The 558,513-nt window shown below is 41.8% G+C and overlaps 6 protein-coding genes, 8 long non-coding RNA genes and 1 pseudogene across 24 annotated transcripts in view; 10 read left to right on the top strand and 5 right to left on the bottom strand.

Moving 5' to 3' along the window:
- LOC117521323 (zinc finger protein OZF-like) overlaps positions 1–4,701 on the top strand; it is a 17,522-nt gene extending 12,821 nt beyond the window's left edge. Inside the window, exons 3-4 of the mRNA XM_034182636.1 lie at positions 1–473; positions 4,535–4,701. The exon at positions 1–473 is cut by the window's left edge and continues 485 nt beyond it. Coding sequence (XP_034038527.1) covers positions 1–473; positions 4,535–4,701 — 640 coding nt within the window. The remainder of the gene's footprint in view (positions 474–4,534) is intronic.
- Positions 4,702–21,203: 16,502 nt separating this feature from the next.
- On the top strand, positions 21,204–87,551 carry LOC117522181 (zinc finger protein 260-like). 5 transcript variants are annotated; one of them, XM_034183576.1, is made up of 5 exons: positions 21,204–21,345; positions 40,635–40,865; positions 58,580–58,810; positions 72,873–74,695; positions 86,774–87,550. In XM_034183576.1, the coding sequence occupies exons 2-5, from the start codon at positions 40,637–40,639 to the stop codon at positions 87,245–87,247; spliced, it is 2,757 nt and encodes a 918-aa protein (XP_034039467.1). In that variant the 5' UTR covers positions 21,204–21,345; positions 40,635–40,636; the 3' UTR covers positions 87,248–87,550. The 5 variants fall into 5 exon arrangements, with proteins under 5 accessions (XP_034039467.1, XP_034039470.1, XP_034039469.1 ...); XM_034183579.1 differs by lacking the exons at positions 21,204–21,345; positions 72,873–74,695; positions 86,774–87,550 and adding exons at positions 64,749–64,862; positions 64,979–65,249 and having other exon boundaries at positions 40,323–40,865; XM_034183575.1 differs by lacking the exon at positions 21,204–21,345 and having other exon boundaries at positions 40,340–40,865.
- LOC117522198 lies at positions 69,583–87,100 on the bottom strand. Its single transcript, XR_004564167.1, has 3 exons — positions 87,087–87,100; positions 86,097–86,101; positions 69,583–69,757 (listed from the first exon to the last, which is right to left on the bottom strand). It is a non-coding gene; the product is annotated as an uncharacterized LOC117522198 (long non-coding RNA).
- An 11,655-nt stretch (positions 87,552–99,206) lies between the features above and the next one.
- Positions 99,207–109,797, top strand: LOC117521324 (annotated as a pseudogene).
- Positions 109,798–141,181: 31,384 nt separating this feature from the next.
- LOC117522196 lies at positions 141,182–151,355 on the top strand. The gene is made up of 3 exons (XR_004564165.1): positions 141,182–141,306; positions 145,575–145,576; positions 151,260–151,355. It is a non-coding gene; the product is annotated as an uncharacterized LOC117522196 (long non-coding RNA).
- Positions 151,356–171,557: 20,202 nt separating this feature from the next.
- LOC117522195 lies at positions 171,558–176,030 on the top strand. Its single transcript, XR_004564163.1, has 5 exons — positions 171,558–171,613; positions 171,702–171,831; positions 172,262–172,403; positions 175,787–175,859; positions 175,973–176,030. It is a non-coding gene; the product is annotated as an uncharacterized LOC117522195 (long non-coding RNA).
- A 777-nt stretch (positions 176,031–176,807) lies between these two features.
- LOC117522194 lies at positions 176,808–197,846 on the top strand. Its single transcript, XR_004564162.1, has 5 exons — positions 176,808–177,008; positions 188,916–188,991; positions 195,016–195,327; positions 196,762–196,870; positions 196,981–197,846. It is a non-coding gene; the product is annotated as an uncharacterized LOC117522194 (long non-coding RNA).
- A 14,030-nt stretch (positions 197,847–211,876) lies between these two features.
- Positions 211,877–270,148, top strand: LOC117522185 (zinc finger protein OZF-like). Of its 3 annotated transcripts, none has more exons than XM_034183589.1 (3): positions 211,877–212,042; positions 223,717–223,947; positions 269,468–270,148. In XM_034183589.1, the coding sequence occupies exons 2-3, from the start codon at positions 223,719–223,721 to the stop codon at positions 269,893–269,895; spliced, it is 657 nt and encodes a 218-aa protein (XP_034039480.1). In that variant the 5' UTR covers positions 211,877–212,042; positions 223,717–223,718; the 3' UTR covers positions 269,896–270,148. The 3 variants fall into 3 exon arrangements, with proteins under 3 accessions (XP_034039480.1, XP_034039478.1, XP_034039479.1); XM_034183587.1 differs by lacking the exon at positions 269,468–270,148 and adding an exon at positions 238,870–241,211; XM_034183588.1 differs by lacking the exon at positions 269,468–270,148 and adding an exon at positions 238,887–241,211 and having other exon boundaries at positions 223,717–223,733.
- Positions 216,072–216,924, bottom strand: LOC117522197. Its single transcript, XR_004564166.1, has 2 exons — positions 216,726–216,924; positions 216,072–216,124 (listed from the first exon to the last, which is right to left on the bottom strand). It is a non-coding gene; the product is annotated as an uncharacterized LOC117522197 (long non-coding RNA).
- Positions 230,503–232,611, top strand: LOC117522186. The gene is made up of 2 exons (XM_034183590.1): positions 230,503–230,742; positions 231,110–232,611. The coding sequence occupies exons 1-2, from the start codon at positions 230,529–230,531 to the stop codon at positions 232,270–232,272; spliced, it is 1,377 nt and encodes a 458-aa protein (XP_034039481.1). The 5' UTR covers positions 230,503–230,528; the 3' UTR covers positions 232,273–232,611.
- A 1,571-nt stretch (positions 270,149–271,719) lies between the features above and the next one.
- Positions 271,720–487,387, top strand: LOC117522193 (gastrula zinc finger protein XlCGF57.1-like). Its single transcript, XM_034183597.1, has 3 exons — positions 271,720–271,863; positions 454,229–454,894; positions 486,648–487,387. The coding sequence occupies exons 1-3, from the start codon at positions 271,764–271,766 to the stop codon at positions 487,358–487,360; spliced, it is 1,479 nt and encodes a 492-aa protein (XP_034039488.1). The 5' UTR covers positions 271,720–271,763; the 3' UTR covers positions 487,361–487,387.
- On the top strand, positions 308,187–397,730 carry LOC117522183 (gastrula zinc finger protein XlCGF57.1-like). 5 transcript variants are annotated; one of them, XM_034183582.1, is made up of 3 exons: positions 308,187–308,240; positions 381,809–382,045; positions 396,423–397,726. In XM_034183582.1, the coding sequence occupies exons 2-3, from the start codon at positions 381,811–381,813 to the stop codon at positions 397,682–397,684; spliced, it is 1,497 nt and encodes a 498-aa protein (XP_034039473.1). In that variant the 5' UTR covers positions 308,187–308,240; positions 381,809–381,810; the 3' UTR covers positions 397,685–397,726. The 5 variants fall into 5 exon arrangements, with proteins under 5 accessions (XP_034039473.1, XP_034039472.1, XP_034039471.1 ...); XM_034183581.1 differs by lacking the exon at positions 308,187–308,240 and adding an exon at positions 313,288–313,483 and having other exon boundaries at positions 396,423–397,730; XM_034183580.1 differs by lacking the exons at positions 308,187–308,240; positions 381,809–382,045; positions 396,423–397,726 and adding exons at positions 313,288–313,483; positions 334,498–335,910; positions 336,079–337,060.
- LOC117522201 lies at positions 459,582–461,318 on the bottom strand. The gene is made up of 3 exons (XR_004564170.1): positions 461,181–461,318; positions 460,519–460,659; positions 459,582–459,662 (listed from the first exon to the last, which is right to left on the bottom strand). It is a non-coding gene; the product is annotated as an uncharacterized LOC117522201 (long non-coding RNA).
- Positions 487,388–490,274: 2,887 nt separating the features above from the next.
- LOC117522203 lies at positions 490,275–490,972 on the bottom strand. The gene is made up of 2 exons (XR_004564171.1): positions 490,835–490,972; positions 490,275–490,491 (listed from the first exon to the last, which is right to left on the bottom strand). It is a non-coding gene; the product is annotated as an uncharacterized LOC117522203 (long non-coding RNA).
- An 872-nt stretch (positions 490,973–491,844) lies between these two features.
- LOC117522199 lies at positions 491,845–493,751 on the bottom strand. Its single transcript, XR_004564168.1, has 4 exons — positions 493,614–493,751; positions 492,950–493,090; positions 492,012–492,092; positions 491,845–491,883 (listed from the first exon to the last, which is right to left on the bottom strand). It is a non-coding gene; the product is annotated as an uncharacterized LOC117522199 (long non-coding RNA).
- Positions 493,752–558,513: the final 64,762 nt, after the last annotated feature.

A 558,513-nucleotide genomic window follows, 5' to 3' on the forward strand; every position in this document is an offset into this window, starting at 1 on the left:
CAGACACAAGAAAATTCATACAGGACAGAAACCATTTAACTGTACTGAGTGTGGCAAAAGATTTGTAGATAAGAGCCACATGATGACCCACATGAGAATTCACACAGGACGGAAACCATTTAGCTGTTCAGAGTGTGGCAGAAGATTTGGACACAAGAGCAGGCTGATTACACACATGAGAAATCATACAGGACAGAAACCATTTAGTTGTTCTGAGTGTGGTAAACAATTTGGAGAGAAGAGCTGTCTGGTCAGACACATTAGAAATCACACAGGGCAGAAACCATTTAGCTGCTCTGAGTGTGGGAAAAAATTTGGAGACAAAAGCAGTCTGGTCAGACACCTTCGAATTCATACAGGGCAGAAACCATTTGGCTGTTCGGAATGTGGTAAAAAATTTGGACGTAAGAGTACTATGATCGCACACATGAGAAATCATGCAGGACAGAAGCCATTTGGTTGTTCGGAATGTGGTAAAACCTTTGGACATAAGAACAGTCTGATCACTCACATGAGAATTCATACAGGGCAGAAACCATTTGGCTGTTCTGAGTGTGGTAAAGCATTTGGACATAAGAGCCATCTGATCACTCACAGGAGAATTCACACCGGACAGAAACCATTTGGCTGTACTGAATGTAGTAAAAGATTTGGACAGAAAAGTAGGCTGATCACACACTTGAGAGGTCATACAGGACAGAAACCATTTAGGTGTTCCAAGTGTGGTAAAAGATTTGGAGACAAGAGCTGTCTGGTCAGACATATTAGAATTCATACAGGGCAGAAACCATTTGGCTGTTCTGAGTGCAGCAAAAGATTTGGTGATAAGAGCAGTCTGGTCAAACACATGAGAACTCATAAAGGACAATAAATAATAATAAAGGACTTTATTTCTCTTTTTTGAAGAGAAATTAAAAAAAAAGACAGAAATGAGGGAAGGTAACTGCATGTGGTGCAATTAAGGGAACAGGGGTCTCTGATATTGTGCACAAAATAGAATTCTCTCGCCATCAAAATCAAGTTCTCTATTTGTAAGCCACTGTATAGATCCTTCATCTATGTACTCCTTTCCCAGTTCTTGGAATCATCCAGCCCTTCTGTGCTGTTTCTGTCCAGTTGAAATCTTTGCGCTCTTTTGCAGTATTTTCCCCTGGTCTGTCTTGTTAGTTTTGTTGCAGATGTCAGTTTGTTACTTTCTCTCTTTTAAGAGTTCTCTGCCAATTTTATAATGAAGGTCTCTTGGGGGAAAGGCCTCATTGTGATGTTGTTACCTTTTTTGTGAATTCTTCAGAACTCTTTAGTACTGCCCAATACTTATTATAGATGCTCTGTAGGCCTGGTTGGTTGCAGTGAGACCTAGACTCCCTTCTCTACAAGGGAGAGATATTCTGTCCATGCATTGATTTCTATATGTAACTTTGTGGAGGGTGAGCATCTTCCTGCTTTAAGTATATCATTTAAACTCTACCTGTGGTCACTCTACTATGCCAAACCCATTGGTCAATGGTGGTTTTGCAAATTGGTTTATGGCTGTGATCTTGTTCTTTTGTGTTAATTCTGATTTGCAGACCTTTTAAGTAGTTTAGGTATTCTTGTTTTTACCCAAGGTTATCAAATATGGCCATCGACTATTGTGAAGATTTTGCAGCTGTCCATACTCGGCATAAATCCAGTCTTCCTACTGCCAGTCTTCAAATTCACAGGGAACATTATTGGGACACAGACCTTTGACAAGTTCAAACATGGCTAACCTTGAGGTATTTTAAGAGATTTAAAAAGTCATATTCTCTTTCAACCTGTTCCGTTTTTTTGTTTTGACTATTTACTAAAAGCAGAAAGTGTGTAATTATTGGTTTTATAAGACACACTTAGAATTTGATTAAATATAGAATGAAAGCATAATTAGTCAGTTAATGCAGACAGTCAGTCCATTTGTTTCAGACAATACATACAAGATAGAAAATAAATTTTGATGAAATTAAGACTTGAGACATATGTTGTTCCAGTATAAGAGTCAAATACCACCGTTTTAAACCAAGAAAAAAATTATCAAAGCTCTCTGAATGCACCAAACTGTACTCCCCCCCCCCCCCCCCCCCCCTCTCAAAGTTTCCATGGAGGGCATGCCCCCAGGGGACCTCGTGGCTTCGTCGCTGGCCCATCTACTCACAGAAAAAGCTCAAACGTAAAAATTATTTGATTGACTGGTAGAAGGGCTTTATTGAGCAAGTACAAGTTGTAAAACAATAGCATCTTAATAATTGTAAATAACAAGCAATGTATAATTTTATATATAAATGCAACACTTTTGTTTTTGCTCACATTTTTCATGAGCTGAACCCAAAGATCTAAAAAAAAAAAAAAAATTTGTATACAAAAGGCCTAATTTCTTTCAAATATTGTTCACAAATCTGTCTTGGTGAGCATTTCTCTTTTGCCAAGATAATCCATCCCACCTTACAGGTGTGGCAGATCAAGATGCTGATTAGACACATGATTGTTGCACAGGTGTGCCTTAGGCTGGCTACTATAAAAGGCCACTCTAAAATGTTCCAATTAAACAACTACAAATTATTAATACAATGTCCATATAGCTGAGGGTATTTTAGAACTGTATATACGAGGTCTGTTAAAGTATCCGACCTTTTTATTTTTTTCAAAAACCATATGGATTTTGCATCAATTTTTTCCAGAAACTGAGAGACCTCCAGGTGAACACCATTCGGAAAATTCAAATGGCTTTCAGGGACAATTTTATGGGGATTAAACAGATTAAGGAGTGCTCCAGCCGGTTTAAAGACTGCCCACAGCTGCTGAGAGCGCTCCGAGCGCTGATCGACAGGCTCAAACAACCAGATCATTTCCAACGTGAAGGCTTTGTTGATCCAGGACGTCATCTGACTTATGCAAAAATGGCAGGAGACGTGGACATCAGTACTTTTTCGGCACATTCCACTGTTACAGGAGTTTTATTCATGGAAAGAAAAGAGGACGGATGCGCCACGGAGCCGTTCATGGCGCGGCACAAAACCACCTCCGTGTTGGCCTCGCAGGACGGCTTTGAAATGGCTTTCAGATGGCTGTTGGTGGGTTTTCAGTCATGTGACTAACCAAGAAATTGTGGATGAGCCTGGACATGCCAGCACATGTCCTGTGAGGCTTCATCACGGCGTTGCTTTGCGCCATGCGGCTCCGTCCTGACACGCAGAATTCCTCCACTCTTTCCTGTAACAGTGGAATGTGCCGTTAATTTCCAAACTGGACGTTGTGTTTTATCCGGGACGTCCTCTGACTAGTACAGGAATTGCGGAAGATGTGGACATCAGCACTTTTTCGGCACATTGAGACAGACGTGCAGAGGAATTCCACGCGTCGCGGTGGAGCCGCATGGCGCAAAGCAACGCCGTGTTGAAGCCTCACAGGACATGTTCTGGCATGTCCAGGCTCATCCACAATTTCTCGGTTAGTCACACGACTGAAAACCCACCGACAGCCGTCTCAAAGCCGTCCTGTGAGACCAACACGGAGGTGTTTTTTTGCCGCGCCATGAACGGCTCCGTGGTGCATCCGTCCGCTTTTCTTTCCATGAAAAAAACTCCTGTAACAGTGGAATGTGCCGAAAAAGTACTGATGTCCACGTCTCCTGCCATTTTTGCGTAAGTCAGACGACGTCCTGGATCAACAAAGCCTTCACGTTGATCTGGTTGTTTCAGCGGGGTTTGAGCCTGTCGATCGGCGCTCGGAGCGCGGCGCGCTTTCAGCAGTTGTGGGCGGTCTTTAAACCGGCTGGAGCACTCCTTAATCTGTGTAATCCCCATAAAATCGTCCCTGAAAGCCATTTGAATTTTATGAATGGTGTCCACCTGGAGGTCTCTCACAGTTTCTGGAAAAAATTGATGCAGCAAAGCTCCAAATCGTTCAGACATTTTATTCGCAATAAAAATCCGACGAGAGGGGTGGATCACTGCTCACTCAAAGCCTGCTCACAGGCGAATGACGCAACCGACAGGCGTGAAAAAACTCACGCATGCGCACGAAGGTTCAAGCTTGGCTGATGCAATCACACGTGATTCAATTACATATGGTTTTTGAAAAAAATAAAAAGGTCGAATACTTTTCTAACAGACCTCGTATTATGCTGTAGCATTTTCCCTCCATTCCCAGTTATTTGTATGTGGAGTCCTGAGCCAGATCTTCAGTGTAGCTCCCCTCATCCAACAAGATGCCTTCTGCTGATACTTCCTACCACTTCTGATTGTGCAATTATCCAGTCTGAATTCCATCCCAATGTCTTTGGGGATTTCCCTGATTTTTGCTGTAATTGCTGCCTTCAGTTCAACAATCGCTTGACTGTTCTGGTACACATTCTCCATTGATACCCCCACAGCTAAAAATCTGGGGGGTTCAAGTCCGGTGAATGCGGGTCTGGAGAAACCCATGCAAACTCCACACAGAAAGGCCACAGGTGGGAATCGATCCCGTGACGGCGAGAGTACCTCACAGCAATGACATTACTACCCTGTCTAATTTGTAGTAGTGATGGGCGGTGTGTACAAAGGGCAGGGACTGTATCAACATGAGCTTATGACCTGCTGTACTGGAAATTCCTCATTCATGAGAAATAAGGGCAATTCCCATCACGAGTGGGGTTCATCGGGTTACCTGCGCCTCTCAGTGACGGGTAGGCACACGCTGATCTGATTAATATGGCGTGTGTGCACCCCTGGACATCTAAGGGCATCAGAGACCTGTTATTGTTCAAGCTTGTGGCTGAACGCCACTTGTCCCTCTAAGAAGTTTACGCCAACCACACGGGGCTATGTAACTAGTTAGCATGTTGGAGTCTAAATGTCCAACCACTAAGATCAGTGGGCAGCCACAGTCCAACACCCAGGGACCAACTCCAGATGTAGAGAAGCTGCCTTGCTCAGGGACAGAGAAAGCGGCAGACCAGAAATAAGCAGGTTTTTAATTGTGGGGGGAAACCCACACAGACACGGGGAGAACATACAAACTCCATACAGAAAAGGTGGGAAGTGATCCCACGACTTGCTGATCAAGATGTTGGGGATGATGGTATTGAAGGCTGAGCTGTAGTCGATGAAGAGCATCCTGACGTAGCTCCCCCAGTGTTCAGGTGGCTCAGTGCAGTGTGTAGGGTGAAGGCTGTGGTGTCCTCTGTTGATCTGTGGGGGGTTGAGGGAGGGACGATGTGTTTCAGGACCAACTGCTCTAAAGTATTTGTGATGATGGGTGTGAGTGATGGGGCGGTAATCACTGAGGTGGTGTGTGACCGATTTGACGATGGTGGCAGACTTTAAGACAGGCTGGGATGGCGGACTGAGTGAGTGAGAGGTTTAATATTGTGGTGAAGACCTGTGAGCTGGTCAGCACAGGCTCTGAGTACTTTACCAGGAACACTGTTGGGTCCAGACACTTTCTTAAGCTTCACTCTGCTGAGCTTCCGTTTCACTTCCTGAACCTACAGACAGTGATATGGGGTTGGAAGCTGCGTGAAACAGGGACAGTGTAGCTGTGGACTGCTGGGTTGGGATCTTAGTGTGCGAAGGTGTTCACCTCCTCCACCAGTGAGATGCTTGGGTCCTTGGTTGCCTTGTTCTGACCCCTGTAAATATCCAGTCCAAATTACATACCAACATCCTTGGAGAACTTATGAACTGCCTCCACAAGCTGCCTGAGTCCCTGCTCTGAGTCGGCAACGATCTTCAAATCATCCATAAATAATAGATGGTTCACCACTTCTCGATGTTTCCTTCCTCTGCCTCCACCCAAATCAGACTTGATGTCAAACTCCAAGATCTTGCTAAGTGGGTCCATGGTTAAACAGAATAAAAGATGAGAGCTTGTCTCCCTGGAATATCCCTCTCTGATCTTCTACATCTGGGATTTGTCCCTCTGTGTGTGTTAGGGTGATGGTGGTGTTCCACTCATTCATTTGTGTCCTCAGGAAGGATCTTATTTCCTCATTGATTGTTGTAGCGTTCTAAGCATCTCATTATCCAGGAGTGTGGCACACTGTCAAATGCCTTTTTATAATCAATCCAAGCCATGCTGAGGTTTCTCCTCCCTTTTTTGCAGTCCTCCATGATGGTTTTATTTATCAATAACTGGTCTTTAGTTCCTAATCTTTTCCTTATGCAACCTTTCTTTTCACTTTCCAGGGAGCCACCAGTGTTGAGATGTTCATAAATTGTCTGTTGTGATTGTTGTTTAGGCAGCAGTGGGTCTCTACCTGTTGGGTAGCTGTGTTTCTTTGGTCGGAGGCTTGAGTTCTCAGTAGTTAGCCAGTCTGGTGTGTCCTCTTCTCTGTTCAGTATTTTCGGTGGTGGTGTAATGCTGGTAACCTTTTCAACCAAAAGTTCGGTATTTTATCAATGCCAGGGGTCTTGAAGTTACTGTATTCGTTTTCTTTCTCAGCCCTTCTTAAGTTATTCCAGCTGCTGGCATTTGCTGTTTGTCTTTTTCTCTTTATTACTTCTATCCACTCGGCCTCCTGATGTTTCGTGTCTTCGCTGTTCTCAAGAATCTTTCAACTTCTCACCAGGGTGGCTGTTGCACATCTATTTTGTCCTTTGCCAACTTCCTGTACACTAGCCCGGGGTTTTCTGCAAGCTGCTTGTTTATCTGTTTTGCATTTAGTTCCTTGTCGGGTAATTCCATGGTTACGGATGTACAGGTCAGACACTTCCAGGCTGTCTAACACATAGCCACATTGTCACAATAAATGATCATAGTGAGGATATTATGTAAAGGTGGTAGATGTGTGAAAATGCACTGTAAAAGTTGCGCTGAGATTAACTGGATTAAAAATGTGGTTCCGGATGTACGCAAACAAACTGCAATTTCCGGCTTTGACTTGGATGTGGTGCAAACTCTGTGATTTGAGATTATTTAGCTGAATCAAACATAGCTAATTATGTAGCCAAGTATGCAAACTACATCTTACAGCAAAATCATGACCTTAGAGGTTGTAGCTGTTGAGCAGCAGCCTTCTGTTTGTGGTGCCGGACGTACACGTGCGAAATGCTTGAAAGTCATGCTAGAATAATCTGTCCTTATCACAACTGTTAATTTATTTTGTAAAATAACATAAAACAAATATTCTGAATACTTCAAAATGTGTATTTCACCAACAAAACTTTACAGTATGTCAACCAGAATAGAATACAGCTCCTCCAATTAGAAGGCATACAGTGCAGGAGAATCAAAGTAGATTTACTACTGTATTATAAAGGTCTTAATAATTGAACATGTATAAATGTACCAGACAGTTTATAATCATTCAGTGGCTACGTCGAGGTCACAACAAACACTTGTGTAATTTTTATAGTAGAACCTGTTGAACATTTTTGGTGTAACTGTTAACAGAATTAATTATTGGAACAAACTGGACTCTATAATAGTATCTTAATATTTCTAGCACCAACAAACTTTACTTCAGTCCAATAATGGCCTTTGTGGCAACATAATATCTTGAACTACTTAAGATTATTTCACTGGAATAATTAAAAATAAGATCAAATTTTGTAACGTGAAACCATTTTCAAGTAGCATTTGCAGCTATGTTACCTACATGTCTGAAGGCCAACTGCCCTCAGCACCCAACCACTACAGGCATGCCAATCTTGCGGACACCATTGCATCAGTCATAAAAGATAATGTCTGCAGCTTTCAGCCATTGCCAGTTTTTGCCAGATTTGTGTATAACATTCACCTGAACGTTATTGATGTTCACCTTCAGCACCTCACCGGGGTATTCTTGGCCCTCATATCTGACTGCAAACCAATCTTCTATATTAGCAGCCACTTCATCATTTACATTTTGCTCATTATTACTCACGTTGTCAGGACTATCAATGATTTTGATCTAAAGTGAAGCCTGTGGGTGTTGGGCACAGCAACAACCTGGTCCCAATATTCAAGTTCCTCCCCCCCCGAATCACTTCAGAAGACAGATAGAATATGCACAAGATGCACTTCTGGGTTTCTTTCACAGGCAACTCTGAAGAACTCCTCTAGGGAGGGAGCTTGTCCTCTGCCACTGCACACAAACCGCCACAATGACCTCTAAACAGGCCCTCCTAGGCTGTCAGCCACGCCTTTGCCATGTGATGTGCACTATACACACACTCTATACACACACTACAGCAGGGTTCCGGACGTACACATTTTTTTTGAGCTGCACCAGGCATTACTGTTGCCGCAGGATATAAATTATTTTGCATGCTTATCCGTGTACATGAGTGTGCTTTAGTCAAGCGATGTCATGATTTTGCTGTTGATTCTTCCTCATGAAAATTAATCATTTTACTATTTTTGGTGCCAGACGTGCATTTTGATATTTGGATTTTTGTCCATAGCTTGGGAAGGTATTTTTAAAGGCTGAAGCCCACAATATGCCATGCCATGATAAAGTACCCTCATATGGTGATACTGAGTCAAATCCTCAAAAACTGTATTGTCACTGATGGCACAAAATTGCATGAAATTGCAAGTTGCATGTTAATTGTAGTAATCATTGATTTAATGGTAAAAATTTAGCACAGCAATTTCATTTTGAGTAAAAAAAAAATCGTTAGTTTCAGAAAACTCGTGTATTTTTCTCATAATATGGTGTTTTATTGTAAAATTGACAATTTTTTGATTTTCACTGTTGGGTTGGTGTATATGTGGAATTACCCTCTTTCTTCCTAATTTGTGCAGCCAAAGCTTTCCCTAAGGCTTGACATTCTGCCAGCCTTCCATGTAGTTTCTCTCCAACATTGTACTTCCTTTTAATGCGATTGACTTTTTTCTTCTTTTTTTTTGAGGATGTTCCTTTTATGGTTTTGGCCTCTCAAACGTTGTCATTTGGGAGATCTCTGCTCTTAGACGGCTGATTTCCTGTTGTAATGTTGTTTTACATCGTGGTACAGAATTCTTTCTCTTAATTCTGGTTCCTCTTCTCTCCAAATCATGTGGGGCTAATTTACTTTGTACCATGCCACTCCATAATTTACACAGTTTAAATCTATCAGTGTGGCTCCTTCTGGGACCAGTCTAACCAATCCCAGATTAACGTACTGTAGTACACTTTTGAACTTCTTATCCTCCTTAAATTTGATCAGTTTAGGGCACTCTTTCATGTCCATTCTCCTTGTTTTCTCAATCTTGTTGCCCAATTCCTTTTCTAATTCCTACTGCTCTGGGTTTGGGTGAGGTGGTGAATGACTCCTAATTTGTTGCTGTGTCTGTGTGTCTGCTAACTTGTTGGGATGGTGTTTTGACTAATATATCTCCTTTAGCGCGAGAGTCTGGGTTGTTTTCTGCTGGATATGTTTGCTGCGGAGAGTTGTTTGTAGGTGGTGCAATAGGTTGTGTGAAAGGGCAGATGCTGTCCCTGACCATTTACCCAGCTTCATCTTGCATCACTTGTACTTTGGCATCTGTAAAGTCTTTTTGTGTGACAAAGTTGTCTTTAGGTGGTGAGTCACCCTCTTGGTATGTCTTTCTTACTGGGTGTCTCCAAAAAAGCAGAACCCATAAAAACTTGATTAATTTCTGCAAGGTCCAGCAAATTTGACGTAAACTTCAGTCTGTGTAAGATCATTCCCCAAAATTTCAGTTATCTTGGTTGCTTTGCATAAATGTCATATTCTTTACAAAATATGCTCCAAATGGCCTCTACGGCGTTGGAAACATACTTGCTTGTCATACAAAATTGTCAATTTCTCGAACACAATTCTCTTTGGGGATTTCCCTGATTTTTGCTATGATTGCTGCCTTCAGTTCACCAGTCGTTTGAGGGTTTTCCTGGTACACATTCTCCTTGAGGGGGGTTCAGGTCCAGTGAATGCGGGTCTGGTAAAACCCATGCAAACACGGGGAGAACATGCAAACTCCACACAGAAAAAACATGGGTGGGAATCGATCCCATGACTGCAAGAGTGCCTCACAGCAAGGACATCATTATACCATCTAATTGGTAGTAGTGATGGGTGGTGTGTACAAAGGGCGGGGACTTAATCAGCACGAGCTTATGACCCGCTCTTACTGGAAAGTCCTCGTTCTTATGCAACCTTTCTTTTCACTTGGTGTTTATCACATTTTAATTTGTTTATGCCATTTCAAATACAAAAACTATAATTTTCTAAAATGATATTCCTTAAACTCAAATTGAAAGCAAATCTCTACAACTTGATAGAAATTAATTAAAAATAAAAAATCCAAGATGATGGGTTTTCTATTTAAAACATTTCTGTTGTGGTCCATTACAAGACGGAAGTAAAAATAACAATCATAACAGTGGCCTAAACAATTTATAAACACATTAAGATACTCAATTAACATTAAAAAGTTACATAATTAACACGAAATAAAGGGTTGAGTTCTTCTAAATATTGTTGAGATCTAAGGTTCTAAAAACATTCTGGACTTACACACCACTCCAACTCATCATACAAGCTTTGCTTAATTTACTGCCACCCTTGAAAATGTCCCCTACCTATTTTAGGCAACATGCTAGTGTGTGTGTGTGTGTGTACATATATTTCCCTCATAGAGCAGGTGGTCTAGGTCTCACTGAAATCAACCAAGCTTATTTATAGAGCATCTATAATGGGTATCGGGCAGTACTTAGAGTTCTGAAGACATCATGAAAACGTAGCACAGTATCACAATGAGGCCTGACCCAAACAGACCTCAGTTATCAAAATGGTGGAAAATTTTGGTTTGAGACCACTTAGAAGAGAGAAAACAACAATCTGACACTTGCAACAAAAATGGTGAAAAAGACCAGGAGTAGCTGTGTATGAAAACCTGTTGTAATTACAAAAAAGATTGTTCTTTAAAAAAAAAAAAGAAATTTCAAATTGCAGTGCAGAGTTAAAACTCTCCAAAACATCAGTGTCTGAATACATATGGACCTGACTGTTTGAAGGTTGTTTTTTTTGTTTTGTTTTCTGTCAGTGTTTGACTGACTGTTGTCTCTAATATTTCTAATGAAAAACCTGTATAAACCTGTATGAAGAAATGAGTTGTAATTTTTGGTCATGATGTCCTTCCACCTGAGTTCAACAAAGGATTTATTCATTTTGTTTTCTTGATCTGAACAGTGTCACTGTATATGTCAAAGTTCATTATGTGGACATTTATGTAGTGTAAAGGTAAACATGACTATGTAAATGGACTGCATTTATATAGCTCTTTTTCCATTTGAATCACATTCACCTGTTCTCACACACACTGAGGTCAGGATCCCGCCATGCAAGGCACTCAGTACACACCGGGACCAACTCAGGCATTAAGGACCTTGCCCAAGGGCCCTTATTGATTGTCTGGTCTATTTGGGGTTTGAACTGAGGATCCTCTGGTCTCAAGCCCCCGTGCTTAACCACTGGACCATCACCTCCCCCATGTGCTCTATTTCACACTGTCCACATTTACAAACCTCCGTCTAAGAGTCACAGCAGTGCTTAACAGTGCTAAGCCTCCTCCGTCCAACATCACAGGAGAAGAACAGAAAGCTTTGGCAGCACTGCAGAAGGACCAAAGCATCCTTATTCTGCCAGCAGATAAAGGTAGATGCACAGTGGTCCTGAACACATCGGACTACGAGGCCAAGATCAACAACTTGCTCAGTGACTCCAGTACATACGAACGTCTGAAGAGAGATCCCACGAGTGGCTATAAGAAGAAAATCATTAGCTACCTCCAAAACCTGGAGAAAGAGGGACTCATCGATAGGCAGACATACTACAGACTGTACCCGGGGGACACCACTCCATGCATCTATGGACTGCCCAAAATCCACAAACAGGACGTGCCACTCAGGCCTATTGTATGTAGCACAGATTCCATCACATACAATTTGGCCAAGCACCTCAAGTGGATTTTGGCTCCCCTAGTGGGTAACTCAGACCAACATGTGGAGAACACACAAGATTTTGTGAACAAGATCAAGGACCTGCAGCTGGAGGCAGATGAAACTATGGTGTCATTTGATGTGACTTCGTTGTTCACCTGCATCCCCATCGCTGAGGCCGTCTCAGCTGTGAGGCAGAGACTGCTGGAGGATGTGTCTCTACCTGAAAGGACCAAACTCAAACCAGACCACATCTGCCAACTCTTGGAGATCTGTCTTAACACCACGTATTTCCTGTTTAGGGGGAATTACTACAGGCAGATCCATGGTTGTGCGATGGGGTCCCCGCTATCCCCCATTGTGGCTAATCTGTACATGGAGCGAGTGGAGAAGACAGCCTTGACGTCATTCACGGGCATCTCTCCCAGTCACTGGTTCAGATATGTTGATGACACATGGGTTAAAATCAAGCAACAGGAGGTTGAGGACTTTACAGAACACATCAATTCGGTGGATTCCAATATCAAGTTCACACATGAGGATGCCAGAAACAACCATTTAGCCTTCTTGGACTGTGATGTTACGATTGGAGAGAACAGGCAGCTCCAGACAGAGGTTTACAGAAAACCCACTCACACTGACCAATATCTGCTCTTTGGCTCAAACCACCCCCTTGAACACAAGCTCGGGGTGATCAGGACTCTTCAACACAGAGCCCTACAGGTGCCCACAACTGCAGAGGGAAGGGCTAAAGAACAAGGACTTGTACGGAAAGCCCTCACAGTACGTTGGTCCCTGGACAAAGTGCAGAAGTCCCAGAAAACAGACCAGATAGACAGGAGATGGAGACAAGAAGAGTGTCTCTCCCTTATTTAGCAGGAGTAGGGGAAAAACTACAGAGGATCTTCAGACAGCACAAAATCCCAGTTTACTTTAAACCGGTTAACACCTTGAGACAGAAATTAGTTCACCCTAAGGACAGGATCCCTAGTTACAAACGGAGCAATGTAGTGTATTATATCAGATGTCAGGAAAACTGTAATGAACACTACAGAGGTGAGACTAAGCAACCTTTAAACAAGAGGCTATACCAGCACCTCAGAGAGGGCGCCAGTGGACCTCAGTCTGCAGTTCATCTCCACCTGAAAGATACTAACCACACGTTTGAGGACAAGGAAGTTAAAATCTTAGCCAGAGAGAAGAAATGGTTTGAGAGAGGTGTCAAGGAAGCATTCTTTGTAAAACAGTTGAAACCAAGCCTTAACCGGAGGGGCAGGTCTCAGACACGCTTTGTCCCTCGTTTACAATGGGGTACTCAGGTCAAAGCAGTTTCAGTCTTTTGTTCATGGTAATGAGTCATTCACGTCATCAGGAGAGTCATCAAGGGAGCCATCAGGGGAGGCTTCCATCCCATCATTAGGAGAGTGCACAATAGGTGCTAATTAGAGCTATTGTTTAGTCACTAGCCTATAGCAGTCGGCCTCTCGGTAGGAGGGGTCTGGTTAGGTTAAAAAAAACTCCAGCTTTTGTTGGCTTCTGGTTTATTCTTCTCTACAAGAGTCAAGACAGACGTCAGACTACCAGAGCAAGAATTTTAGCTGAGGAAGCTTCTGTGATTTGAAGCGAAACGTCCTCACGTCAAGCAACCCAGTCCAGTCGAAGATTCAAGCTTCTCTATTATGTATTTTCTAAACTGCGGCAGCTACAGGTTTTCCAAGGTATTCAAAATGTTCTGAATGACCAGTACATGTTTGGGAGTGTCATCAAAAAGTGTAAAACGGCTAAAATAATTATCGTACGTCAAAAGAACCAACATCTGCCAAATATAAAGAAATTTTATTTTCAGTCATACTGCTATCAAAGGAATATTGACTTTAAAGTGAAAAATACAAAACAAGGCTTGTTTCTTTAGCAGACAGCAGGTTCTAGAAAGCTTAAATGTTTTAAACATTAGGGAAATTGTCCAACAGCCAAAAGGCCAAAAAGGTAGTTATTAAATATGTGGAGATTCTGGACAGTTTATGACACGCTTCAAGCATTGAGTTACATTTTACTGACATGGGGTGTGGAAAAAAATTTCAGGAAACCAATTGTTTTTTAGATATGTTTCATTTTTGTGGCGTTATTAGAAGAAAATGGTTGACTTTCGATATATAACCTTTCTGCAGTCATGAAAATGTTATTTAAAAAAAGTACTGATATATAGTGAAAATTGCATGAAATTGCTTCATTTTTTTTTCTTTTTGAGGTGAAAATTTCAGACAGTGCCACCTATTTTGCCCTGTTATACATTTTCTGTTTAAATAGGCACCCAAAAAGTTTGCATGGAACTCACAAACCATATTTGAAATTTCAAAACTCCAGTTTTTATGTATTCCATTACAAGTTCAAGTTCAAAAGGTTTATTGTCATATGTACAGTAAGAAACGTTATTTCCTTGTGCAATGAAATTCTCTTCTTTGCTGCTCTCACCGGGTGTCTATAATAGTCAAATAGGCATTAAAAAAAAAAGCATTAAAAAAAAAAATATATATATCCTATGTGCAGTAGTGCGCTACATTGACTGTAGGGTATTGATGAGTTAATGTGCAAATAGCTAGATTCAAATATTAACAATTAACAGTAAAGTAACAAAGGTGCAGTTACAGTATGAAGTGAAATGAAATGTGCAAATAGCAAGATTCAAGTATTAACAGTAAAGTAACAGTAAGGTGCAGTAACAGTGTGAAGTGACCCCAGCGGGTCTGCTCAGTCCTTAGCAGCATTCAGCAGTCTGATGGCAGTGGGGTAGAAAGAGTTTTTGAAGCGGGTGGTTTTGCATTTCACACTCCTGAACCTCCATCCTGAAGGCAGCAGTGTGAACAGTCCGTGTTGGGGATGTGTAGGGTCTTTTATGACGGTAGCAGCTCTATTGTGGACTCTCCGATGGTAGATGCTCTGCAGAGATGGTAGTGGCGTCCTCGTGATCTTTGATGCGGTCTTCACTACTCTCTGCAGGCGTTTGCGGTCATTCACCGTTGAGCTGCCATACCACGCAGTAATTGAGGTGGTGAGAATGGACTCAATGATGCAGTTGTAGAAGTTGCTGAGAATCTTGGGTGACATGCCAAATTTCCTCAGCCTCCTCAGGAAGTACAGCCGCTGCTGAGCCTTCTTTACCACCTGTGTGGTGTTGAGTGTCCAAGTGAGGTCACTACTGATGTGGACCCCCAGATATTTAAAGCTGCTCACTCTCTCCACCTCGTGGCCTTGGATAGACAGTGGCTGATGAGGTTCCCTCTCCCTCCTCATGTCCACTATCATTTCCTTGGTTTTATCTGTGTTCAGGGTGAGGTTGTTGACTCCACACCACGTCACCAGGCCTTCCACCTCCCTCCTGTAAGCTGCTTCGTCTCCGCCGGTGATGCGTCCAATCACAGCAGTGTTGTCAGCAAACTTTATGATGGTGTTGTCGGGGTGAGAGGCGGCACAGTCGTAGGTGAAGAGGGTGTAGAGAATAGGGCTGAGGACGCAGCCCTGCGGGGTACCGATGTTGGTAGTGATGCTGGCTGAGGTCCTATTCCCAATCTTGACAGACTGTGGTCTGCCAGTCAAAGTCCAGAAGCCAGTCACAGAGGGTGGGGTGGAGTCCAAGGGCAGACAATTTGTAGGTGAGTTTGTGAGGGATGACCGTGTTGAAAGCAGAGCTGTAGTCAATGAAAAGTACTCTGATGTAAGAGTCTTTATTTTCCAGGTGGGAGAGGGAGGCGTGCAGAGCGGCGGCAATGGCATCCGAGGTTGACCTGTTGTGCCTGTAAGCGTACTGCAGGGGGTCTGTGATGTCCGGTATGCAGCCCTGAATGTATGACAGTACCACTCTCTCGAAACACTTCATAATGATTGGAGTGAGTGCTACTGGCCTATAGTCATTCAGGCAAGATGGGGGGTTCTTCTTGGGGAGGGGGATGATGGTGGTGGTCTTGTAGCAGGTGGGAACAGTGCATTGACTTAGGGAAAGGTTGAAGATGGAGGCAAGAACGTCAGTCAGCTCGTTGGCACATGCTCTGAGGGCACGACCAGGTATGTTATCGGGGCCAACAGCTTTCCGGAGCCGAATACTCCTCAGTGCTCTGTGTACCTGGGCTGGTGTGATAACGAGAGGGGAGGAGGGAGGTTGGGCAGCCGAAGTGTGTGTAAGAAAATCATTGCCAAATGACAAACAAGCAAAGCTGAAAAGCACAACAAAATTTAGACATTGGAGCCAAAAGCAGAACTTCTAATACTTGTCTACTCCAAATTATTCATGGTAAATTTTTTGATATTTCACATAAACATTGTGAACATATGTTAATACACAAAATAATAAATTTCTATCTATTGGTAAATACATCGTGTTTATGTCACAAAGTAGACAGCTAGTCGTATCAGAAGTTGAATGCGTGAAAAAAAAATACTGCCCTGTGGTTAAAAAAAATTATATATATAATCTTAAAAGATTTAGATTTCTGCATCTCCTGTATTTTTTTTTTTACAAAGACCTTCACCGTGGTGCTGTAGAGGTATTTTTGAAAACATGGTGTTATGTCATGAGAGTTTAGATCCATTTCTGAAACAGATATCTGTCACCAGGAATGATGTTCCTGCTCACTACAGGAAAAGCACACTGCCCAGCTCAACCAATGATACTGTCATCGTGCAGTGGTATGGAAATGGAACCTTCAGCAGGATTAGGTCTTCAAATGTTGATCTCCTAGCTGAGAATAGAGTTGATGCAAGCAGGGCTTCTTGCAATGAAAATACATTGCACCTCTACCGTATGGCACTGTCTGAGTTGAGACGGGACTCAAATGTTAAGAATATTGTAGAATTTCAAGAAAATAAGTTCATATGTTTTGATGAATTTAGTTTAATAAACCTACGGGTGAGACCGCTGTCTTATACATCTGTAAAACTTAGTTACTGCCAAGGTTAGATATAGCTTCAGTTAAGTTCACATAACTTTTTTTTTTTTGATAAAACTTTTGTATTAATTCTTTTGATTATATATTGATAAGTATTTTGTTCAGCTAGAAACAGTATTTTTATTGTTATAAGAGTTTATTTTTTGCCTTCTGTCAGTAAAATGTAACTCAGTACTTGAACCATGTTGTATGTATAGTAGTGTTCAGAATAATAGTAGTGCTATGTGACTAAAAAGATTAATCCAGGTTTTGAGTATATTTCTTATTGTTACATGGGAAACAAGGTACCAGTAGATTCAGTAGATTCTCACAAATCCAACACGACCAAGCATTCATGATATGCACACTCTTAAGGCTATGAAATTGGGCTATTAGTAAAAAAAAAAGAAAAGGGGGTGTTCACAATAATAGTAGTGTGGCATTCAGTCAGTGAGTTCGTCAGTTTTGTGGAACAAACAGGTGTGAATCAGGTGTCCCCTATTTAAGGATGAAGCCAGCACCTGTTGAACATGCTTTTCTCTTTGAAAGCCTGAGGAAAATGGGACGTTCAAGACATTGTTCAGAAGAACAGCGTAGTTTGATTAAAAAGTTGATTGGAGAGAGGAAAACTTATACGCAGGTGCAAAAAATTATAGGCTGTTCATCTACAATGATGTCCAATGCTTTAAAATGGACAAAAAAAAAAAGGCGCGTGGAAGAAAATGGGAAACCATCAAAATGGATAGAAGAATAACCAGAATGTCAAAGGCTCACCCATTGATCAGCTCCAGGATGATCAAAGACAGTCTGGAGTTACCTGTAAGTGCTGTGACAGTTAGAAGACGCCTGTGTGAAGCTAATTTATTTGCAAGAATCCCCCACAAAGTCCCTCTGTTAAATAAAAGACGTGCAGAAGAGGTTACAATTTGCCAAAGAACACATCAACTGGCCTAAAGAGAAATGGAGGAATATTTTGTGGACTGATGAATAAAATTGTTCTTTTTGGGTCCAAGGGCCGCAGACAGTTTGTGAGATGACCCCCAAACTCTGAATTCAAGCCACAGTTCACAGTGAAGACAGTGAAGCATGGTGGTGCAAGCATCATGATATGGGCATGTTTCTCCTACTATGGTGTCGGGCCTATATATCACATACCAGGTATCATGGATCAGTTTGGATATGTCAAAATACTTGAAGAGGTCATGTTGCCTTATGCTGAAGAGGACATGCCCTTGAAATGGGTGTTTCAACAAGACAATGACCCCAAGCACACTAGTAAATGGGCATAATCTTGGTTCCAAACCAACAAAATGAATGCCTCGCAGATATGAAGAACTCATGAAAAACTCTGATTATACAACCAAATACTAGTTTAGTGATTCACAGGATTAATAAAAAAGCAGCTTGAACATAATAGTTTTGAGTTTGTAACGTCAACAGCAGATGCTACTATTATTGTGAACACCCCCTTTTCTACTTTTTTTTACTAATAGCCCAATTTCATAGTCTTAAGAGTGTGCATATCATGAATGCTTGGTCTTGTTGGATTTGTGAGAATCTACTGAATCTACTGGTACCTTGTTTCCCATGTAACAATAAGAAATATACTCAAAACCTGGATTAATCTTTTTAGTCACAGAGCACTACTATTATTCTGAACACTACTGTATATAGGCAGAAACACATTTCTACAGCTATTGTTGCACTGCTGACACGTAGAGGTGATGCTGGAAACTGTTAATGAAGTCAGAGTGATGTGAACATCAGAGACACACTGAACAATGAGGGCCCCATCTGGTAGAGAAACAAACACAAGACGCTGGTAAAGCAAACAGTAAAAACCAGAGTCCAGGGGAAATCCTGATAGTTGGTCTTCCTTTAATTATTACCTCCTGCTTCGACTGAAAGTGCAAATTGTTACAGTTTGGATATGTAATCCTCCATTCTGAAAGTAAAGTCCAGGCAAGAGAAAAAAATGAACAGCTGCTCTTGTAGCTTGCTGTCACTTATTCTGCAGCTGAGGAGTTGCTGCAGGAAGAATCCCTGGGATCACTCGTGCCTCCTACCTTTTTTTGATCCTACATTGTCTTTTGACCTCCACATTAGAGCTATTACGAGGCCTGCTTTTTCCACCTGCAAAATATAGAGAAGGTTCGTCCCATTCTGTCTATGGCTGATGCTGATACTCAAATCCATGCATTTGTTTCTTCTAGATTGGACTACTGCAGATTGGACTACTGCAATCTTCTATTTACTGGTTTACAGAGTCATGACAGGAAGCAGAAAGTTTGACCACATTACACCAATTTTGGCATCTCTTGCTTCCTGTCTTTGTGAGATCAGATTTTAAAATTCTGCTATTAATCTATATATCTATATCTATATTAATCTATATCATTCATGGACTGGCATCTTCCTACCTAGCTAACCTAATTAAACCCTACGTACCACCCCGGGCTCTGCATTCTCAGGGTGCAGGACTACTTTGTGTCCCAAGGGAGAATAAAATCTGTAGGTCACAGAGCTTTCTCTTATTGTGCACCTGTTTTGTGGAATAATCTCCCTGTGTCAAAACAGTCAGATTCTGTAGAGGCTTTCAAGTCCAGACTTAAGACGTATTTATTCTCCCTTTCGTATGGCTAGCATACTGGCATAGTATGTTATTATGCTTCCTATCCTTTTAAATTCATTTTATTCGTAATGGAATAGGTCTTGGTGTCAACTCTAAATTCTGGGTCTGTTAGTGAAGCTTAGTGCTAGCGGGCGGCGATCACCTTAGCATTTTGTGTGCTTTCTAGTTGATTTACTGCTGATGAATTATTCCTTAGGTGTAGTTTTATCAGGAGACAAATTCTGCTCTTCTTCTCTGTCCAACATACGGATGGTGAGACGGCTACTGAACACGGGATGCAGGACTGACAGACTGCACACTGCAGTCTGCATTTGAACTGGACGTTGCCACGGGAACAGGCCCACTGACTGGATGAGGACTGCTGGATGACCCCTGCCTGTGGCATATCAGCCTGCATGGACTTTCATCAAATACATATTCTTTTATTATGTTTTGATTTCCTGTTTTATGTTTCTACAGCTCTGTAAAACTTTTTAAAAACATTGTAACTGTTAGCATGGCCCAAGCAGAGGGTTCTTCCTCAAATCATCCGAGGGAGTTTTTTCTTACCACTGTCACCTGTGTGCTTGCTATAGGGTTGGTAAGGTTAGACCTTAGTTGTGTGAAGCATCTTGAGCCAATTTTGTTGTGATTTGATGCTATATAAAATGCAATAAATTGAAATTGAGGCCCCAGGCCCTGAATCTGTACTCTATTATTTAATTTGGAAAAATAGGACCATTTGAAGGAAATGGTTCTTGCAAATTCTTACAAAAATGGTGATTTAAACTTTTGGATTTTGTACTTTAAATAACACTTTTCAGATCAACCAGTGAAACTAAAACCCCCACTTCCATTTAGAACAGAATACTGAATATTTCATTCAAACAGTGTCTGAAATTATTTTCTTGTGTGTAATGATGATGATGCTTAAACTCCTTTAAAAATGTCTGTTTTACATGGCTGGGCTTTCATGTCATGTCTGGATGCTCATCTACAAACAACTTTTCTCCTCAGAATTATCTGATCTGGAATAACAAGAACATCTGATATTGGTGTAAATCTTTTTTTAAACAGTGATTTAACAGTAATATTTTGCTGGTTGATCAACTATTTAACAGGGATGATCTCTTTCTTCACGATGAATTCTTGTCAGAGTTTAATCTCCCTGTAACACCGGGGGACTGTGCAAAGGTCCATGGTGCCACATCCTCAGGGGTCGGTTTAAATCCCAGCCAAGGATTATTGACCAACGATGACCTTTGTTATCTCCAACTAACACTCCCACTGGTAACATCTGTTTCCAGTCCTCCTGCTCACAACAACAAATCTGTTCCACAGGGATCAAGTTCCAGGACCGCATGTGCTCTCAGACTGAAATCAGTTTGTGGATGACATGCTGTGGAAGAAAACCTAATCAATACTTAATCACCAATAAAGTCATAGAAGTTCATGTTCAGATGATCCACAGATTCTCTGCAGCTCAAATGTTGGTTTTTCTTTAGATCGCCTCCCCTTAGTGTGAAATATTTGAACTGTAGTCTTGTGGTGTGTTCTCATTGTTCTCTTCATGTGTCTGTTCACTTAGATTATTATTATTATTATTAAAAATGTTTCATTGACGGCCAGTCAGTCAATAACCTCATCTATGGTTTTAAAAATAACATTAGGGTTAAACATAGTCTAAAGGCCAACATTTAATCAACGTCTACAAATGGTGAAAAATAAAACACTTGACTGTTTTAATCTTTTCAACAGAAAAAAATGTTAAGCGAGTTCAACTCTTCCAAGAAGCAGCATTTTGATTGGCTGATGTGTCTGAGCCAATCACTGTGCTGCTTGGACGGAGGTGACAGTCTGCTCGCTGACGTTCACTGTTCTTCTCCCACATTTAAAATTAATCTTTTATTCTTCTCATTTGTCCGAGTCCGTGGAGTGGTGCATTTCATCAGGTAACACACTTTATTTATACATGAGCCAAAAGACTGTAATAGATGCCGAGGATTCATTAACAGACTAGTTTAGCAGGACGTTAGCAGCGCTGCTAGTTTGGAGCTGGTTAGCATAGCAGCTAAACAGATCAAAGTTAACTTTATTTCTGTTTTCTAAATGTATGAACTGTTTCTAATATATTCACTGCAGTGGCTCATGGCCGTAAAGGTAACAGCAAAATGCGCTTGAAAGAAAACTCGTTTAATCGGAAGAAATATTTTTCAAAGGGACAAAAGCGCGCGTTCACAAAGAACATAGACGAGAGCTAGGCTACTTTAGCTTTTCGCCATTCAGTACTTTAACGTTTCCCATAATCCCCCTGTGCTTCCCACAATGCACCGCGGTATCAGCAGAGTTCCGGCGTTTCAAAGCCATGTAAACACTGACTAGCGAAGATGTGTATGGCTACTACACTGGGTGACTGATCATAACATAAAGAATGCATTAATAGCATCAGACTCAAGTGCGGCGTTACTCAGCTTTAATAACATAGTCTGAAACTGACAGGATCTCAGGCGCGCGGGGGCTGATCGAAAGGCATCAGGACAAACAAATGCACGTGCTTGACGGCGGACTGCATGTGGTAAATGGCATTTCTCATCAAAAGTAAGCATAATAAATGTTTCCCAGTACATAAAAAAATTTAATTTAATCGCTGATCTCATAATTATGAGAAAAAAAAAAATTGTTTTATGTATATACTTCTGTACTTCCAGTCCCTCAGTAAAGAAGCGGACTGAGCTCAGCTGATGATAACACACTGCAATGAAACACAAAGTGTGGAGTTTCCCCTGAAGTGCTCCCGGATGAATGTCCATGGAGGAGCACGGGGCGTCTTCCAGTTTTCACTCACACAGACCCACCGACCACTGAGGGACACAGTGGTGCTCACTACCACCCAGGCGCATGCCAGTCTGTGTGCCCTGTGCCCCGCTGGAGGAGTTTCATTTAATTTCAGGAGTTTCATGTAATTTCTGGACGCCATCTTCTTTTGAGGGAAATGTGAGCACGTCTGCAAAGTTCATTGTCTCTCTATTTCCAACTTTGTTTTTTGATAATGTATGAGTATGAAGAGAATTTGCCACCTGAGGCACAGAATCAATACAGAAAGAAGCTGGAGTTGGCAGGAATCTGAAAATGCCTGTATAAAATTATTGCAGACGATAGGTTAGACCAGGGGTGGCCAAGTTCGGTCCTCGAGAGCCACCTTCCTGACACACTTAGTTGTCTCCCTGCTCCAACACACCTGAATCCAATGAAAGGCTCGTTAGCAGACTTTTAATGAGCCTTTCATTGGATTCAGGCCAATATGGGTGAAAATAGATGGATTTTCAAGACTGAGGTTTGGTCACACAGGACTGAATAGTTCACTGTTTAAGATTAACAAACATGTTGACGGAACCTATGAATGCAGTGACAGTCAAGAGATGGCAGGGTATGTTATTATCCAGTGTCCAAAATACCAACAACATAGACACCTACTGTCCATTCAGCTACAGGGGAGAAAGGTAGACCTCAGCTTACAGAGAATACCTAAGCTAGAGTCTAGTGGGATCTGCTTTAATTACTTATACAACTTTCTGAAGAATACAGGATTACTGCACAGGTACTGTCTTTTATTTTATTTTGGGGACCTGACTACCACTCCAGTCCAGTTGGTGGCAGTAATGCTCCATAGAAGCTGGTTGCCAACTGCCATTAAACACGAAGAAGATGTGGATGGCATTGATCCAGCGAGTTCATGAGCAATTATGATGATGACACATTCTCCCAAGTTGAGAAGGTTATCTTGAGGAGGTGTAGCCCCTGTGATAAACTTCTACCCTGCCCTGATGTTGTCTTGTGTCCAAACTTCACGAGGTGTGTTTACATTGTGCCCTAAACTAGAAATCTGCTGAAACCGATCTCGCGCGTGAATCATGGACCACCAGATGGTACAAGATTCACAAATGTGAAAAAGTGTTTGCTTTAGGGCTGCAGTTGTCGATTATTTTAGTAATCGAGTATTCTATCGATTATTCTGGTGATTAATTGAGTTCTCTGATTAAAACGTACTTTTTTTTAACATCAACAGTCCATGGCTCTCCCGAAGCAATGGCACAATGTCACTGCGCCATCACGCAGATTGTCAAATTTAGTGTATCCCTTTCTGTTTTCCTGGGTAATTATTTCTTATTTCCCACCTTTACAACATCTTTACGAGAGCAGCCAGCGGACGAAACTGTTTTTTTTGTTGTTGTTGTTTTTTTATTATTATTATTATTTAGTTAGGTTTTTTTTTTTTTTTTTTTTTACAGAAACACGTTTTGCTTTAAATGCGCAGTAAGCTATTTCACATGGTCAGCATGGACCATCTTTCGCCTAAAAGGCTTTGATTTACTCTGTCACGTTGGAAAGCGGTAGCTTTTGTGCTAAATGGCTTAGCGCATGCTCTAGTCTTCTTCTGTTTTTTTTTTTTTTTTTTCTGGGGATGTTGCAGCGCCACACACAGGCCTGGCATATGTACCACAATGTCAAAAGAAGCTTCAAGGCACAGAATTTGCCTCAAACATTTTTTGTAATCAAATTATTCGAGTTACTCGACTAATCGTTTCAGCCCTACTTGCTTGGTTCCAACAGACCAAATGTCAAGTTCCTTGTGCAATGCTATGAAGCAAAGATTGTTCTGATCCTAAGACCTTAATAAGCTGCAAAACTGGGCATACACCTGGCAACTAGTTTTCCACCCTGATAAGTGGACAGTAATAAGGACTGGTACAAAACATCTGGGTTATAAATATGGTATGGTGGATCAGTCTGCAAAAAAAAAAAGTCCTGTTTGAATTTATACAAGGAAAAGACCTAGGGGTCATTGTTGGCCAAGACTTGACATTCGAAAGCCACATTGCATCCATTGTCTCCAAAGCAAACCAAATGGTGGGTCTTATGTTCAGATCCTTTGAATGTGTCGACAAAGAAGTTTTCAACATCCTGTATAAGTCGCTGATACGACTACACATTGAGTACGTGGTGCTGATTTGGTCACCGTGCACATGGAAGCTAGCAGATCTTGTGGAAAGTGTCCAAAGAGCAGCTAAGAGAGTGCCGGGACTACGTGACCTGCCATATGAAGATAGACTGAAAACCCTACAACTACGCTCTCTACTACACAGGAGACTGCAGGGGAGCTCATCAACACATTTAAATATGTACACAGGCTATAAGACAATACACAGTGAGTACCAGAAGTGATGAGGGATATGAAGACCAGAGGGCATACTCTACCCTTAAAGGACATGTCGCATGCTTTTTATTGTCCCAGCTAGCAACACAACATAAAAGTACTCATGATTGTAAGTCTCCCTGTGCACATGCCCTCATAATTAGTGGTTTCTGATGTTTTTTATTCTTCTCCCGAAACGAGGTAACAGGTTCATTTCCAGATAATGTCTCACTCTGCAATTCTTGGCATTTCTCTGCGTGTGACGTAGTTAATAGCAAAGCATAAACATCCCAGACTGTTGTGATGTTGTTTGTGTATGAGGTTTTTATTAGTTTCTGTCATCTGTGTATCTGCCTCCCTGCTGATTGACTGAGTCCTTTTGTGTACAGTGTTTGTACTGGTCTCTCTCTGTGTGTGTGTGTGTGTTCAGACACGCCCTCTGGGCTGTCGGTTGTGTCTATGGGTTCTGTCTCAGTCCTCCCTCTTCCTGTGTGCGTGTGTTGTCCATTAGACTTTCCGTGTCGCGTCTCAGCAGTCTCCTTTGTTGTTGCTGTGTCTGTGTCCTTTGTGTCTGATCGTGTCTCGTTTCTATGTAAGTGTGAATATGGGCGCGTGCTCCCACGGTCTGTCGTTCTTCTGTTTTCTGCTCCCGGCCCATTATGTGTGTATTTATGGTTACTGGTCAAGTCTTTGTCTCCCCCGGTTGTGAGTCTTTATATCTTGTGTGTCTGAAACTGCAAGGTTTATTCCCAGTGGTTCTGTTGTCCATCACGTCTGTCACTTTGCTGCATGAGTCTGCTAATGTCCCTCCTTGCTTGCCGTACGTGTGTCTCTGCTTTATGTTGTTATTTTGTTATTCACCAGTCTTTCAGTTTTATGGTCCCGGTGGATTATGTATTTTGATTTACTTTGTTCATCCATGGTTGTGTTTTATTTTTCTGTGTGAAATTATTTCTTGTCAGCATGTTGGGTTGTTAATTTCCAGTATGGGTACTCACTGTTTGTTTTCATGCCTTGGTTCTTCTGCCCTCCTCTGTTCAGTTTAAGTCATTACATGTCAGCTTTGATTTTTGCAGCTGTTGTTTTATCCCAGGTGTTACTCATTAGTTTAAAATTAAACCTTCTCAGTTTTTTCTGTCCTCGGGAGTCCATTGTGTTTGTCCTTATGCTTGTGGTGTTGTATGTAAAGCACTGATTCTTTGTAGTATGTCTTCTAAATATTTTTCTGGTTAGTTTTTTGGTGTGTGCCTTTCCATTCATTCATTCATCTTCTACCACTTAGTCCATTTAAGGGTCGCGGGGGGCTGGAGCCTATCCCAGCAGCCATAGAGCGCGAGGCGGGGTACACCCAGGACAGGACACCAGTCTGTCGCAGGGCCACAAACAGACAAACAAACACAGACACACCCACACACCTACGGACAATTTAAAGATCCCAATCCACCTAACCCACATGTCTTTGGATGTGGGAGGAAACCAGAGCACCCGGAGGAAACCCACGCAAACACGGGGAGAACATGTTTTTGGGAATATTGTTTTTTATTCGTTCCACTCCTTTTGTTGTTGATTGTTGCTCCTCACCCTGCCTTCAGGGTTGCTAGTATTTTTGTTAATACCTGCCGCACACCTGCTGCTATTTTGGTATCCCTCACCCAGAGTTGGCTTAAGTGTGTACTTTTGTTGAATCCTTCACCGGTCCTGGTTTTGCTATTATCTGCTATCCGTAAATAAATTAAATCCCTGTTTTTTGGAAAGTCTCTGCTGTCCTGCATTTCAAGGTTCTCCTCAGCTCAGTTCCTGGTTCCTATTTGTAACACAAAAAGAGAAAAACAAATGCGGTTCTGTCCATTAACGAAGCTTCGGAGCTTTTCTTTGAAAGCAGTGGCTCAGATTTACAGAGGAGATGACACACATTCACTTCGAAACTCTTAACTTTTTCAGAGTCTGTCGGATTTTGGAACCCAAAGTGTCGTGATGCTTCTGTTTGTATGGTAGGATGCTGGTTTACTGCTGCTGTGATTTTGGACGTGCCTGGACACGCAGATGTATGTCTCGTCTTGGAAAAACTCAGAAGACGCTATTGTCAGGAGATAATGGGCTATCTAATGTGCCACGATCCTGACAGAATTTGAGTTGAAAGAAGAGCTGCTATCAGACATAATGCGTGCGTGCAGGCGCATGCCATCAGACCATGCAGAGCGAGTGGACCTGGACATTATTCTCTGGCCGAGTGGAACTTGAAAATTATCTCTGGCTGTGGATCCAAGTGAGAACGAGTAGACATTTTATGGCTGGTGATAACGTGCACGTGTGCATGAGGGCTTCTTTTTGCTGTGGACTAATTTGGAAATCTTTACACTGGGTGAGTGGAATGTTGTTTTTTTTTTTTTATCTTTTGCTTTGTGTTCTTTCCAGTGGAGCTTTCAATGAAAGTTTTTTTTTTTTTTACTTTGAGTCTGTGGTGTGTGCATGCACAGCAGCGGCAGCTGTTTTAAACCCCAATTTAGACGGACTTCTGGCTGAATTTGAGCAATGTCTGATCAGTATTAAGCTTGTAGACTCTCTCAGATATCATAAAACTGTCACTCTCTATAAGGAACTTTTTAAAAGAGAATTAATGTTGAATAATCCCTTTAAAAAAAAAAAACTGACATGCAGGTTAAAATGGCTGTTACACTGTTTTAACCCACATGTCAGCTGTTTATTGCCGCTTAATGGATGTGGGATGTCTCCGTGATGACACATATATATTTATTCATTAGATTTTTCACATTTACATACAACACTTATTTAGTGTTTTAACAGGATGCATTTATGACTAATTGCAGCAGGTGCTGCAACTGCATTCATTTTACTGCTGGTAATCTCGTTCATATAAAATCCTTAGAAGATTGTCTTGCATCAGTGAGAAGTTGGATGTCTAGAAACTTCCTACTTTTAAACTCTGATTAGACTGAAATGATGGTTCTTGGTCCAGTGATACATTGGCATCAATTTGACCAGTTTACACTTAGCATAGGCTCGTGTGTCATACATCACACTGACAAAGTGAGGAACCTTAGGCTGATTTTTTTATCCTTCGTTGTCCTTTGACCTCCACACTAGAAATATTATGAGGACTGCTTTCTTCCACCTGTGAAATATAGCGAAGATTTGTCCCATCCTGTCTATGGCTGATGCTGAGACCCTGGTCCATGTGTTTATCTCTTCTGGATTGGACTACTGCAATGTTCTATTTTCTGGTTTACCTCAGTCCAGCATTAGGGCTCTCCAGTTGGTTCAAAATGAAAAAAACTGGAGAGCAGTTGGTTCAAAATGCTGCTGCCAGCTCCCCCTCTAGCTGCCACCTTATCACGGTGGGGGAGTTTGCGTACCCGGATGATCCTAGGAGCTATGTTGTCGGGGGCTTTGTGCCCCTTGTAGGGTCTCCCAAGGCAAACAGGGCCTAGGGAGGTCAGACTAAGGGCAGTTCAGAAGCTCCCATGACCATAAAAAATCAAGGACCGAGACATCAGCCGGTATGGCGGAGCCGGGGCCCCACCCTGGAGCCAGGCCTGGGGTTGAGGCTCGCGTGCAATGCCTGGTGGTCGGGCCTTAGCCCATTGTGCCCGGCCAGGCTCAGCCTGAAAGAGCTATGTGGGCCCGTCCTCCTGTAGGTTCAGCACCTGCAGAGGGGGCCATGGGGGTTGGGTGCAGAGAGGATTGCGTGGCGGTCGAGGGTGGGTGGCCCGGCGGCCCGGTGGCCCGGTTCGCACTCACAGCCCCTGGCTGTTGGGACGTGGAATGTCACCTCGCTGGGGGGGGGGGACTGAGCTTGTGTGGGAGGTTGAGAGATACCGACTAGAGATAGTCGGGCTCACCTCCACGCACAGCTTGGGCTCTGGTACCCAACTCTTGGAGAGGGGCTGGACGCTCCACTTTTCTGGCATTGCTCACGGGGAGAGGTGGAGAGCTGGGGTCACGTTGCTTATTGCTCCCCAGCTCAGTTGCCATGTGTTGGAGTTTACTCTGGTGAATGAGAGGGTCGCATTCCTACGCCTTTGGGTTGGAGACAGGTCTCTCACTGTTGTCTCGGCCTACGGGTCGAGCGGCAGTGCAGAGTACCCGACCTTCTTGGAGTCCCTGGGAGGGGTACTAGATAGCGCTCCGACTGGGGACTCCATTGTTCTCCTGGGGGATTTCAGTGCCCACGTGGGCGGCGACAGTGAGACCTGGAGGGGGGTGATCGGGAAGCACGGCCTCACCGATCTGAACCTGAGTGGTGTTCAGTTGTTGGACTTCTGTGCTAGTCACAGTTTGTCCATCACGAACACCATGTTCGAGCACAAGGGTGTCCATAAGTGCACGTGGCACCGGGACACCCTGAGCCGGAGGTCGATGATCGACTTTGTAGTTGTATCATCTGACCTTTTGGCCACGTGTCTCGGTCACTCGAGTGAAGAGAGGGGCTGAGCTGTCGACCGATCACCACCTGGTGGTGAGTTGGATCCGCTGGGAGGGACGGAAGCCGGTCAGACCTGGCAGGCCCAAACGTATCGTGAGGGTCTGCTGCGAACGACTCGTGGAACCCTCTGTCAGTGAGGTCTTCAACTCCCACCTCCGGGAGAGCTTCTTCCAGATCCTGGGGGAGGTTGGAGACATGGAGTCCGAGTGAACCATGTTCTCCACCTCCATTGTCGATGCGGCCGCTCGTAGCTGTGGTCACAAGCTCTCTGGTGCCTGTCGCGGCGGCAATCCCCGAACCCGATGCTGGACGCCGGAAGTAAGGGATGCCGTCAAGCTGAAGGAGTCCTACTTGTCTTTGTTTGTAGGTGGGACCCCAGAGGCAGCTGACGGGTACCGGCAGGCCAAGCGTGCTGCAGCCCGTGCAGTTGCAGAGGCAAAAACTCAGGTCTGGGAGGAGTTCGGGGAGGCCATGGAGGACGACTATCGGTCGGCCTCTAAAAAATTCTGGCAATCCGTCTGACGCCTCAGGAGGTGGAAGCAGCTCTCCACCAGCACTGTCTACGGTGCAGGTGGGGAGCTGTTGAGCCTGACTGGGGATGTTGTCGGGCGGTGGAAGGAATACTTCGAGGATCTCCTCAATCCCATTGTCCCGTCTTCCGAAGAGGAAACAGAGACTGGGGACTCAGAGGCAGACTCATCCATTACCCAGGCCGAAGTCACCGAGGTGGTTAGAAAGGTCCTTGGTGGCAAGGCTCCTGGGGTGGATGAAATCCGTCCTGAGTACCTTAAGTCTCTGGATGTTGTGGGACTGTCTTGGCTGACACGCCTCTGCAACATCGCGTGGCGGTCGAGGACAGTGCCTCTGGATTGGCAGACCGGGGTGGTGGTCCCTCTGTTTAAGAAGGGGGACCGGAGGGTGTGTTCCAACTACAGGGGGATCACACTCCTCAGCCTCCTCAGTAAGGTCTATTCCAGAGTACTGGAGAGAAGAATTCGACCGAGGAGCAGTGTGGTTTTCGTCCTGGTCGCGGCACACTGGACCAGCTCTACACACTACATCGGGTGCTCGAGGGTTCATGGGAGTTTGCCCAACCAGTGCACATGTGCTTTGTTGATCTGGAGAAGGCGTTCGACTGTGTCCCTCGGGGCACCCTGTGGGGGGTGCTCCGGGAGTATGGGGTCCAGGGTCCTTTGCTAAGGGCTATCCGGTCCCTGTATGACCGTAGCAGGAGCTTGGTTCGCATTGCCGGTAGTAAGTCAAACCTGTTTCCAGTGCAAGTTGGCTTCTGCCGGGGCTGCCCTTTGTCACCGGTTCTGTTCATTATTTTTATGGACAGAATTTCTAGCCAGGGTGTAGACGGGGTCTGGTTTGGGAACCACAGAATCTCGTCTCTGCTGTTTGCGGATGATGTGGTTCTGTTGGCTTCGTCAAATCAGGACCTTCAGCGTGCACTGGGGCGGTTTGCAGCCGAGTGTGAAGTGTCCGGGATGAGAATCAGCACCTCCAAATCCGAGGCCATGGTTCTCGACCGGAAAAAGGTGCTTTGCCCTCTTCAGGTCGGTGGAGTGTCCTTGCCTCAAGTGGAGGAGTTTAAGTATCTTGGGGTCTTGTTCATGAGTGAGGGACGGATGGAGCATGAGATCGATAGAGGGATCGGTACAGCATCTGCAGTGATGCGGTCGCTGTATCGGACTGTTTTGGTGAAGAGAGACCTGAGTAGGGGGGCAAAGCTCTCGATTTACCGATCGATCTATGTTCCGATCCTCACCTATGGTCATGAGATTTGGCTCATGACCGAAAGAACGAGATCGCGAGTACAAGCGGCCGAGAAGAATTTCCTCCACTGGGTGGCTGGGCGCTCCCTTAGAGATAGGGTGAGGAGCTCGGTCACTTGGGAGGAGCTTGGAGTCAAGCTGCTGCTCCTCCACGTCGAAAGGAGCCAGTTGAGGTGTTCTGGGCATGTCCCATCGGGAGGAGGCCCGGAGAACACCCAGGACACGCTGGAGGGACTACGTCTCTCGACTGTCTTGGGAACGCCTTGGGGTTCCCCTGGAGGAGCTGGGGGAGGTGTGTGTGTGGATTGGGAGGTCTGGGCGGCTTTGCTTGAGCTGCTGCCCCCGTGACCAGACTCCGGATAAAGCGGAAGAAAATGGATGGATGCTGCTGCCAGACTTTTGACATGAAGCAGAAAGTTTGATGACATGACACCCATTTTGGTGTCTTTTCACTGGCTTCCTCTCCCAGTGAGATCAGATTTTAAGGTTCTGCTACTACTCTATAAAGTTGTTCACGGACTGGCACCTCCCTACTTAGCTGACCTAATTGAACCTTATGTACCAGCCCGGGCTTTGCGATGCCAGGGTGCAGGACTACTTTGTGTCCCAAGGGTGAATAAGAAGTCTGCGGGTCGCAGAGCTTTCTCTTATCGTGCCCCTGTTCTGTGGAATGATCTCCCTGCGTCAATAAAACAGTCCAGACTTAAGATGCACTTATTTTCCTTTTCATATGGCTAGCATACTGGCATAGTATAGTTTTACGCTTTTTACTCTTAATTCATTTTATTAGTAAACGGAGCGTGCCGCGGCCTCAACTTTACCTAAATTCTGGGTCTTTTAGTGACGCTTAGGGCTAGTGGCCGGCGATCACCGTAGTATTTCTTCTTTTTTCTTGTTGTTTAATGCTGGCAAATTATACAGTATTTCTTGTCTTTCTGATGCCTGCTTCTGTTTTTTCTCTCTGTTTAAGGTGCAGCTCCATCCAGAGTTGGGTGTGGTATTTGTGCTGGAGACCCTGTCCTGTGCACCAACAGCATTTCCTGTATATTCGTTCTGTGAATTGTTCTGTAATTTATGTCTGTATCATGGCCCAAGCAGAGGGTTACCCCTTTGAGTCTGGTCTGCTTGAGGTTTCTTCCTCAGAGGTAGTTTTTCCTTACCACTGTTGCTCTGGGGGTTAGTAAGGTTAGACCTTACTTGTGTGAAGCGCCTTGAAGCAACTCTGTTGTGATTTGGCGCTGTATAAATTAAATGAAATTGAAATTGTGCCCAAAACCTTGTCACAGCTGCTTCTTTTACCATGAATGCATCAAAATGAACAAACAAGTTGTCATGACACATCACACTTGTGTAAAGTTATTAAATTAATCTATGCCTTACTTCTTAACGTTAGCAGCTACATTCCATTGAAGCACATACTGGGATGCTTCTAGTAACTATGTCTAAACTCATGAGTACTTTGTTTTCGGAAGTCTCTGTAACTCTTTGCTGCGAATGCCGTATACTTTGAAACCGGTCACAGAAGTGCACAAAGTAATCCCGGTGGATCATCGGATGCTCACTAACAGCCTAAATCTCAATTGTTGTGATTTCTGTGCTACGTGTCCTTTAAAAAGGAGCACTACAAATACTAGCAAAAGTAAGTAATCGTGTCATACCATGGTTGAATGCGGCTACCTGATGAAGTTGTCACTGCACCACCAGTCAGCACCTTCAAAACAAGGCTAGACAAGTATGTGGAATACCCAGTGAAATATAATCACAGAGCACTTATTACCCCCATAAACATGATATGACAGTTAGCTGAAAAAGGAACAATATAAGGACCGGTTTCAAGTGGAGAAAGCTCCTGCCTAATCGAATACGCTACTCTTGTTTATTTTATTATTACTCCTATCTGATAATGTGCAACCAGACCCTGGCCCTGAGCTGCCGTGTATTCAGATACCATCTGATTTTAAATCCTTGTTTGGTCTTAAAATTGTTCATCTGAATGTGCGCAGGTTGTTATTCAACATGGATATGGTCAGGATTTGGGCTAAATAAACAGGTACAGATGTTGTAATTTCTGAACCCTGGCTGACCCCATTGCTGATTAATGTGGTTGGATACAAGAGGTTGGATACTTGTGTTTCCTTACCTGTGTGAAGCGCTTTGAGGCAACTCTTGTGATTTGGCATTATATAAATGAAAATAAATTGAATTGAAATTGGATATAAGTGACCACTGTGTTGCTGCTATCAGAAATACAAGGTGCCCAAATCAAATCCTTGTATCATTAATACAGGGCTGTGAAAACTCAGCGGATCCGCGGGATTCCACGGATTTCATCATGGGGAGGGGGGTGGGGTGTTAGTGTTGTACTCTTTAATCGTGATCATCACTGAATTGTTAAAATGCTTATCGCAAAGTGTTCTCTTTTTTTACGACATCGTGTAAGATTTATAAGGCCGCGGACACTGATCTGTGTGTTACAGATACAAATCAGTTTCCTCGGATCCGCGGGGTTTCGCGGAGGAAAAATGCCCTCAAAGCGTAGCTGTTACGACAGTTGTCGTAAAGCAGGACTGGTTGGTTGCTGCGGCGACGCTGTGTGGCTCAAAGTATCATTAGATAAAAATTTAATTCTGGGGCCCCACAGGGCCCTAGACCCCAGCTCCTGGAGAGCTGTACCCCCCCACCCCCACCCGAGACCCCCTGCAAATTTTCCTCGGATTTAACAATTTTCATTTCACAGTCCTGTTAATAAGAGGACACTCAAACATTTAAATCAGCAAACATCACCACAATTTGTCCAATGTTGATTGTGGAAAAAGAAACTTGGCTTTGTCCCTGATGTAGTATCGGATAGCTTGGATATTCTTCAGGGATAGTTTTATCCAGATGGAAATTATTTTGCCACAGTACCGAACACTAAACACTGAACAATGTTTACTTTATTTTTTAACAATAAATGCAATAAATGTATATGAAATAACAGGAAGACATTTGCACAAAATGTTTGTTTGATAATACTGCACATAACTCAGTAACTGAATAACTTGTTCATTATGTGTTCATTCTACAGAAGGGGGGAGGAATTATACAGGCTGATTGGCACAGGACCTTCTGTGGTGCACCTCGGTGGTCTCATTCTGTGGCTGAAAGTGCTCTGACAAGACGTCAGTGTGGCATGCAGGGGGGTGGGAGGTGTTGTCCAGGACGTTAAGCAGTTTCCTCAACATGAAATTTGATACTGAAATTTCCCCATTGAGGGATGAATAAAGGCTTTTCTTATCTTATCTAACATCCTCCTCTCTGACATCTTCACCACAGACTCCCGCTCAACCCCTGGGCAGAGCCAGCTCTCCTGATGAGCTTGTTGGGTCTGTTCGTGTCAGCTGCCCTCAGCCTGCTGCTCCAGCACACTACATGCTGTAGACCACTGAGAGATAAAACATCTGCAACATATTTCTGCAGACATTGAAAGATCTAAGCTTACTGAGGGAATACAGTCAACTCTGACCTTTCTTATACACAGCGTCTGTGTTTACAGTCCAGTCCAGTTTGTCTGTGTGGACACCCAGGTTCTTCTAGTAGTTCACAATGTCCACTGTTGGTAACTGGGTTCAGACAGGCCTTTTGCCTTCTGAAGTCCACCACCAGCTCCTTTGTCTTAGATACATTGAGTTGCAGGTGGTTGAATCCACACCATTCCACAAACCTGTCCACCACACTCCTGTACTCAGCCCCCTGGTCACTGCTGATGCAGCCCACATTCACAGAGTTGTCCAAAAACTTCTGCAGGTGTCAGGACTGTGACCAGAAATGAAAAAAAGCGTTCAGATTTTTTTGAACTTCAATAATGTCTTTCCAGTCTAAACAGCGGGTAAAAAGTGCGCTGATCCTGTCTCCATATTTAGTAGAGCCCGACCGATATATCGGCCGATATAAGCCCTTTTTAGAGTACTCACCATCGGCCGAAATTTTGCTGATAAAACGCCAATAATTTCTCATAAACAGAACAGTTACTGAAATAATGTTGGTGTTGGCAATGTAAAATGTACTTGCACTGTTTGTCCAGTAGATGGAGATCTGACTCCATTCAACTGAGAGCTGCTTACACCCCTGCTTAAATGTGTTCATCACCGCCCCCGTAGTTCGCTGTCACACTGCACTGATCGGCTGACAGAGCATACAGGTTTATAAGGATGTTGTTTGTAATAACTTTGCGATTACATTCACCCCACATTTCTCCTGTTTCAGTTCAACTCAGTTTGATTAACCCAGTTTATGTAGTAATGTGTCAAATGTGCTTCATTGCGTCTGTCACGCTTTTTATTAAGCCCATGTTGTGTAGACCTTATTTCTAGCATGAAAAACTTTTGTTTATTGCTCAGAGGTTGAAACATTCAGATTCACTCGTCATCCGGAAGGGTTCTGGGAATTACTGCCGTTCGCCTTACGTTACAGCCCGTTACGATATAATTTTGGACCGTGTAATCAACCGTTTCTGCAGCGCAACTCCAGTTTGAAGCGTGAATCACTGAAGCAATGCTTCTATTCAATGGCTCGTGGGTCTTTGATTCGCTGCTCTTCAGAATCGGTAAGTCCGCTTCTTAACCCCTCTTAAAGCCATTAAAATATCATGAGTCATTTTTGTGTGTATTTAAGTCATTAACTGGGGCTCTTGTCTTGTTGCAGTCAACAAACGAGAATCGTCCTCCGTTCCTTTGTCACAGATTTAAATGCTACGTGTAATATAACCTATATCTAAGTTGCAGCAACAAGAGGTACAAGATCAGATGTATTTCACAACTCTTTAAGGATATGCAAGGTTTAATTCTTGATTGCATTTTTTGAACTTGAAAATTCTTCTCTGTTATAAAGTTAATCAATATGAGGACAAAGCTTCATCTTTTAGCTCATACCTTTTTTGTTAAGGGTCCAAAAAAGAACATTTTATTCATTTAAAAAAAAAATATCGGCTGATTTATCGGCTTTCGGCAAATCAGCCGATTTATCGATTATCGGCAATTTTTTTTTTTTTTCATCCAAATATCGGTATCGGTATCGGCCTAAAAAAATCCATATCGGTCGGGCTCTAATATTTAGTCAGATCTGTCCCATACAGTGAACTACTAAACACAGATGCATGGTACAAAACAATACTTGCATAGGCATTTACACACAACCTTGACAAGAATTGTAAAGGAGGCATGGCTTGCAGTCTGCTTTCGTTTCATCTATCTTGCGCACTAAAAACCTGAGTGCAGTGCGTATGTCAGAGTGAGGGAGGGAGAGAGAGATGACAGTCATGAGATTAAACTGCCCCTGAAAGTGATTGAGGCCAATGAGCAGGGAAATTTGCACATCAACTACCTGCATGTCCTTCTTCACACTTGGGCATGTTCATTGTTAACAGCTGTATCTCTGATAGGGATGGGTATCGAAAACCGGTTCCTGTTAACAATCGATAAGAAATTATTCCATCCACCGACATCAGTTGCCTTTTTGCTTAATGATTCCCTTATCAGTTCTTCAATTCACATTATGCTGGAGCAGCCATGACGAAAACACGTTTGTTTTTGTTTCGCGCACGCTCCGCTGAGGAAGTGAGATTATCTGCACAATCAGTGGGTCAGAGTCCGATGATTTACCAAGACTTTTGTGGTTTCTTGCGGCATCTCATAAATGCTGAAATGTGCTTTGATCTCAGAACATGCTCTTGTGATATAAACCAAATGCACCCTCTCTTCTTCTGTGGTGTTTAATGGCAGCCGGCGTCCTTATTGTTGCATTGCTGCTACCTTCTGCATTATGGCAGCACTAAATCCTCTTGAGTCCAGTGTCTTTAAAGTATTTAAAAAGCCAACAGTTCCCCCTCTTACTTTAATTCAATCTTTATTTAACCAGAATTGTCCCATTGAGATCAAGATCTCTGTTACAAGGGAGACCTGGACAATAATAGTTTCCAATTCACCTAACCTGCTGATCCTAGTCATTTCAAATGGCAACTTTCTGGCTTTAAGAAACACTATAAGAAATCAGGAAAAAAAAAATTGTGGCAGTAAGTAACAGTTACTTTTTTGGAAGGGGAAGGGGGGAAGCTTTTGAAAATTCAAGGTAAAAATTGGCCATTCTAGGGGTACCTAAAGGGGAAAAGCCAGTTATGACAGCCCAAGTCCCTTCATCATGTCCAGAAGGCTGGGGAAATTTGTTGAGTGGGCGATCTCATTCTGGGTTACCAGTACATGACCCTCAGTGAGGCAGTCGGAGTCCGTGGACATTTTTAAGTCAAGACTTAAAACCTATTTTTATTCTCTTTCTTATGAGTAGTTTTTATTTTGTTGTGTTTTATTCTTTTACTTCTGTTTTTAATTAGGTATTTGAATTTTTATTTATTTATTTAATTTTTTATGTTGAACTGTTCTGTGTGAGGCACCTTGACATGGGTTTTGTACTTTGGCGCTTTATGCTGATTGAAATTGAACATTTTATTGACTCTTAAAGTAAATAAATATGAAATTGGTTACTGGATCCTTAAATTCTGGACATAATAAACTCTACATGATGGATCCTTGATCTCTGGACATAAACGGAAATAAAAAAAATGGGAGTTTTTGTCAAAAGCATTTCCTTTCAGACATTATTATTGGCATGAATGTATTTCCATACCTCTGAGCTGAGCTCTTGCACAGGTCAGGTTTATAAAGAATGCTGGACGTCTCATTTTGGGAGGAAAAAACATTTTAGTCGATTGTAGTTTCTTGTCTGTATTACGTTTGTAAGAGGTGTCATTTTATTTAAAGCGGCAATTCGTTTTGAAGTTATTAATTCCGAGTGGACTCTATCTCAGCAGAGAGCCACGCAGCGTTTGAAGCTGTGACAAAACGGAGGACGATTCTCGTTTCTCGACTGCAACAAGAGTCCCAGTTAGTGACTTTAATCCACACAAAAATGACTCATGATATTTTAATGGCTTTCAGAGGAGTTAAGAAGTGGACTTATCGCTTCTGAAGAGCAGCGAATCAAAGAGCCACGAGCCATTGAATCGAAGTATTGCTTCAATTCACGCTTCAAACTGGAGTCGCGCTGCAGAAACGGTTGGTTACAGACGCTGTATTGAAAATAAGCGTAATGGTCCAAAATTATAGCGTAACGGGCCGTAACGCAAGTTTGCGCTAGCTAGAACCCTGACAAACACAAAGAACACACGAAAAATGAATAAATAAAAAAAATAAAACCCCAAACACTGTCATCATCTTTCAAAAGCAGTAAAACACAGTATTAGAAGTCACAGTTTATCTCGGTATTAGATACACCGTCATTTACGGGCTAAAAGCTGCTGCTTTTTTCCACACGCTTAAACAACCCTGGCACTTAAACAACTGAAATTCATCCATTAATGCATTGATTGACAGTAAAATACACGTAGTAAATATAAATTCTTACCTGTTCGTTTCAGTGGGATTCATCTAAATAAATAATCCACGTTTAAAATCCAAAACAGTGTCTAAACGCGAAGAAAAGTCCCTCCCTCTGTACACACAGCTGCGCCATGAGAGCTCCTCTCCCCCACCGAGTCTTGGCCATTAAATTACAGCCACAAAGAAATAAAATAATGTTAAAATTAGTCTGTTTTGTTTTTGTGTCGAGTGAACAAGTCACTGTAATGTGCAAAGTGAACCTGAACTACACTACCCACAATGTTCCCTGCGTCGACTGGCCAATCAATTTTTGCACTTGATGATGTCATCAGCAAGCGACAGGCAGCCAGTCTGCTCCGTGGCTAGAAACACACCATAAACAGACTGAAATGTTTGATTTTAGGTTTTATAAACGTTTTTGACCGTTAAACTTTACCAGCAAAGAAAATGTTATCGGACGGAAATTTATCGGAAGGTAATTGGTCCGATGATGGTTTTAAAACTTACCTGAAACGCTAATCCAATAGCAAAAACATTAGCTTCGATAATTATCTGCTATCAGATTAGCTGAACTGTGTCCACCACTGGGGACAAGTTACTATTAACTATTTTCATCTCATCACATAATGGGTGTTAACAATATTACTTCACACAACATAATCAGTTCATCATTGGCATTTGTGTTTCGTACTAAAATGTTTGTTTTAGCACATCACCTAATAAGTAATAATTTTGACCTGGTAGTTTTTGGTTTTTGTGAAATAATTTTGTTTCTGTGTACAAAGTAAAATAATGCAAGTATCCAAAATAAAACTAGGATGTTTACAAACGCTGCTTTGAAATGCTTTAGCATGGTGATGTCACAGGCTGATAGCTAGCTGCAAAACTCTCATTTGTGTGGAAATATATCCTCTTTGTCATATATTATGTAAAAGCTACTGAGAAATAAACACTTCTGAAACTGAAAATGCTGGTTTTGTAACCTGATAACACTTATGAAGTAATTTACAGGACTTTTTGTGGATGTTAGTGTGCACACTAACCTCCGCTAACTTTCTATGGAGTTAAATTTGTCTCATTAATGCACAGAGGATGAGTTGCAAATATTCCTTAATTTGCACAACTTCTGCTCTTGTCAAAAGCTCATGTACATGCCGGGTTTCTCACCAGCATTATAACGGCGTAACAGCACTGCACTTCGGCCGTTACTTTGTTTTTGAGGGTGTGTAACAGGGAAAAAAGTAATTTCTCTGTTGATTGTGGAGCTGCTGGTTCTGATATTGAAGCAGCGTGTCCACAATTTATTCATCAACCTGTATCAAAGCTTTTTCTGCTGATTAAAGTCTCTAAATGGGACTCTTTTTCTGTGAGAATTATCCACTGCTTCACACAGTTTTTATTCGTTTGTCATTAACGTGCCTTTTTTTGTGGTACAGCCAATGACGCGGATCTCTGCCGTGACTGGAACCTTAACCTTCTCTGGTTCGTAAACTAAAGTTATTTTCCCTCATCATGAAAATATTAGTACTAATGATAATATCCTCCGCTCCATGTGTGTTGCGGGATTTGCTGCGGCTCTCTGCCGATTTGGAAAGACGGATCATTCTGCGATCAGTAGCTTCAAAGCGAATTGTTTTAAATCAAATGACATCTCTTTCTAGAACTAATTTATACACAGCAGTTTACTATAGAAAATTCTTATAAATATTTTTGTTTTGTTTTGTTTTTAACTTCAAGATTAATTTCTGATTACTCTACATTTTGAAGTAAAAAAAACAAACAAAAAACACCAAAGAAGGCCCTTTATAAGTTCATGAAGTAAAAGCTTCAGCTGGGTTGAAGCCTAAGCAGTCCCAGAACCCCCGGCTTCTTAAGGTGATTTTTCCATCCCATTATGCTGAGAAAAAAATCTGAAAAAAAAGAACCCTGCATGCACACACACGCAAGGCCTCCTGCAGACACTGTGAAAACGTAAATATTGTCATCATCATCATCAGGTACAGTTGATAAACTGTTACTTTGATGAGGGGTTTGGACCAGCTGTCTGTCTATCTGGTTCTCATTCAGGACCTGAGTGTGTTCTGTGGTGCTCTTGACCAGACAAAGTGCAGCACACAGCAGACTGCACTCGGCTGTAATTGTTCGTGGCACATTTGTCCAGTTTTGTACAACCAAGGTGACAGTTATCAAACTTTAGCAAGTATCAAGCATTTCTTCAACTGGACTGAACCTCTGAGTTGTGTGAAAACATCATCTGGGTCCAGATCCAGAATGTGAAAAAAATCTAAACCAAGGAGGCTTGATGTATAATTCCACAGTATCAGTTCCATCAGTGCAGTAACTTCATGGTGACAGTGCTGCTGATTTGTCTTCACTGTGACACATGTTGTTCTTCATATTATTTGCTTCCTTGCAGACATGTTGCAGCAGTTGGTGATTAAAGAAGAAATGCTCCCTGAACAGCAGGAGTTGAATCTGAGTGTTGACCGGAAGGACATTAAACTGAAACAAGAGGAAGTCTGGACAAGTAACAAGGGACAGCAGCTTCACCGGCTGGAGACTGAGAAGACCAAGTTACATTTTGTCCCTGTGAAGACTGAAAATGATGATGAAATACCACAGTCATCACAGGTTCTTCAAAACTCAGGTAGGAATTGATCAAAACTCTGAAACGTCTGTTAGTGGGAGCAGGTGTTCCACTGCTAAGAAACAATTTAATGACTCTGAACATGGAAAAGGAATTCTCCAGACCACATATAAGAAGAATCGTCCCAGGATGCATTTAGGGATGGGACCAATCCGATCCCGGATCGGTATCTCTTCACGATACAACATAATTCACGTATCGTAAAATACCTATCCAACCCGCGACTTTTTCCGATACTGGAGAAGAGCCACTGTGAATCCTCTCAACTGCTGTTGTTTGCTCTCTGCTTGTTTATTGCCGGGGGGGAGCTGGGCTGTTTCAGAGAGTTCTCTTCCGCAGTGTTCTAGCTGTGGTTAGCGTCAAATTTCTGCTCGGCTCTTGGGTTCATATTGTCTGTTTTCGAGCACAGAATTTCAGAAAAATTCACTGATTTGTTGCTGAAAATGTGTGGTAAAAAGTTAGCCGCTTCACTGTCCAGAGGCTGTAAAACGCCAGCTCAGCATGCAGCCGAGGAGACAGCTGAACAGAGATTCTGTCCGCTGAACGGAAAAAAGTCTCCATTAAAATCCTGCGCGTGAGCGTCAGTGATGATACATTTATTTTACAGTTGGCGGCTTTGCTTGAGCTGCTGCCCCCGCGACCCGACTCCGGATTAAGTGGAAGAAAATGGATGGATGGATGAAAGGCTTCATGTTTCCCAAAAAGTTCAAAGTTTGCACAGCACAAAAACCGCTGTTTTTGAGAGTAACTAAAAGAGAGATGAAGGGGGAGAAAGTGAGTGAGAGAAAGACAGGCAGAGAGAGAGAGTGCTGTCTTTTCTCTTTAAGTCTATAGAACTAAGGTTATAAAAATCTAAAAAAATAAAAGTACTTAATTGTTTCACCAAAACATCAAATCATAGGCTTTCATCTTAGATACATCTTCTGGCAAATTGTAGCTCAACTTTCAGGTCTCCTTTTCAAGAAAATCCTCATATACGAGGTCTATTAGAAAAGTATCCGACCTTATTATTTTTTTCAAAAACCATATGGATTTGATTCATATGTTTTTACGTCAGCCAAGCTTGAACCTTCGTGCGCATGTGTGAGTTTTTCCATGCCTGTCGGTTGCGTCATTCACCTGTGAGCATGCCTTGTGGGAGGAGTGGTCCACCCCTCTTGTCATTGTTTCATTGTCAGGAAATGGCGGAATGATTTGGGCTTTTTTCCATCAGAATTTTTTCAGAAACTGTTAGAGACAAGCAGCTGGAAACCATTCGAAAAATTTATCTGGCTTTCGGTGAAAATTTTACGGGCTTCACAGAGAATAAGGACTGTTACTACAGCTTTAAGGACGCCCCACAATAGCGCACGGTGTGCCGCGCTCCGAGCCGCCATCGAGAGGCAGAAAACACCACATCATTTCTAAACGGATGGCTGTGTGGAGCTGGGACCGTCGTGTTCAATTTCTCTGGTTATCACAAGAGCTGGGCATCAGCCATTTTCCGGCAGATTTCACTTTTAACAAGAGATTTTGTCATTGAAAGCCGCGCGGAGGCTTCGCGCGTCACGACCGAGTCGCTGATCGAGCGAAACAAAGGAACACCTCCGTTTTCTATTTTTGAGTTTTTTTGCTTGTATGTTGAGACCAGCTATGCTGTATGGTTTAGAGACAGTGGCACTAACAAAAAGACAGGAGGCAGAGCTGGAGGTGGCGGAGCTGAAGATGTTGAGATTCTCTTTGGGAGTGACAAGAATGGACAAGATTACGAATGAACATATCAGAGGAACAGCTCAGGTGGGACAGTTGGGAGACAAAGTCAGAGAGGCGAGATTGAGACGGTTTGGACATGTGCAGAGGAGGGACCCAGGGTATATAGGGAGAAGGATGCTGAGGATGGATCCACCAGGCAGGAGGAGAAGAGGGAGACCAAAGAGGAGGTTTATGGATGTGCTGAGGGAGGACATGCAGGTGGTTGGTGTGACAGAGGAAGATACAGAGGACAGGGTGAGATGGAAACGATTGATCTTGTTGTGTGGGCCGCCAGAAGAGGAGGTACTGCTGGCCCACCACCAGAGGGCGCCCTGTCTGGAGTGCGGGCTCCAGGCACCAGAGGGCGCAGCCGCCTCACAGGAGCAGCCAGGGTGACAGCTGTCACGCATCACCTGCAACAGCTGTTACCAATCATCTGATCGGCAGGAGTATATCAGCAGGACGACGTCTCCACCTCTTTGCCGAGATATCGTTCTACCTGGAAGGTAACGTGCTCAGCTGACTGGTTAACAGTGATCTTTTGTGACTTTTGTGAGTTGTTTAGCTGACTCCTTTTCCAACGAGTGGTGGAGGTAGTTTTCCTGCCGTGCGGATTCCTGGGTGCAGACGCACCCACATTTAATTGTTTCTTTGTTCCTCGCCAGCAGTACCAGGTCCGACACGCGAAGGCAGTGGCCACCTGGGAGTTCGGGACTTGGCGGCTCCAGTATTCCCGGGGTCTGGTGGCGGAGGAAATCGTGTGTGGTTCCGGTTCTGCTTTGGACAGGCGTCTCCTATCTTCGAGCCTGCCCACACGACACCTTTGTGAATTGATACCTGTCTATTGTTGTAATCTGTTGTATTTGTTGTGCACATTCACAACAGTAAAGTGTTGTTATTTGACCTACTCCATTGTCCGTTCATTTGCGCCCCCTGTTGTGGGTCTGTGTACCTACACTTTCCCAACAGGATATCTCGGCCAGCGTCATGGATCCCGAGGGGCGTCAACCGGCTGTTGAACGGCCAATGGAAGAACAGGGCGCACAGGCGTCCGCAGGAGGAATGATCGGTGAGTTGCAGCGGATCCTCACCGCTTTCACGGCTCGGTTGGATTTAATGACCGAGCAGAATGTCCTCCTTAACCGCAGGGTGGAGGCTCTCGCCGCGCAGGTGGAAGCGCGCCCTCAGGGCGCTGCTGCGGCTCTCCCTCCTGTCGACCCTGTGCGTAACAGTGACGTTCCACAGGTCGTTCAACGACCCCTCCCACCTTCCCCGGAAGCATACATAAGCCCTCCAGAGCCGTACGGAGGTTGTGTGGAGACGTGCGCGGACTTCCTTATGCAGTGTTCGCTCGTCTTCGCACAACGTCCTGTCATGTACGCAACTGATGCCAGCAAAATAGCTTATGTAATAAACCTGCTTCGCGGTGAGGCACGCGCTTGGGCTACAGCGCTCTGGGAGCAGAATTCACGGCTCCTTCAGACATATGATGGGTTTGTGAGGGAGTTCAGAACTGTGTTCGATCACCCAAATAGAGGAGAGACCGCTTCAGCCGTGCTGCTGTCAATGAGACAGGGGCGCCGGAGCGCAGCTGCCTATGCAGTCGACTTCCGCATCGCGGCTGCGAGGTCCGGCTGGAATAGCACTGCCCTCCGCGCCGCCTTTGTAAACGGACTGTCATTGGTTCTAAAGGAGCACCTGGTGGCTAAGGACGAACCGCGTGATTTAGATGGGCTTATTGATCTCGTCATACGATTAGACAATCGGTTAGAAGAACGCCGTCGGGAACGAGACGAAGGGCGTGGCCGGGCACGCGCCGTCCCTCTTCCCTTCCGGTTCCGACCGCGTTCCGCCCTCCCCACGCTCCATGGCCCCTGCGCTCCGTGTGGTTACAGCTCCCCCTGCTGACGAAGCTATGGACACGAGCAGGGCCACATTTAGGGCACCAGATAGACAGAGGAGGCTGGCCCGCGGAGCGTGTTTTGTTTGTGGCTCGATAGAGCATCAGGTAAGAGACTGCCCCGAGCGGTTAAACACCAACGCCCGCCCCTAGAAACTGGGCTAGGGGTGGGCCGAGACATTCACGTGGGACACACCCACATTGCCACACGACTCCCAGTTACCATCCTTTATGAGGATTTAACCCTGAAGGCCCCATCACTGGTGGACACGGGCTCTGAAGGGAATCTGTTAGACAGCAGATGGGCCAGGGAGATAGGGTTCCCTCTGGTGGCGCTTACCTCGCCTGTGCAGGTGCGGGCACTAGATGGCTCCCTACTCCCTCCAATCACACATAAGACACCACCTGTAACTCTGGTGGTGTCAGGAAATCACCGGGAGGAGATCGAGTTTTTTGTGACTCCTGCTACCTCCCGTGTGATTTTAGGGTTCCCCTGGATGTTAAAACACAATCCCCGGATCGATTGGCCGTCTGGGGTAGTGGTTCAGTGGAGCGAGACCTGCCATCGGGTATGTTTAGGTTCCTCCCGGTTCCCAGGCTAAGGAGGAGGTCAGAGTCCCGCCCAATCTAGGGACGGTGCCGGTGGAGTACCACGACCTTGTAGATGTGTTCAGTAAGGATCTGGTGCTCACCCTTCCCCCCCACCGTCCGTACGATTGTGCCATTGATTTGGTTCCAGGCGGTGAGTTCCCGTCCAGCAGGCTGTACAACCTCTCACGACCTGAGCGCGAATCAATGGAGACCTACATCCGGGACTCTTTAGCCGCCGGGTTGATCCGGAATTCCACCTCCCCGATGGGTGCAGGTTTCTTTTTTGTGGTAAAAAAGACGGCGGACTTCGTCCATGCATTGATTATAGGGGACTGAACGAAATCACGGTTCGTAATCGATACCCGTTGCCCCTGTTGGATTCAGTGTTCACGCCCCTGCATGGAGCCCGAATATTCATTAAGCTAGATCTTAGAAATGCGTATCACCTGGTTCGGATCCGGAAGGGAGACGAGTGGAAGACGGCATTTAACACCCCCTTAGGTCACTTTGAGTACCTGGTCATGCCGTTCTGCCTCACAAACGCCCCCGCGACGTTCCAAGCTTTGGTTAATGATGTCTTGCGGGATTTCCTGCACTGATTCGTCTTCGTATATCTAGACGATATACTCATCTTTTCTCCGGATCCTGAGACTCATGTCCGGCATGTACGTCAGGTCCTGCAGCGGTTGTTGGAGAACCGGCTGTTTGTGAAGGGCGAGAAGTGTGAGTTCCACCGCACATCTTTGTCCTTCCTGGGGTTTATCATCTCCCCCAACTCCGTCGCTCCTGATCCGGCCAAGGTTGCGGCGGTGAGAGACTGGCCCCAACCCACTAGCCGTAGGAAGCTGCAACAGTTCCTCGGCTTTGCTAATTTCTACAGGAGGTTCATTAAGGGCGACAGTCAGGTAGTTAGCCCCCTGACAGCCCTGACCTCACCAAAAGTCCCCTTCACCTGGTCGGATCGTTGCGATGCCGCGTTCGAGTTGAAACGGCGCTTCTCGTCTGCACCCGTTCTGGTGCAGCCCGATCCTAGTCGCCAGTTAGTGGTTGAAGTGGACGCCTCGGACTCAGGGATAGGAGCTGTGCTTTCCCAGAGCGGGAAGACCGATAAGGTCCTTCACCCGTGTGCCTATTTTTCCCGCAGGTTGACCCCGGCCGAACGGAACTATGACGTCGGCAATCGAGAACTCCTTGCGGTGAAAGAGGCTCTTGAAGAGTGGAGACATCTGTTGGAGGGAACGTCCGTGCCATTCACAGTTTTCACTGACCACCGGAACCTGGAGTATATCAGGACTGCCAAGCGGCTGAACCCCAGGCAAGCCCGCTGGTCACTGTTCTTCGGCCGTTTTGACTTCCGGATCACCTACCGTCCCGGGGCCAAAAACCAGAGATCGGATGCCTTGTCCCGGGTACATGAAGATGAAGTCAAAACGGAGTTGTCGGATCCACCGGAACCCATCATCCCGGAGTCCACTATCGTGGCCACCCTCACCTGGGACGTAGAGAGAACCGTCCGGGAGGCCCTGGCACGAAGCCCGGACCCCGGAACTGGGCCGAAGAACAGACTCTACGTCCCACCAGAAGCTAGGGCTGCAGTCCTGGACTTCTGTCACGGCTCTAAGCTCTCCTGTCATCCAGGGGTGCGAAGAACCGTGGCAGTTGTCCGGCAGCGCTTCTGGTGGGCGTCCCTAGAGGCCGACGTCCGGGATTATATCCAGGCCTGCACCACCTGCGCCAGGGGCAAGGCTGACCATCCCAGGGCTTCGGGACTGCTCCAGCCGCTGCCCGTGCCCCATCGCCCCTGGTCCCACATCGGCCTGGATTTTGTCACGGGCCTCCCGCCGTCCCAGGGCAACACCACCATCCTCACGATAGTGGACCGATTCTCCAAGGCGGCCCACTTCATGGCCCTCCAGAAGCTCCCGACGGCCCAGGAGACAGTGGACCTCCTGGTCCACCACGTCGTCCGGTTGCATGGGATCCCAACAGACATCGTCTCCGATCGCGGCCCCCAGTTCTCCTCGCAAGTCTGGAGGAGCTTCTGCCGGGAACTGGGGGCCACGGTGAGTCTCTCATCCGGGTATCATCCCCAGACCAACGGGCAAGCAGAACGGGCCAATCAGGAGGTGGAGCAGGCCCTGCGTTGGTGACAGCCGCGCACCCGGCGGCCTGGAGTACCCATCTGGCCTGGATCGAGTATGCCCATAACAGCCAGGTGTCGTCAGCCACCGGCCTCTCCCCTTTTGAGGTGTGTCTGGGGTACCAACCTCCTTTGTTTCCGGTGGTTGAGGGAGAGGTCGGTGTGCCCTCGGTCCAGGCCCACCTACGGAAGTGCCGTCGGGTGTGGCGTGCCGCCCGTTCTGCCTTGCTGAGGGCCCGGATGAGGACGAAGACCCATGCAGACCGTCGACGGACCCCGGCCCCTACGTACCGGCCAGGGCAGGCAGTGTGGTTGTCTACCAAGGACATACCCGTTCAAGTGGACTCCCCTAAACTGCAGGACCGGTATATCGGTCCGTTCAAGATCATCAAGGTCATCAGTCCAGCCGCAGTGAGGCTTCAGCTTCCGGCCTCACTGCGGATCCATCCCATTTTCCACGTGTCCCGGATCAAGCCCCATCACACCTCACCCCTCTGTACTCCCGGTCCGGCACCACCTCCTGCCCGGATCATCGATGGCGAGCCGGCTTGGACTGTGCGCCGGCTCTTAGATGTCCGTAGGATGGGCCGGGGCTTCCAGTATTTGGTGGACTGGGAGGGGTACGGACCTGAAGAACGCTCCTGGGTGAAGAGGAGCTTCATCCTGGATCCGGCCCTCCTGGCCGATTTCTACCGCCGCCACCCGGACAAGCCTGGTCGGGCCAGGAGGCGCCCGTTGAGGGGGGCGTCCTGTTGTGTGGGCCGCCAGAAGAGGAGGTACTGCTGGCCCACCACCAGAGGGCGCCCTGTCTGGAGTGCGGGCTCCAGGCACCAGAGGGCGCAGCCGCCTCACAGGAGCAGCCAGGGTGACAGCTGTCACGCATCACCTGCAACAGCTGTTACCAATCATCTGATCGGCAGGAGTATATCAGCAGGACGACGTCTCCACCTCTTTGCCGAGATATCGTTCTACCTGGAAGGTAACGTGCTCAGCTGACTGGTTAACAGTGATCTTTTGTGAGTTGTTTAGCTGACTCCTTTTCCAACGAGTGGTGGAGGTAGTTTTCCTGCCGTGCGGATTCCTGGGTGCAGACGCACCCACATTTAATTGTTCCTTTGTTCCTCGCCAGCAGTACCAGGTCCGACACGCGAAGGCAGTGGCCACCTGGGAGTTCGGGACTTGGCGGCTCCAGTATTCCCGGGGTCTGGTGGCGGAGGAAATCGTGTGTGGTTCCGGTTCTGCTTTGGACAGGCGTCTCCTATCTTCGAGCCTGCCCACACGACACCTTTGTGAATTGATACCTGTCTATTGTTGTAATCTGTTGTATTTGTTGTGCACATTTACAACAGTAAAGTGTTGTTATTTGACCTACTCCATTGTCCGTTCATTTGCGCCCCCTGTTGTGGGTCCGTGTACCTACACTTTCCCAACAGATCTGCTGTGGTGCCCCCTAACGGGAACAGCCGAAAGACAAAGAAGAAGAAGGGGCTGCTGGGTAAATTCAAGGATCACAAACAGAAAAAGAATGCACAAAAAAATAAATGAATAAAAAATAAAACCCCAAACACTGTCATCATCTTTCAAAAGCAGTAAAACACAGTATTAGAATTCACAGTTTATCTCTGTATTAGATACACCGTCATTTATGAACTAAAAGCTGCTGTTTTGTTTTTTTGTTTTGTTTTGTTTTTTTTCCACACACTTTGAACCCTGCGGCTTAAACAACCGAAATACGTCCATTAATGCATTGATTGGCAGAGTAAAATACATGTAGTAAATATGAATTCTTACCTGTTAGTTTCAGTGGGATTCATTAAATTCTGAAGAAAAATAATCCACATAAAGCGATCGGATTATCCAAAACGGTGTCTTAACGGTGAAGAAAAGTCCCTCTGTAACACAGCTGCGCCTTGAGATCTCCTCTCTCCCACCGAGTCTTGGCGATTTAAATTATCCCATCAGCCACAAAGAAATAAAATAATGTTAAAATTATTCCATTTTGTTTCTGTGTTGAGTGGACGGTAACACTGTAACGTCCATCCAATCACGTTTTGCGCTTAATGATGACGTCATCAGCAAGTGACAGCTAGTCTGCCACAAACACGTGACAGGGACTAAAATGTTTGATTTTAGGGTTTACAAATGTTTTTGATTGTTAAACTTTTCTCACTTTACCGCCAAAAAATTGTTAGCGGACTGAAAATTATCAGAACTAAATTTAAAGGAAGTTAATTGGTCCACTGATGGTTTTAAAAGTTATCTGAAAAGCTAATCTGCTAACAAAAACATTAGCTTCAATAATTATCAGTTAGCGGATTAGCTGAACTGTGCCCACCACTCAGATTGTCATATAGCTGTTGAGAGTGTAAACCATCTAATATTAGCCTACCTAAAATGTCAACTACTGATTTTAGAAACACTACCCAATCTAGAGCCCGTGGATCTTTAACGAGCTGCACGCTCATAACAACAATCATTATAACTGATATTAAAGTGTAGGTGACACAAAAAATGTGCACAGATAATCACTAAAAATGATGAAATGTTGATATTTAAAATAAAAAATCCTGACAAAAGTCAATAAGTGCACAGGTGAAGGATAAATAGCTGTCTGAAGCCTGCACTCTATTTGACATTTTTTTTTCTAGTGTGGAGCTTTTTATTTATTTATTTATTTATTTATAGGTCCAGTCTGAGGCTCTTTCAGAAGCAGCTGTGGAGGACACAACCTTATGGTTTTGAACCTTATTTAGATGACAGTGTGGGAGGAAAACCTTCAGTCTGACAACAGTGACGATATATATTGGCAGAGTTCAGAACACACAGAATGGCGATTATAAAATAAATAAATAATGCAGGTGATTTCGGCATCCGGCAGATGATAAACTTTTTTTTTCTCAGCTCTGAGGTGATAATCGACTGATTAAAAAAAAATTTAAAAGTGTGTTTTACTGTCCTTGACATCAGGAAAACATGAGGAGGAAGTGTGGATTTTTTTATTTAGGCTTTTTCTTCGAAAAAGGTACCTACATTTTGAATCTGAAAAATGACATTCAGTACTGAAAATATTATTTTTAAAATAAATATTGTTTTGTTTTTGAATACAGTTAATGTAGTGTACGTTAGTAGCATAACACGTTATTATTAAATATTAAAACCACACAAGGAGTAAATGATGTCTTACTGGACCGTTTCAGTGAGATCATCTGGAAACCTATCCATCTGTACAAAACGACGTCTGAAATTAATTTAATTCCTTCTGTCCTGGTTGGCGAAAAGTCTTTGTCACATGGGAGTTTGGTGCCAGCAGCGCCGGCTGTAATCCGTTATTGTGGCTGATGGATCGAGTCTCTGCTCTTAAGGAGCCGCTTTGTGCTGCAAGTTGAAAGACTCCCAGTTCCTCATCCGCTCATAACGCCTCAGTCTGCACGTGATGAAATTATCCCATGAAACTAGAAAATCTGAAAATACTCAGTTGCCTCTGTGTCGAGTGGAGAAGCCGCGGACACGGTGCAAGTGCGCGCTCGTCAGTATAAGTGTTTCCATCTGCCAATCAAAAGGATTCTGTCGGTGAGAATAACCGTTCTCACACCGAAAGCACGGTGCAGTTCTAACCTGAACCACTTGGTGGCAACGGGGCTGCCAGTAGCCTGTAAAAATCCATAAATTAATAGGGCTGTTAAGACAATGGTTTTTGTTCTGATGTCACTTCCTTCTCCTTCAACAATGTTGTGACTGAGCTGGAAGTTCCAAGTTTTTAGTGGCGCACGGTTCAAAATCCAAATATTTCTCATCGGAAAATACGCACCAGGAAAGGATAAATTTCAAACTGTTTAATTTTATTCTCAAAAATTCACTAAAAAATGGCCATAATGTGTCACCTACACTTTAAAGTGTAATATCACCAGTTTGTTTTATAGCTGAAGATACTTGTCAAAATAAAACAACTAAACAATTTTAAAATACAGTTTGTAGTGCATTTGCTTAATAAAGTTTTGGTAATTCAGGAGCTCCAGTTGGGTCCATAAGTATTTGGACAATACCGAGTGTGCTCTTGCCTGTGGATGTACACAAACATATGTTTGTGTTTTTTCTTGCTTATACCAAAATGAAAATATCAGGTTTTATTGCACCTCCTTCGATGTGTCTTGCTGCTGGGCTCTTTGTCACAGTAGATGATTGCATTTCCGTTGGATGAGACTGGTGCTGGCTCATGCTCCCAGATGTTTTCCTTTTGCTTCCACCTCCAATTCCTCACATACTTTCCAGTGTAGATATGTCACCCTGTGCTCCTCCCTTTTCTTAAAGTAGGTGTTCACTGCAGCCATTTCCATCCTTTCTTTGAAAAATCAACTGCCATCTGCTCTTCCACATTCCTGTCCTTGATACCATATCTACCCATTACTTCCTCATCACCTCTGTTCCCTTCGCCAACATGCCCATTGAAGTCCGCTCCTATCACCACTCTTTCATCAATCAATCAATCAACATTTATTTATAAAGCGCTTTACAGCACCGACTGGTGTCCAAAGTGCTTAACATTAAAAACACAAATTTACAAAAATAAAACACATAACATTTTAAAACAACACATAAAAAAAGAACATAAAAATAACAGAACATGTCACCTCCCTACTAAGTGTTAAAAGCCAGTTTAAATAAATAAGTCTTTAACTTAGATTTAAAAAGTGCTAGGTCAGGAATAGTACGTAACTCAAGAGGTAGCTCATTCCACAGTCTGGGGCCAGCTACCGCGAAAGCATGATCACCCCAGCGTTTATATCTTGACCTTGGAACATCTAAGTAAAGCTGGCCAGACGCCCTTAATGTCCTACTGTAGGTGAGCAAAGTTAAAATTTCAGACAAGTAGGGACGTGCAAGGCCATAAATAGCTTTAAAAACAAACATTAAAATTTTAAAATCAATTCTAAAACGAACTGGAAGCCAGTGGAGTGAGTACAGGATGGGCGTAATATGCTCACGTCTAAAAGTGTTTGTCAAAAGATGAGCAGCAGCATTCTGCACCAACTGGAGACGTGCAAGAGACGACTGATTAATGCCCAAATAAAGTGCATTACAATAATCAAGTCTGGAGCTGATGAAAGCATGAATGGCCGTCTCAAGATCACGTCTACTGAGAAAGTGCTTTATTTTAGCCAAAAGGCGAAGTTGGAAAAAACTAGCTTTGACAACAATTTATCTGTTGATCGAACCTCAAACAGCTGTCAAATATCACTCCCAAATTCATGACAGCTGGTTTTACATAGTTAGCCAAAGCACCAAAATTTGGTGTTACCACATTTGGTATGCCAGTGCGCTCAAACACCATGATCTCAGTTTTACCATCATTCAGGTAAAGGAAGTTTTGGGACAGCCACTGCTTTACATCACGAATACAATTAAATAATGATGACAAAGCATCACTCCCATTAGTCCTCACAGGCAGATAGATTTGCAGATCATCTGCATAACAATGAAAGGACAGGTTGTGCTGGGTTATAATTGACCCCAATGGCAGAATGTACAAAGAAAATAGAATCGGCCCAAGGACAGATCCCTGCGGCACTCCACAGCACAGAGGAGAAGTTGATGAGGAGAGGTCCCCAATCATGACAGAAAGCTCCTTTCAGCCAAATATGATCTAAACCACTTAAGTGCAGTACCATGAACGCCAATAAAATGTTCCAACCGGGAAACAAGTACTGTGTGATCCACAGTATCAAAGGCTGCTGTGAGGTCCAACAGAACCAGCACAGCAGGATTCCCTGCATCCACCGACAGAGTAATATCATTATGAACTTTTAAAAGTGCTGCCTCAGTGCTGTGTCGCGATCTAAACCCAGACTGGAATTTTTCAAGGATGAGATTGTCTTCTAAAAATGATTGTAACTGTAAAAAGACAACCTTTTCTAAAACCTTAGATAGAAATGGCAGATGAGACACAGGTCTAAAATTGGATAAAACTGATGAGTCAAGGTGAGGTTTTTTAAGTAGAGGTCGAACCACAGCATGTTTAAAAGCAGCTGGAACAGACCCTGATCTAAGACAAGCATTGATAAAAGTTAGGAGACCCGCCCCAACAGTATTAAAAACCTCCTTCAGCACCTTAGCTGGAACAACATCAAAAGGACAACTTGTAGATTTTATGTGTTTTACAACATCAGCGAGAGATGCAAAAGAAATGGGCTCAAACTGTTTTAGCACAGCAGAATGTGCACGAGGAGCAGACAACTCAACATTACAGCTCTGATCAGCGTTCTGTCTGACTGATGAAACCTTATCAATAAAAAACTGAAGAAACTCCTCACAGGTTGTGGTTGTAGCGTCCAACAAAAACAGAGGTGTGTGAATTTACAACTGAGTTTATAGTCTGAAATAACACACTGGGACGATGACAACTGCTCGATCAATCAATCAATCAATCAACTTTTTTCTTGTATAGCGCCAAATCACAACAAACAGTTGCCCCAAGGCGCTCCACATTGCAAGGCAAGGCCATACAATAATTATGAAACACAGTCTACGTCTAAAGCAACATAACCAAGGGATGGTCCAGGGTCACCCGATCCAGCCCTAACTATAAGCCTTAGCGAAAAGGAAAGTTTTAAGCCTAATCTTAAAAGTAGAGAGGGTATCTGTCTCCCTGATCTGAATTGGGAGCTGGTTCCACAGGAGAGGAGCCTGAAAGCTGAAGGCTCTGCCTCCCATTCTACTCTTACAAACCCTAGGAACTACAAGTAAGCCCGCAGTCTGAGAGCGAAGCGCTCTAATGGGGTAATATGGTACTACGAGGTCCCTAAGATAAGATGGGACCTGATTATTCAAAACCTTATAAGTAAGAAGAAGAATTTTAAATTCTATTCTAGCATTAACAGGAAGCCAATGAAGGGAGGCCAACACGGGTGAGATATGCTCTCTCCTGCTAGTCCCCGTCAGTACTCTAGCTGCAGCATTCTGAACCAACTGAAGGCTTTTTAGGGAACTTTTAGGACAACCTGATAATAATGAATTACAATAGTCCAGCCTAGAGGAAACAAATGCATGAATTAGTTTTTCAGCATCACTCTGAGACAAGACCTTTCTGATTTTAGAGATATTGCGTAAATGCAAAAAGGCAGTCCTACATATTTGTTTAATATGCGCTTTGAATGACATATCCTGATCAAAAATAACTCCAAGATTTCTCACAGTATTACTAGAGATCAGGGAAATGCCATCCAGAGTAACGATCTGGTTAGACACCATGCTTCTAAGATTTGTGGGGCCAAGTACAATAACTTCAGTTTTATCTGAGTTTAAAAGCAGGAAATTAGAGGTCATCCATGTCTTTATGTCTGTAAGACAATCCTGCAGTTTAGCTAATTGGTGCGTATCCTCTGGCTTCATGGATAGATAAAGCTGGGTATCATCTGCGTAACAATGAAAATTTAAGCAATACCGTCTAATAATACTGCCCAAGGGAAGCATGTATAAAGTGAATAAAATTAGTCCTAGCACAGAACCTTGTGGAACTCCATAATTAACTTTAGTCTGTGAAGAAGATTCCCCATTTACATGAACAAACTGTAATCTATTAGACAAATATGATTCAAACCACCGCAGCGCAATGCCTTTAATACCTATGACATGCTCTAATCTCTGTAATAAAATTTTATGGTCAACAGTATCAAAAGCAGCACTGAGGTCCAACAGAACAAGCACAGAGATAAGTCCACTGTCCGAAGCCATAAGAAGATCATTTGTAACCTTCACTAATGCTGTTTCTGTACTATGATGAATTCTAAAACCTGACTGAAACTCTTCAAATAGACCATTCCTCTGCAGGTGATCAGTTAGCTGTTTTACAACTACCCTCTCAAGAATCTTTGAGAGAAAAGGAAGGTTGGAGATTGGCCTATAATTAGCTAAGATAGCTGGGTCAAGTGATGGCTTTTTAAGTAATGGTTTAATTACTGCCACCTTAAAGGCCTGTGGTACATAACCAACTAACAAAGATAGATTGATCATATTTAAGATTGAAGCATTAAATAATGGTAGGACTTCCTTGAGCAGCCTGGCAGGAATGGGGTCTAATAAGCATGTTGATGGTTTGGATGAAGTAACTAATGAAAATAACTCAGACAGAACAATCGGAGAGAAAGAGTCTAACCAAATACCGGCATCACTGAAAGCAGCCAAAGATAACGATACATCTTTGGGATGGTTATGAGTAATTTTTTCTCTAATAGTCAAAATTTTGTTAGCAAAGAAAGTCATGAAGTCATTACTAGTTAAAGTTAATGGAATACTCAGCTCAATAGAGCTCTGACTCTTTGTCAGCCTGGCTACAGTGCTGAAAAGAAACCTGGGGTTGTTCTTATTTTCTTCAATTAGTGATGAGTAGAAAGATGTCCTAGCTTCACGAAGGGCTTTCTTATAGAGCAACAAACTCTTTTTCCGGGCTAAGTGAAGATCTTCTAAATTAGTGAGACGCCATTTCCTCTCCAACTTACGGATTATCTGCTTTAAGCTACGAGTTTGTGAGTTATACCACGGAGTCAGACACTTCTGATTTAAAGCTCTCTTTTTCAGAGGAGCTACAGCATCCAAAGTTGTCTTCAATGAGGATGTAAAACTATTGACAAGATACTCTAACTCCCTTACAGAGTTTAGGTAGCTACTCTGCTCTGTGTTGGTATATGACATTAGAGAACATAAAGAAGGAATCATATCCTTAAACCTAGTTACAGCGCTTTCTGAAAGACTTCTAGTGTAATGAAACTTATTCCCCACTGCAGGGTAGTCCATCAGGGTAAATGTAAATGTTATTAAAAAATGATCAGACAAAAGGGAGTTTTCAGGGAATACTGTTAAGTCTTCTATTTCCATACCATAAGTCAGAACAAGATCTAAAATATGATTAAAGTGGTGGGTGGACTCATTTACTTTTTGAGCAAAGCCGATAGAGTCTAATAATAGATTAAATGCAGTGTTGAGGCTGTCATTCTCAGCATCTGTGTGGATGTTAAAATCGCCCACTATAATTATCTTATCTGAGCTAAGCACTAAGTCAGACAAAAGGTCTGAAAATTCACAGAGAAACTCACAGTAACGACCAGGTGGACGATAGATAATAACAAATAAAACTGTTTTTTGGGACTTCCAATTTGGATGGACAAGACTAAGAGACAAGCTTTCAAATGAATTAAAGCTCTGTCTAGGTTTTTGATTAATTAATAAGCTGGAATGGAAGATTGCTGCTAATCCTCCGCCCCGGCCCGTGCTACGAGCATTCTGACAGTTAGTGTGACTCGGGGGTGTTGACTCATTTAAACTAACATATTCATCCTGCTGTAACCAAGTTTCTGTTAGGCAGAATAAATCAATACGTTGATCAATTATTATATCATTTACCAACAGGGACTTAGAAGAAAGAGACCTAATGTTTAATAGACCACATTTAACTGTTTTAGTCTGTGGTGCAATTGAAGGTGCTATATTATTTTTTCTTTTTGAATTTTTATGCTTAAATAGATTTTTGCTAGTTATTGGTGGTCTGGGAGCAGGCACCGTCTCTACGGGGATGGGGTAATAGGGGGATGGCAGGGGGAGAGAAGCTGCAGAGAGGTGTATAAGACCACAGCTCTGCCTCCTGGTCCCAACGCTAGACAGTCACAGTTTGGAGGATCCCAAAAAATTGGCCAGATTTCTAGAAATGAGAGCTGCTCCCTCTAAAGTGGGATGGATGCCGTCTCTCCTAACAAGACCAGGTTTTCCCCAGAAGCTTTGCCAATTATCAATGAAGCCCACCTCATTTTTTGGACACCACTCAGACAGCCAGCAATTCAAGGAGAACATGCGGCTAAACATGTCACTCCCGGTCTGATTGGGGAGGGGCCCAGAGAAAACAACAGAGTCCGACATTGTTTTTGCAAAGTTACACACCGATTCAATGTTAATTTTAGTGACCTCCGATTGGCGTAACCGAGTGTCATTACTGCCGACGTGAATTACAATCTTACCAAATTTACGCTTAGCCTTAGCCAGCAATTTCAAATGTCCTTCGATGTCGCCTGCTCTGGCCCCCGGAAGACAATTGACAATGGTTGCTGGTGTCGCTAACTTCACATTTCTCAAAACAGAGTCGCCAATAACCAGAGTTTGATCCTCGGCGGGTGTATCGTCGAGTGGGGAAAAACGGTTAGAGATGTGAACGGGTTGACGGTGTACACGGGGCTTCTGTTTAGGGCTACGCTTCCTCCTCACAGTCACCCAGTCAGCCTGCCTTCCCGACTGCACGGGGTCTGCCAGGGGGGAACTAACGGCGGCTAAGCTACCTTGGTCCGCACCGACTACAGGGGCCTGGCTAGCTGTAGAATTTTCCACGGTGCGGAGCCGAGCCTCCAATTCGCCCAGCCTGGCCTCCAAAGCTACGAATAAGCTGCACTTATTACATGTACCGTTACTGCTAAAAGAGGCCGAGGAATAACTAAACATTTCACACCCAGAGCAGAAAAGTACGGGAGAGACAGGAGAAGCCGCCATGCTAAAACCATGCTCGAAATAATATGAGACAGATATTGTGCTTTTGCCTCCTTCACAGCCTTCTGATAGTCAGTCAGACTGTCCCTCAGAAAACCCAGAGACACCTGTAGTTTGTCCTTTTTCCATTTTCTCTCCGCCCGTCTGCAGCGTTGCATGAGGGCACTCTCCACCACCTCATCTATCTCACTCCAGACATCCTTCTCATTCATCTCACAACCTACCTGTCAAGCATATGCACTGATGATCTTCATGATCACCCCTTCAATTTCCATCATCACATTCATCACCCTGTCAGACACTCGCTTAACCTCCAACACACTCTTAACATACTCTTCCTTTAAAAATGGCCCCATCACTATTTCTCTTCCTATGGACACCATGATACAACATGAACCCACCACCTCCCCTCCTACTCTTACTTCTCTTCCACTTGGTCTCTTGCACACACAATATGTCTACCTTTCTCCTCTTCATCATATCATTGAAAAAACATGCAAGTTGTTGACCAGACAAAGTGCAGCAGACTGCACTCGGCTGTGATTGTTCGTGGCACATTTGTCCAGTTTTGTACAACCAAGGTGACAATTACCAAACTTTAACATGTATCATCAAGCATTTCTTCAACTGGACTGAACCTCTGAGTTGTGTGAAAACATCATCTGGGTCCAGATCAAGAATGTGAATGTGAAAAAAAATCTAAACCAAGGCGGCTTGATGTATAATTCCACAGTATCAGTTCCATCAGTGCAGTAACTTCATGGTGACAGTGCTGCTGATTTGTCTTCACTGTGACACATGTTGTTCTTCATATTATTTGCTTCTTTGCAGACATGTTGCAGCAGTTGGTGATTAAAGAAGAAATGCTCCCTGAACAGCAGGAGTTGAATCTGAGTGTTGACCAGAAAGACATTAAACAGGAACAAGAGGAAGTCTGGACAAGTAACGAGGGACAGCAGCTTCACCGGCTGGAGACTGAGAAGACCAAGTTCCTTTTTGTCCCTGTGAAGACTGAAAATGATGATGAAATACCACAGTCATCACAGGTTCTTCAAAACTCAGGTAGGAATTGATCAAAACTCTGTGAAACATCCGTTAGTGGGAGCAGGTGTTCCACTGCTAGGAAACAATTTAATGACTCTGAATATTGAAAAGGAATTCTCCCGACTGCATGTAGGAAAAATCAACCCAGGATGCATTGCTTCATCAACCTCTGGGTTTTTATTTATTTATGCATTTATTTATTTGCGGCACATAACAATTTTAGCATTATCCCCCTCCCCCCCAGTAAGAAATACTAGGGGGGATTTTGCTTGTTAGCATGATATCTCGAAAACCAGTTGTCCAATTTCTTTCATATTTGGCATAAGGGTGTACTTGGGTAGATCCTGCGGCACTTTGTATTTCTGATCTGTGAGGACCGGAGCGATGTATCATCTCCTGATGACTCTTGTTTTAGTGTTTTACTGTTTCTTTCACACGTGTCTGCTGTCATAGAGGAGTGTGGCAGTTTCAGGAATATGACGGCCCCACAGCTGAAATATTTCTTGTAATAAGTAGTTAGTTTTGTTATTTTTATGTTCACATAAAAATGAAATTCTGTGTCACATCCATCACTATTATATCAGCACAATAAAAAAATAACCACACCAACTTTATCTGTAACGCACCTTAAAACAGCCAGCGCTGACACAAGGTGCTGTACACTACAAACATAATACAGATTAAAACGCAATATCATAAAAAAGAGCCACAAAATAAAACTAAAATGAAATTGAAAAAGTTATCAAACTAAGCCTCGTTCGTGTCAAAAACCAAGGAAAAAAGATGAGTTTTTCAATGAACTTGAAAAATAACCAATGGAGGTGCCTCCTTAACACCCATAGGCAAGGTGTTCCACAGTTTGGGAGCAATAGCAGAAAAAGCCCTGTCCCCCCTGAGCTTTCTCTTTGACCTTGGCACTTTCAGGACCAGACCAGAGAGGTACAACAGAGCATTCACATAGACACACTCACACACCGATGTCAGGGTACTGCCATGGAAGGCACTCACTACACACCAGGAGCAACGCTGGGACTAAGGACCTTGCCCAAGAAACCTTAATGATTTTCCAGTTATGCTTGAACTGAGGATCCTCTAGTCTGAAGCCCAACGCTTAACCACTAGACCATCACTTCACCGAGGTAAACCCTAAAATGTGCTGGCAACCACTGAAGTGTGGCCAGGATGGGAGTTATATGTTCCCTCCCCCAAACCCCTGTCACAAGCCGCTCCTAGGCATTCTGGACCAATTGCAGACGGGACAGAAGTGACTGATTTACTCCCACATAAAGTGAATTGCAGTAGTCTATATGAGATGACACAAAAGCATGAATAACCATCTCAAAATGTTGCCTGGAAACAAAAGGTTTCACTGTTGCCAAACGTCTCAAATGATAAAAACTAGATTTCACCACTGCTGCCATTTGACTGTCTATTTTAAGATCTTCAACCATCTTAAAACCAAGATTAACAATAACAGGTATAAAATATCCTTCCAAGGATCCCAAATCAACAGAGGAGAGCTTGCAAAGACTTCTTGGTCCAAAACCTGCCACCTTTGTTTTCTTTTTATTAAAATTTAAGAAATTCAAGGCAAGCCAGGCTTTAATATCCTCTAAGCATGCTGAGAGCCGTTTCAATGACTGACCATCCCACTGTGTCACAGGCAAATAAACCATCTACATAGCAATGGAATAAAATCCTATGGCTTCAAAAAATAGTACCCAGAGGCAATAAATATACTGAAAAATGCAAAGGCCCCAAAATAGAGCCCTATGGAACACCACATGACAAAGGGACTACAGAAGATTCAAAGTCACCAATATTCTCAGAAAACGTCATTTCTGTCAAATAAGACCGGAACCACTCAAGCACAGTACCACCAATGCCCACCAAGTGATGTAGTCGAGATAATAAAATACTGTGATCAACAGCATCGCAAGCAGCAGTTAAATGGACTAAAACCAAGATCACACAGTTCCCAGTATCACATGAGTGAAAAATGTCATTAAAGACTAGGGATGCACCGATACCACTTTTTTCCAGACTGAGTATGAGTACCCACATTTGGGCACTCGTCGATACCAAGTACTGATACGAATACTTATTGATACCATTACAGTTTTATGATGCATTCGAAATCATGTTTCATTCACCAGTTGTTCCTTACTTTTTGACTGTAACTGCTACCAATATCATTAGCTTTGTTTTTATTGACAAACATTTCACTTAAATCATGTAACTTCACTTTTTGAGAACAACAAATTGTCCTGTAACATTAACCGTGTGTTTCTTAACAAACATAACACTGACAGAGATCTCACTGAAATGTAACTTGTGGACATAACTGAAACTGTCCATCAATAATAACTTTGTCTGTGAGGACTAAACGTCTTTTTTTTTTTTTCTTTTTTTTTAATGTGAGGGGCATATTTATGGGTGGGTGATAGAAACGATATATTGGCTTCACGGTATAAATTTGGCCAACGGTAGAGATTTAGACTCCAATGACCAGTCGTGGTAACGCTTGTTGATGATGTCGTCGTATCTTGCTCAGTGACTCTGAACAACTGGAAAAGGTTGCGGTTAGTGCTTTGGTCACAGGCTCTATCTCATCCTCGACAGATTAAAACTTCTCCTTGTAAGAGTGTAAAATTATAAGTTTTTTTTAACCCTCTAGAGTCGCCTGACTGAATTCGGTCATGTAAACATTACATGACCAAATTAAGTAATTGTCCCATTAAATTCACTAGACTCAGTGTTTCAGTTCATTTTAAAAGTGCACGCTTCAGGCTTTATACGAGGTCTTAAATGATGTTAATAAGCCTGCTATAACCTGAATTATGATTAATAATTTCCGCAATTGCCCTGCGACAGACTGGCGTCCTGTCCTGGGTGTACCCCGCCTCGCGCTCTATGACTGCTGGGATAGGCTCCAGCCCCCCGCAACCCTTAATTGGACTAAGCGGTAGAAGATGAATGAATGAATGAATTTCCACAATTTTTTTTTTTTGTTTTTGTGAATTTTATGGTCATATTTTGTGCGCGTATTTGCAGAAAGCCGCAGTAAACAGTCTCACATTTCCTCATTCAACTGCGCTGACAGCTCCGCCTCTATCACCAAGACATGAGCCAATCACGATCATCAACCCACGTGGTGGCTCTAATGCCGCATTCACACCGGGCGCGATCAAACGCTACAAATTCACGGCGTCATGTGGCGACGGACACGCCTCCTTTGCCCGGTGTGTCGCTCTGCTTGGGTTGACTTTCGCTGCGAAAATTTTCCCCAGTGTGTCATCAAATAGGAGGAGCTTCCATTCCGCTTGCCGGCTCCGGTTGTCAGTCAAGTTAACATGACGAGCGAGTTGTTGTGGAAAGCTCCCAATACAGAGTATTATTATTTGCTGCAGGAACTGCATCTGCATGACGGCTGCTTTCAGCGGTCCTTCCGCCTCTGCGGGACCCAGTTTGAGGACCAACTGTCCCGTTCACGCGCGCAAATGTAAACAGTTTAAAAAAAAAAAAAAGAAACTCAGCTGCTTGCTACAGCTCGCTCTTCCCCCCAAAAAAACTGTCATAATTGTGTTTAGAAACCAGTCACCATTTGTTTTATTATACATCTGTGTAGTTAATTAATAAAATATTCTCCACAGACGATTTGCTCGCGCGCACGTAAAAAAACAAAAAAAAGAAACTCCGCTGTTTGCTGCTGGGCTGCTCCTCGCTCTTTCCCCAAAAAACTCTGTCTTAATTGTGTTTAGAAACCAGTCACCATTTCCTTTATTATACATCTGTGTAGTTAATAAGTAAAATAATCTCCAGGACGATTTGCGCGCGCACGTAAAAGAAAAAGAAACTCCGCTCCCCGCTGCTGTGGTGCTGCTGCTCGCTCCAAAAACTCTGTCATGATTGTGAAATAAAGGACAAAAGAGACATAAGTCCTGCTGCTCACAGGCTGCTACCAGATACAGGACATGTTCACATCTTCAGTCAAACTCCAGACATCTCCACGTCACTACGTATTCAGTCCCTGATTGGTCATCGCAACGAGACGAAAAAGTTCAGATTTTTGAACTTGAGGAGGAGGGCGACGTGACAAGACGCGATATCGCCCCACAAACGCGCAAAACGCTCAAAATCGCTTCACTCACGTCGCTTCAATCGCATCCATCGCGTCAAGCTGCACGGTTTGGCGCCAAAACGCATCCTTGCATAGGGATTACATGGCAACCTGTGGCTGCAGTCGCTCGCGTTGCGCCCGGTGTGAACGCAGCATAAGGTCTTTCTGGACAAAACGCCAACAAAAACAGACAAACTAACACTGCCTCCTGCTGGACAGAGGCAGGAATGGCAAAATGAGATTATTCCAGTGCACAAAAATACATGTCAGAGAAGTCAGAGAATCAGGTGCTCAAAATGATCTTTTTGTTGTTGTTGTTTTTTTGTTTGTTTATTTTAATCAGTTTAGCTTTGCAAAGGGACTATATAACCCATTCAGAAACACTTCCATTATAACTTTTACACTTAAGTTTATATCATGATATAGACTTTTACTGTGAAGGGATTCAGTTTATATCGTGAGATGAATTTTTCTGTTTTTAATCTACAATGTGTGACACTGAGGTAAACAGCCTTTCATTCGCCACACGTTTTTTTTAAACTTTTAATTAAATACATACAGGTAACATACACAAATGCACACCGTAATCCCCCCCCCAAAAGGTGGAACATGTAAATATTGACGAGCACGGCGCGCGTGCACACACACACCCACATACACAATGTTGCACAGTGTCTCCACACCACATGGAGGCAAAACGGAGTCATTTTAACATTATTTATTTATTTATTTATTTTCTTTGTGGATCATGGGATAATTTCATCGCGTGCACACAGCATCGCTTGATGCCTGTGGTAACTGAGCCGTTAATGAATGAGGCACACAGTGACTCTCTCAACTTGAGGCGCAAAGTGCAGCCTGTGGACAGGAGAGGAATTACGCTCCGAATGCAACACCACAGATATCCAACAAACGGATTACACCTGTAGCGGACCGAGTCGGTCTCTCGGCCTGGACAGTCACACCAGGGCCTGAAACTCACCAACCTGATGGACAGTCTCCGCTGCTGAAACTGTGATCTGACGTGGCACAAAGTTCTGAAGTCACAGAGGAACTTCTTTTCAACCACGACAAGGAATTAAAGTATTTTCAGATGCTGTTTTCCAAACTCAGGAGGCTTTTTGTGGATTATTTTTCTTCAGGATCATGTAATGATGAATTCCATGAACAGGTAAGACTTTTTATTTACTCCATGTAGGAGTTTACTCAGCATGAATACTGCGGCTTTCAGCTGATCAGTGGACAGCATTGATGGACGTATTTCGACTTATGCTGCGTTCACACGACACCACGCAAGGGACGGCGGCGAGAGGTTGCCATGTAATACCTATGGAAGGACATGTTGTGGCGGCACAAAAATCCAAGCCACGCGATGGATGCAAATAAAGAGATTTTGAGCAATTGGCGCGTTTGTGGCGCGATATCGCGTTGCGTCGCGTTGCCCTCATCCCCAAGTTGAAAAATCTGAACTTTTTCCTCTTGTCGCGCCGCGATGACCAATCAGGGACTGGATATGTAGTGACGTAGGGGAGCGCAGCGTAGACAAACTTCATTCAGGATGGAGGAGAGACTGATTGGAGTCCAGGAAGAGTGGGGCAGCAGCACACCAGCGGAGGAGATGGGGTTCTCTGGTGTCCTCTCATTCCTGGACTCATTCGTGGCTCCCCGGCCCACTACCAGCAACATGAGCCAGGTCCAGGAGCCACAAGAGGCCCAGAACCAGGACCTCCCTCCATCATCGACCTTGTACTAGGAGTTAGAAGGTTCAGTGCAACCAAAACATGTATTTTAACATGTCTTTGAAAGACGACATAACGTTATCTCCTGTCATTATAGTGGATGATGAAGAGCCCAGGACCTCTTTACTGCCTGAGGTCTCGTCAGGCTCAAATGACCCTGGTCCTTCTGGTGCTGCTGCTGCGCCCACTCCCCCGGTGTCCACTCCCACAGGTGTGTGTTGGTTATAGTACAGTCCACCAATCAGTGTAGTTTTCTTTGTTTAGGGATGTTAAAGTCATAATACACACTGCAGAAAATGTGGACAATCTAATTTAAATTTTTCACAGGACAAAGAAAGAGGAGAGCCAGACCACAGGAGGAGCCTTCTGCGGTGGAGGCTGCCATTTTGGCAGCACTCCAAAACCGGCCGCCAGCACCTCCTCCTCGGGAATTTAGTGCTGTGAAGCATTATCTCCTCAGTTTAGCTCCAGCCCTTGAAAGACTGTCATTTCATGACCTAGAGAAAGTAAAAATGCTAATTCATAAGGTCATATTTGATCATTGCACAGTTGTGCTCAATTTGGAACATTCAGCCCCCCAATAGATTTTTTTTTTTTTTTTTTTTTGTAGCGTAAATTGACAGTTTTTTCAAGGGATGGACCTAAACATTATCCCCATCCTTCTGCCCCTACCAGCCTGTGTCTTTGCTTTTCTCCAGTTCTTTTTGTACTTATCTTTGTAAATTTTGTTCCAGTCATAGAACTCAGGCCTAGTAAACAATATATTTTTCAATAAATTTTTTTTTTACCTGACAACTTTGGTATAATTTCATGCAGTCAATTTATACATAAGTATGACATATTCATTTATCTACCAATGAATAATAATAATAATAATAATGTACTTTTGTGATGGTATTAGAAATACAAGGTTTTTCATTTGGGCTTATCTCAGTTTATTAATTCTATTATAGCACACAAACAAACAATACTTTACGACTTTTCAAGAAGAAAGAAAGCCACAACAGTGTTTTCATGGAAGTTTCAGCAATAGTGAATAATGTGCACCTGTTCTGGAGTGAGCATTAATAGCCGTCGAACAGCCCACCACGGGCACAGAAAGACAACCGCAGATCCTAAATTCTGAATGTGCGCAGGGTTCCAATTCAACTGCAGTCAATCAAAATGTTTTTTTTTCCTCCCAAAACCAGACGTCATGCGCTGATGTGCAGCAGCTGACTGAGCTCAGCTCAGAGGCACGGAGAGACATTCATGCCAAAATGTCTGAAAGGAAATATATATATATATATATTTTTTTTTTAATTATATTTTTATTAGTTTTTAAGGACAATTGTACATACAATTTACAATGTATTCCCTTCATCCACACATAACATCCATTTTCCATCCATAACCAAGTAAAAATAAAACATGTAGCTGAACAACATGGGGGAATATAGATTTATATAAAATCAGATCTTATTGACTTTACAACCGCTAACCATCCCTTCCATATTTTCTCAAATTTTTCTTCCTCAAATCTCCAATAATATATCAATTTCTCCATACAATATACACTGTGCATCACCTCTATCCAATTTTCAAATTTCAGTGCCTCTTCCTTCATCCACATTTTGGTGATCCCTTTTTTCCCTGCTAAAAGCATGATCCTGAACGTCTTATTGTTTAAATAATTCTTATTATTTACCTCAAGTTTTCCCAAATAAAATACCTCAAAAGTAAAAGGAAGGTCAGCCCTCAGTACTTTATCTATGCATTTTTTAACTCGACCCAATAGCTTTGTATTACCGGACAAGACCAAAAGACATGTACATGATGTGCCATTTCTTCCCCACATTTTCTCCAACAACTTGTCTCGATATTTTGTCTGTGCCGGAGTTCTAAAGAATCGTACAATATTTTTCCATCCATGCTGTCTCCACATTAATGATGATGATGTTTTCCATACATGTTGATTGATCTCATCCCAATCTTCCCCTGTTAAATTTATATTGGCTTCTGCTTCCCATTTCAGCTTTATATATTGTGTATCTTGGTTTTTTAAATGTTCTAACCCTGTGTATAACTTAGATATCAATTTTCTATTTAGATTGGTATGCTGAAATAAATAAGATAATTTCTGTGTCTAATGAGCAATTTTCCTTTTTGATATAATCTAAATAATGCCTCATTTGTAAAAATCTATAAAAATCTCTAATTACTAACCCAAATTGCTCGTTAATTTCCTCAAAGCTCTTGCATTTTGTATTCTTCAAAAGTTCCCACCACATATGTGGGCCCAATTCCCATTGTTTAAACTGCTTGTCTCTTTTATTTGGTATAAAATCTGTGTCAAAAGCAATCCATCTTAACAGCTTACAGGGACCAGTCATGTTATACCTTGTGACTACTTCATACCATACATTCAAAGCTACCTCGAGCCATGGATTTATTTCCAAACTTAAGAGTCTATATAATTTATTATCCCCTATTATTTCTTCTGTTGGTGTCCCTCGTATCCTGCTGGTTTCTATTTCTTTCCACCTAGCATTATATGAGGGATTACACAAATTTAACAACATTGTGATTTGTGCTGCTTGGAAATAACTCTTTAGACATGGTAGTGCCAAGCCCCCCTTTTCTTTGGGTAACTGTATTGTTTTGAATTTTACCCTTGGCTTTCTGCCCTGCCAAATGTACCTTGAAATACATTTGTCCCATTCAGTAAATTCTCCACTTGAGATCTCTACTGGTACGTTTTGAAAAAGGTATAGCAAACGAGGGAGGATGTTGATTTTAATTACCTCCACTCTTGATACTATTGTCATGAATGGAATTAAATTCCACCTTTCTATATCAGTCTTTATTTTTGACATTGAGTCATAATTTGCCTTTTTTAATTGACTCAGGTTTTTTGTCAGCTTTACCCCTAAATATTTTATTGAATCCTGATTCCAGTTAATTCCATACAAATTTCTAATAGATTCCGCGGGGTTATAATTGTAGGTAAGGACTTGTGTTTTTTGTACGTTTATTTTATATCCAGATAATTGTCCAAAGTCCTTAAATTCGGACATGAGTGCTGGTAAGGAATTGTTTGGATGAGATAAATATATCAACACATCATCTGCGAATAAAGCAATTTTTTGAGTCCCTCCCACCATGTCTATCCCTTGAATATTCTTATTTTGTGCTATTGCCAAACTAAGGGGCTCCAGAAATATTGCAAATAATAAAGGGCTCGCCAAACAGCCCTGCCTACAACCTCTTTGTAGTTTAATATCATTAGATACCCCCCCATTCACTTTGATTTTAGCTGTTGGTGTAGAATACAAAGCTTTTATTGTCCTAATTAATGTTTCATGGAAGTTGAATTTTTGCAACACCCTGTATAAAAATTCCCACCTAACCGAATCAAATGCCTTCTCTGCATCCATCCCCATGATAATTGCCTCAAAGTCCCCATCATTTATATGCTGCATCACATGTAATGTCTGTCTAATATTATCTAGAGTTTGCCTTTCTTTAATAAACCCTGTTTGGTCCAACTGTATGATATCGGGCAGAATCTTCTCCAGGCGACGAGCCAAAATTGCTGTAAATATTCTGTAATCTTGATTGAGAACACTAATCGGTCTATAATTTGAACATTCCAGCTCATCCTTGCCTTCTTTTTGGATCACTGATATAATTGCCTCTCGCCATAAGCATGGTATTTCTCCCTTTTGTAGCACCCAGTTAAATGTTTTTTGTAAAACTGGAATCAATAATTCTCTAAAAGCCTTGTACCATTCTGAGGTGTACCTGTCTGCCCCCGGGGATTTGTTTAATTTTAATTTTGAAATTGCTGCATCAATCTCTCGTTCCGTGATTTCTGATACAAGACCCCGATTTTGCTCCTCTGTAACTTTAGGTAGATGTAGTTTATCTAAAGTTGTCTATTTCTGTTATATTATCAGTTGTTGAGTTTGAGTATAAATTTGTGTAATATGCTTCAAAACACACAGCCAGTTACAAAGGAGACGGAAATGTGTTTGTTTACCTGAGACCGCTTGAAATGAAGTGTCTGTGGAAGTGGAGTATCTTGACTGCCCACTTGAGGCTGGTTCCAAAACAGCAGATACTCACATAGGACTCCATGTTAAAATGTCCATCTTTCGAGCAGAAATAAACATGTTTACAGCCTGGTACAAAAAAAAGCATTTTTGGTCTCTATAGGAAGTTTCCTCCTCGATGACAACTGTACAGTGATTTTTTTTTTTTCCTAACTTCTTAGCTTAAGATGTTTTAAGCCATAAAACTTAATTTTGGGGGCGTGGTTGCTGCAGCTGGTTGTGGAGACTGTCTGCTTGTCTGGAATATTGTGTTACGAACACCTGAAATAATCTGGCTTGTTGTTTGGTGGCACGTCCTAAAGGATCAGACGCCTCTGTTACTGTATTCACACATAATAAAACTGTCGTCGGATTTAATGTTGTATACTAACGGTGTTGGCACTATTAGCAGCTGTTGGTAGCTTCACCTGTTTGTCCACTTCATGCACACTTACTGAGAAAATGCGTACCTCTAAATCGTCATGTCCACAACAAAGTAAACCATTTGGAAAACTACCACACAGTCCAGAAAAATATGATTTAATGAACACCCGAATGGAGTTTTGGCAACTTGAACTGTGAGAGAGGCATGTTCAAGCATTTTTGGGTTTTTTTGGGGGGTTTTTTTTCCTCCAGACATAGAGCCACCCATTAGACCAAAGGGGCTGATTACTTATGCAACCCATCATCTTGGCTTTTATATTTTTTATTAATTTGTATCACATTGTAGAGATTTGCTTTCATTTTGAGTTTAAGGAAGATAATTGTAGAAATGTTAATTTTTTTTTAATTGAAATGACAAACAAATTAAAATGTGTGAAATACCAAGTGTTCCAGTACTTTGGAGGGCATTGTACAATGCAGTTGGCTAAATTTGATCATATGAACGATTCACATCAACACAACATAATTGTAGGAAGTGAGCATTTTTTTGTCCACTGTCCTGAGTGTGATGAAAAATGAGAATCTGAACACACAAGAATTCATACAGAAGAAAATTGCTGCTCTGAATGTGGTAAAAGATAAAAACAATCTGAACCAATGCATGAGGATTCTTTCAGAAGAGAAACAGTTTGGCTGTAGTAAAAAAAAAAGGGGGAGGGAGGGGCGAGGAGCAATGAGACTGTATGCAGAAGAGAAACTATTGGGCAGTTATGCTCAGTGAAATATTTTGGCAAAAAAAAAAAAAATCTAAACATGTATGAAAGTGTTTTAATAACTATAATTTTAAAGTGCAAATGCAACTTGACACCAACTCACATTATTTGATGATTTGATATGATTGAATTGTGATCCTAACACATTATTTTGCTAAAGTCTTACCTCTGTAACAGCAGTCAGGTTTCATGATGCCAAAAGCAGCTGAAACGTGGCGGTTTGAGTGTAACATCAAAGAGATATAGCATCAGGCTGTCTGGGTTCAAATAAGTGCTCTGAAGAAAAACATTATTTTATCAGCTTCTGAAAGCTGGGAAACTATGTGGAAAGGTTTGGACCATGTGTAAAGTGCAATAAAAAAAACCAATTGGTTTAATGATTACAGATTTAAAAGACAATGTGGTGATGATTCAGTGAGGACAGCTCAGTGGTAAGATTGTGTTAGAAGTTATTTTGCGTGTTAACCACAGAAATTCACATGCAAACATCAGTGGTTATGTGCTTTTGTGTAACGTAAATTACATGTCTGTTTACAGTTCAAGATTGTAAAAGATGGAGGGCAGCAGCTATTAAATATTTTTGGAATAGTCTGTTAATTAATCAGATAAAGAGTACTTTTGTTTTTAAGTTGTCAGTAGTGGCAGGGCTCTCCCTAAGCAATGGCACAATGTCGCTGTACATTCATGCAGATTTTTAAGTTTCGTGTGTTCCCTCATTCTCTGTTTTCCCGGGTAATTATTTTTTCACGTCATGTGTTTTGGAGCTTTCATGGACCGTAATTACAGGCTTCAGTCTGTGAACAGGCTGGAAGCTACTAACCACCAGACCTATAGCAGGGCTGTGAAAACTCTGCAGATCCGTGGGATTCCACGGATTTCATCATGGGGAGGGGGGTGGGGTGTTAGTGTTGTACTCTTTAATCATGATCATCACTGAGTTAAAATGCTTATCGCAAAGCGTTCTCTTTTTTTACGACATTGTGTAACTTTTATAAGTCCGCGGACACAGATCTGTGTGTTACAGATACAAAATCAGTTTCCTCGGATCCGCGGAGTTTCGCGGAGGAAAAATGCCACTCAAAGCGTAGCTGTTACGACAGTTGTCGTAAGCAGGACTGGTTGGTTGCTGCAGCAACGCTGTTTGGCTCCTGTGCGACGCTTAAGCTAAACTTAGCATGTGGACATCCCAAACTTTTAGAGCTTTCAAGGTTTTAAAAGATTTGTGCAGCATGTCTGTGTCACGGACCGACGTCGCACAGAGAGAAGATGGTGAGAAAGACTTTGAAAAAGTCTTATAAGGACAAGAATCCGTGGAATCATCGCTGGCTTCATCAACACACCTGAAAGATAAAAGAAACGGGAAAAGTGAACTGTGCCCTCTCAGGAAAACGCGGTAAAAATTTTCTCTCCCTGAAAAATAAACATTCTGCTGTTCAAACAGGATTTTAGACAAGATTATGTGACTTTTTTCATTAATCTAGACTTTCTTTCATTGTAAAAAAGACATTGTGGCTTTGAGTGGATTTAGGCTGCATGAATTTACACACGAATATGTGACTTTTTACTATAAGGTATGTTATTGATATTTTACCATGATTTTCCAAATATTCTCCAAGCTTTAGCTGTGGTTTTTGAAATGATGTAACAGTCTTTTCAGTCTTCATAAATTTCATGGAGTTTAATTGTTCTGAGTTGATGCATAATTTGGTTTACAATTAAAAGGAAAATCATTCCAGATCCTACTTCCACGTCATATTCTGTTATTTCAACATCATCATCAACAGGTCAAATAAAAGGTTGAATATAGGATCATTTAAATATCCACTAATTTTGAGATTTGTTCTTCCAGAAGATGTTGAAAAAGTATCAATAGATAAAAATTTAATTTCCCCTGAAGCAAATTTTCCTCTGATTTCACAATTTTCATTTCACAGCCCTGCTATAGGCAGAATGGAACCGGATAATTACAACTGGTAATTAGCGGAGAGTGGAGGACAATTGGCAGAATGGGTGATTTTTGTTTATATTACACCTGAAACAAATATTGATGAGATGATCAAGTCTCACCATTAAAATAGTTATTTGGCCTCTATATAAAGCTATAGGTCGGCATTTGAAGCCCCAAACTCTTGACAGAACAGCGATGGAATGGCAGAACAGAGTAGACATAACAGAATCGCTTACCCATTCAGCCTATAGAAGGTAGCAGTGTACAACACTAACATGCTCCAGCATGATGGGGGGAACTTTCTGCTTTGTATGATAACATTTTATTGCATTAACTTGAGATTTTTTTATCAGTGCATGAAGCTTGGGAGGTAGGTTGCATAGTAAGGTGCTGTTCTGTCAATCATTCCATCAATTGTATTATCTTTCTGGTTCTGCCGATTAGTACCCGCTGGACAGGCTGCATGTGAAGGTGAACATAGCCTGTGTGGAGTGCAGCATTTCCACAAAAGCTGGACTGATAAATCAACTGTGCAGCCTGTTGATAAAAACTCATCAAATCAGAATAAAGGCATTTTTGAATAGTTAAACATGATTCACTTAGTGTGTGTTCTTTCGTGTCATCTGTGGAGGTGGAGAGCAGCAACCAAACCATGTTTTAAAAAAAAAAATGCAATACGGCTTAACTTCAAATGTGCAATAAGTCCATTTCAGATGATCAGCGTGGCCCCTTTTTCTCTTAAAGGCTTTATTTTACTTTGTGTCGTCTGCTACATTGATTAGTGCTTTCATTGGTTAAGGCGTATATACTACAGTGTTAAATGAAGTCTTGAGGCAAAGAATTTGCCTCGGACATTTTTTGTAATTATTCAAGTTACTCAATTAATTGTTTCAGCCCTACAAATATACAGCAAACACTTGTGATGTACATCTCCAAACTATCACTTCCATCAGTGCAACAACTTAATGGATTCATGTCACACTCACCACTCTGCTTTATTTTAATAAATTCTAAATGCTATCAATTTAATTGCTCCTTTGCAGACATGCAGACGTTGTTGGTTATAAAAGAAGAAATTCTCCCTGAACAGCAGGAAAGAAACCTGAGTGTTGACCAGGAGGACAATAAAGAGGAACAAGAGAAACTCTGGATATGTCCACAGGTACAACAGCTTCACCAGCCGGAGGAGGCCGATATCACAGAGTTCGTTTTTACTGCTGTCCCCGTGAACAGTGAAAATGATGAAAACCCACAGTCATCACAAGTTCTTCAAAGCCAAAGTGATGAGAGCACAGAGGCTGAGCCTGTAGCCAGCGGCTCACCTGTACTCAGAACACTGACAGCACAAGCAGGTGCAGAGGACGATGGAGGACCACAGTCAGCTTCATGCAGTTGTTTACCACCAGATACCAATGGAAGGAGTTCAGGTTACTCTGAAACTGACAGTTTCAAAAGGAAGCGGACAAAAAAAATTAGGTCAGGCTTTAACAGTCTGATAAAGAGCAATGTCTCTGTTAGTCATAGCCAGTGCAACATGAAGAAGAAAAAATATAATGGTTCTGAAAATGGAAAAACATGTGGTCACATGAACTATTTAAAGCAAGAAAAAAAAAGGCAAGGAAGTGAAAAACCATTTAGCTGTTCTGAGTGTGGTAAGAAATTTGGATATAAGAACAGTCTTATCATACATATGAGAATTCACACAGGGCAGAAACCATTTAGCTGTTCTGAGTGTGGAAAAAGATTTGGACAAAAAGGCAGTATGATCACACACACGAGAATTCATACAGGACAAAAACCGTTTAGCTGTTCTGAGTGTGGTATAAGCTTTAGAAATAAAGGCAATGTGATCACACACATGAGAATTCATACAGGACAGAAACCATTTAGCTGTTCTGAGTGTGGTAAGAAATTTGGATATAAGAATAATCTGATCATGCATATGAGAATTCACACAGGGCAGAAACCGTTTAGCTGTTCTGAGTGTGGAAAAAGATTTGGACAAAAGAGCAGTATGGTCACACACATGAGAATTCACACAGGACAGAAACCATTTAGCTGTTCTGAGTGTGGTATAAGTTTTGGAATTAAAGGTAATCTGATCACGCACATGAGAATTCATACAAGACAGAAACCATTTAGCTGTTCTGAGTGTGGAATACGATTTGGATATAAGAACAGCCTGATCATGCACATGCGAATTCACACAGGGCAGAAACCATTTAGCTGTTCTGAGTGTGGAAAACAATTTGGACAAAAAAGCAGTCTCAACACACACATGCGAATTCACTCAGGGCAGAAACCATTTAGCTGTTCTGAGTGTGGAAAAAGATTTGGACAAAAGGGCAGTCTCACCACACACATGAGAATTCATACAGGACAGAAACCATTTAGCTGTTCTGAGTGTGGTAAAAGATTTGGAGATAGGAGCAGTCTGACCACACACTCCCGAATTCACACAGGACAGAAACCATTTAGCTGTTCTCAGTGTAGAAAAAGATTTGGACAAAAGGGCAGCCTGGTCACACACATGAGAATTCATACAGGGCAGAAACCATTTAGCTGTTCTGAGTGTGGAAAAAGTTTTGGACGAAAGGGCAGCCTGGTAACACACATGAGAATTCACACAGGGCAGAAACCATTTAGTTGTTCTGAGTGTGGTCAAAGATTTCGAGATAAGAACAGTCTGATAAGACACACAAGAATTCATACAGGACAGAAACCATTTACTTGTTCTGAGTGTGGTAAAAGATTTGGACAAAAGGGAAGTTTAAATTCACACATGAGAATTCACACAGGACAAAAACAGTTTAGCTGTTCTGAGTGTGGTAAAAGATTTGGGCATAAGAGCAGTCTGATCAGACACATGAGAGTTCACATAGGACACTCGAGACTAGTGTCCAGTAAGAACTCCAACCCACCTAAAACACAGGAGACCTCTTAGAAGAGAGAAAAACAGTGTTCTGACAGACCAGACCATACAGTAAAAGAGAACAAAAACTCAGAATGGACAGTTGGAAACAGCACACAAGGGCTGGATGATTCCAAGAAGGACTGGGAAATGAATACATAGATTAAGAAGGATCTGTACGGTGACTTACAAATGGATAACTTGGTTTTGATGGAGAAAGGATTTATAGTTTGAGCACAAGGTCAGGGACTTTTAACAAATGACAGCTTGGGACTCCGACGAGGGCGGTCGCATCTCCTCCACTCCCTTATCTCTGCTCTCTGCTTAAACCTTCAAGTCCCTACTTCACCAGACCGTGAATTCCTCAAATTATATTGGATTCTGGATCTATTGGACTACTATTGGATTAACCATGGAATTGATCAGCTCGCCTCTGAATACTGTTGACACCATTTTTCTACAAGAAGGTCAGGAGCGGGGGATCCTACCTGCCCAGATGGAACGTATCCTGTGGGCTATGTTCTTGACTCCTGGGGGTCTTGGTGTATTGCATGCTTGGCGCCTTCCTCCATTGAGGACGTCGAGGATTTATTCATTTTTGCTCTTATGGTAGCAGGGCTGGAACTTTCTGGCTTATGTGCTGCCCTGATCTACCGGAAAATTGCCAAGACGGCAGCATCAAGAACCACGGCCCCTCGCTTGTCCGTCATGATTAACAAGGTTGGCAAGGCAGTGCATTCTCAGACTGCGATGACTCTTGAATTCAGACACAAATTGGATGACATCTTGGAGCAGATGCAGACCCAGCGCCTGAAAAAAATATTAAGGGGCCAATGAGTTTATCACAGGGGGCGGGGTCGCCAAAAAAAAAAGTGCACACCGGAGGGGACGTGCCTCTGAGCGTGCCTAATGAATTGGGTGCGCTCCTGGAAAGCTCGTGTATTTAGGCTACACCGTTGTAAGAGACTCAAGCCGGGTTCACACGGCAGGATAATTAGGCCGATATTGGACCCGATCTTCCCCTTCCGACAATCTTAAGGACGCCTCGACAATCGTGATGACGTCAAAGATAATCTTATCAGATATTCCTGCCGTGTGTGGTGTGTTCAGAGCGCTCTGATCTGCTCGGAAGGGCTCTGATCGCAAATCGGGGATATTCAACATGTTGATTTTTTTTTTTGGCCCGATATCGCAGCGTGTGTTGTGTCCTCCGACCACAAACGAGCATGCAGCCTGCTGAATGTGACATGCAGCCAATCAGAAAGCGAGGTGACGGACATACGGAGTGGAAAATAAAATCAAAACAGCTGTTCTGACTTACCATAAGGTCCGGTGGTCGCGCTGTCTCCACTTCTTTAAAGAACACCTTGTCTTTTTCTTTTTGTATCGTTTATTCCCTCTGTTTTAAATAGTCCACAAAGTACCTCCGTTTGTTTAGTCTGAAGTCACGTTTAATCTCAAGAGATTTTTGCAAGATTTCCTGTCTGAACTGTAAATGCTCGTGTGTGAAATCTGTTCGTGTGTGGTGGTGTTGTTATTACTGTGTGGTTGGACACCACACACTGTACCACCAAACCTGTTAGATCCATGATTTTTTATCTTCACGTGTGTGGTCTCTCAGGTTTTGGAAACCTAAAGATAATTTTAAAATCCTGTCGTGTGAACCAGGCTTAAGAGTAAAGAGTGATGACAGTTTTTTTTTTATTATTATTTGAACGTATAGACCCTCGGTGAAGTGATCTCCTGCATACCACACAGAGCCGGTGTTCCGTCGAGATGAGGTTCATCAAAACATTAACGTGTGACAGGACTGCTCATTTATAGAGCAGTTTTCTGAAGAAAAATCATTGGAAATGTTTTTTGTTGTTTCTTACCTCAAAATTTCTGATTATTGTTAAAAAAAAAAAAAAAGTTTAGAACACTTAAATCAATAAATGGTTCTTTAGAAACCTTTCATCTGTAAATTAAAACCACCACATTTACTCGTATTTTTAGACAAAACATGGAAGCTTGTACATTTTTTTAAAGTCTGGTAGATTATTTATATCTCATTTCAACCAGAAAAACAAACACTAAATAAATACAAATGTTTTTTTATAAATGCAACAGGAAATAATTTAATAATGACTGCAGCGTGATTGTAAAGTAGGATTTCTGTGACATAAACCTCATGATGTTTTTTTTTTATATATAGTCATTTAAATTTGTAATTTCGTCAAAATATGTAATTGCCTTTAATGTTATCAGGACAGAGTCATTTCTAAAATATGAATTTGAGCACAATAAGTGGAGAGCTTCTACCTGTGCAAATGTCTTTTGACTTTGATTCGTGGACATTTTTAATGATCTGTTCATTTATTGTTAAAATATAAAATGAAACAGCTTTTTTAAAAATAATAAAATAGTTGCTGTTCAAAGAGCCTTTTATTTAGAAGCAGGTGATGTTCTGCTGGATTCTCGGGACCAGATGAAGGTCTCTTCTGCAGCTTTGAACTCTGGTGGTGTTGCTGAAGACACTTTTGTCCTATTTTGAAGAGCAGAGATGTTTTCTTTCAACTGGACTTCATGGTGTTCAGCTCATCAATGGAAGTTTGGTTGTCTGCACAGCAAATGTTCCTGATTGGGACAAACAAAAATATTTCTTTAAATATAAAGAAACAAACAGTTTATATATAAAAAAAAAATGGCAAAAAAAACCAATGGAAAAAAAATGCCAGAAAAAATAAGTTATTTAAAGTTGAGCTTTTGTGGTGTCTGAAAAAAGCTGTAGCTTTATTTGGTAAAAATAAGAAAGACTGAACCATTTACAAATTAAAGCATTCACTCAGATCAACTATGCTAAAAAGCTAAGCTAACGTTAGCCGATCAATAAACCTTCACAGCAGTGCAGAAACGTCACATTTTACTTTTATTTTATCCTCACCTCGATAAAGTTGCAGAACTAAACTCCGTTGGGCAAACTGGGACTTCGCATATATCCAAAAAGTGGGAGATTTCGGACTGAGTGGGTTTGCTCCATCCCCCCGGCTGCCTGCCTCGGTCTGCCCAGGAATGATGCCTGAAGGCCGGCTTCTCTATGCGGGTCGGCCCGCTGTCGCGGTTCGATCGATATCCCACCAAGTCGTCAGTCCTCCCTCAGTCGGCATCACTCCGAAAAGTAGCTGAAAAAAAGCTTCTCCCAGCAGGGTAATGGGAGAATCGTTTTGCTGTTTTTTTTAAAAGTTTTTTTGTGGTTCAGGCGACGTACATTCAAGATGGCGATCGCTGAACTTTTTTCAGGTTGGGGAAACAGCCAGTGTGACGTGGCCGCAATCTCTGCCCCCTTGCCGCTTCAGAAACGCACCGGCCTGGCGTTACGACGCATTGGGAAGCGTTAAAGCGTTGCGCTGAAGCTTGCAGTGTGAAAGGCCCTTGACACTGCCTGAATAATTCGAGCTTGCCCTCTGCCGCACTGACAAGCACAACCCTCAACCTATCAAATCGCTTGAACACAGACACATGCCATATCCGTTTGTTTTAAAATTAATTACTTTAGTTAATTAATTTGGTTTATTTGTTAAATATGTGATATTATTGAATAACTAATATTTTGCTATATTTTCCAGTATTTCTTTTTTCTTTTTATTTTTTGATAACTCTAACATCCGAGGTGGCGAAGTTGATGACGTGAGGGGGCGTCGCCCCCAAACGCCCCCTCGTGGTGCCGGGTCCGAGCAGATGCGTGCCTTGAAGTTGCAGATTTCAGAAGCTGGTAAATATTCTTAATTCATAATTGGGATTTGGTTGTTCAAGTGGAACTGTTAAGTGTTTTTCACTGCTTTCTTTGGCCTTGGTGAAATTATTCGGCTCCTTTCTTTTCTCAACCCACAACGACAATCAACTGACAGACTTACACATGGACAAAGATTGAAGCATGCTCCATTTTTTCCCCTATACCTCCCTTCCTGCCCCCCCATTACACACCCCGTCCCGGCCACCACTCATGCCACTCCTTTCCCCTCCGGGGGCTGCGCGGTTTTTAGCTGCAGCAGGACCCCGTCAAGTTTAGTACACATAAACAGTGTCAAATGTATATGTGTTGTCTTTAATTTTGATGTGTGCCATTGTTACGGTAAACAAGTAATAATTGTGGATTAATTGCTGTATTCTGAGGTAATTAGAGTGTAAACGTAATTGCCCTTTTTTGGGATCATTAAAGTTGTCTGAAGTTAAAATGTTTAAAAAATGGCAGGAATTTCACAAAATGATCAATGCTGATTCTGTCATAGAGCTGTTGAGAGTGTAAATCATCTAATATCAGCATACCAGACCCTTATACAAACCAACACAAGATGTGTAAATATCTACACTGGAAAGTATGCAAGGAACTGGAGGTGGAAGTAATGGGAAACATCTGGGAATATGATCCAGCATCCAATGGAAATGTAACCATCTTCTACAACAAGGATCCCAGCAGGAAGACGTATCAAAGGAGGTGCAGGAAAACCTGATATTGTCATCTGGAACAAGCATACTTTTTAAAAACAGTATAACTCCTAATTTTCTTGTTTGAACAAGAGCTAAACCTGGACTGATTTTATTGTCAAATCAGAATAAAATATATTTCAAAGTAAGTTCTCACATACAAGTAATTTGATCTGGTGTCATTGGTGCATAAACAATAATAAAAAGAAAATGAAAAAAAAAATTCTGCAAGAAGTAAATCTGTTCTTTTAAAGATGATACCTTGGATGAAAATCTTTCTGAATCTCTCACACTTTACTGTTTCACTGAGGCTGTGTGGTGAAGATGATCGTTGATTAAAATTACTTCACTGCTTTTTACATGTCGCGTCTGCTGTTCACACTTTTCCGCTTCCCTCTCTCTCTCCTCTCTCGTTGGCTCCTCCTCTCTCTGTGAGGGAACCAGAGACTCGTCACTCTCACACCGTGGTTTATTTGAGCAAACTTTGGAAACATGAAGGTTTTCATCTGTAAAATAAAGCCTAAATGTGTCACGAGCTACGCAGGCAGAAGGAGCTCTTTTTATTGGAAGACTGACGAGTTTTTGCTCTTTCACTGAGAGAGGCTGTGGCTCAGCTGGCTGCCGGCGGGGGAAGGGCGAGCAAGCAGCAGTCCGTTCAGCTCAAACAGCCTGGCTGGATTAAAAAACAATAACGGCGCTGTGGTAATAATATAATGGTGCTATGCCGTTGTTCCATTGTCTGGGTAGAATCCTGCATTTGTTTAACAAGAAAGTCAAGAGAAATGAATTTTAAAAAAAGATAAACCATTTACTTCTTCTGAGTGTATTAGAAGATTTGGAGAAGAGCCTTTATTGTCATTGTACATATATACAATGACATTTGTCTTCTGCATTTAACCCATCCTTTAGACACAATGAAAAAAAATAAGAGCAGTTGGCTCCCACAATCTGGCACCCGTGAACAACTCCAGGTGTAGAGACGCTGCCTGGGTAGGGCAGAGGAAGGAGCAGATACCTAAATAAGCATGTTTTGATTGTGGGAGGAAACCAGAGTGCCCGGAGGAATCCCACGCAGACATGGGGAGAAGATGCAAACTCCTCACAGAAAGGGTGGGAAGTCATCCCATAACCTTCTTGCGTTTTATTAAATAGAAATCAGAGAAATGTAAAATACAAAAAACAAAAAGACCCAAAAATGTTATTGATGTAACAGTCCCCAATGACTATGGCCTCAGTAGGGCTGAAGAGAAAAAAAAAATCACACAATACCAAGAACTTAAAAATGACTTGCAAACAACATGGTCATTGAAAGAAGTGTATATAATACCAGTTGTGGTGGGGGCAACAGGGCTGATGAAGAAGAACCTGCAGAAATGCCTTGAGGCAATTCCTGGTCATCCAAGTGCCCACGAGGTGCAGTTATCAGCAATTCAGGGAACAGCCACCATCTTGAAGAGAGCCACAGGCTCCACAGAATGAGGACAGAAAAGCAATGGAGAGGGTCATAAACACTGCCCTAAAGATCATTGGCTGCCCTCTGCCCAGTCTAGAAAACATTGACACATCCTGCTGCCTTAGGAAAACCAAGGCCATCACAGGAGACCCCGCACGCCCTGCCTACCCCCTGTTTGATCTGTTTCCCCTCCGGGAGATGCTGCAAATCAACAAAGTCCCACATCAGCAGGTTGACAAACAGCTTCTTTTCCTGGGCCATAGGCACTCCAAACACCCATGGATACACGCACACACACACAGACCTACTCCCATAAACCCCTTCTCCCCCAGTATACTGTACATAATTCAGTTTGTGCATATTGCACTTCACAGTGTATATTATACCTTCACTTTGCATGTCTCTTTTCAGAGAATACCTTCAGTCCGTCATACCCTTGTGTTGTTTTTGTCCCTTGTGATGTTTTTCTTCTTGCTCTTTTGAACATTTTTTGTGGTGTGTAGTAGCTCTGCAGGACCATCCTCAGTCCCCCCCCCCCCCCCCCCCCCCCCCCGTACAATGACGGTGAAGACTATTCTGTTCTAGCCCTCGGATGAAATACTGGCAATGTTTGGGGTGAAACTATAGACCGCAGGTTTGGGGTCCATTGCATTCTCTTAAAAAGAAATTCAAGAGAAATGAAATAAAAGACAAAAACCATTTGGCTGTTCTGAACACGAACACAGACACACATTAGAATTCATACCAAAACCTTTAAAAATGATCTACAAATAACCTACTGCTACGCGTTTCCCATCAGACCTCTTTCTCAGACAGACTCCTCAGAAACCACACTGAACAGCACTCTTCTATTTAATACAAGGTTGTAATTATCTATTTTATTTTAGTTATCTGTGTGTTACTTTAGTTACTCTTTAAGTGCAACAGCTATGGATTTTACTTCATTAATTTACTGCTGTGTGAATCGTATTCTCATGGTCCCTGTCTTCCCTTTTCCTCTGGCTCTCGTATGTGACAGTTCCTGTGTTTGGTTGTTCAGTGATTAAAGTTTTTTCGGAAATTCACGGAAATCCTGAGTTTTTACTTATGTGGTGGACATTTTCAGGTTATTTTTGATAACATACAGCAGAATCCATGCCCAAACAGTTAGTGCTGATAATACACCATGTTGGTTTACAAGCTGCCAATAAACTAAAAAGAAGGGTTATTTTAGTTTTGCTGGCAAGATTTTTTCATAGGATACTTCTACTAAACTAAACTTCTAGGATACTACTTTATGTACATTTCACAGCCAATCAAAAAAATCAGAACTCATTAATGCATAAAGAGGTGGAGTGTGCACGGTTCTGCGTGCAATGAAAGACACCCAAACACAATCTCTCAATGAAGTACGAGGTCTGTTAGAAAACTATCCGACCTTTTTATTTTTTTCAAAAACCATATGGATTTGAATCACGTGTGATTGCATCAGCCAAGCTTGAACCAGAGAAGCAGCTATCGTGACTCCACCTGATATGCCTCCCCTGAGAGTCGCCAGTACAATTAGTTTGCCCTGTGGACAACCTGGAGGAACCGGCATGTTACCCAAGGCAGACCTGACTTCAGATTGTTTCCCATGTTAAAGCTGACACAAAACAGATAGCGGGTAAGATTGTCCCAGGATCATAGGGCGCGTCCACCGGGTCACTCTGCCATGAAAGCGCATCTGCTTTACCATTTTTAGAGCCCGGTCGGTAGGTTAGCACAAAATTGGATTGGCTAAAGAAAATAGTCCATCTAGCATGTCAGGCATTGAAGTGTTTCACGGATCAAAGATATGCAGTTTTTTTGTGATCTGTGCAAACTAAAAACTGCATTTGTGCCTCCTCCAACCAGTGACACCACTTTAACCACCAAAAGCTCCAAGTCCCAGATGCTACAGTTATGCTCGGGCGGCGGTCAGTTTTTTTGGACAGAAAGGTACACTGGTGCAGCCTGTTATCTGTGGGATTAATTTGTGACAAAACCGCTCTGACACCCACATCAGATGCATTGACTTCAACCACAAACTGTCTGCCCGGGTCAGGGAGGAGCAGCAAGGGGGCCGCAGTGAATTGATGCCACCCATCATCCAGACGAATGGCCGGAGGGACAATGTCACATCATGCGACGGGGCTGCGATTGTGCTGAAATAACATATGAACTTGCTATAGAAATTTGCAAGATCCAGGAATCATTGAACTTCCTTTCAGGAGCCTGGAATGGCCCAGTCCCACGCGGCCGCAACCTTTTCAGGGTCCATCCTGGTCTAACCCTCAGCAATAACAAACCCCCGGAATGATACCGTTGGTTTGTGGAACTCGCATTTTTCAGCTTTCACAAATAAGTTATTTTGTAACAGGGTCTGCAGGATGGTGTGAACATGACAGGTGTGGGATTCAAAAAGCGACCAAAAAGCGTTAACAAATAACTGTAGTGCCCTGTGGGTGTGTTAAATGCTATCTTCCATTCATCACCCTGTTTAATTCTGACTAGATGGTATATGCAAAGATCAAGCTTGGTGAATATTTTTGCTCCTTCCATTAACTCTGAAGCGGTTAAAGAGGCAGCAGATACTGGTTCTTAACAGTTATATCTTTGAGTCCGAAGAGACTTATCTTTATTCTCTATGAAAAAGAACCCCGCCCCTGTGGGTGATGACGAAGGTCTAATCAAACCGGTTACAAGCGATTCCTGGATATACTCGTTCATTGCGGTGCGTTCAGGTGCCGAAAGAGAAAAAAGTTTTCCCCGGGGAGGAGCTCAATAGCGCAATCTCATTCTCAGTGAGGCTGCAGCAGTAAAAAACGTGCTCCCTTCGAGGTGGCAGGGAGGAAGCCAGGGTGAGGGGAGTGGAGAGACATTGGGGGGGGTAATAGGGATGGAGGGAGGCAGACATGCAGAAAGGAGGAGAGGGGAGGAATGTGACCGTCCTTGCCGGAGTCCCAAGCTGAAACTTTTGGGCTGTTCTGCACATAGTGAAATAATTTGGCAAAAAAATATCTGAGCACATGTATTAAAGTACGACAGCTGAGACCAAGCTTTACTAAATTCTAAATAACTTTTTAATGATATGAGATAGAAACGTACTCTTTTTTTTTTTTTTTTTTGCTGAAAAGTTAACTGCTGACTTTCGAGCCACCTTCCACCATCTTTGTACTCATCATAGAAGCTGTGTGATGACGTGCGCAATGTGAGTGTCCAATCAGAATTTGTTCACCATCACATGGTTTTCCAAAATCCAGTTGTAGGGCAGATTTACCTCGTGTGATAAACCAAAGATCGTTTTAAGCAGTGAGGTGTTACTAGTTGGCCCGTTTGAATAGCCATCTGGCCGTTGGCTCCAATGCGCCCTGTGCCATTACGCACAGCGATCAGTGAACGTGAGCAGACGGAGGGCCTCTCACATAATCTCGCGTGCTCAAACACAGAGTGTGTGAGTTTCAAAGATGCTCCTCTCCTCATTACCTGTGAATGTTATTGAATACGCCTGTGGCAAGCTCTCTCGCTCCTGCGTAAAGCACTGTTTACCATATCAATGGAGCGAGTGGGAGGGGCCACTCCTCAGAGTGTAAATGGGACAAAGTGTGAAAGCTGCTTTCAGAGCAGGACAGAACACTCCAAAACACAGTAGAAGTAGAAGTTTGTGATGTAACCTGTGTAATAGCAGACAGAGATTGCTTTGAGATGAAGACATACAAAACGCATAGACCATTTTGTATATATTGTTCAAAATGTGCATTTGTGTTTATTGTTTGAACCTTTTTGTTGTACAGTCTTTCACACAAGAGCCCAAATTATCTTTATAAAGTGTCAAAACAGTTGTTTATTATAGTTTTCTGTGTATTTTGAATAAATGTGTGTGGAAAATTATTTTTTTTACTTATTAATTAATTTATTTTTACTTTCTTATTTCTGATTGTAAACCTTTATTACACTTATAAAACACAACTATAGCATATATATTCTGAAAGTACAGGTTGTCCTGAAAAAAGAGACATAAAACGTGATTGTTGGATGCAGGGAGAGCTGTTAACAGCAATAATAAAACATTTATGCCAGGCGAGTGAGCTGTCCAAAAAATGCCCTCAGATCCCAGAGGGTTAATAACTGTATAATTTTTAAGTGCAAATACAACTTGTCACAAATTCACATTATTTGATGATTTCATGGTAATGATTGAATTGTTATCCTAACATGTCATGCTGGCATTGTTTTGGCATAAGAAACGCAGTCTGGTGTTGCAACACCAAAATCAACTGAAACGTGGCAATCTCAGCGTGACATCAGATAGATACAGAAGCAGGCTCTGGGCTGAAATTAGTGCGAGATCTGAAGAAAAACATAATTTTATCGGCATCTGAAAGCTGGGACAGTATGTGGAAAAGTTGGGACAATATGTAAAATGCAAATTTAATGGCCCCTTCACACATAGTGTGAAGTTTGGACGGCATTTGGACAAAAACGGTGAAACAGTTCAAAATTAGCACACCACAAAACATCACGCTGACAGGATGACATATTTACAAATACAAGTTTATTTGTAAAAAACCAACACATACACACATTACAGTAACTTGTGTGTTGGTTTTTTAACAAATAAAGCAACTAACCATTGATGAGAAGGCTCATTTTCCCATAATGCCTTTTGGCATCTGTGAGTTTTAAAGGCCAAACTTTAACAATTAGTGCATTAATTTAAAACTAATAGATATTTGTGATATCAGAGTTGATGTTAAAATCAATAAAACGCCCAGAATTAGTTTGATTTTTAAATCAAACCATAGGTCAAACCTGCTTTGCTTTTTATGCCTTTTGCCACACATCTGGGGCACTCTATGTTGAATGTAAATAACTTTTTTTTTCTTTGTAGCAGCCGGGCAGCCAGGTCCCTTCTGCTGGGGTAGGGTTGAGCTCAGCAACTCACAGCTGCCCGACTGCTGCAAAACATATAACAGACAGGAACTAATGTGTGATTTTAGGGTTTACAAATGTTTTTGACCGTTCAGCTTAATTCACTATGCCAGCAAAAAAAGAATGTTAGCAGACTAAAAGTTAGTGAAACTAAATTTAGCGGAAGCTAATTGGTCCACTGATGTTTAATCCACTAACACCAAAGCGCCTTGGGGCAACTGTTTGTTGTGATTTGGCGCTATATAAATAAAATTGATTGATTGAAATTGATTGATAACAAAAAAGTTAGCTTTGCTAATTAGTGGTAAGCAGATTAGCAGAACTGTGCCCACCACTGATTTTAATAAATGTTACTCTAAATGCAATTTAATTTCTCCTTTGCAGACATGCAGACTTTGTTGGTGATGAAAGAAGAAATTATCCCTGAACAGCAGGAAAGAAACCTGACTGTTGACCAGGAGGACATTAAAGAGGAACAAGAGAAACTCTGGATACATCCACAGGTACTACAGCTTTACCAGCCGGAGGAGGCCGATATCACAAAGTGCCCTTTTAGTGCTGTGAAGAGTGACAATGATGAAAAACCACAGTCATCACAGGTTCATCAAAGCCAAAGTGATGAGAGCACAGAGGCTGATCCTGTAGCCAGCAGCTCACCTGTACTCAGAACACTGACGGCACAAGCAGGTGGAGAGGACGATGGAGGACCACAGTCAGCTTCATGCAGTCGTTTACCACCAGATACCAATGGAAGGAGTTCTGAAACTGACAGTTACAAATGGAAGCAGACAAAACAATTTAGTTCAGGCTTTAATAGTCTGATAAACAGCAGTGTCTCTGTTACTCATAGCAGATGTAACATGAAGAAGAAAAAATATAATGGCTCTGAAAATGTAAAAGCATGTGGTCATATGAACTATTTAAAGCAAGAAAAGAGAAGGCAAAGAAGTGAAAAACCATTTAGCTGTTTTGAGTGTGGTGAGAATTTTGAAAAAAAGGGTCATGTGATTGCACCCATTAGAATTAATACAGAACAGAAACCATTTAGTTGTTCTGAGTGTGGAAAAACCTTTGAAAAAAAGCGCAGTCTGGTCACACACATGAGACGTCATACAGGGCAGAAACCATTTAGTTGTTCTGAGTGTGGTAAAAGATTTGGAGATAAGAGCAGTCTGGTCATACATATGAGAATTCACACAGGACAGAAACCATTTAGCTGTTCTGAATGTGGTAAAAGATTTGGAGATAAAAGCAATCTGTTCAAACACATGAGAATTCATACACGACAGAAACCATTTAGTTGTTCTGAGTGTGGTAAGAGATTTCGACAAAAGAGCACTTTGATCACACACATGATAATTCACACAGGACAGAAACAGTTTAGCTGTTCTGAGTGCGGTAAAAGATTTGGACTTAAGGGCAATCTCCTCACACACATGAGAATTCATACAAGACAGAAACCATTTCCTTGTTCTGAGTGTGGTAAAACATTTGGACATAAAAACAGTCTAATTGCACATATGACAGTTCACACAGGACAGAAGCCATTTCCTTGTTCTGAGTGTGGTAAAAGATTTGTACAAAAGAGCAATGTGATCAGACACATGAGAATTCATACAGGACAGTTTAGGAACGAAAGATCAGTTATTGATCAATAAAGCCATCATGGAGGACTGCAAAAAATGAAGAGAAACTTTTGCATGGCTTGGATTAACTATAAAAAGACATTTGACAGCGTACCGCACTCCTGGATCATGAGGTGCTTAGAACTCTACAACATGAATGAGGAAATAAGATCTTTCCTGAGAACACAAATGAACAAGTGGAAGACCACCATCACCCTAAACCACACAGAGGGGCAAATAATAATCCCAGATGTACAAGTGCAGAGAGGGATATTCCAGGGAGACATGCTCTCGCCACTTTTATTCTGTTTTACTGTAGAATCACTTGGTAAAACGCTGAAGGAGTATTGACATTGGATTGTACTTAAAGGAAAAGAAAATAGACTGTGCTGTGAATTAACAATCGATGCGTATGAATGAAAATGAGCTCATATAACTGAAATATCTGCCTCTCAAAGTCAGAATTCATCCATCATTGACGATTTCATAAATGCTGCCATTGACATAATTTTAACCAATCAGAAAAAAATCCCCCAGATCGCTTGTGCAATGCTGTCACATAGCATGGGCACAAAAAGCGACACATGGCAAACACATGCTGATGTAAATACTGTAATTTCTGGACTATAAACCACTACTTTTTTCACACGCTTTGAACACTGTGGCTTAAACAATGATGTGGCTTACATATGGATTTTTTACAGGCTTTCTCATAAGTTGAAATACGTCAATTGATGCTGTCCATTAATTGGCTGAAAGCTGCAGACCTCATGCGGCGTAAATTCACACGCACAATAAATATAAAGTCTTAGCTCTTAGTTGTAGTGGATTCATCAACATGTCCTGCAGAAAACGACGTCTGAAAACAATTAAATCCTTGTCGTGGATGAAGAAAAGTCCCTCTCCGCTACAGTCGTGCCTCCCCTTAGATCAATCAGTCAAGCTGTTTTTGTGCCTTGAGGTTTTAGTCCTGATGGACCTCAGCTGTCTGCCAGAGGGGAGGGTGACATAAAATCACTGTTATAGCAGACAGCGTGGCCGCCTGCTGATGGCTTTAGACCAGCCATACAAAAATGCTCTTAACTTTAAAGTGTAGGTGAAACCAAAATGTTCACAAATAATGATGAAATATTTCTTTTTAATTGCCTTTTTAATTTTATACACACTGTCATACAAGGAGACAATAAACAGAAATAATAAAATAAGTAACGTGATAAACCAACAAACAAACAAACAGTGGCCCGTACAGATAGTGACATTTTTCAATTCAAAATACAAATGTTTGTTTAACAATTAATTAAATTTCCAGTCCCATGTATGTTGTGAAAAGTTCCCAAGTCTTATGGAAGACATCAATCGTTATGGTGTAGTCGGCAGGTGAGATAGTCCAGGGAAACATAACTGAAAAGTCTTATGCCATTGTGTCCTAGTGGGAATCTGGTCTGAAATCCAATTAATAAGCAAACACTTTCTGGCACAAAAAGTGAACATTCGGTACAGTTTCTTATGAAATTTGTCAGTGATAATAGGGTTATTTAACCCAAGCAACAAAAACAAGGGGTTGCAGTTCAGATTGGTTGAAAATATTTTGTTCAGTTCCTGTCCGATCATCTACCAGAAATGTACTTTTGAGCACGACCAAAACAATGTGTAAGAGGGCCAGTCTCAACTTTACACTTTAAGCATAATGGGGAAGAATCAGGCTTGAATTTGTGGCGAAGATACGGAGAGATATGGGCTCTATGGAGAATCATGAGTTGAGTCGCTCTAACTCTATTACAGACACATAAAGTTTTTGCATTGCTCCAAGTATCCTTCCACTCCTCAGAAATTACAGAATTGAGTTCCTTCTTCCACAGTTCCCTCAAATGTGAGGTGTGAACTGTAGAGTACCTATTAAAAATATTATAAAATATTCTAATGGAGCAAGGCGACTCGTTTGAAAAGATTTGCCTCTCTGTGTCTGATATGTCTAGTTGCACAGGATCCGCAACATTCCTTCGAATAAACTCCCTCACCTGCTGATACTGATAAAAATCCTTCCAAGGAATACCAAATTTTCCTTTTAACTGTTTGAAACACATAAAAACATGTCCCTCAAAAAAGTCCTTCAGTTTAGATAAACCTTTATGGGCCTAATTTTGAAATCTATTATCTGTCATGCCAGGCACAAACTCAGGATTCTTCCATAATGGTGTGAACATAGACATTATATTTGTGCGGCCTTCTAGGCTTCTTACCGTCCGCCATGCTGTAGCTGTAGTAAGAGTAATCAGATTAGAGCAAGCGAGCCTTGTGTATCGGATCTTTCTGAAAAACAGTAGGTTTGCTAACGAACATTCAGACACGGAACTTTCTATATCCATCCATAATGAGTTAGATTTATTATGCACCCAGTCGGCTATAATTTGTAAATGTGTGCTCAGTAGGTAATTTTTAATGTCTGGAAGATCTAATCCTACGAAATGTTATTTTAAAAAAATCCTGAACAATAAAAGTTGATAAGTGCGCGCAGGTTAAGGATAAACTACAGCTGTCTGAAGCCTGCGCTCTATTTCAGCCGTCAGCCGTGGCCGTATTGTTGCTACGTTATCACCAGAACAGCACCTGCTGATTCAACCCCAAATCAATTGTAAACATGATGGACGTTGAGCTGTTTTCGGACAAGTGCTTTTGTAGTGTGGAGCTTTTTTTTTTTTAAAGGCCAGTCTGAAGGTGTCTGTGAAGCAACTGTGGGGACACAGCATTTATGGTTTAGAGCCTTATTTAGATGACAAACATTGGAGGAAAACCTTCAGTCTGACAACAGTGATGATATTGGTAGAGTTCAGAACATACATTGGTGATTATAAAACCCAAAAAAAATAATACAGGCGATTTCGACATGGGTGAAGGTGATAAACTGTTTTTTCTTTGGACATAATCAACTGATAAAAAAATTAGTTTTACTTTCTGTGAAATTAGAAAAAAGTGATGAGGAAGTGTGGATTTTTTTTATTTGTTCAAATCTGAAAAATGACACAAGGGGCTGAAAATATCAGCTATTTTTAAAATAAATATTGTTTTCCTTCTTGCGTATGTTATTATTAAATATTAAAACCATTCACACAAGAAGTAAATATATGGTCTTCTTACCTGTCTGTTTCAGTGAGATCATCTTTAAACATAGGTGCAAGGGCTTCAGATCCACAAAGTCCCTTCCACCAGGTGGCTGCAGATATATGCCGGCATGACTGCCAGATTCCATCCCCTTCCCAAAGGCCTTATTTTGTTCTGTACTTTGCCAAACTGCCAAGTATGAGGGTAGGCTGAAAAGTTCTAAGGCTCACTATAATGCAGTTAATGCATTACTCCTTCATGGGGAGCCTTAGAACTTTTCAGCCTACCCTCGTACTTTGGCTTTATCAAGGCCCAGGTGGTGTGACATGGCTGTAATAACTGTGTAAGCATGGTTTATCTCTTCCCCAGAGAGTAAATCCCTGTCATATTTTGGGTCCAACATGTACGCTGCTGCATGCGACGGCTTCATGCAGAACTCCCGGCGCTTTTCAAGCAACTTCACAACAGCAGTTTCCTCTGCTTTAAGAAGTAGAGGAGTGGGCAACCCCGACACAGGACATCTGATAAGATGGAACCATCACCCTCTATCTTGGCTGTTGCTGCTCCAATTGGTTTGAGGATTCCCAGACTGCTAGACAATCTCTCCCAGAACACATCATCTAAGATGACTTTCTTTATGTCACTTTCGATGCCTGCAGTCTGGGATATGGCCATCTCTTGCAGGGACTCCTTTCCATCGAGAAGACTGTCATACACGATGACAACACCACCCCATTGTGTGATGCTGGGAAGCTTCAGTGTGGTACTTTTGTTTGTTTTTTTTTTGTTTGTTTGTTTGTTTCCTTTTGCTTTGACAGATAAGTTGCTGAAGTTACTTGTTTGCCCTTCATACCTCACAACTTGCTTCACTTGCTTGTGCAGAGTGTCCATTGTCTTTAGTGCCATTATGTCTTTAAGGAGAAGATTAACAGCATGGGCAGCACAGCCAGTGGTCATTATATGAGGGAAGGTCTCCTCCACGTGTTTCCAGGCAATCTTCATATTTGCTGCACTGTCAGTCACAAGTGCAAAAACCTTCTCTGGTCCAAGGCCAATAATGACCACTTTCAGCTGACCAGCAATGTAGAGGCCTGTGTGTCTGTTGTCCTTTGTGTCTTCACTCTTGAAGGATACAGGGTCAGGAGTGGTGACCATGTAGATAATAATACCTTGTCCCTGGACATCTGACCATCCATCAGAGATGACTGGAATACAGTCTGCATTGTCAATAGTTTGCTTGATCTTTGTGTGCACTCTGCTGATCTCATCATCCAGCAATGAGTTGATAGCGTATGTCTGGTTGGGGGGGCGTGTGTATGCTGGCCGAAGAACATTTAAAACCTCTTCCAGGTTACATTGGATGGCCACATCAGGGGTGAGTCAGCTGCATAGACTGCATGAGCGAAACAATCATCTGCATGTCTCTAGCTGGTTTCATCCATACGGTCAAAGAGGGACCAGGAGTTGATGAAAGGGTATCTGAATCTGATGCAGCTGATGCAGATTCATTTTCCCTTGGAGTGAAACTTCCGCCTGCTGCATGCTCTGAGCCTTGACAAAATTTGTTGCACCTTGCAATACGCTGCTGCATTTTTGTGGCATTCTTTACGTATGGCTTTCCACAGTATTTCCAGAGATACACAGACTTTCCTTGAAAATTAGTTTGCGTGAAATGTCTCCACCCATCGGATAGTGCATGTGGCATTTTTCTGTAAGAATGCAACAATAGTGGGAATGCTAATGCAGTGGCAAGAACAAATAAATAGTTAGCCTAACTACACAACTGGAATGATTTTCTAGATCAGTGTCTCCCAAAGTGGGGTCCGGGGCCCCCTGGGGGGGCCGCGAGAGATCAACCAGATACACTGATTATTTGCAGGGAATGAATATATATATATAGATATATATATATAAAATACTTATTAACCCTTGTGCTGCCTTCAGGCCAAATTAACCTATTTTAAATTTGATTAGTTTATTTATATATTTATTTATCATCATGAAATGTACTGGTCTAACTTATTTTATGAAACAACTTTTGAGTCACATTCAGCCTCTTTACAAAAGCACACACAAAGACACAAAAGATTTTAAAAATGTAAAAAAAATATATAAATATTTATTTATTTATTTACATTTTTAAATAGATTTTTTGAAATATTTAACATTTTGAAAGTTCAGAGCTTGTTTGTAATTCACCCAAAGCCCAGAATAGGTCACATTTTACTTTGCAAATTTGGGAAAAATGTAACACAAAGGTTAGGTGTACATGAGAATATCCTGTGTCACGTATTACTGGTGCAATTACTGAGTGGGCCGCACAGGCGAGTCAGATTTTTAAGGGGCTGTGGCGCTCCTGACTTTGGGAAACCCTGTTCTAGATATTTAATATTCTAAACAATTTAATAAACATCTTAGAGGAAGCAGAAAAAAACAGCATCAGATTTGAAGTATAGGTAGAATAGATCAGACATGGTGTAATCAAAATTTGTAATCGTACTCAATTATAATCATTACGTTTTTTTTCATGCAGTCTAATGTATCCTGAAATTTTAACCAAAATAGATTGTAATCGTAATTTAATTGTAACATTTGGATTAAAAAAATTGGAGAATTATATCAAGATTACTCTAAAATAAAATTATCTTAAATAGTTCAACAACAGATTTGTTCAGAAGATTTCCTTTCCATTAGTACCAACAATATGCAAGGAGTTTGTGACAGTTCACTGGTCACACAACACTGTGTGGCAGACCAATTGTAAACTCTGATTATCATCCTAATAGGAATGCATGTAGGCTCCAACTTTGAACCACAACTTACATTCATGAACATTAGCACCTGTTCCAGAACAATGCAACAAATGCTCCTCCAAGCATCCTCCACAACTACTTTGACTATGAATTGATGGAACATTTTCTTATCAATAGCCAAGACAAAGGGGCACACATGAACAAACAATTTGTTAGAAAGTCCTGCTTTCTCAGTGAACCTCTGGAGCCCCGATCTTCAGACATTCTTGTCTATTGGAACGCTCACCAGTACAAACTTCCCATCTTGGCAAATTCCAGTTGAGCACCTGTTTAGTATTGCTGGATGCATCTTCCAACCAGACCCATGCTCGCAGAAGGATACAACCTTTGAGTGACTTGGATTTTTTTTTTAAATGAAACAAGAACTTGTAATTTTCAAATCTATTCTGGCATGTGGACATTTACAAGTAATAATTGAAATGTAATCATTTAATTGTAATTTAAGTTTCCAACTATAATTGTAATCATAGAATTGCAAAAAAAAAAAAAAGTAATTACAATTTTAATGTAATTGCCCGATGTCTGGAATAGATAGCATCTTGACAAATTCATTTACAGTAGTGTTCAGAATAATAGTAGTGCTATGTGACTAAAAGATTAATCCGGGTTTTGAGTATATTTCTTATTGTTACATGGGAAACAAGGTACCAGTAGATTCAGTAGATTCTCACAAATCCAACAAGACCAAGCATTCATGATATGCACACTCTTAAGACTATGAAATTGGGCTATTAGTAAAAAAAAAAAAGTAGAAAAGGGGGTGTTCACAATAATAGTAGTGTGACATTCAGTCAGTGAGTTCATCAATTTTGTGGAACAAACAGGTGTGAATCAGGTGTCCCCTATTTAAGGATGAAGCAGCACCTGTTGAACATGCTTTTCTCTTTGAAAGCCTGAGGAAAATGGGACGTTCCAGACATTGTTCAGAAGAACAGCGTAATTTGATTAAAAGTTGATTGAAGAGGGGAAAACTTATACGCAGGTGCAAAAAATTATAGGCTGTTCATCTACAATGATCTCCAATGGTTTAAAATGGATTAAAAAAAAAAAGACGCATTGAAGAAAATGGAAAACAACCATCAAAATGGATAGAAGAATAACCAGAATGGCAAAGGCTCACTCATTGATCAGCTCCAGGATGATCAAAGACAGTCTGGATGTTGGGTATTTTCTCCTCCAAACATTTTTAAAACCTTTAACAAGACAAACAGAGTCAAGAAACACCAGTGAGACAGAAAGTCAAATTTTACGCGCGGAGTGCAGTCAGGCTGTACACCAAGGCTACACTAAAGTCTGGCCTCCGCTCTTTTTATTAGTGAATCCCTCATCACATAAACAAAAACTTGTCCTAAGGGTGGGGGAATGACGCAAGACAAGTTTCTTCCCGTAACATAAACACACACGTCAATAAGTGCAGCTGTAAGCAAAAACAGTTTCTTTCTTTTACTCTTATCGTCGAAGGTCAGCACATCTCGTTCGTCTGTTGCAGTTATCAGCTGTTCTGCATCTGCCTGGAACACTAAGCATCACATCACAATCAGTCAAAATTCAACCTTCAGTTCTTTTACTCCCAGTCGTTAGCGGCTACGAAAACAAGTTGTGTAATAATAATAATAAGTACATCCAGCTCCTCATTCCCAGTTCAGATTGACCCCAGCATGCTAAAACAAGGTTGAATAACACGTACATTCTCGGGTTTAAGTGCAAACAGCACAACACCATTCTCATCAGAAAGAAGACAAAAGGTACAAATGTTTAACAGTGATAACATATATATATAAAATCTTTAACATTCCCCTCCTGTTTATCACCTGTTAAACATATAGTAGTAGTTATCACCTAGCTTAGCACTTCTTTTTGAGATTTTCACTAAGAGGTTCATCATGGTACGTAAAGCATCTATTTCAGTGTTTTGAGCTGCTACTATTTTTTCAGTTACATTCATGAACAGACCCAATCGATAATTCAGTGTTTCAATCATTAATGAAATTTTTTTTTTTTTTTTTCCCCACTCCTATCCAGGGGAACAATGAATGTGCTATTTTATCTCCTACAGACCACAATTTTTGGTCCTTTGGTACATCCGAGCCCCACATGTGATCATGTGGTAACACATCTGGGTATATCAATCTCCTCCGTCTGGTGCTGCCATTCTTCTCTGTGGAGGTCCTTGGCACTACCACATATGTATGGTCAGTCACCTGGGTAGGTGCACACACACCACCCCAATTTGGTGGGAGACTCATGTACAGTCTGGAACCACAAAGCCAATAGATGTCATCATACACCGGAGTACCATTTACAGGTGGTAGCAAAAACTTACTAACATAAGCACATGATTCATCCGTTCCCCATGGACAGGAGCCTGTATAATTACATCCCCGTCCAATGTGATGAAGATAAGTACCATCCACATATTATGTTTGGTTAGGCTTAAATTATTTGATAAAACATACGTTTGGGTACACAGACGTTTCTTAATTTTACCTACAGTTTTATTCCCTGTCCCGTAAAAGCAAATTGGGAATGGCCGTTGTGATGACAATTTAACGTGATGATATTTTTGCGTTTCCCTTCAGTCTAGTCAATGGAGCAGCACTTGGGCACGCTTGTACGTCCTCTGTTGAAATCCCTATCATATAAGTGGTTGCACTGAGGCAAGTGGTGTTACATCTTATCAGATTTGCTGAGAACTGCTGCCCCCGAAATACAGTTTGATTATGCATCCGTATGATAAGACATTCTGTCACCCTAGCAGGGTACGGTTTAGCCGTCAGAGCTGGGTGTGTTGAGGATATAGGTATTTGCGAATAAACATAACAATTAGTAACGTAATTCCATAGCCAATAAATGAACATATCTGTACCACATATTAGTATGGTATATATGAGGGTGTCCATCTGTCTCATTCACATTATGAATAAACCTCTTCTGACGTTGCTTGCGTTGTTCTCTGGCTCGGTCCACAGTGAGCTGCAATTCTTGGGTCAACCACCAGGCCAGGAAGTCCGAGGAGCACGAAACACACTAAGATCACAACGCAACCGGCTGCCCTACCAACAGTCCGGCAGCGGCGGCGCTGAGCACGCCGCTCCGGGGTCTGCTGTAGTTCAGTCATGATTGCTAGGATACAGTGTTGTTAACCACCTCACCTAATAGTGCAAGGATCTCCCTGCTTCACTGGCATTGAGACAATCTATTGCTAATTAAATAGACTCCCTTTGTAGCCAGACTTCCCCTTACACTGTGGAGGCAGCCAACACACGCTGTATCTTACAGTGATGTATCCACGTTGATCTCTCCGCTATCTTTACTGCAGTTGGTGTTGTTAACAGCACTTGGTATGGACCTTCCCAATGAGGACTGGACCAGTTCTTCCTCTTAATCACTCTGATGAACACCCAGTCTCCTGGCTAGACTACTGGAAGGCCGTCCTGTGGAAGATCAAAATTATTCGGCAGTAAATGTGTTTAAGTTATCTCTTTCTGTGTTAATATCTTTTTCATAAAATTTGCTAATGTTTGTTCCTCATCTGCTGTTTTAGTATCCATGTCAAATTGGTAGACGATATGGCGTCCATAAAGTATCTCAAATGGTGTTAACCCTGATGGTGTTGGTGTTATTCTCATATACAATTTTACTAGGTCCAAACATTCAATCCAGGTTCGTTTTGTCTCTTCTATACATTTCCTTAATCTTATTTTTATTGTGCCCTTTGTCCTTTCCACTAATCCTGCACTGTGTGGATGATAAGCACAATGATTTTGAGATTGACCTGTAGCGCTTCTCCTACTGTATTGCATTATTGTATTAACAAAATGCGCTCCATTATCTGAATAAACTGTTTCTGGTATTCCAAATCGTGGAATGATGTCTTTGCACAATGCCTTAGCCACTGTAAGTGCATCTGCATGTTTTGTAGGGAACAATTCTACCCATTTTGAGAAGGCATCAATTATGACTAAACAAAATTCCTTCCCTTCATGTTTACTCAGCTGTATATAATCCATATGAATCACTTGAAAGGGATATTGTGGTGTTGGAATTTGCCTCTTTGGGGTCTCAAATTGCCTTGTGAGTTGTGTTTTGCACATGTCATGCATGCTCTACAATGCTGTTTTGCATATGCATCGAACCCATAAAGACAAAAAATAGATTGCAATTGCGATATCATACCCCCTGATGAGACATGCGTCACGCCATGGCTCATAATAGCTGCCCATTTAAACATATTTTTTGGCAATATGGGTTTCTTTTGTGGTCATACGTACAAATCATTTGCATACGTAGCCCCTTTAGCTATCCACATTTGTTTTTCTCTGTCAGTTGCCTGCTGTTGCATGTCAGCAAGCAGTGTATGACCTAAATGCAAATCTGGAGTAGTTTCCTGTACAACAAAATAGAAGAAGCTGCTGCTGCCTCTTTTGCTGCTCTGTCAGCAAAATCATTTCCTTTTGAAATACTGTCAGAGCCTTTGGTGTGAGCCGCACATTTGCATATAGCAATTTGTTTAGGCAATTTCACAGCCTTCAGTAGTGCAGTTAGGAGAGTGGCATGAGTCACTGGCTTTCCAGATGATGTCACCATTCCACGCTCTTCCCACAGTTTTGCAAACACATGCACTGTGCTGAAAGCGTACTGGCTGTCTGTATAAATTGTTACAGCCGTACCTTTAAACAGATAGCAAGCTGCAGTTTAAAGCAACTAATTCAGCTGCTTGTGCTGAAAATGACGATGGCAATGAAGCAGAATCCAATACTTCTGAATTTGTGACAACAGCATATCCAGATTGTGTTTGTCCATAAGCATTTTTAGTGGAAGAACCATCCACATACACAATTGTACTGTTTGGGATGGGTGTGTCCTGGAGGTCTGGGCGTGCTTTCGTACAGACTGTAGCTACATCAAGACAATTGTGCGGCTCACCATCCTCAGGTAAAGGTATCAATGTGGATGGATTCAATGTTGTACAGCGCTCTACCGTAAGGTGTGGTTGTGATAATAGCAAGGACATACACGAAAGATGTCTTGCTGGGGACAAAAGGCTCATGTTTGTCTGCAACAGAAGTGCAGAAACTGCATGTGGAACTTTCAGTGTCAACTGATGGAATAGAACAACATTACTGCTACTTTGAACAGCCATAGAGGCTGCAACAACAGCCTGTACACATGGTGGTACAGCACTTGCTACTGCATCCAATTTAGATGAGTAGTAGGCACTGGCCTCAATTTTGAGTCATACACTTGAACCAAAACACTAGTCATGAACTTATTCTTACAATCAACTGTTTGAATGAATGGTTACTATAATCTGGTAGTGCCAAAACTGTAGATGACACTAATGTTTGTTTTACTTTTACAAAAGCTTCCTCAGCATCTTTGTTCCATTCCAACACGGTTGACATTGAAATATCATCCTTGTACATCAAATCAGAAAGTGGACTAGTCAATTCTGCATAGCAGGGAATCCATGCCCTGCAGTAATTAGTCAGTCCAAGAAATGACATCATCTGCTTTTTGGTGCGTGTAAAATTGCTTCCTTCCTGTCAGACAGGATAGTACGCCCTGTGGCTGATAATTCATGTCCTAAATATTTTACTTTATCCTACACAACTGAACTTTGTTTTTACTCACTTTGTGGCCATTATCAAATAAGAAACATAATAATGCTACTGTGTCAGTTATGCAGTTTTCTCGTGTGTCAGAGGCAATCAAATGTCATCAACATACACTAACAGTTGGCTATCTGCCGGTGGAACGAAATTAGCTAAACATGCTGACATGACTTCAGAATAAATAGTTGGACTCTCTGCGTAACCCTGCGGTAATCTGGTGAATGTATATCGTTGTCCTTTAAAGGTAAAAGCAAACCAGAATTGACTATCTGGATGTACTGGCACAGAGAAAAATGCATTACTTATGTCAATTACTGAGAAACTATTAGAATTTGGTCTCAGCGAATTTAACAAGGTGTGTGGATCTGGAACACATGGTGCTCTTTTAATTACAGCAGCATTTACTGCCTGCAGATCTTGAATCATTCTCCACCCCACTGAGGGTGGAGCCTTTTTTACGGGAATATGGGTGTGTTACATGGTGAATCTGGACATGGCACTATTACTTCTGCTGTTAATAAATTCTCTACTACTGCCTGATTCCTTCAATTGCATCAGGTTTCAATGGATATTGTCTTACACATGGTCTGTATTCTGTTTTGGTCTTATAACTACAGGTTGTGCATTTTTTATCAGTCCTACGTCTGAAGGACCTGTTGTCCACAATTCTGATGGTACATGATTGAGAGAGATGAAGAGAGAAGATCATCCTCTTCAGGACTCAACTGAAACACTCAGGATTGTGAAGTGGACACATCAATGTGTGTCCAGCTGTCAGCACCAATGAGACATTAACTGGCACTTTATACATTTAGTTGATGGGCTGAACTCCGTTCGTGGTCCAACTCTGCTCCAATCAGTGGCTGACAAAGCTGTTATGACTGTCAGTCCCAATTCTTGCCATTCTGTCAAATATGGCTTACAAAGTGACACATGCAAAGGCATACCTGTGAATCTCAATTTTAAAATGTCTTCAGTGGCACCTGTCACTGTTATGGACAGCTGTTGAGTTGCCATCATGAATCAAATCGGTCATTGTCAGCTTCACAGGTGAAACGTTTTTCAATTGTTTTCATAGTCACCATCCGGACCTGGAGGATCTTTATGCCACATTGTGACATTGCAGGTCAGGTGGTGACATCTTTTGTCAGGATTTTTTAGTAGGGCTGTCGCTTGCAAGACGACATCTTTACCCCATCCTGCAGCATCTTCTTCTGAAATGTCAAATGTATAGTAATAGTGGAATGTGGGGTCATCGCTTTCTTCTCTTACCATGTTAACGCCTCCTGTGCGTTCAACAACTAATTTCCCTTGTTCCACAATATGGACAAGCCAATGCAGTCAATCCGTCTCGTCCTAAAGGTTAACTGGACATTGTGGCATGTTCAACACTGACATAGTACACGTCAGGCCAAATGGATCTGTCAACGTTATGGGTTTGGTGATAGGGACGTCTGATGTTTGTCCATTTGCAGAGCGAACCCTAAAGATTTCGTTGCTTAATTGATGGACAGGTATGTTGTCATTACATGTGGTTCTACATGCTCCTGTATCACAAAGGAATGTCACTGGTCGTCCATTTACCAACAAAGTCACTTCTGGTTTTGGTACCGGATTTCCCAGTAAGGCACACAGATCCATATCACAATCAGACTGCCTATCTGATGTGGAATCATGGATTATGGATTCTAGTCATTGTGGATACTGTGGCTGCGGAGGATTATTCCGTTGTGGAATTCCTCCTGCTGCTCCCTCAGTAGGTGGATTCGGACAATTTCTATACATATGTCCCTCTCTTCCACAGTTCCAACAAATCAGGGGACCACGTGATGGCCCTCCCTGTCTGCTGCTGTTGTGGTTGCCATGGTCCTTGACGTTGTGGCTGTCCACCTTGTCTATTTTGCCATGGCTTTTGGGAGCGTTTGCACTGCTTCTGCTGTCTTAAGTTACCTGTTGGTAACATATTTCATCATCTCCGTGTGCTACATACACTCCTTTGTTGCTGTTCCCTGTCTTTTTCTGCTTTAAGACTCCTTCTGCATGACAGCAGTGTGTATGTGTTTCTTCCAATGTGCCTGTAGGCAATCCAATCCAATGTTTCTGTATCCAAGCTTTTATATCCTTATTGGAATGTTGGATCAGAGCGTTTTTCAATTGTTGTTCATACACTGGTGTTCCTGGCAATATGCCCTATGGACCCTAAATACACTCTCAAATCTGCATCTAAACTCTGTCCATGGCTCTCCTTCTTTCTGTGTTTGTCCTGGTAATTTCAGTGTAATTTATCTTTGGTCCTAACCACACCTTTTGCTCGTGTAATCATAGCTTCCACTCTTGTTTTCAAGACTGGATCATCATGTGGCAACGGTACGCCATCCTGGTCTGCAGGATTCCAGTCTCCGCGTATCTGACTCCATTTAGGGCCACATGCTTTCATCCACACCGTTTGGACTTCAGGTCCATTAAGGTGGGTAAGAATTTCTAATGTTTCTATATCCTGCATAAATCCCTCAATATCGACATGTGGCGATGGTATCATGTCGACTGCTGCTTTGATATCATCAGCATTCCATGTTCGATATACGGCATGGTTGATCGATGTCCTGCTGTTCCTGCACGAGGATTTGGTACTTCTATAATAGGATAGGCACCTCCCTGGTCACTGTGTTCCACCATGGGAGGGGCTGTAGGCACTTTCGCTTGACTGCGTGTTTGTGGTTTTTCTGGTTTCTGGTTTTCTGGTTTTTCACTTTTTACCTTAGGTTTTACTGCCAAATCATACTGTGGTGGCGGTACATCGTCATCCTCTGGTAGAGGAGATAAAGGTGTTGTTGTCACCGACGATCCAGCCGGCGGTGGTGTTGAGGCTGTTCTGGTTCTCTGTGCTGAATTATCACATCTTCTTCTGCTTACCTACAACTTTCTTTTCCTTGCTTTCTCTAATCGTCGCTTCTCTGCTCCTTTCTGTCTGTTCTCTGCTTCCTCCTCCCAAAATGCCACTAAATCTGCCCCTACTTTCTGCATCTTTTCTCATCACCTTTATGTTGGCTGTTCTAACTCCTTCTTTAGCTTCTGTATACTGATCAGGTTCAGTCGTCCGTCAAAGTCATGTTATTTATCCAGGTCTCCAATTTCTTTGTTGCTTTTGGATTTTTGCTTCCATAAATTTCCAGTCGTCAGTTGATAAAATTTTCCTTATTTTTAGACGTCTTACCCCCCATTTTTATTATCCCTTGTTATAATTTGGACTTCAGACGGGGGCACACCTAGGGTGTTCTAAATCTGAAGTTTCACTTCTTCGGACGTGACAATTAATTTGCCGTCGTGTGGTTGATTCCTTTCACCTCCCCGTAGGAAGCGGAATCACTTGCCTCTGCATCGCACACGGTTGTCACTAACGTTGTCCAAAGTATTACACTTTCACACAGTTATTTACACTTACACAAAACACTATTTACACATAGAAACACTTTTAATAATCGTACGCGTATTCTTAGCCCAGGGGAGCTCGCCCTCCCGTGAAATTTAACTAATGTCCTGCATTAGGGGACTCCGCCGTCCCTGCCAAATTTAACTGCTTTTTTACAGTGCACGTATTTCTACCTGGGATTTCCTTTACGTATTAAAACAGAGGAGTCCGTATCCTCCTTCCGGAATTTAACTACTTGCATCCCTCGCAACCGTAGAGGAGTCCGCCCTCCTTACAGAGGTTTAACTGTGTTTCATTAACAGACGATTCTGTATCAATCGCTTACGGAGTTTAACTGTTTTATGTGATCAACTTTATATCCCCTACCGGTACGCGTATATAAACAGAGGAGTCCGCACCCTCCTTACAGAGTTTAACTGCTTTGCATAAACAGACGATTCTGTATCATCACTTGCGGAATTTAACTGTTTATGTGATCTGATCACCACTCACTCAGTACTATTTACAAGAAATTTACTCACTGACTCGACTTCCTGTCTGTCTTCTTCGGGAAAATCTCGTCAACCAGACGATGCCAACGGTGGTCGACAATTGCAGACACGATCAATCCGATCGGACCTTGGCCAAGGATTTACGTCTGGACTTGGCGACCTCCGCTGGACACCTCCGGTATTGTTGAGATCCCGGACGAGCCCCCAGTCAATGTTTGGGTATTTTCTCCTCCAAACATTTTTAAAACCTTTAACAAGACAAACAGAGTCAAGAAACACCAGTGAGACAGAAAGTCAAATTTTACCGCGCGGAGTGCAGTCAGGCTGTACACCAAGGCTACACTAAGTCTGGCCTGCGCTCCTCTCTTTTTATTAGTGAATCCCTCATCACATAAACAAAAACTTGTCCTAAGGGTGGGGGAATGACGCAAGACAAGTTTCTTCCCGTAACATAAACACACACGTCAATAAGTGCAGCTGTAAGCAAAAACAGTTCTTTCTTTTACTCTTATCATCGAAGGTCAGCACATCTCGTTCGTCTGTTGCAGTTATCAGCTGTTCTGCATCTGCCTGGAACACTAAGCATCACATCACAATCAGTCAAAATTCAACCTTCAGTTCTTTTACTCCCAGTCGTTAGCGGCTACGAAAACAAGTTGTATAATAATAATAATAAGTACATCCAGCTCCTCATTCCCAGTTCAGATTGACCCCAGCATGCTAAACAAGGTTGAATAACACGTACATTCTCGGGTTTTAAGTGCAACAGCACACACCATTCTCATCAGAAAGAAGACAAAAGGTACAAAGTTTAGCAGTGATAACATATATATAAGATCTTTAACACTGGAGTTACCTGTAAGTGCTGTGACAGTTAGAAGACACCTGTGTGAAGCTAATTTATTGCAAGAATCCCCGCAAAGTCCCTCTGTTAAATAAAAGACATGTGCAGAAGAGGTTACAATTTGCCAAAGAACACATCAACTGGCCTCATTGATGTTATGCCAGCTACAGCTTATTTGGTATTTGTTGTAGCTATCTACTGTATAAATACACTTATATGTGATATTTGTAAATTAAACATCACCAAACTTGTTAAATATATTACCATGAAATGTCATCAAAACTTACCTCACTTTGTGTAGTCCACAGGCTCAAATATGTGTCTTCAGTGTGCTCTGGGCTCAGATGTGTGATCCGGGATTCTAGACACATCTGTGCATTTGATGGAGGAATGCACAGTGCCTGTAGGGGCGTGGTCTCAATAGCCCAGCAGTAGTATGCTGTGTGTGCATGTGATAAATAGATATCCAACTGTACTTGCATGATATCTGCTTGTTTTAGTCAGTATTATGCTAAATTTTTTTCCCCCAGTTATATTTAAAGTTATGACAATTCAAAAATTTGTGAAAAACTGATATAAATAGCAAAATATCCATACAGTATAGTAAGTTGAAAGTGTTTTTATTCATTATCACTGAAAAATAAAGTTTGTACAGCTTCTCAAAAGTGTGTTTATTGGAAAGCGCGCTTGCAGCACTCCTTCAGCGGTCACGTGATGCTGTGACATCACAGAATGTAGAGTCCCACCTTTGTCTGTTCAATCGACAACAGGAACAGATGGACCTCAGCATGGTCAGTGACGAGATCAAGAACTTCTCTGACTCCTCTTCAAGTGTGGATTATTTCTGACTTGGATCCTGAGGATGTCGCAGCAATGATTAGACCCTACAGATTGGAGCCGTATCTTTCGGACAAACAACCAGGAGCATTCTGGCAGCGAAAATCATGCCAACAGTGTTTATGGCGGAGCCGAAGCAGAGGCAAGAGACGTGCCAATGCTGATGGATTTTGAAAGGCTGCAGAATACAGAATGGTAAGGGAGGCTTTGATTTTTGTTGCTGCTGTTTATAACACTCTAATTACTGTATAGCATTTTCGATTCGAGCGTCTGTTTACCGCCTTTGTTATTGTTCCGGAGCTGCGATAGTGTAGCTATTACTTGCGGACCACCGTCATAACCTTCGGGTTTTTGCCGTTTTCCAGTGCCTGGCATTGCATTCATCCGGGTTTAGTTATGTTATTCTCATGAAAGAATAGGAAATAAACGGCGAAAGTTTTGAAAAAGATCACCGAAAACAACAGTGAATGTGCCGGCGCCATGTTTACGTGCCGGCGCCGTGTTTACTACATAAGTTCCTTGACCATTTCAGGATTATTGTGAACATATTATTTGGGGTTGACATTTTATGTGTTCCTGTGAGCGGTGAGAACATGGAGACGGTAGGAGAAAGTGTCTGCTGTCGGGAGCAAATGTGTGTGTGCGAGCGGAGCGAGCGGCAGCCGGACATTTCGTGCATCACACAACACCACGGCTTTCGATCAATCTGCCTGGACTTGAAAAGGCTAAAACCTTTCGCCCTGTGTTTGTGCAATATGCTGCAACACACTGGTCAGGCATATCGACAAACAAGTCCCTGAGAGCTGTGTTTAATCAAAGTTTCTGCCGCTAAAAAAGTGTAAACAACGGCCGCCAGGCGCACAAGCCTATACGGGCTACAGATAGTGACGTATTTCAGGTTTGGTGCTCAGTGGGAAGCTGGTCACGGGGCGTGCACATTTTTCAGTGGCGGACGTTCAAATGTTGTTATAACGGGAAAACCACATACACTTTCCTAAAACATTTAGGTTGACCGAATTATATAACCTTTGTTACATGTAATAAGACTATGTTGTCTTTAAGTGTCATATCCACTTTAAGTTCTCCACTCAGAACATACCTGCAATATAGTAAATTCCCAATTTTTTCCCGTTTATTCCTGTTAATTCCCATAAATTCCTGTGGAAAGTTTCCAAGTTTGAAAATTCCCGGAAGTCGGCTAGTGAAAGCAGTCCATAAGTTCTCCAAAGACATTGGTATGGAATTTGGACTGATGAAGGCTATAAATGCACAATCAGCAAAGGAAGGTAGGCAGCAGCCGAAAACATTCAGTTGGATGAGGTGAGCTCCGTTGAAGATTTGGCTCACGATTCCAAATACAAATGCTTGGGAATTGAAGAAAATGCTACAATAACATAAGAAAATGAGAGAGAAATACACAAGAACAGTGGTGGGCACACTTCCGATAATCCAATAACAGATAATTATCGAAGATACTGTTTTCTTTATCGGATTATCTTTTAAATAGCTTTAAAAACCATTATCGGACCAATTATCTTCCGATTAATCTTTGTGCGATAAAAAAAACTTTTAAACCAATAAACATAAACATTTTGGGCTGTTCTGCACATAGTGAAATAATTTGGCAAAAAAATATCTGAGCACATGTATTAAAGTACGACAGCTGAGACCAAGCTTTACTAAATTCTAAATAACTTTTTAAGATATGAGATAAAACGTACTCTTTTTTTTTTTTTTTTTTGCTGAAAAGTTAACTGCTGACTTTCGAGCCACCTTCCACCATCTTTGTACTCATCATAGAAGCTGTGTGATGACGTGCGCAATGTGAGTGTCCAATCAGAATTTGTTCACCATCACATGGTTTTCCAAAATCCAGTTGTAGGGCAGATTTACCTCGTGTGATAAACCAAAGTTTTAAGCAGTGAGTGTTACTAGTTGGCCCGTTTGAATAGCCATCTGGCCGTTGGCTCCAATGCGCCCTGTGCCATTACGCACAGCGATCAGTGAACGTGACACGGAGGGCCTCTCACATAATCTCTGTGCTCAAACACAGAGTGTGAGTTTCAAAGATGCTCCTCTCCTCATTACCTGTGATGTTATTGAATACGCCTGTGGCAAGCTCTCTCGCTCCTGCGTAAAGCACTGTTTACCATATCAATGGAGCGAGTGGGAGGGGCCACTCCTCAGAGTGTAAATGGGACAAAGTGTGAAAGCTGCTTTCAGAGCAGGACAGAACACTCCAAAACACAGTAGAAGTAGAAGTTTGTGATGTAACCTGTGTAATAGCAGACAGAGATTGCTTTGAGATGAAGACATACAAAACGCATAGACCATTTTGTATATATTGTTCAAATGTGCATTTGTGTTTATTGTTTGAACCTTTTTGTTGTCAGTCTTTCACACAAGAGCCCAAATTATCTTTTAAAGTGTCAAAACAGTTGTTTATTATAGTTTTCTGTGTATTTTGAATAAATGTGTGTGGAAAATTATTTTTTTTACTTATTAATTAATTTATTTTTACTTTCTTATTTCTGATTGTAAACCTTTATTACACTTATAAACACAACTATAGCATATATATTCTGAAAGTACAGGTTGTCCTGAAAAAAGAGACATAAAACGTGATTGTTGGATGCAGGGAGAGCTGTTAACAGCAATAATAAAACATTTATGCCAGGCGAGTGAGCTGTCCAAAAATGCCCTCAGATCCCAGAGGGTTATAACTGTATAATTTTTAAGTGCAAATACAACTTGTCACAAATTCACATTATTTGATGATTTCATGGTAATGATTGAATTGTTATCCTAACATGTCATGCTGGCATTGTTTTGGCATAAGAACGCAGTCTGGTGTTGCAACACCAAAATCAACTGAAACGTGGCAATCTCAGCGTGACATCAGATAGATACAGAAGCAGGCTCTGGGCTGAAATTAGTGCGAGATCTGAAGAAAAACATAATTTTATCGGCATCTGAAAGCTGGGACAGTATGTGGAAAAGTTGGGACAATATGTAAAATGCAAATTTAATGGCCCCTTCACACATAGTGTGAAGTTTGGACGGCATTTGGACAAAAACGGTGAAACAGTTCAAAATTAGCACACCACAAAACATCACGCTGACAGGATGACATATTTACAAATACAAGTTTATTTGTAAAAACCAACACATACCACATTACAGTAACTTGTGTGTTGGTTTTTTAACAAATAAAGCACTAACCATTGATGAGAAGGCTCATTTTCCCATAATGCCTTTTGGCATCTGTGAGTTTTAAAGGCCAAACTTTAACAATTAGTGCATTAATTTAAAACTAATAGATATTGTGATATCAGAGTTGATGTTAAAATCAATAAAACGCCCAGAATTAGTTTGATTTTTAAATCAAACCATAGGTCAAACCTGCTTTGCTTTTTATGCCTTTTGCCACACATCTGGGGCACTCTATGTTGAATGTAAATAACTTTTTTTTCTTTGTAGCAGCCGGGCAGCCAGGTCCCTTCTGCTGGGGTAGGGTTGAGCTCAGCAACTCACAGCTGCCCGACTGCTGCAAAACATATAACAGACAGGAACTAATGTGTGATTTTAGGGTTTACAAATGTTTTTGACCGTTCAGCTTAATTCACTATGCCAGCAAAAAAGAATGTTAGCAGACTAAAAGTTAGTGAAACTAAATTTAGCGGAAGCTAATTGGTCCACTGATGTTTAATCCACTAACACCAAAGCGCCTTGGGGCAACTGTTTGTTGTGATTTGGCGCTATATAAATAAAATTGATTGATTGAAATTGATTGATAACAAAAAAGTTAGCTTTGCTAATTAGTGGTAAGCAGATTAGCAGAACTGTGCCCACCACTGATTTTAATAATGTTACTCTAAATGCAATTTAATTTCTCCTTTGCAGACATGCAGACTTTGTTGGTGATGAAAGAAGAAATTATCCCTGAACAGCAGGAAAGAAACCTGACTGTTGACCAGGAGGACATTAAAGAGGAACAAGAGAAACTCTGGATACATCCACAGGTACTACAGCTTTACCAGCCGGAGGAGGCCGATATCACAAAGTGCCCTTTTAGTGCTGTGAAGAGTGACAATGATGAAAACCACAGTCATCACAGGTTCATCAAAGCCAAAGTGATGAGAGCACAGAGGCTGATCCTGTAGCCAGCAGCTCACCTGTACTCAGAACACTGACGGCACAAGCAGGTGGAGAGGACGATGGAGGACCACAGTCAGCTTCATGCAGTCGTTTACCACCAGATACCAATGGAAGGAGTTCTGAAACTGACAGTTACAAATGGAAGCAGACAAAACAATTTAGTTCAGGCTTTAATAGTCTGATAAACAGCAGTGTCTCTGTTACTCATAGCAGATGTAACATGAAGAAGAAAAAATATAATGGCTCTGAAAATGTAAAAGCATGTGGTCATATGAACTATTTAAAGCAAGAAAGAGAAGGCAAAGAAGTGAAAAACCATTTAAGCTGTTTGAGTGTGGTGAGAATTTGAAAAAAAGGGTCATGTGATTGCACCCATTAGAATTAATACAGAACAGAAACCATTTAGTTGTTCTGAGTGTGGGAAAAACCTTTGAAAAAAAGCGCAGTCTGGTCACACACTGAGAACGTCATACAGGGCAGAAACCATTTAGTTGTTCTGAGTATGGTAAAAGATTTGGAGATAAGAGCAGTCTGGTCATACATATGAGAATTCACACAGGACAGAAACCATTTAGCTGTTCTGAATGTGGTAAAAGATTTGGAGATAAAAGCATCTGTTCAAACACATGAGAATTCATACACGACAGAAACCATTTAGTTGTTCTGAGTGTGGTAAGAGATTTCGACAAAAGAGCACTTTGATCACACACATGATAATTCACACAGGACAGAAACAGTTTAGCTGTTCTGAGTGCGGTAAAAGATTTGGACTTAAGGGCAATCTCCTCACACACATGAGAATTCATACAAGACAGAAACCATTTCCTTGTTCTGAGTGTGGTAAAACATTTGGACATAAAAACAGTCTAATTGCACATATGACAGTTCACACAGGACAGAAGCCATTTCCTTGTTCTGAGTGTGGTAAAAGATTTGTACAAAAGAGCAATGTGATCAGACACATGAGATTCATACAGGACAGTTTAGGAACGAAAGATCAGTTATTGATCAATAAAGCCATCATGGAGGACTGCAAAAAATGAAGAGAAACTTTTGCATGGCTTGGATTAACTATAAAAAGACATTTGACAGCGTACCGCACTCCTGGATCATGAGGTGCTTAGAACTCTACAACATGAATGAGGAAATAAGATCTTTCCTGAGAACACAAATGAACAAGTGGAAGACCACCATCACCCTAAACCACACAGAGGGGCAAATAATAATCCCAGATGTACAAGTGCAGAGAGGGATATTCCAGGGAGACATGCTCTCGCCACTTTTATTCTGTTTTACTGTAGAATCACTTGGTAAAACGCTGAAGGAGTATTGACATTGGATTGTTACTTAAAGGAAAAGAAATAGACTGTGCTGTGAAGTAACAATCGATGCGTATGAATGAAAATGAGCTCATATAACTGAAATATCTGCCTCTCAAAGTCAGAATTCATCCATCATTGACGATTTCATAAATGCTGCCATTGACATAATTTTAACCAATCAGAAAAAAATCCCCCAGATCGCTTGTGCAATGCTGTCACATAGCATGGGCACAAAAAGCGACACATGGCAAACACATGCTGATGTAAATACTGTAATTTCTGGACTATAAACCACTACTTTTTTCACACGCTTTGAACACTGTGGCTTAAACAATGATGTGGCTTACATATGGATTTTTTACAGGCTTTCTCATAAGTTGAAATACGTCAATTGATGCTGTCCATTAATTGGCTGAAAGCTGCAGACCTCATGCGGCGTAAATTCACACGCACAATAAAATATAAAGTCTTAGCTCTTAGTTTGTAGTGGATTCATCAACATGTCCTGCAGAAACGACGTCCTGAAAACAATTAAATCCTTGTCGTGGATGAAGAAAAAGTCCCTCTCCGCTACAGTCGTGCCTCCCCTTAGATCAATCAGTCAAGCTGTTTTTGTGCCTTGAGGTTTTAGTCCTGATGGACCTCAGCTGTCTGCCAGAGGGGAGGGTGACATAAAATCACTGTTATAGCAGACAGCGTGGCCGCCTGCTGATGGCTTTAGACCAGCCATACAAAATGCTCTTAACTTTAAAGTGTAGGTGAAACCAAAATGTTCACAAATAATGATGAAATATTTCTTTTATATTGCCTTTTTAATTTATACACACTGTCATACAAGGAGACAATAAACAGAAATAATAAAATAAGTAACGTGATAAACCAACAAACAAACAAACAGTGGCCCGTACAGATAGTGACATTTTTCAATTCAAAATACAAATGTTTGTTTAACAATTAATTAAATTTCCAGTCCCATGTATGTTGTGAAAAGTTCCCAAGTCTTATGGAAGACATCAATCGTTATGGTGTAGTCGGCAGGTGAATAGTCCAGGGAAACATAACTGAAAAGTCTTATGCCATTGTGTCCTAGTGGGAATCTGGTCTGAAATCCAATTAATAGCAAACACTTTCTGGCACAAAAAGTGAACATTCGGTACAGTTTCTTATGAAATTTGTCAGTGATAATAGGGTTATTTAACCCAAGCAACAAAAACAAGGGGTTGCAGTTCAGATTGGTTGAAAATATTTTGTTCAGTTCCTGTCCGATCATCTACCAGAAATGTACTTTTGAGCACGACCAAAACAAGTGTAAGAGGGCCAGTCTCAACTTTACACTTTAAGCATAATGGGGAAGAATCAGGCTTGAATTTGTGGCGAATACGGAGAGATATGGGCTCTATGGAGAATCATGAGTTGAGGTCCGCTCTAACTCTATTACAGACACATAAAGTTTTTGCATTGCTCCAAGTATCCTTCCACTCCTCAGAAATTACAGAATTGAGTTCCTTCTTCCACAGTTCCCTCAAATGTGAGGTGTGAACTGTAGAGTACCTATTAAAATATTATAAAATATTCTAATGGAGCAAGGCGACTCGTTTGAAAAGATTTGCCTCTCTGTGTCTGATATGTCTAGTTGCACAGGATCCGCAACATTCCTTCGAATAAAACTCCCCTCACCTGCTGATACTGATAAAAATCCTTCCAAGGAATACCAAATTTTCCTTTTAACTGTTTGAAACACATAAAAACATGTCCCTCAAAAAAGTCCTTCAGTTTAGATAAACCTTTATGGGCCTAATTTTGAAATCTATTATCTGTCATGCCAGGCACAAACTCAGGATTCTTCCATAATGGTGTGAACATAGACATTATATTTGTGCGGCCTTCTAGGCTTCTTACCGTCCGCCATGCTGTAGCTGTAGTAAGAGTACTCAGATTAGAGCAAGCGAGCCTTGTGTATCGGATCTTTCTGAAAAACAGTAGGTTTGCTAACGAACATTCAGACACGGAACTTTCTATATCCATCCATAATGAGTTAGATTTATTATGCACCCAGTCGGCTATAATTTGTAAATGTGTGCTCAGTAGGTAATTTTTAATGTCTGGAAGATCTAATCCTACGAAATGTTATTTTAAAAAAATCCTGAACAATAAAAGTTGATAAGTGCGCGCAGGTTAAGGATAAACTACAGCTGTCTGAAGCCTGCGCTCTAGTTCAGCCGTCAGCCGTGGCCGTATTGTTGCTACGTTATCACCAGAACAGCACCTGCTGATTCAACCCCAAATCAATTGTAAACATGATGGACGTTGAGCTGTTTTCGGACAAGTGCTTTTGTAGTGTGGAGCTTTTTTTTTTTTTAAAGGCCAGTCTGAAGGTGTCTGTGAAGCAACTGTGGGGACACAGCATTTATGGTTTAGAGCCTTATTTAGATGACAAACATTGGAGGAACACCTTCAGTCTGACAACAGTGATGATATTGGTAGAGTTCAGAACATACATTGGTGATTATAAAACCCAAAAAAAAATAATACAGGCGATTTCGACATGGTGAAGGTGATAAACTGTTTTTTCTTTGGACATAATCAACTGATAAAAAATTAGTTTTACTTTCTGTGAAATTAGAAAAAAAGTAATGAGGAAGTGTGGATTTTTTTTATTTGTTCAAATCTGAAAAATGACACAAGGGGCTGAAAATATCAGCTATTTTTAAAATAAATATTGTTTTCCTTCTTGCGTATGTTATTATTAAATATTAAAACCATTCACACAAGAAGTAAATATATGGTCTTCTTACCTGTCCTGTTTCAGTGAGATCATCTTTAAACATAGGTGCAAGGGCTTCAGATCCACAAAGTCCCTTCCACCAGGTGGCTGCAGATATATGCCGGCATGACTGCCAGATTCCATCCCCTTCCCAAAGCCTTATTTTGTTCTGTACTTTGCCAAACTGCCAAGTATGAGGGTAGGCTGAAAAGTTCTAAGGCTCACTATAATGCAGTTAATGCATTACTCCTTCATGGGGAGCCTTAGAACTTTTCAGCCTACCCTCGTACTTTGGCTTTATCAAGGCCCAGGTGGTGTGACATGGCTGTAATAACTGTGTAAGCATGGTTTATTCTCTTCCCCAGAGAGTAAATCCCTGTCATATTTTGGGTCCAACATGTACGCTGCTGCATGCGACGGCTTCATGCAGAACTCCCGGCGCTTTTCAAGCAACTTCACAACAGCAGTTTCCTCTGCTTTAAGAAGTAGAGGAGTGGGCAACCCCGACACAGGACAATCTGATAAGATGGAAACCATCACCCTCTATCTTGGCTGTTGCTGCTCCAATTGGTTTGAGGATTCCCAGACTGCTAGACAATCTCTCCCAGAACCACATCATCTAGATGACTTTCTTTATGTCACTTTCGATGCCTGCAGTCTGGGATATGGCCATCTCTTGCAGGGACTCCTTTCCATCGAGAAGACTGTCATACACGATGACAAACACCACCCCATTGTGATGCTGGGAAGCTTCAGTGTGGTACTTTTGTTTGTTTTTTTTTTGTTTGTTTGTTTGTTTCCTTTTGCTTTGACAGATAAGTTGCTGAAGTTACTTGTTTGCCCTTCATACCTCACAACTTGCTTCACTTGCTTGTGCAGAGTGTCCATTGTCTTTAGTGCCATTATGTCTTTAAGGAGAAGATTAACAGCATGGGCAGCACAGCCAGTGGTCATTATATGAGGGAAGGTCTCCTCCACGTGTTTCCAGGCAATCTTCATATTTGCTGCACTGTCAGTCACAAGTGCAAAAACCTTCTCTGGTCCAAGGCCAATAATGACCACTTTCAGCTGACCAGCAATGTAGAGGCCTGTGTGTCTGTTGTCCTTTGTGTCTTCACTCTTGAAGGATACAGGGTCAGGAGTGGTGACCATGTAGATAATAATACCTTGTCCCTGGACATCTGACCATCCATCAGAGATGACTGGAATACAGTCTGCATTGTCAATAGTTTGCTTGATCTTTGTGTGCACTCTGCTGATCTCATCATCCAGCAAATGAGTTGATAGCGTATGTCTGGTTGGGGGGGCGTGTGTATGCTGGCCGAAGAACATTTTAAAACCTCTTCCAGGTTACATTGGATGGCCACATCAGGGGTGAGTCAGCTGCATAGACTGCATGAGCGAAACAATCATCTGCATGTCTCTAGCTGGTTTCATCCATACGGTCAAAGAGGGACCAGGAGTTGATGAAAGGGTATCTGAATCTGATGCAGCTGATGCAGATTCATTTTCCCTTGGAGTGAAACTTCCGCCTGCTGCATGCTCTGAGCCTTGACAAAATTTGTTGCACCTTGCAATACGCTGCTGCATTTTTGTGGCATTCTTTACGTATGCTTTCCACAGTATTTCCAGAGATACACAGACTTTCCTTGAAAATTAGTTTGCGTGAAATGTCTCCACCCATCGGATAGTGCATGTGGCATTTTTCTGTAAGAATGCAACAATAGTGGGAATGCTAATGCAGTGGCAAGAACAAATAAATAGTTAGCCTAACTACACAACTGGAATGATTTTCTAGATCAGTGTCTCCCAAAGTGGGGTCCGGGGCCCCCTGGGGGGCCGCGAGAGATCAACCAGATACACTGATTATTTGCAGGGAATGAATATATATATATAGATATATATATATAAAATACTTATTAACCCTTGTGCTGCCTTCAGGCCAAATTAACCTATTTTAAATTTGATTAGTTTATTTATATATTTATTTATCATCATGAAATGTACTGGTCTAACTTATTTTATGAAACAACTTTTGAGTCACATTCAGCCTCTTTACAAAAGCACACACAAAGACACAAAAGATTTTAAAAATGTAAAAAAAATATATAAATATTTATTTATTTATTACATTTTTAAATAGATTTTTGAAATATTTAACATTTTGAAAGTTCAGAGCTTGTTTGTAATTCACCCAAAGCCCAGAATAGGTCACATTTTACTTTGCAAATTTGGGAAAAATGTAACACAAAGGTTAGGTGTACATGAGAATATCCTGTGTCACGTATTACTGGTGCAATTACTGAGTGGGCCGCACAGGCGAGTCAGATTTTTAAGGGGCTGTGGCGCTCCTGACTTTGGGAAACCCTGTTCTAGATATTTAATATTCTAAACAATTTAATAAACATCTTAGAGGAAGCAGAAAAAAACAGCATCAGATTTGAAGTATAGGTAGAATAGATCAGACATGGTGTAATCAAAATTTGTAATCGTACTCAATTATAATCATTACGTTTTTTTCATGCAGTCTAATGTATCCTGAAATTTTAACCAAAATAGATTGTAATCGTAATTTAATTGTAACATTTGGATTAAAAAAATTGGAGAATTATATCAAGATTACTCTAAAATAAAATTATCTTAAATAGTTCAACAACAGATTTGTTCAGAAGATTTCCTTTCCATTAGTACCAACAATATGCAAGGAGTTTGTGACAGTTCACTGGTCACACAACACTGTGTGGCAGACCAATTGTAAACTCTGATTATCATCCTAATAGGAATGCATGTAGGCTCCAACTTTGAACCACAACTTACATTCATGAACATTAGCACCTGTTCCAGAACAATGCAACAAATGCTCCTCCAAGCATCCTCCACAACTACTTTGACTATGAATTGATGGAACATTTTCTTATCAATAGCCAAGACAAAGGGGCACACATGAACAAACAATTTGTTAGAAAGTCCTGCTTTCTCAGTGAACCTCTGGAGCCCCGATCTTCAGACATTCTTGTCTATTGGAACGCTCACCAGTACAAACTTCCCATCTTGGCAAATTCCAGTTGAGCACCTGTTTAGTATTGCTGGATGCATCTTCCAACCAGACCCATGCTCGCAGAAGGATACAACCTTTGAGTGACTTGGATTTTTTTTTTAAATGAAACAAGAACTTGTAATTTTCAAATCTATTCTGGCATGTGGACATTTACAAGTAATAATTGAAATGTAATCATTTAATTGTAATTTAAGTTTCAACTATAATTGTAATCATAGAATTGCAAAAAAAAAAAAAAGTAATTACAATTTTAATGTAATTGCCCGATGTCTGGAATAGATAGCATCTTGACAAATTCATTTACAGTAGTGTTCAGAATAATAGTAGTGCTATGTGACTAAAAAGATTAATCCGGGTTTTGAGTATATTTCTTATTGTTACATGGGAAACAAGGTACCAGTAGATTCAGTAGATTCTCACAAATCCAACAAGACCAAGCATTCATGATATGCACACTCTTAAGACTATGAAATTGGGCTATTAGTAAAAAAAAAAAAGTAGAAAAGGGGGTGTTCACAATAATAGTAGTGTGACATTCAGTCAGTGAGTTCATCAATTTTGTGGAACAAACAGGTGTGAATCAGGTGTCCCCTATTTAAGGATGAAGCAGCACCTGTTGAACATGCTTTTCTCTTTGAAAGCCTGAGGAAAATGGGACGTTCCAGACATTGTTCAGAAGAACAGCGTAATTTGATTAAAAAGTTGATTGAAGAGGGGAAAACTTATACGCAGGTGCAAAAAATTATAGGCTGTTCATCTACAATGATCTCCAATGGTTTAAAATGGATTAAAAAAAAAAAGACGCATTGAAGAAAATGGAAAACAACCATCAAAATGGATAGAAGAATAACCAGAATGGCAAAGGCTCACTCATTGATCAGCTCCAGGATGATCAAAGACAGTCTGGATGTTGGGTATTTTCTCCTCCAAACATTTTAAAACCTTTAACAAGACAAACAGAGTCAAGAAACACCAGTGAGACAGAAAGTCAAATTTTACGCGCGGAGTGCAGTCAGGCTGTACACCAAGGCTACACTAAAGTCTGGCCTCCGCTCTTTTTATTAGTGAATCCCTCATCACATAAACAAAAACTTGTCCTAAGGGTGGGGGAATGACGCAAGACAAGTTTCTTCCCGTAACATAAACACACACGTCAATAAGTGCAGCTGTAAGCAAAAACAGTTTCTTTCTTTTACTCTTATCGTCGAAGGTCAGCACATCTCGTTCGTCTGTTGCAGTTATCAGCTGTTCTGCATCTGCCTGGAACACTAAGCATCACATCACAATCAGTCAAAATTCAACCTTCAGTTCTTTTACTCCCAGTCGTTAGCGGCTACGAAAACAAGTTGTGTAATAATAATAATAAGTACATCCAGCTCCTCATTCCCAGTTCAGATTGACCCCAGCATGCTAAAACAAGGTTGAATAACACGTACATTCTCGGGTTTAAGTGCAAACAGCACAACACCATTCTCATCAGAAAGAAGACAAAAGGTACAAATGTTTAACAGTGATAACATATATATATAAAATCTTTAACATTCCCCTCCTGTTTATCACCTGTTAAACATATAGTAGTAGTTATCACCTAGCTTAGCACTTCTTTTTGAGATTTTCACTAAGAGGTTCATCATGGTACGTAAAGCATCTATTTCAGTGTTTTGAGCTGCTACTATTTTTTCAGTTACATTCATGAACAGACCCAATCGATAATTCAGTGTTTCAATCATTAATGAAATTTTTTTTTTTTTTTCCCCACTCCTATCCAGGGGAACAATGAATGTGCTATTTTATCTCCTACAGACCACAATTTTTGGTCCTTTGGTACATCCGAGCCCCACATGTGATCATGTGGTAACACATCTGGGTATATCAATCTCCTCCGTCTGGTGCTGCCATTCTTCTCTGTGGAGGTCCTTGGCACTACCACATATGTATGGTCAGTCACCTGGGTAGGTGCACACACACCACCCCAATTTGGTGGGAGACTCATGTACAGTCTGGAACCACAAAGCCAATAGATGTCATCATACACCGGAGTACCATTTACAGGTGGTAGCAAAAACTTACTAACATAAGCACATGATTCATCCGTTCCCCATGGACAGGAGCCTGTATAATTACATCCCCGTCCAATGTGATGAAGATAAGTACCATCCACATATTATGTTTTGGTTAGGCTTAAATTATTTGATAAAACATACGTTTGGGTACACAGACGTTTCTTAATTTTACCTACAGTTTTATTCCCTGTCCCGTAAAAGCAAATTGGGAATGGCCGTTGTGATGACAATTTAACGTGATGATATTTTTGCGTTTCCCTTCAGTCTAGTCAATGGAGCAGCACTTGGGCACGCTTGTACGTCCTCTGTTGAAATCCCTATCATATAAGTGGTTGCACTGAGGCAAGTGGTGTTACATCTTATCAGATTTGCTGAGAACTGCTGCCCCCGAAATACAGTTTGATTATGCATCCGTATGATAAGACATTCTGTCACCCTAGCAGGGTACGGTTTAGCCGTCAGAGCTGGGTGTGTTGAGGATATAGGTATTTGCGAATAAACATAACAATTAGTAACGTAATTCCATAGCCAATAAATGAACATATCTGTACCACATATTAGTATGGTATATATGAGGGTGTCCATCTGTCTCATTCACATTATGAATAAACCTCTTCTGACGTTGCTTGCGTTGTTCTCTGGCTCGGTCCACAGTGAGCTGCAATTCTTGGGTCAACCACCAGGCCAGGAGTCCGAGGAGCACGAAACACACTAAGATCACAACGCAACCGGCTGCCCTACCAACAGTCCGGCAGCGGCGGCGCTGAGCACGCCGCTCCGGGGTCTGCTGTAGTTCAGTCATGATTGCTAGGATACAGTGTTGTTAACCACCTCACCTAATAGTGCAAGGATCTCCCTGCTTCACTGGCATTGAGACAATCTATTGCTAATTAAATAGACTCCCTTTGTAGCCAGACTTCCCCTTACACTGTGGAGGCAGCCAACACACGCTGTATCTTACAGTGATGTATCCACGTTGATCTCTCCGCTATCTTTACTGCAGTTGGTGTTGTTAACAGCACTTGGTATGGACCTTCCCAATGAGGACTGGACCAGTTCTTCCTCTTAATCACTCTGATGAACACCCAGTCTCCTGGCTAGACTACTGGAAGGCCGTCCTGTGGAAGATCAAAATTATTCGGCAGTAAATGTGTTTAAGTTATCTCTTTCTGTGTTAATATCTTTTTCATAAAATTTGCTAATGTTTGTTCCTCATCTGCTGTTTAGTATCCATGTCAAAATTGGTAGACGATATGGTCGTCCATAAAGTATCTCAAATGGTGTTAACCCTGATGGTGTTGGTGTTATTCTCATATACAATTTTACTAGGTCCAAACATTCAATCCAGGTTCGTTTTGTCTCTTCTATACATTTCCTTAATCTTATTTTTATTGTGCCCTTTGTCCTTTCCACTAATCCTGCACTGTGTGGATGATAAGCACAATGATTTTTGAGATTGACCTGTAGCGCTTCTCCTACTGTATTGCATTATTGTATTAACAAAATGCGCTCCATTATCTGAATAAACTGTTTCTGGTATTCCAAATCGTGGAATGATGTCTTTGCACAATGCCTTAGCCACTGTAAGTGCATCTGCATGTTTTGTAGGGAACAATTCTACCCATTTTGAGAAGGCATCAATTATGACTAAACAAAATTCCTTCCCTTCATGTTTACTCAGCTGTATATAATCCATATGAATCACTTGAAAGGGATATTGTGGTGTTGGAAATTTGCCTCTTTGGGGTCTCAAATTGCCTTGTGAGTTGTGTTTTGCACATGTCATGCATGCTCTACAATGCTGTTTTGCATATGCATCGAACCCATAAAGACAAAAAATAGATTGCAATTGCGATATCATACCCCCTGATGAGACATGCGTCACGCCATGGCTCATAATAGCTGCCCATTTAAACATATTTTTTGGCAATATGGGTTTCTTTTGTGGTCATACGTACAAATCATTTGCATACGTAGCCCCTTTAGCTATCCACATTTGTTTTTCTCTGTCAGTTGCCTGCTGTTGCATGTCAGCAAGCAGTGTATGACCTAAATGCAAATCTGGAGTAGTTTCCTGTACAACAAAAATAGAAGAAGCTGCTGCTGCCTCTTTTGCTGCTCTGTCAGCAAAATCATTTCCTTTTGAAATACTGTCAGAGCCTTTGGTGTGAGCCGCACATTTGCATATAGCAATTTGTTTAGGCAATTTCACAGCCTTCAGTAGTGCAGTTAGGAGAGTGGCATGAGTCACTGGCTTTCCAGATGATGTCACCATTCCACGCTCTTCCCACAGTTTTGCAAACACATGCACTGTGCTGAAAGCGTACTGGCTGTCTGTATAAATTGTTACAGCCGTACCTTTAAACAGATAGCAAGCTGCAGTTAAAGCAACTAATTCAGCTGCTTGTGCTGAAAATGACGATGGCAATGAAGCAGAATCCAATACTTCTGAATTTGTGACAACAGCATATCCAGATTGTGTTTGTCCATAAGCATTTTTAGTGGAAGAACCATCCACATACACAATTGTACTGTTTGGGATGGGTGTGTCCTGGAGGTCTGGGCGTGCTTTCGTACAGACTGTAGCTACATCAAGACAATTGTGCGGCTCACCATCCTCAGGTAAAGGTATCAATGTGGATGGATTCAATGTTGTACAGCGCTCTACCGTAAGGTGTGGTTGTGATAATAGCAAGGACATACACGAAAGATGTCTTGCTGGGGACAAAAGGCTCATGTTTGTCTGCAACAGAAGTGCAGAAACTGCATGTGGAACTTTCAGTGTCAACTGATGGAATAGAACAACATTACTGCTACTTTGAACAGCCATAGAGGCTGCAACAACAGCCTGTACACATGGTGGTAAAGCACTTGCTACTGCATCCAATTTAGATGAGTAGTAGGCAACTGGCCTCAATTTTGAGTCATACACTTGAACCAAAACACTAGTCATGAACTTATTCTTACAATCAACTGTTTGAATGAATGGTTTACTATAATCTGGTAGTGCCAAAACTGTAGATGACACTAATGTTTGTTTTACTTTTACAAAAGCTTCCTCAGCATCTTTGTTCCATTCCAACACGGTTGACATTGAAATATCATCCTTGTACATCAAATCAGAAAGTGGACTAGTCAATTCTGCATAGCAGGGAATCCATGCCCTGCAGTAATTAGTCAGTCCAAGAAATGACATCATCTGCTTTTTGGTGCGTGTAAAATTGCTTCCTTCCTGTCAGACAGGATAGTACGCCCTGTGGCTGATAATTCATGTCCTAAATATTTTACTTTATCCCTACACAACTGAACTTTGTTTTTACTCACTTTGTGGCCATTATCAAATAAGAAACATAATAATGCTACTGTGTCAGTTATGCAGTTTTCTCGTGTGTCAGAGGCAATCAGAATGTCATCAACATACACTAACAGTTGGCTATCTGCCGGTGGAACGAAATTAGCTAAACATGCTGACATGACTTCAGAATAAATAGTTGGACTCTCTGCGTAACCCTGCGGTAATCTGGTGAATGTATATCGTTGTCCTTTAAAGGTAAAAGCAAACCAGAATTGACTATCTGGATGTACTGGCACAGAGAAAAATGCATTACTTATGTCAATTACTGAGAAACTATTAGAATTTGGTCTCAGCGAATTTAACAAGGTGTGTGGATCTGGAACACATGGTGCTCTTTTAATTACAGCAGCATTTACTGCCTGCAGATCTTGAATCATTCTCCACCCCACTGAGGGTGGAGCCTTTTTTACGGGAAATATGGGTGTGTTACATGGTGAATCTGGACATGGCACTATTACTTCTGCTGTTAATAAATTCTCTACTACTGGCCTGATTCCTTCAATTGCATCAGGTTTCAATGGATATTGTCTTACACATGGTCTGTATTCTGTTTTTGGTCTTATAACTACAGGTTGTGCATTTTTTATCAGTCCTACGTCTGAAGGACCTGTTGTCCACAATTCTGATGGTACATGATTGAGAGAGATGAAGAGAGAAGATCATCCTCTTCAGGACTCAACTGAAACACTCAGGATTGTGAAGTGGACACATCAATGTGTGTTCCAGCTGTCAGCACCAATGAGACATTAACTGGCACTTTATACAATTTAGTTGATGGGCTGAACTCCGTTCGTGGTCCAACTCTGCTCCAATCAGTGGCTGACAAAGCTGTTATGACTGTCAGTCCCAATTCTTGCCATTCTGTCAAATATGGCTTACAAAGTGACACATGCAAAGGCATACCTGTGAATCTCAATTTTAAAATGTCTTCAGTGGCACCTGTCACTGTTATGACAGCTGTTGAGTTGCCATCATGAATCAAATCGGTCATTGTCAGCTTCACAGGTGAAACGTTTTTCAATTTGTTTTCATAGTCACCATCCGGACCTGGAGGATCTTTATGCCACATTGTGACATGCAGGTCAGGTGGTGACATCTGTTGTTCAGGATTTTTTAGTAGGGCTGTCGCTTGCAAGACGACATCTTTACCCCATCCTGCAGCATCTTCTTCTGAAATGTCAAATGTATAGTAATAGTGGAATGTGGGGTCATCGCTTTCTTCTCTTACCATGTTAACGCCTCCTGTGCGTTCAACAACTAATTTCCCTTGTTCCACAATTATGGACAAGCCCAATGCAGTCAATCCGTCTCGTCCTAAAAGGTTAACTGGACATTGTGGCATGTTCAACACTGACATAGTACACGTCAGGCCAAATGGATCTGTCAACGTTATGGGTTTGGTGATAGGGACGTCTGATGTTTGTCCATTTGCAGAGCGAACCCTAAAGATTTCGTTGCTTAATTGATGGACAGGTATGTTGTCATTACATGTGGTTCTACATGCTCCTGTATCACAAAGGAATGTCACTGGTCGTCCATTTACCAACAAAGTCACTTCTGGTTTTGGTACCGGATTTCCCAGTAAGGCACACAGATCCATATCACAATCAGACTGCCTATCTGATGTGGAATCATGGATTATGGATTCTAGTCATTGTGGATACTGTGGCTGCGGAGGATTATTCCGTTGTGGAATTCCTCCTGCTGCTCCCTCAGTAGGTGGATTCGGACAATTTCTATACATATGTCCCTCTCTTCCACAGTTCCAACAAATCAGGGGACCACGTGGTGGCCCTCCCTGTCTGCTGCTGTTGTGGTTGCCATGGTCCTTGACGTTGTGGCTGTCCACCTTGTCTATTTTGCCATGGCTTTTGGGAGCGTTTGCACTGCTTCTGCTGTCTTAAGTTACCCTGTTGGTAACATATTTCATCATCTCCGTGTGCTACATACACTCCTTTGTTGCTGTTCCCTGTCTTTTTCTGCTTTAAGACTCCTTCTGCATGACAGCAGTGTGTATGTGTTTCTTCCAATGTGCCTGTAGGCAATCCAATCCAATGTTTCTGTATCCAAGCTTTTATATCCTTATTGGAATGTTGGATCAGAGCGTTTTTCAATTGTTGTTCATACACTGGTGTTCCTGGCAATATGCCACTATGGACCCTAAATACACTCTCAAATCTGCATCTAAACTCTGTCCATGGCTCTCCTTCTTTCTGTGTTGTCCTGGTAATTTCAGTGTAATTTATCTTTGGTCCTAACACACCTTTTGCTCGTGTAATCATAGCTTCCACTCTTGTTTTCAAGACTGGATCATCATGTGGCAACGGTACGCCATCCTGGTCTGCAGGATTCCAGTCTCCGCGTATCTGACTCCATTTAGGGCCACATGCTTTCATCCACACCTGTTGGACTTCAGGTCCATTAAGGTGGTAAGAATTTCTAATGTTTTCTATATCCTGCATAAATCCCTCAATATCGACATGTGGCGATGGTATCATGTCGACTGCTGCTTTGATATCATCAGCATTCCATGTTCGATATACGAGCATGGTTGATCGATGTCCTGCTGTTCCTGCACGAGGATTTGGTACTTCTATCATAGGATAGGCACCTCCCTGGTCACTGTGTTCCACCATGGGAGGGGCTGTAGGCACTTTCGCTTGACTGCGTGTTTGTGGTTTTTCTGGTTTTCTGGTTTTTCTGGTTTTTCACTTTTTACCTTAGGTTTTACTGCCAAATCATACTGTGGTGGCGGTACATCGTCATCCTCTGGTAGAGGAGATAAAGGTGTTGTTGTCACCGACGATCCAGCCGGCGGTGGTTGTTGAGGCTGTTCTGGTTCTCTGTGCTGAATTATCACATCTTCTTCTGCCTTACCTACAACTTTCTTTTTCCTTGCTTTCTCTAATCGTCGCTTCTCTGCTCCTTTCCGTCTGTTCTCTGCTTCCTCCTCCCAAAATGCCACTAAATCTGCCCCTACTTTCTGCATCTTTTCTCATCACCTTTATGTTGCTGTTCTAACTCCTTCTTTAGCTTCTGTATACTGATCAGGTTCAGTCGTCCGTCAAAGTCATGTTTATTTATCCAGGTCTCCAATTTCTTTGTTGCTTTTGGATTTTTGCTTCCATAAATTTCCAGTCGTCAGTTGATAAAATTTCCTTATTTTTAGACGTCTTACCCCCCATTTTTATTATCCCTTGTTATAATTTGGACTTCAGACGGGGGCACACCTAGGGTGTTCTAAATCTGAAGTTTTCACTTCTTCGGACGTGACAATTAATTTGCCGTCGTGTGGTTGATTCCTTTCACCTCCCCGTAGGAAGCGGAATCACTTGCCTCTGCATCCGCACACGGTTGTCACTAACGTTGTCCAAAGTATTACACTTTCACACAGTTATTTACACTTACACAAAACACTATTTACACATAGAAACACTTTTAATAATCGTACGCGTATTCTTAGCCCAGGGGAGCTCGCCCTCCCGTGAAATTTAACTAATGTCCTGCATTAGGGGACTCCGCCGTCCCTGCCAAATTTAACTGCTTTTTTACAGTGCACGTATTTCTACCTGGGATTTCCTTTACGTATTAAAACAGAGGAGTCCGTATCCTCCTTCCGGAATTTAACTACTTGCATCCCTCGCAACCGTAGAGGAGTCCGCCCTCCTTACAGAGTTTAACTGTGTTTCATTAACAGACGATTCTGTATCATCGCTTACGGAGTTTAACTGTTTTATGTGATCACTTTTATCCCCTACCGGTACGCGTATATAAACAGAGGAGTCCGCACCCTCCTTACAGAGTTTAACTGCTTTGCATTAACAGACGATTCTGTATCATCACTTGCGGAATTTAACTGTTTATGTGATCTGATCACCACTCACTCAGTACTATTTACAAAGAAATTTTACTCACTGACTCGACTTCCTGTCTGTCTTCTTCGGGAAAATCTCGTCAACCAGACGATGCCAACGGTGGTCGACAATTGCAGACACGATCAATCGATCGGACCTTGGCCAAGGATTTACGTCTGGACTTGGCGACCTCCGCTGGACACCTCCGGTATTGTTGAGATCCCGGACGAGCCCCCAGTCAATGTTGGGTATTTTCTCCTCCAAACATTTTTAAAACCTTTAACAAGACAAACAGAGTCAAGAAACACCAGTGAGACAGAAAGTCAAATTTTACGCGCGGAGTGCAGTCAGGCTGTACACCAAGGCTACACTAAAGTCTGGCCTGCGCTCCTCTCTTTTTATTAGTGAATCCCTCATCACATAAACAAAAACTTGTCCTAAGGGTGGGGGAATGACGCAAGACAAGTTTCTTCCCGTAACATAAACACACACGTCAATAAGTGCAGCTGTAAGCAAAAACAGTTTCTTTCTTTTACTCTTATCATCGAAGGTCAGCACATCTCGTTCGTCTGTTGCAGTTATCAGCTGTTCTGCATCTGCCTGGAACACTAAGCATCACATCACAATCAGTCAAAATTCAACCTTCAGTTCTTTTACTCCCAGTCGTTAGCGGCTACGAAAACAAGTTGTATAATAATAATAATAAGTACATCCAGCTCCTCATTCCCAGTTCAGATTGACCCCAGCATGCTAAAACAAGGTTGAATAACACGTACATTCTCGGGTTTAAGTGCAAACAGCACAACACCATTCTCATCAGAAAGAAGACAAAAGGTACAAATGTTTAACAGTGATAACATATATATATAAGATCTTTAACACTGGAGTTACCTGTAAGTGCTGTGACAGTTAGAAGACACCTGTGTGAAGCTAATTTATTTGCAAGAATCCCCCGCAAAGTCCCTCTGTTAAATAAAAGACATGTGCAGAAGAGGTTACAATTTGCCAAAGAACACATCAACTGGCCTCATTGATGTTATGCCAGCTACAGCTTATTTGGTATTTGTTGTAGCTATCTACTGTATAAATACACTTATATGTGATATTTGTAAATTAAACATCACCAAACTTGTTAAATATATTACCATGAAATGTCATCAAAACTTACCTCACTTTGTGTAGTCCACAGGCTCAAATATGTGTCTTCAGTGTGCTCTGGGCTCAGATGTGTGATCCGGGATTCTAGACACATCTGTGCATTTGATGGAGGAATGCACAGTGCCTGTAGGGGCGTGGTCTCAATAGCCCAGCAGTAGTATGCTGTGTGTGCATGTGATAACATAGATATCCAACTGTACTTGCATGATATCTGCTTGTTTTAGTCAGTATTATGCTAAATTTTTTTCCCCCAGTTATATTTAAAGTTATGACAATTCAAAAATTTGTGAAAAACTGATATAAATAGCAAAATATCCATACAGTATAGTAAGTTGAAAGTGTTTTTATTCATTATCACTGAAAAATAAAGTTTGTACAGCTTCTCAAAAGTGTGTTTATTGGAAAGCGCGCTTGCAGCACTCCTTCAGCGGTCACGTGATGCTGTGACATCACAGAATGTAGAGTCCCACCTTTGTCTGTTCAATCGACAACAGGAACAGATGGACCTCAGCATGGTCAGTGACGAGATCAAGAACTTCTCTGACTCCTCTTCAAGTGTGGATTATTTCTGACTTGGATCCTGAGGATGTCGCAGCAATGATTAGACCCTACAGATTGGAGCCGTATCTTTCGGACAAACAACCAGGAGCATTCTGGCAGCGAAAATCATGCCAACAGTGTTTATGGCGGAGCCGAAGCAGAGGCAAGAGACGTGCCAATGCTGATGGATTTTGAAAGGCTGCAGAATACAGAATGGTAAGGGAGGCTTTGATTTTTGTTGCTGCTGTTTATAACACTCTAATTACTGTATAGCATTTTCGATTCGAGCGTCTGTTTACCGCCTTTGTTATTGTTCCGGAGCTGCGATAGTGTAGCTATTACTTGCGGACCACCGTCATAACCTTCGGGTTTTTGCCGTTTTCCAGTGCCTGGCATTGCATTCATCCGGGTTTAGTTATGTTATTCTCATGAAAGAATAGGAAATAAACGGCGAAAGTTTTGAAAAAGATCACCGAAAACAACAGTGAATGTGCCGGCGCCATGTTTACGTGCCGGCGCCGTGTTTACTACATAAGTTCCTTGACCATTTCAGGATTATTGTGAACATATTATTTGGGGTTGACATTTTATGTGTTCCTGTGAGCGGTGAGAACATGGAGACGGTAGGAGAAAGTGTCTGCTGTCGGGAGCAAATGTGTGTGTGCGAGCGGAGCGAGCGGCAGCCGGACATTTCGTGCATCACACAACACCACGGCTTTCGATCAATCTGCCTGGACTTGAAAAGGCTAAAACCTTTCGCCCTTGTGTTTGTGCAATATGCTGCAACACACTGGTCAGGCATATCGACAAACAAGTCCCTGAGAGCTGTGTTTAATCAAAGTTTCTGCCGCTAAAAAAAGTGTAAACAACGGCCGCCAGGCGCACAAGCCTATACGGGCTACAGATAGTGACGTATTTCAGGTTTGGTGCTCAGTGGGAAGCTGGTCACGGGGCGTGCACATTTTTCAGTGGCGGGACGTTCAAATGTTGTATATAACGGGAAAACCACATACACTTTCCTAAAACATTTAGGTTGACCGAATTATATAACCTTTGTTACATGTAATAAGACTATGTTGTCTTTAAGTGTCATATCCACTTTAAGTTCTCCACTCAGAACATACCTGCAATATAGTAAATTCCCAATTTTTTCCCGTTTATTCCTGTTAATTCCCATAAATTCCTGTGGAAAGTTTCCAAGTTTGAAAATTCCCGGAAGTCGGCTAGTGAAAGCAGTCCATAAGTTCTCCAAAGACATTGGTATGGAATTTGGACTGATGAAGGCTATAAATGCACAATCAGCAAAGGAAGGTAGGCAGCAGCCGAAAACATTCAGTTGGATGAGGTGAGCTCCGTTGAAGATTTGGCTCACGATTCCAAATACAAATGCTTGGGAATTGAAGAAAATGCTACAATAGAACATAAGAAAATGAGAGAGAGAATAACACAAGAACAGTGGTGGGCACACTTCCGATAATCCAATAACAGATAATTATCGAAGATACTGTTTTCTTTATCGGATTATCTTTTTAAATAGCTTTAAAAACCATTATCGGACCAATTATCTTCCGATTAATCTTTGTGCGATAACTTTTAAACCAATAAACAAAATAAACAAAGCTGAACAGCGACAAGCATTTTTAAAATTAGTTTAGCACTCACCTGTTAAAAGTTTTGTAACTACACACAGCTATAACCTTTGCAAACAGAAGAGAACCGCTTGTATAAAAAGCATCTCAATCCTCTGCAGACAAAGAAGAAACAGCCCCAAAAGAAAAAAAATATTTCCTTTAACACCATACCAATAGGCTGGCGATATCCTCTAAGTCATCCAGAGGCATACATTTTTAACTTATGGTTCAAATTTTAATCAAACAAATTTTGGACAAGTTATTTAAATATACTGTCATGTCTGAAGTTTTATTAAGTGAAAATATCAGATATATGTTTTAGTTTTAAAGTAATGTGGTAATTTTTAAGGTTTTGTGAGCACATCCTGTGACCGCAATGGATGATGTAATCTCAGTACATCACAACAGGACAAATGCATTTCAGACACTCTGTTCAGGCTCCACGGACAACAGCATTAAACTCTAGTGCCTAAAACTCTCTTGAATATATTCTCTGCGTTTATAGACGTTGGTTTTATTTGCGTTTGTTAAATTCCACGCATTTTAAATGTAGCAGACAGGGATTACTGTATCTGGAATTTTGTTTTCAAGGCCTCTACTGCCATCTACTGGTCAGTAGTGTTCACTAAGCATGTGGGAACCAGTAGATAGCAGTGTTCTATTTATTTTGACCCCGGTTATGTCAGATGATTGTCAAATCAATCAATCAATCAACTTTTTTCTTATATAGCGCCAAATCACAACAAACAGTTGCCCCAAGGCAAATCAACTTTTTGGCTTTGCAAATGGCTTTTTTGTGTGCAATGAATGTATACATTATACAAGTTTCACTTTTTTAATGGAATTACAACCTTATTTCTTTTTCAAATTCTCCCATTTTTTGCATCCAGCCTTATTTCCTTTAGAAATTTCCTTGACAAATAATATCATTCTATTAGGACGTCAGGTTATGTGTTACACATATACATGTGTGTGTGTGTATATATTTTCCAATTTATTCCCATTGATGAAACTTTTCATTTTCTGCCTGAAAGCTTATTAGATGAGTGTGTTCAGGGCTCCGTTTGTTTACAAAATACACACACGTTACAGACCTTGAAATCCAACAGCAGGGACTGATATTATCCAAAGATTTATGAACATACAAATTGATGTGCTTATCCTTTATCATGATTTTCTCTGTTGTGAGATATAAAACTGTCTTATCGTAGCGTTCGTGTGTATGTCAATCAATCAATCAACTTTTTTCTTATATAGCGCCAAATCACAACAAACAGTTGCCCCAAGGCACTCCACATTGCAAGGCAAGGCCATACAATAATTATGAAAAAAAAAAAAAAAACGGTCAAACCCCAACGGTCAAAAAGACCCCCTATGAGCAAGCACTTGGCCACAGTGGGAAGGAAAAACTCCCTTTTAACAGGAAGAAACCTCCAGCAGAACCAGGCTCAGGGAGGGGCAGTCTTCTGCTGAGACTGGTTGGGGCTGAGGGAAAGAACCAGGAAAAAGAGATCGATCACTAATGATTAAATGCAGAGTGATGCATACGGAGCAAAAAGAGAAAGAAACAGTGCATCATGGGAACCCCCCCACAGTCTACGTCTAAAGCAACATAACCAAGGGATGGTCCAGGGTCACCCGATCCAGCCCTAACTATAAGCCTTAGCGAAAAGGAAAGTTTTAAGCCTAATCTTAAAAGTAGAGAGGGTATCTGTCTCCCTGATCTGAATTGGGAGCTGGTTCCACAGGAGAGGAGCCTGAAAGCTGAAGGCTCTGCCTCCCATTCTACTCTTACAAACCCTAGGAACTACAAGTAAGCCCGCAGTCTGAGAGCGAAGCGCTCTAATGGGGTAATATGGTACTACGAGGTCCCTAAGATAAGATGGGACCTGATTATTCAAAACCTTATAAGTAAGAAGAAGAATTTTAAATTCTATTCTAGCATTAACAGGAAGCCAATGAAGGGAGGCCAACACGGGTGAGATATGCTCTCTCCTGCTAGTCCCCGTCAGTACTCTAGCTGCAGCATTCTGAACCAACTGAAGGCTTTTTAGGGAACTTTTAGGACAACCTGATAATAATGAATTACAATAGTCCAGCCTAGAGGAAATAAATGCATGAATTAGTTTTTCAGCATCACTCTGAGACAAGACCTTTCTGATTTTAGAGATATTGCGTAAATGCAAAAAGGCAGTCCTACATATTTGTTTAATATGCGCTTTGAATGACATATCCTGATCAAAAATAACTCCAAGATTTCTCACAGTATTACTAGAGATCAGGGAAATGCCATCCACAGTAACGATCTGGTTAGACACCATGCTTCTAAGATTTGTGGGGCCAAGTACAATAACTTCAGTTTTATCTGAGTTTAAAAGCAGGAAATTAGAGGTCATCCATGTCTTTATGTCTGTAAGACAATCCTGCAGTTTAGCTAATTGGTGTGTATCCTCTGGCTTCATGGATAGATAAAGCTGGGTATCATCTGCGTAACAATGAAAATTTAAGCAATACCGTCTAATAATACTGCCCAAGGGAAGCATGTATAAAGTGAATAAAATTGGTCCTAGCACAGAACCTTGTGGAACTCCATAATTAACTTTAGTCTGTGAAGAAGATTCCCCATTTACATGAACAAACTGTAATCTATTAGACAAATATGATTCAAACCACCGCAGCGCAATGCCTTTAATACCTATGACATGCTCTAATCTCTGTAATAAAATTTTATGGTCAACAGTATCAAAAGCAGCACTGAGGTCCAACAGAACAAGCACAGAGATAAGTCCACTGTCCGAAGCCATAAGAAGATCATTTGTAACCTTCACTAATGCTGTTTCTGTACTATGATGAATTCTAAAACCTGACTGAAACTCTTCAAATAGACCATTCCTCTGCAGGTGATCAGTTAGCTGTTTTACAACTACCCTCTCAAGAATCTTTGAGAGAAAAGGAAGGTTGGAGATTGGCCTATAATTAGCTAAGATAGCTGGGTCAAGTGATGGCTTTTTAAGTAATGGTTTAATTACTGCCACCTTAAAAGCCTGTGGTACATAACCAGCTAACAAAGATAGATTGATCATATTTAAGATTGAAGCATTAAATAATGGTAGGACTTCCTTGAGCAGCCTGGCAGGAATGGGGTCTAATAAGCATGTTGATGGTTTGGATGAAGTAACTAATGAAAATAACTCAGACAGAACAATCGGAGAGAAAGAGTCTAACCAAATACCGGCATCACTGAAAGCAGCCAAAGATAACGATACATCTTTGGGATGGTTATGAGTAATTTTTTCTCTAATAGTCAAAATTGTGTTAGCAAAGAAAGTCATGAAGTCATTACTAGTGTTGTGTGGGCCGCTGAAGAGGAGGTACTGCTGGCCCACCACCACCAGAGGGCGCCCTGCCTGGAGTGCGGGCTCCAGGCACCAGAGGGCGCTGCCGCATCATGGGAGTAATCTGGGTGACAGCTGTCACCCATCACCAAACACAGCTGTTTCCACTCAGCACCGAGGTATATCAGGAGGACGGCGTCTCCACCTCAGTGCCGAGATATCACCTAAGACCAAGGTAGTATTCTCTGCAGGTATACTTTGCATTATTACTTAAGACTGTCAAAACTGTTTTTCAGGACTGGTGACTACTAAGAACCTTATTCCTTGGATAAGTACTCACCTTCCTGCTGAACTTTGTCAAGAGGTGGAGACGGCTTCTCCCCTCTCTGTAACTGGGTGCGTTCATCCACTCCTGTGTGTTGTTGCTCTCTCCTGCCAGCAGTACCGGATCCGACGAGCGGAGGCAGTGGCCACCTGGGAAGTCGGGACTTGGCGGTTCCAGTATTTCCAGGGTTCGGTGGCAGAGGAGATCTGGGTGGTTCCGGTTCGACTGAGACGGACGTCTCCTACCTTCGAGCCTGCCCACACGACACCAGCGGATTCGACCCTAAATTGTGTTTGTTGTATTACTCTTGCTTGTTCAGTAGTAAATCTTGTTATTTACTTTCTCCATTGTCCGTTCATTGCGCCCCCTGTTGTGGGTCCGTGTTCCAACACTTTCACAACAACTAGTTAAAGTTAATGGAATACTCAGCTCAATAGAGCTCTGACTCTTTGTCAGCCTGGCTACAGTGCTGAAAAGAAACCTGGGGTTGTTCTTATTTTCTTCAATTAGTGATGAGTAGAAAGATGTCCTAGCTTCACGAAGGGCTTTCTTATAGAGCAACAAACTCTTTTTCCAGGCTAAGTGAAGATCTTCTAAATTAGTGAGACGCCATTTCCTCTCCAACTTACGGGTTATCTGCTTTAAGCTACGAGTTTGTGAGTTATACCACGGAGTCAGACACTTCTGATTTAAAGCTCTCTTTTTCAGAGGAGCTACAGCATCCAAAGTTGTCTTCAATGAGGATGTAAAACTATTGACAAGACACTCTAACTCCCTTACAGAGTTTAGGTAGCTACTCTGCTCTGTGTTGGTATATGACATTAGAGAACATAAAGAAGGAATCATATCCTTAAACCTAGTTACAGCGCTTTCTGAAAGACTTCTAGTGTAATGAAACTTATTCCCCACTGCAGGGTAGTCCATCAGGGTAAATGTAAATGTTATTAAAAAATGATCAGACAAAAGGGAGTTTTCAGGGAATACTGTTAAGTCTTCTATTTCCATACCATAAGTCAGAACAAGATCTAAAATATGATTAAAGTGGTGGGTGGACTCATTTACTTGTTGAGCAAAGCCGATAGAGTCTAATAATAGATTAAATGCAGTGTTGAGGCTGTCATTCTCAGCATCTGTGTGGATGTTAAAATCGCCCACTATAATTATCTTATCTGAGCTAAGCACTAAGTCAGACAAAAGGTCTGAAAATTCACAGAGAAACTCACAGTAACGACCAGGTGGACGATAGATAATAGCAAATAAAACTGGTTTTTGGGACTTCCAATTTGGATGGACAAGACTAAGAGTCAAGCTTTCAAATGAATTAAAGCTCTGTCTGGGTTTTTGATTAATTAATAAGCTGGAATGGAAGATTGCTGCTAATCCTCCGCCCCGGCCCGTGCTACGAGCATTCTGACAGTTAGTGTGACTCGGGGGTGTTGACTCATTTAAACTAACATATTCATCCTGCTGTAAGTTTCTGTTAGGCAGAATAAATCAATACGTTGATCAATTATTATATCATTTACCAACAGGGACTTAGAAGAGAGAGACCTAATGTTTAATAGACCACATTTAACTGTTTTAGTCTGTGGTGCAGTTGAAGGTGCTATATTATTTTTTCTTTTTGAATTTTTATGCTTAAATAGATTTTTGCTAGTTATTGGTGGTCTGGGAGCAGGCACCGTCTCTACGGGGATGGGGTAATAAGGGGATGGCAGGGGGAGAGAAGCTGCAGAGAGGTGTATAAGACCACAGCTCTGCCTCCTGGTCCCAACGCTAGACAGTCACAGTTTGGAGGATCCCAAAAATTGGCCAGATTTCTAGAAATGAGAGCTGCTCCCTCTAAAGTGGGATGGATGCCGTCTCTCCTAACAAGACCAGGTTTTCCCCAGAAGCTTTGCCAATTATCAATGAAGCCCACCTCATTTTTTGGACACCACTCAGACAGCCAGCAATTCAAGGAGAACATGCGGCTAAACATGTCACTCCCGGTCTGATTGGGGAGGGGCCCAGAGAAAACAACAGAGTCCGACATTGTTTTTGCAAAGTTACACACCGATTCAATGTTAATTTTAGAATGTGCATTATATTATATATTATATTATAACGTAGCGCACGAGCGACATTACGATATTTTTCAGAACGACAACATACGCAACATGCATCCAGCAGCATACACGTTGCTGTCATAGACAACTGCCTGTAAAGTTTTTTAACTTTCTAAACAGTGTAATTTGTAATAAAATCCACTTCATTTATGCGGCTCTTTCGGCGCCATGTTTCTGTGTAGGCGCTCAGTTGTCCAGGTGGTTTCCATAGTAGAGAAGCTTGAATCTTCGACTGGACTGGGTTGCTTGACATGAGGACGTTTTGCTTCAAATCACAGAAGCTTCCTCAGCTAAAATTCTTGCTCTGGTAGTCTGACTTCTGTCTTGACTCTTGTAGAGAAGAATAAACCAGAAGCTAACAAAAGCTGGAGTTTTTTTTATCCTAACCAGAGAGGCTGACTGCTATAGGCTAGTGACTAAACAATAGCTCTAATTAGCACCTATTGTGCTCTAGTTAGCACCTGTGGTTACTAAAGTTAGCTATCTTTTTCGCAGTCCTTTCCAGCTTACGTACCAGTGCCAGGGCATGAGGCCCTGGCACTGGTACGTAAGCACCATGTTTGTTTTTTCAGAGACAGCAGTAAGCTCCTCCTACCCCTCCAAACGGAGGGATTTGTAGCCCTTCGCCTTCCCCTCCGCCTCGCTCCAAAAAGAGAGACTCAGCCAGTGTTTAGCAGAGGCACTTTTACCCAGAATCCGTTGCGATCTGTCTGTTTGTTACAAAACCTCAGAATTAGTGCATTATTCAACATTAAAAGATATGTTATATTTTAACTTTGTACAAATGACATAATTGACATTAATGGAGCTATTCTATCGGTATTAATGTTATTTATAATCAAAATCATAAGTCAGCATGACTTTATTTTTCAAGACCTGCGCCTGACCGGAGTGTTGTAATTGATAGAGAGTTGGCTTTATGGCTGCTTTCGGAGTGCCTCTGTGCTGGGAGCTCTGTAGTAAACAAGAGCTTCCAGCAGGGATAGAATGTTGAAAGAAAAGTGTGGTGTCATTGTTGGGGTTTGTTGTTGTTTTTAATATTATTATAAGCTATTAAATTTGTTCTACTAATAGTTGTAGATGTGTCAGAGGTAATATTGGAATTTATCTGTTATCGGTTATCTGTAACTTCCGATACATTTTTGGGTGGTTTATTGTTTTATCTTTATCGAAAATAACTTTTCAGTTACCTGATTATCTGTTATTGAAGTTAATTTTTTGGTTATCTGTGCCCACCACCACTGCACAAGAATACCTAAACCACTTAAAAAGATCTGCAAATCAGAATTGACACCAAAGAACAAGATCACAGCCATAAACCAGTTTGCAATGCCCTTGGTGACCTATGGGTTTGGCATAGTAGACTGGCCACAGGGTTAGCTTAAGAAATTCTTGTAAGATTTGTAAACCTTTTCAACTGTTAGAATGGTCTAAGCAGTGGGTCACGCCTCTGAGTCTGGTCTGCTTGAGGTTTCTTCCTCATTATAACGAGGAAGAACTCCATGTTTTCTGGTGATATCACCAGAAGACATACAGTTGGGTGACGGGAGCTATATTGAAGATTTGGCTGAGGATTCCACATACAAATACTTGGGAATAGAAGAATATGAGAGAGAGTAAGACAAAAATACCTAAACCTCTTAAAAAAGATCTGCCAATCAGAATTAACACCAAAGAACAAGATCATAGCCATAAACCAGTTTATAATACCAGTGGGCTTGGCAAAGTAGACTGGCCACAAGGGTGCAATTAATAAGACACTAAATTTAAGTGATGCTCACTCTCCACAAAGTTACATACAGAAATAAAGGCACGGACACAATATACACAGCAGCCATTATAAAACAGACAGAAAAATGTTTGAGGTCTTTTTTCTGTCAGTGTTTGACTGACTGCTCTCAGACAAAAACTGTTTGACACTGATTAAATAATGCTCAGTTGTTACAGTGTCATTACCTCCACCAAGGAGGTTATGTTTTCACTGACATTTGTCTGTGACAGGTTGTTTTGTTTGGACACAAATGCAAGGCTTACTTAGGCAGCTCTGGTGGTTGAAAGATTTTAGTGGTGAAAACAGCAAAGGTCAGTACACGGGAAGGCAGTCCAAAAAACACAGCAGCAATACAAAAAACATCAGGCTTAGACAAGGTCAGAGTAAACAAGCTGGAGGTCGAGAACACAATGAGGCTGGCAGAACAAGAGAATACAAAACCGAGAGCTGGAAAGAAGGCACAGGGCACATCAATCTGGCGAAGAAACAGAGCAAAATGAGCAGTGTGTATGTATGTATGTATGTATATATGTATGATTAGCAGCAAACTGACAGCAGGTGTGCGTGGAGGGGCCCAGTGCGAGGGCGTGGTCAGGAAAAGAAAGACACACCCACCACAAAGAGAGTCAGAGAAACCAACGCAGGAAAAGATCAGAGGAATAGACAAACAGGGGAGCAACAAAACAGATAAACACAAAGCAAAGCACAGCAACCTCACATCCTTACAGTCTGTTTGTCTGTTAACAGGATAACTCAAAACGTTTTGAACGCATTTAAACCAAATTTGGTGGTATGATGGGAAATATGTCCTGAATCAATTGATTAAAATTTGGTGATGATCCAGATTAAACTCTGGAATATAGCATAATGTATTAGTTTGCCCTTGATATGTGGCGTGGCAGCACTCTACCGAGTGCTCTTCTAGCATTGTGGCTATAATGAGGTGTGTAACATTACTTTCAGTTTTTACAAGAATTACAATGAAATTAAAAATGTTTTATGAAAAATCTAATGAAAAACCTGTTTAAACAGTGAAGTTGTACAAAAATGATGAGTTCTAATATTTCAGCAAAGAACTGATTTATTTTGTTTTCTTGATCTAATCAGTGTCACTGTATATGTCAGAGTTCATGCTGTGGACATTTTTATGTTGTATAAAGGTCAAACATCACTGTGTGTGTCCTTTTTCACACTGTCCATATGTATAAATCCTGTGAAGGTAAAATGAGTCCAGTTGAAGTGTTTTAATGATTCCCAACGTATCCAACTACCAGTTGATTATGTTGTCAAGTTGTGTGAATAAAATATGTGTTGTCCTTCACATTGGTGTCATTTTTGTAGTGTAACGTAACAGAGTTAAAAATGCACTTTATTATTATTGTTTTTAATTAGTATTTGACTGTTTTGTTTAAGAATTATTTGTACAGTACTTGAAGATAATTGTGAATTTTATCTCAGTGGATCATTTTATTTTCCCACTTCCTGTGGAAATAGTATTGTCTCACGTTGTCTCTTGACTTCCTGAGTTTCCCTCCTCCAGTCCAGCTTTGTATGGTTCAGGCTCAGTTGTGCAGAGAAATATTGTTGGTGTAAATGTTATATTTAAACAGTTTATTTTTGTTGTAGTGTTTCGTGCATATTGTTCACCATTAATATTAACATGCTGATTTTTTTTGAGAAGTTTTGACTGTTAGTATCAGTTTTGTGGCAGTTTGTTTTTTCCTCTTGAAGTTGTTTGGTGCCAAATGTGGACTGCAGGCCGCTCTGCATCATGTGACCCATGTAGCTCTGCAGAGATTTTATCAGCCGTTTCTCAGTGAAAATCTTTTGTTCGTATAAACCGTAATGGAGTCTCAGGTGACACACTTCATTATGGAAGAGGTCAGAGGTCACGAGTACCAAACACAGCCAACGTGTGTGAGTGGCTATTTAAATCCAAGTAATTTCTCTCTCTGTCTATCAGTATTTTGTGTCTGTCTGGTGCCAGCAGCTGCAGTAAGTCCAGCTTCAATAGCGCATCTTAAAGTTGCTGCAGTTAAAAAGCTCGTAGATCAGGTGACAACGTGTGGCTCTTATTGTATTTCTTCAGGTATGGTGCTGCTACGGTGAGCACCATCCACTTAGGCCCCATTTTAAAAAAAGAAACAGTTTATCATCTTTGACATCAGAAAAAAGTGATGAGGGAGGGTGGTTTTTTTTTTTCTTCTTTGAAACAGAGCAAACAATACAGTAAAATTTTGAAGTTGGGAAATGAAACTTCCATTGTCATATGAATTAACATAAGTTTGTGGCACTCAGTTAATTTCATTCTCGAGGATTCACAGCCCTGGTTCTTCTTCCCTGACACTTGTAGCCCTCAGCAAGACAGCATGCACCCACTGGGTAATATTTGGCTGCATCACATTCAGACAAATCAAGGAATGCTCTAAATGTGTTCTTCACAATATACTTGTGGAATGGAAGTATTTTATTTTCTAATTTGGGTCACCAAGGACCAACAAAGAGAACTATCTCAAATTGTGAACTTTTTTCACAACAATCCAAAGAAAGTTTAATCTGTGGTTATGAAGGGATGAAGAACATGTAAACTCCACCCAGAAAGGCCACAGGTGGGAATTGAACCCATGACATTCTCACTGTGAGGCAACAGTGCTAACCACTAAGGTACTGTGCTGCCTCCACAGATTCTCTGCAGCTGAAATGTTGAAGTTGAAGAAAGACACTGATTGTGGGTTCTGTCTCCATTCTCCAGAATCTGTTGTGTATTTGTTTTTTGAACTGATCCACAGTGAAGACTTTCTGACAAAATTTGTCAACTTTTGTTTCTGAAAAGTTTGATCAAAAGTTTGTGCTTTGGAGGAATGTTGCTTTGTTTCCCAGAAAGTATCTCTGTCTGTATTTGATCAATTTTCCTGTTTTAATGGTCAAATATCAAATTCATAAATTTAAATTCACGTGTTAAATAAACAGTTCTGCTGCTTGCCCCCTCGTCTTGGTAAAACATGTTAAGTCCTCTCAATATGCTAACTGAGAGGTCTCCACGGTAACACTTGACCCTGCAGCCACCCCACAGAGGTTGCGACCTGTAATGACCTGTAATGACCTGTAATGTGTCCCAGTATGGGCCATCTCTGTGGAAGTAAATCTGTGCCATCAGAGTTTGAATTTGAATTTTTAAGGTTGAATTTTTTTTTTTTTTTTGCATCAAAATCAGAGTTTGAAGTTGAATTTCTACAGATGAATTTGTTTAGCAGCAAAATATTCAGCCTCAAAAGCTTCAATCTAAAAAATATTCAATCTTAATAATTCAACCTCAAATAAAAGAAAAGCAGTAAGAAGCAAACAATCCCTGTCTCAATCATCCAACGGTCGGCAATGGAGGTTGATTTATTTATTTTTTAGGTTGAATTTTTTTGAGGTTGGAATTTATTATTTATTTATTTTTTTAGGCAGAATTTTTCAAGGTTTTATTTTTTAGAGGTTGAATTTTTTTTTTTTTAGTTTGAATTCTTCTGAGGTTGAAGTTTTTTAGGCTGACTATTTTTTTTTTATTATTTAAACAAATTCAACTTTAGAAATTATCCATAGTTACAGTCTTTTCCTGGTCCATAAATGGTTCCATCAACTTCAAAACAGCATTCTCTGACAGCCTCTCTCCCGCTGGATGAGTGGGATCTAGAGGTGGGCGATACCGGGAATTTTGGTATTGATCCGATACCAAGTAAATACAGGCCCAGTATTGCTGATATCAATACTGATACTTTTTCATATTTAAGCTTCATAGATCTAAAGGATCCAAAAGACCTAGGATATAATTTCGCCAAACATTGTATGTGACAACAAAATACTTTATCACAATCAACATTTTGTTTAATAAATATCACTCAACACAACTGAGTGGGCAGGCCAGGCTGAGCCTACCTGCATGGCTGTTGGCTGGCGCCGCTGAGCCACGTGACGGCGCAACAACAAAAGACCAGAGGGGGGAGGGTGCGCTGCTCCCTGCTGTGTGACACAGCGCAACGCTGCTCTTACAGACAGAGCAGACTTTGATGAATCTGCGTGCACAGCAGTCAGTGTGTGCAGGAGAGAAAAAAAAAGCTTGAGTATCAATCTTTTACACGAGGATCGTTCAGTATCAATACCAACGCTGGTATCAATATTATCCATATTAGGATTGATCCGATCAATCCCATCGTCACGTCTTCCAAAGAGGAAGCAGAGACTGGGGACTCGGAGGCGGACTCATCCATTACCCAGGCCGAAGTCACCAAGGTGGTTAGAAAGCTCCTCGGTGGCAAGGCTCCTGGGGTGGATGAAATCCGTCCTGAGTACCTTAATTCTCTGGATGTTGTGGGGCTTTCTTGGCTGACACACCTCTGCAACATTGCGTGGCGATCGGGGACAGTGCCTCTGGATTGGCAGACCGGGGTGGTGGTCCCTCTGTTTAAGAAGGGGGACCGGAGGGTGTGTTCCAACTATAGGGGGATCACACTTCTCAGCCTCCCCGGTAAGGTCTATTCCAGAGTACTGGAGAGGAGAATTTGACCGATAGTCGAACCTCGGATTCAGGAGGAGCAGTGTGGTTTTCGTCCTGGTCGCGGCACACTGGACCAGCGCTACACGCTCCATCGGGTGCTCAAGGGTTCATGGGAGTTTGCCCAACCAGTCCACATGTGTTTTGTGGATCTGGAGAAGGCATTCGACCGTGTCCCTCAGCGCACCTTGTGGGGAGTGCTCCGGGAGTACGGGGTCCGGGGTCCTTTGCTAAGGGCTATCCGGTCCCTGTACGACCGCAGCAGGAGCTTGGTTCGCATTGCCGGTAGTAAGTCAAACCTGTTTCCAGTGCACGTTGGCCTCCGCCAGGGCTGCCCTTTGTCACCGGTTCTGTTCATTATTTTTATGGACAGAATTTCTAGGCACAGCCAGGGTGTAGAGGGGGTCTGGTTTGGGAACCACAGAATCTCGTCTCTGTTGTTTGCGGACGATGTGGTTCTGTTGGCTTCGTCAAATCAGGACCTTCAGCGTGCACTGGGGCGGTTTGCAGCCGAGTGTGAAGCGTTCGGGATGAAAATCAGCACCTCCAAATCCGAGGCCATGGTTCTCGACCGGAAAAAGGTGCTTTGCCCTCTTCAGGTCGGTGGAGTGTCCTTGCCTCAAGTGGAGGAGTTTAAGTATCTCGGGGTCTTGTTCACGAGTGAGGGACGGATGGAGCGTGAGATTGATAGACGGATCGGTGCAGCATCTGCAGTGATGCGGTCGCTGTATCGGACCATCGTGGTGAAGAGAGAGCTGAGTAGGGGGCAAAGCTCTCGATTTACCAATCGATCTACGTTCTGATCCTCACCTATGGTCATGAGATTTGGCTCATGACCGAAAGAACGAGATCGCGAGTACAAGCGGCCGAGATGAGTTTCCTCCGCAGGGTGGCTGGGCGCTCCCTTAGAGATAGGGTGAGGAGCTCAGTCACTCGGGAGGAGCTCGGAGTCGAGCTGCTGCTCCTCCACGTCGAAATGAGTCAGTTGAGGTGGCTCGGGCATCTTTTCCGGATGCCCCCTGGACGCCTCGCTGGAGAGGTGTTCCGGGCACGTCCCACTGGGAGGAGGCCCCGGGGAAGACCCAGGACACGCTGGAGGGACTACATCTCTCGGTTGGCTTGGGAACGCCTTGGGGTTCCCCCGGAGTAGCTGGGGGAGGTGTGTGTGGATCGGGAGGTCTGGGCGGCTTTGCTTGAGCTGCTGCCCCGCGACCCGACTCCGGATAAAGCGGAAGAAAATGGATGGATGGATAGATGGATGGATGGATCCGCCCACCTCTATTACACATGTATTTCGTGTCCAGATCTGCTGCAATCCAAAACTTGATTCCAGACTTGTCAGGCTTGGATGGAATGTCCTCCTCCCTCTGCTCCTCATCTTGAAAGAGGCTATTTCTCAGGTGTTCTGTGAGTTTGTGTGTGGGCTCATTTATATAACAAAGGGAGGGAGGTTGGTAGAATGTTAAACTTTGAGGGGATTTTCACTGCAGACTAACGGGGCATTATTTCTATGACGTCAGAAACTATGAAAACTCTCACAGTCTGCACCACTTTAAATGTTTAAACATGGTCTAAAGGCCAACATTTAATCAACGTCTACAAATAGACGATGAAAAAATAATTAAAAAGCACTTTGGAGTATTTTTATCGTTTCAACAAGTAGCGGCGTTTTGATTGGCTGATGTGTCTGAGCCAATCACTGTGCTGCTTGGACGGAGGTGACAGTCTGGTCGGTGACGTTCGCTGTTCTTCTCTAACATTTAATATTAATCTTTTATTCACCTCATTTATCCGAGTCCGTGGAGTGGTGCGTTGCAGCAGGTAACACTCTTTATTTATACATGAGTCAAAAGACCGTAATGGATGCTGAGGACTCATTAACAGACTAGTTTAGCAAGACGTTAGCAGCGGGGCTAGTTTGGAGCTGGTTAGCATAGCAGCTAAACAGATTAAAGTTAACTTTATTTCTTTTTTCTAAATATATAGACGCGCGCCCCCGACAGACTGTGCTTGTATGGTGCGTTCAGAATCCTCGGACATTTTGGTAAAAACCCCGACTTAATGGCCCGGTGTCGTCAAAGTACTTAACCCCCGTCAGAATTTGTATCCCCACTTTCACTCAGTGCAGCGCTTCCAGACAGTCTGGGGAATTCTGTCAAAATTACAATGAATATGTAAATGGTTTTACACATACATATTTATGTAAATTTTACAGTTTAAACCTGTAATTAAAAAATATAAATTTTCTTTTTCATGGTGAAATGCCATGGCCATGCTGATATTAAACCTTTTTTTTTTCCTTTTTTTTTTGTAAAATTTACAAATATATTAAGTCCCTTTGGCTGCTCCCATTATTTTACTCAGGATCACCACAGCAGATGCAAGGAGGGTCTGCATGTTGATTTGGCACAAGCTGTACATCAGATGCCCTTCCTTCTGCAACGTCACATTACACAGTGAAATGTGGCAGGGGTGGGGTTTGAACCAGGAACCTTTGTTACTGAAACCAAGTGCACTAAATACTTGGCCACCACCACTGATATCTATCTGTATCTTACAGATTAATAAGCACACTAGCTTTGTGGTTCGCCAGGGTTCTAGCTAGCTGGGTTTCCGCGGGGTATAAAAAAGTCTTAAAAAGTCTTAAATTCAGAAACTAAAATTTTAGGCCAAACACCCACATTTTAATCGCAGGTCTAAAATTTAATTTACTCAAGTCTTAAAAAATTACATTCGCTCCGTCCATTCCGAGAAGTGTATGTAGAACAGAAAAATGAAACGCTTTCCAACGCGTCGTGACGTCAGACGCGTCGCTTCGGAAGCGGCAAGGGGGGCGGAGATTGTGGCCATGTCACACTCTGGCTGGTTCACAACCTGAAAAAAGTTCAGCGATCGCCATCTTGAATTTGCGTCGCCTGAACCACAAAAAAGCTTTAAAAAACAGCAGTAGAACGATTCTCCCATCACCCTGCTGGGAGAAGCTTTTTTTCAGCTACTTTTCGGAGTGACGCCGACCGAGGGAGGACTGATGACTTGGTGGGATATCGATCGAACCGCGACAGCGGGCCGACCCGCATGGAGAAGCCGGCCTTCAGGCATCATTCCTGGGCAGAGCGAGGCAGGCAGCCGGGGTGATGGAGCAAACCCACTCAGTCCGAAATCTCCCACTTTTTGGATATATGCGAAGTCCCAGTTTTCCCAATGGAGTTTACTTCTGCAGCTTTATCGAGGTGAGAATAATGTAAAAATAAAACGTGATGTTTGCTGAACTGCTGTGAAGGTAATGATCGGCTAATGTTAGCGTAGCCTTTTAGCACAGTTGATCTGAGTGAACGCTTTAATTTCTAAATGGTTCGGTCTTTATTTTTACCAAATAAAGCTACAGCTTTTTTCAGACACCACAAAAGCTCAACTTTAAATAACTTATTTTTTCGGGCGTTTTTTTCCTGTCTTTTTTTTTTCTCGTTTTTTCCCTTTTTTATATATAAACTGTTTAGTGTTTCTTTATATTTAAAAGAATATTTTTATTTGTCCCAATCAGGAACATTTGCTGTGCAGACAACCAAACTTCCATTGATGAGCTGAACACCACGAAGTCCAGTCGAATAAAACATCTGTGCTTTTCAGCAACACCACCAGAGTTCAAAACTGCAGAAGAGACCTTCATCTGGTCCCGAGAATTCAGCAGAACATCACCTGCTTCTAAATAAAAGGCTCTTTGAACAGCAACTATTTCATTATTTTTTAAAAAGCTGTTTATTTTATATTTTAACAATGAATGAACGGATCATTAAAAATGTCCACAAATCAAAGTCCAAAGACATTTACACATGTAGAAGCTCTCCACTTATTGTGCTCAAATTCATATTTTAGAAATGACTGTCCTGATAACAACATTAAAGGCAATTACATATTTTGACAAAATTACAAGTTTAAATGACTATATATAAAAAAAACATCATGAGGTTTATGTCACAGAAATCCTACTTTACAATCACACTGCAGTCATTGTTAAATTATTTCCTGTTGCATTTATAATACACATTTGTATTTATTTAGTGTCTTTTTCTAGTTGAAATGAGATCTAAATAATCTACCAGACTTTAAAAAATGTACAAGTTTCCATGTTATTTTATTTGTCTAAAAATAAATGTCCAAGGTTCCTTATGTTAAACAAGAAATTATCTAATCTGAACTAACAGGTGGTTTTAGTTTACAGATGAAAGGTTTCTAAAGAACCATTTATTGATTTATTTAGCTATTACAAGTGTTCTAAACTTTTTTTTAGCAGTAATCAGAAATTTTGAGATAACAAACAACAAAAAAACATTTCCAATGATTTTTCTTCAGAAAACTGCTCTATAAATGAGCAGTCCTGTCGTTATTGTTAATGGTTTGTACAGATCAGTGGTTTCCACCGATCCATTTTGTAGAGGTCAGTGGTTTCTGCCACTCGTCTTCTGTGTTTTGGCCCGACGCGTCGTTCCTATTGGACAGTGCGAAGGTACGTCACAGCTCAGTGTCGAAAGTTGGATTGGATGAACTTTGACCCTGTCGGCCTGCCGCCAAGCGGCAATGTGCGCTCCCGTACACAAGCGTCATTTTAGCTCAGCTTTTAACGCGATGCTTCTGACGTGTCTAAAAGCAACACGTCTCATTGAAACTAATGCTTTTTAGACCGATTTTTGACACTTCTGACGTGTTCACTGTGAAAGGCCCTTAATAAGTTGGCTTGGTATGTCCACTACCGCGTTCCGTACCTTTCAAATTTTCGTCATTTTCGTTTCTGCCAAGTGTATGCCACTGCCGTTAGTCAAGAATCGATAGTGTGGACAACGTGTGTTTGTGAAATGGGTAACACAATTGTTGCCCAAAGGCTCATATGTGACTTTGTTGCAATGCATGGAGGTGTCACTCAGGTCCCCCTCACCAAGGAACTTATGGCATCTGTGGGTGCAGCCCGGTCAAAATACCGACTCTTTCTGGATCAGGAGCGTGTCAGAAAAGACAAGGAAACCCAGGGTCGAAAGAAAGCTGGCCGAGCAGGCTCTGGAGGACCTGAAGAAGAGGAAGACGAGTCTAGAAGTGCATCCACCTGTCTTTCCAGTGAGGCAGAGGCATTCGCTGAAGAGGCAGAGAAGAGAGCTGGCTCAAAGATGGCTCAGCTGCTTTCGAAGTTGAATGCTCTGAGAAGAGCACACAAAGACAAAGTCGCTGAAGTGAAAGCCATTGAGGCTGAATTAGCGCAAAAGGAGTAGGAGCTGAGATATATGGTTGTATAGCGCCTTTTGAGAATTGAACTTTTTTCCGGTTGGTCAATGTTGTTTATCGTATTGTATATGTTGTGTATTATCACTCAGTCTTGTTCTCTGCTTTTGGTGTACTTTGACATGTTTGAAACCAATACAAAATGACATGGTTTTGAGAATCAAATGTGATCGTCCTTTTTGGGGGGGGGTTCTTGAGGTTGGTCTAAAATTTTTCTCATAATGGTCTAAAAAGGTCCTAAAATTTAACTTGGTGATTCCTGCAAGAACCCTGTAGTGCAAACTTGTGTTACGGCCCGTTACGCTATAATTTGGACAGTTTCAGTTTTCAATACAGTGTCTGTAATAAACCGTTTCTGCAGCTCGATCCAGTTGAAGCGTGAATCGAAGCAATGCTTCATTCAGTGGCTCATGGCTCTTTCATTGGCTCTTTCAGAAGTGGGTAAGTCCACTTCTTAAACCCTCTGAAAGCATTAAAATATCATGAGTCACTTTTGTGTGGATTAAAGTCACTAACTGGGACTCTTGTCTTGTTGCAGTCAAGAATCCAGAATCGTCCTCCGTTCCGTGCTTCAAAACGCTGCGCGGCTCTTCTGCTCGAGAGGCCGCTCGGAATTAAACTTCAAAACGAATCGCCGCTTAAATAAAATGACACCTCCTTACAACGTTGCGATACAGACAATAAACTACAATCGACTAAAACATTTTTTCCTCCCAACAATGAGAAGTCCTGCATTCTTTTATAACACTGACCTGCAGCACAGCTGCAAGAGCTGCAGCCGGGATGAGACATTTCCGTGGATTTGACAGTCCCCGGATCGATTTGTGAAACGTCCAAATCTGTTGAGAAAATTTTAGGGGGTGGGGTTAAGAATGCAAAAAAAAAATTAATGCCAGGAGTACCTTTGTTTAATAAAATTGTCGTCTATTCAGAACACTGAGTGGTCTTTGTTTATAGCCGATGCAGCAAGTTCGATCAGTCCGTCAGTCAGCCAAATGCGGAAGTAACGCTGTGCTGATCAGTGACCAGTATTGAAGTAGGTGCACAATGACCATGTAGTGTAAGGGAGGTAACTGTGTCGTCTTTCAACTTCCAATATCGGTAGTTTTCCCTCCAACAAATCATAAAAACTGAGACGTATCGAAGTGCAGTCGAAGCTTTACTTAAGGCCGTTTTCATTGGCTATTACAAAGCTTATGACCAATCAGCGCAAAGGTTAATATGCGTTTATTCCGCCCTTTCCTTTCTCCCGCCCTTACAGTATGTTTGTTGACAAGTGTGCCATGCTGAAAGTGGAGAATGCTGAAAATCAAGTAAGTCTAGTTATGAAAAAATATTTTTGGTCACAAAATACACATGTACAGTAGATGGTCTTTAGTAAGGGTTTACAGTTTGACTTATAGATATGAAACACCTGGCATTTATAGTAGTTTTTTATATCATTTAGTGCAATTTACGTTTTTAAAACAGCAAAAATGCCCTGGACCCGCCGGGCCTGCGGCCCCTGGACCCTGCCTTATTTTCCTCTGAAAATCGAATTTGCCAGTCTCATCCCTGTGCAGCTCATAGGTATGGAAAGACATTCATGCCAATAATTATGTCTGAAAGGAAATGCTTTTGACAAAAACTAACATTTTATTTCTGTTTTTGTCCAGAGATCAAGGACTCCACATGTAGAGTTTATTATGTCCAGAGTTTAAGGATCCAGTAACCAATTTCTATTTATTTACTTTAAGACTCCATAAAATATTGTTCAATTTCATTTAATCAGCTTATAAAGCGCCAAACAACAAAAGCCATCTCAAGGTGCCTCACACAGAACAGTTCAACATAAAAAAAAAAAAAAAAAAAAAAAAAATGAAATACCTAATTAAAAACAGAAGTAAAAGAATAAAACATTACACAATAAAACTACTCATAAGAAAGAGAATAAAAATAGGTTTAAGTCTTGACTTAAAAATGTCCATGGACTCCGACTGCCTCGCTGAGGGCCATGTACTGGCTAACCCAGAATGAGATTGCCCACTCAAGAAACTTCCCCAGCCTTCTGGACATGATGAAGGGACATGGGCTGTCCTACCTGGCTTTCCCCTTTGGGTACCCCGAGAATGGCCAATTTTTAGCTTGAATTTTCAAAAGCTTTCCCCCTTCCGCACACCCCCCCCCCCCCCCACCCCCGTCGCTTCGCTCCCTCGACATTACCACTACTCTAAATTTTATCCTAGGTAGAACCCTGGTTAGCGCATGTTGCCTCAGAGCAGAAGGTCATTGCTTTGATCCCCACTGGGCCTTTCCGTGTGGAGTTGCATGATCTCCCCATGTTTGTGTGGGTTTTCCTCCGGGTGCTTCAACTTCCTCCCACATTTAAAGGCATTCAAGTTAGGTGAATTGGAAACTTTATACATGTTCAGGTCTCCCTTGCAAAAGAGATCTTGATCTCAATGGGACTAACCTGTTAAATTAAAATTGCACCCTACCATCAGATATTTCAACTTCATATATACCTTAGCTCATCCACAATTACTACAGTAAATTTGAGGAAGTTTTGTCTTTACTTAGTGAACTTGCATAGGGGATCCATTTTCTGGCCGCCACCATCTGTCAGCCTCCCAGAATTTGTATCCCCTATCTTTATCATTGATATTGCACCATGCCATCAGATATTTCAACTTCATATATACCTTAGCTCATCCACAATTACAACAGTAAATTTGAGGAAGTTTTGTCTTTATTTAGTGAAGTTGCATAGGCGATACATTTCTGGCAGCCACCATCTGGCAGCCTGCCAGAATTTGTATCCCCTATCTTTATCGCTGACATTGCGCCCTACCATCAGGTGTTTCATAATGATATATACTTTAGCTCATCCACAATTACTACAGTAAATTTGAGGAAGTTTTGTCTTTATTTAGTGGAGTTCCCTCCTGTGGGTTAACACCTGCAGAGGGGGCCATGGGGGTCGGGTGCAGAGAGGATTGGGTGGCAGTCGAGGGTGGGTGGCCTGGCGGTCGGTCCGTGCTCACAGCCTCTGGCTGTTGGGGACATGAATGTCACCTTGCTGGGGGGGAAGGAGCCTGAGCTTGTGCGGGAGGTTGAGAGATACTGACTAGAGATAGTCGGGCTCACCTCCACTCACAGCTTGGGCTCTCGTACCAACTCCTGGAGAGGGGCTGGACGCTTCATTTTTCTGACGTTGCCCACAGGGAGAGGTGGAGAGCTGGGGTCGCATTGCTTATTGCTCCCCAGCTCAGTCGCCATGTGTTGGAGTTTACTCCAGTGAACAAGAGGGTTGCGTCCCTACGCTTTCGGTTCAGGCACAGGTCTCTCACCGTTGTCTCGGCCTACGGGCCGAGCGGCAATGCAGAGTACCCGACCTTCTTGGAGTCCCTGGGAGGGGTACTAGATAGCGCTCTGACTGGGGACTCCAGTGTTCTCCTGGGGGATTTCAACGCCCACGTGGGCGGCGGCAGTGAGACCTGGAGGGGGGTTATCGGAAGCACAGCCTCCCCGATCTGAACCCGAGTGGTGTTCAGTTGTTGGACTTCTGTGCTAGTCACAGTTTGTCCATCATGAACACCATGTTCGAGCACAAGGGTGTCCATAAGTGCACGTGGCACCAGGACACCCTGAGCCGGAGGTTGATGATCGACTTTGTAGTCGTATCATCTGACCTTCGGCCACGTGTCTCGGACACTTGAGTGAAGAGAGGGGCAGAGCTGTCGACCGATCACCACCTGGTGGGAGTTGGATCCGCTGGGAGTGGAGGAAGCCGGTCAGACATGGCAGGCCCAAACGTATCGTGGGGGTCTGCTGGGAACGACTGGCGGAACCCTCTGTCAGTGAGGTCTTCAACTCCCACCTCCGAGAGAGCTTCTCCCAGATCCCGGGGGAGGTTGGAGACATGGAGTCTGAGTGGACCATGTTCTCCACCTCCATTGTTGATGCGGCTGCTCGTAGCTGTGGTCACAAGCTCTCTGGTGCCTGTCCGCTGCAGCAATCCCCGAACCCGGTGGTGGACGCCGAAAGTAAGCGATGCTGTCAAGCTGAAGAAGGAGTCCTACTTATCTTGTTGGTAGGTGGGACCCCGGAGGCAGCTGACAGGTACCAGCAGGCCAAGCGTTGCCGCAGCCCGTGCGGTCACAGAGGCAAAAACTCGGGTCTGGGATGAGTTCAGGGAGGCAATGGAGGAGGACTATCGGTCGGAGTCGAAGAGATTCTGGCAAACCGTCCAGTGCCTCAGGAGGCGGAAGCAGCTCTCCACCAGCACTGTTTACGGTGTGGGTGGGGAGCTGTTGACCCTGACTGGGGATGTTGCCGGGCGGTGGAAGGAATACTTCGAGGATCTCCTCAATCCCATCGTCACGTCTTCCGAAGAGGAAGCAGAGACTGAGGACTCAGAGGCGGACTCATCCATTACCCCAGGCCGAAGTCACCGAGTTGGTTAGAAAGCTACTCTGTGGCAAGGCTCCTGGGGTGGATGAAATCCGTCCTGAGTACCTTAAGTCTCTGGAGTTGTGGGACTGTCTTGGCTGACACACCTCTGCAACATCGTGTGGCGATCGGGGACAGTGCCTCTGGATTGGCAGACTGGGGTGGTGGTCCCTCTGTTTAAGAAGGGGACGGAGGGTGTGTTCCAACTACAGGGGGATCACACTCCTCAGCCTCCCTGGTAAGGTCTATTCCAGAGTACTTGAGAGGAGAATTCGACCGATGGTCGAACCTCGGATTCAGGAGGAGCAGTTGTGGTTTTCGTCCTGGTCGCGGCACACTGAACCAGCTCTACACACTCCGGGTGCTTGAGGGCTCATGGGAGTTTGCCCAACCAGTCCACATGTGTTTTGTGGATCTGGAGAAGGCCCTCGGGGCACCCTGTGGGGGGGTGCTCCGGGAGTACGGGGTCCGGGGTCCTTTGCTAAGGGCTATCGGTCCCGTACCACCGCAGCAGGAGCTTGGTTCGCATTGCCGGTAGTAAGTCAAACCTGTTTCCAGTGCACGTTGGCCTCCGCCAGAGCTGCCCTTTGTCACCGGTTCTGTTCATTATTTTTATGGACAGGAATTTCTAGGCGCAGCCAGGGTGTAGCGGGGGTCTGGTTTGGGAAACCACAGAATCTTGTCTCTTCTGTTTGCGGACGATGTGGTTCTGTTGGCTTCGTTTTAAATCAGGACCTTCAGTGTGCACTGGGTGGTTTGCAGCCGAGTGTGAAGCGTACGGGATGAAACAGCACCTCCAAATCCGAGGGCCATGGTTCTCGACCGGAAAAAGGTGCTTTACCCTCTTCAGGTCGGTGAAGTGTCCTTGCCTAAAGTGGGAGGAGTTTAAGTATCTCTGGGTCTTGTTCACGACGGTGAGGGCGGATGGAGCATGAGATCGATAGACGGATTGTGTAGCATCTGCAGTGATGCGGTCGCTGGTATCGGACCGTCGTGGTGAAGAGGAGAGTGAGTAGGGGGACATAGCTCTCGATTTACCGATCGATCTTGTTCCGATTCTCACCTATGGTCATGAGATTTGGCCTCATGACCGAAAGAACGAGATTGCGAGTACAGTGGGCCGAGATGAGTTTCCTCCGCAGGGTGCTGGGCAATCCCTTAGAGATAGGGTAAGGAGCTCGGCTCACCTCAGGAGGGGCTCGGATCGAGCTGCTGCTCTCCACATCGAAAGAAGTCAGTGAGTTGGCTCGGGCATCTCTTCCGGATGCCCCTGGACGCCTCGCGTGGAGAGGTGTTCCGGGCCCGTCCCATTGGGAGGAGGCCCCGGGGAAAGACCCAGGACATGCTGGCGGGGACTACATCTCTTGGCTAGCTTGGGGTTCCCCTGGAGGAGCTGGGGGAGGTTGTGTGTGGATCGGGAGGTCTGGGCGGCTTTGCTTGAGCTGCTGCCCCCGCGACCCGACTCCGGATAAAGCGGAAGGAAAATGGACGGATGGATGGATAGTGGGAGTTGCATAGAGGAACATTTTGTGGTAGCCACCATCTGTCAGCCTGCCAGAATTTGTATCCCCTATCTTTATAGCTGGAATTGCACCCTACCATCAGGTGTTTTATCTCCATTTATACTTGAGCTCATCCACAATTACTACAGTAAATTTGAGGAAGTTTGTCTTAATTTAGTAGAGTTGCATAGGGGATACTTTTTCTGGCAGCCACCATCTGTCGGCTTCCCAGTATTTGCTATCCGCTATCTTTACTGCTGATATTGCACCCTACCATCAGGTGTTTCATAGTGATATATACTTTATCTCATCCACAATTACTACAGTAAATTTGAGGAAGTTTTGTCTTTTATTTAGTAGAGTTGCATAGGGGATACATTTTCTGGCAGCCACCATCTGTCGGCCTGCCAGAATTTGTATCCCCTATCTTTATCGTTGATATTGCGCCTTACCATCAGATATTTCAACTTCATATATACTTTAGCTCATCCACAATTACTACAGTAAGTTTGAGGAAATTTGTCTTTATTTAGTAGAGTTGCATAGGGGATACATTTTCTGGAAGTCACCATCTGTCAGCCTGACAGAATTTGTATCCCCTATCTTTATAGCTGGAATTATTAGCACTAGAGCCCGACCGATATATCGGCAGATATAAGCTCTTTTCAGAGTACTCACTATTGGCCGAAATTTCTCCTAAACAGAACAGTTACTGAAATAATGTTGGTGTCGGCAATGTAAATGTACTTGCACTGTTTGTCCAGTAGATGGAGCTCTGACTCCATTCAACTGAGAGCTGCCTTACAGCCCTGCTTAATGTATTCATCACCGGCCCCCGTAGTTCACCGTCACACTGCACTGATCGGCTGACAAAAGCATACAAGTAAGTTTATAAGGATGTTGTAATAACTTTGCGATATATCACCTCACATTTCTCCCGTTTCAGTTCAACTCAGTTGATTAACTCAGTTTAAGTAGTAATGTGTCAAATGTGCTTCATTGCATTGGTCACGCTTCTATTAAGCCCACGTTGTGTCAGCCTTATTCTAGCATGAAAAACTTTAGTTTACTGCTAAGAGGTTGAAACATTCAGATTCCTGGTCATCCGGAAGGGTTCTGGGAATTACTGCCATTCGCCATTAACCCTCTGGGGCGATGCCATCGTATATGACGGCTGGGACCAAGCTTTACTAAATTGTAAATAACTTTTTAATGATATGAGATAGAAATTTACTCTTTTTTTTGCTGAAAAGTTAACTCCACAGACTTTCAATCCACCGTGGCCATCTTGGTACTCCTCATAGAGATGTGTGATGGTGTGCACAATGTGAGTGTCCAATCTGAATTGGTTCTCTGTCACATGGTTTTCCAAATCCAATCGTAGGGCAGATTTACCTCACGTTATATGGTAAGATATCATTTTCAGAAGTGATATCGTACGAGTTGGCCCGTTGAGTAGTCCCCTAACTGCTCCAATTGCATTTTTGCATTTTTGAACTTGAAAATTCTTCTCTATTATAAAGTTAATCAATATGAGGACAAAGCTTCAGCTTTTAGCTCATACCTTTTTTGTAAGGGTCCAAAAAAGCAGCATTTTATTCATTTAAAAAAAATATCGGCTGATTTATCGGCTATTGGCAAATCAGCCCATTTATCGATTATCAGCATTTTTTTCATCCAAATATCGTTATCGGCATCGGCCTCAAAAAATCCATATCTGTCGGGCTCTAATTGGCACTGTACACAAGTCAGAAACATTTAATTCTCAGAATTTTTTTTTATGTGGTGATGATTGGGGGGGGGGGGTGATGTGCATGAAGATTTAGCACGAGACCTTGGTCATCCATCCACCATCATTGTAATGTGTAATGTACATATTATTGGAATTGAATATTATAGTTGTACATGGGCATTTATGATACAGTTCTTAATCATTTGGCTGGCAATCAAAGGATTGGTAATACATAAGGCTGCAGCTATCGATTATTTTAGTAATTGAGTATTCTATCGATTTATTCTGGCGATTAATCGAGCTTTCGGATAAAAAGTACTTTTGCATTTTAAACATCAGCAGTCCAGGGTTCTCCCTAAGCAATGGCACAATGTCACTGCGTCATTACGGATTGTCAAATTAGTGTATCCCTTTCTGTTTTCCTGGGTAATCCTTTATTTTTTCACACCTTTAAGTTTTGGATCTTTCCTGGTGTTCAGGAGCTCAGCCAAAGTCTTGACATTTTGCTGAAATGGCGATGGGATGTGGCTTTTGTTTTTGTTTACCCTAACTTGTAAAATTTAACCATTTTAAGTTTTTTATTTATTTTTTTTAAGGTTGGTGAACTGGATCCTTGCGTGACTTTTTTGAATCCGTTTCTCTGTGATTCAGTCAATCCATTTCAGCTGGAGGTTGAAAATGCAAGCCTCGCAGTCACAGGTTTTTTTATTATTATTTTGAGTTACCGTGTTTGTGAAGCGTGTGTGTTGCCCAACAAAGCGAAAATTAAAAGTTAAACGCTCAGTGCGTGTCTGAGCAAAACGCAGAAGTAAGATGAGGGGACTTCTTCCAGAGACTGTTTGTTTGTCAGAGGTCGCCGGGACGGAGCTGTGAGGGGAATACTGAGGCCGCTCACACGGGCAGAGAGAGGCAGCCACCGGCCGCCACCTCCTCAGTCCCCACGTAGAGCGGAGAGCAGGCCAGCGGACGAAACGGTGTTTTGTTTTTAAACACACTGCTTCACTTTAAATGCGCAGTAAACTATTTAGCTGTTCAGCCTGGACCGTTTTTTTTTCATAAAATGCTTTATTTTACTCTGTCGCGTTGGAAAGCTGTAACTTTTGTGCTAATTTGATTAGCGCTTACACGGCTCATGCATGCTAGTCTTCTGTTTGTTTTTCTTGGGATGTTACAGCGCCACACACAGGCCTGGCATATGTACTACAACGTTTAAACGAAGCTTCGAGGCACAGAATTTGTCTCGAACATTTTTTTGTAATCGAATTACGGAGTTACTCGACTAATTGTTTCAGCCCTACAACAAGGGAGCAGCCGAAGGGATTTACTAATAGAAGAAGAGCCTTTATTGTCATTTTACATATATACAACCCCAATTCCAGAAGGTTGGGATGTTGTGTAAATGTAAATAAAACAGAATACAATGATTTTCAAATCCTCTCAACCTATATTCAATTGAATACACCACAAAGACAAGATATTTAATGTTCAAACTGATTAAACTTTGTTTTTGTGCAACTATTTGCTCATTTTGAATGGATGCCTGCAAACATTTCAAAAAGCTGGGACAGTGGTATGTTTACCACTGTTACATCAACTTCCTTCTAACAACACTCAATAAGTGTTTGGGAACTGAGGACACTAATTGTTGAAGCTTGTAGGTGGAATTCTTTCCCATTCTCGCTGATGTACGACTTGTTCAACAGTCCGGGGTCTCCGTTGTCATGTTTTGCGCTTCCTATGTGGCACACATTTTCAGTGGGCGACAGGTCTGGACTGCAGGCAGGCCAGTCTAGTACCCGCACTCTTTTACTACGAAGCCACGCTGTTGTAACACGTGCAGAATGTGGCTTGGCATTGTCTTGCTGAAATAAGCAGGACGTCCCTGAAAAAGACGTTGCTTGAATGGCAGCATGTGTTGCTCCAAAACCTCGGTGTACCTTTCAGCATGATGGTGCCATCACAGATGTGCATGTTGTCCATGCCATGGGCACTAACACACCTCCATACCATCACAGATGCTGGCTTTTGAACTTTGTGCTGGTAACAATCTGGATGGTCTTTTTCCTCTTTGTCTGGAGGACACGACGTCCATGATTTTCCAAAAACAATTTGAAATGTGGACTCATCAGACCACAGCACCACTTTTCCACTTTGTGTCTGTCCATTTCAAATGAGATTGCATGGTAGATTAACTTGCACTTGTAGATGTAGTGATGAACTGTGTTAACTGACAATGGTTTTCTGAAGTGTTCCTGAGCTCACACGGTAAGATCCTTCACACAATGATGTTGGTTTTAATGCAGTGCCGCCTGAGGGATCAAAGGCACAGGCATTCAATGTTGGTTTTCGGCCTTGCCGCTTACATGGAGAAAGTTCTCCAGATTCTCTGAATCTTCTGACTGTTTTATGGACTGTAGATGATGGAATCCCTAAATTCCTTGCAATTAAACATTGAGAAACATGTTCTTAAACTGTTGGACTATCTTTTTCATGCAGTTGTTCACAAAGTGGTGATCCTCACCCCATCGTTGCTTGTGAACGGCTGAGCCTTTTGGGATGTTCCTTTTATACCCAATCATGACACTCACCTGTTTCCAATTAACATGTTCACCTGTGGAATGTTCCAAACAGGTGTTCTTTGAGCATTCATCAACTTTCCCAATGTTTTGTTGCCCCTGTCCCAGCTTTTGTGAAATGTGTTGCAGGCATCCATTTCAAAATGAGCAAATATTTGCACCAAAACAATAAAGTTTATCAGTTTGAATATTAAGTGTCTTGTCTTTATGGTGTATTCAATACAATAGGTTGAAGAGAATTTGCAAATCATTGTATTATGTTTGAATTTACATTTCACACAACAACCCAACTTCATTGGAATTGGGGTTGTACATACCACAAATTTGTCCTCTCTATTTAACCCATCCCTAATTACAGTTAGTCACAATCTAACACTAGGAGCAGTGGGCAGCCACAGTCCCGTGCTAAAGGACCAACTCCAGATGTAAAGACACTGCCTTGTTCAGGGGCAGTCCTTTTGGTTGTTCCCTTGTTTCCCACTCAGGGTCTCCTCAGCAAAACCAAGGTGGATCTGTACATTGATCTGGAACAGATACATCCTCTGTCCTCCTTAGTTTTGACTCTGATGGACAGATGTCGTCACAGTTCCATGGCACGCATGTAGCAGAAGGATTTTCCCTGTTTAAAGTCACATATGTACGCTGTTGGAGCTGGATTTGAGCAGAGTGCCATTTAATGAAAGCATGTCGTCATATTTTATTCACTGATCCATGTCATCCTTGCAACGAGCACATCAAAGAACTCTCACCGCACATTGAGAGAGAGCTCCAGATAAAAAGAATTAAAAACGATAATGCTATGCACTCCGCTCCTGAGAATTGTGCTCCTAAAAAAAAATAAAATAAAAACTAAAACATTGAATGCATAAGTCCACAAAGCTCAAACAGGATACCTGATGTCTGCTGCAACCGTGGCCGGACTGGCAGCAGCTCGGCCACTTCCAGAAGTGGCTGTTCCTCTCCACTAATCTCTGTTTTGGCGTGCTCCCCCCCACTCGCACACAGTTCTCTCATTAGTCTCTTATGTTAGGAGTCTGAGCGAGAGCATTCGAGCATCGCCCACCAGTGACTGGGACCAAATTGGGAAGAGCCTTGTGTCTCAATACCTTTTGAAGAGTTCAAAATCCAGACGCAACGCCCTGTGATGGAAGAGTGCTGCCCAGGGAACATTGCACAAATCAAGTGATTTCCCTCACAAATTGCCTTTTGCAGGATGTCACGGCCAGTGAGATGGGACCCTTACTTTATGGGGGGGTGTTGGACCAGCTGTCTGTCTGGGTGGTTCTCATTCAGGACCTGAGAGTGACTAAGTGCAGCACTGCACCGTCAACTGCTTTAAACCTCTGAGTTGTGTGAAAACATCATCTGGGTCCAGATCAAGAATGTGAAAAAAAATCTAAACCAAGGAGGCTTATGTATAATTCCACAGTATCAGTTCCATCAGTGCAGTAACTTCATGGTGACAGTGCTGCTGATTTGTCTTCACTGACACATGTTGTTCTTCATATTATTTGCTTCCTTGCAGACATGTTGCAGCAGTTGGTGATTAAAGAAGAAATGCTCCCTGAACAGCAGGAGTTGAATCTGAGTGTTGACCAGAAGGACATTAAACAGGAACAGAGGAAGTCTGGACAAGTAACGAGGGACAGCAACATCACCGGCTGGAGACTGAGAAGACCAAGTTACATTTTGTCCCTTTGAAGGCAGAAAATTATGATGAAATACCACAGTCATCACAGGTTCTTCAAAACTCAGGTAGGAATTCATCAAAACTCTGTGAACATCTGTTAGTGGGAGCAGGTGTTCCACTGCTTAGAAAGAATTTAATGACTCTGAATATGGAAAAGGAATTCTACAGACCAAATAAAGGAAAATCAACCCAGGGATGCATTGCATCATCAACATTGTTTGGTGTTTTTGCAGGCACATGATCATTTTATTATTAGTTTTATATGTTAGGCTTACTGGGAGTACCCTTGCATGGTTGACATCATACCTGACCAGTCGTTCTGTGTTTTGTACAATACACTACCGCTAACCTAGGTGACATGAAATTTGGGGTTCTACAGGGATCTGTTTTTCTCCCTTATATTACACACATTGGGCATATATTGCAGCATTTTGTGATTACCTTTCATTGCTATGCTGATGATACTCAGTTGTACATGCGATAACTGCTGGTAATCTCATCCACATAAAATCCTTAGAAGATTGCCTTGCATCAGTGAAAAGCTGGATGTCCAGCAATCTCCTACTTTTAAACTGTTAAGACTGAAATGATGGTTCTTGGTCCAGTGAGACATTGGCATCAATTTGACAAGCTAACACTTAGCCTAGGCTTATGTGTCATACATCACACTGACAAAGTGAGGAACCTTGGGGTAATTTTTGATCCTACGTTGTCCTTTGACCTCCACATAGAGATATTACGAGGACTGCTTTCTTCCACCTGCAAAATATAGCGAAGATTCATCCCATCCTGTCTATGGCTGATGTTGAGACCCTGATCCATGTGTTTGTCTCTTCTGCACTATTTCTGGTTACTGCAGTCCAGCATTAGGGCTCTCCAATTGGTTCAAAATGCTGCTGCCAGACGTTTGACAGGAAGCAGAAAGTTTGACCACATTACAGCAGGGCTGTGAAAATTCTGCGGATTTCATCATGCTGTGGGGGGTGGGGGGGTGTTAGCGTTTAACTCTGTAATTGTGATCGTCACTGAGTTTTTAAATGTCTATCGCAAAGTGTTCTTTTTTTTTTTTTACAACATCGTGCAAGTTTATCAGACCGCAGACGCTGATCTGTGTGTTATAGATACAAATCAGTGTCCTCGGATCTGCGGAAGTTTTGAGGAGAAAAGCCTGGCTGTTGCGACAGTTATTGTAAAGTGGGACTGGTTGGTTGCTGCGGCGACGCTGTGTGTCTCCTGCGCGCAGCTAAAGCTGAACGTAGCATGTGGACATTGCAAATCTTCTGTTCAAACAGGATTTTAGACAAGATTATGTGACTTTTTTCACTAATCTAGACTTTCTTTCATTGGTAAAAAAAAAAAAAGACTGTGTCTTTGAATGGATTTACATGAATTTACACAAGAATATGTGGCTTTTATATTAATGTATGTTGTTGATATTTTACCATGATTTTCAAAATATTCTCCAAGCTTTAGCTGTGGTTTTTGAAATGCTGTAACAGTCTTTTCAGTCTTCATGAATTTCATGTAGTTTAATGTTCCGAGGATAATGCATAATTTGGTTTACAATTAAAAGGAAAATCATTCCAGGTCCTACTTCCACGTCATATTCTGTTATTTCAACATGATCACCTGCTGGTTCAAATGAAAGGTTGAATACAGGGTCATTTAAATAGCACTAATTTTGAGACTTTTTGTTCCAGGAGATGCTGAAATGTATTTAGATAAAAAAAAAAAAATTTGGTTTCTGGGATCCCACGGAGCCCAAGACCCCGGCTCCCAGACCCCCTGCAAAGTTTCCTCGGATTTCACAATTTTCATTTCACAGCCCTGCATTACACCGATTTTGGCGTCTCTTCACTGGCTTCCTGTCCCTGTGAGATCAGATTTTAAGGTTCTGCTGTTAACCTATGAAATTATTCACAGACTGGCACCTCCCTGCTTAGCTGACCTAATTAAACCCTACGTACCGGCCCGGGCTCTGCGTTCTCAGGGTGGAGCATTACTTTATGTCCCTAGGATGAATAAAAAGTCTGCTGGTCACAGAGCTTTCTCTTATCATGCCCTTGTTCTGTGGAATGATCTCCCTGCGCCAATAAAACAGTCAGATTCTGTGGAGACTTTCAAGTCCAGACTTAAGACGCACTTATTTTCCCTTTCGTATGGCTAGCATACTGGCTTAGTATGTTACTGTGCTTCCTACCTTTTTAAAATAATTTTATTAGTAAATGGGGCAGGTCGCGCGGCCTCAACTTTATCAAAATTCTGGGTCTTTTAGTGAAGCTTAGGGCTTGTGGCCGGCAATCACCTTAGTATTTCTTCTGTTTTTATTGTTGCTTAATACTGACAAATTATACTGTATTTGTTGTCTTTCTGAGGCCTGATTCAGTTTTTTCTCTGTTTGTTTGAGGTGCAGCTCCATCCAGAGATGGGAGTGGGTGTCTTCTTCTGCAGGCCTCCCGTCCTGTGCACCAGCATGGACTCCCAAAATTTCCTGTGTAATCGTATTGTCAGTTGTCTGTATCATGGCCCAAGCAGAGGGTCACCCCCTTTGAGTCTGGTCTGCTTGAGGTTTCTTCCTCAGATCATCAGAGGGAGTTTTTTTTCTTACCACTGTCACCTGTGTGCTTGTTCTGGGGGTTGATAAGGTTGGACCTTACTTGTGTGAAGCGCCTTGATCCAACTTTGTTGTGATTTGGCGCGATATACATGAAATAAATTGAATTAATTAATTTCATTAAATCAGTTAATAAATTAAATTTTCCCGGTATGAAACTAGTGATCAGCATGTGCCTTCCTCTGTATTGCATTCACTGGATAAAAAAAAAAAATAGACTCCTAGATCAGGAGACACCTGATCTCATAATTGCGAGAAAAGATCTCATAATTATGAGAAAAGGTCTCGTGAAGAACTCTCATGTTTTTTGGGACCACCCTAGTGTCTCCCCAATGGAGGACAGTGGAGGACTCCGAGTGCTTGCTGCTCCATGGTTTTTAAGAGAAAGCTGCAGGCGATGAGATGAAATGCGCATGAAAAGTACAGGAGACTTGGGAAGTCATACAAGAATATGAGATGAAATGACAAAAGCTGCTAAGATACAACGCGTGATGGTAAGGTAATTGGTGCTATTGCTAGCTTCCAGGTAGCTTGTAAATAATAAGTCCAGCATACAATGTTATAATAACTGCAAGCTGTCGCTATTAAGTATTAAAACTGTGGTTACAACACCGAGAACGCCTTCAGTCACTTTGCTCCGTTTTGTTTAGACATCAGTAAATAAATGCTTGTTTTTGAGAGCAATATCTGGGTTAGTTGTCAGTAGTTTTTATACCAAAGTAACTTGCTTTGATAACTTATTACTAATGTCAAATGCTGGAGTTTGTGTGTTTTTACCGGCGTTCATGCACAAAACATTGGTTCTGCTTTAACAATCATTAATTAACTGAACTCGAACAGGCTTAAAATCAATTAAAAACATTTGATTCATGTTTTTCATCCAGATTTAAATATGAAATCTAATAAGAAAATTATGAAAGGAGTCATATTGTGCAGAATCTGCCTTAGGAGCTCCAAACTCCCACAGTTGTTTTTACAGACATTCTATTTAATACAATATAGCCTTTTATTGTCATTGTGTATATCCATATATAGAATGACCCATCCTAATTATAGTTACAGTTCTCCTGATTTAAGATCAGTTTACATCACAGCTTGTTTAATACCTCCTTGAAATATGTAACAGAAATAACCCAGATCCTTAATTTTACCACAGATTATTAAATTCCCCCAAACACACACACACATTATTTTGGCCAAATCTTAGCTCTGTAGCAGCAGTCTGGTCTCGTGACGCCAAATGCAGCTGAAATGTGGCAGTCTCAGTGTAACATCAGAGAGATTAATTTAATTGCTCCAGCAGGCTCTCTGGGTTCAAATCAGTGCCAGCTCTGAAGAAAAAACATTTTATCAACATCTGAAAACTGGGACAATATATGGAAAAGTTGAGACCATATGTAAATGGGCGAGAAAAAAAAGTTTCTTAAGAATTGGTTTAATGATTTCAGTGGTCCCCCTCATTAGTGGCCACTCTCACAAGCTGCCACCCCACGTATACAGTCACATTTCTACTGCAACAACGGTTTTTCTATTGATTTTTACCTCTCAAGAGCGGCTACCCCTCAAAACGCAGCCAGTGGCCCACTCAAAATGATAAAAATCCCCTCAACAACGGCCATTCCATGGAACTTCCCAGCCGGGTTCTCCCACAGAAGTTGCGTCCAAACTCCCCACAAATGTGAGTTTGTGAGATTACTCCAGTAAAAGAAAGACCAAAGAAAAAGGGCTTCTATTGGTGAAACTCCCGCATCACAGAAGATAAAAACTTTGTTAGAAGAAAGGTGAAAGTCAGTTTGAAGAAAAATGTTCCCAAAATTTAGCTGTTGATTTCAGTGTTGGTTAAAACGCAAATCAGCAACATTCATGCAAACCCTGAAGATACACTAAATGTAGAAACACTTGTGTCATGTACTGATGGATGAAGTTTCCAAGGTATCAGATGTTACCAGGTAAGTTAAAGATTTTATGTGGTTAATGGACTGATCTTGTTGTGATTTTATATCATTTTGTGACTTTAAAGGACACAGTTCTTGTGCTGTGATGTTTTGAGCTGAGATTGAGTGGAAGACATGGTTTGTCTCTGACTGTACGTAGTCAATAAATCTGACGTTTTCCCCCATAACTTCATGAATGTAGCAGTATGTTATCGAGTACTGTACACATGCTGCATTTTGTCTCCCTTTCAACAAAAGCCTCCCCTCTGATGTGGCCACTTTTAGTCTGCAGTTCAGGTGGCCTAATAGAGGGGGACCACACAAACTGGTTGTGATGATTCAGTGAGGACAGGTCAGTGGTAAGATTGTGTTCAAAGTTATTTTGACTGTGTACGGCAGTAATTCACATGCAAATGGGCAATTCCACGTTGTAGAATCTCAGGCCAGAAATGTTTTTTTTTAGAAAATTGGGGAGAATAGTGTTTGAAATTGTAAGAGCAAATGGGGGAGGGTGATGGTCTAGTGGTTAAGCCTGACCGGAAAATCACTAAAGGCCCTTGGGCAAGGTCCTTAATCCTCTAGTGCTCCCGCTGTGTAGTGAGTACCTTGTATGGCTTATTTGTAAAGTACTTTGAGCATCTGATGTAGATGAAAAGCGCAACATAAATGCAGTCCATTTACTATTTAAGTTAGCATACCACCAACAAAGGTTGCTTTCCCTACCGAGCAGACTTGTCCCTATTATGCCTTCCACAAGATAGGAACACTCGGGGGCTGTATGTACTGCAAAAACTGATATCTAAGAAAGTTAAAAAAAAAAAAAAAGACTTGTTTAAAAAAAATTGACTTAATTATTGTCTAAATAGAAAAGTTATCTTCTCAAGCATTTTTTTTTTTTTACATAAGAAAACATGTCTTAATTTTGGGAAAATGTATCTCTCTTTTTCCAGCTAATATCAAGCTGTATTTAACCAGTTACAAGGAAAGACAATGGGTTTCAAATCATCCAAGGAAAGGAACAAGATTGTTTTCCTTATTTTAAGACTGAGGCTAATCTTTAAATATTATTCAGCGCCGAGACAGTTTGCTAGTTTTGAGAATTCTGACCAAGTAAATTTCTGATTATTTGGCTTATTTTGAGGGACAGCTTTGCAGTGTGTTTTAAGTCCTGGTCACTTCAAAAGGCCTTCTTCCTCTCTGAATGTAACGTCAGTCACCGTGGAATTGCCCAAATGTCACAGTGGTTGTAATCACATGCTTTTGTGTAAAGTAAATTTAAATGTCTGTTAAAGTTCAAATATATGAAATGTACAACAAACACTCATGATGTATATCTCCAAACTGTCACTTCCATCAGTGCAACACTTAGTGGAGTCATGTCACACTCACCACTCTGCTTTATTTTAATGAATGTTATTCAAAATGCTATCAATTTAATTGCTCCTTTGCAGACATGCAGACTTTGTTGGTGATGAAAGAAGAAATTCTCCCTGAACAGCAGGAAGGAAACCTGAGTGTGACCAGGAGGACATTAAAGAGGAACAAGAGAAACTCTGGATACGTCCACAGGTACAACAGCTTCACCAGCCGGAGGAGGCCGATATCACAAAGTGCCCTTTTAGTGCTGTGAAGAGTGACGATGAAAAATCACAGTCATCACAGGTTCATCAAAGCCAAAGTGATGAGAGCACAGAGGCTGAGCCTGTAGCCAGCAGCTCACCTGTACTCAGAACACTGACGGCACAAGCAGGTGGAGAGGACGATGGAGGACCACAGTCAGGTTCATGCAGTCGTTTTACACCAGATGGTACGAGTCCAGATTGCTCTGAAAACTGATGGTTACAAATGAAACAGACTAAAAAACTCTATTAATCATAACAGGTGCACCATGAATAAGAAAAAAAAATATAATGGCTCTGAAAATGGAAAAAACAAGGTTACATTAACTATTTAAAGTAAGAAAGAGAAGGCAAGCACGTGAAAAACAATTTAACTGTTCTGAGTGTGTAAAAGATTTACAGCTAAGAGCAGTCTGATTAAACAACATGAGAATTCACACAGGACAGAAACTGAGTGCAGGAAAATATTTTGAGACAAGAGCAGTCTGATCTCCCACACGAGAACTGGAGAACTTGGTTTTGATGGAGAAAGAATTCAAGTTGGAGCACAAGATCAGGGACTTCTAACACATGCTTCAAAAAAATGGCAGGGAGCTCACAAATGATAAATGCTGATTCTGTCATACAGCTGTTGAGAGTGTAAACCCATCTAACATCAGCAGTCAGATCCTTACAGCAGATGAACATTATACATCCCGACACAACAAGATCTGTCAATATCTCCACTGGAAAGTATGCAAGGAACTGGAGATGGAAGTAAAGTAACACATCTGGGAGCATGAGCTTGCACCAGTTTTGTCCAACAGAAAAGTACTGTCTTCTACAACACCTGGCAAAAATTATGGAATCACCAGCTCGGAGGATGTTCATTCAGTTGTTTAATTTTGTAGAAAAAGCAGATCACAGACATGACACAAAACTAAAGTCATTTCAAATGGCAACTTTCTGGCTTTAAGAAACCACAATAAGAAATCAGGAAAAAAATTGTGGCAGTAAGTAATGGTTACTTTTTTAGACCAAGCGGAGGAAAAAAATATGGAATCACTCAATTCTGAGGAATAAATTATGGAATCACCCAGTTAATTTTCATCCCCAAAACTAACACCTGCATCAAATCAGATCTGCTCATTAGTCTGCATCTAAAAAGGAGTGATCACACCTTGGAGAGCTGTTGCATCAAGTGGACTGACATGAATTATGGCTCCAACACAAGAGATGTCATTGAAACAAAGGAGAGGATTATCAAACTCTTAAAAGAGGGTAAATCATCACGCAGTGTTGCAAAAGAGGTGGTTGTTCACAGTCAGCTGTGTCTAAACTCTGGACCAAATACAAACAACATGGGAAGGTTGTTAAAGGCAAACATACTGGTAGACCAAGGAAGACATCAAAGCGTCAAGACAGAAAACTTAAAGGAATATTTCTACTGGTGCCTCTACTGGTGGTTGGCTCTCACTGCGGTATTGTATCACTTTCTGTTCCGGAGCACAGCGGTGTTTTGCTGTATCTGTTAGCTGTTTAATCTGCGCAGTTAGATTGATCTAGTTAACTAGATAACGATTTGTTCTAACAGTGTAATCTTCACGTGCCTTAACTAAAGCACTCCCTCTGCTGAATCAGCTCTAAATTATTACACATTATTACTTTGCGTGTTTTTAGGAATCCGCTAGCTTAGCGCAGCTACTAGCTCTTAGCTGGTTTAGCATGGTGGCTTCTCCTGTCTCTCCTGCACTTTTCTGCTCTGGGTGTGAAATGTTTAGTATTCCTCGGCCTCCTTAGCAGTAATGGTACTTGTAATAAGTGTAGCTTATTTGTAGCTTTGGAGGCCAGCCTGGGTGAATTGGAGACTTGGCTCCGCACCGTGGAAAATTCTACAGCTAGCCAGGCCCCTGTCGTCGGTGTGGACCAAGTAGCTTAGCTGCTGTTAGTTTCCATTTGGCAGATCCTGAGCAGACGGGAAAGCAGGCCGACTGGGTGACTGTGAGGAGAAGCGTAGTTGTAAACAGAAGCCCCGTGTACACCACCAACCCGTTCACATCTCTAACCGTTTTTCCCACTCGGCGACACACCCGCGAGGATCAAACTCTGGTTATGGCGACTCTGTTTTGAGAAATGTGAAGTTAGCGACACCAGCAGCCATAGTCACTTGTCTTCCAGGGGCCAGAGCAGGCGACATTGAAGGAAATTTGAAACTGCTGGCTAAGGCTAAGCGTAAAATTTGGTAAGATTGTAATTCACGTCGGCAGTAATGACACCCGGTTACGCCAATCGGAGGTCACTAAAATTAACATTGAATCGGTGGGTAACTTTGCAAAAACAATGTCGGACTCTGACAAAGAGTCAGAGCTCTATTGAGCCGAGTATTCCTTTAACTTTAACTAGTAATGACTTCATGACTTTCTTTGCTAATAAAATTTTAACTATTAGAGAAAAAATTACTCATAACCATCCCAAAGACATATCGTTTATCTTTGGCTGCTTTCAGTGATGCCAGTATTTGGTTAGACGCTTTCTCTCCAATGTTCTGTCTGAGTTATTTTCATTAGTACTTCATCCAAACCATCAACATGTCTATTAGACCCCATTCCTACCAGGCTGCTCAAGAAGCCCTACCATTATTTAATGCTTCGATCTTAAATATGATCAATCTGTCTTTATTAGTGGCTATGTACCACAGGCTTTTAAGGTGGCAGTAATTAAACCATTACTTAAAAAGCCATCACTTGACCCAGCTATCTTAGCTAATTATAGGCCAATCCCCAACCTTCCTTTTCTCTCAAAAATTCTTGAAAGGGTAGTTGTAAACAGCTAAATGATCATCTTCAGAGGAATGGTCTATTTGAAGAGTTTCAGTCAGGTTTTAGAATTCATCATAGTACAGAAACAGCATTAGTGAAGGTTACAAATGATCTTCTTATGGCTTCAGACAGTGGACTCATCTCTGTGCTTGTTCTGTTAGACCTCAGTGCTGCTTTTGATACTGTTGACCATACAATTTTATTACAGAGATTAGAGCATGCCATAAGTATTAAAGGCACTGCGCTGTGGTGGTTTGAATCATATTATCTAATAGATTACAATTTGTTCATGTAAATGGGGAATCTTCTTCACAGACTAAGGTTAATTATGGAGTTCCACAAGGTTCTGTGCTAGGACCAATTTTATTCATTTATACATGCTTCCCTTAGGCAGTATTATTAGACAGCATTGCTTAAATTTTCATTGTACGCAGATGATACTCAGCTTTATCTATCCATGAAGCCAGAGGACACACCAATTAGCTAAACTGCAGGATTGTCTTACAGACATAAAGACATGGATGACCTCTAATTTCCTCTAGGCTGGACTATTGTAATTCATTATTATCAGGTTGTCCTAAAAGTTCCCTGAAAGCCTTCAGTTAATTCAAAATGCTGCAGCTAGAGTACTGACAGGGACTAGAAGGAGAGAGCATATCTCACCCATATTGGCCTCTCTTCATTGGCTTCCTGTTAATTCTAGAATAGAACTTAAAATTCTTCTTATAAGGTTTTGAATAATCAGGTCCCATCTTATCTTAGGGACCTCATAGTACCTTATCACCCCAATAGAGTGCTTCGCTCTCAGACTGCAGGCTTACTTGTAGTTCCTAGGTTTTGTAAGAGTAGAATGGGAGGCAGAGCCTTCAGCTTTCAGGCTCCTCTCCTGTGGAACCAGCTCCCAATTCGGATCAGGGAGACAGACACCCTCTCTACTTTTAAGATTAGGCTTAAAACTTTCCTTTTTGCTAAAGCTTATAGTTAGGGCTGGATCAGGTGACCCTGAACCATCCCTTAGTTATGCTGCTATAGACTTAGACTGCTGGGGGGTTCCCATGATGCACTGAGTGTTTCTTTCTCTTTTTGCTCTGTATGCACCACTCTGCATTTAATCATTAGTGATTGATCTCTGCTCCCCTCCACAGCATGTCTTTTTCCCACCAGAAGACTGCCCCTCCCTGAGCCTGGGTCTGCTGGAGGTTTCTTCCTGTTAAAAGGGAGATTTCCCTTCCCACTGTCGCCAAGTGCTTGCTCACAGGGGGTCGTTTTGACCGTTGGGGTTTTTACGTAATTATTGTATGGCTTTTGCCTTACAATATAAAGCGCCTTGGGGCAACTGTTTGTTGTGATTTGGCACTATATAAATAAAATTGATTGATTGATTGATTGATGAAGCCTTCCAGGACATGTTGGGGCAGGTCCAGCTCATGCACAATCACAATCAGATAATCACATGACTGAAAAGCAACCGACAGCCGTCTGAAATCCACCTTTAAGCCGTCCTGTGAGACCAACACCGAGGTGGTTTTGTCCCGCGTAATGAACAGTTCCATGGTGCGTCCCTCCGCTCTAGCACAGGAATTGTGAAAAGAGTGGATATCAGCATTTTTTTCGGAACATTGAGACAGACGTGCGGCATGGCGCAAAGCAGCGCTGTGATGAAGCCTTCCAGGACATGTTGGGGCAGGTCCATCTCATGCACAATCACAATCGGATAATCACACGACTGAAAGCAACCGGAATCCATCTGAAATCCACCTTTAAACCGTCCTGTGAGACCAACACCGAGGTTGTTTGTCCCGCGTAATGAACGGCTCCGTGGCGCGTTCCCTCCGCTTTTCTTTCCATGAAAAAACTCCTGTAATGGTGGAATGTACCGAAAAAGTGCTGATGTCCACATCTTCAGCCTTTTTGTGAAAGTTAGACGAGGTCCCGGATCAACAAAGCCTTCACGTTGGAAATGATCTGGTTGTTCCAGCGGGGTGTCAGCCTGTCAATGGGGGCTGGAGCACGCTGCGCTTCAGCAGTTGTGGGTGGTCTTTAAACTGTCTGGATCACTCCTTAATCTGTGTAATCCCCATAAAATCATCCCTGAACGCCATATTAATTTTCCGAACGGTGTCCACCTGGAGGTTTCTCACAGTTTCTGGAAAAAAATTGATGCAGCAAAGCTCCAAATGTTCAGACATTTATTCGCAATAAAAAATAGACGAGAGGGTTGGACCACACCTCACTCGAAGCCTGTTCACAGGCGAATGACGCAACCGACAGGCGTGAAAAAACTCACGCATGCGCACTTAAGGTTCAAGCTTGGCTGATGCAATCAGACGTGATTCAAATCCATATGCTTTTTGAAAAAAATAAAAGGTCGGATACTTTTCTAACAGACCTCGTATATGGCTTTGTAACCTAATACAGTCATACAGCACCCACCACAGCACACCAGCTTTTTTCTTTTGTTGTTGTCATTGTTGTTTTTTTTTCAGGCCTCCTGCGCTTTTCAGTCCAGCTGGGAGAGAGTTGTTGCACAAAATGTCGGGCCGGCTGTCCTGTCAAGAGCTATAGCATTCTATCCATGAACTCTGAAGGTTTTGCTGTCCTTTTGCCTGTGCAGAGAGTGTAGAGCCTGCTGGCCCTTTCAGTCTGACAGTTCAAACGTTTTGAGGAGGTGATTCTTGATCGCTGAATATTTGTCACAGTGGGGTGGGGGGGGGCTTTGCAGTAGCGCGATCAGTCTCGCTGTCGAAGAGCTGCTGAGAGCCGACACGACTTAATAATATTTTGTGTCGTCTGCGCCTTTAGGGCGAACTGTGCCTCGATTTGTGTAAACCAGGTGGCAGTTTACAGAAGCGTAACTTTGAGCATCAAGTGTGAAAAGGTTTCAGCAGCAGTGGACATTCGCATGTGGTGGTATTTTTTGTTTTGTTGTAAAAATGAGACATCTTGTGAATATTGAGCAAGCACTTCAGTTTTGTTTTTTAAATTTGAGCACGACGAGCGCACAGTGTGTCGTTGGTCTGAACCAGAGAGTGAGGACTCTGATGGAGATAACTCTTTTGTTCTGGACAGCAACTAGAGCAGGTGGATCCACTGATGTGCGCACAGGTCTTCACAGTGGGTCGAATCGCACGCTTCTCTTTGCAGCTTCTCCAGGGTTCAGGTGCTGCAGAGCTCCGTCCCACCGCGGAGTCCTGGAACGCAGAGCAGGATGCAGACACACACCGCTCCAGCAGTGGCTCCAGGTGCATTTGTTTATAGCGTTGAGATCAACATGAGCTTCGGTTTCATTTGTTCCCCTTTCCTTCCTGTGTCCTTGCTCTTAATTTGCAGGCTATTCATTGATGGGAAAGTCAAAAGCTCATTTGTCCACCTTTCTGATGATTTGTGACTTTTTTTTAAAAACTTTTTTCCTTCCTTCAGGAATTGTATACCACGTGACCGGGCCATTAGTAATTTGTCTGCTTTCCTGTTGAATTAATGTTGATGAATTATACCTTTAGGGTGGTTTTTCTGGCCAACTGATGATGCTCTTTTTGTCTCTGTCCAAGGTGTGAAGGGAAATATGCCAGAGTGGGTCTGTGGACAGCGGGATACTGGATTGATGGCAGAACCCATGCTTGAAATTGTTGCAGCTGGACATTTTGTTTTTTTACAAACTTTATAAAACTGTTAACTTTGTAAAAATCTTGTAACTGTTAGAATGCCTAAGCAGTGGGTCACCCTTTGAGTCTGGTCTGCTTGAGGTTTCTTCTACGATATCATCAGAGTTTTTTCCTTACCACTGTCACATGTGTGCTGCTCCAGGGGTTGATAAGGTTAGACCTTACTTGTGTGATTCGCCATAAGGCAGCTTTGATGTGATTTGGTGCTATATAAATGTCATAAATTAAATTTAATTAATTACAGTATTAAAGAACAGAATTTATTTTGAAATAACAATTCTTGTATCTTTTCAACAGCAGATAATGCAGGAATGTCCGGTCTGCACAAATGTGTTTCCTGCTGACTTCATTGAAGTCACGCCTCCTCGTGTGTGGAAAGGTATCCATGTTTTTGTATAATCAGCAGTTTTCTTTGTTTTAGATGTTGTGCAGTTGTAACATGAATACATTATGAGTGTAGGGCAGGAAAGGAAGTGATGCCTGAAAGCATTGTAATTCAGGAAGAGCAAGCAGCAGTGCCTGGATCATCCAGAACTTCTGCATCTGTTCCAGACGGTAGGTGCTCTTCAGGCTTGGCAGTTGCATAGGAACATGAGGAGGATACATTCTTATATTTGAATAAGAAATCATTTTGTCTGTCTTGACAGTCAAGCCTAAATACAATCCGCTTTCTTTCTTCTTTTGTATATTAGGCTGGTTAACTGTCAGTGACCCCACCAAGGCCATATCTGAGTGTGCTGACAGTTTTCTACGTGCTCATGAAATGGAGAGTCCCTTACGTCTCAGCATGGACTTCAGAAAAAGCCCTGCTGAGCAGGACATGGCACTTATCTCCTTCTACAAGCTGACCTAATGTGGAATGGGGACGGACCCCTGAATTGCAAACTTGAAGGTAATTCCATTTGCAAGTTACATTTGTCCAAAACTAAATGAAACATGTGCTGTCTTATATTTGTCCTTACAACTTTGCATTGTGTTCCAGGAGATCTTGCTATTGGACAGGGTGGTGATTCGGTTTTTACTCTCAACATGCATGGAGAAGCTGAGGTCAGGGTTTTGCATCAATTTTGGTATGATGTAATAGCATGTGACCAAATGTAGTGATTATTTTAAGGTTTATATCAATTTGTAACTCTGGCCATACCTGCTCATGTCTTCCGCATGTCTTCGTACTACTTTTTATTGTTCTAATTCCTATTTTTTATATCTTGACAGTCAGTTCAACCTTACTCGACTTTTGATGGAGAGCCTGGCCATTTAGTCCCCTCAGCCTCTCACTTTGTCGTGAAAGTGATCTGTTCATGGTAGAGGGGAGAATGATATGGCCACTCTTTCCTTCATGGAGGACCATGCCTGCAGGGACTCAGCCCTGCTGTTGTACATGTCCTGTTGGGTGGAAGTCCTGAACTGCGACTGTCACACTGGGGACTCGCCCAGACCTGGACATCAGAGACACATCAGACTTGTATGTTTGAAAAGGGCTTGTTCTTTCAGTAGTATGGGGCTCACTGTGTCCTTGCTGAGTGATGTTTTTACGGCTTATTGTCTTGAAGCTTGAAGGGGGATCCATACTGTCGGAAAAGGACAAACAAAGTGTCCAGGACCTGGCTTCTGCTTGGGATCTCCCTTCCCTCACTGAAAACAACAGGATGGTGGCTTTTTGAGAAGCTGTTGATCCATGCTGTGAGTGAAAGATTGAGAAATGTCTGTCCAAACTAAGTCCCGATTCATGTTTGAGGGGTGATGTTTTGGTGATAAATGCACATTGCTAAGTTTCTATACGAATGTAACAAAATTAAAATGCTGCACTTTTTTTCTGATTAATTTGTGCCCACATTAAATAAATAAAAAGCGTTCAGTAAATTGCCATCACTTTCCATATGCCCATTTATTTTTCAAGAAGCATAAAATATAGTGAGTGGTCTGTAAGACTGCTCATCTGCAGGACAACAGTTGATTATTTGATTTTTTTTTTTTTTTTTTTTATTGTCATCACCAGCGGAATGAAGCATAATGTATTAATTGAATTATTCTTTAACTGTTTCACTTTTCAAACTTGCTTTTAGATAAAAACTGTGTTATGGGTTCTCCACTCTATTTTTACCATTTACAGGTAATAGGGCGCGTCATGAGGCAAATCAAGCAACTGAGACGGAGTTCTGAAGGAAACCCCAATGTGGACTCTTATGACCCAAAGACCTGACACAGTGGCCTTGCTCCTTCCTCACTATGCATCAAGGAGCATCAGCGCTGCGGTTCATTTCATTTTTCTTATTGTGATCACTTATCATGGTTTGGCTCTAATGTGAAGTTGATATGACAGATATTTTTCTAATTTCCACATAAAGGTAGTGCTGTCATTCTTTGTCTTACATATCACCTTGTCATGATCATGAATGGCTTCTGTAGAATCAGACTCTACTCATAGAGGACTCCGCAGTCTCTAATAGCTACAGTCTTTGCTTCTATCAAATCGCATGAGACTGTTACTTTGACATCTACAACCCCTGGCAATAATTATGGAATCACCGGCCTCGGAGGATGTTCATTCAGTTGTTTAATTTTGTAGAAAAAAAGCCAGATCACAAACATGACACAAAACTAAAGTCATTTCAATGGCAACTTCTGGCTTTAAGAAACAGTATAAGAAATCAAGAAAAAAAAATTGTGGCAGTCAGTAACGGTTACTTTTTTAGACCAAGCAGAGGGAAAAAAATATGGACTCACTCAATTCTGAGGAAAAAATTATGGAATCCACCTGTAAATTTTCATCCCCAAAACTAACACCTGCATCAAATCAGATCTGCTAGTTAGTCTGCATCTAAAAGGAGTGATCACACCTTGGAGAGCTGTTGCACCAAGTGGACTGACATGAATCATGGCTCCAAAACGAGAGATGTCAATTGAAACAAAGGAGGTAGGATTATCAAACTCTTAAAAGAGGGTAAATCACACGCAATGTTGCAAAAGATGTTGGTTGTTCACAGTCAGCTGTGTCTACACTCTGGACCAAATACAAACAACCTGGGAAGGTGTTAAAGGCAAAACATACTGGTAGACCCAAGGAAGACCATCAAAGCGTCAAGACAGAAAACTTAAAGCAATATGTCTCAAAAATCGAAAATGCAACAACAAAACAAAGAGGAACAAATGGGGGGGGAAACTGGAGTCCACATCTGTGACTGAACTGTAAGAACACCGCCTAAAGGAAATGGGATTTACATACAGAAAAGCTAAACGAAAGCCATCATTAAAACCTAAACAGAAAAAAAAACAAGGTTACAATGGGCTAAGGAAAGCAGTTGTGGACTGTGGATGACTGGATGAAAGTCACTTTAATTGATGAATCTCGAATCTGCATTGGCAAGGTGATGATGCTGACTGCCACAATTTTTTTTTTTCCTGATTTCCTATAGTGTTTCTTAAAGCCAGAAAGTTGCCATTTGAAATTACTTTAGTTTTGTGTTCATGTCTGTGATCTGCTTTTTTTCTACAAAATTAAACAACTGGATGAACATCCTCCGAGGCCGGTGATTCCATAATTTTTGCCAGGGGTTGTATAAACAGTAAGTTGCTGACTGTTTTGGGCTCGTGGTCAGACCTGTTAGCTTTCTTCACCTCCATAAAGAACTTGCTAACAGATGGTCAGGTAAAAAAACATTATTTTCAATGAGAAGTCTCACTTTTTAACGCAAGGTGATGCTCCACCTCCGTTTGTCATCAAAGCAGCGAGTATGATGAGCGAAAGCACATTTTCTGTTATAGTGTTAAAGGCCTTTCACAATGCCAATGCGTGTCAGGGTGGTTATATCCGTCATGGATCGTTATAACAACCATCATTTTCAACCATCATGTTTTTGACACTGCGCGACACTCTGCCAGGAGCGGAGCATTGTCGCTTGTTGTCAAGCCGCCACGTTCAAACTTCAACACAATCCAACCTTTTCACTGCTGCGTGCTGTGACATAGCTTTGCACTGTCAATAGAACTGAGGCATCAGGCCAGAAAACAGAAGACTACAGAGTGCAGAAATGTGTCACAGAAGTGTTAATTTATACACAGCAGCTTTATGAATGTTTTTTTTTTTCCCCTCAAGATTTTCTATTACTGTACATTTGAAAAGTAGGACGTTGAATCTCGACTGGACTGGATGCTTGACGCGACTCGCGTCAAGCACAATCCAGTCCAGTCGAGATTCAAGCTTCTCTCTATGGAAACCACCTGGACATCTGCGAGCCTTCACAGAAACTACATTTGAGTTTTAAAAACATTTATCACATTATAAACTAATTAAACTCATTTAAAATCATTTTCCAGTATTTCTTTAGAAATAATTGTTCCATCTGTAAATTTAAACCATAAACTAACTTGTTGTTTCAGATGCGGTGATTTCTTGATCAACATTATAAGGAACCTTGGACATTTATTTTTAGACAAAATAGCATGATAAATTAATGTGTACATTTTTAAGGCTGCCAGATTCATTCATTCATTCATATAGCAGGGGTGTGGGAACAAGTGGTTCGTGCGCTTGACTTCAGTGTGGAAGGTCCTGGTTCAAACCCTACCCCTACCACATTTCTCCATGTAATGTGGAGTTGCGTCAGGAACAGGAAGGGCATTTGGTGTAAAACCGGTGCCAAATAAACACACAAATCCACCTTTGATTTGCTGTGGCGACCCCCCGAGTGCAAAAAACAGAGCAGGCGAAGGGGACTTGCATGGATTCATTCATTCATATCTGCATTTCAACCAGGAAATAAAAGAGACTGTGATGCACAATAGGGGCAGGGCTTCTTCTACCTGTGCAAGTGTCTTTTTGACTGAACTTTGACTTCATGGATATGTTTAACCTCTTAAACCCCAGAGTCCCCAAATTTGGGGACTTGCCCTGTTTTGGAACATTTGAACACTTATAACTAACCAGTGCTGACACCAACATACACTTATTATACATCAAAAGGACAAGCAAGTCCCCCTCTTACAAACGTATCCACTTCAATCACATGTCAACTAACCACAGCTGAAACGCCAAGCAAATAAAGACATAAATCGGAATTCATTTGGGGGGGAAAAAACCCCCTCAGTTACTCCTACCAAGTATTATTTACTTTCCATTTTCTTGCATCCACAACATCCCCTAGGACCCTGTCTTTTAGCTGATCCAAACTTTTGCATTTTTGGCCTTGTACAAGCTGAGAATAAATCATAATGTGTGGGTATATGATTTTGTTGAAATAGGCTCTAGGGCTTAAGGGGTTAATGATTCATTCAGTTAATGTTAAATATAAAAGGAAACTGCTTTTTCAAATTATAAAATAGTTGCTCTTTAAAGAGCCTTTTGTTTTATTTGGAAGTGTAGCAGGAGATGACAGTTTTCAGAGTTTCCATCCAATGCAAGCTGATGTGGCCTTTCAGACTGAGCCTGACACGCTCGGTCTGAAAGGCCCTTTAGTCATGGTACCTGTTGATCAACTGCTACCAGCAACAAACATACACAGATGACATATTTTGAGTGTCCTCTGTTTTTGGAAAGCAAAATTTGGTCACCCTAATTAAAGCCCAGTAACATGTAGCTGTTTAAAATATAATCTTCATGCTGTTAGGTTGTAATAGCCTTATTTTTTCTGTGAGTCAGGGCAGTCATGTTGATGACATTGTGGGGCCAGCCCGCCACGCCGTACAGCTACTCAGCTCATCTGACAGACGAGGTACAAATCAAATCATGAGGTGAGTATTAAACTTTGATTAATCTACATATGGCTTATTTTTACCTGGACCTTGTAGATGTACTGATGATATATTTCTGAATGACATCTTGCAGACAACAGAGACGGGACAGATAAGCAGACCATCATCACTCCAGATGGAAATGACCAGGTGAAACAGAGTTCGTTATTTTGAAGGAAGCCTGATTTCAGGTGGCCAAGTGGTTAATGCGCTTGGTTTCAGTGCAGAAGGTTCCGGGTTCAAATCCCACCCTGCCACATTTCTCATGTAATGTGGAGTTGCGTCAGGAAGGGCATCCGGTTGTAAAACCTATGCCAATTCAACATGCAGATCCACCTTGGATTTGCTGTGGCGGACCCTGAGTGCAAAACAAGGGAGCAGCCGAAGGGACTTACTTTGATTTGTACAGGCCTAATTCAGTCTTTTACTTTTGCAGTTTGTAAGCTTCCTAACAATATTTCCCCTTTAAGTCTACATAATAAGCCCAGGAAGAATTCATCTGATGTTTTGTGTTTATTCAGTAAATGTGTGTATATATCAAAAGCCCGTTTCGAGGCTAATGTTTAATTTGTTCATGAAGTGAAAAAAAAAATCATAATGGGTCCTCTACATATGTAATTACAAATATAACGCAATGCTAAAATACCCTCGGCCATATGAGCATAAAAATAGGAAAATTACTGTGACCTTTTTGACCCCTTAAAATTGGTCAAGGTTAACCATCTTTGAACTTGTCTAATATTTGTGTCCCAAGAATGTTCCTGTGAATTGAAGACACTGGCAGTAACAGGACTGGACTTGTGATGAGCACAGACAGACCGACGGATGCAAGGACTATTCAATATACCCAATGGCCATATTTTTGGCCTTGGGTAAAACGGAACACCTTGTATATCACGCTTTCTTTTTCTTTATTTTGTATAGTCCTCTCCAGGTGGTGGCAGAGGAAAGAGGCGCTTTCCTTCAGCAAACCCTCTTCCTGCCAGGCGGTCCAAACCATTTGAGCTAGCTTTCTATTTGTTGCCAAACAATGTGACAAAACCCCAAAAGAGCAGGAGGAAAATAGTGCATCTGCAGGCAGGACTGGCCGTAGAACTGCTCATCTAAATGAGAGCACAACACGTGAAGAGGTAATAAACTTGCAGTAGCCGTGTTTCGAAGATCCATGGTGCTGGGGTATTTCGCTTGTGTGCATGCGCAGCTTCTGCGATACCTGGATGTAAATGTTGCGACCTGGGCAGTTTTTTTTTTTGCTGTCCAGGGGCTCGAACGTCTGTGTCGTCGCTATGCGACATTCTGCTACTGAAATGACTAATTACGCTTAAATTGGATAAATCTTTCGAATAGTAAAGCCCGGTCACACGGCACTAACGAAGGACACCGAAGCCAAAATGAAACAAGACATTGGACTTACTTGACTTCAGAGACATCGTTTACCGGTCGTCCAGCTGCCTTCCTGTAGCTGGCGCTTCATCCAGAATTTTCAATTGTTGAAAAATGTTAATGAATCCTGACGACACCCTCAATTTGTCTGTATTTCATTTTGCTTTCTGTCTTGATGGTTCCTCGTCGTTTGCATTGTTCCCGTACCGTCAACGTTCCATTTGACTGTCGTCCAACTTCGTCCATCCTCCCAAGTCCGATGTCTTGCACGAACCTTGACGATATCTTAATGGATGAATAAGTAAAGCTCCGATGAGCTGAACGTGACTCATCCATGGTTGGGACGAAAAGCGCCGTTTTCCTACAGAAACGAAAGCGGCAACAGCGTTTGATCAACTGCTTTAACTGTTTACGCGCGTTCCAGCTGTTTGCGGCTGGAACATGCATGTACACACGTTATTGTTGTGAAGACAAACCTGTAGTCAAGACAACCAGATCCTACACCTGCAGGTGCTGCGGACACGAGCACAGGACTGGCTGCGCTCGGCCTCAGACCCGCTGTCGGTTATGTCATCGTGAATGTTTCGTTTTGATTTCGTTTAAGCATCAAGGTCGACGTTCACTTTGGTTTTCTTTCGTTAGTTTCAGTTTTGTTTCATTCCTTTTTGCACTCTTTATTTGCAGGCTTTTCAGTGATGGGAAAAGTACAGGAACATTTGTCCATCTTTTCTCCACGATTTGTGACTTGACTTTTTTTTTTTTTTTTCCTTTGTTCAGCTGTCCCCAACTGTTCTGCATCTCACTGTAAATCAGACACAATGAAACAAAAACGTTCCGACAATGTTATGGATATAAATTCTTCAAGCAGCAACAAAGACCTTGATGATAACTTCATGCCTGTGGACATCATTGACTCTGAGGTTGTCGTGGTCGATAATACAGGTACTTTTCAAATTCAAGTTTCACTTTATTTATCCTTAGAATAGGAAATTTAGTGTGCAGCAGAATATTCAAGACGTACAAAAAAGCCACAATCAGACACCATCAGCATTGTACACACAAGACACTCAACAATAAAAACACTTCTTCCCTCCAAAACCAATGACAGAATCTTGTCAACATGGACAAGAACAAATAAATGATGTTGTATTGTCGGTGCACCACTAGAACACCATGCACAGCTGTAAACGTGAGACCTGTTTTATATCATACCAGTATTCTGTCCACTGAACACCCCTCTCCCATTGTTTAAAAAAAAAAAACCCTATAGAGTTACTTGGGCCATATTTTCATCTTTATCTTTAATAATAAGGATATGATTCCTTCTTTATGTTCTCTAATGTCATATACCAACACAGAGCAGAGTAGCTACCTAAACTCTGTAAGGGAGTTAGAGTATCTCGTCAATAGTTTTACATCCTCTTTGAAGACAACTTTGGATGCTGTAGCTCCTCTGAAAAAGAGAGCTTTAAATCAGAAGTGTCTGACTCCGTGGTATAACTCACAAACTCGTAGCTTAAAGCAGATAACCCGTAAGTTGGAGAGGAAATGGCGTCTCACTAATTTAGAAGATCTTCACTTAGCCTGGAAAAAGAGTTTGTTGCTCTATAAAAAAGCCCTCCGTAAAGCTAGGACATCTTTCTACTCATCACTAATTGAAGAAAATAAGAATAACCTCAGCTTTCTTTTCAGCACTGTAGCCAGGCTGACAGAGTCAGAGCTCTATTGAGCTGAGTATTCCATTAACTTTAACTAGTAATGACTTCATGACTTTCTTTGCTAACAACATTTTGACTATTAGAGAAAAAATTACTCATAACCATCCCAAAGATGTATCGTTATCTTTGGCTACTTTCAGTGATGCCGGTATTTGGTTAGACTCTTTCTCTCCGATTGTTCTGTCTGAGTTATTTTCATTAGTTACTTCATCCAAACCATCAACATGTTTATTAGACCCCATTCCTGCCAGGCTGCTCAAGGAAGTCCTACCATTATTTAATGCTTCAATCTTAATATGATCAATCTATCTTTGTTAGTTGGTTATGTACCACAGGCCTTTAAGGTGGCAGTAATTAAACCATTACTTAAAAAGCCATCACTTGACCCAGCTATCTTAGCTAATTATAGGCCAATCTCCAACCTTCCTTTTCTCTCAAAGATTCTTGAGAGGGTAGTTGTAAAACAGCTAACTGATCACCTGCAGAGGAATGGTCTATTTGAAGAGTTTCAGTCAGGTTTTAGAATTCATCATAGTACAGAAACAGCATTAGTGAAGGTTACAAATGATCTTCTTATGGCTTCGGACAGTGGACTTATCTCTGTGCTTGTTCTGTTGGACCTCAGTGCTGCTTTTGATACTGTTGACCATAAAATTTTATTACAGAGATTAGAGCATGCCATAGGTATTAAAGGCACTGCGCTGCGGTGGTTTGAATCATATTTGTCTAATAGATTACAGTTTGTTCATGTAAATGGGGAATCTTCTTCACAGACTAAAGTTAATTATGGAGTTCCACAAGGTTCTGTGCTAGGACCAATTTTATTCACTTTATACATGCTTCCCTTAGGCAGTATTATTAGACGGTATTGCTTAAATTTTCATTGTTACGCAGATGATACCCAGCTTTATCTATCCATGAAGCCCAGAGGATACACACCAATTAGCTAAACTGCAGGATTGTCTTACAGACATAAAGACATGGATGACCTCTAATTTCCTGCTTTTAAACTCAGATAAAACTGAAGTTATTGTACTTGGCCCCACAAATCTTAGAAGCATGGTGTCTAACCAGATCGTTACTCTGGATGGCATGTCCCTGATCTCTAGTAATACTGTGAGAAATCTTGGAGTCATTTTTTGATCAGGATATGTCATTCAAAGCGCATATTAAACAAATATGTAGGACTGCCTTTTTGCATTTACGCAATATCTCTAAAATCAGAAAGGTCTTGTCTCAGAGTGATGCTGAAAAACTAATTCATGCATTTATTTCCTCTAGGCTGGACTATTGTAATTCATTATTATCAGGTTGTCCTAAAAGTTCCCTAAAAAGCCTTCAGTTGGTTCAGAATGCTGCAGCTAGAGTACTGACGGGGACTAGCAGGAGAGAGCATATCTCACCCGTGTTGGCCTCTCTTCATTGGCTTCCTGTTAATTCTAGAATAGAATTTAAAATTCTTCTTCTTACTTATAAGGTTTTGAATAATCAGGTCCCATCTTATCTTAGGGACCTCGTAGTACCATATTACCCCATTAGAGCGCTTCGCTCTCAGACTGCGGGCTTACTTGTAGTTCCTAGGGTTTGTAAGAGTAGAATGGGAGGCAGAGCCTTCAGCTTTCAGGCTCCTCTCCTGTGGAACCAGCTCCCAATTCAGATCAGGGAGACAGATACCCTCTCTACTTTTAAGATTAGGCTTAAAACTTTCCTTTTCGCTAAGGCTTATAGTTAGGGCTGGATCGGGTGACCCTGGACCATCCCTTGGTTATGCTGCTTTAGACGTAGATTGTGGGGGGGTTCCCATGATGCACTGTTTCTTTCTCTTTTTGCTCTGTATGCATCACTCTGCATTTAATCATTAGTGATCGATCTCTGCCCCCCTTCACAGCATGTCTTTTTCCTGTTTTTTTCCCTCAGCCCCAACCAGTCTCAGCAGAAGACTGCCCCTCCCTGAGCCTGGTTCTGCTGGAGGTTTCTTCCTGTTAAAAGGGAGTTTTTCCTTCCCACTGTGGCTAAGTGCTTGCTCATAGGGGGTCGTTTTGACCGTTGGGGTTTTTCATAATTATTGTATGGCCTTGCCTTACAATATGGAGCGCCTTGGGGCAACTGTTTGTTGTGATTTGGTGCTATATAAGAAAAAAAGTTGGTTGGTTGGTAATATAACGGTGTGACAAATGTAAATTGTATTTTAAATGAAATGCAAGTGAAGCATCACTCACTTTCCGTAGTTTCATATCAACAGGCGAAACTAATGAATTTTATAAAAATCTCAAGAGCAGCACTGGATAATAATTTTACGTAATTATTGTATGGCCTTGCCTTACAATATAAGGCGCCTTGGGGCAACTGTTTGTTGTGATTTGGCGCTATATAAATAAAATTGATTGATTGATTGACAGCACAAAATGAGTAGACGGGTACAGTGATATTTCAAGGTTCCCAAAGTTTGCTCAGATTTTTTATTTTATTTTTTTTGTAATTGTGTGTGGTATGACATGACAGTCAACATTGGCAAAGAGAAAAGGATAAATGGAAGTTTTTATTTTTCATGCTGTTTTTGATTCTGTCCAGCATGAGGAAAAAAATATAGCTTGGAAACCAGCAGAACATCAGTCCTGATGGTCACTGAGGAGGAGGAATGGATTAGTCACCTTGCTTCACTCAGTTCCATTCAGATCCATAGAGAATGTGATAACAATGATGGGTAATGAATGAAGTTACTATGACAGTCTTCACACTGTTATTGCAGACATCACTATACAAATTTCAAAAGCCAAGATTGAAATAACTGTTGCAGGCAGTGTAGAAATTTTAAGTGACCACTACAGAGCTCTGCTTCATACATGATAATAGATTGATGACAGGATGCAGCTTTTATAGAGTGTCTCAGTGGTATTTATTTATTTACTGAATTATTAATTTTTATTTTTTGGATGCAATCCATGCTTCAGTTTTTGTTTTTTGTTTTTTCAGACAGTATTATATGGTATCTTGATCATGTATTAATAAGCATGAATGGATTCCCTCACGCATGTCATTTGGTCTTCAGGAGTCCTGATCTTTGCAGAAGCAAATGGAAATCCACTGGTGGCCACAGTCCCACTAATCCGCTAACCGCTGATTAGCAAAGCTAACTTTTTTTGTTAGTGGATTATCTTTTCAGATAATTTTGAAAATCATCAGCGAATTAATTAGCTTCCGCTAACTTTCAGTCTAACATTTCTTTGCTGGCAATATGAGTTAGACTGAAAGGTCAAAAACATTTGTAAACCCTAAAACCAAACATTAATTTCTGTCTGTTGGGTGTTTTGCAACAGCCAGGCTGCCATAAGAAACTCAGCTCTCTGCCCTCGCCCAGCAGAAGAGCATGGGCCGGCTGCCGGTGTGGCTGGAAAAATAAAAGTAATTTGCTTTTCAACATGCAGCAGCTCAGACAGTGGCAACTGGGGTAAATCGAAATGTCGTTTTCACTCATGGTTACACCATAACTCTTCACCAAACTAGCTTCATTCGTTGAACTATAAAAACACAACAAATATATAACACTAACAAGACTCTTAAACTAACATGTACTACAATAATAATAAACTCCTGAACCTGAACTTGCAGCAATGCATTATGATCAATAGTGTGTCTACTTTAAAAGACAGCGTGTACATGCAAACCATCAAAAATTTCCTCCAAGTACTTGCCGTTGTTGTTGCGGGGCTCCATGTTTGTTAGAAATGTACTTTCAAACGTCCGCCTGTGACGCATTCAAGGTGCATCGGAAAAAAATCATTGCAAGCAGGCAGCGAGCGATCCATCCGCGATTCAGCCCATCAAATGAATCGATGCACTCGCATCGTGCACGTTTATACTGATTCGTATCGATTAATCTCCACATCCCTAATCTACACTGCCACTGTTAAAGATAAATGAGATGTCGTTGCAGCAGCCGACAGGGTGTTTAAAGACATAAGTGCTGCATTGAATTTACTCAGAAGCCTCTACGGCGTTAAAAGTTTAAACTGGTTTATCAGTCGCTGACAGTGTGCCAAGTCAGTACTAAAAGTTAGTTAGCTGTAACTTTCACTATTTCTTTTAGGAGTTTATCGGTTTAGCGTTATAAAAGTTAACTGTTCAGTTAGCGGATTAGTGGTTATGGAAGCTAACTTTTCTGTTAGCTGTACCCAGCACTAAAGCTGAGTTGAGGTGTGACCTGATACAGGGTCTTGTGTTGGAATCTGATGAATTTTTCCAACAGTGTACAGGAATACGCTCTCTGAAAGGTCACTCAGGCATCTTTCGGACCAGTTGACACATCTAGTTGCTGTATTGTGTAACCTACAGAAAAGACTGCCCATTGAGAAATGCTGCCTAATCACAGATGGGTTGAGAAATGTCAAGAAAGCAATGAAAAGAAAAAAAAAATTTCCCAAGATTTATATTTTTTAATCAGCCATATTAGTAGAGTAGTTATCACCATGTGGACCCCAACCTGAAACTTTTGTCCACTTATTTTGTGCATTGCTAGCAAGCCATGCTGCTGTCTGTGCACAAAACACTCGGACAAGTGTTTTAGAGTTTGGGTTTTAGCCCTGCAACCCCAGTGAGGAATGAGAGGTGGAACTGTCGGCATAAAAATATTTCAACTGGCTTGTTTTAAATAATGGACCTGGTTAACAATTTGTGATTTGCCTGAAACTTTTGTTCAAATATTTTGTTCAGCACAGCTGGCAGTTATAGCCTTCTGAACAAAATATATTTGATCAAAAGTTGCAGAGAAGGGATTGTTTTTTTTTTTTAAGGATTCGGTCTCAGCTGGTTGTAAACTCGTGGATGTTAATCTCCAACTTTTGTCCAAATATTTTTCAGCATCAATAGCAGTTATTTCCCTCTGTGCACATAAACATTGGAACGCACGTTACACAGAAAGCTTTTAGATCAATCTCACTGCAACTGATTGTACGTATATTTGTAGTTGTCAATCTATAACTTTTGCAAAAAACTTTTTGGCACAGGTAGCAGTTATTTATCACCTTCCATACAAATAAATATTTGAACAAAAGTTGAAGAGAAACACAGTCTCACGAATACTGTGAACCTGGTAAAAATGGATAAATTCCACAAATCAGTTTTCAGATATATTTATTAAACAGGACTCTCAAAATACACATAATGTAAAATAGCTGTTTTCAATATTAACATGCAGCTGGAGGGACTGAGGTGGAGGAAGACTTCAGCATCATAAGTCAGACAATTTTGATGTTGAAGGAAACCTTTCAAGCTCATTTCATACACGTGTTCAGTCTGTGCAAAAATATATACAGACAAATCATAGCTTTGTATCTGCATTGATAAAAAGTCACCACTGAAGTGTTTATGACTGTGCTGACATCAAGACACAGTAAATTAAGGTCAGTGTTAAACAATACCTGAATGTCCTAAAATCCATCCATCTGGTATTATCAGTGACTGAACAACTACACATTCACACATCAGAGTCATCAACACTACTGTGTGTTATGTCTCAGTGCACATGGAACCCTGCGAGTGTTTGAACGTGATCTGCAGTGAACATACTAACACAAAGTCAGTCATGCTGCTTTAATGTCCAAATATGAACTAAGTCAAATAAATCCCTGCAGTACAACATTTGGTATTACCTTGATTAACTTTTAAAAAAGATTAGAGAGAGAATCGTTACCAGTTTTGCTGTATCTTAGCTTTCTGTAAACATCCATGAATTAAGGGTCAACAACTCAAAGAAAACTTTTTCTTAAAAAGCACTAGCTACTTTTGCCGGCTGGCTAGCGTTCCAGTGTCACAGACCAAACAGTCCCCCTAAAAATCGGTCCGCCCTGTCTTCGCTGCGCCTCCGTCACTTCAGAGCATCAGCAACGATTCACCAATTATCGCCTCGTTTCTGCTTAAAACAGCCTTGTTTCTGTTTAATCATTTAGGAGTCACTTTTAAAGAGGTTTTACTTTGTTATCTGATGGTTAATAATCCCATTATTCCCTTTGATCACTTTGGGTGTAGAGAGTCAGACTCAGAGAGTCAGTCTCAAACACATGCGCAGTGAAGGCAGGGCAGACAAATTTTTAGAGGGGACCGTTTGGTCGGCAACACCAGGAAACCTTGTTTAATATACAAGCTCTGTTAGAAAAGTATCGGACCTTTCTATTTTTTCAAAAACCTGAATCACGTGTGCTTGCATGAACTTTTTCACGCCTGTCGATTGCATCATTTTCTGGTAAGCAGCCTTTGTGTGAGGACATGTGTTGTGTGCTCGGCGGATTTTCATTGCAAGGAAAATGGCGGAAGGAGTGGAGCAGCGCCGCATCAAAGTTTGCCAGAAACTGGGTGACAGCCAGGTGGAAACCATTCGGATTATTCAGTCGGCTTTCAGTGATGATCCTTTGGGCATCACACAGATTAAGGAGCGGTACAACCGGTTTAAAGACGGCCGCACAACGGTGGAGGGCGAGCCGCGCTCCGGGCGGCCATCAACATGCTGAAATGACCAGATCATTCCAAAGTGAACGCTGTGGTGATGCGGGAATGTCGTGTGACTATCCGAGAAATTGCGGAAGAGGTGGACATCAGCACTTTTTCAGTACATTCCACTGTGACAGAAGATTTGGCCATGAAAAGAGTGGCGGTGAAATTCATGCTGCTGCCGACAGCAGAGCAAAAGCACCTCCGTGTTGAAGTCTCACAGGACATGCTGTGACATGCCCACCTCTTCCACAATTTGTCAGATAGTCACACGACTGAAAAGTCACCGAAAGCCATCTGAATAATCAGAATGGTTTCCACCTGGCTGTCGCCCAGTTTGTGGCTAAATGTCATGCGGCGCTGCTCCAGTTGTTCTGTCTTTTTCCTTGCAATGAAAATCCGCCGAGTGCACTACACATCCTCACACAAAGGCTGCTTACCAGAAAATGATGCAATCGACAGGTGTGAAAAAATTCAGGCATGCAAATGAAGGTTCAAGATTTGCTCATGCAAGCACACGTGATTCAAATCCATCAGGTTTTTGAAAAAATAAAAAGGTCCGATACTTTTCTAACAGACCTCATATACAGTGAGGAAAATAAGTATTTGAACACCCTGCGATTTTGCAAGTTCTCCCATGATGTGGGAGAACTTGATATGATTTTTTGATATGATATGACATATGATTTTTTTTTTATAATTTATTTGTATGTTACTGCTGCAAATAAATATTTGAACACCTGTGAAAATCAATGTTAATATTTGGTACAGTAGCCTTTGTTTGCAATTACAGAGGTCAAACGTTTCCTGTAGTTTTTCACCAGGTTTTCACACACTGCAGCAGGGATTTTGGTCCACTCCTCCGTACAGATCTTCTCTAGATCTTTCAGGTTTGGAGTTTCAGCTCCCTCCAAAGATTTTCTATTGAGTTCAGGTCTGGAGACTGGCCAGGTCACTCCAGGACCTTGAAATGCTTCTTACGGAGCCCCTCCTTAGTTGCACTGGCTGTGTGTTTGGGGTCATTTTCATGCTGGAAGACCCAGCCATGACCCATCTTCAATGCTCTTACTGAGGGAAGGAGGTTGTTTGCCAAAATCTCGCAATACATGACCCCATCCATCCTCCCTTCAATACGGTGCAGTCGTCCTGTTCCCTTTGCAGAAAAGCACCCCCAGAGTATGATGTTTCCACCCCCATGCTTCACGGTTGGGATGGTTTTCTTGGGGTTGTTCTCATCCTCTAAACATGGTAAGTGGAGTTGATTCCAAAAAGCTCTATTCTGGTCTCATCTGACCACATGACCTTCTCCCATGCCTCCTCTGGATCATCCAGATGGTCATTGGTGAACTTCAAACGGGCCTGGACATGTGCTGGCTTGAGCAGGGGGACCTTGCTGCCCTGCAGGATTTTAAACCATGACAGCATCATGTGTTACTAATGTAATCTTTGTGACTGTTGTCCCAGCTCTCTTCAGGTCATTGACCAGGTCCTCCTGTGTAGTTCTGAGCTTTCTCAGAATCATCCTTACCCCACAAAGTGAGATCTTGCATGGAATCCCAGACCGAGGGAGATTGACAGTCATCTTGTGTTTCTTCCACTTTCTAATAAATAATCATAACAGTTGTTGTCTTCTACCAAGCTGTTTGCCTGTTGCCCTGTAGTCCATCCCAGCCTTGTGCAGGTCTACAGTTTTGTCCCTGGTGTCCTTAGACACCTCTTTGGTCTTGGCTATGGTGGACAAGTTGGAGTGTGATTGATTGACTGTGTGAACAGGTGTCTTTTATACAGGTAACATGTTCAAACAGGTGCAGTTAATACAGGTAAAGAGTGCAGAATAAGAGGGCTTCTTAAAGAAAAATTAACAGGTCTGTGTGAGCCAGAATTCTTGCCGGTTGGTAGGGGGTCAAATACTTATTTGCAGCAGTAGCGTACAAATAATTTATTACAAAAATCATACAATGTGATTTCTTGATTTTTTTCTTTTAGATTATGTCTCTCACAGTAGACATGCACCTAAGACGAAAATTTCAGACCCCTCCATGATTTCTAAGTGGGAGAACTTGCAAAATCACAGGGTGTTCAAATACTTATTTTCCTCACTGTACGTGTGTGTTATAAAATATATGCCCCTAGACGCATAGAAAAACATAAAGCAACAACATCATCATGACATCATGTTGAGTAGCAGAGGTTAAAAATGCATGGACCATCAATACATACCTGAAATCAGACGGGAGCATGATGGTGGCTTCTTCCACACACACTGGTCATCGGTCACTGATGCAGCATGTCGGTCTGCCAGTTTCTCCAAAATGTGAGCAGCAGGAAACAATGGCAGCTATATGTTTACAGCCTCCATCGTTCCTGTAAAGACAAACAGGAAAAACAATAACATCAGGGTGGGAACCCCAGGGTGGGGCTATATCAGCGTGAATGTGATTTAATGGCCTTCATCAGACAGTGACTGCTGGTACTGTGGCCAGGCTGACCGCATACCCACCACCGTTCAAGCCAAAATCAATGACGTGTGTATATATAAACTATATCTATCACAGGAATGGGAAAATCTCGAATTGGAAATTTTCCATTTTATATCATTATGTTACATGTAAATCTGTACAGACTGATCTGAATGTTGTCAACACAACATGCAAAAATCATCAAAATGTCTCATTCTGGGTTACCATGACAACAATATTATCAAACACAAGAGAACTTCTGTGGCAGAAAGAGTACATATACAATCACATTTGGCATCTCCCTTAATATACAACACTGTATGCTAATATGCATGTAATATTAGATCATTGTCTGATATTGATTTTTGTTGTTGGTCGTGTATTTGTTCATATTTTCTTATACACAGCAAGTATTACAGTAATTATACTTACCCTGTGCACTCACCTGTGCAGCGGATACTGCAGTTGTGCACCAATATCACCCATCGCAGCCACACTGCTGCTGCTGTTGTATTGGAACAGTCCTTCAAAGAGTCGTACCATGCTGGAATAGGCCATAATGCAGTAATACAAAGGACTTGCCATTGTGGACAACAATTCTACGTTCTTTGTCTTCCCTTCCAGTAGGCCAATCTCGTCCGCTCGTCTCGTCCCTGCTTTCCGGAACCTGTGGTTGAAACATTACTGTCTTTTAACTACTCTCTGATGCTTTTAATCTTCCGTTTCTCGGCCTTTGCATTACCTGGACTATCTAAACATATACTCCAAATGTCATTGTGGTCTGTTATGGCCGGCCAGACTCGTTGCTAGGTAGGTGGAGCCTGTGCACAAGCGACCGACCGCAAGGCATCATGGATCTTCGAAACCGGCTATTATTGTCCATTGTAGTAGTTATTGATATTCTATATTTTATTCATTCTGTGTTGTCTTATTTGATTGAAAAATTCTGTCACTTTTTTGGAGAATATTTCACATGTACCCATTTTCTGTTCAGTTATGTGATGCCCTCAGAGTTTTATTCCCAAGGTTGGGGACGGTCACTGGTGGGTGGCTACTATACAAATCTTCAGGTAAGCCAACACAAGTGTGTTAATGTTGCTCTCTCATAAATAAAATGCACATATGCAGCAGCAAACTTCACATTATGCAGTTATGCAGTTCGGCCCTCTTCAGGTCGGTGGAGTGTCCTTGCCTCAAGTGGAGGAGTTTAAGTATCTCGGGGTCTTATTCACAAGTGAGGGACGGATGGAGCGTGAGATCGATAGACGGATCGGTGCAGCGTCTGCAGTGATGCGGTCGCTGTATCGGACCGTCGTGGTGAAGAGAGAGCTGAGTAGGGGGGCAAAGCTCTCGATTTACCGATCGATCTACGTTCCGATCCTCACCTATGGTCATGAGATTTGGCTCATGACCGAAAGAACGAGATCGCAGGTACAAGCAGCCGAGATGAGTTTCCTCCGCAGGGTGGCTGGGCGCTCCCTTAGAGATAGGGTGAGGAGCTCGGTCACTCGGGAGGAGCTTGGAGTCGAGCCGCTGCTCCTCCACGTCGAAAGGAGTCAGTTGAGGTGGCTCGGGCATCTTTTCCGGATGCCCCCTGGACGCCTCGCTGGAGAGGTGTTACGGGCACGTCCCATTGGGAGGAGGCCCCGGGGAAGACCCAGGACACGCTGGAAGGATTACATGAATGAAAATGAATGAATGAATGAATGAATGAATGAATGAATGAAAACTGTTTATTTCGAACATTTGATACAACAACAATTACAAGATAGATCAGTAAAGACAACAACAAAAAAGTTCCTACTGTGTACCCAACATGTCCGAAAAGGGGTAGGGTGAAGCATCAGCTTATTTATCCCTACCCCTTCTTCCCCACAACCAGTAATACCCTTTGCCACATATACACATAAATTCCTACACACCTAAACCGATATCAATATATATATATACATATATATACACACACATACATATACACATCAACATACACATATATACACATATACATATATACACATATATATACACAAACATAAATATACACCTACACATACCTACTTACATACAAAATACTATATATTTACAAGCCGAAGCAAACAACAAAAACACCCTAACCCTCATTACCCTTCCTCCTCCCTATACCCAGAAAAAACCATATTTTTGTACCGCTGTTTGAACTGGTTCATGCTTGGACATTGCTTGAGCCCCACTCCCAATCTGTTCCACATCCTCACCCCACAGACAGAAATACAGAAACCTTTTAATGTTGTTCGTGCCCACTGATGCTTTAAATTAAATTTCCCCCTCAGACTGTAATCCCCTGATCTGTTAAAAAACATATTTTTAATATTTGCTGGAAGTAAATTGTTTATTGCTTTATACACAATTTGTACTGTTTGAAAATGAACCAAGTCTGTGAATTTTAAGATTTTGGATTGTAAAAATAGTGGATTTGTATGATCTCTATAGCCAGTATTATGAACAATTCTTATAGCTCTTTTCTGCATTACTGACAGTGATTGTGTTGTACCTTTATAAGTATTACCCCATACCTCTGCACAGTACTGTAAATATGGTAAAACCAGTGAGCAGTAAAGAATGCGGAGTGAGTTGTGGTCCAGAATATGTTTCACTTTGTTTAGAACTGAAATGCTTCTTGACAGTTTACTTTGTATATGTTTTATATGAGTCTTCCAGTTTATCTTATCATCTATTATCACCCCCAGAAACTTATTTTCATGTACCCTTTCAATATCTACCCCCTCGACTTGTAACTGAACCTGTATATCTGTATTACAATAGCCAAATAACATGTATTTTGTTTTACTTAAGTTTAATGATAATTTATTTCTGTCAAACCATATTTTCAATTTTCCCATTTCTATACTGATCCTCCTCAGTAACTCCTGCAAATCCCCCCCTGAACAAAAAATGCTTGTGTCATCTGCAAATAATACTAATTTTAATATTTTGGAAACATTGACAATATCATTTATATAAATTAGAAACAGTTTTGGACCCAATACTGACCCCTGTGGGACGCCACAAGCATTGTCCAAGCATGATGATGTATATTCCCCCAACTTCACAAACTGTTTTCTGTTACTTAAGTAGCTTCTCACCCAGTGCAACACCAACCCCCTAATCCCATACTGTTCAAGTTTATTGATTAATATGTCATGATTAATTGTATCAAAAGCCTTTTTAAGATCTATAAATATTCCAACTGAATGTAATTTGTGGTCTATGGCGTTTGTAATCTCCTCAACTGATTCTATTAATGCAAGTGATGTTGAACTATGTGCTCTGAATCCATATTGACTATCAGTAAGTAATTTATGTTTATTTATGAATTTGTCTAATCTATTATTGAATAACTTTTCTAATAATTTGGAAAATTGTGGAAGCAAAGAAACAGGTCTATAATTTGTGAAGTGGTGTCTATCCCCAGTCTTATACAGCGGCACAACCTTAGCTATTTTCATTTGATTGGGAAATTTACCGGTTTGAAATGATAAGTTACAGATGTATGTTAATGGTTCTACAATCCATTCAATGACCTGTTTTACCACCACCATATCAATTTCATTTAAATCGGTAGATGTTTTATATTTACAATTATTCACAATGTCTATAATTTCATTTCCATCCACTGCTGTGAGGAACATTGAACAGGGATTTCTTTCTATGAGATTATTATCCCAATCCTCAGGTTGGGAATCGGGAATTTTTTCTGCCAAGCTTGGTCCAATATTTACAAAAAAATTATTAAAACCGTTGACTACCTCATCCTTATTTTCCTTCTTGACATTATTATCAATGAAATACTGAGGGTAACTCTGTTTTTTATTACCATTTTTGATAATGCTATTTAATATATCCCATATTCCTTTAATATTGTTTTTGTTATTATATAATATGTTACTATAATATTCCTTCCTACATACCCGTATAATATTAGTTAATCTATTTTTGTATTTCTTATATCTATTTTCTGCCTCTTTAGTCTTTAGTTTTATGAATTCTCTATACAGTGTATTTTTCTTATTACATGCATTTCGTAACCCTTTCGTCATCCATGGTCGAGCTTGGATTTTTTGTTTTCTGTAGTCTTGTTTAATTGGACAATTTTTATCATATAATGATGTAAATATTTGTAAAAAAGTTTCATATGCACTATCAACATCACTTTCACTGTATACCTTTTCCCAGTTTTGCTCCTGTAAATCCTTCTTTAGTGTGTTCATGTTTTCCTCTGTCCGCACTCGCCTGTATTTTATTTTCTCCTCTGGCTGATTCCGCCGATGGTTTCTATTATAAACGATGAAAACTGGTAGATGATCACTAATGTCATTGATTAATAATCCACTCACAGTGTTATTCTCAATATCATTGCTGAATATATTATCAATTAAGGTAGCACTATGGGATGTAATTCTGCTTGGCCTGGTGATTTTTGGATATAAACTCATACTGTACATTATACTGATAAATTCATCTGTTATTTTATGCTTATTTGGATTGAGCAGATCAATATTTAAGTCACCACAAATGAACACAGTTTTTTGATTAGTTTTTGAGAACATTTTTCCCATACAGTCAGTGAATGTTTCAATACTAGATCCTGGTGCTCTATATATACAGCTGACTAATACATTTTTGCTTTTTTCTTCACATATTTCAATAGTTATACATTCTAATAAGTTATCAATCACAGTTGTCATATTGTCTACTATTTTATAATCCATGTTCTTATCCACATACACAGCCACTCCTCCTCCACTCTTATTTTTTCTGTTTACACAATTAAATTCATATCCATCCAGTTCAAAATCCATTCCTTTATCTTCATTGATCCATGTTTCTGATATAGCAATTATGTTAAATATTTTTTTAAACTGACTTAAATATTCTTTAATGTTGTTAAAGTTTGCATATAGACTTCTGCTGTTGAAATGGATTATTGATAATTTGTTATCTGTTTTAATGATCCGATTAAACTGTTCATCTGTATAATAGCAACAACTGTCATTAATATTTGAGAAGAAATTATTGTCCGGGTCTATATCGTGCTCCAAGTCCAGTACATTGTGGTCTGTGTATTTAAATGTTCTCAGTTCTACTTTTCCATGATCAGCAATCCTTTGAGTTATATCCTTCTTGTCTCCAGATGTAGATGAATAGGTAGTAGATGAATAGGTTCCTCTGGTCTGTGTCATGGTGTTGTGATGTGTTTGTGTCCTCATACCTTATTGGTCATATTTGTCCAGATCCTCGCTTTAAGAAACACTATTGTTCATATTTGTCCAGCTCCTCGATGTTCCTTATTGCCATGACTTTTGCTTGTTCTGGTGATCCGTTCAGTTTGATGAATATTTTACAGTTTGAAGTCCATGTGTGCTGGATTTTTCCCTGTTTCTTCAAGAAGCGTGCTTTCCTGGCGATGTCGGCATTCCGTTTGGTGAGATGTTCATTGATGAATACGTTTGTCCCTTTCAGTTTTCTTCCTTGTTTTAACAGTGCTGTTTTGTGTTTTCTGTTGATGAATCTCATGATGACGGTTCGTTTATCACCGTCATTTCTCCGGGGCAGAGGGTGGCACGCTTCAATGTTATTTAAATCCATTTCTATACCTTTAGATAGGAGGAAATCAGCAACCTGTTTTTCCACAGAGCTGACCTCCTGTTCACTGGGCTCCCCTCCGCTCTCATCTGTTACCGCCCGTGCGTAGGACCGTGGTTTGATGTGAAGACCTGTGATGATGACGTCGTTAATTCTGGTGTACTGCTCCAATTCAGCCACTCTATTTTCCAGCTGCACCAGATGCCGGTCTTTCTCGGCATTCTGGAGCCGTAATGCCTTCACCTCCTCCACCAGATCCATGATTGATTTCTGTTGCTGCTTCACAACAGAAATCTCCTCTGATAAAAAGTCCAGAGATTTTTTAATATCGTCACCTTCCTCCGCTGTCAGAACCTTCTTAGGCCCCATGGTCGGCTTATGAGCAGCTTGTCGATCGCCGATGTTAACAGCCTGTGTTGTGGGATGGATCTGCAGTGCGCTGGTGCCGCGCGGCCTCGGTGTTTCCGCGCTGATGGATCCGCGGTGGCTGCACGAGGCCTCGGGGAAGCGGCACTCGTGACGCGCGGCTCTAATGACGCAGCGCGCGGCCTCAGTGAATTCACCACGTTGAGCGGGCCTCGGACGTTGTTGCTGTCCAGTCGCGGGGCCAAGTTGCCGGTTGAGGTGGTATTCCCACTGTCCGGGTTGGCAAACACCGGCGTGGCAGATGGCAACTACAAACACCACCTCTGAAAACTCAGGTACAAACTTTTTGCAGCTCGCTCTGACGACACGCAGCTCTGACTGACTGTGACTGACGCATGTTTCGGCTGGCTTGAGAACGCCTTGGGGTTCCCCCGGAGGAGCTGGGGGAGGTGTGTGTGGATCGGGAGGTCTGGGCAGCTTTGCTTGAGCTGCTGCCCCCGCAACCCGACTCTGGATAAAGCGGAAGAAAATGGATGGATGGATGGATCGTCATAATGGTGACATGACACTGTCATAACTGTTAGATGACGCAGTCATGAACGTGTCGTAAACATGTCAATGTCATAAACGTTTATGATTGCTGTCATTAAGTGTCATTCAGTTCTTGTAATGACAAGTTGACATTTTTTGTGTGATCTTGATTATGATAACTTGACTTTAATCAGAGTGACATGACCAGAAGTTGTCTTTGGCCTTTTTGGTCTTCGGTTGTATGCCAACTTGGCATTTTTGGGCAGCACGGTGGATTAGTGGTTATCACTGTTGCCTCACAGCAAAAAGGTCATGGGATTGATTACCACTTGTGGCCTTTCTGTGTGGAGCTTGCGTGTTCTCGTGTGTTTGTGTGGGTTTCCTCCAGGTGCTCCAGTTTCCTCTCACATTTAAAGACATGCAGGTTAGGTGAACTGGAAACTTCATAATTGTCCAGATCTCCCTTGTAAAAGAGGTCTTGATCTCAATGGGACTAAACTGGTTACATTTGTTTGTTTTTTTTAAGTAACTTCTTGAACGGTAACAGTCTAATTTTCCTCTCCTCTTTTGTGCAGGTGGATGGGGGAGCCGGCAGCTGTCTCTTGTGGCTCCTGATGAGAGTGGCTATACAGGAATAATGTTGAAGTCTGTAACTCGTTGGGGGAAAAATCTATTCATTGCCCCTATTCAAGAAGAACTCAGTACAAATCCTCTGCCACTAACTGATGAAGCATTCAGGAACATGCCAAAAGACACATGTCAGAAGTGTGAAGTAGCAGTTCCTCTTCCGCTCCTGACAGAACACATCAAGACTTGTAATGGCTTGGATGTTAGCAGTGACAGTACCCTGGACAATGTGGACACCAGTGAAACTAAAGAGAGAAAATGTAAGAATTAGTATTATATATAATTTAATCTGGGGTCTGTTAGAAAAGTATCGGACCTTTTTATTTTTTTCAAAAACCTGATGGATTTGAATCGTGTGCTTGCATGAGCCAACCTTGAACCTTCGTGCGCATGCGTGAACTTTTCACGCCTGTCGATTGCGTCATTTGCTTGTAAGCAGCCTTTGTGTGAGGATGGGTGGAGTCTCTCGTTTTTTCTTTGCAAGGAAATGGTGGAATGACTGGAGCAGCGCGACTACATCAAATTTTGCCAGAAACTGGGCGACAGCCAGGTGGAAACCATTTGGATTATTCAGAGGGCTTTCAGTGACGATCCTATGGGCATCACACAGATTAAGGAGCGGTGCAACCGGTTTAAAGACGTCCGCACAACGGTGGAGAGCGAGCTGCGCTCCAGGCAGCCATCAACATGCTGAAATGACCGGATCATTTCCAAAGTGAACGCTGTGGTGATGCGGGACTGTCGTGTGACTATCCGAGAAATCCGAGAAACAGACCTCGTATATAAAGTTGTGCATGTGTGTTTGCTATGCACAGCGGCAGTAACTGAGCAATCGACACCAAACTGGGGGCACCAAGGGGGAGGTCACTGTGGCCTTTAGGTTAAAAGGGTATGTGCGTGAACACACACACTGTCAGCCTTATATGTTAGATTACGACCCGCTCACTGGAGCCCTTATTTTCACAGTTCACGTGGTACTCAGGTCAGGTAGTAAGCATCACACTTTAATTACTGCGTAGTAGTGGCTGGCTAGGGGTAGCTATGTAGAAATTGTGGTGTCACCAGTGTGGAGGTTTGGAGCCAGGCTCCTACTGACGCGGCTGCGTGCTGCTTAGCAAGAACTTCTACATATCTCAGTGCTGTCGAAGACAAGCATGAGAGGAGAATGAGCCGACACACTGTGTAAGTCTGTGAGATAGAACTTTGAATATCATTATTTTCCAGATGTAGAGCATTTATATGTGGTCGCTTGCCACCCGTGGTTCATGGGAGACATGAAGGAGCCCTGAGACCTTTGTGTGCATCGAATGTGCTTTGCACCTCTGCAGGTTAACACCCGCTGCCGGACATAGTCAGATGTGTAATGGTAGCAGCTGCAGGTTTGGTGATTAAAACGGCCGCCATTTTTCTCTTTTTTTTCCTCTTTTCTGCAAATATATGTAATTATGTCTCCATATACATTTCCCAATGTGGACTCTTATGACCCAAAGACCTGACACAGTGGCCTTGCTCCTTCCTCAAGACGCAGCAGGGGGCATCAGCGCTGAGGTTCATTTTCGTTTATCTGTTCTTGAAGTGTTGAATCTGTAGTAAATATTATGGTTCATACATGGACAGTATCTATTACTGTCTGTAATAAAATCAAAAAGTACCAGTCTTTCTCATGCTTTTTTTTTTTTTTTTTTTAAATCCAGGTGCTTCTTCAGCGTATATGGCCTCGTGAGGAAGACAGCGACGATGACGACTGTTCTGTGGAAATCAGATGCCGGATGTCAAGCTATCTACATCAGTTCATAGCTAATGGTAGGTTCACTTGTCTTAATGGTTTGACTAATCTTCTACTCAACTGCTAATGCCATTGTTGGCTATTTATCCTGATGATGAACTTTTATCCATTTGAATCTACTCCGTAGCAACACCAGCTGAACTGACCAGCCTCGTCAAATTCTGGACTGGATGGGAGGTTCTCCCTCCAAGTCTCTCAGTGCAAGTCATCAATGGCAGCTATCCCACAGCTTCCACCTGCTTTGAGACCATTCGCATCCTAGGGCATTACAAGGATTACACATCCTTTAAAAATGACATCCTGTCCTGTATCTGCACTTGCCACACAGGATTTGGTCTTGTGTGATTGACATTTGGGTCTGTGTTTACACTCAGTAGTTCTGTAAAATGGTGACGTGTTGTTGAAACAATATTCCAAGTTATCAAAAGATGGGCTTACACTTCTTTTAATATCAGTGTTATACAGTTGAGGGTTCTTTGCTGCTTAAAATTGTGTTTAAAATGCACTGTATTTGAGTACTGATTATACTGAATGGAATGAAAATTTTCAAAAACATGAACATGTAAACTCAAAATCTGAATTCTTTCTGATTCTGTGTCAGGATGTGAGTTTTTGGCTGGTTTTGTTTTCATGCTTCTGCCACATTTCTGTTGTTTATAGGCTTACTTTCTTGCTGGGGTTTTTTTTTCCTGCTTGGGTTTATCTGTCCCTGTCTCTCCTGTTTCTTGGTGGTGGGCGTTGCCTCTCTCTGGCTACACCCTCATTCATGTGCATTCCACGCACACCTGCTCCCATCACCTGGGTGTATTTAAGCTCCTCATTTTGCCCTGCTCCCTCACCAGATTGATGCGCCCTGTGCCTTCTCTCAAGCTCTGTTTTTGTGTATTTTTGACCTGCTTGCCTCTCGTGTTTTGACCACCTGCCTGTATTATTGACCACGTCTAAGCCTGGTATTCCATGTACTTTTGCTCTTGTTGGACTGCCTTTTTCTGTACCAGACCCTGTTTATGACTTCAGTAAACTGTTTTTACATACAGAACTTTGTTGTCAAGTCAAGCATTTGTGTCCAGCCATTCTGTTTAACTAGACCTGATAGATCAATCTGGCCAATGATGGACGCAGCAGACTCTAGTCCTTTACAGCAAGCTGTATGTCATCATAGCAAGCCGCTAGCCCAACAAGAGGACCGGCTTGCCGCTCTAAGCACTGGCTTTAGGAAGCTAGATCAACGCCAAGACGCTTTCATGTCTTCCGTGAGCTCCCAGTTGGAACAACTTCTGTCGAGGTTCGACTCACAGGCCAGCCCGGACCCGGTTAAAGGTAAAACCAGCTGAATGGAGCTGTCGGTTGCCATCTTGCTCCTCCCTCCAGGCATTCACCGCAACAGGTGTTCCAACACACTTCCCCAGGGCGCAAGGCGGCACGCTCCCTTCTGAGGCTAAAGCAGGGCACTCGTCAGGTGGCTGTTAACTTTGGCATCCTCGCCACCAAGAGTGAATGGAACCCAGATGTGTTCTTCCAAGGGCTGTCCACTGATGTCCGGATCAACTCATTTCCACGGATCTCCCAGAAGACCTTGATGAGCTGATTGCCCTGGCCATCCCGATGGACTGGCGCCTGGCGGAACGGCCCCACCGAGAGACTTGCCTCCTGCCACCATACTCCACCACACAAACTCATCAGTTCTCCTTGTCTTGTTGCTCCGAAGCTGACCCTGCTCTCTCCAGCTTCGAAGAACCCATGCAGTTAGGCCGTACATGGCTGTCCTTGGAGGACCGACACCGCAGATGGGAGGACGGACTCTGTTTTTATTGTGAATAGTCAGGTCATATGATTTCTGGTTGTCCGGTCAGGGGTAACGCTGGTAATTCTCAGTCATCTGTGCGGGTGAGTCGAAGCTCGATTTCTTCCTCGGCCTCCCAGAATATTATTACTGCTAAACTAAAACCTGATCTGTTCTCTGTTTCTGTGTCCGCTTTTGTGGATTGTGGTTGATGCCAATTTAATAGCCCAAAAAGGCAACATGGACCTTCCATCTCCACCCTGTGGGATCACCACCCGCAGGGAGAACCGCTGGTGTCGGGTGCGCTGTTCTTTGGGTGGTAGTGAAAGTCGGGGGCCTTGACAGACCACACCCGGCTGGCAGGGGCTACCTCTGGGAGTGTGGAACGTCACCTCGCTGTGGGGGAAGGAGCTGGAGCTTGTGCGGGAGGTGGAGCAATACCAGTTACATCTGGTGGGCGCTGCCTCATGCACAGCCTTGGCTCTGGAACCACTGTCCTTGATAGGGGTTGGACCTTATTCTTCTCTGAAGTTGCTACGTTGGAGTTTACTCCAGTAGACGAGAGGGTTGCCTCCCTGCGTCTTCAGGTGGCAGGGGGAAAAACTCTGACTGTTGTTTGTGTGTATGCACCGAACAGCATTTTGGAGAATTCGTTCTTCTTGGAGTCCCTGGGTGGAGTCCTGTATGGGGCTCCGGTGGGGGACTCCATTGTTCTGCTGGGGGACTTCAACGCACATGTGGGCAATGACAGAGACACCTGGAGAGGTGTGATTGGGAGGAACGACGTCCCTGATCTAAACCCGAATGGTCGTTTGTTATTGGACTTCTGTGCTAGTCACGGACTGTCCATAATGAACACCATGTTTGAACATAAGGATGCTCATAAGTGTACATGGTACCGGAGCACCCTAGGCCGAAGATCAGTGATCAATTTTTTGATCGTATCATCTGATTTGAGGCCGCGTGTTCTGGACACTCGGTTGAAGAGAGCTAGGGCATAGCTGTCAACTGATCACCATGTGATGGTGACTTGGATCAGAGGGTGGGAAGGACTTTGGACCGACCTGGTAAGCCCAAACGGATAGTGCGGGTGAACTGGGAACATCTGGAGGAGCCCACTGTTCGACAGATCTTCAACTCACACCTCCGGCAGAGCTTCTCTAATGTGAACGCAGGACCTTTGTGGCCAGGACAGCGGTGGGATCGAACCCAGATGGCTCGCACTAAGACCATTCCTCTACCAGGTCAGCCAAAGGGGAATTCCCTGTTAGCCAAGCTAGCGGGAACGTCTTTTCAATCAGGACCCGGGACCTTCATCCTGCTACATATCTCCCCACCATTTTTGACTTAGTCCCAAAGTCACAGGTGCATTTAAGCATGTTCTGTGACTACCCACATCCTGTTCGTGACACCAGATTGTGACCACAGGACCTTTGTGGCAGGGACAGCAGTGGGATCGAACCCGGACGGCGTGCACTAAAGACTATTCCTCTACCAGGTTAGCCAAAGGGGAATTCCCCATTAGCCACGCTAGTGGGAACATCTTTTCAATCAGGACCCGGGACCTTCATCCCGCTACACTAGAATCCCTGTGGAGGTTGGGGGCATTAAACCAGAATGGGCAATGTACAAGCTTCCACTGCTGAAGCTGTAGCCTGAAGGTCTTAGGTGCCTCAAGGGGCGGCAACCCTCGAACACTGTCAGTGGTCAGGGAAGCCGTCCGACTGAAGAAGGAGTCCTTCTGGGATATGTTATCTCGGAGGACTCCAGATGCAGTTGAAAGGTACCGTCAGGCCCGAAGGGCAGCAGCCTGTGCTGTGGGGGAGGCAAAGTAGCGGGTGTGGGAGGAGTTGGGAGCAACCATGGAGAAGGAATTTCGGTCGGCACTAAGATGCTTCTGGTGGACCGTGAGGCACCTCAGGAGGGGAAAATGGGGAACCATCCGAGCTGTCTACAGTATGGATGGGACTCTGTTGACCTCAACTGAGGATGTAATCTGGCGCTGGAAGGAACACTTTGAGGAACTCCTGAAATGAGACCGGAGCGCCCTCTATAGTAGGGGCAGAGCTGGAAGTTGATGGAGGATTTTCATCAGTTTCCCTGGTGGAAGTCACTGAGGTAGTCAAAGAACTCCGCAGTGGCAAGGCCCCGGGGGTTGATGAGATCTGTCCAGAAATACTGGGCTCTGGATAATGCTCTGGGTGTGGAGGGATTGTCTTGGATGAGACGTCTCTTCAACATTGCGTTGAGGTCTGGGACAGTAACTACACTCAACAAAAATATAAACGCAACACTTTTGGTTTTGCTCCCATTTTGTATGAGATGAACTCAAAGATCTAAAACTTTTTCCACATACACAATATCACCATTTCCCTCAAATATTGTTCACAAACCAGTCTAAATCTGTGATAGTGAGCACTTCTCCTTTGCTGAGATAATCCATCCCACCTCACAGGTGTGCCATATCAAGATGCTGAATAGACACCATGAGTAGTGCACAGGTGTGCCTTAGACTGCCCACAATAAAGATCCTGGAGGTTGCCTGGGAGTATGCCCACCCAGTCTACATGTGTTTTGTGGACTTGGAGAAGGCGTATGATCGGGTACCCCAGGAGATGCTGTTAGAGGTGCTGTGGGAGTATGGAGTGAGGGGGTCCCTTCTCGGGGCCATCCAGTCTCTGTACTCACACAGCGAGAGCTGTGTTTGGGTGCTCGGCAGTAAGTCGGACTCATTTCCGGTGGAGGTTGGCCTCCGCCAGGGCTGTGCCTTGTCACCAATCCTGTTTGTGATATTCATGGACAGGATATCGAGACATAGTCGGGGGAGGAGGGTTAACGGTTTGGTGGGCTCAGGGTCTCATCACTGCTTTTTGCAGATGATGTGGTCCTGTTGGCTTCATCGGCCGGTGACCTCCAACACTTCGCAACCGAGTGTGAAGCGGCTGGGATGTGTATCAGCACCTCTAAATCTGAGGCCATGGTTTTCAGCAGGAAACCGATGGATTGCCTACTCCGTGTAGGGAATACAGCCTTGCCCCAAGTGAAGGAGTTCATGTACCTCGGGGTCTTGTTCACGAGTGAGGGGACGATGGCTCGTGAGATTGGCCGGAGAATCGGTGCAGCATGGGCGGTATTGCACTCGCTTTACTGTACTGTTGTGACGAAAAGTGAGCTGACCCAAAAGGCGAAGCTCTCGATCTACTAGTCAATCTTTGTTCTACTCTCACCTATGGTCATGAGAGGTGGGTCATGACCGAAAGAACTCGATCGCGGGTACAAGCGGACGAAATGGGCTTCCTCAGGAGAGTGGCTGGTGTCTCCCTTAGAGATAGGGTGAGAAGTTCGGTCATCTGTGGGGAGCTCGGAGTAGAGTCGCTGCTCCTTCATGTTGAAAGGAGCTAGCTGAGGTTGTTCGGGCATCTGGTAAGGATGCCTTCTGGGTGCCTCCCTTCGGGAGGTGTACCAGGCACGTCCATCTGGGAGGAGACCCTGGGGAAGACACAGGACTAGGTGGAGAGATTATATCTCCACACTGGCCTGTGAACGCCTCAGGATCCCCTAGAGGTGGTCAGTGTGGCACCGGAAATTGCACTCGCTTTACTGTACTGTTGTGACGAAAGGGGAGCTGACCCAACAGGCGAAGCTCTTGATCTGCTGGTCAATCTTTGTTCTACTGTCACCTATGGTCATGAGAGGTGGGTCATGACCGAAAGAACTCGATTGCGGGTACAAGCGGACGAAATGGGCTTCCTCAGGACAGTGGCTGGTGTCTCCCTTAGAGATAGGGTGAGAAGTTCGGTCATCTGTGGGGAGCTCGGAGTAGAGTCGCTGCTCCTTCACGTTGAAAGGAGCTAGCTGAGGTTGTTCGGGCATCTGGTAAGGATGCCTTCTGGGCGCCTCCCTAGGGAGGTGTACCAGGCACGTCCATCTGGGAGGAGACCCTGGGGAAGACGCAAGACTAGGTGGAGAGATTATATCTCCACACTGGCCTGTGAACGCCTCGGGATCCCCTAGTGGTGGTCAGTGTGGCACCGGAAAGGGAAGTCTGGGGGTCCCCTGCTGGAGCTGTTGTCCCTGCGACCCGAACCCGGAAAAGCGGTTGAAGATTAGTGTGAGTGCCAATTTAATATTATCTTCTCTTGCCAGGTCCCTGCACCTTAGATTTTTCTGCCTCTCGTGACCTCTGGTGGTAAAGGCTGTGGATGATCATGAACTGGGACAAATTACTCACCACATTCAGACAGTCCACTTAACTGTCACTGACAACCATGTAGAGTCAATCAGCTTCTTTGTGTTAGACCAAATGTGTTAGACCATGTGTCCAGTGTCTGTCTGGACACTGGACACATCCAAGTCTCGGCTGTCGTCTGTTGTGATTGTTTTTTGTTATGACTGTCTTTCTGTGCTTATGGGGTTTTTTTGCTCTCCAGTGGTGCTGCGTGAGTTCAACACAGCAGCAATGGAGGTTTTTCTTTTCCCAATTCTTTTCTTGTGTGTGCTTTTATGTGTGTTCATGTACCGGACCGGCTTATGTGTGTTGTTGTTTAAGTGTGTCATGAGGCCGGTCATGGTTTGCTCAGCCCTGCTCGTGACCTAGGGCAGGGATATAGATCTGGAGCTGGGCGACCTCTGCTCCTAACTGGCAATTAGGATGGGTAAAAATGCAGTAAACACATTTCATTGTGCAGGGAACATGTTCCTTATGTGCATATGACAATAAACTCCTTTTGAATCCTTGAAATGACTCATTCCGTTATTCTGGGGCACCCCTGGCTGCAACAGCACAGTCCCAATTTCAACTGGGCCAACGGGAACATAAATGCGTGGGGGCTTTCTTGCTCCAAGAATTGTCTGATCAAGATCTGTTCTCCTCCGTCAAATGCTATTCCTGATCTTGCGGGGGTACCATACTGTTATATGACTTAGCACCAGTGTTCAGTAAAGCTAAGGCTGAGTCGTTGCCTCCTCATTGCATTTACGATTGCGCAAACAATCTGTTGCCAGGGGCAAGTTCGCCTCGGGGAAAGCTGTTTTCTCTCTCGGCTCCTGAACGCACCGCCATGCAACAATAGATCCAAGAGCCGCTCGACACGGGTTTGATTTGTCCCTTGTCATTGCCCGCAGGGGCGGGGTTCCTTCTTTGTTGAAAAGAAGGATGTCTCTTCGGCTATGTATTGATTACCGAGGATTAAATTTCAGTGAAGAATTGTTATCCCTTGCCTTTGATCTTGTCAGCTTTTTAATTATTAAAAGGTGCCAAGATTTTTACAAAATTAGATCTCTGCAATGCTTACCACTTGGTTAGAATCAAACAAGGAGATGAGTGGAAGACGGCGTTTAACAAACTAACCGGGCATTACGAATATCTGGTGATGCCTTCTGGGCTCACCAACGCACCGGCCGTCTTCAAAATCTGGTTAATGATGTCTTACGTGAGTTTTTGAATAAGTTTGTTTTCGTTTATTTAGGTGACATTCTGATTTTTCTCTCCTGATTTTGAGATCCATACTCAGCATGTGCATACGGTCCTGCAAACCCTGTTGCACAATGATTTGTATGTAAAGGCAGAAAAGTGAATTCCACAGACCACCCGTATCTTTTCTGGGGTTTGTCATCTCGGAAGGGAAGATTCAAATGGACCCAGGTAAAGTGGCGGCAGTGCGCGAATGGGCCGTGTCTAGCAATCGTAAAGAGGTTCAGAGGTTTCTGGGGTTTGCAACCTTTTTCTGCAAGTTCATCTGAAATTTCAGTACTGTCGGTGCTCCACTGTATTAACGTGACCGTGTCCCTACGGGCGTTCAAGTGGACACCAGAGTGTGATGAGGTTTTCAAGGTCCTAAAGCAACGCTTTACTGCAGACCCGTGCTACTTCTTCCTGACCCCTTGGCAGTTTGTGGTTGAGGTTGATACTGCCGATGTTGATATGGGGGCAATCTTGTCTCAAATGAATCCCTCTGACAAAAGGCTACATCCATGTGCTTTTCTGTCCCGCAAGTTGTCTCCTGCAGAGCGCAATTACTGCATCAGCGACCGCAAACTGCTAGCGGTCAAAGTGGCGTCATTGGCTTAAGGGGGCACAAATGCCATTTGTTTATTGACCATAAGAATTTAGCATATCTATGAACAGCTAAGCGCCTTAACGCCCGTCAGGCCCGTTGGGCTATATTTTTCAGTCGCTTTGATTTCATCATCTCCTACTGACCTGTACAAAGAACAGAAAACCTGACGGTTTATCGAGACAATATGATGGCCTTGATGCCCTGTCCGATCCCAGCAATATTCTTCCACCTTCTTGTTTTATCTCCGCCATCACCTGGGAAATAGAATTCCTGGTAAAAGCTGCTCTAGGGAATAAATGGGTGATTCTTTAACTACGGGCACTATTGGCCTTGTAAATGTAATTTCCACCACTCCATTGCCTTACAATATAAAGCGCCTTGGGGCAACTGTTTGTTGTGATTTGGCGCTATATACATGTGCTCTGATGTCACTGTTTATCTCCATAGAAACTACCCAAACAATCTTTCATACAAACTGTTTAAAGGGACATTACAGTGTTGTGGTGGAAATTACGGCAATAGTGTGGGACAACTACATTTTGTTTAAAAAAATCACAACAGTTGTATGACATTGAATACCCCAATTATGTTTTGATTATTTTACTGATATTTTATTCAGAGATATTTTAAAACATTAGAAAAAAACGTTTCTTTACCATTCATTTTTATCATTGAAGATCAAAAGTCTGGGTGTGGGACAAGCACAAAACGGCAATATTTGCATATAATGATGCTGAAAAAAGTGAAAAAGTCATCATAGACTACTAGAACAAATTTCTTAACACAGTTTCATTGTAAAGATAACTATAAAAGTGTGAAATTTCCCCTTTTTTCTGTTTTTCATACAATATGATCAAAGGACATAAGTGCCTGTAGTCTAAGAATCACCCAAATGCGTATCTGCTGAATGCCCACTGTTCAAGTTGTTCTTTCTGGCTTCTTTCAGGGGGAGGTGATTAATTGGGGTCACAGTAGCCGTTTTGCTTGCCATCCGGTATTTTAAAAAAAAACTGTTGTACAACATTTCTGTTGTACAACATTTCAGAAATGTGGACATGTATTAATGTGGAACTTACCTTCCTGCACCCCCTGCAGCAGGCCCCCATTCTTCCCAAGCTGGCAGACGGCATGACTCCAGTTGCAGCGGCTACCACACACTCACATCGCCTCAATTTGGAAAACGGACTGTTTCAAGTTTAGTGCACATAAACAATGTCAAATGTATATGTGTTGTCTTAATTCTGATGTGTGCCATTATTACAGTAAACAAGTAATAATTGCGGATTAATTGCTGTTTGTCTGTGGAATGTGAGTGTGGCAATCTCGTTGTAATGACAATGATAATAAAGCTATCCATCCATCCATCCATCCATCCATCCATCCATCCATCCATCCATCCATCCAGTAGTGTTCAGAATAATAGTAGTGCTATGTGACTAAAAAGATTAATCCAGGTTTTGAGTATATTTCTTATTGTTACATGGGAAACAAGGTACCAGTAGATTCAGTAGATTCTCACAAATCCAACAAGGCCAAGCATTCATGATATGCACACTCTTAAGGCTATGAAATTGGGCTATTAGTAAAAAGTAGAAAAGGGGGTGTTCACAATAATAGTAGTGTGGCATTCAGTCAGTGAGTTTGTCAATTTTGTGGAACAAACAGGTGTGACTCAGGTGTCCCCTATTTAAGGATGAAGCCAGCACCTGTTGAACATGCTTTTCTCTTTGAAAGCCTGAGGAAAATGGGATGTTCAAGACATTGTTCAGAAGAACAGCGTAGTTTGATTAAAAAGTTGATTGGAGAGGGGAAAACTTATACGCAGGTGCAAAAAATTATAGGCTGTTCATCTACAATGATCTCCAATGCTTTAAAATGGACAAAAAAAAAAAACAGACGCGTGGAAGAAAACGGAAAACAACCATCAAAATGGATAGAAGAATAACCAGAATGGCAAAGGCTCACCCATTGATCAGCTCCAGGATGATCAAAGACAGTCTGGAGTTACCTGTAAGTGCTGTGACAGTTAGAAGACGCCTGTGTGAAGCTAATTTATTTGCAAGAATCCCCCGCAAAGTCCCTCTGTTAAATAAAAGACATGTGCAGAAGAGGTTACAATTTGCCAAAGAACACATCAACTGGCCTAAAGAGAAATGGAGGAATATTTTGTGGACTGATGAGAGTAAAATTGTTCTTTTTGGGTCCAAGGGCCGCAGACAGTTTGTGAGACGACCCCCAAACTCTGAATTCAAGCCACAGTTCACAGTGAAGACAGTGAAGCATGGTGGTGCAAGCATCATGATATGGGCATGTTTCTCCTACTATGGTGTTGGGCCTATATATCACATACCAGGTATCATGGACAGTGGTGTCAAAAGTACACACATTTGTTACTTAAGTAGAAGTATAGATACTGCAGTTTAAAAACACACTGGTAAAAGTTGAAGTATCAACTTGACCTCTTTACTCAAGTAAAAGTGAAAAAGTATGTGCTCCAAAACCTACTTAAAGTATAAAAGTACAAAGTAACCTTAAAAAAAAAGAAAAAAAAAAAGGTAGATGCCACTATATGAATTGAAAGCTTAATTTAAAAACTGATTCGTTCTACATGTGGCCCAAGACCCAAAACCCAAAATTACCCCCCAACACCACCTGCATGAAAATGTTTCAATTCTAGAAGCTCTGAAATGCAATCTGGGACTATTCCAGACAATAAACTGCAGTGAGTGCAGCATCCATTTAGTGAGAAAAAAAAAATACAACTTTCCTTATTCAGATTCATTCCAGTAGTATTCTGCTCTTACTAGGATGCAGCAGTTTTCTAGTTTGGCAGAAAGTTCTGGAGGAAATCACTGAAGAAATTAACACATTGAAAATACGGTTTGATCGAAACAAACTGTCATTAAACTTAAATAAAACAGGGATGAAAGGAGGTGTAAGAGTCACTAGGTGTTCACAGGAAACACTTATTTATTTCTGTATGTATGTTCATTGTTAGTTGCTTTTATATTTTATTTTCTGTTGTGTTTCTATTCAGGTTCTTTTTGTCTCTTTCTCTGAAATTGTATATAATAATTATCATTAGATTATTAATATATAAACAAAAATAAATTTAAGAAATATTACAATTTGAAAACAAATGCACCCGAACGTGAAGAGAGCTGGAACTGCTTCATGCTAACTTTTAACATTGAAAATGCCATAGACATGCTAACGCGTTAGCGTCGCTCCCGTTTTTAAGTTATAAAATACATCTATCAACTGTTTCAGAAGACCATAACAGGTCGGTTTAACATAGAAAAGGTAAATAATACTCACAGAAGTATGCTATTTAGCGGGGGAAAATTAAGCAAAAGAAAGAAAGAATAAACGAAACAATAGGTCGAAGCATTGCTTCAATCTGTGAACCACTGCTTCGATTGGTTCAAAATCCATTCCTTTATCTTTATCCTTTATCTGATATAGCAATTATGTTAAATATTTTTTTTTTTAAATTGACTTAAATATTCTTTAATGTTGTTAAAGTTTGCATACAGACTTCTGCTGTTGAAATGGATTATTGATCATTTGTTATCCGTTTTAATGATCCGATTAAACTGTTCATCTGTATAATAGCAACAACTGTTATTAATATTTGAGAAGAAATTATTGTCCGGGTCTATATCGTGCTCCAAGTCCAGTACATTGTGGTCTGTGTATTTAAATGTTCTCAGTTCTACTTTTCCATGATCAGCAATCCTTTGAGTTATATCCTTCTTGTCTCCAGATGTAGATGACGTAGTAGATGAATAGGTTCCTCTGGTCTGTGTCATGGTGTTGTGATGTGTTTGTGTCCTCATACCTTATTGGTTGTATTTGTCCAGTTCCTCGATGTTCCTGATTACCATAACCTTCACTTGTTCTGGTGTTCCATTCAATTTGATAAATGTTTTGCAGTTAGATGTCCATGTCTGTTGAATTTTTCCCTGCTTTTTTAAGAGACGAGCTTTCCTGGTGATGTCTGTGTTTCTTTTGGTCAGATGTTCATTGATGAATACGTTTGTTCCTTTGAGTTTCCGTCCCTGTTTTAACAATGCCATTTTATGTTTTCTGTTGACAAACCTCATTATAACTGCTCGCTTGTCTCCATCCTCTCTCCTGGGCAGGGGGTGGCACGCTTCAATGTTATTACAGTCCATTTGAATACATTTAGATTGCAGGAAGTCAGCCACCTGTTGTTCCACTGAGCTGGCCTCCTGCTCGCTGGCCTCCCCTCCGCTGTCTTCTGACACCGCCCGTGCGTAGGATCGAGGTTTAATATGAATTCCTGTAATAATAACGTCGTTCATCCTTGTGTACTGTTCCAACTCCGCAACACCGTTCTCCAGGTGCACCAGATGCCGGTCTTTCTCAGCATTCTGGATCCGGAGAGCCTTCACTTCTTCCACCAGCTCCATAATGGATTTCTGCTGCATTTTAACAACAGAGATTTCCTCAGACAAAAAGTCCAGGGACTTCTTGATATCGTCTCCCTCCTCCGCCGTCAGTGCCTTCTTCGGACCCATGGTCAGATAACTCCGCGCTGGCACCTCAGTAAAGCCGCGCCGGTGGATGTGCGCTGAAGCCAAGAGTAACAAGGCTGTTTGTTTTAAAAATGTAAGGAATAGAAAGTACAGATACTTGTGTGAAAATGTAATAAGTAGAAGTCAGAAGTAGGCAGAAAAATAAGTAATGGAGTAAAGTATAGATACCTAAAAAGTGTACTTAAGTACAGTACTTAAGTACTTACTTGACACCTCTGATCATGGATCAGTTTGGATATGTCAAAATACTTGAAGAGGTCATGTTGCCTTATGCTGAAGAGGACATGCCCTTGAAATGGGTTTTCAACAAGACAATGACCCCAAGCACACTAGTAAACCAGCAAAATCTTGGTTCCAAACCAACAAAATTAATGCCTCGCAGATATGAAGAACTCATGAAAAACTGTGGTTATACAACTAAATACTAGTTTAGTGATTCACAGGATTGCTAAAAAAGCAGTTTGAACATAATAGTTTTGAGTTTGTAGCGTCAACAGCAGATGCTACTATTATTGTGAACACCCCCTTTTCTACTTTTTTTTACTAATAGCCCAATTTCATAGCCTTAAGAGTGTGCATATCATGAATGCTTGGTCTTGTTGGATTTGTGAGAATCTACTGAATCTACTGGTACCTTGTTTCCCATGTAAGAATAAGAAATATACTCAAAACCTGGATTATTCTTTTTAGTCTTATAACACTAATATTATTCTGAACACTACTGTATGGTCGCAGATGTTACTGAGTTCGTGAATGCCTGTCAAACTTGCGCTATGCATAAGTCCTCAACAATGGTGGCACAGTTCCACTAATCTGCTAACCGCTAATTATTGAAGCTGTTTTCATTATCGGATTAGCTTTTCAGATAACTTTGAAAACCATCAGCGGACTAATTATCTTCCAATAAATTTTAGACCGCTAACAATTTTTTTGCGGTTAGCTGTAGCTTCTGATAAATTTTTGGGTGGTTTATTGGTTTAGCTTTATAAAAGATAACTTTTCAGTTAGCTGATTATCTGTTATCGAAGCTAACTTTTTGGTTAGTTGTACCCACCACTGGTCCTCAACGTGTCCACCAACTGGAACCTTATTACCTATGTCTATCCCTAAACAACGCTGGACTCACATCTCTGTAGACTTTGTCACTGGGCTTCCACCATCTAAGGGATACACAGTCATTCTGACTGTCGTCAATCAGTTATCCAAAATGTCATTTTGTGCTGTTGCTTAGGTTACCTTCTGCCAAGGAATTAGCTGAGATTTTGCTCATTCGTGTGTTTCGTCTCCATGGTTTCCTGCAGGATATTGTCTCTGACCGGGGTCCTCAGTTCATTGCTGGACTTTGGAACGGGTTCTGTCATCTCCTCGGGGCCACCTCCAGTCTCACATCGGGGTATCATCCACAAGGAAATAGTGAGACAGAACGCTTTAATCAGGAGTTGAGAAACAGGTTTATAATTCTGTGTTCTCAACATCTGTCAACCTGGTCATCTCAGTTATCATGGATTGAATTAGCATACAATAGCTTGCCTTCTGCCTCATCCAGTTTTTCCCCATTCCATGTCATCTTCGGTCATCAGCCCTCATTGTTCTCACCCAGGACTCTTCAGTCCCCGGTCCCATCTGTACTTAGTTTAGTCACTAGGTGCCAGTGAACCTGGGACCGGATTCAACAAGCCATTAGCTGATCTTCTGCATTATACAAGCTGGTGGGTGACCATAAGTGGTCCACCGCTCTGGCCTACACTGCAGGCCAAAAAGTGTGGTTGTCCACTCGGCATTTGCGACTCCAAGGGGTTCCGCGTAACTGTGCTCTCAGATTTGTTGGTCCCTTTCCCGTGTCTAAGGTCATCAATCACATCTGTCTGTCTTCAGTTGCCTATTCGGTCGATGCCTATGGATACACAGAGATGCATAATGTAGGAAATTGGTCTGAAATTGAAAAAAAAAAATTTGTCGAATAAGTAACTGATAACTGAATAAGTGTCTGGACAGATATTCACAGTCTGATTCAGTCAGCCTGATTTGCATTTGTAACCCAATTTTTTTTTCAGTCAAAACCTGTATTAATTATCTCCTTGGACCAAAAGAATGCTGTGTTGACTTTTTTTTTTTTGCAGAATAAGTGTCTGAATAAATAACTGGTGGGTGATTTTCTCCTCAGGTGCTCCTGGGTGAATGTCCAGGGAGGAGCACGGGGCGGCTCGCTCCCCTCCAGACTTCCAGCTTTCACTCACACAAACCCACCGACCACTGAGGGACAAAGCGGGGCTCCAACCGGGCACATGCCAGTCTGGGTGCCCCGTGGCCCCTCTGGAGGAGTTTCATTCATCCAGGAAGATCAGATCTTCGGGGAAAATCCACACTTCGTGTGCGTGTAGAAGTGGTGTGTGATCACAGTGTCGGAGGAGGTTACAAATTGGCTGATTTTTTTTATTATGACTCGGGAATTCTCATGCTTGTCTTTACTGAGGGACTGGAAGTACGGAAGCCCATTTCATGGAAGTTATTAAAAAAGTATCTCATAATTATGAGACCAGGATGTCAGCGGACTATTTTTTTTAATCCAGTGAATCAATAACCTCATCCATAGTTTATGTTGATTTTTGTTCGACTGCTCCAAGTAGCGGCGTTTTGATTGGCTGATGTGTCTGAGCCAATCACTGTGCTGCTTGGACGGAGGTGACAGTCAGCTCGCTGACGTTCACTGTTCTTCTCCAACATTGAAAATTAATCTTTTATTCTTCTCATTTGTCCGAGTCCGTGGAGTGGTGCGTTTCAGCAGGTAACACACTTTATTTATACATGAGCCAAAATACGGTAATGGATGCTGAGGACTATGTTAGCAGGACGTTAGCAACGGGGTTAATTTGTAGCTGGTTAGCATAGCAGCTACACAGATCAACGTTAACTTTATTTCTGTTTTCTAAATGTATGATCTGTTTCTAGTATATTCATTGCAGTGGTTCATGGCCGTAACGTCGGCAACAAAATACGCTTTGAAGAAAACTTTAATGGAAGAAATATTTTTTTCTGAATGGACAACAGGAAGTGCGCGTTCACAGAGACGCGCGCGCCCCCCTGTGCGCCATCGCATTGGTTGGTGAGGCGCAAATACGGCCGCCATTTTGGAGCCGTCACGGGCACAGCGAAGGTTTGACTTATATTCTTGTTTATTTATTCTTTTCCTTTAATATTTTACGGTTTTGTATTACTATTATTGTGAAGCACTTTGGTCAGCTGCAGCTGTGTTTAAATGTTCTATATAAATGAACTTGAATTGTTTATTTTTATATTTTTTAATCTTTCTAATAATAACGTTTCTTTGTTCTTTTCTCTGTTCTGTAAAGTGTCTTTTAGCACTGTGCAAAGTGCTATATAAATATACGGAGTGGCTGGTCGCCCAACCGTTGGTTCAGTAAAGCATATACGCGCAACCACAACCGACCAATGAGCGCGCTTGTAAGTTCACTTCTGGTTTCGGGGGGTATATTTTCTTGCCGGTTGCGGGAGGGTTCGCAGCCCGCGGAGGAACTGTGATCTAAAGTGGTTCTGTTTGGCTTATCAAACCCAGGGAACTGTGTCAAACAAACACATTCTTACAGGCAACAAGCAGCATTTTGTTCATAAAAACTGTTTTGTCGTCTTTAACAGGCTTCCGTTCAAAATGCTTATGAAGATTGTCTGCTTTCGTCTGTTGCAGTGATTTTTTTTTTTTTTTTGCAGTAATTAAAGGCAGCGCCATTAAATGTCAAACATACGCCACTTTTCACTCCGCAATAGAGCCTTTAAAAAGTGGTGTGAAAAATATAGTTTAGATCTACAAAACGTGTCAATTACATGATCACAGTTTGGTGAATAAGATAAGACATTATATTTATTTGCCCAACGGTTGGGTGAATAGCCTTTACCATAAATATAATGCATTATTAGGAGTACGTACGACAGGAGCTGTTATTGAAGCTTTTACACTTTAGTACAACTTTTGAATTGTTAATTACACACAGCTGGTGCTATAGTGGATAAATCACCAAACTTTCACTTTGGAAACAAGTCAGAGCAGAACTAACTTATCATTGCCCGCGGCTATGTTGGAGACCACCTAAATGGGCTTGCAGCTATGTTGTAAGCCGCCACCAGGTCTGCGGCATCGTCGGAGGGCGCCAACAGGTTCGCGGCTATATCGGAGGCCGTAAAAAGGCTCACAGCATCGTCGGAGGCTGCCACCTGGCCCGCGGCGGCAGCTAGCTCTTACTAGCCCCGTAGCAGCTGCCTAGTGGACGGAGCTAGCCACCAACAAAATGCCACTCAAGCACAGAAACAGGATTATGTGTCTCTGACAGAGGTAAATGAATTGCTGCATCAACAGAAGGACACATTCTGCTCTGTTACAGCAGCAGCAGATTTTCAAAGAATTTGTTAAAGTTATCATGGACTCAATCAGCACCAGAGATGATGCTTTAACAAAAGAAATTCAAGATCTGAAAGCCAGCATTCAATAGATGGTTTTCATGTGACGTATCGGTCGTGATTTTGCGCCTCATGGCCATTGTGGATTACAACACGGTGGCGGCTGTGATACACTACGTGCATTTGGCGAACAATTGCAGAAGCTTCAACAATGGTCAACTTTTGTGCTGTTGTCGGTTGTTCAAACAGAGGTGAGTGATAAAAATGAAGCAGGTCGCTCATTTTACAGGTTACCAGCAGTTATTGTGCATCAAGCAGCGGAGTGTTACGAGCTTTCTAAGCAACGCAGAGAGACCTGGCTCAACAGATCTAAAGGAAGCTTTAATATGGCCAGAACCACGCAGACCGCTCAGAAATCCAAAGATGCCCGAAAGAGCGCTCCAGCTACCGTCGGTGTGAAGAAGCCTCACCGTTACAGGCCCAGCACCGTGACGCTGAGAGAGATCCGCTGCTACCAGAAATCCACAGATTTGCTGATCCGCAAGCTGCCCTTCCAGCACCTGGTGAGAGAAATCACTCAGGACTTCAAGACCGACCTTTCAGTGCTCGCTGTGATGCTCTGCAGGAGGCAAGCGAGGCTGACCTGGTTGGCAGCTCACGGATCAGCAGCTTGGTGGATTTTTGATAGCGGCAGATCTCTCTCAGCTCCACGGTGCGGGGCCTGTAACGGTGAGGCTTCTTCACACCTCCAGTAGTCAGAGCGCTCTTCTGGGTGGCTTTGGTAGGGAGCTGCTTCCTCTGAGCTTTTCCTCCGGTGGATTTACGGGTGGTCTGCTTGGTTCTGGCCATATTAAGCTTACGCTGTGAAAGTGACACTTCATTAAATTCGCTATCCGGTACAACATACAGATCCACTGAACCAACTGTTACACATCGATCACAATAAACAGCTTTATCTCGAGGGTTTACAGCCTCGTAAAAAGTTTTCATTCTCTCTATTTTCTGTCACATGCCAGGCGCGTAGTAATCCATGATGGAGACAGGAGCAAATCGGTCGTGTGATTGAAAACCCTCTATACACTCAGAACAGGGCTGTGAAAACTCAGTGGATCTGTGAAATTCTGCTGATTTCATCATGGGGGGTGTTAGTGTTTTACTCTGTAATTGTGATCGTCACTGAGTTTTTAAAATGTCTTTTGCAAAGTGATCTTTTTTTACGACATCGTGCAAGTTTTATAAGTCCGCGGACACTGATCTGTGTGTTACAGATACACATCAGTGTCCCCGAATCCGCAGAGTTTGGAGGAGAAAAATCCCTCTCTCAAAGCCTGGCTATTGCGACAGTTGTCATAAGGCAGGACTGGTTGGTTGCTGCAGCGACGCTGTGTGTGTCTCCTGCGTGAAGCTTTAGCTAAATGTAGCATGTGGACATCGCGAACCTTTAGAGCTCTAAAGTTTTTAAAAGAAGAATTGTGCAGCATGTCTGTGTCACGGACTGATGTCAGACAGAGAGAAGATGGCGAGAAAGACGGTTTGAAAAAGTCTGATAAGGACAAAAATCCGTGGAATTGTTGCTGGCTTCATCAACATACCTGAAAGATAAAAGAAACAGGAAAAGTGAACTGTGCCATCAGGAAACATGGTAAGAATTTTTGTCTCTCTGGAAACTAAACATTGTGCTGTTCAAACAAGATTTTAGAAAAGATTCTTTGACTTTTTTCATTAATCTAGACTTTCTTTGGAAAAAAGACTGTGGTTTTGAATGGATTTACATGAATTTACACAAGAATATGTGGCTTTTACTATAAGGTGTGTTATTGATACTTTACCACAATTTTCAAAATATTCTCCAAGCTTTAGCTGTGGTTTTTGAAATGCTTTAAGTCTTTTCAGTCTTCATGAATTTCATGTAGTTTAATTGTTCTGAGTTGATGCATAATTTGGTTAACATTTAAAAGGAAAATCATTCCAGGTACTACTTCCACGTCATATTCTGTTTCTGTTATTTCAACATGATCATTGATGGTTCAAATGAAAGGTTGAATACAGGGTCATTTAAATATGCAGTAATTTGGCGACTTTTTGTTCCAGGAGATGCTGAAAATGTATCATTAGATAAAAAAATTAATTTGGTTACTGGGATCCCACGGGGCTCAAGACCTGGAGGCCTATGCCCACCCAGATCCCCTGCAAATTTTCCTCTGATATCACAATTTTCATTTCACAGCCCTGTCAGAAGGATGTAGATGATCTTAAAATCAATCAAGTTAAACAGTCTGAACATCTCAAGATCACTGAAAATGAAATGATTAAAATGTGAGTCAACAGGTCGTCCTTGACAAACAGGATTACCTGGAACAGGGAGGGGCAACTGTAATGACAGAGAGGTCCACATTCTCCTCCCCCCCCAACACTACTGGGGGCCACACTGTAATTATGAATTTTCATCATACGCTGCTTCATGGGTGATTCTTAGACTACGGGCACTTATGTCCTTTGATCATATTGTATGAAAAACAGAAAAAAGGGGAAATTTCACACTTTTATAGTTATCTTTACAATGAAAGTGTGTTAAGAAATTTGTTCTAGTAGTCTATGATGACTTTTTCACCTTTTTTCAGCGTCATTATATGCAAATATTGCCATTTTGTGCTTGTCCCACACCCAGACTTTTGATCTTCAATGATAAAAATGAATGGTAAAGAAACATTTTTTTCTAATGTTTTAAAATATCTCTGAATAAAATATCAGTAAAATAATCAAAGCATAATTGGGGTATTCAATGTCATACAACTGTTGTGATTTTTTTTTTTTTAAACAAAATGTCGTTGTCCGACACTATTGCCGTAATTTCCACCACAACACTGTAATGTCCCTAAACAGTTTGTATGAAAGATTGTTTGGGTAGTTTCTATGGAGATAAACAGTGACATCAGAGCACATGTATATAGCGCCAAATCACAACAAACAGTTGCCCCAAGGCGCTTTATATTGCAAGGCAATGGTGTGGTGGAAATTACATTTACAAGGCCAATAGTGCCCGTAGTTAAAGAATCACCATCATATGAACATTTTTTTACATTTACAAAACAAAGTAACATATATTGTAGCAATTAACGTTTGTTGTACTTGTTTTCACAATTTTTAACATTCAAAATGCATGGATTTTTATTCTTCAAAAAAAAAATTGCAGTAACAAGAGTAAAGTGCAGAACTCTAACACAAAGTGCAGCAACTAACATTTCTGTTTGTAATGACTTAATTTGAACTATTTATACACGGCCCTCCTATTCCACATGACGTTTCAAGTAAGGTCCTGAAAACACCCTGCCTAACCTACACCAGGCTCAGCAACATTTGTCCTAATGAGATACCTGTGGCCTCCCCTGCTGCTGCTGCACAATATTCTGAATGACAGTATCAATTTTTGTGCTTCCAATTTTCATGAGCTGGAACAGAGTTTCATCTGTCAGCCCGTTTCTGTCTTTTGATTTCATGTGCTTCATTGTTGAAAAACTGCTCCCAAACATGTTGGCCATGGAAAGTGAAAAATCTCTAAGCAACGGGGACAGTTGCCTACCTGATGTATGATGCAGTGCAGTACGGGGCAGTCAACTCCACTCTGATGGAGGAGCTCCACAAATCCAGTGCATCTTCCCTGCATGGATGGTGTGCAGTCGGTCATAATGGCTGAAAGTTTGCTGAAGCCCCCATGTTCATTTCCTACAGTTTTTACTGCGTTGAATATATCTGTGCCCTTTGTGGTATCATGCAGAGACACCAGTTTCAGTAATTCCTCATACACTTCAAATGAACTGTCAATGGTTCTTGTGAAAACGAGGAGCTGGCTCACATCTGTCACATCTGTACTCATCCAGTGCCAGGGAGAAATATTTGCAGTCATTCATGATGTCCTTTAGTTTTTCCTCAACATGTCTTTGAATATTGAAAATTCTTCGTGTCACTGTGCAACGAGACAGAGACACTGTTTAAAAGTTTTTAGCCACGTTGCTAGCTCCAAAAGATTTAGCCATCTCTATTGCACAGTGCTTCACCATCTTGCTGTTGGACAGGGGTTTCTTTGCTTTAGCGAGCTCAGGGGTAATAGCATAAGACGCCTTGAGAGCTGACTCCTGTACAGTGGTGGTTTTGGTGAAGAGGCTCTTTTGCCTTTGAGGTCAGTGACTCTAGCGGCTCCAGTGTATTTTACGTATTTGTCTTTGCGTGGTGTTGTAGTGGCGACTTAAATTTGAAATCTTTCATGGCTGATTTTGTTTCAAGACACACTCAACACATTGGTTTGCCTTTGAACTCTGTGAAGAGGTAATCTGTTTCCCATCTTGCCTGAAAGATGGGGTTTTCCTGGTCAAGTTTACATTTTGGCACAGACGTCTCTGTTGCTCAAATGAATAGATTAGCATTAGCAACTTCCTGTGTTAAATGAAGGAGAGAGCAGCTACTTGCTTGGATAAAGGCCTCTTGCGCCTCTAGCAGTTAGAGGCAGAATTACACCTGTGGTCAAAAGCAGTGAACCCAGCAATTAAAAATTAGTTTTTAATTTGCGGGCCACACAAAGTGATGCTAAGAGCCACATGCGGCCCGCGGGCCACCAGTTGCCCATCCCTGATGAAGAAAGGTCAATCTAGATGAAATAACATCATCATTGAAGGCATCCCTGAATCCCCTGGTGAATCCTGGATGGATTCAGAGGAAAAAGACATTAAGCAAAAACTGCAGCTACAAAGGGAGATGGAGGTGGAGCGTGCACATCTCACAGGTAAAACAGGAGTCTGTTAGACCGCGATCTATTGTCATCAAATTCCTGCATTTCAAGGACAAAGCTGCAGTTTTACAGCGAGCAAAGAAGCTTAAAGGTACAAAGATATTTATTAATGAAGACTATACTGAAGCTGTACAATTAAAAAGAAAAGAACTAATGCCAAAACTGAAAGCTGCATGTGAAAGAGGTGATCTCGCTTATCTCAGACGTGATAAGCTTATCATCCATCCTCGTTCCAGCACTCCAAAGTAATCTCTCCCAAGTTAGGATGACATAAAAGCTTTTTTGTCATTTTTATCTTTGTACGACTGACACAATCACATCGCAACATGGATTACCAAAGAGGGGGTTCAGAATTGCACATATTAACATTAATAGTCTGAGGAACAAAATCTGTGAGGTCACTAATCTGTTGTGTAAATACAAACTACACGTACTTTCTGTTTCAGAAACTCATCTGGACTCTTCTGTTGATGACACTGAGCTATATATTGATGGCTACAATATTTACAGAAATGATAGAAACAGATTTGGTGGCGGAGTTGCTTTTTATATTCAAGGTCTCTTACCAACACAAATCAGAAATCTTCTTCTTTGTCTTTCTGCTGTTCTTGTTAGGGGTCGCCACAGCAGATCAATCGTTTCCATGTCACCCTGTCCTCTGTATCTTCCTCTGTCACACCAACCACCTGCATGTCCTCTCAGCACATCCATGAACCTCCTCTTTGGTCTCCTTCTTCTCCTCCTGCCTGGTGGATCCATCCTCAGCATCCTTCTCCCTATATACCCTGGGTCCCTCCTCTGCACATGTCCAGACCATCTCAATCTCGCCTCTCTGACTTTGTCTCCAAACTGTCCCACCTGAGCTGTCCCTCTGATATGTTCATTCCTAATCTTGTCCATTCTTGTCACTCTCAAAGAGAATCTCAACATCTTCAGCTCTGCCACCTCCAGCTCTGCCTCCTGTCTTTTTGTTAGTGCCACTGTCTCTAAACCATACAACATAGCTGGTCTCACTACTGTCTTGTAAACTTTCCCCTTCACTCTTGCTGATATTCTTCTGTCACAAATCACTCCTGCCACCTTTCTCCACCCACTCCACCCTGCCCGCACTCTTCTTCACCTCTCTACCACACTCTCCATTACTTTGAACAGTTGACCCCAAATATTTAAACTCATCTACTTTCACCACTTCTACTCCTTGTAACTGCACTATTCCACTGGGCTCCCTCTCATTCACACACATGTACTCAGTCTTGCTCCTACTGACTTTCATTCCCCTTCTCTCCAAAGCATATCTCCACTTCTCCAGACTAGACTCAACTTGCTCTCTACTCTCACTACAGATCACAATGTCATCTGCAAACATAGTCCATGGGGACTCCTGTCTGATTTCATCCGTCAACCTGTCCATCACCACTGCAAACAAGAAAGGACTCAGAGCTGATCCTTGGTGTAATCCCACCTCCACCTTGAATGAGTCTGTCATTCCGACTGCACATCTCACCGCTGTCACACTATTCTTGTACATGTCCTGCACTACCCTAACATACTTCTCTGCCACTCCAGACTTCTTCATACAATACCACAACTCTTCTCTTGGCACCCTATCATAAGCTTTTTCTAAGTCCACAAACACACAATGTAACTCTTTCTGTCCTTCTCTGTACTTTTCCAACAGTATTCTCAGAGCAAACATTGCATCTGTAGTGCTCTTTCTCGGCATGAAACCATATTGCTGCTCACAGATCTTCACCTGTTTTCTAAGCCTAGCTTCTACTACTCTTTCCCATAACTTAATGCTGTGGCTGATCAGCTTTATGCCTCTGTAGTTACTGCAGCTCTGCACATCACCCTTGTTCTTGAAAATAGGAACCAGCACACTTCGTCTCCACTCCTCAGGCATCCTCTCACTTTCCAAGATTTTATTAAACAATCTGGTTAGAAACTCTACTGCCATCTCTCCTAGACATTTCCATGCCTCCACTGGAATGTCATCTGGATCAACTGCCTTTCCACTCTTCTTCCTCTTCATAGCAGCCCTCACTTCTTCCTTACTAATCTCTTGTACTTCCTGATTTACTCTCACCACATCATCCAGCCTTTTCTCTCGCTCATTTTCTTTATTCATCAGCTCTTCAAAATATTCCCTCCACCTTCTCAGCACACACTCACTTGTCAGCACATTACCATGTGCATCTTTTACCACCCTAACCTGCTGCACATCCTTTCCAGCTCTGTCCCTTTGTCTGGCCAATCGGTACAAGTCCTTTTCTCCTTCCTTACTATTCAACTTCTTGTACAGCTCGCAATATGCCTTTTCCTTCGCTTTTGCCACTTCTCTTTTCGCCTTACGCCGCATCTCCTTGTACTCCTGTCTACTTTCTTCATGTCTCCGACTATCCCAAAACTTTATCGCCAACCTCTTTCTCCTTATGCTTTCCTGGACCTCTTCATTCCACCACCAAGTCTCCTTGTCTTCCTTCCACTGTCCAGATGTCATACCCAGTACTGCCCTAGCTGTCTCCCTCACCACATCTGCAGTACTTTTCCATTTGTCCAAAATTGCTTCCCCTCCAGCCAGTGCTTCTCTCACCTGCTCGCTAAATTTCACACAACAGTCTTCCTCCTTCAGCTTCCACCATCTGATCCTTTGTTGAGCTCTCACTCTCTTCTTCTTCTTTACCTCTAAAGTCATCCTACAAACAACCATCCTATGCTGTCTAGTGACACTCTCTCCTGCTACCACCATATATTCTCTGATTTCTTTTAGCTTGCATCTCCTATAAAGAATGTAGTCCACCTGTGTGCACCTTCCTCCACTCTTATGTTACCCTGTGCTCCTCCCTTTTCTTAAAGTAGCTGGCAACTGGCTCTACAAGATATTTTTAAAGATGTAATGCCTCTCGAGATGAAGATTGTATATTTTGGAAATTTACCTCAGAAATGGTTAAAAAAAGACAAATATTTATTAAATATTTTGTTGGTCGCAGCTAAAAAGGCATTAACCAAGAAATGGTTATTACAGGAAGGCCGACTTTAACTGAATGGATGAACATGACAATGGACATTTACAATTTGGAAAAGATAACAGCGTGTATCAACTACAAATTGGAACAGTTTACCCCAAACTGGAGAAAATGGATCCTCTACTCCCTAATTGTTTCGGTTCTGTTTGGGTTGTTTTTTTTGTTGTTGTTGTTTTGTTTTCTCTAATATTGCTTTACAGCATTTTGTGTCGGGATATGTGTGCTTTTAAAATGAATGTACATTGATGTTGATAGTATGAGGATGATGAACACACAGTGGTTACAGCTTGTTATGTATATATTTGACACGAAATGCTAATAAAAAATAAATTACAAAAAAAAAAGTAGCCGGCAACACAAATCAGAAATGATATGATGAAATTTAATGTTGAAGTGTTATGGCTGCAAGTTTATTTACCTCACCATAAGCTGATTTTGCTGGGTTGCTTTTACCGACCACCAAATGCTAATTGTGAATATTTAGATACAATCTGAAATGTTGGACACTTATACTGCTGTGGGTCAGTACTTTGTGGATGATTTTAACATTAACTGGTTCGGTAAAAACTGCCATTTAAAAAAATAAGTTGTTTACTGTCACTACTACATGTGGATTTACTCGGGTTATTAATAAACCTACAAGAATATATGTTAAAAATGATGGTGACAGAATATCAACATGTATGGATCACTTTCTTTTTTTACCAATTGTCCTGAGCGCTGCAGTAAAACAATCTCTGTTCCCATTGGCTGTAGTGATGATAACCTGATCATAATTGTGTTAGCCACAATGGCAGGTAGACCTGGACCCACAGTAATATTCAAGAGGTCATATAAAGTGTTTAATAATGAGAAATTTGTTGATGATGTTAAAGCCATTTGCTGGTCTGAGTTGTGATCTATTCATAATCTTGAAATTGCACTTTAAAGATTTAACAGCTAATTCCTGCCTTTAGTTGAAATTCATGCTCCTTTTAAAGTTTACTGTCAGGAATATCATCACACCCTGGTTGGATGATGAAATTAAAGAGTCTATTAAAATGAGAGCTCAGGTGAAAAAGACGGCAATTATAACAGGAAATAAATCTGACTGGGACCTTTATCGTAAAATGAGGAACTCTGTCACCAAACTCAATAAAAAAACAAAAATTTAATGGGGATCCTAATAAATAAATAATCGGAAAGAAATTATTAAATCCACTGACATCAATAGCCTTTTTACTTAACGATTCCCTTACTGGTTCTTCAGTTCACATTGTGCCAGAGCGGCTGTTGCTTTGGAAGGTGTGTTTTCTTCCACCTGTGCAGCTTCTTCTGCGGGTCTACTTAAGGCAGCGAAGCAGCGCTGCAACCCGCTTCTTCTCTGCTTCAAGCAGCGGTCTGCAATTTCTTCATTAACTTCCTTTCAAAGCCATTTTAAGATGTCAATCATGATTAAAGTCACTAACTGGGTCTCTTGTGGGCAAGAAATGAGAACCGTCTTCCATTCCATACCGGCGTTTTTATTCCTTCAACATTAACTTTTTGTGGGGCAGCGCAAGCGATGGTTCTCTGCTGACAAAACTACAGATTTCATATTTATATACTTTAACCCATTTATACCCAGATTTTTGAGAGAGAGATGCATTAGTACCTTTGAGGGTGTTTTTTTTTTTTTTTTTTTTTTTTTTTTTGTGTGTGTGTGTGTGAGTAGAAAATGACAGTGATACACTTCAGCATCAGTTGTTGCCAGTGGGGCAAAACGGGGTAAGACTCAATAAAATGCTGACAGAAAACCTGTAAAGCCTACTTTTAGTACACAGCGGTATTGATATTGGGAATCGCTAAAGAATCTGCTCAATAAGCGGAATTGATAATGGCATCAGTATCGATAAAATCTTATCAATACCGATTCCTATTCAGGGCCTGAGTGTGTTCTGTGGTGGTGTTGACCAGACAAAGTGCAGCAGACTGCACTCGGCTGTGATTGTTTGTGGCACATTTGTCCAGTTTTGTACAACCAAGGTGACAATTATAAACTTTAACAAGTATCAAGCATTTCTTCAACTGGACTGAACCTGAGTTGTGTGAAAACATCATCTGGGTCCAGATCAAGAATGTGAAAAAATCTAAACCAAGGAGGCTTGATGTATAATTCCACAGCATCAGTTCCATCAGTGCAGTAACTTCATGGTGACAGTGCTGCTGATTTGTCTTCACTGTGACACATGTTGTTGTTCATATTATTTGCTTCCTTGCAGACATGTTGCAGCAGTTGGTGATTAAAGAAGAAATGCTCCCTGAACAGCAGGAGTTGAATCTGAGTGTTGACCAGAAAGACATTAAACAGGAACAAGAGGAAGTCTGGACAAGTAACGAGGGACAGCAGCTTCACCGGCTGGAGACTGAGAAGACCAAGTTACATTTTGTCCCTGTGAAGACTGAAAATGATGATGAAATACCACAGTCATCACAGGTTCTTCAAAACTCAGGTAGGAATTGATCAAAACTCTGTGAAACATCTGTTAGTGGGAGCAGGTGTTCCACTGCTAGGAAACAATTTAATGACTCTAAATATGGAAAAGGAATTATCCAGACTGCATAATTGACCCAGGATGCATTGTGTTGTCAATATCCTTTGTTTGTTTGTTTATTATTGTCACTTTTATGTGAACATAAAAATGAAATTCTGTTTCACACAGCCACCACTAGTATATCAGTGCACATTCCAAACAAAGTGGTCTGATGATAAAAGTGTGCAGGAATAAGTTACAGTGTGTCAGAATTAAAAATAACAGTTTACATGAAACCATAAATGGATAAAATAGTCTGTTTAATAAGTAAGAGTTCATTTAGTTGACTTTCTCTGATTCAGCAGTCTGATCACTGTGAGGAAAAAGCTGTTTAACAGGAGTGTCGTTCTTATTCTCATATTCCTGAATCTTCTGCCTGACGACATGAGAGTGAACATGCATGAGAAGGATGAGTGGAGTCCTTTAGGACACCATCTGCTGTTCACACACAGTGCTCTGTGGAGACGTCCTGCAGATGTGGCAGTGGGACACCAATGATTTTGTTCAGCGTGCCTGCACGGGTGCCTCTGGGTGATTCTCATGAAGCCTACCTAAACTATGTCTGTGAAGATTTTAGTGATATAATCATGAAAACCTAAAATAATTCACTTATATTTGAAAGTACACTATGTCTGTTTTGTGGGACAGTTCACTGTTTGGTACCAAAATAATATTTTCTATATTTTTAAGAAGATTTTTAAGTCAAAAATTCATCACCGTAATGCGTCCGAAGAAAAATTTGATGGTTTCCCATCAGTTTCATATAATTAATATTTCATAAAATTTCTGGAAATAAATATAAAAACATGTAAAATTATATGGTTTAACAGAATATAATCAGACATAATGGCTTCCAACATTGTACAAAAAAAAGGAAGACAGTGTCTGAACATGCAGTTTTCATTACCGTTGCACTGTATTCATGATCCTGTCCTAATCACAGCATTGTTTTAAATAAAGATTTTTTGGCTCATAATGCACCATAAGGAAGAGAAGACAGAAGATGGCTACAAGGTAAGATTGTTTGTCATATTTTGATGTTGTTAATGGTGTAGTTCATCCTTACGGATCCCTATTTCCACACCATAGGTGTACATTACCGTAATGTGTAAGACTTAGTTTTTGAAAAGTCATTAATATGACACTTTACTGTAAAGAAGGTATTAAGGAGCCCAACTGTTAGTAAAAATGTTTTACCCAAGTCATCTTGGCTTCTGCCATTTTATGCTACTTTAGCGAAATGTCATTCATTACCGTAATGAACAGCTTTCATTACCACGTAATATAGAGGCCTGTTGTGGTAATGAAGGCTAATATTACGGTGACGTGTATGAACAGTTTCTTTTTTGAAAAAAGAACAAATATATTTTACATATTGCCATAAATATATAATTAATGCTCATTTATATTTCTTAATATGAAGAGCACAGGGAAGGGAACTTAAAAAGCTGCATCGAGAGCCAGGGTGCAGAAACAGAAGATTTGCAATGACCCAGAACTTCTACAGGAGTATAGGAGAAAGGAAAGGGAAAGGTAGGCCTAAATAAGGGGTGAGATGAGCAGATTATTTTGTATGTGACAATTCCTAACCCTCAACAATGTGCACACACACATATATATATATATATGTGTATGTTTTCAGAGGTGTCAAGTAACGAAGTACAAATACTTCGTTACTGTACTTGAGTACACTTTTTAGGTATCTATACTTTACTCCATTACTTATTTTTCTGCCTACTTCTGACTTCTACTCATTACATTTTCACACAAGTATCTGTACTTTCTATTCCTTACATTTTTAAAACAAACAGCCTCGTTACTCTTGGCTTCAGTTTAATGTTTATATATATATATTTCACGTCATGTGCGCCTGTAATCAACTTTTCTGCAGCACGGCTTTACTTTGAACCGTGAACCAATCGAAGCAGTAGTTCGCAGATTGAAGCAATGCTTCGACCTATTGCTTCGTTTATTCTTTTTCTTTCGCTTAATTTCTCCCGCTAAAACCCTAAAGAGCATACTTCTGTGAGTATTATTTACCTTTTCTATGTTAAACCGACCTGTTATAGTCTTCTGAAACAGCTGATAGATGTATTTTATAACTTAAAACGGGAGCGATGCTAACGCGTTAGCATGTCTATGGCATTTTCAATGTTAAAACTTAGCATTAAGCAATTGCAGCTCTCATCACGTTCGGGTGCATTTGTTTTCAAATTGTAATATTTCTTAAATTTGTTTTTGTTTATATATTAATAATATAATGATTATTATATACAATTTTAGAGGAAGAGGCAAAAAGAACCTGAATAGAAACACAACAGAAAATATAAAAGCAACTAACAATGAACATACATAAATAAATAAATATACATAAATAAATGTTTCCTGTGAACACCGAGTGACTCTTACACCTCCACTTCATCCCCGTCTTATTTAATGACAGTTTGTTTCGGTCAAACCATATTTTCAATGTGTTAATTTCTTCAGTGATTTCCTCCAGAACTATCTGCCAAAATAGAAAACTACTGCATCCTAGTAAGAGCAGAATACTACTGGAATGAATTTGAATAAGGAAAGTTGTGGTTTTTTTTTGTTTGTTTGTTTTTGTTTTTCCTTCACTAAATGGATGCTGCACTCACTGCAGTTTATTGTCTGGAATAGTCCCAGATTGCATTTCAGAGCTTCTAGAATTGAAACATTTTCATGCAGGTGGTGTTGGGGGATAATTTTGGGTTTTGGGTCTTGGGCCACATGTAGAACGAATCAGTTTTTAAATTAAGCTTTCAATTCATATAGTGGCATCTACCTTTTTTTTTTCTTTTTTTTAAGGTTACTTTATACTTTTATACTTTAAGTAGGTTTTGGAGCACATACTTTTTCACTTTTACTTGAGTAAAGAGGTCAAGTTGATACTTCAACTTTTACCAGAGTGTTTTTAAACTGCAGTATCTGTACTTCTACTTAAGTAACAAATGTGTGTACTTTTGACACCACTGTATGTTTTAGAAATGGTGAATGGTTGGGGCCTCTTAGGTATTGCAGTTCATATAACAAGTTGGTACAGTGAACAACTTCAGGGTAAATAAATAAATATATATATATATATATATATATATATACACACACACACATCATCGCTGTAGTAGGCCTGTTCCAGTAAAATAGATGGTTGAAAGAGAGCCTGTTTCACGAGTTGTCACTTTCATTGTAGTATTCAATACTGATAATTTATCTTAACAGATATCAAAAGCGAAAAGAAAGACGATTGCTAAAGGCAGCAGCAGAGCTGCCATCCAGACAGCTACAGAAAGACAAAAATGAAGAGGGAATTCAGACGTAATGAAAAGAACCCTCCAAAGAATTATGAATGAAACCCCACCCTCAGATGAATCAGTTGATGTAAGTGCCGTCAACATTCGTACATCCCCTGTCCCTCTCCTTTTGCGTCTTTCTTTTTTGACATTTTCTATTTGTATTATTTATTTGAGTGCAAATTACAATATAAGATAAGGTAATCTATCTTCATGTTTCTGCAATCAAACTAAAAACTTATTTCTCCACAGCTTGTTGCATGAGCACAGGAGGGTCAAATTTGCTTCTGTAGTCACTCTTGTGACTACTTCTCCAAGGAGTTTGTCTTCACTCACAACGATACAGGGGAGTCTGAAGAGACCATCAAGGATGGAACATGGGTCCTTGTAGACTATGATGGAGAGCTCTATCCCGGCACTATAACACAGGCATGTTCAAGACCTCTCATAGAGCAGAAAACATAGTAGGGAGGTCAAAATATTAAATATTCAGGAAATATTCTTTTGTAAGTTCAGATGCAGGTTCATACAGGGATGTGATGCCAAAGGTCAGGGTCATGACCGCTTCATAATTCTTAATGAAAGTATGCTGGACAGCATCTTACACTTAGTGCTGTTGATGTTCATTATTTTGCTTTTTTCTTCAGATTGTCAGCGGTCAGTATAAAGTTGATACCATGAGCTGTGCACGTGACAGATTTCTACTTCCCCTCTGTACAATTCCCTAGCGAAAAGATTTGAGAATTTCTGAACCGCTGCCTGCAACATCCTGTGCCAGGTACTTCAGTGTGGTACCAGAGATCTGGGCCAGGTACAGAAAAGAATAATTAGAATTTTGATTTGACAGTGCTAAGTACTAATCAAATACTCATTGATTTTTGGCTGTCCTCTACTCAATCAGATGTTTGTACTTCATGTAATAAGTTTGTTATATTACCCCATACAGTCTTCTTGCGCACCCTAATAATTACCATAGTTTGTCATACATCAGATGTTTTGTAATCAAAGCACTTCCACACTGAAGCCTCTCCTGTCTTGAAAGTCACCCATCCATTGTGGAGTCAGGAGCTATGTTACTTACAGCTATACTTGTTAAGAAAAGTGTGAAGTTGTTTTGAAAGAACTGTATTGTTCATGAATTCATAAATTGGAGTTTTCATTTTTGTTATGAGTAAGTGTTCACTGCCGATACCTGATTATTCATCACCCGTATGCTTTGTTCATTACCGCAATGTGTGACATTTCATGATTTATTGAAATTATACGAATAAATTCTTTAATATTTAATTGATTAATAATATATGTCACAGTGTTCATGCTGTACTAGAACTGTTTTTTCAATGCAGTCCTTTAAAACAAACTCAATATGAAAATGAATGTGAAAAATTGATGAAATGTTACGGTGATGAAAATTGTTTACATAAAAATGTTTGTATGTGTTAATAATACAAGATGCAGGTGATACTTACTACCTTGAAGAACATTTGTATGTTTGCCATCAATAAAAAGTAAAAAAATATAATTTTGCTGTCATATTGCTAATAAAATGTGTTACGGTAATGAAATTTTTTCCTCCCAGTGTCTCTAAAAATGTCTAAAAACGCCTCAAAAATGTGCACGTGGATTATAAATTCAACTTTAATAGTGAAATTAGATCATATTTAATATAAAGGTGGAAAAACATCATGTGTGTAATGGTTTCTGATTTTTGCTATGAGTTATACCACCTTCATGAGAATCACCCCTCTGGCATGATCGACTGCGGTGTGATTTATTTTTTATTTTTTCGTCATCTGCACTGAACACAAGAGTTCTTGGTCGTTAAGGTACAGCAGCTTTTGCAGTCTTCAGGGAAATTTATCCAACTGACAGTCTTCATCCTCAGATACGTTTTGGGGTTTTCCTCTAAGCGTCATGTGACCAACACAGGGAAGCCAAGTATGGCTGACATCATACTTGACCAGTCGTAATCACTGTTTTGTACAGTAACACTACCTCTAACCTGAGTGACATGAAATTTGGCGTTCCACAGGGGTCTGTCTAAGGCCCCCTGCTTTTCTCCCTTTATATAGCACCCCTTGGGCACATATTGCGGTGTTTTAGATTACCTTTCACTGCTATGCAGATGATACTCAGTTATACATGCCGATAACTGCTGGTAATCTCATTCACATAAAATCCTTAGAAGATTGCCTTGCAGCAGTGAGAAGTTGGATGTCTAGAAACTTCCTACTTTTAAACTCTGATAAGACTGAAAGCCTAGGCTCGTGTGTCATACATCACACTGACAGTGAGGATACCTTGGGGTAATTTTTGATCCTACATTGTCCTTTGACCTCCACTTTAGAAATATTACGAGGACTGCTTTCTTCCACCTGCGAAATATAGTGAAGATATGTCCCATCCTGTCTATGACTGATGCTGAGACCCTGATCCATGCGTTCATCTCGTCTAGATTGGACTACTGCAATGTTCTATTTTCTGGTTTACCGCAGTCTCGCATTAGGGGTCTCTAATTGGTTCAAAATGTTGTAGCCAGACTTTCGACACGAAGCAGAAAGTTCGACCACATTACACCCATTTTAGCGTTTCTTCACTGGCTTCCTGTCCCAGTGAGATCAGATTTTAAAGTTCTGCTACTAACCTATAAAATTATTCATGGACTGGCACCTCCCTACCTAGCTGACCTAATTAAACCTTACGTACCGGCCCGGGCTTTGCATTCTCAGGGTGCAGAACTACTTTGCGTCCCTAGGGTGAATAAGAAGTCGGCGGGTCACAGAACTTTCTCTTATCGTACCCCTGTTCTGTGGAATGATCTCCGTGTCAATAAAAATCAGATTCTGTGGAGACTTTCAAGTCCAGATTTAAGACGCACTTATTTTCCGTTTCATGTGGCTAGCATACTGGTGCAGTTTTGTTTTACACTTTTTACTCTTTTAATTCATGTTATTAGTAATTGAAGTGGGCCGCGGCCTCAACTTTACCTAAATTCTGGATCTTTTAGTGAAGCTTAGGGCTAGTGGCTGGCAATCACCTTAGAATTTCTTCTGTTTTTCTTGTTGATTCATGCTGGCAAATTATACAGTATTTCTTGTCTTTCTGATGCCTGATTCTGTTTTTTCTCTCCGTTTAACACTGGGAGGTCCAAGCTTTTCTCTTCTACCTGTAAAGCCCACGGAGAGTCAAATGACTCCAAGATCCCCCGTGGAAAGCTACTTCTGTTATGTAAACAAGGAAATTTCAGAACACCTCACTAAGACGCCCAGAGACTGGTCAAATGACCCATGTACCTCTAACGTTCAAGAGGCGTTGGACATGATCCTGCCCGACGCAAACCCTTGCGACTCGGATGGAGACGACATCAACTGTGAGCTGGATACAGAGTCTGAGCTGTCGTCAGGTAAGATTCCATTCCTTATTATTTCCCTTTTTTCATATCTCATTTCAAACAAGAAGGTGGAAAGTACAAAAAAAGTATTGTTCCTTTTTCTGTTCGTGCGTTGTGCTTGTTGTTTTATTCGACAGCCTCCATTGAGTTTCTGAGTGCGGGCCTCATTTGTTTTCATAGGCTCCACTTTTCCCTGCACCCGAGTGTACCGAAGTGCAAGACAGTGTTCTGCTTCTATGTGTCTTTTTATGTAGATAGATTTATGTGACTTTATTTGGAAACAGAGGAGAGTGTATTGGAAAAATAGTATTTCTGCATGCGTTTGTGATATCATTTGACTGTCCAATCACTCACAATTTCACTTTTTTTCACTCCACAGATGAGGATATTGCTCTGCAGCCGGAAAAAAGAGCTCGGTTGGAGCCTGACCTGACAGAGACGGCGAAAGACGGCATAGTGTGGCGTAAAGAACAAGTGGGGAGGCCTCTCCATTTCACCCCAATGGAAGCTTACGCCGCAGATGGAGAGCCAACGGCAGAGGCCCGAAGGAACATCTCCAGTCGCCTTCAGAGCTTCCTGTGTCTCATCACACATGCCATGCTCCGAAACATTCAAGAGTGGACAATTCAGCATGCACAGCAAACAGGGGATGCTGATTGGTTCATGGCCCTCCCTGAACTAATGGCATTCATTGCCATCCTCATCCTGCGTGGGCTTACCAAGGTTCCCTCACTCAGTGACTGCTGGTCGGCAAACCTGGGAAACCCACACATCATTGGAATTATGGCCCAAAACCGCTTCAAGGACATCATGCGACATCTGCGCTTTGATGACAGGTCCACCCGCAGTGAGCGAGCAAAGACCGATAGATTTGCTGCAATTTCTGGTGTATGGAGGTCTTTTGCTTCCAAATGCATCACCTCATACAACCCCGGTCGACACATCACCGTTGACAAACAGCTTTACCCGTCAAAGACTCACTGCTGTTTCCTGCAGTACATTGCCAGTAAACCTGACAAATTTGGGATTAAGTTTTGGGTGGCCTGCGACTTGAAGTCCAAGTACATCTGTAACGTCTTCCCATATCTTGGCAAGGACCCCAGTCGTCCCAGCGGGGAGAGACTGTCAGAAAATGTGGTGATGAGGCTGATGGAACCGTTCCTGGACAAGGGCAGAAATGTTACCACGGACAATTTCTTCACCTCTCTGTCACTGGCACAACGACTGCACAGCCGGAAAACCACCCTCCTCGGCACCGTCAACAAGATCCGCAGGGAAATTCCTCCCTCCACGAAACAGATGGACCACAATGAATTCACCATTCAGGTGTTTTCAACCACTGGTGCCACACTCACAGTTTATGCGCCCAAACGAAGGAAGGTGGTTTACATCCTCAGCAGCATGCACAGCGTGGTTGAGACTGAGAATACCACCAAAAGGAAGCCAAACACGGTCACGCTTTACAACAAAACAAAGTGTGGCGTGGATGTTATGGACCAGATGGTGCGGGACTACACTGTCTGCGCAGGAACACGGCGCTAGCCAGTTGCTGTGTTTTACAACATGGTTGATATGGCAGCCCTGAATGCGCATGTGCTATATCAAGCATGCACCGGGAAAATGGAGAGACGGGTGGACTTCCTCGTGGAGCTCGCCAAGGAGTTGGCTCACTCTCATGTGGGTGCCAAGAAGGCACAGAAATAAGTGCCACTTCAGCAGCAACCCACGACACCAAGCCCTGGAAAACAAGCACGTTGTCAGGTCAAAAACCAATGCCAGAGCAATCGTGCAACTGCAAATGCAGAAAAGACCTTCCATGGCAGTGTGGGGACTGTTAGTCATTGTGAGTGACTGTAACCTTTAGACTGTAATAGACTGTAAGCTGTTGTATATATTTTGGTTTTCTGGTGTGTTTTTGGTACATTTTAATAAAATCCAGAAAACAAAGTTTTCTTTTGGTGTGCTTTTTGGTACATTTGGTTGCGAGCTCTTGCTTGACTCTACTGGTGGTTGGCTCTCACTGCGGTATTGTATCACTTCCTGTTCCGGAGCACAGCGGTGTTTTGCTGTATCTGTTAGCTGTTTAATCTGCGCAGTTAGCTTGATCTAGTTAACTAGATAACGATTTGTTTCACAGTGTAATCTTCACGTGCCTTAACTAAAGCACTCCCTCTGCTGAATCACCTCTAAATATTTACACATTATTCACTTTGTGTGTTTTTAGGAATCCGCTAGCTTAGCGCAGCTACTAGCTCTTAGCCGGTTTAGCATGGCGGCTTCTCCTGTCTCTCCTGCACTTTTCTGCTCTGGGTGTGAAATGTTTAGTTATTCCTCGGCCTCCTTTAGCAGTAATGGTACTTGTAATAAGTGTAGCTTATTCGTAGCTTTGGAGGCCAGGCTGGGCGAATTGGAGACTCGGCTCCGCACCGTGGAAAATTCTACAGCTAGCCAGGCCCCTGTAGTCGGTGCGGACCAAGGTTTCTTAGCCGCCGTTAGTTTTCCTCTGGCAGATCCCGAGCAGCCGGGAAAGCAGGCCAACTGGGTGACTGTGAGGAGGAAGCGTAGTTCTAAACAGAAGCCCCGTGTACACCGCCAACCCGTTCACATTTCTAACCGTTTTTCCCCACTCGACAACACACCCGCCGAGGATCAAACTCTGGTTATTGGCGACTCTGTTTTGAGAAATGTGAAGTTAGCGACACCAGCAACCATAGTCAAATGTCTTCCGGGGGCCAGAGCAGGCGACATTGAAGGAAATTTGAAACTGCTGGCTAAGGCTAAGCGTAAATTTGTTAAGATTGTAATTCACGTCGGCAGTAATGACACCTGGTTACGCCAGTTGGAGGTCACTAAAATTAACATTGAATCAGTGTGTAACTTTGCAAAAACGATGTCGGACTCTGTAGTTTTCTCTGGGCCCCTCCCCAATGGACCGGGAGTGATATGTTTAGCCGCATGTTCTCCTTGAATTGCTGGCTGTCTGAGTGGTGTCCAAAAAATGAGGTGGGCTTCATAGATAATTAGCAAAGCTTCTGGGGAAAACCTGGTCTTGTTAGGAGAGACGGCAACCATCCCACTTTGGATGGAGCAGCTCTCATTTCTAGAAATCTGGCCAATTAAATCCTCCAAACCGTGACTATCCAGGGTTGGGACCAGGAAGCAGAGTTGTAGTCTTACACACCTCTCTGCAGCTTCTCTCCCCCTGCCATCCCCTCATTACCCCATCCCCGTAGAGACGGTGCCTGCTCCTAGACCACCAATAACCAGTAAAAATCTATTTAAGCATAAAAATTCAAAAAGAAAAAATAATATAGCACCTTCAACTGCACCACAGACTAAAACAGTTAAATGTGGTCTATTAAACATTAGATCTCTCTCTAAGTCCCTGTTAGTAAATGATATAATAATTGATCAACATATTGATTTATTCTGCCTTACAGAAACCTGGTTACAGCAGGATGAATATGTTAGTTTAAACGAGTCAACACCCCCGAGTCACACTAACTGCCAGAATGCTCGTAGCACGGGCCGAGGGGGAGGATTAGCAGCAATCTTCCATTCCAGCTTATTAATTAATCAAAAACCCAGACAGAGCTTTAATTCATTTGAAAGCTTGACTCTTAGTCTTGTCCATCCAAATTGGAAGTGCCAAAAAGCAGTTTTATTTGTTATCTATCGTCCACCTGGTCGTTACTGTGAGTTTCTCTGTGAATTTTCGGACCTTTTGTCTGACTTAGTGCTTAGCTCAGATAAGATAATTATAGTGGGCGATTTTAACATCCACACAGATGCTGAGAATGACAGTCTCAACACTGCATTTAATCTATTGTTAGACTCGATTGGCTTTGCTCCAAATGTAAATGAGTCCACCCACCACTTTAATCATACCTTAGATCTTGTTCTGACTTATGGTATGGAAATTGAAGACTTAACGGTATTCCCTGAAAACCCCCTTCTGTCTGATCATTTCTTAATAACATTTACATTTACTCTGATGGACTACCCAGCAGTGGGGAATACGTTTCATTACAGTAGAAGTCTTTCAGAAAGCGCTGTAACTAGGTTTAAGGATATGATTCCTCCTTTATGTTCTCTAATGCCATATACCAACACAGGGCAGAGTAGCTACCTAAACTCTGTGAGTGAGATAGAGTATCTCGTCAATAGTTTTACATCCTCATTGAGGACTACTTTGGATGCTGTAGCTCCTCTGAAAAAGAGAGCCTTAAATCAGAAGTGTCTGATTCCGTGGTATAACTCACAAACTCGCAGCTTAAAGCAGATAACCCGTAAGTTGGAGAGGAAATGGCGTCTCACTAATTTAGAAGATCTTCACTTAGCCTGGAAAAAGTCTGTTGCTCTATAAAAAAGCCCTCCGTAAAGCTAGGACATCTTACTACTCATCACTAATTGAAGAAAATAAGAACCCAAGGTTTCTTTTCAGCACTGTAGCCAGGCTGACAAAGAGTCAGAGCTCTATTGAGCCGAGTATTCCTTTAGCTAGTAATGACTTCATGACTTTCTTTGCTAATAAAATTTTAACTATTAGAGAAAAAATTACTCATAACCATCCCAAAGACATATCGTTATCTTTGGCTGCTTTCAGTGATGCCGGTATTTGGTTAGACTCTTTCTCTCTGATTGTTCTGTCTGAGTTATTTTCATTAGTCACTTCCTCCAAACCATCAACATGTCTGTTAGACCCCATTCCTACCAGGCTGCTCAAGGAAGCCCTACCATTAATTAATGCTTCGATCTTAAATATGATCAATCTATCTTTGTTAGTTGGCTATGTACCACAGGCTTTTAAGGTGGCAGTAATTAAACCATTACTTAAAAAGCCATCACTTGACCCAGCTATCTTAGCTAATTATAGGCCAATCTCCAACCTTCCTTTTCTGTCAAAAATTCTTGAAAGGGTAGTTGTAAAACAGCTAACTGATCATCTGCAGAGGAATGGTCTATTTGAAGAGTTTCAGTCAGGTTTTAGAATTTTTCATAGTACAGAAACAGCATTAGTGAAGGTTACAAATGATCTTCTTATGGCCTCAGACAGTGGACTCATCTCTGTGCTTGTTCTGTTAGACCTCAGTGCTGCTTTTGATACTGTTGACCATAAAATTTTATTACAGAGATTAGAGCATGCCATAGGTATTAAAGGCACTGCGCTGCGGTGGTTTGAATCATATTTATCTAATAGATTACAATTTGTTCATGTAAATGGAGAATCTTCTTCACAGACTAAGGTTAATTATGGAGTTCCACAAGGTTCTGTGCTAGGACCAATTTTATTCACTTTATACATGTTTTCCTTAGGCAGTATTATTAGACGGCATTGCTTAAATTTTCATTGTTACGCAGATGATACCCAGCTTTATCTATCCATGAAGCCAGAGGGGACACACCAATTAGCTAAACTGCAGGATTGTCTTACAGACATAAACACATGGATGACCTCTAATTTCCTGCTTTTAAACTCAAATAAAACTGAAGTTATTGTACTTGTCCCCACAAATCTTAGAAACATGGTGTCTAACCAGATCCTTACTCTGGATGGCATTACCCTGACCTCTAGTAATACTGTGAGAAATCTTGGAGTCATTTTTGATCAGGATATGTCATTCAATGCGCATATTAAATATGTAGGACTGCTTTTTTGCATTTGCGTAATATCTGTAAAATTAGAAAGGTCTTGTCTCAGAGTGATGCTGAAAAACTAATTCATGCATTTATTTTCTCTAGGCTGGACTACTGTAATTCATTATCAGGTTGTCCTAAAAGTTTCCTGAAAAGTCTTCAGTTAATTCAAAATGCTGCAGCTAGAGTACTGACAGTGACTAGAAGGAGAGAGCATATTTCACCCATATTGGCCTCTCTTCATTGGCTTCCTGTTAATTCTAGAATAGAATTTAAAATTCTTCTTCTTACTTATAAGGTTTTGAATAATCAGGTCCCATCTTACCTTAGGGACCTCATAGTACCATATCAACCCAATAGAGCACTTCGCTCTCAGACTGCAAGCTTACTTGTAGTTCCTAGGGTTTGTAAGAGTAGAATGGGAGGCAGAGCCTTCGGCTTTCAGGCTCCTCTCCTCTGGAACCAGCTCCCAGTTCGGATCAGCGAGACAGACACCCTCTCTACTTTTAAGATTAGGCTTAAAACTTTCCTTTTTGCTAAAGCTTATAGTTAGGGCTGGATCAGGTGACCCTGAACCATCCCTTAGTTATGCTGCTGTAGACTTAGACTGCTGGGGGGGTTCCCATGATGCACTGAGTGTTTCTTTCTCTTTTTGCTCTGTATGCACCACTCTGCATTTAATCATTAGTGATTGATCTCTGCTCCCCTCCACAGCATGTCTTTTTCCTGGTTCTCTCCCTCAGCCCCAACCAGTCCCAGCAGAAGACTGCCCCTCCCTGAGCCTGGTTCTGCTGGAGGTTTCTTCCTGTTAAAAGGGAGTTTTTCCTTCCCACTGTCGCCAAGTGCTTGCTCACAGGGGGTCGTTTTGACCGTTGGGGTTTTTCCGTAATTATTGTATGGCTTTGCCTTACAATATAAAGCGCCTTGGGGCTGCTGTTTGTTGTGATTTGGCACTATATAAATAAAATTTATTTGATTTGATTAAAACAGAATATTTCATCATCAACATATTGGTAATGCAGAAAGATCACACTTAAACACACATCAGTTGCAAGGAACACATATCAATTAAATGGAAAACATGCGAAGGATTTGCTTGATTAATCAATACAGACCACAGAAGTTTTATATATGAATAAGAGCATACTGATGCAATTCTTTTATTTTAAAAGAATGTCTTTTTTCACTTAGACTTAAATATAATAGCTGGTTGGGAAGACTCAAAGTTTTATGGCCACTCTTATCGTGGAAGGGATATCGTCTTGCAGTCTTGAGAGATTCTGGCCTCAGCATGAGGCCAAAAAGGTGGGTTCTTCGGGCCTGGGCAATTTCAGATTCTGACGTGAAGCCGTTATAATGTCATGTAATTCATAGTGACCCAAATTTAACCCATACACCAGGCAAGGGTTCCCTTTGAAGAACTTTAAGTTACAGTTCTGCTTTTGCTGTGAAGCAGTATTGGAGGTTTTCTCCAAGCTTATCTTTTAGATCACCAGATGACTTGGGAATTTACCAACTGAGTGAGAACAGTCTGTGTCTGCAGTTCAAAACTCAAGTTTTTGTTGGGACAGCATTAATGTATTTATTTAATTAGTGCGAATAAACAACGGAATGGAGTTTAGGTGACACTGACTCTAACAGGGGCGTGGTCAGATGTTTTTGGTCATTGGTTTGGTTTTTGAAATTACCGGAAATCAGAGTTTTTAGTCACGTGGTGAACGTTTCCGACTTATTTTTGACAACATTCATTCAGTTCATTTCAGTTCCGCGCCCAAACAATTGGTGGCAGTAATGGACCATGTTGGTTTGCAAGCCATAATAAAGATTATAACTGATATTATTTGTATCGTCTCATTTAGAAGAGTGAAATAAATAAAAATGGAAAATGTTAATTTAAATCAGTAAAAGTCTATTTAAATTTTCAAAAATCATGTCTTCTTAGAAAAAAAAGTATTTATTTTTACCAACCCCGCGTGACGCCTAAATCAGCTGACACATGGCAATCTCAGTGTGACATCAGAGATACAGCAACAGGCTCTCTGGGCTCAAATCAGTGCTCTGAAAAAAACAAACTAATCTGTTGTATCGCCATCTGAAAGCTGGGAAATTATATGGAAAAGTTGGGACATGAAAAATGCAAATGTAAAAAAAAAATGTTAATTGTTTTTACGATTACAGATTTAAAATAATATGGTTGTGATAATTCAGAGAGGACAGGTCAGAGGTAAGATTGTGTTCGAAGTTATTTTGAGTGTGAACCACAGAAATTCACATGCAAATGTCACAGTGGTTGTTATCACACGCTTTTGTGGAAAGTAAATGAAATGTCTGTTTACAGTTCAAGAATGTGTAAAATATACACAACAATCACCTGTGATGTATACCTCCAAACTATCGCTTCCATCAGTGCAACAACTTAGTGGAGTCATGTCACACTCACCACTCTGCTTTATTTGAATGAATGTTATTCTAAATGCTATCAATTTAATTCCTCCTTTGCAGACATGCAGACTTTGTTGGTGATGAAAGAAGAAATTCTCCCTGAACAGCAGGAAGGAAACCTGAGTGTTGAACAGGAGGACATTAAAGAGGAACAAGAGAAACTCTGGATTAGTCCACAGGTACAACAGCTTCACCAGCCGGAGGAGGCCGATATCACAAAGTGCCCTTTTAGTGCTGTGAAGAGTGACAATGATGAAAACCCACAGTCATCAGAGGTTCTTCAAAGCCAAAGTGATGAGAGCACAGAGGCTGAGCCTGTAGCCAGCAGCTCACCTGTACTCAGAACACTGACAGCACAAGCAGGTGGAGAGGACGATGGAGGACCACAGTCAGGTTCATGTAGTCTTTTACTGCCAGATACCAATGGAAGAAGTTCAGATTTCTCTGAAATTGATAGATACAAATGGGAGCAGACTACAAAACCTGGTTCAGCCTTTAACAGTCTGAAAAACAACAGTGTCTGTGTTAGTCATAACAGGTGCAACATGATTAAGAAAAAGTGTGATGGCTCTGAAAATGGAAAAACATGTGATCACATGAACTATTTAAAGCTAGAAAACAGAAGGCAAAGAAGTGGAAAACCATTTAACTGTCCAGATGGTGGTGTATGTTTTGAAAAAAAAGGTAATGTGATTACACCCATTAGAATTAATACAGGGCAGAAACCATTTAGCTGTTCTGAGTGTGGAAAAACATTTGGAAGAAAGAGCAGTCAGATCACACACATGAGAATTCATACTGGCCAAAAGCCATTTAGCTGTTCTGAGTGTGGAAAAAGATTTGGACAAAAGAGCAATCTGGTCACACACATGAGAATTCATACTGGCCAGAAACCATTTAGTTGTTCTGAGTGTGAAAAAAAATTTGGACAAAAGAACAGTCTGGTCATACACATGAGAAGTCATACTGGCCAGAAACCATTTAGCTGTTCTGAGTGTGGAAAAAGATTTGGACAAAAGAACAGTCTGGTCACACACAGAAGAATTCACACTGGCCAGAAACCATTTAGCTGTTCTCAGTGTGGTAAACAATTTGGATATAAGAGCCATTTGATCACCCACATGAGATGTCATACAGGACAGAAACCATTTAGCTGTGCTGAGTGTGGTAAAAGATTTGGTGATCAGAGCAATCTGATCAAACATTCCAGAATTCACACAGGACAGAAACCATTTTGCTGTTCTGAGTGTGGTATAACATTTAGACATAAAAACAGCCTGACCATACACATGAGACATCACACAGGGCAGAAACCATTTAGCTGTTCTAAGTGTGGTCAAGCATTTGGACGTAAAAACAGTCTGGTCACACACATGAGAATTCACACAGGACTTAAGTAGAGACAGAAGATGGAAGCGTGAAAAAAATCGCAAACCATCTCCTATTCATGAATGATTAAAAGATCTTAGCCTGCGAGCACTGATGGGTTGATTCATTTAACCAACACAAAACTTAATGTGTGTTGGTTTTTACAAATGTGTATTTGAAAAAAATGTCTTTTTTTTCTTCTTCATTTGTTAAGAAAGGCATTTGCAAAACTGAAAATTCTGTTCACATTGTGATTCAGCAAGGCGGCAATAACTGTGTGATAGAACCGGGCGTAATTCACTATGCGCATCTTGACCCATCTATTGGATGGCTTTTTTTGCTCTTTCACTATGCTTTTTAGTCTTTTTTTAAATTCATTTTATTTTGTTTTCTGAATTTTGTGTGAATCGCCTTGAGGCGACTCTGTTGTGACTTGGCACTAAGTGAATAAATTGAATTGAAAATGAGGCTCATCTATGTTGAATGGTGATGTCCGCATTCTGACTGCTATATTAGCACAATGGCTAAGTGGCATAGTTAATCAGATAGTTCATCCAGACCAGACTGGGTTTATAGCTGGTAGGCATTATGCAAATAACCTACGTTGTTTACTTAATATTTTATCATATCAAATGCAAAATCAATCATTGGCAACAGTGATTTCATTGGACGCACAAAAGGCTTTTGACCGTGTGTCATGGAAATATTTAATTCAGACATTAAAAAGATTTAAATTTGGTTCAGACCATGTGTTCTGAACCGTTGCATGTATTGCCATTTTCTGACTTTCAAATCAAGAGAATTGCAAAATGGACCAAAGTCACCTTGGACATTTGGAAGAAAGTTAGAATGGCATTGAAATTGCCAACAAAGCTATCTGTATTACTAAGTATTGAGCATATTAAATCATTCAAACCAGTTTTATTGGATAAGGGTTTTTTAAAATGGGCTGACCATGGTATTATATATATTCATCATTTATTTGATAAAAATGGGCTCATGTCATTTGAGCAGCTGAAAAAACAATTTAAGCTCCAGAAAAACTTTTTTTTTTAGATATTTGCAATTGCGATCCTTTTTAATGTCTCATAAGGAGTGGGGAAAGTTACTGAAACCCTCTGCAATGGAAGACTTATTGATTCAAATACAAAAGGGAGGAGTTATGAAAATTATAACAAGATTGCACAAAATATTTGCATCTATCACTCAAACTAAATCTGTATTGGCCAAGCAAAAATGGGAGGCAGAGGTGGCCCAAAATATATCTGATGAAATATGGAAAGAGGCGTGTATAGAGGCACATAGAACAACAAATTCAAACACTTGGAAGGAATTTAAATGGAAAATTATCTGCAGATTTTTTTAGAACTCCTGATATTGTTGCAAAAATGAACCCTAATGTACCAAGTTTGTGTTGGAGAAACTGTGGTACAGCAGTACTTCATCATACACATATCTTTTGGACGTGTCCAAAATTACTACCTTTTTGGGATGAGGTGTTCAAGACAGTCAACCAGATGTTTCATAGAGTGATTTCTAAGGATGTGACAGTGGCTCTACTCGGTATCACTCCAGCTTGTATACAGGGGCGAGCTGAGTCATTTACTGAACATTCTTTTTACAGTAGCTCTGAAATGTATCACAATGAACTGGCTGAAATTGGAACCACCATCTCTTAATTTTTGGATTCAAAAAGTAACAGAAGTTTATCAGATGGAAAAAATAACCTTTTCTCTAAGACTTGAAACACACATTTTTAAGCTGCGATGGAGTCCTTTTGAGATTATGTTCATATGATTCTGATTTGATTACAGAAAGTGCCTTTATAGAGTTGTAAAAAAATTATATTGCATATTGTGTGTGTGTGTGTGATTGCTGTGATATGTAAAATTGATTTGATTGCTCTGTTGTTTCTAAATACTAATAAAATATAAGTTCAAAGAAAATGAGGCTCATTTTACCAATAATACAGTTTGGCGTGTGTGTGTTAATGTTCAAAACCACAATAATGGCATTATTTTAAAATTGAAAGATATGTTATATTTTCACTTTGTACAAATGACAGACTTGACATTAATGTACTTAAACTATCCAGATTAATTTGGGTTATAAATTATAACCATAAGTCAAACCTTTTTCCTCTTGGGGACTTTGGAATCACGGCTGAACCGCTGTATCCTGTGAATGGAAATTATTCTTCCTTACAGCAGTGGGCAGGGCGCACAAAGACTGAAGCGCTGGCTCGTTGGTTGTGTTGGGTTTGTGATTGTCTTTGATTCTAATCAGAAGCATTGGGTGTGTTTAAACTCACAACTGGCCTGTCAGTAGTTGAGTGTCTTCTTCTTTGTCTTTCGGCTGTTCCCGTTAGGGGTCGCCACAGCAGATCAGTCATTTCCATCTCACCCTGTCCTCTGTATCTTCCTCCGTCACACCAACCACCTGCATGTCCTCTCTCAGCACATCCATGAACCTCCTCTTTGGTCTCCCTCTTCTCTTCCTGCCTTGTGGCTCCATCCTCAGCATCCTTCTCCCTATATACCCTGGGTCCCTCCTCTGCACATGTCCAAACCATCTCAATCTCGCCTCTCTCACTTTGTCTCCAAACCGTCCCACCTGAGCTGTCCCTTTGATATGTTCATTCCTAATCTTGTCCATTCTTGTCACTCCCAAAGAGAATCTCAACATCTTCAGCTCTGCCACCTCCAGCTCTGCCTCCTGTCTTTTTGTTAGTGCCACTGTCTCTAAACCATACAACATAGCTGGTCTCACTACTGTCTTGTAAACTTTCCCCTTCACTCTTGCTGATATTCTTCGGTCACAAATCACTCCTGCCACCTTTCTCCACCCACTCCACCCTGCCTGCACTCTCTTCTTCACCTCTCTACCACACTCTCCATTACTTTGAACAGTTGACCCCAAATATTTAAACTCATCTACTTTCACCACTTCTACTCCTTGTAACTGCACTATTCCACTGGGCTCCCTCTCATTCACACACATGTACTCAGTCTTGCTTCTACTGACTTTCATTCCCCTTCTCTCCAAAGCATATCTCCACTTCTCCAGACTAGACTCAACTTGCTCTCTACTCTCACTACAGATCACAATGTCATCTGCAAACATTATAGTCCATGGGGACTCCTGTCTGATCTCATCTGTCAACCAGTCCATCACCACTGCAAACAAGAAAGGACTCAGAGCTGATCCTTGGTGTAATCCCACCTCCACCTGGAATGAGTCTGTCATTCCGACTGTGCATATCACCGCTGTCACACTATTCTTGTACATGTCCTGCACTACCCTAACATACTTCTCTGCCAGTCCAGACTTCCTCATACAATGCCACAACTCTTCTCTTGGCACCCTATCATAAGCTTTTTCTAAGTCCACAAACACACAATGTAACTCTTTCTGTCCTTCTCTGTACTTTTCCAACAGTATTCTCAAGAGCAAACATTGCATCTGTAGTGCTCTTTCTCGGCATGAAACCATATTGCTGCTCACAGATCTTCACCTAGCCTAGCTTCTACTACTCTTTCCCATACCTTCATGCTGTGGCTGATCAGCTTTATGCCTCTAGTTACTGCAGCTCTGCACATCACCCTTGTTCTTGAAAATAGGAACCAGCACACTTCGTCTCCACTCCTCAGGTATCCTCTCACTTTCCAAGATTTTATTAAATAATTTGGTTAGAAACTCTACTGCCATCTCTCCTAGACATTTCCATGCCTCCATTGGAATGTCATCTGGACCAACTGCCTTTCCACTCTTCATCCTCTTCATAGCAGCCCTCACTTCTTCCTTGCTAATCTCTTTTACTTCCTGATTTACTCTCACCACATCATCCAGCCTTTTCTCTCGCTCATTTTCTTTATTCATCAACTCTTCGAAATATTCCCTCCACCTTCTCAGCACACACTCCTCACTTGTCAGCACATTACCATGTGCATCTTTACCACCCTAACCTGCTGCACATCCTTTCCAGCTCTGTCCCTTTGTCTGGCCAATCGGTACAAGTCCTTTTCTCCTTCCTTACTATTCAACTTCTTGTACAGCTCGCAATATGCCTTTTCCTTTGCTTTTGCCACTTCTCGCCTTACGCCGCATCTCCTTGTACTCCTGTCTACTTTCTTCATCTCTCCGACTATCCCAAAACTTTTTCGCCAACCTCTTTCTCCTTATGCTTTCCTGGACCTCTTCATTCCACCACCAAGTCTCCTTGTCTTCCTTCCACTGTCCAGATGTCATACCCAGTACTGCCCTAGCTGTCTCCCTCACCACATCTGCAGTACTCTTCCAGTTATCCAAAATTGCTTCCCCTCCAACTAGTGCTTCTCTCACCTGCTCGCTAAATTTCACGCCACAGTCTTCCTCCTTCAGCTTCCACCATCTGATCCTTTGTTGAGCTCTCACTCTCTTCTTCTTCTTTACCTCTAAAGTCATCCTACAAACAACCATCCTATGCTGTCTAGTGACACTCTCTCCTGCTACCACCTTACAGTCTGTGATTTCTTTTAGCTTGCATCTCCTATAAAGATGTAGTCCACCTGTGTGCACCTTCCTCCACTCTTATATGTTACCCTGTGCTCCTCCCTTTTCTTAAAGTAAGTATTCACCACAGCCATTTCCATCCTTTTTGCAAAATCAACTACCATCTGTCCTTCCCCATTCCTATCCTTGATACCATATCTACCCATTACTTCATCACCTCTGTTCCCTTCACCAACATGCCCATTGAAGTCTGCTCCTATCACCACTCTTTCATGCTTGGGCACACTTTCCACCACCTCATCTAACACACTCCAGAAATCTTCTTTCTCCTTCATCTCACAACCTACCTGTGGGGCATATGCACTGATGATATTCATCATCACCCCTTCAATTTCCAACTTCACACTCATCACCCTGTCAGACACTCGCTTAACCTCCAACACACTTTTAACATACTCTTCCTTTAAAATGACCCCAACATCATTTCTCTTCCTGTCCTCACCATGGTACAACAACTTGTACCCACCGCCGATGCTCCTGCTCTTACTTCCCTTCCACTTGGTCTCTTGCACACACAATATGTCTACCTTTCTCCTCTCCATGCCAGCTCTCTCCCTTTACCAGTCATACTACCAACATTCAAAGTCCCCACTCTCATTTCCACCCTTCTAGTTTTCTTCTTCTCCCGCTGTTCGTGGCAACGTTTTCCTCCTCTTCTTCGTCGTCGTCTTTGCCCAGCAGTAGCCAAATTTCCACCGGCACCCTGTTGGGCAATAGCACCGGTGGCGGACGTTGTTAACCCGGGCCGCGACCGATCCGGTATGGGAATTCGATTGAGTCTGCATAGTTGGGTTGGCTTGTCTTACGCCGGATGCCCTTCCTGACACAACCCTCCTCATTTATCCGGGCTTGGGACCGGCACTCAGAATGTACTGGCTGCACACCCCATGTGGCTGAGTTGATAGACTACCCATCAGTGGGGAATAAGTTTCATTACAGTAGAAGTCTTTCAGAAAGCGCTGTAACTAGGTTTAAGGATGATTCCTTCTTTATGTTCTCCAATGCCATATACCAACACAGGGCAGAGTAGCTACCTAAACTCTGTGAGTGAGATAGATTATCTCGTCAATAGTTTTATATCCTCATTGATGACAACTTTGGATGCTGTAGCTCCTCTGAAAAAGAGAGCCTTAAATCAGAAGTGCCTGACTCCGTGGTATAACTCACAAACTCATAGCTTAAAGCAGATAACCCGTAAGTTGGAGAGGAAATGGCGTCTCACTAATTTAGACGATCTTCACTTAGCCTGGAAAAAGAGTCTGTTGCTCTATAAAAAAGCCCTCCGTAAAGCTAGGACATCTTACTACTCATCACTAATTGAAGAAAATAAGAACAACCCAAGGTTTCTTTTCAGCACTGTAGCCAGGCTGACAAAGAGTCAGAGCTCTATTGAGCCGAGTATTCCTTTAACTTTAACTAGTAATGACTTCATGACTTTCTTTGCTAATAAAATTTTAACTATTAGAGAAAAAATTATAACCATCCCAAAGACATATCGTTCTCTTTGGCTGCTTTCAGTGATGCTGGTATTTGGTTAGACTCTTTCTCTCCAATTGTTCTGTCTGAGTTATTTTCATTAGTTACTTCCTCCAAACCATCAACATGTCTATTAGACCCCATTCCTACCAGGCTGCTCAAGGAAGCCCTACCATTAATTAATGCTTCGATCTTAAATATGATCAATCTGTCTTTATTAGTTGGCTATGTACCACAGGCTTTTAAGGTGGCAGTAATTAAACCATTACTTAAAAAGCCATCACTTGACCCAGCTATCTTAGCTAATTATAGGCCAATCTCCAACCTTACTTTTCTCTCAAAAATTCTTGAAAGGGTAGTTGTAAAACAGCTAACTGATCATCTGCAGAGGAATGGTCTATTTGAAGAATTTCAGTCAGGTTTTAGAATTCATCATAGTACAGAAACAGCATTAGTGAAGGTTACAAATGATCTTCTTATGGCCTCAGACAGTGGACTCATCTCTGTGCTTGTTCCGTTAGACCTCAGTGCTGCTTTTGATACTGTTGACCATAAAATTTTATTAGAGATTAGAGCATGCCATAGGTATTAAAGGCACTGCGCTGCGGTGGTTTGAATCATATTTATCTAATAGATTACAATTTGTTCATGTAAATGGGGAATCTTCTTCACAGACTAAGGTTAATTATGGAGTTCCACAAGGTTCTGTGCTAGGACCAATTTTATTCACTTTATACATGCTTCCCTTAGGCAGTATTATTAGACAGCATTGCTTAAATTTTCATTGTTACGCAGATGATACCCAGCTTTATCTATCCATGAAGCCAGAGGACACACACCAATTAGCTAAACTGCAGGATTGTCTTACAGACATAAAGACATGGATGACCTCTAATTTCCTGCTTTTAAACTCAGATAAAACTGAAGTTATTGTACTTGGCCCCACAAATCTTAGAAACATGGTGTCTAACCAGATCCTTACTCTGGATGGCATTACCCTGACCTCTAGTAATACTGTGAGAAATCTTGGAGTCATTTTTGATCAGGATATGTCATTCAAAGCGCATATTAAACAAATATGTAGGACTGCTTTTTTGCATTTGCGCAATATCTCTAAAATTAGAAAGGTCTTGTCTCAGAGTGATGCTGAAAAATTAATTCATGCATTTATTTCCTCTAGGCTGGACTATTGTAATTCATTATTATCAGGTTGTCCTAAAAGTTCGCTGAAAAGCCTTCAGTTAATTCAAAATGCTGCAGCTAGAGTACTGACGGGGACTAGAAGGAGAGAGCATATCTCACCCATATTGGCCTCTCTTCATTGGCTTCCTGTTAATTCTAGAATAGAATTTAAAATTCTTCTTACTTATAAGGTTTTGAATAATCAGGTCCCATCTTATCTTAGGGACCTCATAGTACCATATCACCCCAATAGAGCGCTTCGCTCTCAGACTGCAGGTTTACTTGTAGTTCCTAGGGTTTGTAAGAGTAGAATGGGAGGCAGAGCCTTCAGCTTTCAGGCTCCTCTCCTGTGGAACCAGCTCCCAATTCAGATCAGGGAGACAGACACCCTCTCTACTTTTAAGATTAGGCTTAAAACTTTCCTTTTTGCTAAAGCTTATAGTTAGGGCTGGATCAGGTGACCCTGAACCATCCCTTAGTTATGCTGCTATAGACTTAGACTGCTGGGGGGTTCCCATGATGCACTGAGTGTTTCTTTCTCTTTTTGCTCTGTATGCACCACTCTGCATTTAATCATTAGTGATTGATCTCTGCTCCCCTCCACAGCATGTCTTTTTCCTGATTCTCTCCCTCAGCCCCAACCAGTCCCAGCAGAAGACTGCCCCTCCCTGAGCCTGGTTCTGCTGGAGGTTTCTTCCTGTTAAAAGGGAATTTTTCCTTCCCACTGTCGCCAAGTGCTTGCTCACAGGGGGTCGTTTTGACCGTTGGGGTTTTTCCATAATTATTGTATGGCCTTGCCTTACAATATAAAGCGCCTTGGGGCAACTGTTTGTTGTGATTTGGCGCTATATAAATAAAATTGATTTGATTTGATTTAACCTAATTTTTTTTTCAGTCAAAACCTGTATTAATTATCTCCTTGGACCAAAAGAATGCTATGCTGACCAAAAACTAAAGAATTGTTTTTGGGGGGTTTTTTTTCGGCTGAATAAGTGGACTGAACCGGACAGATATTCAGACAGATATTCGCAATTTCAGACAGATTTCCTCTATTATGCATTTCTGTGGATCCGTTGGATGTCCTTCATACCAAGAAAAAAAACGAAGTAGTAACGTAACCAACTTCACTCAATTTTATTTGATTATTTATTTATTTATTTTTCTTTTTTCTTTTGCAGAATAAGTGTCTGAATAAGTAACAAGTAATGTAACCAACTTCACTCATTCTGCAAAAAAAAAAAAAAAAAAGTGTCTGAATAAATAACTGGTGGGTGATTTTCTCCTCAGGTGCTCCTGGGTGAATGTCCAGGGAGGAGCACGGGGCGGCTCACCAAAATCAGACGTGTCTCGCTCCCCTCCAGACTTCCAGCTTTCACTCACACAAACCCACCGACCACTGAGGGACAAATCGGGGCTCCAACCGGGCACATGCCAGTCTGGGTGCCCCGTGGCCCCACTGGAGGAGTTTCATTCATCCAGGAAGATCTTCGGGGAAAATCCACACTTTGTGTACATGTAGAAGTGGTGTGTGATCACAGTGTCGGAGGAGGTTACAAATTGGCTGATTTTTTTTTATTATGAACCGGGAATTCTCATGTTTGTCTTTACGGACTGGAAGTACGGAAGCCCATTTAACGGATGCTATTAAAAAATTACCTCATAATTATGAGACCAGGATTTCAGCTGACTTTTTTTTTTTAATCCAGTGAATCAATAACCTCATCCATGGTTCTAGGTAAATCATGGTCTAAAGTAGCGGTGGGCGGATCGATCCTAATATTGATAATATCGATACCAACCCTGGTATTGATATTGAACGATCCTCGTGTAAAAAGATCGATATTCAAGCTTTTTTCTCTCCTGCACGCACTGACTGCTGCGCACGCAGATTCATCAAAGTCTACTCACTGTAAGAGCAGCGCTACACTGTCACACAACACGGAGCAGCGCACCCTCCCCACTTCTGGTCTTTTGTTGTTGCGCCATCACGTGGCTCAGCGGCGCCAGCCAACAGCCATGCAGGTAGGCTCAGCCTGTTTAAAGCCAGAAGTGCACTGAAGGAAGGAAATTCCTTACTCTTTGTATTATTTTCTTGTATTGTTTGACTTGAAGAAAAAGAACAAGTTTGAAACTGTTTACAATATTTGTTGTGGTGTGTTAGTTTTTCTGTATTGTGGTTTGTCAGCTCTCTAACCTCAGAAGATTGTTTTAATTTGATTTAAGTTCTATTTTTTTACACTCTGTATTTAAGAAACAACGTTGAGAAGTGCACTGAAGGGAAGAAATTCCTTATTTTTTTGTATTAATTTATTGTACTGTTCAACTTGAAAAACAGAATAAGTTTGAAACTGTTTACAGTATTTGTTGTGGTATGTTAATTTTGTTGTATTGTGGTTTGTCTAACCCTAACTCTAACCCTAACCTCAGGAGATTTTGATTTAAGTTGTGTTGAGTGATATTTTTAAACAAAAATGTTGATTGTGATAATAAAGTATTTTGTTGTCACGTACAATGTTTGGTGAAATTCTATCCTAGGTCTTTTGGATCGTTTGGATCTATGAAGCTTAAATATGAAAAAGTATCGGTATTGGTATCGATATCGGCGATACTGGGCCTGTATTTACTTACCAAAATTCGCGATATCGCCCACCTTTAGTCTAAAGGCCCACACTTAATCAGTGTCGACAAATAGATGGTGAAAAATAAAACACTTTGAGTGTTTTAATTTTTTCAACAGAAAATTTTGATTTTTATTCGACTTCTCAACTAGCGGCGTTTTGATTGGCTAATGTATCTGAGCCAATCACTGTGCTACTTGGATGGAGGTGACAGCTCGCTGACGTTCACTGTTCTCCAACATTGAAAATTAATCTTTTATTTTTCTCATTTGTCCGAGTCCGTGGAGTGGTGCGTTTCAGCAGGTAACACTCTTTATTTATACATGAGCCAAAATACGGTAATGGATGCTGAGGACTCCTTAACAGACTAGTTTAGCAGTACGTTAGCAGCGGGGCTAGTTTGCAGCTGGTTAGCATAGCAGCTACACAGATCAACGTTAACTTTATTTCTGTTTTCTAAATGTATGAACTGTTTCTAATATATTCACTGCAGTGGTTCATACTTAGGTAACGTTAGAAAGATATTCACAGATTCGAAGTTCACGGCTCAATAGATAAGGTTTTGAATAATCAGGTCCCATCTTATCTTAGGGACCTCGTAGTACCATATTACCCCATTAGAGCGCTTCGCTCTCAGACTGCGGGCTTACTTGTGGTTCCTAGGGTTTGTAAGAGTAGAATGGGAGGCAGAGCCTTCAGCTTTCAGGCTCCTCTCCTGTGGAACCAGCTCCCAATTCAGATCAGGGAGACAGATACCCTCTCTGCTTTTAAGATTAGGCTTAAAACTTTCCTTTTCGCTAAGGCTTATAGTTAGGGCTGGATCGGGTGACCCTGGACCATCCCTTGGTTATGTTGCTTTAGACGTAGACTGTGGGGGGTTCCCATGATGCACTGTTTCTTTCTTTTTTTGCTCCGTATGCATCACTCTGCATTTAATCATTAGTGATCGATCTCTGCCCCCCTTCTCGGCATGTCTTTTTCGTGGTTCTTTCCCTCAGCCCCAACCAGTCTCAGCAGAAGACTGCCCCTCCCTGAGCCTGGTTCTGCTGGAGGTTTCTTCCTGTTAAAAGGGAGTTTTTCCTTCCCACTGTGGCCAAGTGCTTGCTCATAGGGGTCGTTTTGACCGTTGGGGTTTTTCATGGTTATTGTATGGCCTTGCCTTGCAATATGGAGCGACTTGGGGCAACTGTTTGTTGTGATTTGGCGCTATATAAGAAAAAAGTTGAAATGAATAAAATGAGCAATAACCACAGTATAACATGTTATAGTGCCACCAAACCCACAGCATTCATAAACCATAAACTGTTGTGTGCAGTAAATTGTGTCACTACACCATATGACATTGATGTTATTGAAAATTTAAACAATGAAAAATTCTCCAATTTTTTTTTTATTACTTTTTTCCAAAGTGAGTTCTGTAGTATAATCAGCAGGACACCACTCTTGTGTGCAGTAAATTTTGTGTCACTACACCTAGTGATTTTAATGCTATTGAAAATATAAACAAACAAACAATTCTCTAAAATTTTTAAAAATTACTTTTTCCCCAAAGTGAGTGCTGTAGTATAATCTACAGGACACGGCTGTTGTGTGCAGTGAATTTGGTGACACCACATCTTGTGACTTTGATGCAATTGAAAATTTAAAAAATAAAAAATTCTGCAAAGTTTTTCATAATGGCATTTTCCCTAACTGAGCTCTGTAGTATAATCAGCAGAACCCCACTGATGTGTGCAGTGAATTTGGTGATATCATGCCTTATTGCAATGATTTATTCAATAATTTTCTGGTGTCTTTTTTTCCGTGTTTGCACTTTGTAGACGGTCCCTAAGCTTCCGTTTCTCTGCCGCCTGCTCATTCAGATCAGTGATATTTTTCAGCTCAGAGGACGGCTCATATGGATAAAAATAAGGTTGTAGCTCGTTGTCTACCTTCCTGAGGTTAGAAACTAGTGGTGTTTGTCTTTCTACAATGTTTCTCTTAAGATGTATTGAGCCGTGAACTTCGAATCTGTGAAAATTTCAATTTCATTTATATAGCGCCAGATCACAACAGAGTTGCCTCAAAGCGCTTCACACAGGTAAGGTCTAACCTTACCAACCCCCAGAGCAACAGTGGTAAGGAAAAACACTCTCTGAGGAAGAAACCTGAAGCAGACCAGACTCAAAGGGGTGACCCTCTGCTTGGGCCATGCTACAAACATAAATTACAGAACAATTCACAGAACAATTCATGGACGAATATACAAGAAATGCTATTGGTGCACAGGACAGGAGGATCACCAACACGAATACAACTCCCATCTCTGGATGGAGCTGCGCCTTAAACGGAGAGAAAAAAACAGAATCAGGCATCAGAAAGACAAAAAATACTGTATAATTTGCCAGCATTAAACAACAAGAAAAACAGAGAAATACTAAGGTGATCACCGGCCACTAGCCCTAAACTTCACTAAAAGACCCAGAATTTAAGTAAAGTTGAGGCCGCAGCCCGCTCCAGTTACTAATAAATAACTTAAAAGAGTAAAAAGCATAAAACAAAACTGTACCAGTATGCTAGCCATATGAAAGGGAAAATAAGTGCGTGTTAAGTCTTGACTTGAAAATCTCTACAGAATCTGACTGTTTTATTGACGCAGGGAGATCATTCCACAGAACAGGCGCACGATAAGAGAAAGCTTTGTGACCCGCAGACTTCTTATTCACCTTAGGGACACAAAGTAGTGCTGCACCCTGAGAATGTAAAGCCTGGGCCAGTATGTAAGGTTTAATTAGGTCAGCTAGGTAGGGAGGTGCCAGTCCATGAATAATTTTATAGGTTAGTAGCAGAACCTTAAAATCTGATCTCACTGGGACAGGAAGCCAGTGAAGGGATGCCAAAATGGGTGTAATGTGGTCGAACTTTCTGCTTTGTCAAAAGTCTGGCTGCAGCATTTTGAACCAATTGGAGACCCCTAATGCTAGACTGCGGTAAACCAGAAAATAGAACATTGCAGTAGTCCAATCTAGAAGAGATAAATGCATGGATCAGGGTCTCAGCATCAGCCATAGACAGGATGGGACGAATCTTCGCTATAGTTTGCAGATGGAAGAAAGCAGTCCTAGTAATATTTCTAATGTGAAGGCCAAAGGACAACGAAGGATCAAAAATTACCTCAAGGTTCCTCACTTTGTCATTGTGATGTATGACACAAGAGCTGAGGCTGAGCATTAACTGGTCAAATTGATGCTGATGTCTCACTGGACCAAGAACCATCATTTCAGTCTTATCAGAGTTTAAAAGTAGGAAGTTTCTAGACATCCAACTTGTCACTGCTGCAAGGCAGTCTTCTAAGGATTTTATGTGAACGAGATTACCAGCAGTTATCGGCATGTATAACTAAGTATCGTCTGCATAGCAGTGAAAGGTAATCCCAGAACGCCACAATATGTGCCCAAGGGGTGCTATATAAGGGGAGAAAAGCAGGGGGCCTAAGACAGACCCCTATAGAACCCCACATTTCATGTCACTAAGGTTAGAGGTAGTGTTACTGTACAAAACACAGTGAGAACGACTGGTCAAGTATGATGTCAGCCATGCAAGGACACTCCCAGTAATCCCAAAATGATTTTCCAGCCTATCAAGTAGAATATGATGATCCACTGTATCAAATGCAGCACTGAGATCTAACAGCAACAGAACTGTAGTGGTGTCTGAATCCATTGCAAGCAGTAGATCATTCACCACTTTAGTGAGAGCCGTCTCTGTGGAATGATATTTTCTAAAAGCAGACTGCAGTGGCTCAGAGATTATTCTCAGTAAGATAGTCTACGAGCTGCCGTGACAACACTTTTTCCAGAATTTTAGAGAAAAATGATAGATTTGATATCGGCCGATAGTTTTTGAATACACTAGGGTCAAGATTAGGTTTCTTAAGTAATGGTTTAATCACTGCAGATTTGAAACATTTAGGAACAGATCCAGAAGTTAAAGAAAGATTAATAATTTCCAGCACAGTCGGTCCAAGAGTGGGCCACAGGTCCTTAAACAGTTTTGTTGGTATAGGATCAAATAAACAGGTTGTGCTTTTTGTTGACGTTACAAGTTTTGTCTGCATGCCTAGTGAGATACTATCAAATTCTGTAAATCTAGGTAATACCTCAGTAGTGGCGCCCACCTCAATAGCAGGGTGTAGTGGCTGGATTAAGGCATGCTGGGATATGTTTAACCTGATGTCTTCTATTTTCTTCCCAAAGTAATCCAGGAAAACTTGTGCTGTAAAAGGAGAGCGAACTACAGGTGGTTGTCCATGAATAAGTGTTGCCACCGTGTCGAACAAGAACTTTGAGTTATGCTTGTTTTTGTTGAGGTCACTAATCTTTTGTGTAAATACAAACTACAGATACTTGCTATTTCAGAAACTTATCTGGACTCTTCTAACTTACTTCTACCTTAATATTTTCAGAGTCTGTTGGATTTTGGATTCTGACGTGTGGTGACGCTGCCATTTGTGTCGCTGGACACTATTTTAATCCTACTGTGAGCATTCATGCAAAATGTCTTCATGACGTGGTTTCTTTACAGGCTGGACACACAGATGGATTTTTTTTTTTTTTTTTTTTACATTGGGGAAAAAGTCTGAATATGTTATTTTCAGGAGATAATGGTTCTCTGAACGTGAGAGAACTTTGTGAGGAGCTCCGCAACACCAGCTGGTGATCATGCGCGATCCGTGCGTGGCGACTTTGGTGGAGCGGACTTTGGAAATCACAAGTGGATGACTGTTCAGGTTTTTTCTTTTCAGTGGAGCTGGTAGGGTTTATTTTACTTTGAATGTCTGTCTTGATGTGAGACTTTTCTGTAACTGAGCAGCGCGCACCGCACTCGCACAATGTGCATGTGAAGTAAGTTGCACAGTGGAAAGCGGCTCCTTTTACCGTGACTGTATCAAAATGAATAGTTATCACTTAAAAAAAAAAAAAGGAGTCATCATACCACCACAGCACACTTATATAAACTCTGTAATTAATCTGTGGTTATGTTTTTAACGTTAGCCGCATTCAAGTGCGTGGTTTCCTCTAAGAAACGCTGTCGGAAACACTCGGAAATGTTCTGATTTCAGTGCGACGTGTCCTTTAAAACATAGAAGAATGGAAATAATGCACGCAGCTATCCAGCACCAAAATCTCAAAGTGTGTCTTGGTACCTGAAGAATTTCGAATTTGTTCTGCCATTTTCTTCATAAAAGCCTCCCTGTTCACTGTCACAGAGGCTGCAGGATCATTCTTAGCCTCTGATCTGATCGATCCCACAGCAGACGGCATTGAATTAAGTCGACTGCGTACCTGCCTCTGTAACGCTCGGCGCCGGCGTGCCTCCTCCCCAGATGGCCCAGCGATCGCTGCTGCTCCACCAAGACGAAACAAAAACGTAGAGATCTGGCTTCGTGTAAGGCTTGTTTTGTCATGGTTTGTGTCATCTGGATGTAAACAGGATAAAATAAAGAAGTTGTTTATGTGAAATTTCCCCCAAAAGCGGGTTTGTGTGCCGTTAGATTCCCACCAAGTCTACCGCCAAAACATCATGAGATGACACAACACTATAGCGGTGCTAGATGGCAGTATGACGGTGCGGCGCTGTTCTTCCATTGTCTGGGGAGAACGCTGAATGAGAATGTATGCAGAAGATAAATTATTGTGCTCTTAGGCTTATAGTGAAATATTTTGGCAAAACAAAACTAAACACATGCATTAGTGTTTTAATAACTATAATTTTAAAGTGCAAATACAACTTGTCACAAATTCACGTTCTTTGATGATTTGATGTCATGAATTGAATTGTGATCCTAACATGTTATTTTAGCAAAATCTGACCGCTGTAACAGTAGTCTGATCTTGCGAGGGGAAAAAAAAAAAAAAATATATATATATATATATTATTTATTTATTTATTCCCCCCCCCCCCCCCCCCAGAATTCAGTACTTCAAACATCACCGAAATATGAAGTCAGTACCATTAATTAATGGTACTTGTAGATTTTGTATTTTCACCTTTTATGTTTTAACATGTCAACAAGAGCAGTCTGGGAATTCTGATGTACACCAATCTAGAGCACCTCCAAAATTCAGTGAGTCTTCCATGCCCTAATATCTACAGTTGTATGCAAAGGTTGGGCACTCTTCATTCTTTTCCTTTATAAATCATTGGTTGTCTGGATCAGAAATTTCAGTTAAGTATATCATATAGCAGATGAACACACTGATAGTTGAGAAGTGAAATGAAGTTTCTAGCATTTACAGAAAGTGTGCAAAAATTATTTAAACAAAATTAGGCAGGTGCATAAATTTGGGCACCCCAACAGAAAAAAAATACATCAATATTTAGTAGATCCTCCTTTTGCCAAAATAACAGCCTCTAAACGCTTCCTATAGCTTCCAAGGTTTCTGTGAAGGCTCTTGGGCCTTTCACACTGAATACGTCAGATGCGTCAAAAATCGGTCTAAAAAGCATTATTTTCAATGAGACACGTTGCTTTTTAGATGCGTCGCGTCAAAAGCCGAGCTAAACCGACGCTTCTGATGGGAGCACGCATTGCCGCTTGTCGGCAGGCTGATGCAGTCAAAGTTCAATCCACTCCAACTTTCGATGCTCTGAGCTGTGACGTAGCTTTGCATTGTCCAATAGGAACGATGCGTCGGGCCAAAACACGGAAGACTAGTGGCAGAAACCACTGATCTCTACAAAATGGATCGGTGTAGAAAACACTGATCTCTACAAAATGGATTGGTGTAGAAAACACTGATCTCTACAAAATGGATTGGTGTAGAAAACACTGATCTCTACAAAATGGATCGGTGTAGAAAACACTGATCTCTACAAAATGGATCGGTGTACAAACCACTGATCTCTACAAAAGGGATTGGTGCAGAAACCACTGATCTGTACAAAACATATGTGTCACAGGACTGCTCATTTATGGAGCAGTTTTCTGAAGAAAAATCCTTCGAAATGTTTTTTTGTTGTTGTTTGTTACCTCAGAATTTCTGATTACTGTTAAAAAAAAAAGTTTAGAACACTTGTAATTAAAATAGCTAAATAAATCAATAAATGGTTCTTTAGAAACCTTTCATCTGTAAATTAAAACCACCTGTTATTTCAGATTAGATAATTTCTTGTTTAACATAAGGAACCTCGGACATTTATTTTTAGACAAAATAACATGGAAATTTGTCCATTTTTTTTAAAGTCTGGTAGATTATTTATATCTCATTTCAACCAGAAAAACAGACACTGTAAATAAATACAAATGTTTATTATAAATGCAACAGGAAATAATTTAACAATGACTACAGTGTGATTGTAAAGTAGGATTTCTGTGACATAAACCTCATATGAACTATACTATATCAACTATATGGATTTGAATGACATGCGATTACACCAATCATGCTTGAATCCTCGTGCGCATGCGTGAGTTTTTTCACGCGTGTCGGTGACGTCATTTCCCTGTGGGCAGGCCTTGAGTGAGATGTGGTTCAGCCCTCTCAGCTGAATTCCTTTGTTTCACACGCTGCTCGAGATGGCGCGCGTTGCTTTATCAAAATTTTTTCTGGACCTGTGAGGAATATCCGAGTGGACACTATTCGAGAATTTAGCTGGTTTTCGGTGAAAAGTTTAATGGCTGATGAGAGATTATGGGGTGTTTCTGTCGCTGTAAGGACTTCCCACGGAGCGGGACGTTGCGCAGCGCTTCCAGGCGCCGTCGTTGGCCTGTTTCGACCTGAAAACATCCTAATTTAAGGCTTAATTCACCCAGGACGTCGTGAGAGAACAGAGAAGATTCAGAACAGGCTGGCATGAGGACTTTATGCGGACATTCCACTGTTTAAGGACATTTTTTAATGAAAGACGTGCGCGCAAATTCGCCGAGTCGTTTCCGTGACGACTCGGCGAATCTGTGTGCACCGCGACAGGAAAAACACCTCAGTTTTGAAAACCATTTGTAAAATTCAGGCGGCTTTTGATGGCTTTCAACAAGTGAGTAACTGAGAAATTGTTTAACAGCTTGGGCATGTTCCAACTTGCCCGTTAAGGTTTCCAACGGAGGAGTTTTTCTTGTCGCGACCCCCCGCGGTCGGGTCCGGCCCGACATGCGACTCTGCCCGCACATTCTTTCATTATAAATGTCCGTTAACAATGGAATGTACGAATAAACTCCTCATGCCGACTTCTTCTGAAAGTTCTCTGTTCTCTGACGACTTACTGGGTCAACAGAGCCTGAAATGTGGACGTTTTCAACTTGAAACGGCGAGACACTGCCGCCTCGAAGCACAGATCGCCGTCAGGCGCCATGGGCCGTCCTTAAAGCGACACTACCAGACCAAAATCTCTCATCAGTCGTTAAAATTTTTACCAAAAACCAGCTGAATTTATCGAATGGTGTCCACTCAGTTGTGCCTTACAGTTTTTAAAAACATTTTTATCAAACAAAGCAGCAGTCTCTGAGCCATTCCTAAACAATGAAAAAACGATGAGAGGGTGGGCGACTCCTCACTCAAAGACTGCCCACAGGCGAATGATGTAACCGACAGGCGTGAAAAAACTCTTGCATGCCCACGAGGGTTCAAGCATGTCTGATGTAATCACACGTGATTCAAATCCATATGGTTTTTGAAAAAAATAATAAGGTCGGATACTTTTCTAACAGACCTCGTATAGCACATTCAACTGCACCACAGACTAAAACAGTTAAATGTGGCTTATTAAACATTAGGTCTCTCTCTTCTAAGTCCCTGTTAGTAAATGATATAATAATTGATCAACATATTTCTTACAGAAACCTGGTTACAGCAGGATGAATATGTTCGTTTAAATGAGTCAACACCCCCGAGTCACACTAACTGTCAGAACGCTCGTAGCACGTGCCGAGGTGGAGGATTAGCAGCAATCTTCCACTCCAGGACAGAGCTTTAATTAATTTGAAAGCTTGATTCTTAGTCTTGTCCATCCAAATTGGAAGTCTCAAAATCCAATTTTATTTGTTATTATCTATCGTCCACCTGGTCGTTACTGTGAGTTTCTCTGTGAATTTTCAGACCTTTTGTCTTAGTGCTTAGCTCAGATAAGATAATTATAGTGGGTGATTTTAACATCCACATAGATGCTGAGAATGACAGCCTCAACACTGCATTTAATCTATTATTAGACTCATTTGGCTTCGCTCAAAATGTAAATGAGTCCACCCACCTTTTTAACCACACTTTAGATCTTGTTCTGACATATGGCATAGAAATTGAAGACTTAACAGTATTCCCTGAAAACCCCCTTCTGTCTGATCATTTCTTAATAACATTTACATTTACTTTAATGGACTACCCAGCAGTGGGGAATAAGTTTCATTACAGAAGAAGTCTTTCAGAAAGCGCTGTAACTAGGTTTAAGGATATGATTCCTTCTTTATGTTCTTCAATGCCATATACCAACACAGTGCAGAGTAGCTACCTAAACTCTGTGAGTGAGATAGATTATCTCGTCAATAGCTTTACATCCTCATTGAGCACAACTTTGAATGCTGTAGCTCCTCTGAAAAAGAGAGCCTTAAATCAGAAGTGCCTGACTCCGTGGTTTAACCCACAAACTCGCAGCTTAAAGCAGTTAACCCGTAACTGGAGAGGAAATCGCATCTCACTAATTTAGAAGATCTTCATTTAGCCTGGAAAAAGAGTCTGTTGCTCTATAAAAAAGCCCTCCGTAAAGCTAGGACATCTTACTGTTCATCACTAATTGAAGAAAATACGAGGTCTGTCAATAAAGTATAGGTCCTTTTTATTTTTTTCAAAAACTATATGGATTTCATTCATATGTTTTTACGTCAGACATGCTTGAACCCTTGTGCGCATGCGTGAGTTCTTCCACGCCTGTCGGTGACGTCATTCGCCTGTGAGCACTCCTTGTGGGAGGAGTCGTCCAGCCCCTCGTCGGAATTCCTTTGTCTGAGAAGTTGCTGAGAGACTGGCGCTTTGTTTGATCAAAGTTTTTTCTAAACCTGTGAGGCACATCGAAGTGGACACGGTTCGAAAAATTAAGCTGGTTTTCGGTGAAAATTTTAACGGCTGATGAGAGATTTTGAGGTGATACTGTCGCTTTAAGGACTTCCCACGGAGCGGGACTTCGCGCAGCGGTCCCAGGCGCCATCGTCAGCCTGTTTCAAGCTGAAAACCTCCACATTTCAGGCTCTATTGATCCAGGACGTCATGAGAGAACAGAGAAGTTTCAGAAGAAGTTGGTTTCAGCATTTTATCCGGATATTCCACTGTTAAAGGAGATTTTTTTTAATGAAAGACGTGCGGATGGATTGCAGCGTCGGCTCGCAGCCGCCGCGACGCTCCGCCACAGGAAAAACACCTCCGTGTTGATAACCGTTTGTAAAATCCAGGCGGCTTTTGATGGCTTTCAGTGGAGTGAGTATCTGAGAAATTGTTTAACAGCTGGGCATGTTCCAGCCGCCGCGACAATCCGTTCGCACGTCTTTCATTAAACAAATCTCCTTTAACAGTGGAATATCCGGATAAGACTCATCTCTGTACTTGTCCTGTTACACCTCAGTGCTTCTTTTGATACTGTTGACCATAAAATTTTATTACAGAGATTAGTGTTGTGAAAGTGTTGGAACACGGACCCACAACAGGGGGCGCAAATGAACGGACAATGGAGGAAGTCAAATAGCACTTTTACTGTTGTGAAATAAGCACAACAAGCACGACAGATCACAATAGAAAATAATAAAGTCAATTCACAAAGGTGTCATGTGGGCAGGCTCGAAGATAGAAGACGTCTGTCCAAAGCAGAACCGGAACCACACGATTTCCTCCGCCACCGAACCCCGGGGATACTGGAGCCGCCAAGTCCCGAACTCCCAGGTGGCCACTGCCTCCGCTTGTCGGATCTGGTACTGCTGGCGAGGACAAAAACAGTTAGATGTGGGTGCGTTTGCACCCAGCAACACGGATGGTGAAAAAACCACCTCCACCTCTTGTCAGGAAAATGTGAGTACTTATCCAAAAAAAAGGGTTCAGTACAGTCTCCAGCTGCAAGTACTCACCAACCACTGTCAAAACACAAGCAACAAAGTCACTGTCTGAAAGACAACACAACAGCTGAGTTCGTTACCTCCTCGGTAGAACGATATCTCGGCAAAGAGGTGGAGATGACGTCTTGCTGATATACCGATGCAGATCAGATGAGTGGTGACAGCTGTCATAGGTGATGAGTGTCAGCTGTCACCCCGGCTGCTCCTGTGAGGCGGCAGCGCCCTCTGGTGCCTGGAGCCCGCACTCCAGGCAGGGTGCCCTCTGGTGGTGGTGGGCCAGCAGTACCTCCTCTTCAGCGGCCCACACAACAATTAGAGCATGCCATAGGTATTAAAGGCACTGCGCTGCGGTGGTTTGAATCATATTTATCTAATAGATTACAATTTGTTCATGTAAATGGGGAATCTTCTTCACGGACTAAGGTTAATTATGGAGTTCCACAAGGTTCTGTGCTAGGGCCGATTTTATTCACTTTATACATGCTTCCCTTAGGCAGTATTATTAGAAAGCATTGCTTAAATTTTCATTGTTACGCAGATGATACCCAGCTTTATCTATCCATGAAGCCAGAGGACACACACCAATTAGTTAAACTGCAGGAATGTCTTTCAGACATAAAGACATGGATGACCTCTAATTTCCTGCTTTTAAATTCAGATAAAACTGAAGTCATTGGACTTGGCCCCACAAATCTTAGAAACATGGTGTCTAACCAGATCCTTACTCTGGATGGCATTACCCTGACCTCCAGTAATACTGAGAGAAATCTTGGAGTCATTTTTGATCAGGATATGTCCTTCAATGCACATATTAAGCAAATATGTAGGACTGCTTTTTTACATTTGTGCAATATCTCTAAAATTAGAAAGGTCTTGTCTCAGAGTGATGCTGAAAAGCTAATTCATGCATTTATTTCTTCTAGGCTGGACTATTGTAATTCATTATTATCAGGTTGTCCTAAAAGTTCCCTGAAAAGCCTTCAGTTAATTCAAAATGCTGCAGCTAGAGTACTGACAGGGACTAGAAGGAGAGAGCATATTTCACCCATATTGGCCTCTCTTCATTGGCTCCCTGTTAATTCCAGAATAGAATTGAAAATTCTTCTTTTTACTTATAAGGTTTTGAATAATCAGGTCCCATCTTACCTTAGGGACCTCATAGTACCATATCAACCCAATAGAGCACTTCGCTCTCAGACTGCAAGCTTACTTGTAGTTCCTAGGGTTTGTAAGAGTAGAATGGGAGGCAGAGCCTTCAGCTTTCAGGCTCCTCTCCTCTGGAACCAGCTCCCAGTTCAGATCAGCGAGACAGACACCCTCTCTACTTTTAAGATTAGGCTTAAAACTTTCCTTTTTGCTAAAGCTTATAGTTAGGGCTGGATCAGGTGACCCTGAACCATCCCTTAGTTATGCTGCTATAGACTTAGACTGCTGGGGGGTTCCCATGATGCACTGAGTGTTTCTTTCTCTTTTTGCTCTGTATGCACCACTCTGCATTTAATCATTAGTGATTGATCTCTGCTCCCCTCCACAGCATGTCTTTTTTCTGGTTCTCTCCCTCAGCCCCAACCAGTCCCAGCAGAAGACTGCCCCTCCCTGAGCCTGGTTCTGCTGGAGGTTTCTTCCTGTTAAAAGGGAGTTTTTCCTTCCCACTGTCGCCAAGTGCTTGCTCATAGGGGTTAGTTTTGACCGTTGGGGTTTTTCTGTAATTATTGTATGGCTTTTGCCTTACAGTGGTGGCCAAGTGGTTAATGCACTTGGTTTTAGTGCAGAAGGTTCCGGATTCAAATCCCACCCCTGCCACATTTCTCCATGTAATGTGGAGTTGCGTCAGGAAGGGCATCCAGCGTAAAACCTGTGCCAATTCAACATGCAGATCCCCTTGGATTTGCTGTGGCGACCCCGAGTGCAAACAAGGGAGCAGCCGAAGGGACTTACTTTTTGCCTTACAGTATAACGCGCCTTGGGGCAACTGTTTGTTGTGATTTGGCGCTATATAAACAAAATTGATTTGATTTGATTTCAACTTGTAATTTCGCCAAAATATGTAATTGCCTTTAATGTTATCAAGACAGAGTCATTTCTAAAATATGAATTTGAGCACAATACGTGGAGAGCTTCTACCTGTGCAAATGTCTTTCGACTTTGATTCATGGACATTTTTAATGATCCGTTCATTTAAACTATAAAATGAAACAGCTTTTTTAAAAATAATAAAATAGTTGCTGTTGAAAGAGCCTTTTATTTAGAAGCATGTGATGTTCTGCTAGATTCTCGGAACCAGATGAAGGTCTCTTCTGCAGCTTTGAACTCTGGTGGTGTTGCTGAAGACACTTTTGTCCTATTTTGAAGAGCATGTTTTCTTTCGACTGGACTTCATGGTGTTCAGCTCATCAATGGAAGTTTGGTTGTCTGCACAGCAAATGTTCCTGATTGGGACAAATGAAAATATTTCTTTATATATAAAGAAACACTAAACAGTTTATATATAAAAAATGAAAAGAAAAAAAAAACTGGGAAAAAATGATGGAAAAAAACACCCGGAAAAAAAAAAAAAGTTATTTAAAGTTGAGCTTTTGTGGTGTCTGAAGAAAGCTAGCCCTAACCCTATCCAGTGAAAGACTCGTTCACTGGCTTTTAATGAGCCTTTCATTGGATTCAGGTGTATTGGAGCAGGGAGACAACTAAGAGTGTCAGGAAGGTAGATCTCGAGGACCGAACTTGGGCACCCCTGCAATAAGCTATCTCAGAGATTTCAGCTGTCAGTTTCCACTGTGAGGAACAGAGTGAGGAAACGGAAGACCACAGGCACAGTAGTAGTGCCTGTGGTCAGGCTCCCCTGGCTTATTGTATCCTTCCTCTAAACCATGACGTTGAACAGTCTTTGTTTTCAGGTCATTTGAGAGTTGTTTAGAGGCTCCCATGTTGCCACTCATTAGAGATGCAAAGAGGAGAAACATTTGCAAACAGCCACCTTAAATACCCTTTCTCATGATTGGATTCACCTGTGTAAGGAGGTCAAGGGTCAGTGAGCTTACCAAACCAATTTTGTGTTCCAATTATTAGTGCTAAATGTATTCAAATCAGTAAAATGACAAGGGTGTGCAAATTCATGCACCTGCCCAATTTTGTTTAAATAATTATTGCACACTCTCTGTAAATACTAGAAACTTAATTTCACTTCTCAAATATCAGTGTGTTCATCTGCTATATGATAAATGTAACTGAAATTACTGATCCAGACAACCAACAATTTATAAAGGAAAATCATGAAAATTATCAGGGGGGCCCAAACCTTTGCTTATAACTGCATCTGTAGTGCAAATTTGGTGAGAATCTGTTAAGTAGTTTTGACTTTTTTTTTTTTTCTTTCTTTTCAAGATTACTGTATAAAGTGAAACTTCGTCCAGAATCTGGATCCAGATCACTTCTAAAATTCAATGGAGTCTTCCATGCCACAATATCTATCTGTGGTGCAAATATTGTGAGAATATGTGAAGTAGTTTCGATGTAATCCTTCAAAGCCCATATGAAGTGAAATCTTCACCCACAATCCGGATTCAACTTGGTGACTTTTCAGAAATACTCTTATTTGTGAAGGCTATTACTCAATACACGTTTAATCCCCCAGCAACATTTTTATTGTATTAGTAAGGGCAATAATTACACTCTTTAAAAAAAAAAGTAAGTCCCTTCTAAAACAACAAAAAAAATCAGTGTGGGATTGTACGCATTGGCCACCAGGCAGCGCCAAAGTGGTCAAATTTGTGTTTTTCATACAACTTTGGTGTCATCTGGTGGCCAACACGTTTAATGAATAATCATAAACTTTGCATTTTTCATAAGATTAACATGTGTTAATATCCATTGAAACATCTTTGGGGGGTATCTCAGTAAGCTCACAATGTGCATCTACAATGTTGAGGTTTGGTCACCTTGAAGCACCAGATTACACACTAATTTACATGTGAAGTTTTGAAACGATGATGAATTACCCAGAACAATGCATGTGCATGATAAAACAATGCCTGTGCTACACTACTAATGCAGGTGTTTACTTGTGTATTCCACAAATACAGTTTGAAACATGAGATGTATGTTGCATAATGATCATCGGAAGCACAGCCGAGTGACGGGAATCTCTGTCCATTGCAAAGCAGCTGTTTCTAGCATGACTTGAGTAGCCCACAGTCTGGGCTGTTTTGCTATGCCTCGGCATGAAAGAAAGCTTTCAAGATTGCTACTCACATTTTATCTTCTTCATGTAGGGCCAATAATGCTTATGTCATCATGTGGAAAAATGGCTGATTCCCATGCCAATAAAATGCTTTTTATCAAAAACTGGCAAGTCCCCCAAAGATTTTCCAATTGATTTGTCTAAAAGAAGGATTTGTCTCAACAGAAATGCAAAGTTTATGATGTCATTAAACGCATTGGCCACCAGGGGACGCCAAAGTTGTATGAAAAACACAAATTTGACCACTTTGGTGCTGCCTGGTGGCCAACGCATACAATTCCCCACTGATTTTTTTTTTTTTTTTTGGTAAGTCTTGCCCTTTCTCATACAATAAAAATCTTGCTGGGGAATTAAACACGTGTTGAGTAATAGCCTTCACCATCTGTTTTATCACCATCTGAAAGCTGGGACAATATATGGAAAAGTTGGGACATTATGTAAAATGCAAATGTAGAAAAAAATGTTAATTTGTTTTATGATTACTGATTTAAAATAATATGGTTGTGATGATTCAAAGAGGACAGATCAGAGGTAAGATTATGTTCAGTTCCATTTCATCCCTCCTGACCGCCAGAGGGCAGTGCTGAAAGCATTGAATGATCCCTTTGCACATGCGCAGTTTGAGTAATAATACCAAAATAGTCACAGCTGTGACACCACAGATGACCAATCACAGTGTGTATATAAGCATACGTCATCCGAGGCTCCGTCCCTTTTTCTTCTCTCGTGCGGTTTGCTACTGTTGGAGTCCGCTATTTTGTGCTCGATATTTCTCGTGGTTTTGCCGTCATTGGACGCCCTTTCGCCTTTTCTTTTGGCAGGAGCAGTGTTTTTCGCCCTCCTTGTGCTGCGACGGTTCTTGTTACTGCAGTAAGTGTCTTTTATTTGCCATTACCGGTGATGGCAGCGTGTTCGCCCCCTCTACTGGTATCGCGCGGGTATACGGACATACATATATTGTTTTCGAGCTACCTGGCTGGCTGGCACAACAAGACGCCGGCCACCTCCCACCTTCGGTGCGGGTGACTGCGCCCAGGCGTTCAAAGCGTGAGATCACTGCTACCGCAGCTCCTCCTAAGAAGAAGCGAGTTGCAGCCGATCAAGGCCTTGCCACACAGGTAGAGCAGCTGTCTGCTGAATTGGCTGAGATGAAGTCATTGTTTCAAGCCCGGCAGCTGGAAGCGCCCTTGCCTGGGACAGGTGCTTCTCCACCTGTGCCTGAGTTGGCGGTGGAGGAGGATGTATTGTCTCTCGCTGCCTCGGCCTCTCATTTTGGAGCGGAAGCGGGGTCTCGCCGTCTCTTGCTTCTGACTCGGGTTTGTTCAGCTCCTCTCAAAGTGTGGTCAGTGAGTCGAGCGATGCCGCTGTGCAGGATGTTATGTGTAGGGCCTTAACTCTGCTGCAGTTGGATATTCCAGTGGCAGAGGGGCCTGCCCCTGGGAGCACTTTTTTCAGACGTGTGCGTGCGCCCACTGCCTTTTCTGTTCCCCCATCGGTGGACTATTTGAGGGAATTGCACGCATGTTGGCGGGATGCTCGCGCCTTCTCACGTCTCTTGGCGGACGGTCAGGCGTTGGCCTCTATGCATGAATCCACCAGGGCCGGTTTGGACCAGTTGGGTCTCAGGGTCAACCTGAAGAAGAGTTGCCTTGCTCCTTCTCAAACCACTGTTTTTCTTGGGGTGGCCTTGGATTCAGCTTCCATGGAGGTTCGTCCATCCGTCCGCAGGATAAATGATGTCTTCCGGTTGGTCAGTCGGTTCAGACTAGGTGGGCGGTTTCTGTACATCGCCTTCATGCAGCTTCTCAGCAAACTGACGTCAGTCACTCGCGTCGTGCCGTCGGGCATGCTTTAGTTATGCCCTGTGCAAGATGGCTCAACAGCTTTCTCTGGACCCCCGACTGCACAGACATAGCAGGCTCACGGTGACATGGTTGTGCTTCCGAGCCCTGGCTCCCTGGAGGAACAGAGCTTATGTGGCTAGTGGTGTACTGCAGCTCATCTTCTAAAAGTCTCCAGGGATCTGCTGGAATGGGCCTTTCCTCTTCTGTCCACTCTGCGGGCAGAGTATCTACCGGGAGAGCGGAACTGAGCTGCGGACGCACTCTCTCGTCAGGCGCCTGCTCCAGGGGAATGGTGTCTTCACGCTGATGTGGTGAGCATGATCTGGGACCTCTATGGTCGTGCAGAAGTGGATCTGTTCACGATGGAAGTGCTGAGTCATTGCCCAAAGTGGTTTTCCCTTACAGGGGTGTTGGGTGCGTTAGGTTGGGACGCGTTTGCTCATCCATGGCCCAAGGCGCTCCTGTACGCTTTTCTTCCTCTGCTGTTGCTTTGGCCCACTCTACAGAGGGTTCTCAGGGAGGGCCACAGACTGTTGCTGGTGGCTCCGTTCTGGCCCGCACGTCCATGGTTCCCGTTGCTTCGGCGTTTATGTCAAGGCGACCCCTGGTGTCTTCCACCCAGGAGGGATCTTCTCTCTCAGTTGGGGGGACGAGTATGGCACCCCGATCCTCAATGCCTGAACCTGTGGGTGTGGCCGCTGGATGCCAGGGGTCAAGCCTGACTGAGCTCACTGATCCTATCAGGCGTACCATTTTGTCTGCCAGGGCACCTTCTACCCGATGGCAGTATGACAACAGGTGGCGACTGTTTTGTCGGTGGTGTTCTGCCCGAAGTGAGGATCTGGTCACCTGTTCCGTTTCTACTATTCTGGATTTTCTTCAATCTGTCCTTGATGAGGGCCGTTCTCCCTCGACACTGAAGGTATATGTTGCAGCTATTTCATGCTACCATACGAGAGTGGATGGTTGTTCAGTTGGGAGCCATCATCTCGTTTCTCTTTTTCTGCGTGGTGCTCATAGGTTGCATCCACCGGCTGCCCTATGTGCACCTGCCTGGGATCTGACCCTGGTTCTTGCAGCACTTTGCCGTCCTCCGTTCGAGCCTTTGGCAAAGGCAGACCTCAAGTGGCTCTCGGAGCCACTCGAGTCTCAGATGGGGTCCTGATCGGGCTGATGTTACCCTGTGGCCGAACACGGCATTTTTGCCTAAGGTGTTGTCCCGTGCTCATAGTAACCAGCCGTTGCAATTGGCGCGGTTTCGACCCCAGTCGTCGGTGGCCGGGGATGGGTCTGACTTGTTGTGTCCCGTGAGAGCACTGGAGGCGTATATTGCAGCTACTGAGAGTCTGAGATGCTCTGACCAGCTGTTTTTGTGTCATGGGGGGCCTAAGTTGGGCTTTCCTTTATCTAAATAACGTCTCTCTCATTGGGGTCGTTGATGTCATCTGCCATGCCTATTGTGCAGGGGGCTGTTCCCGGCTGGCCGGCATGAAGGCTCACTCTACCAGGAGTATCTCTGCTTCCTGGGTGGCTATGAGAGGGGTTCCGCTGGATGCCATCTGCGCTGCGGCGTCATGGGCTTCCCTGAGTACGTTCACTCGTTTGTACAATGTCAACGTGGCCGACCTTCATCCTTTGGGTCGTGTGCTCCTGTCGGGGTCCTCTGCGTCTCCTCTGTGAGGTAGGTACTCAGGATTCCTCTTGACATTGTTGGTATTAGTCATTCAGTGCTTTCAACACCGCCCTCTGGCGGTCAGGAGGGATGAAATGGAACAAAGTTTATGTATGTAACCAAGGTTCTATGAATCCCGACTGACCACCAGAGATTCTCTGTCTCTCGGAATCTCCGCGTTGCGCGAGAAGGTTCTGTAGGGACGGAGCCTCGGATGACGTATGCTTATATACACTGTGATTGGTCATCCATGGTGTCACAGGTGTGACTATTTTGGTATTATTACTCGAACTGCGCATGCGCGAAGGGATCATTCAGTGCTTTCAGCACCGCCTTCTGGCAGTCAGACGGGATTCATAGAACCGTGGTTACATACATAACCTTCGTTACTTTGTGTGAACCACAGAAATTCACATGCAAATGTCACAGTTGTTGTTATCACACGCTTTTGTGGAAAGTAAATGAAATGTCTGTTTACAGTTGAAGAATGTGTAAAATATACAACAATCACCTGTGATGTATATCCCCAAACTGTCACTTTGATCAGTGCAACAACTTAGTGGAGTCATGTCACACTCACCACTCTGCTTTATTTTAATGAATGTTATTCTAAATGCTATCTATTTAATTTCTCCTTTGCAGACATGCAGACTTTGTTGGTGATGAAAGAAGAAATTCTTCCTGAACAGCAGGAAAGAAACCTGAGTGTTGACCAGGAGGACATTAAAGAGGAACAAGAGAAACTCTGGATAAGTCCACAGGTACAACAGCTTCACCAGCCGGAGGAGGCCGATATCACAAAGTTCCTTTTTAGTGCTGTCCCTGTGAAGAGTGACAATGATGAAAACCCACAGTCATCACAGGTTCATCAAAGCCAAAGTGATGAGAGCACAGAGGCTGAGCCTGTAGTCAGCAGCTCACCTGTACTCGGAACACTGATGGCACAAGCAGGTGCAGAGGACGATGAAGGACCACGATCAGGTTCATGTAGTCTTTTACCACCAGATACAAGGGCAAATTGTACTGGCCGGATGTCTCCCAGGATAAAAAGGTCCCCAAATCACGCCTAGGCACCAGGGTGTGTGAGGAAAGTAATGGTGCAACTTCTCTCAGTGCTGCAGGGAATGATCTCCCCTGCGAGAGCACTCAACTGGATAACCCATCAGATCAGCATAGTCCTGATCCTGGACTCCAGCAGCAACAGCCTCAAAGGCCAAAAAGAAATCTACGAAAATACACCACTGTCACTTGGACCATTGAAGAGAAGAAAACAATCTTTTACTGCTTCGCTTACTCAAGACATGAGAAGTGGGGCAGGAGAAAAAAGGCAGTATTTGAGGAGAGGATAAAAGAAGCGGATTTACCAATGGAAAAGAAAGAAGCCACCACAACGACAAAAACCGTTTACTTGTTCTGAGTGTGGTAAAGGATTTGGACAAAAGGGCAATCTGATGACACACATGATAATTCACACAGGACAGAAATAACAAGATCTGTAAGTATCTACATTGGAAAGTATGCAAGGAACTGGAGGTGGAAGTAGAGGGACACGTTTGGGAGTATGAGCCAGCACCAGTCTCATCCAATGGAAAAGTGACTGTCTTTTATGACAAAGAGATCCCAGCAGGAAGACGTATCGAAGGAGGTGCAGTAAAACCTGATATTGTCATTTGGAACAAGCAAGAGAAGACAGCAAAAATTATTGATGTGACAGTCCCCAATGACTATGGCCTGAATAGAGCTGAGAGGGAGAAAATCACGAAATACCAAGACCCTAAAAATGATCTACGAATAACGTGGTCATTGAAAGAAATTGATATCATACCAGTCGTGGTGGGAGCAACAGGGCTTATGAAGAAGAACCTGAAGAAATATCTTGAGGCAATCCCTGGTCACCCAAGTGCCCATGAGGTGCAGATATCCGCAGTTAAAGGACCAGTTACCATCTTGAAGAGAGCCCTCGGATACAATGCCAATAATGATTAATGATTAGGATGCAACTGTAGACTGTTGTGTGGGCCGCTGAAGAGGAGGTACTGCTGGCCCACCACCACCAGAGGGCGCCCTGCCTGGAGTGCGGGCTCCAGGCACCAGAGGGCGCTGCCGCATCATGGGAGTAGCCTGGGTGACAGCTGTCACCCATCACCAGACACAGCTGTTCCACTCAGCACAGAGGTATATCAGGAGGACGGCGTCTCCACCTCAGTGCCGAGATATCGCCTAAGACTAAGGTAGTATTCTCTGCATTTATATATCGCATAACCAGCTAAACCTGTTAAACCTTTTCAGGACTGGTGACTACAGATAGCTTCATTGTTTGGATAAGTACTCACCTTCCTGCTGTTCTTTGACAAGAGGTGGAGGCGGCTTCTCCCCTCTCCGTTACTGGGTGCGGTCATCCACGCCTGTGTGTTGTTGCTCTCTCCTGCCAGTAGTACCGGATCCGACGAGCGGAGGCAGTGGCCACCTGGGAATTCGGGACTTGGCGGTTCCAGTATTTCCAGGGTTCGGTGGCAGAGGAGATCTGGGTGGTTCCGGTTCGACTGAGACGGACGTCTCCTACCTTCGAGCCTGCCCACACGACACCAGCGGATTCGACCCCAAATTGTGTTTGTTATATTAATTGTGCTTGTTTCACAGAAGTAAATCTTGTTATTTACCTTCTCCATTGTCCGTTCATTGCGCCCCCTGTTGTGGGTCCGTGTTCCTACACTTTCACAACAGTAGACCCCAGGTTTGGGGCCCATTGCACTCTGTAAAAAAAGAAATTGAAGAGAAATAAAAAAAAGACAAACCATTTAGCTGTTCTGAGTGTGGAAAAAGATTTGGACAAAAGAACAGTCTGGTCACACACAGAAGAATTCATACTGGCCAGAAACCATTTAGCTGTTCTGAGTGAGGTAAACAATTTGGATATAAGAGCCATGTGATTACCCACATGAGATGTCATACTGGACAGAAACCATTTAGCTATGCTGAGTGTGGTAAAAGATTTGGAAATAAGAGCAGTCTGATCAAACATTCCAGAATTCACACAGGACAAAGTGGAAGAGTGGGTACTGTTGTGGGCAACGGAATATGCAAAAATAAAATACACCAACCAGAGAGAAAGATGTAAAGGATGGCAAAGAATATTCCACCACCACTGCCCAAGAAAAAAAAAGACATACCAAGTGTAGCAGAAACAGGAAGAATATAATATTTTTTCTTTTTTTGGATATTTGAAATTATCACTTGTGGATAATTTTACCTTGAAAAGGGCAACACCTATCACTGCCTGAATGTTGTTATAACAAGGTTATAAAATCATTGATTTTAGGGTCAGTCGATAGGAAATATTAAAATTAGTGGACTGCAATTAGGACTGCAGAAAAAGGAGGAGAAACCTCAGCATGGCTTGGATTGACTACAAAAAGGCATTTGATAACGGCCCACACTCATGGATCATGAGATGCTTAGAACATTACAACATCAATAAGGAAGTAAGATCTCTCCTGAGAGCACAAATGAATAAGTGGAACACCACCATCACCCTAAACTATACAGAGGGACAGATAATAATCCCAGACAAAGTGAAGAGAGGGATATTCCAGGGGAGGTAGTCTCTCTCCACTCCTTTTTTGTCTTAGCATTGACCCACTAAGCAAGATCCTCAAGGAATTTGACATCGGGTATGATTTAGGTGGAGGTAGAGGAAGAAAACAGACAGGTGGTGAGCCATCTTCTATTCTTGGATGACTTGAAGATATTTGCAGATTCAGAGAGGGGATTCAGGAGGCTAGTGGAGGCAGTTCATACGTTTTCTAAAGAAATCGGTATGGAATTTGGGCTGGATAAATGCTCTAAATGTACAATCAGAGGTGGTAAGAAGCAGATCACAGAAAATATACAGTTGGATGAGGGGAGCACTATTGAAGGTTTGGCTGAGGATTCCATGTACAAATACTTGGGAATTGAAGAAAATACTACAATAGAGCACAAAAAAAATGAGAAAGTAACACAAGAATACCTAAACCGCTTAAAGATCTGTAAATCAGAATTGACACCAAAGAACAAGATCACAGCCATAAACCTGTTTGTATTGCCTGTGGTGAGCTACGGGTTTGGTATAGTAGACTGGCCACAGGGTGAGCTTAATAAGTTAGATACTAAAACCAGGAAGATGCTCACCCTACATAAAATTACATACAGAAACCAATGCATGAATAGAATATATCTCCCCCGTCAAGAAGGCAGCTTAGGTCTTACGGAGATCAACCAGGCTTATAGAGCATCTATAATAAGTATCGGGCAGTACTTAAAGAGTTCTCAAGTAGAAGTCATGAAAAAGGTAACGCAACATCATATGAAGACCTTGTCACAACAGACCTCCATTATTAAACTGGCAGAAAACTTTGGCGGAGATCTCTTGCAAGAGAGAGAAAGCAATGATCTGACACCTGCAAGGACACTAGCAAGACAGGCCAGGGAAAAATACAGCAAAAGAGAACAAAAACATCGAATAAATAGATGGAAATAGCACAAAAGGGCTGGCCGATTCCAAGAAGAACTCAAAAAGGAATACATAGACAAAGAAGGATCTATACGGTGGCTTACAAATGGACAACTTGGTTTTGATGGAGAAAGAATTATAGTTGGAGCGCAAGATCAGGGACTACTAACAAATGGCTTCAAAAAAATGGCACAGAATGATCAATGTCGATTCTGTCATGCAGCTGTTGAGAGTGAACCACTTAGTATCACATGTCAGATCCTCATGGCAGACGGACATTACACATGTCGACGCAACAAGATCTGTAAATATCTACATTGGAAAGTATGCAAGGAACTGGAGGTGGAAGTAGAGGGAAACGTTTGGGAGCATGAGCCAGCACCAGTCTCATCCAATGGAAAAGTAACTGTCTTTTACGACAAAGAGATCCCACCAGGAAGACATATCGAAGGAGGTGCAGTAAAACCTGATATTGTCATCTGGAACAAGCAAGAGAAGACAGCAAAAATTATTGATGTGACAGTCCCCAATGACTATGGCCTGAATAGAGCGGAAAGGGAGAAAATCAAGAAATATCAAGACCTTAAAAATGATCTATGAATAATGCGGTCATTGAAAGAAATTGATATTATACCAGTTGTGGTGGGAGCAACAGGGCTTATGAAGAAGAACCTGAAGAAATATCTTGAGGCAATCCCTGGTCACCCAAGTGCCCATGAAGTGCAGATATCCGCAGTTAAAGGAACAGTCACCATCTTGAAGAGAGCCCTCGGATACAATGCCAGCAATCAAATCAAATCAATTTTATTTATACTCGTATAGCGCCAAATCACAACAAACAGTTGCCCCAAGGCTCTTTATATTGTAAGGCAAAGCCATACAATAATTACGGAAAAACCCCAATGGTCAAAACAACCCCCTGTGATCAAGCACTTGGCGACAGTGGGAAGGGAAAAACTCCCTTTTAACAGGAAGAAACCTCCAGCAGAACCAGGCTCAGGGAGGGGCAGTCTTCTGCTGGGACTGGTTGGGGCTGAGGGAGAGAACCAGGAAGAAGACATGCTGTGGAGGGGAGCAGAGATCAGTCACTAATGATTAAATGCAGAGTGGTACATACAGAGCAAAAAGAGAAAGAAACACTCAGTGCATTATGGGAACCCCCCAGCAGTCTAAGTCTATAGCACCATACTATGAGCTCCCTAAGATAAGATGGGACCTGATTATTCAAAACCTTATAAGTAAGAAGAAGAATTTTAAATTATGTTCTAGAATTAACAGGAAGCCAATGAAGAGAGGCCAATATGGGTGAAATATGCTCTCTCCTAGTCCCTGTCAGTACTCCAGCTGCAGCATTTTGAATTAACTGAAGGCTTTTCATGGAACTTTTAGGACAACCTGATAATAATGAATTACAATAGTCCAGCCTAGAGGAAATAAATGCATGAATTAGTTTTTCAGCATCACTCTGAGACAAGACGTTTCTAATTTTAGAGATATTGCGCAAATCCAAAAAAGCAGTCCTACATATTTGTTTAATATGCGCATTGAATGACATATCCTGATCAGTAATGATTAAGATGCAACTGTAGAGCCCAGGTTTGGGGCCCATTGCACTCTGTAAAAAAGAAATCGAAAAGAAATAAAGTCACACAAACTATTTAGCTGTTCTGAGTGTGGTCAAGCATTTGGACAGAAAAACAGCCTTCTCATACACATGATAATTCACACGGAACAGAAACCTTTTACTTGTTCTGAGTGTGGCAAAAGATTTATACAAAAGAGCAATGTGATCAGACACATGAGAATTCATACAGGACAGATTAAAAACTAAAGATCAGTAATTGATAACGCCATCATGGAGGGCTGCAAAAAAGGAAGAGAAACCTTTGGATGGCTTAGATTGATTACACAAAGGCATTTGACAGTGTGCTGCACTTACGGATAATAAGGTTCTTAGAACTCCACAGCAGAGAATAGAACAGGTCTTTATTGTCATTGTAATATATACAATGAAATTTTAAAGTGTTCTCCGGTCAGTGCAATATCCCTATGCATATAAATATATAAAAACTATTTAAAAACTTAAATTACTAGTTCACATACATACATACATTCACACCAGACACACCTCCACATACATAGTTGGCACGGTCACACTGTTACTATCCTCTAATGGCATTGAGGATAGTTATTGCAGATGGATAAAAGCTGTGTTTGAGTCCGTTTGTCCTTACATTCAGTGACCTGTACCTTCTTCCTGATGGTAACAGTTCAAACAGGGAGTGGATGGTGTGTGTCCTTGATAATGTTCTTAGCCTTTTTGAGACAACGGTCACTATGTAGCTCTTCCAGTGTGGTGAGAGGGCAGCCGACAATCCCTTGGGCGGTATTGATGACCCCCTGGAGCGCTTTCCTCTGAGCACTGTACAGCTTGTATACCATACGCCCATGCAGTATGTTAAAATGCTCTCTATGCAGGCATGGTAAAAGGTCACTAGCAGATGTTGTGTGATGTTATTCCTCATGAGTAATCAGGAAGGAATCCTCATAAGTAATGAGGAAGTACAGTCTCTGTTGGGCCTTTTTTAGCAGCTCAGTGGTGTTCACGCTCCAGGACAGGCCTTCTTCAATGTGTACTCCAAGAAAGCGAAAGTCTGCTACCCTCTCCACACAGTCCCCATTTATAAATAGTGGTGTTACCTCCGTTTTCTTCCTCCTGTAGTCAGTAATGAGTTCTTTAGTTTTTGCTGTGTTGAGGAGCAGGTTGTTAGCCTTGCACCATGTTGCGAGCTGCTCCACCTCCTCTCTGTAGGCCGATTCATCTCCCCCCCAGAGATGAGTCCACTGTGGTCTCATCAGTGAATTTCACAATGGTGTTACTGTGATGGACAGGTAAACAGTCGTGTGTATAAAGGGAGTAGAGTAAAGGACTCAGCACACAGCCCTGGGGAGAGCCGGTACTGAGGCGTAGGGCCGTGGATGTATAATGGCCTACTCTAACCCTCTGTCTGTGGTCAGAGAGGAAGCTGTGAATCCACATACAGGTATTTTGTGGCAGCCCCAAGTCCCTCAGCTTGGCCACCAGCCTTTGAGGGAGAATGGTGTTAAAAGTAGAGCTATAATCCACAAAGAGCATTCACACATAGCTCCCCTGCTGCTCCAGGTGGAAAAGTGCAGTGTGGAGTGCTATGGTTACAGCGTCCTCTGTGGATCGGTTTGCCTTATAGGCAAACTGGTGGGGATCAATACTGGGGTGGAGGGCTGCTATGATGTGACTACGGACCAGTTTCTTAAAGCACTTCATCACCACTGGTGTTAGTGCCACTGGTCGGTAGTCATTAAACCCTGAAATGTGGGGTTTCTTGGGAAGGGCGACTATGGTTGAAAATTTCAGGCAGGGTGGGACAATGGACTGTTCCAGGGACCGATCAAAGATCTTTGTAAAAATTCCAACCAACTGGTCTGCACAGTCCTTCAGCACACGTCCAGGGACACCATCAGGACCAGTGGCCTTCCTTGGGTTTACAGCCCACAGCACACGCCTCACCTCATGTTCCTTCACAATGAGGTTTACCCTGCTGTTGGCTGAATGGGGATGTTGTGGTGCCACCTCTGACACTGCGACCTCAGAACAGGCAAAGAAGCTGTTCAGCTCCTCTGCCAGCTCGGGGTCACCTTCAGCAACTCCAAGGTTGGTCCTGTAGTTGGTTAGATGTTGAATTCCCTGCCACACCTGCCTGCTGCTGTTGCTACTCAGGAGGCCCTCTATCCTCCTCCTATAGTCCACCTTGGCCTCCCTGATGCCCCTCTTCAGTTTGGCTTGGGCCGTGCTGTAGTGGTCGCTATTGCCGGACCTCCAGGCGGTGTTCCTCTCCTTCAGCAGCAACTGGACCCTTCTTGTCATCCAGGGCTTCTGGTTGGGGTCGACCTGGATATATTTGTTCACTGTGACAGTGTCTATGCAATGTTTGATATAGCACAGAACCTTGTCCGTGAACACCTCCAGGTCATGATGTTCGAAAACCCCCAGTCAGTCCTCTCAAAGCAGTCCTGCAGCTGCTGGGAGGTACCCTCTGGTCATGCGGCAACAGTCTTTGTGATGATGGGAGCAGTTTTTCTGAGGGGGGCATATGCATGGATTAGCAACAAGGACAGGTGGTCAGACTGGCCCAGATGTGGAAGTGGCCTTGCCCTGTAGCCCAGCTTGATGATGGAATACACCTTGTCCAGAGTGTTATCTCCCCTAGTAGCACACTTAACATGCTGGTGTAATTTAGGGAGTGCTGTCTTCAGGTTTGCATGGTTAAAATCACCTGCTATAATATGCACAGCCTCAGGATGTGTGCTCTGCTTGTTGGTAATGTTTGCATGCAATAATCCAATGGCCGCGCTAACATTAGCGTCTGGTGGTATATACACAGCTGTGATCATGACAACCGTAAACTCCCGTGGGAGATAAATGGGCCTGCATTTAACAGTCAGATATTCTAAGTCTGGAGAGCAGTGACTTACACCAGTTGCTGTTAACATACATGCAAAGCCCCCCTTCCCTGTTCTTACCAGAATCTGATGTTCTGTCATGGCGCTGTGTATTGAAGCCTGCTATCTAACGGACCTTTTTATTTTTTTCAAAAACTATATGGATTTGAATCATGTGTGATTGCATCAGCCAAGCTTGAACCTTCGTGCGCATGCGTGAGTTTTTTCACGCCTGTCGGTTGTGTCATTCGCCTGTGGGCAGGCTTTGAGTGAGCACAGGTCCACCCCCCTCGTCAGATTTTCATTGTCAGGGAAATGGCTGAATGATTTGGAGCTTTGCTGCATCAAATTTTTCCAGAAACTGTGAGAGACAGCCAGGTGGACACCATTCGCTAAATTCAGATGGCTTTCAGGAACGATTTTATGGGGATCACAGAGATTGAGGAGTGTTACAGCCAGTTTAAAGACTGCCCACAGCAGCTGAGGGCGCGCTGCGTTCCGAGTGGCGATCGACAGGCTCAAACGACCAGATCATGTCCAAACTGAACGCTGTGTTGATCCGGGACGTCGTTTGACTACCACAGAAATGGCAGAAGACGTGGACGTCAAGACTTTTTCGGCACATTCCACTGTTACAGGAGTTTTTGTCATGGAAAGAGGAGCGGAGGAATGCGCCACAGAGCTGCGAATGGCGCGGGATGGAGCCACATGGCGCAAAGCAACGCCATGATGAAGCCTCACAGGACATGTTCTGGCATGTCCAGCTAATCCACAATTTCTCGGCTAGTCACACGACTGAAAAGCCACGAAAGCCGTCTGAAAGCTGTCCTGTGAGACCAACACGGAGGTGGTTTTGTGCCACGTCATTTGTGGCACGGTGGCGCATTCCTCTGCTGCTCTTTCCATGACAAAAACTCCTGTAACAGTGGAATGTGCCGAAAAAGTCTTGATGTCCACATCTTCTGCCATTTCTGTGGTAGTCAGACGACGTCCCGGATCAATACAGCGTTCAGTTTGGAAATGATCTGGTCGTTTGAGCCTGTTGATCTCTGCTCGGAACGCGGCGTGCTCTCAGCCACTGTGGGCGGGCTTTAACCTGGCTGTAACATTCCTCAATCTGTGTGATCCCCATAAAATTGTCCCTGAAAGCCATCTGAATTTAGTGAATGGTGTCCACCTGGCTGTCTCTCACAGTTTCTGGAAAAATTTGATGCAGCAAAGCTCCAAATCATTCAGCCATTTCCCTGACAATGAAAATCCGACGAGGGGGGTGGACCAGTGCTCACTGAAAGCCTGCCCATAGGCGAATGACGTAACCGACAGGCGTGAAAAAACTCACGCATGCGCATGAAGGTTCAAGCTTGGCTGATGCAATCACATGTGATTCAAGTCCATATAGTTTTTGAAAAAATAAAAAGGTCCATTACTTTTTGGACAGACCTCATAAGTGTGATTTTGTTATGATGACTCGCTTTTAAGTGATAACTGTTCATTTTGATGCAGTTCCAGTAAAAGCAGCAGCCCTGAGGTTTTGTGCACCTGCACAGCCATAAGCCATAATCGCAGCCTGTCAATAACAGTCTCTGCTCCAGGTTCAGCTTTGTGCACAATTAACTGAGTGTTATTAATAAAATAAAATAAAAAACCATCTGCTGCCAGGGGAAAATGTTATGGAGACACTCATTCATGTAGCTGAGAGGACTGAATTGAAACAGTGTGTGCTGAGCAGAGCAGATCGCGCACACACAGACAGACACACACACATTACAGCTTCATTCAAATTCACATTCAAAGTAAAAAAGAAGCTTGTTCGCTCCACTGATTAAAAACACAAAAGTGGGAAGATCCTGAACATGCCAGACTCACAGTGTTAGATTTATTTCCAACTCCACACAGTCAAAGAAGTGCGCACACGCAATCATCGGTTGAAGCGTCGCCTTCAGTTCTGTCACGATTGTGGCACGTAAAATCCATTAATTCCTGGATATAATGTATTCTGAGTTTTTCCAGTGTAACAAATCTGTAAATTCTGAAAATCCAAGCCATCACTTTCGAACAAAAGCTCAGAAGTTTTGTTTTTGGACGGAACAGGTTTGTTTCACTCTGTCTGTCATCAGGATGTCAAATGCCAAAAATGCGGAGAATTGCTGAGTGAGACGTTTTCCAGAAATATACCTGCAAACGCTGAGTGAGAGGAATCAAATACATCAGCGATCACTAATTATTTGCACATGTGCAGAGACACTTACAATTATGAATGATTTTATGTTGTCTTGCTGACTGGGACATTAAAAAACTGTGCGACATGTCCTTTTAAACCTACTGCTGTCCTCCCCTTAAATGAAGCTTGCCCACCGGCGTACACATTTAGCAGGGATGCTTATTTGCCGTCTTTGGATGGTTTTCCATCTTTTTTTAAATTCTTGCCATCTAAAAGAAATGCAGGGCTGTGAAAAAGCCGTGGATCCGCGAAATTCCGTGGATTTCATCATGGGGGGAGGTGTTAATGTTTTACTCTGTAATCATGATTGTCACTGAGTTTTTAAAACGTCTATCGCAAAGTGTTCTTTTTTTAACGACATCGTGCAAGTTTTATAAGACCGCGGCAGTCCGCGGACACTCTGAGGAAAAAAAAAGCCTGGCTGTTGCGACAGTTGTCGTAAAGTGAGACTGGTTGGTTGCTGTGGTGACGATGTGTGTCTCCTGCACGAAGTTTTAGCTAAAGGTAGCATGTGGACATTGCAAACCTTTAGCGCGCTAAAGTTTTTACAAGAAGACTTGTGCAGCATGTCTCTGTCATGGACCGATGTCGGACAGAGAGAAGATGGCGAGAAAGACTGTTTGAAAAAGTCTGATAAGGACAAGAATCCATGGAATTGTCGCTGGCTTCATCAACACACCTGAAAGATAAAAGAAACGGGAAAAGTGAACTGTGCCCTCAGGAAACACTAAAAAATTTTCTCTCTGGAAAATAAACATTGTGCTGTTCAAACAGGATTTTAGACAAGATATGCGAGGCGTCCGTTCCATCATTAGGAGGGACAGCTGCCCTGTCATTAGGAGGGTGCTAACTAGAGCACAATAGGTGCTAATTAGAGCTATTGTTTAGTCACTAGCCTTAGCAGTCTGCCTCTCTGTAGGAAGGGTCTGGTTAGGTTTAAAACTCCAGCTTTTGTGGCTTCTGTTTATTCTTCTCTACAAGAGTCAAGACAGAAGTCAGACCACCAGAGCAAGAATTTTAGCTGAGGAAGCTTCTGCGATTTGAAGAGAAACGTCCTCGCGTCAAACAACCCAGTCCAGTCGAAGATTCAAGCTTCTCTACTATGGAAACCACCTGGACAACTGAGAGCCTACACAGAAACATTGCGACCAACTGTGGGCATGAGGCCCAGGCACTGGTACATAAGCTGGAAAAGACTGCTTAAAAGATAGCTAACTATAGAAACCACTTAAGATTTAACCTGAGATGCAAACAAAACAATGTTATTCCCAAATGCATGAAGCAAAAGGCACTAGAAGCAGGACACACAGCAGAAAAGATCCAGCACAGTTACCTTAGGAGGATTTTGGGTCTTAGAATTAGAAGGCTTCATTTTAAAATATTAGACCTCCAAAATGATCTTGTTTTTTTGCCAGCTTGCACTCGACCGAGACGGACGCACTTTTCTCTTCTCCCTCCCTCCTTATCTTTCCTGCTTTTGTGGCGTGTTGTCTGTGAGGCTGCAGCGTTGCTCTTCTGGAAACGACAAAAATGGATCTGTTAAAGTGGTCTCTGAACGCAATTGACACTATTTTTTCTACAAGCTCTTCAGGAGCGGAGGACCCGACCTGTCCTGCTGGGACGCATGTGATGGGTTACGTGATGGACTCGTGGAGGAGATGGCAGGTCATGTGCCTTTACATGCTTTCTGTGGAGGACGTTGAAGATGTGTACATATTCGGCTTGGTGGTGACCGGCTTTCTGATGTGTGGAGCGGGGCACTTGCTGGTTTACCGGAAAATCAAGAAAGTGGAAGCAGCTTTGATTGGTCGTTCCAAGCTGCCCTATATGATTGATTCGATTGGGAAGGCAGTGGCTGCGCAGTCGGCGGGGGTTAACCGCGCACTGGATGACATCTCTGGAAGATTGCAGCCCTGGAAACCCGCTTTGACCGTCTGTGAAGACCACATTCTACATTTCTACATTTCAGATGCATTGGGAGCCACTCTGTTCTCAGAACTGTGGAATCTTTCAGGCGTCTGTTAATCTGGCTATTCATTTGGCTTCCCCAAATACAGCTGCACTTCAAGGTCGCTGTGATAAGATACCTCCTCAGAAGAACAACACTCTTATGCCTCGCTCCCTAGTCTTCCCCCCTCCCCTCAGCTTCTCCAGCCCTGACGTGAACTGTGGACTGTCCAGGACTTTCTCAGCCTGCGCAGGGCTGTTCCCTTCCCCCCCCCCAGACTGTCGAACAAGGCCGTCGACGGCGCCGAAACTGGCTGCCTTCCGGAGTGTTCTGATAAACTGGTCGGTTGTCGTCCTGTGTCCTTGTTTTGTCTCTGTGATTGTTGTTTTTTTGTGCTGATGGGATTTTTTTTTCCTCATTGCCGCTGTGTAATGCAGCGGCTATGAGGGGTTTTTTTCTTCTCCTTTTCCCTCGTGTTTTGCTTCATATATATGTTTTATGTACCGGGCCGGCCTATGTGTTGTGTCTTATGTGTGTTGTGTGTTATGGGTCGGTGTTGGTTTGCTCAGCCCTGCTGTTGACCAAGGCAGGGATGTACATCTGGAGCTGGTCCCCAGGCGCCTAATGGCGACCTCTGCTCCTACTGGCAAATAGGATGAGTTAAATGCAGTAGCCACATTTCATTGTGCAGGAAAGTTCTTCTGTGCATATGACAATAAAATTTCCTTGATCCTTGATAGTCTTCATAAAAGGTTAGAAACTTTAGTGGGGGAAGAGGCCCATAATAAGATCACAAAGTTCATAGTTAAAATTCAAATGGCTGAGCATTTAAAAAGTAAGGAGCGCCAAATCAGGAAGTTTCTCAACCTTTTAGTGCAGAAAGGGCATACTTTCAGTGGGAGTAGTTTTAAAGATACACCCAGACAAATTAGTGACAACAGGGAAAATTGGGTAAAGAATCTCTCCGACAGTGTTCTTACACAGGATGTGCTCACCAAAGGACTAAATTTCTCAGTGACCCCTAAACATATACCAACAGTAGATTACATCACTGCGGTAGAGTCAGCCATTAAACATAACAGTTTGTCAGAGTCAGAAGCTGGGGACCTCCGACTAAGAGTCACAGCAGTGCTGAACAGTGCTAAGCCTCCTCCGTCCAACATCACAGGAGAAAAACGGAAAGCTTTGGCAGCACTGCAGAAGGACCAAAGCATCCTTATCCCGCCAGCAGATAAAGGCAGCTGCACGGTGGTCCTGAACACATCGGACTACGAGGCCAAGATCAACAACTTTCTCGGTGACTCCAGTACATACGAACGTCTGAAGAGAGATGCCACGAGTGGCTATAAGAAGAAAATCATTAACTACCTCCAAAACACATCTGCGAGATACGGAAAACGGAGGAATGAGGGGGAGAGACAAGATGGCGCCGTTAGGTGCAGCAGGTATAGTAGCAGCTCTGTTTGTTTACGCTCTGCTCACAAGTACAATGTATTTTAATACTAGCCAAACCTGGATTTTGAAAGACAACCGGATTTTCAACAGTATAGTCAAGCCATCAAGAATGCCCGAGCTAACCAATGCCACAAACATTCTGGTTATGGGAAATATACCATTGCTGCTACATTCATTCATCCATACGTCTAATTCAGCAAAGAGGTGCTCCAAAACTGTTTTCAAACCACAACAAACCCTCGCACTTGTCATCATGATCTGTCTCATGCTGTCCGGCGACATCCACCAATGTCCTGGACCTGGTCCGATCAACAACACAACAATAGACAGATCCCATGCCATCAACACCACTAACAGCAGGAGCACCACTGGAAACTTACAGGTACGCTCTCTAAGTATGCCATATTACACAGTCTACAACCCTACCCTGATTCCATCTTTCCGGCGAGCACCGGGGCAACACCGATCGCCAGCCATGATGGGATGACACACAGACAGAGATCGGGGACACCTTGCTCCTGGAGCGGCATGGATTCGCTGTGTGTGCAGATGCCCGGTCCACAGCGGGTACACCCGAGCCCGAGGGGTCGTCCGGAGGGAGCGGACCTCTCCGGAGATGTCTACAGACCAGGGGCTCAACAGAATCCACGGAGTAATCCAAAGAGGGCACGTGGACCAGCAGTGTGGGTCGCGCATGGCAAACCGCAGCAAACTATCGATGACATCAGTGCTCAGCTACCTGGCCTGCGACTTGAGCATACTGCTGACCAGCAGTCACAGACCAGATCCAGTGTAAAGATGAGTAACACTACCTTGACTACAGCCAGTATTAAGCAGCGAGCCACAAAAATGTTTCAAACTGTAAACCATGCAAAAATACTTTGGGGAGAAAAAATGAAACCAAAGGGAATATTTGGAGGGCATCTTAATATAAGAAGTGTTGCACAAAAAAGTGAACAAATCCAGCAGCTACTAACAGACTCTAACCTGGACTATCTCTGCCTATCTGAGACCCTCTGCTATAATCAATGTCCCGGGGTTTAAAATTTATAGGAATGATAGAGTAAGAGGGGGAGGTGTTATGATATATGTAAGGGAAAATATTAAGAGTGAAGAGATGGAAATTGAAGATGCTAACATTGAGTGTGTTGGAGTGAAAATTACTTTATCTCCAGAGATGCATTTTAACCTCGTTGTGTATAGACCTCCCAATGCTAAAGACATATTTTTTAATTTACTGTCAGATATACTCAAAAAGTACAGCCCTAAAGAATTAATAGTAATGGGGGATTTGAACTTGGACCGGCTGAATAAAACACGTAGGAAGAAACTTAAAGAAATTATGAATAGCTTCCACATGACTCAAATGGTGAGCAGTCCTACTAGGATAACCAATTCCACTCAAACACTATTGGATTTAATTTTCACCACTAAACCTGACCGCATAACCAAAACATACAACTTGATAACAGGCTTATCAGACCACAACATCACAGTGATAGCACGAAAGATGACAAAATCACGGCATAAAGACCAAAAAGATGCTCAGTCATAAATTCTCACCCCATATACCTAAAAAAAACTATGAACTTTTAGACAGTGAGCTTGAGAATATCCCTTGGAGTGATATAATCAATTGGACAAACACTGAACAGGCTTGTGATGAACTAATAATGACAATCAAACAAATAATTTTCAAATTCACCATAACTCAGCCCAACAAGAAAAAGGTTAAAGTGAGGGTTCCGTGGTTAAATGAGAAGTTGGGGACTCATGAAAAAAAAGGACTCAGCTCTTAAAAGAGCCATTAAAACTGGCCTTAATACTGACCGTATGATTTTTAAAAGCCTTAGAAACAAAGTTACAATGCAGTTACAAAAGTCTAGAGCAGATTTTTTTCTAGACATCATTAAAGCCGCTAAAGGGAATACTACAGAACTCTGGAAATCCATTGATAAACTTACAGGTAAAGGACAAGCAATGAAGGAAAATATAACATTGAAAATGAATGGCTCTATCCTCTATGATAATTTGGAAATTGGTAGCTGTTTCAATCAGAACTTTATTCAATCAGTGGAAACAATTAACAAGAATTTCCCCCAAAAAATGTACTATGAAATAGTGGTGAACAATCAAAATGAATTAAATCTAGAGCCAACAAATGAAGTAAAAGTAAACAAAATCCTATCCTCATTATCAAGCTCCCGGGCTAAGGACATCAGTGGCTTTGATACAGTTTTTTTAAAAAACACACAAAGACACACTATCTGCTCCAATAACTAGGCTAATAAATCAGTCAGTGGCAGAAATTCATTTTCCAACGGCCCTGAAAACGGCAATTGTGACACCAGTTCACAAAGTTGGCAATAGGCAAGACGTCAATAATTACAGACCAATCAGTATCCTCCCTGTAATATCTAAGATCCTTGAGAAAGTGGTAGGGGAACAACTCACCCAACATCTGGAGGATGAGCAACTATTACATCCCATGCAGTTTGGGTTTTGTGCAAATCACTCTACTGAAACTGCCTGCTGCTTGCTCATTGAAACAATAAAATCAAACCTAGACAATGGAGGGGTTGTAGGAGCTATTTTTTAGATCTCCATAAGGCATTTGACACCGTTAGCCATACCATACTACTGTCGAAACTATTACAATATAAACTGTCTTCAAATACTCTGGCCTGGATTAAGTCCTATCTGTCCGACCGTTCTCAGTGTGTCCGCATCAATAACATCAGTTCATCTATAGAAAATATCCATTTTGGTTTACCACAAGGCTCTAATATCAGCCCTCTCCTTTTCTCACTCTATATAAACGACCTTCCATCTGTGTGCGAAGATGTACACGTCCAGATGTACGCAGATGACACGGTTTATGCCTGGGGGAAGGATGCAGAACAGGTAGCCAATAAACTCACCGTAGCCATGGAGAAGGTAGCCAGGTGGCTACGTGACTCATACCTCACTCTAAACACAAAGAAAACTGCTACAATGTATTTCACTAATAAATGCAAAAAGTCACCCTTTCCCAATATTACAGTAAATGGAGAAACAATTCAGAATGTGACAGAGTACAAATATTTAGGTATCATGTTAGACCCCACACTCACCTTCAAAAAACACGTTAAACAACTGTGTCAAAGCCTCAAATACAATATTAAAACTTTTAAATGCATCAGAAACTCACTCAAACAAGGAGCGGCACAAATCTTCTTTAATGCCATGATAATGTCCCGTGTTTACTACTGCATAACCTGCTGGTCCCAGGCAGGAAAAACTACCCTTAGGCCATTAGAATCACTTTACAAGCAAGCCCTAAAAGTACTGGACAGGAAACCAAAACAATACCATCATTGCCATATTCTAGAAAAACATGGACTCCTCGATTTTGATAATATCCAGAGATTTGCCTCAATTCGTCTGGTCTTCAGAATCTTAAATAACTCTGCCCCTGCACCACTTAAGGACTTTGTACACTACACATCTTACAGTCACTACCAGAGCCACACCAGGGGGCAGTGTGCCATCCCAAAGCGCAAAACTTCATTTGCACAAACTGCTTTTTCTTATAATGCCATAAAAGAATGGAATAACCTTCCAAACGAACTAAAACATCAGACAAGCTATATCACTTTAACAGCAGAGCTTAAACAGTGGCTAGGGAACAACCAAACCTGTCAGCACTAATATTACTGTGTAGAAGTGATTATTTGTTATTTATGTCTTGATATAAAATGGTAGATATATTAGGTAAGTCATTATGTATTTATTTATTTATTTTCTTTAAGATAAGGACTTGTCTGTAATTGTAATCATTGTTGAAATGTATAATTTATATTGTATATGTGGGTGGTTCTGTGGTGGCGGAATTACGATGACAGGAAAATCTGGCCATATTTTGGTTCCCCATTGAAGGTGTGCTGAGATTGTAGTTCCATTGCTATGGAATCGCCCATGTGTGAAAGTTGGAGCGGTTGTGGGAGTGTGTGTGTCTGACAGTGTCAGACTGTATGTGTGGTATTGTTTGAGTATTCTTTCACTGTATTTTATTATGTAATGGGGACTGCAGATGGAAACTAGCTATTTAGCTACAATCTGGTACAGATCATCATTGTTTTTATGAGCTTAATGTCTCTGTACATTGTCCCTTTTCAAATAAAGGCTAAGATAAGATAACCTGGAGAAAGAGGGACTCATCGACAGGCAGACATACTACAGACTGTACCCTGGGGACGCCACTCCATGCATCTATGGACTGCCCAGAATCCACAAACAGGACGTGCCACTCAGGCCTATTGTATGTAGCACAGATTCCATCACGTACAATTTGGCCAAGCACTTCAAGTGAATTTTGGCTCCTCTAGTGGGTAACTCAGAACACCATGTGGAGAACACACAAGCTTTTGTGAACAAGATCAAGGACCAGCAGCTGGAGGCAGATGAAACTATGGTATCATTTGATGTGACATTGTTGTTCACCTGCATCCCCACCGCTGAGGCCGTCTCAGCTGTGAGGCAGAGACTGCTGGAGGATGTGTCTCTACTTGAAAGGACCAAACTCACACCAGACCACATCTGCCAACTCTTGAAGATCTGTCTTAACACCACGTATTTCCTGTTTAGGGGGAATTACTACAGGCAGATCCATGGTTGTGCGATGGGGTCTCCGGTATTCCCCATTGTGGCCAATCTGTACATGGAGCGAGTGGAGAAGACAGCCTTGACGTCTTTCACGGGCATCTCTCCCAGTCACTAGTTCAGATATGTCGATGACACATGGGTTAAAATCAAGCAACAGGAGGTTGAGGACTTTACAGAACACATCAACACGGTGGACTCCAATATCAAGTTCACACGTGAGGATGCCAGAAACAACTATTTAGCCTTCTTGGACTGTGATGTTACGATTGGAGAGGACAGGCAGCTCCAGACAGAGGTTTACAAAAAACCCACTCATACTGACCAATATCTGCTCTTTGGCTCAAACCACCCCCTTGAACACAAGCTCGGGGTGATCAGGACGCTTCAACACAGAGCCCTACAGGTGCCCACAACTGCAGAGGAAAGGGCTAAAGAACAACAACTTGTCCGGAAAGCCCTCACAGTATGTGGGTACCCACGATGGTCCCTGGACAAAGTGCAGACGTCCCAGAGAATAAAGAGACCAGATAGACAGGAGACGGAAGCAAGAAGAAGAGGAGTGTCTCTCCCTTATTTAGCAGGAGTAGGGGAAAAACTACAGAGGATCTTCAGACAGCACAAAATCCCAGTTTACTTTAAACAGGTTAACACCTTGAGACAGAAATTAGTTCACCCTAAGGACATGATCCCTAGTTACAAACAGAGCAATGTAGTGTATTCTATCAGATGTCAGGAAAACTGTAACTAACACTACATAGGTGAGACTAAGCAACCTTTACACAAAAGACTATACCAGCACTGCAGAGAGGGCGCCAGTGGACCGCAGTCTGCAGTTCATCTCCACCTTAAAGACACTAACCACACGTTTGAGGACAAGGAAGTTAAAATCTTAGCCAGCGAGAAGAAATGGTTTGAGAGAGGGGTCAAGGAGGCATTCTATGTGAAACAGTTGAACCCCAGCCTTAACCGGGGAGGGGGTCTGAGACACGCTTTGTCCCCTGTTTACAATGGGGTACTCAGGTCAAAGCAGTTTCAGTGTTTTGTTCATGGTAATGAGTCATTCACGTCATCAGGAGAGTCGTCAAGGGAGCCATCAGGAGAGGCGTCCGTTCCATCATTAGGAGGGACAGCTGCCCTGTCGTTACGAGGGTGCTAACTAGAGCACAATAGGTGCTAATTCGAGCTGTTGTTTAGTCACTAGCCTATAGCAGTCTGCCTCTCGGTAGGAGGGGTCTGGTTAGGTTTAAAACTCCAGCTTTTGTGGCTTCTGTTTATTCTTCTCTACAAGAGTCAAGACAGAAGTCAGACTACCAGAGCAAGAATTTTAGCTGAGGAAGCTTCTGCGATTTGAAGCGAAATGTCCTCGCGTCAAGCAACGCAGTCCACTCGAAGATTCAAGCTTCTCTACTAAGATTATGCGACTTTTTTCATTAATCTAGACTTTGTTTCATGGGGAAAAAAGACTGGCTTTGAATGGATTTAGGCTGCATGAATTTACACAAGAATGTAAATGAGTTTTTATTAATGTAGACTTTTTTCATGGGAAAAATGTACATGGAGTAATGACTTCATGACTTTCTTTGCTAACAAAATTTTAACTATTAGAGAAAAAATTACTCATAACCATCCCAAAGACGTATTGTTATCTTTGGCTGCTTTCAGTGATGCCGGTATTTGGTTAGACTCTTTCTCTCCGATTGTTCTGTCTGAGTTATTTTCATTAGTTACTTCATCCAAACCATCAACATGTCTATTAGACCCCATTCCTACCAGGCTGCTCAAGGAAGCCCTACCATTATTTAATGCTTCGATCTTAAATATGATCAATCTATCTTTATTAGTTGGCTATGTACCACAGGCTTTTAAGGTGGCAGTAATTAAACCATTACTTAAAAAGCCATCACTTCACCCAGCTATCTTAGCTAATTATAGGCCAATCTCCAACCTTCCTTTTCTCTCAAAAATTCTTGAAAGGGTAGTTGTAAAACAGCTAACTGATCATCTGCAGAGGAATGGTCTATTTGAAGAGTTTCAGTCAGGTTTTAGAATTCATCATAGTACAGAAACAGCATTAGTGAAGGTTACAAATGATCTTCTTATGGCCTCGGACAGTGGACTCATCTCTGTGCTTGTTCTGTTAGACCTCAGTGCTGCTTTTGATACTGTTGACCATAAAATTTTATTACAGAGATTAGAGCATGCCATAGGTATTAAAGGCACTGCGCTGCGGTGGTTTGAATCATATTTGTCTAATAGATTACAATTTGTTCATGTAAATGGGGAATCTTCTTCACAGACTAAAGTTAATTATGGAGTTCCACAAGGTTCTGTGCTAGGACCAATTTTATTCACTTTATACATGCTTCCGTTAGGCAGTATTATTAGACGATATTGCTTAAATTTTCATTGTTACGTAGATGATACCCAGCTTTATCTATCCATGAAGCCAGAGGACACACACCAATTAGCTAAACTGCAGGATTGTCTTACAGACATAAAGACATGGATGACCTCTAATTTCCTGCTTTTAAACTCAGATAAAACTGAAGTTATTGTACTTGGCCCCACAAATCTTAGAAACATGCTGTCTAACCAGATCCTTACTCTGGATGGCATTACCCTGATCTCTAGTAATACTGTGAGAAATCTTGGAGTCATTTTTGATCAGGATATGTCATTCAAAGCGCATATTAAACAAATATGTAGGACTACTTTTTTGCATTTACGCAATATCTCTAAAATTAGAAAGGTCTTGTCTCAGAGTGATGCTGAAAAACTAATTCATGCATTTATTTCCTCTAGGCTGGACTATTGTAATTCATTATTATCAGGTTGTCCTAAAAGTTCCCTAAAAAGCCTTCAGTTAATTCAAAATGCTGCAGCTAGAGTACTGACAGGGACTAGAAGGAGAGAGCATATCTCACCCATATTGGCCTCTCTTCATTGGTTTCCTGTTAATTCTAGAATAGAATTTAAAATTCTTCTTCTTACTTATAAGGTTTTGAATAATCAGGTCCCATCTTATCTTAGGGACCTCATAGTACCATATCACCCCAATAGAGCGCTTTGCTCTCAGACTGCAGGTTTACTTGTAGTTCCTAGGGTTTGTAAGAGTAGAATGGGAGGCAGAGCCTTCAGCTTTCAGGCTCCTCTCCTGTGGAACCAGCTCCCAATTCAGATCAGGGAGACAGACACCCTCTCTACTTTTAAGATGAGGCTTAAAACTTTCCTTTTTGCTAAAGCTTATAGTTAGGGCTGGATCAGGTGACCCTGAACCATCCCTTAGTTATGCTGCTATAGACTTAGACTGCTGGGGGGTTCCCATGATGCACTGTTTCTTTCTCTTTTGCTCTGTATGCACCACTCTGCATTTAATCATTAGTGATCGATCTCTGCTCCCCTCCACAGCATGTCTTTTTCCTGGTTCTCTCCCTCAGCCCCAACCAGTCCCAGCAGAAGACTGCCCCTCCCTGAGCCTGGTTCTGCTGGAGGTTTCTTCCTGTGCAATTATTGTGAGTTAGTTAAAAAAACAAATCCTGTCTGTACTTTACTGTAGAATTATAGTGAGTTAGTTAAAAAAAGACAAATCCTGTCTGTACTTTACTGTAGAATTATAGCGAGTTAGTTAAAAAAACAAATCCTGTCTGTACTTTACTGTAGAATTATAGTGAGTTAGTTAAAAAAAAAAACCCAATTCCTTTCTGTACTTTACTGTAGAATTATAGTGAGTTAGTTAAAAACAAAAACAAATCCTTTCTGTACTTTACTGTAGAATTATAGTGAGTTAGTTAAAAAAAAACAAATCCTGTCTGTACTTTACTGTAGAATTATAGTGAGTTAGTTAAAAAAAACAAATCCTTTCTGTACTTTACTGTAGAATTATAGTGAGTTAGTTAAAAAAGACAAATCCTGTCTGTACTTTACTGTAGAATTATAGTGAGTTAGTTAAAAAAAAAAAAAAATCCTTTCTGTACTTTACTGTAGAATTATAGTGAGTTAGTTAAAAACAAAAAAAACAAATCCTGTCTGTACTTTACTGTGCAATTATTGTGAGTTAGTTAAAAAACAAATCCTGTCTGTACTTTATTGTACAATTATTGTGAGTTAGTTAAAAAACAAATCCTGTCTGTACTTTATTGTACAATTATTGTAAGTTAGTTAAAAAACAAATCCTGTCTGTACTTTATTGTACAATTATTGTGAGTTAGTTAAAAAACAAATCCTGTCTGTACTGTAGAATTATTGTTAGTTACAAAAACAAATCCTTTCTGTACTTTACTGTAGAATTATAGTGAGTTAGTTAAAAAAAAACAAATCCTGTCTGTACTTTACTGTAGAATTATAGTGAGTTAGTTAAAAAAAACAAATCCTTTCTGTACTTTACTGTAGAATTATAGTGAGTTAGTACTGTACCCTCCCTGAGCCTGGTTCTGCTGGAGGTTTCTTCCTGTTAAAAGGGAGTTTTTCCTTCCCACTGTACCCTGTACTGGGCCCACCTCTTTGTAGAATATCTGGGTATTTCCCGCTCAGCACGGACATCATTGATGCACGACTGTACATACGTGCCAGTGTCCACTGTTGGAATTACAATTTTGTACATGATCCATGTCAAACAAGCGTTACTTACGTACATTAATTGAAGTCTCTGTTGCTGTTCTGCAAAACACATGACGTGAGGTGTTTGTGGCCAATTAACGAGTGAAGCTTGAATTCAAGGTCCATTTTCACGCATTACACACTGTTGGCATCAGCCTGCAGTTTCCGCATCTGCACCAAAGAATGTTGTTCAGGCGCCAAGTTTCTGTCTCAACATCTTTGCCATCCCAGACTTGAATCCAGTCATCCATGCTCCTGGCTGGAATAGATTCCGGATCTACCGGAGGAGACTCGTGTATTGTGGCTGCAGTCCTCCCCACTTTCTTTGATCTGCTCATTCCTGTTTGTGGCGGCTGACGCGGCACCCGCTTCCCCGCTGCCTTCTGCCTGGTTATTTTTCTTCTTTTCTTTTTCTTCTTCTTGTTGTCAGACCACCTTCCAACAGAAACTTCTTTCAGGCCTCACCACTGATTTCCTTCTGTTTTACTCTTGACAATTGACATGCTATAAGTGGTTGCTAAGTAAATATGGTTGCCTGGTAACGTTGCCTTAATAAGTACATTTCTTTGCAGGACTTGATAGACTACATTTGTCGTACAATCAAACATAATGGCAAGCTTTGAAGATCCAATTACGCAAGAGCAAGGCAGCACTGACTGGTCCAAGTGTACAACCCCTGGCAAAAATTATGGAATCACCGGCCTCGGAGGATGTTCATTCAGTTGTTTAATTTTGTAGAAAAAAAGCAGATCACAGACATGACACAAAACTAAAGTCATTTCAAATGGCAACTTTCTGGCTTTAAGAAACACTATAAGAAATCAAGAAAAAAAATTGTGGCAGTCAGTAACGGTTACTTTTTTAGACCAAGCAGAGGAAAAAAAATATGGACTCACTCAATTCTGAGGAATAAATTATGGAATCACCCTGTAAATTTTCATCCCAGAAACTAACACCTGCATCATATCAGATCTGCTCGTTAGTCTGCATCTAAAAAGGAGTGATCACACCTTGGAGAGCTGTTGCACCAAGTGGACTGACATGAATCATGGCTCCAACACGAGAGATGTCAATTGAAACAAAGGAGAGGATTATCAAACTCTTAAAAGAGGGTAACTTATCACGCAATGTTGCAAAAGATGTTGGTTGTTCACAGTCAGCTGTGTCTAAACTCTGGACCAAATACAAACAACATGGGAAGGTTGTTAAAGGCAAACATACTGGTAGACCAAGGAAGACATCAAAGCGTCAAGACAGAAAACTTAAAGCTATATGTCTCAAAAATCGAAAATGCACAACAAAACAAATGAGGAACGAATGGGAGGAAACTGGAGTCAACGTCTGTGACCGAACTGTAAGAAACCGCCTAAAGGAAATGGGATTTACATACAGAAAAGCTAAACAAAAGCCATCATTAACACCTAAACAGAAAAAAATAAGGTTACAATGGGCTAAGGAAAAGCAATCGTGGACTGTGGATGACTGGATGAAAGTCATATTCAGTGATGAATCTCAAATCTGCATTGGGCAAGGTGATGATGCTGGAACTTTTGTTTGGTGCCGTTCCAATGAGATTTATAAAGATGACTGCCTGAAGAGAACATGTAAATTTCCACAGTCATTGATGATATGGGGCTGCATGTCAGGTAAAGGCACTGGGGAGATGGCTGTCATTACATCATCAATAAATGCACAAGTTTACGTTGATATTTTGGACACTTTTCTTATCCCATCAATTGAAAGGATGTTTGGGGATGATGAAATCATTTTTCAAGATGATAATGCATCTTGCCATAGAGCAAAAACTGTGAAAACATTCCTTGCAAAAAGACATATAGGGTCAATGTCATGGCCTGCAAATAGTCCGGATCTTAATCCAATTGAAAATCTTTGGTGGAAGTTGAAGAAAATGGTCCATGACAAGGCTCCAACCTGCAAAGCTGATCTGGCAACAGCAATCAGAGAAAGTTGGAGCCAGATTGATGAAGAGTACTGTTTGTCACTCATTAAGTCCATGACTCAGAGACTGCAAGCTGTTATAAAAGCCAGAGGTGGTGCAACAAAATACTAGTGATGTGTTGGAGTGTTCTTTTGTTTTTCATGATTCCATAATTTTTTCCTCAGAATTGAGTGATTCCATATTTTTTTCCCCTCTGTTTGGTCTAAAAAAGTAACCGTTACTGACTGCCACAATTTTTTTTCCTGATTTCTTATAGTGTTTCTTAAAGCCAGAAAGTTGCCATTTGAAATGACTTTAGTTTTGTGTCATGTCTGTGATCTGCTTTTTTTCTACAAAATTAAACAACTGAATGAACATCCTCCGAGGCCGGTGATTCCATAATTTTTGCCAGGGGTTGTATATTATGTCAGTGTGATAGCAACGAGACACTGACATGTCCAGCTAAATCAACACGTGCAGATATCGGTACTGATTATAAGACACTTGCTGAAAACATAAGGTTTCACCATCTGCAATGTGTGCCTCTTGATATAGGCGTCTCACGCTTGGACGGCGGGAGTGGAATTGCGGCAACATTTATTAAACACGAAGTCAAGTGGCATAAGTCATGCTACTGGAAGGTCAACAAAAAACCCACTGGAATGCAAGGAAAGCCAGAAGTGTAAATCTGATGATGGTGCAGCATCAACATCTAAAAGGATCTTTATTCACCTTTGTACAGAAGACACAAGCAGACACAAGCCAAAAATGGTGTGTTTCTTTTGTTCCATAGGAACAACTGGTGGCGCGCGTCATGAATTTCAGACCTTTCAGACAGACTGCTGTGTATGCAATTATGCATATGACTTACAAGACGGACAACTCATAGCCAAACTAGGTGCTGTAGACTTGCTGGCCATTGAAGCAAAATATCACACGAAATGTCTCGCAAACTTGTACGGCAAAGCTCGTGCCCTTCAGAAGCACGATGACAGTGAATGTAGGGAGACAACATGCCAAGGCATTGCACTGGCAGAGCTAATTTCCTATATACAGGAGAGCAGAGAATACCATAATATAAAAGTAACCAGGTTCACCGATCTAGTGAAACTTTATTAGAACAGGTTAGAGCAACTAGGAGTCACAGGAACGTCACGTATAAACAGTACGCATCTAAAGAACCGCTTACTGGTGCATCTTCCAGACATGAGTGCCTATAAAACGGGACATGATGTGTTCCTGGCATATGAGAGTGATGTGTGCAATGTCTTGTGGGAAGAACATCACACTGATTTTGATGAACAGAATATCATGTTGAAAAACGTTGCTGACATCATCAGAAGGGATTTTTTTTTTTTCCAAAGAAGTCAAATTCACCTGATCATTTGACCACGACAGTCAGATACAATCCGTACCTCAGTCATGGTTGTCCTTCGTGAACATGCATATTCGTGGCTCAAAAATCAAGGATCAGTCAAGCAATGTCCACCTCTGTCAACCAGTCTGGACAATAACCCAACTGATTGTACACAACTGTGTCAAGAGGCGAAGAGATTAGGAAGCTACCAACGTCTTCTATGAAATTTGCAATGCTCCACAACAAATAACAGATTAAGTAACTTCACAATCCTCTTATATGACAGAAGTGGAACATCTACTTCCATCTGGGAAACTACTGTTCACAATCCTCCACCTTCCAAAGCTGCCTTACAGCAACATACAAGACGAGCTGCACTTCAAGGTGGTTACCACAGGGGATCTGTTACAGAGAGGAATTGTCAACTACCATCACTAATCCTGACTAGTGGGAGCCGCTGTGGACCTGCCTGGAGCCAGTATTTCATGTCAGGAACTGTTGCACTGTAGCAAGAGTGTGCATATCATGAATGCTTGGTCTTGTTGGATTTGTGAGAATCTACTGAATCTACTGGTACCTTGTTTCCCATGTAACAATAAGAAATATACTCAAAACCTGGATTAATCTTTTTAGTCACATAGCACTAATATTATTCTGAACACTACTGTATGTGCTGCTGACGTAGAAAACCACTCTGTTGTTATAATTAGTTCATTGTGGCCATGTCATTCTTTACATGTGATGATTATACTCAGCTCATGTTCCTGAAATAAAAACTACATAGATTTTGTTTGTTACAATTGATGGTAACATATGTACTGAAATTATTTTTCAAGTCTCTAGGTGCAGCATTTCTCAAGATATGACATTTTTGCCGATATTTTTGGAGATTTTTGAACCCGATATCTTCACTGGCTCCATTCATATGGGTTTTTGGAACTAAATGACCCAAAATTTATCCTGCTATGGTTTATTCCGTGTATATTTCCATATTCCATACAAACATTTATAGATTTCCAAATTTTTTGAAAAAACACTGTCAGAGTTGAAATCAGTAAAAGAGCAACTCAGTTAACACAAAGAATGATCACGCAGGAGACTGAATTTCATTTCCTGATCAGGAGAGAGCAAACGAGCGTGACCCTCCGCCAAGAACTGTCCTCGTCCGCTCTGAAGGGCCCCGCCCATTTGCTTCTCCTATTTATTGAAATAAAGTTACATACAAGCATATAGGAGTGTCAATATCACAAACAAGAAAAAGACACAGAGTCTGGTCTCATATTGATATGAAAACCGTTATGGCTTTAAGCCTTCAGTCTCCTACGCTTCCCATAACAATGTCCAGCCCTGAACCAGTGTGCCGGTCACACCGCTCTTCCCTCAAGGCTGAACCGTTAATTAAAGATGCACATCTGCGCTTAGCAAAAACATAGCTTTAGCAAAACAGTCTGCACATTCACTAAGCCAAAAATCATCTGCTCACTTTCTCGTGTGACAGTTTTGATTACTTGAACAGTTCAGTGTATATGATTGCTTTGACAATGAGTGATTATTTAAAAGAATAATGGTACATGAACTCTCACACATGCATATATATATATATATATATATATATATATATATATATATATATATATATATATATATATGAAAAATAGAGAACAGAATCAAAGACAAGATCACAGGCAGTACATCAAAGTAAAGACATTAATATTTGATAATAATATTGCTAATATATAGAAAACCCTACTTAAAGAGGAAAAAACAGAGTAGAGCCACTTAGGTGCCTGGTCTTGAGAACCAGGGATGGTAAGTTGAAAAGTTTAGTTTTTTGTTTTGTTTTTTTAATCCCATGGGAACTCTCCCTACCCAACCTAAGGGGCTCAAGAATATGGACAGCATGTGTATGTGACATTTACACAATCAGGGCAGTAAACAACATATACAAGAAATATAGTTACTACATAATATTCTAGGCGTTAGCTCCTGAAACCTCAGTGTTCATACAGGAGAAGATTGTATGAACTAACTGCATGAACTCATTACGTTGGAGATTATCTCATGATTCATAATTGTCGTCATTTTATTTTATTTTACAAAGGCAAAATGAACACATGACAAAGGGTCCGATTGATAACGTAGTCAAAGTTGGTTGTACAAACTTGTCCTGTAAGTGTGATGTAGTTCAGAATGTTTGTGTATTCAGATTTGTTGTTTCATGGACAAAATATAAATAAAGTTAATCTAAAATCTAATGTTGTTTAACAGTAGACACATCTGTCAGAATGGTTTCTATTAACGTGTTCAAAGTGGGTTGTTACTATGGTAAGCTTGTTGCCTAGCAACAAGCAAATTGATTTATTGTGCACAACACTATTTTCATACAAATTATTGACAAATTGTGACAACCACTGTGGTGGAAATGCTTCGTCCAAAAAGCTTGTGTAATGTTGATTTTGAAAAACTCTAAATGAACTGGTTGCCATGGTGAACTGGCTGCTAGACATCTACTGTAGAATAGAAACTGGTCCTGTAAGTGTAATGCAGTTCAAAAGATATGTGTGTTCATATTTGTTGTTGTTTCATGGACCAAATAAAAACATCAAACTTCCTTTAAAAGGCTAATTCTAATCCAACTACATTTGTTCCACAAATCTGATTGGTTAATCGTTTGAGATTTCTGACCATAAAATATCACATTGATGGTGGCAAAATATTTGACCGTTTCACATTTGATGTATTACTCCACACCCTGACCCTGTTGCTACGCAGATGTCAATAATGGCTCTGTCAGCTGAGAGCAAGAGAAACCGGTGCAGTGACGACGATGCCGAAATGGGTGAATTTAATCTGTCATGTATTGATGTGGATTCTGATACAGAATTACTCAGTGCAGTTGACCAGATGGAGAAATCTGAGGGTTTGCTCACAGAATTTCCAGTTTAGCATGAAGACGCTGTTGCTACGATCAGCTTCGCTGACTGATGTAAATATTGCAATAACTGCTGCGATAACTGATAAATACAATACTAACGGTGATTATTTGACGACTCTGGACCAGGAATCTAGCAACATTTTCCTCAAACTATGGTCTCCGTAACAGTTTTATTGAACTATATTATTATGCGGGTTTAGATGTAGCCTTCAGTGTTGAAGCGGTCTTTGGCTGAAAACACGGATTTCTGTCAAACACTCACGGTTTTGTTGAACAGCCCCCGTGCACCGTCTCTAAGAGCTCCACTGATCCAGAGGGTGCACTGGCTGTGACGTCACAGGTTGAACATCCTCAAAGAATATTGATACCTGAAAACTGACTGCAAAATGTGACACTTTTATGATAATCCTTAAATACCTGAGGCTCCTGAAAATACAGCAGCTGTGCATGATTATTGTTGCATTTCCACAAAATCTCCTAAAACAAAAAACTCAATTTCCCAGTTTTGTGTGGCCGAAAGGGTGTCGGCACAAGCAAAAATCTTATATATATATATATATATATATATATATATATATATATATATATATAAAAGGTTGGGTAGGATTACTTTGAAAGAATACATGTGGATTACATGTATGTATGTACATACATATCAATCAATCAATCAATTTTTTTTTATATAGCGCCAAATCACAACAAACAGTTGCCCCAAGGCGCTTTATATTGTAAGGCAAGGCCATACAATAATTATGTAAAACCCCAACGGTCAAAACGACCCCCTGTGAGCAAGCACTTGGCTACAGTGGGAAGGAAAAACTCCCTTTTAACAGGAAGAAACCTCCAGCAGAACCAGGCTCAGGGAGGGGCAGTCTTCTGCTGGGACTGGTTGGGGCTGAGGGAGAGAACCAGGAAAAAGACATGCTGTGGAGGGGAGCAGAGATCGATCACTAATGATTAAATGCAGAGTGGTGCATACAGAGCAAAAAGAGAAAGAAACAGTGCATCATGGGAAACCCCCAGCAGTCTAACTCTATAGCAGCATAACTAAGGGATGGTTCAGGGTCACCTGATCCAGGCCTAACTATAAGCTTTAGCAAAAAGGAAAGTTTTAAGCCTAATCTTAAAAGTAGAGAGGGTGTCTGTCTCCCTGATCTGAATTGGGAGCTGGTTCCACAGGAGAGGAGCCTGAAAGCTGAAGGCTCTGCCTCCCATTCTACTCTTACAAACCCTAGGAACTACAAGTAAGCCTGCAGTCTGAGAGCGAAGCGCTCTATTGGGGTGATATGGTACTACGAGGTCCCTAAGATAAGATGGGACCTGATTATTCAAAACCTTATAAGTAAGAAGAAGAATTTTAAATTCTATTCTAGAATTAACAGGAAGCCAATGAAGAGAGGCCAATATGGGTGAGATATGCTCTCTCCTTCTAGTCCCCGTTAGTACTCTAGCTGCAGCATTTTGAATTAACTGAAGGCTTTTTAGGGAACTTTTAGGACAACCTGATAATAATGAATTACAATAGTCCAGCCTAGAGGAAATAAATGCATTAATTAGTTTTTCAGCATCACTCTGAGACAAGACCTTTCTAATTTTAGAGATATTGCGTAAATGCAAAAAAGCAGTCCTACATATTTGTTTAATATGCGCTTTGAATGACATATCCTGATCAAAAATGACTCCAAGATTTCTCACAGTATTACTAGAGGTCAGGGTAATGCCATCCAGAGTAAGGATCTGGTTAGACAGCATGTTTCTAAGATTTGTGGGGCCAAGTACAATAACTTCAGTTTTATCTGAGTTTAAAAGCAGGAAATTAGAGGTCATCCATGTCTTTATGTCTGTAAGACAATCCTGCAGTTTAGCTAATTGGTGTGTGTCCTCTGGCTTCATGGATAGATAAAGCTGGGTATCATCTGCGTAACAATGAAAATTTAAGCAATACCGTCTAATAATACTGCCTAAGGGAAGCATGTATAAAGTGAATAAAATTGGTCCTAGGACAGAACCTTGTGGAACTCCATAATTAACTTTAGTCTGTGAAGAAGATTCCCCATTTACATGAACAAATTGTAATCTATTAGACAAATATGATTCAAACCACCGCAGCGCAGTGCCTTTAATACCTATGGCACATATGGATTACTTGTAATCTGATTACTTTTGGATTACATTTCAGAGTAATCCTATCCAACCTTGTGTGTGTGTATATATTTATACACACACACACACACACACACACACACACACACTCATAACAAATACTAAAAAAGAAAAACCAATCAAAGACAATCTACATTAATCACAGAACTGAAATATCTCAACACAACAGATCAAACAATAGTGCACAATGCACAATAAAATATAATTAAAAAAAAACTCAGTTATAGTTCTTTTAAAACAAACTTAGATTTTTATGAAATTTCAAATTGCAGTGCAGAGAGTTAAAACAACACTAAGCTGTCAGTGTCTGAATACATATGGACCTGACTATGTTTGAGGTCTTTTTTTTCTTAGTGTTTCATTGACTGTTCTCAGACAAAAACAGTCTTTTCCTCATGAACACTGATTGAATAATGCTGAATTGTTACAATTAAATAAAAAATGTTACTTATGAAAAATCTAATGAAAAACCTAACAGTGAAGTTGTACAGAAATGATGAGTTCTATATTTCAGCAAAGGATTTATTTTTGTTTTCTTGATCTAATCAGTGTCACTGTATATGTCAGAGTTCATGCTGTGGACATTTTTATGTCGTATGAAGGTCAAACATCACTGTGTGTGTCCTATTTTACACTGTCCACATTTATAAATCTTGTGAAGGTAAAATGAGTCCAATAGAAGCATTTTAATGATCCCCAACGTATCCAACTACCAGTTGATAATGTTGCCAAGATGTATGAATAAAATTTGTGTTGTCCTTCACATTGGTGTCATTTTTGTAGTGTAACGTAACAGAATTAAAGATGCACTTTATTGTTACTATTTTTAATTAGTATTTGTTTTGTTTAAGAATTATTTGTATTTGAAGATAATTGTGAATTTTATCTCAGTGGCTCATTTTATTTTCCTACTTCCTGTGGAAATAGTATTGTCTCACGTTGTCTGGACAGATATTCACAGTATCAGCCCGATTTGCATTTGTAACCTATAATTTTTTTTTTTTTTTTCTTCAGTCAAAACCTGTATTATTAGCTCCTTGGACCAAAAGAATGCTATGCTGACCAAAAAAATAAAGGATTGTGTTTTTTTGGGGGGGTTTTTCCGGCTGAATAAGTGGACTGAACCGGACAGATACGAGGTCTATTAGAAAAGTATCCGACCTTATTATTTTTTTCAAAAACTATATGGATTTGAATCACGTGTGATTGCGTCAGACAAGCTTGAACCCTCATGCGCATGAGTGAGTTTTTTCACGCCTGTCGGTTGCGTCATTCGCCTGTGGGCAGGCTTTGAGTGAGCACTGGTCCACCCCTCCCGTTGGAATTCCTTTGTCTGACTTCTTGCTGAGAGACTGACGCTTTGCTTGATCAAAATTTTTCAGAAACTGTAAGGCACATCTAAGTGGACACCATTCGATGAAAATTTTAACAGCTGATGAGAGATTAAGGAGTGTTACTATCGCTTTAAGGACAGCCCACGGCGCCGGACGGTACGCCGCGCCCCGAGCCGCCGTCGTCAGCCTGTTTCGAGCTGAAAACTTCCAAATTTAAGCCTCTGTTGACCCAGGACGTCGTGTAACTAGCAGAGAAGTTTCAGAAGAGGTCGGGATCAGCAGTTTATCCGGACATTCCACTGTTAAAGGAGATTTTGTAATGAAAGACGTGCGGACGGATTCGCGCATCGGCACGCAGCCGCTCATGGTGCGGCACCACAGCAAAACACCTCCGTTGGAAGCATTACAGGACAAGTTTGAACATGCCCAGCTGTTAAACAATTTCTCGGATACTCACTCGACTGAAAGCCATCGAAAACTGCCTGAATCTTACGAATGGTTATCAACACGGAGGTGTTTTTCTTTGGCGCCGTGCGATGAGCGGCTGCGTGCCGACGCGCGAATCCGTCCGCACGTCTTTCATTACAAAATCTCCTTTAACAGTGGAATGTCCAGATAAACTGCTGATCCCGACCTCTTCTGAAACTTCTCTGCTAGTTACACGACATCCTGGGTCAACAGAGGCTTAAATTTGGAACTTTTCAGCTCAAAACAGGCTGACGGCGGCGGCTCGGGGCGCGGCGCACCGTCCGGCGCCGTGGGCAGTCCTTAAAGCGACAGTAACACTCCTTAATCTCTCATCAGCCATTAAAATTTTCACAGAAAACCATCTGAATTTCTCGAATGGTGTCCACTTGGATGTGCCTTACACTTTCTGAAAAAATTTTGATCAAGCAAAGCGCCAGTCTCTCAGGAAGTTCTCAGACAAAGGAATTCCGACGGGAGGGGTGGACCAGTGCTCACTCAAAGCCTGCCCACAGGCGAATGACGCAACCGACAACCGACACAAGTGCTCACTATCACAGATTTAGACTGGTTTGTGAACAATATTTGAGGGAAATGGTGATATTGTGTATGTGGAAAAAGTTTTAGATCTTTGAGTTCATCTCATACAAAATGGGAGCAAAACCAAAAGTGTTGCGTTTATATTTTTGTTGAGTATATGTTGTGGTGAAACTTAGTGCATGCATGGACGATGGAGAGCATCTCCTTAGTCTGTGCATAGCGCATCTCAGCATCAGTCACTGATCTTGAGGAGAAGGCAATAGGCTGGTCGTCTTGTACCAGCACAACTCCTAGGCCTGTGCTGCTAGCGTCACAGTAGATCTCCACTGGTTTGGATGTAATCATAAAACTTTAGCACTGGGTGATGAGTGCAAAGGTGTTTGAGCTTGTCGAATGCTCACTATTGTGCAGGCTGCCATGCAAACTCTACATCATTTTTGATGAGCTGTCTGAGTGGGACGTCTATCTCACTTAGTTTGGGGATGAATTTCGACAAATATGTTACAAATCCCAGGAAGCGACGTACCCCCTCTTTGTCCGTAGGTGGCGGCATGCACCTGACAGCCTCCATTTTAGCCGGGTCGGGTTTCAGTCCCTCAGATGTAATCAAATGTCCCACATATGGCACTTCACTTTGTCGGATGTGGCATTTGTTGAAGTTAAGTTTGAGGTTGTAACTTGTAGCTCTCTCTACAACCTTTTTCAGGATTTCATTGTGTTCTTTCATTTTTGGCGCTGCAATCAGGATATCATCCATTATGCCAGTAGCTCCGCTGATGCCCTCGAGCATTTGGTCCATGATGCGCCAAAAGATCTCTGGTGCACATTTGACACCAAATGGCAATCTCAGCCATCTGTATCTCCCTATTGGAGTGTTGACACAACATTGCTGTTTTGTAGAGAGTCCAGTCTCAGGATTAGGCCTAAAGCCTCTGCCGTTGTGCCGCTGAGCACATTCTCTTGTGCAATGTCCACTATTTCTAACTCTGTTTTGGTTTTGCTCTCTTTGTACTGCAGCGGGAGGTCGACTGCTGCAACTGGCTTTACTTTGTGGTTTGAGTAGGTTCTGAGCACTCTTTTAGATGACTTCAGCTTACCTGAGTGGTCGAGAGACTGATAGCAGTTCAGAGTCAGTGTGTTGCACTTTGCACCTGTATCTATCCGAAACTGCACCATTTGATACAATATGGCAATGTCTACTAACCACTTGTCATCGCCCACTACTGCAGTTGGAACTGCATCTGTTGTCAGATTTATGTCCAAAATTTCCTCCTCACTTGTCATTCGAATCAACATTGACTGCTTTAACAGAGCGACTACGACATACTGACACCCAGTGGTTTGGTTTGTGACAGCAGGAGCGTATTGAGCCTTTAGCTGGACATTTTCCTTGATTCCACTTGTGTTTGGGGTCTTTTCCACATTTTGAGCAAGTTTTATTTTTGCCATGCACACCTTGTTTTGAATGTATGGGGTTTTGCTGACTAGGTTTGTACGACTTGTTGTTTTGTACCGGGAACTTTGGTTTGTTTGACACTGCGGAGACCTGCACATCCTCCTCTTGAACAATTTTCATTTGCATTTGTGACAATTCAAACTGCTTGTTGTGAAAGTGTCGTGACACGGACCCACAACAGGGGGCGTTAATGAACGGACAATGGATAAGCCAAAAGTAACAATTTAATGTTGTGAATTGTACAACGACGTACAGACAATAACAATATGGTGGACGGTCAATTATACACAAAGTGACGTGTGGGCAGGCTCGACGATAGAAGACGCCTGGCGAGAGAAGAGCCGGGTCCCACACAGCTTCCACTGCCAACGGAGCTGAAGAACACCGGAGCTGCCAAGCCCTGCGCCCCAGGTGGCCGCTGTCTTCAGCAGTCAGACCCAGTACTGCTGGCAGAGAACAGAGACAGTCCTGATGAGTGTGAGGTCGCACACTCAGTAATCCCACAGTCTGTACACAATTAGGAGGGAGAACCTCCACCTCCAATCACACACTCATGCAGCTCCTGTCTAACCACTTATCTGGTTGGGGTGTGAAGCGAAGCCGTCGCTGATCACACCAAACGCCAATCCCACAGATAAGGACACACCACAGGAAAACGGCTGCAAAGAAGTTCAGATTATTACTCAATGTTTTGAGTCAGCAGAGAAAATTACCTGGATGGTAGCTGATTTCTTGGCGGGGAGGTGGAGTTGCAATCCGGCCTTTATGGTGGTGGTGATGAGTAGTGGATGAGTGACAGCTGGTACGGTTGATGAGTGACAGCTGTCACTCCTGGTCGCTCCGACGCCCTCTCGTGCTTGAAGCCCGCACTTCAAGCAGGGCGCCATCTTGTGGTGGTGGGCCAGCAGTACCTCCTCTTCAGCGGCCCACACAACACTGCTGGGGGATTTCTATTGCTTTGGCCAGTGTCAAATCTTCACCTTTGTCAAGTAGCCTCTCTTGGACACGCTTTTCTCTGACACCCTCTATTATCGCATCAATCAGCACGTCATCGGGATCTCTGCACTCACAGTCCAGTAGAAGTAGCCTCATATTCTTCAGAAGGTGATCAGAACTTTCTCTTGGTCCCTGTTTCCTTTGCTTGAAACGGTGCCTGGCAATCCGCTTATTTTTCCGCGGTTTCACGTAGCCAGCAAACTTATCCAGGACTTTATTTGGGTTGTCTTTTTCACTCTCAGCCCAGTCGAGCGTAGATTTCTGTGCCCTTCTCACCAATCCATGTGCCGATCCAGCCTGCCTTGCGTTTCGGCTCCAGCGTGGCTAGTAGACCCGCAAACACGAAGCTCACATGGCTGCAAAATCTCTGAAACTCCTGATACAAGTCCACTGCATCCCACTTCTGACAACATGTAATGTACTTATGGTGTGTAAGTACGAGAAGACAAGAATGAGACCAGCCTTGCTCTAGCTGTGTTTACTTGAAGAACCAGGAAGTACGGGCAGTGGCCAGGGACATACAGCATACGTGTATTAGATAATAAACCGACCCTTTTATTTTTTTTTTAACTATATGGATTTGAATGACGTGCGATTACACCAATCATGCTTGAACCCTCGTGCGCATGCGTGAGTTTTTTCACGCGTGTCAGTGACGTCATTTCCCTGTGGGCAGGCCTTGAGTGAGATGTGGTCCCGCCCTCTCGTCTGAATTCCTTTGTTTCACACGCTGCTCGAGACGGCGCGCGTTGCTTTATCAACATTTTTTCTGGACCTGTGAGGAATATCTGAGTGGACACTATTCGAGAAATTAAGCTGGTTTTCGGTGAAAAGTTTAACGGCTGATGAGAGATTATGGGGTGTTTCTGTCGGTGTAAGGACTTCCCACAGAGCAGGACGTCGTGCAGCACTTCCAGGTGCCGTCGTCGGCCTGTTTCGACCTGAAAACATCCTAATTTAAGGCTTAATTCACCCAGGACGTCGTGAGAGAACAGAGAAGATTCAGAAGAGGCCGACATGAGGACTTTATGCGGACATTCCACTGTTTAAGGACATTTTTTAATGAAAGACGTGCGCGCCGAGTCGTCACGGAAACGACTCGGCGAATCTGTGTGCGCCGCGACAGGAAAAACACCTCCGTGTTGAAAACCATTTGTAAAATTCAGCCGGCTTTTGATGGCTTTCAACAAGTGAGTAACTGAGAAATTGTTTAACAGCTTGGGCATGTCCCAACTTGCCCGTTAAGGTTTCCAACGGAGGTGTTTTTCCTGTCGCGACCCCCCGCGGTCGGGTCCGGCCCGACATGCGACTCTGCCCACACGTTCTTTCATTACAAAATGTCTGTTAACAATGGAATGTCCGAATAAACTCCTCATGCCGACTTCTTCTGAAAGTTCTCTGTTCTCTGACGACTTACTGGATCAACAGAGCCTGAAATGTGATAGTTTTCAACTTGAAACAGTGAGACGCTGCCGCCCCGAAGCGCAGATCGCCGTCAGGCGCCGTGGGCCGTCCTTAAATCGACAGTTACAGACCAAAATCTCTCATCAGCCGTTAAAATATTTTACCGAAAACCAGCTGAATTTATCGAATGGTGTCCACTCAGTTGTGCCTTAGAGTTTTGAAAAAATTTTGATCAAACAAAACAGCAGCTTCTGAGCCATTCCTAAACAATGAAAAAACGATGAGAGGGTGGATGACTCCTCACTCAAAGACTGCCCACAGGCGAATGACGTAACCGACAGGCGTGAAAAAACTCTTGCATGCCCACGAGGGTTCAAGCATGTCTGATGTAATCACACGTGATTCAAATCCATATGGTTTTTGAAAAAAATAATAAGGTCGGATACTTTTCTAATAGACCTCGTATACGACTTTTCACATGCATACATTACAGTGTGTGATCACAGTGTCGGAGGAGGTTACAAATTGGCTGATTTTTTTATTATGACTCAGGAATTCTCACGCTTGTCTTTACTGAGGGACTGGAAGTACGAAAGCCCATTTTACGGAAGCTATTTTAAAAAAGTATCTCATATTTTCTCATAATTATGAGACCAGGAGTTCAGCTGTCTATTTGTTTTTTAATCCAGTGAATCATCAGGGTTAAACACGGTCTAAAGGCCCATATTTAATCAATGTCTACAAATAGACGGTGAAAAATAAAACATTTTGAGTGTTTTAATCTTTTCAACAGAAAAATGTTGATTTTTGTTCGACTTCTCCAAGTAGCGGCGTTTTGATTGGCTGATGTGTCTGAGCCAATCACTGTGCTGCTTGGACGGAGGTGACAATCTGCTCGCTGACGTTCACTGTTTTTCGCAAACATTTAAATTTAATTTAATCTTTTATTCTTCTCATTTGTCCGAGTCCGTGGAGTGGTGCGTTTCAGCAGGTAACACACTTTATTTATACATGAGCCAAAATACGGTAATGGATACTGAGGACTCATTAACAGACTATGTTAGCAGGACGGTAGCAGCGGGGCTAGTTTGTAGCAGGTTAGCGTAGTAGCTAAACAGATCAAAGTTAACTTTTTATTTCTGTTTTCTAAATGTATGATTTGTTTCTAATATATTCATTGCACTGGTTCATGGCCGTAACGTCGGCAACAAAATGCGCTTTAAAGAAAACTTTAATCGGACGAAATATTTTTCTGAGTGGACAACAGGAAGTGCGCGTTCACAGACTCGCGCTTCCTGTGCACCATCGTTAGGGTTTCCGTTCTACACTCTTATGCTTGAGGTCACGCAGGTAATCATTGAACCAAGGTGTCTGTGATTTGGGGGAGCGTGGTTTTAATAACGGTGGCACAGTCATGTCGAGTGTAGTTTTGAGCGCTGAGTTTAAACTATCCACAAGACTGTACTGACTGGGTGTTTGCCAAATGTGAAGCTTAGACATCAGGCAGTCTAGCTTCGAGTTCAGTCTTAGTTGAGGAGTTGATGCATCACCGTAGTGATATAAGGTTGTTGTTCCACTAAAGACGGTAGCGAAACTGTAAACTTAATAAGCGAGTGATCAGAGACCACTGATTGACAGCAATACCACGTGTGAGAACCAAAGCCAGGGTATTTCCACTTATGTGTGTCGAGTCCTGAATGCATTGCCGAAATCCTAATGCATCCACAATTTCCATAAATGATTTGCAGAGGGGATCAGAAAGCTTATTTATATGAATGTTAAAGTCACCAATGATCAGAATGTTATCTGCACTTGTTGACAAGTAAGAGATGAACCCACCAAATTAAGAATTCAGAATATGGGGCAGGAGGCCTATATACAGTGAAGTAATACAGCTGATGTTTATTCTTCTGACCTTGGCAATGTGTAATATCCTGAGCAGAGCGGAGAATCAGATGCTGAAACGAGTTATATTTGTGACCCCCAACAGCTAATAAGCTAAACCTGAAGCAGCTGATTGTATTTCGCCTGTTTTAACACGTATAATAAACTTCAGCTTTACTTACATGTCCAGAGATTAAGGATCCACCATGTGGAGTTTATGTCCAGAGTTTAAGGATCCAGTAACCAATTTCATATTTATTTACTTTAAGACTCAATAAAATGTTGTTCAATTTCAATTGAATCAGTTTATAAAGAGCCAAATCATAACAAAAGCCGTTTCAAGATGCCTCACACAGAACAGTTCAACATAAAAAATTAAAATAAGTAAAAATTAAAATACATAATTAAAAACAGAAGTTAAAAAATAAAACAGATAAAAATAAAACTATTCATAAGAAAGAGAATAAAAATAGGTTTTAAGTCTTGACTTAAAAATGTCCACGGACTCCGACTGCCTCACAGTCGCAGAAAGACTGTTCTACAGAGCGGGTGCATGATAAGAAAAAGCTCTTTGACCCGCTGACATATAAAACCTGTAAAGCCTACTTTGAGTACACAAAAATTCACAAGAGGTATCGATAAGTGGAATTGATATATCGATACCCATCCCTAAGCATTACTATTAGTATACCTGGACTGTTGCCCAGCAGTTTGGTTAAATGCCACTGGAGAAATGATAAATAAATGACAGATTATTCAAAATAGGGCTGCTTGTATAGCACTTAAGTGCAGTTATAGGACAAATATCATTACAATGCATAAAAATTTAAACTGGATGTTAACAGGTTTGGTTGTACAATGTGTGGTGTGGTGTATTGTTTCACCATGTGCAGCCACATGGGGAAACAACACACCACACACGAACACATTTCACACGAACATTCCCAGGTCAGTCAGGAAGTCTCACAAAATCTCTCGAGATTAAATGTGGCTTCACAGTAAGCAAACAGAGATACTTTGTGGACTATTTAAAATGGGGAAAAAAACAATAAAAAATAAAAATTAAAGGAGTGGAGACAGCGCGACCACTGGACTTTCTGGTAAGTCAGAACAGCTGTTTTTGAGTTTATTTTCTGCTCTGTATGTCCGTCACTTCACTTTCTGATTGGCTACATGTGACATTCAGCAGGCTGCATGCTCGTTTGTTGTCAGAGGACACAACACACGCTGCGATATCGGGTCAAGACGATCCAACATGTTGAATATGCGCAATTTGCGATCGGAGCACCCCTGACATCCTTCCAAGCAGATCAGAGCACTCTGAACACACCACACACGACAGGAATATCTGATAAGATTATCTTTGGCGTCCTCAGGATTGTCAGGGCATCCTTAAAGTTGTTGGAAAGGGAAGATCGGGTCCGATATCGGCCTAATTATCTTGCCGTGTGAACCAGGCTTTAGTCAAGGACAGACTTTTATATTCACTGATCATTTTTAAGAGAGAGGTTATTGTCAGTAAGTCACCTTCTGTTTTGTTTAGGAATTGTTTAGGGCTGCAGCTATCGATTATTTTAGTAATAGAGTATTCTATTGATTATTCTGGCGATTAATCGAGTAATTGGATAAAAAGTACTTTTGCGTTTTTCAACATCAACAGTCCATGCTCTCTCAAAGCAATGGCACAATGTCGCTGCGCCATCACGCAGATTGTCAAATTTAGTGTAGCCCTTTCTGTTTTCCTCAGTAATTTATTTTTTCACATCTTAACAAGTTTTGGATCTTTCCTGGTGTCAGGAGCTCAGCCAAAGTCGGGCCAAAGACTTGACATTTTGCTGAAATGTTGGGGGGATGTGGCTTTGTCTTCCATGTTTTCCTCAACTTGTGAAATTTAGCCATTTTTAAGTTTTGTTGTTTTTTTTTTTGTTTGTTTGTTTTAAGGTTGGTGGACTGGGTCACTGCGTCATTTTTCTTTTATCCTTCTTTCTCTGCGATTCAGCAGATGCATTTCAGTTGGAGGTTGAAAATGCAAGCCTCGCAGTCAGTTTTTTTTTTATTATTATTATTTTATTTAAGTTTTCGTGTTTGTGAAGGGTTGTGTGTTGCCCACAAAAACGAAAATTAAAAAGCAAAACACTGCGAGTGCGAGTCTGTGCCAAACACAGAAGAAAGAGGCTCTTCTTTCAGAGACTGCTTGTCTGTGTTGCCGGGGACAGAGCTGTGACTTGCCCAGTGTGAGGGGCGTGCTGAGCCGCTCACACCGGGCAGAGAGAGACAGCAGCGGGCCGCCACGTGACTGTTTTTTTTTGTTTTTTTTTAATGGAAACACACTGCTTTGCTTTAAACGCACAGTAAGCTATTTCAGATGATCAGCGTGGACGCTCTTTCTCCTAAAAGGCTTTATTTTACTCTGTGTGTCGCATTGGAAGGATGTAGCTTTTGTGCTAAATTGATTAGCACTTACACAGCCTATGCGCATGCTCGAGTCTTCCTCTGTTTTTTTTTTTTCCTGGGGACGTTACATCGCCGCACACAGGCCTGGCATGTGTACTACAACGTTAAATGAAGCTTCAAGGCACAAAATTCGCCTCAATCATTTTTTGTAATCAAAATATTCGACTTACTCATCTAATCATTTCAGCTCTAGAATTTTTCTTTTAGTTCAGAAAATCATAGATGTATAACCAGACATGCTGTGGCGGGAAACTTTAGGCTACCTGCAGCTAGAACTAATGCCATTAAGAACACTGTCATCTTTAGGGGTATGAATGAATGGAATTTATTACCTGATCACATCAAACTTACTTCAAATGAATGCCTTAAAAAAAACTTCTAAAACTGCATTTATTAATATAATGAGTAATCTGGGTTTAACGATTCATTTGATTGGATTTTTCTTTTTTGTTACTTTTTATTTTATTTTTTTACTTGTATACTTTTTTGCATTTTTGATTTATGTATATTGTGTTTGTAAATCTGTGTGGACTCCAGGAAGAGTAGCTGCAGCTCTGCTGCAGCTTATGGGGGTCCTAATAAATAATTGATAAGAAATGATTAAATCCAAAGACATCAAGTCTTTTTGCTTAACAATTCCCTTATCGGTTCTTCAGTTCACATTGTGTCAGAGCAGCTGTTGTTTTTGAGGGTGTGTTTTCTTCCACCTGTGAAAAATTATAATTTCTCTACAGCTTCTGCAGTGGGTCTGCGGGTCTACTTGAGGCAGAGAAGCAGCGCTGCAACCCACTTCTTCTCTGCTTCGCTGCTTATCAGAAGCAGTGGGTCTGCAATCTCTTCATTAACTTCCTCTCAAAGCCATTTAAAGATGTCAGTCATGAGTCACCTTTTTGCTGATTAAAGTCACTAACTGGGACTCTTGTCTTGTTGCGGGCAATAATGAGAACCGTCTTCCGTTCCACACCGAAGTTTATATTCCTTCCTCATTAACTTTTTGTGGGGCGGCGCACGTGATGGTTCTCTGCCGACAAAACTACAGATTCCATATTTATATACTTTAACCCGTTTATGCCCAGATTTATATATATATATATATATATATATATATATATATGTATATGTGGAAAAAGTTGCATGAGTCCCTTTGAGATTTTTTTTTTTTTTTTTTTTTTTTACACTTCAGCAACAGTTGTTGCCAGTGTTGCAAAACGGGGTAAGACTCAATAAAATGCTGACATAGAAAACCTGTAAAGCCTACTTTTAGTACACAGAGGTATTGATAAGGGATTCAATAAAGAATCAGCTCAATAAGTGGAATTGATAATAGCATCAGTATCCATAAAATCTTATCAATACCGATTCCTATTCCGATTCCTGAGTGTGTTCTGTGGTGCTGTTGACCAAAGTGCAGCACGCAACAGACAACCAAAGTGACAATTTTCAAACTTTACAAGTATCAAGCATTTCTTCAACTGGACTGAACCTCTGAGTTGTGTGAAAACATCATCTGGGTGCAAATCAAGAATGTGAAAAAAAAATCTAAACCAAGGACGCTTGATGTATAATTCCACAGTATCAGTTCCATCAGTGCAGTAACTTCATGGTGACAGTGCTGCTGATTTGTCTTCACTGTGACACATGTTCTTCATATTATTTGCTTCCTTGCAGACATGTTGCAGCAGTTGGTGATTAACGAAGAAATGCTCCAGCAGCAGGAGTTGAATCTGAGTGTTGACTGGAAGGACATTAAACAGGAACAAAAGGAAGTCTGGACAAGTAACGAGGGACAACAGCTTCACCGGCTGGAGACTGAGAAGACCAAGTTACATTTTGTCCCTGTGAAGACTGAAAATGATGATGAAATACCACAGTCATCACAGGTTCTTCAAAACTCAGGTAGGAATTGATCAAAACTCTGTGAAACGTCTGTTAGTGGGAGCAGGTGTTCCACTGCTAAGAAACAATTTAATGACTCTGAATATGAGATGAGATGAGATATACTTTATTGATCTCACAGTGGAGAAATTACGTTTACACTCCACTTACCTCAGACCGCAATTAGTCCACAATTATTACTTGTTTACCGTAATAATGGCACACATCAGAATTAAAGATAGTACATACACATTTGACATTGTTTATGTGCATGAAATTTGAAGAAGTCCGTTATCTGAATTGAGGCAAGTGGGTGAAGGTCACGCAGCAACCCTTAGTTGCGCCACCGTCAGCTTGGGGGGGGGGACCAGCTGCAGCTAAAACCACGCCGCCCCTGCAGAAGGGAAGGAATGACGTGAGCAGAAGCCGGAGTGGGGCGTGTGTGATGGGGAGTAGGAGGGGGGTGGGGGGAGGGAGTGGAACATGCTTCAGTCCTGTGAAACAGTTTATTGTCTTTGTGAGTTGAGATAAGAAACAGCCAAATGTTCACCAAGGCCAAGACATTCCTCTGGAGGAAAACCGTCGGGCAATTTGTCCTTCAGCTGATAAGCCTGCCGTGTTGTTGATTGAGCAGTGAAAAACACTTTTTACAGCTTTGCTAGAACAACCAAATCCCAATTATGAATTAAGAATACACCTTCACTGAACAACCAAATTCCAATTAAGAATATTCAATTTCAATTCATTTTCATTTATATAGCGCCAAATCACAACAGAGTTGCCTCAAAGCGCTTCACACAGGTAAGGTCTAACCTTACCAACCCCCAGAGCAACAGTGGTAAGGAAAAACTCCCTCTGAGGAAGAAACCTCAAGCAGACCAGACTCAAAGGGGTGACACTCTGCTTGGGCCAAGATACAGAAATAAATTACAGAACAATTCACGGACGAATATACAAGAAATGCTATTGGCGCGCAGGACAGGAGGATCGCCAACATGAATACAACTCCCATCTCTGGATGGAGCTGCTCCTTAAACAGAGAGAAAAAACAGAATCAGGCATCAGAAAGACAAAAAATACTGTAAAGTATCGGACCTTTTTATTTTTTGCAAAAACCTGATTGATTTGAATCACGTGTGCTTGCATGAGCCAACTTTGAACCTTCGTGCGCATGCGTGAACTTTTTCACGCCTGTCGATTGCGTCATTTCCTGGTAAGCAGCCTTTGTGTGGGACGTGTGCTGTGCGCTCGGGGGATTTTCATTTCAAGGAAAAAGACGGAATCATCATCCGAATGGTTTCCACCTGGCTGTCGCCCAGTTTCTGGCAAAATTTGATGCGGCGCTGCTCCAGTTGTTCTGTCTTTTTCCTTGAAATGAAAATCCGCTGAGCGCACTACACATGTCCTCACACAAAGGCTGCTTACCAGAAAATGATGCAATCGACAGGCGTGAAAAAGTTCACGCAGCGCACGGAGGTTCAAGGTTTGCTCATGCAAGCACACGTGATTCAAATCCATCAGGTTTTTGCAAAAAATAAAAAGGTCCGATACTTTTCTAACAGACCTCGTATAATTTGGCAGCATTAAACAACAAGAAAAACAGAGAAATACTAAGGTGATCGCCGGCCGCTAGCCCTGAACTTCACTAAAAGACCCAGAATTTAGGTAAAGTTGAGGCCGCAGCCCGCTTCTATTACTAATAAATGAATTAAGAGTAAAAAGCGTAAAACAAAACTGTACCAGTATGCTAGCCATATGAAAGGGAAAATAAGTGCGTCTTAAGTCTGGACTTGAAAATCTCCACAGAATCTGACTGTTTTATTGACGCAGGGAGATCATTCCACAGAACAGGGGCATGATAAGAGAAAGCTCTGTGACCCGCAGACTTCTTATTCACCTTAGGGACACAAAGTAGTCCTGCACCCTGAGAACGTAAAGCCCGAGCCGGTACGTAAGGTTTAATTAGGTCAGCTAGGTAGGGAGGTGCCAGTCCATGAATAATTTTATAGGTTAGTAGCAGAACCTTAAAATCTGATCTCACTGGGACAGGAAACCAGTGAAGGGATGCCAAAATGGGTGTAATGTGGTCGAACTTTCTGCTTCGTGTCAAAAGTCTGGCTGCAGCATTTTGAACCAATTGGAGACCCCTAATGCTACAACCCCTGGCAAAAATTATGGAATCACCGGCCTCAGAGGATGTTCATTCAGTTGTTTAATTTTGTAGAAAAAAAAGCAGATCACAGACATGACACAAAACTAAAGTCATTTCAAATGGCAACTTTCTGGCTTTAAGAAACAGTATAAGAAATCAAGAAAAAAAGATTGTGGCAGTCAGTAACGGTTACTTTTTTAGACCAAGCAGAGGAAAAAAATATGGAATCACTCAATTCTGAGGAAAAAATTATGGAATCACCCTGTAAATTTTCATCCCCCAAATTAACACCTGCATCAAATCAGATCTGCTCATTGACATTGACCCTATGTGTCTTTTTGCAAAGAATGTTTTTGCAGTTTTTGCTCTATGGCAAGATGCATTATCATCTTGAAAAATGATTTCATCATCCCCAAACATCCTTTCAGTTGTCCAAATTATCGACATAAACTTGTGCATTTATTGATGATGTAATGACAGCCATCTCCCCAGTGCCTTTACCTGACATGCAGCCCCATATCATCAGTGACTGTGGAAATTTACATGTTCTCTTCAGGCAGTCATCTTTATAAATCTCATTGGAAAGGCACCAAACAAAAGTTCCAGCATCATCACCTTGCCCAATGCAGATTCGAGATTCATCACTGAATATGACTTTCATCCAGTCATCCACAGTCCACGATTGCTTTTCCTTAGCCCATTGTAACCTTGTTTTTTTCTGTGTAGGTGTTAATGATGCCTTTCGTTTAGCTTTTCTGTATGTAAATCCCATTTCATTTAGGCGGTTTCTTACAGTTCGGTCACAGACGTTGACTCCAGTTTCCTCCCATTCGTTCCTCATTTGTTTTGTTGTACATTTTTTGATTTTTGAGACATATTGCTTTAAGTTTTCTGTCTTGACGCTTTGATGTCTTCCTTGGTCTACCAGTATGTTTGCCTTTAACGACCTTCCCATGTTGTTTGTATTTGGTCCAGAGTTTAGACACAGCTGACTGTGAACAACCAACATCTTTTGCAACATTGCGTGATGATTTACTCTCTTTTAAGAGTTTGATAATCCTCTCCTTTGTTTCAATTGACATCTCTCGTGTTGGAGCCATGATTCATGTCAGTCCACTTGGTGCAACAGCTCTCCAAGGTGTGTTCACTCCTTTTTAGATGCAAACTAACGAGCAGATCTGATATGATGCAGGTGTTAGTTTTGGGGATGAAAATTTACAGGGTGATTCCATAATTTTTTCCTCAGAATTGAGTGATTCCATATTTTTTTCCTCTGCTTGGTCTAAAAAAGTAACTGTTACTGACTGCCACAATCTTTTTTTCTTGATTTCTTATAGTGTTTCTTAAAGCCAGAAAGTTGCCATTTGAAATGACTTTAGTTTTGTGTCATGTCTGTGATCTGCTTTTTTTCTACAAAATTAAACAACTGAATGAACATCCTCCGAGGCCGGTGATTCCATAATTTTTGCCAGGGGTTGTAGACTGCAGTAAACCATAAAATAGAACATTGCAGTAGTCCAATCTAGAAGAGATAAATGCATGGATCAGGGTCTCAGCATCAGCCATAAACAGGATGGGATGAATCTTCGCTATATTTCGCAGGTGGAAGAAAGCAGTCCTAGTAATATTACTAATGTGGAGGCCAAAGGACAACGAAGGATCAAAAATTACCCCAGGGTTCCTCACTTTGTCAGTGTGATGTATGACACACGAGCCGAGGCTGAGCGTTAACTGGTCAAATTGATGCCGATATCTCACTGGAACAAGAACCATAATTTCAGTCTTATCAGAGTTTAAAAGTAGGAAGTTTCTAGACATCCAACTTCTCACTGCTGCAAGGCAATCTTCTAAGGATTTTATGTGAACGAGATTACCAGCAGTTATCGGCATGTATAACTGAGTATCATCTGCATAGCAGTGAAAGGTAATCCCAAAATGCCGCAATATGTGCCCAAGGGGTGCTATATAAAGGGAGAAAAGCAGGGGGCCTAAGACAGACCCCTGTGGAACCCCAAATTTCATGTTACTAAGGTTAGAGGTAGTGTTACTGTACAAAACAGTGAGAACGACTGGTCAAGTATGACGTCAGTCATGCAAGGGCACTCCCAGTAATCCCATAATGATTTTCCAGCCTATCAAGTAGAATATGATGATCCACTGTATCAAATACAGCACTGAGATCTAACAGCAACAGAACCGTAGTGGTGTCCGAATCCATTGTAAGCAGAAGATCATTCACCACTTTAGTGAGAGCCGTCTCTGTGGAATGATATTTTCTAAAAGCAGACTGCAGTGGCTCAAAGAGATTATTCTCACTAAGATAGTCTACGAGCTGCCGTGACACCACTTTTTCCAGAATTTTAGAGAAAAATGATAGATTTGATATTGGCCAATAGTTTGTCAATACACTAGGGTCAAGATTAGGTTTCTTAAGTAATAATTTAATCACTGCAGATTTGAAACATTTAGGAACAGATCCAGAAGTTAAAGAAAGATTAATAATTTCCAACACAGTTGGCCCAAGAGTGGGCCACAGGTCCTGAAACAGTTTTGTTGGTATAGGATCAGATAAATAGGTTGTGCTTTTTGTTGACATTACGAGTTTTGTCAGCATGCCTAGTGAGATACTATCAAATTCTGTAAATCTAGGTAATACCTCAGTAGTGGCGCCCACCTCAATAGCAGGGTGTAGTGGCTGGGTTAAGGCATGCTGGGATATGTTTAACCTGATGTCTTCTATTTTCTTCCCAAAGTAATCCAGGAAATCTTGTGCTATAAAAGGAGAGCAAACTTCAGGTGGTTGTCCATGCATAAGTGTTGCCACCATGTCGAACAAGAACTTTGAGTTATGCTTGTTTCTGTTGATCAAATCAGAATAGTAAGTCTGCTTTGTAGCCAATAATGCATGCTTATAGTCTAAGATAGCATCACGCCACGCAAGGTGAAATACTTCTAATTTTGAATGACGCCATTTCTGTTCTAGACCTCTTGCTTTATGCTTGAGGTCTTGCAGATAATCATTGAACCAAGGTGACTGTGTTTTTGGGGAGCGTGGTTTTAACACAGGTGGTGCAATCATGTCAAGTATAGTTTTGAGCACTGAGTTTAAACTATCCACGTCTGTGTACTGACTGGGTATTTGTCAAATGTGAAGCTAAGACATCAGGCAGTCTAGCTTCGAGTTCAGTCTTAGTTGAGGAGTTGATACATCGCCGTAATGATATATAAGGTTGTTGTTCCACTAAACACGGCAGCGAAACTGTAAACTTAATAAGTGAGTGATCAGACACCACTGATGTAAGAGGCATGATGTCAATATTCGTGACAGCAATACCACGTGCGAGAACCAGATCCAGGGTATTTTCACTAATGTGTGTCAAATCCCGAATGCACTGCCGAAATCCTAATGCAGCCACAATTTCCATAAATGATTTGCAGAGGGGATCAGAAGGCTTATTTATATGAATGACTGAAAAACGAACAGAAGTATTAAATGTGTAAAAAGAAACAACTATAAAAAGTAACGACGAGGGGGGGGGGGTCGACCTAGCTAGCGAAAGCTAACCGCTAGCGAATGGTAATTGCTAGCGATTCACAACAGGACTGTTGTTAAATAACGTTCAGAGTAGATACAATTAATAACCAGAAGAGTGCTAAACAGAAATAAAAGAAGCGTATACAACCGTGTTAAGTTCAGAGTGGCGTCACAGCAACAAACAATCTATCAGAAGCAAGTTGCCAGATCTTTGAAAATCAGTAAGCAGTTTGTTACTGGTACAGCAGCTTTTGCAGTCTTCAGGGAAATTTATCCAACTGACAGTCTTCATCCTCAGATACTTTTTGGGGTTTTCCTCTTCCCGTTATGTGACCAACACAGGGAAGCCGCCAGTGGTGGGCACAGTTCCGCTAACCGCTAATTATCGAAGCTAATGTTTTCATTATTGAATTAGCTTTTCAGATAAACCATCAGCGGATCAATTATCTTTCCATAAATTTTGGTCCAATAATTTTTAGACCACTAACATATTATTACAAGCTTAGTGAATAAAGCTTGAACAGTTAATAAACATTTTTAAAGTCTGATGTCAAAGATTTTAGAGCCTACCTGTTTAATGTTTTGTAGTAGATGTACAGTTCTCTCCTCTGCAATCAGAGGAGAGCTGGTCACCAAAATAACCAAAATGGGAGCCAAAAAAAAATAAAAAAAAATCATTTCTCTTGACACCCTACTAACTAGCCAGCAATATCACCCGAGCCATCCAGAGACATACACTTTTAACTTATGGTTAAAATTTTAACCAAACTAATTTTGGACAAGTTATTTAAATTAACATCACGTCTGAAGTTTTATAAAGTGAAAATATCAGATATATGTTTCGTTTTAAAGTATTGCATTAATTTTAAAGGTTTTAGTGTGGACTCCGCAGTGCATTATTGGTACCGTAAAAGTTCACGACAGGAGAAATGCATTTGAGACACTCTGATCAGGCTCCACACGGACAACAGCATTAGACCCTTTCTATATTGTGCCAAAACTCTCTTGAATATTCTCTGGGTTTATAGATGTTATTGTTTGTTTTATGTAAAAATGCCAGAAGAAGCTCAGGTTGCTTCTCCATTATTTTCAGTTGGAATCACTGTGAGCTGCAATCGCTTCCTGTTTGCTCTATAATGTCCTACTTATTGTCCTTTACAAGACTGTTTGTCGTCTTTGTTCCAGAGTAATATACAACCCCAATTTCAATGGGGTTGTGAAATGTAAATAAAAACAGAGTACAATGATTTGCAAATCCTCTTCAACCTGTATTCAATTGAATACACCACAAAGACAAGATTTTTAATGTTCAAACTGATAAACTTTATTTTTGTGCAAATATTTGCTCATTTTGAAATGGATACCTGCAACACGTTTCAAAAAAGCTGGACAGTGGTATGTTTACCACTGTGTTGCATCACCTTTCCTTCTAATGGGCCTTTCACACTGAACACGACGGAAGCGTCAAATGCTTCAAAAATCGGTCTAAAAAGCATTATTTTCAATGAGCCGCGTTGCTTTTTAGATGCGTCAGAAGTGTTGCGTCAAAAGCCGAGCTAAACTGACACTTTTGATGGGAGCGCGCATTGCCGCTTGTCGGCAGGCTGATGCGGTCAAAGTTCAACCCAGTCCAACTTTCGACGCTCTGAGATGTGACGTACCTTCGCGCTGTCCAATAGGAACGGCACGTCGGGCCAAAATACGGAAGACTAGTGGCAGAAACCACTGATGTGTACAAAACAAACGTCTCACAGGACTGCTCATTTATAGAGCAGTTTTCTGAAGAAAAATCCTTGGAAATGTTTTTTGTTGTAGTTTGTTACTTCAGAATTTCTGATTGCTGTTAAAAACGTTTAGAACACTTGTAATTAAAATAGCTAAATAAATCAATAAATGGTTCTTTAGAAACCTTTCATCTGTAAATGAAAACCACCTGTTATTTCAGATTAGATAATTTCTTGTCTAACATAAGGAACTTCGGACATTTATTTTTAGACAAAATAACATGGAAATTTGTACATTTTTTAAAGTCTGGTAGATTATTTATATCTCATTTCAACCAGAAAAACAGACACTGTAAATAAATACAAATGTTTATTAGAAATGCAACAGGAAATAATTTAACAATGACTGCAGTGTGAATTGTAAAGTAGGATTTCTGTGACATAAACCTCATGATGAATTTTTTTATAGTCATTTCAACTTGTAATTTCACCAAAATATGTAATTGCCTTTAATGTTGTTATCAGGACAGATTCATTTATAAATTATGAATTTGAGTGCAATAAGTGGAGAGCTTCTGCCTGTGCAAATGTCTTTTGACTTTGATTCGTGGACATTTTTAATGATCCGTTCATTTATTGTTAAAATATAAAATGAAACAGCTTTTTTAAAATTAATAAAATATTTGCTGTTCAAAGAGCCTTTTATTTAGAAGCAGGTGATGTTCTGCTGGATTCTCGGGACCAGATGAAGGTCTCTTCTACAGCTTTGAACTCTGGTGGTGTTGCTGAAGACACTTTTGTCCTATTTTGAAGAGCAGAGATGTTTTCTTTCGACTGGACTTCATGGTGTTCAGCTCATCAATGGAAGTTTGGTTGTCTGCACAGCAAATGTTCCTGATTGGAACAAATAAAAATATTTCTTTAAATATAAAGAAACACTAAATTTAATTTAACACTAATTTAAATATATATATATATATATATATATATATATATATATATATATATATATACACTCAACAAAAGTATAAACGCAACACTTTTGGTTTTGCTCCCATTTTGTATGAGATGAACTCAAAGATCTAAAACTTTTTCCACATACACAATATCACCATTTCCCTCAAATATTGTTCACAAACCAGTCTAAATCTGTGATTGTGAGCACTTCTCCTTTGCTGAGATAATCCATCCCACCTCACAGGTGTGCCATATCAAGATGCTGATTAGACACCATGATTAGTGCACAGGTGTGCCTTAGACTGCCCACAATAAAAGGCCACTCTGAAAGGTGCAGTTTTATCACACAGCACAATGCCACAGATGTCGCAAGATTTGAGGGAGCGTGCAATTGGCATACTGACAGCAGGAATGTCAACCACAGCTGTTGCTCGTGTATTGAATGTTCATTTCTCTACCATAAGCCGTCTCCAAAGGCGTTTCAGATAATTTGGCAGTACATCCAACCAGCCTCACAACTGCAGACCACATGTAACCACACCAGCCCAGGACCTCCACATCCAGCATGTTCACCTCCAAGATCGTCTGAGACCAGCCACTCGGACAGCTGCTGAAACAATCGGTTTGCATAACCAAAGAATTTCTGCACAAACTGTCAGAAACCGTCTCAGGGAAGCTCATCTGCATGCTCGTCGTCCTCATCGGGGTCTCGACCTGACTCCAGTTCGTCGTCGTAACCGACTTGAGTGGGCAAATGCTCACATTTGCTGGCGTTTGGCACGTTGGAGAGGTGTTCTCTTCACGGATGAATCCCGGTTCACACTGTTCAGGGCAGCTGGCAGACAGCGTGTGTGGTGTCGTGTGGGTTAGCGGTTTTCTGATGTCAATGTTGTGGATCGAGTGGCCCATGGTGGCGGTGGGGTTATGGTATGGGCAGGTGTCTGTTATGGATGAAGAACACAGGTGCATTTTATTGATGGCATTTTGAATGCACAGAGATACCGTGACGAGATCCTGAGGCCCATTGTTGTGCCATGCATCCAAGAACATCACCTCATGTTGCAGCAGGATAATGCACGGCCCCATGTTGCAAGGATCTGTACACAATTCTTGGAAGCTGAAAATGTCACAGTTCTTGCATGGCCGGCATACTCACTGGACATGTCACCCATTGAGCATGTTTGGGATGCTCTGGACCGGCATATACGACAGCGTGTACCAGTTCCTGCCAATATCCAGCAACTTTGCACAGCCATTGAAGAGGAGTGGAACAACATTCCATAGGCCACAATTGACAACCTGATCAACTCGATGCGAAGGAGATGTGTTGCACTGCATGAGGCAAATGGTGGTCACACCAGATACTGACTGGTATCCCCCCCCAATAAAACAAAACTGCACCTTTTAGAGTGGCCTTTTATTGTGGACAGTCTAAGGCACACCTGTGCACTAATCATGGTGTCTAATCAGCATCTTGATATGGCACACCTGTGAGGTGGGATGGATTATCTCAGCAAAGGAGAAGTGCTCACTATCACAGATTTAGACTGGTTTGTGAACAATATTTGAGGGAAATGGTGATATTGTGTATGTGGAAAAAGTTTTAGATCTTTGAGTTCATCTCATACAAAATGGGAGCAAAACCAAAAGTGTTGCATTTATATTTTTGTTGAGTGTATATAAAACCCGGGAAAAAACAATGGAAAAAAATGCCCCCCAAAAAAAGTTATTTAAAGTTGAAAGTTTTGGTCTCCGAAAAAAGCTGTAGCTTTATTTGGTAAAAATAAGAGACTGAACCATTTTACAAATTAAAGCGTTCACTCAGATCAACTGTGCTAAAAAGCTAAGCTAACAGCCAGTCAATAAACCTTCACAGCAGTGCAGAAACGTTTTACTTTTATTTTATTCTCACCTCGATAAAGCTGCAGAACTAAACTCTGTTGGGCAAACTGGGACTTCGCATATAGCCAAAAAGTGGGAGATTTCGGACTGAGTGGTTCTGCTCCATCCCCCCGGCTGCCTGCCTCGGTCTGCTCAGGAATGATGCCTGAAGGTCGGCTTCTCAGTGCTGGTCGGCCCGCTGTCGCGGTTCGATCGATATCCCACCAAGTGATGGGAGAATCGTTCTACTGCTGTTTTTTTTTTAAAGCTTTTTTATGGTTCAAGCGGTGCACATTCAATATGGCGATCACTGAACTTTTTTCAGGTTGTGGAAACAGCCCGAGTGTGACATAGAAAACTCTGCCCCCTTGCCGCTTCCGAAGCAAAGCGTCTGACGTCACGCGTCAACGCATCCGAAGGATTGGGAAGCTTTGATGGATTGGCCTGATGTATTCAATGTGAAAGGCCCTTAACACATGCTGCCATCCAAGCAACGTCTTTTTCAGGGAAGTCCCTGCTTATTTCAGCAAGACAATGCCAAGCCACATTCTGCACATGTTACAACAGCGTGACTTTGTAGTAAAAGAGTGCGGGTACTAGACTGGCCTGCCTGCAGTCCAGACCTGTCGCCCATTGAAAATGGGTGGCACATTATGAAGCGCAAAATACGACTTCAACAATTAGTGTCCTCAGTTCCCAAACGCTTATTGAGTGTTGTTAGAAGGAAAGGTGATGTCACACAGTGGTAAACATACCACTGTCCGAGCTTTTTTGAAACGTGTTGCAGGCATCCATTTCAAAATGAGCAAATATTTGCACAAAAACAATAAAGTTTATCACTTTGAATATTAAATATCTTGTCTTTGTTGTATATTCAATTGAATATAGGTTGAAGAGGATTTTCAAATCATTGTATTCTGTTTATATTTACATTTTACACAAGGTCTCACTTCATTGGATTTTAGTTTGTACAACCCCTGGCAAAAATTCTGGAATCACCGGCCTCGGAGGATGTTCATTCAGTTGTTTAATTTTGTAGAAAAAAAGCAGATCACAGACATGACACAAAACTAAAGTAATTTCAAATGGCAACTTTCTAGCTTTAAGAAACACTATAAGAAATCAGGAAAAAAAAATTGTGGCAGTCAGTAACGGTTACTTTTTTAGACCAAGCAGAGGGGAAAAAAATATGGAATCACTCAATTCTGAGGAAAAAATTATGGAATCATGAAAAACAAAAGAACACTCCAACACATCACTAGTATTTTGCTGCACCACCTCTGGCTTTTATAACAGCTTGCAGTCTCTGAGGCATGGACTTAATGAGTGACAAACAGTACTCTTCATCTGGCTCCAACTTTCTCTGATTGCTGTTGCCAGATCAGCTTTGCAGGTTGGAGCTTTGTCGTGGACCATTTTCTTCAACTTCCACCAAAGATTTTCAGTTGGATTAAGATCTGGACTATTTGCAGGCCATGACATTGACCCTATGTGTCTTTTTGCAAGGAATGTTTTCACAGTTTTTGCTCTATGGCAAGATGCAATATCATCTTGAAAAATGATTTCATCATCCCCAAACATCCTTTCAATTGATGGGATAAGAAAAGTGTCCAAAATATCAACGTAAACTTGTGCATTTATTGATGATGTAATGACCGCCATCTCCCCAGTGCCTTTACCTGACATGCAGCCCCATATCATCAATGACTGTGGAAATTTACATGTTCTCTTCAGGCAGTCATCTTTATAAATCTCATTGGAATGGCACCAAACAAAAGTTCCAGCATCATCACCTTGCCCAATGCAGATTCGAGATTCACCAATGAAAGTGACTTTCATCCAGTTATCCACAGTCCACGATTGCGTTTCCTTAGCCCATTGTAACCTTGTTTTTTCTGTTTAGGTGTTAATGATGGCTTTCGTTTAGCTTTTCTGTATGTAAATCCCATTTCCTTTAGGAGGTTTCTTACAGTTCGGTCACAGACGTTGACTCCAGTTTCCTCCCATTCGTTCCTTGTTTGTTTTGTTGTGCATTTTTGATTTTTGAGACATATTGCTTTAAGTTTTCTGTCTTGACACTTTGATGTCTTCCTTGGTCTACCAGTATGTTTGCCTTTAACAACCTTCCCATGTTTGTATTTGGTCCAGAGTTTAGACACAGCTGACTGTGAACAACCAACATCTTTTGCAACATTGCGTGATGATTTACCCTCTTTTAAGAGTTTGATAATCCTCTCCTTTGTTTCAATTGACATTTCTCGTGGTGGAGCCATGATTCATGTCAGTCCACTTGGTGCAACAGCTCTCCAAGGTGTGATCACTCCTTTTTAGATGCAGACTAATGAGCAGATCTGATTTGATGCAGGTGTTAGTTTTTGGGATGAAAATTTACAGGGTGATTCCATAATTTAATCCTCAGAATTGAGTGATTCCATATTTTTTTCCCTCTGCTTGGTCTAAAAAAGTAACCGTTACTGACTGCCACAATTTTTTTTCCTGATTCCTTATAGTGTTTCTTAAAGCCAGAAAGTTGCCATTTGAAATGACTTTAGTTTTGTGTCATGTCTGTGATCTGCTTTTTTTCTACAAAATTAAACAACTGAATGAACATCCTCCGAGTCCGGTGATTCCATAAATTTTTGCCAGGGGTTGTATATAAGATGTCTGAAGTTCGGTTTGTGTTTATTAAATTTCACGCAGATTAAATGTAGAGACACAGATTATTTATTTGGTATATTTTTGGCAAGTGTTTATGGTCTCTACTGCCATCTACTGGCCAGTAGTGTTCATTGCGGTATTCGCCCTAAGTATTGAGATATCCCATAATCCTTTGCGTGCCAGAGAGTTGCTGCAGCTGATGAAAAGAAATAAAAATGTACATTTTGGTTGTATAATGTTCATTTACAATTGTTGTGTTTTTTCTCTGTGCTATTTAAACCAGTAGCTCTCTGGCGTGCAAAGAATTATGGGTTTGGGACTGCGCATCTGCGCGCCAGTAGGTGGCAGTGTTCTATGCATTTTGACCCTGGTTATATCAGACGGTTGTCTAATCAAATGGCATATTTTATAAAAGGACATTTGTATGTAAACCAATACACACATCACATTAACGTGTTTGTTTTTACATAGAATGAATGGGTCAACCAATCGGTATTAGTAGAGGCTCATTTTATCCATAATCCTTTTGACATCTGTGTGTGTTTGTTACAAAACTTCAGAATTAGTGCATTATTTAAAACTCGCTGGGGTACCCGGCGCTGCCTGGGTTAACCTGTTTAAACATAAGCCACATGCCAATCATTTTAATCAAAACAATTGGCCAACATTTGTTTTTGTAATGCTGATGTCTTATAAATATAATAGTTAATGGGCTAAAGTTTGTCCAGCAGAACTGTAACAGGTGGACTCCCCAAACTAAGTGGAAGTACTTGGTTAAAAGACAAACACATTTGAAGTCCTTCATGCAGACTTTGCTTTGCAATCAAATTTATAACAAAATTACACACAAAAAGGTAGATAACAGTAAATGTAAATATCAATGAATCAAAATTGAGGTAGTGGTGTATTTCACTGTGTTTACATTGCAATTCTACAAAGATAAAATGAATGTGTTCAGACAGGAAGGCAAACTGGGTTGTATAGGACAGTCAGGTGCTTAACAGTTGAGAACATAAAGTAGCTGAAGGAAGGGATTAAATAAACAGAGGTGGCCAACACATATACAGGGCTGGAAATTTGAATCTGCCTGGTCATACCCACAGCCGGCTATTTTGGGGGTAATTTTCAGTTCAACTTTTAAGAAAAAATGGTACCAGTTTGTTCCCCATGTCATGAAGATTCAGAATATATATAGTTTTTAGGGCTGCATATTATAGTTTGGGAGTTTATCCCAGACGGACGGACGTAGCCCTTTATGTATATAGAATAAAAGATGTTATATTTTAACTTTGTACAAATGACAGAATTGTCATTAATGTAGTTATTCTATCCAGATTAATTTGATTTATAAATCAAAACCATAAGTCAAAACTGCTTTATTTTCCAAGAAATCTGCCTCATAACGGAACTGTTTTAGGCGGTTAAGGAATAATGAGTTTTTTCGTGACATCTTGGTGGTCAGGCTTCTTTTGCTGTGGTAGAGTTGAGCTTAACGCCTCTCAACTGCTCTACTGCTGCAAAATACGTAGTAAACAGGAGCTTACAGCAGAGGCAGAGCGCACAAAGACAGAAGTGGTGATTCATTGCTTGGGTTTGTGATCGTGGTGTCAAAACTCAATTTTCAAAAAGTTATCGTTAGGTGTAGCTTCCGATAAATTGTTGGGTGGTTTATCGGTCTAGCTTTATAAAAGATAACTTTTCAGTTAGCTGATTAGCTAACTTTTTGGTTACCTGTGCCCACCACTGGAAGCCACACAGATGTAAACTTGTGATTAAAAATAACTGGAACCTGTCATCTTAAACCTTTATTTTCTTCACACCACCAGTTACAAATGAGATGCAAATGTGTTTGCTAACCTGAAACCGTGTGAAATAAGGTCTCTGTGGAAATGCAGTACCTTGACTGACCACTTGAGGCTTGTTCCAAAACAGGATATTCACATAGGACTCTGTTAAAATGTAGAACTTTAGAGCAGACATCAACATGTTTACAGCCTGGTACAAAAAAAAGTTTTTCTGTATAGGTAGTTTCCTCCTCCATGACAGCTGTACAGTGATTAATTTTTTTCTAACTTCTCAGTGTGCTATGTTTTATATACCATAAAACTCTGTTTATTTGGGTGGGAGGTCACTTTGAGAGGCAGCTGCTGAGCAGAGCGTCTCCTCCTCTCATCTTTAGCTCAGACTCTGCTCGCTGCAGCTGGTCGTGGAGAATGTGTCTGCTTGTTTGGAATATTGTGTTATGAACACCTGAAATAATCTGGCTTGTTTGGTGACACGTCCTAATGATGTCCTCAGACGTTTCTGTTGTCGGATTTAATGTTGTGTACCAACAGTGTTGGCACTATTAGCAGCTGTTGGTAGTTTCACCTTTTTGTCCACTTAATGCACGATAACTCAGAAAATATGTGGCTCATAAATCTTAATGTCCATAACGAAGTAAACCGTTTGGAGAACTATCACACCATCGCCAAAAATTATTTAATAAACAACCGAATGGAGTTTAGGTGATGCTGACTGTAACAGGGGCGTGGTCGGGTGTTCTTTTTTTTTTTTTTTTTTTTGTCACACACAGAACCACCCATGCTCCGCCCGTTTATGCATTAATCAGTGATGAACGTTTTCCGGAATTTACCGGAAATCAGGGTTTTAAGTCACTTAAGTCACAACATTAAAAGTTATGAGCTGCGTTTTTCCTCCAGTTATCATACATTAAGTGGAGCTAACGGTTGAAGCCTTCAGCTGCTAAAAATGCTAACGACGGTAACATTCAGACTAGAGTTTAACTCTGCGAGCCAAAGCCACAAGATTGAGTTTGAGCAGTGGACAAAAATTTGTCTAAGGTGAGCGAAATAATATGGGATGTTCGTGCTCTGCTGAAGTTTATCAGCTAAGTTTGCTTTAGCTGCTGGATGTTTGACTCAATCACTGTCGAGCTGAGTGTTTGACCTATTTTTATTTTTACCAAAAAAAGCTACACAGTTTTTATTGTTACTGCCATTACTACAAGAGAAGTCTCAAGTTTAAATAACTTAGATTTTATTAGTTTTTTTTAACCATCAAGTAATTAAAGAAAATAGCACAGTGCTGTTTCATATTTCTGTATATTTTAAGAAAAAATTTCTCGACCCAGATCAGAAACATTCATTTGCTGAATGAATGAATGAATCTGCCATTACTACATGTACACATTACCTTCATGCTATACATATTTGTAAGGATTTTAAGGTGGCCAAGAATTTGAAAACGGATAATAAATAGCTCCAAGGGGGGTGGTGGCCAAGTGGTTAATGCGCTTGGTTTCAGTTCAGAAGGTTCCGGGTTCAAATCCCACCCCTGCCACATTTCTCCATGTAATGCAGAGTTGCGTCAGGAAGGGCATCTGGCGTAAAACTTGTGCCAATTCAACATGCAGATCCACCTTGGATTTACTGTGGCGACCCCAAGTGCAAACAAGGGAGCCGCCGAAGGAACTTTACTTTTATAATAAATAGCTCCAAAGCTCCCGACAAAACTAGGAAATCTCAGAAGTGAGTAAATGTTGAACAAGTTGATGCATTAATGTGCGATAAATAATACGATTGTTCCATTTGAATTGACACTGAGAATTATTATTTTTGAGTTTTTTGAATTGTCATTTCCTTTACAGTGTGATTTTTCTGAACTTTTTTTTTTTTAAGATTAAAGGCTGGTAGCACAATACAAGTTGTGTAAAAAGACTGGGATGGAAAAATTGACCTGACCCAACAACAACAGCAAAAAAAGAATTTCTGGTGGGCAAATTGACCTGAAAATGCACCAGAATGCATCTGAGATCTCAAATTCTTTGGGGGAGAACCCCCAGACCCCCCCGCCAGGGCCTTTTGCCCTTGCCAAAACTGTTCACCCCCTCCCCATGGCCCACTTTCATAACTGAGTGAGTTCATCAATCAGATGCTGTGAGCATGGCAACACCTACAACACAGCCCAGACATGGGCTTCATTTCACCTGTTGTGGGTCTCTGTAGAAAAGCAGTGGGTGATGTCACACAGGCTCTGTCCAGTATATATATATATATATATATATATATATATATATATATATATATATATATACAGTCTGTGTGTTTGCCCTCAAACCTTGTAAAATTCAGACAGAAACAAATAGTGTGCCCCCTATGGTGGAGCATAACCATCTATATGTGGTTGGCTAAATTTCCTTACATCAACTGTTCACATCAGCACAGAGTAACTGTAGGAAGTGAGCATTTTTTCCACTGTCCTGATGGTGACAAAAAGTGGAAACAAAATGAGAAATGATCACATGTGAGAAATCATACAGAAGAAAATTGCTGCTCTGAATGTGGTAAAACATTTCCAGATAAAAATGGTGTGAACCAGTGCGTGAGAATTCTTTCAGAAGAGAACCACTTTGGCTGTAGTAAAAGATGTCAGGGGGAAACAATGAGAATGTATGCAGAAGAGAAATTATTGTGCTCTTAGGCTTATAGTGAAATATTTTGACAAAACTAAACACATGTATTAAAGTGTTTTAATAACTGTATCATTTTAAAGTGCAAATGCAACTTGTCACAAATTCATGTTCTTTGATGATGTGATGTCATGAATGATTGAATTGTGATCCTAACACATTATTATAGCAACATTTGACCACTGTGACAGTAGTCTGGTCTCACAACACCAGGGCTGGTATGATTTAAATCAGCTTAGTTAAAGCATGATGTATATTGCTGTAAAAAAAAAAAAAAAAGTAAACAATGATTCCCCCCCCAGAAATCAGTACTTCAAACATCATCGAAATATGAAGTCAGTACCATTCATTAATGGTACTTGTACATTTTGGATTTTCACCAATTTTCAGGTTTTTAACATGTCAATAAAAGCAGTCGGGGAATTCTGACGTACACCAATCTGGATCACCTCCAAAATTCAGTGAAATTAAGTTTCTAGTATTACAGAAAGTGTGCAAAAATTATTTAAACAAAATTAGGCAGGTGCATAAATTTGGGCACCCCAACAGAAAAAATACATCAGTATTTAGTAGATCCGCCTTTTGTAGAGATAACAGCTTCTAAACGCTTCCTATAGCTTCCAGTGAGAGTCTGGATTGTGGTTGAAGGTATTTTGGACCATTCGTCTTTACAAAACGTCTCAGGTTTGTTGGTTTCTGAGCATGGACAGCCCGCTTAAAATCACACCACAGATTTTCAATAATATTCAGGTCTGGGGACTGACATGGCCATTCTAGAACATTGTACTTGTTCCTCTGCATGAATGCCTTAGTAGATTTTGAACAGTGTTTAGGGTTGTTGTCTTGTTGAAAGATCCAGCCCTGGTGCAACTTCAACTTTGTCACTGATTCATGAACATTGTTCTCAAGAATCTGCTGATACTGACTGGAATCTATGTGACCCTCAGCTTTAACAAGATTCCCAGTACCTGCACTGGCCACACAGCATGATGGAACCACTGCCAAATTTCACTTTAGGTAGCAAGTGTTTTTCTTGGAATGCTGTCTTCAGTTTCACCCATGCACACCACCCCTTATGTCCAAATAACTCAATTTTAGTTTCATCAGTCCACAGCACCTTGTTCCAAAATGAAGCTGGCTTGTTCAAATGTGCTTTAGCATACCTCAAGCGACTCTGTTTGTGGCACGTACGCAGAAAAGGCTTCCTCTGCATTACAGCATCATACAGCATCTCTTTGTGGAAAGTGCGCTGTATAGTTGAGCAAAGCACAGAGACACTATCTGCAGCAAGATCATGTTGTAGGTCTTTGGAGCAGGTCTGTGGGTTGACTATGACTGTTCTCACCATCCTTCGCTTCAGCTTATCTGAGATTTTTCTTGGCCTGCCACTTCAGCCCTTAACTAATACTGTTCCTGTGGTCTTCCATTTCCTCACTATGTTCGTCACAGTGGAAACTGACAGCTGAAATCTCTGAGATAGCTTTTTGTATCCTTCCCCTAAACCATGATGTTGAACAGTCTTTGTTTTCAGGTTATTTGAGAGTTGTTTAGATGCTCCCATGTTGCCACTCATTAGAAGAGATGCAAAGATGGGAAACATTTTCAAACGGCCACCTTAAATACCCTTTCTCATGATTGGATTCACCTGTGTAAGTAGGTCAAGGGTCAGTGAGCTTACCAAACCAATTTTGTGTTTCAATAATTAGTGCTAAATGTATTCAAATCAATAAGATGACGAGGGTGCCAAAATTCATGCACCTGTCTAATTTTGTTAAAATAATTATTGCACACGTTCTGTAAATACTAGAAACTTAATTTCACTTCTCAAATATCAGTGTGTTTGTCTGCTATATGATATATTTAACTGAAATTTCTGATCCAGACAACCAATGATTTATAAAGGAAAATCATGAAAATTATCAGGGGGGCCCAAACATTTGTATACAACTGTATCTGTGGTGCAAATTTGGTGAGAATCTGTGAAGTAGTTTTGACATTACTTTTTTTTAAGATTATAAAGTGAAACTTGGTCCAGAATCTGGATCCAGATCCAGATCACTTCTAAAATTCAGTGGAGTCTTCCATGCCCCAGTATCTATCTGTGGTGCAAATATGGTGAGAATATGTGAAGTACTTTCGATGTAATCCTTCAAAGTCCATATGAAGTGAAATCTGCATCCACAATCCAGATCCAGATTACCTCAAAAATTTAATGGAGTCTTCCATGCCCTAATATGGATCTGTCGTGCACAAGTGGTAAGAATCTTTGAAGTAGTTTCGGCGTAATCCTTCAAAGCCTATATGAAGTGAAATCTTGATCCAGAGTCCAGATCTGGATCAGCTCCAAAATCTAATGGCATCTTCCATGGCCTGATATGTATCTGTGGTACAACTTTGGTGAGAATCTGTTTAGTACTTTTGACAAAATCCTGTAAAGCCTATATAAAGTGAAACCTAATCCAGAATTCGGCTCTGGATCACCTCCAAAATTTAATGGAGTCTTCCATGACCTGATAATTTGTAAAATTTTGTCAAAGTCTGTGCAGTAGTTTTAGTGTAATCTTGCAGACAGACAAATAAATGCAGATGGTTTTATTACATCCTTGGGAGACATAATAAAGATTAGAACTAATGATACTATTTGTATCAACTCATTTATGAATGAATGAATGAATGGATTTATTCGACACACACACAAATCCGAAAGAACAGAAACATACCAATAATATGAATGTTATATAAACAAGCCTGTGAGTCCGAAAGGGTGTGGGCAGAAGCAAAGCTTATCAACGCCCACCCCTGCTAGAATGAGTCCAACAATTATAACAGTCATAACAACATATACACAAATTCACAACACACTACATATCAACACAGACATACACTTCAATATTTAATTACATTTCAATTCATGTATAAGTATGTTATGTATAAAGCGCCAAATCACAGCAAACTTGGCCCAAGTCACTCCATATTAACCCTGGCGATTTAGAAGAAGAAATGAATAAAAATGGTAAATGTTGATTTAAATCAGTAAAAGTTTATTTACATTTTCAAAAATCATGACTTAAGAAAAAAATTATTTATTTATTTTTGCCATCCCTGCGTGATGCCTAAATCAGCTGAAACGTGAATCTCCGTGTGACGTCAAAGATACAGCAGCAGGCTCTCTGGGCTCAAATCAGTGCCCACTCTTAAAAAAAAAAAAAATAATTAAAAAAAATCTGTTGTATCACCATCTGAAAGCTGGGACATTATATGGAAAAGTTGGGACATTATGAAAAATGCAAATGTAAAAAAAAAAAGTTAAGAATTGATTACAGAAATGATTACAGATTTAAAATAATATGGTTGTGATGATTCAGAGAGGACAGGTCAGAGGTAAGATTGTGTTCGAAGTTACTTTGAGTGTGAACCACAGAAATTCACATGCAAATGTCACAGTGGTTGTTATCACATGCTTTTGTGGAAAGTAAATGAAATGTCTGTTTACAGTTGAAGATTATGTAAAATATACAACAATCACCTGTGATGTATATCTCCAAACTATCACTTCCATCAGTGCAACAACTTAGTGGAGTCATGTCACACTCACCACTCTGCTTTATTTTAATGAATGTTATTCTAAATGCTATCAATTTAATTCCTCCTTTGCAGACATGCAGACTTTGTTGGTGATGAAAGAAGAAATTCTCCCTGAACAGCAGGAAGGAAACCTGAGTGTTGACCAGGAGGACATTAAAGAGGAACAAGAGAAACTCTGGATAAGTCCACAGGTACAACAGCTTCACCAGCCGGAGGAGGCCGATATCACAAAGTGCCCTTTTAGTGCTGTGAAGAGTGACAATGATGAAAACCCACAGTCATCAGAGGTTCATCAAAGCCAAAGTGATGAGAGCACAGAGGCTGAGCCTGTAGCCAGCAGCTCACCTGTACTCAGAACACTGATGGCACAAGCAGGTGGAGAGGACGATGGAGGACCACAGTCAGGTTCATGCAGTCTTTTACCGCCAGATACCAATGGAAGAAGTTCAGATTGCTTTGAAGTTGATAGATACAAATGGAAGCAGACTACAAAACTTGGTTCAGCCTTTAACAGTCTGAAAAACAGCAGTGTCTCTGTTAGTCATAGCAGGTGCAACATGATTAAGAAAAAGTGTGACGGCTCTGAAAATGGAAAAACATGTGATCACATAAACTATTTAAAGATAGAAAACAGAAGGCAAAGAAGTGAAAAAACATTTAACTGTCCAGAGTGTGGTGAAAGTTTTGAAAAAAAAGGTAATGTGATTACACCCATTAGAATTAATACAGGGCAGAAACCATTTAGCTGTTCTGAGTGTGGAAAAACATTTGGAAGAAAGAGCAGTCAGATCACACACATGAGAATTCATACTGGCCAAAAGCCATTTAGCTGTTCTGAGTGTGGAAAAAGATTTGGACAAAAGAGTAATCTGGTCACACACATGAGAATTCATACTGGCCAGAAACCATTTAGCTGTTCTGAGTGTGGAAAAAGATTTGGACAAAAGAACAGTCTGGTCATACACATGAGAAGTCATACTGGCCAGAAACCATTTAGCTGTTCTGAGTGTGGAAAAAGATTTGGACAAAAGAACAGTCTGGTCACACACAGAAGAATTCATACTGGCCAGAAACCATTTAGCTGTTCTGAGTGTGGTAAACAATTTGGATATAAGAGCCATTTGATGACCCATATGAGATGTCATACAGGACAGAAACCATTTAGCTGTGCTGAGTGTGGTAAAAGATTTGGAGATAAGAGCAGTCTGATCAAACATTCCAGAATTCACACAGGACAAAAACCGTTTACTTGTGCTGAGTGTGGTAAAGGATTTCGACAAAGGGGCAATCTGATGACACACATGATAATTCACACAGGACAGAAACCATTTAGCTGTTCTGAGTGTGGTAAAAGATTTGGACTTCAGTCCAATCTCATCACACATATGAGAATTCATACAAGACAGAAACCATTTAGCTGTTCTGAGTGTGGTAAAAGATTTGGATACAAGAACAGTCTGATCATACATATGAGAATTCACACAGGACAAAAACCATTTAGCTGTTCTGTGTGTGGTAAAACGTTTGGACATAAAAACAGCCTGACCATACACATGAGAAATCACACAGGGCAGAAACCATTTAGCTGTTCTGAGTGTGACAAAAGATTTGGACAAAAGAGCCATTTGATTACACACATAAGAAGTCATACAGGACAGAAACCATTTAGCTGTTCTGAGTGTGGTCAAGCATTTGGACATAAAAACAGTCTGTTCACACACATGAGAATTCACACAGGACACAAACCATTTCCTTGTTCTGAGTGTGGTAAAACATTTGGACAGAAAAACAGCCTTCTCATACACATGATAATTCACACGGGACAGAAACCATTTACTTGTTCTGAGTGTGGCAAAAGATTTGTACAAAAGAGCAATGTGATCAGACACATGAGAATTCATACAGGACAGCTTAAAAACTAACTCAGTAATTGATAAATAATGCCATCATGGAGGGCTGCAAAAAAGGAAGAGAAACCTTTGGATGGCTTGGATTGATTACAAAAAGGCATTTGACAGTGTGCTGCACTTATGGATAATAAGGTGCTTAGAACTCTACAACATCAGTGAGGAAATAAAATCTTTCCCAATGAACAAGTGGAACACCACCATCACCCTAAACCACACGAGGGGGCAAATAATAATCCCAGACGCACAAGTGCAGAGGGGGATATTCTAGGGAGACATCTCTCGCCACCATTTTATTCTGTCTTACCATAGGCCTACTTAGCAAGATACGGAAGGAGTATTGACGTGGGGTATGACTTAAATAAAGGCAGAGGATGGAAACATAAAAAAATCATGAACCATCTGCTGTTCATGAATGATTTAAAGATCTTAGCCTGTGATCACTGATTGGTTGATTCATTTAACCAACACAAAACTTAATGTGCGTTGGTTTTTACAAATAAATGTGTATTTGTAAAATATCAAATTTTTTTTTTTTCATTTAAAAAAAAAAAAAGCATTTGCAAAACTGAAGATTCTGTTCAAGTTGTGATTCAGCAAGGCAGCAACAACCGTGTGATAGAACCGGGCGTAATTCACAATACGCATCTTGACCCATCTTTTGGATGGCATATTAGATACTGGTATGTTACTATAGTATGGGAGGTCTGGGCGGCTTTGCTTGAGCTGCTGCCCCCATGACCAGACTCCGGATAAAGCGGAAGAAAATGGATGGATGGTATGTTACTATGCTTTTTACTTTTTTTGCTCTTTTACTATGCTTGTTAATCTTTTAATTCATTTTATTTTGTTTTCTGAATTGTTTTGTGTGAAGTGCCTTGAGGCAACTGTTGCGATTTGGCACTAAGTGAATAAATTGAATTGAAAATGAGGCTCAGTTTCCCCATAATGCAGTTTGTCATCTGTGTGTGTTAATGTTCAAAACCACAATAACTGCATTATTTTAAAATGAAAAGATATGTGTTATATTTTCACTTTGTACAAATGACAGACTTGACATTAATGCAGTTCAACTGTCCAGATTAATTTGGGTTAGAAATGAAAACCATAAGTCAAACCTTTTTCCTTTTGAGGACTTTGGCCTCACGGCTGAACCGCTGTATCCTGTGAATGGAAATGATTCTTCCTTACAGCAGTGGGCAGGGCGCACAAAGACTGAAGCGTTGGTTTGTTGGTTGTGTTGGGTTTGTGATCGTCTTTGATTCTAATCAGAAGCATAGGCGGTATTTAAACTCAAAACCAGCCTGTCAGTAGCTGAGTGTACTGGAGACAATACTGAAAGTTATCGGTTAGCTGTATCTTCCGTAAAAAATTTTTTTTAGTGGTTTATCGGTTTAGCATGATAAAAGTTAACTTTTCAGTTAGCTGATTAGTGGTTATCGAAGCTACCTTTTTGGTTAGCTGTGCCCACCACTCTCTGTGTGTGTGTGTGTGTGTGTGTGTGTGTGTGTGTGTGTGTGTGTGTGTGTGTGTGTGTGTGTGTGTGTGTGTGTGTGTGTGTATACACTCAACAAAATATAAACACAACACTTTTGGTTTTGCTCCCATTTTGTATGAGATGAACTCAAAGATCTAAAACTTTTTCCACATACACAATATCACCATTTCCCTCAAATATTGTTCACAAACCAGTCTAAATCTGATAGTGAGCACTTCTCCTTTGCTGAGATAATCCATCCCACCTCACAGGTGTGCCATACCAAGATGCTGAATAGACACCATGATTAGTGCACAGGTGTGCCTTAGACTGCCCACAATAAAAGGCCACTCTGAAAGGTGCAGTTTTATCACACAGCACAATGCCACAGATGTCGTAAGATTTGAGGGAGCGTGCAATTGGCATGCTGACAGCAGGAATGTCAACCAGAGCTGTTGCTCGTGTATTGAATGTTCATTTCTCTACCATAAGCCGTCTCCAAAGGCGTTTCAGATAATTTGGCAGTACATCCAACCAGCCTCATAACCGCAGACCACGTGTAACCACACCAGCCCAGGACCTCCACATCCAGCATGTTCCCCTCCAAGATCGTCTGAGACCAGCCACTCGGACAGCTGCTGAAACAATCGGTTTGCATAACCAAAGAATTTCTGCACAAACTGTCAGAAACCGTCTCAGGGAAGCTCATCTGCATGCTCGTCGTCCTCATCGGGGTCTCGACTTGACTCCAGTTCGTTGTCGTAACCGACTTGAGTGGGCAAATGCTCACATTCGCTGGCGTTTGGCACGTTGGAGAGGTGTTCTCTTCACGGATGAATCCCGGTTCACACTGTCCAGGGCAGATGGCAGACAGCGTGTGTGGCGTCGTGTGGGTGAGCGGTTTTCTGATGTCAATGTTGTGGATCGAGTGGCCCATGGTGGCGGTGGGGTTATGGTATGGGCAGGTGTCTGTTATGGACGAAGAACACAGGTGCATTTTATTGATGGCATTTTGAATGCACAGAGATACCGTGATGAGATCCTGAGGCCCATTGTTGTGCCATACATCCAAGAACATCACCTCATGTTGCAGCAGGATAATGCACGGCCCCATGTTGCAAGGATCTGTACACAATTCTTGGAAGCTGAAAATGTTCCAGTTCTTGCATGGCCGGCATACTCACCGGACATGTCACCCATTGAGCATGTTTGGGATGCTCTGGACCGGCGTATACGACAGCGTCTACCAGTTCCTGCCAATATCCAGCAACTTCACACAGCCATTGAAGAGGAGTGGACCAACATTCCACAGGCCACAATTGACAACCTGATCAACTCTATGCGAAGGAGATGTGTTGCACTGCATGAGGCAAATGGTGGTCACACCAGATACTGACTGGTACCCCCCCCCCAATAAAACAAAACTGCACCTTTCAGAGTGGCCTTTTATTGTGGGCAGTCTAAGGCACACTTGTGCACTAATCATGGTGTCTAATCAGCATCTTGATATGGCACACCTGTGAGGTGGGATGGATTATCTCAGCAAAGGAGAAGTGCTCACTATCACAGATGTAGACTGGTTTGGGAACGATATTTGAGGGAAATGGTGATATTGTGTATGTGGAAAAAGTTTTAGATCTTTGAGTTCATCTCATACAAAATGGGAGCAAAACCAAAAGTGTTGCGTTTATATTTTTGTTGAGTTTGTGTATGTATATATATATATATATATATATATATATATACACACACATTATGGCTGGATTATTAGTAGTTAAGTGCTGGGCTTTGGACCAGAGGATCCTGGGTTCAAATCCCAGCCTGACCTGGAAAATTACTAAGGGCCCTTGGACAAGGTCCTTAATCCCCTGGTTGCTCCCGGTGTGTAGTGGGCGCCTTGTATGGCAGCAGCCTCACATCGGGGTGAATGTGAGGCATTGATGTGTAAAGCGCTTTGAGCGTCTAATGCAGATGGAACATAAATGCAGTCCATTTACCATTATGGCTTTATTTTGAAACGGAATGAGCAACTCTCAAACCGTGTACCTGTGAAGAAATCAGACTTACCCCTCTTTTCTTCTATGGTATTTAATGGCAGCTGGCATCCTTATTGTTGCACTGCTGCATCAGTCCTCTCGAATTAGTGCTGCGGTTCAGGGACCTTAATTTTGGGGTACCTTGCATAAATTTAGAACAAGACAAAATGAGTATCAATTTGTTCCTTGAGATGTGCACTAATAGAATATTGAGGTTGTACTCGTGGAATATACTTTTTAAAAGATGAATTAACCCCTTGTTTGCGGCTCCCGTGAAAAGCGTGGTAATTACCAGAAAACGCTGGGGCTGACATTTTCTGCTTTCATTTGGTGGATAAAAATCCTTTTATCAATATATGGATTTATTTATAACCATTTGCAGTTTTTTTTATTTTTTTTTTTACTCATATTTATGATTTTATGATGTACTCTGGCATCATCTGCACCATTTTTTTTTTTTTTATCCCTTTTTGGTTATAAAGGGACTCATAAAAATTTTGCCATTTTAGTTCTGAAAATGGCAACTTACTGGTAGACTGTTATACGAGGTCTGTCAATAAAGTATAGGTCCTTTTTATTTTTTTCAAAAACTATATGGATTTCATTCATATGTTTTTACGTCAGACATGCTTGAACCCTCGTGCGCATGCGTGAGTTTTTCCACGCCTGTCGGTGACGTCATTCGCCTGTGAGCACTCCTTGTGGGAGGAGTCGTCCAGCCCCTCGTCGGAATTCCTTTGTCTGAGAAGTTGCTGAATGACTGGCGCTTTGTTTGATCAAAATTTTTTCTAAACCTGTGAGACACATCGAAGTGGATACGGTTCGAAAAATTAAGCTGGTTTTCAGTGAAACTTTTAACGGCTGATGAGAGATTTTGAGGTGATACTGTCGCTTTAAGGACTTCCCACGGAGCTGGACTTCACGTAGCGCTCTCAGGCGCCGTCGTCAGCCTGTTTCAAGCTGAAAACCTCCACATTTCAGGCTCTATTGATCCAGGACGTCGTGAGAGAACAGAGAAGTTTCAGAAGAAGTCGGTTTCAGCATTTTATCCGGATATTCCACTGTTAAAGGAGATTTTTTTTTTTTTAATGAAAGGCGTGCAGACGGGTCCGCGCGTCAGGACGCAGCCGGCGCAGGAAAAACACCTCCGTGTTGATAACCATTTGTAAAATCCAGGCGGCTTTTGATGGCTTTCAGTGGAGTGAGTATATGAGAAATTGTTTAACAGCTGGACATGTTCCAACTTGTCCTTAAGGCTTCCAACAGAGGTGTTTTTCCTGTGGCGGAGCGTCGCAGCGGCTGTGAGCTGACGCTGCAATCTGCCCGCACATCTTTCATTAAAAAAAATCTCCTTTAACAGTGGAATATCCGGATAAAATGCTGAAACCGACTTCTTCTGAAACTTCTCTGTTCTTTCACGACGTCCTGGATCAATAGAGCCTGAAATGTGGAGGTTTTCAGCTTGAAACAGGCTGACGACGGCGCCTGAGAGCGCTGCGCGACGTCTCGCACCGTGGGAAGTCCTTAAAGCGACAGTATCACCTCAAAATCTCTCATCAGCCGTTAAAATTTTCACGGAAAACCAGCTTAATTTTTCGACCCGTGTCCACTTCGATGTGTCTCACAGGTTTAGAAAAAAATTGTGATCAAACAAAGCGCCAGTCTCTCAGCAACTTCTCAGACAAAGGAATTCTGACGAGGGGCTGGACGACTCCTCCCACAAGGAGTGCTCACAGGCAAATGACGTCACCGACAGGCATGGAAAAACTCACGCATGCGCACGAGGGTTCAAGCATGTCTGACGTAAAAACATGTGAATGAAATCCATATAGTTTTTTGAAAAAAATAAAAAGGACCTATACTTTATTGACAGACCTCGTATTTTATTCCTTGGGCTATCTACCTGAAAGAAATGTGTAATTAAATAAATAAATGTGATTCTTCTTAAAAATGGTGCATTAACCCCTTATTTATTGTAGCCACATACATAGTGAAAATCCAGAGCAATGGCAGAGAGTAAGCTGAGACACCTTATGTCAAAAAGTGATTTATGGCCCTGTCAGCCAATCAGAATTGACTGTCAATAAGCCCCGCCCTTAACGTCACCCCTTATGACGTCACAGCCGATCAGAATCGACTGTCACTATGTCCCGCCCCTAGCCCCGCCCCAAGCGCCGCCTCCAAGCCCTACCTCCCCTCCCACCCGGGTCTAATATTTTAATGTCCTTTTATTTCATGAATTAAAGAACGATTAAAAAATACCTAGATCTTTTTTAATGTTTTAATTAAAGAATTAACTAATTCTGAAATAATTAAACATAAATCAGTGTTTAATATTTAATACCCCTTTAATATTTTTTAATTCTTAAAGCGCGTCCTTTTATGGTTTTTAATTCCTCAGTTAAAGAAGGATTTAAAAAATATCCGTATCTTTTACACAATTATGGGAGGTTTTCTTCAATTTACTGATTAAACACGAATATTTTAATACCCCTTTTATATTGTTTAATTCTTAAATTAAAGTGTCTCCTTTTCTGTTATTTAATTCTTAAATTGAAGGATTAAAAATAACCGTCTCTCAGCTGTAACAGCTGAAAGTCTTTGCAGCAAGACGGTCAAATACCCATGCATAGAGCTCCTCACGTTGCAGACACTAGGGGTGGGTGTGTGTGTGTGTGTGTGTGTGTGTGTGTGAGTGACCTGCGCAGCAGGGGTGTCACGCCGGATGGTCTTTTATAACATAGTAGAGAAGCTTGAATCTTTGGTTGAAGCTTGAATGTTTTATTACATCCGATTTCCTGATGACGGGATCATTCGCTGGGCTTGTTTGAAGACGGAAAAACAAAGCTTATTCTTAGTCACGATAGATGCAGTTTCTTTTAAGATATTACTCGGTCGATCAGGGGCTGCGGGACACCCACTGATTGCTGATGCCGCCCGAGGTGATGAAGGCGGAAAAACAAAGTTTCTTCTCAGTCACGCCGGATGGTGTTTTTATTCATCTGAGGCGTTGAATTAAGCCCCGCGCACCGAAGACAGGGTTTAAAAATCTCCTTTTCGATGACAGAGTGACATGCAGCATTCACCATGGCAAGACGAACTCCGATCCTCCGTTACATCTGCGAGACGCCCGTGACCATCACCATGACGACAGAGGGCTCACTCGCTCCAAAAAAAGCGAGGATGTACGTTAGCCGCTTGAGTCAGCCGATACCGGAGGAAGATTTGACGTACGGCCTGGAGGGGCCCGAACGTTTAACTTACACGTTCGATACGTATTTCGCTCAAGTAAGTTTCTTCACTCTGGCTGAGTGTGAGACTGCCACTCGAGGAACCCCGCAGGTGGCGCTTACTTCCGCCGACTGGGGAGTGTTTTCCACGGCTGCAGGGTCGATGATTCGTGACATGGTCAACCCTGAGCCTCCAGGAGATCAGATGCCGGAAAAGAGGAAAACTCACTTCCAACTCACCTGGCTCAGCCCCCAGGGGCCGCACTATAGGGTGATATTTCAGCGGGGACCTCCTGACGGTGACTCTGAGGGAGAAATCAAATTGGAGAGAGTTAGTGCCAGCGGCCGCGTCAGATCCGTCACAGCCGCGGCTGAGAGCTGTTCAACACCTGCAACGAAAGGATTACGGGTCTTTTTACAAGGTGTCTGGCCTGGAGGGATGTGATCGAAGTCCGAAAAAACTTAGCGCGTCTTTTTGCTTAAAACAAAAAAAGATCCCTAGTTACAAACAGAGCAATGTAGTGTATTCTATCAGATGTCAGGAAAACTGTAACGAACACTACATAGGTGAAACGAAGCAACCTTTACACAAAAGGCTATACCAGCACCGCAGAGAGGGCGCCAGTGGACCTCAGTCTGCTGTTCACCTCCACCTCAGAGACACTAACCACACGTTGAGGACAAGGAAGTTAAAATATTAGAGAGAAGAAATGGTTTGAGAGAGGTGTCAAGGAGGCATTCTTTGTGAAACGTTTGAAACCCAGCCTTAACCGGGGAGGGGGTCTGAGACACACTTTATCCCCTGTTTACAATGGGGTACTCAGGTCAAAGGAGTTTCAGTCTTTTGCTCATGGTAGTGAGTCATTCACATCATCAAGGGAGCCATCAGAAAGGCATCTATCCCATCATTAGAGGGACAGCTGTCCTGCCATTAGGTGTGCTAACTACAGCACAATAGTTGCTAATTAGAGCTATTGTTTAGTCACTAGCCTATAGCAGTCCTCCTCTCAGTAGGAGGGGTCTGGTTAGGTTTAAAACTCCAGCTTTTGTTGGCTTCTGTTTTATTCTTCTCTACAAGAGTCAGACAGAAGTCAGACTTCCAGAGCAAGAATTTTAGCTGAGGAAGCTTCTGCGATTTGAAGCGAAACGTCCTCGCGTCAATCAACCCAGTCCAGTCGAAGATTCAAGCTTCTCTACTTAAAAAAAGCATCGGACGGCAGACCAGCATGAGCTCCTCAACCTCCCCCATCGCACCGGCCGATGACATCACTTGCAACTGCCATCCCCGGGGCAGGCCTGGACGAGATCTGCCAAGCCGCTCGTGAACCAGGACCGGCGCCAGAAGGCTTCACGGACCCGCGGCGGGTGCGAGACCCCGTGGGGAGTTCAGCTCGAACCGGTCTGGGGGGAGATCCATCCTTCTCAGGGCGCTTTCTAGCCCGGAGGCGTGGGCTCTCTTCCCGCTGTCACGGAGGGCCGCGAGTCCGGGGGAGGTACAAGACCTCGAGCTGGACTGAGAAATACGCGTCAGACCAGTCAGGCGGGTTCCTGTCAGAGGAATTCCTGAAAACGGTGAAAGTCGGCATGGCCCACTTACTTTTGGCTGTGATCAAAAGTTAGACAAAAACTCTGTTATGGGTGTGAGATCGATCACCCCAGCCAGTGACAGCACGAGTGCCTGGAGCCGTTAAATACATATTTCTTTACCGGACATTTTGAGAGATTAATGGTGAGACTCTGGAGACCGACCTTCATTCCGGCTGTGGTAAAACTCCTAGCCCAGCGCTTCCTCAACCCATCGGTGGCGAGGGTCCAGGGGGCGGTAGAAAACATCCTCACTGAGCTGAAATACAGTGATAATTTTGAAGCAAAGATCAGCGAACTGTACACATGTTTAGGTGAAGACGCTGATCTCGACCTGGAGGGGATGGTAGCCGTCTATAACCCCGACAACTGAAAAAAAAACCTGCATTTTTTAAATTTTTTATATATCATCATTATATTGTTTACAGTCATGGGTAATTGTGTGATGAGTCTCTTTCAAAGCCTGCGGGAAGTTTATATTATACTCGGACTCTCGTATAAGCTGGAGCGGACCGTCATTCGCAGGCTGGAGAGCCCAGACACCCCGCCTTCATGCGTTATGGAGAGGGTCTGCGACGTTACCAGACGTCGTCCCGAGCCCGGAGTCTGGACAGAACATATCTACAATGCGGCTCTCCATTCATCTGAAAAATCTCTGTACACGTATTACTGAAAATCTCTGTTTTGACCCACCGACGATTTTACACGGTGTAATCCGCTGCACGTCCTTACATTATACACTCTGTTTGTGGATGTGATGGCGTGCCGGGTGAAACAGCTGGAACTGCCCATGAGGGGAGATTTTTCCTACACTTTACAGCTGAATACTGAAATAAACCGTAAATGCGGTGGAGATGTATTACTCAGTTTTCCAGTTTTGTACGTGAACGTATACTTTTTTCCTTCATGTATGTCGTGTTTAATAAACATGAACGTATACTTTTTTCCTCCCTTTTTTTCCTTCCTTTTTTTTCCTTCCTTTTTTCCTCTGTGTGACTTAATGAATGTAATAAAGCATATATTCTAAAACTTAGACGGTCAGTGTTCTTTCCAATAATATGGTTGAAAAAAGGGTGAAATGTTTTCAAATTAAATTTATTTATATAGCGCAAATCACAACAAACAGTTGCCCCAAGGCGCTTCATATTGCAAGACAGAGTCATACAAACGAGGTTTGGTTAGAATAAAGGTTCTCGTATGAATTATGCGGGGTTTAACACGGTCTTATTAAAAGCCGAGGCTGATCTGTGAGCGCTCTCCGCGGTGCTGATTCAGAGTTCAATTTAACGTCTCCAAGAGCAGCTATATTAAAGGCCCGCACTCATCTGTGAGCGCTGTCCGAGGTGCTGGATCGGAATTCAATTTAAAAGTATTACGTTTCCAAGAGCGCCTATTTAAAACAAAAGATTAATATTTATGTTCGCTAAAACATATAAAAATGAAAAAGGACTATTCGCTTCATCATTCTGAAGAGATCCACCTTAAAAGATGGGCGATGAGAATTTAATGAGGGTTATGTATTATAGTCCGGCAAATCCGGGGAGTTTTGGAGGACCGGAGCGTTTACGCAGGGCTCTGCGCGATCAACTTGGATCTAAAATTCGTATGAAGCATATCAGAGATTTCCTGTCGGGGGAAGATGCATACACATTACACAAACCAGCCAGGACGCATTTTCCAAGAAATAGAGTATTTGTCACAAACCCGCTTAACCAATTTCAGGTGGATTTATGCGACATGCAGGGGTTATCAGATTTTAACGACGGGTACAAGTACCTGCTGACCATTATCGATATCTTCTCAAAAAAAGTGTATGCCAGAGCCCTGAAGTCGAAGCAAGGGCGCAAAGTCTCACAGGGCCTTTGCCTCGCTCTTAAGCACAGCGGGGTGCCTCTGAAGCTGCAGACTGATGCTGGGAAGGAGTTAAACAAACCGTTCAAAGATTTAATGAAAAAACACCAGATTCTAACATTTTGCCACGGCCAGTGATCTGAAAGCCTCGGTTGTCAAGAGGTTTAATCGCACGCTAAAGATGAGAATGTGGAGATATTTTACTGCTAAAAACACACGAAGATACATCAACGTCTTGCCGTCTTTACTCACGGCTTATAACGAGAGTTATCATAAAAGCATTAAGATGAAGCTGAATGAGGTTAACGCTCGAAACCTAGGTCGAGTGTTTCAAAATTGTATGGGGCATCCACCCTACGCAGGAGGCCTATGAAGTTTAAATATAGGTCGGAGATATAGTCAGGGTCTCCAAGCTCAGGGAGTTTTTGATAAAAATATGAACAAAGTTTAACGGATGAAATGTTCACGGTGTCATATACATAGTGAGATTGTTGAGAGGGCTGGACGGAGTCAGGAACCGAGCAGCAGCGGGGGTTCCGGGAATCCGGGCTCTCAAGAAGGGCCCCGGAAACGCCCCCCGGGGAAACGGATCAAAACGGTTAAAAAGCGAAACACCCCCGGAAAAAGCAAAACAGTTCAAAAGGAAGCATAAGAAGAGGCGGTTTGTCCGGGGATATTTTCTCTTAAACAATGTCTCTTTTGCGAAATAATGCACCCGAATGCACCATGAGCAAGTTAGACTTTATTCGCCGTCCCCGGGACCCAGTGTGTCCATCGAGCAGAGCCAATACGTCGAGGTCAGCCCGTTATCAGCCCTGACGGACATGGGCCCTATCGAGTTTTTTATCCCCGGAGACAGTGAAGGTATTTAGACCTCAATAATACGCTGCTTTATCTGCGATTGAAAATTCCAAACGCCGAAGGGACTGACCTGGCTAATGACGCCCGGTGGGGGTAATAAATTACCCTCTCAATATGATTTTTCTCTCAAGTCGACGTGACTCTGGGTGACCGGCTAATTTCCCAATCCAGCGCGACGCACCCGTACAGGGCGATGATTGAGACGCTGCTGAACTTTTCGCCCGCATTCATTGAAATCGCAGTTCATGGGCGGAATGTTTTACAAAGACACCCCGGGTCAGCACAATTCGACTGCCATGGATGACGCGGGCCAGAATAAAGGCCTCGTGAGCAGAGCGCGCTTTAGCGCCGAATCGCGTGAATTTCAAGTTCAGGGACCGCTGCACGCGGACATATTTTTCTGCGAGAGGCTTCTTCTGAATAATGTAGATCTAAAAGTTAAATTAATTCAAGCCAGCGATGCTTTCTGCCTGATGGGGCTGGCGGCCTTCACTTTCAGGCTGAAAATTCTGGGCGCGTCCCTATTCGTTAAGTCTCCGTATCCCCTGCAGTGAGATTGGGTCACTCCGCGGTCTCTCATGAAAGGGAACGCCGTGTACCCGTTATCACGAATCAACGTTTAAGACTTACGTGATCCCCAGCCATTCCAGGATATGCAACCAGGAGAACCTGTTTTTAGGAACCATGCCCCAAATATGTGGTTCTGGGTATGGTGAATCACAATGCATTCAGCGGGAGAAGAGATCTGTCCCCGTTTGATTTTGCACACTATGACCTGGAGTACCTCGCACTCAGTCAAAACGGGCCACAGCTGCCGGCTAAGCTTTCCAGCCTGAATTTACAAACGGACTCTCTGTCAGGGAGTTTTACAATCTCTACACGGCAACCGGGCGACACCTCAAGGACCTGCCTCTCTGTATAGACCGGGAGAATTTTGCACACGGTTATGCGCTGTACGTCTTCAATTTAAACCTGGAGTAGAACAGCAGCGCTCTGAGCCCCGTCTCCACAGGGACCCTGCCACTTGAGATGAGATTCAGAGTCGCGACGCCGCATACCGCCACGCTGATAGTGTACGCGTGTTACGATTCTCTCCTGGAGATTATTCCAAGCGACAGGTCCTTGTGGATTTTTACTGATGAACCACCCTGGAATTGGACGCTGTTATGAGGGGCTTAATAGGAGACCTGTCACCGGTGTTTTCGCGTCTGACGAGTTATTCGGATCAGCCGGACCCTCCCGTATATTTCATTGTAAACACCCACCCTAGACATTTACCGGGGGGAACACTGGTTAGTGCTCACCATTGGACAAAAAAAAAATGGTCGAGCCACATTTTTTGACTCGTTCGGCCTCAGCCCGAACTTTGAATATACCCTAAAAGCATCCTGCGATATCTGGAGAATCATCCCATGATGTTAAAAACATTCTGTATCACAACAAACAGCTTTCAGCATGAGTTATCGGACGTATGCGGACAACACTGCGTGTATTATCTGTATAACAGAGCCGCCGGGAAGTCGTACCAGGACGTGCTGTCTTTATACACAGAAAATACTATCGCGAACGATGATTTGGTTTCTGATTTTTGTGAAAAGATATCGTTATTGCCTTAAGAAAAGGTGCAATACCGCCTGTAACCAGCTAGCAGGGCCTTTGCATGAGTTTAAATATTGTCACGGCCTGTGTTAACCGGCGTTCTATTATTTTATGTTTTTCCGTGTGAAAATATAACCCCCGTCTTAGAACGCTCTCCCGATCATACCTTTAAGTTTTATCGCGTTTGCATAATTTAAAACCCCGTTATTAAGCGTAGAAAGAACCTTTGACCTTTGATTTTTTTTGTGTGTGGTTTTTTGTGAAAATGTTCTGGATGTGTAGGAAAACGCTCTCCTGATCATACCTGTAATGTTTATCGCGTTTGCACGCTTTAAAACCCCGTTATTAAGCGTAGAAAGAAGTGTTGACCTTTGACCTTTGATTTTTTTTTTGTGTTTTTTTGTGAAAAATGCTTCAAATGTGTAGAAAACGCTCTCCCGATCATACCTTTAAGTTTTCTCCGCTTTGCACGCTTTAAAACCCTGTTATAAGCGTATAAAGAAGCGTTGACCTTAACCTTTGATTTTTTTTTTTCGTGTTTTTTTTTTTTTTTGTTAAAAATGTTTCCGGATGTGTAGAAAACGCACCCCCCGCGATCATACCTTTCAGTTTTTCGTTTTTTGCATCGTTGTTATTAAGTAGAGAAGTGCTGAAAGTTGTTTTTTAAACCATATGCCGAATAAAAGTGATGAAGGCCGGAGATGAGTTTCAGTCGGTGTTTTATTAGTAACAAGATACAAAAACGTGTCTGACTGCGTGTATTTTCAAAAATCTTGATCATAATATCCAGTCAGTTTTTAATTCGACACCCTCCTTTTATGGTGAGAAACCTCCCACGTTGGAAGTCTTTTTTTTTTTAAGTTTCTTCCTGGCCGGCGACTGGGTCAAAAGAAGGGTTTCATCCGGCGAGCTGCTCCGTCCTTTTTTAAGCTTCTGAAACTGCTTGCGGGCGTGCGGGTTTGATACGCACGCCACCGGGAATGTTCCGCTCCCTGTAAAATATTGAGGAACTTCACCCAACCTGTAGGGGGGCTCGATTTCTTGAATGAGGATCCGAGATGTTTCATAAGGATCTATGGCGTGAGACCCCCTCCACGACTTTCCCCCTGTAAATAAATTCCCCCGACGGACTCCAGCACGTATCACCCACCGACAATTCCTCATAATATATTCAGCGTTTTCTACGCTCTCTGGAGGGGATATTCTTCAGGACCTCTGTGACAGTCTCATCCAGCTCCTCCTCCTCCTCCACCCCCTCCTCCTCCAGGTTAGCGACGCGAGTCTGTTGCGGGGGTGAAACGCGTGATTCGAGTTCCCCCTGTTTAATCAGGCTTAAATAGCGCTGCAGCAGAGCCTCATACTTTTTAATTTTTTCATAAGGGGAGTGAGTACGTTCCTCCAGCACGGCCCGCATTCGCGAGTCTAAATCATTTTTCCCACCGTTTGTCTGTTATTTCCGCTCGGCGGAATGGAATGCCCGAGTTTGAAGATCTGTTGAGGAGTCAGTAAAAACATCTTTTGCGCTGCTTTGAACGCCATTATCCTCTGGGTACTATTAGACTCGTTATAACGGGCAGGGCCGCGGCGAGCAGAGGCAGGAGAAAGCCGCCCGTCTGAATCAGCGCTCCGCGCTTCTTTTTGTAATTGTTTTTTTCTGTCGGCCAGAAGACGTAAAACTCTTCATTTTTTCAAGGCACGGAATTGAGAGTCGCTCAAGGCGATATTCCCCTTTAATGTATTCAAAGCGATCTGGGATAAAGTTTTCAGAAGCTCCGGCCTGCAGGTCTTCAGGCTGTGGTGACGCCTCCCTCGCCCCGGCTCTGATTAGCGCTTTAAGAGCGGGGGCGTTCCTTTTTAAAAGAGAGCTCATACCCGTTTATCTTTCTGTAAATAAACCACGGGCCACTCGTGCGGGAGTAATCCAGATCTCAGTCTGAACTGATCTGGACACTCCTGCGTGCAATCCAGTAATAAGTACCCGTAAGGTACGCTTGTAGCATCGTCAAGAGCCTCCAAAAGAAATTTTCTCCTCCCGGGAAACATTTGCTGAGCCAGAATGTTCATCTGTAACTTGTCTCTGGGGTTTTTAAACAGCACCATATAATTACAATTCAACTGATGGTTCAACTGTACGAGGTCTGTCAATAAAGTATAGGTCCTTTTATTTTTTTTCAAAACTATGGATTTCATTCATATGTTTTTACGTCAGACATGCTTGAACCCTCGTGCGCATGCGTGAGTTTTTCCACGCCTGTCGGTGACGTCATTCGCCTGTGAGCACTCCTTGTGGGAGGATGCGTCCAGCCCCTCGTCTGAATTCCTTTGTCTGAGAAGTTGCTGAGAGACTGGCGCTTTGTTTGATCAAAATCTTTTCTAAACCTGTGAGACACATCGAAGTGGACACGGTTCGAAAAATTAAGCTGGTTTTTTGGTGAAATTTTAACGGCTGATGAGAGATTTTGAGGTGATACTGTCGCTTAAGGACTTCCCACAGAGCGAGACATCGCGCAGCGCTCCCAGGCACCTTCGTCAGCCTGTTTTCAAGCTGAAAACCTCCACATTTCAGGCTCTGTTGATCCAGAGACGTCGTGAGAGAACAGAGACGTTTCAGAAGAAGTCGGTTTCAGCATTTTATCCGGATATTCCACTGTTAAAGGAGATTTTTTTTAATGAAAGATGTGCGGACCGGTTCCGCGCGTCGGGACGCAGCCGGCGCGGTGCGGCGGCACAGGAAAAACACCTCCGTGTTGATAACCACTTGTAAAATCCAGGCGGCTTTTGGATGGCTTTCAGTGGAGTGAGTATATGAGAAATTGTTTAACAGCTGGACATGTTCCAACTTGTCCTTAAGGCTTCCAACAGAGGTGTTTTTCATGTGGCGGAGCATCGCGGCGGCTGCGAGCCGACGCTGCAATCCCGCCGCACGTCTTTCATTAAAAAAATCTCCTTTAACGTGGAATATCCGGATAAAATGCTGAAACCGACTTCTTCTGAAACTTCTCTGTTCTCTCACGACGTCCTGGATCAATAGAGCCTGAAATGTGGAGGTTTTCAGCTTGAAACAGGCTGACGACGTCGCCTGGGACCGCTGCGCGACGTCTCGCACCGTGGGAAGTCCTTAAAGCGACAGTATCACCTCAAAATCTCTCATCAGCCGTTTAAAATTTTCACCGAAAACCAGCTTAATTTTTCGAACCGTGTCCACTTCGATGTGTCTCACAGGTTTAGAAAAAATTTTGATCAAACAAAGCGCCAGTCTCTCAGCAACTTCTCAAAGGAATTCTGACGAGGGGCTGGACAACTCCTCCCACAAGGAGTGCTCACAGACGAATGACGTCACCGACAGGCGTGGAAAAAACTCACGCATGCGCACGAGGGTTCAAGCATGTCTGACGTAAAAACCATATGAATGAAATCCATATAGTTTTTAAAAAAAATAAAAAGGACCTATACTTTATTGACAGACCTCGTATTTCCCTTTATGAAACACATTCTGTGTGATCATGATGACGCTCATATTCCGGTGATGTCTGTACTGGGTGAAAATTCTACAACTTCAGGATGATTCGTTGCTTGAAAGATGAGATCGTCCAAAATAACCAGATGGCTCTGACCTTCAGGGAAAAGGCTTTCGTCCAGAAATGAGTCAGGGAGTCCTCTTACAAATTTAATATTTTTATTCTTCAGTTCAGAATACAGAGGTTGTTCAGACGTATACAGCCATACAATGTTGTCAGGCAACATGTCTCATAGCGTGGCTACAATTTTCCAGCAATGTTTTCACAAACACAGTCTTTCCTCGAACCACTCGGGTCCAACGATGAGACAGGAGAATGGGGGCTGAAGTCTGGGGTCAAACTCACCGTATTTCCCGAGCGAGACATGTTTCAAAATCCGAATGGTTCGGTTTCCCCGTCCTTAAAAGACGCCGCTTGTCATACACCGCCCTGAAGGATTTTTGAAATGACAGCGTTTGTCAAACTGAAACTGCTTTTATGACGTTTAATTCCCTGCTGCGGTGTTTTGATAGATGCTGCGAGGGCGGGGTCTTTTATATAACCCTCGACCAGATCTTTGACTCTGTCAAAGTTTATTTTCCTGACAGCTCTCGTGCGTTTGAGTGATCCCCTTCACACGCATGACCGTTTTACCTCGTACGTTTTATATGCGTAACTTTTAGGCCCCCGCTGCTGCAAAACTCTGATGACGTCGCCGTTCAACTCATCGGTGAGCTGCCCCAGATAATTACCGTTTCACCCCGCCTACAAACGTAAATCAGGCTATCGGTATCATAATACAGATCCTGTCAGGATTTGCCACAGCCTCCATAAAACCGTACAAGGTCAAACGCGCGTACGCCATTGTAAACGCTGCGAGAAAATACCTGACGGCTTTACCCGGTCGGCTGACGTACCGCGGGCCGTATCTCCATTGAACCATAGCACCTGACTGCTGGAGGAATGTTAGATATGTGACCTCGTACTCTTCAGAAAACAGATACCTGAACAGATCGTCAGCGTTTTTAACGAGCGCGGTCTGCGTCAGATTTGACCTCTGGGCGAATTTCCCCCAGAAGGAGTTGAGGCAGATCTTAGCCATCTGTCGTTTTGCCGGATTGTGACTGATTTTTTTCTGGGTCTAAACAAATCTTCTGATTCAGCCCAGTAGTCCGTGATATATTTTTCTCTGCTCTTGTGGTCTTTATCAAATTCGGGAGGGAAACCGGAGGCTTCCTGCTTGTGTTTTAAGAAGGTGTTTATGTACCCCTCAAAGATTTTATCACTTTTTTCCTCAAAATGCCAGACTTCAAAAATCTTAGCTACAATGTGCATGTATCCAGAGCTTTGTGGAATTCCGGGCTCGCCCACGTCCCCCGACAGAGCTCTCTGCTGCTGGCTGTGTGCACGCTCCCCGCTTGATTATTTTCATCGGCGCAGGTGCGACACAGAGTAAACACCAGTTTATCGTGAGGAGTTCTGTGTGGGAGGATGGTGAATTTTAGCCCCAGAGGCAGATACACAACGGCTTTGATGAGGCCGAATAAGTCCTGGGGTCTCGGAAATTTCTCTCGATAATTTCCGGATGCCCCGTGGGATATGTGAAATTTACGTTAACGTGAGGATACAGCGAGGTCACGTCAACGTAATAGACCCTCTCATCTTGCTTAGCCGTGTACCTCAGACGGGACGCGCAAGTCCGACCGCCGTATAAAGCGTCGCGAGGCTCGAGGGGCGGCGGTAACCCCCTGCGGCTGAGGAAACGGCGAACGCTCTCATCCCTCAGCCCCATTTCAAGCCACTGATGCTCCCAAATCATGGTGAGGGTGAGGCCCGGCATAGCCCGCAGAAAGGCTATTTTTTTCTGACGCTGCGTGGAGCTCTCCAAATGAGGTGTTTGTGAGAGGGTTTATTTCGTGCTGTGTAAAACACGTTGCACACCCACGGTAAAAACACCTGAGAAACTCCCACCTTTTATCCGCACCGTCAATCTGAGCATCCCCATCAACATAATAACCCCCTATTTTTTTCTCGCCCCTGTTTAGAGCGTGATCGATGGCAATGTTTTGCGTCTCAGCAACCCATTCTAACCACTGCACGGCCATGTCTGAATATTTTTTATGCTTCGTTCTATAATTGTCGGCGGAGGGGATCGCCAGCGTTTTTGCAGCGAGACTTTCATACACGCTGAGGCGATTGTAACGCAGTTAAAGGATCCACGCGTGTTTCAGCGATGAATTCAACCATAATTTGGAGCAGGCTGCTGCCAGGATTTTTGTATCGTTATCACAATACATAACGGCCTCGGCTTTAAAATCTAAAATTGCATTTTTTTTGCTCACGTAGCACGCGTTAAATTCCTCTCTTTCTCTCTCTGACATATTTGTGACCCTGTAAGCCGCAGAGTCAGGGTACGGTCCAATATAGTTCAGATTTTTTTCTGAACTGAACAGGTGCGGAAAGTAACCTTTGCGGACGATTTCGTCTTTCAGCCGGATTCCCAGGGCTTTAGGCATCTGAGATAAGCGCATTGTAAGGAAAGATAACGAATCTAGATATTTCTGTTTAAAAGCGGCGTCTGTCATGAGTAATAGTTTACTCCGGTCATAATCACAGCGGGGGTTACGCCCTGCTGGACTAATACTTTAGAAGCAGATAGCCGTCAAAACCTTTTGAGTTGTGAGCGATGAACACGTATTCTTTGAATTTTCTCGTTCTAAAATGTTTAAAGAAGCGGGCTACGCAGTCTGTCCCCCATGCGCTCCAAAAATCACCCGTCTTTGTTACAGCGCTGACATAAACGGCACATGTTCCCCGTTATCGACATACGTTTCAAAGTCATAAAAAACGTATCTTCAGCTTTGAGCAGCGTCATATAGCAGAGGTGACCCCGCTCAGCTCCGTGGAGAGCCTCGCCGCATATATGATACCTCTTCTGCTTACACATGTGCGGAGCGCTGTTTTTAGAAAATGCTATGTAATACTCGCGTTTACATCGAGGGCATTTTTTTTCTGTTATCACACACATTAACAAACTTACCGGCGGAAAGGACGATACTTCGGTTGGTTTTATGCAGGCTGTAACAGGCGGGCTGAGCCGACACTTCTTGCGTTACATTCGCTGCAGAAATACCGGGTTATTTTCTCGTAACACTGTGTGGATTCACAAATTTTACAATATGACGGACAATTATGGGAAGCAGGGTTATTGTACCCCTCAAAGCAAAACTTACATACATATCTCACTCCCAAAAATCTCTTTAAATATCAGTGATTCCGTAAAAATGATTATTAACAGAAAAACAAAGAGTTTTCTGCTGCGTCGGTATTCCTGTTTGGAATTTTGTCAGCTTTCTCTCCCCTTCAGGTCTGAAAAACACCACTATTTTACAACCAGAACGTTTTCAAATTTACCTGCTCTAAAAGATACCAGTGTAGCAGCCGTTAATCGACGCTATTTGTAACGCCTGCCCGTGCCTGCTTCCGCCTCCTGCATATTAAGATGAGATTAAATAATTGAACGAGGTTTATTGCGAAACATAAACTGTTGTCAGGATTATACACGATATTAAGGCATTTGGATTTTTTCCTCAGAACCTCGTGATGGAGGAGGTCATCTATTCTGTGTTTCCCTGCACCGTTCTGGTTGCGGATGACTTGGACCATAATTCCAGAGACTCGTCAGATAAACATTGGAATTCGATTGTATCATCATTCTAGCAGATTTGGAAGCCCGTCACATCGCCCGCGTCGTTATATGAGCTGATCAAAGCGGCCTCGTTGTAGACTGAGTCCCCACAAATCTCCATTTGGATAAAGTCCCTGGCCCTGGCGTGTGTTAAAGCCTTTTTGACCGAGTTCTGAAGAGTCCCAACGACGTTACGATAAAATTCCGCGTAGTCAGGAATTTCTTCGACGCGGTGTAAATTTAGAGGCTGCCTGATTTCGATATTGTTAAAAGCCGGTCTCCTGATGACGTTAGCAGTCCCACCGCCCGTCATGGGAGAGTGTCGGTTGGACCCTGGTCGTGCATTATCCCCGCCTTCCATCAAAACAGAGATTGCCACGTTTATCGGGCTTAAACAACCTCTGTTTAAAATATCTTCTCCGCGCGCATTGCGCGGGGAGGGACTTCTTAAAGGTGAAAAAACGCGCGCGTCGTTATGAATTTGATTTAATTCATCCACCGTGGATTGGACGTGAGGATTAACTTCACACGCGAGAAGGTTTAAGGCGTTATTTAGAGGAGTCAGACGTACCTGGTTCAACGTGGCGGGACCGGAGTCGTCTGGAGGCGGGGGGTCAGGGGGGTCTTCAGTATCAGACTGGACCGTCGTATTTATCGTGTTAATCGCAGAAATGATGTAGGGGTTAATTTCTTCCGATTCTCGTTCAACGCAAATTGTTAAGAGCATCATTTAGCGGTGTTAAATGAACACGAGTCGATTATTGAAGCGTTTAAATCTAATACCCGTCCGAAGTTATTTTCCCGGCCTGAATTCTCTCCTTCCATCTTTTAAAAACTGTACCAGGATGAATCTACCTCAAGAAAATCAATTAATATACCTCTTCGAATGAATTCTTCCGTTCCATCGGAATAAAAAAAAAAAAAAAAAAAAACAGAATACACATTTTCCAACAAGTTGCGAGATGAGATTAATCCCAGATCAGAATATCTTCAAGCCTTGTGTCTCGGTGGAAAATAGACAGTCTCCCTCCAGCGCGTGCTGAAAAAAAGAGAAAAACGTTAGTTATTAAATATTAAAAATAAATAAATAAATAAACTCCGACTCCTTACCGTGTAAATCCGTGGATCGTTTTACGGTTCTCTGCCGCTGATCCGCTTCTCCACGGGCTGTAACTGAAAAAAATCGGGTTATTCCAGAGTTTTAAACGTGATATAATTTCGGTCGGTGTACTTACATCTGCGTGGTGAAGTCGGGGCTTCCAGCCTTCGAACTTCTTCAGGGGGCTCTGACTTGATTTCTAGAATTTAAAAAAAAAAAAAAAAAAAAAAAAAAAAGCAGCACCCTTGCAAGCAGATATTCTGTAATATTTCAAATATATTACCGAGGCCGGGTCCGAACACACTCTGGAGTGTCTGCGTGGGTTTTGTCTAAAAAAAAAAAAAGACACCATTTCAGACCGCGTGCATCATTTAAAAACAGTCATTTCTATCAAAAAAAGATTACTTAAATCACTTACCCCAAAAGCTGATGTTGTTTTCGCACTCTGCTCGAAGACAAGAAAACTTAATTAAACATGGTTTTTCAGGACCAGGGGATTTTTTACCGCAAATTAATTCTATTTTATACCCATCGTGGGGTCCAGGCGCCTTCACTCTTCACCGGTCGTAGTGGAAATGAGCGGTGACTCCTTCCCACAGGGGGATGTGACTGAGAAGAAACTTTGTTTTTTCCCCCTTCATCACCTCGGCAGCATCAGCGATCAGCGGGTGTCCCGCAGCCCCTGATCGACCGGGTAATATCTTAAAAGAAACTGCATCTATCGTGACCTAAGAGAAGCTTTGTTTTTCCGTCTTCAACAAGCCCAGCGAACGACCCCGTCATCAGGAAATCGGATGTAATAAAAACATTCAAGCTTCAACCCAAGATTCAAGCTTCCTCTACTATGTTATAAAAGACCATCCGGCGTGCCACCCCCCGCTGCACAGGTCACACACACACACCCACACACACATGCGCGCGCACACACACACACACACACACACCCCTAGCATCTGCAACAGGTATTACAGCCGTGGGTCATGTTTCCGTGAGGAGTTCTATGCGTGGGTATTTGGTTCTCTTGCTGCAAAGACTTCAGCCGTTACAGCCGAGAGACGGTTATTTTTAATCCTTCTTAATTTAAGAATTAAATAACAGAAAAGGAGACGCTTTAATTTAAGAATTAAAAAATATTAAAGGGGTATTAAAAATATTCGTGTTTAATCAGTAAATTGAAGAAAACCTCCCATACTGTGTAAAAGATACAGGTATTTTTTAATCCTTCTTTAATTGAGGATTAAAAACCATAAAAGGACACGCTTTAATTTAAGAATTAAAAAATATAAAGGGGTATTAAATATTAGAACACTGATTTATGTTGAATTATTTCAGAATTAGTTAATTCTTTAATACATCAAAAAAGATCTAGGTATTTTTTAATCGTTCTTTAATTCATTAAATAAAAGGACATTAAAATATTAGACCCGGGTGGGAGGGGAGGTAGGGCTTGGAGGCGGGACTTCGAGGTGGAGCTTGGTGTGGGGTTAGGGGCGAGCTTGGGGCGGGGGGCTAGGGGCATAGTGACGTCGATTCTGATTGGCTGTGATGTCATAAGGGGCGGGTTAGGGCGGGGCTTAGTGACGTAGTCGATTCTGATTGGCTGACAGGGCCATAAATCAGTTTTGGACATAATGTGTCTCAGCTTACTCTCTAATGGCCCTGCAAACTAAAATCAGAAAATTGAAGAACTGGATATACTGTTCAATTTACCTTCTTTATCAAAAATTATCAAAAAGATTTTGATGTTGTGAATGCACGTTGGTACTGATGTGATCATTAACCCTTTCATTGCTGTAGTTGCTTATATATGGTCAACAAAATGCTTTACTAAATAGCATCAGTGTAAGCAATATGACATTTTTAAAATTCAAGACCCCATCCAGAAAAATGCAAATACCATTTACCTTTTCGAATCTGGCACCAAATGTAAGTTTTAGTGCTACACTGAATGGTAGTTAGAGGGGGCTAGATTTGAGACGTTACCTATAAATGCGGATTTCTGTGTAAAGGACTAAATATCAATACTAAGTATCTTGATTAAATCTGTGTTTTGGGTTACCTGTCACCTTCCTTCCTCATCAAATAGGACAAAAATCCTGTAGTGCTCAATTATATCATCGTAGATGAAGAGTCTTTATCACTGATTTACATCAAGTTAGTATCTGTTACTTCATCCCCATCATCCACCTCATGCAGATTCTTTCTATTATTTGGATTTTGGCATTCTGAGCTACAGAAGCAGATCTCAATGCATTCAAGACCAGCCTGCAAGCATTGGCACTTCTGACCATTGCAACTTTTGTCTGTGCAGTACAAATGTGTAACATCCCTAACTTCGACTGGAGCCGACTCATTTTTGTTCATAGTTGGTTGAATGGTGAAAAAGCATAATTATTGCTGCAGTGCAAAGGTTCCACATTAAGTACACACACTCTGTTGATATCAGCAAGCTACTATTCATAGGTTGAGTAATGACGACCATTAACTTAACCATGGATGTTACATAATAAAAAAAAACATCTAATATATGATGAATCCTTATCAGACGTGGCCACAGTAAAAACAACAGTAACTTGAAGCGTTCGCCTCGGAGAGTTATTTTTCTGATTTTCACAAAGTGCCCCCTATATGCCAAGAAAATGGTTGAAAAGCAATATTAGTGGCGCAGATTCAATGGACGGATGAACGGACAGGCGCCGCCAGTGGTAACAGTACCCCGACTTGCCTCGGTGTAAAAACATTGCAGAGGTCGCATGATTTTTCAAACATGTTCACTTTAATGAACAAGCCCCATAATGAGAAGCATTTATTTTAGTTACTGAAGTGAACACCAGATGTCTCTGCTGAGGTGCAACAGTTTCATCAAAATTGTCTATGATATGACTTCATCTAGGTATTAAAGGCACTGCGCTGCGGTGGTTTGAATCATATTTGTCTAATAGATTACAATTGTTCATGTAAATGGGGAATCTTCTTCACAGACTAAAGTTAATTATGGAGTTCCACAAGATTCTGTGCTAGGACCAATTTTATTCACTTTATACATGCTTCCCTTAGGCAGTATATTAGACGGTATTGCTTAAATTTTCATTGTTACGCAGATGATACCCAGCTTTATCTATCCATGAAGCCAGAGGACACACACCAATTAGCTAAACTGCAGGATTGTCTACAGACATAAAGACATGGATGACCTCTAATTTCCTGCTTTTAAACTCAGATAAAACTGAAGTTATTGTACTTGGCCCCACAAATCTTAGAAACATGGTGTCTAACCAGATCCTTACTCTGGATGGCATTACCCTGACCTCTAGTAATACTGTGAGAAATCTGGAGTCATTTTTGATCAGGATATGTCATTCAAAGCGCATATTAAACAAATATGTAGGACTGCTTTTTTGCATTTACGCAATATCTCTAAAATCAGAAAGGTCTTGTCTCAGAGTGATGCTGAAAAACTAATTCATGCATTTATTTCCTCTAGGCTGGACTATTGTAATTCATTATTATCAGGTTGTCCTAAAAGTTCCCTAAAAAGCCTTCAGTTAATTCAAAATGCTGCAGCTAGAGTACTGACGGGGACTAGAAGGAGAGAGCATATCTCACCCATATTGGCCTCTCTTCATTGGCTTCCTGTTAATTCTAGAATAGAATTTAAAATTCTTCTTCTTACTTATAAGGTTTTGAATAATCAGGTCCCATCTTATCTTAGGGACCTCGTAGTACCATATCACCCCAATAGAGTGCTTCGCTCTCAGACTGCAGGCTTACTTGTAGTTCCTAGGGTTTGTAAGAGTAGAATGGGAGGCAGAGCCTTCAGCTTTCAGGCTCCTCTCCTGTGGAACCAGCTCCCAATTCAGATCAGGGAGACAGACACCCTCTCTACTTTTAAGATTAGGCTTAAAACTTTCCTTTTTGCTAAAGCTTATAGTTAGGGCTGGATCAGGTGACCCTGAACCATCCCTTAGTTATGCTGCTATAGACGTAGACTGCTGGGGGGTTCCCATGATGCACTGTTTCTTTCTCTTTTTGCTCTGTATGCACCACTCTGCATTTAATCATTAGTGATCGATCTCTGCTCCCTCCACAGCATGTCTTTTTCCTGGTTCTCTCCCTCAGCCCCAACCAGTCCCAGCAGAAGACTGCCCCTCCCTGAGCCTGGTTCTGCTGGAGGTTTCTTCCTGTTAAAAGGGAGTTTTTCCTTCCCACTGTAGCCAAGTGCTTGCTCACAGGGGGTTGTTTTGACCGTTGGGGTTTTACATAATTATTGTATGGCCTTGCCTTACAATATAAAGCGCCTTGGGGCAACTGTTTGTTGTGATTTGGCGCTATATAAAAAAATTGATTGATTGAAAAATTGATTGATTGATCTACCTGTAGGATGATTAAAAAATGAAATTTCAGCAATATTTGTATGGGTTGCAGTAACTCATGATACCATAGGGGCTGGCAGGAGACCTCTCTCTCTAGATTATGAATCAACATCATATACACATAGTGTATGCATATCACATGTACTGCATGGCAAGCACTGAATATTATGAAACCACACTTGCTAGTTTTAAGACGCAAGACCTACAAACTGTCATCTATTTCATGAATTTTCCTGTTTGTAGCACTTGAAATTCACCTGATATGACCACTACAAATTCCACTTTAGGTCAAATTCTGTCAAATGTTACTTTAAATTGAGACTTCAAGGTCATCATGGCTTCACCTCATTGAATAAGAAACAAAAGATAGAGTACAGCCATCTATATTTAATTGGTTACTCTATAATCATTATCCATTGAAGGCCATTTCAAGAAGAGCTGAAACTAGCTCTTGATGTGTACTTTGTCCTGCGAAATAAAGGGTTAATATTGAGTAGAAACCTATGAAAATGTTTCAAATCAGCAGGAAGGGGTGTACAGTCTGAAACTAAGCAGAGGAAAACATTAGATATGATTTATTTCCACCTGTCGGTGCAAAGTAGCAAACACAAACAAATTACATAAATTTTCAGAGTTTTCAGAGGGGTTAATAAACATTGTAGAAAGTAGATTTGACGAGTACAACCTCAATTTCCTTATAGTAGACATCCCAACGAACAAAATGATACCTAATTTGTTTTGTTCTCAAGTTGTGCAAGATAAATACATTTTTAAGGCTCTTTTTTGGGTCATAGCCGCAGCACTAAATAGTCCGGTGTCTTTCAAGTATTTAAAAAATCAACACTTTCCCCTCTCACTTGATCTTATTGCTAAAATTCTTCCTACAGAAACTTCTTTCTGGCCTTACAATTGATTTCTTTCAGTTGGTCTGAATCATCCAATGATCCACCGGGATTACTTTGTGCACTTCCGTGACCAGTTTCAAAGTATACGGCATTCGCAGCAAACGGCTACGGAGACGTCCGAACACAAACTAATCGTGAGTACTTGGATGTTTCCAACAAGTGACATAGCAACTAGAAGTGTCCCGGCGTGCGCTTCAGTGGAATGTAGCTGCTAACGTTAAGAACTGAGGCACAGATTAATTCCAAAGGTGACATAAGTGTGATGTTGTTATGATGACTCGCTTTTAAGTGATAACTGTTAATTTTGATGCAGTTACAGTAAAAGGCCCTAAGGTTCTGTGCACCTGCACAGCCATGAGCCATAAACACAGCCTGTCAGTAACACTCTCTGCTCCAGGTTCAGCTTGTGCACAATTAATTGAGTGTTATTAATAAAATAAAAATATAGATCTGCTGCCAGGGGAAAATGTTATGGAGACACTCATTCATGTAGCTGAGAGGAGTGAATTGAAACAGTGCGTGCTGAGCAGCTTGCGCACATGCATGCACATACAATCCAGCTGCATCCAAATTCACACTCAGAGTAAAAAAAAAAAAAAAAAACTGATTAAAAACACAAAGTGGGAAGATCCCGAACATGCCAGACTCACCGTGTTAGATTTTTTCCAAATGTAAACTCCACACAATCAAAGAAGTGTGCACACGCGATCATCGGTTGAAGCGTCACCTTCAGTTCTGTCACAGTTGTGGCACTTAAAATCCATTAATTCCTGGAAATAATGTATTTTGACTTATTCCAATATAACAAATCCATCTCCGTGTCAGAGAATCTGTTAAAAACGGAGTCATGCAGATGTCCCCACGTCCATGTCACAGCTTCAGGTAATCAGCATCCACACAAACAGCACTCACCACACTTCAGGCTCCAAAATCCGACACTCTGAAAAAGTTAAAAGTTTCGGGGTGAAGCGTGTCGTCCCTGTCTGTAAATCCAAGCCATCACTTTCCAACAAAAGCTCGGACGTTTTGTTTTTGGACAGAGCAGGTTTGTTTCACTCTGTCATCAGGATGTCACACGCTGAAAAATGCAGAGAATTGCAGAGTGAGATGTTTCCAGAAATATACCTGCAAATGCTAAGAGTGAGAGGAATAAAATACATCAGGGATCACTAATTATTTGCACGTGTGCAGAGAGACTTACAATCATGAACAATTTTATGTTGTTTTGCTGATTGGGACATTAAAAAACTGCGACATGTCCTTTTAAACCTACTGCTCCTCCCCTTAAATGAAGCCTGCCCACCGGCATACACATTTAGTCATGTCCCTCGTGATACGAAGCAAGGCGGGGGTGTTGCTCTAATTTATAAATTCAGGTTTAGCCTACTAGCTGTTGTGGGTCTAAAATATAATTAGTTTGAACATCCGCTCTGCCAAGGATACTACGTATAGCCAAGGTCAGAAGAATAAAAATCAACCATGTTATTTCATCGCCGCATATAGGCTTCCGGGCCCATATTCCGTATTCTTAGATTCATTGAGTTTATCTCTAATTTGGCAACCCGTGCAGATAACATTCTGATTGTTGGTGGCTTCAACATTCATATAAATAAGCCTTCTGACCCCCTCTGCAAATCATTTATGGACATTATGGATGTATTAGGATTCCAGCAATGTATTCAAGGTTAGACACACATTAGTAGAAATACCCTGGATTTGGTCCTTGTTCACGGTATCGCTTTTACAGATATTGACATCATACCTCCTTGTTGTGTTTACTAGAACAAGAACCTTAATTATCATCATGGCAACACATCAACTCTTCAGCTACAATTGAACTTGGAGCCACACTGCTTGATATCTCAGTGTCACTTTTGGAAAATGACCATTCAGTCAATAGTCTTGTGGACGTCTTAAACTTAGCGCTCACAACCACACTCAACATGATCGCAACACCTATATTAAAACCACGCCCCCACAAGGCACAGCACTTGGTTCAGTGATCACTTATGTGATCTCAAGCATAAAGGTAGAGGTCTAGAACAAAAATGGCGTAGTTCAAAACTAGAAGTATTCCACCTCGCATGGTATGATGCTATTTTAGAGTGTAAGCATGCACTACTGGTTACAAAATGGGTCTGTTACTCTGGTTTGAACAACAAAAGTAAGTATAGTTCAAAGTTCCTGTTCAACATGATGGCAACACTTATTCATGTACAACCACCTGTAAATTGCTCTCCTTTTTAGCCCAGGATTTCTTAGATTACTTTGAGAAGAAAATAGATGACATTAGGTTAAATATATCCCAGCACGCCTTCATTTAGCCACTACACCCTGTTATCGAGGTTGGTGCCATCACTGATATATTAACTAGAATAACTGAATTTGATAGTATCTCACTGGGTGTTCTGACCAAACTTGTAACGTCTGCAAAAGCACAAACTGCTTATTCGACCCGATAACAACAAAAATTTTTAAGGTCCTGTGGCCCACTCTTGGGCCGACTGTGATGGAAATTATTTATCTGTTGTTAGCCTCTAGATCTGTTCCTAAATGTTCCAAATCAGCAGTGATTAAACCATTACTTAAGAAATCTAATCTTGACCCTAGTTTATTGAAAAACTATCGGCCGATATCAAATCTATCATTTTGCTCTAAAATTCTGGAAAAAGTGGTGTCACGGCAGCTCGTGGACTATCTTACTGAAAATAATCTCTTGGAGCAACTGCAGTCTGCTTTTAGAAAATATCATTCCATAGAGACAGCTCTCACGACAGTGGTAAATGATTTTCTGCTTTCAATGGATTCGGACACCACTACGGTTCTGGTGCTGTTAGATCTTAGTGCTGCGTTTGATACTGTGGACCATCATATTCTACTTGATATGCTCAGAATAATTTTGGGATTACAGGGAATGTCTTTGCATGGTTGACATCATACCTGACCGGTCGTTCTCAACAACACTACCCCTAACCTTAGTGACATGAAATATGGTGCTCCACCTGGGCCCGTCATTAGGCCCCCTGCTTTTCTCCCTTTATATAACACCACTTGGGCAAATATTGTGGCATTTTGGGATTAACTTTCATTGCTACAAGTATGCTGATGATACTCAGTTGTACAAGTCGATAACTACTGGTAATCCATGGGTTAAACTTCTCTGTCACCACGACGAATTTCCGTCATTTGGAAAATTTTACCACACATACGCGCGCGCACCATGTCATGCGTGTTTTGGGGCCGAAATATGATTCTCTCGCTGTCAAAGCAACATCCATTCTGTGCTAATCAAAGTAGCACCAGTGTCAGCATGGATGGCGCCGCACTGCGGAGGAAGGGACTGTATAAATTTTCACTCCTCTCCACTCTGTTTTCTGCTTGCCATGAGCCATGGTTCTTCTCCTCCCTGTCCAGCAGAGAGAGAGGTTTTTTATCAGATGGACCTGTGGCCCAGAGGACCGACGCCCAGCCGCTAACAGACGGTGGCAGCAACAGACAACGAGTCACTTGGAAGAAAAGCGCTTAATCAGTGAAGTTACACAAAAACCACACATGAACGATATATTTTTTTCTTTTTTTTTACACGAGCTGTAACTTCAGCTTGTCGGTGAGCCCACGTGACACCTGTAACACTGCGCGCATTTGAAGGATTTGAAGAATGACTCACGCTTCACATAAAGGAGGATGTTATTTTTAACTCAGTTGATGAACTGGCGAAGTGGCAGAAATTAATGATCCAGTCTGGGTCTGAGAGTTGGCTGCCCCTCGGAAAAGCCACTTTAATGAGGAACGAATAATAACTCAGATGGGACATGGCGGGCGAGCCTCATTTCTTGATCGCACCATGAGTTCTGGTTTGTGACTTTAATTGACAAAAAGGTGATATCTTTAAAGGGGAACATTACACAGTGAGAAATGTTATACTTTCCTATAAGAAACATACCAAAGAGCTGATATTCCACACTTTTTAAGCAAGTCCAGCAAGTACATACCTTTATTGGACAGTTGAACTTTGCGCTCTCCCAAGCGCCCCTGGGCCCACCTCTTTGTAGAATATCTGGGTATTTCCCGCTCAGCACGGACATCATTGATGCACGACTGTACATACGTGCCAGTGTCCACTGTTGGAATTACAATTTTGTACATGATCCATGTCAAACAAGCGTTACTTACGTACATTAATTGAAGTCTCTGTTGCTGTTCTGCAACACACATGACGTGAGGTGTTTGTGGCCAATTAACGAGTGAAGCTTGAATTCTAGGTCCATTTTCGTGCATTACACACTGTTGGCATTGGCCTGCAGTTTCAGCATCTGCACCAAAGAATGTTGTTCAGGCGCCAAGTTTCTGTCTCAACATCTTTGCCATCCCAGACTTGAATCCAGTCGTCCATGCTCCTGGCTGGAATAGATTCCAGATCTACCGGAGGAGACTTGTTTATAGCGGCTACAGTGGCGCCCTCCTCCCCACTTTTTTCGATCTGCTCATTCCTGTTTGTGGCGGCTGACGTGGCACCCGCTTCCCTGCTGCCTTCTGCCTGGTTATTTTTCTTCTTCTTCTTTTTTTTCTTGTTGCTAGACCACCTCGGCTGGTGGCTATATGCTGCAATGTCCCGAGGATTGGGACGATCCTCTGTCTCAAACTCAGCGTCGATGGATTCCAGTGTTTTCTGCACAATCACACACCGGACCAGTTCGATTTGTAACCACACGGGCCTGCGCGCCTCAAGAAGACTACAAAAAGATCAACGTCAACAAGTAGGTAGCTAAAAATGGACACCGAAGACAACTCCACCAAAAGGTTTACGCTCGCAGCTCAGTGGTGTCAAAGAAAGGCATACTGAAATGGTGCCTCAAAAAGAGAGACGACCCTCTGCCCCGTGACCATTCCCACTTCCTTATTTGGTCACGCCAGCGCCAAATGGGAAGTACCCTGATTTTCTACAAAGATGGCAGCCCGGGGAGAGCGTGAAGTTCAAATGTCCGATAAAGGTATGTACTTGTGGGACAAGTGTAAAAAGTGTGGAATATCAGCTCTTTGGTATGTTTCTTATAGGAAAGTATTGCATTTCTCACTGTGTAATGTTCCCCTTTAAATGGCTCTGACGAAGTTTAACTCGCGGTACGCTACATATGTTTTATGAGTGAGAGCATTTTACCGATTAACTGTGAATAAGACAGTTTCAAGTTTCTCAGTGTGCATGCAAAATTTGACTTGCTCTGTTAAAGAGCCCCCCAGACCCCCCATAATAAATGCTGTGTTTTACTTCACAGTTTGAAATTACTTTTGTTTCAGGCTTCATACCCATTAAATTTCACCAGAATACACTAAATCTGACTTGCTCTTTTAAAAAATTTTGGGGGAGCACCCCAGAACCCCCTGACTCAAGACTACACCCCGTCCCCCACCACTCTTTTATGTACCTTTATGTTCAGGTTTTACATTCTTTTATGCTTTTTCTCTCTCTCCTTAGAGGCTTTTTAGAATAGATTTGTATACTGTATTTATTGAGGAATAAAGAGTGTGTGCCTCCACTATGCCACATTTTAGGGAATTGCTGGCATTGATTTTTGCCAGGAAAAAATTTCAGTCAGATGAAATTTTATTGCTTTAACCCATGTGGTAATCTCATACCTATAAAGTCCATAGAGGATTGCCTTCTGTCAGTAAAAAGCTAGATGTCGAGCAATTCTTTTGAAATGATGGTCCTTGATCCAGTGAAACATCTGCATCAGTTTGATTAGCTAACATTTAACCCAGGGCTGCAAAACCTCCCTTTACATATGGATTTCTGTCAAACGTTGTTTCCATGTTCTGTTTATTTTGTTATATAAAACTGTTGACTTTAAAAACAGAAAGATATGGTTTTATTTTGACACAAAATGTGTTCCTCTCAAAACATGGCCCTGCGAGCGGGACATTCAGCCCAGACCCCCCCCCCCCCCCCCAGTGTAGGCAGAAGCAAAAAGCTTATAAACAACTATATATATATATATATATATATATATATATATATATATATATATATATATATACAGACGAGGTCTGTCAATAAAGTATAGGTCCTTTTTATTTTTTCAAAAACTATATGGATTTCATTCATATGTTTTTACGTCAGACATGCTTGAACCCTCGTGCGCATGCGTGAGTTTTTCCACGCCTGTCGGTGACGTCATTCGCCTGTGAGCACTCCTTGTGGGAGGAGTCGTCCAGCCCCTCGTCGGAATTCCTTTGTCTGAGAAGTTGCTGAGAGACTGGCGCGTTGTTTGATCAAAATTTTTTCTAAACCTGTGAGACACATCGAAGTGGACACGGTTCGAAAAATTAAGCTGGTTTTCAGTGAAAATTTTAACGGCTGATGAGAGATTTTGAGGTGATTCTGTCGCTTTAAGGACTTCTCACGGTGCGAGACGTCGCTCAGCGCTCTCAGCCGCCGTCGTCAGCCTGTTTCAAGCTGAAAACCTCCACATTTAAGGCTCTATTGATCCAGGACGTCGTGAGAGAACAGAGAAGTTTCAGAAGAAGTCGGTTTCAGCATTTTATCCGGATATTCCACTGTTAAAGGAGATTTTTTTAATGAAAGACGTGCGGACGGGTCCGCGCGTCGGGACGCAGCCGACGCGGTGCGGCGGCACAGGAAAAACACCTCCGTGTTGATAACCATTTGTAAAAATCCAGGCGGCTTTTGATGGCTTTCAGTGGAGTGAGTATATGAGAAATTGTTTATCAGCTGGACATGTTCCAACTTGTCCTTAAGGCTTCCAACGGAGGTGTTTTTCCTGTGGCGGAGCGTCGCGGCGGCTGCGTCCCGACGCGCGGACCCGTCCGCACGTCTTTCATTAAAAAAATCTCCTTTAACAGTGGAATATCCGGATAAAATGCTGAAACCGACTTCTTCTGAAACTTCTCTGTTCTCTCACGACGTCCTGGATCAATACAGCCTGAAATGTGGAGGTTTTCAGCTTGAACAGACTGACGACGGCGGCTGAGAGCCCTGAGCGACGTCTCGCACCGTGAGAAGTCCTTAAAGCGACACAATCACCTCAAAATCTCTCATCAGCCGTTAAAATTTTCACTGAAAACCAGCTTAATTTTTCGAACCGTGTCCACTTCGATGTGTCTCACAGGTTTAGAAAAAATTTTGATCAAACAACGCGCCAGTCTCTCAGCAACTTCTCAGACAAAGGAATTCCGACGAGGGGCTGGACGACTCCTCCCACAAGGAGTGCTCACAGGCGAATGACGTCACCGACAGGCGTGGAAAAACTCACGCATGCGCACGAGGGTTCAAGCATGTCTGACGTAAAAACATATGAATGAAATCCATATAGTTTTGAAAAAAATAAAAAGGACCGTTGCTTTATTGACAGACCTCGTATATATACCAAAAAAGAAAAAACAATCAGACAATATACATTAATCACTGAACTAAATATCTCAACACAACAGAACAAACAATAGTGCACAATGCACAATAAAAAAATTGTAACAAAGTCAGTTATAGTTCTTTAAAAAAATTTATGAAGTAATTTCAAATTGCAGTGCAAATTGAGTTAAAACTACACTAAGCTGTCAGTGTCTGAATACATATGGACCTGACTATGTTTGAGGTCTTTCTGTTGTTGTTCTCAGACAAAAACTGTATTTTCCTCCTGGACACTGATTGAATAATGCTGAATTGTTACGTTGTCATACTGTGGCTGTAATGAGGTTTGTAACATTATTTTCAGTTTTTACAGGAGTTACAATGAAATTAAGTGTTTCTTATGAAAAATCTAATGAAAAACCTGTTTAAACAGTGAAGTTCTACAGACATGAGTTCTAATATTTCAGCAAAAGATTTTTCTTGATCTAATCAGTGTCACTGTATATGTCAGAGTTCATGCTGTGGACATTTTTATGTCGTATGAAGGTCAAACATCACTTTGTGTGTCCTTTTTCACACTGTTCACATTTATAAATCTTGTGAAGGTAAAATGAGTCCAATAGAAGCATTTTAATGATCCCCAACGTATCCAAGTACCAGTTGATTATGTTGTCAAGTTGCGTGAATAAAATTTGTGTTGTCCTTCACATTGGTGTCATTTTTGTAGTGTAACGTAACAGAATTAAAGATGCACTTTGTTATTATTTTTAATTAGGATTTGTCTGTTTTATTTAATTATTTGTACTTGAAGATAATTGTGAATTTTATCTCAGTGGATCATTTTATTTCCCACTTCCTGTGGAAATAGTATTGTCTCACGTTGTCTGTCTTGCACTTCCTGAGTTTCCCTCCTCCAGTCCAGCTTCGGATGATTAAGGCTCAGTTGTGCAGAGAAATGTTGTTGGTGTAAATGTGTTATATTTAAACAGTTTATTTTTGTTGTCCTTGCCTCAAGTGGAGGAGTTTAAGTATCTCGGGGTCTTGTTCACAAGTGAGGGACGGATGGAGCGTGAGATCGATAGACGGATCGGTGCAGCATCTGCAGTGATGCGGTCGCTGTATCGGACCATCGTGGTGAAGAGAGAGCTGAGTAGGGGGCAAAGCTCTTGATTTACCAATCGATCTACGTTCCGATCCTCACCTATGGTCATGAGATTTGGATCATGACCGAAAGAATGAGATCGCGAGTACAAGCGGCCGAGATGAGTTTCCTCCACAGGGTGGCTGGGCGCTCCCTTAGAGATAGGGTGAGGAGCTCGGTCACTCGGGAGGAGCTCGGAGTCGAGCCGCTGCTCCTCCACGTTGAAAGGAGTCAGTTGAGGTGGCTCGGGCATCTTTTCCGGATGCCCCCTGGACGCCTCGCTGGAGAGGTGTTCCGGGCACGTCCCACTGGGAGGAGGCCCCGGGGAAGACCCAGGACACGCTGGAGGGACTACATCTCTCGCCTGGCTTGGGAACGCCTTGGGGTTCCCCCGGAGGAGCTGGGGGAGGTGTGTGTGGATCGGGAGGTCTGGGCGGCTTTGCTTGAGCTGCTGCCCCCGCGACCCGACTCCGGATAAAGCGGAAGAAAATGGATGGATTTTTGTTGTAGTGTTTCGTGCATATTGTTCACCATTAATATTAACGTGCTGATTTTTTTTTTTAGATGTTTTGACTGTTAGTATCACTTTTTTGGCAGTTTGTTTTTTCCTCTTGAAGTTGTTTGGTGCCAAATGTGGACTGCAGGCCGCTCTGCATCATGTGACCCATGTAGCTCTGCAGAGATTTTATCAGCCGTTTCTCAGTGAAAATCTTTTGTTCGTATAAACCGTATCGGAGTCTCTGGTGATGCACTGCATTATGGAAGAGGTCAGAGGTCACAAGTACCAAACACAACCAACGTGTGTGAGCGGCTATTTAAATCCAAGTAATTTCTCTGTCAGTATTTTGTGTCTGTCTGGTGCCAGCAGCTGCAGTAATTCCAGCTCCAATAGCACATCCTAAAGTTGCTGCAGTTAAAAAGCTCATAGTTTGATCTTGTGATCGCGCTGACGGTCCACCGCAAGGCGAGCTGCTGTCTGTCCGTCCCAGCCCCTGCCTCTTGTTGCCCCCTCAATGCTCTTAGCTGAGTGTCCCGCGCAGTCCAAAGCATTTACTTTGAAAAAATTAGTGTTGAAAGCAGCCCCGGTAGGACTCCAGCTCTATTTTGTTTTTTGGGTTGTTTTTTTTTTCTCTTTTCTTAACTGGGGCCATAATTAAGAGGGACGGCTGGGGACACTCGTACTGTGCCACTGGAAGGGAAATTCTTGGACTGGTGTAAGACGAACCAAAGTGAAAGAATTTGCCAAGAATGTTTTCATTAATCAAGAACAAAAGTCAGGTTCGAAGATGAACAGGTACTGTTGTAGTTCCGACCATAAAAGATACCAGCTAGTGCTCCAGCAGTGTTATTCCCATGACCCGCCGGGCCACGTCTGAGAAACTAGTCTTTGGGTTCCGGGGAGAGACAGAAAGGTACCACCAGGAGTGGCGTTTGTGGCTTAATTTGACTCAACACGGGAAACCTCACCTGGCCCGGACACAGAAAGGATTGACAGATTGACGGCTCTTTGGTTTCCACCGGTTCCTGTCGGGTGTTTATTCTTACCGTTCTCAGTTGGAGGAGCGAATTGTCTGGTTAATTCTGATAACCAATGAGACTCCGGCATGCTAACGGGTTACATGGCCTCGTGTGGTCAGCGTCAACGTCTTAGAGGGACAAGTGGCGTTCAGCCACACGAGACTGAGCAATAACAGGCCGTGATGTCACTAGTGAAGAAGAAAACAGACATGCCAACTCCAGCCGTATTGTTTACGCTTACAGCAAACCGTGTTGTTTGGTCCTCATGACCTTTGATGCGGGCTTGCCCAGACATGAGACTCATAACCGCGAGATGGCTTCTTGTGAGCAGACGTGCAGCACAGATCAGATGACAACGTGCGGCTCATATTGTATTTCTTCAGGTATGGTGCTGCTACGGTGAGCACCATCTCACTTAGGCCCCATTAAAAAACAAACAAACAGTTTTTCATCTTTGACATCAGAAAAAAGTGATGAGGGAGGGCGGATTTTTCTTCTTCTTTGAAACAGAACAAAGAATACATTCATTAAAATCATTCTGAGGATTCACAGCCCTGGTTCTTCTTTCCTGAAACTTGTGGCCATCAGCAAGACAGCATGCACCCATTGGGTAATATTTGGCTGCATCATATTCAGACAAATCGTCCTCATTCCCACAGACGAAACGACAACAAGTGGCAAGTTGGGCACTGTGGAGCCGTGGAACAAGATGGCAACTTAGGGTGGGCGCTCCTTGCAGCTCTGCTAAAAGTTCATAAAGTCCTAGTTATTAACACTTCTATTAGTTCTACAATATGTCAAACAAACAACGCTTAAAGACTGTGAGAGCAGCTCCAGACCCCGTAGTTCCCAGAGACCCAAAACTACGACTACGATGACAGCGGCAGCAGACAATGCTAACAATGAGTATCGACTTAGCCACGGTGCTAAGTGAGCTGCAGTCACTCTGAACGACTATTTCTGCAATTAACACCAAGATAAGTACTCTTGATGACTTTGGGACAAATCTTGACAATGTGGAGAGACACATAGCTGACATGAACGGCTCTGTTCATGCTGTGCAAAAGAGTTTTGCCGATTTTCAACAAGATATTACCGCTAGTGCTAGGCGGCTCACGGAGGCTGAAGGTAGGGTTGCCAACCGTCCCTTGAAAAACGGAATCGTCCCTTATTTGGAAATAAAAGTGTACGTTCCGTATTGACCTGAAATGGGACGCAGTTTGTCCCATATTTCTGTGAGAATCAAAAAGTCTGTAAAATGTCAATGGAATTGACTGGCGCTTTATATGGAAACTTACGGTAAATTTGATCCCAGCCTCTCTCCTGCTTTTCACCAATGAGCTGACAGACACGAGTTGACGATACAGAATCACTCTTATCTCATTGGTCGAGGGACATCTGCTCGCAAGAAGATACCGACGTCATGAGCCGACGACGGTCGCTGGACGACAACAACAAATCAGCATGGCTGATATCGATACACACACCGACACTGGCACTGCAGATATGCCTACAGACAGCAATGTCTGTAACGTCGTTACTCCTCCTCCTAAAAAAGAAAAAGAATGAAAAAATACAGGGGAGAATGAGAAAAGGAAAATGTCTGGGTGGAAAAGGTGCGCGACAACAGTATTGTTTACTTTTCAGACTTTATTTTTTGCACTTTTTATTACACTATATGTGTAAATGTGCACTGTTACATTGTTTTGGATGATGCAAATTTTGTATTGTTTTTTTTGTTGTTAATTTATACAATTTTAAGTTAAGCAATAGCACTACAGAGATTTATTTTTAAAGAAGACAAAATGCTCATATTGAAATTGTGAGTGAAAATTTATTTTGCACTAAAAATAAATTGCTAAATAATAATTTGTTTTCCACGTGTTCATATCAGAACAAATGCATGTATGCATCTACCTAAATTCAGGGTCAAGTCAACAGTCAAATGGTTAAAAATCGTTTCACACAGACGCTGGGAAGGGTGAAGGCAATGGTCAGTCGGCCGGTCGGCCCTGGCGGTGAGGTGTCCCTTATTTATTTTTCAGAGTTGGCAACCCTAGCTGAAGGCCGCATAGGAGTCACGGAAGATGGCATTGAGAGTGTGAAAACGGAGCAGTCTTCCACCACTAAAGGCACTGCGTACCTGGAATCTAAGATGGAAGACCTGGAAAACCGTGTTTAAGAACTTAAGACTAGTGATAGGATGATGATGATACCTCGAGGAGTGTATTGACACACTACACAAACTGTGTCGGCACTGTTGGTTTCTCAATAGTGACCCCTGCAGTAGTTATAAAATCATTTCAGGTAAATAAGATGGAAAAGTTAATGTGCTGCAAACGCAACATCAGCCTGTGAAATAGTTAATCGCCAGTCCTCTAAAATATGATCTCATCATTTCATAATTTCATGTGCTCAATTTGTGTGTCAAGTTAAGCTGTTCATGAGAAGAGTTTAAAATTTGCTAAACTGAGTTGGTTTGTAAAATATAGCAAATTTGTCTGTAATAAAATTCAGAGTTCAAATTTGGAACTTGTGTATGAAAATTTAAGTGTTAAAGCATACGAAATAAAAGACTGAAAATAGATTCATTTATGCATTTTTATTGAAGAACAAAGGTTTCTGAAGTGTCTTTGCTCCAAGGCGATTTCTCCTCTTACACACCAGTTCCCCTGCCTTAGAAAAAACTCTTTCACAGGGTACAGATGAAGGTGGTGAACATAAAAATGTCAGTGCGACTTGATAAAGGTGTGGATACGTTTTCTGGTTTTTCTTCCAGTATTGTAAAGGAGTACAAACATATCTAATTGGAAAAATAACAGTAAACAATGCCCAACGGAGAAAAAGATTTCTCTTATTTGGCGTCAAAAGATCAAAATTATTCCAGACTGAGGAAACGTCTTTGAACGATCCATGAAGTCAGTGGAACAAGGTGAGGGCAAGAAAAACTCCAACAGCAAAACTCCAACAAATCTGCAACATATCGATACAGTTTGTTTCCTTATAAACAGAATTTGGCGCGGCGCAGCCGAATGACACAGTTCCTGTATCGGTCACGTGATTTTTTCTTAAAGCGATACGCCCACTGACCCGGGTTTCACTCTTGTGTGCTCGGCACAGTGTTGACGCACCAGTGTTGTTCATCCCATCACTAGCCTACAGTGAGTGGAATCAGGTGGCATGAGCTTTAATATATTAGGTTATTGCGAGGGAACGCAATATTATTGTGTTCTCTGGGCCAAAAAAAAATTAACCACCATGTCCCTCGGCGGCCTCCGTAATAACCTCATCCGTGGTTCTATGGTCTAAAGGCCAACATTCAGTCAACGTCTACAAATAGACGGTGAAAACTAAATCACATCTGAGTGTTTTCTTCTTTGTATCAGAAAAAAATGTTGACTGTGTTCGACTTCTCCAAGTAGCGGCGTTTTGATTGGCTGATGTGTCTGAGCCAATCACTGTGCTGTTTGGACGGAAGTGATAGTCTGCTTGCTGACGTTCACTGTTCTTCTCAACATTGAAAATTAATCTTTTTTTCCTCCTCATTTGTCCGAGTCCGTGGAGTGGTGTGTTTCAGCAGGTAACACTCTTTATTTATGCACGAGCCAACAGACGGTGATGCTGAGGGTTCATTAACAGACTAGTTTAGCAGGACGTTAGCAGCGGGGCTAGTTTGGAGTCATACTCTCACGCGCGCCACTAGCTTAGCTTATGGGAAGCTAAAAGTGGACGTTCCACTGATCTGTATTGAGGCTTTTCAGGTTTCAAATCCCACAAAACCTTAGAGAGGTCGCTGCGCTGCGAGATCTCAGTAACATAGAGAACTGCATTGAGATGCTCTGATCACGCTTCACGTTAACCGCTGCACACGGACAACACAATTAACATCGCAACATAAAACTATTTTTATGTTGTGCCTAAAACTCTTGTGAATATATTCTCTGGGTTTTTAGGCGTTGTTATTGCGTTTATGTAAACATGCGAGAATCACAGGCTGTCTCTCCGTTATTTTCAGTGGGAGCTGCTGTGAGCTACAATCTAGTGATGGGATGAACAACACTGGTGCGTCAACACTGTGCCGAGCTCAGAAGAGTGAAACCGCGTGTCGGTGCACGTATCGCTTTAAGAAAAAAATCACGTGACCGATACAGGAACTGTGTCATTCGGCTGCGCCGCGCCAAATTGTGTTTATAAGGAAACAAACTATCGACATGTTGTGGATTTGTTGGATGGAGTTTTTCTTGCCCTCACCTTGTTCCACTGACTTCATGGATCGTTCAAAGACGTTTCCTCAGTCTGGAATAATTTTGATCTTTTGACGCCAAATAAGAGAAATCTTTTTCTCCGTTGGGCATTGTTTACTGTTATTTTTCCAATTAGATATGTTTGTACTCCTTTACAATACTGGAAGAAAAACCAGAAAACATATCCACACCTTTATCAAGTCGCACTGACATTTTTATGTTCACCACCTTCATCTGTACCCTGTGAAAGAGTTTTTTCTAAGGCAGGGGAACTGGTGTGTAAGAGGAGAAATCGCCTTGGAGCAAAGACACTTCAGAAACCTTTGTTCTTCAATAAAAATGCATAAATGAATCTATTTTCAGTCTTTTATTTCGTATGCTTTAACACTTAAATTTTCATACACAAGTTCCAAATTTGAACTCTGAATTTTATTACAGACAAATTTGCTATATTTTACAAACCAACTCAGTTTAGCATTTACACAAACAAGGTTTTAAGCAAATTTTAAACTCTTCTCATGAACAGCTTAACTCGACACACAAATTGAGCACATGAAATTATGCAATGATGAGATCATATTTTAAATAGAGGACTGGCGATTAACTATTTCACAGGCTGATGTTGCGTTTGCAGCACATTAACTTTTCCATTTTATTTACCTGCAATGATTTTATAACTACTGCAGGGGTCACTATTGAGAAACCAACACTGTCAACACAATGCTGACACAGTTTGTGTAGTGTGTCAATACACTCCTTGAAGTATCATCATCCCATCACTACTACAATCGCTTCCTGATCATGTCGTTCTGGGGGAAAGTGAAATTTGCTCTTTAACGTCTTGATTATTGTTCTTTACAACACGGTTTGTCCTCTTTGTTCCAGACTAATATATATAATATGTCTGAAATTCGGTTTGCTCTTATTAAATTCCACGCAGATTAAACATAGCAGACACAGATTTTTTGTTATAATTGTTTTAGCAAGTTTTTAGGGTATCATGCAGCAGTCTCTTATTAACATGACGAAAGCATAAAAAATGACGTTGTAGTATAATATTCATTTACAATTGTCATTGTGTGGATTCTCTGTTGTTTTGACTGCAGCGACTCTCTGGCACGCAAGGGATTATGGGATACGTGAAAACCCCGAATATATAGACCGATTCGAAGTTCTGAGTGCGCATGACGCGAATCCACTTCCGGTAAACCCACGTACGCGCACGTCAGACACTGCTTACTGTTGCATCAGGCTTTGTTTACATCAGCGGTTCATGCTTATCTCACTCTCAACACTTGGACTTCAGTGATCCACAGCTCCCAGACCAGCAGCAGATGTTCACCTGGTAGTAGAGGCAAGATGGGCAGGATATGTGCAGTGAAAGACTGTGGGAATAGCACATCATCTGTTGAGAGATGGAAGCAAAGAGTGTGGTACACAACTGCAGGTTTGCATCTGGGGATTGTGATTGCCCAAGGCCATTTCAGCTATTCCCATTCCCAACTGAGCCAGCCAGGAGAGCAGAATGGACAAAGTTAGTGAACAGAAAGCAGCAGCTGTAAAGAACTGGATAATTCTCGTGTCTGCAGTGTTCAATTTACTGATGGGAAACACACAGAAGTGCACCCAAACCCAACACTTCAACTTGGCTATGAGCTAAAGGAGGTGTGTGATAATAAAGCTTATTTCTTCATGATTTTTTTTTTTAAACCTGTTTTAGTGTTTGTTGATCCCTCCTCCACTACAGGGAGTGACATTAAGCTTTTTCATGCACCTGTTTTTGTGCAAGCTGGTGACCAGTTTTACCTGCCTGAAGACGTTTTTCACTTGCCCACTTTTTCATTTCCTACCAGAAAACATTTATTCTTCTTACTTTAGGTGCAAAATGTCCTTGAAGGGCACGCGCTCATGAGTGATATTGAAGTGTTTTGCCGAAGCGCATGAGGCACCAGTTTGTTTGTAACACTGGCATCCCATCAACCCCCACGCACACGGAACTCTCATAAGGCTTATTACTGGATCGCTCATTGGCCCACACCACTGATCAGTAGATATTACTGGATCGCTCACTGGCCCACGCCACTGATCAGTAGATATTACTGGATCGCTCATTGGCCCACGCCACTGATCTGTAGATATTACTGGATCGCTCATTGGCCCACGCCACTGATCTGTAGATATTACTGGATCGCTCATTGGCCCACGCCACTGATCTGTAGATATTACTGGATCGCTCACTGGCCCACGCCACTGATCAGTAGATATTACTGGATCGCTCACTGGCCCACGCCACTGATCAGTAGATATTACTGGATCGCTCATTGGCCCACGCCACTGATCTGTAGATATTACTGGATCGCTCACTGGCCCACGCCACTGATCAGTAGATAGTACTGGATCGCTCACTGGCCCACGCCACTGATCAGTAGATATTACTGGATCGCTCATTGGCCCACGCCACTGATCAGCAGATATTACTGGATCGCTCATTGGCCCACGCCACTGATCAGTAGATATTACTGGATCGCTCATTGGCCCACGCCACTGATCAGTAGATATTACTGGATCGCTCATTGGCCCACGCCACTGATCAGTAGATATTACTGGACCGCTCATTGGCCCACGCCACTGATCAGTAGATATTACTGGAATGCTCATTGGCCCACGCCACTGATCAGTAGATATTACTGGAAAGCTCATTGGCCCACGCCACTGATCAGTAGATATTACTGGATCGCTCATTGGCCCACGCCACTGATCAGTAGATATTACCGGATCGCTCATTGGCCCACGCCACTGATCAGTAGATATTACCGGATCGCTCATTGGCCCACGCCACTGATCAGTAGATATTACCGGATCGCTCATTGGCCCACGCCACTGATCAGCAGATATTACCGGATCGCTCATTGGCCCACGCCACTGATCAGCAGATATTACCGGATCGCTCATTGGCCCACGCCACTGATCAGCAGATATTACCGGATCGCTCATTGGCCCACGCCACTGATCAGCAGATATTACCGGATCGCTCATTGGCCCACGCCACTGATCAGCAGATATTACCGGATCGCTCATTGGCCCACGCCACTGATCAGTAGATATTACCGGACCGCTCATTGGCCCACGCCACTGATCAGCAGATATTACTGGATCGCTCATTGGCCCACGCCACTGATCAGCAGATATTACTGGATCGCTCATTGGCCCACGCCACTGATCAGCAGATATTACTGGATCGCTCATTGGCCCACGCCACTGATCAGTAGATATTACCGGACCGCTCATTGGCCCACGCCACTGGTCTGTATATATTACTGGATCGCTCATTGGCCCCACACTCTACAATCTGCTGAAGCAAACTGGTGACCATCTTGCCACTCCCAACTTATGCAGACCGCATATAGCTTATTAAAAACATCAACAATTTCAGTGAATAACTGAGCAGCGGATCTGCAATTTCTTCTTAACCCGCCTCAAAGCCATTAAAAAATGTCAATCATAAGTCACCTTTGTGCTGATTAAAGTCACTAATTGGCACTCTTGTCTTGTTGGGGGCAAGAATCGTCTTTGTTCCACACCGCAGTTTTTATTCCTTCCTCATTAACTTTTCATGGGGCAGCGCAACCGATGGTTCTCTAGCGTGAGCTGGACCTGCTTGGCCGGTTTGTAAGCTGAAGTTACTGTCCCTTATGTAAAGGAAATAATAATATCATCTGTTTTGTGGGACTATGTGGCTATAAAAGTTGGAAAGATAGATTCTGGTCAGAATTAATAACTTCAAAGCGACTCGCTGTTTTAAATCAAATTACACCTCTTTCCAAATACTGTAACTCAGACAACAAACTACAACAGACCAAAACTGTTTTCCCCCTAAATTAGATGTCCTCCATTCTTTATGAATTACATTGATCTTGAGTTGCAGTGCAGCCGGCAGCAAGACCTCAAATCAGAGGTCATGTAATTAAATTTGTCTCATTTATACCTGAGAGGAAATGCTTTTGACAAAAACTACAGATTTCATATTTCTTTACTTTAAGACTCAATAAAATGTTGTTGACATAGAACAGACACCACACCCATCTCTGGATGGAGTCACACCTCAAACAGAGAGGAAAAACAGAATCAGGCATCAGAAAGACAACAAATACATTATAATTTGTCAGCATTAAGCAACAACAAAAGCAGGAAATACTAAGGTGATCGCCAGCCACTAGTCCTAAGCTTCACTAAAAGACCCAGAATTTAGATAAAGTTGAGGCTGCGGCCCGCTCCGTTTCCTAATAAAATGAATTAAAACAGTAAAAAGCATAGAACTATACTATGCCAGTGTGCTAGCCATACGAAAGTGAAAATAAGTGCGTCTTAAGTCTGGACTTGAAAGTCTCCACAGAATCTGACTGTTTTATTGATGCAGGGAGATCATTCCACAGAACAGGGGCATGATAAGAGAAAGCTCTGTGACCCACAGACTTTTTATTCACCCTAGGGACACAAAGTAGTCCTGCACCCTGAGAATGCAGAGCCCGGGCCGGTACGTAAGGTTTAAGTAGGTCAGCTAAATAGGGAGGTACCAGTCCATGAATGATTTTATAGGTTAATAGTAGAACCTTAAAATCTGATCTCACAGGGACAGGAAGCTAGTGAAGAGATGCCAAAATGGGTGTAATGTGGTCAAACTTTCTGCTTCCTGTCAAAAGTCTGGCAGCAGCGTTTTGAACCAACTGGAGATTGATTGTGGCACATTTGTCCAGTTTTGTACAACCAAGGTGACGATTATAAACTTTAACAAATATCAAGCATTTCTTCAACTGGACTGAACCTCTGAGTTGTCTGAAAACATCATCTGGGTCCAGATCAAGAATGTGAAAAAATCTAAACCAAGGAGGCTTGATGTATAATTCCACAGCATCAGTTCCATCAGTGCAGTAACTTCATGGTGACAGTGCTGCTGATTTGTCTTCACTGTGACACATGTTGTTCTTCATATTATTTGCTTCCTTGCAGACATGTTGCAGCAGTTGGTGATTAAAGAAGAAATGCTCCCTGAACAGCAGGAGTTGAATCTGAGTGTTGACCGGAAGGACATTAAACAGGAACAAGAGGAAGTCTGGACAAGTAACGAGGGACAGCAGCTTCACCGGCTGGAGACTGAGAAGACCAAGTTACATTTTGTCCCTGTGAAGACTGAAAATGATGATGATGATGAAATACCACAGTCATCACAGGTTCTTCAAAACTCAGGTAGGAATTGATCAAAACTCTGAAACGTCTGTTAGTGGGAGCAGGTGTTCCACTGCTTCGAAAGAATTTAATGACTCTGAATATGGAAAAGGAATTCTCCAGACCACATATAGGAAAAATCAACCCAGGATGCATTGCGCCAAATTCTCATCTTAGGTGCATGTCCACTGTGTGAGACATAATCTAAAAAAAAAAAAAAATAAAAATCCAGAAATCACAATGTATGATTTTTTAATAATTTATTTGTATATTACTACTGCAAATAAGTATTTGAACACCTTTGAAAATCAATGTTAATATTTGGTACAGTAGTCTTTGTTTGCAATTACAGAGGTCAAACGTTTCCTGTAGGTTTTCACCAGGTTTTCACACACTGCAGCAGGGATTTTGGTCCACTCCTCCATACAGATCTTCTCTAGATCAGCCAGGTTACTGGGCTGTCGCTGAGAAACACGGAGTTTGAGCTCCCTCCAAAGATTTTCTATTGGGTTTAGGTCTGGAGACTGGCCAGGCCACTCCAGAAACTTGATATGCTTCTTACGGAGCCCCTTGTTGGTTATCCTGACTGTGTGCTTCGGGTCATTGTCATGTTGAAGACCCATCCACGACCCATCTTCAATGCTGTAACTGAGGGAAGGAGGTTGTTCCCCAAAATCTCCCAATACATGACCCCGGTCATCCTCTCCTTAATACAGTGCAGTCGTCCTGTCCCATTTGCAGAAAAACACCACCAAAGCATGATGCTTCCACCCCCATGCTTCACAGTAGGGACGGTATTTTTGGGATGGCACTCAGCATTCTTCTTCCTCCAAACACGGCGAGTGGAATTAAGACCAAAAAGTTCTATTTTGGTCTCATCTGACCACATAACTTTCTCCCACGACTCCTCTGGATCATCCAAATGGTCCTGGGCAAACTTAAGATGGGCCTGGACGTGTGCTAATTTAAGAAGGGGAACCTTCCGTGCCATGCATGATTTTAACCCATGACGTATTACCCACAGTAACCTTGGACACAGTGGTGCCAGCTCTCTTCAGGTCATTGACCAGCTCCTCCCGTGCAGTTCTGGGCTGATTCCTCACCTTTCTTAGGATCATTGATACGCCACGAGGTGGGATCTTGCATGGAGCCCCAGTCCGAGGGAGATTGACAGTCATGTTTTGCTTCTTCCACTTTCTAATAATTGCTCCAACAGTTGATCCTTTTTCACCAAGCTGCTTGGCAGTTGCCCCGTAGCCCTTTCCAGCCTTGTGGTGGTCTACAATTTTGTCTCTGGTGTCTTTGGACAGCTCTTTGGTCTTAGCCATGTTAGTAGTTGGAGTCTTACTTATTGTGTGGGGTGGACAGGTGTCTTTATGCAGCTAACAACCTCAAATAGGTGCTTCTAATTTGGAATAATAAGTGGAGTGGAGGTGGACTTTTTAGAGGCGGACTAACAGGTGTTGAAATACTTATTTGCAGCAGTAACATACAAATAAATTATTAAAAAAAAAAAATCATACAATGTGATTTCTGTTTTTTTTTTTTTGTTTTTTTTTTTGTTTTGTTTTTTTTTGTTTTGTTTTGTTTTTTTTAGATTATGTCTCTCACAGTGGACATGCACCTAAGATGAAAATTTCAGACCCCTCCATGATTTCTAAGTGGGAGAACTTGCAAAATCACAGGGTGTTCAAATACTTATTTTCCTCACTGTACATGAATTATGAAGAAATACAAACAGTATAGCACTCTGTGGTAAATCTGTGTGGAGTAGATAGTTCTCAAAAACTGAGTGACTGTATAAGAAGGTGAAGCGTGAGGAAAGCCACCAAGACACCAGGACAACCCTGAAGAAGTTATAGACTTCTGTGGCTGTGATTGAAGAGATTGTGCAAAGTGCAAGTTTTGCATTTTGTATCACCACTCCTGCCGTCATAGTGGAGTTGCACAGAGAATAATTTTCTTTCAACAAAACATCAAATCTATGCTTGAATCTCCAGTGTGCCCTCTGGCAAATTGTAGCTGAACTTTCAAGTGTTTTTTTTTTCCTTTCTTTTTTATAGAAACCTTCTCTATACCATTTCCTCATGAAGCTGTTTGCTTTAATATAATCATCATTATTGTTGATTTTATATGAGGATATTGTGTATCTCCAGTTATACAGCGTCATGAGGAAGTGGTATAGAGGAGGATTTTCTTCTAAAGAAGACCTGAAAGTTCAGCTACAATTTGTCAGCAGGTACATCTGAGATGAAAGCCTAGATTTGGTGTTTTGGTGAAAGAATTAAGTGTGTTGCCATTTTGGCTGCTCATATTTATTCGGGATTGCCACAGCAGATACAGCCAGATCCACATTGGTATTTTGGCACAAGTTTTACGCCGGATGCCCTTCTTGACGCAACTCCAGTACTAAACAGATGCCGCACTGCTTAGCTTCTGAGGTCTGACAGGCCCAGGCTTACACAGAGCAGACTGGCTCTGGTGAAAGAATTAAGTACTTTTTTTATTTATTGTTGGGTCAGTGGTGAAGTTTCATTTGAGCACCAGATGGCACACCTGCCCCAAGCACATGAACCGTTTTCAAGACAGTGTATTTCCTCATTTCCAGAACACAACAAATTTACAAGAAGAATAAAAAGTAAATAAAAGTACTTAATTTACTCATATTTGAAGTCAGTGTGGGTAAATCATCGCACCCTGGCTCATTTTGTTTTTCCGCTCCTGGTTTAAAAAAAAAAAAATCATTGCATGTGCTGTCTTGCTTAGCAGTGTTTTTAGTGTAAAATATTGCCAACCAGCAGACATGTTGAAAAGTCAGTCAGCGTAGTGCTTGCGTGTTCTGCTGGTGTGGAAGAGACCTCTTGAAGGGATGCGTCTCACATTACAGTCTCCTCTTCTCAGTGAGCGACATGCTTTATTTCAGAACACCCCCCCCCCCCCCCCCCCCAGCGAGCAAACCAGCACGTCTGTGGAGATGTTTCACAGAGTTTTCCAAGATCGGAAAACTCTGCAAGTTGGATTGGAAATTTCCATTCCACGAATTACGTCAGTATGGGAAGGCGATACCGATATTGGATCGTATCACCTCATCCCTAGTCCTAAATCATCTGCCCGACGGCATGAGAGTGAGCATGCATAAGAAGGATGAGTGGAGTCCTTTAGGGTACCATCTGCTCTCAGTGGTGTCAAAAGTACACACATTTGTTACTTAAGTAGAAGTATAGATACTGCAGTTTAAAAACACTGGTAAAAGTTGAAGTATCAACTTGACCTCTTTACTCAAGTAAAAGTGAAAAAGTATGTGCTCCAAAACCTACTTAAAGTATAAAAGTATAAAGTAACCTTTAAAAAAAAAAAAAAAAAGGTAGATGCCACTATATAAATTGAAAGCTTAATTTAAAAACTGATTCGTTCTACATGTGGCCAAAGACCCAAAACCCAAAATTACCCCCCAACACCACCTGCACGAAATGTTTCAATTCTAGAAGCTCTGAAATGCAATCTGGGACTATTCCAGACAATAAACTGCAGTGAGTGCAGCATCCATTTAGTGAAGGAAAAAACCCCCCCAAAAAATACAACTTATTCAAATTCATTCCAGTAGTATTCTGCTCTTACTAGGATGCAACAGTTTTCTATTTTGGCAGATAGTTCTGGAGGAAATCACTGAAGAAATTAACACATTGAAAATATGGTTTGACCGTAACAAACTGTCAAATAAGACGGGGATGAGGTGGAGGTGTGAGAGTCACTCGGTGTTCACAGGAAACATTTATTTATGTATTTATGTATGTTCATTGTTAGTTGCTTTTATATTTTCTGTTGTGTTTCTATTCAGGTTCTTTTTGCCTCTTTCTCTAAAATTGTATATAATAATCATTAGATTATTAATATATAAACAAAAATAAATTTAAGAAATATTACAATTTGAAAACAAATGCACCCGAACGTGATGACGGCTGCAATTGCTTAATGCTAACTTTTAACATTGAAAATGCCATAGACATGCTAACGCGTTAGCGTCGCTCCCGTTTTTAAGTTATAAATACATGTCAACTGTTTCAGAAGACCATAACAGGTCGGTTTAACATAGAAAAGGTAAATAACACTCACAGAAGTATGCTCTTTATGGTTTTAGCGGGGGAAAATTAAGCGAAACAAAGAAAGAATAAGCGAAGCAATAGGTCGAAGCATTGCTTCAATCTGCGAACCACTGCTTCGATTGGTTCACGGTTCAAAGCAAAGCCGTGCTGCAGAAAAGTTGATTACAGGCGCACATGACGTGAAATATATATATATATATATATATATATATATATATATATAAACATTAAACTGAAGCCAAGAGTAACGAGGCTGTTTGTTTTAAAAATGTAAGGAATAGAAAGTACAGATACTTGTGTGAAAATGTAATGAGTAGAAGTCAGAAGTACGCAGAAAAATAAGTAAAGGAGTAAAGTATAGATACCTAAAAAGTGTACTCAAGTACAGTAACGAAGTATTTGTACTTCGTTACTTGACACCTCTGTCTGCTCTGCACACACAGCGCTCTGTGGAGACGTCCTGCAGATGTGGCAGTGGGACACCAATGATTTTCAGCTGTTTTCTGACAGTTGTGTCATTTAACAAAATTAATTTATGATTAAAAAAATCACTCAAAATTATCGTGTTTATTTCAGACATACAAGGAAAGAAACTCAGCAATAGTAAATTGAGGAACTTTGATTCAACAACTGGCTCCTCAGTACTGTCAGGGACTGGTGTTGTCGATCGAAAGGTCCCCCTTAAAAATTGGTCCGCCCTGCCTTCACTGCGCATGCATCATTTGGGACCACAGCAGCTCGTCTGAGTCTGACTCTGTACACCCAAAGCATTTGGGTGTAAGGAATAATAGGATTTTTAACCATCAGATAAAGTAAAACCTCTTAAATCATTCTAAAGTCAGTTTTAAGCAGAAACAAGGTGATAATGGTGTAATATGTATCTGTGGTGAAAATGTGATGAGAATCTGTTAAGTAGTTTTGATGTAATCCTTCAGAATCCATATCCAGATGACTTCCAAAATTCAGTCTTCCATACCCCAGTGTCTATCTGTGGTGCAAATGTGGTGAGAATCAATGAAGAAGTTCTGACGTAATATGTATTTGTGGTGCACATTTGGTGAGAATCTGTGAAGTAGTTTTGACATGATAGTTAAAAGCCTATAAAGAGGGATGCACCGATACACAATTTTTCACTTCCGATGCGATCCCAATGCCTGAATTTGGATAACTGTCGATAACAATACTTTTCCGATCCGATACCAGAGCTCTGTTTGCTTTAATATTATTATCATTATTGTTGATTTTATTATCATTATTGTTGCTTGTTGTCCGTTCAGAACTGTGTGGAATGTTTGGTTCTTTAAGATGAATTTGGACTGTTTCTGGAGAAGTACGGACTCTGATACTAATGCCGCATTGAAAGGCCAATGTTATGAAACGTTCTGGCCTTGTATTTGTCTTTGTGCGTCCTTGGATTGGACTGTAGCTTGTTTGGTGGCGGCGGCACACTATGAGGCAGGGTAGCTATCTTAGCGCATCTAACAGAAGGCCACGCTAAAACAGCTGATTGCCACTGATTTTCTTCTCAAAATGGGCTGTCCAATGAGACATCCATCATCGGAGAGTGATGATATCAAAGAAATCTCGATTTTTTTTTTTTTTTTTTTTTGACTGATGAAGTTACTGCCGTCAAAACACAGCAGGAAAAGCTCTTGGCTCTAGTGAACGAGGTCAAGCAGTTGCACAATTTAATTGAACGTAAGGACAAACGGATTGAGGATTTGGAGAGGAGGGTTGATGAGCTCGAACAATACTCCCGATTGAACGACCTGGTTATCACCAGCCTGCCGATCAAACCAGGTGTTTGGAGACAGTGTGGATGTGCCAGACACACAGGAGATGCACTCCGTGGAGCAACAGGTGGAAAGTTTTCTCTGGAGCAAAGGAGTTGAGCTGAACTTGGATCGTGTTGAAGCATGCCACCTTCTACCCAGGAGGGGAACCATGAAGCCTGTTATTATTCTTTGTTTTGTCAACAGAAAGAATAAAACGGCATTGTTAAAACAAGGACGTAAGCTCAAAGGAACGGACGTATATTTGAACGAACACTTGACAAAGAAGAACGCCGAAATCGCCAAGAAAGTAAGATACCTCAAGAAACAACTAAAAATCCAACAAACATGGGTAGCAAACTGTAAAATCTTTATCAAACGAAATGGATCACCAGAGGAAGCCAAGATTCTTACAGTTAAGCTGGGTTTACACTGTGTGAGTTTTGGCCCTTTTTGCACCCATTTTTCACTTGTGCGAGAATTTTTTGGATCGCGCAGAGTTTCAGTTTAATTGCGAGTCCTGCATCATGCAGTATACATGGAGTAATGAGCTGCATTTAACCTCTCATAACCACATCCTGATCGGCAATCGTACGGTTGGATGAAAATCAAACCAGTTTGATATTCTGGTCGGCCGTCATGAGGGTATCACACTGTTGAAGTAGCGCTACAAGCGTCCAACCTCTCGCATTGTGCCTGTGCAAACACCGATGTGGAATTGGAGAGAGCATAAATAGTGATAATCTCTTTTGGAAAGCAGATGTCTCCCATCAAGTTTTTGTAAAAATAAGAAATGTAAATAACGTTTGAACAAAGAAAAGAAAAAAAAAAGCTTCTGTTTACGTTTTGCTTTTGGAAACACGAGTCCGACGTGTGGTTTTTGAACATGTGGTTTTTGGACGTACAATGTGAGCAGTCAGATCGCATCAGAGCATCGGGCCGTGTCGTGTGAGAACATAAATCGTGCGTTCTGAACTGATTACAATGATTAAAATATTGTACAGTATCTGCCCAGCTTTAGACATTTGGATGAACTGGACAAGTGTCAGTGAACTCAATGACACAAGGCATGCACAGTTGTGTTCAAACATTTACATACCCCTGTTCTTAATACTGTGTATTTCCCCTTTAACATCAACGACAGCTTGGAGTCTTGGAGTATTTGGAGTCAGTATGGCACTTTATGGTAAATCTGCATGGAGTAGGCAGTTCTCAAAAACCTAGTAACTGTGGAAACCTTGGGGAATCCCCCTGGCAGTTCTATGTGCAAGCATTCTGGGGTGTGCCATGAATAATATGAATGCAGTGTGTGCACACAATGAAAATGAAATTGTCATTTCAGCACTAGAAATACATTTGCGAGTGCGCAAATTAGCCATAATTGGATGCTTAAATTAACCAGGAAGGAGTTTCATAAAGAAGGCCATATTTATAACACATAAAGTAGATAACAATACCTTCAAATGGAATCAGTTTGAAGAGTTTTATTTACTGCCCACATGAGCTTTTCTTATAATAAAATTTGACCACAAAATGTTTTTTTTTTTTCTTCAGATTTCAGAGGTTTCTCCCACAATAACTCTTTACGACAGATATGCCAACTTTACATATTTCATAGCCAGTATAGCTGCATTAAGGAGCCAAGAAATGGAAAGGCTTCTTTGAGTGTAATGGTTTGCTTCAGTGTCTCAAACATGGATGCTTTCAACAGTCAATGTAATATTTTCTATAGTTTGAGCATACATAAACTTCACAATTTAGTGTCAATGTCTGTTGTTTGATTATAGTCCAAGTCTGTGTGTCCATGACAACTGCCACAGAAAATTTCAGGCCTTTAAGTCCATTATTTGCTGAGATATTCTACCTTGAACATGGCTCCAGAAATGATGGCCATAATTTTTGCCTAAAAAACAGCAGACCCCATGCACACTAAATTGGCCATATCTCAGAAACTACTTGACCTACAGGCCTCAAACTTAAGCTTTGTTGTTCTGAATAGTCTGGGAGTATTTGATTTAAAATTTGAAGAAAATCTGAGACAAAGTGTGTGAGGCCCTCGTTGAATTGACATGGAATGACCCATTTGTGTTTGGTTTGCTTTTATTTCTTTGTTTTGTTTTTCGGTTACTTTCTCTCTGTTCTCTTGCTGGGGTTTTTCCTGTTTGGGTCTGTCTGTCCCTTTCTCTCCTCTGTCTCTGGTGGCTCTTGGTGGTGGGTGTTTCCCTCTCTCTGGCCACACCCCCTTTCTGGTGCATTCTATGCACACCTGCTTCCAATCAGCACCTCATCACCTATCTCTGAAACCTGGTTTAATGAAGACAAAGGATTTAATTAAACAGGTGGTGGTGTAGCACTGTATGTCCATAAAACAATCAAATATTCAATTATAAATGACGTCATTAGTAGTTGATAATGTAATGGACTGCGTAACCATCGAAATAAAAACGAGAAGTAAAAGAATGTTATCATAAGCTGTGTTTATAGATCACCTGGGTCAAGTGTTGCCACATTTAATGAATACATGGAAAAATTGTTTTCAGTTGTCAGTGATGAACCCATATTTATATGTAAAGATTTCAACATTGATATTCTGAATCCAAACAATCACAAACCCACCAGTAAATTTATTGATAGGATGTATAGTTTGTCCTTATTTCCATTAATCACAGAGCCCAGTAGGATCGCTTCACACAGCGCAACTTTAATCAATATCTTCACTAATAACTTGTCAAACAGTACAGTCAATGGGCTGCTTATATGTGACATAACAGATCACCTACCAGTTTTAACAATATATGACTGTAATGTTTGTAAAAGAACAGTAACCCGTAACATCAGTTACAAACTGAAGAAGTATTTAATGCAATTAATGCATTTAATGAAGATTTGGGATTGCAGAACTGGAACACTATTTGTGGCGAGATGGAGACAGATAAGGCTTACAATAATTTCACAGAAATATTTACTTCTCTGTATAATAAGCATTGTCCCATCAGAGTATTAAAATATCAAAAAAACAAAAATAAATAATGCTTAAACTTTCCTTGGATGACCAAAGGCTTACAAATTGCATGTAAGAAAAAAAACATTCTTTTTAAATTATTTCTGAAGTTTAAAATGAAAGAGTTATAGAACAGATATAAGTTGTACAAAAATAAGTTGACAGCAGTATTGCGAAGAGCAAAGATTACATTATAGAAAAATTCTCTTTGAGAATAATTGCAGTACAAAAAGAACATGGGAAGTGTTAAACAGTAGAATCAAGCAAGGATCAAGAAAACATATTTACCCAGATCATTTGTCGACGCTAATGGTGAATACAATGATATGAATATTATAGTAAATAACTTTAATACATTTTTGTAAACATTGGCTCTGAACTGGCAGCAAAAATACCAAACCAAGAATTGGAAGAAAAGTTTGACAGAAACATTCATACTATGTTTCTCTTTGCTGTTAGTGTGCGTGAAATAGTCAATATAGTTTAAAAAAAAAATCCAAAAATAAATTTTCCATAAATTGTAATTCTGTTAATATTGTACTTGTAAAAAAAGTTATTGATAATATCAAAACACCTCTCACACATATTTGTAATTTGTCGCTTCAGAATGGTGATGTCCCAAGGAAAATGAAAATTGCTAAGGTCATACCATTGTTCCAAAACAGAAATAAGTATAATTTCACAAATTACAGACCTATTTCACTTCTTCACCAATTTTCAAAAATCCTGGAAAAGTGTTTGATAGAGGTTTAGAAGAATTCATTAAAAAAAAACACAATATAGTTAACAAAAGTTAATATGGTTTTAAAATGAATAGATCCACTTCACTGGCTATAATTGATGCCATAGAAGGAATATCAAAAGCATTGGACAATAAAAAAATATGCGATAGAAATTTTCATAGATCTCAAAAAAGCTTTTGACACGATCAATCATGAAATACTACTCAAAAAATTAGAATGTTATGGAATACATGGGTTGACTGGGAAATGGATTAAAAGTTATTTAAGCAACAGAGTTCAGTATGTTCAAATGGGTGAGTCTTCCTCTAGATGTCTTGACATTGCTTGTGGCATCGCCCAGGGGTTAGTGTTGGGCTCCAGATTATTTAATTTGTACATCAATGATGTTTTTAGTGTTTCTAAACTGGTAAAATGCATATTGTTTACATATGACACCAACATATGCTACAGCAATGACAGTTTTGAACAACTCATAAATACAGTGAACAATGAACTAAGCAAAATTAAAAGATGGATGAAAGTAACAAATTGTCTTTAAATTTAAATAAAACAAAAGCAATGGTGTTTGTAAATTATAAATTAAACCCACATATGGGTGATTCTTAGACTACGGGCACTTATTATGTCCTTTGATCATATTGTATGAAAAACAGAAAAAAGGGGAAATTTCACACTTTTATAGTTATCTTTACAATGAAAGTGTGTTAAGAAATTTGTTCTAGTAGTCTATGATGACTTTTTCACCTTTTTTCAGCATCATTATTTGCAAATATTGCCGTTTTGTGCTTGTCCCACACCCAGACTTTTGATCTTCAATGATAAAAATGAATGGTAAAGAAATGTTTTTTCTAATGTTTTAAAATATCTCTGAATAAAATATCAGTAAAATAATCAAAACATAATTGGGGTATTCAATGTCATACAACTGTTGTGATTTTTTTTAAACAAAATGTAGTTGTCCCACACTATTGCTGTAATTTCCAGCACAACACTGTAATGTCCCTAAACAGTTTGTATGAAAGATTGTTTGGGTAGTTTCTATGGAGATAAACAGTGACATCAGAGCACATGTATATAGCGCCAAATCACAACAAACAGTTGCCCCAAGGCACTTTATATTGTAAGACAATGGTGTGGTGGAAATTACATTTACAAGGCCAATAGTGCCCGTAGTTAAAGAATCACCCATACAATGGTCGAGATAGATGGAGTACAAATTGAAAATGTCTTGGAAATAACATTTTTAGGCTTAACGATAGACCATAAGTTAAGTTGGAAAGCACACGTCAGACATATATCATCCAAAGTCTCCAAAAGCCTTGCAATAATTAATAAAGTAAGCATATTTTTTATCACAATGTACTACATATTTTGTATTGTTGTCTCATTCTTCCATACCTGACCCACTGTGTAGAAGTATGGGGCAATAATTATAAACAATCAATTCAGTCACTATTCTTACTACAAAAAAGGGCCATATGAACTATTCACAGGGCTGGGTACCTTGAACATAATCTTTATAATTTTGTAAAATTATACAGTGTACAATTCATGTTCAAAGCATTTCATCATTTATTACCAATCAGTATTCAAAATATGTTTTCTCTTAGAGTAGAGAAGCTTGAATCTTCAACTGGACTGGGTTGCTGGCGCGAGGACGTTTCGCTTCTATTTGCAGAAGCTTCCTCAGCTAAAATTCTTGCTCTGGTAGTCTGACTTCTGTCTTGACTCTTGTTGAGAAGAGTCTCTCTCTCTCTCTCTCTCTCTCTCCCTCCTCTTATTAATAATCTTTCTTTAACTTCTGGATCTGTTCCTAAATGTTTCATATCTGCAGTGATTAAACCATTACTTAAGAAACCTAATCTTGACCCTAGCATATTGAAAAACTATAGACCGATATCAAATCTATCATTTTTCTCTAAAATTCTGGAAAAAGTGGTGTCACGGCAACTCGTGGACTATCTTACTGAGAATAATCTCTTTGAGCCACTGCAGTCTGCTTTTAGAAAATATCATTCCACAGAGACGGCTCTCACAAAACTGGTGAATGATCTTCTGCTTACAATGGATTTGGACACCACTACGGTTCTGTTGCTGTTAGATCTCAGTGCTGCATTTAATACTGTAGCTCATCATATTCTTGATAGGCTGGAAAATCATTTTGGGATTACTGGGAGTGCTCTTGCATGGCTGACGTCATCTTAGGCCCCCTGCGTTTCTCCCTTTATATAGCACCCCTTGGGCACATATTGCAGTGTTTTAGGATTACCTTTCACTGCTGTGCAGATGATACTCAGTTATACATGCCAATAACTGCTGGTAATCTCATTCACATAAAATCCTTAGAAGATTACCTTGCATGAGTGAGAAATTAGATGTCTGGAAACTTCCTACTTTTAAACTCTATAAGACTGAAATGATACCTAGCTGACCTAATTAAACCTTACGTACCGGCCCGGGCTTTGCGTTCTCAGGGTGCAGGACTACTTTGTGTCCCTAGGGTGAATAAGAATTCTGCAGGTCAGAGAGCTTTCTCTTATCGTGCCCCTGTTTTGTGGAATGATCTACCTGTGTCAATAAAACAGTCAGATTCTATGGAGACTTTCAAGTCCAGACTTAAGACGCACTTATATTCCCTTTCATATGGCTAGCATACTGGTATAGTTTTGTTTTATGCTTTTTACTATTTTAATTAATTTTAATAGTAAAATTAACTTTACCTAAATTCTCGGTCTTTTAGTGAAGCTTAGGGCTAGTGGCCGGCGATCATCTTAGTGTTTCTTCTGTTTTTCTTGTTTAATGCTGACAAATTATACTGTATTTTTTGTCTTTCTGATGCCTCATTCTGGGTTTTTTTCTCTCTGCTTAAGGTGCAGCTCCATCCAGAGATGGGTGTGGTATTTGTGCTGGAGACCCTCCTGTCCTGTGCACCAACAGCATTTCCTGTGTACTCATTTTGTGAATTGTTCTGTAATTTGTGTCTGTAGCATGGCCCAAGCAGGTCACCCCTTTGAGTCTTGTCTGCTTGAGGTTTCTTCCTCAGAGGGAGTTTTTCCTTACCACTGTTGCTCTGGGGGTTAGTAAAGTTAGACCTTACTTGTGTGAAGCGCCTTGAGGCAACGCTGTTGTAATTTGGCACTATATCAATGAAAATAAATTGAAAATTGAAAAAAAATTGAGAGTCCAGCAGAAATATGCTGCTAACCGCAGCTAGAACACTGCGGATGACAGCCCGGCTTCAAAAAACCTCCAGCCCGGCAGCAAACAAATCAGAGAGCAAACAACAGCAGTTGAGAGGATTCACGGTGGCTCTTCGGTATCTTCTGATACGTGAATTACGCCGGTATCAGAAGCCGATCCCAATACTAGAACGGATCGGTTGCCTGAGTCAGAATCCAGATCCGGTGTGAGGAGCGTAGCACTCCCCCCCCTGCCTTCACCGCGCCTTCACTGCACATGCATCAATTCGGAGCGTCAGCAGCGATTCACCGATTATCACCTTGTTTCTGCTGAAACTGCACTCCAGTCAACATATATCTCAGTGACAGATATCTGAAGCTTTTCCACAATCATTTCCACATAAAAGATGGGGGAGCGATCAGAGTGTAACAGCAGCATCTCTGAGACTCTCTCTCTGAGTCCGAGTCTCTACACCCAAAGTGATCAAACGGAATAATGTGATGATTAACCATCACATGACAACATCAAACCTCTTAAATCATTCTAAAGTCGGTTTGAAGCAGAACTGGGGTGATAATCTGTTAATCGCCATAACACATGTGCAGTGAAGACGGGGGGTGCTGAGTCTAGGAGAGTGCCGAGTCCCTGACATCAGACCACTGCTAAAATTCAGTGGAGTCTTCCATGCCCTAATATCTATCTGTGGTGCAAATTTCATGAGAATCTCTGAAGTAATTTTGATGTAATCCTTCAAAGCCTGTATAAAATGAAACTTGATCCAGAATCCAGATCACCTCCAAAATTTGAAAATTTCATCAAATCTGTGCAGTATTTTTGGTGCAGTCTTGCTAACAGACAGACAGACAAATAAATAAATAAAAAAATAAACCCAGATGACTATTACGTGCATGGCAGATTTGATAAAGATTAACTAATGATATTATTTGTATCGTCTCATTTAGAAGAGTCAAATAAATAAAAATGGAAAATGTTGGTTTAAATCAGTAAAACTCTCTAAAAAAAAAATCATGACTTTTCAGAAGAAAAGTTTTTATTTATTTTTGCCGTGACGCCAAAATCAACTGAACCATGGCAATCTTAGTGTGACGTCAGACATACAGCAGCAGGCTCTCCGGGCTCAAATCAGTGCCAGCTCTGAGGAAAAAACATTACTTTATCACCATCTGAAAGTTGGGACAATATATTGAAAAGTTCGGACATTATGTAAAATTCAAATTAAAAAACAGCTTTCTTAAGAATTGTTTTTATGATTACAGATTTAAAATAATATGGTTGTGATGATTCAGAGAGGACAGGTCAGAGGTAAGATTGTGTTCGAAGTTACTTTGAGTGTGAACCACAGAAATTCACATGCAAATGTCACAGTGGTTGTTATCACGTGCTTTTGTGGAAAGTAAATGAAATGTCTGTTTACAGTTGAAGAATGTGTAAAATATACAACAATCACCTGTGATGTATATCTCCAAACTATCACTTCCATCAGTGCAACAACTTAGTGGAGTCATGTCACACTCACCACTCTGCTTTATTTTAATGAATGTTATTCTAAATGCTATCAATTTAATTCCTCCTTTGCAGACATGCAGACTTTGTTGGTGATGAAAGAAGAAATTCTTCCTGAACAGCAGGAAGGAAACCTGAGTGTTGACCAGGAGGACATTAAAGAGGAACAAGAGAAACTCTGGATAAGTCCACAGGTACAACAGCTTCACCAGCCGGAGGAGGCCGATATCACAAAGTGCCCTTTTAGTGCTGTGAAGAGTGACAATGATGAAAACCCACAGTCATCAGAGGTTCATCAAAGCCAAAGTGATGAGAGCACAGAGGCTGAGCCTGTAGCCAGCAGCTCACCTGTACTCAGAACACTGATGGCACAAGCAGGTGCAGAGGACGATGGAGGACCACAATCAGCTTCATGCAGTTGTTTACCACCAGATACAAATGGAAGGAGTTCAGGTTACTCTGAAACTGACAGTTCCAAATCGAAGCAGACTAAAAAACTTAGTTCAGGCTTTAACAGTCTGATAAACAGCAGTGTCTCTGTTAGTCATAGCAGGTGCAACACGAATAAGAAAAAATATAATGGCTCTGAAAATGGAAAAACATGTGGTCACATGAACTATTTAAAGCAAGAAAAGAGAAGACAAGGAAGTGAAAAACCATTTAACTGTTCTGAGTGTGGTAAAAGATTTGGATATAAGAACAGTCTGATCATACATATGAGAATTCATACAGGACAGAAACCATTTAGTTGTTCTGAGTGTGGTAACGGATTTGGAAATAAGACCAATCTTATGACACATATGAGAATTCACACAGGACATAAACCATTTAGCTGTTCTGAGTGTGACAAAAGATTTGGACAAAAGAGCCATCTGATTACACATATGAGAAGTCATACAGGACAGAAGCCATTTAGCTGTTCTGAGTGTGGTCAAGCATTTGGACATAAACACAATCTGATCACACACATGAGAATTCACACAGGACACAAACCATTTCCTTGTTCTGAGTGTGATAAAACATTTGGACATAAAAACAGTCTGATTGCACACATGAGAATTCACACAGGACAGAAACCATTTAGTTGTTCTGAGTGTGACAAAAGATTTGGACAAAAGAGCCATCTGATAACACACATGAGAAGTCATACAGGACACAAACCATTTCCTTGTTCTGAGTGTGGTAAAACATTTGGACATAAAAACAGTCTGATTGCACACATGAGAATTCACATGGGACAGAAACCATTTCCTTGTTCTGAGTGTGGCAAAAGATTTGTACAAAAGAGCAATGTGATCAGACACACGAGAATTCATACAGGACAGATTAAGAACTAAAGATCACAGGTCTGGTATTTTACCGGCCTGAGCCGGATTTCCGGCTTTTGGATCCGGATATATGCTGCGGAGGTGACAGGTTGCCATGTAATCCCTATAGAAGGACACATTGTGGATATGTAGTGACGTAGACATGTCCTGTCTCTGGCAATCAGCTTGTGAGCAGGACTTATGTCCCTTTTATCTTTTATTTAACACAATTATGACAGAGTTTGAGGGGGAGAATGCGAGGAAGTGCAGCAGCAGCCGGTGTTTTTTTACTGTTGTTTTTTCGCGTGTGCGCGAACGAATCGTCCGTGAAGATATTATTAATTGCACAGATGTATTATAAAACAAATGGTGACTGGTTTATAACACAATTATGACAGAGTTTGAAGGGAGAAAGCGAGGACGTGCAGCAGTAGCTGGTGTTTTTTGTCTTTTTTCGCGTGCGCGAACGAATCATCCGTGAAGATAATTTTATTTAGATGTATTTTATAACTTAAAAATGGGACCGATGCTAACGCGTTAGCATGTCAATGTTAAAGTTAGCATTAAGCTGTTCGCATCTCAGCACAGTCTGTGTGCATTTGTTTTCTGTATAATAAATAATGGCTTAGCATTTGTTGTTGTAAAAGAGTCAAATGTATTACGAATTGTAATTTTATTTTATTTTATTTATATATTAACAATAATAATAATAATAGCAACAACAACAAAAGTAATGATAACTAATATTGCTACAATACAGTTTTAGAGAAACTGATAAAAAGAACCTGATAAAACAATACACAACAGAAAATGTAAAACCAACTAACAATGAACATGAATAAATATAGAAATAAATGTTTCCTATGAACACCTAGTGACTCCACTTCATCTCTCTTTTATTTAAGGGTGATTCTTAGACTACGGGCACTTTTATGTCCTTTGTTCATATTTTATGAAAAAAGAAAAAAGGGGAAATTTCACACTTTTATAGTTATCTTTACAATGAAAGTGTTTTAAGAAATTTGTTATAGTAGTCTATGATGACTTTTTCACCTTTTTTCAGCATCATTATATGCAAATATTGCCGTTTTGTGCTTGTCCCACACCCAGACTTTTGATCTTCAATGATAAAAATGAATAGTAAAAAAACGTTTTTTCTCATGTTTAAAATATCACTGAATAAAATATCAGTAAAATAATCAAAACATAATTGGGGTATTCAATGTCATACAACTGTTGTGATTTTTTAAACCAAATGTAGTTGTCCCACACTATTGCCGTAATTTCCACCACAACACTGTAATGTCCCTTTAAAAAGTTTGTATGAAAGATTGTTTGGGTAGTTTCTATGGAGCTGAACAGTGACATCAGAGCACATGTCTGACATGGAGGGAATTTTTTTTTTTTTTACTTATTTTGTATTGACAGAAAGAAGTAGTAACGAACAAGAACAAACTGGTACACAGTTACTCGGGCGGGGGGGCGCCTCAAAGAGTCTAGATATCTTAGCAAACAGTCACTCATCCATGTTCTTTTTGTCGATTTATAGTGGTGGTGTCCTCTTCTCGTCTTCTATAATCAGTCCATTTCCTCCATTTAATCTCGAATTGTTCTTCTTACAATCTCAGTTTGTGTGTAAGTTTCTCCATTATAAAAATTTCTTCCACAGTGCACCGCCACTGCTCCTCGGTCGGTGGCTCTGGTTTGTACCATAGTCTTGTAATTGTTTTTTGCTTGCCGACAGCAATACCTTTACAAGATATTCATCCTTTTTTTGAATTATGTTTTGTGTTAAATTCCCTAAGTAGAGCATCTTGAACATTTTTGGTATTTTGTAACCTATTACCTTTTGTAGGCATTGCCATGTTTTATCCCAATACCCGTTTATCTTTTGGCAGGCCCAAAATATGTGGGTATGGTCTGCATCTATATGCCCACATGCTCTCCAGCACTGTTGCTGTGTAGATACCATTACGTTTCTGAGCTTTGGAGTTATGAAGAACCTAACCATATTCTTCCAATTGAATTCCCTCCAGATCCTGGAGCTAGTGGATGTGCACTGTGTTTTACAGATACTCTGGCATTCCTCCTCAGTTATTTCTTCGTTCAGTTCCTTTTCCCACTTGTCCTTAATATACAGAGAGGAGGATTTGTTGCACATCAAGTTTCTATATAAAGCTGAGATTACTCTGCATTTTTCTCCTTTGTATGCTTTCCGGAATACCTCAATAATTTCATTGTTAGTGGCCACTTTTATCTCTTTCTCATAGTAATCCCTTATTTGCAGGTATCGATATTGGTCATTTTGTTCTAGTCTGAACCTATCCCGTAGCTTTTCAAAACTCTGTAGTCTGTCCTGATCCATCATTGTGCATATCGCTGTAATTCCTTTTTGTGACCATTGTTTAAACCCTTCATCATATATCCCTGGGATAAATCTGTCATCGAATGCAAACCAGCTCAAAATCTGTTTTCTTTCTCCAACTTGTACCTTTCACAGACAGTGTTCCATATTTCAATTGTGTTTATGGTTACTGCGTCCAGTTGGTTACGCAGTTTTCTTAATAATCCTCTATCTGCAATTAGATTTCATACCTCAGTATGTGTCATGGCCATTTCTATACTTTTACATTTTGCCCAATATTTATCATTACACCAGTATATCAAGGGTCTGATTTGTGCAGCGTAAAAATATTCCTGAATACTTGGCAAAGCCAATCCTCCTTTGTCTTTAGGGAACTGCAGAGTTTTATACCTAATCCTAGCTTTCTTTCCACCCCATATGAACCTTGAAATCCACTTATCCCATTCCACAAACTGCTTCTGTGGGATTGCTACTGGCAGGGACTGGAACATGAATAGAAGTCTTGGGAGAATATTTATCTTTATTGTTTCTATTCTTGAAGTGAAGTCCAGGGCATTAGCAGACCATCTCCCCAGGTCCCTCTTAATTTCTTGATTTATTTTGGTATAATTTGCCTCATATAATTTATCCAGCCCTTTTGTGATATTTACACCCAGATATTTTATTGATTTGGCATACCACTTGAGCTTATAAGGGCCCTTTATTTCTTGGGATGGATTGTAATTAAATCACAAGATCTGTGTTTTTGTGACTTTTATCTTGTATCCTGAGTATTTCCCATTGCTTTCTAATAGCTTTATTATTTTTGGGAAGCTTTCATTGGGTTGTTTTAAAAATATGAGTATATCATCCACAAATAGCCCTATCTTATGTTCCTCATCTCTTATTTTTACCCCTTTAATTTCTTCCTCCTGCCTGATCAGCTGGGCCAAAGGCTCAATAAACAATGCAAAGAGGCCCTGGGAGAGGCCACAGCCCTGTCTTGTCCCCCTCTCCAAATTGAATCGTTTTGTCAAACTGCCATTTACTTTAATCCTTGCTGTGGGTTCTTGATATAGTGCTCTAATGCAATCCACAGATTTTTCATTGAACCCAAATTTCCTCAATATTTTATAAAGAAATAGCCAATTCACACTATCAAAGGCCTTTTCAGCGTCAATGCTTACTAGAATTGCACTTTCTTGGTTCGTTTGTATATTTTCTATGACATGTAGCGTTCTTCTGATATTGTCCTGTGCTTGTCTTTCTTTAATGAAGCCAGTTTGGTCTTCGTCAATTAGGTCTGGGAGAAATGTTTCCAATCTTTTTGCGATAATTGAGGTGTAGAGTTTGTAGTCAACATTTAAAAGTGATATAGGTCTGTAGTTGTGGCAATGCTCCTTATCTTTACCTTCCTTCAGGATTATGGAGATAATGGCCTCTTTCCATGAGGGAGGGATTTTACCTGTTGTAAGACTGTAATTGAAAGAGTGCTGTAGTAGTGGGATTAGCTCTTCCTTAAATATTTTATATAAGGAAGCCCCCAGTCCATCAGATCCTGGTGATTTACCTGATTTTGTATGGCTGATTGCTTTTTTTAATCTCTTCTGCTGTGATCTCAGAGGTCAATATGGCATTCTGCTTTGTACCTATTGCTGGTAAGTCCAGATTTCTAAGAAACTCCTCCATATGTTTTCTTCTACGAGGCTTGGTTCTGAATATAACTGACGATAATAATCCTCAAATATTTTTCTATTTTTTCTTGTTCGTAAAAAATTGTATTAGTTACCGGGTCCCTTATTTTATATATATTGGCCAATTCTTGTTGTTTCCTTAGGCGTCTGGCTATGGATTTAGTGGCCTTAGAACCTCCCTCATAGTAATGACATGGAGGGAATTTTGACTTCATCCATCAACTTTTGAAGAAAAGCCAAGGTAAATATCGCTTGAAATGAAAATATTTTATTGTATGTAATTTCCAAACATGCCGTAACATCAGCTCAGTTTGTAAATTAGTTGTTTTTTTAACGCACAGAGATGTATTTTGCATGCACAAAATGCTAGAGACCACTTCTTAGCTAATATGTGATGTTAGCATAGATTTTTCCCCAAAATGCTGTCAGATTGTAATTTCCACCACATTGCATTATTGGGTGGAAATTACAATGGTGTGGTGGAAATTACATTTACGCGTGCAGATGCAATTCATAGATCCCCATACACTGCCCTTGCTCTCTCACACACTCATCCCATGGTCTCCCCACACATTCAGCCTATGCACACTCTACACCAGTGACAGTCCTACAATGATCTGCGCCCCGGGCAACGCCCTCTCCAGCGCCCCGCCCCCTTTCACAGTGGCCCCGTCCCCGGCAAAAAAAAAAAAAACTGCGAAAAACGCTTATAATAACTGATAAAAAACACTAATAGTAATGTTATTATTACAACAATGTGGTTATAGTGTAAAAATAACACTTTTTTAGACGATTTTTGACACGTTTATAACTATAATTAACATGCTTATAGCAATTTTCGCGATGTCATTTGGGGTTGGGGTTTCGTGGTGGTGCCACCCCCTCTTGGGTGCCGGCCTGGGCAATTGCCTGGTCTGCCCGCCCCTAGGATCGCCCCTGCTCTACACACTCAGTCTATGCTCCCCCATCACATCCTGTCCATGCTCTCCCACACCACATCCTCACCATCTCATCATAGAAGGAGAGAGCATATTTCACCCATATTGGCTTCTCTTCATTGGCTCCATGTTAATTCCAGAATAGAATTTAAAATTCTTCTTCTTACTTATAAGGTTTTGAGTAATCAGGTCCCATCTTATCTTAGGGACCTCATAGTACCATATCACCCCAATAGAGCGCTTTGCTCTCAGACTACAGGCTTACTTGTAGTTCCTAGGGTTTGTAAGAGTAGAATGGGAGGCAGAGCCTTCAGCTTTCAGGCTCCTCTCCTGTGGAACCAGCTCCAATTCAGATCAGGGAGACAGACACCCTCTCTACTTTAAGATTAGGCTTAAAACTTTCCTTTTGCTAAAGCTTATAGTTAGGGCTGGATCAGGTGACCCTGAACCATCCCTTAGTTATGCTGCTATAGACTTAGACTGCTGGGGGGTTCCCATGATGCACTGAGTGTTTCTTTCTCTTTTTGCTCTGTATACACCACTCTGCATTTAATCATTAGTGATCGATCTCTGCTCCCCTCCACAGCATGTCTTTTTTCCTGGTTCTCTCCCTCAGCCCCAACCAGTCCCAGCAGAAGACTGCCCCTCCCTGAGCCTGGTTCTGCTGGAGGTTTCTTCCTGTTAAAAGGGAGTTTTCCTTCCCACTGTCGCCAAGTGCTTGCTCACAGGGGGTCGTTTTGACCGTTGGGGTTTTTCTGTAATTATTGTGTGGCTTTTGCCTTACAATATAAAGTGCCTTGGGGCGACTGTTTGTTGTGATTTGGCGCTATATAAATAAAATTGATTTGATTTGATCATCTCACACCTAATACACGTATAGACCCCAACTACCTTATGCTCCTTCACATTACACACCCGACTCATAGCTCACTTCTCACTGACACACACACACAATTCATGGTGCCCACACACTCCGTCTCCCTTTGACAGAGCGCCAACCACCAGGGCATGTGTACCCCCACTCTCACACGCATGCACACGCACACACACACACACACACACACACACACACACACACACACACACACACACACACACACACACACACACACACACACACACACCACAAACAGTACAGTCGCACAACTGCAATTTATTTATTCAAATATTCAATATTAGTGTATTTACCCTGACTATGAATTCTGTATTTATTGAAGTCAATTTGTCTGTTTTCAAGATACCACGGAAGTCCACAAAAGAGAGGTCGCAAGCCTACAGGGACAGGATAAAAGAAGACCCTGTCAAATATCAAGAGCGACTGAAAAGAGACCGGGAGAGATACCAAAGAAAAAAAGAAAGGGGTGTGGTGAAACTAATAGGAGAACTTCCAAAAAGAGAACAACGCAAACAAAGGAGACACAGAAGAAACTATATGAAAAAATATCGGGATGAGTTGAAGAATGCTCTTGAGGTACAGGCCTACCTGGAAACCACAACCCCACCAAACTCTCCACCGGAACCTGTCCCTCCACCTCCCACACCACCCTTACCATTACCCTCTGACGAACATGTGACGCAAAAACAAAGGGGAAGAAAAAAGGTCCTAAGAAACCGATCAAAGGTTTATGCAGCATTATATGAAAGTAATGTCAAGCTTGAAAAAGCTCTGCAAAAGGTAGAGAAGTACAGCAAGAGGTATACAAGATTGTTGAAAAAAGTAAAGCAGGCTGACTCCCCAAAATCGAAGTCTAAAAAAGCAGTTGGCATCAGCACCACAACACCCTGAGAAGGACTTTAGTCTTCCACAATGCTGTCCTTGAGGTTAAGGGGAGATATCAAAATCTCTCCTCTGAGAAAGATAAACGATCATTTCAAAGATCCTGGTTGGGAGATACTCAAAAAGTACCGATTGTTGCAGTGGCCAAAAGAGAATTTGGCTTCTCAGCCAGAGAAAGAGAGTAATGAAAAAAGATCAGCAGCATTTACATATACAAGGAAAAAGCAAAACAACAGCTGTCAGCACGGATACAACCAGAAAACAGAGTTCTTAGAAAGAGATGAGAACAGCAGGCCACAACAGGTAAAAAGGAGACAGTGACACAGAGAAAAATGAAAAAACAAGAAGAGATTCCTCAATGAATCCATGAGATCCTGCATGACAAATTTAAAAAGGAGTACCCTGACATCAAAATTTCTTACAGTGAGTTCTGCAAAAAGACGTCTTTTCTGATTACAAGCCCACTGTTAAGGACAGAGACCTCGTGCTTATGCAAGACGCATGCAATCTACAATTCATGGCAGACAAAACTGGCCCCAGCACAAGGTGATTACCACCAGGAATATTGAGGATTGGCCATCTCTCTGTGCTGTTCACCCTACACAAAGGAGTGCATGTACAGGGACTGTCCAAAATGCGTGGAGAAAGAGCTGCTCACATCAACCTTTGACCCTGGGGACCAGACATCGTGGCATGTATGGAAGACAAAAGTGGAGGAGAGAGAGAAGAAAAGAAAAGATGGTACTAAAGAAAAGTTCACGGTCCATCTCACCGTTAAGGAGAAGGAAGAGGGCACGCTCCAAAATTTACTGGAAGACTTTTCAAAAATTAAAGGAAAAACTGGGGAAAGCACGTATTCAACATCAGGCACCAGTATGCAGCAATCCGTGGCTTGAAAGAGAACTTGAGAGAGGACGAGGTGGTTCTGCATATTGATTTTGCAGAGAACTTCCAGTGTAAGTACAGCAGTGAAGTCCAGGTGGTACATTTTGGAGACTCGCACCACCAGGTCTCCCTGCATACTGGTGTGGCCTACACCTGGAAGGATATGAAGTCGTTATGCTCAATTAGTCCTTCTCATCGGCACGACCCATCAGCAATCTGGGCACATCTAACCCCAGTGCTAACTTACCTGAAGGAGCAACATCCTGCTGCCACCACACTTCATGTGGTTAGCGATGGACCCACAACTCAATACCGGTCCAAAAAGAATTTCTTCCTCCTCACCAATGTTCCTTACCAAATGGGCTGGAAAAGGGTGACCTGGAATTTCCTAGAGGCTGGGCATGGCAAAGGGTCCAGCTGATGGCATTGGAGCAGCCGTTAAGAGGGGAGCAGATGACATCATCGCAAGAGGGACGGGACATTCCAGATGCACGTGTCCTGTTTGATGAGCTGAAGCAGAAGTCCACCTCAACTGAGCTCTTCTATGTGGAACCAGATGCCATTGAGGCCATGGATGTTCACATTCCATCAGAATTACAGATGATTCGTGGCACCATGAAAATTCATCAGGTATACTTTCGCTTTTGTGTCTCTGTACATTTTATGCTCTTGCTGTGGTTTTCTACTGCTAATTATGCCTAATTGAATGCCCTGACACTGTTTTCTTTTATCCCCTTTCAGATAACTCTCATGCTCCAAGCCAGATGTGGTGGAGGGTTCTGAGTTGTTTTTGTCTGCCCCCAACACCTGCAACTGTTTCACACTGAAATGGTGAGGTTTCTGCCATGGGATGACTCTTACCCCTTCAGCCAGTGCACTTCCTGAGGGCACATCCATAGATGGAGGTCTGCAACCAATTCTGGATTTAAACGACGGTCTTATCGGTCAGTGATGTGCAGTGGTCTATAATGATGATGTGTATCCAGGCATTATTCAGGATGTTGACCTATACAGTGGTGCTGAAGTGAAAACCATGACAAGCATTGGCAGGAATCGGTTCTATTGACCACTGAGGGATGATGTTATCTGGTACCAACCCATGGATATTATCAGCCTCATCCCTGAACCCGTACCAGTGACAAAATGGCATAAAGAAATTAAGATGGAAGTATGGAAAGAAATCTGCAAAGTTTGGCCTTGAATAACATTCACACACACACAGACGCGCATGCACACACTCACACATGCGCAAACGCCCACGCACACACGTGCGAACACACACACACACAGACAGACAGACAGACACGCGCACACACACATGCACACTTTCACAGGCACGCACACTTTCACAAGGACGCCTGCAACCAAGCATAACCCCCCCCCCCCCCCCCCCCCCCCCCCACACACACACACACACCAGCATAAGGAAATTAAGATGGCAGTAAAGAAAGAACGACAAGAAATCTGTGAAGTTTGGCCTTGAATTACATTCACACACGCAAACACAAACACCTTGCTTAGCTCAGAAAACGATGAGTAATCAGAATGATTCAATATCTCATCCTAATGTCTTAAGGTTTACTTAATTGCAAGTTCACATGATGGCTGTGTTGTGATGTTTTCTTTCTTTATTGTGTATGCTGTTCCCAACCCAATGACTTGTGTTCTCTTCGTGACAACTCCAGTGGCTGCCTTATTTTGTTTGTTTGTTTGTTTTTAGTGTTCCTGATTAACCATTCACTTGCCAACATTGGTCATGCTCTCTTGGCCAACAATGGTCATGCTCTCTGGACAAATCTCCCTGTCTGTGTGTTCAGAATACTTTTTGTGATACTGTCAAGATTACTGTTTATACGGTTTCAAAATACTGTTCATGTTCTATCAAATATATTATATGAAATTTATATGAAGTTGTCTTTTTTGAAAAGAAAGGTTCAAACATACGAGGTCTGTGAGAAAAGTATCCGACCTTTTTATTTTATGCAAAAAATATACGGATTTGATTCATATGTTTTTACGTCAGCCAAGCTTGAACCTTCGTGCGCATGCGTTTTTTTCACGCCTGTCGGTTGCGTCATTCGCCTGTGGGCAGGTTTTGAGTGAGCACTGGTCCACCCCTCTCGTCATTTTTTCATTGCGAGGAAATGGTGGAATGATTTGGGCTTTGTTCCATCAGAATTTTTTCAGAAACTGTTAGAGACAGGCAGCTGGAAACCATTCAGAAAATTCACATGGCTTTCGGTGAAAATTTTATGGGCTTCAGAGATTACGGAGTGTTACTACCGCTTTAAGGACGGCCCACAATGGCGCACAGCGCGCCGCGATCGACAGGCAGAAACCACCATTTCATTTCTAAACGGATGGCCATATGGATCCCGGACCATCGTGTGCAATTTCTCTGGTTATCACAAGAGCTGGACATCAACCATTTTCCGGCAGATTTCACTTTTAACAAGAGATTTTGTCATGGAAAGCCGCACGGAGGGTTCGCGCATCACGACGGATTCGCTGATGGAGCGAGACAAAGAACACCTCCGTTTTTGGAGTCTCAGAGGACAAGTTGGGACATGCCTATCTCGGCTTTCAGTGGCTTACCAGTCAAGTGAGTATAAGAGAAATTGTGGAGAGCTGGGCATTATTATTCTGATGGAACAAAGCCCAAATCATTCCGCCATTTCCTCGCAATGAAAAAACGACGAGAGGGGTGGACCAGTGCTCACTCAAAGCCTGCCCACAGGCGAATGACGCAACCGACAGGCATGAAAAAACTCACGCATGCGCACGAAAGTTCAAGCTTGGCTGACGTATAAACATATGAATCAAATCCATATATTTTTTGCATGAAATAAAAAGGTCGGATACTTTTCTCACCGACCTCGTACTAAAAGAATTTGTTGAATAGAACTGGGTGCTTCATAAAGTTTTTAAATAAAAGGTTTGTTTTCTATATGGTCCATTCATTGTAATTTCCACAACAACCAGTAATTTCCACACCTCGTGATTTCCACCACCCCATTTGTTTTTAAATAAATAGTTACAAAATTCTAATCACTCATTAAAAACCCCTGCATAATTTATGAGATAATGTTCCACTTCAATTAAAAACACAAGTAGTTACAAACTTGAAATGTATCTTACCATTCCAATGCTATATCTCAGGTTGTGGCGGACGTAAGAGTCGCGTTGTCCTCATCACAATTAATTTAGCTAATCAATAAATGTATGTGTTTTACAATATAGACATAAACAGGTAAAACTATATATGAAATTGGTCTTCCAGTGAAAAAACATGTGTATCATAGTATTTTAAAATAAATGACAAATATTTACATGTGATGGAAATTACATTTGTGCAAGCCGAGTTGGGAAATCTGTTAAACACCAATTTGTCTTAAAATATCAGTGTGTTCTCTTATGAATCATCAAACTAGACTAGTTATGCTTACCTATTACACTGTGACAATTTATATTTTCACAAGTTTTTCCTCTTCAAGTTCACAAGGGCAATAGTGCCCGTAGTTAAAGAATCACCCTTAAGTTTAATGACAGTTTGTTTCAGTCAAACCACATCTAAGCTGTGTTTTTACACAAGAAAAAAATCAAATGCAGTAAACTGCACATTTGTGTCTTTTTTCATTAAAATAACTTATTAAAGATCACATATTACACTTTAGGCAGGCCTTTAAAATGCTTTTGTGGACTCTTGCTGTAATATGTTGTCAGTGGTTGATACGTAGTTGCTGTAGTTATCTAAAAATGCTCATAATCAGGTAAAACCTGATGGAAATCTCTGTGGTGTGTCTGTGCAAAATAAAACAAAACACTACTCCAGGTATGTTTTTGACGAGAATATAATATAACTTTGTTACAAGGTCAAACGTTGATGTTGCGTGACAAAGGCTTTTTAATAATAACTCACTTAAAGAAATAATGGCAAAACTCACATGTAAGTAAAAAAACAACAAAAAAAAAAGATTAATCGATTCCTAAAATAATCGTTAGTTGTAGCCCTAGTTTGTTTTAGGGGTGAGAGCATTTTACCGATTAAATGTGAATAAGCCAGTTTTGAGTTACTCAGTGTGCATGCGTTTTCAAAACTGGTGACAGTGTTACTTGGTGCACAGCAGAACAATGTTGTCAGTTGCTTTAGGCCCTAATTTTGTATTTTGACTGTACAGGCATCGACACAACACCCATTTGGCGCATTTACTGGATTAGAACAGATCAAAATACTATAAAAGACAAAGATTTTTTACTTGACAGTTTGAAGTGAGTTTTCTTGTTTCAGAGGACTTCATACCCATTAAAATTCACTAGAATATACAAAATTTGACTTACTCTTTTAAAAAATTTCTGGGGGAGCACCCCCCCCCCCCCCCCCCCCCCCCCCCCCAATCAATAGTGTGTTTTTACTTCACACTTTGAAGTGACTTTTATTTGTTTCAGAGGGCTTCATACCCATTAAAATTCACCAGAATATACAAAATTTGACTTGCTCTTTTAAAAAAATTTCTGGGGAGATCCCCCAGACCCCCCAAATAGTGTGTTTTTACTTCACAGATTGAAGTGAGTTTTATTTGTTTCAGAGGGCTTCATACCTGTTAAAATTCACCAGAATACACAAAATTTGACTTGGTCTTTAAAAATGTTCTGGGGGGGCCACCCCCAGAACCCCCAGAATCAAGACTACACCCTGCTCCCACCACCCTTTTATGTACCTTTATGTTCAGGTTTTGCATTCTTTTTATGCTTTGTCTGTCTCTCCTTAGAGGCTATTTAGAATAGATTTGTATGCTGTAAAATGTGTTTATTGAGGAAAAAAGAGTGTGTGCCTCCACTACGCCACATTTTAGGGACTTGCTGGCATTGATTTTTGCCAGGAAATAATTTCAGTCAGATGAAAATTTATTGCTTTAACCAATGATGTAGTCAAAACCTGCAGATGTTAGGGGAACTTATGCCCAATTTTTGTTTGTGGTTATTTTATTTTTGCTTTAGAAAACTGCATTGTAAAACACAAACCACTTGACCTTAAAGATGGTAATGATTGTTTAAAATCTTTAACATTGCGTGTTCCTGAGAGCTTTCCAAACAGGTTTGAAAAGGCCTAAAATCACAGCCACCAGCCCAGAGCTTTGCCCCTGGACCCCATTGGGGACCTAGATGGCCCCCAAACACCTCGACTAATTAGTTTCAGGCTTAGCCATATTGCCTCAATGCCAGCCCTGGATCAGTAATTGATAAATAACGCCATCATGGGGGACTGCAAAAAAAGGAAGAGAAACCTTTGCATAGCTTGGGTTGATTACAAAAAGACATTTGATGGTGTGCTGCACTTACATATCATGAGGTGCTTAGAACTTTACAACATCATTGAGGAAATAAGATCTTTCCTGTGGACAGAAATGAACAAGTGGAACACCACCATCACCCTAAACCACACAGAGGGGCAAATAATAATCTCAGACGCACAAGTGCAGAGAGGGATATTTCAGGGACAGATCTCTCACCGCCATTTTTATTCTGTCTCACCATAGACCCGCTGAGCAAGATATGGAAGGAGTATTGACATGGGGTATGACTTAAATAAAGGCAGGGGAAGGAAACATCAAAAAATCGTGAACCATCTGCTTTTCATAAATGATTTAAAGATCATAGATCAGGGACTCAGTCGGCTAGTGGAAGTTCTCCAAAGACATTGTTATGGAATTTTGACTGCATGAATACCTAAACCGCTTAAAAAAAGATCTGCAAATCAGAATTGACACCAAAGAATAAGATCACAGTTTGCAGTATCAGTGGTGACTTATGGGATTGGCATAGTAAACTGGCCACAGGGTGAATTCAATAAGTTAAATACTAAAACCAGGAAGATGTTCACCCTCCACAAAGTTACATATAGAAATCAATACATGGACAGAATATATGTCCCTCATAGAGAATGTGGTTGAGGTCTCACTGAAATCAACCAGGCCTACGTATCTATAATAAGTATTGGACAGTACTTGAAGTTCTGAAGAAGTCATGAAATAAATAGCACAACATCACACTGAGATCTTAACCCAACAGAGCTTATTCATCAAACTGGCAAAACCTTTGGACTGCATTTTTATATAGCGCTTTTCCATCTGCATCAGACGCTCAAACCGCTTTACAATTATGCCTCACATTCACCCCGATGTCAGGGTGCTGCCATACAAGGCGCTCACTACACACCGGGAGCAATAGGGGATTAAAGGCCTTGCCCAAGGGCCCTTAGTGATTTTCCAGTCAGGCGGGGATTTGAACCCATGATCTTCTGGACTCAAGCCCAACACCTTAACCACTAGACCATCACCTCCCCTCCACTAGACCATCACCTCCCCTTTGGAGGATAACTCTTACAAGAGAGAAAAAGCAACAATCTGACACCTGCAACAAAACTAGCAACACAGACCAGGGGAAAATACAGCAAAAGAGAACAAAAACTTTGAGTGGGCAGATGGAAACAGCACAGAAGGGCTGGATGATTCCAAGAAGAACTCGAAAAGGAATATGTAGACAAAGATGGATCAACACAGTGGCTCAGAAATGGAGAACTTGGTTTTGGCAGAGAAAGAATTATAGTTGGAGCACGAGATCAGGGACTTCTAGCAATTGGTTTAAAAAATGGCAGGAATTTTACCAAATGATCAGTGCTGCTTCTGTCATACAGCTGTTGAGAGTGTAAACCATCGAATATCAGCATACCAGACCCTCATGGCAGATGGACATTATACATCCTTGACCCAATATGATCAGATAAATATCTACACTGGAAAGTATTCAAGGAACTGGAGGTGGAAGTAAAGAAACACATCTTGGAGCATGAGCCAGCACCAGTCTCATCCAGCGGAAAAGTGACCATCTTCTGTGACAAATAGATCCCAACAGGAAGACGTATCAAAGGAGGTGCAGTAAATCCTGATATTGTCATCTGGAACAAGCAAGAAAAAACTGCCAAAATTATACATGTAATAGTCCCTAATGACTATGGGCTGAACAGAGCTGAAAGGGGAAAGATCACAAAATACCAAGACCTTAAATATGACCTACAAACAACATGGTCATTAAAAGAAATAGATATACCAGTTGTGGTGGGGGCAACAGGCCTTATGAAGAAGAACCTGGAGAAATACCTCGAAGCAGTCCATGGTCACCCAAGTGCCCATGAGGTGCAGTTATCAGCAATTCAGGGAATGGTCAACATCTTGTAGAGAGCCCTCAGATACAATGCCAGCAGTGTTTAGGGTGGAACTATAGAACCTGGGTCTGAGGCCCGTTGCATTCTATTAAAAAGAAATCCAAGAGAAATTGGGGGGGAAAAAGGAGGATTCCACAAACAAATACTTGGGAATAGGATAAAACCCCACAAAGAACATAAGAAAATGACAGACTAATGTAACGGAGGCCAGCAGGCGTCGCTGTGCAGATGTAGTTAGTAAATCTCACTCCCAACAGCTCAAAAGGATTCTCTGGTCACAAGGCCAGAGCCCTGGGTTTTAGCCTTCTGGTTAGAGAGTCCGACTGCCATGCCGAGGATCGTGAGTTCGCGTCCCGAGGGGAGCGAATGGGCGGAGTCATAACAACACAACGCAGAGTGCAGCCACTACAATGGTGCCGTGTACCCAGATGGGAGTGAGTTTAGAGGGGTGAGTGTAACGGAGGCCAGCAGGTGTCGCTGTGCAGATGTAGTTAGTAAATCTCACTCCCAACAGCTCAAAAGGATTCTCTGGTCACAAGGCCAGAGTCCTGGGTTTTAGCCTTCTGGTTAGAGAGTCTGACTCCCATGCCGAGGATCGTGAGTTTGTGTCCCGAGGGGAGCGAATGGGCGGAGTCATAACAACACAACGCAGAGTGCAGCTGCTACACTAACACAAGAAAAACTGACTTCCAGATTCCTTGCTTGTTGCACCAATGTCTGGAAGTCGTACCTTTACAGGAACTACCAGTGCTGGACAAGGACACCCATAGATTAAAGACCCAAGGTGGACTGCTTTTTAGTTTCAGTAAGGACTCTGTTTTTGTTGCTCTTCTGTTTCTTTTGTTTAAGAAATTCTTATCAAATTTGTAAAAAAAATAAAAAAAAATAAAAACCCTTGCAACTGTTAGAATGGTCTAAGGCAGGGATGTCCACAGACATTCCAGAAAAGGCAGAGAGGGTGCAGGTTTTTATTTTCAGCTACTGACTCCAGCAGGTGATTTCACTGATGAACTCATCCAATCTGCTTAAAGTGATGTGAATGTAGGTAATGGTTAATGATGTAGGGCTTGGTGCCCGCTTGTGGTACCCGGACCACAGCTGGCTCTGTGAACTGTCTTTCAGCCTTGGAAATGCCTGTTGTTACTCCTCCAAGTCCACAGGTGACTTCTAACCCTATCTCCAAAAAAAGTAAGATTTTTATGAAATAATTTCAAATTGCAGTGCACACAGTTAAAACAACACTAAACTGTCACTATCTGAATACATATGGACCTGACTATGTTTGACGTCTTTTTTCTGTCAGTGTTTGACTGACTGTTCTCAGACAAAAACTGTATTTTCCTCCTGGATACTGATTGAATAATGCTGAATTCTAATCCAATTAAATTTTTTCTGCAAATCTGATTGGTTAATTGTGTGACATAATCAGGCGTATAATATTTGTGGAACAGAACAAAATATTAGACCGGTGGCCAAAGATGTATTACTCTGCGCCCTGACCAGTGTTCTGACGAGATGTCATTCCTGTACTCTGCGCGTAACAGTGCATGCACAGTATTGTCTGGATGCGGAACTTTCGAGACTCACAATTCATTAGAACACCGCCTGCGCGCTCTGCTAGCTGTTAGCTAGAGTGAGAGAAAGTCGCGTGCCGCCGCCGAAATGGGTGAATTTAAGCTACTGTACGAAAGTACTGATGTGGATTCTGATACAGAATTACCATTTCACATTTAGATGGCTCGTTGCTTCACGGTTAGCCTACCCTTGCTGACCGAATTACCTACAGAAAAATAAACCATGCAAACGATGGATTTGGATTAGAATGGGAATAACCCCTTTGTGTCTGATGATGTGTCGGACGTTCACGCTCTTATATACGGTCGAAATTATCCGTTTACTCCTTTTACCGGTGACCGTATATCCCAGCACTACCGCATGCTGTGTAATCGGGAGAGTCAGGAGTTTTCCCAGTGGGCTGGTCCAAACTGGGGCCGTTGTGAGGGGGTGTTAATATATGCATACATATATATAACCATCACTAACTGTTAGGCTACACAGCAAGACACTTGGGCTGCTGTATCTTAAAGAGAAGACATTAAGTGTTATAAATGTTTTACAATCATGAAAATTCACAAGAAAATAACTGAAGACTGCTTCTTTTGCAACGCTGTTATCTTTTCCAGAGCCTAAGGTAGGGACATACCATTACACGTTTAACACCCCTATGCATTCATTACAGTTAGTTCAGTCCAACCAAACCCTGTGTGCCCCCAGATGGCTACATGCCTGTTATGCCCGGATGTCAGCCGTATCAAAATTTGTAGTCCAGTATCACCTCTTCCAGCTACTTACAGACTTCACTGACTTAAGATGGGCAGACACTGTACGATATTTTCAATCGCTGTACTTGGCTCCAGCTCAAACTGTGCGACAAAACTGCAGGGTTTAAAAGTCCAGAGCGCACGATTCATGGGCTCACAATGTACACCAGCATTAGGTGGTGTACTGGTGAGTTAACAATACTGTTCTTGTTTTAACTAAGGCTGGGCTTACACTATGCGATTTTTGGCCCTTTTTCAGCTGATTTTTCACTCGTGCAAGAATTTTTTGGATCACGCCGAGTTTCAGCTTAATCGTGCGTCCTGCATTGTTCAGTCTACATGGAGTAACGAGCTGCGTTTAACACCTCATGACCACCTCCCGATGGGGAATCATATGGTCGGATAAAAATCAAACCTGTTTGATATTTTGGTCGGCCGTCGTGACTCGTGACGGTTCCGCGCTGTTGAAGCAGCGCTACAAGCGTTTACGCGCTGATTACCTCACGCACTGTGCGTGAGCAAACACTGGAGAGAGCAACAGTGATCTCATGTAAAGTCTTGTGTTTTTTTTTATTTTATTAAGTTCCCTCGCAATAATCTAATATCATATTAAAGTTCATGTCTATCAGCGCGCACAGTGAGTGGAATCAGGTGGGGAGACTGAACGTATATGCGCACACACACACACACACCAGACAGCAACAGGATTTACAACAGATGAGCACAGCTGTAAGACTCCGTATGAAATACGAGGAATCTTATAAAACTAACCGGCAGTTTTATAAAAAAGAAAAACTATATGGATTTGAATGACGTGATTACACCAATCATGCTTGAACCCTTGTGCGCATGCGTGAGTTTTTTTCACGCGTGTCGGTGACGTCATTTCCCGGTGGGCAGGCTTTGAGTGAGCACTGGTCCCGCCCTCTCGGCTGAATTCCTTTGTTTGAGACGCTGCTCGAGACGGCGCGAGTTGCTTTATCAAACTTTTTCTGGACCTGTGAGGAATATCCGAGTGGACACTATTCGAGAAATTCAGCTGGTTTTCGGTGAAAAGTTTAACGGCTGATGAGAGATTATGGGGTGTTTCTGTCGCTTTAAGGACTTCCCATGGAGCGGGACGTCGTGCAGCGCTCCCAGGCAACGTCATCTGGCTGTTTCGAGCTGAAATCATCCTAATTTAAGGCTCTGTTGACCCAGGACGTCGTGAGAGAACAGAGAAGATTCAGAAGAGGCCGGCATGAGGAGTTTATGCGGACATTCCACTGTTAAAGGTCATTTTGTAATGAAAGAACGTGCGCGCAAATTCGCCGAGTCATTTCCGTGACGACTCGGCGAATCTGTGTGCGCCGCGACAGGAAAAACACCTCCGTGTTGAAAACCATTTGTAAAATTCAGGCGGCTTTTGGTGGCTTTCAGCAAGTGAGTAACTGAGAAATTGTTTAACAGCTTGGGTATGTTCCAACTTGTCCGTTAAGGTTTCCAACGGAGGTGTTTTTCCTGTCACGACCCCCCGCGGTCGGGTGCGGCCCGACATGCGACTCTGCCCGCACGTTCTTTCATTACAAAATGACCTTTAACAGTGGAATGTCCGAATAAACTCCTCATGCCGACTTCTTCTGAAAGTTCTCTGTTCTCTGACGACTTACTGGGTCAACAGAGCCTGAAATGTGGACGTTTTCAACTTGAAACAGCGAGACGCTGCCTCAGAGTGCAGATCACCGTCAGGCGCTGTGGGCCGTCCTTAAAGCAACACTTACACACCAAAATCTCTCATCAGCCGTTAAAATTTTCAACGAAAACCAGCTGAATTTATCGAATGGTGTCCACTCAGTTGTGCCTTACAGTTTTGAAAAAATTTTGATCAAACAAAGCAGCAGTCTCTGAGCCATTCCTAAACAATGAAAAAAATCGACGAGAGGGTGGGCGACTCCTCACTCAAAGACTGCCCACAGGCGAATGACGTAACTGACAGGTGTGAAAAAACTCTCGCATGCCCACGAGGGTTCAAGCATGTCTGATGTAATCACACATGATTCAAATCCATATGGTTTTTGAAAAAAATAATAAGGTCGGATACTTTTCTAATAGACCTCGTATAGTTTATAGCAGCACCTGTTATGAATGTTTGTTTTCTTTTTTTTACCGTCCTCTCATGAATCATGTTGCTGTGTGTGTACGCGTGCGCATATATGTTCAGTCTCCCCACCTGATTTCACTCACTGTGCGCGCTGATAGGCATGAAATACATTTTTTTTTAAAAAAGAAAAAAAAGCTTGTTACGTTTTGCTTTTGGAAACACCAGTCCGACGTGTGGTTTTTGAACGTACTTCAAATTTACACCATAAATTTACGCCACAAGTGCGCAACTTTGATACATGAGGCCCAATGTGAGCAGTCAGATCGCATCAGAGTATCGGGCCGTACAATGGGCCTCATGTATCAACGTGCGTACGGTGATAATTGAGCGTATATGGGGTGTACGTCAAAACGGCTGCGCTACTTGGCATTTATCAATGTGGTTGTTGGCGTACGCTGCGCTGAAAATACAACCCCTGGCAAAAATTATGGAATCACCGACCTCGGAGGATGTTCATTCAGTTGTTTAATTTTGTAGAAAAAAGCAGATCACAGACATGACACAAAACTAAAGTCATTTCAAATGGCAACTTTCTGGCTTTAAGAAACACTATAAGAAATCAAGAAAAAAAGATTGTGGCAGTCAGTAACGGTTACTTTTTTAGACCAAGCAGAGGAAAAAAAATATGGAATCACTCAATTCTGAGGAAAAAATTATGGAATCACCCTGTAAATTTTCATCCCCAAAACTAACACCTGCATCATATCAGATCTGCTCGTTAGCCTGCATCTAAAAAGGAGTGATCACACCTTGGAGAGCTGTTGCACCAAGGGGACTGACATGAATCATGGCTCCAACACGAGAGATGTCAATTGAAACAAAGGAGAGGATTATCAAACTCTTAAAAGAGGGTAAATCATCACGCAATGTTGCAAAAGATGTTGGTTGTTCACAGTCAGCTGTGTCTAAACTCTGGACCAAATACAAACATGGGAAGGTTGTTAAAGGCAACATACTGGTAGACCAAGGAAGACATCAAAGCGGTCAAGACAGAAAACTTAAAGCAATATGTCTCAAAAATCGAAACAATGCACAACAAAACAAATGAGGAACGAATGGGAGGAAACTGGAGTCAACGTCTGTGACCGAACTGTAAGAAACCGCCTAAAGGAAATGGGATTTACATACAGAAAAGCTAAACGAAAGCCATCATTAACACCTAAACAGAAAAAAACAAGGTTACAATGGACTAAGGAAAAGCAATCGTGGACTGTGGATGACTGGATGAAAGTCATATTCAGTGATGAATCTCGAATCTGCATTGGGCAAGGTGATGATGCTGGAACTTTTGTTTGGTGCCGTTTCAATGAGATTTATAAAGATGACTGCCTGAAGAGAACATGTAAATTTCCACAGTCATTGATGATATGGGGCTGCATGTCAGGTAAAGGCACTGGGGAGATGGCTGTCATTACATCATCAATAAATGCACAAATTTACGTTGATATTTTATAATTGAAAGGATGTTTGGGGATGATGAAATCATTTTTCAAGATGATAATGCATCTTGCCATAGAGCAAAAACTGTGAAAACATTCCTTGCAAAAAGACACACAGGGTCAATGTCAATGAGCAGATCTGATTTGATGCAGGTGTTAGTTTGGGGGATGAAAATTTACAGGGTGATTCCATAATTTATTCCTCAGAATTGAGTGATTCCATATTTTTTTTCCTCTGCTTGGTCTAAAAAAGTAACCATTACTGACTGTCACAATCTTTTTTTCTTGATTTCTTATAGTGTTTCTTAAAGCCAGAAAGTTGCCATTTGAAATGACTTTTAGTTTTGTGTCATGTCTGTGATCTGCTTTTTTTCTACAAAATTAAACAACTGAAATGAAATCCTCCGAGGCCGGTGATTCCATCATTTTTGCCAGGGGTTGTATACACCAGGTCGAGAGGTGGCATAAATTATACACCAAAATGAACCAGCGCTGGAATCCACATAAAAATGTAAATGATCAACATGATAAACAGTGCCATTATACAAATCAATGCATATGTTACATAAATAACACTTTCCTGATTATACTACATAATAATCCAAATCCCGCTTTTGCGGGATTGCTGGTCTATCGAGCACGATCCGTGGCCACAGCGCTGACTGCAAAGAAAGCGCTGCTCGCCTTTTTCTCCAGAGCCTGGAGTCAGAGCAGCGCTGAGCTTAACTTTATGTGGTGTGATCGTTTTAGACAATGAAATTGATAATTACAACTGTAGTGTTGTCATTCCCTTCGCCCGTGCTGCAATCAGGTTTTGTCGTCTCCATTCGTTTGTCACAATAAAATAAATAAAGAAATACATCCATCCATCCATTTTCTTCCGCTTTATCTCGAGTCGGGTCGCGGGGGCAAGCAGCTCAAGCAAAGCCGCCCAGACCTCCTGATCCACACACACCTCCCCCAGCTCCTCGGGGGAACCCCAAGGCGTTCCCAAGCCAGCCAAGAGATGTAGTCCCTCCAGCGTGTCCTGGGTCTTCCCCGGGGCCTCCTCCCAGTGGGACATGCCCGGAACACCTCTCCAGCGAGGCATCCAGGGGGCATCCGGAAAAGATGCCAGAGCCACCTCAACTGCCTCCTTTCGACGTGGAGGAGCAGCAGCTCGACTCCGAGCTCCTCCCGAGTGACCGAGCTCCTCACCCTATCTCTAAGGGAGCGCCCAGCCACCCCTGCGAAGAGAAACTCATCTCGGCCGCTTGTACTCTCGATCTCGTTCTTTCGGTCATGAGCCAATCTCATGACCATAGGTGAGGATCGGAACGTAGATCGACCCGTAAATCGAGAGCTTTGCCCCCCTACTCAGCTCTCTCTTCACCACGATGGTCCGATACAGCGACCGCATCACTGCAGATGCTGCATCGATCCGTCTATCGATCTCATGCTCCATCCGTCCCTCACTCGTGAACAAGACCCCGAGATACTTAAACTCCTCCACTTGAGGCAGGGACACTCCACCGACCTGAAGAGAGCAAAGCACCTTTTTCCGGTCAAGAACCATGGCCTCGGATTTGGAGGTGCTGATTTTCATCCCGGACGCTTCACACTCGGCTGCAAACCGCCCCAGTGCACGCTGAAGGTCCTGATTTGACGAAGCCAACAGACCCACATCGTCCGCAAACAGCAGAGACGAGATTCTGTGGTTCCCAAACCAGACCCCCTCTACACCCTGGCTGCGCCTAGAAATTCTGTCCATAAAAATAATGAACAGAACCGGTGTCAAAGGGCAGTCTTGGCGGAGACAAACGTGCACTGGAACAGGTTTGACTTACTACCAGCAATGCGAACCAAGCTCCTGCTGCGGTCGTACAGGGGCCGGATAGCCCTTAGCAAAGGACCCCCTGGACCCCGTACTCCCGGAGCACTCCCCACAGGGTGCCCCGAGGGACACGGTCGAATGCCTTCTCCAGATCCCAAAACACATTTGGAGCTGGTTGGGCAAACTCCCATGAACCCTTGAGCAATCCGATGGAGTGTGTAGAGCTGGTCCAGTGTGCCGCGACCAGGACGAAAACCACACTTGCTCATCCTGAATCCGAGGTTTGACCATCGGTCGAATTCTCCTCTCCAGTACTCTGGAATAGACCTTACCGGGGAGGCTGAGGAGTGTGATCCCCCTATAGTTGGAACACACCCTCCGTCCCCCTTCTTAAACAGAGGGACCACCACCCCGGTCTGCCAATCCAGAGGCACTGTCCCCGATCACCATGCGATGTTGCAGAGGCGTGTCAGCCAAGACAGACCCACAACATCCAGAGACTTAAGGTACTCAGGACGGATTTCATCCACCCCAGGAGCCTTGCCACTGAGGAGCTTTCTAACCACCTCGGTGACTTCGGCCTGGGTAATGGATGAGTCCCACTCCGAGTCCCCAGCCTCTGCTTCCTCTTCGGAAGACGTGACGATGGGATTGAGGAGATCCTCGAAGTACTCCTTCCACCACCCGACAACATCCCCACTCAGGGTCAACAGCTCCCCACCCGCACCGTAAACAGTGCTGGTGGAGAGCTGTTTCCGCCTCCTGAGGCATCGGACGGTTGCCAGAATCTCTTCGAGGCCGACCGATAGTCCTCCTCCATAGCCTCCCCGAACTCCTCCCAGACCCGAGGTTTTGCCTCTGCGACCGCACGGGCTGCGGCACGCTTGGCCTTCCATTACCTGTCAGCTGCCTCTGGGGTCCCACCTACCAACAAAGATAAGTAGGACTCCTTCTTCAGCTTGACGGCATCCCTTACTTCCGGTGTCCACCACCGGGTTTGGGGATTGCCGCCGCGACAGGCACCAGAGACCTTGCGACCACAGCTACGAGCAGTCGCATCGACAATGGAGGTGGAGAACATGGTCCACTCAGACTCCATGTCTCCAACCTCCCCCGGGATCTGGGAGAAGCTCTCCCGGAGGTGGGAGTTGAAGACCTCGCTGACAGAGGGTTCCGCCAGTCATTCCCAGCAGACCCTCACGATACTTTGGGCCTTCCAGGTCTGACCAGCTTCCTACCCTCCCAGCAGATCCAACTCACCACCAGGTGGTGATCGGTCGACAGCTCTGCCCATCTCTTCACTCGAGTGTCCGAGACACGTGGCCGAAGGTCAGATGATATGACTACAAAGTCGATCATCGACCTCCGGCTCAGGGTGTCCTGGTGCCACATGCACTTATGGACACCCTTGTGCTTGAACATGGTGTTCGTGATGGACAAACTGTGACTAGCACAGAAGTCCAACAACTGAACACCGCTCAGGTTCAGATCGGGGAGGCCGTGCTTCCCGATCACCCCCCTCCAAGTCTCACTGTCGCCGCCCACGTGGGCGTTGAAATCCCCCAGGAGAACAATGGAGTCCCCAGTCGGAGCACTATCTAGTACCCTCTGTTCTGTGAAATACTGGTCAGTCACTATTAATAATTTCTTATGTGTCCAACCTCGTACGTTGATCGTTAAAATTAAATTCGTTAGTTCGTTAGTTCTAAAAGCCATCATAATTATTTATAGGAAAATGTTCTATTTTTATTTCTCAAACAAATGTTTGGGCCTGAAAACAGTTTGGTCTTATTTTTCTAATAAGGTTTGAACCTTGAGAGTGTTTACACACGAGAGAAAAGTGAGAAAATGTTCATGCCTGATTGAGAAAGTGTATAAAGTGGTTTTACAGCTTTGAAACGTCTATAATAATTGTAAAAAGTAACGCTGACTACGTCGCGGTTTCGCGTATTACTACGGGCTATTTTTTAGAACATAACTCCTGCGATAAACGAGGGACCACTGTAACACTTTTTTTTTATTATACTACAAAACAATTGATACAACGGCCGCTTTTGACGCTCTATTGGCACGCATTGTGATTGGTGGAGTTCTTTTTCTTTGCCGTCTTCCTGGCTTCCATGTCGTAAAATGAGGGTGTGTCTGAAGCGGAGTCTGAATATTTATGGGCGTGTTATTATAATTACAATTGTTTTCCACCCGCCGCATTTATCAAGGTCACGTCAGGCGTACGCCGGAAATGGGCAGGTGCACACTGCTTGATACATGTCACGGCAACTTTGGTGTACTTCAAATTTACAACCGTAAATTTACGCCACAAGTGCGCAACATTGATACATGAGGCACAATGTGGAACATGAATTGGGCGCTCTGAACTTTTAAACCTGCGGTTTTGTCGCACAATTGAACTGGAGCCAAGTACAAACGATTGAAAATATCGTCAGTGTCTGTCCAGCTTAACTTTACTTCTATTATAAGCCACCCAATTTTCACAGTCAGTCAGCACATAAATGCCACAGCTGAACTCTTATTATCCCTGTGCGCTGGCGGTGTGTGGGCCAGTTGGATATGAAACTCCCGGGCTGAAAAATGTTCCCAGCACGCCCCTGTCCCAGCATGAACATCCGACACATCATCAGACACAACAGGGTTATTCCATAATTGTTACGTTGTCATACTGTGGCTGTAATGAGGTGTGTAACATTACTTTCAGTTTTTAAAGGAGTTGCAATGAAATTAAAACTTTCTTACGAAAAATCTAATGAAAAACCTGTTTAAACAGTGAAGTTCTACAGACATGAGTTCTAATATTTCAGCAAAAGATTTATTTATTTTGTTTTCTTGATCTAATCAGTGTCACTGTATATGTCAGAGTTCATGCTGTGGACATTTTTATGTTGTATAAAGGTCAAACATCACTGTGTGTGTCCTTTTTCACACTGTCCATATGTATAAATCCTGTGAAGGTAAAATGAGTCCAGTTGAAGTGTTTTAATGATTCCCAACGTATCCAACTACCAGTTGATTATGTTGTGAAGATGTGAATAAAATTTGTTATCCTTCACAGTGGTGTCATTTTTGTAGTGTAACATAACCGAGTTAAAAATGTACTTTATTATTTTTAATTAGGATTTGTCTGTTTTTATTTAAGAATTATTGAAGATAATCTTATTTGAAGATAATTGTGACTTTTATCTCAGTGGTTCATTTAATTTTTCTACTTCCTGTGGAAATAGTATTGTCTCACGTTGTCTCTTGACTTCCTGAGTTTCCCTCCTTCAGTCCAGCTTTGTATGGTTCAGGCTCAGTTGTGCAGAAAAATATTGTTGGTGTAAATGTGTTATTTTTAAACAGTTTATTTTTGTTGTAGTGTTTCGTGCATATTGTTCACCATTAATATTAATCTGCTGATTTTTTGAGAAGTTTTGACTGTTAATATCAGTTTTTTGCCAGTTTGTTTTTTCCTCTTGAAGTTGTTTGGTGCCAAATGTGGACTGCAGGCCGCTCTGCATCATGTGACCCATGTAGCTCTGCAGAGATTTTATCAGCCGTTTCTCAGTGAAAATCTTTTGTTCGTATCGTGAGCAGATGTGCAGCACTGACCAGATGACATGTCGTGTTTCAAATTTTGAACCTTTTTTCCAAAACATTTAGATTAAATTTAATTTGTGGTTATGAAGGGATCTCTGGTTTAGAGGTCGTGTTACTGAGTCAGAAGGAAGATCTCATCTGATATTTGCAGCTCAGGTCCAGAATCTGTACTCTGTAATTGAACTTGGAAAAATAGGACACACTGTTCTTAGGAATTCTAACAGAAATGATGGCTTAAACTTTTTGGATTTTGTACTTTAAATAACACTTTTCAGATCAGCTGCTGAATCCAAAAACATGTATTTGGACCAGTATACTGAATTGTACAACCCCAATTCCAATGAAGTTGGGACGTTGTGTAAAATGTAAATAAAAACAGAATACAATGATTTTCAAATCCTCTTCAACCTATATTCAATTGAATACACCACAAATACAAGATATTTAATGTTCAAACTGATAAACTTTATTGTTTTTGTGCAAATATTTGCTCATTTTGAAATGGATGCCTGCAACACGTTTCTAAAAAGCTGGGACAGTGGTATGTTTACCACTGTGTTACATCACCTTTCCTTCTAACAACACTCAATAAGCGTTTGGGAACCGAAGACACTAATTGTTGAAGCTTTGTAGGTGGAATTCTTTCCCATTCTTGCTTGATGTACGACTTCAGTTGTTCAACAGTCCGGGGTCTCCGTTGTCGTATTTTGCGCTTCATAATGTGTCACACATTTTCAATGGGCGACAGGTCTGGACTGCAGGCAGGCCAGTCTAGTACCCGCACTCTTTTACTACGAAGCCACGCTGTTGTAACACGTGCAGAATGTGGCTTGGCATTGTCTTGCTGAAATAAGCAGGGACGTCCCTGAAAAAGACGTTGCTTGGATGGCAGCATGTGTTGCTCCAAAACCTGGATGTACCTTTCAGCGTTGATGGTGCCATCACAGATGTGTAAGTTGTCCATGCCATGGGCACTAACACACCCCCATACCATCACAGATGTGTATTATGAACTGTATTATTAACAACAAATCTCATCCTCTGCACGACACTGTGGTTGCTGAGAAAAGCAACCGCAGTGACTCCTCTCCATGAGATGCAGGACTGAGGTATAGAAAATCATTTGTCCCGGCAGCCACGAGACTGTTTAATGCCTCTTATTGATGTATTTTTACTTCTTATGTGTTTTTATATTTGGCTTATTTATTGGTATTTTATTGAATGGATGAATTGTGTATGTATGAATGCTCTCGGGCAAATGAATTTCCCCTTAAAGGGGAAGAATAAAGTATTTATCTATCACAGATGCTGGCTTTTATACTTTGTGCTGGTAACAATCTGGATGGTCTTTTTCCTCTTTTGTCCAGATGATACAACGCCCATGATTTCCAAAACAATTTGAAATGTGGACTCATCAGACCACAGCACACTTTTCCACTTTGCATCTGTCTATTTCAAATGAGCTCGGGCCCAGAGAAGGCGGTGGTACTAACTGGCACTTGTAGATGTAGCGACGAACTGTGTTAACTGACAATGGTTTTCTGAAGTGTTCTTGAGCCCACGTGGTAAGATCCTTTATACAGTGATGTCGGTTTTTAATGCAGTGCTGCCTGAGGGGTCGAAGGTCACTGGCATTCAATGTTGGTTTTCGGCCTTGCTACTTACGTGGAGAAAGTTCTTCAGATTCTCTGAATCTTCTGCTTGTGTTATGGACTGTAGATGATGGAATCCCTAAACTCCTTGCAATTGAATGTTGAGAAACATTGTTCTTAAACTGTTGGACTATTTTTTTCACACAGTTGTTCACAAAGTGGTGATCCTCACCCCATCTTTGCTTGTGAATGGCTGAGCCTTTTGGGGATGCTCATTTTATACCTAATCATGACACTCAACCTATTTTCAATTAACCTGTTCACCTGTGGAATGTTCCAAACAGGTGTTCTTTGAGCATTCAACTTTCCCAGTCTTTTGTTGCCACTGTCCCAGCTTTTTTGAAATGTGTTGCAGGCATCCATTTCAATATGATCAAATATTTGCACAAAAACAAAAGTTTATCAGTTTGAACATTGAATATCTTGTCTTTGTGGTGTATTCAATTGAAAATAGGTTGAAGAGGATTTGCAAATCATTGTATTCTGTTTTCATTTAGATTTCACACAACCTCCCACCTTCATTGGAATTGGGGTTGTATTTAATCCAAACTCAATCAGTGCCAGGCTTTCATGTCATGGTTGCTCATGTACAAACAAATTTTCTCCTCCAAACTATCTGATCTGGAATAACAAAAGCATCTGAGATCGGTGAAAATCTTGTTTTCTTTCTTTCTTTCTTTTCTTTCTTTTTTTTTTTTGAATCGTGTTTTAATGGTAATATTTTGTTGATTTATGAACCACTACTGCTGGGCAGTGGTGGGCACAGCTAACCAAAAAGTTAGCTTCGATAACAGATAACACTATGTAACACAATTTTTGTTCCTGGCTTCTAAGTGTTATATTTCAACTGCTTATGTCTAAAGTCTATGGAAAAATGACTACATTCAGCACAAACTTTGATTTTATTATTTTTTTTAACATTCTAGAAAGTTCTAAAAGTTTATTGAAATTTCTAGATAATTCTGGAAACTTCTAGAAAATTCTGGACAGTTCTAGCAGTTAAAGAATATTCTAGAAGACTACTCAGTAGTAGTGAAGGTGAATCGAGAATATTCTTGAAAACAGACAAATTTCAAAATATCAATGTCCTGATCACAGAAGCAAAGTTTCTGTGGAATAACAGCTATTTTCTATTTATTTAAGGCATAACAGGTTAGGAAAACACAGTGTGTACCCAGGAACAAAACCAAAATAAAAATTTGTTACATAGTGCAATCAGCTTACTGAAAAGTTATCTTTTATAACGCTAAACCAATAAACCACCCAAAAATTTATCAGAAGCTACAGCTAACTAATAACTTTCAGTTTTGTCTCCGGTACACTTGCAACTACTAACAAACTAATTTTGAGCACCCTGCTCCTGTTAGCTACATAGCTTGAAGCAGTTGAGAGGAGCAGCAACTCTCTAATCAACAGCAGGGTCGCCGCAAGGCGGAGGTCTTGGAAAATAAAGCAGTGCTGACTTATGGTTTTGATTTATAAATAAAATTAATACGATAGAATCACTCCATTAATGTCAATTCTGTTATTTGTACAAAGTTAAAATATAGCATATATGTTTTAATTTTAAATAATGCATTAATTCTGAAGTTTTGTAACAAACACAGACAGATGCCAAAGGGATTATGGGTAAATGAGCCACCACTAACACTGATTGGTTGACTCATTCATTCTATGTGAAAACCAACACAATGTGACGTGACGTGTGTGTTGGTATTTAAATGTGCTTTTGTAAAATATGCCATTTTAATTATATGTAAAAAAAATAATTTGATTTGACAACTATCTGATGTAACTGGGGTCAAAATGCATAGAACACTGCCATCTGCTGGCGCCCAGATGCTCAGACCCTAACCCATAATCCTTTGCATACAATTTTTTTTTTTTTTTTACGCCAGAGAGTTCTGTGGTTTAAACAACAGAATCCACAACGACAATTGTAAATGATCATTATACAACCAAAATGTATATTTTTTCTTCAGCTGCAGCAAGAGGCTGCAAGAACTATCAGGCGTGCAAAGAATTATAATTTATGGGATCTCTCAATACTTTGGGTGAATACTGCCATGAATACTACTGGCCAGTAGATTGCAGTAGAGCCTGTAGAGCAAACAGGAAAATATTGGAGAAGCAACCTGAGCTTCTTCTGACATTTAAAACAAACACAGTAACAAGTAACAACGTCTATAAACCCAGACAATATATTCATGAGAGTTTTCGGCACAATATACAAAGAGTTTAATGCTGTTGTCCATATAGAGCCTGATCAGAGCGTCTCAAATGCATTTCTCATGTCGTGACTGTACCAGGATTACCCATAATGCACCGGCACACAGCATGTCCGCACTAAAACCTTCAAAATTAGTGCAGTACTTTAAAATATATAGCTGATATTTTTGCGTTATAAACCTTCAGAAGTGATGTTAATTTAAATAACATGTCCAAAATTAGTTTGGTTAAAATTTTAAACATAAGTTAAAACTGTATGTCTCTGGATGACTTGGGTGATGTTGCCAGTGAGTTATTTATCTTGCGACCATTTCTTTGCTGCCTGCAGAGAATAGAGTAGTTTTTCCTGACACCAGCTCTCTTCTGTTTACAGAAAATAGAGCGGTTTTTCTGTTGCACAACCTTTAATAGGTAAGCGCTAGAATTTTTGATGTCAGACTTCATAAAGGTTTTTAATTGTTAATGCTTTATTTATTTCACCTGCAAAGATATTAGTGATTAAAAATTCTATGACCAAAATTTATCAGAAGATGATTGGTTTGATAATGCTTTTCAGAGTTATCCGAAAAGCCAATCTGATAATGAAAACATTAGCTTTGATAATTAGCGGTTAGTGGATTAGCGGAACTGTGCCCACCACTGCTGCTGGGATAGGCTCCAGCCCCCCCAGTGACCTTTAATTAGAGTAAGAAGTTGAAGATGAATGAGTGATGAACATTCTCCAGAATTTTGAACTGCTTCATGGTGAAGACTTTATAGCAAATCGGTCAACTTTTGTTTCTGAAAAGTTTGATCAAAGTTTTGTTCTTTGGAGGAATGTTGTTTGGTTTCCTAGAAATTATCTCAGAGTAAATGTCTGTATTTGGTCAATATTAATGTTTTAATGGTCAAATATCATAATCATAACTTTAAAGTCACGTGTTAAATAAACAGCTGTGAGCAGTTATTTTATGACGTAAGAAACAATGAAAACTCAGCCTGCACCACTTGAAAGTTTTTTCTTTAGATCGACTCCCTGTGCGTGAAATGTTTGACCTGTTGTCTTGTGGTTTGTTCTCATGTGTTTGTTCACTTAGATTTTTGTAATGGTCATTTATTATTATTAAAAAATGTTTTATTGATGGTCAGTAAGTCAATAACCTCATCCGTGGTTTTAATATAACGACAGGGTTAAACATAGTATAAAGGCCAACATTTAATCAACGTCTACAAATAGACGGTAAAAATTGTCATTTCAGAGTGTTTTAATCTTTTCCACAGAAAAATGCTGATTTTGTTCGACTGGCCCAAGAAGCGGTGTTTTGATTGGCTGATGTGTCTGAGCCAATCATTGTGCTGCTTGGACGGAAGTGACAGTCTGCTCGCTGACGTTCACTGTTCTCCAACATTTCAAAATTAATCTTTTATTCTTCTCATTTGTCCGAGTCAGTGGAGTTGTGCGTTTCAGCAGGTAACACATTTTATTTGTACGTGAGTCAAAAGACGGTAATTGATGCTGAGGACTCATTAATAGACTAGTTTATCAGGACGTTAGCAGCGCTGCTAGTTTGGAGCTGGTTAGCATAGCAGCTAAACAGATTAAAGTTAACTTTATTTCTGTTTTCTAAATGTATGAACCGTTTCTAATATATTCACGGCAGTGCTTCATTGCCGTAAAGTCGGCAGTAAAATGTGCTTAAAAGAAAACTGTCCTTTAATCTGAAGAAATAGTTTTCAAAGGGACAAAATGAAGCGCGCGTACAGAGAGGAGAGCTAGGCTAACGTTAGCTACAGATCATGCTTAGTTCCAACATACCAAATGTCAAATTCAGTTTATAATGTTACGAAGCAGAGATTTACTGTTGTATTATTACTGCTATCTGGTGATGTACAACCAAACCCTGGACCTGAGCTGCTGTGTATCCAGGCACCATCTGATTTTCAATCCTCTGGTCTTGAACTTGTTCTGAATGTGCGCAGCTTATCAAACATGGATATGGTCAGGATTTGGGCCAAATCAATATTGTTGTAATTTCTGAAACCTGGCTGACCATATCTTTTGCTGATGAAGTTATTAATATGGTTGGATACAACGTTTATATTGAAAGGCCCTTTAGAAAGGTGGTGGTGGTGTTACTTATGTTAAATCAAAATTTGATACCTCAATACTTGTGTCTGAATCCATCTGTAAACAACTGGAATTTCTGCCACTGAATTTGGAAATTGCTGAAGACCTTTGTATAATTGTTGCGTGCTACAGGTCTCCGTCAGCCTCTGAATGAACTTGGAACTTGGTGATTTAAATTGCAATTGGCTTAAATCCGTATATGAGCATTTTAAATATGTGAGACTCTATTAATCTCACCTAGTTGGTAAATTTACCCACCCGGTTAAGCCTCAAAAGCCCTGAGACGTCTACCTTGATTGATTTGAATTTGACAAATATTCCTCATAAATTCTCATCTGCAATGATTTAAGTGACCACTGTGTTGTTGTTCCTGTCAGAAATATGAAGGTGTCCTTTAAGACTCAATAAAATGTTGCTGACATAGAAAACCTGGAAAGCCTACATTTAGTACACAGAAATTTCACAGGAGGTATTAATAAGTGAATCCATAAAGAATTGGATCAATAAATGGAATCCATAATGACACCGATATCAATAAAATTTTATCAATACCCATCATTAACGGTGTGAATCTTCTACTCCAGTGTGCTAAGAAAGGTGGCAAATGATGCCATAAAAACAAGTTTGTCAATGATTATGTAGTTTTATACTTGACAAAGGCAACGTAAACAAAAGTAAATCTGTGAACAAAGGTAACATTTATTTATACATTTGCACAAATAACTGATGTTTAACATTTCTTTGCCTGAAATAAAAACAAGCCTGTTACAAAAAAAAAACTGTATAAATAAAATTGCTCTGCTTAGAGGAGGTGCCTTATTTTACAAAATCATTTTCAAAGAAAATTAAAAAAATTGTAAACAGTATTTAACAATTTGGTTTGACTATTCAGCCAAATCACAAGCACCGTTTTGATTTGGTTAGTAGAATTACTGTCCTTTAGGCATGTGGAGATTAATCAGTACAAATCTGTTTCTAGATGCAAACATGTGCTTTGATTCATTCAGTGTGCATCGATTCAGTTGACGGGTGAAATTGTGTTGCATCGCTCGCTGCCTACTTGCATCGATTTTTTTTTTTTTTTTTTTCCCCCCCCCTTTTCTCCAAAGCACATTGAATGCACCCAGGACGGTTCGGGACACCGGAGCGGCCATTGTTCTTGAGGGTGTTTATCGAGAAAATTATTATTTTTCTACGTTGATTGCAGACTGCAGCGGGTCTGCTTGAAGCAATGAAGCAGCACTTTGACTTACTGTTCGCTGGTTCTCTGCTTCACTGGTTTTCAGAAGCGGCAAGTCCACTGGCGTAAGCATCAGCCGCTGCGTAAACTGAAGTTGTCCATCAGGTAAAGGAAATAATAATAATGAATGAATGAATAACAATCGCTATATGTATTGTATTGCTGTTAGCATATCAATGTGCGTAGCGAATCATTGTCAGTGATGAGATTCACATGCTTACTGTCCCTGTGTAATAACAAGGTTCTGTGTTCTGGAGTGAGACTACTCCGCTGTGCTGTAACGATATCCCCAGCAGTTGAGAATACTCTCTCCACTGTAACACTCGTGCCAAGGATAATGTTTAACTACTTCAGACAGTAGAGGGAACGTTTGGTCACGGGACCTCCATCACTGAAGTGGGTCTTCTGAGAGACACAGTGGAGGGGCTGACAGGTGGTACTGCAGCATTTTCTCAGCTCTGCTGCTGGCAGATTGAAGGACAACATGGACCTCAGTACATAAATGTTTTGCCAAGCAGATGAACCAGTTCTTCTTTTAGGGGCAGGACTCTCTTCTGGACCTGACTTTAGCTTTGCAGCATCATCTGTCCTCATCTCCTTTCTACAAAAAACATGAAATACACATCACTTTTTTTTTTCAAACGTGTAATTAAAGAGTGAGCCAGTTACATCAAGTGCTGCAGCCTCTTCAGTCACATTGCTGTTGATCTCCAGCTATTCTTCAGCAAGGAGAACTTTAGCCTGTTTGTGTGTCATGAAGCCTCTCACAATCCCAGTACATTCTTCTTTGGTGAATCTTTTAAGCTCCTCCAGATTTGATGGTCTTCTGACAATGAACCTTGGTCTTCACCCCACATTCTTTCAAGTGAGATTCAAGTCAAGGCTTTTTGCAGCCCACTCAGTAACGGAGTGAAATGTGTTTTAGGTCGTTGTCATTTTGGAAGATAAAGCAACAACCCACATTTGCTACTGATTGGTTGATGTTTTTCTTCAAAATCTTCACGTCTTTCTTTCTTCATGATTTGTTCCACCTTGAGGAGATTCCCAGTTCCAGATGCACTGAAGCATCCCCACTGTGGAACAAATGCACTGTGGGGGCAATGTTCTTTGGATTATACCCCTCTCCCTTTTTTCTCCAAACATAAGCAACGTCTCTATGGCCAAAGTCTGTGTGTAAATACTGTGTGTACATTGGAAAATGAGCCTCAGTTTGAACTTGATTTCACAAGCTTTGAGCATTACAAAGTTAAAACACATTATGACCACCACAAAACAGTGGTTTTGTGGTAGTGACTTTAGATCAAAGTCCTTGGTCACTGGACGTAATTCTAAGTACTTAAAGATGTTCAATTGTTCAAAAAAATCTTCAGCAGAGGTCAGAGTTCAGTACAGCAAAGCCTTTATTGCTGGCAAAAAAGGACAGCAATTCAGCAGTGCACACAAGTTACGCCAGACACGCTCTGATGTGATACTGGTGTGTGTGCCTTTTATTCTGGTGGGGGCATCGTCATTCATCTCATCACATAATAGGTGCTAACAGTATTGCTTCACACATAATCATTTCATCATTGGCATTTGTGTTTCGTACAATTATTACAGTGTGCTGTGGCTCAAGAAAAGGTCCTTTTTAAGTGGATTAATAATAATGGTAGTTCTTGGTTTTTGTGAAATAATTTTGTTTCTGTACAAGCATCCAAAATAAAACTGGGATGTTTAGAAATGCTGTGTTGAAGATTCCTTGTTCTGTTAAAAAAAAAAAAAAAAAAACCACTAGGGAAAATTTTGAAGAAAATATTAAATTTCATCTGGGCCAAAAAATGTTCTCATCTCTGTGGTTTTGTTTGTAAAAACTGCATAGTGTTTGTTATAAATGATTTTAAATTGATAATGCTTTATCCATTGTTTTTGGTCAGTCTACACTCAAAACACATTTTTATTGTTTCACTTGAATGTCATTGTGTTGGTGTACATCCACAGGCAAAACAACAAAGTTGTTGTCCAAATACTTATGGTTCCAACTGTATTTCCAGAATTATAAAAGCTTTGATGAGCAAATGCACTACAGTGTTTTCTAAGTTTTTTTTGGGGGGGGGGGGGGGGGCAAATAACTTCACGTATAAAATGGGTGGTGACCAAGTGGTTAGAACACTTCAGTGTTAAAGGTTCCTGGTTCAAACCCCACCCCTGCCACATTTCTTTGTGTAACGTGGAGTTGCATCAGGAATGGCATTCGGCGTTAAACTGGTGCCAATCAACTTGCAGATCCACCTTGGATTTGCTGTGGCGAATTGGTGATGCTACACTTAACATCATATATGTTACAGTTAGTCATCAAGTGCAGTTGATAAACTGTTACTTTGATGAGTGGTTTGGACCAGCTGTCTGTTTGGTTCTTATTCAGGACCTGAGTGTTCTGTGGTGTTGTTGGCCAGACAAAGTACAGCAGACTGCACTCGGCTGTGATTGTTCGTGGCACATTTGTCCAGTTTTGTACAACCAAGGTAACAATTATAAACTTTAACAAGTATCAAGCATTTCTTCAACTGGACTGAACCTCAGAGTTGTGAAAACATCATCTGGGTGCAAATCAAGAATGTGAAAAAAAATCTAAACCAAGGACGCTTGATGTATAATTCCACAGTATCAGTTCCATCAGTGCAGTAACTTCATGGTGACAGTGCTGCTGATTTGTCTTCACTGTGACACATGTTGTTCTTCATATTATTTGCTTCCTTGCAGACATGTTGCAGCAGTTGGTGATTAAAGAAGAAATGCTCCCTGAACAGCAGGAGTTGAATCTGAGTGTTGACCAGAGGGACATTAAACAGGAACAAGAGGAAGTCTGGACAAGTAACGAGGGACAGCAGCTTCACCGGCTGGAGACTGAGAAGACCAAGTTACATTTTGTCCCTGTGAAGACTGAAAATGATGATGAAATACCACAGTCATCACAGGTTCTTCAAAACTCAGGTAGGAATTGATCAAAACTCTGTGAAACATCCTTTAGTGGTGAGTAGGTGTTCCACTGCTAGGAAACAATTTAATTATTCTGAATATGGAAAAGGAATTCTCCAGACTGCATGTAGGAAAAATTCACCCAGGATGCACTGCGTCATCAACATTTTTTTTGTGTGTATGTGTCACGTGACAATTTTATTTTATTTTTTATCCTCCCAGTCTGAAATACAAGGGGGATAAAAATGTGAAGGATAAAGATCTGGGGGAAGGCATGTGACCTGCAGGCAAGATGGCTGGTAGCGTGATTGCTCTTGCCTTTTCCTCCGTCTTTTATACATTATCCATTCATCTTGCACTGCAAACTTAAAACTTTTTGCTCAGAGTCTCCGTAAGCTCTGTGTACATGATGGCTGAAGGTTTGAGAAGTAAAATTGAATCTGACCCCCTGAAAGACGATGAAAAGCTGGAGTCATTTAAGCTAGCTGTTTCATCCATGCTAGCTGCCACAATGAAAGCGCAACAAACTTTTATCGAGTTTGAAGAACAGCATAAAAACAGAGGTAATAAAAACTCAAACGAAAATAAGAAGCTGAAAACGGACCACAAAGAACTTTCCACTCAGCTGGCTAAGACCAAACAGTCTTTCCAAATAAAATGCTGTAGACTTGAAGATCAGTGCCACAGAGACAACATTCACATTATTAACCTGCCAGAATAAGCTGAGAACGGCCACGCTGTGATCTTTATTTCATCCCATTCTCATCATTCACTAAATGGTTTCCCACTCTTACCAGTGGGAAAATAGAAGTGATGCGGGCTCATCGCATTGGACCAGAGCACAGGCCCGGATCCTGCCCCCTGATCTTCAAGATGTTACATGATACGGAACAGGCCGCATTTTGAAAGCAGCCAGATGCGCTCGTATCGAGGTCAGCAGCAAAGAAATCTGCTTTGCTGTGGACTGCAGTAACTACATCATCAAACTAAACCATTTTCCCAAGTGATAGAGTCAGCGAGAAAACTCTGCTTCATTCCGTTCCTGATTTACCCGGACAAACTAAAGCTTTCCCACAAATCAGAAGTGCACGTTTGAGACCCAGGCTGAGGACATCCTCAGTGCCCAGACCCCGCCAGCGAACTAATGAAGGAATGATGTCTGACATTCTGAAGTAATAACACGGGATCTCTGGATAAATATTGCATGGACAACAAGAGGCTCTGTTATAGTTGAACTATTAGTGACTTCAGTATTGCAGTGAATTTTCATATCTTTTGTTTGGCAAACAATCTCAAAAAACTCTAACGTTGATGGATAATTTTCATTTTGCACTATGGACAGTTTCCGCTGTTTTTATGACGTTAGCATAATGTACCGGGGGGCTGACATGGGGTTGTATATCTGATTTACCTTTGTGTTTTTCTGTATCCACCAGGTCATTATTGTAAATTATTATATGGTATGTGATTTTTCCAACTTCTGATTGGCCCATTCGCCACTTTCTGAGCTGTACCACATGCCGAGTTGACCGCTGGTGGAGCCGAGTACACCTTGCGTGCAGCGTAGCGCTAGCCAATCGAGCGACGCCTTCTATCGATAACGACCAATCAGATAACGTGATATAACGCCTATTTTGGCCCGCTTCAAGGTGCGTCGTCATGACGACGCCGTGTACACAATGCTGCTGCTGGCTGCAGCTGCTGCAGCAGCTCCTCGGTCTTCTCTCACAAATGTGTTTAAATACAGTCCATAAAAGTCCTGCTCACAGACTGATTGCCAGAGACAGGACATGTCAGCGTTCAGTAAAAAGTCCGGACATCTTCAGTCCACTCACGGACGATTCGGTCGTGCGCGCACATGTGAACAATTAAAAGAAAAAAAAGGCTGCCTGCGCTGCTTGCTCTCCGCAAACTCTGTCATCACTGTGTTAAAGAAAGGACATAAGTCCTGCTCACAGACTGATAAGTATAACTCCAGACATCTCCACATTTACTCAGACGGTTCGTTCGCGCGCACGCGCATCTCGCGGTCAAAGTAGGGTAGATAAACTATAACAGAACTCAGAGCGCAGACCTGCAGCTCAGCACAAGAACAAATATAAAGTAGAAGATAAATCAGAGTGCACAGTCTTTCTGCAGCGCGCACCTGACGCAGACATTCCTGCGTCGTCATGACACCACAGGAAGCTCGAGGCAGCCCCGGTGTGAAAGGGACTTTAGAGATTGTGCTCATGAAGTATTTTGGACCTGTTGGTGCAGTATGACAGTAATAATAAAGAGTTGAAACTTGAGATTGATTTTTCACTTTTAGTATGTTTGACAAACTCCCAATTTTCTTGTTTACCATATAATAAAACAGTTATAGACTTTTGATTTCAGTGTACCTGTGATTATGCAGACCTGGTCAGGACTCCATCACGGGTACACCTCATCAAAAGTCTATAATTGTGTATGTTTTTTTTTTCTTAATAACTTACCTGTTTAAAAAAAAAAAATCTGTATCCTCACAACTCTGATTATAATGCAGGAACACAAAACTTTGCCCAGTACTGTCTGTTATAATAACTATGCTGCATATAACTAGCTTGAATATAAATGGCCTAAATGCTCCCGTTAAGCTCTCATTGTGTCCAGATTGGCTTAAGAGACATAAGATTCATTCAGGAGTCTCATTTTGAACACTCTGATAAACAACACTTTTCGACTTGTTCTTACTGTACAATGGCTGCAGCTGTTTTCAACTCTAAAAGCCGCGGTGCCCTGGCGGTGCTGAGACGTAGCCTGTCCTTAACAATAACTGGAAGATATGAAAGTGAGGATGGTCATATTGCTTACATTAAAACAAATATATATGGCTAGAAAATAGCATTTCTATGTACTGTATATATACCACAAAAATAACTTTTCTCCAGAGTTCTTTGGCACAATTAGTAAGACACTGTTTGACCTGCAGGACTTAACTGGTGCTGACATGAACACTGTTCTTGATCACTTACTTGATAGATCTAGTGCACCTACCCAACATATTCCTCCTTCTACTGTTGCCTTTCAAGGTTTAGTTGTTTCACTCTCACAGATCTATTTAGAGCTGCAAACTCTTCTTCAAGACAATAGTTTTTATTCATACAGACACAAAACCTACTCAAGGACAGATTATTTACTGGCCTCTGCATTCTCATATTCTGAAATTCATTCAACTATGATTCATCTGAACTCTATCTGACCGTTGTCATCAAATCATAGCTTATATTTGCCAAGACTCCCACTAAAGCCACAAGATGGGGCTATAACACCACATTACTGAAAAACAAGGGTGATCATATTAGAAATACATTTAAAACATTTATCTCAGAGAATGCTAATTCAGTAGAGAACCCTCATGTTCTGTGGGGTGCAATTAAAGGATTTGTGAGAAATACAAGTATCTCCTTCGCTTCTTACCTTAACCAAGCAAGACTGAGCAAAATTCTTCTTTGTCTTTCGGCTGTTCCCGTTAGGGGTCGCCACAGCAGATCAATCGTTTCCATCTCACCCTGTCCTCTGTATCTTCCTCTGTCACACCAACCACCTGCATGTCCCCTCTCAGCACATCCATGAACCTCCTCTTTGGTCTCCCTCTTCTCCTCCTGCCTGGTGGCTCCATCCTCAGCATCCTTCTCCCTATATACCCTGGGTCCCTCCTCTGCACATGTCCAAACCATCTCAATCTCGCCTGTCTGACTTAGTCTCCAAACCGTCCCACCTGAGGTGTCCCTCTATGTTCATTCCTAATCTTGTCCATTCTTGTCACTCCCAAAGAGAATCTCAACATCTTCAGCTCTGCCTCCTCCAGCTCTGCCTCCTGTCTTTTTGTTAGTGCCACCGTCTCTAAACCATACAACATAGCTGGTCTCACTACAGTCTTGTAAACTTTCCCCTTCACTCTTGCTGATATTCTTCGGTCACAAATCACTCATGCCACCTTTCTCCACCCACTCCACCCTGCCTGCACTCTCTTCTTCACCTCTCTACCACACTCTCCATTACTTTGAACAGTTGACCCCAAATATTTAACTCATCTACTTTCACCACTTCTACTCCTTGTAACTGCACTATTCCACTGGGCTCCCTCTCGTTCACACACATGTACTCAGTCTTGCTTCTACTGACTTTCATTCCCCTTCTCTCCAAAGCATATCTCCACTTCTCCAGACTAGACTCAACTTGCTCTCTACTCTCACTACAGATCACAATGTCAAGACTGAGCAAAATTAATACTTGAAAATGAACTACAAAGGCTCAAACAGTGAATTGAAGCACTACATCAGAGATTATTCACTGGACTGGAAAAAGATCTGGTGCTCAATTATCTTTGCCTCTAAAAATCCAGACATCAACAAATCCATTTCAACTCTCTCCACAAGACTTACCTCACTCCAAAAAAAAGTTTCTCATGAAATGTTTAACATCTCCAATCTGCACTCTGCTCAGATGGACTTATTGGCTCATACGTGCACATGTACTGGGAATGTGAAGATGTGAGGTTTTTTTGTTTTGTTTTGTTTTTTTGGGCTGAGGTCTGTGCTGTTCTTTCTGTTGTACTGGATGTCACTGTACCGTGTTCTCCCACTGTTAGTTTTGAATGATTCCACTTCACTAGAGTTGTCATGTTTGAAGAGATGTATGCTCCTAACAGATATCCCTGCTGCCAAAAAGGTGCTGGCCTTACACTGGAAACCTCCACATGCAGTTACTCAGCCCCACTGGATAAACATGTACTTTGACATTATGAACATGGAACTATCAGTGGCAGGAATGCACAGTGCTGGAGCTGACAAAATCCTTGGATGGGAAACGATGGCAGACAAGGTTAAGTAATTGTTGTTGTCACTATCTTTTTTGGTGAAATGTGGTCTTTTCTGCTGGAGTCCTGTAGAGACCCAGATGTGAGGGGTGAGATGGGGTGGGGGGGTCACCGCTGGGTTCCTTTTCTCTCTTTATTTATGATGATGATCTAATTATATTGTTACCTGTTTGATGCATCTGTTTATTACTTTAAAACAGTAAAAAGCTGTTCACAAAAAAAAGATAAAGATTTGGAGTAGTGTGGGTTCAGTGTTTGGCTTAGATCACGTACAGAAAGACAGTATATTCCAGTAATGGCTGATTAGACCAGGTAATCTGCAATCAGCATCACTGTGCCTCTGTGCTGGAAGCTGTGTAGTAAACAAGAGTTTCCAGCAGGGGCAGGATGTTCAAAGACAAAAGTGTAGCCTCATTGTTTGGCTCTGTTGTCACTTTTAATTCTAGTAGAAGCCATTGTGGCATTAAAACTCAAATTCAGTTTATTAGTAGTTGCAAATGTACCAGAGACAGTATTGGAATTTATCAGTTATCTGTAACTTCCGATACATTTTTGCGTGATTTATCATTTTATCTTTATCAAAGATAACTTTTCAGTTATCTGATTATGTTATCGAAGTTAATTTTTTGGTTATCTGTGCCCACCACTGGTTCAGACAGTTGGACAGACAGACGAGACAAACAACTTTTTTTAGTTAATGCAATCTCACTCAAAAATGTTGAAAAAAGAAAAAAAAACTGTTGAGATGAACTCTGCCTCCTCCACTGGATAAAGGTACCATGTGTCAATCAAATAATGTGCTTTTAACCTTTTCAACGTTATTTGTTTTATTAACTTAGACAAACATGCAATAAAAGAACTTTGATATTACAATATAAACGTATACTTTTTATCTAATTTACATGATTTCAGTACATCTAAAACCACTAAAAATTAGTTAAAATAGGGCTTGCCAATAACGTTTTAGAGGTATAAAACTCTATAGCTTTAGGGGGTCAGTAAGGTAGTCAGGAGGTTAAAGCAAACAGAGCTCTGGTGTCAGCTGTATACTTGGCCCTTTGTTGTTCACAATTTCTGTGATTGATCTTTGTGATCATTTGTCTAATGCTGTGTCCCATTTTTATGCTTATGAGACATTAATTTATTGTTCATCTGCTTCAGTTTTAAAATCCTTGAGTTCTTGCAGTCAGCCTTTGATACTGTTCAGTCCCATTTGTCTCAACTTATGTTAGTGCTGAATGCAGACAAACCAAATACCATGTTATTTTCAAATGGTGAGCAGCTTCCATCTCACCTTCTGAGGTTGTCAACTGTTCATGGGGATGAAATAAAAATGGTCACATCTTATAAGTACTTAGGCATTCTGCTTGATGAGAATCTGTCCTTTAAATTGCACAAAGTTAAACTTGTTTCTAAGCTCAAACTGAAATTGGGTTTCTTTTTTAGAAATCGTATTTTTCATTACAAATCAAAACAATTGATTACTACAACTTTTTTTTTTTTTTTTTTTTTTACCCTTGTTGGACTATGGAGTCCTGCTTTTTCTGAACACACCTGATTAGGTTTTCAAGAAATTGGATACTGTATATCACTGTGCTTTGTGTTTTATTACTGGTTGCAGTTATCATGTACATCACTGTTTTATGTGCTGTTGCAAATTGTCCATCATTGTATGGTTGTAGACTCTCTTGCTGGCTGATTTTTATTTACAAATCTATTCTTGGAGTTCTGCCCCTATATTTGTGCTTGCACACGTGTAGAACCCTCAGCCAATACGGCCTGAGCTCTCAGGACATCATACAGATCAGGTCAGAGAGTTGGAACTAAACTGTGCAAAAAGCCTTTTAAATTTTCTTCCCATCTATGTAGAGTGATGTGCAGAAGGACTTGAAATTGACAGTTAAAAAAGCAGAGAGATGAGCTCAGTTGGATCTTGTGACTGCACTGTGTAGTTCCTCTCTTGTTTTTCTGCTGAGAATGTATTTTATTTGTTTTTTATTGCTATAATCTGTTCTGTGCTGCCCTCTTGGCCAAGTCACTCTTGAGAAAGAGGTTTTAATCTCTGAGTTTTTACCTGGTTCAATAAAGGACATTGATTGAAGGGTGTACAGTAGTGTTCAGAATAATAATAGTGTTATGTGACTAAAAAGATTAATCCAGGTTTTGAGTATATTTCTTATTGTTACATGGGAAACAAGGTACCAGTAGATTCTCACAAATCCAACAAGACCAAGCATTCATGATATGCACACTCTTAAGGCTATGAAATTGGGATATTAGTAAAAAAAAAAAAAAAAAAAGTAGAAAAGGGGGTGTTCACGATAATAGTAGTGTGGCATTCAGTCAGTGAGTTCGTCAGTTTTGTGGAACAAACAGGTGTGAATCAGGTGTCCCCTATTTAAGGATGAAGCCAGCACCTGTTGAACATGCTTTTCTCTTTGAAAGCCTGAGGAAAATGGGACGTTCAAGACATTGTTCAGAAGAACAGCGTAGTTTGATTAAAAAGTTGATTGGAGAGGAGAAAACTTATACGCAGGTGTAAAAAATTCTAGGCTGTTCACCTACAATGATCTCCAATGCTTTAAAATGGACAAAAAAAAAAACAGACGCGTGGAAGAAAATGGAAAACAACCATCAAAATGGATAGAAGAATAACCAGAATGTCAAAGGCTCACCCATTGATCAGCTCCAGGATGATCAAAGACAGTCTGGAGTTACCTGTAAGTGCTGTGACAGCTAGAAGACACCTGTGTGAAGCTAATTTATTTGCAAGAATCCCCCGCAAAGTCCCTCTGTTAAATAAGACGTGCAGAAGAGGTTACAGTTTGCCAAAGAACACATCAACTGGCCTAAAGAGAAATGGAGGAATATTTTGTGGACTGATGAGAGTAAAATTGTTCTTTTTGGGTCCAAGGGCCGCAGACAGTTTGTGAGACGACCCCCAAACTCTGAATTCAAGCCACAGTTCACAGTGAAGACAGTGAAGCATGGTGGTGCATGCATCATGATATGGGCATGTTTCTCCTACTATGGTGTTGGGCCTATATATCGCATACCAGGTATCATGGATCAGTTTGGATATGTCAAAATACTTGAAGAGGTCATGTTGCCTTGTGCTGAAGAGGACATGCCCTTGAAATGGGTGCTTCAACAAGACAATGACCCCAAGCACACTAGTAAACCAGCAAAATCCAAAATGACAGGTCAGATTTGACCTGGGGACCAACTCCAGATGAAGAGACTCCTGCATGCTGTGTTAGACGCTAATTAAGAAACGGTGTGATGTGACGAGACCTTTAGGCTGAATTGGTCAAACAACAAGGCGTCAAACCGGCGGCAGCGGCTACGACCGAGGCTGGTGGCGGCTATATCCGAGGTTAACATCGGGGCGGGTCGGTGTGTGGCGACCGGACCTGTGGTGGTGGAGACTAAGTGAGAATTGTTTCACAATTAATAGTGGCCAGTATTAAACCACAATAGTCAACATAGCACCACCTAAGAAAACGGATAAATTTGAGGAAGACATAGAGGAGATAAAGACCTCATTAAACCGTATATCAAAAGACATGTCTAATCTAGACAAGTTGACAGAGGAGATTAAAAAGCTCAAAAATCTTGTTAAAGAGAAGGACAAGATTAAGAAGCTTGAACAACGTGTGGATGAACTTAAACAATACTCTAGAAAAGACGATGTTATAATATCTGGTTTAGAAACAAAACATCGGTCTTATGCAAGGGTAGTGGATTCAAGTGGAGCCAATGGGGAGGGTGCACCACCTGAAGAACTTCAAACACTGGAACAACAAGTTACAAATCTTTTATATCAAAAAGGTGTTGTCATCCATCAAGACACTATCAGACTGTCATACTATTCTATCCAAAGATAGTAAAAATAAACTATCTAACATTGTTATACAATTTACAAGCAGAAATACAAAAATTAATTATTAAGACAGGCAAAGAATCTGAAAGGAACAAGTGTCTATATAAATGAGCATCTAACAAAAAAAATGCAGATATTGCTAGGGAAGCAAGACTACTAAAAAAAAACCAAACACATTGTTGCTACATGGGTCTAGAACTGTAGGGTATGGATTAGAGTGAAAGAAGGAACAAATGGTATACAAATCAAAAACATGGATGACCTTACAAAATATTTAAATACTTGAATAGACAATTAAGTATGACGCCAGTTGGTAATTTGACCAACAAAAATCAGATCAAACATGGAAGCAGATGATAAAATATGACATAGACACCAACATTGATGAAAGTATATTTGACTTAAAAACAATTGATTGTGAGTATTATATGGAAGAACAGCTAAATAGTGAAAAAATTGCAGAAGATACCGTCACTTATACATATAAACAGCCGAAGCTTGTATTGTAAAATGTCAAAAATAAAAGATTATTTAAATCAGTTTAAAAATAGATTCAGCATTGTTGCAATCACAGAATCTTGGCTTAAAGATGACCTCATGGCTGATGTTCAAATGGAGGGATATGAGCTGTATTTTGTAAACAGAAGAGATTAAAAAAGGCGGAGGTATTGCTTTGTACACAAAAACAGATCTGACGTACAATTGTAGAAGAAATGACAATTATAGATGATGTCATAGAAATTATAACAGTGGAAATTGTACATGAAACATCTAAAAATATTCTAATCAGTTGTCTATACAGAGCACCAGACTCTTGTGTTGTGAAAGTTACAGATAAAATAATAGAATTATTCCATCAAATAAAAAAAAAAAACGTTTTTTATGTGTGAAGACTTTAACATTAATATAGAAAGCTCCAGTTGCCAAAGAACAAGTGATTTTCTGAATTCAGTGTATAGTTTGGGTTTATTCCCCTTGATAACAAAACCAACCAGAATTACATCGCAAAGTGCAACTGTAATTGACAATATATTCACAAATAGAACAGATGAAATTATTAAGAATGGGATCTTGATGACAGATCTTAGTGATCATTTACCAGTTTTTTCAGTATTTAAATACAAAAATTGGTACAAGAAAAAACTGTTATAGATTTTAAAAGAGAAGTCAGTAAAAGCCTTAGAGGCATTAAATTATGATCTTAAAAATCAAAATTGGGAAGAAGTTTATGTCGGTGACAAAGTAGCATATAATTCATTTATGAAAATACTGATGAAATCATATAATAAAAACTGTAAATTAATAAAAAAATTTAAGAAAAGAGTAAATAAACCATGGCTAAGGGAATAAAAAATGCTTGTGTAAAGAAAAACTATTTATATAGGTGCTTTTTAAAAATGCAAACAAAGGAAACAGAACACAGATACAAAAAATATAAAAATAAACTATTGACAATAATTAGGAAACAGATTATTATAGTGAACAATTAAATAAGAGTAAAGATAATGAGGGCAACATGGGGAATTATAAAAAGTGTGATGGAGTGAAATCAACTTTTCCAAATTACTTTGTCAAGGAAAATATATGATATATGACATAAAAGAAGTTGCAAATGAGTTTGATTATTTTTAAAATGTGGGATCAAGTCTGGTGGGAAATAAACTAATAGTAGAAGATAAATTAAATACACTTGTAAATACAGTCAATAGTATTTTCCTTGACAATGTGGAAAAAGATGAAATAAGAAATATTGTAAAAACTGTAAGCAAAAGATCAACTGACTATGAAGATTTAGACACGATGACTTTAAAAAGTATAATAGAAACTCTTACTGAACCATTCACTTACATTTGTAATCTGTCTCTGTCAACAGGAATTTTCCCAGACGAAGCGAAAATTGCCAAGGTAGTCCCATTATATAAAAATGGAGACAAACATAACGTTTCAAATTACAGGCCAGTGTCATTGCTTCCACAGTTTTCTAAAATTATGGAAAAAGTTTTTGTGACAAGGTTGGACAAATTCATTGAGAAACATATTTTAAATAATGCTCAGTATGGATTCAGAACAAAACATTCGACAGCTATGGCAATTATGGAATTAACAGAGAAAATATCAACAACAATAGATAATAAGGATTATTTTGTAAGTATTTTTATCGACCTGGAAAAAGCTTTTGATGTTATCGACCACTCAAGATTGCTTCATAAGTTACAACAATATGGAATTAGAGGTATTGCACATCAGTGGGTAAAACGCTACTTAGAAAATAGAAAACAGTTTGTTCAGATAAATAACACTAAATCAGAATTGTGTAACATTATTTATGGAGTACCACAAGGGTCGGTACTTGGACCCAAACTGTTTATTTTGTATATCAATGACTTTGGTAGCATATTATTTGCTGATGATACAACATTATTTTACTCTGGATCAGATATACAGGAAGTAGTACAAGTGCTAAATACAGAGTTGGAAAAAGTTAAACATTGGTTTGATATAAACAGATTGTCACTAAATCTTAAGACAAATTTCATATTGTTTAATGACAGAGTGGGGAAAAAAATGTCATTAAAAATAGATGGAATGGACATACACTCAACAAAAATATAAACGCAACACTTTTGGTTTTGCTCCCATTTTGTATGAGATGAACTCAAAGATCTAAAACTTTTTCCACATACACAATATCACCATTTCCCTCAAATATTGTTCACAAACCAGTCTAAAGCTGTGATAGTGAACACTTCTCCTTTGCTGAGATAATCCATCCCACCTCACAGGTGTGCCATATCAAGATGCTGATTAGACACCATGATTAGTGCACAGGTGTGCCTTAGACTGCCCACAATAAAAGGCCACTCTGAAAGTTGCAGTTTTGTTTTATTGGGGGGGGGGGGGATACCAGTTAGTATCTGGTGTGACCACCATTTGCCTCATGCAGTGCAACACATCTCCTTCGCATAGAGTTGATCAGGTTGTCAATTGTGGCCTGTGGAATGTTGGTCCACTCCTCTTCAATGGCTGTGCGAAGTTGCTGGATATTGGCAGGAACTGGTACACGCTGTCGTATATGCCGGTCCAGAGCATCCCAAACATGCTCAGTGGGTGACATGTCCGGTGAGTATGCCGGCCATGCAAGAACTGGGACATTTTCAGCTTCCAAGAATTGTGTACAGCTCCTTGCAACATGGGGCTGTGCATTATCCTGCTGCAACATGAGGTGATGTTCTTGGATGGCACAACAATGGACCTCAGGATCTCGTCACGGTATCTCTTTGCATTCAAAATGCCATCAATAAAATGCGCCTGTGTTCTTCGTCCATAACAGACGCCTGTCCATACCATAACCCCACCGCCACCATGGGCCACTCGATCCACAACATTGACATCAGAAAACCGCTCACCCACACAACGCCACACACGCTGTCTGCCATCTGCCCTGGACAGTGTGAACCAGGATTCATCCGTGAAGAGAACACCTCTCCAACGTGCCAAACGCCAGCGAATGTGAGCATTTGCCCACTCAAGTCGGTTACGACGACGAACTGGAGTCAGGTCGAGACGAGCATGCAGATGAGCTTCCCTGAGACGGTTTCTGACAGTTTGTGCAGAAATTCTTTGGTTATGCAAACAGATTGTTTCAGCAGCTGTCCGAGTGGCTGGTCTCAGACGATCTTGGAGGTGAACATGCTAGATGGGGAGGTCCTGGGCTGGTGTGGTTACACGTGGTCTGCGGTTGTGAGGCTGGTTGGATGTACTGCCATATTCTCTGAAACTCCTTTGGAGACGGCTTATGGTAGAGAAATGAACATTCAATACACGAGCAACAGCTCTGGTTGACATTTCTGCTGTCAGCATGCCAATTGCACGCTCCCTCAAATCTTGCAACATCTGTGGCATTGTGCTGTGTGATAAAACTGCACCTTTCAGAGTGGCCTTTTATTGTGGGCAGTCTAAGGCACACCTGTGCACTAATCATGGTGTCTAATCAGCATCTTAATATGGCACACCTGTGAGGTGGGATGGATTATCTCAGCAAAGGAGAAGTGCTCACTATCACAGATTTAGACTGGTTTGTGAACAATATTTGAGGGAAATGGTGATATTGTGTATGTGGAAAAAGTTTTAGATCTTTGAGTTCATCTCATACAAAATGGGAGCAAAACCAAAAGTGTTGCGTTTATATTTTTGAGTGTACAAAGGGTAAAAGAAACAAAATTTCTAGGAGTCATGATTGATGAAGATCTTACATGGTTTATTAACATTGTACAATTCATTGATTGTCCCATATTTAACTTATTGTGTAGAAATCTCGGGATCAACATGTAAAACTTATACACAACCATTATTTATTCTGCAGAAAAGAGCTTTAAAAATGATTAGCAATAGTCGTTTTAGAGATCCATCCATCCATCCATTTTCTTCCGCTTTATCCGGAGTCGGGTCGCGGGGGCAGTAGCTCAAGCAAAGCCGCCCAGACCTCCCGATCCACACACACCTCCCCAAGCTCCTCCGGGGGAACCCCAAGGCGTTCCCAAGCCAGCCGAGAGATGTAGTCCCTCCAGCGTGTCCTGGGTCTTCCCCGGGGCGTCCTTCCAGTGGGACGTGCCCGGAACACCTCTCCAGCGAGGCGTCCAGGGGGCATCCGGAAAAGATGCCCGAGCCACTTCAACTGACTCCTTCTGACGTGGAGGAGCAGTGGCTCGACTCCGAGCTCCTCCCGAGTGACCGAGCTCCTCACCCTATCTCTAAGGGAGCGCCCAGCCACCCTCCATCTAATCCATTACTCATTAAGTATAGGGTACTTAAATTTCATGATTTAGTTGATTCGAAAATATTACAAACAATGCACCAAGCTAATAAAAATATCTTACCAATAAACATTCAAAATATGTTTGAAAAAAGAGTAAGTAGTTATAATTTGAAAGCAATAGAAGTCTTTAAAAAACCAAGATTCAGAACCAAAGTAAAGGAACGGAGTATTGCAGTGAATGGTGTAAAATTATGGAACAACCTCAACAAAGAAATCAAAGAATCAAGGTCACGTAAATTCTTTAAAAAAACATATTAAACTAGATGTATTAAGTATGAAACTATGAAATAAGTCAGTGGGTTGTGACAGTCTAAAATGTAATCTGTTAATAATGTCTAAAATGTTTTAAGTCTAAAATGTAACCTGTTAAAAATGTAATCTTTTAAATAATGGCTAAAATTATTAAATAAGTCAGTGGTATGTGACAGTCAAAAAATGTAATCTGTTAAATAATGTTGAATAATGATGCTTAAAATTGAAAGATTGTATTGTAAAAAGGGGCAGAAAATATGACTTGTTCTTCCCTCTGCTCCCTTTCATTCAATGTCTTGTAATATATTCATTTCTGATTTTTTGTTTTTCTTTTAAATGAATGAAATAAATATTGAAAAAAAAATAATCTTGGTTCCAAACCAACAAAATTAATGCCTCGCAGATGTGAAGAAATGAAAAACTGTGGTTATACAACTAAATACTAGTTTAGTGATTCACAGGATTGTTAAAAAAAGCAGTTTGAACATATTCACATTGTGAACACCCCCTTTTCTACTTTTTTTTACTAATAGCCCAATTTCATAGCCTTAAGAGTGTGCATATCATGAATGCTTGGTCTTGTTGGATTTGTGAGAATCTACTGAATCTACTGGTACCTTGTTTCCCATCTAACAATAAGAAATATACTCAAAACCTGGATTAATCTTTTTAGTCACATAGCACTACTATTATTCTGAACACTACTGTACCTGGTGATCCCCCCGACACTGTATTTCTGATTTGTGGGCACCGGGGTGATGTGTCCTCTCCTGATGACTCTTGTTTTAGTGTCTGTTTCACATGCGTCTGCTGTCATGGAGGATCATGACAGTTTCAGGAATGTGACAGTCCCACAGCTGAATATACAACCCCTGGCAAAAATTATGGAATCACCGGCCTCGGAGGATGTTCATTCAGTTGTTTAATTTTGTAGAAAAAAAAGCAGATCACAGACATGACACAAATCTAAAGTCATTTCAAATGGTAACTTTCTGGCTTTAAGAAACACTATAAGAAATCAGGAAAAAAAATTGTGGCAGTCAGTAACAGTTAATTTTTTAGACCAAGCAGAGGAAAAAAATATGGAATCACTCAATTCTGAGGAAAAAATTATGGAATCATGAAAAACAAAAGAACGCTCCAACACATCACTAGTATTTTGTTGCACCACCTCTGGCTTTTATAACAGCTTGCAGTCTCTGAGGCATGGACTTAATGAGTGACAAACAGTACTCTTCATCAATCTGGCTCCAACTTTCTCTGATTGCTGTTGCCAGATCAGCTTTGCAGGTTGGAGCCTTGTCATGGACCATTTTCTTCAACTTCCACCAAAGATTCTCAATTGGATTAAGATCCGGACTATTTGCAGGCCATGACATTGACCCTGTGTGTCTTTTTGCAAGAAATGTTTTCACAGTTTTTGCTCTATGGCAAGATGCATTATCATCTTGAAAAATGATTTCATCATCCCCAAACATCCTTTCAGTTGATGGGATAAGAAAAGTGTCCAAAATATCAACGTAAACTTGTGCATTTATTGATGATGTAATGACCGCCATCTCCCCAGTGCCTTTACCTGACATGCAGCCCCATATCATCAATGACTGTGGAAATTTACATGTTCTCTTCGGGCAGTCATCTTTATAAATCTCATTGGAACGGCACCAAACAAAAGTTCCAGCATCATCACCTTGCCCAATGCAGATTCGAGATTCATCACTGAATATGACTTTCATCCAGTCATCCACAGTCCACAATTGCTTTTCCTTAGCCCATTGTAACCTTGTTTTTTTCTGTTTAGGTGTTAATGATGGCTTTCGTTTAGCTTTTCTGTATGTAAATCCCATTTCCTTTAGGCGGTTTCTTACAGTTCGGTCACAGACGTTGACTCCAGTTTCCTCCCATTCATTCCTCATTTGTTTTGTTGTGCATTTTCGATTTTTGAGACATTGCTTTAAGTTTTCTGTCTTGACGCTTTGATGTCTTCCTTGGTCTACCAGTATGTTTGCCTTTAACAACCTTCCCATGTTGTTTGTATTTGGTCCAGAGTTTAGACACAGCTGACTGTGAACAACCAACATCTTTTGCAACATTGCGTGATGATTTACCCTCTTTTAAGAGTTTGATAATCCTCTCCTTTGTTTCAATTGACATCTCTCGTGTTGGAGCCATGATTCATGTCAGTCCACTTGGTGCAACAGCTCTCCAAGGTGTGATCACTCCTTTTTAGATGCAGACTAACGAGCAGATCTGATTTGATGCAGGAGTTAGTTTTGGGGATGAAAATTTACAGGGTGATTCCATAATTTTTTCCTCAGAATTGAGTGATTCCATATTTTTTTTCCCTCTGCTTGGTCTAAAAAAGTAACCGTTACTGACTGCCACAATTTTTTTTCCTGATTTCTGTGTTTCTTAAAGCCAGAAAGTTGCCATTTGAAATGACTTTAGTTTTGTGTCATGTCTGTGATCTGCTTTTTTTCTACAAAATTAAACAACTGAATGAACATCCTCCGAGGCCGGTGATTCCATAATTATTGCCAGGGGTTGTATTTGTTGCAGTAAGTAGTTTATTATTGTCATTTTTATGTGAACATAAAAATGAAATTCTGTTTCACACATCCACCACTAGTATATCAGTGTGCAGTAAAAACAAAGTGCTCTGATAAGTGTCCTAGCAGGCGAGCATTGAGGAGTACTGTGGCTGACCAACTTTTCGTCACAACTTGTCCACTGTGTGGAAATATTTTACACCAGAAACACTGCAAAGCAAGACAGCAGTGGGCAGTGTTTGCAAAGCCGTTGAACCTAGAGGTGGAAGCTCCGTCACAACCTACAATACAGCAAACTTAAACATTAAAGAGCATGAGGGTTTTTTAGCCGGGGGCAGAAAGACAAAAGTAGCCGGCAGGAATCTCTTCTGGAGTCATTCCAAAAACAAGGCAAACTTCCACCAGACAACGTGAAAGCAAGGGATTATCGAGAAGTTGCTCAATTTCATCATACTCAATGACCAACCATTATCAGTTGTAAAACATGAAGGATTTTGCAGGCTGATAGACAGTGCCCTGCGAAAGTACTGGAACACTTGGAATTTTACACATTTTAATTTATGCCATTTCAAATACAAAATAATTAAAATTTCTAAAATTATCTTCCTTAAACTCAAAGCAAATCTATGCAACTTGATATAGATAAAAAAATGTAAAAGCCAAGATGAGTTGCATAAATAATGGATGGCTTTGGTATGGTTGTCCATTCGGCTGCTCCCGTTTTTTGTGTTCGGGGTCACCACAGCGGATACAACCAGATCCACATTGATATTTGGCACAGGTTTTACGCCAGATGCCCTTCCTGACGCGACTCCAGTGTTACCTGGAGAAACACACACAGCCACATCCAAGTCTAACCAGGTCCCTCACTGCTTAGCTTCTGAGATCTGATGGGATCAGGCTGACACAGAGCAGATCGGCTGCTAATGGATGGCTTTGGTATAATACCTGTAAATAAGCAGTTTTATATCCAGTTCACTTCAGACAAGTCAGGGGATGGATACATGAACATTTCCAAGTCACTGAATGTGTCTTGAACTTTATTTACATCAGTTATGAAGAAATAGAAACAGTACGACACTGTGGCTAATCTGTATGGAGTAGACAGTTCTCAAAAACTGAGTGACTGCAAGAAGAAGCGTGAGGAAAGCCACCAAGACACCCAGACAACCCAGAAGAAGTTACAGGCTTCTCTGGCTGTGACTGGTGTTACACTTTACATCAGATATGTTGTAATTATTATTGTTGTAATGTTGTTGTGCAGTTGATAAACGGTTACTTTCATGAGGGGGTTTGGACCAGCTGTGTGTCTGTCTGGTTCTCATTCATGGCACATTCATGTTCGTGGCACATTTGTCCAGTTTTGTACAACTAAGGTGACAATTATAAACTTTAACAAGTATCAAGCATTTCTTCAACTGGACTGAACCTCTGAGTTGTGTGAAAACATAATTTGGGTCCAGATCAAGAATGTGGGAAAAAAAAAATCTAAACCAAGGAGGCTTGATGTATAATTCCACAGTATCAGTTCTGTCAGTGTAGTAACTTCATGGTGACAGTGCTGCTGATTTGTCTTCACTGTGACACATTGTTGTTCATAATATTTGCTTCTTTGCAGACATGTTGCAACAGTTGGTGATTAAAGAAGAAATGCTCCCTGAACAGCAGGAGTTGAATCTGAGTGTTGACCAGAAAGACATTAAACAGGAACAAGAGGAAGTCTGGACAAGTAACGAGGGACAGCAGCTTCACTGGCTGGAGACTGAGAAGACCAAGTTACATTTTGTCCCTGTGAAGACTGAAAATGATGATGAAATACCACAGTCATCACAGGTTCTTCAAAACTCAGGTAGGAATTGATCAAAACTCTGAAAGTCTGTGTCTGTAAAGCCTGCCACACACCAAGAGGAACTGGCTTGTGGCCGATGCCGCAGCCGGTTCCTCTCCGCGGGGGTGATGTTGCGCGAAGGGCGTGCAGATGAGGGCTGCATGTTTGGTTTTTTTTTTTTCTGCCACAAGAGATAATGGAACAGCGTGTACAGTGGTCGCACGTCCTCTGCGCTGCGCCAGTCTGTAGCTGACCAATTGCTGCAGTTCCCTAAGGCACGTGATTTCAACATGGCGTCACAAATTAACATGGTTACAAAACTGCTGTTGGAGGGGAAATTTGTGGAAATGTTCACCACGTTTCTATGTCTCTATGACGTTCAGTCTCGAGACTTTAAGGACAAAGGCAAGAGAGACTTCACACTCAGACATTGCGAAGAACCTGGACCAAACTGGTAAGCGCATTAAACTATCATCTCACTCAGGGCTAGGGGGTTAGCCGGCATTTTGTCCAGTGCACAGCCACAATACGACTTTGTGGTGGTTTTCCACAGAAATGTTATTTTATCCACAGTTGTACCATAAAATGAGGGAGAAAACAGTTTAATTAACATAGAAATTGGCTCTAGTAGTAAAAGTAACTAGTAAACATATATTGCTGTGACGGTTTGCTGCAGCAAACGAGTGCGTGCACATTGACAGCCTGCCCCCAGGTTGAAAGCGACGGTCAGATCATAACATGCAGCGGATGATCTGACTGTCACGTCACCCACGTGAGTTCTGTTCCACATGGCACGGTGTCTGTCCTGTCGCGCACCGTCCACAAGACATGCATGTCAGGCAGGACACACGCCAGCAGATGTGGACATGAGATGAGCGCATGCTCCATTCTTGTCATTTCATGACGGTACGTCTGTGACCATGGGTCATCTACAGAGGAACAGACGGATCACACTTGTATTGTCCACTTGATAAGAGGGGTTCAATAAAATGCAGTGTTTTTATATGGTGTGTGGTTTTGTGTGTGTGTTTTTTTTTAAATACATCCATGTCCTTCCTGATGTCAGGCAGTTTCCTGCACCTTTCACAGGACAACGATGACAGCTCAGTGGTAAAGTTACTAACTGGCAATCACAGCTTTTGGAAAGTGCAGGTTAGATTCCTGTGAGTGGCATGTAGTTTTTTAAATTTATTTTTTCCTCACGTGTTCCCACGTGCACAAACCATCGCAGTGGCATCTTACATGCCGGCCTTGTCGGAACGATGATTCATGGTTGGTTCATACGAGCTGTTCTGACATGAGTCGCTTTGAGTTGTACTTATTCGCAGTACGTGTGAAGGGGCCCTTAATGAATGTTATTCTAAATACTATCAATTTAATTTCTCCTTTGCAGACATGCAGGCTTTGTTGTTTATGAAAGAAGAAATTCTCCCTGAACAGCAGGAAAGAAACCTGAGTGTTGACCAGGAGGACATTAAAGAGGAACAAGAGAAACTCTGGATAAGTCCACAGGTACAACAGCTTCACCAGCCGGAGGAGGCCGATATCACAAAGTTCCCTTTTAGTGCTGTCCCTGTGAAGAGTGACAATGATGAAAACCCACAGTCATCACAGGTTCATCAAAGCCAAAGTGTTGAGAGCACAGAGGCTGAGCCTGTAGCCAGCAGCTCATCTGTACTCGGAACACTAACGGCACAAGCAGGTGCAGAGGACAGTGAAGGACCACGATCAGGTTCATGTAGTCTTTTACCACAAGATACAAATGGAAGGAGTTCAGATTGCTCTGAAACTGACAGTTACAAATGGAAGCAGACTAAAAAACTTAGTTCAGCTTTTAACAGTCTAAAAAACAGCAGTGTCTCTGTTAGTCATAGCAGGTGCAACATGAATAAGAAAAAATATAATAGCTCTGAAAATGGAAAAACATGTGATCACAATAACTACTTAAAGCAAGAAAAGAGAAGGCAAGGAAGTGAAAAACCATCTAACTGTTCTAAGTGTGGTGAAATTTTTGGAAAAAAGGGTAATGTAATTACTCCCCTTACAATTAATACAGGACAGAAACCATTTATCTGTTCTGAGTGTGGAAAAAGATTTGGACAAAAGAGCCACCTGATCACACATATGAGACTTCACACGGGACAGAAACCATTTTGCTGTTGTGAGTGTGGAAAAAGATTTGTAGATAAGAGCAGTCTGAACACACACTCAAGAATTCACACAGGACAGAAACCATTTAGCTGCTCTGAGTGTGGTAAAAGATTTGCACATAAGAGCAGTCTGAACACACACATGAGAATTCACACTGGACAGAAGCCATTTAGTTGTTCTGAGTGCAGTAAACAGTTTGGCCATAAGAACAGTCTAGTCATACACATGAGAATTCACACAGGACAGAAACCATTTAGCTGTTCTGAGTGCGGTAAAAAATTTTCAGCTAAGAGTAGTCTGATCACACACATGAGAATTCACACGGGACAGAAACCATTTACTTGTTCTGAGTGTGGTAAAAGATTTGGAGATAATAGCAGTCTGGTCAGGCACCTGAGAATTCATACAGGACAGAAACCATTTAACTGTTCTGTGTGTGGTAAAAGATTTGGCGATAATAGCAGTCTGGTCAGACACTCAAGAATTCATACAGGACAAAAACCATTTAGCTGTTCTGAATGTGGTAAAAAATTTGCAGCTAAGAACAGTCTGATCAAACACATGAGAAATCATGATCCCAGCAGAAGACATAATCAAAGGAGGTGCAATTGAACCTGATTTTGTCATTCGGAACAATCAAGAAAAAACAGCCAAAATTATCAATGTAAGAGTACCCAATGATTATGGCCTCAAAAGGGCTGGAAGACATGGCTGTGAAAACTGCTGCTCCGAGGAATTCCGCGGATTTCATCATGGGGAGGAGGGAAGGGGGTGATGATGTTTTACTCTAATCGTGATCTTCACTGGGCTTTTAAAATGCCTTTCGCAAAGCGTTCTTTTTTTTTACGATATTCTGTAAGTTTTATAAGTCCGTAGACACTGATGTGTACAGCAGATACAAATCGGTGTCCTCAGATCCACGGAACTCCACTGAGGAAAAATACCTCACTCAAAGCGCAGGATTAAAGCAGGACTGGTTGGTTGCTACGACGATGCTGTGTGTGACTGCTGCTAAACGTAGCATGTGGACATTGGATACTTTGAGCTATCAAATTTTTAAAGAAAAATTTGCGGATTGTCTGTCATGGAGTGACGTTGGACAGAGGAGAGATGGCAAGAAAGATGGTTTGAAAAAGTTTAATAAGCAATCAAGAATCTGGAATGGCGCTGGCTTGAATTAAATTCATGAACACACCCGATAGCTAAAAGAAACAGGAAAAGTGACTTTCATTATAAGGTATGTTATTGATATTTTACCATGATTTTCAAAATATTCTCCAAGCTTTAGCTTTGGTTTTGAAATGCTGTAACAGTCTTTTCAGTCTTCATGAATTTCATGTAGTTTAATTGTTCTGATGTATTTTAGAACTTAAAAATGGGATCGACGCTAACACGTTAGCATGTCTATGGCGTTTTCAATGTCAAAGTTAGCATTAAGGTGTTCGCATCTCAACACATTTGTGTGCATTTGTTTTCTGTATAATAATTAATGGCTCAACGTTTGTTGTAAAAACAAAATTATATATTAATAATAATAGCAACAACAATAATGGTAATAACTAATAATATTCACGCACATCTGCCTGGACTGAGGGCCACCAGAAGTGCTCCTTGAAACTGCTGAGGGTGTGAAGAATACCAGGGCAACAGGAAAACTTTGAGGCATGTACAAACTGCAGGATGGCAGGACGAGCATCTGGAGGCACATAGAACTGTCCGGGGGGTCCTCCTCCAGGTTCTGGAAGTGACCTCTGGGCCTCCCGGATGACCCTTTCGATATCCCAAGAGAGGGCTCCCACCACCACCTGGCTGGGAATGATGGAGTCCAGTGCTGCTGCGTGGTCCTGAGAGATGAATTGACGTGACAAGGCATCTGCTTTAGTGTTCTTGCTCCCAGGTCTGTAGGTAATGGAAAAACTGAACCATCCAAAAAATAGTGACCTGGCCTGGTGAGAATTGAGCCGTTTAGCACCTTGAATGTATTCAAGATTCTTATTATCTGTCCACACTGTGAAGGGAATTGACGTACCTTCCAGCCAGTGCCTCCACTCCTCCAGCACCTCCTTGACCGCCAGGAGCTCCCGGTTCCCCACATCATAATTACGTTCAGCAGGAGACAGACGCCAGGAGAAAGACATACAAGGGTGCAACTGGTTCTCGCCCCACGCTTGCTGGGAAAGGATGGCCCCGATCTCCATGTCAGAGGCATGGACCTCCACAATGAACTGATGATCCGGATCAGGCTGGATAATTATGGGGGCATGAGTGAATTTGCGTTTCAGTGTGTTGAATGCATGTTCTGCTTTGGCAGACCAAATGAAAGGGGGTCTTAGCAGAAGTAAGACTGTGTAGGGGAGCAGCGACCTGACTGAAGTTTCTGATGAACTGGCAGAAAAGTTGGCAAACCCGAGGAATTGTTGAAGCTGCTTAACATTAGTAGGGACTGGCCAGTCAGAGACCACACAGATCTTGGCTGGGTCTGGTCTGATCTTGTTGGAAAACAAATCCTAAAAAGGTTACACTGGACTGATGGAAGGCACACTTTTTGGCTTTGACAAATAAATGGTTCGCTAGAAGTCACTAGGTGGACATGGTGACCATCATCAGATTAATTCCTGGAAAAAATGAGTAAGTTGTCCAAAAACAGAGGTGAAGGAAATCTCTCAGTACATCATTTACCAGGGCTTGGAACATGGCGGGCGCATTAGTGAGACCAAAGGGCATCACCAGGTATTCAAAGTGCCCCAGGGGGGTGGTGTTATTATGGACTGTAGATGATGGAATTCCTAAATTACTTGCAACTGAACGTTAAACATTGAAACTGTTGGACTATTTTTTTCATGCAGTTGTTCACAAAGTGGTGATCCTCGCCCCATCTCTGCTTGTGAATGGCTGAGCCTTTTGGGGTTTTCTCTTTTATACCAAATCATGTCACTCAGTGTCCTCAGTTCCCAAACGCTTATTGAGTGTTGTTAGAAGTAAAGGTGATGTAACACAGTGGTAAACATACCACTGTCCCAGCTTTTTTGAAACGTGTTGCAGACATCCATTTCAAAATGAGCAAATATTGACATAAAAACAATAAAGTTTATCAGTTTGAACATTAAGTATCTTGTCTTTGTGGTGTATTCAATTGAATATAGGTTGAAGAGGATTTGAAAATCATTGTATTTTTATTTCCATTTTACACAACGTCCCAACTTCGTTTCCCTTACGGAAAAAATCTATAGGTAATTCTATAGGCATGACCTATAGGTTGCTATAGAATTTCCGTGGACAAGCCTATAGAGAAACCTATAAGTGGCTATAGGCAATTGGGACTCACCTATAGGCCCTCTATAGGCAGTCCTATAGGATAGCTATAAAAGCCCGCAGGCCAACCCATAGGATCTCTGTAAGAGCCTATAGGCCGGCCTATAGAATTTCTATCAGAACCTATGAGCTTATAGGCCAACCTATAGGATCTCTATAGGAACCTACAAGTCATAATGCCATAAAATATACAAAGGATAATGGAAACAATTAAACATTTAAATATAAAATTTATTTCACAATACACAAGCAATACACAAAAAGTGACAATTTTCTTGGATGAAATATTGAACATTAACTTCAGGGCAAGCCTTTAATCAGCGGTATCACACTTCTTCAGCAAGCGTTTGTCTTCGGTGTTCAAGAGGTGAGTGATGGCCGTTTTGACTGGTTGAACATCAGGAGAACGGGTCTGTTCTTTGATATAATCTGCATATGTAAAATAAAATCTAACTTGTGGATGCAGCATACAGATAAAAGCAAAACCAACCAGCATAGGGTTTAACAGCAATTAAAACAGATTCAAAAATTTTCCAAGAAATTAGTTAAATTATACCACCAGTTCCCAAAGCTGGGGAAAAACATTACCATATTTCCTCTATTAGAAGCGCATGGGTTTACGTAAATAACGGGTGTTTTTATGGTCAAAATGAGTAATTTTTAATATTTCTGTATCGAAAAATTTAATTTTGGTCTAGGTGCGCCTCTAATAGAGCAAATATATGTAAGGCATTGCATTAATAATGTTATTGTTATGCCAGTTAACTTACCAATTATGAACTACACCAGGCAGCTTCTTTTTGGCTCTCACATCTTTAAAAGCGTTGCTTTTCTTTCCAGTGAGGGAAGATGATTGTAGCACTTCTGGTGTGAGAATCATCCACAGCAGGGTGTTTGTGTATTCTTTAACTTTTTTTTTTTTTGCATTTAGTAACCTCTTTTGCCAAACTGTTATGGCCACCCCTGGCCACAAAGTTACCTGAAATTAAAAGAGACTAGGTTAGGCACAAAATAAAGCTTGAGATGATGTACAACAGTAAAACGTTTCCTACAACAAACAGTATACAAAGTATTGTCCAGAATAAGAAACACATCCTTTTTTCACCATGGAGGCTTGATGTGCACAAATGGAAGAAAAAATATTATTGCCTGGTTTAATTTTTAATATTCCATTATTATTTTGTCTTTTTTCTCTCTCTCTTTTTAACTGACCAAATGAAAGATAACTCAATGGCAGTGACTTTTTTTTTTTTTTTAATCTGGTACATGTTACCAGTAAATTGCACCAAGTAAATAATTTGGCTTTTTGCACAGAACATGATTTTTGTTCACAATTGACCCCCCCATAAGAAAGCAAATATACTTGTATGTGTGCACACATTTATCCTTATGCTAAAGAAAAAACAGAATTCCAGTATATGTGGAGGTGCCACTTTAAATTTGACACAATGTACAATTATTGTCAATTTTTTTTACATCATTGGCACACATAAATGCAACAAGGGAGTTAAGTCCAGCTGTAAATAAATGCAGATTGTTCAGTAATTATACAAAGTCAAAATGACTGACACTATTGCCACTGGGTGTTTTATGAGTTAAAAAGGGCAATGGGGTGCTCACCAATGCAATATGCATGCTCTTGTCCATTACTTCATCATCATCTTCACTCTGTAACAGAATAATAATCATGATTAATTTAACCCTACTGAAATTAAAGTTGCGATGATAAATAAAGCAAGCAAAGAACAATAAGAATTGTAGATGTAGCTTACCTCAGGACTCAAAATACATTCTTCCTTCTTGTGAAGCCGTTGTGGTCTGTACATGTGTGGTAAAAAGAACAGTTTAATATGATGTGTATGTAAAGCACGGCAGTAAATGTACTTTATCTGTATATACTATTATACCATTTCTTGGAAACAATCATAATGTTATTTTATACATACCTTCTCTTTCATTTCCTTCTATATAGCTCTTGCCAGCTCTTCATCATTGTTCTTTGAAACCACATTCTTTTTCTTCTTAATCTACAGAGACAAAATTATATTCTGAGTCATACATGCAGCATTAAAGTGAAATACACGTGACAAGGACATACACAGACACTATCATAGTGCATTCATGAAGAAAACGGTGTCTGGATGACCCGCTCCACTGCCGACCCGCGCTGGCCGACTTGCTCTGGTTTGCTGGACGACCCGCTCCAACACCGACCTGCGCTGGATGACCCGCTCCACTCAAAGCGGAGCGGGTCATCCTAGATATTTCTTACTTACCAGATACCATTCACTTGTTTTTCATTTCTTATTCAACAGATAACTTAATGTTATCCCCCTACAAAATTTGCTGTTTTCTTATATCTACACAAAGTGGTTAACGAATTATATACAAACGTCATCTGCAGCGCACAATGTCATGTTCACTCAGTCATGTCAGTAAGTGTTATTCCTTCTACATTTCTATCATTAAATAAGTGATTCTTTCAACTGAAAAGTAGAGCGGGTCGTCTTGAGACAGTGGAGCGGGTTGTCCTAGAAAGTGGAGCAGGTTGGTCAGCGCGGGTCGGCAGTGAAGCGGCCCGTCTAGAAAGCAAGAAAACAATCCCTAAACTGCCATTAAGAGAGCAATGTTACTGGAGGGCATACGCTGTCAAAATCACCATCAAATTCCAGAAGAAGTATTTCTTTGACAAAAACTGCACAAATGCTGTCAACTTATTTCAGTTTCCCAATCGAGATAATGGTGAAATTTGCAGGACATGAAAGCATGTAAATTTAAATGCCATGTTGATAAATTGCCTCAAACAGGCACAAGTATTGTTTGTTTTGTGTCACATAATGATGTCACATTGATGATTCAAGAAGCAAATATAGAAAACGGTACCTGCAATAGTGGACGGTCATCTTCTGAGGACGAGTCAAACCTTGAGTTTTTCACTCTCACCCTTCTGGTTTGGTGACTGCAAACATACATTTGTGTTCTTTGCATATTTATTTGCAGTGTGGTGCAAGTTTGGAAGATCATCTGAAATAGAAGGTACATGAATGTTAATTCTTTAAGGTATTAGGATCTGAAATTGAATTATTTCACATTTATTATTTTGCATGTTTAGAATCTAAATATATACTTCTGTGAAAACCTAACTGTAACATACTGAGTTGAAAATGTCAATTCTTTTTTTCAGACCAATTTGCATACTTAATAAGCAATGTGTTATATATATATATATATGTGTGTGTGTGTGTGTATTATTTATTCATTCCCGTTCCTGAAGCCATGCCCGGCTGCTCGGTGTCGTCGCGGAAACACGGTGAAAGAGCAGCGTCGGTGCTCGGCTGGGGGCGGGGCGGGGCGGGGCGGGGCTGGGGGCGGGGCCACTTTGCGGAGTTAAATGGCGGCGGTGCGGCGTGTCGCTTTTATCCCGAGCTGAGTTTTTCCTACTCATGAGCCCACGTATGCACTCGGAACTCCTCGCTTCTTGTGTGATGTCCGAGGCGATCGCTGTTTAAAAGCTTTTTTTTTTAACAACGTAACATAATACATACCTCTGTTTTACTTCCAATCTCTTCGTGGCCAACAATCCACTTCGCCTACTCCGACGGCATCTTCCTCAAAGAATTCAAAAAGGCCGTATTTCATCATAATACAAGCGTAAATGCGAAATAAAAGGAACAGACGAAAATAACGCGGTCCTTTTCCAAAAACAGCCTCATTTTGAAATAGCGCGATCCTATGGGCGCGTGGCATCATGGGATATAACGACCTATGACCCGGAGACAGATTCATGACTTAGTGTTTATTTGTTCACATTGATCTAAGTTTTTGATGTTTTTATAAAGAAAACTGAAAGGTTAATTTTATTTTAAATTTTAGTTTTATTTATTTTAAAAAATGGATTTATTTTGAATCATTGCGGGCGCTGTTCTGTTGTACGCATGCGCACATCACCAGACGGTCTCTCCTGACCAACACTGCAGTCCAGTTGGTGGCGGTTGCCAAACCGCCTTTAACACAAAGACGACAACGAAGAAGAACAACAACCCGACGGCCATATTTGGGTTGACATTCTTCTACAACGTTACAGACAACGTGGGATTAATCCCGATATATCTCTTCCGAAACGAACGAGATGCAGTCGACGAAAGAGCAGAAGAATTGTAGGTGGTGAAACCATTGATTCCAACTCTTCAGTCGGCTGCTCCCGTAAGTACAAAAGAGATCCGTTTTGCCTTGTGTTTATGTTTAGGACTGGGTCGCTAACAACCGGGTTGGGGGGGGGGGGCGACTCCAAAAGTATTGTAGCATTGCTGGGGGGCGTATTAAAAAAATAAGAGACTAACAGAGCGAGGCATGCGAAAATATTAAGATTTCTTTCACGAAGAAAAACACATGTAACATAAAGGCACACCATTATAATCAAACTAAGGGCCAGACCATTTGATCATGAGGGTTCACAAAAAAAAACATCCATCTTCTACCGCTTAGTCGAATCAAGGGTCTGCGGGGGGCTGGACCTTATCCCAGCAGTCATAGGGCATGAGGTGGGGTACACCCAGGACAGGATGCCAGTGTGTCGCAGGGCCACAAACAGACAGACACACACACACACCTAAGGACAATTTTGTTAAAGATTCCAATCCACCTAACCCGCATGTCTTTGGATGTGGGAGGAAACCGGAGCACCAGGAGGAAACCCACACAAACATGGGGAGAACATGCAAACTCCACACAGAAAGGCCCCGGGAATTGAACCCACGACCTACTCACTGTGAGGCAACAGTGCTAACCACTAAGTCACCGTGCTGCCCAAAAGAAAACATATATGGAGAAATAATCTTCCAAAAAAATTAGAGCAATAAAGCGCTTAAAATAATTTGGAGTCTGACTGCCTTCGGCTTGCAGTATTTTTGTTTCAGTTTTATCTGCACCGTATATGCTCTATTAGAAGTGCATGCACTTACATGATACACTTTTGGTAAAAATAAGACATTAACATTTCTGTACAGTAAATGCAGTGTTTGGTTTAGGTGCACTTCTGATAGAGCAAATACGGTATTTGAAGTTTAAGATAAGTAGTTTTAGCGCCCTTTTAGTTTCACGCTATATTCTACATGGGTAATCTAGGGGAATGCATTTTCTAGTACTGTTGTGTAGGGATAGCATCAGACAATACAATGCCAATGTTAAAATATGACTTATTGTTACCATGAACATGTAGATATCACCTGAGCTTCAAAGAGAAAATACAGTATCTGAGGAAAAGGGAATAAAAGTTGCATTTTGTATATAACAATATAATAGCAAAATATTCAGTGTAAAACATAAAAAGCAATTTGGATTTATATGAAAAAAATTCCTTCCTTGACCACACCCCCCTCCCAAGAGCTAGTGATCCGTTCCTAAGATAACAGATTTTTGTAGAAGAAGCATAATGTTTTTACATATGATCAGGATATAGATATCAGAGTATGATATTGGCTTTTAAACATCAATCAAGATTAAAAATATTAAATGCCACTTCTGTGCATACTTGAAATTCATGTTGCTAAAGGTGCATGTATCCTATATTTTTTCCCTAGGAGCATCCAAAGACTGATGAAGGAATTGATTGTAACCACTGTGGCACTGATGTTGAACAACCTGAAACTGACTTACCAATGAAGGAGCTGTGTTTCAACATAGTAGTTCTCAAGATGGTGGGGTGGTTTTAGAACAGGATGATCTAGTGGACAGTGGAACCGAGGGTGATGTTCACAATGAAGTAGACCAAGCAGATTCAGCAGACATGGTATGGTGATGATGGATCTGTTCGTAACGTTGAAATGATAACACTTGGCATATTGATGGCAACAAGGAAGGCGAGGATGATTTGGGGCAAGAAGAGGGTGGAGACTCAGGACAGAATGAAGAAATGGATCAGGGGATGATGAAGACTGGCATGACAATGGAGTTTGACTCTGGAGGAGATGATGAAGATGATGATTTCAACATGGTGATGGGGAGGAAGGAGATGAGCCAGATGATAATTACGGGTAAGTCAGCATCATGAATGAGACCAATTTATGTACCATATTTCCTCTATTATAGAAATAAATAGAAGCACACTTAAACCAAACATTGTATTTATTGCATATAGAAATGTTAACATATGACTTATTTGACCATAAATTGCTTCTGTCATTTACATAAGCACATGCCCTTCTATTAGAGTAAACATGGTGTTTGGTTTTTTCTATGCACTGTAACCGTATGAATTGTCTACTTATTTCACGACGTTAACCTTAACAAAAGAAAACGGATTAAAATATTTTCTTACTTCAAACATACATGTACCATATTTCCTCTATTAGAAGTGCACCTTGGGCCAAAAATTTCATTCTTTGTATACAAGACTTTTAAATATTTATACTTATTTATTTTGACCATAGAAACACATCTGTCATTTACATAAGCGTATGCACTTCTAATAGAGGAAATACGGTATGTATATATTGATATGAAAACATCTTTTTAGCTCTGTTACAAAACTGATATGTTGACTTTCCTCATAAGTGTCTGTCCATTCTTGAGCTTTTCATATTTTTGACCTCTCCAAATTTGCAAATCAGAATCCTGTCTTATTATCTGAGCATGTTCCTGGGTGGTCCTTTAGAAGTCTTGTTTATGTGCAAATTTCTATTATTTGCAAATATATTTGTGAGACCGTTCTTCATACATGATGACAATATATGCATAGTCATAGCCAGTGAGTGGTCACTGCTCGCCTATCTAATAGTGTCAGAATTAATATTCATATAATAAAAATTATGGCTCAACCAACTACAAACAGTCCATGTCTGATGGGTGCAGCCACATGTTTATCTAAGGCTCTTTCTGATATCAGCCCCGTGACTAATGTTACACCTTTCTGATACTCACTGTTTTTTTTGTGTGTGTGTTTTGTTTTGTTTGTTTTTTTGTTTTTGTTTTTTGCCTTTTTAGGGATTCAGCCTTGAAGATGGAAATCTTCCAATTTATCCAGATGCACCATCACCAAGTCACCAGAGTCTACTGCTGATAGTGTCTTATGTCTTGCAGCATGGTCTTTCTCATAGTTCTTTGGATGATCTTCTTTCTTTGATGAATATACACTGTCCAAACAGTGTTCCTACATCAAAGTGTTTGCTGTACAAGAGTGTTGAAGATTCAGTGTATGAGGTATGTTTATTTTGTATTCAGTCATCACCTGTACTGACCAGTGTGTTTCATATAAGGGAGTTATGCTGCATTTCACATAGGCAGGATGCGTTACGAATGTCATATTTGCTTAATTCTTGGCACATTCCTGACATTCTTAAAGTGATCAGCAGCCAAGAATGTATACTTCGTGGCATTCGTGACTTGTCGTTATGTGTAAATGCAGCATTAGTCTGTGCTGTTCTAATTTGCCATGGTATGCTAGTAAATCATGTTCTTGTTGGTTGTGTTGTTTTTTTTTTTGGGGGGGGGGGGTACAGATTGCTTATCATTGATAATCAGTGTTGCTCAAGTTTCTGTTGTGCATTAAAAACGACCATGCTCTAGCAGGTTTCAATGTTCTTATATTCATACCATTCTTCTTTTTCAATTTCAGGTTCACTGTTATTGTATGGAGTGCACTGCATATCTTGGCCCAAGAAAATTGTCAAGGATTGTACAAACTCCAGCAATGAATTCAGTGCAGACATCTCACATGCAGAAGGTAGTTTTTTTTTCTCAGGATGCCCGTCAAAACATAGCTGCAAAGAATGACGAAAGTACCAGAAGTGGCAGCTGCCCTTGAAAATCGAATATTGATGAACTCTTGAGAGAAACTAACATAAATGACATTGTTCATGGTATACCTTTATAAAGACTGCAGGATATAGCACCTCGAAGTGAAATAACCAGATGCCCCAGGTCTCTCAAAACGTAAAAGTATTGAAAGGTATCTGAATGGCGAGCTCTCCTGTTCTATTCTTTGGTGGTATTTCAGGAAATTTTACCTGCCGTGTATATGAAACACTGGTTCTTATTATATTTGGTATTTATGAGTGAGACGTTTTTGAAAGAAAGGTTTGTGAGAGCAACACTTGCCTCATTATGTTCTCTCTAATGACTGAGCAGTTGTATAGAATAAGACATTGCACTTTCAGGTGTCCACTCATTGATTCATTTTTGCCCAGTCAGTTATCAGCAATGGCCCTTATGGGAACTTACACCTTTGTTTTTGAGGGATACAACAGGACTTTGATTAGGTGTTTCCACAGTACCCAGGAAGTTGGTTTGCAGATTTGTGAGACATTCTCTCTCATGAAGGTTATGACAGAGTTAGCAGTTAATTGCATGGAGGAGAACACTGATGTGTCTGTCATGTACACCTCATTGGCCAGCAGACACACTAAATCAAAATGCACAAACGTGTTTTCAAATAATTTGTGTGCTCTTGGCAAAGGAGAGCAAGTTATCCTGCCTCCATCAAAGTTACTGGCTGCAAGCAGACTGACAGGGAACCAAGTGCACACTTCCGCCATTGTATACAAGAGATTTATTTTTTCACCACCAGCAGTGACTATTTTGATCTGCTCGGCGTTGCAACTGCTATGTTGCATTTACTCATGGTGTGTATAAATATGGAAGAATTGAAACTTTTCCTCTGTCTTAAGTTGGGACTTAATGAGTGCATGAGTGATGGTTTTTGTTTGTGTGATAAAGAAATATCATACTAGTAAAGCCATTCAGCATTACATGAAGACCATCATTTGTTGATGCAAGGCTCGGCTGTTCAACTGACTTTCTGTAAATATGACCAACATGCAGATAACCCACATATTGTATTTATCCAGGAGACATCCTGCAAAAATGTATTTTATGAAATCTAATGTTTCATCTTACCTGTGCCCACTGCCTTCTCAGTTCTACTGGATTAAGTTGTGTATTGATGGTTGCACATAAATGTTTTACCTGTTAGCAGAACTTGGCCCTCTATAGATTCTATAGTACAGTCTATAGAATGCTCCAGGTCTGTCTATAGAATCCTATAGAACAGCCTGTGAAATTGTTTTAATAGATTGTTATTACATTATTACAAAAGTACATAAGACTAACAGAACCCAAAAGGTCATTTTACAGAAATCCTAAAGCTCTGTCAACACAGATTTTGCTATTAGACTGCAGAATGTCAAATACATGTGCTGTATTTTCTCAATCAGAAGCGCATGTGCTTACGTAAATGACAGAGGGGTTTCTGTGGTCAAAATAAGTAATATTTTAACATTTCTGTACTTAAAGAATGGAATTTTTGGTTGAGATGCGCTTCTAGTGGTTTGCTTCTAATAGAGGAAATACAGTATGCATTTGTCATGGACTGAGATAAATGATATAGCCCAGGACTGGTAAATTTTGACCAGCAGAAATTCTGCACACGAATAGACTTTTGTTAATGTGTGACTGAAAAATGTAAATGTGTATGCTCAAATTCACATATAAGCGTACAACTACTAGGACAGCTAAAATATGGATTTCACTAAAAATATCAAATAAAATTTATACGTGACAAAATCAAAAGGCAAAGTTCTAACATGCAAAACATTTGTGTAGGAACATTATTTTAGGCAGACAGTTTCAAATGGTTACTGAACTATATGCATGAATATGGGACGAAGTCACTAGCAAGTCATGGATTGGCAAGTCTCAAGTCATAATGACCACCAATTGTTTGCAAGCTGACTTGAACACTTTTGGTTTTGCTCCCATTTTGTATGAGATGAACTCAAAGATCTAAAACTTTTTCCACATACACAATATCACCATTTCCCTCAAATATTGTTCACAAACCAGTCTAAATCTGTGATAGTGAGCACTTCTCCTTTGCTGAGATAATCCTCCCACCTCACAGGTGTGCCATACCAAGATGCTGATTAGACACCATGATTAGTGCACAGGTGTGCCTTAGACTGCCCACAATAAAAGGCCACTCTGAAAGGTGCAGTTTTGTTTTATTGGGGGGGGATACCAGTCAGTATCTGGTGGGACCACCATTTGCCTCATGCAGTGCAACACATCTCCTTCGCATCATCCGTGAAGAGAACACCTCTCCAACGTGCTAAACGCCAGCGAATGTGAGCATTTGCCCACTCAAGTCGGTTACGACGACAACCTGGAGTCAGGTCGAGACCCCGATGAGGATGACGAGCATGCAGATGAGCTTCCCTGAGACGGTTTCTGACAGTTTGTGCAGAAATTCTTTGGTTATGCAAACCGATTGTTTCGGCAGCTGTCCGAGTGGCTGGTCTCAGACGATCTTGGAGGTGAACATGCTGGATGTGGAGGTCCTGGGCTGGTGTGGTTACACGTGGTCTGCGGTTGTGAGGCTGGTTGGATGTACTGCCAGATTCTCTGAAACGACTTTGGAGACGGGTTATGGTAGAGACATGAACATTCAATACACGAGCAACAGCTCTGGTTGACATTCCTGCTGTCAGCATGCCAACTGCACGCTCCCTCAAATCTTGCGACATCTGTGGCATTGTGCTGTGTGATAAAACTGCACCTTTCAGAGTGGCCTTTTATTGTGGGCAGTCTAAGGCACACCTGTGCACTAATCATGGTGTCTGATCAGCATCTTGATATGGCACACCTGTGAGGTGGGATGGATTATCTCAGCAAAGGAAAAGTGCTCACTATCACAGATTGACTGGTTTTGTGAACAATATTTGAGGGAAATGATGATATTGTGTATGTGGAAAAAGTTTAGATCTTTGAGTTCATCTCATACAAAATGGGAGCAAAACCAAAAGTGTTGCGTTTATATTTTTGTTGAGTATGACTTGCTAGTGACTTCGTACCACCGCTGGCATATAGGATATAAACGGTCCTACAGGATTGTATACACTTACTGAAATTATTTGCATGGCATATATACATATATGGCATATATACACTGGCATACGGGTTGACCTGATATAACATATGCATGTGTAGTTTCAGTTACAGATGTTATAGTAACCATTTGAAGCAAACTGCATTAATGCTGACCTGTTTGGATGTGTACAACTATACTTGTGTTTGATCGTACTGCAGTTTCCACAAGAAGATGATATGTGATTATGTACGAGTATATACATTTAATAATTTTGAATTTGTAATATGTTGTGTAACTTTTTTATACTTTGCCTTTTATATCTGCTTGTGTATAAGTGTGATGTGTATATACACACACTTCTCAAATATATTATAGTTACAAGTGAACAAAAAGTAATGTCTCCTTGTAGTACAGTGGCAACATTATCTTGCATAAAAATATGCAGACAAATAAAACAATCTGTTTTTTCATCCAAATTCCACATTTTTTTTTCTATCAGATAATTATTGGCTAAATTTGAGTTAAAATGCCAGAATTGATTAATATGGTGTTTCATATGCTGGCATGTCTATAGAAACCTATAGGCTTCTATAGGCAATGGCGCCTATAGGTCCTTATGTCTGTAAAATGCTGTCGGTCTCTATAGGCCAAGACCCCTGTAGGTCACGTGTCTATAGGTGTTATATAGAAAGCTATAAGACCTCTACACAATCCTATAGAAACCTATTGAACTTTTTCGTAAGGGTTGGAATTGGGTTGTAATAAGAATCATTATGTGTACATTTTTGTCAGCGCAAACTGTATATCTGACCAGTTAAATACAAGTTTTTGTCTGCGCAAACTATATCTGTGCATTACATGTGAGTTTAACGTGAGGAGCTGCAAATGCACTTTCCCGAAAAGGGCGTACTTTTGCAGGGGAGCTGAAATCGGCACAAAATCGGCTACCCATGAGTCCAAATAGACATATACATAGACGCCTCATAACTTGCTGCAGTGTAATCTAGCGTCGCTGCCTTACTGGCTGAGTCTCTTCACAATAGGCTCGCACCACAGACAACCAGAGTCAATGGAGAGTGGGCAGATTTGTCGGTATTTTGAGCTGCTATAGAAACCAGATCACGTGGGATTAGCTTTCACAAATAAGATTGAACAATAATTATGATTTTGATTTTACCATTTGTAATATGTCATTGTAATAAACAGCACTTAGATGTAACATTATTACAGCAGGAACTGGACCTCTCTCTCATTAACTGTTTCCAGTCAACCAGTATCACAACTCTTAAGCAAATTTCGTTAATGCAGCAAAAGGAAGAGTGCATTTATGTGCATTTCCATCCATTACACGCTGTTGTTTCACAATTCTTTGGAATTGAGTGGTGTCTGTATTTCACAAAGTAAGGCTGCACCACATTGCAAAATTAACTCCATGGAGTTACAGAGTGTCAGCACATGGAAAAGAAGCTGTGTAAAACACAGTTCTTTTTCGAGGCTTTAGCTCTCCAGCCCCAGTCAAAAGCTTAACAGGGTAGTTTAAGACCCTGGAATGACCTGGAACTTTCTTTTCCTGGCCTTGAAAAAAATGTTCATCTTTGTAACAAATAAAGCAAAATCAGCACAGCCTAAGTATGCAAAAATAATAAATAAAATAAATATTTATTTATTTATTTATTTATATGGGAGCACTTAGGCTGTGCGGATTTTTGCGTTAATATTTGTCTCACCTTGAATCCAGCACCCTGTTCTACACATCTGGATGTGCATGTCTATTGATTCATCTTTGTAACAAAACCAGGTGAGCGAAGCAGAGAAAATTAAAGTGATGTCCCGTGTGTATGCGTGAGAGAGAGAAATAAATTCAAATGAACAATCCAAACTTGTTTCTTTACTAAATTATAAATTAATTTATATGTTTATCTATGCCATACAATGTCTTTGTTAAAGAGCATAAGACAAAGTCTTTCAGCATGAAAGTACATATTTTAAATGTGTGACAGCATCCTGTATCGTAACTGAATCTCGGCTATTTCTAACAAACCACTCATCACATCTTCAACCACTTTTCCAGGTTCAGGTCACGGGGGCAAAAGTTCCAGCAGGGGACCCCAGACTTCCCTTTCCCGGGCCACAGTGACCACCTCTGACTGGGGGATCCTGAGGCGTTTCCAGGCCAGTGTGGAGATATAATCTCTCCACTTTGTCCTGGGTCTTCCCCAGGGTCTCCTCCCTTGGGAGGCGCCCAGGAGGCATCCTTACCAGATGTCCGAACCACCTTAGCTGGCTCCTTTCAACGCGAAGGAGCAGCGACTCTACTCCAAGTTCCCCACAGATGACCAAACTTCTCACCCTATCTCTAAGGGAGACACCAGCTGCCCTCCTGAGGAAGCCCATTTCGGCCACTTGTACCGGCGATCTAGTTCTTTTGGTCATGACCCAACCTTCATGACCATAGGTGAGAGTATGAACAACGATTGACCAGTAGATCAAGACCTTCGACTTTTGGCTCAGCTCCCTTCTGGTCATAACAGTACAGTAGAGCGAATGCAATTCCACCCTGCTGCGCCGATTTTCCGGCCAATCTCACGCTCCATCGTCCCCTCGTGAACAAGACCCCGAGGTACTTGAACTCCTTCACTTGGGGCAAGGCCGTATTCCCTACCTGGAGTAGGCAATCCATCGGTTTCCTGCTGAGAACCATGGCCTCAGATTTAGAGGTGCTGATCCTCATCCCAAGCACTTCACACTTGGCTGTGAACCGATCCAGTGAGTGTTGGAGGTCACTGGCCGATGAAGCCAACAGGACCACATCATCTGCAAAAAGCAGTGATGAGACCCTGATCCCACCAAACTGGAAACCCTCCTTCTCCCCCCGACTACGCCTCTGTATCCTGTCCGTGAATATCAAACAGGATTGGTGACAAGGCACAGCCCTGGCGGAGGCCAACCTCTACCGGAAACGAGTCCGACTTACTGCCGAGCACCTGAACACAGTTCTCGCTTTGCAAGTATAGCGATTGGATGGTCCTGAGAAGGGACCCCCTCACTCCATACTCCCACAGCACCTCCCACAGTATCTCCCGGGGTACCTGATCATACGCCTTCTCCAAGTCCACAAAACACATGTAGACTGGGTGGGCATACTCCCAGGCACCCTCCAGGATCCTTGTGAGAGTAAACAGCTGGTCGGTTGTTCCACAACCTGGATGGAACCCCATTGTTCCTCTTCAATCCAAGGTTCGACTATCATCAGAACCCTCCTTTCCAGCACCCTGGAGGAGACTTTACCAGGGAGGCTGAGTAGTGTGATGCCCCTGTAGTTGGCACACACTCTGGTCCCCCTTTTTATAATATGGGGACCACCACCCCAGTCTAACAAACCAAACCATGGGAAAAATCGGGTAAAAATTCGGGGAGTTACAGATTACTGTAGTTGGGCAAAACCTTTCTCAATACAAATAAATGCACTGGGGGCGCAACAGGGACCCATCCAAGATGGCGGCTGGCTGATACGTCAGCACCAATAGGCAGCGACAGTCCATGAGGCGTCTACACATATAATGTCTGATTTCACTGATGTTGACTGCTGTATAAGACTCTCACTCACTCACACAGGACATTTTAATTTCCTTTGCTTCGCACACCAGGAGCCTCGTGTACAAAGACTTGCGTGGACTTTATACTAAAAGTTAGCGTACGACAAAACCCTGAATCTGGTGTAAACACAAATATTTTCAGATGTATGAAAGTGTGTAGGCATGAATTCACACACATTCAGTTTGTACATCCCACTGAACGTGGAACCAAACTCCTCCCTGGCCACGCCCCATTTAAATATGCAGTTTCATGTAAATAGGCCCTTTGAGTGGGGATTCCCCACGATGTCACATCAGACAACATGAACACACACAGGGACAATTTATTCAGTACACTGTTAAACTGATTAATCATGAAACTGGAAAAATGTTTGTGGGAGCTACAGAGTGTGTGTGAAGCCGACATGCAGAACAGCACACACACACTGACATTAAAAAGGTGAGGCATGCCTCAGCTGACAGTGACATTTAAAATTTACACACGTTTGACAAATTCTGAACACAGGAAGTCTGCTAAGAAGCTCTGCAGCTCACCATCAAGCAAAACAAAAGCAAAAAAAAAATCATTAATAATAAAAAAAAATACATATTTGAATGCGCACATGCCATGTGATGTAAACACCACATTAGCAGACCAAAATAATTTATAATTGTTTATAAAAGACAGAAACCAGCAACTCACCAGTAAGAAGACGCACCAGTCTGCTCAAGACCCCAGTGGAGCCGCACTCCCAGCCTCCAGACAACGTGCATAAAAGCGCACAGAATGGGCCAAAAAGGCGAAACCGGTCGCTTACCCCAAATCAGATGCTGGTGGCCCAAACGCCCGTGAACAGCAGCAGCTGTAAGCCGCAGTGGTGCTTGGAGTAAAGCAGCACTCCAAGCCACTAATAAAGAGCCACCCAAAGCTCCAGAGAGGAAGGAAAATGATGAACGCACGCAGTCACCACAGCAAGTAAAGCCACTCCAATGCTGCCTCACGGGACAGACCAGGAAGCAAAAGAAGATCAAAGCCACAAAACAACACTGAATTTATATCCCTGGCTCACATCAAACACAATCAGAACCCAGGTGCGTGCAGAAACATAATCAACCCAGGTGCGCACAACCAAGAACTTCCAAACACATGTAGGGGAGGGCATACACACTCCACACTACCACATCTACCCCTCACCTTTATATCGTCGTCCCGACGATAAAAGGTCAAGACCAAGGCCTAAAGATAGCAACCTGAAGATTTGAAGTTTGCTCTGGAACTCTAGCAACCCGCTCAGCAGCCTGATTACTACCCAGATGTATAGCCGATGTATATTTGAATGTTGACCAGCCGTAGAACGAGTGGTTTGGCGCAAGACCTGAGCACTGGTGCTCGGCTGGTCAACATCAGCGGAAGACGAGGGTTCAGATGACTGTATTAGAGCAGGTGCTCCACTCCGATTGCGATCTGTCACACACAAGGCAGGGGTTACTAAGGGAACAGGAAAACTACAGGCCGATGGGATTCTGAAACCAAGAGCAACACTTCACTATCAGAGGAACAAGAGTCCTCAAGTGAGGCTGTCCTCTGGTACAGAGGAAGGTGGAGCTTGATTACCCTCCAAAGGTCCCAAGAAGCGTTCAACATGTCACGATGCAACAGCCACGGACCTTATGCAAGTTCTCAACAGGAGCCACGGTGTAAACTGCACCCTCCCCAGATGGAATACTCACCACCTGATGGACCACCGAATTCCACAGATCCTGAATTTTATGACGCCCATGCGCAGCATAATCCCTCACATACCCGCTGGCCTACCGACGGTGCATACCGCACCACGGTGATCATGGCGCTCTTTCCTACGATTCGCAGCTGCAGAAGCTGCTCCCGAGCGCAACCAAAGCAACCCTAAGTTTCTTCTGGTGCTCAGTCACCCAGCCTTGCACCTCACCTAATCTAGGTTCCTCAATCTCCCTAAGAAAGTCAGTGGGAAGCCTTGGCCAAACATTCAAATAATATGGTGGATTCTCCTGTTACTCTGATGTGGTGTGGTGTTATAACAAAAGAGGACTTGAGGCAAAGAAGAAGCCCAATCCTGCTTCTGCGGCAACGGCAATTGTCCGCAACAGATTATGAAGAGTGCGATTAAAGTGCTCACATTGCCCATTGCCGGCTGGATGGTAGGGCGTAGTATGAGATTTTTCCACACCGTACAGCGAGCAAAGTTGCTGAATCAAGGCACTCTCAAACTACGTCCCTGATCAGAGTGCAGACAACCGGAACGCCAAACTTGTAGAACCACTCTGAGACCAACATGGGGGCCACAGTGGAAGCCCTTGATCACGTGTTTGGAACTGCCACCGTAAATTTACTGAACACATCCGTCGTGATCAAAACATTTTCATACCCATTCCTGCGAGCACTCCAGCATCGTAAAATCTATGGCAAGGATCTCATTGGGCCGCGAGGAAAGCAGGTGTCCCATGTAGCTGTGTGATGCTGAACCAGCATCCTTTGCTACTTGGCACCGCTCACATTCCTGGACCCAATCCTTATATCCTTAAACATGCCTGGCCAATAGCACCGTTGACGGACCAACTCTGCAGTCCGTTCCATGCCCTGATGACCATGTTGCTGATGAAGATTTAAGGTCTCATGCCTTAGAGAAGCTGGTAAGAGGAGCTGAAGAAATTCCTCCCCACCATCAGGACGATAAGCCTGCCGGAAAAAGACCCATCTTGCTCCACAAATTTACGCTGGCGAAGCAAGAACAAAGCACATTTCGAGAGACGCCGCCTCTCTACAGCAGAAGGTTGAATTCTCTGCCGCAAAAACACTAGACCTCTTTAACAGAGGATCATTCTCCTGTAAAGACCTAAGGTCGGAAGCGGAATAGCCTGGAAGGGCTAAAACCAGAGACTGAGTGGCAGCCTCAACTGGATGTGACAGTGGACCATGCTGCCAAAGCTAAAGGGGCTGCAGTACCAGGCAGTTTGTTGGACCAGGGCTTCAGAGCCTGAATATGCCGGGATAAGGCGTCAGCATTTCTGTTACTTCGACCGAACGGTACCCTGATTTCGAATGGAAGGCAGCCAGCTGAGCAGCCACATCGGTGCTCCGTAGCCCCCAATTTTGCAGTCTGGAAATACTCAGGGGATTATTGTCAGTGTACACTATGCACTGTGACCCAACAAAGTATTCACGGAAACTTCTCCGTCATGGCCCACTTGAGTGCTAAAGAATTCTAACTTCATGGAGCTGTAGGTTGCCATGGTTGCGCTCAGTGGGCCGCAACCCCCTGCTGGCATAGGCCACCGGTCTTACTCCACTGGCCGTCTCTTGGGAGAGAACAGCTCCCAGTCCCACTATAACTAGCGTCCACTTCCAAAATTAAAGGCTTTAGGAAAAATCTGCAAAAGCTAAGAACGGGCTCAGATCACTAGCTTGGACTTTAGTGTCTGGAACACCTGCTCACACTGCGGAGTCCATACTGCCTCTCACAGCTTTGCCCAAACCCTTTTGGACTTTGTACCTGCCAGTTCAGCCACCAGCCGGTTGTAGAGGCCCGCCAACCTGGCAAATCCCTCCACAAAACCGGCGGTAGTAACTGGCAAAGCCAGGAATGACCGCAGCTCTGTGGTATTGGTAGGACTGTCCCACTGAGACACAGCTTAATCTTTTCAGGGTCCGTCGACACCCCTTGGTCTGAGATGACATGGCCCAAGTACCCCCACCTTACGCTGGAAAATGAGCACTTTGAGCCGCGCCTCCAGGCCTTCTGGGTTGAGCCGCCCAAGCACCATCTCCAGACGCTGAAGATGTTGTTCAACAGAGGAGGAGTAGACCACAATATCATAAGGTACAGCAAAAGAGACTGACCTTGCTGGTCACCAAACATCCTCTGCATCAGCCACTGGAAGGTGCTTGGGGCATTACACAAGCCAAAAGGCATGCGGTTAAACGTCAAAAGGCAAAGGGGTACAAAAGGCAGTTTTAGGACGATCTGCCTCAGTCAACAGGGACCTGGTTGTAACCACTGGCTAGATTGAGTTGTAGAGAACCAGACAGCACCTGACAACGAATCCAGTGTCTCCTCGATCCGAGGCAAGGGGAAAGCGTCCTACGCGTTTACGTTAAGCAAACGGTAATCCACACAAAGGCGTAGGCCACCATCCTTCTTCTCTCACCAATACAATTGGTGAAGCGTACGGACTGCTGCTTTCCCAAATGACTTGAGACTCAAGCAGCTGATTATATGCGCCTTAACTGCCTCATATTCAGAAGGCGGGATATGGCGATACCTCTGGCGAATTGGAACATCAGCCACCAGGGGTATGTCACGTGACAGAAGAGTCGTACATCCCAAGTCGCTTTTCATGCTGGGCAAAGACTGACTCCTAATGTTGCAACAATGACTTCACCTTCTCCTGATCCTGAACTCCTAAAGCGGGTAGTTCAAAGATGCTATTCTATCAGGCACAGAGGGCGAAACACTGAGAATTTGTAGACGCAACGGGTTCTATCCTCCGTCACCCCACTGGCAAGCTCACAATCTGCGCCACACCCAGACTACCAAGTGTGGTCCGTGGTTAAAGCAGGACGGCCTTCATCCCCACATTAACCACAGGGATATATGCAGTCCCTCGAACCACTCTCACTAGGCATGGGGAGACAAGTAAACCCACCAGCTAACCCCAGTCTCTGGTGGCTCTAACAAAACACTCTCTCATCAAACTCCTCTGAACAAGTGCAAGCCACCAACTTCATGGTACCTCCAGGCACCCGCACCACTCGTCTACCCCGGACCTTACTGTACTAGTCATCAAATCCCTCAACTGGACCCGCCTCATGGCATTTCTGTAACCGCAATGAGGACCGATTTAGGGGCCTCTAAAACAGCCGGTGTATCAAAAAGAGATGAGCCAAGTGCAGTAAAAAGCGAACCATAACAACGCTTGATGACATTCATCCCCAAAACACCAAGAACTGAAGGAACAGCACCAGGGGGGTCCCTAACCACTAAATGCCACAAAGCGGGCATAACCTTACCACACAGCTCAACATCAAGCTCTAAATAGCCAATGTAAGGAATTGCCAGCCCATTTGCTGCTCTAAGCTGAAGCCAGATTACAGGAACGGAGGCGGTCCTGACCCATGTTGCAAAATTCTCAGAAACAACTTTCTGTAATGGTAAGAAACCATAGAACCAGTGTCACTAAACATGAGACCAAACACACCCGATGGACACATCTATATTTGGATATTGCGCAAAATCAGTCCGGCTGGCGGTACCAACTGTGAGCTAAGGGTTCCCCACCTGAGCCATGGCAAAAGCTCAGGGGGCTTCTACTTTCCCGGCAGCCAGTCTGATTGAACAGACCTAGCAATTCCTGAACCAGGATTATCATGCCTAGGTTGATACTGAGTAACGACACGAGAACGGGTACAGTTCCTAGCATAGTGTCCTGTTTGCCGACACCTACGACAAATTAACGGAACTGAACCTGAGTACTCTCTAAGGAATAAGGGGCCTGCAATGATACAACAGTTTGAGTAAGTTTATTCAACTGTTCTTGCTGCTGCTTTAATATCCATAAGCTCTCTTAAACCAGACTCCGGTGGCTCACACTGCTTACTTGACTGGACACTGCCTTGCACTCCACACTGATGGCCAAACCGAGGGAACAGAATAACTATGGCCTCTAGCACCACTAGTAGGCCCTCACGCTCCCACCTCATCGCCTCAGCCTGGAGCTCCATCAATCTAATGTCTGGCTGCCTACGAACAAGTTGTTTTAGCTCGCGACACAAGGCACTATCAAGAACGTGTTCAGTAAATTGGTCTCGAAGCAATACCTTGGCATTAGGGATCCCACCTGGCCTGCTGTCTAACCCGAGCCATCAAAGACATTAAAGCTAGCGAAACTCCTGAAGGCTCTCACCCTCAAGTTGGTGCCGAGCAAAAAAATCTTGCTGCAAAGTGATGTAAGATTGATGACATCCATAAAGCTCCTTAAAATGGCAAGAATTTTATCAGAGTCCCCACGTTCAGCAGGTGGACGGACTTAATTTCCTGTTTGGCTTCTCCTTCCAAATGATCAAAAATAAACAAATCACGGTCAGCAGCGGCCAGATGTCGGGCAAGCATGCACGCCTCAACCTCTCGGTCCACTCAGTTATCCCCAGCCCAGTCCTTCCATTAAACACAGGGCACCTACGGTCCCGAGGTACAACCACAAATCGCTCTGTGACAGCGGAAGAGGGGACACTGTATTTACCACTGAACCAGACAGCTGAGAGGCGCCCCCATCTGGGTCCAAAGCCACCGCACACTCCCGACGGAGTTGCTCATTATCTGCTTGAAGCTGTGAAACAAGGCTGCAATTCCTCCTCCATGTCAACTGAGGAAAAATGCCAAAAGCCCCCCCCAAAAAAAGATCCTAAAAGTTTGGGTCCTAACACCACCTCCGCTGTTCTGGATACCTTTTTATGAAAAAACTAACAATTTAAACCACCAAACTACTAACAAAATAAAAGTCTCTGCCCCCTTAATTTCCTGGTAATCCTGCCGACAACGCCAAAATGTGGCAGGAGGGTGGGAGAGAGAGCGATATATAGCTCAGGTTGGAGATCTAATATCAACAGATTGACAAAGTTGCTGACAACGCCACCTAGGATAGGCCTAGGACCCTGCACAAGGCAGACACAGGTTCGTTTTTACCTTTTGAATTAAGGGGAGCAGAGACCAAAAAGAATTAACTATAAAAAGAATATACCTTTATTTATTCCCAACGTTGATTGGTTAAAATCACCCCATTTACCAATAGAAAAACACACTAAGTGGAAAAAAAACAAACCCAACTCAATAAAATTACAAAACTCTCATCCACACACACAAAAAAAAACATGCAAATAAACCAAACACCAATATATTACAGTTAAAAACCACATTAACACGTAGGGCGATGATAAAAACAACACACTCAATAAAATACAGGTATGGGATAAATGTGGATCACAAAGCCAGCACGCGATATGTTATTTCTCTTTTTTTCACCCACCTCTGGCTTTGTAACCCCTACAATGTCCGTATAAAGTCCAAATTGTTACCAGACTATTAATAAGATGCAGCTTGGTCAAATACCCAGGATCCAGGAAATCAGCAGCAGGAGGAGTTACGCAAGGCGTGGCCCTCATCTAAATGATCAAGCCGATGCAGCTGTCCCCAGTAGCCACCGCGGGAGGTGCAGCCTGGTCCCACTGTGATGTAAACACCACATTAGCAGACCAAAATAATTTATAATTGTTTATAAAAGACAGAAACCAGCAACTCACCAGTAAGAAGACGCACCGGTCTGCTCAAGACCCCAGTGGAGCCACACTCCCAGCCTCCAGACAACGTGCATAAAAGCGCACAGAATGGGCCAAAAAGGCGAAGCCGGCCGCTTACCCCAAATCAGATGCTGGTGGCCCAAACGCCCGCGAACAGCAGCAGCTGTAAGCCGCAGTTGTGCTTGGAGTAAAGCAGCACTCCGAGCCACTAATAAAGAGCCACCCAAAGCTCCGAGAGGAAGGAAAATGATGAACGCATACAGTCACCACAGCATGTAAAGCCACTCCAATGCTGCCTCACGGGAGAGACCAGGAAGCAAAAGAAGATCAAAGCCACAAAACAACGCTGAATTTATATCCCTGGCTCACATCAAACACAATCAGAACCCAGGTGCGCACAACCAAGAACTTCCAAACACAGGTAGGGGAGGGCATGCACACTCCACACTACCACAGTTGGAATGTACCTGGATGAGATTTGGATGATTACGTTCCACTCAGCTGGCGTGGCTCAGCACAAGGTTGACTGGCACATGCCTGACTGATCAGTAAGCTCAGGCTGGAATGCCCAGGATGCCCAGTGTGGTCAGCACCTGTGTGTGCACAGACAACCCCTGGCTCATCACCGAATTGCGCTCTGGGCCGACCGCAGTTCTGTGCGCAACTCCAGCAACAGTAGCCTTCGTAATCGAAATCGGTTTATGAGCCAATTGTCGTGATTTGCAAGTAAATCCTCGTGTTCCCTGAATCACGCTCACGTCAGATTGCACCATTTGCAAGATGCTTTAACTATGCAAATGCCGACATTGTTAGTGCCATTTTACGCATCACTTTGCACATGTTTTATATCCATCCATACAATTGCAAACACGTGGGTGTGTTAATTGTTCATCAGTGTGTCTCTGATGTGCACATCATTCTGATGACTTCTTGTTTTCACATTATTAACGGTTCCCTGCGTCACCTCTATGTGTCCACAGAGGAACAATATCTGTAGAAATGTACATATGCCAGCCAGGATTTTTGCGTGCACACCTTCATGCACAAGTGACGCTTGCATCACTTTTACATTTGCACGTGGACATGGAGACGGGCGTATGCCAGGTTTTTGTGCGTACACACGCTTTGTACTTGAGGCTCCAGGTTTTGTTACAAAGATGAACAGTTTTTCAAGGCCAGGAAAAGAAAGTTCCAGGTGATTCTAGGGTCTTAAACTACCTTCTTAGGCTGCAACTGGGGCTGGAGAGTTAAAACCCTGGGAAAAGAACTGTGTTGCACAGCTTCTTGCGTGTGCTGGCACTCTGTAACTCCAGTGGAGTTAATTTTGTGATGTGGTGCAGCCTTGCGTTGTGAAATACAGACACCACAAATGACCTGAAGCATGAAATGATGGTTCTCAGTTCCAAATTGGGAATTGTGAAACAAAAATGCATAACAATTGGATGGAAATGCGCACAAATGCCCTCTTACTTTTGCCGCATTTGCCCTATTGATGTTTCAAATCCTGCAAAACCTTGGAGAGGTCGCCGCGCTGCGAGATCTCAGTAACATTGAGATCTGCATTGAGACGCTCTGATCACGCTGCACTTAACTGCTGCACACAGACACCATTAACATCGCAACATAAAACTATTTTTATATTGTGCCTAAAACTCTCGTGAATATTCTCTGGGTTTTTAGACATTGTTATTGCGTTTGTTTTATGTAAACATGCAAGAATCACAGTCTGTCTCTCTGTTATTTTCAGTGTGAGCTGCTGTGAGCTACAATCGCTTCCTGATCATGTCGTTCTGGGGGAAAGTGAAGTTTGCTCTTTAACGTCTTGATTATTGTTCTTTACAACACAGTTTGTCTTCTTTGTTACAGACTAATATAATATGTCTGAAATTCGATTTGCGTTTATTAAATTCCACGCAGATTAAACATAAAACGGATTATTTATTATAATTGTTTTAGCAAGTTTTCAGGGTATCATGCAGCAGTCTCTTATTAACATGATGAAAAGCATAAAAAATTACATTTTTGTAGTGTAATATTAATTTACAACTGTCATCGTGTTGATTATATGTTGTTGCATGCAGCGACTCTGGCACACAAGGGATTATGGGATATGTCAATAGGGCGAATAAACGGAAAATTACTTAAGGATTGCAATACTATTTGGATGGAAACACAGGTAATGAGAGGACAGTTCCTGCTGTAATAATGTTACACGTAAGTATCGTTTCTTACCATGACATAATATTACAAATGGTAAAATAACCAAAATTACTGTTCAATCTTATTGTGAAAGCGCCCACGCGATCGGGTTTTCACGTATCCCATAATTCCTTGCGTGCCAGAGAGTTGCTGCAGTCAAAACAACAGAGAATCCACACAATTGTAAATGAATATTATACTACAAAAGTAATTTTTTATGCTTTCATCACATTAATAAGAGACTGCTGCATGATTCCCTGAAAACTTGCTGAAACAATTATAACAAAAAATCCGTGCTGCTACGTTTAATCTGCGTGGAAATTTAATAACGCAAACCGAATTTCACACATATTATATGTTAGTCTGGAACAAAGAGGACAAACGTTGTAATCAAGACGTTAAAGAGCAAACTTCACTTTCTTCCAGAACGACATGATCAAGAAGCGATTGTAGCTCACAGCAGAGAGACAGCCTGTGATTCTCCCATGTTTACATAAATAAACGCAATAACAACGTCTAAAAACCCTATATTCACGAGTTTTAGGCACAAATAAAAATAGTTTTATGTTGCGATGTTAATGGTGTCCGTGTGCAGCGGTTAAAGTGAAGCGTGATCAGAGCGTATAAGTGCAGTTCTCTGTTACTGAGATCTCGCAGCGCAGCGACCTTTCCGAGGTTTTACGGGATTTGAAACCTGAAAAGCCTCAATACTGCGCCGGTTATTGCAACCATAAGCAGCACAAAATACCGACTTCGGTGCGAGCCTATTGTGAACAGACCCATCCAATATGGCGTTGACGCTCGATTACGTTCCAGCAAGTTAGGAAGCGTCTACGTGTATAATGTCTATGTTGACTGTGTTCAACGCCTCCAAGAAGCAACGTTTTGATTGGCTGATGTGTCTGAGCCAATCACTGTGCTGCCTGGACAGAGGCGATACTCTGCTCTCTGACGTTCGCTGTTCTTCTCTAACATTTAAAATTAATCTTTTATTCTTCTCATTTGTCCGAGTCCGTGGAGTGGTGTTTTCAGCAGGTAACACATTTTATTTATATGTGAGCCAAAAGACGGTAATGGATGCTGAGGACTCATTAACAGACTATGTTAGCAGCGAGGCTAGTTTGGAGCTGGTTAGCATAGCAGCTAAACAGATCAAAGTTAACTTTATTTCTGTTTTCTAAATGCATGAACTGTTTGTAATATATTCACTACAGTGGCTCATGGCTGTAAAGTCGGCAGCAAGGTGCGCTTTAAAGTAAACTGTCCTTTAATCGGAAGAAATATTTTTCAGAAAGGGACAAAGGGAAGCGCGCGTTCACAGACATAGATGCGCGTCTCCGACAGACTGCTCGTATGGTGCGTTCAGAAACTTCGGACTTTTGGTAACACCCGAAAAAACATAATAAAAACTCATCCTACAGGGAAAATAGTAATTTGAACAAAGTAAATATATGAACAAAGTTAACATTTATTTGTACAACAGTTTTGCACAAATAACTGATATTTAATGTTTCTTTGGCTTAAAGAGTCCGTGTTGCAGAAAATAGAATTCTGTGTAAATAAAATTGCTTGGCTGAGGCTAGCTGCCTTGTTTCTCAAACGTTTTCATCCATCAAATTGAGAAATGCAATAAGCCTGCACACAGTTGCGAATGTGCATGATTATGAAAGCCTATACCACTTCTGGGTCAAAGGTCATGGGACCCAAGCACCAGTTTGCTGCAGGCTTAAATGATACGGCTGCAGGTTGCATGTCTGCTTTATTCTTTACTAGTGTCACAATTACCCATGTTATTGCTCAAGCTCTTGTGGCTGAACGCCGCTTGTCTTTCTAAGAAGTTGACGCCGACCACAAGGGACTGTGTAACTAGTTAGCATCCTGGAATCTTATCGGAATTAACCAGACAAGTCGCTCCACCGACTAAGAAAGGTGAGAATAAACACCAACAGGAGTTGGTGGGAGCAAAAGCGCGATCAATCTGTCCATCCTTTCCATGTCGGGCTCAGGTAAGGTTTCAGCCACATCCAAGTCTAACCAGGTCCCTCACTGCTTAGCTTCTGAGATCTGATGGGATCAGGCTGACACAGAGCAGATCGGCTGCTAATGGATGGCTTTGGTATAATACCTGTAAATAAGCAGTTTTATATCCAGTTCACTTCAGACAAGTCAGGGGATGGATACATGAACATTTCCAAGTCACTGAATGTGTCTTGAACTTTATTACATCAGTTATGAAGAAATAGAAACAGTACGACACTGTGGCTAATCTGTATGGAGTAGACAGTTCTCAAAAACTGAGTGACTGCAAGAAGAAGCGTGAGGAAAGCCACCAAGACACCCAGACAACCCAGAAGAGTTACAGGCTTCTCTGGCTGTGACTGGTGTTACACTTTACATCAGATATGTTGTTAATTATTATTGTTGTAATGTTGTTGTGCAGTTGATAAACGGTTACTTTCATGAGGGGGTTTGGACCAGCTGTGTGTCTGTCTGGTTCTCATTCATGGCACATTCATGTTCGTGGCACATTTGTCCAGTTTTGTACAACTAAGGTGACAATTATAAACTTTAACAAGTATCAAGCATTTCTTCAACTGGACTGAACCTCTGAGTTGTGTGAAAACATAATTTGGGTCCAGATCAAGAATGTGGGAAAAAAAAAATCTAAACCAAGGAGGCTTGATGTATAATTCCACAGTATCAGTTCTGTCAGTGTAGTAACTTCATGGTGACAGTGCTGCTGATTTGTCTTCACTGTGACACATTGTTGTTCATAATATTTGCTTCTTTGCAGACATGTTGCAACAGTTGGTGATTAAAGAAGAAATGCTCCCTGAACAGCAGGAGTTGAATCTGAGTGTTGACCAGAAAGACATTAAACAGGAACAAGAGGAAGTCTGGACAAGTAACGAGGGACAGCAGCTTCACTGGCTGGAGACTGAGAAGACCAAGTTACATTTTGTCCCTGTGAAGACTGAAAATGATGATGAAATACCACAGTCATCACAGGTTCTTCAAAACTCAGGTAGGAATTGATCAAAACTCTGAAAGTCTGTGTCTGTAAAGCCTGCCACACACACCAAGAGGAACTGGCTTGTGGCCGATGCCGCAGCCGGTTCCTCTCCGCGGGGGTGATGTTGCGCGAAGGGCGTGCAGATGAGGGCTGCATGTTTGGTTTTTTTTTTTTCTGCCACAAGAGATAATGGAACAGCGTGTACAGTGGTCGCACGTCCTCTGCGCTGCGCCAGTCTGTAGCTGACCAATTGCTGCAGTTCCCTAAGGCACGTGATTTCAACATGGCGTCACAAATTAACATGGTTACAAAACTGCTGTTGGAGGGGAAATTTGTGGAAATGTTCACCACGTTTCTATGTCTCTATGACGTTCAGTCTCGAGACTTTAAGGACAAGGCAAGAGAGACTTCACACTCAGACATTGCGAAGAACCTGGACCAAACTGGTAAGCGCATTAAACTATCATCTCACTCAGGGCTAGGGGGTTAGCCGGCATTTTGTCCAGTGCACAGCCACAATACGACTTTGTGGTGGTTTTCCACAGAAATGTTATTTTATCCACAGTTGTACCATAAAATGAGGGAGAAAACAGTTTAATTAAACATAGAAATTGGCTCTAGTAGTAAAAGTAACTAGTAAACATATATTGCTGTGACGGTTTGCTGCAGCAAACGAGTGCGTGCACATTGACAGCCTGCCCCCAGGTTGAAAGCGACGGTCAGATCATAACATGCAGCGGATGATCTGACTGTCACGTCACCCACGTGAGTTCTGTTCCACATGGCACGGTGTCTGTCCTGTCGCGCACCGTCCACAAGACATGCATGTCAGGCAGGACACACGCCAGCAGATGTGGACATGAGATGAGCGCATGCTCCATTCTTGTCATTTCATGACGGTACGTCTGTGACCATGGGTCATCTACAGAGGAACAGACGGATCACACTTGTATTGTCCACTTGATAAGAGGGGTTCAATAAATGCAGTGTTTTTATATGGTGTGTGGTTTTGTGTGTGTGTTTTTTTTAAATACATCCATGTCCTTCCTGATGTCAGGCAGTTTCCTGCACCTTTCACAGGACAACGATGACAGCTCAGTGGTAAAGTTACTAACTGGCAATCACAGCTTTTGGAAAGTGCAGGTTAGATTCCTGTGAGTGGCATGTAGTTTTTAAATTTATTTTTTCCTCACGTGTTCCCACGTGCACAAACCATCGCAGTGGCATCTTACATGCCGGCCTTGTCGGAACGATGATTCATGGTTGGTTCATACGAGCTGTTCTGACATGAGTCGCTTTGAGTTGTACTTATTCGCAGTACGTGTGAAGGGCCCTTAATGAATGTTATTCTAAATACTATCAATTTAATTTCTCCTTTGCAGACATGCAGGCTTTGTTGTTTATGAAAGAAGAAATTCTCCCTGAACAGCAGGAAAGAAACCTGAGTGTTGACCAGGAGGACATTAAAGAGGAACAAGAGAAACTCTGGATAAGTCCACAGGTACAACAGCTTCACCAGCCGGAGGAGGCCGATATCACAAAGTTCCCTTTTAGTGCTGTCCCTGTGAAGAGTGACAATGATGAAAACCCACAGTCATCACAGGTTCATCAAAGCCAAAGTGTTGAGAGCACAGAGGCTGAGCCTGTAGCCAGCAGCTCATCTGTACTCGGAACACTAACGGCACAAGCAGGTGCAGAGGACAGTGAAGGACCACGATCAGGTTCATGTAGTCTTTTACCACAAGATACAAATGGAGGAGTTCAGATTGCTCTGAACTGACAGTTACAAATGGAAGCAGACTAAAAAACTTAGTTCAGCTTTAACAGTCTAAAAAACAGCAGTGTCTCTGTTAGTCATAGCAGGTGCAACATGAATAAGAAAAAATATAATAGCTCTGAAACTGGAAAAACATGTGATCACAATAACTACTTAAAGCAAGAAAAGAGAAGGCAAGGAAGTGAAAAACCATCTAACTGTTCTAAGTGTGGTGAAATTTTGGAAAAAAGGGTAATGTAATTACTCCCCTTACAATTATACAGGACAGAAACCATTTATCTGTTCTGAGTGTGGAAAAAGATTTGGACAAAAGAGCCACCTGATCACACATATGAGACTTCACACGGGACAGAAACCATTTTGCTGTTGTGAGTGTGGAAAAAGATTTGTAGATAAGAGCAGTCTGAACACACACTCAAGAATTCACACAGGACAGAAACCATTTAGCTGCTCTGAGTGTGGTAAAAGATTTGCACATAAGAGCAGTCTGAACACACACATGAGAATTCACACTGGACAGAAGCCATTTAGTTGTTCTGAGTGCAGTAAACAGTTTGGCCATAAGAACAGTCTAGTCATACACATGAGAATTCACACAGGACAGAAACCATTTAGCTGTTCTGAGTGCGGTAAAAAATTTTCAGCTAAGAGTAGTCTGATCACACACATGAGAATTCACACGGGACAGAAACCATTTACTTGTTCTGAGTGTGGTAAAAGATTTGGAGATAATAGCAGTCTGGTCAGGCACCTGAGAATTCATACAGGACAGAAACCATTTAACTGTTCTGTGTGTGGTAAAAGATTTGGCGATAATAGCAGTCTGGTCAGACACTCAAGAATTCATACAGGACAAAAACCATTTAGCTGTTCTGAATGTGGTAAAAAATTTGCAGCTAAGAACAGTCTGATCAAACACATGAGAAATCATGATCCCAGCAGAAGACATAATCAAAGGAGGTGCAATTGAACCTGATTTTGTCATTCGGAACAATCAAGAAAAAACAGCCAAAATTATCAATGTAAGAGTACCAATGATTATGGCCTCAAAAGGGCTGGAAGACATGGCTGTGAAAACTGCTGCTCCGAGGAATTCCGCGGATTTCATCATGGGGAGGAGGGAAGGGGGTGATGATGTTTTACTCTAATCGTGATCTTCACTGGGCTTTTAAAATGCCTTTCGCAAAGCGTTCTTTTTTTTTACGATATTCTGTAAGTTTTATAAGTCCGTAGACACTGATGTGTACAGCAGATACAAATCGGTGTCCTCAGATCCACGGAACTCCACTGAGGAAAAATACCTCACTCAAAGCGCAGGATTAAAGCAGGACTGGTTGGTTGCTACGACGATGCTGTGTGTGACTGCTGCTAAACGTAGCATGTGGACATTGGATACTTTGAGCTATCAAATTTTTAAAGAAAAATTTTGCGGATTGTCTGTCATGGAGTGACGTTGGACAGAGGAGAGATGGCAAGAAAGATGGTTTGAAAAAGTTTAATAAGCAATCAAGAATCTGGAATGGCGCTGGCTTGAATTAAATTCATGAACACACCCGATAGCTAAAAGAAACAGGAAAAGTGACTCTTTCATTATAAGGTATGTTATTGATATTTTACCATGATTTTCAAAATATTCTCCAAGCTTTAGCTTTGGTTTTTGAAATGCTGTAACAGTCTTTTCAGTCTTCATGAATTTCATGTAGTTTAATTGTTCTGATGTATTTTAGAACTTAAAAATGGGATCGACGCTAACACGTTAGCATGTCTATGGCGTTTTCAATGTCAAAGTTAGCATTAAGGTGTTCGCATCTCAACACATTTGTGTGCATTTGTTTTCTGTATAATAATTAATGGCTCAACGTTTGTTGTAAAAACAAAATTATATATTAATAATAATAGCAACAACAATAATGGTAATAACTAATAATATTCACGCACATCTGCCTGGACTGAGGGCCACCAGAAGTGCTCCTTGAAACTGCTGAGGGTGTGAAGAATACCAGGGCAACAGGAAAACTTTGAGGCATGTACAAACTGCAGGATGGCAGGACGAGCATCTGGAGGCACATAGAACTGTCCGGGGGGTCCTCCTCCAGGTTCTGGAAGTGACCTCTGGGCCTCCCGGATGACCCTTTCGATATCCCAAGAGAGGGCTCCCACCACCACCTGGCTGGGAATGATGGAGTCCAGTGCTGCTGCGTGGTCCTGAGAGATGAATTGACGTGACAAGGCATCTGCTTTAGTGTTCTTGCTCCCAGGTCTGTAGGTAATGGAAAACTGAACCATCCAAAAAATAGTGACCTGGCCTGGTGAGAATTGAGCCGTTTAGCACCTTGAATGTATCAAGATTCTTATTATCTGTCCACACTGTGAAGGGAATTGACGTACCTTCCAGCCAGTGCCTCCACTCCTCCAGCACCTCCTTGACCGCCAGGAGCTCCCGGTTCCCCACATCATAATACGTTCAGCAGGAGACAGACGCCAGGAGAAAGACATACAAGGGTGCAACTGGTTCTCGCCCCACGCTTGCTGGGAAAGGATGGCCCCGATCTCCATGTCAGAGGCATGGACCTCCACAATGAACTGATGATCCGGATCAGGCTGGATAATTATGGGGGCATGAGTGAATTTGCGTTTCAGTGTGTTGAATGCATGTTCTGCTTTGGCAGACCAAATGAAAGGGGGTCTTAGCAGAAGTAAGACTGTGTAGGGGAGCAGCGACCTGACTGAAGTTTCTGATGAACTGGCAGAAAAGTTGGCAAACCCGAGGAATTGTTGAAGCTGCTTAACATTAGTAGGGACTGGCCAGTCAGAGACCACACAGATCTTGGCTGGGTCTGGTCTGATCTTGTTGGAAAACAAATCCTAAAAAGGTTACACTGGACTGATGGAAGGCACACTTTTTGGCTTTGACAAATAAATGGTTCGCTAGAAGTCACTAGGTGGACATGGTGACCATCATCAGATTAATTCCTGGAAAAAATGAGTAAGTTGTCCAAAAACAGAGGTGAAGGAAATCTCTCAGTACATCATTTACCAGGGCTTGGAACATGGCGGGCGCATTAGTGAGACCAAAGGGCATCACCAGGTATTCAAAGTGCCCCAGGGGGGTGGTGTTATTATGGACTGTAGATGATGGAATTCCTAAATTACTTGCAACTGAACGTTAAACATTGAAACTGTTGGACTATTTTTTTCATGCAGTTGTTCACAAAGTGGTGATCCTCGCCCCATCTCTGCTTGTGAATGGCTGAGCCTTTTGGGGTTTTCTCTTTTATACCAAATCATGTCACTCACAGTGTCCTCAGTTCCCAAACGCTTATTGAGTGTTGTTAGAAGTAAAGGTGATGTAACACAGTGGTAAACATACCACTGTCCCAGCTTTTTTGAAACGTGTTGCAGACATCCATTTCAAAATGAGCAAATATTGACATAAAAACAATAAAGTTTATCAGTTTGAACATTAAGTATCTTGTCTTTGTGGTGTATTCAATTGAATATAGGTTGAAGAGGATTTGAAAATCATTGTATTTTTATTTCCATTTTACACAACGTCCCAACTTCGTTTCCCTTACGGAAAAAATCTATAGGTAATTCTATAGGCATGACCTATAGGTTGCTATAGAATTTCCGTGGACAAGCCTATAGAGAAACCTATAAGTGGCTATAGGCAATTGGGACTCACCTATAGGCCCTCTATAGGCAGTCCTATAGGATAGCTATAAAGCCCGCAGGCCAACCCATAGGATCTCTGTAAGAGCCTATAGGCCGGCCTATAGAATTTCTATCAGAACCTATGAGCTTATAGGCCAACCTATAGGATCTCTATAGGAACCTACAAGTCATAATGCCATAAAATATACAAAGGATAATGGAAACAATTAAACATTTAAATATAAAATTTATTTCACAAATACACAAGCAATACACAAAAAGTGACAATTTTCTTGGATGAAATATTGAACATTAACTTCAGGGCAAGCCTTTAATCAGCGGTATCACACTTCTTCAGCAAGCGTTTGTCTTCGGTGTTCAAGAGGTGAGTGATGGCCGTTTTGACTGGTTGAACATCAGGAGAACGGGTCTGTTCTTTGATATAATCTGCATATGTAAAATAAAATCTAACTTGTGGATGCAGCATACAGATAAAAGCAAAACCAACCAGCATAGGGTTTAACAGCAATTAAAACAGATTCAAAAATTTTCCAAGAAATTAGTTAAATTATACCACCAGTTCCCAAAGCTGGGGAAAAACATTACCATATTTCCTCTATTAGAAGCGCATGGGTTTACGTAAATAACGGGTGTTTTTATGGTCAAAATGAGTAATTTTTAATATTTCTGTATCGAAAAAATTTAATTTTTGGTCTAGGTGCGCCTCTAATAGAGCAAATATATGTAAGGCATTGCATTAATAATGTTATTGTTATGCCAGTTAACTTACCAATTATGAACTACACCAGGCAGCTTCTTTTTGGCTCTCACATCTTTAAAAGCGTTGCTTTTCTTTCCAGTGAGGGAAGATGATTGTAGCACTTCTGGTGTGAGAATCATCCACAGCAGGGTGTTTGTGTATTCTTTAACTTTTTTTTTTTTGCATTTAGTAACCTCTTTTGCCAAACTGTTATGGCCACCCCTGGCCACAAAGTTACCTGAAATTAAAAGAGACTAGGTTAGGCACAAAATAAAGCTTGAGATGATGTACAACAGTAAAACGTTTCCTACAACAAACAGTATACAAAGTATTGTCCAGAATAAGAAACACATCCTTTTTTCACCATGGAGGCTTGATGTGCACAAATGGAAGAAAAAATATTATTGCCTGGTTTAATTTTTAATATTCCATTATTATTTTGTCTTTTTTCTCTCTCTCTTTTTAACTGACCAAAATGAAAGATAACTCAATGGCAGTGACTTTTTTTTTTTTTTTTAATCTGGTACATGTTACCAGTAAATTGCACCAAGTAAATAATTTGGCTTTTTGCACAGAACATGATTTTTGTTCACAATTGACCCCCCCATAAGAAAGCAAATATACTTGTATGTGTGCACACATTTATCCTTATGCTAAAGAAAAAACAGAATTCCAGTATATGTGGAGGTGCCACTTTAAATTTGACACAATGTACAATTATTGTCAATTTTTTTTACATCATTGGCACACATAAATGCAACAAGGGAGTTAAGTCCAGCTGTAAATAAATGCAGATTGTTCAGTAATTATACAAAGTCAAAATGACTGACACTATTGCCACTGGGTGTTTTATGAGTTAAAAAGGGCAATGGGGTGCTCACCAATGCAATATGCATGCTCTTGTCCATTACTTCATCATCATCTTCACTCTGTAACAGAATAATAATCATGATTAATTTAACCCTACTGAAATTAAAGTTGCGATGATAAATAAAGCAAGCAAAGAACAATAAGAATTGTAGATGTAGCTTACCTCAGGACTCAAAATACATTCTTCCTTCTTGTGAAGCCGTTGTGGTCTGTACATGTGTGGTAAAAAGAACAGTTTAATATGATGTGTATGTAAAGCACGGCAGTAAATGTACTTTATCTGTATATACTATTATACCATTTCTTGGAAACAATCATAATGTTATTTTATACATACCTTCTCTTTCATTTCCTTCTATATAGCTCTTGCCAGCTCTTCATCATTGTTCTTTGAAACCACATTCTTTTTCTTCTTAATCTACAGAGACAAAATTATATTCTGAGTCATACATGCAGCATTAAAGTGAAATACACGTGACAAGGACATACACAGACACTATCATAGTGCATTCATGAAGAAAACGGTGTCTGGATGACCCGCTCCACTGCCGACCCGCGCTGGCCGACTTGCTCTGGTTTGCTGGACGACCCGCTCCAACACCGACCTGCGCTGGATGACCCGCTCCACTCAAAGCGGAGCGGGTCATCCTAGATATTTCTTATTTACCAGATACCATTCACTTGTTTTTCATTCTTATTCAACAGATAACTTAATGTTATCCCCCTAACAAAATTTGCTGTTTTCTTATATCTACACAAAGTGGTTAACGAATTATATACAAACGTCATCTGCAGCGCACAATGTCATGTTCACTCAGTCATGTCAGTAAGTGTTATTCCTTCTACATTTCTATCATTAAATAAGTGATTCTTTCAACTGAAAAGTAGAGCGGGTCGTCTTGAGACAGTGGAGCGGGTTGTCCTAGAAAGTGGAGCAGGTTGGTCAGCGCGGGTCGGCAGTGAAGCGGCCCGTCTAGAAAGCAAGAAAACAATCCCTAAACTGCCATTAAGAGAGCAATGTTACTGGAGGGCATACGCTGTCAAAATCACCATCAAATTCCAGAAGAAGTATTTCTTTGACAAAAACTGCACAAATGCTGTCAACTTATTTTCAGTTTCCCAATCGAGATAATGGTGAAATTTGCAGGACATGAAAGCATGTAAATTTAAATGCCATGTTGATAAATTGCCTCAAACAGGCACAAGTATTGTTTGTTTTGTGTCACATAATGATGTCACATTGATGATTCAAGAAGCAAATATAGAAAACGGTACCTGCAATAGTGGACGGTCATCTTCTGAGGACGAGTCAAACCTTGAGTTTTTCACTCTCACCCTTCTGGTTTGGTGACTGCAAACATACATTTGTGTTCTTTGCATATTTATTTGCAGTGTGGTGCAAGTTTGGAAGATCATCTGAAATAGAAGGTACATGAATGTTAATTCTTTAAGGTATTAGGATCTGAAATTGAATTATTTTCACATTTATTATTTTGCATGTTTAGAATCTAAATATATACTTCTGTGAAAACCTAACTGTAACATACTGAGTTGAAAATGTCAATTCTTTTTTTCAGACCAATTTGCATACTTAATAAGCAATGTGTTATATATATATATATATGTGTGTGTGTGTGTGTATTATTTATTCATTCCCGTTCCTGAAGCCATGCCCGGCTGCTCGGTGTCGTCGCGGAAACACGGTGAAAGAGCAGCGTCGGTGCTCGGCTGGGGGCGGGGCGGGGCGGGGCGGGGCTGGGGGCGGGGCCACTTTGCGGAGTTAAATGGCGGCGGTGCGGCGTGTCGCTTTTATCCCGAGCTGAGTTTTTCCTACTCATGAGCCCACGTATGCACTCGGAACTCCTCGCTTCTTGTGTGATGTCCGAGGCGATCGCTGTTTAAAAGCTTTTTTTTTTAAACAACGTAACATAATACATACCTCTGTTTTACTTCCAATCTCTTCGTGGCCAACAATCCACTTCGCCTACTCCGACGGCATCTTCCTCAAAGAATTCAAAAAGGCCGTATTTCATCATAATACAAGCGTAAATGCGAAATAAAAGGAACAGACGAAAATAACGCGGTCCTTTTCCAAAAACAGCCTCATTTTGAAATAGCGCGATCCTATGGGCGCGTGGCATCATGGGATATAACGACCTATGACCCGGAGACAGATTCATGACTTAGTGTTTATTTGTTCACATTGATCTAAGTTTTTGATGTTTTTATAAAGAAAACTGAAAGGTTAATTTTATTTTAAATTTTAGTTTTATTTATTTTAAAAAATGGATTTATTTTGAATCATTGCGGGCGCTGTTCTGTTGTACGCATGCGCACATCACCAGACGGTCTCTCCTGACCAACACTGCAGTCCAGTTGGTGGCGGTTGCCAACCGCCTTTAAACACAAAGACGACAACGAAGAAGAAGAACAACAACCCGACGGCCATATTTGGGTTGACATTCTTCTACAACGTTACAGACAACGTGGGATTAATCCCGATATATCTCTTCCGAAACGAACGAGATGCAGTCGACGAAAGAGCAGAAGAATTGTAGGTGGTGAAACCATTGATTCCAACTCTTCAGTCGGCTGCTCCCGTAAGTACAAAAGAGATCCGTTTTGCCTTGTGTTTATTGTTTAGACTGGGTCGCTAACAACCGGGTTGGGGGGGGGGGGGGGCGACTCCAAAAGTATTGTAGCATTGCTGGGGGGCGTATTAAAAAAATAAGAGACTAACAGAGCGAGGCATGCGAAAATATTAAGATTTCTTTCACGAAGAAAAACACATGTAACATAAAGGCACACCATTATAATCAAACTAAGGGCCAGACCATTTGATCATGAGGGTTCACAAAAAAAAACATCCATCTTCTACCGCTTAGTCGAATCAAGGGTCTGCGGGGGGCTGGACCTTATCCCAGCAGTCATAGGGCATGAGGTGGGGTACACCCAGGACAGGATGCCAGTGTGTCGCAGGGCCACAAACAGACACACACACACACACACCTAAGGACAATTTTGTTAAAGATTCCAATCCACCTAACCCGCATGTCTTTGGATGTGGGAGGAAACCGGAGCACCAGGAGGAAACCCACGCAAACATGGGGAGAACATGCAAACTCCACACAGAAAGGCCCCGGGAATTGAACCCACGACCTACTCACTGTGAGGCAACAGTGCTAACCACTAAGTCACCGTGCTGCCCAAAAGAAAACATAATATGGAGAAATAATCTTCCAAAAAAAATTAGAGCAATAAAGCGCTTAAAATAATTTGGAGTCTGACTGCCTTCGGCTTGCAGTATTTTTGTTTCAGTTTTATCTGCACCGTATATGCTCTATTAGAAGTGCATGCACTTACATGATACACTTTTGGTAAAAATAAGACATTAACATTTCTGTACAGTAAATGCAGTGTTTGGTTTAGGTGCACTTCTGATAGAGCAAATACGGTATTTGAAGTTTAAGATAAGTAGTTTTAGCGCCCTTTTAGTTTCACGCTATATTCTACATGGGTAATCTAGGGGGAATGCATTTTCTAGTACTGTTGTGTAGGGATAGCATCAGACAATACAATGCCAATGTTAAAAATATGACTTATTGTTACCATGAACATGTAGATATCACCTGAGCTTCAAAGAGAAAATACAGTATCTGAGGAAAAGGGAATAAAAGTTGCATTTTGTATATAACAATATAATAGCAAAATATTCAGTGTAAAACATAAAAAGCAATTTGGATTTATATGAAAAAAATTCCTTCCTTGACCACACCCCCCTCCCAAGAGCTAGTGATCCGTTCCTAAGATAACAGATTTTTGTAGAAGCATAATGTTTTTACATATGATCAGGATATAGATATCAGAGTATGATATTGGCTTTTAAACATCAATCAAGATTAAAAATATTAAATGCCACTTCTGTGCATACTTGAAATTCATGTTGCTAAAGGTGCATGTATCCTATATTTTTTCCCTAGGAGCATCCAAAGACTGATGAAGGAATTGATTGTAACCACTGTGGCACTGATGTTGAACAACCTGAAACTGACTTACCAATGAAGGAGCTGTGTTTCAACATAGTAGTTCTCAAGATGGTGGGGTGGTTTTAGAACAGGATGATCTAGTGGACAGTGGAACCGAGGGTGATGTTCACAATGAAGTAGACCAAGCAGATTCAGCAGACATGGTATGGTGATGATGGATCTGTTCGTAACGTTGAAAATGATAACACTTGGCATATTGATGGCAACAAGGAAGGCGAGGATGATTTGGGGCAAGAAGAGGGTGGAGACTCAGGACAGAATGAAGAAATGGATCAGGGGATGATGAAGACTGGCATGACAATGGAGTTGACTCTGGAGGAGATGATGAAGATGATGATTTTCAACATGGTGATGGGGAGGAAGGAGATGAGCCAGATGATAATTACCGGGTAAGTCAGCATCATGAATGAGACCAATTTATGTACCATATTTCCTCTATTATAGAAATAAATAGAAGCACACTTAAACCAAACATTGTATTTATTGCATATAGAAATGTTAACATATGACTTATTTTGACCATAAATTGCTTCTGTCATTTACATAAGCACATGCCCTTCTATTAGAGTAAACATGGTGTTTGGTTTTTCTATGCACTGTAACCGTATGAATTGTCTACTTATTTCACGACGTTAACCTTAACAAAAGAAAAACGGATTAAAATATTTTCTTACTTCAAACATACATGTACCATATTTCCTCTATTAGAAGTGCACCTTGGGCCAAAAATTTCATTCTTTGTATACAAGACTTTTAAAATATTTATACTTATTTTATTTTGACCATAGAAACACATCTGTCATTTACATAAGCGTATGCACTTCTAATAGAGGAAATACGGTATGTATATATTGATATGAAAACATCTTTTTAGCTCTGTTACAAAACTGATATGTTGACTTTCCTCATAAGTGTCTGTCCATTCTTGAGCTTTTCATATTTTTGACCTCTCCAAATTTGCAAATCAGAATCCTGTCTTATTATCTGAGCATGTTCCTGGGTGGTCCTTTAGAAGTCTTGTTTATGTGCAAATTTCTATTATTTGCAAATATATTTGTGAGACCGTTCTTCATACATGATGACAATATATGCATAGTCATAGCCAGTGAGTGGTCACTGCTCGCCTATCTAATAGTGTCAGAATTAATATTCATATAATAAAAAATTATGGCTCAACCAACTACAAACAGTCCATGTCTGATGGGTGCAGCCACATGTTTATCTAAGGCTCTTTCTGATATCAGCCCCGTGACTAATGTTACACCTTTCTGATACTCACTGTTTTTTTTGTGTGTGTGTTTTGTTTTGTTTGTTTTTTTGTTTTTGTTTTTTGCCTTTTTTAGGGATTCAGCCTTGAAGATGGAAATCTTCCAATTTATCCAGATGCACCCATCACCAAGTCACAGAGTCTACTGCTGATAGTGTCTTATGTCTTGCAGCATGGTCTTTCTCATAGTTCTTTGGATGATCTTCTTTCTTTGATGAATATACACTGTCCAAACAGTGTTCCTACATCAAAGTGTTTGCTGTACAAGAGTGTTGAAGATTCAGTGTATGAGGTATGTTTATTTTGTATTCAGTCATCACCTGTACTGACCAGTGTGTTTCATATAAGGGAGTTATGCTGCATTTACACATAGGCAGGATGCGTTACGAATGTCATATTTGCTTAATTCTTGGCACATTCCTGACATTCTTAAAGTGATCAGCAGCCAAGAATGTATACTTCGTGGCATTCGTGACTTGTCGTTATGTGTAAATGCAGCATTAGTCTGTGCTGTTCTAATTTGCCATGGTATGCTAGTAAATCATGTTCTTGTTGGTGTGTTGTTTTTTTTTTGGGGGGGGGGGGTACAGATTGCTTATCATTGATAATCAGTGTTGCTCAAGTTTCTGTTGTGCATTAAAAAACGACCATGCTCTAGCAGGTTTCAATGTTCTTATATTCATACCATTCTTCTTTTTCAATTTCAGGTTCACTGTTATTGTATGGAGTGCACTGCATATCTTGGCCCCAAGAAATTGTCAAGGATTGTACAAACTCCAGCAATGAATTCAGTGCAGACATCTCACATGCAGAAGGTAGTTTTTTTTCTCAGGATGCCCGTCAAAACATAGCTGCAAAGAATGACGAAAGTACCAGAAGTGGCAGCTGCCCTTGAAAATCGAAATATTGATGAACTCTTGAGAGAAACTAACATAAATGACATTGTTCATGGTATACCTTTATAAAGACTGCAGGATATAGCACCTCGAAGTGAAATAACCAGATGCCCCAGGTCTCTCAAAACGTAAAAGTATTGAAAGGTATCTGAATGGCGAGCTCTCCTGTTCTATTCTTTGGTGGTATTTCAGGAAATTTTACCTGCCGTGTATATGAAACACTGGTTCTTATTTATATTTGGTATTTATGAGTGAGACTGTTTTTGAAAGAAAGGTTTGTGAGAGCAACACTTGCCTCATTATGTTTCTTCTAATGACTGAGCAGTTGTATAGAATAAGACATTGCACTTTCAGTGTCCACTCATTGATTCATTTTGCCCAGTCAGTTATCAGCACTGGCCCTTTATGGGAAACTTACACCTTTGTTTTTGAGGGATACAACAGGACTTTGATTAGGTGTTTCCACAGTACCCAGGAAGTTGGTTTGCAGATTTGTGAGACATTCTCTCTCATGAAGGTTATGACAGAGTTAGCAGTTAATTGCATGGAGGAGAACACTGATGTGTCTGTCCTGTACACCTCATTGGCCAGCAGACACACTAAATCAAAATGCACAAACGTGTTTTCAAATAATTTGTGTGCTCTTGGCAAAGGAGAGCAAGTTATCCTGCCTCCATCAAAGTTACTGGCTGCAAGCAGACTGACAGGGAACCAAGTGCACACTTCCGCCATTGTATACAAGAGATTTATTTTTCACCACCAGCAGTGACTATTTTTGATCTGCTCGGCGTTGCAACTGCTATGTTGCATTTACTCATGGTGTGTATAAATATGGAAGAATTGAAACTTTTCTCTGTCTTAAGTTGGGACTTAATGAGTGCATGAGTGATGGTTTTTGTTTGTGTGATAAAGAAAATATCATACTAGTAAAGCCATTCAGCATTACATGAAGACCATCATTTGTTGATGCAAGGCTCGGCTGTTCAACTGACTTTCTTGTAAATATTGACCAACATGCAGATAACCCACATATTTGTATTTATCCAGGAGACATCCTGCAAAAATGTATTTTTATGAAATCTAATGTTTCATCTTACCTGTGCCCACTGCCTTCTCAGTTCTACTGGGATTAAGTTGTGTATTGATGGTTGCACATAAATGTTTTACATGTTAGCAGAACTTGGCCCTCTATAGAATTCTATAGTACAGTCTATAGAATGCTCCAGGTCTGTCTATAGAATCCTATAGAACAGCCTGTGAAATTGTTTTAATAGATTGTTATTACATTATTACAAAAGTACATAAGACTAACAGAACCCAAAAGGTCATTTTACAGAAATCCTAAAGCTCTGTCAACACAGATTTTGCTATTAGACTGCAGAATGTCAAATACATGTGCTGTATTTTCTCAATCAGAAGCGCATGTGCTTACGTAAATGACAGAGGGGTTTCTGTGGTCAAAATAAGTAATATTTTAACATTTCTGTACTTAAAGAATGGAATTTTTGGTTGAGATGCGCTTCTAGTGGTTTGCTTCTAATAGAGGAAATACAGTATGCATTTGTCATGGACTGAGATAAATGATATAGCCCAGGACTGGTAAATTTTGACCAGCAGAAATTCTGCACACGAATAGACTTTTGTTAATGTGTGACTGAAAAATGTAAATGTGTATGCTCAAATTCACATATAAGCGTACAACTACTAGGACAGCTAAAATATGGATTTCACTAAAAATATCAAATAAAATTTATACGTGACAAAATCAAAAGGCAAAGTTCTAACATGCAAAACATTTGTGTAGGAACATTATTTTAGCAGACAGTTTCAAATGGTTACTGAAACTATATGCATGAATATGGGACGAAGTCACTAGCAAGTCATGGATTGGCAAGTCTCAAGTCATAATGACCACCAATTGTTTGCAAGCTGACTTGAACACTTTTGGTTTTGCTCCCATTTTGTATGAGATGAACTCAAAGATCTAAAACTTTTTCCACATACACAATATCACCATTTCCCTCAAATATTGTTCACAAACCAGTCGAAATCTGTGATAGTGAGCACTTCTCCTTTGCTGAGATAATCCATCCCACCTCACAGGTGTGCCATACCAAGATGCTGATTAGACACCATGATTAGTGCACAGGTGTGCCTTAGACTGCCCACAATAAAAGGCCACTCTGAAAGGTGCAGTTTTGTTTTATTGGGGGGGATACCAGTCAGTATCTGGTGGGACCACCATTTGCCTCATGCAGTGCAACACATCTCCTTCGCATCATCCGTGAAGAGAACACCTCTCCAACGTGCTAAACGCCAGCGAATGTGAGCATTTGCCCACTCAAGTCGGTTACGACGACAAACTGGAGTCAGGTCGAGACCCCGATGAGGATGACGAGCATGCAGATGAGCTTCCCTGAGACGGTTTCTGACAGTTTGTGCAGAAATTCTTTGGTTATGCAAACCGATTGTTTCGGCAGCTGTCCGAGTGGCTGGTCTCAGACGATCTTGGAGGTGAACATGCTGGATGTGGAGGTCCTGGGCTGGTGTGGTTACACGTGGTCTGCGGTTGTGAGGCTGGTTGGATGTACTGCCAGATTCTCTGAAACGACTTTGGAGACGGGTTATGGTAGAGACATGAACATTCAATACACGAGCAACAGCTCTGGTTGACATTCCTGCTGTCAGCATGCCAACTGCACGCTCCCTCAAATCTTGCGACATCTGTGGCATTGTGCTGTGTGATAAAACTGCACCTTTCAGAGTGGCCTTTTATTGTGGGCAGTCTAAGGCACACCTGTGCACTAATCATGGTGTCTGATCAGCATCTTGATATGGCACACCTGTGAGGTGGGATGGATTATCTCAGCAAAGGAAAAGTGCTCACTATCACAGATTTCGACTGGTTTGTGAACAATATTTGAGGGAAATGATGATATTGTGTATGTGGAAAAAGTTTTAGATCTTTGAGTTCATCTCATACAAAATGGGAGCAAAACCAAAAGTGTTGCGTTTATATTTTTGTTGAGTATGACTTGCTAGTGACTTCGTACCACCGCTGGCATATAGGATATAAACGGTCCTACAGGATTGTATACACTTACTGAAATTATTTGCATGGCATATATACATATATGGCATATATACACTGGCATACGGGTTGACCTGATATAACATATGCATGTGTAGTTTCAGTTACAGATGTTATAGTAACCATTTGAAGCAAACTGCATTAATGCTGACCTGTTTGGATGTGTACAACTATACTTGTGTTTGATCGTACTGCAGTTTCCACAAAGAAGATGATATGTGATTATGTACGAGTATATACATTTAATAATTTTGAATTTGTAATGTTGTGTAACTTTTTTATACTTTGCCTTTTATATCTGCTTGTGTATAAGTGTGATGTGTATATACACACACTTCTCAAATATATTATAGTTACAAGTGAACAAAAAGTAATGTCTCCTTGTTAGTACAGTGGCAACATTATCTTGCATAAAAATATGCAGACAAAATAAAACAATCTGTTTTTTCATCCAAATTCCACATTTTTTTTTCTATCAGATAATTTATTGGCTAAATTTGAGTAAAATGCCAGAATTGATTAATATGGTGTTTCTATATGCTGGCATGTCTATAGAAACCTATAGGCTTCTATAGGCAATGGCGCCTATAGGTCCTTATGTCTGTAAAATGCTGTCGGTCTCTATAGGCCAAGACCCCTGTAGGTCACGTGTCTATAGGTGTTATATAGAAAGCTATAAGACCTCTACACAATCCTATAGAAACCTATTGAACTTTTTCGTAAGGGTTGGAATTGGGGTTGTAATAAGAATCATTATGTGTACATTTTTGTCAGCGCAAACTGTATATCTGACCAGTTAAATACAAGTTTTTGTCTGCGCAAACTATATCTGTGCAGTTACATGTGAGTTTAACGTGAGGAGCTGCAAATGCACTTTCCCGAAAAGGGCGTACTTTTGCAGGGGAGCTGAAATCGGCACAAAATCGGCTACCCATGAGTCCAAATAGACATATACATAGACGCCTCATAACTTGCTGCAGTGTAATCTAGCGTCGCTGCCTTACTGGCTGAGTCTCTTCACAATAGGCTCGCACCACAGACAACCAGAGTCAATGGAGAGTGGGCAGATTTGTCGGTATTTTGAGCTGCTATAGAAACCAGATCACGTGGGATTAGCTTTCACAAATAAGATTGAACAATAATTATGATTTTGATTTTACCATTTGTAATATGTCATTGTAATAAACAGCACTTAGATGTAACATTATTACAGCAGGAACTGGACCTCTCTCTCATTAACTGTTTCCAGTCAACCAGTATCACAACTCTTAAGCAAATTTTCGTTAATGCAGCAAAAGGAAGAGTGCATTTATGTGCATTTCCATCCATTTACACGCTGTTGTTTCACAATTCTTTGGAATTGAGTGGTGTCTGTATTTCACAAAGTAAGGCTGCACCACATTGCAAAATTAACTCCACTGGAGTTACAGAGTGTCAGCACATGGAAAAGAAGCTGTGTAAAACACAGTTCTTTTTCGAGGCTTTTAGCTCTCCAGCCCCAGTCAAAAGCTTAACAGGGTAGTTTAAGACCCTGGAATGACCTGGAACTTTCTTTTCCTGGCCTTGAAAAAAAATGTTCATCTTTGTAACAAATATAAAGCAAAAATCAGCACAGCCTAAGTATGCAAAAATAAATAAATAAAATAAATATTTATTTATTTATTTATTTATATGGGAGCACTTAGGCTGTGCGGATTTTTGCGTTAATATTTGTCTCACCTTGATCCAGCACCCTGTTCTACACATCTTGGATGTGCATGTCTATTTGATTCATCTTTGTAACAAAACCAGGTGAGCGAAGCAGAGAAAATTAAAGTGATGTCCCGTGTGTATGCGTGAGAGAGAGAAATAAATTCAAATGAACAATCCAAACTTGTTTCTTTACTAAATTATAAAATTAATTTATATGTTTATCTATGCCATACAATATGTCTTTGTTAAAGAGCATAAGACAAAGTCTTTCAGCATGAAAGTACATATTTTAAATGTGTGACAGCATCCTGTATCGTAACTGAATCTCGGCTATTTCTAACAAACCACTCATCACATCTTCAACCACTTTTCCAGGTTCAGGTCACGGGGGCAAAAGTTCCAGCAGGGGACCCCAGACTTCCCTTTCCCGGGCCACAGTGACCACCTCTGACTGGGGGATCCTGAGGCGTTTCCAGGCCAGTGTGGAGATATAATCTCTCCACTTTGTCCTGGGTCTTCCCCAGGGTCTCCTCCCTTGGGAGGCGCCCAGGAGGCATCCTTACCAGATGTCCGAACCACCTTAGCTGGCTCCTTTCAACGCGAAGGAGCAGCGACTCTACTCCAAGTTCCCCACAGATGACCAAACTTCTCACCCTATCTCTAAGGGAGACACCAGCTGCCCTCCTGAGGAAGCCCATTTCGGCCACTTGTACCGGCGATCTAGTTCTTTTGGTCATGACCCAACCTTCATGACCATAGGTGAGAGTATGAACAACGATTGACCAGTAGATCAAGACCTTCGACTTTTGGCTCAGCTCCCTTCTGGTCATAACAGTACAGTAGAGCGAATGCAATTCCACCCCTGCTGCGCCGATTTTCCGGCCAATCTCACGCTCCATCGTCCCCTCGTGAACAAGACCCCGAGGTACTTGAACTCCTTCACTTGGGGCAAGGCCGTATTCCCTACCTGGAGTAGGCAATCCATCGGTTTCCTGCTGAGAACCATGGCCTCAGATTTAGAGGTGCTGATCCTCATCCCAAGCACTTCACACTTGGCTGTGAACCGATCCAGTGAGTGTTGGAGGTCACTGGCCGATGAAGCCAACAGGACCACATCATCTGCAAAAAGCAGTGATGAGACCCTGATCCCACCAAACTGGAAACCCTCCTTCTCCCCCCGACTACGCCTCTGTATCCTGTCCGTGAATATCAAACAGGATTGGTGACAAGGCACAGCCCTGGCGGAGGCCAACCTCTACCGGAAACGAGTCCGACTTACTGCCGAGCACCTGAACACAGTTCTCGCTTTGCAAGTATAGCGATTGGATGGTCCTGAGAAGGGACCCCCTCACTCCATACTCCCACAGCACCTCCCACAGTATCTCCCGGGGTACCTGATCATACGCCTTCTCCAAGTCCACAAAACACATGTAGACTGGGTGGGCATACTCCCAGGCACCCTCCAGGATCCTTGTGAGAGTAAACAGCTGGTCGGTTGTTCCACAACCTGGATGGAACCCGCATTGTTCCTCTTCAATCCAAGGTTCGACTATCATCAGAACCCTCCTTTCCAGCACCCTGGAGGAGACTTTACCAGGGAGGCTGAGTAGTGTGATGCCCCTGTAGTTGGCACACACTCTCTGGTCCCCCTTTTTATAATATGGGGACCACCACCCCAGTCTAACAAACCAAACCATGGGAAAAATCGGGTAAAAATTCGGGGAGTTACAGATTACTGTAGTTGGGCAAAACCTTTCTCAATACAAATAAATGCACTGGGGGCGCAACAGGGACCCATCCAAGATGGCGGCTGGCTGATACGTCAGCACCAATAGGCAGCGACAGTCCATGAGGCGTCTACACATATAATGTCTGATTTCACTGATGTTGACTGCTGTATAGAGACTCTCACTCACTCACACAGGACATTTTAATTTCCTTTGCTTCGCACACCAGGAGCCTCGTGTACAAAGACTTGCGTGGACTTTATACTAAAAGTTAGCGTACGACAAAACCCTGAATCTGGTGTAAACACAAATATTTTCAGATGTATGAAAGTGTGTAGGCATGAATTCACACACATTCAGTTTGTACATCCCACTGAACGTGGAACCAAACTCCTCCCTGGCCACGCCCCATTTAAATATGCAGTTTCATGTAAATAGGCCCTTTGAGTGGGGATTCCCCACGATGTCACATCAGACAACATGAACACACACAGGGACAATTTATTCAGTACACTGTTAAACTGATTAATCATGAAACTGGAAAAATGTTTGTGGGAGCTACAGAGTGTGTGTGAAGCCGACATGCAGAACAGCACACACACACTGACATTAAAAAGGTGAGGCATGCCTCAGCTGACAGTGACATTTAAAATTTACACACGTTTGACAAATTCTGAACACAGGAAGTCTGCTAAGAAGCTCTGCAGCTCACCATCAAGCAAAACAAAAGCAAAAAAAAAATCATTAATAATAAAAAAAAAATACATATTTGAATGCGCACATGCCATGTGATGTAAACACCACATTAGCAGACCAAAATAATTTATAATTGTTTATAAAAGACAGAAACCAGCAACTCACCAGTAAGAAGACGCACCAGTCTGCTCAAGACCCCAGTGGAGCCGCACTCCCAGCCTCCAGACAACGTGCATAAAAGCGCACAGAATGGGCCAAAAAGGCGAAACCGGTCGCTTACCCCAAATCAGATGCTGGTGGCCCAAACGCCCGTGAACAGCAGCAGCTGTAAGCCGCAGTGGTGCTTGGAGTAAAGCAGCACTCCAAGCCACTAATAAAGAGCCACCCAAAGCTCCAGAGAGGAAGGAAAATGATGAACGCACGCAGTCACCACAGCAAGTAAAGCCACTCCAATGCTGCCTCACGGGACAGACCAGGAAGCAAAAGAAGATCAAAGCCACAAAACAACACTGAATTTATATCCCTGGCTCACATCAAACACAATCAGAACCCAGGTGCGTGCAGAAACATAATCAACCCAGGTGCGCACAACCAAGAACTTCCAAACACATGTAGGGGAGGGCATACACACTCCACACTACCACATCTACCCCTCACCTTTATATCGTCGTCCCGACGATAAAAGGTCAAGACCAAGGCCTAAAGATAGCAACCTGAAGATTTGAAGTTTGCTCTGGAACTCTAGCAACCCGCTCAGCAGCCTGATTACTACCCAGATGTATAGCCGATGTATATTTGAATGTTGACCAGCCGTAGAACGAGTGGTTTGGCGCAAGACCTGAGCACTGGTGCTCGGCTGGTCAACATCAGCGGAAGACGAGGGTTCAGATGACTGTATTAGAGCAGGTGCTCCACTCCGATTGCGATCTGTCACACACAAGGCAGGGGTTACTAAGGGAACAGGAGAAACTACAGGCCGATGGGATTCTGAAACCAAGAGCAACACTTCACTATCAGAGGAACAAGAGTCCTCAAGTGAGGCTGTCTCTGGTACAGAGGAAGGTGGAGCTTGATTACCCTCCAAAGGTCCCAAGATAGCTTTCAACATGTCACGATGCACAGCCCGGACCTTATGCAAGTTCTCAACAGGAGCCACGGTGTAAACTGCACCCTCCCCAGATGGAATACTCACCACCTGATGGACCACCGAATTCCACAGATCCTGAATTTTATGACGCCCATGCGCAGCATAATCCCTCACATACACCCGCTGGCCTACCGACGGTGCATACCGCACACGTTGATCATGGCGCTCTTTCCTACGATTCGCAGCTGCAAGAAGCTGCTCCCGAGCGCAACCAAAAGCAACCCTAAGTTTCTCTTGGTGCTCAGTCACCCAGCCTTGCACCTCACCTAATCTAGGTTCCTCAATCCTCCCTAAGAGAAAGTCAGTGGGAAGCCTTGGCCAAACATCAAATAATATGGTGATTCTCCTGTACTCTGATGTGGTGTGGTGTTATAACAAAAGAGGACTTGAGGCAAAGAAGAAGCCCAATCCTGCTTCTGCGGCAACGGCAATGTCCGCAACAGATTATGAAGAGTGCGATTAAAGTGCTCACATTGCCCATTGCCGGCTGGATGGTAGGGCGTAGTATGAGATTTTTCCACACCGTACAGCGAGCAAAGTTGCTGAATCAAGGCACTCTCAAAACTACGTCCCTGATCAGAGTGCAGACAACCTGGAACGCCAAACTTGTAGAACCACTCTGAGACCAACATGTGGGCCACAGTGGAAGCCCTTTGATCACGTGTTGGAACTGCCACCGTAAATTTACTGAACACATCAGTCGTGATCAAAACATTTTCATACCCATTCTGCGAGCACTCCAGCATCGTAAAATCTATGGCAAGGATCTCATTGGGCCGCAAGGAAAGCAGGTGTCCCATGTAGCTGTGTGATGCTGAACCAGCATCCTTTGCTACTTGGCACCGCTCACATTCCTGGATCCAATCCCTTATATCCTTAAACATGCCTGGCCAATAGCACCGTTGACGGACCAACTCTGCAGTCCGTTCCATGCCCTGATGACCATGTTGCTGATGAAGATTTAAGGTCTCATGCCTTAGAGAAGCTGGTAAGAGGAGCTGAAGAAATTCCTCCCCACCATCAGGACGATAAGCCTGCCGGAAAAAGATCCCATCTTGCTCCACAAACTTTACGCTGGCGAAGCAAGAACAAAGCACATTTCGAGAGACGCCGCCTCTCTACAGCAGAAGGTTGAATTCTCCGCCGCAAAAACACTAGGACCTCTTTCAACAGAGGATCATTCTCCTGTAAAGACCTAAGGTCAGAAGCGGAATAGCCTGGAAGGGCTAAAACCAGAGACTGAGTGGCAGCCTCAACTGGATGTGACAGTGGACCATGCTGCAAAGCTAAAGGGGCTGCAGTACCAGGCAGTTGTTGGACCAGGGCTTCAGAGCCTGAATATTGCCGGGATAAGGCGTCAGCATTTCTGTTACTTCGACCCGAACGGTACCTGATTTCGAAATGGAAGGCAGCCAGCTGAGCAGCCCATCGGTGCTCCGTAGCCCCCAATTTTGCAGTCTGGAAATAACTCAGGGGATTATTGTCAGTGTACACTATGCACTTGTGACCCAACAAGTATTCACGGAACTTCTCCGTCATGGCCCACTTGAGTGCTAAGAATTCTAACTTCATGGAGCTGTAGGTTGCCATGTTGCGCTCAGTGGGCCGCAACCCCCTGCTGGCATAGGCCACCGGTCTTACTCCACTGGCCGTCTCTTGGGAGAGAACAGCTCCCAGTCCACTATAACTAGCGTCCACTTCCAAAATAAACGGCTTAGAAAAATCTGCAAAAGCTAGAACGGGCTCAGACACTAGCTTGGACTTTAGTGCCTGAAACGCCTGCTCACACTGGAGTCCATACCGTCTCTAAAGCTTTGCCCGAACCCTTTTTGGACTTTGTACCTGCCAGTTCAGCCACCAACCGGTGTAGAGGGCCCACCAACCTGGCAAATCCCTCCACAAACCGGCGGTAGTAACTGGCAAAGCCTAGGAACGACCACAGCTCTGAGGTATTGGTAGGATGCTCCCACTGAGACACAGCTTTAATCTTTTCAGGGTCCGTCGACACCCCTTGGTTTGAGATGACATGGCCCAAGTACCCCACCTTACGCTGGAAAAATGAGCACTTTTCAAGCCGCGCCTTCAAGCCTTCTGTGTTAAGCCGCCCAAGCACCATCTCCAGACGCTGAAGATGTTGTTCAACAGAGGAGGAGTAGACCACAATATCAACAAGGTACAGCAAAAGAGACTGACCTTGCTGGTCACCAAACATCCTCTGCATCAGCCGCTGGAAGGTGCTTGGGGCATTACACAAGCCAAAAGGCATGCGGTTAAAGTCAAAAAGGCCAAAAGGGGTACAAAAGGCCGTTTTAGGACGATCTGCCTCAGTCACAGGGACCTGGTTGTAACCACTGGCTAGATCGAATGTAGAGAACCAGACAGCGCCTGACAACGAATCCAGTGTCTCCTCGATCCGAGGCAAGGGGAAAGCGTCCTTCCGTGTTTTACTGTTAAGCAAACAGTAATCCACACAAAGGCGTAGGCCACCAACCTTCTTTCAACAATACAATTGGTGAAGCGTACAGACTGCTGCTTTCCTGAATGACTTGAGACTCCAGCAGCTGATTTATATGCGCCTTAACTGCCTCATATTCAGAAGGTGGGATACGGCGATATCTCTGGCAAATTGGAACATCATCCACCAGGGGTATGTCATGTGATAGGAGAGTCGTACATCCCAAGTCGTTTTCATGCTGGGCAAAGACTGACTCATAATGTTGCAACAATGACTTCACCTTCTCCTGATCCTGAACTTCTAAAGCGGGTAGTTCCAGAGATGCTATTCTATCAGGCACAGAAGGCGAAACATGAGAATTTGTAGACGCCAACAGGGTTCTATCCTCAGTCACCCCAGCTGGCAATCTCACAATCTGCGCCACACCCAGACTACCAAGTGTGGTCCGTGGTTAAAGCAGGACGGCCTTCATCCCCACATTAACCACAGGGATATATGCAATCCCTCGAACCACTCTCACTAGGCATGGGGAGACAAGTAAACCCGCAGCTAACCCAGTCTCTGGTGGCTCTAACAAAACACTCTCTCCATCAAACTCCTCTGAACAAGTGCAAGCCACCAACTTCATGGTACCTCCAGGCACCCGCACCACTCGTCTACCCCGGACCTTTACTGTACTAGTCATCAAATCCTCAACTGGACCCGCCTCATGGCATTTCTGTAACGCAATGAAGACCGGCTTAGGGGCCTCTAAAACAGCCGGTGTATCAAAAAGAGATGAGCCAAGTGCAGTAAAAAGCGAACCATAACAACGCTTGATGACATTCATCCCCAAAACACCAGGAACTGAAGAAACAGCACCAGGGGGTCCCTAACCACTAAAATGCCACAATGCGGAATAACCTTACCACACAGCTCAACATCAAGTTCTAAATTTGCCAATGTAAGGAATTGCCAGCCCATTTGCTGCTCTAAGCTGAAGCCAATTAGAGAAACGGAGGCGGTCCTGACCCATGTTGCAAAATGCTTCATGAACAAACTTTCTGTAATGGGAGAAACCATAGAACCAGTGTCCACTAAACACGAGACCAAAACACCCCCGATTGACACATCTATATTTGGACATTGTGCAATCAGTCTGCTGGCGGTATCCAACTGTGAGTTTAAGGGTTCCCCACCTGAGCCATGGCTCAAAAGCTCAGTGGGCTCTAGTTTCCCGGCAGCCAGTCTGATTGAACAGACCTAGCAGTTCCTGAACCCGGATTATCATGCCTAGGTTGATACTGATTAAAGACCCGAGAACGGGTACAGTTCCTAGCATAGTGTCCTGTTTGCCGACACCTACGACAAATTAACGGAACTGAACCTGAGTTACTCTCTAAGGAATAAGGGGCCTGCAATGATACAACAGTTTGAGTAAGTTTATTCAACTGTTCTTGCTGCTGCTTTAATATATCCATAAGCTCTCTTAAACCAGACTCCGGTGGCTCACACTGCTTACTTGACTGGACACTGCCTTGCACTCCACACTGATGGCCAAAAGCCGAGGGAACAGAATAACTATGGCCTCTAGCACCATCTAGTAGGCCCTCACGCTCCCACCTCATCGCCTCAGCCTGGAGCTCCATCAATCTAATGTCTGGCTGCCTACGAACAAGTTGTTTTAGCTCGCGACACAAGGCACTATCAAGAACGTGTTCAGTAAATTGGTCTCGAAGCAATACCTTGGCATTAGGGATCCCACCTGATGCCTGCTGTCTAACCCGAGCCATCAAAGACATTAAAGCTAGCGGAAACTCCTGAAGGCTCTCACCCTCAAGTTGGTGCCGAGCAAAAAAATCTTGCTGCAAAGTGATGTAAGATTGATGACATCCATAAAGCTCCTTAAAAATGGCAAGAATTTTATCAGAGTCCCCACGTTCAGCAGGTGGACGGGACTTAATTTCCTGTTTGGCTTCTCCTTCCAAATGATCAAAAATAAACAAATCACGGTCAGCAGCGGCCAGATGTCGGGCAAGCATGCACGCCTCAACCTCTTCGGTCCACTCAGTTATCCCCAGCCCAGTCCTTCCATTAAACACAGGGCACCTACGGTCCCGAGGTACAACCACAAATCGCTCTGTGACAGCGGGAAGAGGGGACACTGTATTTACCACTGAACCAGACAGCTGAGAGGCGCCCCCATCTGGGTCCAAAGCCACCGCACACTCCCGACGGAGTTGCTCATTATCTGCTTGAAGCTGTGAAACAAGGCTGCAATTCCTCCTCCATGTCAACTGAGGAAAAATGCCAAAAGGCCCCCCCCAAAAAAAGAGATCCTAAAAGTTTGGGTCCTAACACCACCTCCGCTGTTCTGGATACCTTTTTATGAAAAAACTAACAATTTAAACCACCAATACTACTAACAAAATAAAAAGTCTCTGCCCCCTTAATTTCCTGGTAATCCTGCCGACAACGCCAAAATGTGGCAGGAGGGTGGGAGAGAGAGCGATATATAGTGCTCAGGTTGGAGATCTAATATCAACAGATTGACAAAGTTGCTGACAACGCCACCTAGGATAGGCCTAGGACCCTGCACAAGGCAGACACAGGTTCGTTTTTACCTTTTTGAATTAAGGGGAGCAGAGACCAAAAAGAATTAACTATAAAAAGAATATACCTTTATTTATTCCCAACGTTGATTGGTTAAAATCACCCCATTTACCAATATAGAAAAACACACTAAGTGGAAAAAAAAACAAACCCAACTCAATAAAATTACAAAACTCTCATCCACACACACAAAAAAAACATGCAAATAAACCAAACACCAATATATTACAGTTAAAAACCACATTAAACACGTAGGGCGATGATAAAAAACAACACACTCAATAAAATACAGGTATGGGATAAATGTGGATCACAAAGCCAGCACGCGATATGTTATTTCTCTTTTTTTCACCCACCTCTGGCTTTGTAACCCCTACAATGTCCGTATAAAGTCCAAATTGTTACCAGACTATTAATAAGATGCAGCTTGGTCAAATACCCAGGATCCAGGAAATCAGCAGCAGGAGGAGTTACGCAAGGCGTGGCCCTCATCTAAATGATCAAGCCGATGCAGCTGTCCCCAGTAGCCACCGCGGGAGGTGCAGCCTGGTCCCACTGTGATGTAAACACCACATTAGCAGACCAAAATAATTTATAATTGTTTATAAAAGACAGAAACCAGCAACTCACCAGTAAGAAGACGCACCGGTCTGCTCAAGACCCCAGTGGAGCCACACTCCCAGCCTCCAGACAACGTGCATAAAAGCGCACAGAATGGGCCAAAAAGGCGAAGCCGGCCGCTTACCCCAAATCAGATGCTGGTGGCCCAAACGCCCGCGAACAGCAGCAGCTGTAAGCCGCAGTTGTGCTTGGAGTAAAGCAGCACTCCGAGCCACTAATAAAGAGCCACCCAAAGCTCCAGAGAGGAAGGAAAATGATGAACGCATACAGTCACCACAGCATGTAAAGCCACTCCAATGCTGCCTCACGGGAGAGACCAGGAAGCAAAAGAAGATCAAAGCCACAAAACAACGCTGAATTTATATCCCTGGCTCACATCAAACACAATCAGAACCCAGGTGCGCACAACCAAGAACTTCCAAACACAGGTAGGGGAGGGCATGCACACTCCACACTACCACAGTTGGAATGTACCTGGATGAGATTTGGATGATTACGTTCCACTCAGCTGGCGTGGCTCAGCACAAGGTTGACTGGCACATGCCTGACTGATCAGTAAGCTCAGGCTGGAATGCCCAGGATGCCCAGTGTGGTCAGCACCTGTGTGTGCACAGACAACCCCTGGCTCATCACCGAATTGCGCTCTGGGCCGACCGCAGTTCTGTGCGCAACTCCAGCAACAGTAGCCTTCGTAATCGAAATCGGTTTATGAGCCAATTGTCGTGATTTGCAAGTAAATCCTCGTGTTCCCTGAATACACGCTCACGTCAGATTGCACCATTTGCAAGATGCTTTAACTATGCAAATGCCGACATTGTTAGTGCCATTTTACGCATCACTTTGCACATGTTTTTATATCCATCCATACAATTGCAAACACGTGGGTGTGTTAATTGTTCATCAGTGTGTCTCTGATGTGCACATCATTCTGATGACTTCTTGTTTTCACATTATTAACGGTTCCCTGCGTCACCTCTATGTGTCCACAGAGGAACAATATCTGTAGAAATGTACATATGCCAGCCAGGATTTTTGCGTGCACACCTTCATGCACAAGTGACGCTTGCATCACTTTTACATTTGCACGTGGACATGGAGACGGGCGTATGCCAGGTTTTTGTGCGTACACACGCTTTGTACTTGAGGCTCCAGGTTTTGTTACAAAGATGAACAGTTTTTCAAGGCCAGGAAAAGAAAGTTCCAGGTGATTCTAGGGTCTTAAACTACCTTCTTAGGCTGCAACTGGGGCTGGAGAGTTAAAACCCTGGGAAAAGAACTGTGTTGCACAGCTTCTTGCGTGTGCTGGCACTCTGTAACTCCAGTGGAGTTAATTTTGTGATGTGGTGCAGCCTTGCGTTGTGAAATACAGACACCACAAATGACCTGAAGCATGAAATGATGGTTCTCAGTTCCAAATTGGGAATTGTGAAACAAAAATGCATAACAATTGGATGGAAATGCGCACAAATGCCCTCTTACTTTTGCCGCATTTGCCCTATTGATGTTTCAAATCCTGCAAAACCTTGGAGAGGTCGCCGCGCTGCGAGATCTCAGTAACATTGAGATCTGCATTGAGACGCTCTGATCACGCTGCACTTTAACTGCTGCACACAGACACCATTAACATCGCAACATAAAACTATTTTTATATTGTGCCTAAAACTCTCGTGAATATATTCTCTGGGTTTTTAGACATTGTTATTGCGTTTGTTTTATGTAAACATGCAAGAATCACAGTCTGTCTCTCTGTTATTTTCAGTGTGAGCTGCTGTGAGCTACAATCGCTTCCTGATCATGTCGTTCTGGGGGAAAGTGAAGTTTGCTCTTTAACGTCTTGATTATTGTTCTTTACAACACAGTTTGTCTTCTTTGTTACAGACTAATATAATATGTCTGAAATTCGATTTGCGTTTATTAAATTCCACGCAGATTAAACATAAAACGGATTATTTATTATAATTGTTTTAGCAAGTTTTCAGGGTATCATGCAGCAGTCTCTTATTAACATGATGAAAAGCATAAAAAATTACATTTTTGTAGTGTAATATTAATTTACAACTGTCATCGTGTTGATTATATGTTGTTGCATGCAGCGACTCTGGCACACAAGGGATTATGGGATATGTCAATAGGGCGAATAAACGGAAAATTACTTAAGGATTGCAATACTATTTGGATGGAAACACAGGTAATGAGAGGACAGTTCCTGCTGTAATAATGTTACACGTAAGTATCGTTTCTTACCATGACATAATATTACAAATGGTAAAATAACCAAAATTACTGTTCAATCTTATTTGTGAAAGCGCCCACGCGATCGGGTTTTCACGTATCCCATAATTCCTTGCGTGCCAGAGAGTTGCTGCAGTCAAAACAACAGAGAATCCACACAATTGTAAATGAATATTATACTACAAAAGTAATTTTTTATGCTTTCATCACATTAATAAGAGACTGCTGCATGATTCCCTGAAAACTTGCTGAAACAATTATAACAAAAAATCCGTGCTGCTACGTTTAATCTGCGTGGAAATTTAATAAACGCAAACCGAATTTCACACATATTATATATGTTAGTCTGGAACAAAGAGGACAAACGTTGTAATCAAGACGTTAAAGAGCAAACTTCACTTTCTTCCAGAACGACATGATCAAGAAGCGATTGTAGCTCACAGCAGAGAGACAGCCTGTGATTCTCCCATGTTTACATAAAATAAACGCAATAACAACGTCTAAAAACCCTATATTCACGAGTTTTAGGCACAAATAAAAATAGTTTTATGTTGCGATGTTAATGGTGTCCGTGTGCAGCGGTTAAAGTGAAGCGTGATCAGAGCGTATAAGTGCAGTTCTCTGTTACTGAGATCTCGCAGCGCAGCGACCTTTCCGAGGTTTTACGGGATTTGAAACCTGAAAAGCCTCAATACTGCGCCGGTTATTGCAACCATAAGCAGCACAAAATACCGACTTCGGTGCGAGCCTATTGTGAACAGACCCATCCAATATGGCGTTGACGCTCGATTACGTTCCAGCAAGTTAGGAAGCGTCTACGTGTATAATGTCTATGTTGACTGTGTTCAACGCCTCCAAGAAGCAACGTTTTGATTGGCTGATGTGTCTGAGCCAATCACTGTGCTGCCTGGACAGAGGCGATACTCTGCTCTCTGACGTTCGCTGTTCTTCTCTAACATTTAAAATTAATCTTTTATTCTTCTCATTTGTCCGAGTCCGTGGAGTGGTGTGTTTCAGCAGGTAACACATTTTATTTATATGTGAGCCAAAAGACGGTAATGGATGCTGAGGACTCATTAACAGACTATGTTAGCAGCGAGGCTAGTTTGGAGCTGGTTAGCATAGCAGCTAAACAGATCAAAGTTAACTTTATTTCTGTTTTCTAAATGCATGAACTGTTTGTAATATATTCACTACAGTGGCTCATGGCTGTAAAGTCGGCAGCAAGGTGCGCTTTAAAGTAAACTGTCCTTTAATCGGAAGAAATATTTTTCAGAAAGGGACAAAGGGAAGCGCGCGTTCACAGACATAGATGCGCGTCTCCGACAGACTGCTCGTATGGTGCGTTCAGAAACTTCGGACTTTTGGTAACACCCGAAAAAACATAATAAAAACTCATCCTACAGGGAAAATAGTAATTTGAACAAAAGTAAATATATGAACAAAGTTAACATTTATTTGTACAACAGTTTTGCACAAATAACTGATATTTAATGTTTCTTTGGCTTAAAGAGTCCGTGTTGCAGAAAATAGAATTCTGTGTAAATAAAATTGCTTGGCTGAGGCTAGCTGCCTTGTTTCTCAAACGTTTTCATCCATCAAATTGAGAAATGCAATAAGCCTGCACACAGTTGCGAATGTGCATGATTATGAAAGCCTATACCACTTCTGGGTCAAAGGTCATGGGACCCAAGCACCAGTTTGCTGCAGGCTTAAATGATACGGCTGCAGGTTGCATGTCTGCTTTATTCTTTACTAGTGTCACAATTACCCATGTTATTGCTCAAGCTCTTGTGGCTGAACGCCGCTTGTCTTTCTAAGAAGTTGACGCCGACCACAAGGGACTGTGTAACTAGTTAGCATCCTGGAATCTTATCGGAATTAACCAGACAAGTCGCTCCACCGACTAAGAAAGGTGAGAATAAACACCAACAGGAGTTGGTGGGAGCAAAAGCGCGATCAATCTGTCCATCCTTTCCATGTCGGGCTCAGGTAAGGTTTCCTGTGTTGAGTCAAATTAATCCGCAGGCCCCTGGCAGTGTCCTGTCTCCACTCATCTTCCCAGTGTCGTCGACTGAACGGTCGCCCCTAAAAATTGGTCCACCCCTGCCTTCACTGCACATGCGTCATTAGCTGCGGTTCACCGATTATCACCTCGTTTCTGCTTCAAACTGCACTCCAGTCATCGTCTATCTCAGCAACAGATATCTGAAGCTTTTGTACAACAATCATTCCCACATAAATTCAGTATTATTGAGTCAAATTAATCTGCAGGCTCCTGGAGGTGCTCTTCTGTCTCCACCCATCTTTCCGGTACACCGGATGCTACCCAGTGGGTCGTGGGAATGTGCCGCCTGATTGCTAGTTGGCATTCCCTCTGCTCGGAACTACGGCGGTATCTGATTGTCTTCAACCTTCGACTTTCGTTCTTGATTCATGAAAACATTTTTGGTCTGATAATTTCACCTGTAGCCCCTAGCCGTCCCTTTTAATCATGGCCCCAGTTCAGAGAAGAAAACCCACAAAATAGAACCGGAGACCTATTTCATTACTCCTAGCTGGTATATCCAGGTGGCCCACTTAGTTTGAACACTCTAACTGTCAAAATAAATGCTTCAGATAGCATTATAACTGATGCAATCCACTGACTCATTGAGGAAATGATGTAATCAATCAATTTTATTTATATAGCGCCAAATCACAACAAGCAGTTGCCCCAAGGCGCTTTATATTGTAAGGCAAGGCCATACAATAATTGCGTAAAAACCCCAACGGTCAAAACGACCCCCTGTGAGCAAGCACTTGGTGACAGTGGGAAGGAAAAACTCCCTTTTAACAGGAAGAAACCTCCAGCAGAACCAGGCTCAGGGAGGGGCAGTCTTCTGCTGGGACTGGTTGGGGCTGAGGGAGAGAACCAGGAAAAAAAGATGCTGTGGAGGGGAGCAGAGATCAATCACTAATGATTAAATGCAGAGTGGTGCATACAGAGCAAAAAGAGAAAGAAACACTCAGTGCATCATGGGAACCCCCCAGCAGTCTAAGTCTATAGCAGCATAACTAAGGGATGGTTCAGGGTCACCTGATCCAGCCCTAACTATAAGCTTTAGCAAAAAGGAAAGTTTTAAGCCTAATCTTAAAAGTAGAGAGGGTGTCTGTCTCCCTGATCCGAATTGGGAGCTGGTTCCACAGGAGAGGAGCCTGAAAGCTGAAGGCTCTGCCTCCCATTCTACTCTTACAAACCCTAGGAACTACAAGTAAGCCTGCAGTCTGAGAGCGAAGCGCTCTATTGGGGTGATATGGTACTATGAGGTCCCTAAGATAAGATGGGACCTGATTATTCAAAACCTTATAAGTAAGAAGAAGAATTTTAAATTCTATTCTAGAATTAACAGGAAGCCAATGAAGAGAGGCCAATATGGGTGAGATATGCTCTCTCCTTCTAGTCCCTGTCAGTACTCTAGCTGCAGCATTTTGAATTAACTGAAGGCTTTTCAGGGAACTTTTAGGACAACCTGATAATAATGAATTACAATAGTCCAGCCTAGAGGAAATAAATGCATGAATTAGTTTTTCAGCATCACTTTGAGACAAGACCTTTCTAATTTTAGAGATATTGCGTAAATGCAAAAAAAGCAGTCCTACATATTTGTTTAATATGCGCTTTGAATGACATATCCTGATCAAAAATGACTCCAAGATTTCTCACAGTATTACTAGAGGTCAGGGTAATGCCATCCAGAGTAAGGATCTGGTTAGACACCATGTTTCTAAGATTTGTGGGGCCAAGTACAATAACTTTAGTTTTATCTGAGTTTAAAAGCAGGAAATTAGAGGTCATCCATGTATTTATGTCTGTAAGACAATCCTGCAGTTTAGCTAATTGGTGTGTGTCCTCTGGCTTCATGGATAGATAAAGCTGGGTATCATCTGCATAACAATGAAAATTTAAGCAATTCCGTCTAATAATACTGCCTAAGGGAAGCATGTATAAAGTGAATAAAATTGGTCCTAGCACAGAACCTTGTGGAACTCCATAATTAACCTTAGTCTGTGAAGAAGATTCCCCATTTACATGAACAAATTGTAATCTATTAGATAAATATGATTCAAACCACTGCAGCGCAGTGCCTTTAATACCTATGGCATGCTCTAATCTCTGTAATAAAATTTTATGGTCAACAGTATCAAAAGCAGCACTGAGGTCTAACAGAACAAGCACAGAGATGAGTCCACTGTCTGAGGCCATAAGAAGATCATTTGTAACCTTCACTAATGCTGTTTCTGTACTATGATGAATTCTAAAACCTGACTGAAACTCTTCAAATAGACCATTCCTCTGCAGATGATCAGTTAGCTGTTTTACAACTACCCTTTCAAGAATTTTTGAGAGAAAAGAAAGGTTGGAGATTGGCCTATAATTAGCTAAGATAGCTGGGTCAAGTGATGGCTTTTTAAGTAATGGTTTAATTACTGCCACCTTAAAAGCCTGTGGTACATAGCCAACTAATAAAGATAGATTGATCATGTTTAAGATCGAAGCATTAAATAATGGTAGGGCTTCCTTGAGCAGCCTGGTAGGAATGGGGTCTAATAGACATGTTGATGGTTTGGATGAAGTAACTAATGAAAATAACTCAGACAGAACAATCGGAGAGAAAGAGTCTAACCAAATACCGGCATCACTGAAAGCAGCCAAAGATAACGATACGTCTTTGGGATGGTTATGAAGAATTTTTTCTCTAATAGTTAAAATTTTATTAGCAAAGAAAGTCATGAAGTCATTACTAGTTAAAGTTAAAGGAATACTCGGCTCAGTAGAGCTCTGACTCTTTGTCAGCCTGGCTACAGTGCTGAAAAGAAACCTGGGGTTGTTCTTATTTTCTTCAATTAGTGATGAGTAGAAAGATGTCCTAGCTTTATGGAGGGCTTTTTTATAGAGCAACAGACTCTTTTTCCAGGCTAAGTGAAGATCTTCTAAATTTATTGAGACGCCATTTCCTCTCCAACTTACGGGTTATCTGCTTTAAGCTGCGAGTTTGTGAGTTATACCACGGAGTCAGGCACTTATGATTTAAAGCTCTCTTTTTCAGAGGAGCTACAGCATCCAAAGTTGTCTTCAATGAGGATGTAAAACTATTGACGAGATACTCTGTCTCACAGAGTTTAGGTAGCTACTCTGCACTGTGTTGGTATATGGCATTAGAGAACATAAAGAAGGAATCATATCCTTAAACCTAGTTACAGCGCTTTCTGAAAGACTTCTAGTGTAATGAAACTTATTCCCCACTGCTGGGTAGTCCATCAGAGTAAATGTTATTAAGAAATGATCAGACAGAAGGGAGTTTTCAGGGAATACTGTTAAGTCTTCAGTTTCCATACCATAAGTCAGAACAAGATCTAAGATATGATTAAAGTGGTGGGTGGACTCATTTACATTTTGAGCAAAGCCAATTGAGTCTAATAATAGATTAAATGCAGTGTTGAGGCTGTCATTCTCAGCATCTGTGTGGATGTTAAAATCGCCCACTATAATTATCTTATCTGAGCTAAGCACTAAGTCAGACAAAAGGTCTGGAAATTCACAGAGAAACTCACAGTAACGACCAGGAGGACGATAGATAATAACAAATAAAACTGTTTTTTGGGACTTCCAATTTGGATGGACAAGACTAAGAGTCAAGCTTTCAAATGAATTAAAGCTCTGTCTGGGTTTTTGATTAATTAATAAGCTGGAATGGAAGATTGCTGCTAATCCTCCGCCTCGGCCCGTGCTACGAGCATTCTGGCAGTTAGTGTGACTCGGGGGTGTTGACTCATTTAAACTAACATATTCATCCTGCTGTAACCAGGTTTCTGTAAGGCAGAATAAATCAATATGTTGATCAATTATTATATCATTTACTAACAGGGACTTAGAAGAGAGAGACCTAATGTTTAATAGACCACATTTAACTGTTTTAGTCTGTGGTGCAGTTGAAGGTGCTATATTATTTTTTCTTTTTGAATTTTTATGCTTAAATAGATTTTTGCTGGTTATTGGTGGTCTGGGAGCAGGCACCGTCTCTATGGAGATGGGGTAATGAGGGGATGGCAGGGGGAGAGAAGCTGCAGAGAGGTGTGTAAGACTACAACTCTGCTTCCTGGTCCCAACCCTGGATAGTCACGGTTTGGAGGATTTAAGAAAATTGGCCAGATTTCTAGAAATGAGAGCTGCTCCATCCAAAGTGGGATGGATGTCGTCTCTACTAACAAGACCAGGTTTTCCCCAGAAGCTTTGCCAATTATCTATGAAGCCCACCTCATTTTTTGGACACCACTCAGACAGCCAGCAATTCAAGGAGAACATGCGGCTAAACATGTCACTCCCGGTCCATTGGGGAGGTAATGCAGATTGTATTTTCTTTGGAGGTGTGTTTATCATTGCTTCGTTTACATCTGATTCTTTGTTATAGATACTGAGAATTCTCACTGTATTCCTTTGTTCTGCTTTGCTCTAATAAAGTCCTAAAAAAAACCGCTTTGTACACCGCAGAATACTCAGTTGAGAGCATCGAGATCCAACTATGAGCTTTTTAACTGCAGCGCCTTAAAGATACGCTATTGGAGCTGGAATTGTTGCGACTGCTGACACCAGACAGACAAAAAATACTAATAAACAGAGAAATTACTTGGATTTAAATAGCCGATCACACGCGTTGACTGTGTTTGGGTCAAACAACCTCTCACCTCTCCTACAATGCAGTGCCTCACCCGAGAGTGTGAGATGGCCTATACTGACTCCAATCCTACTGGTGGTGATAGAGTTGGACACCTGTGTGACTCTCAAAATGAACAGCGAGAGGAAGAAAACAGCTCTGAGTGAGAGCAGCAGATCATCATAGGATTTTTAACATGTCTTTGGACCATTTATTGACTGAAACACAGAGCAAAGGAAGTCAGAAGAAACAGCTCAAGGGTCCAGTGTCAGATGCTGCTGGTATGATTTGCATTTGTACGATTGACATTAAAGAAATAATGTTGTTGTTGGGATAAATGTCAGCAATAATGATGACAATGCTGTCTGACTCCAGATAACCATTAATGAAGAAATAGATTTTATTTTGTTTTGAAGGTTATCAACCTATTTAATCTTCAAGAATTGCAGTAAATGCATAAAAGAAGAATGATTTGTCCCCAGAGTCCTTTCATGTAGCATGCCTTTTTATTTCAGCCACTACACCCTGACTGACTTAAACCCTACGTACCGGCCCTGGCTGTGTGTTCTCAGGGCGCAGGACTGCTTTGTGTCCCTAGGGTGAATAAGAAGTCTGTGGGTCACAGAGCTTTCTCTTATCATGCCCCTTTTCTGTGGAATGACCTGCCTACGTCAATGGACAATTTTCAAGTTGTGCTGCCATCTTGAAACCGAGGCTTCTGGTTAGTGAGCCTCTCACTCACGTTTGGTGTCATTAGAAACAGCTTGCTATGACGCCTCAGGGCTAATTGATTGGTTGGTTGCTATGGGCTAGTTACCATGAAAGCAACAGTTCTTGTTGTTGAACGAAACCGCGTCTCCCTAACCAGACAGTTGTGATGTCATCACACATGCGTGTAGGCGCTGCTCTATTGCAACTTGAAAATCCCCCATTAAACAGATTCTGAATTGAATTGAATTCATTTCTTGTCAGTGTACAAAAAGCACAGCGAAATTCAAAAACAGCAGCCCTGAAGATTAATTTCAATTTCAATTTATTTTCATTTATATAGCGCCAAATCACAACAGAGTTGCCTCAAAGCACTTCACACGGGTAAGGTCTAACCTTACCAACCCCCAGAGCAACAGTGGTAAGGAAAAACTCCCTCTGAGGAAGAAACCTTAAGCAGACCAGACTCAAAGGGGTGACCCTCTGCTTGGGCCATGCTACAAACATAAATTACAGAACATTTCACGGACAAATATACAAGAAATGCTATTGGCGCACAGGACAGGAGGATCACCAACACAAATACAACTCCCATCTCTGGATGGAGCTGCACCTTAAACAGAGAGAAAAAACAGAATCAGGCATCAGAAAGACAAAAAAATACTGTATAATTTGCCAGCATTAAACAACAAGAAAAACAGAGAAATACTAAGGTGATCGCCGGCCACTAGCCCTAAACTTCACTAAAAGACCCAGAATTTAGGTAAAGTTGAGACCGCAGCCCACTCCAATTTCTAATAAATGAATTAAGAGTAAAAAGCGTAAAACAAAACTGTACCAGTATGCTAGCCAGATGAAAGGGAAAATAAGTGCGTCTTAAGTCTGGACTTGAAAGTCTCCACAGAATCTGTTTTATTGACGCAGGGAGATCATTCCACAGAACAGGCGCACGATAAGAGAAAGCTCTGTGACCCGCACACTTCTTATTCACCTTAGGGACACAAAGTAGTCCTGCACCCTGAGAACGTAAAGCCTGGGCCGGTACGTAAGGTTTAATTAGGTCAGCTAGGTAGGGAGGTGCCAGGCCATGAATAATTTTATAGGTTAGTAGAACCTTAAAATCTGATCTCACTGGGACAGGAAGCCAATGAAGAGACGCCAAAATGGGTGTAATGTGGTCGAACTTCTTGCTTCGTGTCAAACGTCTGGCTGCAGCATTTTGAACCAATTGGAGACCCCTAATGCTACACTGCGGTAAACCAGGAAATAGAACATTGCAGTCCAATCTAGAAGAGATAAATGCATGGATCAGGGTCTCAGCATCAGCCATAGACAGGATGGGACAAATCTTCGCTATATTTCGCAGGTGGAAGAAAGCAGTCCTAGTAATATTTCTAATGTGGAGGCCAAAGGACAACCAAGGATCAAAAATTACCCCAAGGTTCCTCACTTTGTCAGTGTGATGTATGACACACGAGCCGAGGCTGAGCGTTAACTGGTCAAATTGATGCTGATGTCTCACTGGACCAAGAACCATCATTTCAGTCTAATCAGAGTTTAAAAGTAGGAAGTTTCTAGACATCCAACTTCTCACTGCTGCAAGGCAATCTTCTAAGGATTTTATGTGAACGAGATTACCAGCAGTTATCGGCATGTATAACTGAGTATCATCTGCATAGCAGTGAAAGGTAATCCCAAAACTGGGCACTCCCAGTAATCCCAAAGTGATTTTCCAGCCTATCAAGTAGAATATGATGATCCATGGTATCAAATGCAGCACTGAGATCTAACAGCAACAGAACCGTAGTGGTGTCCAAATCCATTGTAAGCAGATCATTCACCACTTTAGTGAGAGCCGTCTCTGTGGAATGATATTTTCTAAAAGCAGACTGCAGTGGCTCAAAGAGATTATTCTCAGTAAGATAGTCTGTGAGCTGCCGTGACACCACTTTTTCCAGAATTTTAGAGAAAAATGATAGATTTGATGTCGGCCGATAGTTTGTCAATGCACTAGGGTCAAGATTAGGTTTCTTAAGTAATGGTTTAATCACTGCAGATTTGAAACATTTAGGAACAGATCCAGAAGTTAAAGAAAGATTAATCATTTCTAGCACAGTCGGCCCAAGAGTGGGCCACAGGTCCTTAAACAGTTTTGTTGGTATAGGATCAAATAAACAGGTTGTGCTTTTTGTTGACATTACGAGTTTTGTCAGCATGCCTAGTGAGATACTGTCAAATTCTGTAAATCTAGGTTATACCTCAGAAGTGGCGCCCACATCAATATCAGGGTGTAATGGCTGGATTAAGGCATGCCGGGATATGTTTAACCTGATGTCTTCTATTTTCTTCCCAAAGTAATCCAGGAAATCTTGTGCTGTAAAAGGAGAGCGAACTACAGGTGGTTGTCCATGAATAAGTGTTGCCACCGTGTCGAACAAGAACTTTGAGTTATGTTTGTTTTTGTTGATCAAATCAGAGTAGTAAGTCCGCTTTATAGCCAATAATGCATGCTTATAGTCTAAGATAGCATCACGCAAGGTGAAATACTTCTAATTTTGAACGACGCCATTTCCGTTCTAGACCTCATGCTTTATGCTTGAGGTCACACAGATAATCACTGAACCAAGGTGAGTGTGATTTGGGGGCGCGCGGTTTTAACACAGGTGGTGCAATCATGTCGAGTGTAGTTTTGAGCATTGAGTTTAAACTATCCACAAGTCTGTCTACTGACTGGGTATTTGTTATATGTGAAGCTAAGACATCAGGCAGTCTAGCTTCAAGTTCAGTCTTAGTTGAGTTGATGCATCGCCATAATGATATATAAGGTTGTTGTTCCACTAAACACGGCAGCAAAACTGTAAACTTAATGAGTGATCAGACACCACCGATGTAAGAGGCATGATGTCAATATTCGTGATAGCAATACCACATGCGAGAACCAGATCCAGGGTATTTCCACTAATGTGCGTCGAATCCCGAATGCATTGCCAAAATCCTAATGCATCCACAATTTCCATAAATGATTTGCAGAGGGGATCAGAAGGCTTATTTATATGAATGTTAAAGTCACCAATGATAAGGAATCTTATCTACACTAGTTGACAAGTTAGAGATGAATGCACCAAATTCATCTAAGAATTCAGAATATGGGTCAGTAGGCCTATATACATTGACAAAGTAATACGACTGATTTTTATTCTTCTGTCACCCAGTCGGCCTGCTTTCCCGGCTGCTCGGGATCTGCCAGGGGGGTAACTAACGGCGGCTAAGCTACCTTGGTCCGCACCAACTACAGGGGCCTGGCTAGCTGTAGAATTTTTCACGGTGCGGAGCCGAGTCTCCAATTCGCCCAGCCTGGCCTCCATCCCACTTTGGATGGAGCAGCTCTCATTTCTAGAAATCTGGCCAATTTTCTTAAATCCTCCAAACCGTGACTATCCAGGGTTGGGAAGCAGAGTTGTAGTCTTACACACCTCTCTGCAGCTTCTCTCCCCCTGCCATCCCCTCATTACCCCATCCCCGTAGAGACGGTGCCTGCTCCCAGACTGCCAATAACCATCAAAAATCTATTAAGCATAAAAATTCAAAAAGAAAAAATAATATAGCACCTTCAACTGCACCACAGACTAAAACAGTTAAATGTGGTCTATTAAACATTAGGTCTCTCTCTTCTAAGTCCCTGTTAGTAAATGATATAATAATTGATCAACATATTGATTTATTCTGCCTTACAGAAACCTGGTTACAGCAGGATGAATATGTTAGTTTAAATGAGACAACACCCCCGAGTCACACTAACTGTCAGAATGCTCGTAGGAAGGGCCGGGGCGGAGGATTAGCAGCAATCTTCCATTCCAGCTTATTAATTAATCAAAAACCCAGACAGAGCTTTAATTCATTTGAAAGCTTGACTCTTAGTCTTGTCCATCCAAATTGGAAGTCCCAAAAACCAGTTTTATTTGTTATTATCTATCGTCCACCTGGTCATTACTGTGAGTTTCTCTGTGAATTTTCAGACCTTTTGTCTGACTTAGTGCTTAGCTCAGATAAGATAATTATAGTGGGTGATTTTAACATCCACACAGATGCTGAGAATGACAGCCTCAACACTGCATTTAATCTATTATTAGACTCTATTGGCTTTGCTCAAAAAGTAAATGAGTCCACCCACCACTTTAATCATATCTTAGATCTTGTTCTGACTTATGGTATGGAAATAGAAGACTTAACAGTATTCCCTGAAAACTCCCTTCTGTCTGATCATTTCTTAATAACATTTACATTTACTCTGATGGACTACCCAGCAGTGGGAATAAGTTCATTACACTAGAAGTCTTTCAGAAAGCGCTGTAACTAGGTTTAAGGATATGATTCCTTCTTTATGTTCTCTAATGCCATATACCAACACAGTGCAGAGTAGCTACCTAAACTCTGTAAGTGAGATAGAGTATCTCGTCAATAGTTTTACATCCTCATTGAAGACAACTTTGGATGCTGTAGCTCCTCTAAAAAAGAGAGCTTTAAATCAGAAGTGCCTGACTCCGTGGTATAACTCACAAACTCGTAGCTTAAAGCAGATACCCGTAAGTTGGAGAGGAAATGGCGTCTCACTAATTTAGAAGATCTTCACTTAGCCTGGAAAAAGAGGTCTGTTGCTCTATAAAAAAGCCCTCCGTAAAGCTAGGACATCTTTCTACTCATCACTAATTGAAGAAAATAGAACAACCCCAGGTTTCTTTTCAGCACTGTAGCCAGGCTGACAGAGTCAGAGCTCTGTTGAGCTGAGTATTCCATTAACTTTAACTAGTAATGACTTCATGACTTTCTTTGCTAACAAAATTTAACTATTAGAGAAAAATTCTTCATAACCATCCCAAAGACGTATCGTTATCTTTGGCTGCTTTCAGTGATGCCGGTATTTGGTTAGACTCTTTCTCTCCGATTGTTCTGTCTGAGTTATTTTCATTAGTTACTTCATCCAAACCATCAACATGTTTATTAGACCCCATTCCTACCAGGCTGCTCAAGGAAGCCCTACCATTATTTAATGCTTCGATCTTAAATATGATCAATCTATCTTTGTTAGTTGGCTATGTACCACAGGCTTTTAAGGTGGCAGTAATTAACCATTACTTAAAAAGCCATCACTTGACCCAGCTATCTTAGCTAATTATAGGCCAATCTCCAACCTTCCTTTTCTCTCAAAAAATTCTTGAAAGGGTAGTTGTAAAACAACTAACTGATCATCTGCAGAGGAATGGTCTATTTGAAGAGTTTCAGGTCAGGTTTTAGAATTCATCATAGTACAGAAACAGCATTAGTGAAGGTTACAAATGATCTTCTTATGGCCTCAGACAGTGGACTCATCTCTGTGCTTGTTCTGTTAGACCTCAGTGCTGCTTTTGATACTGTTGACCATAAAATTTTATTACAGAGATTAGAGCATGCCATAGGTATTAAAGGCACTGCGCTGCGGTGGTTTGAATCATATTTGTCTAATAGATTACAATTTGTTCATGTAAATGGGGAATCTTCTTCACAGACTAAAGTTAATTATGGAGTTCCACAAGGTTCTGTGCTAGGACCAATTTTATTCACTTTATACATGCTTCCCTTAGGTAGTATTATTAGACGGTATTGCTTAAATTTTCATTGTTACGCAGATGATACCCAGCTTTATCTATCCATGAAGCCAGAGGACACACACCAATTAGCTAAACTGCAGGATTGTCTTACAGACATAAAGACATGGATGACCTCTAATTTCCTGCTTTAAACTCAGATAAAACTGAAGTTATTGTACTTGGCCCCACAAATCTTAGAAACATGGTGTCTAACCAGATCCTCACTCTGGATGGCATTACCCTGACCTCTATTAATACTGTGAGAAATCTTGGAGTCATTTTGATCAGGATATGTCATTCAAAGCGCATATTAAACAAATATGTAGGACTGCTTTTTGCATTTACGCAATATCTCTAAAATCAGAAAGGTCTTGTCTCAGAGTGATGCTGAAAACTAATTCATGCATTTATTTCCTCTAGGCTGGACTATTGTAATTCATTATTATCAGGTTGTCCTAAAAGTTCCTAAAAAGCCTTCAGTTAATTCAAAATGCTGCAGCTAGAGTACTGACGGGGACTAGAAGGAGAGAGCATATCTCACCCATATTGGCCTCTCTTCATTGGCTTTCCTGTTAATTGTAGAATAGAAATTAAATTCTTCTTCTTACTTACAAGGTTTTGAATAATCAGGTCCCATCTTATCTTATAGTACCATATCACCCCAATAGAGCGCTTCGCTCTCAGACTGCAGGTTTACTTGTAGTTCCTTGGGTTTGTAAGAGTAGAATGGGAGGCAGAGCCTTCAGCTTTCAGGCTCCTCTCCTGTGGAACCAGCTCCCAATTCAGATCAGGGAGACAGACAACCCTCTCTACTTTTAAGATTAGGCTTAAAACTTTCCTTTTTGCTAAAGCTTATAGTTAGGGCTGGATCAGGTGACCCTGAACCCATCCCTTAGTTATGCTGCTATAGACGACTAGACTGCTGGGGGGTTCCCATGATGCACTGTTTCTTTCTCTTTTTGCTCTGTATGCACCACTCTGCATTTAATCATTAGTGATCGAGTCTCTGCTCCCCTCCACAGCATGTCTTTTTCCTGGTTCTCATCCCTCAGCCCCAACCAGTCCCAGCAGAGGACTGCCCTTCCCTGGTCCCTGGTTCTGCTGGGGGTTTCTTCCTGTTAAGGGGGAGTTTTTCCTCCGCTGTAGCCAAGTGCTTGCTCACAGGGGGTACGTTTATGACCGTTGGGGTTTTACATAATTATTGTATGGGCCTTGCCTTACAATATAAGCGCCTTGGTGCAACTGTTTGTTTGTGATTTTGGGTGCTATATAAAAAAAGTTGATTGATTGATTGACCTGGGCAATGTGTAATATCCTGAGCAGAACGGAGATCAGATGCTCAAACGAGTGATATTTGTAACCCCAACAGCTAATAAGCTAAACCTAGATTAAAGTGTGTAAATGCATAAAATAGAGCAAAACTATTAGAAAACGACTGATAAAAACATATTAGCACATTAAATTACTCTGCAGCATTCAGGGCAGCAACAGCTCCAGGTTAAAAACTGTTCTTAGTCTGTTTGTTCTGCTCTTTATTGCCCTGAAATGCCTCCCTGAGGGTAAAAGTATAAAAAGGTTGGTTACCGGGATGTGAGGGAGCCCTGATGATGCTATGAGCTCTCCGAAGGCAGCAGGTCTTGTAGATCTCCTCCAGAGGTGGAAGAGAGCAGTCAGTTGGTCTCTGGGCAGTGTTTATAATCCTCTGGAGCTGCTTCCTCTCTGCTGTAATGCAGCTGGAGAACCACAGCGAAATGCCGTGGCTCAGCACCGACTACACCGAGCTGCGGTAGAAGGACACCAAGAGCTCAGTTCTCAGGCTGTTCTTCCTGAGCACCCTCAGGAAATAAAGTCTCTGCTGTGCCTTCTTCAGACTGAGGTGGAGTTTACGGTCCAAGTCAGGTCTTCACTGATGTAGGTGCCCAGGAACCTGCAGTCTGACACCATTTCCACCATGTCCCCATTTATTGTGATGGGCTGTATATCTGATTTACACCTCCTAAAGTCCACAATCAGTTCTTAGACTTGGACGTATTAAGGATGAGATTGTTGGTGGTCTATCAGACAGACAGTTGCTCCACCTCCGCTCTGTAGGCAGTCTCATCTCTGGAGGATACGAGACCCACCACCGTGGTTTCATCTGCAAACTTTGTGATTGGTCTTGTTTGGGTGGTTGGGGGTACAGTCGTGTGTAGAGCAGGGGGCTTAACACACAGCCCTGTGGAGAGTCGGTGCTGGTGCTCAGCACTGAGGACAGGTGGGATCCATTCTGTAGAGACTTTCAAGTCCAGACTTAAGACGCATTATTTTCCCATTTCTTATGTCTAGCATACTGGCTTAGTATTTGCTATGCGTTTCTACCCTTTTAATTAATTTTATTAGGAAACTTTATCATAAAGTCTGGGTCTTTTAGTGAAGCTTAGGGCTAGTGGCCAGTGATCACCTGAGTATTCCTCTGTTTGTTTTTTTTTGTTTGTTGTCATTGCTTAATGCTGACAAATTATACTGGTATTTGGTTGTCTTTCTGATGTCTGATTGTGTTTTTTCTCTCTGTTTGAGGTGCAGCTCCATCCAGAGATGGGTAGGTGATTCTTTAACTACGGGCACTATTGGCCTTGTAAATGTAATTTCCACCACACCATTGCCTTATAGTATAAAGCACCTTGGGGAAACTGTTTGTTGTGATTTGGCGCTATATACATGTGCTCTGATGTCACTGTTTATCTCCATAGAAACTACCCAAACAGTCTTTCATACAAACTGTTTAGGGACATTACAGTGTTGTGGTGGAAATTACGGCAATAGTGTGGGACAACTACATTTTGTTTAAAAAAAATCACAACAGTTGTATGACATTGAATACCCCAATTATGTTTTGATTATTTTACTGATATTTTATTCAGAGATATTTTAAAACATTAGAAAAAACGTTTCTTTACCATTCATTTTTATCATTGAAGATCAAAAGTCTGGGTGTGGGACAAGCACAAAACGGCAATATTTGCATATAATGATGCTGAAAAAAGGTGAAAAAGTCATCATAGACTACTAGAACAAATTTCTTAACACACTTTCATTGTAAAGATAACTATAAAAGTGTGAAATTTCCCCTTTTTCTTTTTTCATACAGTATGATTAAAGGACGTAATAAGTGCCCGTAGTCTAAGAATCACCCGGGTGTTGTGTTTCTGCAGTCCTCCTGTCCTGGACACCAGCATGGATGCCCAAAATCTTCTGTATATTGTATTGTCAATTGTGTCGGTAGCATGGCCCAAGCAGATGGTCACCCCTTTGAGTCTGGTCTGCTTGAGGTTTCTTCTCAAATCATCAGAGGGAGTTTTCCCTTACCATTGTCACCTATGTTCTTGCTTTGGGGGTTGATAAGGTTAGACCTTACTTTTGTGAAGCGCCTTGAGGCAACTTTGTTCTGATTTGGCGCTATAAATGAAAATAAATTGAAATTGAACCAAACCTTTTTCACATTTGGGCAGGAGCTGTGTGAAATTCGACGTAACTTGACACCGACGGACAATTTAAAGTTTCCGATTCATCTCACCTGCATGTCTTTGGATGTTTGAGGAAACCTGAGCTCCTGGATGGAACCCATGCCAACACGGGGAGAACATGCAAACCCCACACAGAAAGGCCCCAGGTGGGAGGCGATCCCATGACCTTCTTACTGTGATACAAAAGTGCTAACCACTGAGCCATTGTGCTGCTCTCAAACTTTTTCCAAACAAATTTAAATATTAGAATTTTCATTAAGCTGAAATTTCACCAGTAACTCTTGGTAAATAACAAATAACTTAAAAACAAATCCAAGTTACAAAAAATGTAAACTCCATTTTTAATAAAATGACTCTGCTTCGATGAGCTGCGTTATTATTTGGAGGCCGTGTGAAGAAGACTCTTATTCTGCTGACTGGTGGAGCTCTTTAACCAGTTCTTCATGAATCAGCAGTTTGATTTCCTGGACAGCTGGTGTGTCACCAGTAAAACCTGCTTGTGTGTCACAAAGCAACTGAACATGAAACAGAGAGATCAGAGACAGTCGGTGTGGAATCCTCTGACATGATGCTGGACCTATCTTTCATTGGTTGGAGAGTCTTAGCTCTATTCAAGACTGAACACATCAGATTCATTGAGTTTGTAAATGTCACCTGAAGTCTGACATTTTCTCACCTGGGGAGAGTAGGGCGGCGCAAACAGTAGGCTGCTGTTCCTGAAAACGTTCAGTCATTTCAAACCAGCTGTTCCGTCTTGTAGTAACGTCAACTTTCAGTTGTCTTAAAGGCAAGACTGACTCATCTCTGATGGGAACAAGTCTGCCTACAGATGGGAGATCAGTCACCTGGTGTCCTGGTGCAAACAGAACAGTCTGGAGCTCAATGCCCTCAAGACAGTGGAGATGGTTGTTGGCTTCAGGAAGAACCCAGTCCTGACTGCACCATCACCCTGTGTGACTCCCCAGTCACCATTGTGGAGTCCTTCTGTTACCTGGGAATTACCATCACCCAGGACCTCAAGTGGGAGCTGATCGTCAGCTGTCTCACCAAGAGAGCACAATAGAGGATGTAGTTTTTGCGGCAGTTGAGGAAGTCACCGTCCGGTACGCTGCTGCCACTGCTAAGGACAGGAGCAGACTGCAGCGTATCATCCACACAGCAGAGAAGGTGATCGACTACAATCTGCCATCCCTTTTAGGACCTGTGCACCTCCAGGGCCCTGAGGCAAGCAGGGAAGATAGTGGCCGATCCCTCTCACCCAGGACCAGTGGTGGGCACAGATAACCTAAAAGTTAACTTCGATAACAGATAATCGGATAACTGAAAAGTTATCTTCGATAAAGATAAACCGATAAACGGATAAAGGGATTATCGGAAGATACAGATAACTTGTAGTGTTGACTAGGGGGCGCACGCCGCACGGCCACATTGGATTACATGAATTTGAATCCCAGCATTGCAGGCTCTGCTGCTGGGTAAAGGTTAAGTGACAAGCACAAAAGGATGCACAAAAATAAATAAACCCCAAACACTGTCATTATCTTCATCAAAAGCAGTAAATCACAGTATTAGAAGTCAGTTTATATTAAACCGTTGTGGAGCTGTGGCTCATATTACGTTCACAAAACAAATGCACAAAAATAGACTTTTGAGCTGCTTAGTTACATACCGTTTTTGTCCACAGTGTAACTTCTTTCAGCTTGTTCTCCACCGAGTGTTGCAACAGCGCTTCTGCTTTGACCTGTGAACTGGAAGCTATCTTTTTTTTCCTTAAGTGTGCACTGACCTCTGCTGGCTTATCGATGTCACACCAGCCGGCGTTGCTAAGCAGTTGCTATGTAAGACTCGGCTGTCCGGATGACGTGCAATTTCAACTTCCAACATAGTGAATTTAGCTTAATTTTCTCCCTCTAAACCCTAAAAAACAGACCTAGAAAGCTGAAATTTTAATATGTTGTACACACGGAGTTTTCCAAAAAGGTACAGCATACCAAGATCAGATGATGATCAAGATCAACATGCACATAATAACATGAACAAATGAAATTAAGGAGTACAACATACTGTTTATTAAACAGTTTATTAAACAAATATATCCTCAATTAAGTTCTATGTAACCCAAAATAAATATTAAACAAATTAATCAACTGCAAATAGTGAATTATCCACAAGCCTTTAACTGCAAAATATGAATACTGAAATATCTCCCTAAACATGAATGTGAGTGTCACAAAATGTGAATATCATTCATATATATATTTTTTTCAGTTTAAGGATTTCAGTTTACGCATCAATTACTGCAAGAAATCTTGATTACAAATCCTATCATGCAAAAAACATTTTGGATTTAGTTTGTTTGGTGGCGGGGGGGTTGAGTTCACTGCAGTCAGTGAGGCGGGGAGGCGAGGCCAGGGCGGGTCTCGCTTCTGGTGACAAGCCCGAGCCACTCTGTTGACAGCAGGTGAGGAGTTTGACTGGGACGGTCCACTTGTCAAACGGTAACGTAGGTGTCAAACTCGGGGAGGACAGAAACCTCCCCTAAGACGCCGCTAAATTTAGAAAATTGTTCAGAGATTGTCATAAGTCAAGCGTTATAGAAAAATAAACACTAGTTACTAACCTCAGGAAGTAACGAGCTCCAACCTTTCATCCATATGAGCCGTCCTCGGAGCTGGAAAAAAAATTATGAATCTGAACGAGCAGTGACTTCTACAAAGTGCAAAAATGAAAGGAGACACCAGAAAAATAATCAATAAATTCAGGTGTAGTGACAAAATTTACTGCACACATCATCAATAGTCTCCTGCTGGTTATACTACAGCACTCAGTTTGGAAAAATGGCTTTATCAAAATTTAAGAGAATTTTTCTGTTTAGAAATTTACTGCACACGTCAGTGGTCCCTTGCTGGTTATACTACAGCACTCAGTTTGGAAAAATGTGCAAAAATTGAATTTTAGTGATTTTTTTTTTTAAATCATTAAAATAAGTAATAAAATGAGCAGTATAAGTCATAAATTCACTTAAATTATAACCAGCAGACCATTGATGTGTTCAGTGAATTTAGTGACACCACACCTGAATTTGATTATTTTTCTGGTGTGTCTCCTTTCATTTGCAGTTTGTTTTTCTATGATGTTTGTCTTATGAGCCATGAACATCTCTCTAACTTCTCCATCTTTCTAACATCTCCAAAGGAGGTTTCTGTCCTCCCAGAGTTTGACACCTATGTTACCGTTTGACAAGTGGACCGTCCCAGTCAAACTCCTCACCTGCTGCTGTCAACAGAGTGGGTTGGGCTTGTCACCAGAAGCGAGACCCACCCTGGGCTCACCTCCCCTCCTCACTGACTGCAGTGAACTCATCCACCCACCCACCCCCAAAAAAACAACTAAACTGAAATCCGTAAACTGCTTAAACTGAAAAAATATGTATTATGAATGATATTCACGTTTTGCAAGAAAGGCGTTCACATTTAGGGAGATATTCCAGTAATCACACATCTATTACACATTTTACTGCTTCTCCATCTCCTCGAGGTGATGCTTGTTGCCCTTCATGAAAACCAACCTCTCAAAATTGGTATCTGAGAGGGTGGCTCTCTTGGCCCTCAAAATGTCCTTGCCTATCGAAAATAGGCGCTCAGCCGCAGCACTGGATGGGATGGCTGTGTTATATTTAATGAAGAGGTCCACCAGCACCTTCTCACCCAAGAAGGCAGCATCTGTCAAGACGTCCTTTAAGCTGGTCTCCAGCCAGATCTTAACCAGGTTCTGTGCCTTTAACTTCAGTGACCTGTGGCTCGTGCACTCCTGGGGCTGAGTGATGCTGCTAAAGAAGTCATCTGCCCCTTCTTCATTGCTGGTGCTGCCCTCCACCATGGTCTCCCTCAGGGATGTCTCCACGGCGGTCTCCATGGCCTTCTTGACCCTGCTGACCTGGCTATGGTCGTGTTTCTCCAGCCAGAACAGACGAAACTTGGGGTGGAAGGCAGCTGCCAGCTGGCACTCCTGATCTTCTAGGAGGGGCCCAAACCTTTTTGTGATGCCTGCCAGTATTGCATCTACCAAAGGACTGCAGTATAGGAGGCCTGTGGACTTGGCCTCCTTCAACTTCATTATGGTAGCTGCAACAGTTGGCAGAAGGCTCCCAAGATAGGCTTGATCCTCTCCCTGAATTTTGTCCAAGGCCCTGGCAACATTGGACATTACCTGGGCATACTCTTTCAGGAAGCTGACCTCGGAATCAGTGAAGCTCTGTAGCTTCAGCTGCACCATCACCCAGTGGACAGCTCCCCTTTTATGATGCAGCAGGTCATTGAGGACAACAACTGGGTCATAGGTGGAGTTCCATCTGGTACTGGTGGGGACTACCAACCTCCTCTTCAACTCATCCAAAATGGTTTCTGCTGACCCGGTGCTGCGGCACTGCTGGTTCCACAGCGCCTGTGCCTTAGACATGGCCTTTCTGTAGGTAGACTTAAATAGCGCACAGGCAAGCACCTTGTCAGCATCCACGCTGGCTACCAAGTTGAAGGTGTGGGCTGCACACCTCATGTGGACTGGAAGGTTGTGGCCCAGGCCACTGGACTCCTCAAGGGCAGCCTCAACAGAGATGTACTCCACCTCACCTATGGTTCCAGCCTCAGGATCCCCCTCAATGTCCTCCATGTCCGAATCGGCAGCAGGCTCAGGAATGTCTGGCAAGAGCTCATGTTCTGTGCCAAACTGAACAAATGCCTTGGCAAAGTTGCTGCCAGCCGAGAGCAGGCCAGGACCGCGTGCTGTCTGGTGGGTCTTGGGGTCCAGCCAGTGTGCAGTCATCCCCATGTAGGACCTGTTGTGGGCTGACCAACAGTCCGCAGTGGTCGCCACCCAGGGGACATCCTCGAACAATCTGTAATTAAAAATTATAAATCATAAATAAGCAAATTGTAAAATTTAAAATGTAATAATGACTATCTGTATCAATTATTTTTAATAACTGAAACAAGAAATTTAGCATTAGACAACATTACAACGAATTTGCCCTATTGACGTATCCCATAATCCCTTGCGTGCCAGAGAGTCGCTGCAGTCAAATATAGAGAATCAACACGATGACAGTTGTAAATAATATTATATTACAAAAATTTTTTTTTTTTTTATGCTTTTGTTTTCATCACGTCAATAAGAGACTGCTGCATGATACCCTGAAAACTTGCTAAAACAATTATAACAAATAATCTCTGACTGTTATGTTTAATCTGCGTGGAATTTAAACCGAATTTCAGACATATATATTAGTCTGGAACAAAGAGGACAAACAGTGCTGTAAAGAACAATAATCAAGACAAAGAGCAAACTTCACTTTCCCCCAGAACGACATGATCAGGAAGCGAGCGTAGCTCACAGCAGCTCCCATTGAAAATAACGGAGAGACAGACTGATTCTCGCATGTTTACATAAAATAAACAATAACGTCTATAAAGGCAAAGAATATATTCATGAGTTTTATATTGCGATGTTAATGGTGTTGTCCATGTGCAGCGGTTAAAGTGCAGCGTGATCAGAGCGTCTCAATGCAGTTCTCAATGTTACTGAGATCTCACAGTGCGGTGACCTCTCCCGAGGTTTTGCAGGATTTGAAACGTCAGTAAGGTGAATAGCAATAATAAAACAATCATACAAAATTATTTTGGGATTATTATTGTAGTACCTTTACTATGCAAATCAAGTGTGCAGATCAACCTAAGTGTAATGAAATTGCATTTATAAAAAGGAAGATTAGGAAAACATAATATTAAAAAATATGCAATAAATGAATACACAAAATTGATTTCTCAGTTGACCTAATTAACTGAATGGGCAGCTAAAGCTTATACACACTTATACTACCCATTTTACCTCAGTAAATTTTACCAGCTATACTAAAATAATAGTACCCAATGGAGCAAAACGGGGGCTGATCACGAAATGGAGCAAACTGACCCAGTAGCTGAAGTTGTATCAGTTGAACACCAGATGGCGCTGCTGCCTCGAATACATTAGACTGACAACCGCCCCAGAATTGGGCCACATACTTTCCCAAACTTGCCCAAAGTGAGGCCCACTAATGCTGACGTCAGCGTCTCAACCAAACCAATCACAGGCTGAGAGAGAGAGAGCAGTATCTGGCCCAATTTATAGTGGCGCAAAACAAAGACCAAACAATTGAATAAAAGTGCTTATTTGGACTCAGTCTGCTCAGTTTCGTTACATTTTATCCCATTTTGTGATTTTCACTTTTCAGTCCCCATTTTACATTTTACCCCTCACACAGAAGCAAAAAGAGAGCAGAACAAGCAAAACAACAAACATTTGACGATATTAATAAACTTAAATGTCTCATCTTAAACAATAAGTAGTGCACATCTCGCTTTGTACACAATTGCAATGGAATTTCACATTTTGGATTTAACATAATTTGTGTGTTTTCAAAATTAATTTAACATCAATAACTCCCAAGAAATTTAGTATCTTTTTAATTCAATTTCATCATCATGTACTGTTAAGAATATTCTACTTGAATTTCAAAAAAATAATACATGTTTTGCAAAAAATACCTTATAAGATACTCCTCCAGCTGTTTGTGGCTGGTCAAGATCTTCCTCCCCAGGGTGCGGCGGGACATCGACGTTTTGCTGGGGTTCAAGGTCTTGACCAAACTGATGAATGTGGGGGACTCCACAACATGCAGCAGCATGTTGCATACGAAGAGGTCCATGATCTTCGAGTCCACCACAGAGACGCCAGTGCCAGCAGCCGACTGTGCAAAGGCCCCCCGAATAGTAGGCTGGGACTGACTTTTTTTTTGCGGGTGGCTGCCCACCAAATGAAGACTGCTGCTGCTGCTAGCTGACGAACGCCTGTGTTTCCCACGTGAAGAACCGGCCTTGATCCTTTCTTCAAATTGGATTGCATGGCCTGGGTGGTTCCTCTTCACATGGGACTTTAAATTACAAAGGCTGGTTGTGTGCCCTTTAATTGTTGTCTCCTTTGGGTGACACAGGACACACTGGAAAAAAAGGATGCTAGCGTTCTTCTTGTCCACCGATTGGAAAACAAAGAAATCCTCCAGGTGAGGCCACGGGTTCTGGACCTCGTGGCAGGCCTGGGCCTCAGCCTGAGCTGCTCCAGACACCTCCCCACTCGATCCAGGCTCCTCTTGGACGTCATCCTCAGGCCGTGGAACACAACGTTTTCCTCACTCATTTTCCCCCCAAAAAACCACCGTAAGCTCAGAAAAAAAATAATAATGCTGCTGCTCTCACTGCTAGTCACGTTCGAAACGCACGAAGACTAACTACTAAACACGAGGCTGTCGACGTCATCAGCCAGCAACAGCCAGTCAGAGCATGCGCAGAGCGCAGTGAAGTTTTTATTTTGTAATTTTGTTTTTAATCTATCGATATAATATATATATAATATATATGTAACTTAAAGACCATTTCTATAAAAAAACAGTAAATAGGAGTCAGTTTCTCTGTATAACGTCACCCATGTTGCATTTATGTGAATGGTAAAATTTATAACTCAGCCTCTGAGAGTGCTCACGTCTGTTATTATGAATTTATGGGGAAGTGATTGTTGTACAAAAGCTTCAGATAACTGTCGCTGAGATAGATGATGACTGGAGCGCAGTTTTAAGCAGAAAGAGGCAATAACCTTGTTGCTGAAGAACTGAAAAGACCCACGTGCAGTGAAGGCACAGTGAGCGTGCCCTCCCCCTTCTGAGCTCCAGAGGCCTGACTGTTGCACACAGCCTGGAGGAGCCAGGAACGATTTTAGCTGTTTACAAACCTTTTTGACTGTTAAACCTTACTCACTTCACCACCAAAAAAAATGTTATCGGAACTTAATGTATCGGAAGATAATTGGTCCGATAATGGTTTTAAAATTTATCTGAAAAGATAATCCAATGATGAAACGTTATCTTCGATAATTATCTGTTATCGGTTTATCGGAACTGCCTACCACTGCCCAGGACACAAACTTTTTGTCATCCTCCCCTCTGGCAGACGGCCGAGGTCCATCAGGACTAAAACCTCGACAAAAACAGCTTCTTTCAGTCAGCAGCTGGACTAATAAATAATGCCAGAGACCGCATTTACCCTGTGTCCCCCCCACTCCCACAAAGTACAGGCTGATCATCCCTGTACTGTTTATCTGCAGGCCTGCACAGCCCCATTCCACTAAAGTGAGGCAAATAAGTATTTGATCCACTGTTGATTTTGCAAGTTTTCCCACCTACAAAGAATGTAGAGGTCTAAGTTTTATCATAGTTTCACTTCAACTGTGAGAGACAGAATCTAAAAAATAATCTGAAAAATTGCATTGTTTGATTTCTAAATAATTAATTTGCTTTTTATTGCATGAAATAAGTATTTGATCATCTATCAACCAGCAAGAATTCTGACTCTCACAGACCTGTTAATTTTTCTTTAAGAAGCGCTCTTATTCTGCACTCTTTACCTGTATTAACTGCACCTGTTTGAACTTGTTACCTGTATAAAAGACACCTGTTCACACCCTCTATCAATCACACTCCAACCTGTCCACCATAGCAAGACCAAAGAGCTGTCTAAGGACACCAGGGACAAAACTGTAGACCTGCACAAGGCTGGGATAGACTACAGGACAACAGGCAAGCAGCTTGGTGAGAAGACAACTGTTATGATTATTTATTAGAAAGTGGAAGAAACACATGACTCAGTCTTCCCCGGTTTAGGGCTCCATGCAAGATCTCACCTCGTGGGGTAAGGATGAGAGGAGCTACAGCATCCAAGTTGTCTCAATGAGGATGTAAAACTATTGACGAGATACTCTGTCTCACAGAGTTTAGGTAGCTACTCTGCACTGTGTTGGTATATGGCATTAGAGACATAAAGAAGGATCATATTCTTAAACCTAGTTACAGCGCTTTCTGAAAGACTTCTAGTGTAATGAAACTTATTCCCCACTGCTGGGTAGTCCATCAGAGTAAATGTTATTAAGAAATGATCAGACAGAAGGGAGTTTTCAGGGAATACTGTTAAGTCTTCAGTTTCCATACCATAAGTCAGAACAAGATCTAAGATATGATTAAGTGGGGTGGACTCATTACATTTTGAGCAAAGCCAATTGAGTCTAATAATAGATTAAATGCAGTGTTGAGGCTGTCATTCTCAGCATCTGTGTGGATGTTAAAATCGCCCACTATAATTATCTTATCTGAGCTAAGCACTAAGTCAGACAAAAGGTCTGGAAATTCACAGAGAAACTCACAGTAACGACCAGGAGGACGATAGATAAAACAAATAAAACTGTTTTTTGGGACTTCCAATTTGGATGGACAGACTAAGAGTCAAGCTTTCAAATGAATTAAAGCTCTGTCTGGGTTTTTGATTATTAATAAGCTGGAATGGAAGATTGCTGCTAATCCTCCGCCTCGGCCCGTGCTACGAGCATCTGGCAGTTAGTGTGACTCGGGGGTGTTGACTCATTTAAACAACATATTCATCCTGCTGTAACCAGGTTTCTGTAAGGCAGAATAAATCAATATGTTGATCAATATTATATCATTTACTAACAGGGACTTAGAAGAGAGAGACCTAATGTTTAATAGACCACATTTAACTGTTTTAGTCTGTGGTGCAGTTGAAGGTGCTATATTATTTTTTCTTTTTGAATTTTATGCTTAAATAGATTTTTGCTGGTTATTGGTGGTCTGGGAGCAGGCACCGTCTCTATGGAGATAATGGAGAGGTAATGAGGGGATGGCAGGGGGAGAGAAGCTGCAGAGAGGTGTGTAAGACTACAACTCTGCTTCCTGGTCCCAACCCTGGATAGTCACGGTTTGGAGGATTTAAGAAAATTGGCCAGATTTCTAGAAAGAGAGCTGCTCCATCCAAAGTGGGATGGATGTCGTCTCTACTAACAAGACCAGGTTTTCCCCAGAAGCTTTGCCAATTATCTATGAAGCCCACCTCATTTTTTGGACACCCCTCAGACAGCCAGCAATTCAAGGAGAACATGCGGCTAAACATGTCACTCCCGTCCATTGGGGAGGTAATGCAGATTGTATTTTCTTTGGAGGTGTGTTTATCATTGCTTCGTTTACATCTGATTCTTTGTTATAGATACTGAGAATTCTCACTGTATTCCTTTGTTCTGCTTTGCTCTAATAAAGTCCTAAAAAAAACCGCTTTGTACACCGCAGAATACTCAGTTGAGAGCATCGAGATCCAACTATGAGCTTTTTAACTGCAGCGCCTTAAAGATACGCTATTGGAGCTGGAATTGTTGCGACTGCTGACACCAGACAGACAAAAATACTAATAAACAGAGAAATACTTGGATTTAATAGCCGATCACACGCGTTGACTGTGTTTGGGTCAAACAACCTCTCACCTCTCCTACAATGCAGTGCCTCACCCGAGAGTGTGAGATGGCCTATACTGACTCCAATCCTACTGGTGGTGATAGAGTTGGACACCTGTGTGACTCCAAAATGAACAGCGAGAGGAAGAAAACAGCTCTGAGTGAGAGCAGCAGATCATCATAGGATTTTTAACATGTCTTGGACCATTTATTGACTGAAACACAGAGCAAAGGAAGTCAGAAGAAACAGCTCAAGGGTCCAGTGTCAGATGCTGCTGGTATGATTTGCATTTGTACGATTGACATTAAAGAAATAATGTTGTTGGGATAAATGTCAGCAAATGATGACAATGCTGTTGACTCCAGATAACCATTAATGAAGAAATAGATTTTATTTGTTTTGAAGGTTATCAACCTATTTAATCTTCAAGAATTGCAGTAAATGCATAAAAGAAGAATGATTTGTCCCCAGAGTCCTTTCATGTAGCATGCCTTTTTATTTCAGCATACACCCTGACTGACTTAAACCCTACGTACCGGCCCTGGCTGTGTGTTCTCAGGGCGCAGGATGCTTTGTGTCCCTAGGGTGAATAAGAAGTCTGTGGGTCACAGAGCTTCTCTTATCATGCCCCTTTTCTGTGGAATGACCTGCCTACGTCAATGGACATTTTCAAGTTGTGCTGCCATCTTGAAACCGAGGCTTCTGGTTAGTGAGCCTCTCACTCACGTTTGGTGTCATTAGAAACAGCTTGCTATGACGCCTCAGGGCTAATTGATTGGTTGGTTGCTATGGGCTAGTTACCATGAAAGCAACAGTTCTTTTGTTGAACGAAACCGCGTCTCCCTAACCAGACAGTTGTGATGTCATCACACATGCGTGTAGCGCTGCTCTATTGCAACTTGAAAATCCCCCATTAAACAGATTCTGAATTGAATTGAATTCATTTCTTGTCAGTGTACAAAAAGCACAGGAAATTCAAAAACAGCAGCCCTGAAGATTAATTTCAATTTCAATTATTTTCATTTATATAGCGCCAAATCACAACAGAGTTGCCTCAAAGCACTTCACACGGGTAAGGTCTAACCTTACCAACCCCCAGAGCAACAGTGGTAAGGAAAAACTCCCTCTGAGGAAGAACCTTAAGCAGACCAGACTCAAAGGGGTGACCCTCTGCTTGGGCCATGCTACAAACATAAATTACAGAACATTTCACGGAACAAATATACAAGAAATGCTATTGGCGCACAGGACAGGAGGATCACCAACAAATACAACTCCCATCTCTGGATGGAGCTGCACCTTAACAGAGAAAAAAACAGAATCAGGCATCAGAAAGACAAAAAATACTGTATAATTTGCCAGCATTAAACAACAAGAAAAACAGAGAAATACTAAGGTGATCGCCGGCCACTAGCCCTAAACTTCACTAAAAGACCCAGAATTTAGGTAAAGTTGAGACCGCAGCCCACTCCAATTTCTAATAAATGAATTAAAAGAGTAAAAGCGTTAAAACAAAACTGTACCAGTATGCTAGCCAGATGAAAGGGAAAATAAGTGCGTCTTAAGTCTGGACTTGAAAGTCTCCACAGAATCTGTTTATTGACGCAGGGAGATCATTCCACAGAACAGGCGCACGATAAGAGAAAGCTCTGTGACCCGCACACTTCTTATTCACCTTAGGGACACAAAGTAGTCCTGCACCTGAGAACGTAAAGCCTGGGCCGGTACGTAAGGTTTAATTAGGTCAGTAGGTAGGGAGGTGCCAGCCATGAATAATTTTATAGGTTAGTAGAACCTTAAAATCTGATCTCACTGGGACAGGAAGCCAATGAAGAGACGCCAAATGGGTGTAATGTGGTCGAACTTCTTGCTTAGTGTCAAACGTCTGGCTGCAGCATTTTGAACCAATTGGAGACCCCTAATGCTACACTGCGGTAAACCAGGAAATAGAACATTGCAGTCCAATCTAGAAGAGATAAATGCATGGATCAGGGTCTCAGCATCAGCCATAACAGGATGGGACAAATCTTCGCTATATTTCGCAGGTGGAAGAAAGCAGTCCTAGTAATATTCTAATGTGGAGGCCAAAGGACAACCAAGGATCAAAAATTACCCCAAGGTTCCTCACTTTGTCAGTGTGATGTATGACACAAAGCAGCCGAGGCTGAGCGTTACTGGTCAAATTGGATGCTGAGTCTCCTGGAACCAAAGAAAAAACCCCCCATCATTTCAGTCTAATCAGAGTTTAAAAGTAGGAAGTTTCTAGACATCCAACTTCTCACTGCTGCAAGGCAATCTTCTAAGGAGTTTAGGTTGAACGAGATTAACCAGCAGTTAGCGGCATGTATAACTGAGTATCATCTGCAGAGCAGTGAAAGGTATCATCCCAAAACTGGGCACTCCCAGTAAGCCCAAAGTGATTTTCCAGCCTATCAAGTAGAATATGAGATCCATGGTAGCAAATGCAGCACTGAGCATCTAACAGCAACAGAACCGTAGTGGTGTCCAAATCCATTGTAAGCAGATCATTCACCACTTTAGTGAGAGCCGTCTCTGTGGAATGATATTTTCTAAAAGCAGACTGCAGTGGCTCAAAGAGATTTCTCAGTAGATAGTCTGTGAGCTGCCGTGACACCACTTTTTCCCAGAATTTTAGAGAAAAATGAGATAGATTTGAATGTCGGCCGATAGTTTGTCAATGCACTAGGGTCAAGATTAGGTTTCTTAAGTAAATGGTTTAATCACTGCAGATTTGAAACATTTAGGAACAGATCCCGAAGTTAAAGAAAGATTAATCATTTTCTAGCACAGGTCGGCCCAAGAGTGGGCCACAGGTCCTTAAACAGTTTTGTTGGTATAGGATCAAATAAACAGGTTGTGCTTTTTGTTGACATTACGAGTTTTGTCAGCATTGCCTAGTGAGATACTGTCAAATTCTGTAAATCTAGGTTATACCTCAGAAGTGGCGCCCACATCATATCAGGGTGTAATGGCTGGATTAAGGCATGCCGGGATATGTTTAACCTGAGTCTTCTATTTTCTTCCCAAAGTAATCCAGGAAATCTTGTGCTGTAAAAGGAGAGCGAACTACAGGTGGTTGTCCATGAATAAGTGTTGCCACCGTGTCGAACAAGAACTTTGAGTTATGTTTGTTTTTGTTGATCAAATCAGAGTAGTAAGTCCGCTTTATAGCCAATAATGCATGCTTATAGTCTAAGATAGCATCACGCAAGGTGAAATACTTCTAATTTTGAACGACGCCATTTCCGTTCTAGACCTCATGCTTTATGCTTGAGGTCACACAGATAATCACTGAACCAAGGTGAGTGTGATTTGGGGGCGCGCGGTTTTAACACAGGTGGTGCAATCATGTCGAGTGTAGTTTTGAGCATTGAGTTTAAACTATCCACAAGTCTGTCTACTGACTGGGTATTTGTTATATGTGAAGCTAAGACATCAGGCAGTCTAGCTTCAAGTTCAGTCTTAGTTGAGTTGATGCATCGCCATAATGATATATAAGGTTGTTGTTCCACTAAACACGGCAGCAAAACTGTAAACTTAATGAGTGATCAGACACCACCGATGTAAGAGGCATGATGTCAATATTTGTGATAGCAATACCACATGCGAGAACCAGATCCAGGGTATTTCCACTAATGTGCGTCGAATCCCGAATGCATTGCCAAAATCCTAATGCATCCACAATTTCCATAAATGATTTGCAGAGGGGATCAGAAGGCTTATTTATATGAATGTTAAAGTCACCAATGATAGGAATCTTATCTACACTAGTTGACAAGTTAGAGATGAATGCACCAAATTCATCTAAGAATTCAGAATATGGGTCAGTAGGCCTATATACATTGACAAAGTATACGACTGATTTTTATTCTTCTGTCACCCAGTCGGCCTGCTTTCCCGGCTGCTCGGGATCTGCCAGGGGGGTAACTAACGGCGGCTAAGCTACCTTGGTCCGCACCAACTACAGGGGCCTGGCTAGCTGTAGAATTTTTCACGGTGCGGAGCCGAGTCTCCAATTCGCCCAGCCTGGCCTCCATCCCACTTTGGATGGAGCAGCTCTCATTTCTAGAAATCTGGCCAATTTTCTTAAATCCTCCAAACCGTGACTATCCAGGGTTGGGAAGCAGAGTTGTAGTCTTACACACCTCTCTGCAGCTTCTCTCCCCCTGCCATCCCCTCATTACCCCATCCCCGTAGAGACGGTGCCTGCTCCCAGACTGCCAATAACCATCAAAAATCTATTTAAGCATAAAAATTCAAAAAGAAAAAATAATATAGCACCTTCAACTGCACCACAGACTAAAACAGTTAAATGTGGTCTATTAAACATTAGGTCTCTCTCTTCTAAGTCCCTGTTAGTAAATGATATAATAATTGATCAACATATTGATTTATTCTGCCTTACAGAAACCTGGGTTACAGCAGGATGATATGTTAGTTTAAATGAGACAACACCCCCGAGTCACACTAACTGTCAGAATGCTCGTAGCAAGGGCCGGGGCGGAGGATTAGCAGCAATCTTCCATTCCAGCTTATTAATTAATCAAAAACCCAGACAGAGCTTTAATTCATTTGAAAGCTTGACTCTTAGTCTTGTCCATCCAAATTGGAAGTCCCAAAAACCAGTTTTATTTGTTATTATCTATCGTCCACCTGGTCATTACTGTGAGTTTCTCTGTGAATTTTCAGACCTTTTGTCTGACTTAGTGCTTAGCTCAGATAAGATAATTATAGTGGGTGATTTTAACATCCACACAGATGCTGAGAATGACAGCCTCAACACTGCATTTAATCTATTATTAGACTCTATTGGCTTTGCTCAAAAAGTAAATGAGTCCACCCACCACTTTAATCATATCTTAGATCTTGTTCTGACTTATGGTATGGAAATAGAAGACTTAACAGTATTCCCTGAAAACTCCCTTCTGTCTGATCATTTCTTAATAACATTTACATTTACTCTGATGGACTACCCAGCAGTGGGGAATAAGTTTCATTACACTAGAAGTCTTTCAGAAAGCGCTGTAACTAGGTTTAAGGATATGATTCCTCTTTATGTTCTCTAATGCCATATACCAACACAGTGCAGAGTAGCTACCTAAACTCTGTAAGTGAGATAGAGTATCTCGTCAATAGTTTTACATCCTCATTGAAGACAACTTTGGATGCTGTAGCTCCTCTAAAAAAGAGAGCTTTAAATCAGAAGTGCCTGACTCCGTGGTATAACTCACAAACTCGTAGCTTAAAGCAGATAACCCGTAAGTTGGAGAGGAAATGGCGTCTCACTAATTTAGAAGATCTTCACTTAGCCTGGAAAAAGAGTCTGTTGCTCTATAAAAAAGCCCTCCGTAAAGCTAGGACATCTTTCTACTCATCACTAATTGAAGAAAATAAGAACAACCCCAGGTTTCTTTTCAGCACTGTAGCCAGGCTGACAGAGTCAGAGCTCTGTTGAGCTGAGTATTCCATTAACTTTAACTAGTAATGACTTCATGACTTTCTTTGCTAACAAAATTTTAACTATTAGAGAAAAAATTCTTCATAACCATCCCAAAGACGTATCGTTATCTTTGGCTGCTTTCAGTGATGCCGGTATTTGGTTAGACTCTTTCTCTCCGATTGTTCTGTCTGAGTTATTTTCATTAGTTACTTCATCCAAACCATCAACATGTTTATTAGACCCCATTCCTACCAGGCTGCTCAAGGAAGCCCTACCATTATTTAATGCTTCGATCTTAAATATGATCAATCTATCTTTGTTAGTTGGCTATGTACCACAGGCTTTTAAGGTGGCAGTAATTAAACCATTACTTAAAAAGCCATCACTTGACCCAGCTATCTTAGCTAATTATAGGCCAATCTCCAACCTTCCTTTTCTCTCAAAAATTCTTGAAAGGGTAGTTGTAAAACAACTAACTGATCATCTGCAGAGGAATGGTCTATTTGAAGAGTTTCAGTCAGGTTTTAGAATTCATCATAGTACAGAAACAGCATTAGTGAAGGTTACAAATGATCTTCTTATGGCCTCAGACAGTGGACTCATCTCTGTGCTTGTTCTGTTAGACCTCAGTGCTGCTTTTGATACTGTTGACCATAAAATTTTATTACAGAGATTAGAGCATGCCATAGGTATTAAAGGCACTGCGCTGCGGTGGTTTGAATCATATTTGTCTAATAGATTACAATTTGTTCATGTAAATGGGGAATCTTCTTCACAGACTAAAGTTAATTATGGAGTTCCACAAGGTTCTGTGCTAGGACCAATTTTATTCACTTTATACATGCTTCCCTTAGGTAGTATTATTAGACGGTATTGCTTAAATTTTCATTGTTACGCAGATGATACCCAGCTTTATCTATCCATGAAGCCAGAGGACACACACCAATTAGCTAAACTGCAGGATTGTCTTACAGACATAAAGACATGGATGACCTCTAATTTCCTGCTTTTAAACTCAGATAAAACTGAAGTTATTGTACTTGGCCCCACAAATCTTAGAAACATGGTGTCTAACCAGATCCTCACTCTGGATGGCATTACCCTGACCTCTAGTAATACTGTGAGAAATCTTGGAGTCATTTTTGATCAGGATATGTCATTCAAAGCGCATATTAAACAAATATGTAGGACTGCTTTTTTGCATTTACGCAATATCTCTAAAATCAGAAAGGTCTTGTCTCAGAGTGATGCTGAAAAACTAATTCATGCATTTATTTCCTCTAGGCTGGACTATTGTAATTCATTATTATCAGGTTGTCCTAAAAGTTCCCTAAAAAGCCTTCAGTTAATTCAAAATGCTGCAGCTAGAGTACTGACGGGGACTAGAAGGAGAGAGCATATCTCACCCATATTGGCCTCTCTTCATTGGCTTCCTGTTAATTGTAGAATAGAAATTAAAATTCTTCTTCTTACTTACAAGGTTTTGAATAATCAGGTCCCATCTTATCTTATAGTACCATATCACCCCAATAGAGCGCTTCGCTCTCAGACTGCAGGTTTACTTGTAGTTCCTTGGGTTTGTAAGAGTAGAATGGGAGGCAGAGCCTTCAGCTTTCAGGCTCCTCTCCTGTGGAACCAGCTCCCAATTCAGATCAGGGAGACAGACACCCTCTCTACTTTTAAGATTAGGCTTAAAACTTTCCTTTTTGCTAAAGCTTATAGTTAGGGCTGGATCAGGTGACCCTGAACCATCCCTTAGTTATGCTGCTATAGACGTAGACTGCTGGGGGGTTCCCATGATGCACTGTTTCTTTCTCTTTTTGCTCTGTATGCACCACTCTGCATTTAATCATTAGTGATCGATCTCTGCTCCCCTCCACAGCATGTCTTTTTCCTGGTTCTCTCCCTCAGCCCCAACCAGTCCCAGCAGAGGACTGCCCTTCCCTGGTCCTGGTTCTGCTGGGGGTTTCTTCCTGTTAAGGGGGAGTTTTTCCTTCCCGCTGTAGCCAAGTGCTTGCTCACAGGGGGTCGTTTTGACCGTTGGGGTTTTACATAATTATTGTATGGCCTTGCCTTACAATATAAAGCGCCTTGGGGCAACTGTTTGTTGTGATTTGGTGCTATATAAAAAAATTGATTGATTGATTGACCTGGGCAATGTGTAATATCCTGAGCAGAACGGAGAATCAGATGCTCAAACGAGTGATATTTGTAACCCCCAACAGCTAATAAGCTAAACCTAGATTAAAGTGTGGTAAATGCATAAAATAGATCAAAACTATTAGAAAACGACTGATAAAAACATATTGCACATTAAATTACTCTGCAGCATTCAGGGCAGCAACAGCTCCAGGTTAAAAACTGTTCTTTAGTCTGTTTGTTCTGCTCTTTATTGCCCTGAAATGCCTCCCTGAGGGTAAAAGTATAAAAAGGTGGTTACCGGGATGTGAGGGAGCCCTGATGATGCTATGAGCTCTCCGAAGGCAGCAGGTCTTGTAGATCTCCTCCAGAGGTGGAAGAGAGCAGTCAGTTGGTCTCTGGGCAGTGTTTATAATCCTCTGGAGCTGCTTCCTCTCTGCTGTAATGCAGCTGGAGAACCACAGCGAAATGCCGTGGCTCAGCACCGACTACACCGAGCTGCGGTAGAAGGACACCAAGAGCTCAGTTCTCAGGCTGTTCTTCCTGAGCACCCTCAGGAAATAAAGTCTCTGCTGTGCCTTCTTCAGGACTGAGGTGGAGTTTACGGTCCAAGTCAGGTCTTCACTGATGTAGGTGCCCAGGAACCTGCAGTCTGACACCATTTCCACCATGTCCCCATTTATTGTGATGGGCTGTATATCTGATTTACACCTCCTAAAGTCCACAATCAGTTCTTTAGACTTGGACGTATTAAGGATGAGATTGTTGGTGGTCTATCAGACAGACAGTTGCTCCACCTCCGCTCTGTAGGCAGTCTCATCTCTGGAGGATACGAGACCCACCACCGTGGTTTCATCTGCAAACTTTGTGATTGGTCTTGTTTGGGTGGTTGGGGGTACAGTCGTGTGTAGAGCAGGGGGCTTAACACACAGCCCTGTGGAGAGTCGGTGCTGGTGCTCAGCACTGAGGACAGGTGGGATCCATTCTGTAGAGACTTTCAAGTCCAGACTTAAGACGCACTTATTTTCCATTTCTTATGTCTAGCATACTGGCTTAGTATGTTGCTATGCTTTCTACCCTTTTAAATTAATTTTATTAGGAAACTTTATCTAAAGTCTGGGTCTTTTAGTGAAGCTTAGGGCTAGTGGCCAGTGATCACCTGAGTATTTCCTCTGTTTGTTTTTTTTTGTTTTGTTGTCATTGCTTAATGCTGACAAATTATACTGTATTTGTTGTCTTTCTGATGTCTGATTGTGTTTTTTCTCTCTGTTTGAGGTGCAGCTCCATCCAGAGATGGGTAGGTGATTCTTTAACTACGGGCACTATTGGCCTTGTAAATGTAATTTCCACCACACCATTGCCTTATAGTATAAAGCACCTTGGGGAAACTGTTTGTTGTGATTTGGCGCTATATACATGTGCTCTGATGTCACTGTTTATCTCCATAGAAACTACCCAAACAGTCTTTCATACAAACTGTTTAGGGACATTACAGTGTTGTGGTGGAAATTACGGCAATAGTGTGGGACAACTACATTTTGTTTAAAAAAAAATCACAACAGTTGTATGACATTGAATACCCCAATTATGTTTTGATTATTTTACTGATATTTTATTCAGAGATATTTTAAAACATTAGAAAAAACGTTTCTTTACCATTCATTTTTATCATTGAAGATCAAAAGTCTGGGTGTGGGACAAGCACAAAACGGCAATATTTGCATATAATGATGCTGAAAAAAGGTGAAAAAGTCATCATAGACTACTAGAACAAATTTCTTAACACACTTTCATTGTAAAGATAACTATAAAAGTGTGAAATTTCCCCTTTTTTCTGTTTTTCATACAGTATGATTAAAGGACGTAATAAGTGCCCGTAGTCTAAGAATCACCCGGGTGTTGTGTCTTCTGCAGTCCTCCTGTCCTGGACACCAGCATGGATGCCCAAAATCTTCTGTATATTTGTATTGTCAATTGTGTCGGTAGCATGGCCCAAGCAGATGGTCACCCCTTTGAGTCTGGTCTGCTTGAGGTTTCTTTCTCAAATCATCAGAGGGAGTTTTCCCTTACCATTGTCACCTATGTTCTTGCTTTGGGGGTTGATAAGGTTAGACCTTACTTTTGTGAAGCGCCTTGAGGCAACTTTGTTCTGATTTGGCGCTATATAAATGAAAATAAATTGAAATTGAACCAAACCTTTTTCACATTTGGGCAGGAGCTGTGTGAAATTCGACGTAACTTGACACCGACGGACAATTTAAAGTTTCCGATTCATCTCACCTGCATGTCTTTGGATGTTTGAGGAAACCTGAGCTCCTGGATGGAACCCATGCCAACACGGGGAGAACATGCAAACCCCACACAGAAAGGCCCCAGGTGGGAGGCGATCCCATGACCTTCTTACTGTGATACAAAAGTGCTAACCACTGAGCCATTGTGCTGCTCTCAAACTTTTTCAAACAAATTTAAATATTAGAATTTTCATTAAGCTGAAATTTCACCAGTAACTCTTGGTAAATAACAAATATAACTTAAAAACAAATCCAAGTTACAAAAAAATGTAAACTCCATTTTTAATAAAATGACTCTGCTTCGATGAGCTGCGTTATTATTTGGAGGCCGTGTGAAGAAGACTCTTATTCTGCTGACTGGTGGAGCTCTTTAACCAGTTCTTCATGAATCAGCAGTTTGATTTCCTGGACAGCTGGTGTGTCACCAGTAAAACCTGCTTGTGTGTCACAAAGCAACTGAACATGAAACAGAGAGATCAGAGACAGTCGGTGTGGAATCCTCTGACATGATGCTGGACCTATCTTTCATTGGTTGGAGAGTCTTAGCTATCTATTCAAGACTGAACACATCAGATTCATTGAGTTTGTAAATGTCACCTGAAGTCTGACATTTTCTCACCTGGGGAGAGTAGGGCGGCGCAAACAGTAGGCTGCTGTTCCTGAAAACGTTCAGTCATTTCAAACCAGCTGTTCCGTCTTGTAGTAACGTCAACTTTCAGTTGTCTTAAAGGCAAGACTGACTCATCTCTGATGGGAACAAGTCTGCCTACAGATGGGAGATCAGTCACCTGGTGTCCTGGTGCAAACAGAACAGTCTGGAGCTCAATGCCCTCAAGACAGTGGAGATGGTTGTTGGCTTCAGGAAGAACCCAGTCCTGACTGCACCATCACCCTGTGTGACTCCCCAGTCACCATTGTGGAGTCCTTCTGTTACCTGGGAATTACCATCACCCAGGACCTCAAGTGGGAGCTGATCGTCAGCTGTCTCACCAAGAGAGCACAATAGAGGATGTAGTTTTTGCGGCAGTTGAGGAAGTCACCGTCCGGTACGCTGCTGCCACTGCTAAGGACAGGAGCAGACTGCAGCGTATCATCCACACAGCAGAGAAGGTGATCGACTACAATCTGCCATCCCTTTTAGGACCTGTGCACCTCCAGGGCCCTGAGGCAAGCAGGGAAGATAGTGGCCGATCCCTCTCACCCAGGACCAGTGGTGGGCACAGATAACCTAAAAGTTAACTTCGATAACAGATAATCGGATAACTGAAAAGTTATCTTCGATAAAGATAAACCGATAAACGGATAAAGGGATTATCGGAAGATACAGATAACTTGTAGTGTTGACTAGGGGGCGCACGCCGCACGGCCACATTGGATTACACTGAATTTGAATCCCAGCATTGCAGGCTCTGCTGCTGGGTAAAGGTTAAGTGACAAGCACAAAAGGATGCACAAAAAATAAATAAAACCCCAAACACTGTCATTATCTTCATCAAAAGCAGTAAATCACAGTATTAGAAGTCAGTTTATATTAAACCGTTTGTGGAGCTGTGGCTCATATTACGTTCACAAAACAAATGCACAAAAATAGACTTTTGAGCTGCTTAGTTACATACCGTTTTTGTCCACAGTGTAACTTCTTTCAGCTTGTTCTCCACCGAGTGTTGCAACAGCGCTTCTGCTTTGACCTGTGAACTGGAAGCTATCTTTTTTTTCCTTAAGTGTGCACTGACCTCTGCTGGCTTATCGATGTCACACCAGCCGGCGTTGCTAAGCAGTTGCTATGTAAGACCTCGGCTGTCCGGATGACGTGCAATTTCAACTTCCAACATAGTGAATTTAGCTTAATTTTCTCCCTCTAAAACCCTAAAAAACAGACCTAGAAAGCTGAAATTTTAATATGTTGTACACACGGAGTTTTCCAAAAAGGTACAGCATACCAAGATCAGATGATGATCAAGATCAACATGCACATAATAACATGAACAAATGAAATTAAGGAGTACAACATACTGTTTATTAAACAGTTTATTAAACAAATATATCCTCAATTAAGTTCTATGTAACCCAAAATAAATATTAAACAAATTAATCAACTGCAAATAGTGAATTATCCACAAGCCTTTAACTGCAAAATATGAATACTGAAAATATCTCCCTAAACATGAATGTGAGTGTCACAAAATGTGAATATCATTCATAATATATATTTTTTTCAGTTTAAGGATTTCAGTTTACGCATCAATTACTGCAAGAAATCTTGATTACAAATCCTATCATGCAAAAAACATTTTGGGATTTAGTTTGTTTGGTGGCGGGGGGGTTGAGTTCACTGCAGTCAGTGAGGCGGGGAGGCGAGGCCAGGGCGGGTCTCGCTTCTGGTGACAAGCCCGAGCCACTCTGTTGACAGCAGCAGGTGAGGAGTTTGACTGGGACGGTCCACTTGTCAAACGGTAACGTAGGTGTCAAACTCGGGGAGGACAGAAACCTCCCCTAAGACGCCGCTAAATTTAGAAAATTGTTCAGAGATTGTCATAAGTCAAGCGTTATAGAAAAATAAACACTAGTTACTAACCTCAGGAAGTAACGAGCTCCAACCTTTCATCCATATGAGCCGTCCTCGGAGCTGGAAAAAAAATAATATGAATCTGAACGAGCAGTGACTTCTACAAAGTGCAAAAATGAAAGGAGACACCAGAAAAATAATCAATAAATTCAGGTGTAGTGACAAAATTTACTGCACACATCATCAATAGTCTCCTGCTGGTTATACTACAGCACTCAGTTTGGAAAAATGGCTTTATCAAAATTTAAGAGAATTTTTCTGTTTAGAAATTTACTGCACACGTCAGTGGTCCCTTGCTGGTTATACTACAGCACTCAGTTTGGAAAAATGTGCAAAAATTGAATTTTAGTGATTTTTTTTTTTTAAATCATTAAAATAAGTAATAAAATGAGCAGTATAAGTCATAAATTCACTTAAATTATAACCAGCAGACCATTGATGTGTTCAGTGAATTTAGTGACACCACACCTGAATTTGATTATTTTTCTGGTGTGTCTCCTTTCATTTGCAGTTTGTTTTTCTATGATGTTTGTCTTATGAGCCATGAACATCTCTCTAACTTCTCCATCTTTCTAACATCTCCAAAGGAGGTTTCTGTCCTCCCAGAGTTTGACACCTATGTTACCGTTTGACAAGTGGACCGTCCCAGTCAAACTCCTCACCTGCTGCTGTCAACAGAGTGGGTTGGGCTTGTCACCAGAAGCGAGACCCACCCTGGGCTCACCTCCCCGCCTCACTGACTGCAGTGAACTCATCCACCCACCCACCCCCAAAAAAACAAACTAAACTGAAATCCGTAAACTGCTTAAACTGAAAAAATATGTATTATGAATGATATTCACGTTTTGCAAGAAAGGCGTTCACATTTAGGGAGATATTCCAGTAATCACACATCTATTACACATTTTACTGCTTCTCCATCTCCTCGAGGTGATGCTTGTTGCCCTTCATGAAAACCAACCTCTCAAAATTGGTATCTGAGAGGGTGGCTCTCTTGGCCCTCAAAATGTCCTTGCCTATCGAAAATAGGCGCTCAGCCGCAGCACTGGATGGGATGGCTGTTATATTTAATGAAGAGGTCCACCAGCACCTTCTCACCCAAGAAGGCAGCATCTGTCAAGACGTCCTTTAAGCTGGTCTCCAGCCAGATCTTAACCAGGTTCTGTGCCTTTAACTTCAGTGACCTGTGGCTCGTGCACTCCTGGGGCTGAGTGATGCTGCTAAAGAAGTCATCTGCCCCTTCCTCTTCATTGCTGGTGCTGCCCTCCACCATGGTCTCCCTCAGGGATGTCTCCACGGCGGTCTCCATGGCCTTCTTGACCCTGCTGACCTGGCTATGGTCGTGTTTCTCCAGCCAGAACAGACGAAACTTGGGGTGGAAGGCAGCTGCCAGCTGGCACTCCTGATCTTCTAGGAGGGGCCCAAACCTTTTTGTGATGCCTGCCAGTATTGCATCTACCAAAGGACTGCAGTATAGGAGGCCTGTGGACTTGGCCTCCTTCAACTTCATTATGGTAGCTGCAACAGTTGGCAGAAGGCTCCCAAGATAGGCTTGATCCTCTCCCTGAATTTTGTCCAAGGCCCTGGCAACATTGGACATTACCTGGGCATACTCTTTCAGGAAGCTGACCTCGGAATCAGTGAAGCTCTGTAGCTTCAGCTGCACCATCACCCAGTGGACAGCTCCCCTTTTATGATGCAGCAGGTCATTGAGGACAACAACTGGGTCATAGGTGGAGTTCCATCTGGTACTGGTGGGGACTACCAACCTCCTCTTCAACTCATCCAAAATGGTTTCTGCTGACCCGGTGCTGCGGCACTGCTGGTTCCACAGCGCCTGTGCCTTAGACATGGCCTTTCTGTAGGTAGACTTAAATAGCGCACAGGCAAGCACCTTGTCAGCATCCACGCTGGCTACCAAGTTGAAGGTGTGGGCTGCACACCTCATGTGGACTGGAAGGTTGTGGCCCAGGCCACTGGACTCCTCAAGGGCAGCCTCAACAGAGATGTACTCCACCTCACCTATGGTTCCAGCCTCAGGATCCCCCTCAATGTCCTCCATGTCCGAATCGGCAGCAGGCTCAGGAATGTCTGGCAAGAGCTCATGTTCTGTGCCAAACTGAACAAATGCCTTGGCAAAGTTGCTGCCAGCCGAGAGCAGGCCAGGACCGCGTGCTGTCTGGTGCGGGTCTTGGGGTCCAGCCAGTGTGCAGTCATCCCCATGTAGGACCTGTTGTGGGCTGACCAACAGTCCGCAGTGGTCGCCACCCAGGGGACATCCTCGAACAATCTGTAATTAAAAATTATAAATCATAAATAAGCAAATTGTAAAATTTAAAATGTAATAATGACTATCTGTATCAATTATTTTTAATAACTGAAACAAGAAATTTAGCATTAGACAACATTACAACGAATTTGCCCTATTGACGTATCCCATAATCCCTTGCGTGCCAGAGAGTCGCTGCAGTCAAATATAGAGAATCAACACGATGACAGTTGTAAATAATATTATATTACAAAAATTTATTTTTTTTTATGCTTTTGTTTTCATCACGTCAATAAGAGACTGCTGCATGATACCCTGAAAACTTGCTAAAACAATTATAACAAATAATCTCTGACTGTTATGTTTAATCTGCGTGGAATTTAAACCGAATTTCAGACATATATATTAGTCTGGAACAAAGAGGACAAACAGTGCTGTAAAGAACAATAATCAAGACAAAGAGCAAACTTCACTTTCCCCCAGAACGACATGATCAGGAAGCGAGCGTAGCTCACAGCAGCTCCCATTGAAAATAACGGAGAGACAGACTGATTCTCGCATGTTTACATAAAATAAACAATAACGTCTATAAAGGCAAAGAATATATTCATGAGTTTTATATTGCGATGTTAATGGTGTTGTCCATGTGCAGCGGTTAAAGTGCAGCGTGATCAGAGCGTCTCAATGCAGTTCTCAATGTTACTGAGATCTCACAGTGCGGTGACCTCTCCCGAGGTTTTGCAGGATTTGAAACGTCAGTAAGGTGAATAGCAATAATAAAACAATCATACAAAATTATTTTGGGATTATTATTGTAGTACCTTTACTATGCAAATCAAGTGTGCAGATCAACCTAAGTGTAATGAAATTGCATTTATAAAAAGGAAGATTAGGAAAACATAATATTAAAAAATATGCAATAAATGAATACACAAAATTGATTTCTCAGTTGACCTAATTAACTGAATGGGCAGCTAAAGCTTATACACACTTATACTACCCATTTTACCTCAGTAAATTTTACCAGCTATACTAAAATAATAGTACCCAATGGAGCAAAACGGGGGCTGATCACGAAATGGAGCAAACTGACCCAGTAGCTGAAGTTGTATCAGTTGAACACCAGATGGCGCTGCTGCCTCGAATACATTAGACTGACAACCGCCCCAGAATTGGGCCACATACTTTCCCAAACTTGCCCAAAGTGAGGCCCACTAATGCTGACGTCAGCGTCTCAACCACCAACCAATCACAGGCTGAGAGAGAGAGAGCAGTATCTGGCCCAATTTATAGTGGGCGCAAAACAAAGACCAAACAATTGAATAAAAGTGCTTATTTGGACTCAGTCTGCTCAGTTTCGTTACATTTTATCCCATTTTGTGATTTTCACTTTTCAGTCCCCATTTTACATTTTACCCCTCACAACAGAAGCAAAAAGAGAGCAGAACAAGCAAAACACAAACATTTGACGATATTAATAAACTTAAATGTCTCATCTTAACAACAATAAGTAGTGCACATCTCGCTTTGTACACAATTGCAATGGAATTTCACATTTTGGATTTAACATAATTTGTGTGTTTTCAAAATTAATTTAACATCAATAACTCCCAAGAAATTTAGTATCTTTTACAATTTCAATTTCATCATCATGTACTGTTAAGCATCTTCTACTTGAATTTCAAAATACAATACACTTTGTTTTGCAAAAAATACCTTATAAGATACTCCTCCAGCTGTTTGTGGCTGGTCAAGATCTTCCTCCCCAGGGTGCAGCGGGACATCGACGTTTTGCTGGGGTTCAAGGTCTTGACCAAACTGATGAATGTGGGGGACTCCACAACATGCAGCAGCAGCATGTTGCATAGGAAGAGGTCCATGATCTTCGAGTCTACCACAGACTGGCGGACGCCAGTGCCAGCAGCCGACTGTGCAAAGGCCCCCCGAATAGTAGGCTGGGACAGCTGACTTTTTTTTTTGCAGGTGGCTGCCCACCAAATGAAGACTGACTGCTGCTGCTAGCTGACGAATGCCTGTGTTTCCCACGTGAAGAACCGGCCTTGATCCTTTCTTCAAATTGGATTGCATGGCCTGGGTGGTTCCTCTTCACATGGGACTTTAAATTACAAAGGCTGGTTGTGTGCCCTTTAATTGTTGTCTCCTTTGGGTGACACAGGACACACTGGGGGAAAAAAAGGATGCTAGCGTTCTTCTTGTCCACCGATTGGAAAACAAAGAAATCCTCCAGGTGAGGCCACGGGTTCTGGACCTCGTGGCAGGCCTGGGCCTCAGCCTGAGCTGCTTCAGACACCTCCCCACTCGATCCAGGCTCCTCTTGGACGTCATCCTCAGGCCGTGGAACACAACGTTTTCCTTACTCATTTTCTCCCAAAAAACCACCGTAAGCTCAGAAAAAAATAATAATGCTTGCTTGCTTGCTCACTCACTGCTAGTCACGTTCGAAATGCACGAAGACTAACTACTAAACACGAGGCTGTCGACGTCATCAGCCAGCAACAGCCAGTCAGAGCATGCGCAGAGCGCAGTGAAGTTTTTATTTTGTAATTTTGTTTTTAATCTATCGATATATATATATATATATATATATATATATATATATAATACAAGTATATGTAACTTAAAGACCATTTCTATAAAAAAAAAAACAGTAAATCATAGGAGTCAGTTTCTCTGTATAACATCACCCATGTTGCATTCTATGTGAATGGTAAAATTTATAACT

Source organism: Thalassophryne amazonica, chromosome 12 (assembly GCF_902500255.1).
Source record: "Thalassophryne amazonica chromosome 12, fThaAma1.1, whole genome shotgun sequence".
NCBI lineage: Eukaryota > Metazoa > Chordata > Actinopteri > Batrachoidiformes > Batrachoididae > Thalassophryne > Thalassophryne amazonica.

Excerpts from the sequence above, each read along its gene's own strand:
- LOC117522181 (XM_034183576.1), top strand. The coding sequence starts at position 40,637 with ATGTTGCAGCAGTTGGTGATTAAAGAAGAAATGCTCCCTGAACAGCAG. Across the intron at positions 40,866-58,579 it reads ACAGGTTCTTCAAAACTCAG|ACATGTTGCAGCAGTTGGTG; the intron begins GTAGGAATTGAT and ends GCTTCTTTGCAG. Across the intron at positions 74,696-86,773 it reads AGAGCAGTCTGATCAGACAC|ATGAGAATTCACACAGGACA; the intron begins ATGAGAGTTCAC and ends CTGGTCATACAT.
- LOC117522193 (XM_034183597.1), top strand. The coding sequence starts at position 271,764 with ATGAGATGTCATACTGGACAGAAACCATTTAGCTATGCTGAGTGTGGT. Across the intron at positions 271,864-454,228 it reads ACATTCCAGAATTCACACAG|GACAGAAACCATTTATCTGT; the intron begins GACAAAGTGGAA and ends CAATTAATACAG. Across the intron at positions 454,895-486,647 it reads GATCAAACACATGAGAAATC|ATACAGGACAGAAACCATTT; the intron begins ATGATCCCAGCA and ends CCCCTTACAATT.
- LOC117522183 (XM_034183580.1), top strand. The coding sequence starts at position 313,288 with ATGCTCCAGCAGCAGGAGTTGAATCTGAGTGTTGACTGGAAGGACATT. Across the intron at positions 313,484-334,497 it reads ACAGGTTCTTCAAAACTCAG|ACATGCAGACTTTGTTGGTG; the intron begins GTAGGAATTGAT and ends CCTCCTTTGCAG. Across the intron at positions 335,911-336,078 it reads ACATATGAGAATTCACACAG|GACAGAAACCATTTAGCTGT; the intron begins GACAAAAACCAT and ends GAAGTCATACAG.
- LOC117522186 (XM_034183590.1), top strand. The coding sequence starts at position 230,529 with ATGACTCCAAGATCCCCCGTGGAAAGCTACTTCTGTTATGTAAACAAG. Across the intron at positions 230,743-231,109 it reads AGAGTCTGAGCTGTCGTCAG|ATGAGGATATTGCTCTGCAG; the intron begins GTAAGATTCCAT and ends TTCACTCCACAG.
- LOC117522185 (XM_034183587.1), top strand. The coding sequence starts at position 223,719 with ATGTTGCAGCAGTTGGTGATTAAAGAAGAAATGCTCCCTGAACAGCAG. Across the intron at positions 223,948-238,869 it reads ACAGGTTCTTCAAAACTCAG|ACATGCAGACTTTGTTGGTG; the intron begins GTAGGAATTGAT and ends CCTCCTTTGCAG.